At 45.0% G+C, this 552,424-nt stretch overlaps 6 protein-coding genes across 20 annotated transcripts in view; 4 read left to right on the top strand and 2 right to left on the bottom strand.

Moving 5' to 3' along the window:
* Positions 1-24,968: 24,968 nt before the first annotated feature.
* On the bottom strand, positions 24,969-72,721 carry RBM34 (RNA binding motif protein 34). 4 transcript variants are annotated; one of them, XM_068249795.1, is made up of 12 exons: positions 72,617-72,721; positions 69,492-69,624; positions 67,305-67,473; positions 65,275-65,411; positions 63,912-64,098; positions 63,085-63,144; positions 46,548-46,591; positions 43,663-43,746; positions 41,072-41,135; positions 40,953-40,995; positions 32,036-32,154; positions 24,969-25,452 (listed from the first exon to the last, which is right to left on the bottom strand). In XM_068249795.1, the coding sequence occupies exons 2-12, from the start codon at positions 69,557-69,559 to the stop codon at positions 25,183-25,185; spliced, it is 1,245 nt and encodes a 414-aa protein (XP_068105896.1). In that variant the 5' UTR covers positions 69,560-69,624; positions 72,617-72,721; the 3' UTR covers positions 24,969-25,182. The 4 variants fall into 4 exon arrangements, with proteins under 4 accessions (XP_068105896.1, XP_068105897.1, XP_068105899.1 ...); XM_068249796.1 differs by having other exon boundaries at positions 72,574-72,716; XM_068249798.1 differs by having other exon boundaries at positions 72,644-72,715.
* Positions 72,722-99,808: 27,087 nt separating this feature from the next.
* LOC137528491 (ficolin-1-like) lies at positions 99,809-137,014 on the top strand. Its single transcript, XM_068249794.1, has 10 exons — positions 99,809-99,905; positions 101,289-101,419; positions 103,080-103,193; positions 104,685-104,738; positions 106,788-106,823; positions 109,658-109,690; positions 113,883-114,010; positions 118,577-118,706; positions 129,909-130,043; positions 136,477-137,014. Exons 1-10 carry the CDS (start codon positions 99,841-99,843, stop codon positions 136,719-136,721), a joined length of 1,071 nt encoding a protein of 356 aa, XP_068105895.1. The 5' UTR covers positions 99,809-99,840; the 3' UTR covers positions 136,722-137,014.
* A 12,815-nt stretch (positions 137,015-149,829) lies between these two features.
* On the bottom strand, positions 149,830-482,034 carry LOC137527680 (forkhead box protein P3-like). 7 transcript variants are annotated; one of them, XM_068248423.1, is made up of 14 exons: positions 481,995-482,034; positions 266,470-266,684; positions 200,811-200,956; positions 200,624-200,731; positions 184,421-184,523; positions 181,751-181,810; positions 180,149-180,317; positions 178,807-178,890; positions 169,180-169,267; positions 166,269-166,343; positions 158,680-158,842; positions 155,755-155,831; positions 153,738-153,839; positions 149,830-150,142 (listed from the first exon to the last, which is right to left on the bottom strand). In XM_068248423.1, the coding sequence occupies exons 3-14, from the start codon at positions 200,937-200,939 to the stop codon at positions 150,017-150,019; spliced, it is 1,284 nt and encodes a 427-aa protein (XP_068104524.1). In that variant the 5' UTR covers positions 200,940-200,956; positions 266,470-266,684; positions 481,995-482,034; the 3' UTR covers positions 149,830-150,016. The 7 variants fall into 7 exon arrangements, with proteins under 7 accessions (XP_068104524.1, XP_068104525.1, XP_068104526.1 ...); XM_068248424.1 differs by lacking the exon at positions 481,995-482,034 and adding an exon at positions 431,072-431,124; XM_068248425.1 differs by lacking the exons at positions 266,470-266,684; positions 481,995-482,034 and adding an exon at positions 255,609-255,639.
* GPR173 (G protein-coupled receptor 173) lies at positions 308,041-382,122 on the top strand. Its single transcript, XM_068249793.1, has 2 exons — positions 308,041-308,189; positions 380,565-382,122. Exon 2 carries the CDS (start codon positions 380,761-380,763, stop codon positions 381,877-381,879), a length of 1,119 nt encoding a protein of 372 aa, XP_068105894.1. The 5' UTR covers positions 308,041-308,189; positions 380,565-380,760; the 3' UTR covers positions 381,880-382,122.
* On the top strand, positions 463,030-534,520 carry LOC137527679 (protein SET-like). Of its 6 annotated transcripts, XR_011023194.1 has the most exons (10): positions 463,219-463,325; positions 463,558-464,344; positions 473,103-473,180; positions 481,028-481,139; positions 497,718-497,863; positions 501,270-501,355; positions 501,447-501,610; positions 506,514-506,761; positions 526,136-526,221; positions 534,493-534,520. XR_011023194.1 is itself a non-coding variant. In XM_068248421.1 (8 exons), exons 2-8 carry the CDS (start codon positions 463,619-463,621, stop codon positions 506,693-506,695), a joined length of 1,494 nt encoding a protein of 497 aa, XP_068104522.1. In that variant the 5' UTR covers positions 463,030-463,102; positions 463,558-463,618; the 3' UTR covers positions 506,696-507,615. The 6 variants fall into 6 exon arrangements, 5 of the variants coding, with proteins under 5 accessions (XP_068104522.1, XP_068104520.1, XP_068104521.1 ...); XM_068248421.1 differs by lacking the exons at positions 463,219-463,325; positions 526,136-526,221; positions 534,493-534,520 and adding an exon at positions 463,030-463,102 and having other exon boundaries at positions 506,514-507,615; XM_068248419.1 differs by lacking the exons at positions 463,219-463,325; positions 526,136-526,221; positions 534,493-534,520 and adding an exon at positions 463,123-463,204 and having other exon boundaries at positions 506,514-507,615.
* A 10,335-nt stretch (positions 534,521-544,855) lies between these two features.
* The window catches only part of LOC137527678 (semaphorin-3F-like), a 224,494-nt gene continuing 216,925 nt past the window's right edge, over positions 544,856-552,424 (top strand). Inside the window, exons 1-2 of the mRNA XM_068248415.1 lie at positions 544,856-544,952; positions 545,081-545,167. The gene's annotated coding sequence lies outside the window, so the exon portion shown is untranslated. The remainder of the gene's footprint in view (positions 544,953-545,080; positions 545,168-552,424) is intronic.

Genomic DNA, 552,424 nt, shown 5'->3' with positions numbered 1-552,424 from the left:
GTGCGATAGCGCGTATGGCCCCGGAAACAATAACATTCAATATTAACGTGAACATTTTGTAATTCTGGCGCGTGTTCAGTGCACGGATGCATATTTTCAGATGACTTCCTGTCCAGCAGTATACAGGTGACTGAAGGTTGAGACGTTCTGAAGGCAAGTGCTCTCCAATTTCCTTGTCAACGTTGTCTGCCGCATATAATAAAGTGTGTGCAATGGTGTGATGCCTTGCAATAGCCATTTTGCTGCTCACAAATTGCATCGCTTCAAGTGTAAAAGGACCCCGATGAGTAACATTTAGGCTATTTTCACATTGGGGAATTGCGTTGCATCCCCTGGAAAAACATGGTCGCAACGGAGGAGAAAAGTAACATTGCATATTATGCCTGCAGCCTGATGCATCTAATGCAAAGTATGCTTCACTGCAACTGTTAAAGAAATCCTACGATAAAAAAATACCCCTCAGGGGGATACTTTCTTGTGAGGGGGAAGCCTCTGAATCCTAATGAGGCTTCCTCCGGTGTCCCTCCGTTAAGTGCCCGGATCCCCTGAAGTGCAGAGATGTAAATATTTACCTCTCTCCGATCCAGCACAGGTGTACTAGCAGCTTTTCATTCGGGTAAGGTGGAAATGGCCAAACCCGATCGATCTGCTCTACTGCTCAGGAGCAAGTCCTTTTGCGCAGTATAGCGGATATGATCAGGCTCGGTTATTTCCTCCTAGCCCGAAGGAAGAGCCACTGCTGCCTCTGAGCTGGATCCCAGTGAGGTAAATATATCGGGGAGGATTACGGGAGGCTTCGGGGGAGCCAGCGCTGGATTGCCTGCAGCTACAGGGATGGGGGAAGCCTCATTGGGACCGTGAGGCTTCCCCCACCCGAGTTAAGTACACCCCAGGGGAGTATTTTCTTGATACAGAGTCTCTTTAACGCGCATGTTATGTGGCAACAAACTTCATGTATTGGGTTATGCCAAATCATTCTGTATCACGCACTTCTAATGCGTTAGTGTGAATGAACCATTACAATGGAATACCATCGTGTTAGTAATGTGATTATATGTCACAGGCTGGTAGCACACTTTGCAGAATTGTATGCATTTTTTAGTAGTGCACTCTTGAAACCGCATGCAATTTTGCAAAGTGTGCGCCCAGCCTCAATCTAATGAAAGGACCTGTTCATATAAGCAGCAGAGCAGCCCCATGAAAACAAGTGAATGGATATGGCTGTTGCCAGCTCTAGAAAATTCTCCTAGATGCATTTCCTACAAGGCTACACATTGTGGGTGGTCTGGTCTGTACTGCCTTTTTAAATCCAGAATTTTGGCATTGGCAGAGAACAAACCCTAAATCTATTAAAAATTAGGACATGCTCAATCGGTATTGGTAGGAATTGGCTGTTCTTTAACTGATAGATCACAGTGAGAATGCAGAGAGCCGCAGGTAAAATTGGCCTGCATCAGGTCTAGTTGAAGCCCCCAAAGCCAGGACCTAAAACCACATTATGGCTATGACTAGGCCACAATTCACTGCGAAGGCCCAGGAACATTTAGCACAGCAGAGTTTGACAGGAAGCCATGTTTCAACACTTTGGGCCATTCGCAAAAAAAAACTAAGATACTCCCCTAAGTGAAGGAAAGGCTCTAGATACCATAGAGCTTTCCTGATCCTCTGTCTATTCCCTTGTTCGACCGCTATCCCCCCAGTGAAATCATTAGATCAACAGGTCAAATAAGTCTTCGGCTCTTCTAGGGCAGCCTTCATAAGAACTCGGGGACTTCAAGTACCATTATTTCAGAATATGAGCAGCTCCATACCACACACGTGTAAGCATGTGCTTGCATGTGCAGCATGGGTGCGACCTGTCTTCAGAAGCACTTGGTGACATGAGTATTTTCAAAGACTCCCAAAGGCACAAATTTTGAACAGACACCATTGTGGAATGAGGAAAAGGTTCTCTACCTGAGTATCTACGTTTTGGGGGCTTACAGTGGTTTGCAAAAGTATTCAGCCCCCTTGTAAGTTTTCCACATTTTGTCATATTACTGCCACAAACATGAATCAATTTTATTGGAATTCCACGTGAAAGAGCAATACAAAGTGGTGTACACGTGAGAAGTGGAACGAAAATCATACATGATTCCAAACATTTTTACAGATAAATAAGTGCAAAGTGGGGTGTGCGTAATTATTCAGCTCCCTTTGGTCTGAGTGCAGTCAGTTGCCCATAGACATTGCCTGATGAGTGCTAATGACTAAATAGAGTGCACCTGTGTGTAATCTAATGTCAGTACAAATACAGCTGCTCTGTGCTCAGAGGTTGTCTAAGAGAATATTGGGAGCAACAACACCATGAAGTCCAAAGAACACACCAGACAGGTCAGGGATCAAGTTATTGAGAAATTTAAAGCAGGCTTAGGCTACAAAAAGATTTCCAAAGCATTGAACATCCCACGGAGCACTGTTTAAGCAATCATTCAGAAATGGAAGGAGTATGGCACAACTGTAAACCTACCAAGACAAGGCCGTCCACCTAAACTCACAGGCCGAACAAGGAAAGTGCTGATCAGAAATGCAGTCAAGAGGGCCATGGTAACTCTGAATGAGCTGCAGAGATCTACAGCTCAGGTGGGGGAATCTGTCCATAGGACAACTATTAGTCGTGCACTGCACAAAGTTGGCCTTTATGGAAGAGTGGTAAGAAGAAAGCTATTGTTAACAGAAAAGCACAAGAAGTCCCGTTTGCAGTTTGCCACAAGCCATGTGGGGGACACAGCAAACATGTGGAAAAAGGTGCTCTGGTCAGATGAGACCAAAATGCAAAACGCTATGTGTGGTGGAAAACTAACACTGCACATCACTCAGAACACGCCATCTCGACTGTCAAATATGGTGGTGGCAGCATCATGCTGCTCTGCAGGTGCTTCTCTTCAGAAGGGACAGGGAAGCTGGTCAGAGTTGATGGGAAGATGGATGGAGCCAAATACAGGCAATCTTGGAAGAAAACCTCTTGGAGTCTGCAAAAGACTGGAGACTGGGGCGGAGGTTCACCTTCCAGCAGGACAATGACCCTAAACATAAAGCCAGGGCAACAATGGAATGGTTTAAAACAAAACATATTCATGTGTTGAAATGGCCCAGTGAAAGTCCAGATTTAAATCCAATCGAGAATCTGTGGCAAGATCTGAAAACTGCTGTTCACAAACGCTGTCTAGCAAATCTGACTGAGCTGGAGCTGTTTTGCAAAGAAGAATGGGCAAGGATTTCAGCCTCTAGATGTGCAAAGCTGGTAGAGACATTCCCTAAAAGACTGGCAGCTGTATTTGCAGCAAAAGGTGGTTCTACAAAGTATTGACTCAGGGGGCTGAATAATTACGCACACCCCACTTCATGGTTATTTGTAAAAAAAAAAAAATGTTTGGAATCATGTATGATTTTCGTTCCACTTCTCACATGTACACCACTTTGTATTGGTCATTCATGTGGAATTCCAATAAAAATTGATTCATGATTGTGGCTGTAATATGACAAAATGTGGAAAACTTCAAATGTGCCGAATACTTTTGCAAACCACTGTATTTTAGGTTGCTTCAGGTCTGCTTTAAAGCGAACCTGAGGCGACAGGGATATGGAGGCTGACGTTTATTTCCTTTTAAATAAGGCACGTTGCCTGGCTGTCCTGTTGATCCTCTGCCTCTAATACTTTTAACTTTTAGATCCCGTCAAGCATGCAGATCAGATGTTTATGACAAATCTGACAAGATTAGCTGCATGCTTGTTTCAGAAATAAAATAAAAAATGACCGACCGAGGCGCATGCGCGGCGCGACCGAGATGGCCGCTTGAGAGAGGAGCTCCTGCCCGCACTACCGCAACCCGAGGCGCCATACGCTCTCTCTCCGCTTCCGACACGCGGCTCCTAACGGATCCTTTCACCAGGCTCTCCCTGCAGCTGATGCCGCCCAAAGCGCCACCCAAAACCACCGCACAGAGAGGAACGATGGACCGGTATGTCCACCACGCTGCCTCCCAAGATGGCGCCGACAGCTTAGGCCATGCTGACTCCACTCCTCCTCCTCCACAGGCCAGTATGCCCACTGACAACACACCAATTACAGCCTCAGTGCTGGAAACGACACTAGAGAGACACTATCGTTCCATGCACGAGTCTCTGCAGCAGCTTATGATCTCAGCGCTGCAGGACCTTAAGGCAGAACTTACAGGGCTGGGCAATCGCACGAGCACCCTAGAAGGGAAGGTGGACAGTATAACGCAGAAACAAGCTGAGCTTGAGGAGGAACAACAGATAATGCTTTCAGACCTTAGTTCACTCCGCTCAGCCCAGGAGGATACGGAAAACAGAGAGAGGCGACAAAACCTAAGAATCAAGGGGGTCTCAATGTCAATCAAACCTGATCAAATTGTTTCACACCTCACAGAATTCTTCAAATCAGTGGCTCCAGACATCCCTGACGAGCTGTGGAGACTAGATAGGGCCCACAGATCCCTAGGTGAACGCCCATCTTCTGCCCAGAGACCGAAAGACATCATTACCAGGCTTCACTACTATGAAGCCAAAGAGGCCATCCTCCAAGCTCTCCGAAAATCTCCCTCAGTCACCTTCAAAGGAGATGAGCTGCATGTTTTTAACGATTTATCTCTAATAACATTGGCAAAGAGAAGAGCTCTCAAACCCGTCACGCAGCTTCTCAGGGACTCCCACATTCCATACAAATGGGGATTCCCTTTCCGCCTTATTGTGATCAGGAACGGAATGACTTTTTCTGTCTCAGACATTGACAACGCACCTCTTTTCCTTAGGCAAATGGGCCTTAAGAAGCCCCCGCCCTCACTTAACTCAAACCTCCGCTCACCCACCACCTCCTCCCCGCCGAGGAAAGTGCGCCATATTGCAGAATGGTCCAGAGCGCCAATCAGAAGCCTCACATATCCGCAGGGATCGGAAGATATGGAAGCTCTCCCCACCTGAATGCTTTCAGTCTCCCACATTGTGATTTGAGACTTAACATTTTTGATATCCCCACCTAAATGGTCATTACAACCAATACCATCTACCACTTCCATGCTCTCATATACATCAAGCCCAAAAAGATCATACTTCACCATACTCTCCCACGTTTTTCGAAAAGATGTAGACTGCTATTATATATACCACTATATATCCATACTGGGTATACGCTTTCCATTCTTCCCTCTTCTCTTTATGTGTTTGGATCCCGGGCGTCCTTTAACCATTAAGCTGGACGTGGGCTCCTGAGCGTCCATTTTGACGCCCCAGCATTTGCCTCCGGAGACTCATTCCTGGGCTGCCCTGGCCTTTTAAAGGCCCGGACCCCTCAGGGGTGACCTCAATCCGACAACTGCTTTTAGTTGTCACTGTTTGTGGCCTCATTTTTCACAGAGGCTTTTATTTTTCTGATCTCATTGAACAACTGTTATTGTTTTGGTTCAAGTTATACTCTGTTGTATTTTATATGTTGTTTTTTTCTTATGCTCTCCCCCCCCCCCCCCTCCCCAGGGTACAGTGTTTGACTCCTCTCCTATTATGTAGCTACCCCAACCCTGTAGACTATGGTTAAACTCCTGACATTAAACGTAAAGGGTCTAAACATCCCTCAGAAGAGAGTCTCACTTCTCCGAGATCTCAAGAGAATGCATATAGATATTGCTATGCTTCAAGAGACTCGCTTATGCATACACGACTCAGTGCGATTAGGGGACAGACTCTACTCTGGGATATATTTAGCCTCTGGACCGTCTACCCGGGCAGGTGTCGCAATCATACATAAAAAAACCCTCCCTTTGCAGATAAATAAAACCATACAGGACCCCAAAGGGCGTTACCTAATTTTAATAGGAATGCTAGCAGGCAAACCTATCACTTTAGCCAATGTCTATGCCCCCAACTCCCAACAGACCTCTTTCCTTTCCTCCTTCCTAATAAAACTCCATAAAATCTCCATAGGCACTCTCCTCCTAGGAGGCGACTTTAACCTGGCCTTCTCTTCCTCCATGGACCGTAGCTCCCCTACGTCACCATCCTCAGCATCCACACACGATCGTAACTCCCGTAAATTCAGAATCTTAATGAGAAAATATAAGCTGTTAGACTTATGGAGGATCAACAATCCTACCTCAACAGAATACACATTTTACTCCCCCCCTCACGCTTCCCATTCAAGGCTGGACTACTTTTTCTCCAATGCTGCTCTAATCCCTCTAGTTAAGGACTCCAGTATCCATCCAGTAGCCTGGTCTGACCATCATAGCGTCACTCTTGAATTGGACTGGCTCCATAAAACCCACAAACCCCTCTATTGGAGACTGAATGAGACGCTACTCCAAGATAAAAATCTGGTCTCTGAACTTACTAAAGAGTTACAATTATTTTTCCAAACAAACTCTGACTCAGTCTCCTCTTACGGCATCCTCTGGGAGTCACACAAGGCCTTTGTTAGGGGCCTCTTCATAGCAGAGGGGTCCAGAAGGAAAAAACTATCCTCTCAAAAATTACTATCCCTCCATGCAGCCCTAGCTACGGCCCAAAACCTATACAAACTAGACCCAACACAACACCACTACACCCAACTTCAACAGCTAAAACAAAACATCCGCTCGTTACAATCCGCCCAGATTGAGAAAAGTCTGCGCTGGACTAAACAACTTTTCTATGAGCGAGGAAATAAACCCCACACAATCCTGGCTAGAAAACTTAACCCTACAAATTCTCACCAATTCATATATGCTATGAAAGATTCAGACGGACATACACATTACAACCCCCAAAAGATCGCTCAAATCTTCACAAACTACTACGAACAACTTTACAATTTACCAGACCGTGACAAAGACCCTACCTTTCTCTCTGCAGTCGACTCATTTTTGGCACCCTTAAATCTCCCTCAACTAACGGACCCCCAACGTGACACACTCAACTCCCCCATAACTACACTAGAACTGGCTGAGGTATTAAAATCATTTCCTTCCTCAAAATCTCCTGGACCGGATGGATTACCCTACTCCTACTATAAAAAGTTCCAACACATCTTACTCCCCCACTTAGCGACCCTTGCCTCTAAAATAATGGATGGACACACCCCCCCACATACCATGCTAACCTCTCTCCTTACAGTAATCCCTAAGGAGGGAAAAGACCCCCAACTACCTCAAAGCTACAGGCCAATCTCCCTCTTAAATTCCGACCTAAAAATAATAACCAAAGCCCTCGCCAACCGCTTAAATCCTATACTTACATCCCTAATAAATAATGATCAAATAGGCTTCATATTGGGGCGTCAAGCTGGTGACAATACCAGGAAGGCAATAGACCTCATTTCACTTATGAACAGAGACAACAAACCCTCCCTCCTTTTAAGCCTAGACGCCGAAAAGGCTTTCGACCGGCTATCCTGGTCTTTCCTCTTCAAGGTGCTTCGGCATCAAGGCTTTACTGGTCCATTTGTTACTCTCCTTGAATTTCTATATTCTTCCCCTACTTCCACAGTCAAACTTCCCTCAGCTCCATCTCGCCCATTTAACATTAATAATGGAACTAGGCAGGGCTGCCCACTATCTCCCCTGCTCTTCGCCATCAGTATAGAGCCCCTTGCTAGTGCAATAAGACTTAACAAAGATATCCTAGGTATAAAACATGGTGGTCATGAACACAAAATCTCACTCTTTGCTGATGACATCTTGCTCACTCTCATTAGCCCCCTAACATCCCTCCCTGCCCTTCATTCAACAATCTCCTCTTATGAAGCCATATCAGGATTTAAACTAAATAAGGATAAGACTGAAGCTTTACCAATCAAAATTCCCTCAAGCATGCTTTTGGCCCTGAAATCCCACTTCACCTATAATTGGAGATCTCAAACTTTAAAATACCTGGGGATCAACCTTACCACCTCATATTCATCTATTTATAAACAGAACTTTCCCTCCCTTATACAGAAAATTCTCCAAGATCTTCATAAATGGACGGCGTACAAAATTTCCTGGATAGGGAGAATATATTCACTAAAAATGAATATACTGCCTCGCATATTGTATTTATTTGAGACTTTACCGGTCCGGGTCCCTTCCATTCAGCTGGGCAGACTACAATCAGCATTCTTAAAGTTTGTTTGGAATCATAAACGCCCAAGAGTCTCCAAGTCTGTCCTTCTCTCTCCTAGAGAACAGGGAGGATTGGGTCTGCCACATTTAAAACATTATCAAGCTGCGCACCTGAGACAGCTGAAGGAATGGTCTGACCTAAGAGTCTTTTCTAAATGGGCTATAATAGAGGCCATGGAGGTCTCCCCGCTATCACTAGCTTCCTATATATGGACCTTAAACCCCCCTAAACTACCTCATAAGACTCTCCTCCCCACTATACAGTTTACCCTCAGTATTTGGAAAAATACTGCACGAAAAGCCGGCCTGATATCACACCCATCCCCATTATACCCTATCTTAGGGAACCCTTTGTTTCCCCCAGGCACTGCCCCTTCCTTTATAGCTAGATGGTACTTCTCAGGCTACTATAATTTAAATAATTGGACAGATCCTGCCTCTGGCAAACTTATCACACTTTCCTTGTTAAGAGAAAAAATGCACCTCTCTCCATTAAGACTCATGGAAGCGAACCAAATTTCCCACTTTCTTAACAGTCACGTCAGGGGAGCACCCTCAACATCCTCTCCCACCACTTTTGAAAGAATCTGCCTACAAAAGGGACATCAGAAGGGCTTAATTTCCCAGATATACTCTCTCCTACAATCAAACTCAGGAACTTTAGAGGCTTCCCACCTCTACATGAAGAAATGGGAAAAGACTCTCTCGATTAATATAAACAACTCGGATTGGGAAGATATCTGGGAAAATGCCAAACACTCATCCATTTGTACTCAAACTAAAGAGAATATATACAAAATCCTATTCAGGTGGTATCTGACCCCTGAAGTTCTCGCAAATATTTACCTTCATACACCCGACACCTGCTGGAGGGGCTGCTCCCACAAAGGTTCTCTTGAACACATTTATTGGTCCTGCCCAGTAATCATCCCTCTCTGGGAAGAGGTCTGCCACCTGATACTATCGGTCACAGGTACTTCAATTCCACTAGACCCGATTACCTTACTCCTAGGCAAACCTATCCCTGGAGTTCCCAAACCTCTTATGCGTCTAATCACCCACATCCTAACTGCAACAAGACTTTCCATAGCCTCAGCTTGGAAAAACATAGCTACCCCTAATATCTCAGAAGTTAAACTAAAAATTAACTGGATTAAGACAATGGAACATTTGACAGCCACCCTGAGGGACACTGAACCTCAGTATCATAAAATATGGGGCCCATGGTCTCTATACTCACCAGATTACATGCCTCCTTGAAATGACACCAGTTCCTGACGATCAGTTCTCCCCCTCTTCCGGAACCTTAGACCCCTTACGTTCTTTAAGAACATCTTCCTTAGCTCTCTACACATTGGGATGAGGTTGCCGAACACTGTACCCTGTTGAAATCCCCCTCCCTGCCAAACCCTTCCCACCCACTCCCCTTCCCTACCCTACCCTCTCCCCTCCCTCCTCCCTTAGTATATCCATACTACACTTCTCCGCTCCTACTGGCTTTACTTCCTTTAGTCATATTATAGGATCTACACCAAAGACCCGCTCCTACGAACATAGCACCACATCTGCGTTAATCCCAGCAGAACCTTCGGACACTTTTTGTGTAAAACATCTATATTCTCACCTTTGAAGACAAAAGCAAAGACTCTTCCTTCATTTCTCTAATTAAGCTACGAGACTCACTCACATTTAGATAAGTGTTTGCACAAAAGCTTGTCAGAGTCTGAGATACCAGACTGAAGAAGTTGATATTTTTGATATTTCTTTGTGGTCTAATCAATAATCTCAATGCTATGTTCTACACAGCTTACTGTACCCATTCATATATTTCTCAATAAAAAATTAGAGTTATAAAAAAAAAAAAAAAAAAATGACCAGAAAGATCAGCAGAACTGCCAAGCAACTGGTATTGTTTAACCACATCACCACCAAGGGGTTTTTCCCCTTATGGGCCAGAGTAATTTTAACATTTCAACACTCCTCCCTTTCATTTGCCAATAACTTTATCACTACTTGTCACAACAAAATGATCTACATCTTGTTTTTTTGCCATCAATTGGGCTTTCTTTGGGTGGTACATTTTGCTAAGATTTTATTCTAAATGCATTTTAATGGGAATAAGAACAAAATAGATTTTTTTTTTAAACAAATAATAGGTAACAGACTGCGCTAAAGTGTCATTAAAACTTTAATATTAAAATTATATAAAAACAATTTAGTGTGCGGTAAATAAGGGATTTGATTACTCCTTATATTGAGAAGTGAATCTGCTGTTGCTTAAAGTGCGTGGTGCATAGCGGGATATTGCACAATATTGGCGTTAATCTGGCGTTAAACTTGCAGTTGGTGTGTTGCAAATTGGTTTCCTTATGGGGAATTATGGTTCAAAGTAGTTCGTGGATAGGGGTCCTAGGCACAGTGCCCTTCAAATAGGATGAGCAGTTTGTATGTCATTGAATCCTGTCGGTATTATATCAATAAGTCTCCGGCACTGTTAGTATACAAATAGGGTGGATCTCACCAGTCCTGGAGCATAGATGCAAGATGGTCTTCCCGGGAGCCGCTCAATCTTACCCGCCCCGGCCGGCGGCAAGGCAAGAGAGACTAGACGGCTGGACTGCGTCGGGCTGGTTAGCCCGGCTCCCCTAGAGGGCGGAGGTAGCCGGTGATGGTGCAATTCGGCGTGGTCCGATGTACCTCCTTTCCGAGCGGTGCATGCAACCGTGTGGCTCCAATATTGGAGCCACACAGTTGCATGCACCGCTCGGAAAGGAGGTACATCGGACCACGCCGAATAGCACCATCACCGGCTACCTCCGCCCTCTAGGGGAGCCGGGCTAACCAGCCCGACGCAGTCCAGCCGTCTAGTCTCTCTTGCCTTGCCGCCGGCCGGCGCGGGTAAGATTGAGCGGCTCCCGGGAAGACCATCTTGCATCTATGCTCCAGGACTGGTGAGATCCACCCTATTTGTATACTAACAGTGCCGGAGACTTATTGATATAATACCGACAGGATTCAATGACATACAAACTGCTCATCCTATTTGAAGGGCACTGTGCCTAGGACCCCTATCCACGAACTACTTTGAACCATAATTCCCCATAAGGAAACCAATTTGCAACACACCAACTGCAAGTTTAACGCCAGATAAACGCCAGATTAACGCCAATATTGTGCAATATCCCGCTATGCACCACGCACTTTAAGCAACAGCAGATTCACTTCTCAATATAAGGAGTAATCAAATCCCTTATTTACCTCACACTAAATTGTTTTTATATAATTTTAATATTAAAGTTTTGACACTTTAGCGCAGTCTGTTACCTATTATTTGTTTGATGCACACCTGAGGAATTGGGACTCCTTAACAGTACTAGCTGCTTCCGATTAGGCGCAACACTATCTGCTTATTATTACCAATCCAGATTTTTTTTTTAGTTTTGCGTCCATCACTAACTACAAGCCCTTACTTACAAAAATGATAGTAATATACCCTCATGACATACATATTAAAAAAGTTGAGTCCCTAAGGTAACTATGTATTATTTAAATGCCTCTTTTTATATACAAATGTTTTATTTTGGCAACTATGGAAGAGTGGGGGAGGGAAGTAGTTAATTCCAATAAGGGATCTATGTATTTTTATTGAATTTAACCACTTTACCGCCGCCCGTACGAATTTCTCCGTCCCTTTTTCCATCCTTTCACCCCCAGGGGCAGAGAAATCCGTACTTTCCGCGCTCCCGATCGCTCTAGCGCGCACTCCCGCTCATAAACACGTCGCCGGCCGCTCGCCCAGAGATCAATGAACGGGAAAATCCATTCCTGTTCGTTGATCTAAGCCCCGTAATGATCCGCTGCTTCTCCAATAAGCAGCGCGATCATTGTGAAAAAAAAACAAAAACAAAAAAAACTTTCCCAGCCTCCTAGTACTTCTGGACGCTTGGAGGTCGCATTAAACAAAAAGTTACTGTTGCCATCTTGTGGCCAAATAGTAAAACTACACCCTAAAGCATTTTTCACATACAAATACATTACTTATACACAAAAAATTAACTCATTACCTCCCACACTCCATTTTTTTTTTTTTGTAATTAAAAAAAATAAATAAAAAAAATTTACAATTAAAAAAAATACATAAATAGTTACCTTAGAGACTAAACTTTTTAAATATTTATGTCAGGAGGGTACAACACTGTTACTTTATATAGCAAGGAAATGAACAGCGCTACTTAAAAACAGATGAGTGCCTACCTGCAAAAGAGTGCAAGCCCCACTTATGGGCTAAAATACACACTGAGCATACACATGACCTGTCTACCACTGGAGGATGTTGGTTTCCTGTAACAGCTTGCATGCAACTTGTTGATTACTCGTAGGTTCAGAAATAAAAAAAAAATGACCAGAATAGGTAGGATTTAGCTCCACCTGAATGCTTTCAGTCTCCCACATTGTGATTTGAGACTTAACATTTTTGATATCCCCACCTAAATGGTCATTACAACCAATACCATCTACCACTTCCATGCTCTCATATACATCAAGCCCAAAAAGATCATACTTCACCATACTCTCCCACGTTTTTCGAAAAGATGTAGACTGCTATTATATATACCACTATATATCCATACTGGGTATACGCTTTCCATTCTTCCCTCTTCTCTTTATGTGTTTGGATCCCAGGCGTCCTTTAACCATTAAGCTGGACGTGGGCTCCTGAGCGTCCATTTTGACGCCCCAGCATTTGCCTCCGGAGACTCATTCCTGGGCTGCCCTGGCCTTTTAAAGGCCCGGACCCCTCAGGGGTGACCTCAATCCGACAACTGCTTTTAGTTGTCACTGTTTGTGGCCTCATTTTTCACAGAGGCTTTTATTTTTCTGATCTCATTGAACAACTGTTATTGTTTTGGTTCAAGTTATACTCTGTTGTATTTTATATGTTGTTTTTTTCTTATGCTCCCCCCCCCCCCCCTCCCCAGGGTACAGTGTTTGACTCCTCTCCTATTATGTAGCTACCCCAACCCTGTAGACTATGGTTAAACTCCTGACATTAAACGTAAAGGGTCTAAACATCCCTCAGAAGAGAGTCTCACTTCTCCGAGATCTCAAGAGAATGCATATAGATATTGCTATGCTTCAAGAGACTCGCTTATGCATACACGACTCAGTGCGATTAGGGGACAGACTCTACTCTGGGATATATTTAGCCTCTGGACCGTCTACCCGGGCAGGTGTCGCAATCATACATAAAAAAACCCTCCCTTTGCAGATAAATAAAACCATACAGGACCCCAAAGGGCGTTACCTAATTTTAATAGGAATGCTAGCAGGCAAACCTATCACTTTAGCCAATGTCTATGCCCCCAACTCCCAACAGACCTCTTTCCTTTCCTCCTTCCTAATAAAACTCCATAAAATCTCCATAGGCACTCTCCTCCTAGGAGGCGACTTTAACCTGGCCTTCTCTTCCTCCATGGACCGTAGCTCCCCTACGTCACCATCCTCAGCATCCACACACGATCGTAACTCCCGTAAATTCAGAATCTTAATGAGAAAATATAAGCTGTTAGACTTATGGAGGATCAACAATCCTACCTCAACAGAATACACATTTTACTCCCCCCCTCACGCTTCCCATTCAAGGCTGGACTACTTTTTCTCCAATGCTGCTCTAATCCCTCTAGTTAAGGACTCCAGTATCCATCCAGTAGCCTGGTCTGACCATCATAGCGTCACTCTTGAATTGGACTGGCTCCATAAAACCCACAAACCCCTCTATTGGAGACTGAATGAGACGCTACTCCAAGATAAAAATCTGGTCTCTGAACTTACTAAAGAGTTACAATTATTTTTCCAAACAAACTCTGACTCAGTCTCCTCTCACGGCATCCTCTGGGAGTCACACAAGGCCTTTGTTAGGGGCCTCTTCATAGCAGAGGGGTCCAGAAGGAAAAAACTATCCTCTCAAAAATTACTATCCCTCCATGCAGCCCTAGCTACGGCCCAAAACCTATACAAACTAGACCCAACACAACACCACTACACCCAACTTCAACAGCTAAAACAAAACATCCGCTCGTTACAATCCGCCCAGATTGAGAAAAGTCTGCGCTGGACTAAACAACTTTTCTATGAGCGAGGAAATAAACCCCACACAATCCTGGCTAGAAAACTTAACCCTACAAATTCTCAACAATTCATATATGCTATGAAAGATTCAGACGGACATACACATTACAACCCCCAAAAGATCGCTCAAATCTTCACAAACTACTACGAACAACTTTACAATTTACCAGACCGTGACAAAGACCCTACCTTTCTCTCTGCAGTCGACTCATTTTTGGCACCCTTAAATCTCCCTCAACTAACGGACCCCCAACGTGACACACTCAACTCCCCCATAACTACACTAGAACTGGCTGAGGTATTAAAATCATTTCCTTCCTCAAAATCTCCTGGACCGGATGGATTACCCTACTCCTACTATAAAAAGTTCCAACACATCTTACTCCCCCACTTAGCGACCCTTGCCTCTAAAATAATGGATGGACACACCCCCCACATACCATGCTAACCTCTCTCCTTACAGTAATCCCTAAGGAGGGAAAAGACCCCCAACTACCTCAAAGCTACAGGCCAATCTCCCTCTTAAATTCCGACCTAAAAATAATAACCAAAGCCCTCGCCAACCGCTTAAATCCTATACTTACATCCCTAATAAATAATGATCAAATAGGCTTCATATTGGGGCGTCAAGCTGGTGACAATACCAGGAAGGCAATAGACCTCATTTCACTTATGAACAGAGACAACAAACCCTCCCTCCTTTTAAGCCTAGACGCCGAAAAGGCTTTCAACCGGCTATCCTGGTCTTTCCTCTTCAAGGTGCTTCGGCATCAAGGCTTTACTGGTCCATTTGTTACTCTCCTTGAATTTCTATATTCTTCCCCTACTTCCACAGTCAAACTTCCCTCAGCTCCATCTCGCCCATTTAACATTAATAATGGAACTAGGCAGGGCTGCCCACTATCTCCCCTGCTCTTCGCCATCAGTATAGAGCCCCTTGCTAGTGCAATAAGACTTAACAAAGATATCCTAGGTATAAAACATGGTGGTCATGAACACAAAATCTCACTCTTTGCTGATGACATCTTGCTCACTCTCATTAGCCCCCTAACATCCCTCCCTGCCCTTCATTCAACAATCTCCTCTTATGAAGCCATATCAGGATTTAAACTAAATAAGGATAAGACTGAAACTTTACCAATCAAAATTCCCTCAAGCATGCTTTTGGCCCTGAAATCCCACTTCACCTATAATTGGAGATCTCAAACTTTAAAATACCTGGGGATCAACCTTACCACCTCATATTCATCTATTTATAAACAGAACTTTCCCTCCCTTATACAGAAAATTCTCCAAGATCTTCATAAATGGACGGCGTACAAAATTTCCTGGATAGGGAGAATATATTCACTAAAAATGAATATACTGCCTCGCATATTGTATTTATTTGAGACTTTACCGGTCCGGGTCCCTTCCATTCAGCTGGGCAGACTACAATCAGCATTCTTAAAGTTTGTTTGGAATCATAAACGCCCAAGAGTCTCCAAGTCTGTCCTTCTCTCTCCTAGAGAACAGGGAGGATTGGGTCTGCCACATTTAAAACATTATCAAGCTGCGCACCTGAGACAGCTGAAGGAATGGTCTGACCTAAGAGTCTTTTCTAAATGGGCTATAATAGAGGCCATGGAGGTCTCCCCGCTATCACTAGCTTCCTATATATGGACCTTAAACCCCCCTAAACTACCTCATAAGACTCTCCTCCCCACTATACAGTTTACCCTCAGTATTTGGAAAAATACTGCACGAAAAGCCGGCCTGATATCACACCCATCCCCATTATACCCTATCTTAGGGAACCCTTTGTTTCCCCCAGGCACTGCCCCTTCCTTTATAGCTAGATGGTACTTCTCAGGCTACTATAATTTAAATAATTGGACAGATCCTGCCTCTGGCAAACTTATCACACTTTCCTTGTTAAGAGAAAAAATGCACCTCTCTCCATTAAGACTCATGGAAGCGAACCAAATTTCCCACTTTCTTAACAGTCACGTCAGGGGAGCACCCTCAACATCCTCTCCCACCACTTTTGAAAGAATCTGCCTACAAAAGGGACATCAGAAGGGCTTAATTTCCCAGATATACTCTCTCCTACAATCAAACTCAGGAACTTTAGAGGCTTCCCACCTCTACATGAAGAAATGGGAAAAGACTCTCTCGATTAATATAAACAACTCGGATTGGGAAGATATCTGGGAAAATGCCAAACACTCATCCATTTGTACTCAAACTAAAGAGAATATATACAAAATCCTATTCAGGTGGTATCTGACCCCTGAAGTTCTCGCAAATATTTACCTTCATACACCCGACACCTGCTGGAGGGGCTGCTCCCACAAAGGTTCTCTTGAACACATTTATTGGTCCTGCCCAGTAATCATCCCTCTCTGGGAAGAGGTCTGCCACCTGATACTATCGGTCACAGGTACTTCAATTCCACTAGACCCGATTACCTTACTCCTAGGCAAACCTATCCCTGGAGTTCCCAAACCTCTTATGCGTCTAATCACCCACATCCTAACTGCAACAAGACTTTCCATAGCCTCAGCTTGGAAAAACATAGCTACCCCTAATATCTCAGAAGTTAAACTAAAAATTAACTGGATTAAGACAATGGAACATTTGACAGCCACCCTGAGGGACACTGAACCTCAGTATCATAAAATATGGGGCCCATGGTCTCTATACTCACCAGATTACATGCCTCCTTGAAATGACACCAGTTCCTGACGATCAGTTCTCCCCCTCTTCCGGAACCTTAGACCCCTTACGTTCTTTAAGAACATCTTCCTTAGCTCTCTACACATTGGGATGAGGTTGCCGAACACTGTACCCTGTTGAAATCCCCCTCCCTGCCAAACCCTTCCCACCCACTCCCCTTCCCTACCCTCTCCCCTCCCTCCTCCCTTAGTATATCCATACTACACTTCTCCGCTCCTACTGGCTTTACTTCCTTTAGTCATATTATAGGATCTACACCAAAGACCCGCTCCTACGAACATAGCACCACATCTGTGTTAATCCCAGCAGAACCTTCGGACACTTTTTGTGTAAAACATCTATATTCTCACCTTTGAAGACAAAAGCAAAGACTCTTCCTTCATTTCTCTAATTAAGCTACGAGACTCACTCACATTTAGATAAGTGTTTGCACAAAAGCTTGTCAGAGTCTGAGATACCAGACTGAAGAAGTTGATATTTTTGATATTTCTTTGTGGTCTAATCAATAATCTCAATGCTATGTTCTACACAGCTTACTGTACCCATTCATATATTTCTCAATAAAAAATTAGAGTTATAAAAAAAAAAAAAAAAAAAATGACCAGAAAGATCAGCAGAACTGCCAAGCAACTGGTATTGTTTAACCACATCACCACCAAGGGGTTTTTCCCCTTATGGGCCAGAGTAATTTTAACATTTCAACACTCCTCCCTTTCATTTGCCAATAACTTTATCACTACTTGTCACAACAAAATGATCTACATCTTGTTTTTTTGCCATCAATTGGGCTTTCTTTGGGTGGTACATTTTGCTAAGATTTTATTCTAAATGCATTTTAATGGGAATAAGAACAAAATAGATTTTTTTTTTAAACAAATAATAGGTAACAGACTGCGCTAAAGTGTCATTAAAACTTTAATATTAAAATTATATAAAAACAATTTAGTGTGAGGTAAATAAGGGATTTGATTACTCCTTATATTGAGAAGTGAATCTGCTGTTGCTTAAAGTGCGTGGTGCATAGCGGGATATTGCACAATATTGGCGTTAATCTGGCGTTAAACTTGCAGTTGGTGTGTTGCAAATTGGTTTCCTTATGGGGAATTATGGTTCAAAGTAGTTCGTGGATAGGGGTCCTAGGCACAGTGCCCTTCAAATAGGATGAGCAGTTTGTATGTCATTGAATCCTGTCGGTATTATATCAATAAGTCTCCGGCACTGTTAGTATACAAATAGGGTGGATCTCACCAGTCCTGGAGCATAGATGCAAGATGGTCTTCCCGGGAGCCGCTCAATCTTACCCGCCCCGGCCGGCGGCAAGGCAAGAGAGACTAGACGGCTGGACTGCGTCGGGCTGGTTAGCCCGGCTCCCCTAGAGGGCGGAGGTAGCCGGTGATGGTGCAATTCGGCGTGGTCCGATGTACCTCCTTTCCGAGCGGTGCATGCAACCGTGTGGCTCCAATATTGGAGCCACACAGTTGCATGCACCGCTCGGAAAGGAGGTACATCGGACCACGCCGAATAGCACCATCACCGGCTACCTCCGCCCTCTAGGGGAGCCGGGCTAACCAGCCCGACGCAGTCCAGCCGTCTAGTCTCTCTTGCCTTGCCGCCGGCCGGCGCGGGTAAGATTGAGCGGCTCCCGGGAAGACCATCTTGCATCTATGCTCCAGGACTGGTGAGATCCACCCTATTTGTATACTAACAGTGCCGGAGACTTATTGATATAATACCGACAGGATTCAATGACATACAAACTGCTCATCCTATTTGAAGGGCACTGTGCCTAGGACCCCTATCCACGAACTACTTTGAACCATAATTCCCCATAAGGAAACCAATTTGCAACACACCAACTGCAAGTTTAACGCCAGATAAACGCCAGATTAACGCCAATATTGTGCAATATCCCGCTATGCACCACGCACTTTAAGCAACAGCAGATTCACTTCTCAATATAAGGAGTAATCAAATCCCTTATTTACCTCACACTAAATTGTTTTTATATAATTTTAATATTAAAGTTTTGACACTTTAGCGCAGTCTGTTACCTATTATTTGTTTGATGCACACCTGAGGAATTGGGACTCCTTAACAGTACTAGCTGCTTCCGATTAGGCGCAACACTATCTGCTTATTATTACCAATCCAGATTTTTTTTTTAGTTTTGCGTCCATCACTAACTACAAGCCCTTACTTACAAAAATGATAGTAATATACCCTCATGACATACATATTAAAAAAGTTGAGTCCCTAAGGTAACTATGTATTATTTAAATGCCTCTTTTTATATACAAATGTTTTATTTTGGCAACTATGGAAGAGTGGGGGAGGGAAGTAGTTAATTCCAATAAGGGATCTATGTATTTTTATTGAATTTAACCACTTTACCGCCGCCCGTACGAATTTCTCCGTCCCTTTTTCCATCCTTTCACCCCCAGGGGCAGAGAAATCCGTACTTTCCGCGCTCCCGATCGCTCTAGCGCGCACTCCCGCTCATAAACACGTCGCCGGCCGCTCGCCCAGAGATCAATGAACGGGAAAATCCATTCCTGTTCGTTGATCTAAGCCCCGTAATGATCCGCTGCTTCTCCAATAAGCAGCGCGATCATTGTGAAAAAAAAACAAAAAACAAAAAAAACTTTCCCAGCCTCCTAGTACTTCTGGACGCTTGGAGGTCGCATTAAACAAAAAGTTACTGTTGCCATCTTGTGGCCAAATAGTAAAACTACACCCTAAAGCATTTTTCACATACAAATACATTACTTATACACAAAAAATTAACTCATTACCTCCCACACTCCATTTTTTTTTTTTGTAATTAAAAAAAATAAATAAAAAAAATTTACAATTAAAAAAAATACATAAATAGTTACCTTAGAGACTAAACTTTTTAAATATTTATGTCAGGAGGGTACAACACTGTTACTTTATATAGCAAGGAAATGAACAGCGCTACTTAAAAACAGATGAGTGCCTACCTGCAAAAGAGTGCAAGCCCCACTTATGGGCTAAAATACACACTGAGCATACACATGACCTGTCTACCACTGGAGGATGTTGGTTTCCTGTAACAGCTTGCATGCAACTTGTTGATTACTCGTAGGTTCAGAAATAAAAAAAAAAATGACCAGAATAGGTAGGATTTAGCTAGTGTTAGGTCCCCTCCCATGGAGAATTGACTTCTTCGCAGTGGGAGGGACAAGTACTTAACAAGTTGCATGCAAGCTGTTACAGGAAACCAACATCCTCCAGTGGTAGACAAGTCATGTGTATGCTCAGTGTGTATTTTATCCCATAAGTGGGGCTTGCACTCTTTTGCAGGTAGGCACTCATCTGTTTTTAAGTAGCGCTGTTCATTTCCTTGCTATGTACTAATTTAATTCAATTTTGGTCAGCCACTCCCACTTAACAGCTTTGCTTTTGGTGTATATGCAGAGCCTCCGTTTGGGTTCAAGGTGCGTTTGCAGTCTCTGGGGGGGCTCAGCGCATCTCTGATCGGAGGCAGCCTGGTGATACGCTGATCCCACTTTTTGCGCAATTTTCACTGTTACTTTATAAACTATGGGCTTGTAATTAGGGATGGACGCAAAACTGAAAAAAGTGCACCTTTATTTCCAAATAAAATATTGTCGCCAAACATTGGGATAGGGACATAATTTAAACGGTTTTATAACCGGGACAAAATGGGCAAATACATTTCATGGGTTTTAATTACAGTAGCATGCATTATTTAAAAACTATAATGGCCGAAAACTGAAAAATAATGAATTTGTTCCCACATTTTTCCTATTTTCCCATTAAAACATATTTAGAATCATCCAAAGTATAACGAGGTGTTGGGGTAATCGCCCCTTCTGCATACGCCAACACCAATGAGGATACATCACCCTATGTCCACTACAGGCAGATGGCACTATGCCCCTGTAGAGAGACATATAAAGCACCCCCCTTTCCTAACAATAGATATCAAGGGTGAGAACAAATCTCTCTATCAAGGCCTATCTTACTACCCACTCCAAACCTGCAGAGGAAGCTCTGGCTCACAGCTTACAGAGACGACCACCCGCAGTCTGTTAACACTGTTCACATTATTTTGACATGGTTACCGCTTATTGATTTGCCTCAGATAAATAATTGTTTCTGTAAGTCTGTGATTAAGCTGTACTGTTATCTTTAAAAATTAATAAAAACAAAAAAAAAATCATTTAGAATAAAATAATTCTTGGGATAATGTCCCACCTAAAGAAAGCCTAATTGGTGGCGGAAAAAACAAGATATAGTTCATTTAATTGTGATAAGTAATGATAAAGTTATAGACGAATTAATGGAAGGAGCGCTGAAAGGTGAAAATTGCTCTGGAGCTCAAGGGGTAAAACCCCTCAGTGGTGAAGTGGTTAATGTTGGGGGGTGTAATTTACTATTTGCCCCCCTCCCCCCCCCCCCAGTTTATTCCCCCTATGTATACTGTGTACACAGGAGGAAGTAATGCGTGTATGTTGTACATTCACTTTAGTCAATGATCACCGGCATGTTATTGATGTCTGATTATTGATCAAAGGCACTTAGATTGGTAAATGCGAAAGTGTTCCCATTCACTGATCTGTGTACTAACGGGCTGTGACTAGAAAGCACACGGGAGCACGTACAGCTGCCATCGCGGCGGAGTACATATATCTACACCCCTGAGGCCAAAATTATATTTCAAGGGGAGTAGATATACTGTCGCAGAAACAAAAAGTAGTTACAAGAAACCAGAGGTGTGAGACCTATGGAAGATGCCATATTTTATTTTAAGTGACTGGAGCTGTGGATAAACTCTTTAGAGCAATTATGGTGGAAGATCAAAAGACTCATTGCCACCATAAAGAATCAAATCACTATTTTATAAAATACAGCAAACCAATCCTGAACTGAAAATTAACTCAGGAGATAATTCTATGTATAGTAGCAATGGTACACAGAACATTCCTGGTGTCTCATTCTTATTTTCAATTTAAAAAGGACCACTATCGCGAAATAGATCATTTTTAAGCACCCCCACAGTAGTTATACAAATCATACATAAGCTTCACTATGTATTTTTAATTTTTTTTCCTGTTATGGTCCTTTAACCATTTGAGCTGCCTGGACGTGATCGTCACGTCCAGGCGGCTGCTGCGTGCTCCCGTGCCGCTCCCCGTTAGCACGGAGATCATTCTTTCTTTCTGCTCCCCCCCCCAAAAAAAAAAAAAACCAGTTTCCTGTCCTCCATATGCTTCCTGGAAGCGAGAACTTCACTTCCAGGGCAAAAAAAAAAAATATTTCACTGTGGCCAAATAGTAAAACTACATCTACATACATTTTTTAATAAAATAAACCCACATTATTATATTTAAAATTAACTGCTTACCTTCCACATCAAAAATTACCCAAATAAATTTTAATGAAAAAAAATATAAAAAAGGAAAAAAAAAACAAACAAAAAAACAAATAGTTACCTAAGGGTCTGAACTTTTTATTTTTTACTATGCATATTATGAAAATGTTTTAAATTATAAGCTTGTAAATAGTGATGGACGCAAAATTGAAAAGATGCACCATTATTTCCAAATAAAATATTGGCACCATACATTGTGATAGGGACATAATTTAAATGGTGTAATAACCGGGACAAATGGGCAAATAAAATACATTAATTATGGTAGCATGTATAAATTTAAAGCTATAATGGCCAAAATCTGAGAAATAATTTTTTCCATTTTTTCTTAATATTCCTGTGAAAATGCATTTAGAAAAAAATTCTTAGCAAAATGTACCACCCAAAGAAAGCCTAATTGGTGACGGAAAAAAACAAGATTTAGATCAATTAATTGTGATAATTAGGGATAAAGTTATTGGCGAATGAATGGGAGGTGAAAATTGCTCTGATGCATAAGGTGATAAATACACGCGGGCTGAAATGGTTAAATATCCATATGTAACTGTTCCCTGTTTCTGTTGTTCTCTGAACTAACGCTGACAGACCTTTGTAACTGTAAACCCATAGTAGGGGAAGCCTTGTCAGGAAGTATGAAAATAACAGATGGTTTATTCCTTTTATTTTTTTTTTAAAGCTTTTGCCCTGCTCTTCCTAACTGCCAAACTCATGCTGGACAAACCCTGGCGTGGTCGCCAAACTCGTGCTGGATGCTCCTCCGTTCCTTTGGCGTGGTTATAAAAAAAAAAGCCCTCCCCCGCCCTCTGTGCCCTGCAGGCATTGAGGGAGGCAGCTGTCAGCACAGTAACGCTGACCCAGCTGCACTGCGCAGGTGCGTCCTTACAGGGCAGCAGAGAAGCGGTGATTGAATGGAGATGAAGAGCGGCTCTTTGCGCAGCCACGTCCGCTGAGGCAGAGCAGTGGCGATTGGACGAAGGAGGAGATAAAAGTGTTGTGGCTTCTATTTCCTCTTCAGGAGAGCCATGACTGCATTTAAAGGGAACCTGAAGTGAGAGGAATATGGAGGCTGTTATATGCAATTCCTTTTAACCTCCTTGCCGGTTATCCCAAGCTCAGCTCGGGGTAACCTGCGCAGGAGGATTTCTCAGGCCCCGCTGGGCCGATTTGCATAATTTTTTTTTATTGCAAGCAGCTAGCACTTTGCTAGCTGCGTGAATATTTCAATCGCCGCCCCTCACCGCTACCCGCCTCGCCCCCCCCTCCAGACCCCTTGCACAGCCTGGCCAATCAGTGCCAGGCAGCACTGAGGGGTGGATCGGGATTCCCTCTGACGTCCCGACATCCATGACTTTGGTGACGTCATCCCATGGCGACGGGGGAAGCCCAGCAGGAAATCCCTTTCTGAACGGGATTTCCTGCACTGAGAGAGCGCCGGCGGCGATCGGCTTAGGTAGGGGGATGCCGCTTGTCAGCGGCTGTCATGTAGCGAGCCCTGGGCTCGCTACATGGATTTAAAAAAAAAATAAATTAAAAAAAATAAAATAAAAGTGCTGCGCCGCCCCCTTGCCGACACAATTGGAACGGCAAGGGGGTTAAACAATACCAGTTGCCTGGCAGTCCTGCTGACCCTGTGTCTCTAATACTTTTAGCCATAGACTCTGAACAAACATGTAGCAGATCAGGTATTCGGACTGCTTATTACAGGGTTTTGACTCAGACACTTCTGCCAGAAATTCAACAGGGCTGCCAGGCAACTAACGTGTACAAGGAAATAAATATGGCAGCCTCCATATCCCTCTCACCTCGGTTTCCCTTCAACTGCCTCATTTGCATACATAGAGCACAGGGTTTATCAACTCATTAACCACTTGACGACCACAGTGCTAACGACCAGGCTCTTTTTTGCAGCACTGGGCTGTGCAGGCTTTTCAGCCTCCTGCACAGCCCAGCAATCGGACTCACCTCCTTTTTTGTCCCTAAGGGGACATGCCGCCGGAGGGGTCCGATTGCTGCGGCAGTTTAATTTTTTTCTCTTCAGCCTCATCGAGGCTCTCTCTCTCCCCGTCCCCCCTCCCCTCCGCCTACAGAATTGAACAGGACAGCGGTCCGTCCTGTTCCCCCTCTCATAGGCATCAGCCTATGAGAGGACGGCGCTCCCCGGCCAATCAGAGGCCGGGGATCGCCGATCTCGTACAGCGCTGCCTGGGACCGCAGCGCTGTACGGATGTAAACAAAAGGGATTTCTTTCCTCTTTAGTTTACAAACAGCCTGCTAGCCGCGATCGGCGGCTAGCAGGCTAATCCGTGAAGGGGCAGGGAACGATCGCGCATGCGCGCGGCCATTCCCTGGGAAACTGCAGCCCTAAGACTTGACGCCAATCGGCGTTAGGCGGTCCCCAGGTAGTTAAATGGGGGAAAAAAAAGACTTGGTACTACGATATTTATCTCGTCATGTCACAAGATGCAATCAAGTCACTACTCCTTTTATAAATAGGGAACAGTGAAGAGTGTGAAATGGATAGATTTTTTTCCCCCTCTTCAATGAATTCTTGAAACATATGGAGTCCTTGGTAAAAATGGCAAACCCTTTTTTATTTTTTCAGCTGGACTGTGAAGCTTTATTTAGTCCCAGGACAGATGACAAAGACTGTACGCATTCATTGAGTTTTGGCTTCACAGGGATTCTGTGACTTTTATTGTAAAAGGAAAGTTCCTGTTAAAGGGGAAATAAGTGTCTGTGGAAAATACTGTAAAATGTCTATTTCCAGCTCACAATAAAAGTACATCACAGCACACGCTGTCCCTTTGTCTTCTTTTTCTTGTTTTTAGGCTTTTTGCTCTTACTCTTCGTACTCTTCGTGGTGTTGGCAGTTTCTCCCACAAAGCTTTTGTTTTTCTTCACCTTCCCCGGTTTCAGAGTCTCCAGTTTCTGTCTGAAGGCCGTGTTCTTCTGTGTGTGCTGCCCCTCGCTGGTCTGGCAGCGCTTAACTCGGATTTTTCTTCCCAGTAGCTCTGAATTATTCAGCTTAAGCGCCAGTTGGACGGCATCCGCACCCTGTCATTAAAAGGGAATAAGACAAAGGTTTATTGCATGAGAATATGGGGTTCCTCTACATATCCGGTATTAATTCTGAGGGCACTACAGTATATTTGATGCAGTATAAAGGAATTATGTCGGGGCATGTATGTAGCTAATTATGTAGCAGAGTCCCCAGTATCTGGCACAGGTGGGGATTGCCTGATACTGGATACATGTGCTTGCCAGTTGCCTGAGCTGGTGGTAGAATAGCAACCCCTCCCGGCAATAGAAACTACTTACCGATTGTCTGGGCACCATCTGCCACATATCCTGCACCTCCCAGCGGCTTTCTGCCGTCTTCCGTGTACGGCTCCCAGCGAGTCGCTTGACCCACCGGGAGCACTGCATGGATGCAGGGAAGCTGCAGGATGTGTAGCACTTGGCGCCCGGGCAATCAGTAAGGCCTCGTTCACATCATACGCGCTTCTGTGCGCATTTGGAAGGGCGTATGATGTGGGACACGCAAGAACGGCAGAAGGTCACAGACAGCCCTTCTGCTGTTCACATCATATGCGCTGCGCAGCAGCACGATGCACTATGATGCGCTTGCGTACTGCTGCATGCATTTTGCCCACAAGCGCAGAGCTGATCCCATCACTGTCTATGGATGGGATCAGCAGCGCAGCGGCGCAGATGGCGTGCGTTCGTACACGTTGCATTCTGTTCAAACGGCCATCTGCGCTAGTTAGATGTGAACGAGGCCTTAGTAGTTTCTGCTCTGGAAATCCCTAGAAGTTCAGCCCCGTTCTCCCCATTAGGCATGCTGGTTAGTTGAGATTTCCAGTTGCCCGAGTTCCAGATAACGAGGAGTTTGCAGTTCTGTATAGGGGGCAATATAAATAAGAGCACTTTAAAGTTGCCACCTTATAGCCTTCCCAGTTTAGAGGGTGACACTATATATGAAATCATGATAGGGGTATACTATAGGGTATGCTATAATTCAGTGGTCACTATATAATGAGGAACACTATACATTAGGTATTATAATGGGAGCAGTAAAAGGGAGAGAGGCATGGAATGGTGTCATGGAATAGGAACACTCAGGGGCTATTAGAATGAAAATACTTTATAACCATGAGAAAATAACCTAATACTCTCCCAGTTAACATTGCCCACCCAATTTTAGCATTAAAATATTCTCATTAACTGTAACCTGCAAATAGATAGGAAGTTTATAAAGCAGAAAAAATAGATACCTTTACTTCAAAATCAAATGATGCTGATGCATCAGCAACATAATTTAAATGTTATTTTAATATTTTTTATGTAACGGGATGCACAATATAGACAATTTGTAGTTGTGAGAAATGGTATTTTTTATTTTTTTTCAGCAAACCCGTAATAAAGGGAAAAAAAAAAAAAAGTTAGATACCGTAGGAGAGAGAAGCCATCTAGTCCATATCCTGCTCGCCCCCACCCCTTCCAACTGGGACCCTCTTTTTCTTAGCAGTGCCTGGATACTGGTTAAGGAATCTGCCTCTGACACTTGGCTCTTCCTGTTCGGTAAGCCTTCACCTATTCATTGAGGAGACTATGGGCAAGACTCCCTAAAAAGGTGGTCACTAACGATCCAATTTCTAGAGAAAAATAGTTATCAGATATAGATGATTGGAAGTGAAATAGTTCGCTACACCATTAAACCAATCTTTGCTTCCCATCTATCACAACCAACAAAAAAAAAATCCAAATTTTGGTTTGATGAACAGCCTGACGACTTTTTATAAGCGTTCATTATCGACTGTGCCCATCAACTGAGATTATTTACAACCAATCAGATCAGAATTTCTCATCACTCGAACGATTTTTTGCTACAAATTGGACTGTTAGTGGCCACCTTAACATCGATACTGCCTACTGAGTGCGCCCTGGTGGCTGCAGCTCTAGCGCTTGGAGTCTGACAGGAGAAAAGAGCATTACGAATGTTCTGTAGCTTGCATCCCTTTACAGCAGTGCTCCTGTCAGTGTATGAGCACAGCTGTATTGCACATGTGCGAGTACCATCTGTGCCTCTGCTGTAGCATAAAGCCGGCATGCACAAATGAAAAAGCTGTGCACTAGCAAGTGTTTTGTGCTACTAAGCAGGTGTGGACTATACTCACACATGTGCACGGCTGCACTCATACACAGTTGGGTGCGTGGCCAGTATGCTGAGAGGGTCCAAGCACTGGACCCTCGGTGGGGTTGAGGATGATAGGGGAACTCAACTTGCCAAAGGCTTCCCTCTACTGAAGTACAGTATTTATTACTATATTTCTCCTTACAGGTTTACTTTAAATCTTTCCTATCCAAGATATGTTACAAAAATAGTGTTCAAAATAACTCAACTGAAAGGTGATTGTCAGTATATCATGCACAGTTGATTTGTCATGTGGGCTTCCTCTGTGCACTTTAGTTACACCCTGAAACTGGATAACTGGATCCCCACAAATCTGGCTGACTGATAGGGACACTAGATTGTGACTGTGGTGGGGGTTTAGATTGTGAACTCCTCTGTGGGACACACAGTTATATATTCTGTAGTGCTTAAAGGGAAGGTTCAGGGAAACCTTTAAAAAAATAAAAATCCATATCCACTTACCTGGGGCTTCCTCCAGCCCGTGGCAGGCAGGAGGTGCCCTCGCCGCCGCTCCAGAGGCTTCCGGTCGTCTTCGGTGGCCGACCCGACCTGGCCAGGCCGGCTGCCAGGTCGGGCTCTTCTGCGCTCTAAGGACGGGCTCTTCTGCGTCCCACGCGGGCGCGCTGACGTCACCGGACGTCCTCCGGGCTGTACTGCGCAGGACGTCATCGGACGTCCTCCGGGCTGTACTGCGCAGGCGCAGTAGTTCTGCGCCTGCGCAGTAAAGCCCGGAGGACTTCCGATGACGTCAGCGCGCCCGCGTGGGACGCAGAAGAGCCCGTCCTTGGAGCGCAGAAGAGCCCGACCTGGCAGCCGGCCTGGCCAGGTCGGGTCGGCCGCCGAAGACGACCGGAAGCCTCTGGAGCGGCGGCGAGGGCACCTCCTGCCTGCCACGGGCTGGAGGAAGCCCCAGGTAAGTGGATATGGATTTTTATTTTTTTAAAGGTTTCCCTGAACCTTCCCTTTAAGAAGAGGTTAGTTCTATATAAATAGAATATTAATTCACCATGAGAGATGGTGAAAAATTTCTAAAACAAATCGGTCGAAATGCATCAAAATTGGTGAAAGTCCATGAATCACATGATCATTTTTATTCTATTTTCCCATCAAGTTAAAGGACAATTGAAGTGCGAGGTATATGGAGGCTGCCATATTTATTTCCTTTTAACCATTTGAAACAGTATATCCACTTCCTGCATGACTTCAGTTCCTGCTTCGGGACAGATATTCATCTTATCGTTCTAAAAGTCAGCGCACGCATGGTTGCGCAGGCCTTCAACCTTCCCAATGGCAGAGTAGTATACCACTGATCAGTGCATGGGAACACAGTTCCCATTTACTGAGTGCCGTTGATCAATGGCCATTGAAAAAACAAAAAGTGAAAACACACACACATTTCCTGTGTACTGTTCACAGTACATAGGAGTAAGGCCCCGTTCACACTTGCGGTTTTGTCAAAACCGCACCGGATGTCCGGACCGCACCGTATCTGGACCGGACCTGATCCGTACGGTTCCTATCCGGATCCGGTCCGGATCCGGTCCGTTTGCATCCGGTTTCCGTGCGGTGTGAACACGGTTGCGGTCCGGATCCGGTTTCTTAAGGAGATAACAACCTGTTATTACCTGGGGTCTGGGAGGTCAGCAGAAGGGTCTGGGGTCATTGTTGGAGACAGGTGGACGTGTGGAGACCATCCGTGGATACAGAGACTGCAGTTGGGACCATGGATCCAGGCATTTTTTACTCGTATACCTGGGAATTCTCTGTTGTTCGCCTCCTCGTTATCAGACTAATCAGACATGTTGCTGCCTAGAGCTCCAGCATGAAATCGCTGCTGCCCCACCTGAACGCTGGGCCCATGTGGTCCCCATCCAAAATGCATAGGAAGTGGGGTAGAACGTCCGGTTTTTGTAGCCAGTGTGTTGTGCGCTCTCCGGTTCTCATTGGTTTCCATTGGCCGGATGGTGCAGTCCGGCTCCGCCCCGGATACGGCTGCCGGAGGAGCCGGACCAAAAAATAGCGCATGTTGGAACGGACGCCGGAGTCCGGATCCGGTCCGGATCCGGTCCGGCAGAACGGACGTATGTGAACGGACGCATAGGCTTTCATTGCTATTGCCGTGCGTCCGTTCCGTCCGTTCTGCAAGCGGTCCGGCTCCGGCACGGCGATTCCGGACGGCCACCGCTAATGTGAACCGGGCCTAAACTTGGGAGGCATCTTGTGGTCAAATAGTAAAAATACACCCTACATACACCAATTTGAATAAAAAATACATTAAGGCTCGGTCCACACTTTTCCAGTTCCAGATCGGATCCGTGTCAAACGGATCAGTTTTTCTGAAAAACTGATCCATTTGACACGGATCTAATCTCGATGTAGAGCATGTTCCACGTCCGTGTGTCGATCGAGTCGGTACGTACGCGTCGGCTGCTCACGTTGTCTCGCCGCCACCGCTGGACCCCTCCCACAGCTTGGAGGCCAGCAGAAGCATGGCTCTCCACAGGCTGCAACAGGCCAATGCTGCCTAGCAACAGAGAATTTCCATTGGTCCAACAAAAACCAATGAGTTGCTGAGGATTCCCATTCTTCTATTGCAGCCCAATGGAGAATCCCCATGCTTCTGTCGACCTCCAGGTTCTTCCGAATGAACCAAGTGGCAGTAATGGGCGATGGGGTGCAGTGACTAGCCTAGTGATAGCTGACAGTGTCCGTTCTCATAGGCTTGCATTGGACACGGTTTCCCGTCCAAATCGGGAGAAAGGGTCAAATCCGAACTCTCCGTGACGGTTTCGATCTGTGTGTGATCAAGGTTTCTACACAAGTGAAAGTCGGTCCTGTTTTAACATAGGATCCGCTTCTTGCATTTTTGCAGAGCTTTAAAAACTATATCCCACGGATACGTTTTTAAAACAAGTGTGAACCAGCCCTATTACTGACTGACAGAACACAGAGTATCCCTAGGACCTATAATGTCCAAACCTGCACCTCTACAATTCGGAGTGCCACAAGGATCAATCCTATCCCCTCTGCTGTTTGCAATCTACATGTTGCCACTCGGTACACTTATCCAACGACATGGCCTGACGTACCACTGCTACGCCGATGACACACAGCTATACCTGTCCTTCAAATCTGGTGGAACAGACCCTACTCCAAAAATAAACTCTTGCTTAGCTGAGCTACAGGCATGGATTAATGATAACTGGTTGAAACTGAATGCTGACAAAACTGAGGTCCTCTTTGTCCAAAGCCAGTGCTCGCCATTAAAACAGCTCTATCCTAAAGCAACACCAATCAGGATTGGGAATTCAGACATAAACAGCTCCAACCTTGTGCGCAGCCTTGGCGTACTAATCGATGGGGATTTGAGTTTCAGAAACCAAATTTCTTCTGTAGTTAAATCTTCCTACTTTCATCTGAAGAACATTGCAAAGATGAATCATCTGATTCCCCCAGATGATCTTCCAACCCTAGTTCACGCCTTCATCACATCACGGCTGGACTACTGCAATGCCCTTTATGCTGGCCTCCCCAAAAAGGACCTGCTTCGCCTGCATTTAGTGCAGAATGCTGCTGCCAGATTGCTAACAAACTAGCCTCACCACTGTCACATTACACCGATCCTTCGCTCACTGCACTGGCTACCAGTAGAATGGAGAATACTCTTCAAGATTGGACTGCTGACATTCAAATCCCTGCACAATCTGGGCCCTGGATACATGAAGGACTTGCTGAAGCTGCACCACACCTCTCAAAACCTCAGATCAGCAAGTTCTATAAACTTGGTCACTCCCAGAGTGCACCTCAAAAAATCTAGAGATAGAGCCTTCTGTCATGCTGCCCCTACTCTTTGGAACTCCCTGCCACACCCAGTAAAGACAGCACCATCCCTGGAGCTATTCAAATCCAGACTGAAAAGCCACCTGTTTAGCCTGGCATTTCCGGACTTATAAAATTCTTCCTCTGTACCACGATGGTCTGAGCCATGCTTATGCGCTTTGAGTCCTATGGGAGAAAAGCCCTCTACAAATGTTATTTGGTTTTTGTTGTATTAAATTTAACCCCTTACCTACCCCACTCTCCCATAATTAACCCCTCCCCCCCACCCCCCCAAAAAAATGACATTTAAAAGAATACATAAATAGTTACCTAAGGGACTCAAGCTTTTTTTAATATGTATGTCATGAGGGTATATTACTATTTTTGCAAATAAGGGCTTGCAATTAGTGACGGATGTAAAAACTGCAAAAACTGAAAGAAATGCACCTTGTTTTCAAATAAAATATGGTCACCATACATTGTACTAGGGACATATTTTAAACGTTGTAATAAGTGATTTTTATACTATAATGGCTGAAAAAAGTTACACACACAAAAAAAAAACAAAAAACACATACAGTATACATGCACTAAAAACACTATTTTGCTGACATTATTTCTTACCTGAAACAAAACATAGCCAAAGCCTTTGCCAATACCAGTTCTCTTGTCTCTGATTATACGAACAGCTTCTACAGTCCCGCACTCAGCAAAATGGCTCCTGAGAGCTTCCTCTTCAACTTCTAAAATATATAAAAAAATATTAGCATTACAATTTCTAACACAAAAACATAATAGGCAGCATTGCAATACATAAGCTTACTTAGATGAGCACAAACTATGACTCAGTAGGATGAGAAGACCTGTCCAATCCAGCATACATACTCAAGCTACTTACAGATGCAAGATAACGGTTACCTGAAAATGATGGTTTGTGATTGTTTTAGGTGACAGTTCAGGAGCAATTGCACAAACATGCTGCTAATGGTACCCATGCATGGATACATGGTACAATAAAAACAGTTGATTTTCCAGGGGGGGGGGGGGGGTTGTGTGTGTGTTGGAGGGAGGGGAACAATCGTACATTGCACTGCTGCAGAAACTAACAGCAACAGCCCTGATGGTGGAAGAGCATCATCACTAGACTGCCATCAGAAACAGCTCACAAACAATCATCTGCGGTGAAGTAAATTTTCAGAGTAGAACTACAGTCACCTCCTATTCTGGATCTGATATTAATACTTCTACTACTGCTAAAGTATTTTTATTTAGAACCTAACAAATGACTTTCATTGATCTAAGACATCAGTCACATGATTATGCCTAAAGGAAGCTGTAGGCTCAGATGTATACTGAGAGAGAAAACCAGTGCGTTATAAGATGGTAAATTTCTTTCCCAGCATGCATCTGAGTCAGCAGCTTCTTGTAAGCATAATCATGTGCCCACAGTCTAGAGAAAGTAAAGCTAGCCATGTACTCGATTATTATTATGTTTAATATATGAGGGGAAATGAATGATCTCTGATATTGATAGTTTCCCAAGTTTGCTGCCTTGCACCACTTAAAGCAAATCTGAAATGAATTTAACCACTTGAGGACCACAGTCTTTTCGCCCCTTAAGGACCAGAGCCTTTTTCTCCATTCAGACCACTGCAGCTTTCACGGTTTAATGCTCGGTCATACAACCTACCACCTAAATGAATTTTACCTCCTTTTCTTGTCACTAATACAGCTTTCTTTTGATGCTATTTGATTGCTGCTGCGAGTTTTACTTTTTATTATATTCATCAAAAAAGACATGAATTTTGTCAAAAAAATGACTTTTTTAACTTTCTGTGCTGACATTTTTCAAATAAAGTAAAATTTCCTATACATTTGAGCGCGAAAGTTATTCTGCTACATGTCTTTGATAAAAAAAAAAAAAACCATTCAGTGTATATTTATTGGATTGGGTAAAAGTTATAGCGTTTACAAACTATGGTGCCAAAAGTGAATTTTCCCATTTTCAAGCATCTCTGACTTTTCTGCGCACCTGTCAGGTTTCATGAGGGGCTAAAATTCCAGGATAGTACAAATACCCGCCAAATGACCCCATTTTGGAAAGAAGACATCCCAAAGTATTCAGTGAGAGGCATGGTGAGTTCATAGAAGATTTTATTTTTTGTCACAAGTTAGCGGAAAATGACACTTTGTGAAAAAAAAAAAAAAAGTTTCCATTTCTTCTAACTTGCGACAAAAAAAAATGAAATCTGCCACGGACTCACTATGCTCCTCTCTGAATACCTTGAAGTGTCTACTTTCCAAAATGGGGTCATTTGTGGGGTGTGTTCACTGTCCTGGCATTTTGGGGGGTGCCTAATTGTAAGCACCCCTGTAAACCTAAAGATGCTCATTGGACTTTGGGCCCCTTAGCGCAGTTAGGCTGCAAAAAAGTGCCACACATGTGGTATTGCCGTACTCAGGAAAAGTAGTATAATGTGTTTTGGGGTGTATTTTTACACATACCCATGCTGGGTGGGAGAAATATCTCCGTAAATGACAATTTTTTTATTTTGTTTACACACAATTGTCTATTTATAGAGATATTTCTCCCACTCAGCATGGGTATGTGGAAAAATACACCCCAAAACACATTATACTACTTCTCCTGAGTACGGCGATACCACGTGTGGCACTTTTTTGCACCCTAACTGCGCTAAGGGGCCCAAAGTCCAATGAGTACCTTTAGGATTTCACAGGTCATTTTGAGAAATTTCGTTTCAAGACTACTCCTCACGGTTTAGGGCCCCTAAAATGCCAGGACAGTATAGGAACCCCACAAATTACCCCATTTTAGAAAGAAGACACCCCAAGGTATTCCGTTAGATGTATGGTGAGTCCATAGAAGATTTTTTTTTTTTTGTCACAAGTTAGCGGAAATTGATTTTAATTGTTTTTTTCCACAAAGTGTCATTTTCCGCTAACTTGTGACAAAAAATAAAATCTTCTATGAACTCACCATACTCCTAACGGAATACCTTGGGGTGTCTTCTTTCTAAAATGGGGTCATTTGTGGGGTTCCTATACTGCCCTGGCATTTTAGGGGCCCTAAACTGTGAGGAGTAGTCTTGAAACCAAATGTCGCAAAATGACCTGTGAAATCCTAAAGGTACTCATTGGACTTTGGGCCCCTTAGCGCACTTAAGGTGCAAAAAAGTGCCACACATGTGGTACCGCCGTACTCAGGAGAAGTAGTATAATGTGTTTTGGGGTGTATTTTTACACATACCCATGCTGGGTGGGAGAAATATCTCTGTAAATGACAATTATTTGATTTTTTTTTACACACAATTGTCCATTTACAGAGAGATTTCTCCCACCCAGCATGGGTATGTGTAAAAATACACCACAAAACACATTATACTACTTCTCCTGAGTATGGCGATACCACATGTGTGACACTTTTTTGCAGCCTAGGTGCGCTAAGGGGCCCAACGTCCTATTCACAGGTCATTTTGAGGCATTTGTTTTCTAGACTACTCCTCACGGTTTAGGGCCCCTAAAATGCCAGGGCAGTATAGGAACCCCACAAGTGACCCCATTTTAGAAAGAAGACACCCCAAGGTATTCTGTTAGGGGTATGGTGAGTTCATAGAAGATTTTATTTTTTGTCACAAGTTAGTGAAAAATGACACTTTGTGAAAAAAACAATAAAAATCCAATTTCCGCTAACTTTTGACAAAAAATAAAATATTATATGAACTCATACACCTAACAGAATACCTTGGGGTGTCTTCTTTCTAAAATGGGGTCACTTGTGGGGTTCCTATACTGCCCTGGCATTTTACGGGCCCAAAACTGTGAGTAGTCTGGAAACCAAATTTCTCAAAATGACTGTTCAGGGGTATAAGCATCTGCAAATTTTGATGACAGGTGGTCTATGAGGGGGCAAATTTTGTGGAATCGGTCATAAGCAGGGTGGCCTCTTAGATGACAGGATGTATTGGGCCTGATCTGATGGATAGGAGTGCTAGGGGGGGTGACAGGAGGTGATTGATGGGTGTCTCAGGGGGCGGTTAGAGGGGAAAATAGATGCAATCAATGCACTGGGGAGGTGATCGGAAGGGGGTCTGAGGGGGATCTGAGGGTTTGGCCGAGTGATCAGGAGCCCACACGGGGCAAATTAGGGCCTGATCTGATGGGTAAGTGTGCTAGGGGGTGACAGGAGGTGATTGATGGGTGTCTCAAGGTGTGATTAGAGGGGGGAAATAGATGCAAGCAATGCACTGGCGAGGTGATCAGGGCTGGGGTCTGAGGGCTGGGGTAATTAGTGGGTGTTTAGAGGAGAGAAGAGATGTAAACACTGCACTTGGGAGGTGATCTGATGTCGGATCTGCGGGCGATCTATTGGTGTGGGTGGGTGATCAGACTGCCCGCAAGGGGCAGGTTAGGGGCTGTTTGATGGGTGGCAGTGACAGGGGGTGATTGGTGGGTGGCAGTGACAGGGGGTGATTGATGGGTGATTGACAGGTGATCAGTGGCTTATTACAGGGAATAACAGATGTAAATATTGCACTGGCGAATTGATAAGGGGGGTCTGAGGGCAATCTGAGCGTGTGGGCGGGTGATTGGGTGCCCGCAAGGGCCAGATTAGGGTCTAATATGATGGGTAACAGTGACAGGTGGTGATAGGGGGTGATTGATGGGTAATTAGTGGGTGTTTAAAAGAGAGAAGAGATGTAAACACTGCACTTGGGGGGTGATCTAATGTCGGATCTGCGGGCGATCTATTGGTGTGGGTGGGTGATCAGATTGCCCGCAAGGGTCAGGTTAGGGGCTGATTGATGGGTGGCAGTAACAGGGGGTGATTGATGGGTGGCAGTGACAGGGGGTGATTGATGGGTGATTGACAGGTGATAAGTGGGTTATTACAGGGAATAACAGATGTAAATATTGCACGGGCGAATTGATAAGGTGGGGGGGGGTCTGAGGGCAATCTGAGCGTGTGGGCGGGTGATTGGGTGCCCGCAAGGGGCAGATTAGGGTCTAATCTGATGGGTAACAGTGACAGGTGGTGATAGGGGGTGATTGATGGGTAATTAGTGGGTGTTTAGAGGAGAGAATAGATGTAAACAATGGATTTGGGAGGTGATCTGATGTCGGATCTGCGGGCGATCTATTGGAGTGGGTGGGTGATCAGATTGCCCGCAAGGGGCAGGTTAGGGGCCGATTGATGGGTGGCAGTGACAGGGGGTGATTGACGGGTGATTGACGGGTGATTGACAGGTGATTGACAGGTGATCAGGGGGATAGATGCATACAGTACACGGGGGGGGGGGGGTCTGGGGAGAATCTGAGGGGTGGGGAGGTGATCAGGAGGGAGTAAGGGCAGATTAGGGACTAAAAAAAAAATAGCGTTGACAGATAGTGACAGGGAGTGATTGATGGGTGATTAGGGGGGTGACTGGGTGCAAACAGTGGTCTGGGGGGTGGGCAGGGGGGGGTCTGAGGGGTGCTGTGGGCGATCAGAGGGCAGGGGGGGGGGGAAATCAGTGTGCTTGGGTGCAGACTAGGGTGGCTGCAGCCTGCCCTGGTGGTCCCTCGGACACTGGGACCACCAGGGCAGGAGGCAGCCAGTATAATAGGCTTTGTATACATTACAAAGCCTATTATACACAGTACACGCGGCGATCCGGGTGCTAGTAACCCGCCGGCGCTTCCGAACGGCCGGCGGGTTACAGCGAACGGGGGGCGGAGCCAGTCCCCGGCGGCTGATCGCGTCACGAATGACGCGATCGCCGCATAGCCACTCCCGCAGCCGCCCCCGCCGATGGGCGTATTGCGGTCGTTTGGGCCCGGACTTTGCCGCCGCCCATCGGATGGGGGCGGTCGTGAAGTGGTTAAAGAAAAAAAAAAAAAAAAGATACTCAACTATGAATTGGGACGGCTCTCGTTCCTAAAGAGTCTTCTCGTTCCTAAAGAGTCTTCTCGTTCCTCTCACGGCCCCCTCGTTCAAGTGTCATCAGCCCGGTTAGAGGGATTCAAGCAATTTGTCGAATACTGCTCAGTAATGCTTCAGGATCCCGAGTGCTCCCAAAGACAAGCTGCTCCGTACTGCACATGCATCAGCGCACTCCCTTTTGCACTCGCAGTATGGAGCCACCTGACTTATGCTGGGAATACACGGTTCGTTTTTGCCTTCGTTTAAACCTTCGATTCGTTCGGTAAACGAATCGAGTGTTGAAAACGTATGTGAAAATAGTCATAATCTCATTATAGTTTCGATTAATAGACCCCAAAAACGAACGACTAGTGATCGAACATGTTTGATATTATCTCTCTTTATCCATCTAATCGAGCCATTGGTAGGCTTGATGGCTGTTCAGATCGATTATATATTCGTTTATGCTAGTCCGTCCCTGTAAAAAGGGATTTTCGTTTCGTTTCTTTGCAGCCTTCGATCATTGGAAAAACGAAACCATCAGAATCGGAAAAAAAAACGAAACCGTGGGTGGTGATATTAACCGTATGACCGATTATTTCGGGATCGAAAAGGACAAAAGGCACAATCGAAACGAAGTTTTAAACGAAGGCAAAAACGAACCGTGTATTCCCAGCATTAGGGAGCACTTGGGCAGATTTGAATGAAGGTGACATTGCTGCATCAAAGGAACCATGAGAAGAACAGGAAGGCTCTATAGGACTCAGAGCCTTCCTTCTCAGTCAGGATCTGTTTTTTTTTTTTTTTTTTTTTTTAAATTCACTTCAGATTAGCTTTAATATTACATCAGATTTCAGAAAGAATCTAATATACCACCATCACTGCTAGGTTAGTACTGCTCAGTGCAGAATAAAACTGCAGCTCTTGACCATACTTGGCTTCCGCTCTGCATAGAGTGTACAAGGCACACAAGTATTGATTTTTTTCACTATGATCACATCAGACGGACGTGTATTGTTGCCAACATATCCAATTGATTTACTGTACTTTTGATGGATTTTAAGTAATTAGTTGATTAAAAGTACGATCAGACAAATTGGAGCGGCTTCTGTCATGCAGGGTAAGGAGAGAAACCATGCACTTGTTAGTTGACATAGTGGGGGTCGCTGTACACACACTAGATTTTTGGCTAAGACAGCCCCAACTGCCACATCGGATGAGTCTCTTTCTATCATGTGTATGAGGCTTAAAGAGAAACTGTAACCAAGAATTGAACTTCATCCCAATCAGTAGCTGATAAAAGATTTTTCATGGAAAATCTTTTCCTTTTCACAAACTGATCAGAGGGGTCTGTATGATTGATTGTGGTGGAACCCCTCCTACAGTGTGATGTCAGGACCATGGTCCTGACAGTTTCCTGTCTGTGAACCTTGTTGCATTGTGGGAAATAAGCTGTTTACAGCGGTTTCCAAATGCCAAAAAAGCAAGCAGCAGCTACTTCCACTGACATCACCTGCCAGCAGTAAAGAAGTCACCATGTGATAAATGTCAGAGTGTATATCATGGAGAGGAAAGATTTTACAATGAGCAAACACTGACTAAATCATTTTACTATTATTTAGTATTTATATAGCGCCCACATCTTCCGCAGCGCTGTACAAAGTATATAGTCTTGTCACTAAACTGTCCCTCTGAGGAGCTCACAATCTAATCCCTACCATAGTCCTATGTCTATGTATGTATTTTGTAGTATATGTATCGTAGTCTTGGACCAATTTAGGAAAACAAAGAAATATGGGCAAGCACCATCCACAACACCATAACATATGGGTCAATCATAGGGAGTGTGCAGAAAGGAACCAAATAATACTATGAACACTACAAGAACAAGAAGTTCCCTAAAGAACAGCACCACATAACCAATAAGTCCAAAAATATGAAACATCTTTATTAAGTACAAAACATGGTAAAAACACTTAAAACCAAAAACAAAGGGGCACTATATAAATTTTAGTCAAATATCACATGAAAATAGCATATATCCATGATACCTTGTATAATAACATCCATATCCATGAGTCAATATTGTAATAATACAAAAGTACAAAAAATTTATACACAAAGTATGAGATGGGAAATAAATAACCCCCAGGTATGTAAACCAGCGCTCTGTGCAAAAGTGAAAAAGTGCATACAAGAACCATACTTTGTGTATAAACTTTTTGTACTTTTGTATTATTACAATATTGACTCATGGATATGGATGTTATTATACAAGGTATCATGGATATATGCTATTTTCATGTGATATTTGACTAAAATTATATAGTGCCCCTTTGTTTTTGGTTTTAAGTGTTTTTACCATGTTTTGTACTTAATAAAGATGTTTCATATTTTTGGACTTATTGGTTGAGTAGGGCTGTTCTTTAGGGAACTTCTTGTTCTTGTAGTGTTCATAGGGCAAATTTAGGGGGAAGCCAATTAACTTATCTGTATGTTTTTGGGAAGTGGGAGGAAACCGGAGTACCCGAAGGAAACATGGGGAGAACATACAAACTCCTTGCAGATGTTGACCTGGCTGGAATTCGAACCGGGGACCCAGCGTTGCAAGGAGAGAGCGCTAACCACTACGCCACCGTGCTGCCCTATACATAATTATTGTAAAAATGAAGCACTTTAATTACATTATTTTCACTGGAGTTCCTTTTTAAAGAGGCACCGTAGTAACAGATAGTAAAAGTAGTAAATTATTCAGAATACCCGCTTATGTTAATTATCCTGGTTTCAGCATCAGAAACCCTTCCTATATCTATTGCTGTATATTGGTATGTAGCCCTGCCAGGAAACAGGAAATGCAGGCGCCTACTAGGCTAGGAAGAATATCAGTACATTTACGGGTATTTAACTATTGGCTTTTCTGAGCGCCCTTTTTAAAGGAGAACTGTAGTGAGATGTATATGGAGGCTGCCATATTTATTTCCTTTTAAGCAATACCAGTTGCCTGGCAATTCAGCTAATCCTCTGCCTCTAATACTTTCAGCCATAGGCCCTGAACAAGCATGCAGCAGATCAGGTGTTTCTGACAAATTTAGACAGATATGACAAGATTAGCTGCATGCTTGTTTCTGGTGTGATTCAGACACTTCTTTAGGCAAATAGACCATCAGGGCTGCCAGGCAACTGGTATTGCTTAAAAGGAAATAAATATGGCAGCCTCCATATCCCTCTCACTACAGTTGTCCTTTAAATGTACATGCCTTGCCCTTCCAGAGATGTCACAGCCTAGGCTGTTTAGCTTTGCGGAATTCTCTTCCCAGAGCATTCTGGGAGACCAGGTAATATTTCTACTGGCTTCAGAACACAGAACAAACATTTTGCAGAGATGCACCTGACAGTACTAAAAATTATTCCCCCCTATGATAAAATTCCAGAATGTAAATCAGGGTGGAGAAAATGTGAAAAAAATATTTTACAATGGGCAAACCGAATAAATTTATATTATAATTTTGTTAAAAAATTATTTTATTCTTTGCTTTATTTTCAGTACAGTTCCTGCACTGAAATGCAAATCTGGATGGTTATAATGGATTTGGTGGAAAGAAATAGCAGCAAAGCTCTTACCATATGGGAGGTTTCCCACAAAGGCTGATTTCCTGTTGTCATGCTGTAAAACAAAGAGACATTGAAAGCACTGGAGTAGATTTGGGGGAAATCATAAAAAGAAGCTGTGGTCTGCTTACTGCTGAACTCTTTGCCGCCAGATCAACTCTGATGTGGAATCCACTGGTGATCTCCATTCCATTCCTAAACATAAATATATTTAAAAAAAAAAAAAAAAGATCCTATAACCATTTGTGTGACAGGGCTTACCAAATCAAATGCATAGGGCATCTTTTCTAAACAGTCTACTGTACCAGTTCCTGAAGCTGTAGCAGCCTGGAGTCTTCCTGACAGAGGTCCACTCTGGCTCCCACTGCCTACTACACATCACTTTTGGGAAACAGGAGGTGAGCTATACATGGAGCTAAACCAGTGGTGTCAAACTCAAATACAAAGTGGGCCAAGATTGAACACTGGGACCAAGTCACGGGCCAACCTCAATGGCTACTGGCCACCTTCCTTCCTTATAAAGTTCCCTGGTCTCTAATGGCCCCCTCCAACCCCTATACAGTTCCCTGGTGTCCAGTGGTCCTCCCTCCCCTATATACAGTTCCCTAGTGGCCCCCACTCTCCCCTATACAGCTCCTTAGTGTTTAAAGGGAACCTAAACTGAGTAGGATATGGATTTTCCCTTTTAAAATAATACCAGTTGCCTGACTCTCCTGTTGATCCTGTGTCTCTGTACTTTTAGCCACAGCCCCTCAACAAGCATGCAGATCAGGTGCTCTGACTGAAGTCAGACTGTGTCACAGGTGTGTGATTCGATTACTACCGCAGTCAAAGAGATCAGCAGAACTGCCATCCAAATCCCTCTCAGTTTAGGTTCCCTTTAATGCTTCCCCCCCCCCCCCATGTATGGCTACCCTGGTGTTCTAGGGCTTCACCTCCAATATAGCTTCCCTGGTGGTCTGGAGTGGGCCAAACATAATGCAAAGTGGGGAAACCACTTGGGGGCCAATTGTAATGGCTCTGAGGGTCAGATTTGGCCCACGGGCCAGAGTTTGACATGTATGACCTAAACAGAAAACCTGTCTGTTTACCAATATCGTCCTGTAATGGATGACCAAAAATTGACTTCTACCAGCAAAACAGCAGGTTGCTACAGGTCCAAGTACTGAAGGCCAGTCAGGTAAAAACAGCACTGGAAATGTGGGCACACCAGGCGCTGCCATAGGCCATAATGGAACTACCACTACAGCAGCACTCTGTCAGTAATTTGGGTGCCGTCAAGAGACGGTGCCCTGGTTACAATACAAACAGCGTAATTTGTCTGCCAGCTACAGCTGGCAGCCGAAATTCATCTTCCCCTGTAAACCCATGGCAGCCTGGAACAGGAAGATCGCTTATTAAAACGGCATAAGATTGCATGCAATTGAATTGTATTGTATGTGGGTGGGTCAGTAGTGGTAGGACTGTGAAATGTATTAGAATAGGTTATGTTTTTATGTAAGGAATCGCTCAGGTGCTACTGTGACGGATCCTAATGTTTTGGGTTTTTTTTTGCTTTTTTGATTGATTTTACCACTTTTAGTAAGAGTCTGGAAGCATATCCAGCGGGGAGGGGTTTGGGTTTTAAATAACAGCCAGTCTAACGTGTGCTATCAGCCCCTGATGAGTCAGAGTACTGACGAAATGCATAGGGCGGAGCTATAGTACACATGACTGGTGCAGGAAAGAGCTACCGAGAGGACAAGCGTGCAAGGATCTTAGACGGCAGCATTTGAACGTTTTTTCCCGGGGACTCATACTGCTGTACTTCATATCTATGTTACATGCTTGTTTCATCCGAGGCTTCTGAGTGTATCAACTTTTAATTTTTTATTAAACCCTATGGAATTACACTATATTAGTGTTTTTAGTTGCAGTACAAATTGGCACACAGTGGCAGTGAGAAGCTGAAGTTGATTTACATATATTGTCAATCCCACCTCCGGAGAATCGGAAGGTTCTATGTGGTGAGTGCGGGCACATTGGGATGTCCTGCCACGGGTGAGAAGTAGAGTGATCTGTGCACTTCGGGAAGGGCCTTGGTGACAGTCTCTCCTGCAGTAGAGTCTTCTGTGAGCGCAGTTATACACTATGTGCAATGTTTCCTTCTTTTGCATGTGGATGCGACTGTTCTGGGCTGAGGATTAATGGGAAGTCGGCATCTTTTTGGCAAGGAGTTTGTTTGATAACGTTGGTGGACTAACCGTGAGGTTTAACCCTTGTGTGTCTTAGAGACAGGTGTGAGTGTTCTATTTTATATTAATTTGCCTTTTATGTCCACACATTGACATTGAGAACGCAAACCAGAGTGCATTTCTGTTTTCAAAAGTGAATACTTATTGTATTTATTTTTTAGGAATAGTAATTAATGCCACTGGGGCACTTGGAGAAGCAGGGTGAGCAGTTTTTCAGCTTCACCCTGCGCCTTAATTACATGTACACAGTGAAGGAGAACATTGCTTTAGAAAAGGCCAAGCTTTCACTTCTGTTTCCTTGTTAGAGATTTCACCTCACCTACTGCCTAGCAGTCTCCTAGGGTTCTGGGTGCTATGACAACAGGGAGGGAAACCTCATCAACAGGTACAAAAACAATAAAAATGACAGAAGTTCAACCTCAAACTATACACCAGTCAACCCAAAACTGAAGAAACTATACCCAGTGTAAAACCTTCCCGTTACTTACCTTACTAGAGCTTTGGCTGCACTTTCCTGCTCCTTAAAAACCACGTAAGCATTAATATTCTTCCGGTTAGGGTGTATCTTCCGTCTGCAAGACAAGAAAACAATTCAAGTAACTGAAAAACTAACAAAACTGAACTACATGAGAAGAATTATAGCCAAACATGGCATTGAACAATATGGCGGGTATACGGTCCATCTGCTCCCCCACATCCTGGCATCAACTGAGTGATCGGAGTCCCTTTCCCCCTTGCTAATACCCAAATTTACTGATCGGAGTACCTTCCCTGTATTCTCAGACTGGCAACTCAGTCTCTCCATCTGAGTCTCTGCGGCCTGCATCCACTTGATCTTTTTCAGTGGAGAACTAGACCATACCTTCTCTGACCTGTCTATGCCGGTGGTTCCATGGTGGCTGTACTCAAACAAAAATGCTACATAGAAGGGTGCCTGACTAGACCATATAGTAAATGTAAATTATATGAAACTAGGATATACCAAAAACTTTTAGGAGTTAGACCTTGTGTGCCTAGATTAACAACAATGAACAAATATATCTTCTATGCCTGCCCCACATTCTTCTATTACAGTACAGGAAGCAAAAATAATAAAACATTTATTTTCAATCACACTACGGAAGAGGACCGTTTATATGCCAAACAAAAATAAAAAGGAACCCGAGGTGCGATATCTAGAAGATGCAATATTTATTTCCTGTTAAACAATACCAGTTACCTGGCAGTCCTGCTGATCTTATTTTTTTCAGTAGGGTCTAAATCACACACCTGAAACAAGCATGCAGCTAATCCTGTCAGATTTGTCATAGACATCTGATTTCCATGCTTGTTTCAGGGTCTATGGCTTAAAAGTATTAGAGGCAGAGGATCAGCAAGGCAATGCGCATCATTTAAAAGGGGGACAAAAAAAAAAAAAAAAAAAAACAGCCTCCATATCCCTCTCACTTTGGGTTCTCTTATAAAAAAAAAAAAAAAGAAACACACACAAAAGGGGGAAACTGATAGCCTAATGTAGTGTATAGTGTATAAAATCAAAGGTGGTCTCAAATAGCATATAACAGAGTGATACAAACAAACGTGGGTTACCTCAAAAGGCAGCCACTGCAGGCGCAGGTGAAGAGAACAAACCTGACCCCCACTCGGGCAAGGAGGAGCTCTCTGTAGCAGTTAGAAGCAGAGGGTAACACTCTTCCACTATATGTGGGCAGTATGCCATGAAGCAATCGTGAAACAGAAGTGCCAACAAAAATAAAATACACTAAATAAAAAATATGGAGGTAGCGGTGGACTTGCCTCCGAATAAAAGACACAAACAGTACAATTCAAAAACAAAGCAACTTTATTTGGATAAACTCCACTCACTGTTGAATCAGGCCATTTGTGTCTTCTATCCGGAGACAAGTCCTCCACCACTACCTACTTTTTTTTTTAACAGTTAGTGTATTTTATTTTTGTTGACTCCTGTTTCTTCAGTTGTTTCATTGAACAATATAATTTGGTTTCACCAACATGCGCTTTGTACATTTATGTAAAGTGTAAAACTTTTAGGTTCACTTTAGAGAAAAGCAGCAAGTGAATGGTCCTTGCCTACTATTGCCCAAGCTGTGCTCAGTATAGCCCAGAGCACAAGGGCGTAATTGTGAGTTATGCAAGGGATTGACTGAAACTACAATACCAGTTAAAGCTACCAGCTGTAATAAACAGAAGCTGTTTGATTACTAAGGTGGACATCTACAGGTGGCCCCAAGTAGAGTTGGGAAGGTGCTTTCAATTTATGGAGCTCTTACCCCAGTCCTTGTTAGTCTCGGAAAGGAACTTGCGACCTATGGCACTTCAACTCCCGTTCATTAGCATCAAATCCCACCGCCTTCCCATCACTGGCTTGAAAGGCCATATAGCAAGGGAAGGGGAGTGTGATTCGTGTCACTTGGAAGGAGGAGGCTAGTGCTAAGACCAATCGGCTCATTCTAGGCTGCTAGATGGCTAGACAGTTACTGGTCACCAGCAGATTATACCATCACAGTATTAACAAGAATGATGGGAGTGGAGGTGGGGTGAGAGCGAGAGAATCTTAACTACACAGCCATCCCCCAATACCACCCCCCCCCCCCCCCCCGTGCTTTCTGTAGATTACAACTTGTGTAGTAACTACAGGGCCCCTTTACAAGGGAGGTCTAGAGGTCCTGGCATGAAAGTATATGGTTTATCACAAAAACAAACATCATCATAAAGAACTTATGAAATGTAACCAACTTTTTTTTTAGAGCTCCGTTTGCTGTTGGAATGAATGTTTTGTAAGCAAAAGAGTGTCAGTATCATAGTAGCGTAGCATATCATTAAAGCAAAGTTCCCATGATTTTACCCTACTTTTTTCAATGGAGCTATCTGAGATCTTCACCATACTACATTTATAACTTGCATTACAGTAAACCCCAGCCAAACCAGCAGGTGGTGCTTGAAGCAAAAAAATCTTTCATTTGTATTATTTGATATTTCAAAAACCCAAACACTACTGTATTTAGGATTTACTCATCAAAAGGAGTTACCTCATCACTGGAGCCTGGGAGGTGAGTAAAGGCTGCTGGCTAAAAGGGGGATATCTGGCTACATGGGAGGACACAAGCTTTGCCATCTGCACTGGGGATCCTCAGAGCATAGTTTTTTTTTTTTGTTTGTTTGTTTTTTAAAGGAAACAGGGAAAATAAAATGAGCTTTACTTACCCTGGGCTTCCTCCAGCCCCTGGCAGCCGACGTGTCCCACGCCGCAGTTCCGGTGTCCCGGGATCCCCTCCGTTGTGGATGCCGAACTCATTAGCAGGTTAAAGTATGAAGCTTTGAAATAAGAAAAAAAAAAAAAACACCTCTGACTTACTGAATAGTGGCAACTTTTTTTGTCAGACTAGCATCTGCTCGAGCCTAAACAAAACAGAAACAAAAAGGTTTTTGATTAAATATTTTACAGTCAAAACTACGTTTTTCACATGCTAGTTAAAATTGTGCCTCTGAAAAAAAATAAATAATTAAAAATAGTACAAATCATATTATGCCCTAAAATAGCAATCACATGACTGCAATCTTATGACCTTTGTTCTAAAGAATGGACTTCTGCAGGGAGTGTCTTTAGTTTAGATCACCAATGAGATGCAAATAATTCCAAATGAATGCATAATTATGCAGCCTGAAATCGACCAATTAAATGAAACCAAGGTGAAATTGGATTGGTCCCTTTTTTTTTTTTTTAAGATGCATAAACAATTTGCATAATTCTGCATCAACCCTGAATCACTTGCAACTCATTCACTGTCCCTAGTCCTCGTATTTACAGACCATTAATCCAACAACATAGCCATTACTAGGGAGTGCTGTTTACTTAAAAAAGCCATTTTTTTCTTTCGTCGCGATCGCGGACTAGCAGCCTGAAGTGGAAATGTGAGTGCATCGGCGTGCGCGATCCCCAGCGATCTCCTCCCCCAGGACTTGACGCCAATCAGTGTTAAGTGGTCCTGGGGGAGCCACCTTGCTGCTGCCGATCGGTGTTAGGTGGTCGTAAGTAGGGATGGCCCTGATTAGGAGAACTCGTGGAGAAGCATGTGATCAGTTTGATCAGCTGATAGATTTGTAAGGTCCTGATTGGCTGTGATGACTTCCTGGTTTAGCACATGATCAGTACCAGCAAATCAGAACCTTACAAATATATCAGCTGATCAAACTGATCACATGCTTCTCCATGAGTTCTCCTCAGCAGAGCCATCCCTAGTCGTAAGGTGGTTAAACAAGAAGTATCAATACTTAGCAGTTGAGACTTGCTTTATTAATAATATATCATGGGGAGGATGCAATGGGAGTGGTTCCCCCGGTGGTGAGGGCACGTGGGACGTTGCTCCCATCCCCCTGGAGTGCAGCTGTTGGTCCCAGGCAGTGGCAGCGCTTGGGGCCCCACCTGTACTGCTCACCATTGTTTATAAGCTTAGAGCACCCCTTAGGTTATATAGCTCCCGAGTCACATAGCAGTGGTTAGGAGGGGGCAATAGGAGACAACCTGCACATGATGCCTCTACTGATCACATAATATTATTTTGATATAACTACTTATGTCAATCTGAAAGCTGTTGAGCCCTTTCTAGATCTGATACTGCAGGTGCACTTGCTGTGTCTTTAAATTTGCTGACAGGCTTTTCTCTGCAGACCATTTAAAGGTTAGGGGATGCTTGGGAGTAAGCAGTTTGTGTTTTGAGGATACAATGGGTAAGGTTTTGCTGACAGTTCAGTTAGCACTTTAAAGTGTACCCAATATGGAGTAAAGTAAAGAATCGATACTTTCCTGGGGCTTCCTCCAGCTCCATAAACTCGGTTGCCTCCCTTGCCATCCTCCCCGGCATCTCCGTTCCTCTGTAATAGCCCTTCAGTCGCCCTACTCTGCATTTCCGAACGAAGCCACTGGGGAGGACGGTGAGGGAGGCAACAGAGTTCCTGGTGCTGGAGTAAGGCGTACATGGATGTATGCCGTCCATTTTGGTGCAGGATGATTCGAAATGACAAATTTCGGGCAGCGTTAATTACTATTCTCCCTTCGTAGCAATGTGGAGTCGTAGGAATATGGAGGGAGAAGTAATTTGGGGTCTGTCGATCGCCGGAGCCTCGAATTACCCTTGTTCAACCATAGACATTCTGTCTACGGTGGCGTCCAGGTCAGGCGCAGCGCGAGTTAAAGTGCACGCCGAAGGATTTCATTAGCAGCTTTTTGGAAGAGGACATCTACCCCTAGAGTAGAAGATGTGGTGCATAAGAGAACATAGGTCAGGACAATGGAGCATTTGAGTTCTATGGTGAATGAGAAAGAAGAGGTGTTCAAGATGGTCTGGGAATTTTGGGATGTTACCTTTAGGCTGAGTGGAAGGGAGGGGGGGGGGAATATTTATGTTAAAACTTTCGCTGCCGTTTCGTTGTGAGGTTTTCATTGTGTGACGTTGAAGATTGCTTTTGGTCTATAGTAGCTCTGCACACCTTTGTTTCATTTTAGGATCTGTATCTGATATGGTAAAGGAAGTGTTTAGCGCTTCATATGTTTATACAGTATGGTCTATCTGAATGTTCCTATAAGACCAACAGCTGGATGTAAAGACATGGGCCTCAATTCACTAAGCTTATCTCCTGTCTTTAATAACGTTTCAATAGTTATCACCATGGTGACGAGGCATGTAGTATTATCATCGATTATCTACAGCATCTATGCTCAATAGACTATATTTTTCTACATATATTATATATTATATCTTCAAACTCCTAAACTAATGGCCCATACTCACGGGCAACTTTTTGGCCTGTCGCCAGCACACGTGAGCGTGTGCGCAACAGGCCGGCGACAGCTCGTCGCCAGGTTCCTTCGCATACACACAGCGGAGGGACCTGGCAACTGATGCGGCGGAAGCTGTCGCTGTTGCGCCTCCCCCCGCCGGACGCCCAATGTATAACTTATCTTGTTGCTGTCGCTAGTCCGCGTACTCACGCGGACTAGCGACAGCTGCGGCGGAGTTGCGGCGGCGACTGTCGCCAGGAGATTGAGCGGTTCAATCGCCCGGCGACATCAGCGACGAGCGACAGTTCGGGGTGCACGCCCAGGCAGCGCCGCATACTCACGGGCGACCTGTCGCTGCAACACGCGCGCGCCGCGTGTTGCGGCGACATTTGTAGCCCGTGAGTATGGGCAAAAGGACTGTTTTCAAATCCATGCTGTCCATCCATACAGCTCTGTGTAAGGACAATCCAGTCTACACAGGCCCTTTGATCTCTGCAGGATACCAGCCACAGCTGAGAACGTTCACACCTTGACTCTAAATAGGGCCTTTCTCAGCAGGGGCCCTGAGCTGTCTCTTTTGTCCATTCTAATGTGTAAACATCAATATTCAGCACAGACACTTTTCACTGTATACCAACCAAGGAATATCTATCCAATTGACAAATCAACAATGATTCTACTTAAGTCTGTTGGAATCCTCAGAAAGGCTCGAAGAGGGTCCAGAGGACGTGGGAAAAGACGTTCTCCACTGCAGAACCAAAATAACTCTGTGACAAAATCTATAGAGTACAGCCAGGCAACAACCTTAATAGCCCGCAGCACAATCCAGCAGAGATGACAGCCACACATCTGGAGATTGTTCTCTCCTGGAGCCCTCAATCTCAGACCCTAGCTCCCAGGGTAGCCCCATCAAGGCTGTCCTCTGCAACGTCAGATCAATAAACAACAAAACCGCAATCATACATGACCTAATAGAGTCTTCTGATCTGGCCTGCCTGACTGAAACCTGGCTATCTGAACCAGTTGGCCCCACCCTGGAGGCCGCCGTGCCAACAAACTATTCCGTGATATACTGCAACAGGAAAGAACGCAGGGGTAGAGGGGTTGCACTTAGCTTTAGATCAGCTTTGAAAATTAGACCACTTACTGTAGGACCTACCAACTCGTTTGAATGTTTGGGGGTGCAACTTTCAGCTGAGAAAAACAAAAACATTAACATATTGCTGATCTACCGCCCACCAGAAAAACATTTAGACTTCCTTAAGGAACTTGTAGATCTCCTATGCAACCTAACAATGGAACACCCCAATAATCAACGCCCGATCCGAGAGACCGGGAGTATTTAGCCAGGGAGCCCATATTTGTTCAAATTTTTGGGGTGCATCCCTGTGCGCATATACCAATTTTTCAAGCTTTAAGTAAGCATTCACCTGTACAATCCAGGAAGTAGAGGAGGGAGGAGCTGGATCAATCCAAGCAGATAGGATAAGCTTTCTAGCCTGAAATAGCAGCCTATGGAGCATAACTTGTGTTGGATCTGGAACATTTAGCCCCGAGAGTAGCCCTAATAGACAGAACTGGAAAGTTCTAGGAGCAGTAGCATTACTGAGAGTGTCAATTATATCTAAAATATATTTCCAGTATCTATGGAGCTTGGGGCAGTGCCACAACCTGTGAATGAGATCTCCATGGTCTCTACTGCAACGAGCACAGATAGGGTCATCTCTAAAGTGCATACTATATAACCTTTTAGGGGTCAATAGAGTTCTGTGAAGAATATTAAGTTGGGATAGTTTATGTGTAGCATTAGTAGAGACCAATGGTACAGTTTGCAGAATTTCGACCCAATCCCCCTCTGAGAGGTCATCCCAGCTCCTCCACCCATCTGCCATAACTCTTAAGAGGGAATCGTTTTAAAAATAAATCCAACAGCATAGCATAGCATTGTGAGATTAAACCACTTCTAGAGCAGCACTGGGCTATCAAGTTAAATAAGGGCGCCGGATGAAGGAGTGAGTGTGTTTTTTGTTGCTGGTGGATAGCATGTACGAATTGAGCATGCTGAAATTGTAGCAATGGCGATAAGGGAATTCTCAGTATTTCAGCTGTAGTTGAATAAGGCAAAGGTTCTGTAGCGTTTAGTACCTGTACTAAGTATGCAATACCCCTATTTGCCCATTGATTGAGGAATGTCAGTTCACGCAGTTCTACAAGGCGAGTATTACCATTTAGAGGGGTATGGGCTGTAATACCCTCTATGTTTTGCATAGAGCGTATTCTGTCCCAGATTTTTTGCATCAAGGTCAGAGTTGGAATTTTACCATTACTGAAAGAGCCACATGTACCAGCCTCAAGTGCTGCATAAATAGAGGTAGAGCAAAGTTTTGTATTCAGGATCAGCCTACTAGAGTCTGAAAGTTCTTGAGATTCCCACCCTGCCAGATGCAAGAAAGTAAACCCACGCGTTTGGTACAGCCAATCCCCCCTCATCTTTGGGGTATTGTAGATATTGCAATTTTATTTTTATCCCAACCTGTACCCCAAATAAAGTCCCTAAAATTTTTATCTATTGTTTTGAATATCTTGAGATGCAGCCATATTGGAGAGTTATGCAGGATATATAACAGTTGAGGCATCGTAACCATTTTCAATAGGTTTACCCTGGCCACTGGGGATAGGGGCAATTTTGACCATATCTTGAGTTTCTGACGTATCTTAATTAAGAGTGGGGAGAGATTAAGAGATTCGAATTGAGATATAACAGGTGAAACAATAATCCCTAGGTATTTGAATGAGGTCACTTTTTGAATTTGAGAGCAACATTGCGGCAAAATTGGGTCTTGTCTATCCAATGCTAAGAGGCATGATTTATCCCAGTTTACCACTAGGCCCGAGAACCTACCAAAGTCAGATAAGGCTGACATAGCGTTAATTAAGGAGGTGTCTGTATCCTGTAAAAATAATAAAGTGTCATCAGCATATAATGCTATTTTCTCTTCAAGGGGCCCATATTTAAATCCTTGTATTTGTTTGTTACTCCTAACCAGTCCAGCAAGGGGCTCTATGGCCAAGGCAAATAAAAGTGGGGATAAGGGACACCCTTGTCGGGTACCTCTTCCCAAGCTGAAAAATGGAGAATTAGAGTTATTAACTCTAATACAGGCCTTTGGGTGGTTCTATAGGATTTTTACCCATTTAAGGAAATTGGGACCAAAGTTCATTAATTCAAGCACCTTGTATAAATATATCCACTCAACACTATCAAAGGCCTTGGCAATATCAAGGGATAGGATAGCTCTTTCTCCAACATTGTCAGCAGGTAACTGAATATTGAGAAAAGCCCTTCTAATATTAATTGCCGTGGATTTAGATGGGATAAATCCCGATTGGTCAGATCCAATCACAGTGGTAATCACCTTAGCAAGCCGATTTGCCAAGACCTTTGATAGTATCTTGATGTCGGTTGTCAGAAGAGAGATTGGTCTATATGATTCTGCCTTAACCTATTTTGGTTTCTGGACGTAGAAACTACGTCCAGAAACCATGTGCGCTACCGCGCGCCCCCGCGGCCGATCGGGCGCGTGCACGCGCACTCCCGGCCGCGGATTCGGTAGTCAGGGAATCAATGTATCGGACTATGAAGTCCGATCAGTGATTACTCTCCCCCGCTGAAAAAGCGACAGCTTCTCTCGGAAGCTGCGCCTTTTCTGGCCATTCACTGCCTGATGCGCCACTCTAAGCGTGTGTTACGCTTAGAGTGACGTCATGTAAACAAACTCATGGCCGCCATCTTGTGGCCAAAAAGTAATACTACACCTGAAAATAAAAATGAATTAAAATCAACACACATTTACATTATAAATCTATTGTTTACCCCCCACCCTCCCAAAACTACCCAAATAAAATGTTTACTATAAATAAAAAAAAAACATTACAATAAAAAAAAAAAAACCATGTAAATATTTACCTAAGGGTCTAAACTTTTTAAATATCAATGTAAAGATGAAATATTTCTATATTTTTTTTATTTTAAACTTGTTAATAGTGATGGATGCAAAATGGAAAAAATGCACCTTTATTTCCAAATAAAATATTGTCGCCATACATTGTGATAGGGACATAATTTTAACGGTGTAATAACCGGGACATATGGGCATATACAATACGTGAGTTTTAATTATGGAGGCATGTATTATTTTAAAACTATAATGGCTGAAAACTGAGAAATAATGAATTTTTCCATTTTTTCTTATTCTTCCTGTTAAAATGCGTTTACAGTAAAGTGGCTCTTAGCAAAATGTACCCCCCAAAGAAAGCCTAATTGGTGGCGGAAAAAACAAGATATAGATCAGTTCATTGTGATAAGTAGTGATAAAGTTATAGGCTAATGAATGGGAGGTGAACATTTCTCTCGTGAAAACCACGGAACCTGAATGGGTTAAGGGAATCCTTGCCAGGTTTAAGGATTAAAACAATTACTGCCTCTGTCATTGAGCTAGGTAAAATTCCCGATTCGAAAGCAGCATTAAATACTTCCAGGAGCTTAGGTAGTAGTAAATCATCATACCTTTTATAGATTTCTAGGGGGAGACCATCATTACCAGGGGCTTTATTATTTGGGAACGAGGCTACTGCTGCTTCCAACTCTTCAAGCATAATAGGAGACTAACATGGCTGCATCTACCTCACTGAGACCCAGTAATGGAATAAGAGACAGATAATCATCTAGATCTTGAGGACTATATGTTGCTCTAGAAGAATATACCATATTTTTCGGACTATAAGACGCTCCGGACTATAAGACGCACCTAAGTTTAAAGGGCAAAAACTAGGGGAAAAAAAAAATGAAACATAGGTGAGTCCATGGTCCAGGAGGGTCTTATTGATCTTTCCTCCCCCCTTTCCCCAACAAGATATCTCTATCTAAATTACACTGACAAGCTAACTAACCCCTGCTGCTCCCCTAGCTACACTGCACTACACTACACAACAACCCCCCATCCTCCCCAGCTACACTAATCAATCACTAAAATTAAATTTCAGGTTATCTCACCAGAATGGGTGGCAGTAGCTGGGTCCCTCTGGTCTGGGCATTCAGGCTGAAAATGATGCTGCTGATGTGCGCAGAGGGGAGGCTGCAGCGTGATCCATAGTGTTTCCATGCGGCATTGAAGAAGCCGCTGTAATTACCCGCAATGTATTTCCTCTAATCTTTCTCTTAAATAATGCCCGGCATCGGTCCCGCAGCATAGCACGATCCACGTGGTTTTCATGTTGCATAGTAGCAGCCACTGTAAATATCCGCGTTGCTGAGCCCTTTGATCCCCGCAGCGCAGCATGATCCACGTGGTTTTCATGTTGCATAGTAGCAGCCACTGTAAATATCCGCGTTGCTGAGCCCTTTGATCCCCGCAGCGCAGCACGATCCACGTGGTTTTCATGTTGCATAGTAGCAGCCACTGTAAATATCCGCGTTGCTGAGCCCTTTGATCCCCGCAGCGCAGCACGATCCACGTGGTTTTCATGTTGCATAGTAGCAGCCACTGTAAATATCCGCGTTGCTGAGCCCTTTGATCCCCGCAGCGCAGCGTGATCCACGTGGTTTTCATGTTGCATAGTAGCAGCTGCTGTAAATATCCGCGTTGCTGAGCCCTTTGATTCCCCCTCTTTCTTCATGCCGGTATCAGCGCGATCCCCGCTGACAGGCACATCTTCAGCCGCTATAGCGGCAGAGTCCTCAGAGGCTTCCGTACTGCAGTGTTTACTGGCGCCCTCTCATGACCACGTGGGTCGCAGGTCATGAGAGGGCGCCAGTAAACACTGCAGTACGGAAGCCTCTGAGGACTCTGCCGCTATAGCGGCTGAAGATGTGCCTGTCAGCGGGGATCGCGCTGATACCGGCATGAAGAAAGAGGGGGAATCAAAGGGCTCAGCGGCTATTTACAGCGGCTGCTACTATGCAACTTGAAAACCACGTGGATCACGCTGCGCTGCGGGGATCAAAGGGCTCAGCAACGCGGATATTTACAGCGGCTGCTACTATGCAACATGGAAACCACGTGGATCGCGCTGTGCTGTGGGACTGATGCCGGGCATTATTTAAGAGGAAGATTAGAGGAAATACACTGCGGGTAATTACAGCGGATCTTCAATGCCGCATGGAAACACTATGGATCACGCTGCAGCCTCCCCTCTGCGCACCGCAATAGAATACGGTAATTACTGATGGAAACAAATGCCAGGATTGCTACATTCGGAGTATAAGACGCAGTAACTTTTTCTCCCCACTTTTGGGGGAGAAAAAGTGCGTCTTATAGTCCGAAAAATACGGTAGGTCATTGTAGAATCTCTGCAATTCTAAGTTAATAGCCATAGAGTCTAACTATAGCTCCAGTAGGGGTGGATAAAGCACCAATAATATTAGGGGGAGATTGAGCTTTAGTTATAACTGAGAGCAAGTGTCCCGTTTGGTCTCCTTGCTCAAAAAATGCTTGCTTCTGAAAGAAGCGTTTATGATTTGCCTTGGATATCAGATGCTCATTAAGGTTGTCCTGAGCTTGCGCCCAAGCCACCCTATTGGCAGCTGTAGGATCTGCAATAAATTCAGCTTCTTTATCCCCCACCATTTTGGTCAGAGAAATATCAGAATTTTTCGTTTTAGATCGTATTTTATTAATTTCCCAGGAGAAGAGTCCCCGGAGAAAGGCCTTGAATGCATCCCAGGACCACAACCTATTATTGGAATCATTATTACAGGTAAAGAATACAGTAATCTCTTTAATGATATCAGAATGTGTACTAATTAGTGTTAACCAATAAGGGTTTAGTTTCCAAGGCAGCCTTGGTTTCCTGCAGTTTGTAGAGGAAGAGATTACAACTTCTAGTGGGGTGTGATCAGAAAGAGATCGTACTAGATACTCAGCTTTCTGAATCAATATTTTCATGGAAGAGTTACAAATAGCTAGGTCAATCCTAGACAAAGACATATATGTTTTATTGAAGCACGAGTATTGTAATTCCCCGGGATGCATAGAACGCCAAACGTCCATCAGACCCAACTCCCCAAGAAATCTAGCCAGTGGAGAAGGTTGACTCAGCTGTGTCCGGGACCTAAATCTATCCAACTTATGATCTAAGGGCTCTTTCACATTAGGGCAGACTTTCTGTGTTAACGCAAACGGAAGCCGTTTGCGTTAACCAAGGTAAGATGAAAGTCCATAGACTCATTTTACCTTTCACACTCGACGCTGTGTTTCGATGCGTTGCGGTTCCGACACACCCGGGCGCAGTTTTTCCTCCAACGCACCCGCGAGCCGGCGTTTTCCTTCGGGTTTAATTACCAGCTACCGCCGCTTATTGCGTCGCACCACAGATACCCGACGACACGCCGCAGGCAGACAACGCGTGCAGGAGAACGGCTCCTGTTCGCGTTGTCTGATGTGAAAGAGCCCTAAGAACATATTAAAATCCCAAACCCATAGCAAGGGAAGGTGCCCCTTGTCTTTTATAAAGTTTACAATAGGCTGTAGATTGGATAATGAGAAAGGAGGGGGTGAGTAAATGTTCGCTATGATACACTCTAGGTTATTAATCCGGCCATGCACTATTACAAAACGCCCCTCTGGGTCAATTGTAGAAGTCATAAGGGAAAAATGTATTTTGCTGTGGATTAATACGGATACCCCTCTGGAATAGGATGAATGTGTAGAATGAAAGCTATGTAATATCCACTTTTTTTTTTAATAAGTGAAGAGAGTGAGGCATAAGGCCTCGTTCACATCAGGGCCGTTTCTGTGCGCTTTCCACAGCGCACTGCCCTGTGCGTTCAGCAAGGTATTGATTTTTCCATGTAACTAAATGTAGCTGGTTCACATCTATGCGCTGCGCTGAGCAGCGTTACAGAAACGTAGTGTTGCAGGCATTTCTGTGCGTTGAGCTGGAAAGCGCACAGCAATGCAAGTGAATGGGTCCGCTTTTTTAGCGCATAGAAGCGCGTACAAGCGCATAGAAGCGCATGCGTTTTTTACCCCTAATTGGAGAAAAAAATACATTTACATACAAAAACAAAGTTTTATTGACAACTGCTGCTGCTACAGTAAGCAAAACGTGCTTTAAAGAAGCGCAGCGCAACGCACAGAAACGCGGACTAAAGCGCGCACAAGCGCATGCGTTTTTTACCATGCGCTTTAACACGTTTTTCAGCGCAGCAGATGTGAACGAGGCCTAAGATGGGTTTCCTGTAAACAGTAAATGGCAGGTCCAGCCTTTTGTAAAGCAGAAAGAATTGCATGTCGTTTTGTTGCATCAGATAGCCCCCTTACATTCCAGCTTAATATAGTGGTATCTTCCATTTTAGGTGTTTAAAGTGCAAGAAAGGAGTAGTATGGTTACCTTTTTGAGCCCATAGACATAAGTTGACTGCTGCACTTTGATTAACTAAAAAGTAAAATTGAAGTAACATCCCCAACGTTTCCCCCCACCCACCAAACATAATGAACATCAATACTTGCGTAATCACAGAAATTCTTAGCATGAGAGCCCAGACCCAAAATTGTAATTCCCCCCCCTAGAGTATTGTTAAGCATATAACCAGAGGGTCTTGCTCTATGATTAATCAAGATTTGCCAAACCAACATACTTAGCATGGGGGCAATGGGAAGCCTCCTCGTGGCGCCCCTGGATAGTGCTATATAGCATGAACTAATTCCCGCAGGGCGATTGTTTTGCGGTTTTTGGTTTCGACCCTGCATATTTAGGCATGCGAAAGCAAATGCTTATTTGCATGAGCAATGTCTCGTGATTAGCCAATAGGCCAAATTTGCAAAGCCAGATTTGTCAGGTTCACTTGGTTGATGCACACATGCTTTTTCTCTGATTATAGTCAACATACTTAGCATCTGAGGACACAGAGAATTCTCCTCTCCCCCCAGACATTTCAGTATATAATCAAAGTGGTGTATTAAAGCAGATCACATAACAATTAACCCCTAAAAACATGGTCACCTCATACCGGCTTAATAGCAATATCCCACATCCTCAGATACCAGAGTTGCCTCCGCACAATAATTCAGAGATATAAATCACAGTGAGAGGTATACAGCCAGCAATCATAGGGCAGTTTTCATATGTATACTGACATCCACCCAGCATTCAAGCTGGAGTACAGTTTCCATATTTCAAGTGTAATCCTGAGAGGTAAACACTAAAGTTATTCAGCAGATACGGGAGACTTTGCTTTTATATGCTGTTCATTTTGATCAAGCCAGTCCGTGGCTTCTTGCGGAGAGAAAAAGAAATGGGCCTCATTATTTGCTATAACTTTAAGCTTCGCAGGATAAAGCATAGCGTATTGTACTTGCATTTTCTGAAGACGTTTCTTAATATCATAGAACTTTAGCCTTTGTTTCTGTACTTCTGCCGAGAAATAAGGATAGAATGAAAGTTTAACTTCCTTGTAGGTGATAGATCCTTTAAGGCTAGCTGCGTTCAGGAGAGCCTTGCGGTCTCTGTAGTGAAGAAACCTAGCAAGGAAAGGCCGAGGGGCAGCTCCAGGTTTTGGCGTACGTGTAGGAACACGATGTGCACGCTCTATGGCATATAGGTTGGTGAAGGTTTCCCGACCAAAAAGAGATAAGTAGATTTTCAATAAACAATGTAGGGTCCGAGTTCTCAATCTTTTCAGGGAGGCCCACTATGCGCACATTATTGCGGCGTAGTCGATTTTCCATGTCATCATTTTTATCAGAGTTTGCTGTGGCATGCCTTATAACTCGTTTTAAATCACGTGTAATCGGGCCCATTTGATCCTCCACATTGCTGACTCTTGTTTCTAGTGCAGTGGTTCTTTCCCTTATATTGCTAATGTCCTGTCGTATCAGCCCCAGCTCCTCTTTAATTCCGCCTGTCTGCTGCGTCAGAGAAAGTATGGCTTCGTTGCAGGCCTGCACCGCGGCCAACATTTCACTAGGCAGAGGCTCTTTAGGTTTTCTTGCTCCCCCTCCCAGCTTACCGGATCTGGCTGCTTTTGGTTACGGGGTTGCGGCAGGTACTCCTAGATCAGCCTCAGTTTCCCACTCCTCCGCAACCGAGCCTTCGGTTTCCGCTTGGGCCCCCTCCGACTCTGCCCCATCGGCGTTTTGTTTGTCGGGAGCTATGTCTCCGGGCATGCTCTTAGTCTCCTTATGTGCGAATTTCTCCAGCCGAGAGGCTATATCACTGCGCTGGGAGTCTGAGTGTTGTGCTGGAGGAGGATCGGCGCCATCTTGCCTCTTCGGATGGTCTGCAGAGGCCTTCTCCTCTCTATTCCTCAACATCATCGCCATTTGCACGATTTCTTCCCCCGGGGGCACAGTAAGGGTGTCAGTTCTGTAATCTCCGCCAGTCGGGACTAAATCAGGGGCTCAAATCAACGTACCGGATCAAATATTGTCGGATCAGCGCGGGAGCTGTGTGAGATAAGTCTGCTCACATCGCCGGCTGGCCACACCCCCCAGATGGATTGTTCTTGGAGATTTCAATACATGGGTGGATGACTCCTCTTCACAATTTGGAATAGAGCTACCTCGTGTCTTACATGAACTGGGTTTCTTCCAATCAATCAGCTCTGCTACTCACAGGAAAGGTCACACTCTGGACCTTATATTCCATACTGGGCTGTCAATAGCCAATGTGGAAATTAATCCTGTTGCCTGGTCAGACCATCACACTATCCACGTCTCCCTCTCAATGCCAGCTGTCAAACACCAGGTCTAGAATCAAATAAAATATCGCCGCTTAAAAAGTGCTAACACCTCAAGATATCCGAGATAACCTTAGCTTTGATTAATTGACTGAATCCAGTTTGGACCCTGATACTCTGGTGTTTAAATACAACAAATGTGTGTCCACCACCTTTGAGACCATGCACAGTGGTTTGATAACGCCATAAAAGAGCTGAAAAGACGAGGCCGAAAACTTGAGAGACTGTGGCGCAAATCTCAGTCCCCAGAAGACAAACATGCCTTAATCCTCCACTCGAAGAACTACCAAAAGGTAATCACGGGAAAAAAAAATCATCCTTTCTATCACAAGAGATTGCAAATGCAGTTAACAAACCAGCCCAACTGTTCCGCACAGTGGAGAAACTCTGTAACCCGGCATGTCAAAAACTTAATATCGAATCTTCAAAGGACCTCTGTGACCAATTTGCCCATTTCTTCACAGACAAAGGCCTCAATTCACTAAGCTTATCTCCTGTCTTTAATAACTCTTCTAGAGTTGTTACCATGGTGATAAGGCATGTAGTATTCAGGAAATATTTTACATCAGGCAAACCTAAAGTTAACTCTTCTGTCTAAGTTAACTCTTTAATCCTTAAAATAACTCCAGAGTTAAAGACAGGTTGTTCATTAACTGCGTGTGAAAATAACTAGAGGAGGTAACGTAAGGAATGAAGAGATAAGATAACTCTCTCACTGTGTGGAGGTAAGTTTTCTCTTGCCTTATCTCCAGCATGATCTTAGTGAATTGAGGCCAAAGTCTCCGCTATAAGGTCCGCCATCCAACTTACAGCATCTGAGCCTAATATAGAGCCAAAAACCATTAGCAAAGACAACGTAACACCTTGGTCAAACTTCAAAGAAATTGATGAAGAAGTCACAAAGCCTCCTCCTTCACCTCCGCCTAACTACCTGTGACCTGGATCCTGGCCCAACACAGTTCATGTTGAACTGCCCCAACCTGTTCGTACCGGTGTTCCTCAAAATTTTTAACTGTTCCTTACAATCAGGGATATTTCCTGCTTTACTGAAGGAAGCAATCATCAGGCCTCTCCTCAAAAAACCCTCCCTGGACCCTTATGCAATGACCAGCTACAGACCTGTCTCTAACCTCCCCTTTCTGGGCAAGCTAATTGAAAAAGCTGTCTACCTCCAGCTAGAAGCCAACATCCTACAAAACAACAGTTATGACCCATTCCAGTCTGGCTTCAGGAAACACCACAGCACTGAAACTGCCCTCATCCAAATATGCAACCACCTGCTCATGGCAAGAGACAGAGGAGAGTGTTCGATCCTCATACTGCTAGACCTTTCTGCAGCCTTTGATACAGTTGACCATGACATCTTGATAAACAGGCTACAGGAATACTGCGGCATTGATGGCATAGTTCTTCAGTGGTTCCAATCCTTCTTGAGTGGCAGAACCCACAAAGTATCTATGGGGCCCTTCCTGTCCACCCCTGTATCACTTAAATATGGGGTGCCCCAGAACTCAATCCTCTCTCCCCTGCTTTTCACGATTTACATGATACCGCTTGGAAAACTAATCCAAAAACATGGCCTGACATACCACTGCTATGCAGACGGCACCCAACTATATCTTTCCTTCAAGCCTAGTGTGACGGATCCAACTCGAACTATAAACGCCTGCTTACGTGAACTACAGCAATGGATGAATGACAACTGGCTGAAACTAAAGGCAGACAAAACTTAAGTCCTTCTGATTGGAGGGCAGAGCATAACAAAACAACTTAACTTTCAGTCTTCACCACTGGGAATAGGAGGCACGGATCTACGCAGCTCTAATCATGTGCGTAGCCTGGGAGTTCTAATTGATGGGGATTTAAACTTCAGAACTCAAATCTCTGCTGTGATGAAATCATCCTATTTTCACCTGAAGAACATTGCAAAAATCAAGCACCTCATCCCCCCCAGAAGATCTGCCAACCTTAGTCCATGCCTTCATCACATCCCGACTGGACTACTGCAATGCTCTCTACACTGGCCTTCCAAAAAAGGTCTGGTACCGCCTACAGCTGATACAGAATACTGCTGCCAGACTGCTAACCAACCCCGTCACTGCCACACAACGCCAGTCCTGCACTCCCTTCACTGGCTACCTATAGAATGGAGGGTCCTATTCAAGATCGGCCTACTGACATTTAAATCCCTGAATAAATGAAAGATATGTTGCAGCTGCGTAGCAATCCCCGCATTCTCAGATCCACAGGTTCTAATAATCTAGTCATACCCAGAGTCCATTTGGAAACTTTTGGTCCCAGAGCCTTCTGTCATGATGCCCCTACGTTTTGGAACTCCTTACCTCAACAGATCAGGACAGCTTCATCCCTGGACGTGTTTAAATCCAGACTGAAAACCCACCTGTTCAGTTTGGCATTTGCAGAAATATAACTTTTGTGTGAATACTTCATCCTACTACCAATTACTGAATCTGAGAGAGCCTAAGCGCTTCGAGTCCTATGGGAGAAAAGCGCTATAGAAATGTTATTGTATAGTATTCAGGAAACATTTTACCTCAGGCAAACCTAAAGTTAACTCTTCAATCCTTAAAATAACTCCAGAGTTAAAGACAGGCTGTTAATTAAATGCGTGTGAAAATAACTACAGAGGAGGTAACTTAAGGAATGAAGAGTTAAGATAACTCACTGTGTGGTGGCAAGTTTTCTCTTGCCTTATCTCCAGCATGATCTTAGTGAATTGAGGCCATTGTCTTTACTGTGTTACTTGTTCAAGTATGCTGTTTATGTGTTATGTGTCTGAAGTTCTATATACTGTATCACTTTTTCTGTCAAAAAAAAAAAAAAAAAAAAAAAAAAAAAAAAAAAAAAAAAAGGCACGCTAAAATGACCTGCTTCAGGAGAAAGCCCCAGGTAACTATCGATTCTTTACTCAATCTCGGATTCACGCTAAGGTTTTAGGGGGCCTAAGACCTTAGCGTGAATCCGAGATTGAGTTCACACTGCACGCATTGCCGTCCGGATTTCGGCAACGCGTGCAGGAGGCCGCCACGCACGACATCAGAAAGTGCATAGACTGCACTGTGATGTTCACACTGCATGTGTTCCGGACCAGTGTGGTCCGCGAACGCATGCTGCACGCATTTTTTACCAAAACATGTGGCTGACCCATTCACTTTCAGTGAATGGGATCAGCCACGCAACGCATAGAGACGCAGATGGCGAGCGTTCGTACGCATTGCATTCCGATCCCATGGCCATCCGTGTTCTATGGTGCTAACGTGGCCTTACAAATATAAATAAATTTATAAAATAAAACAAACTAGCACAGCACACCGATTCACATCTGTAATTCTACATCAACATTACAAAACTTACCATAGAGCGAAACCGCATGGATTCTATAGGGCCAAACTCTTTAAAGCAAGTATTCAGCATCTAAAACAGAGAGAGTCACAATGGTAAGATTACAGCAAAAGCCCTGGCAAACTATCCTTTTTGGTTCTGTTGAATATCCTTTCTGCGCAGACAGGAACAGGAAGAGAAATGCAGAGGCCAATGACTGCAGAAACAGGAACAAAGCAGGCCTACAGAAACAGACAGCAGTGGTGAACTGCGAGACCAGGTATGGGAAAGCAATTGCAGCAAAAAAAGACACACATTGTAAACATTAGATGATCAGTGGTAGAGAAGTGTTTGTAAGCAACAGGCAGCCGGGGGGGGGGGGGGGGGGGGGGGGTAATCAGAGCAGCAAAATCAGTAATGTCCAGGGAGAAATTTATGGCTGAATTAATTAATAACACTTGTTTTTTTAAACTAAAATTTCAAAAACCATTGAGGAGCTAGTGCTGATTAGTTTAGCCCTGCCGTGCTAGCCTTCCCAATTCCTGCTGCTGTTCCCTGTAGGTAGTGGAGTGTGTAGTTTCCTCCAACACCCAGGCATCTGTCACCCTATCACTATCCTTAGAAATAAAACCCCATTACTCCAGGTCCCACAAACTAAAGTTAGGCAGCACATGCTGGATAAAAGTTAAAATCTGATGTTTCGCATGAAAAAGTGAACTAAATATTTAACACCTTTTTTCAAAAAACGGCATGCAGGGAGAGGTTCTGTGCATAATACAGCTCTGGGTGGGCAGAATACCAATGATCTATACATACAAGCAACACACTGTAAAAAGTGGTGGATATGCTGCACCCATTACCTGCTTGGTGCAGGACACTGGCAGGTTCCCAACAAACACTGTTCTTTTGTTTTTCACCCTCTCCTCGGCCATGATGAGCTTTTTCTTGGCGTGTGGTGGTAGTTCCTCATCTGTGCTTTTTTTGCTCTTTTTCACTTGAGTTTTTTTGGCAGTTTCATCTTCATCTGCATTCAGCAAAGCGCTTTCCCTGCAAACAATACAAAGCGCCAAATGTTCAGACTCAATAATAGCCACTAGTACCAGTGGGCATTTGGTGGTTCAAGCCCTGCCTGAGATCTTACACTGGTGTGCCAGTGTTACCTACAGATACCTGAACTGAGAGGTATATGGGGGCCGACATATTTATTACCTTTAAACAATACCAGTTGCCTGGCTGTAGTCATTCAACTAATGCAGTCAGTGTTCTAGAGCAGAGTTTCCCAACCCTGTCCTCAAGGCCCACCAACAGTACTGTACATGTTTTGCAGGAAACCACAAACGTGCACAGGTGAGGTAATTAGTGACAGCAGAGCTGATTAACTACCTCTGTGGATTTCCACAAAACATGCACTGTTGGTGGGCCTTGAGGACAGGGTTGGGGAAAACTGCTCTAGAGAGTAATACTGCCATGGTTGCAGAGGCGCACCGCGGCTACAAACGCACAGTGCAAATGGTCGGCGCTGTGCAAATATTCCAAATGGGATGGGGTGATAGGTCACGGAGATCTGAGCATTTGGCGTGATGTGCCACGACTTCAAGAAGGTTGGGCATCACTGCCCTGGGGGTTCAAAACGTGACAATGAAACGCCAGGAACTGATGCCAAACGCTTTTGAGCTTGGTAGCAGAGAAGCATTGAGCATTGGTTAAACAAACCACCGACAGCCGTCCTTCTGACCCGGCCCTAAAGCTACTTTTTAGAGATTTAAAGAAGGCAGCAGGTTAAACTAGGAAGATAACATAAATCCCAGCCAGGTCATCATCTGTAAGGAGTTTGTATGTTCTCCCCGTGTATGCGTGGGTTTCCTCCGGGCACCCCAGTTTCCTCCCACATTCCAAAAACATACAGATACGTTAATCGGCTTCCCCATAAATTGGCCCTAGACTAGGATACATGCACTACACTATATAGATATAGGACTATGGTAGGGAGTAGATTGTGAGTCCCTCTGAGGGACAGTCAGTGACAAGACTGTATAATCTGTACAGCTCTGCGTAATATGTCGGCGCTATATAAATACTTAAAATAAATAAAGATAGTCATTAACATTACATTTTAAGACAACTGCAAACTTGATTTTATTTTTATATAAGTTGAAGAGTCCAACCACGACTGGTAGGTCCCAGGTTTCTGCATTTAGTCTGGAGTCGGGGAAATAGTAATACCTGTCCGCCAATCTCTTCTCTGCTACAGTCTGCTCTTTCTTCACCACTTTAGGTGGTTTCTTGGTGGTCTTAGCGGCATCTGCAGGTATGTCCTGCTCCTCCTCCTCTGGCTCAGGAAGCTTTCGTTTCGGCTTGGTCTGATAACGTAAACAACATAAGGTTATACTTTAAAGTGTATGAAACGGATATCTAATCTATGGTTTAAAGCATTGAACACAGCATAAAAACCATAGTAATAGTAAAAAGATATCAATGGTTTCCGAGTTACTAGAAGGGTTAATACTCAAACTTCTTCACTCATAAAACAAAAGGAGACAAAGAGAGCCCAATACAGTGTAATAGGTCAATACACCCGGAAATAATAAGTATATAAAGTGGAGTCTTACTCACAAACCAGGGTTACCCAAAGGCAACCACTGAGAAGATAGGTGGGGAGTATAAACTTGACCACACTTGGATTAAGAAGTTGCTCTCTATAGTAAGGCCAGGGGTACCACCCATCCACCAAAGGTGAACAAATAGCAGAAGCAATTACAATTACTTTTCAGATACTCCTATATTTGCCTGAGGAAGCGGGTTGCATCCCACAAAATGAGTCACAGTTTTGCAACATTTTAAAGTATTCAAAAGTTTTTCCTTTTTTCAAAATCGACTGATTGGGTCGTCGAATGGGAGGAAAGTCCACCACTATCTCCATAGCAAATCAGACATGCTGGTAGATGGCAGGCCGTCGAGGTTGATCAAGTGCACGGCGGTAACGAGTAATATTGGGACAAGCAATGACATCACACATGCTCCCATTTATATGCCGGCAACCATGTGCGGCCAGTGTATGCGGACTGCAGTCGGAGCCCCGAGCCAGTGGCGGAGACGTACAGGTAAAGGATACTGTACTGGGGGAGAACATTTTTACATTGGAGTGCAGAGTCAGGCCAGCAAGGCGGTGGATGTGGCGTCACAAGGCAATTCCCGAGAGATTTCATGCTGAATTTCATGATGAAATCTGCTGTTTGTTCACTCTTTTTAATTGCAATTAGTGATCAAAAGACAGCCAAGGAAAAGGTGTGCAATAGGGCATGTTATTCTTAAGTCCCTCCTCCTCTCCCAATACCCAAAAGTGATTTTAGACTATGGCCTCAATTCACCAAGCAGTTTAGACTAGTCTACTGATGGTTTGGTGTAAATCAGTTGCATCAAAAGGGAATTCACTAATAATTACCAAATGTTTTAGACCTGGTCTAAAACATTCGGTAATTAGGTAGATAAAGCCGGGGAAATGATCAAAAGATGCAATTCACAAACGAGTAGCTATGACTGACATCCTTCTCCTCTGATGAGCTCTCCTCTGGATACAATTAAACTCCTACATAATTAATTCAAAAGGTTCCATCCTCACCTCTAAAATACCTCACAGAATTACTTTACCAACAGAAATCAGCTGGTCTAATCTGACAGAAAAAAGTGGGTGTGGTTACTCCTTGTTTGCCTTTGTAAATTGCATCTTTTGATCATTTCCCCTGCTTTACTGACTTCATTACCACATGTTTTAGACCAGGTCTAAAACATTCTACCAAACCATAAATAGCTAAAAACCATCAGTAGACTAATCTAAACTGCTTAGTGAATTGAAGCCCATATATGGCCCTGAGCTCAAGCCAAGCTGAAGTTCCAAAATACTGGAATGCTGACCATTACTTTACGCAATCATTTATAATCAGTTCTATCAGGTATTATACAGCTGAGCAAGTCCTGCTGGGTGCTAAAGGCAGAGTGTGCCTGCTAACATTGACAGAGGCAGTCAATCAGTAGCTCTCCCCTGCTGGTTGAAATCCACAGGTAGGATAACTATGGATGCAACTGGGGAACTGCTAATGAATGTAGCAACAGAAGACATTTGACATCAATCCTCTGGGAGTAATACGGAGGTCCCCTTCAATAACCCTGGATGGTGAAGCATCATGAATGAGGTACAGCACAAAGAAGTGTTGAGATATTTCCTGTATGAGTAATGGATGAACTTTAACACTTACAACTACAACCGGAACATACAGTGGCTGTAAAGCACAGGCCTTGGTACTGAAGAGGGAGGACAGGGCCGTGGTGCTCGGGGTAGGTTTCTTTGAGAACAGGCTACTGGCCACTTCTCCAGCCACATAGCCCTCTGCCTCTGGTGCCAGCTCCTGGCTCTTTGCTTCACAACTGCAAAACAGGAACAGCATCAACAAATCATGATAGTGCCATTAATACATGCAACAGTCAGATACTCCCAGCAGTGCCTCACAGTATTGGCCAGACTGCATGGAACAAAATGTTGTGCTCAGAAGCATTAACACACATTTCCCTTTTCAAAACAGAGCAGAGCACAGCATCTAACCTGGTGCACCTTTCCCACTACAGTCTTTGGGCTTGATCCACTACAGCACAGCTTAATGACAGCAGCGAGTGGTAATCTCCAGAGCATGCTATGCAGCCATAGCGTGTGCTGTTAAATTACGCTATGCTCCTATCGTTCAACGAGCGCCTAACTAAACCTGCCCGAACCTCGGTGGGTCCAGTGGCTTCAAAGGATGAGATCCCATGGTGGCATAGTGGTTATGGCAGCACGGTGGCGTAGTGGTTAGCTCTCTCGCCTTGCAGCGCCGGGTCCCTGGCTCGAATCCCAGCCAGAGCACTATCTGCAAAGAGTGTATGTTCTCTCTGTGTCTGCGTGGGTTTCCTCCGGGCACTCCGGTTTCCTCCCACATCCCGAAAACATACGGATAAGTTAATTGGCTCCCCCTAAAATTGGCCCTAGACTACAGTACTTACACTACATAATATAGACATATGGCAATGGTAGGGATTAGAATGTGAGCTCCTTTGAGGGACAGTTAGTGACTATATATAGTACAGCGCTGCGTAATATGTCGGCGCTATATAAATACTAAAAAATAATAAAAATAATAATAAATCCCACTAGCCAGACTGTCAAGTGACAGACAGCATACAGGGCCAATCTAGTGCAAGAATCTATTTTTTTTCCTCCCTGGGGAGGTGAGAAAATCAAATGACTACTCAGATAAAAAGTTGTGTAGCCTATATACATGTATAGATGTATAAATTGAACCAAAGGTTGGTTTCTCAAGAGATGAATAGTGAATGACGTTATGGTTATGCAATTTCATGCTGAAATCGATTCACAATCTGTTTGCAGTAAAGGCAGCCATATGATCCCTTTCTGATCAGATTCGATCAGAGAGGGATCTATCTGTTGGTCGAATCTGATGGCAAATCGACCAGTGTATGGCTACCTTTAGTGTTTTGATTGGATTACCTCAACTACTTCATGATGCAAACACTGTACTTCACTGATAAAATATCATAGGATTTTGATCAGAGAGGGATCTATTGGGCACGTCGGGTGGATATCTTCTTGTCTATGGTCACTTTTACTCCACTTCTAGCCAGTTCATACCCAAAGGACTTCTTTGTTGTCTAAACAACTTTCTCTGCTTCATTCCTGCTTTGATAACACTAGTTTTAAACTAGTAATTAAAGCAGAAGCAGGAAATTCGGGCACCAACATAGACCACAATATTAACTGCGACTATAGAGGTGCCCAGTGGACAATTTGGGAACTAGGTATAGCCAAAGTTCTGGGAAAAACAATAGCAGTGGATATCGTGCCAAAGATAGCGGCAGCAGAGGATAGTTGTTTTAGCCACAGTTTGGGGGGGAGTTAATGTTAGGTGTAGGCAGTGGTAGGGTGGTGTTAGGAGAAAGGAGTGGAGGGTTAGTGTGAGTGGACAGTTAACTAAAGAGATAATAGAACACCGGTATAATTACCAGCCCTCTACAATTGGCATTATCCAGCACACAATCAGGTCTAGAGCCCAGACACTGGCCATTGCCTGTGCCACAGACTATCACTGCTATATAGGTATATCTTTTCTGCAACTTCCTTAGTGTGGCAGATGTACTAAATAAGAACCAGGGAAACTGGGGAATATGGAGAAGAAAAATAAGAGTGATTTTTAACTTTTGGGTTGCCTGGTTAGCATCCTTATTACTTGTTTACCAGATAAAAACAAAGAACTGATTTTTGATTTTATGCCAGACAGTTACACTTGGTTACAATTGGTAATGCCCATGGCTTGTTCAGAAGGTGAGGAGGACAGATAGACAGTAATGACTCAGGGTAAATGACTGAGCTTGAACACATTACTGCTTATACTCACATTACTTCAGACTGCTTCTTCAGCTTTTTCACTTTCTTAGGCTTGCGTTTCAAATCCTCCTTTGTCATTTTTCCTAGTCTGGAGGTCACAACACTTTCCAGAATGAGAGGTCTTCAATTCAGTATACCCAGAACTACAGAAAGAAGAAGATAAAAGACTTAGACTTTAAGACAACCCAATGCCAACCTAAAGAATAAAATTAGATACTGAACGAAGAAAAGGGAAGCCCCCCCCCACACACACACACACTTTGTCCTGGAGAGGACCGCTACTGTCAGAGACCCCAATTATGCTTGTGACTGCACTCCTCTTCCTGCATGAGCACAGTCGTACTGCACCTGTGCTAACTGGCCACTTGCATATGAGAGGCTTTGGTGTACTGCATAAGCAAGGCCATACTCGTACAGGTACAGTGCACCAGCACTCATACATGAAGAGGAGCGAGGCCATGTAACAGCCGAGAAGCTATTATCGGATATGTTCCATAGGTCTGCAAACGGAGCCTCTGCAGGATGCAGAGGCATCTCTCTTCTTAGGCAAGTACCTTATATACTCGCGTATAAGCCTAAAATGTTACCCCCTCGGCTTATATGTGAGTCGGTACAGCAGATCTGATGGTGGAGCAAGTTTTGTTACTGGCAGAGGCGCGTAAGGATTGTGAACCAGTGATCCTGCTCTTGACATCTGGCTCCCTGCTGTATCCGTGCCCCCATCCCCCTGCAACATGGTGTGCAGAGTGCGCTGCCCAAGACTACCTGTGTCCCCTGGCTTGTGGGGCGGAGCATGCAAGCAATGAGTCAGCGGTGCAATGATCGGGGATTCTTCCTGTGTGGCAATTGCTGTGTCTTAGATCTATGATGCCCTCTAGTGGCGTCTTGAGACACAGCTTTTTCATCCTAGGCAAACATCTGGCTATGGAGAGAAGGGCTGACTTGTACTGGGGGCACATCTGGCTACTGTGGAGGGGACCATACTGGGGAGGGGGCTAATACACAAGGCAATCACTTTTTTCCTGGTTTCTAAGGGAAAAGTTGGTACCTCGGTTTATACACAGGTCGGCTTATATTCGAGTATATACAGTATCTAATTTTTGTCCGTCGGTTCACCTCAGGTACACTTTAAACTGGGACAGTCTGGCATAACACAATTAAAAACCCGATCTCCAAACTCCATATTGACTACTGTTTATAGTTATCTTACTTGAATTGAATACAAAGTAATCTCTTTCTAAAAATCCCAATTTCCCTCCTTATCGTGAAGGAAGACATCTGCATCAGTGTTCTCCCCAGAAGTTTTTTTTAACAGCCGGGTGGCATGAAAAGGTAGCCGGGTGGGGAGTGCTGAGAGAATGCAGGATTGGCGCTTCCTTGCGCAACTCTGCTTACAGCATAGGAGAAAGTGAGCCGATGACAGCCGGGTGCATCGCAGGGGAAAGACGCACGGCGCGTCTCTCTGGGCGATGGCATAGCGCACAATGGACCAGCTATTGGCATGCGCGGTAAAAAAGGAAATAATGTGCACCTAACCTGTTTACACCCTCTGTACATACCAGGGCTGTGGAGTCGGAGTCAAGGAGTCAGAGTCGGGGCAATTTTGGGCACCCGGAGTCGTTGATTTCATAAACTGAGGAGTCGGATGATTTTTGTACAAAATCCACAGCCCTGTTAAGTATTAGACTAAAGGCTCATACACACATCAGACCATAGTCTTTGGAAAATGAAAGATCACAGACCAATTTTACCCCATTCCATGTAGTATGAGTGCCATACCTACACAGTCTATTCTATGGAGCTGAACTCCCCATCAGACAGAAATCTTTGCAAGATGCTGCACACAAAGATGCTGTATACATTCAAAAGATCAGTATCTCCAAAAGATCTGTTTGCAGATACTGATCTTTTGCGTCTGTACAGCATCTTTGTGTGCAGCATCTTGCAAAGATTTTTTTCTGATGGGGAGTTCAGCTCCATAGAAAAGACTGTGAAGGTATGGCTCTCATACTACATGGAAGGGGGTAAAATTGGTCTGGTATCTTTCATTTTCAAAAGACTATGGTCTGATGTGTGTATGTGGCCTAAGTCGGAGTCGAAGCCATTTTGGGTACCCGGAGTTGGAGTCGTGGTTTTATAAACCTAGGAGTCGGAAGATTTTTGTTCCGACTCCACAGCCCTGGTACATACACCTACAAGGGTCTTAAACTTCAGGATCACTGCCACCCAGGCAGACCGTCTGTGTCACCGATGCTGCTCCAAGCCGACCCAACTCTGACCAATCCCACAACCCTCAACACTACATCCCAAATACCACTGTGTCGCTCGCACAGTACTGTGCAAAATGACCACAACCATGATTGCACCGCTGAATATATTGTGGGTGGTGAGAGATGGATGGCTATAGCAACCCTACAAGCAGGAGTGATCAGAGCCAATCAGATGGACTTAAAGGACAACTGAAGTGAGAGGGATATGGAGGCTGCCATATTTATTTCCATCTAAGCAATGCCAGTTGCCAGGCCCTCCTGCTGATCCTCTGCCTCTAATACTATTAGCCATAGCCCCTGAACAAGCATGCAGCAGATCAGGTGTTTCTGACAATGTCAGATCTGACAAGACTAGCTGCATGCTTGTTTCTGGTGTTATTCAGATACTACTGAAGAGAAATAGACCAGCAGGGCTGCCAGGCAACTGGTATTGATTAAAAGGAAATAAATATGGCAGCCTCCGTATACCTCTTACTTCAGTTCCCCTTTAAATCAGTTTTTAACAGTATGGAAACAGGCAACATATCAAGAAAATACATTTTAAATAACACATACAATGCAATGTTTTAACTGCATAATAGTGCTCATCTTATGGTCTCGCAGTTATGTCGGGATTGAAACCATACATTCAATGTATAACATATATAAGTATATCAAGGGCTGGATATCTGTCATATTTCCAGAAGTGAGGATATCCAGCAACTGTTCTTCAAACCAAACTGTCTGGAAGCCCACAGCAGGCTGTCTACCTATCAATAAATGATAACCCTGTGCACAAAAGACAAAACCACTCATCAGAGTGCCCTAAGGAGTGCTGCCTACCCTGCACTGCTTCCCCCGGGTCCCGACTACAGCATCCACCTACCGCAGCCTGATCACGTCCAGCGCTTACATACACTGCTGTCTCCCATGTGCTTCCTTTTCCCCTCTTGCTGAATGCTGATACTTTGCTACACAACTTCCGGGACTCCGTCTCTCTCTCTTTTTTTTGTCTCTTTCAACAAACTTTATTAACATGCTGGTCCAATTCTGTTACAGAGCACTGTAGGTCACCGATTTATTGCTCTGACAACTCAAAATGTAATAGTAACAATTGCAATAATGTTGTTTAACCATAATAACATCATATCACAAAAATAATAATGGGATTTAATAACGAAATGGACATGGTAATAATGAAATGAACAACAGTAGTGATGATGCCGTCTACAATTAGTAGCACACATCCGGTAACTTTTCTTTGGATGCAAAATTACCTCCAGTGATAATTACCGACTTTTTTGAGTATTCACTAAAAATGTTCAGAGTGTGATAAATGTTTGATAAAAGTGCGGTAAAATGGTTGATAAACGATAATTGTTCGGTAATGTTGCGGTAAATGTGTTAAGTGTTCGGTAATTGGTCGGAAACGTGTGAAAATAAATCTTTTTTGACCACTGTAGGGCAGCCCATATGCTTGCCACCCATTACACAGAAATGACCCAGGATAGCCTGTCACATTTAAAGCGGACCTGAACTCTTGCACAAGACAGAGGGAAAACCTATAGAAATGCACCCTGTGTGTGTTTAGAGAGTTTAGCCTGTCTAATTTCCTCTCATCTGTGACTAATGACAACTGTAATTTGAGCTCTCAGCTGTGACATCTTGGTGCCTCAGCAGAGCAGCTAATTTGTAAACACAGGATGTTAACAATATGTCTGTTTCCATAAAAGCAGGAAGTAGGCACACTGGAGATTTATTGCAGGATTTGTATCAGCTGTAACAAAGAAATGTTTTTCTTTAAAGGTTATTATGCTGTTGCTTATCTTTTAGAGCAGAGAGGAATTTCCTCCTTGACATCTATAAAATCATATAAAAGACTGTACAAGGTCTGAAAGAAGATCTTGAGATTACACACACACTTGTCTTCTCTGTCTCCCATGTAAAATTAACATAAACTCAAGCAAACAAAGCTCAAAAGGCTCCATCCTAAAGTCCAACAGCAGAAAAGTGAAAATTATCACCTGCCCTCTATAGGTGATAAAAAAAATCCTTATTTATCACCAATTATCCGCACATTTATTCAATTAAGAATTTCAAAGTGGAGGAAATTTAGTCACTTTTTACCGCACTTTTACCACATGCGGAAAATTAAGGAGATAAAATCTTTGAGAATTACCATATGGTGATCTTTTGGGTGATATTTTGCACATACTATTTTACCGCATGCGGTAAGGCATTGTGAATAGAGTCCAATGTCGAATTCATTACACTGTCCCTGACCCACAATCACTTATTTTTCCTATAGCTCCCAACCAGGGCAGTTTCTAGGCTAAAATGCACCCAGGGCGAGGGTGTTAACATTGCGCCCCCCCCCCCCCCCCCCACGGAGCCAGGTATACGTGCCCGCAGTATAGGTTAGCCAGGTCTAGTTGCACTCAGTATAGGTAGCCAGCTATAGGTCCCCCCCAGTATAGGTAGCCAGGCATAGTATGGGTAGCCAGGCATAGGTGCCCCAGTATAGTTGCCCCCAGTATAGGTTAGATAGGCAGGTGCCCCCGGTATAGGTTAGATAGGCAGGTGCCCCCGGTATAGGTTAGATAGGTAGGTGCCCCCAGTACGGATTAGCTAGGTGGGTGCCTCTAATATAGGGAGTCAGAATAGTTGCCCCCAGCATAGGTTAGATAGGTAGGTGCCCCCAGTATAGGTTAGTTAGGTAGGTGCCTCCAATATAGGTAGCCAGTATAGTTGCCAACAGTATAGGCTAGGTAGGTAGGTGCCCCTAATACAGGTTAGATAGGTAGGGGCCCTCCAGTATAGGTTAGATTAGGTAGGTGCCCTCCAGTGTGGTTAGATTAGGTAGGTGCCCCCAGTGTGGTTAGATTAGGTAGGTGCCCCCCAGTCTGGTTAGATTAGGTAGGTGCCCCCCAGTATAGGTTAGATTAGGTAGGTGCCCCCCAGTGTGGTTAGATTAGGTAGGTGCCCCCCAGTGTGGTTAGATTAGGTAGGTGCCTCCCAGTATAGGTTAGATTAGGTAGGTGCCTCTCCCCCCCCCCCCCCGCGTGGTTAGATTAGGTAGGTGCCCCCCAGTATGGTTAGATTAGGTAGGTGCCCCCCAGTATAGGTTAGATAGGTAGCTGCCCCCCAGTATGGAGGGGGGAGCCAGCCGCGGGGAGGACAGCCCAACCTCTCCCTCCCTTCCTCTCCGTGGGCCGCCCTCCGTGCTCCCCCCTCCAAGTGTGACTGCAGTGAAGCACTGTGTACAGAGTGCAACTCACCTCTCTGGTTCCAATCGCCGCCAGTCTCCTCTTCTGTCTTCTCCTCACAGCCGCTGATACACACGCTGGTTCCGGCTAAACAGGAAGCAGTGTGTGTATCAGCGGCTATGAAGAGAAGAGGAGACCGGCGGCGATTGGAACCAGGGAGGTAAGTTGCGCTCTGTACACATCGCTTCCCTGCAGTCACACTCAGAGGGGGGAGCACGGAGGGTGGCCCACGGAGAGGAAGAGGTCGGGCTGCTCTCCCTGCGGCTGGCAACCCCCTCCATTACAGCGCCCACACGCCTTCAGCACCCAGTGGGACAGTCTCTCCTTGGGGACTAAATCCCTCTGTCTCTCTTCCCCCCCCCCCCCCATTTCTTTGTACAGCGCCTCGAAATATGTTGGTGCTTTATAGATCAATAATAATAATTTGCAGGGCTGTGTAGTCGGAGTCGGGGCAATTTTTTGGTTCCTCAGTCGGAGTTGGGAAGAAATGCACCGACTCCGACTCCTAATGAATTTAAACTGTAATTAAAATAGAAAATATGATAACATGTTCTATTTCTCAGATAATAATCATCATAAGTAATTTATATATACAGTAATAGCTGTGCTTAGTCCACAAAAATGAAATAAACCAATCAAAAAATAGTTACTTGAGCTGCTTCAATAAAGCAGTCCCCGTATGTTTAAAGTCAGATATACATATCTGATTGTGACTGTATATATGATGTGTACACAGGAATCTTTTATATATACTAAATAACATTTATGCTGTAAGAATAAAGCCTGATGTGTAGGTGTCACTAATAGAAATGGTGAATGAGATGGAAATAATTCTGCGCTGATGCTGGTTTATGCAAATTTATGCACTTCCTTTGCTCGTGAAATCAAATAATTTGATATGATGTTAAAATGTGGTTTGATGACTACGAATTAAAGGGTACCTGAGACGGATGAAAAGAAAACTTTTATACATACCTGGGGCTTCCTCCAGCTCCCTTCAGGCTAATCAGTTCCTCGCTGTCCTCCTCCGCCACCTGGATCTTCTGCTATGAGTCCCGGTAATTCAGCCAGTCAGCGCAGTCCAGCCGCATGCCGCTCTCACAGCCAGGAGCATTCTGCACCTGTGCAATACTGCTGCGCAGGTGTAGTACGCTCCCGGCAGCGGAGTGTGTGCATGCGCACTATGCCCGACTGGCTCAAGTACTGTCCTGGACCCATAGCAGAAGATCCAGGTGGCGGAGGAGGACAACGAGGGACTGATTAGCCTGAAGGGGGCTGGAGGAAGCCCCAGGTATGTATAAAACTTTAATTTCATCTGTCTCAGGATTACTTTGTTACACAGTAGTACTATACTCTACATATGCACTCCCCAGAGAGCTGCAGGGAATCCACTGAGAATGTTGTGCACATTGAACACAGAGGTGTTGTCTATTAACCATAAACCTGGTTCCGATAGTACATGAAGAATGTGTAATAGAGGAAGAATCGCCTCATTCTCCTGCAGAGTACCTGCACATCACTTTTAAATGTACCCACAGTTACATTGCCTAGGGCCTGATCCATGTTCAGATTGTGCATGATGAATGTGTAATAGAGGAAGAATTGCCTCATTCCCCTGCAGAGTACCTGCACATCACTCTTACATGTACCCACAGTTACATTGCCTAGGGCCTGATAGATGTTCTTTGTTCCTGTCTGTACCTTCTACAAGTACTCTTACCAAGGACTAGTTTTAGTCTATGACTAAAAGTATTAAAGGCAGAAGATCCACCAGATATCCAGGTAACTGGTATTGTTTAAAAGGTAATAAATATGGCAGCCTTCATATCCCTCTCACTTCAGTTGTCTTTTAAAATTCCTAAGCGTTGGCAGTTAAGAGATGCATTTCACGTTACATACTTGCAATCAACAAGATTGTAAGATGCAAATTAGAGGAGCCGGAGTCATAGTTACATAGTTATTTGGGATGAAAAAAGACATACGTCCATCGAGTTCAACCAGAGAACAAAGTACAACACCAGCCTGCTCCCTCGCATATCCCTGTTGATACAGAGTCCAGGAGTCGGAGTCGGTGGAATCCTAACCTGAGGAGTCGGAGTCGGTGGATTTTTGTACCGACTCCACAGTCCTGATAATTTGTCCCTCTTTCGAGACTCATGTACAGTTCTATAAAATTTTCATATTTTTCTACTGAAAAATGTGTTTAATAGACTCTAAATGTTATTTCATGTACATTGAAAACCAGGCTTGGATTTACTTCACAAGAGCCTATAGGCACAGGTGTCCTTGCACCCTGGACTTTGCCCTCCATGAACCTACAAACTCCTGCTGAACCGAACTGCAAGTGTGCTGGCTGGCCCAGCTCTAATTTCTCCCTTCACTTTCCCGTTATAGGTAGCTACAGGTGTCCCGCTGTATTAAGTAGCTAGTGGTGCCCCCAACTGAAGGGAGATCTCACCAGTGGAATGCAGAGAGCTGGGTGAATAACCTCTCATTTACGCCCTGCTTGAGACTCTGCATAGGAAAGGAGGGAGGGAGGCGCTCTGGGAGGGGAGTGAGCTGCCTTTCCATCATCAGGCGCCTGTAGGCACGTGCCTACAGTGCCTTATGGTAAATCCGGCCCTGTTGAATACTAATGATGATAGAGGGGACCAGTGTGATCTGAATTATAAAACTGCTTCTCTTGCTGAATTCTTTCTGATAACCCAGGTGTACCATGGGGGAAGGCTCTTGAGAGCCCTGGGGCAATAGCACAGCTCGCTCCTAGCTCAAAGCCAGCCCTGTGTGCTCTCCTCTCTGTGTATGAGTGTGGCCGGCCCAGTAGAGTTTGCGCCTGCCCACTGCCCAATAGTGCATAGCCGCTTGTGCAGAGAGGGGAAAAGCCGCGTGGGAGGGGGGGGGGACGATGGGTGATCGTGTGTTGGGGGCAGAGCTGTAAGGGGGCCCCAACTACTACTTCACTCCCTGTGTTTGTGGCTACACTTGTTATGGGTGTGAAGATTATGATGTCCACACTTGTTTTATGGCCCTTGTAAGATGGGACCCCAGTTTTAAGGGCCTATTCACACTTGAAGCGCTTTTCTAAATGTTTTGCGATTGATTAGCGTTTTTTAAAATCGCTCCCATTCACTTTCATTAAAATCGCAGTAAAAACTGTGGAAAAATCGCTGCGATTTTATGATCGCGCACACGAAAATCGCAGCGATTTTTCAGCAGTTTTTACCGCGATTTTAATGAAATTGAGTGGTAGCGATTTTAAAAAACGTTCACAAAAGCGCTTCTAGTGTCAATGGGCCCTATAGAAATGTACAACTTTTATGTGTGTATGCAAGGATGGCTCGGCACCGCCAGTAGTAATCTATAGCTCTTTTTATTACCAAGGCAGAAATATTGCTGCCTTGCCAATAAAAGAGCTATAGATTACTACTGTGCCGAGCCATCCTTGTATATGCTATATACCGCAAGAAGGTCCGCACCAATCCAGGATTCCGAACAGTAGCTTTATTTAGGACGTATCCAATATAAGATTTTGCACATGCATCAAAATGCTAACATGTTTCGAGCTATCTCAGCTCTTAATCATAGCAAGTTAAAAAATGGCAGAACCTCCTATAAATAGGAGGATATCCTGTGCCGGCCACTTGGGACTCCGCCCCAAAAGGGGGGAAGTGAAGACAGAAGTGGTCTAAATGTAGTAGACAGGTAGGGGGGCGTGGCGAGCTGGCCTGACGGATGGACGCTGTCTGAGCTAGCTCTGCACTGCCACGCTGCATAGGTCCAGATTAAGCACCTCCAGAGGCATTCTTTTCTAATTTCTTTAATATACCCAGACGACTTAACACCCCAGGCACGCAATGCCCCACAGACACTTGGAGGAAATTGAGGAAGAAGCACCCCAGGAGCTCCCTCAGCGGATCCGAAGCCAGACCAAGATGGCGGGCGCTACCAGCACGGGAGCGCGAAAATCGCGTAACTCCAAATCTGCCACATATGACTCCGGAGATGAGTCTGCCTCTCAAACCTCCCAAGCTGAAGCACCTGATAGAGATGCTACCCTGCTCCATAAAATCAAGTCCCTGCTGCAGCGTGAACTCCATTGAGAGCTCGACTCTGCCATCAACAAGCTAGCAGCACACTTTACCCGTGAGCTTAGCAGACTGGGATCTCGAGTGGAGGACGTTGAGGAAAGGCTTGACAATGCTACCACCGTGATCGAGGCCCATGAGAAGGACATCACAGGGATCAAAGCAGACACTACCACCATGAAGGCGGATCTAGCTGAAGCTCTCCTCCGTCAAGAAGATGCGGAAAACAGAGCTCGCAGAGGCAATCTCCGCATTAGGGGCCTTCCGGAGTCCATTGAAGATGTCAACTCCACTGCCACAGCCCTCTTCCAGGAGCTTGTGCCCTCCATCCCACTCGAACGACTGGAGTTCGATAGAATCCACAGGGCACTCGGCCCGAAAAGACCTGACGGAACACCACGCGACATTATCATCGCCTTCACCTTCTACAAGACGAAGGAGGCCATCTTAAGAGCCGCATGGGAAAAGAAGGACCTCGAGTTCCAATCGCACCCACACAAAATCTTTCCAGACGTGGTGCAATCAACCCTGTTAAAGCGGAAAGCCATGAAGCCCTACACCAGTATCCTAATCTCCCTGGGTATCAAATACAAATGGGGGCACCCATTCAAACTGCTCTTCACTTACAACGGCCGTATACGCAGTGCCACCACCACAGAGGATGCACAGTGGCTATTTGAAAAGCTGAAGCTTACTCTTCCAACGGCGAAATCTACCCGCTCCCAGCCATCGGGATCCCCGGGCTCACAGCAGTCATCCTCCCCACGTTCGGGCGGGGGAAGAGCCTCTCGGAGGAGGTCTCCGACCCGTGATACATCGCCAGCCCGCAGTGAGAGCCCTTGAGGTGCGCAGCCCTTTGCCTTTGGGCCTCTCGGAGTGCAGCGGCCTTGTCCTGCGCCTCTCACCTGCTTTTGAGTCCCGCTACCACCCCCGAGACCAGCAGATGGAGGCGGCCTTACTTTTCTCCCAGCACGAGGCCCCACAACACCTGGACAAGGCTTCTAACCGTAAGTACTGCTCCTAACTGTACGCACCAGGCTTGTCTACTGCCGATGGAAGATTGCACATCGTGAAGAACGAAACCCCACACGAAACAGTCGGCATCACACGTTTTATTGGGCTGAGGCCTTGCTACTTGTAAGTCACGGGCCGATAGCCCCCCTAGTAACATACCCATGGTGCCTGACTGGTCTAGACCTCATTGTAAGGAACCCTTCTTTAGGCCACGAGTTCCCTCCTCCACATAACATAGCGGAAGATTGCCCACGTGAAATTAATCAGTCACCTCTAAGTACTTTTGCGCCTACCGAAACTTTACAATACATCAGTCAGAGGACCATACGCATAACTAGTTTCTGCCATATCCAGCTCGGATAGCAGCTCACTTTTTTTTTTTTTACCTTAGGCCTAACTTCCCCACATTTCACTATTATTACTGCATGTGACTGCAACCTACTCCTATTTTTGCTGTTTCCGTCTAAAGTGTAATCTCAAGCAGGGTACTTTTTTCGCCTGCATATTATCGTTATGTGATTTATATGATGTTTTTGTTCCTTTACAGGTTGTTATACCGCCTGCCGTTTAGGTTTAGTGTGGAAGGGGGGATGGGTTGCGCGCGCTTTGCTTTCTTTGGCGCCAAAACAGTCGCCTACTGCAAGGAATAACAGAGTTACCCATTATCCTTAGCCTAACAGAGTCCCCACGGTCTACTAGACCGAAGACCTCATAACAAGTCACAGCCTTAGTTCCCCCCGCTCCAGGAGGCACTCTTTCAATTGGGGGCGCAGTGCTCAGTCCCAGTGGCGGTGGCGGTTTTTTACCTAATTAGTATCGAAGGGAGTGGTACAGCCCGCCTTGTAACGGTCTAGGCTTTTATTTTGAACGCACGACTAGTGTGAGGCGACGCGCGGGGCGGTCGCCCCTTTGAGCGTGCATGGGATTGTGCCTCCTATTTTATTTTTGGGGCGCAGTCACATGCATGCTCTCCCACTGACCCGACCCTGCCGGACGCCTGATTAGCGTGACTTGCGCTTACCATTGTGAGCGCAGCCCTCGCCACACTATTCCGAGCTGTTCTGAGATTCTGGCTTTTCAAAGGGATCCCCTTCTCCAGTGATCAGGGCATATGACTCACTACCTGGGCGGCTTGACCGGGGACGCCAGACCGGGCTGTTTTCTACACCATCCAGCTGGCTTTTCCCACTGTAGTACCACCCAGCCACTCCCAAATATCCTGCACATACCAGAACCCCTGTGCCCCAGTGGGCCAAGCAATGTATGCAAAACCAGCTTCTGCCTTATCTAACCCAGATGGCAGTTTACACTCCACAATGTATTCCCAGTTTCCCACACCAAACACTGAGCATGTTTATGTGATGATTATCGTATGTTAATGAATCTCGTTTTTATATTTACTCTTGTTGGGTTTTTTTTTTTTTTTTTTTCCCCACACATGTAATTCTAAACTGTGCCCCTTTATCCTTGTACATTGCCAATATGAAAGCTACCTGACGCCTATGTGCCCTCCAGGTTTGATTTGGTACCCAATATCATAAGACGGCCATGGATGCAGGCCAACCACCTGAGGCACGGGATCAAATAACAAATGTGCATGGCACAAATAAACCCCTCTAGCCAACCCTCCTAGCTGTGACCTTTTCAAGGCACGACACTCATATAAAATCAGCGATTCATTCCTGCACGTATAGTTGGCGCAAAACGCCCGCAGGACAATACTCATTAAGCCAAACATGCACGGGATTGTGCCCCCCACCCTACTGTTGGGGCGCACTCGCATGCAAGTCCCTCTGTTAGTCCTGACCCCTCCAGGTGGTTGGCCAGCACGATCGGCGCTCGTCTTTGTAGAAGCAACTCTTCTCTATTCTGAGCTGGGCCGCGGCCCGGGCTCTTTAATGGGATCCCTCTCCCCAACAATCAAGTTACGTATACTACTGCCCGTGTAGCTTGCCTGGTGACGTCAGACTGGACTGTGCCTTACGCTATATAGATAGCCCTCACCAAGCACACAGGAAAACTCTGTACGTATTGCCACAGAGGAGCATTGCAGGGGGCCCCCTAATCATGATTAGCCCGCGTTCCGGCTGACAGCTGAAGGCAGGCTGCAAGGGGGGGGGGGGGGTAAGCACTACTGACGTAATTTTCCCCCAGATGCCCTACTGTAATCGTACCCAACCCCTACTACTCCCGTAAACTACACCCTTCAGCTGGCTTCCCCTGGATTACATCAACCCCCACGGGACACTTGTTGCTAGGCTGCCGACCACTTCCATAATCTATTGTACCCAGCCCCCAAAAGTATACCCAGGGGAATACCTAATACATTTCTCGCCATAACCAGTAACCCATGAGAACCAACTGGTTCCCGCAGTAAGTAAACCACCCAGCTGCTCCCTGTAGGTCACTAACAACCTTGGGCCGAGCCAGACTTAGGCCTGTTTGCCTAGAAACGTTTAGTGTTCGGAGTATCACCATACTGGATTGCCTCCTTATCTTGGGAATACTTAGATATTCCCACTCTATTAGCCCAACCATGCAGATGGCAGTTGCGACCCCCAACATGGCTCCCACTCATGACCTAGAGTCATTTCGGGAGGCTCTTTTGTGTTCTCTTGTGTTTTCCCTGACCCTGACCATCTTCTCTCTCCTTGCTCTCTCTACTCCCCCATCTCTATCCCTGCTTCATTTCTATCTTCCTACTCTTGAGTCCGTTGGAGTCCCGTGGAGCGTTGGAGGTTCAGCCTATCAAAAAACTTAGTATGGCGTCTAACCCACTTCGCTTTATTTCGCATAACGTCCAGGGATTTGGTGTGCCACAAAAACGCTCCAAAGCATTCCATTATTATAAATCTTGCCGAGCAGACATTATCCTGTTGCAGGAAACCAGATTGGCCATCTCTTCCTGTCCGAAATTCATGAGTAAACATTACCCCGAATTCTACACAGCATGTGCCCCCGGCAAAACTAAAGGGGTCCTCACCTGCTTCAAAAAAGGTCTTCCGTTTCACTGTGAAAAACAGATAGCAGACCCCGAAGGCAGATATCTATTGCTAGTCGGTCAGTTATACGACCAGGAATTAACAATAGTAAATTACTACGCTCCTAACACACATCAGGAACGATTTTTTAGTCACTTGTTACAGATAATCTCCCACCATAAAAAGGGAACCGCTATAGTAGCTGGAGATACCAATGTGGCATTAGATCACAACGTAGACAGATACCGGCCAAACACCCAATCCCAGCCTTCGCAATCACCCCCATGCCCTGCGGGCCCTAAAATAACACAGCAACTGTCTAAATATACACTTATCGACATATGGAGAGAACTCCACCCCCTCTCACGAGACTACACCTTCTACTCCTATGCCCACGACAGCTTCAGTCGAATAGACCACTTCTTCATACCCCAATCCATAATTCCAAACGTCACAGAAACTAAAATCCTCACAGTAACATGGTCCGACCACTCCCCGCTTTCCTTATCATGTCTATCATTTATACCGAGAGGAACTAACTGCCCTTGGAGACTTAATGACTCTCTTCTCTCCCAGCAGATACATTCAGACCAGATTAGGCAGCACCTCTCGCTCTTCTTTGCTGAAAATCAAGGGTCAGTGGCCTCCCCATATACCTTGTGGGAGGCACACAAAGCAACCATGAGAGGCCACCTTATAAGCCTAACATCCTCCCTCAAACGCAAGAGACTTCAAAAAATCAGAGAAGCACAGACCAACCTAGACCTCCTAGAGGCACAATGGAAAGCTAATCCCACTGCAACCAATAGGGGCCTAAGAATTAAAGCCAGGACAGAACTGGATCTCCTGCTTAGCGAGCAAGTGGAAAAACAACTTCGCTGGAGGCGTCAGTTTTATTACTTTTATGCTAACAAACCTCTCACTCCCTTAGCCCGGAGACTAAAGAACAGACCCTCTGTTACCCCTATCCACAGGGTCCGCACACAGGCTGGTACAGTCACGGCTAACCCTAAAACTATCACTGACATATTCTCCTCTTTTCTCTCTAAGCTATATACGCAATCATCACCCTTCCCTAGGGAAATAGCTGATAACTTTTTTTCGAACCTCCCATTGCCCTCCCTTCCGCAGTCCAGCATAGAGACCCTTAACTCAGAAATCGTAATTTCAGATGTCCTACAGGCAATCAAATCTCTAAAACCAAACAAAACGCCGGGGCCGGATGGATTTTCGGGCACATATTACCGCAAGTATGCAGATCTTTTAGCCCCTACCTTGACATCATGCTTCAATGCACTACGCAGTGGCTCGGCACCCCCAGCCTCCATGTTGCAGGCCACAGTCTCAATGATACCAAAAGCTGAGCAGCCAATCCTAGAAGCCCACCAATTCCGCCCCATCTCACTCATCAACACAGACCTTAAAATTCTAGGGAAAATTCTGGCACATAGGCTAAATTCCTTTCTCTCCCAGACCATACATAAAGACCAAGTTGGCTTTGTTCCAGGCAGACAAGCCAGCGACAACACAAGGCGAGCAGCACATCTCATCCACTTTCTCCGCTCCCGGAAAATACCAGGCCTACTCCTTTCACTAGACGTATATAAAGCCTTTGATACCCTCTCATGGGGCTACTTAGACTATGCTCTGACCAAGTGGGGCTTCGGCCCTCACTTCCTCAACTGGATCAAAATGCTCTACTCCTCACCTACTGCTAATGTTAGATACATGGGTTATGCCTCTAATCACTTCCAAATACAACGGGGCACCAGGCAGGGGTGCCCCCTCTCACCCCTGCTCTTTATCCTAGCCTTGGAGCCGCTAGCAATAGCTATTAGGCAGCACGAAAATATCCTAGGCATAGAATATGCTGGGGTCAACCACAAAGCCCTGCTATTTGCAGACGATATGCTTATCGCTGTTACCCAGCCTCTGACCTCCATCCCTAACCTGTTAGCCCTTCTGCGAGGCTTTTCACTCATATCAGGCCTCACTATTAATACCCAGAAATCCCTTGCCATAAACATAACTCTAAACTCGGCCCTCAAGGAAGAAGTCTCCTCAATCCTAGACTTTCAATGGGCCAACTCTATACCGTACCTAGGCATCGCCCTAACACCTAAACCTGACTCACTGTTTGAATATAACTACCCCCCCCCCCCCCCCCCCCTCCTTAAACAAGTCACCACACTAATGACAAACTGGTCCCACTTACCATTATCCCTGTTTGGCAGGATAAATACCATTAAAATGTCTATTCTGCCCAAAATCTTATACTTATTCAGGACGCTCCCCACCCGCGTTCCACCCCATTTTCTACGACTACTCCAGAATAAGATATTAACCTTCATCTGGGCTGGCAAGCGATCTAGAATCAAAAAATCTACCTTACTAGCCCACAGACTCGACGGTGGCCTGGGAGTCCCTGATCTCCTATTATACTACAGAGCAGCCATAGCAGCTCGCTTACTATCCCTATACAAAGGACAAGATGCCCCACTTTGGACCCTTCTAGATGTTCCCGATTGCCACCCTATTAGGCTTCATACTCTCCTATGGATCCCGAAACAAGCTAGACCTAAACAACTAAGCCCCTTCCTCTCATCGGACCTCGGCATTTGGGACACGTTCAGGTACTCAGGGGGTCTACAATCTTCACACTTACCCTTATGCCCAATTTTACATAACCCTCTTTTCCCGCCAGGGCATGATAACCCTGACTCCTTTAAATGGTGGGCAGACCATCAACTCCTTTTAGTTAAAAATTTTCTGACTGGCAGAGGCCTCCTCTCCTGGGCAGACATCAAAGATAAATATAACCCCCCTCCACGTGAATACTTTAGATTTCTACAGATCAAGCACTGGATCTCTACACTCATACGGGACAGAGAATTTCCACTCTTGACCTCCTTCTTTGAGAACATGTGCCTTGGAAATCCATCTGGCCCCGGCTCAATCTCACTAATTTACTCCAGGCTCTCCCGCCCGGAATCTGCTAGGCTGCACTCCTACATTTCAGGTTGGGAAAAAGAACTAGGCCATCAAAGAGACAGAGAGGACTGGTCAGATTGCTGGTCTCGCATAGCTAGCTGCTCTACAAACGTGTACGCTATGGAATCTGCATTTAAAGTACTAACAAGGTGGTACCTAGTCCCATCTAGACTTCATAAACTCTCCTCAGCCATTGACTCCACATGCTTCAGAGGCTGTGGAAGGGAGGGCACAATGTACCATATGTGGTGGAAATGTCCACGCCTCACCCGTTTTTGGAGCAGGGTCTTTGGCCTCTTACAATCTCTTTTCCACATTACCATAAGAAAAGACCCGTGGCTGGCCCTCTTCCACGGTAAAATTTCTGGCCTCACAACTAATCAAAACAAGCTTGCTACCTTCCTTTTCTTATCAGCTAAAATGGCCATAGCAAAGAATTGGAAGAAGACGCCCTCGAATTTTTCAGAGGTCAAAGCACGTATGTCAGAATTTATGGTTAACGAAAAATTAACAAGCATCCTACGTAATACCCACAATAAATTACTCCGCATATGGCAACCCTGGATTGATCTTGAATACCCAGGTATGGACGCTAATCTACTCACAACATACTGACCTCCTCTGGACTCCTTCGGACTCTACTCTTCTTTTTCCCCTCTTCTCTCTCCTTCTCTTCTTTTCCTTACCCTCTTCCACTCCTTCTCTCCTTGCCGTGGCTCTTGGTCAGGGGACACGGAATAGGGAGGGTGAGCGGGTGTTTAGCCCTTCTCCCCCCCCTTCTAACCCTGCCCGCGAAAATAGGCCCCCAGTACTGATTGCTGGGGAACCTCTCAGGATCGAGTTCTATGTTCTTGTTTACTGTTCAGAGTTAATGTTGTACATGTCACATGCTCAGGTTTGTTCTTTCTGGTACATGATGCCAGAGGCTGCCAGTCTGTTCCAAACCAAGTCTCGCTTTTTCTATGTATAGCTGGTGTACAACTGTTCGACATTGTTCTTTTACTTTATGTTGTACTACTATTATAAAATCAATAAAAAATATTGATACCAATAAATGTAGTAGACAAGTAGTTACCTATGAAAACACATTACAGGGCAACACACTATACACATAAGTTAAAATCGGTATAAAATGCAAAATATAAAGTACAATGTGCCAGAAAATGAATAAATAAAATGTAACAAAGAACAGCGCGGGTGATCACAACATCATGTAAATATATATGAGATATACACGAACCCTGTCCATGGATAGAGAGATAATACGCATATGCAGGTAGTAGGCAGATGGATGTTGGATACTCTCTCATTAGCTAGCGGTGGTCTAGTCACCTCAGAAGATGTTGAGCCGGTCCAGGTGAGAAACCAGGACTTTTACCCTCATGCCTCTAGGTCCCCATATGTTGACACCTTTCAGGAACTAGTGGAGAGGGATCTTTTGCAGCTGTCGGGGGGGTCATCCCGTACTGTCGCTTCCAATCTCACCCCTGACGAGCGTGTTGCCCTAAAGAAACTGCAGAATAATAATGACATCATTATACGTAATGCAGATAAGGGAGGCTCGGTGGTGGTTTTGGATAGGGACGCCTATCGGGCTGAGGCCCTCAGACAGCTGGGAGATGTTGACACATATCTGGGTTTGAAAATGGATCCCACCCCTGAATTTAAAAATAGACTATGTAGTCTTCTTTCATGTGGGGAAACCATGGGGGTCATTGATTCTAGAATAAGGAATTTCCTGGAAGTCAAATCTCCCATTATCCCCATTTTTCACCACCTGCCTAAAATTCACAAGCCGGGCTCTCCCCCAGAGGGCAGGCCCATTGTGGCCGGCATTGGGTCCCTGGGGGAGCGCCTAGGCTCCTGGGTTGATTCCCTACTCCAGCCTTTAGTCAGACGCCTTCCGGGATATGTTAAGGATACCAAACATCTATTAGCCAGCATGAGAAGTGTGGAATGGAGGACTGACTATATTTGGATTACAGTAGATGTCAAGTCCTTGTATTCCTGCATTCCACACAGTCTGGCATTGAAGGCGTTAGACTTTCACCTCTCCAGGTACTCTGATTATTCGGAAGATCTCCGTACTTTCTTTCTTATGGCCGTCGAGTACCTCATGTCCCACAACTACTTCATGTTTGACGGCAGTTTCTTCCTCCAGAGACGGGGCGCCTCCATGGGCGCCAAATTTTCACCATCCCTTGCGAATTTATACATGGGGTGGTGGGAGGAACATCGTGTCTTTGGGGGGGACTGCCGTCTACTGGAGAGTGTTGTGTGGTACGGGAGGTACATCGATGACCTTCTGATTATCTGGAGGGGAGATGTTTCTAGTGCGGCCTCTTTGGTAGAATATTTTAATCAAAACAATTTGAATTTACAGTTTACATACACGGTTGACACACTGTCTATTAACTATCTAGATGTTACACTGTGTGGGGATGCCGATACTGGGCTCGTCAACACCACAACCTATAGGAAACCATGTAGTGGTAACGCAACTCTCAGGGCTGACAGTTGCCACCCGTCACATAGTATTCGAGGCATTCCTGTTGGCGAATTTGTTAGAGCCAGACGGAATTGCTCGAAGGAGGAAAATTTGCCGGGTGAGCTGGATATTGTTGAGAAACGCTTGAGAGTTCGCGGTTATCCATTAAGGCTAATCAGGAGAGGCAGACTTAAAGCCATGGAGAGGTCACAGTCCGAGCTATTAAATAGTGACGGTGGCTCGGCTCAGGGCCAACAAAAGCCAACTTTTGTGACCACTTACTCAGCTGAATACAGGAGTGTGACCAATATCATCTCCAGATATTTACCTATCTTGGAGGGAGATGTAGGTCTCTCGCCTGTCCTGAAGGATGGTGTTAGATTCTCCAGCCGGCGGGCTCCCACTCTTGGACAGATGCTCTCTCCCAGTCTTTTTACATCTGGCACCACAACGGACACTTGGCTGACAGTTAAGGGGTCTTATAGGTGTGGGATCGCGACATGCAGGTATTGCCACCTACACAACAAGACTAAAACGGCTGTCTCTGCCTCTAATGGCCACACTTATAACCTCAAGCAGTTCATTAACTGTGGCACCTGTTATGTAGTCTATTTAATTGACTGCACTTTATGTTCCGTGCAATATGTTGGGTGTTCCACCAGGCCCTTAAGGCAAAGAATAGCCGAACACTATCTAGGGGCAGGGTGGTCCACTACGAATATTTCGAACGTGGCCAAACACTTTAGGGAGGTGCATGGGGGAGACATGAAAGGTTTCCGGTTTCAAGGAATAGAGAGAGTCATGTCACCTAAAAGAGGGGGTGATTTATACAAAATTCTTCTTAAACAGGAGGCAATGTGGATACATCGCCTGGGGACTAGGTTACCCCACGGCCTTAACGCTAGGTGGGACCTAGCGCTCATCACACATTAGCTTGTCCCCCCCTCCCCTTTCTTTTTCTGTTTATCCTTTTTTCCTCCCTTTCTCCTCCCCCCCCCCTTTTTTTCCTCCCCCCCCCCCTTTTTCCTTCCTTCTCTCCTTTGTCCCCCCCTTTCGTGGAAGCCTCCTGTATGATCAACCACTATTAAGTGGGATATAAACACCCCCCCCACCTTTTTTGCCTACTACCTGCATATGCGTATTATCTCTCTATCCATGGACAGGGTTCGTGTATATCTCATATATATTTACATGATGTTGTGATCACCCGCGCTGTTCTTTGTTACATTTTATTTATTCATTTTCTGGCACATTGTACTTTATATTTTGCATTTTATACTGATTTTAACTTATGTGTATAGTGTGTTGCCCTGTAATGTGTTTTCATAGGTAACTACCTGTCTACTACATTTAGACCACTTCTTTCTTCACTTCCCCCCTTTTGGGGCGGAGTCCCAAGTGGCCGGCACAGGATATCCTCCTATTTATAGGAGGTTCTGCCATTTTTTAACTTGCTATGATTAAGAGCTGAGATAGCTCGAAACATGTTAGCATTTTGATGCATGTGCAAAATCTTATATTGGATACGTCCTGAATAAAGCTACTGTTCGGAATCCTGGATTGGTGCGGACCTTCTTGCTGTACATTGTGGGCCTTGCTGACCTGATCGTGCACACTCCAGTGATTGGTGGGTAGAGCGGTGTCAACACAAACTGTATATGCTATATACCCCTGGAGGTGCTGGGGTAGGGGTTCTGGCACGCCGCTCCGTCCATCCGGTGTTCCTTCGTTCTTTTATTGTTCAACTTTTATGCATGAACACACCCATAGAAACATACGAAACTGATTCAAAACCGACAGGGCTGGATTGGACCGGAAATGTACAGTACACCTTTTATTTGTGAACACAGCATAGAAACACATACAAAACTGACTGGACTGAACTGGACTGGAAATGTGAACACATGTGTGACCACTGATGCCAACTGTCAAGAACTGACAGGACGCCTTTCTATGTGTGAACCAAGCCTGAGCTAGGAACCCACTAATGCGATTTTTGGCAGCGTTTTACGATTGCCAGAGATTTTCAAAAATGTTTTATCAGTGAAAGTGAGTTGGGGGGGAACCCATTAGTGCGATTGCGATTAGCGGTAATCGCAATCGCAGGACATGTAGCATGTTTGCGCTCAATGCAAAGTATACAGTGGTGTGAAAAACTATTTGCCCCCTTCCTGATTTCTTATTCTTTTGCATGTTTGTCACACTTAAATGTTTCTGCTCATCAAAAACCGTTAACTATTAGTCAAAGATAACATACTTGAACACAAAATGTAGTTTTAAATGATGGTTTTTATTATTTAGTGAGAAAAAAAACTCCAAATCTACATGGCCCTGTGGGAAAAAGTGATTGCCCCCCTAAAAAATAACTTAACTGTGGTTTATCACACCTGAGTTCAATTTCTGTAGTCACCCCCAGGCCTGATTACTGCCACACCTGTTTCAATCAAGAAATCACTTAAATAGGAGCTATCTAACACAGAGAAGTAGACCAAAAGCACCTTAAAAGCCCAAAGAAAGACCAAAGAAATTCAGGAACACATGAGAACAAAAGTACTGTAATTGAGATCTATCAGTCTGGTAAAGGTTATAAAGCCATTTCTAAAGCTTTGGGACTCCAGCGAACCACAGTGACAGCCATTATCCACAAATGGCAAAAACATGAAACAGTGATGAACCTTCCCAGGAGTGGCCGGCCGACCAAAATTACCCCAAGAGCGCAGAGAAAACGTATCCGAGAGGCCACAAAAGACCCCAGGACAACATCTTAAGAACTGCAGGCCTCACTTGCCTCAATTAAGGTCAGTGTTCAGGACTCCACCATAAGAAAGAGACTGGGCAAAAACGGCCTGCATGGCAGATATCCAAGGCGCAAACCACTTTTAAGCAAAAAGAACATTAAAGTAGAGTGACCAGACGTCCCGGATTGCCCGGGACACGTCCCGGATTCGGGGTCCGCTGTCCCAGGCTTAATGAGGTCCCGGGAAACGTCCCGCTTTCAGCAGCGGGACGTCCCGGCCTCGGGACTCTGGCCACTCTCTCCTCAATGAACTGGCAGCGGCGTCTATAGACGCCGTGCCAGTTCATTGCCCGCAGCCCCGCTCCAGCCTCCTCTTCCGGTGTCTGTTTCCGACACCGGCAGGCGAGCAGGGCTACGGCAAGATGGCTGCCGAAGCCCTGTACTGGAGACCTATTTGTGTCACTAGTACAGGGCTTCGGGCGCCATCTTTCCGTAGCCCTGTCAGCGCGGGAGAGAAGAGCAGGAGGAGGAAGACGGTCCCGGGACGGAGCAGCGCGCCAGAGGCCGGACACTTCTGCCAGGTGAGTAAATGCTTTCTTTTCCAGGTGAAATGTTTGCCCGCATTGTTTCTTTTCCAGGTGAAATGTTTGCCCGCATTGTTTCTTTTCCAGGTGAAATGTTTGCCCGCATTGTTTCTTTTCCAGGTGAAATGTTTGCCCGCATTGTTTCTTTTCCAGGTGAAATGTTTGCCCGCATTGTTTCTTTTCCAGGTGAAATGTTTGCCCGCATTGTTTCTTTTCCAGGTGAAATGTTTGCCCGCATTGTTTCTTTTCTGGCGAAATGTTTGCCCGCAGTGCGTTTCTTTTCTGGCGAAATGTTTGCCGCATTGCGTTTCTTTTCTGGTGAAATGTTTGGCCGCAGTGCGTTTCTTTTCTGGTGAAATGTTTGCCCGCAGTGCGTTTCTTTTCTGGCGAAATGTTTGCCCGCATTGCGTTTCTTTTCTGGCGAAATGTTTGCCCGCAGTGCGTTTCTTTTCTGGCGAAATGTTTGGCCGCAGTGCGTTTCTTTTCTGGTGAAATGTTTGCCCGCAGTGCGTTTCTTTTCTGGTGAAATGTTTGGCCGCAGTGCGTTTCTTTTCTGGTGAAATGTTTGGCCGCAGTGCGTTTCTTTTCTGGTGAAATGTTTGCCCGCAGTGCGTTTATTTTGTACTGACATGTTTGCCCGCATTGCATTTATTTTATACTGACATGTTGCCTATTGCGTTTATTTTCTGGTGTCCGGGGTAACTGTTACTGCATTTATTATTTAATGGTCATAGATGGCTATGTTTGCTGCTTTGTGGTTACGGTATACTATTAGCATCACACAGTTTCTGCACACCCATGATACAAAGTCTCGTTTGTCCACATCATGGCGTAAACACTGCTTTCTTATGCCTCGCTGTTACATCATTACGTTAGCTCCGCCCATACAATGTCATGGCCACGCCCATTTTTTCGGCGCGGCGCGCTGCGCGCCGCAGACCCCCTCCCCCAGTCTTCGCCGCTGCGTGCTCCTCACTCCTTCCCACTTTTCGCCGCGGCGCGCTGCGCGCGCCGCCCCCCCCCCCACGCCCCCCCCACCCCCCCCCGTCCCAGGTTGGACCCACAAAAATATGGTCACTCTAATTAAAGAGAATCTGTATTGTTAAAATCGCACAAAAGTAAACATACCAGTGCGTTAGGGGACATCTCCTATTACCCTCTGTCACAATTTGGCCGCTCCCCGCCGCATTAAAAGTGGTTAAAAACAGTTTTAAAAAGTTTGTTTATAAACAAACAAAATGGCCACCAAAACAGGAAGTAGGTTGATGTACAGCATGTCCACACATAGAAAATACATCCATACACAAGCAGGCTGTATACACCCTTCCTTTTGTATCTCAAGAGATCATTGTGTGTTTCTTTCCCCCTTCTGCTCTCATGCACTGAAGTTTCAGGCTGCTCTTTTCTTCTTGCAAACAGCTTTGCCCTTGTCTGTAATCCTCAGTATGTGAAAGCCCAGCCAGCTCAGAGGACGATTTATCCAGCTTGTAAAAGATAAGAGAGAAGAGAGAATCTGCCATAATCTAAATAACACACAGGCAGTGTGCAGAGAGGGGCCTGGAGAGGGAAGATTCATCACAGAACCACAACACTGAAGAACTTGGCAGCCTTCCAGACACAGGCCGACAAGTCTGACAGGGGAAAGATACATTGATTTATTACAGAGACTGTTATAGTAGAAAGTGCTGCAGTAAGCCACAACACATTAGAATAGCTTTTGGAACTTGTAGGATGATAAAAAACAGGATGCAATTTTTGTTACGGAGTCTCTTTAAGGCTCGTCTCAATTTTGCTAAAAAACATCTCAATGATTGCCAAGACTTTTGGGAAAATACCTTGTGGACCGACGAGACAAAAGTTGAACTTTTTGGAAGGTGCGTGTCCCGTTACATCTGGCGTAGAAGTAACACAGCATTTCAGCAAAAGAACATCATACCAACAGTAAAATATGCTGGTGGTAGTGTGGTGGTCTGGTTGTTTTGCTGCTTCAGGACCCGGAAGGCTTGCTGTGATAGATGGAACCATGAATTCTACTGTCTACCAAAAAATCCTGAGGGAGAATGTCCGGCCATCTGTTCGTCAACTCAAGCTGAAGCGATCTTGGGTGCTGCAGCAGGACAATGACCCAAAACACACCAGCAAATCCACCTCTGAATGGCTGAAGAAAAACAAAATGAAGACTTTGGAGTGGCCTAGTCAAAGTCCTGACCTGAATCCTATTGAGATGTTGTGGCATGACCTTAAAAAGGCGGTTCATGCTAGAAAACCCTCAAATAAAGCTGAATTACAACAATTCTGCAAAGATGAGTGGGCCAAAATTCCTCCAGAGCGCTGTAAAAGACTCGTTGCAAGTTATCGCAAGCGCTTGATTGCAGTTATTGCTGCTAAGGGTGGCCCAACCAGTTATTAGGTTCAGGGGGCAATTTCTTTTTCACACAGGGCCATGTAGGTTTTGAGTTTTTTTCTCACTAAATAATAAAAACCATCATTTAAAACTGCATTTTGTGTTCAATTATGTTATCTTTGACTAATAGTCAGGGCCGGCCCGCTCATGAGGCGGGGTGAAACTTTTGCCTCAGGCGGAAAATTTCCAGGGGCGGCACCCGCCCGTCCGTGGGTGCGGGAAGCCGTCCCGCCGAGCTGGAGGGGTAGCTGGCAGGACGGGGGTATTGGGGCAGCGGCGGGGAGGGGGGTCGGACCCCCCCCTCCCTCGCCTGGGTCCCCCGTCCTCCGCTCCCCTCCAGCCTAAATAGACGCAGCCGTATGTGTAAGAGGCACGGGCGGGGAGACACTCACCTCCTCCTCGCTCCAGCGTGCGCTCCACTGACATCACTTCCTGCAACGCTGCAGGAAGTGATGTCAGTGAAGCGCATGCTGGGAAGAGGTGAGTGTCCTCCCCGCCCGTGCCTCTTACACATACGGCTGCGTCTATTTAGGCTGGAGGGGAGCGGAGGACGGGGGACCCAGGCGAGGGAGGGGGGGGTCCGACCCCCCTCCCCGCCGCTGCCCCAATACCCCCGTCCTGCCAACTACCCCTCCAGCTCGGCGGCCCCCCAGAGCGTGCGGTGGCAATTTTTTAAAAATTTGCCTCAGGCGGCAAAAAGTCTAGGGCCGGCCCTGCTAATAGTTAACGGTTTTTGATGAGCAGAAACATTTAAGTGTGACAAACATGCAAAAGAATAAGAAATCAGGAAGGGGGCAAATAGTTTTTTACACCTCTGTATAAGCACTGCATAAATCACTTATCAAAGTGATTTTGCAGCGCTTTGCGGGGGCCGAGCGATTAGCTTTTGAATAAACTTTATTATACTTACCAGGTCTCTGTATTTCCTTCTTGCATCCGTAGCCCTGCCCCCTAAAGGAAGAGGTCACAGACACTTCCCTGATTGGTCAAAGAGAAGCACCTATGACCTCTTCCTTTAGGGGGTGGGGCTACAGATGGAAGAAGGACGCCTGGTAAGTACAATAAAGTTTTATAAAAAAAAAAAATATGCAAATTGCTAATCAGAGGCACTGTACATTTTACTGTACAGTGCTTCCAAGCGTTGGGTAATTGTAATCACAAATGCCCTAGAAATCACAGCGCTGCAGCGATTTTAAAGCGCTATAGCAATTCCTTGACATGCGAGAGAATCTAGCTCAGTGTGATTTCCCAGGTCCGTCCTGGTTCTAACACACTGTAGGATCTGACTGAGGTCTGTGTGCTAACACATTAAGCATTTGCAACGGCAGACAACGTGAGACTGAGGGACGAGTGGTTATATAGTGCAGCGCTAATCAGCGCCGCCCAGTCCCTTCCAGCCAATCCGTATTCATCCTCGGATCAGCTAACCAAGGGAGTCAGCTGATCCGTCTCTGCTTCCCATAAAGCTTCTGCCTCTCCGCGCGCGTGTATTCCTCAGCCTATGTGCACAGGAAGGCTGAACCAGATCAGACACATGTCGCCGCGCGTAAACCGCCGGACTAGATGCGGAAACAGCCGCCACGCCGTCAGAGAGAATCTGATTATTGGCAATGTGCAGAATCACCAGTAATACAGATATACACCAGATTATGGATGATCTGCAGAATCACCAATAATCCAGGTATGTCTAACCTCTGGACACCTGAGATATGAGTGTATGGAATAACAGTAATACTTTGAGCAAGAACCACCAGAGGAACTGGAGGTAGGACGATGAAGGGAATTCACAGCAGACTGTGGGTGAATCCCTATAGGCCAAAGGCTCCCTAGGAGAGGGGTCTGGGCTAGGTTGCAGGATGCCCTGCTGCTAAATGAACAAACTTGCCCTACTGGATGAGAGATACTGGCTCTCTACACCCTAGTGACGGGCTAAGGTAGTGCAGAAACACAATGCTAGTCTTGGGTGTGAGGTTAGTAGTTACAGCACCCTGGAACTAGCATACATAACACTGATACAGTTTCCTAGTCTTGGGTGTGAAGTCCGTAGTCACAACACCCCGGAACTAATCTATAACATAACATAGCATTGACACAGTTTCCTAGGCTTGGGTGTGAGGTCCGTAGTCACAACACCCCGGAACTAGTCTATAGCATAACATAGCATTGACACAGTTTCCTAGGCTTGGGTGTGAGGTCCGTAGTCACAACACCCTGGAACTAGTCTATAGCATAACATAGCATTGAGACAGTTTCCTAGGCTTGGGTGTGAGGTCCGTAGTCACAACACCCTGGAACTAGTCTACAGCATAACATAACATGACATGCGAGAGAATCTAGCTGAGTGTGATTTCCCAGGTCCGTCCTGGTTCTAACACACTGTAGGATCTGACTGAGGTCTGTGTGCTAACACATTAAGCATTTGCAACGGCAGACAACGTGAGACTGAGGGACGAGTGGTTATATAGTGCAGCGCTAATCAGCGCCGCCCAGTCCCTTCCAGCCAATCCGTATTCATCCTCGGATCAGCTGACCAAGGGAGTCAGCTGATCCGTCTCTGCTTCCCATAAAGCTTCTGCCTCTCCGCGCGCGTGTATTCCTCAGCCTATGTGCACAGGAAGGCTGAACCAGATCAGACACATGTCGCTGCGCGTAAACCGCCGGACTAGATGCGGAAACAGCCGCCACGCCGTCAGAGCACACGGCGGCTATTCCGCAATCCTTCACAATGGGATTGGAGGTGTTGGTTACGGCTGTCTGGCCCTATAAAAGACACACACCAGTTTTTGGTTTCCTATTCCCAAGAGGCATTGCCTGATGTGAATGATGCCTCGCACAAAAGAGCTCTCACAAGACCTACGATTAAGAATTTTGACTTGCATAAAGCTGGAAAGGGTTATAAAAGTATCTCCAAAAGCCTTGCTGTTCATCAGTCCACAGTAAGACTAAACAAGAATGGAGTCCATGGGAGGATATTAAGCCACTGCTGTCCCCCCCCCAAAAAAAAACATTGCTGCACGTTTAAAGTTTGCAAAAGAGTACCTGGATGTTCCACAGCAGTACTGGCAAAATATTCTGTAGACAGATGAAACAAAATTTGAGTTGTTTGGAAGAAACACTATGTGAGGAAAAAACGAGGCACAGTACACAAACATCAAAACCTAATCCGAACTGTGAAGTATGGTGGTGGGGGCATCATGGTTTGGGGCTGCTTTCCTGCATCAAGACCTGGATGGATTGCTATCATTGACGGAAAAATGAATTCCCAAGTTTATCAAGACATTTTGCAGGAGAATTTAAGGCCATCTGTCCCCCAGCTGAAGCTCAGCAGAAGATAGGTGTTGCAACAGTAGAAACGATCCAAAGCATAGAGGTAAATCAACATAATGGCTTAAACAGAAGAAAATACGCCCTCTGGAGTGGCCCAGTCAGAGTCCTGACCTTATCCCAATTGAGATGTTCTGGCATGACCTCAAGAAGTGATTTACACCAGACATCTCAAGACTAATGCTAAATTTGAAACAGTTCTGTAAAGAGGAATGGTCAGAAATTACTCCTGACCGTTGTGCACATCTGATCTGCAACTACAGGAAACATTTGGTTGAAGTTATTGCTGCCAAAGGAGGTTCAACCAGTTATTAAATCCAAAGGTTCACATACTTTTTCTACCTGCACTGTGAATATTTACATGGTGTGTTCAATAAAAACATGGAAACATTTGATTATTTGTGTTGTATCAGTTTAAGCAGACCGTGATTGTCTATTGTTGTGACTTAGATGAAGATCAGACCAATTTGTGCAGAAATCCATATAAAGCTGGCCATACACTAGGCCGATTCCCGCCAGATCGACAGCAGATTTGGTCACTGTGATCGAATCTGCTGTCACATCGTTCCCGCTACACGCCGAATTTCGATCCATTTCGTCCAATCCCGTCGATCGCTCTGTGTGGAAAATTACCGTCGATCGCCCGCGGGTAGGGAGCGTGTCGCTAGCGGCGTTCGAGTGCCCGACGACTGATGCAATAGAGCCCGCATACATTACCTACTCCGCCGGCGCGACTGCCCCCCGTCACCGCTGCTCTGTCTCCGCTCTGGTGTGGTCTCCGGGTCCGGCATGCTTCATTTCACCTCTACTGTTTAAACTTCCTGCCGGGCAGGAAGAAGTAAAGCATGCCGAGCCCAGAGACCAGAGCGGAGACGGAGCAGCAGTGACTGGGGGCAGTCGCACCGGCGAAGCAGGTAATGTATGCTGGGGGGGGGAGGGTGGGGGGAGCGGCGGCAGCACCACCACCACCACAACAGATTGTGAACGGTTTCAGGCTGAAATCGGTTCACAATCTGTTTGCAGTAAAGGTAGCCATACGATCCCTCTCTGATTAGATTCGATCAGAGAGGGATCTATCTGTTGGTCGAATCTGATGGCAAATCGACCAGTGTATGGCTACCTTAATTCCAAAGGGTTCCCATACTTTTTACTGCTACTGTATGTTTATAACAACTTTTTTTTGTCTTCAAAGTAATATTTCTCCTTTAAGAATGAACTTTGCCGTTTCAGTTTTCACATTGCTTTCTATACTATTAATGTATTGTAGAAATAGCAAACATCATTTAGATCTGTCAAAATAGCACTTTGTAAACAATGGAAGCCATTCCTAACATTTCGGAGCTACACAGCACAGAGCAATGTTCTACAAGTCTGAACAAGACTGTGATGATGAAGGCTTTAAAAGCCTACAGCGAACAAAATTAACTTTTCACTAACTTTCTGATTGATTTCAGACCGATTCAATCACAAATCTGCCAGTTATCTATTGACCCGACATACAGTATCCAACTCACCCACCTACAATCAATTTTGGAGAGTTTCTCAATCAGAAGTCTGATGAAACATGCAGCAAAATCTCTGTGTGAGGAGGGTGGGGCAGGAGCAGTGGGAGATTGATAGCCCATAGTGTGGCATTGTATCCAGCAGTATGACACTTTTAGTTCAATCCAATCTATCATGTTCCGATCAAATACCCCTTGCATATGTTTTGATTGGATTGGCATATCAAGCCATAATCAACCCCTATATGGTCCCTGCAGGGCCGGGCCAAGGCATAGGCTGGAGAGGCTCCAGCCTCAGGGCGCAGTGTAGGAGGGGGCGCAGAATTCATTCAGCTGTCATTCCTAATTGTGTTTGAAGCAGAAAGAAATAAGAAAAGGGGATACATGGCAGTGACTGAAAGCCAGATAACTAGATATTAAGGTGTTGAGGAGGTTGTGGGCCCTGTGGTGCCTCTTAGTCTAATAGCAATCAGTGTGTGACGGCTGGGGTGGCAGGGATGGAGGGGCGCACTTTGGTGTCTCAGCCTTGGGTGCTGGAGGACCTTGTCCCGGCTCTGGGACCCTGGCTAAGATTACATAATTCCCTTTTTCAATCTCCATTTTCCCCCCTTTTTTATAGAGAAACAACTGTCATCTCAAGAAAGTAACCCAGATTAGTTAGCCATATATTTATTGCAAAATCGTCAGACTTGCAATACAAAGCCTTTGGTCAGGAGCGCAGCCAGAAGAAGGAGATGGTCCTGAGGAGCAGTGGCGGGCTCAAGAACAATGGGGCTTCCAGAGGCTTCCCACTACTTAGGTAAGCAACTAAATTTTTCCCCTCATGGGTTTGGTTTAAAGGACACCTGGTGCTGGTGTTATATAAACCTGCTGCCATATTTATTTCCTTTTAAAGGATACCTGAGGTGACGTGACATGATGAGATAGACATGGGTATGTACAGTGCCAAGCACACAAATAACTATGCTGTGTTCCTTTTTTACTTTCTCTGCCTGAAAGAGTTAAATATCAGGTATGTAAGTGGCTGACTCAGTCCTGACTCAGACAGGAGGCGACTACAGTGTGACCCTCACTGATAAGAAATTCCAACTATAAAACACTTTCCTAGCAGGAAATGGCTTCTGAGAGCAGGATAGAGAGGTAAAAAGGTGAATAGTTCATACATTTTAGCTCTGGCATACTTCAATGAATGTGTCATTGAGTAAAAACAATAAAACTTAAAAAGTAGATTTAAACATAAAATAAAACTGGAATCTATTAAAAAGTCATTTGTAGGAGAAGGAAGATAGATATAATCATTTATTTCATTTGTTTATTTTCGCCTCGGGTGTCCTTTAAAAAAGGCACATTGCCTAGCTGTCCTGTTGATCCTCTGCTTCTAATGCCTTTAGCCATAGATTGTGAACAAGTACCTGCAGATCAGACATTTGACCGGATTTGCCGCATGCTTGTTTCTTGTGTGTGATTCAGACACTACTGACAAATTAAACATCAGCTGGTATTTTTTAAAAGGAAATAAATATGGCAGCCTTTTTATACTTCTCTTGACAGGTGTCCTTTATACGTGCAAATGACATCTACTTTTAATTCAATTCTTTATCCTTCTAGACCAGTTAAAGTGTATCTGAGATGGCGAGGAGGAGAACATTGTATACATAACTGGGGCTTCCTCCACCCCCCTCCAGGCTGATCGCTCCCTTGTCGTCCTCCTCTGCTGCTTGCATTGTTTGGAATCTGGCCCCGAAAGTACTCCAGTCAACGCAGACACAGTCCAGCCGCACGTGCTCCCATCATGGGGAGTGTTTTGCGCCTGAACGCTCTCGGCATCAGAGGCGCACGCACTTGTGCAGAACGTCCCAGACCAGAGCACGTTCAGGGCCAGATTCAAGATGATCCAGGCAGCGGAGGAGGACGGTGAGGAAGGGATCAGCCTGGAGAGGGCTGGAGGAAGCCCCAGGTATGTATACAATTTCTCTCCCTCGCCATCTCAGATTTTCTTTAAGCTTTAAAATTAGCTGAGAAACAGGACTGGTAATGCCTATTGCGATTGCTTGAGGGGACTGCTTCCTTATCTGTTATCTTGCCTGAGATTCTTTAATGTGATATGCGTGTTTGTTCTAAGAAATGGGTGGAACTTGGCTTGCATGGAGTTAGGTGAAGATCCTGTTGCTAAATCTCTCAGACCAGATCAGAGAACAGGGAGGAGAAGGGAACAGAACAGTCATCACACAGTCACTATGGGGAAGCCATGGCTGATGGTGGTCTATGGATGGATGATGGTCAATATCTGTAGTGCGGATGACACCTGCCCAGGTAAGTAATCCATTGGTACAGTACTATTTCATACTCTAACCTTTACTACTCTTCTTTTTAAAGGACCACTATAATTAACTTTGTATGGTTCTGATTCATTTCTGTATCATGCATGTAATAAAGTTTTGGGGTTCCAATATCTTACAAGAAATCTATCTGTTAGTTATTAAGGGTATTATTTAAAACTAGAAATAAGCCCGCCCTCGGCCATGCCTCCCTCACCCCCCTTCACTGCTGCCGCAGCGCCAGCTAGCCAGCACAGTCAGCGCAGGCTCCCGCACGGTCAGCCCGCAGCATGCATTGCACACTCCTGCCCCTGAACCTGTCCTCCTGTGCAGTGCCAAGTCCACCTGCATGCCACGTATTGGCGCTGGTCAAAACGCACGGACAGAGGAGGACACGGGGAGATTATTATAGAGGGTAAGTTTTATTTTGACAAAAATTTTTTGGGGGGGATAGCCTTCAGAAGTAAAAATGGACCACACCTTTGTTTGCCTTTTCCATAAGTTATAATGAATCATTCCAGGAAGATAGCAGATATGTTTCTAATATACACTAATACAACATTTTTAACACAAACACCCTTTTCTGATATTTTCAGCGTGTTTTGCTAATGAATAAAAAAGCTCTAGGTGTAATAGAAACAGACAAACCTAATAAATTAGTTAGTGTAGACAGTTTATGTTCTGTGTCCCACAACAATTACTTCTAGAAATCTTAGATCTGAATTGAGCAGGCGTGTTCACAATTAAATGAACATTATTAGGCACACATGTCCACCACAGAGAATACAAAATTAAGCAAACATGTTCCCCAAATACCATGGTTACATGTGTGTGTGGGGGGGCAGGGGAGGGAGTTAGGTTTAGGCACCAGGCAAGTAGTGTGTGCGGGGGAAGGTAGGTTTAGGCACTAGGCAAGTAGTGTGTGTGTGTGTGTGGGGGTGGGGGGGGGGGAGTTTAGGTTTAGGAATTAGGCAGGTAGGGTGTGTGTGTGGGGGGGGAGGGATAGGTAGGCATTAGGCAGGTGGTGTGTGCGGGGGGTCGGGGTAGTTAGGTTTAGGCATTAGGCAAGTAGCCTGTGCAGGTAGGCAGGTAGAGTATGTGGGGGGGGGGGGGAGGTTTAGGCACTAGGCAGGTAGTGTGTGCGGGAGAAGGGGGTTTAGGCATTAGATGGGTAGAGTGTGCGGGGGGGGGGGGGGGTAGGTTTAGGCAATAGGCAGGTGGTGTGTGAGGGGGGGGGGGTTAGGTTTAGGCATCAGGCAGGTAGAGTGTGCAGGGAAGGGGGTTGCTAGGTTTAGGCAGGTAGAGTGTGCAGGGGGGGGGGGGGGGGGTGTTAGGTTTAGGCAATAGGCAGGTAGTGTGTGTTTGTGTGTGGGGGGGTTAAGGTTAGGTGTCGGGTGGGAGGGTTCTATGTGAGAGAAGGGTTAGGTTTGGCCACAGTAAAATATCGGTATTTAATACCGATATTTTACTATCGGCATTAAAGGGTGCCTAACCCATCCCATAATGCTTTGCAATACCTGGCATCATTATCACTATCAATACTTCTGGTGCTCCTCCAAGTGGAATTTTTATTTACCCCAAATAGTGTTTTCTACTTATTGCCTGAGAGCTAGATGGCATGTTAATAATCTGTTCTGTTTTCCCCTCTATTGTAGATGTAAAGGTTATTGGAATTGGAGATTCAGACAAGCTGACTATCCTCAGAGGATGTCCCGGTTTCCCCGGCTCTCTTGGGCAAAAGGGTGAAACTGGAGCAGTTGGTATGAAAGGTAAGTAGGAAAAAAATGTACACATGATATATGTGATATCTGGACACTGTAGCTAGTCGAAATGTAACATACTGTATAGTAAAGCTCATTCACTAAATGTATGGTATCTAGGAGGGGTTGGGTGGTACTTCAGGGTTAGATGCAGTGAGGCAGTGTAATTACATACTTTTCAAGGCTGGATTTATTTGATACATTTGACTCCTGTTGGTTAAAGGATACCCGAGGTGACATGTGACATGATGAGATAGACATGTGTATGTACAGTGCCTAGCACACAAATAGCTATGTTCCCTTTTTTCTTTCTCTGCCTGAAAGAGTTAAACATCAGGTATGTAAGTGGTAGTTCCTGTCTGAATCAGGACTGGGTTAGATTACAGTGTGAAGAAGAAATTACAACTATAAAACATTTCCTAGCAGACAATGGCTTCTGAGAGCAGGAAAGAGATAAAAGGGGTCAATAGTTCATAGATTTTAGCTTTGGCATACTTCAATTAATGTGTCATTGAGCAAAAGCAATAAAACAGTAACAACTTAAAAAGTAAATTTAAATAAAAAATAAAACTATGAAGTATCTTGAAAGGTAATTTTTAGGAGACAGAGGATAGATACAATTGTTTATTTTGTTAGTTTATTTTCACCTCAGGTGTCCTTTAACTGTCTTGTGTCTTCCCTTTTATGTGCATTGCCCCTTCCATATACATAGCAACCATCCCTGGATTTGGAGGTGGGATGGATCATCGCTTTGAAGTGGAAGTTTACTACTGGGGACAAACGTAAAGAGTGTTTATCATTGTTAGGGAATAAGCACTACTCTGCTCCACCTGTAGGTGGTTGTACCCTTTTTTTATATTTCAGTATCCACCAGAATGGACCGGTATTGCATTAAATGAAATAGCACTTCAAATACTAACTAGATATAAAATTATTTATATTTTGGAGTTTAAAAATGCTAATGGGTTAGATATAGTCCTGGCTTTGGTAGTGGAGTTAGGGTCCAGTTTAACTGAGTGTGAATTTGCATTGCAACATTTTGCATTAGTACTGAAAGCAATGCAATTTCAATGGAATAGTTTCCATTGATTGCCTTTTTGTAGTCCATTCTAATCTGAAAAAAAAAATCAGCTTGCATCTCGCTGCACATTTTCGCAGCACACCTCCGTTTGTCAGTAACTAGACACACACACAAATAGCATTTATATTGCACTTTTCTCCTGGCGGACGCCACTAGGGCGCACTCTGTAGGCAGTAGCAGTATTAAGGAGTCTTGCCCAAGGTCTCCTTACTGAACAGGAAGAGCCAAGATTCAAACTCAGAGCCCTTAACCATTTCACTATCCAGCCACTCATTATAAATGCATAAAAATGTGCATAAAAAGTGAAAATTTGCATATGGAAAAAACACATGTAATAACCTTGTGAAAACAGCCAAAGCAAAAACATATGGATATCGTGGAGCGGTTACCAAATATTTGTGTGTTTTGTTGTTGGTTAGGTGAAAAAGGAACTCCGGGTATTGCAGGAAAATCTGGCCCTCCTGGTGAAAGAGGTATAGTATACTGTATATATCCACATTCCCTGTCTGTCCGCTGACCCTGCATCAACATTTCTCAAAAATGTCTCCAATGTTATCATCAGGTCTACAAAGATTTGTTTTGAATTTTGAACCTTTATTTAAAGTGGACAGTGGATCTGAAGGGATAATAAGCAATCTTCATGATCAGTGGCCTAGCTAAGGAGCTGTGGGCCCTGATGCAAATTTTACATTGCCTCCCCCCCCCCCCCCCCCCCAAACACTCTATACATAACAATTGATACGGTGCACCAAAACCTGCCAATGGTTAGCAGTTTGTTAATGATTACTACTATTTAAGTGATTATTATGAGCATAGGACCCATAGAGAGCTAATACTATAGTTGATGGAGGGCACCTTGGGGACCGTCTGGCCCAAGGGCTACCTCTGCACCTGCACTTATTGCTAAGCCCCTGTTCATGATCCTTAACTACCTCACTACCACCAGTGCAAAAATCTCTCAGTACTGAACTATTTTTCCCTATTAGTGGTGCAACAATCATCCAAGCACAACTCTTATATTGCTTACTTGATATATACTATATTAGTACCATTTTTAAATGATAGTGTTTTTTTTCTGTACTAAATATTTAATCCCATATTTAATTTGCTTTTAATAAGCTTAAAAATAAAATTAAACAAATATGGAAAAATGTATTTTAATTTTTGAAAAAACAAAAACAATAATAATAATAATAATAATAATAATAATAATAATAATAATAATAATAATAATAATGTTATGACCTGTTTGCTCCATTAGGTTTCTGTTCCAGGGAGCATTGCTGTATTCGTACATCATCCTCTGGGTCCCGTTCGCATGTTATGTGATCGGGACCCAGAGGTAGATGTCACCGTACAGCACAGCTTCCTGAAAGGAGGAGACCTAATGTAGCATATGGAACAAGTAAATATCAAAGCACCCAGTTTTGTATTTTTTTAGTTCGGACTTTGCAGCAGGATAATGCAGTTCTAGTTTGGCCTTTCGTAATCAGTGCCGATTGAATAATCTGTAATATAGATGGAGAAAGACTTCAGTGTTTGGTTGATTTATTACTATATACAATGTTTTTGTCAAAGTGAACATCTAATCCGGTCAGGGGCGTAGCAAATTAGCAATAGCCATAGCATCTGTTTATTCTGTTATAGGGCCCTGGAGCAGAGGGGGCCCAGGTGGTACTTAATGTATTCACCATTAACTTTTTTTGTGTTCCTCCACACTCAAATGTTGTCTCAGTGCCCATGAACTATGTGCAGTGTTGATGGCATGAGAATGTAAATTGCCTCATTAACTCATATCCATAGGCTAGGGCAGGCATGGGCAAACTTGGCCCTCCAGCTGTTGAGGAACTACAAGTCCCACAATGCATTGCAGGAGTCTGACAGCCACAGTCATGACTCATAAAGGCAAATGCATTGTGGGATTTGTAATTCCTTAACAGCTGGAGAGCCAAGTTTGCCCAAGCCTGGGCTAGGGGCAGGTTGTATTAAGAGTGCCTACATCTGAGGGTCCCATGAAAGTTTTGCTATGGGGCGCTATGATCTCTAGCTATGCCACTGAATCCAGTGGTTCTAGTGGTTCTTAACCTGTGTTAGATTGAACCTCAAGGGATCGGTGAGCCTGTTTCAGGGGTTTGGCAGGGAAATGTGTGTCCATTCCATTCATTAAGTAGTCATTGAGTTATGATTTGTTTTGTGTGTGTGACATTCACATTCATGTTGTATTGGTTGTATTATTTGAACACTGTGATTTTATGTGCAATTGATGCATATCTATGTTTTGAATTTGAAAAAATAAGTTTAGTTTTCAGCTATGAAGAGTTTGGACTATGAAACTTAAGGGGTTCCGTACCTTTAACAAGGTTTAGAACCACAGAGCTAATCTTTTCAGAATATTAACTAGTGTATGGCCAACTCAAGAGAAATCATGCAGAATGATGTCACACTGAGGCTTACAGTGTATAAAATATGGACAATTTCCGTATTCTTTTTGTGCTGCTATGAATGTTATTGTGTTTTTTTAGGTGAACAGGGAACTGTAGGACAGAAAGGAGAGAAAGGTAAAAATTACATTTTCTCTTGTAAACTATTTTTTTTTTTTAATAAATTTGTGATCTATTTTACCAATGCATTTCAGTGGATATACTGTATGCACATGTTGTCCAGCAGTTCCTATTTTCATAGGGATTCCTCCAGTCCTACCAGCTCTACAGATTGAGGCCCTTTAGACCTATTGAGTTTTGGGAGTGGTGGGTTAGAGGGCAAGGTTGACCTCAGATGTGATATTTATTTTAAAAACAATCAAAGGCAGTATTACCATTCTGGCCCCTAAAGGTCCGTACACACGCCGGACTGGAGGCAACGACGGGTCCGTCGTCACCTCCCACCCAGCGGGAGGTGACGACGGACCCGTCGTTGCCTCCAGTCCGGCGTGTGTACGGACCTTAACACTTGCCTCGTGATTACCACCAATGACGAAATATAACTACCAAGAAAAAGTCTTAATTGGATACAGCTTTATTTTCTGTCAAATTATAGCTGAAAGTAGGGATGTTCTATATTCTAATATGCCTACATAGTCCAAAATGTCTAGTGAAGAGTGAGACAAAAAAACGTAATACTGTTAAAAATATTATGAGTACATATTCTTCCCATACTTACACTCCTTTCTTAAATAGTTTTTTTAAAATATATATTATTTTATTTATTTAGGCGCTTCCTTATCTTCTTCACTCAGTTATAGTGATGAGCACAAATTTTGCAGTCACATTAAAATTAGCAATTACAATGTTAAATCGTACTGCGGAATTTTGGGAAAAATCATAACTAATTACATCTGTAAATGTAGTTATTTCTCATTTCCACGTAATTTTGTTTCAAATTTAGCAGTTAATTGCAAAGCCACTATACATACTATTGCCACCAAAATTGCTACATATGTTAAGGTTAATAGTGGGCACAAGTAAAATAAAAAAATGATTTTAAAAATGCTAAAGAAAAGTGGTTTTTAAACTGTAATTTTTCTGAGTTTAAAAACCATTTTTCCTTTACATTTTTAAAATCAATTTTTGACATGCTACTACTACTATACTTCTTAGAGGACTTACGAGGTGAAAAGTAAAAAAAAAAGTTCAGTACCTGTGTCTATTATGAATCCACGGAGTACGCCATCCGCGCCCTCTGTTTACTTCTGCCGGGTCCCCGCTCTATTACCGACCCCAGTTGGCTCCCCATCCCATAGCCCGGGTCAGGCTCTCATTCCTGAAGTAAATGGCTGCCGGAGCTTGCTGTGGCTGCGCAGTCCACATAGACGCGAGTGCGGCTGCGCAGCTCTTTGGCCTCCACCCCCGATCCACACACAGGAGACATCGTGTAGCGAGGACGTGGCGGGAGGAGCCTTAGAGCTGCGCAGCCGCACTCGCGTCTATGCGGACTGCGCAGCCGTGGCACGCTCCGGTGGCCATTTTACTTGAGGAATGAGAGCCCGGGCCATGGGGTCGGGAGCCGACCGAGGGTCAGTAACAGAGCGGGGACCCAGCGGAAGTAAACGGGGGGCATGAATGGCATCCTCCGTGGATTCATAATAGACACAGATACTGAACTTTTTTTTTAACTTTTCACCTCGTAAGTTCTTTAAGATATGTAGCAATAACATGTATGGGGATTTTCCTACTTATCGCTAAAGTCGGCACAAAATTATGCAAAAATAATACAAACATTTATGAGAAATTAGTAATTATTACACAAAATATGTTGAACTTACAAATCGTAATTACGTATGGGCGTAATTGCGAACATTTTGCTGATTATGATCATCCCTACCAAGTTAGCTAGTAAAACAGGGGCAGATAATTATTGTTTTAATGTGGCAATATAAGTTTTAACCAAGACTTTTCCATTTCTTTATTTTTCCATAAAAATGATCATCATTAAAAAAAAATAAAAAAAAATTCTATGAATTTTTTTTTTTATTTTAATGACATTTTTGGTCTTTTAATCTATTAGCCAAGGTTTATAATCCTGATTTTAAGAAAAAATGAAACGTGTATAGTCGAGTGGTTTGTTTTCTTAAACCATACATTTGATAAAGGATTAAATTTAAAGGATCTAAAGAAAGTAGAAGATATTTTATAGTTTATGGTGGCCACTTTAACAAATGATTTATATCTTGGAAGGTGACTGCTGACCATACACTGTGAGACCTCTGTTCCCAGTGAGATCCTCATTGCCTGTACAGTGGTTGTTTTAAGGCAACTTTGGTTTGAGAGCACTTTACAAACTCTGCATTTTTAGAATGGGACCCAGATCCTTCTGGAGCCCATTGCTGCTGCCCACGACCCATTTCTTCTTCATTGCCATGCATCCATCCATATACAAGCAAGACCATAATTATACCGCGCATGCGAGAATTAACTCCCCCACATGCCCAGTAGCATGATGCCATACACAAGTGGCTTGGTTCAACTGGCCAAGCCCATATCATACTCGCTCCTACACAGTACAGTTTGGCTTGTACATGTACAGGAACATGGCCACAAGAGCATATTCAATAAGCGCTGGATCGGTGGGCTTGACTATTCAGAGGCTTTGTACCACAGAAGGTTTAACTTGAAATGGGGCTTTAGGCAAGATGCCAAATTTGGGCCCCACTGTTGGTTATCTGGCTTCTTTGGTAAGGTAAGATAAGGGAGGATGGTCAGTAAAGGTGCCAGTCAGGCCCCTAGACACCCATCAGGCCCTAGGCACCTGCCTAAATGCCTTGTGGATGATCTGGTGCATTGTTGTACTATTGAGGTATTTATCATTCTCAATCCCACTTCGGGTATCCTTTAAAGTTTCTTCAAAGCAAATGTGGATCCCAGTAATGGTTTGTATTTTGTTTTTCTCACAACAGGAGATAAAGGTGTCATACATGAATCACTTTATGGTAAGTCCAGTCATAGAAGGAACTTGTAAGCAGAGGGACTAAAGATCTCAATGCTGGATTGACCCTGCTAAATGTTAAATGATCTTTTTTCATATACAGTGCTGCCCATAATTATTCATACCCCTGGCAAATTTTGACTTAAAGTTACTTTTATTCAACTAGCAAGTCATTTTTTGATGGGAAATGACATATGTGTCTCCCAAAAGGTAATAAGACGATGTACAAGAGGCATTATTGTGGAAAAAAAAACATTTCTCAGCTTTTATTTACATTTGAACAAAAAGTGTCCAGTCCAAAATTATTCATACCCTTCTCAATAATCAATAGAAAAGCCTTTATTAGCAATTACAGCAATCAAACGTTTCCTATAATTGCAAACCAGCTTTTTGCATGTCTCAACAGGTATTTTTGCCCATTCATCTTTAGCAATGAGCTCCAAATCTTTCAGGTTGGAGGGTCTTCTTGTCATCACCCTGATCTTTAACTCCCTGTACAGATTCTCAATTGGATTCAAGTCAGGAGGACTCTGGCTGGGCCACTCCAAAACGTTAATGATGTTGTCTGCTAACCATTTCTTAACCACTTTTGCTGTGTTTTTTGGTTCATAGTCATGCTGAAATGTCCATTGGTGGCCAATGTCAAGTTTCTCTGCAGACTACCTGATGTTGTCATTGAGAATCCTCATGTATTACTCTTTTCAATGTGCCGTTTACTGTGATTAGTTTTTCTGGTCCATTGGCTGAAAAAACAACCCCAAAGCATTAGGTTCCTATCCTACCACCATGTTTGACAGTGGGGGATGGTGTTCTTTGGGTTGAAGGCTTCTCCTTTTTTACGCCAAATGAAGGAAACATCATTGTGACCAAACAATTCAATTTTTGTTTCACAGAAGACCAGAGGTCTTCTTCTTTGTCCAGATGAACGTTTGCAAAAGCCAAGCGAGCTTTTGTGTACCTTATCTGGAGAAGTGGTGTCCTCCTTGTTCTGCATCAGTGGAACCCAGCAGTGTGCAGTGTCCATTGGATTGTCTGCCTTGAGACTTTGCCACCAGCAGAGCCCAGATTCACCAGGATGGCCTTGGTGGTGGTCCTTGGATTCTTTATCACCTCTCTCACCATCCTCCTGGCCAGCACAGGTGTCACTTCTGGCTTCCGACAACATCCTCTGAGATTTTCCACAGTGCAGAACATCTTGTATTTTTTAAAAAATACTTTGCACTGCAGCCACTGGAACTGGAAAACATTTAGAAATGGCCTTGAAGCTGTTTCCTGACTTGTGAGCAGCCACAATGCGCAGCCGCAGGTCATCACTGAGCTCCTTTATCTTAGCCATGACTGTCCACAAACCAACTGCATTGAGCTGCTGTTTTTCACCTGTTGAATTGATTAAAACAGCTGTTCCCAATTAATCAAGGTAATTAGGATGCTTTAGAACAGCTTGGACTATTTGGAATGGTATAGAACTTTGGATTTTCCCACAGACTGTGACAGTTTGTGAAGGGTATGAATAATTTTGGACTGGACACTTTGCTCAAATTTAAATGAAAGCTGAGAAATGTTTTTTTCACAATAATGCCTCTTGTACATCGTCTTATTAGCTGTTGGGAGACACCTATGTCATTTCCCGTCACAAAATTACTGGTTTAATAAAAGTATCTTTAAGTCAAAATTTGCCAGGGATATGAATCATTATGGGCAGCACTGTATATAGTAGGAGGGCTAAGTATTTCTCATAGCTCAGTCTTCTCCCTCAACCTCCTGACAAACCACAGGAAGAAAAATTATGTTGAGGAGTAGACCTTAGCAGATTGAAGGTGGTTGTAAAAGAACAGCAGTCTTAATTAGGAATGCTGAGCTGTACAAGTCAAGTTAAGTTCTGTCTATTGGGGGAGGGGGAAGGTAGTCTCCTGGCACCCTTGTGGTGTCAGCCAATAAGAACCCCTCTTGGCACATCAGACTAATGATGGACGCTAAAGAAGAACTGTTTGTAGGTCAGGAAAATTCATACTATAATGAGGGGAGTCCCTTTGTCAGGATGAAGTCATTAACCAGTTAAGCCAAAGTGGATAAATATATTCGTCCAGCAGGAGACGCGTAGCAGCAATTTGGACAAATATATATTTATCCAGCAGTGTTGCAGCAGATGCGTGCTTGGAGCGGTTGGGTATGCGCTCGTTCCCCGCCGCTATTGCAGGGGATCGATTGAGTTAGAGGAACAAGTGTTCCCCCGAGGCATACGATCCCCTGTGAATGAATCAACATGCCTCCAATCATGAGGCATCTTAATTCATAAAAAAAAAAAAAAAAAGATTGAGCGCTTCCTGGTAACTTCCAGGAGAGTGCTTAGCGCCACCCAGGGGCCAAAATGTAAAATTACAGTATGAAAAAAAATACATTCACACATTAAATAAAGCCTCATTAACCCCACCCCCACACCCATAGCTCCCAACTGTCCCTCTTTCAGAGGGACAGTCCCTTTTTGGGAGCCCTGTCCCTCTGTCCCTCTTTCCTCCTCATTTGTCCTTCTTTCAGGACTTTTTCCCTCTTTCTATATAAATATACATATTTCTATACTAAAAAAATGTGTTTAAATGACTCTAAACTTTATTCCCATCCTTTAAATTGATATATTACTAATTTTAAAATGTTAATTTGAAGGAAAATTAACCAGGATAGAAAGGACCAGAGTGGTTTGAATTATAAAACAACATATTTTTCTCATAAAACCTTTATGGTATGCGTGACTAAGGGTGTGATGGGGGCGTGATCAGGAGTGTGGCAGGGGCGTGGCTTAAGTGTCCCTCTTTCTAATCTCAAAAAGTTGGGAGGTATGCCCACACCCTATCCCGTGGCAAAAAACAAAACAAAACACAACAAGTTAAAAAAAATGACAGTTTAAAAAAAAAATACATAAATAGTTACCTTAGGGACTAAACTTTTTTTATATGTATGTTGTGAGGCTATATTACTGTTATTTTTTGCCTATATTAGCTTATAATTAGTGATGGACGCAAAACTGACAAAAATGCACCTTTATTTCCAAATAAAATATTAGCGTCATACATTGTACTAGAGAAATATTATAAACGTTGCAATAACTGGGACAAATGGGAAAATAAAATGTGTGGGTTTTATGCACAGTAGAACTTTTTATTTTAAAACTATAATGGCTGAAATCTGAGAAATTATTTTTTCCATTCTTTTCTTATTATTCCCGCTAAAATGCATTTAGAATCAAATAACCCTTAACAAACTGTACCACCCAAAGAAAGCCTAATTCGTGTTTTCTGAAGCACTTAAACAGTCATGAAACAGTGAGAGACAGCTTGAGATAAGGTTTTACTGCAGGAGAGTTCAAAGGGTCATTATTTCTGATTGGTTTTATAGCCTAAAAGCATTATGGCCGTGATGTTTGGACTTTCTATATGCGGGTGACCTTTGTCTACCTGACTGCTATAAATACTCCATCTGCTTGGGGACTAGGCTTTTGATGGACATTGACCGTCTTTGGCGGTTATTGCTGAATTGTCCCTGTGATGGCTCATGTATTTTAATGTTTACGATGTTGAATATTCTGTAATAAAGAACTCTATGAGTTTCGGAAGGAATCCCTGAGTTTGCTGGTCCTTGTGGACGTCATTCTGGGAGGGGGTATAGCTTGTGGCTTCATTGAATTCTTAGCGTCACTTGTGTGCATAGACTTCCCAAGCTGGAATTAGGGCTGGTGCACACCGAGCGGCTTTTTGGGCGTTTTCAGATCCGCTTGCGGCTGCGGATCTGCTTGGTCAATGTATCTCAATGGGGTGGTGCACACCAGAGCGGGAGGCATTTTGCAGAAACGAAAAATGCCTGGGTGAGGCATTTTTTGGATTGTGGAGGCGTTTCTGCCTCAATGTTAAGTATAGGAAAAACGCAAACCGCTCTGAAAAACGGCACTTCAGAGCGGTTTGCCAGGCGTTTTTTGTTACAGTAGCTGTTCAGTAACAGCTTTACTGTAACAATACAGGAAATCTACTATACCAAAACCGCTACACAAAACTGCAAAACGCTAGCTGAAACGCTACAGAAAAAGAAGAAAAAGCGTTTCAAAATCTGCTAGCATTTTGCGGATCTGCTAGCGGGTTTTGGTGTGCACCAGCCCTTAGTGTCTGATTGGAGAATCTCTGTGAATGTTCCTATATTTTACCTTACAGCTGCAAGAAACTGCAAAGAGCTCTTGGACCAAGGCTTCACATTCAGCGATTGGTACACTATATACCCAGATGGCCAAAATCCCCTAAAAGTGCTGTGTGACATGCATACTGATGGAGGAGGCTGGATAGTAAGTGATCATTAATTGCTGTATCATAAGACACGTTAATCTTCCTTGCGGACGAAGAATGGCGTCTGGCTCGGGTGGGAAAAGCAGCCAGGAGAGGTAATGCTGAGCCTGACTCGGAGCAGCCGCCAGGAAGCAGGAAATTTGGGCGCATGAGGCAGGTAGACAAAAAGGGCGCCGCCATTCACTCCCATAATAAATATCGTTTAATGGGCGCCCAACAGGAAAAAAGGGCGCCGGAGAAAAATAACGTTTTAAAAGCGGCGCCCGGAGACTTTTAATGTTTTATAACTGCTTCTCATGATTACACATTATTTAATGATTTATAATTTTTTACACATTATTTTTAAACGAAAAAACAGTACAATATTTTTTAAAACATTATTTTTAAACGAAAAATTGAAATTTTTTTCTTTTTTTAAAACATTATGTTTAAACGAAAAACCACACAATATTTTTTAAAACGTTATTAATGCTTATCACAGGGGGTCTTAGGTTTAGGCACCACCAGGGGGGTCTTAGGTTTAGGCACCACCAGGAGGGTCTTAGGTTTAGGCACCACCAGGGGGGGTCTTAGGTTTAGGCACCACCAGGGGGGTCTTAGGTTTAGGCACCACCAGGAGGGTCTTAGGTTTAGGCACCACCAGGTGGGTCTTAGGTTTAGGCACCACCAGGGGGGTCTTAGGTTTAGGCACCACCAGGTGGGTCTTAGGTTTAGGCACCACCAGGGGGGGGTCTTAGGTTTAGGCACCACCAGGGGGGTCTTAGGTTTAGGCACCACCAGGGGGGTCTAGGGGTTAGGGATAGGTACAGGGAGGGTTCTGTGTGAGAGTAGGGTTAGGTATAGCTTTAGTAACATTCTTATTAATGTTTTATAAAACGTTATTATAAATTTCACTTTTTAAACAGGGAAGATTAACGTTTTTACAATTGCCGATTTCATACACATTATTTAATGATTTATAACTTTATAAAACATTATTTTTAAACGAAACATAGCACAATTGTTTTTTAAACGTTATTCATGCTTATCGTTTAAAACCTTTTTTCCCGGCGCCCTTTTTTAACGTACACGCCGCCAGAAGGTATAGGGAAACAGCAGCAGCATGATAGCACTTCAACTCACCTCCCTTGGGTTCCAGACGCCGGCAGACATTCTTCTTCCGTTCCTCGGAGGCTCTAGATCCCTCGGGTGAGATAGCGGTTTGTCATCATGATGACAGATGGCGATCTAACTATCGGGGTACAGAATGACCCGGAGGATGGAGGGAGAACTGCAGTGCTGGACCCCAAGGAGGTGAGTAAAGTCCAGGGGCTGCTGCAGATCTCTCTGTGGTGTGATTTTTTTTCCCCTGGGGTCTAAAAGAATGTGAAAAAATTGCACTGCTTTTAGACCCTAAAATCTGGAAATAATCACACGGCCAGGGAGGTTCAAGTGTGAGGGGGGCAGAGAACTTCTCTAATTCATTACTTAATCATAATTAATTGCAAATCATATTTGTATCTGCTGGATTAGCTAAGGTCAAATGATCCCTTCAAAGTGTCTGATCAGTAGCTCAGATACTGGACATTTCCTGTATCACAGTCAGACTTTCATTGCAATAGGCTGAAGTTTTCTCAGAAAATACAGTCTGTGCTCCATCCTGTGCAATCAAAACAACAGGATGATGCAGCCCAGACACCAGCAGCTTTACCAACAGAGTCTTCCATTAACCTCTTAACTGCCAATATGACTAGCAGCCTGCAAGTAAATGGGTCACTCGCATTTCAGATTATTTTCTGGACGCGCATATTGATTTTTTTTTTTTATGTGCAGAAAGTGTGAAAACGGAAGACATTGTTCTGCTTTGTTACCTGCATACCGGGCGTGGCTAAGTCTATTGTAGTAACAGTTTGGCGCAATTAAAAAAATCCTCATGAGAGTGGATGAAACGGTAGATGCTCAGACCAAGCATCACTTGGCTTATAAATGGCTAATGGGAAGGCCTCTAGGCAAATATAAAGGTACGAAATGAGCAGTTGCATCTGTAGTACTTGGGGTGCTGTCTGTAGTGCTACTCCTTCGAAAGCCTAGGGAGCCCTCCAGGCAATGTAGCTCCCAAGTCCCATAGCAAACGCATTTCCAAAGTTTGGGTAATGCTCAAGAGAGGCTAGGAGGGGGGACACAACATGGGGGGGGGCTTGTCATGTTTCCCCTGACAATATGTAATTGCATTATGTGGAATTGATGTCTCTTTGGTGTGTATGTACTAAACTGCATTAAGCAGCATAGCATGTGTACAGTCTTACCGCATGATGAGTAGAGTAGAGCAGAAAGCATTATATGCAATGCATTACACTCTACTCATCATACATAAAACTTAACGCATGTAATTCTAGTTCTGTTTAGAGGACAATTGAAGTGAGCGGGATATGGAGGCTGCCATATTAATTTCCTTAAGCAATAGCAGTTGCTTTGCAGCCCACCTGATCCTCTGCCTCTCATACTTTTAGCCATAGACCCAGCCCACCCATGATGCCAAGTGAAGAGTCTTCCTCAGGTGGTTTAAGTCTGGGAGTGGCACCAGGCAGGAGCAGGAAGTTCGCCTGGCCTGCCACCACCCATCTTACCTCCACCCGCCTGGCCGTGGGGCCCTCCGTGAGGTGAGCTGGAGGGGGTAGCAGCCAGGAAGGGGGGCAGCGGGCACAGAGGTTGGGAGGGGGTTGAACCCCCCTCACTTGGGTCCCCCCATCCGCGCTCCCCCTCCATATAGTAGGCCAGGCAGCGTATTGATGCGGCAGCAATGGGGATGTGTGTTCAAAATGAACTTACCTCTTCCGTGCATTCCAGGGGTCGGAGCGCAGCTTGTGTGACATCCCACAATTCTCCTCTCTCTTCAATGCCGCCCATAGCCGGCCTTTGACCTGTGCGACCGGAGCGGTCGCACAGGGCGCTGGCTTCCAAGGGGGCGCCCATAGCTGGTTATCTATACTGAGGGAACAGGGGTGTAACAATAGGGGGTGCAGAGGTTGCAACCGCATCGGGGCCATTGGGCCAGATGGGCCCTGAGGGGCTCTCCCCCAACTGCAGTATTAGCTCTCTATTGGTCCTGTGCTGGTAATAATCACTTCTATAGATACTTTGAATAGTAATTATCATTTACAAACTGTTCTCCATGCTTTCTTGCACCTCTGACACTGCGGTTGTCCTTGGCAGATTATCAATAGTTACAGTATGTAAAGAGTGCTTGGGGGCACCATTGTAGAACTTGCACAAGGGCCCATAGCTCCTTAGCTACGCAACTGATCATCTACACCTGATTTCCTATACTGGGGACACCAATACCTGGCTACCTATACTGGAGGCACATACGCCTGGCTACCTATGGGGCGATGGAGACCTTCAACTGACTACCTATACTGGGGGCACCTATGATTGGCAACCTATATTGGAGGGCACTTGCACATGAGATGTAATACTGGGGGCACCTATACCTGGCTACCTACCTATACTGACTCTGAGGGCATTTTTTTTGGGGGGGGGGGGGGGGGGGGGCGAACCGCGGCTATAACACATGGTGCAAATTGTCGGTGCTGTGCTAACACACACACACACACACACACACACACACACACACACACACACACATCATGTTACAATACAAAACCAAAAATCATCCACAATATCACACAGTGAAGTGCGGTATGTTAATAGTTATTAGGCTCAAACCAAACCTTACATCGTACTGAGAAAGTACGATTTTAACCATGTCACTGCCTGTGTAAAGTTCCATTGCTTTTCATGCGAAATCGCATGCGAAATTGCGGGGAAATCTGCATGACAAAGCCGCATACGATTTCCCTATTGAATGCATTCGCGGCGATTCGCCCGCATTCCTGCCGCACGCGAAATCTGACGACCCTGTCGTGCAGATTTTTCCCGCACCGAAAACCGCCGCCGCCGCCGCACACGTGGAAACAGCCCCATCCACTAACATTGAGTATGCGAATCCGCATGCAGTGCCCACATGCGGATTCGCTATAGTGGAAACGAGCCCTAAGTTAATAAGCAGAGGTGGTGTAGTAACCTGTATTGACAACTAGATGGCAGCGTAGGAATGCAGTAGAAATAGCAGATTTTTTTTCTGCTAGTTATGTCTTTATGGGCCCTTTTCCACTTGCAATCGCTAGTGTTAGCGCTAAACGCTAGCGATTGCGATTCAGCAAAATCCTTTTTTTCCCCGGTGATAGCGTTTGCGATTTTGCTATGCACTGCAGGGCATAGCAAAATCGCGGCAATAATCACTCCGCTGCGCTATCACGTTTGTAGAAAAATCGAATCGCGGTAGTGGAAATAACCTACTGCGATTCCTATTCCTATGCCCTGGCAGAGATAACAGGTGAAAAATATGGCGCCAATTTCAATCAGCACAGTCCGGAAGTGTATAAGATAGGATTTTTAGCTGCAGATGTCTAATTTTAAACAAAAACAAATTATTTGACAATTTTGATTATGAAATGGATAGAAGGAATATTTAGTTCTGTGCATGGAGATGGACCTTACTAACATAATTTTTTCTGTGTCTCTAGGTTTTCCAGAGACGCTGGGATGGCTCTGTAGATTTTTTTCGTGACTGGAATTCCTACAAGGTGGGGTTTGGGAGTCGCCTGACCGAATTTTGGTTGGGCAATGACAATCTTCATCTTCTGACTTCATCAGGTAATATTCATCATGGCTGACATATGGCCTCAATTCACAGAGCTTTATCAAACACTTTATCAAACGTTTGATAATTTACTTCATGAGTAAAATCTAATTTTGAATTCACTAAGGTGTTATAGATTTATTTAATGTTTTATTGATAAAACGTTTAATAAATCTATAACACCTTAGTGAATTCAAAATTAGATTTTACCCATGAGGTAAATTATCAAACATTTGATAAAGTGTTTGATAAAGCTCTGTGAATTGAGGCCACTGTTTAAAGGAGGTGTTTCAATAATCCAATAAGAACCATCTGATGTCAGATTTTGACTCACATTTAGACCGATTTCTTTAAAACTCAGATTTATAACCTCTCTTCACAAATTCCACACAGAAGGTAAACTAAACTTTTAACATATAATTTAAGACATCAACTTTATGTAAGGAAAGGATAATTCTCTGCTAGCAACATTTACAGATATGATATATTTTATGGACCTGCACATTACTTGTCAGTATGATAAAAAAAAATCTTATCTTGTGCCATGAGGCTACTGATCTTAGCAAACTGAGTAACTGCCAAAATCCCAACCTTTTCCCAGCTTCCATCCTCAATAGATTTTAGTCACCAGATGGAGAAATTATTTATAATTAGAGAGCACCCAGGATCCCCCACTAATCATCTCAAAATAGACTGGGCCAATATAGAAAGGCTACTTGACATTCCAACTTAACCCCAAAAGAGTGAATACTCATCTTGAGTGTTGGTCTCACATAACAGGTTTAGATCCAGTCTTCCCCCACCCCTCCTCCGTTATTTCCCCTCCCATTCCCCATCCCACTGATTTAGCAGGTCTTTAGGAACCTCTAACTTCCCCGGTCAAAGACAAGAATTGTCTTGAGGAACCGGAGTAGGTTAGGGTTTCCATATAATAAATACCTAGCCTTAAAGAGACTTTGAAGCGAGAATAAATCTCGCTTCAGAGCTCATAGATAGCAGGGGCATGTGTGCCCCTGCTAAACCGCCGCTATCGCGCCACTAAACGGGGGTCCCTTCACCCCCAAACCCACCCCCGCAAACCTTGGTCGTAGAATTGGTCGTTCCTGGAGGCAGGGCTAACGGCTGCAGCCCTGCCTCCAGTCACGTCTATCAGCGGCGCATCGCCGCCTCTCCCCCTCCCCTCTCAGTGAAGGAAGACTGAGAGGGGCGGGGGAGAGGTGGAGATACGCTCTGACAGACGCGCGTGGGGCAGGGCTGCAGTGGTTAGCCCTGCCCCAACCAGGAAGAGGGGATGCGCTGCACGGAGGGGGATTTGGGGGTGAAGCGACCCCCGTTTAGTGGCGCGATAGCGGCGGTTTAGCAGGGGCACACATGCCCCTGCTATCTATGAGGTCTGAAGCGAGATTTATTCTCGCTTCAGACTCTCTTTATAGAAAACCTGTAACTACAAAAAGTTCCCCTGGGGGGTACTGACCTCGGTAAGGGGAAGCCTCCGAATCCGATCGAGGCTTCTTCCGTCCTCCTGTGTCCCACGGCGGTCTCGCTGTGCCCCTCCGGACAGCAGGCATGTAAATATTTACCTCCACGGCTCCAGAGCAGGCGCAGTATCTACTCTCCGCTCGGAGATAGGCGTAAATACCCGATCACTGTCGGCCCACTCTGCTGCGCAGGCGCAAGTCTCCTGCGCCTGCGTAGTATAGCGGACTCGACAGAGATCGGGTATTTTCGCCTATCTCCATACGGTTTGCCGCAACAGCGTCCCCGCTGGAGCCGGGAACGGTAAATAAATCATTATCAGCGCTTGTCAGCCTTGTCGAGGGAGGATTCCGGGACACTTCGGGGAGCCAGTGCTGGACTGCCTGCAGCTACAGCGCAGGGGGAAGCCTCATTGGGACCCTGAGGCTTCCCCCTACCGAGGTGAGTACCTCCGAGGGGACCTTTTTTTTTTGTTACAGAGTCTCTTGAAGTAATAATTGCTACGATACTCAAGTAACTATGTTTTTGTTTTCTTTCTAACTATCAAGTTTAACCACTTTACCCCCGCCCGTACGGATTTCTCCGTCCCTTTTTCCATCCTTTAACCCCCAGGGACGGAGAAATCCGTACTTTGCGCACTCCCGCCGCTGCCCGCGCTCCCGCTCGTAAACACGTCGCCGGCCGCTCGTAAACACGCCGCCCGCCGCTCGCCCGGAGATCAATGAACGGGAAAATCCATCCCTGTTCGTTGATCTAAGCCCCGCAATGATCCGCTGCTCTCCGATGAGCAGCGCGATCATTGTGAAAAAAAAAAACACACTTACCCAGCCTCCTAGTACTTCCTCCAAGAGTCCGGAAGGACGCTTGGAGGTCGCATTGAATCAAAAAGTTACTGTGGCCATCTTGTAGCCAAATAGTAAAACTACACCCTAAACATTTTTCACATACAAATAAATTACTTTTCCACAAAAAATTAACTCATTACCTCCCACACTCCCAATTTTTTTTTTTTTATAATTAAAAAAATAATAAAAAATGTACAATAAAAAAAATAGGTACTTATCCGTTAGCCGGGCGCATCCTCTAGGTGGGGACAAAACTCCACCAGAGTTACATCTTTCCCTACTATCCATGTCGGCCTGGAGGAGGAATAGTAATTAGCGCCACCTAGAGGATGCGCCCGGCTAACGGATAAGTACCAAAAAATACATAAATAGTTACCTTAGTGACTGAACTTTTTAAATATTTATGTCAGGAGGGTATAACACTGTGAGGGCTGGTGCACACCGAGCGGCTTTTTCAGCGTTTCTGCAGCCGCTTGCGGCTGCAGATCCGCTTGGTCAATGTATCTCAATGGGGTGGTGCACACCAGAGCGGGAGGCATTTTGCAGAAACGAAAAATGCCTGGGTGAGGCATTTTTTGGATTTCAGATGCGTTTCTGCCTCAATGTTAAGTATAGGAAAAACGCAAACCGCTCTGAAAAACGCCTGTTCAGAGCGGTTTTGCCGGCATTTTTGTTACAGAAGCTGTTCAGTAACAGCTTTACTGTAACAATATATGAAATCTACTATACTGAAAACCGCAGCAGCAATCCGCAAAACGCTAGCAAAACGCCATAGAAAAATTAAAAAAAGCGTTTCAAAATCTGCTAGCATTTTGCGGATCTGCTAGCGGTTTTTGGTGTGCACCGGCCCTTACTTTATAAACTATGGGCTTGTAATTAGGGATGGACGCAAAACCGAAAAAAATGCACCTTTATTTCCAAATAAAATATTGGTGCCAAACATTGTGATAGGGACATAATTTAAACAGTTTTATAACCGGGACAAATGGGTTAATACATTTCATCGGTTTTAATTACAGTAGCATGCATTATTTAAAAACTATAATGGCTGAAAACTGAAAAATAATATTTTTTTCCCACATTTTTTCCTATTTTCCCATTAAAACACCTTTAGAATAAAATAATTCTTGGCATAATGTCCCACCTAAAGAAACCCTAATTGGTGGCGGAAAAAACAAGATATAGTTCATGTCATTGCGATAAGTAATGATAAAGTTATAGACGAATGAATGGAAGGAGCGCTAAAAGGTGAAAATTGCTCTGGTGGTCAGGGGGTAAAACCCCTCAGTGGTGAAGTGGTTAAATGTTTTTCTGTTGGTAAACTTCACTCGCTCCATGTCACTTGGGCTTACTTAGCCCAAAATATGCTTATGTTTATGTAACTTGTTATCCTTATCACCATGATAGTATTTTGGTAATTCGCATGCTTCATCTTATATGTTGCTGTTCAGATGTATGGTTCTGCTAACCTATACTTGTATAACTTATCTTGTTTAAAAAAAAAATCAATAAAAAGTATTGAAAGAAAAAATACAATCAATAAACTATATTTGACCTGGCAGAAAAAAAAATCTTATCACACCTGACTTCCATTTTCCCTGCAATGCAATAATCCATCAAATGCCAAAATAAATACCACATGAATCCTTAAAATACCAAATAAAGTACCCTGTGAATCCTTAACATACCAAAATGAAACATTTTATGACTTACAAAAAAAACCTTTTGGAAAATTATAAAAAAAACTGTAACAATACACAAACTATTACCACAAACATGTAAATATGGAGGCTGCCTTGTTTATTTCCTTTTAAGCAATATCAGTTGCCTGGCAGCCCTGCTGATCCTCTGCCTCTAATACTATTAGCCATAGCCCCTGAACAAGTATGCAACAGATCAGGTGTTTCAGACTTTAAAGTCAGATCTGACAAAACTAGCTGCATGCTTGTTTCTGGTGTTATTCAGATACTACTGCAGAGAAATAGACCAGCAGGGCTGCCAGGCAACTGGTATTGATTAAAAGGAAATAAATATGGAAGCCTCCGTATACCTCTTACTTCAGTTCCCCTTTAAATTGGCTAACTTGAGGCAAGCGCTTTGGGTAGCCAAACTGCTGACAAACTGCTGAGAATGATTTGCATTGTAGCCTCTTCCTGCAGACAGAACTGGTGTAATGAGGACAGGTTTGCAGACCTCTTTGCTCGCACACATTTTTTCAGTTTTGCCCACATATTTTCAGTCAGATTAAAGCGAACCCAAACCAAACATTTTTTTAATTCTAAATATTTAGTTGCACCACTCTGACACTGAGGCCTGGTGCACACCAAAACCCGCTAGCAGATCCGCAAAATGCTAGCAGATTTTTAAACGCTTTTTTTTATTTTTATGAGGCGTTTTGCTAGCGTTTTGCGGATTGCTGCTGCGGTTTTCAGTATAGTAGATTTCATATATTGTTACAGTAAAGCTGTTACTGAACAGCTTCTGTAACAAAAACGCCTGCAAAACCGCTCTGAAGTGCCGTTTTTCAGAGCGGTTTGCGTTTTTCCTATACTTAACATTGAGGCAGAAACGCACCCGCAATCCAAAAAATGCCTCACCCAGGCATTTTTCGTTTCTGCAAAACGCCCCCCGCTCTGGTGTGCACCACCCCATTGAGATACATTGACCAAGCAGATCCGCAGCCGCAAGCGGATCTGAAAACGCCCAAAAAGCCGCTCGGTGTGCACCAGCCCATACAAATATAAATAAACACTCCTTCAAGCCTATGTGCATTTCAATGCATGCTTTTCACCCTTCTCTTTGCATAACTAGGGTTATACAGGTGGCAGCCATTAGCAATTCCTCCTTTGCTGGATACCATCTACTCCACCAGTTTGCCAGAATCTGTCCCGGTAATATGAAAGGAAGGGAGGGGTTTCTCCAATAAATGTAAAATATTTTATATTTGTCATCATGCAGCTGAAAAAAGGCTGCTATTTATTATTATAATTTAGAAAATAGATTTTATTTCTGAAATCTTGTATTTTTAGTTTGGGTCCACTTTAAGGTAAGGGCATTGTGATATTATACCAGTGCCTTGACCTTTGTTGTTCTCGGGCCATTTTAATGCAATTTTGGAGATATGTTTGGGTTTATTGTCCATATGTAAGATCCCCTTGTAATGGGTAAACCCCCTTAAATGTGTCTACTAGAAAAATTAACTACCTAATGACCGCGTCACGCCAATGGGCGTGACCGCGGCGGCAGCCCCAGGACCGCCTCCAATTGTAGTCAAGTCCTGGGGCCGGCTACTGCAGGAGATCGCGTGCGCCCATCTCCGCTTGGAAGGCGGAGCTCTGCCTCGCCTTCAGTCTACCAGCGGCGATCGCCCCTCGGCTGTACTGGGGTCACCCGTGTGACACGGCTATCCCCCTGGGACACTAGAGAGCGATCGGCTGCCTATGACAGCTGATCACCAGGATTGGCTGGCTGGGGGGGAGGGAGGGGGCTGACAAAAATTAATAAATAAGTAGTAAAAATAATAACAAAATAAAGACACAAATATTTATTAAAAAAATAAAAACTAGGGGGCGATCAGACCCCACCAACAGAAAGCTCTGTTGATGGGGAGAAAAGGGGGAGGGGGAATCACTTGTGTGCTGAGTTGTGCGGCTTTGCAGCGAGGCCTTAAAGCTACAGTGGCCAATTTCCACAAAAATGTCCTGGTCTTTAGGGGGGTTTAGCACTGTGGTCCTCAAGTGGTTAAACAATGATTAAAAAAAAATCTCATCTTTCTGACTCCTTGCAGTGGTTCATGTAATGAGAGGTGCAACCAGAGGGCATCATAGAAATTACTGTGATAAGCTAAAGTGAAGTGGTAAATGAAAGAAGCAGGCTCCGGTCTGCATATTTGTGTGTGTGTGTGTGGGGGGGGGGGGGGGGCTGCTTGTGTCACTCAGCATATGGTGGGGGGGACTTGAAGGGGGGCTGGACGACACAGCTGTTACCACTCTACATTTGGTGGGAGGGCTCAGGGGGAGGGCAATTTTGTGGTGACTCAAGCGTAAGCCTACACCCCCACTTTTGGTCCACTTTTTTTGTCCAAAAAAGCTTGCCTATACTACAGTATAGATGGTATATAGAGTCGACATATCCTATAGTCATGTTACTAACTGTCCCTCAAGGAGTTCTCAAGCTGATTGCTACCCTAGTTATAGTTTAGTGTCCCTATCATAGTCTAAGGCCAGTTTTAAGGTGGTACCCATTAACTTAGCATAAAGTTTTGGAAATTTGGGATGAAACGAGAAAACCCATGAAAATAATCGGAGAACTCCATGCACACATCACAGAGTACTGATCATCGCACCACACTAAACTGTCTATTTCAATGAGAGTTCTAGCAGTCCTGTTATTGCAATTGATTGTACTATCAGCTGCATACGTTTTGTACTACTTGATCAAGTACAAAGTTAAAGCACCTATACAAAATACACACAATGCTCAGTGTTTGCCCACAAAATACACATAATGCACAGCATTTGCCCATAAACTGGCAGCAATTAGGTAGCCAGACAACCCCCCCCCCCCTTCCTTTAGTATAAATAACCAAATTAACCCCCCCTTTAGTATAGGTAGCCAGATGACCCCCCCCCCCGAGTATAGTACAAGTAGCCAGATGAACCCCCCCAGTTTAGTATAGGTAGGTAGATGACCCCCATTTAGGATAAGTAACCACATGACCCCATGAATAGTATAAGGCCAGATGAACCCCCATTTAACTACTTAAGTACCAGCAGTCTCTGCCCCCTTAAGGACCAGAGGCTGGTACAATAACAACAGAATCTTGACGAATCGCCGCGCATACCCACCGCAATAGCCATCACCGCCGCACGCCAGGATCCTCCTGACATCCAGTCTGCCGTCTCTATGACGCCAGTCATGTGAGCCGGCCAGGAGCCGCTTTCATTGGCTCCTGACCGTGTCTATCAATGTAAACCAATGGTAGTGGCTTACATTAATAGACACGGCCAGGAGCCAATGAAATCGGCTCCTCACCGACTCACATGGCTCTGCCGTCATAGAGACAGGCAGAGCCAGTGAGCTGCGGTGAGAGACGATGGGTTTGAGCGGCACGATCGGCGGGGAGCGATAGAAACGACGGATGCGCGCTGAGGCGGTGATTGAAATCTACGCCCTGCCAGCCAGGAGCCCACCAAAACAGGGCGTAGATTTCAATCACCATGGTCCTTAAGTAGTTAATGTATATAGTTCCATCGCAGGCTTCTCGCTCTAGCGGCTGACGTCACTTCCGGAAGTGACGTCAGCCGCTAGAGCAAGAAGGCTGCGATGGAACGCAAGGAAGAAGGTATGTATCTTGCCGCCTCCGCTGCTGCCCACTGCCCACACACGGTAACTAGCTGGAGGGGAGCGCAGAGGGGAGAGCCCCGAGGTGAGGGAGAGGGGGGGAACTTCTCCTCTCCCCGCCGACTGTGGGCAAGGCTTTCCCCTCATGCTGCCACCCCTCCAGCCCCCACAAAACGCCCCGCGGGCGCAGGGGCTGCAGGGCCTATTGTTACGCCCCTGCTAACCAACAATCTGCATCTTTGGCCAAAATCTTTTTCTGCAAGTCTGTGTTAGCAGCCACCTTGATTGCAATGAGGAGTTTTGGTCGATTGCAAATCGATTGACCAATCGATCAATTTGCGGCCGATTTCGATCGATTTCAATCGATCTTGCAGGCTGGAAAATCTAGGTCGATCTGTTGAGATTGCTTATCATTTTGCATTGGCCCTAATGGAAATCTGATGGCAAAAAAATGCCATCAGATCAGATCGATTTTCAATAGATGTCAAACTGAAATCTATTGGAAATCTGTTCCTAGTAAAAACAATTCCTAAACACATCAGATAGATCAGAAATCCATCTGATGATCTATCTGCTGCTAATCTAACGAGTGTATGGCTACCTTTAGCGTTGCCCTCAGATGAGACATGCAAAGAAGAAAAATAACAGTAATAGTGTAATCGCCCATACTCACGGGCTACAAATGTCGCCGCAACACGCGGCGCGCGCGTGTTGCAGCGACAGGTCGCCCGTGAGTATGCGGCGTTGCACGGGCGCGCACCCTGAACTGTCGCTCATCACTGATGTTGCCGGGCGATTGAACCGCTCAATCGCCTGGCGACAGTCGCCGCCGCAACTCTGCCGCAACTGTCGCTAGTCCGCGTGAGTACGCGGACTAGCGACAGCAACAAGATAAGTTACACATTGGGCTTCCGGCGGGGGGAGGCGCAACAGCGACAGTTTCTGCCGCATCAGTTGCCAGGTCCCTCCGCCGTGTGTATGCGGAGGGACCTGGCGACGAGCTGTCGCCGGCCTGTCGCGCACACGCTCACGTGTGCTGGCGACAGGCCAAAAAGTTGCCCGTGAGTATGGGCCATTATACTTACTTATCAGTGTGCACCTTTACCTTCCTGTGCAAACATATTTATCAGATGAACACCCACACAAAGATAATGCAATGCGCCCACCAGATGAAATTGCTGCTCAATAACAAACCGCATATGGGAACAAAGTAGTATCCAGAATTTCCCATCCAGCTTCTTCTATCACAAAAATTTCACTTTTCCTCAGAAAAAAGCAAAAAGAAATAATACATAGTGCAGTATCATCCAATCCGATTGCGCCTCCACCTCACCGTGAAGATAACAGCACTCTGCACCTTGTACTGTGTACCTCACCAGATCAAGTTGCTGCAGCTCAATCACAAACAGCCACTGCGTTTAAGATTATTATGAACCCCCTTGTTTGATGCCTCATTCTGTGAATGGAATAGAAGCAGTCTCATAAAAACTAAGCAAAAGCCTCCATAGCGCAGTAAAAAAAACTTTAATATAATCATAAAAGTTGTGATATCACACTCACATTTTCTATAAATAAAATAAGCATTTCAATAAAACTCTTGTGTCCTGGATCAACAGTCCATGCTGCCTCCGTATGCCTCCCTTAAAGAGACTCTGTAACAAATTTTTCAGCCTTAGTTCTTCTATCCTATAAGTTCCTATACCTGTTCTAATCTGCTCTGGCTTACTGCAGTCTTTCCTAACTGCACTGTCTCTGTAATAAATCAATGTATCTTTCCTCTGTCCTGTTTGTCGGGCTAAATCTTGATTGTGTGGAATGTGCAGGGCTGCTTGTGATTGGTAGAAGCGATACACACCGTCTGCAGGCCCCCTGCATACTCTGAATGACTCACACACTATGCTTAGCTGAGCCTATTAGAAGCTGGTTAGTTTGTTTGTAAACACTGCCTAAAACTGTTAATTACAAGCCAGGATTGCAGCAGAGAGTGGCAGAAACAGCACAGAGGGGCACAGGAGAAAATAATGAATAGAATGGTATGCTTTTTATTGTAAGAATATTAGAGTACAGATTCTCTTTAAGCTCCGCCCAACGCGTTTTCATCATAAGGACTCATCAGGGGCTTATTTTACAAGAGGTTATTGTGCGTGGGGTCCAAATAGGTCAGAAATGTCATTGAGTTTCACTACTGAAAATATAGTGCAGCCACATGTAATCTTCACGGTGATGTTGCTACATCACCTTCTCTCCTCGTCAGTATTTATGCCACCTCTCATCCTGTATGACATTGTTTTAGCTCTCAATTCATAAAGCATTACCTCATGCGGCAGCGGTAATGCCAAAAACAGCAGACTTTCCCGACCACTTAGCAATGTGTCAATTCATAAAGGCTGTTATGCATGAAAAGCTGACATTACCGACCAGGGAGATAAATTACCGACTTGGCTGTAGTTACCTCCAACACATGTCAGTAAATTGTCAGCAAATGTCAATTCATAAAGCCTTCAACAAGCGGTAAGCCTGACGATAGTTACCGACATCTCTGGTGATGCGTTAACAAGTTACCAACACCTCTGGCGAATGAAAAGTGCAGGGAGCCGATGTCTGTTTGAGTCATCTGTGCAGAGAGCCAGAGAGCCGTCTGTGTGAGTCATTTGAGCGAGTCATTTGTGCAGGCAGGGAAAGTCTGTGCGAGTCATCTGTCTGAGTCATTTGTACGAGTCATTTGTGCAGGCAGGGAAAGTCTGTGCGAGTCATTTGTGCAGGCAGGGAAAGTCTGTCTGAGTCATTTGTGGGAGTCATTTGTGCAGGCAGGGAAATTCTGTGCGAGTCATCTGTCTGAGTCATTTGTACGAGTCATTTGTGCAGGCAGGGAAAGTCTGTGCGAGTCATTTGTGCAGGCAGGGAAAGTCTGTCTGAGTCATTTGTGGGAGTCATTTGTGCAGGCAGGGAAATTCTGTGCGAGTCATCTGTCTGAGTCATTTGTACGAGTCATTTGTGCAGGCAGGGAAAGTCTGTGCGAGTCATCTGTCTGAGTCATTTGTACGAGTCATTTGTGCAGGCAGGGAAAGTCTGTCTGAGTCATTTGTGGGAGTCATTTGTGCAGGCAGGGAAATTCTGTGCGAGTCATCTGTCTGAGTCATTTGTACGAGTCATTTGTGCAGGCAGGGAAAGTCTGTGCGAGTCATCTGTCTGAGTCATTTGTACGAGTCATTTGTGCAGGCAGGGAAAGTCTGTGCGAGTCATCTGTCTGAGTCATTTGTGCAGGGCAAAAGAGAGAATCACCACACTGCTCTACTCTACCGCTCAATGGGCTGCGGTAACGGCCGCTTCAACGGCAGCTGGGGAAATCTTTATAAATTAGCACACAGACCGGGAAAATACAGAGTGCGGTATTTTCCCGACGAGATTTTTTTTTTATCGCACTGCACTGCTTTTTATGAATCGAGGCCTTTGTGTCCTTTTGTGCTCTCTCTCTCTCTCTCTCTCTCTCTCTCTCTCTCTATATATATATATATATATATATACATATCACAATAGCAAATGTCTCTACAGGAACCTGGGAATTGCGTATTGATCTCGGCGCCTTTGACAACATAAAGCATTTTGCCAAGTATGCATCCTTCCAAGTTCTGGGAGAGGCGGAGAAGTATAAACTCTTACTTGGAGCTTTCACAGAGGGCAATGCAGGTAAGAGATTGAGATATGGCTGTCTGTCTCTGGCCTTAGTATTCCTAGGGGTAAAAATCTACCATGCTGCTGGAAACAGTGACAGGTCAGTAAATAACCTGATCAACACTGGTTGCCTATAACTCACTGCACTGGTGATGGGTGGAGGTGCAGCATTTATTGCCTGGTATTTGAGCAAAAGGAGGGCAACAATTAAAAGGTACATACACATCCTCAATAAGTGTTGCTCAACAAGATCAAGCTTGACCCTGCAGGTGGCACTGTGGGGAATAAGAACTGTTCGGAAGGGGATAGAAGAACATACTGTAGTCTATGATGAAGTGGCTTCTGGCAGGCGGGGTGAGGAGGAGAATAATGTGCTTGAGGGCCCTTTCACACTGGTGCAGTGCAATGAAGAGCAATGAAAAAAAAAATTTCGCCGCATCCCCAACGCGAGTGCATACTTAAGTTACTGTGTGGCAGACTGCAGCAACCTGCGGGCGGACTGGAAGTCATGTAAGTCTATGGCGACACATGTGTTACCGCCATAGTTTTACATGTCGCACATGTGCAAAAGTGTATTTTAGCAATACGCTTCCGCGCACATGAACGCTTCGGCCACAGGAAGTGAGCGTCACTTCCTACTTGGCCGGCTGCCAGATGGGGATTACTGCATACTAACGTGGTAACCCCTGAAGACCTGTTTTTGCTGGTGCGGTCCCCGGACCACACACCACTACCGCCAGTCCACAGTGTGAAACCGGCCTGAGGGTCACTGCAGTGCCAGATCTTTAAACAGGCTCGGGGGGACCTGTACATGCGTTGGTCGTGGCGGCTGAACATTACGATTTCACATTTTCTAAATGTATTGTTAAAATTTGCAAATGGCAAAATCGCAGCGAGCCCCATTGACCTTAATACCAGGCAAACATCAAAAACCGTCCGGGCATCTCTGCAGCCACAAAAGGTGTACAAAGTGTACAAAAGCCTGGACAGTGGCATAGTGGAGGGGGATCAAGGGCAAAATATTCCTCCAAAAAGACGTATTTAACGCAGAGGCTTTTTTCATGTGTCAATGCCAAAAATCAAATTCTGGTCTTTAGAATGGCCGCCATGTTTACCTGCTGAAAAATTGTTTTGCGCAGCCACTGTCTGAGATATAACATTGCTGTTGGTACAACTGATCCAGCATAAGCAACGCCAAATTCCATCTGGTGGGGCTGTTAGTAATAAGGCGTCTCACAGGCATTTTGTACTGAATGTCAGGAAGCTGATCCATGGCAGTGTAGGATTGTCAGAAATGTCCAGCCACATTCCTGCCCTGCTTCAGAATGTCCTGGAATCCTGGGTACTTGTCCACAAAACATTGCACAATCAGATTTACTACATGTTGCCCCCGGGATCATGGTGATTCTGTCTGTTTGGCTGTCCTGTCCCATGTGACTTCAGGGTGCATGGTCAAAAATGGCTCCATTGTAAAGAATAGGGAATTTGCAAAAGACCCATCCCATTGAGTTCCTGTTACTCGCGAATGGGCGAGCAGCGACCATTCGCCAGAGAATCGGTTTTGCCATCCCTAGCACTGTAATCTCGGCCAAGATGGACAAGGAATGGGAGCCTCAACTGAGTTTAGTATAGTGTGTGCACATAGCTTTAGATTTAGTTGGTCTAAAACATGTGAGCTTTTTACAACCCGTTTTGCTGTCTGCTTTAATCCAAACAAAGTGTATTTTTTTTAAACTAGAATTTTTAATAAGGGCCCGTTTCCACTACATGCAAATACAGTTTGTAGCACTTCCCCGCATCCAAGATGGACAGAGAAATGCGGCTTATTCTGTCAATTGCTGGCCATCCAAATAGCATGCCTTTGCGATTCTGGAAGGCATGTAGCAGTTTTTTGAAGCACGCATTAGGAGCGTAGCTAGCAAACATGGGGACCAATATATAAGTAGCCAGATTATCCCCCCCAAATATAAATTAGCCTCCATGTTTAGGAAAAAACAAGGAACACCAAGAGCCCCAATAGTGTAATATGTACTGGTAAATGGTTACTAGATAGAGTAAATATTAATACTCACAAACCAGGGTTACCATTAGGCAACCACTGTAAAAGCAGGTGGGGAGATTTTCCTGACCCCACTTAGGACTAAGAAGTCGCTCTCTGTAGATGAGAAAAAGGGGGTTCAACCCTCCACCCAGGGTGGACTCAATATTATGCAGGAAAACAGAGGCACCAAATGGATAAAAGGAAGCTAAATGAGCTTTAAAAAAACAAATTCTTGGTAAATAGAGGAGGTAGTGGTGGACTTACCTCCTCCAATTAGACACACAACGACTGTAGTAAAGACAGTCAATATATTTTATTTATGAACTCCAAATATGCAACGCGTTTCCCAGGTTTGATCCCGCTTCATCAGGCAATAACAACGGAGCAATAGCATATGTGGTCAGTAGACAAGCTAGGCACCTCCATGTATAGGAAGCCAGATTAGCTCCCCCAATATAAGTAACCAAATTAGCCACCACGCATAGGAAGCAAGATTAGCAACCTCAGATTTTGGTAGCCCCTCCCTCACATGCAGAGTAGAGAGAAGAGCACTGGAAGGAAGAGGCGTACCTCTCTGGTATGTCTCAATTGCTGCTCTGCCTCCCCCGTACATAAATAATCCCTTTTACTATGGGACTACAAAAAAATGGCTGGCAAATGAGGAGTTAGACGGCCATTTTTTGGTAGTCCCTTAGTAATTACTCTGGGACTAAGGCCCGGTTCACATTAGCGTTCGCTATCCGGATTTTCCGGATCTGATCCAGACCGCATACTGTACAAACGGAACGTACGTTCCGCATAGCAATGTAAAGTCTATGCGGACGTTCACACGCGTCCGTTCCGTACAGTACGGAGCCGGATCGGATCCGGACTCCGGACTCTTTTCCAACATGCGCTATTTTTTGGGTCCGGATCTCCGGCCCACGCACCCGGACCGGAGCCGGACCTGAGCCTGACAGCACCATCAGGTAGCACAGAAACCAATGGGGAACGGAAGGCACAGAACACACTGCCTACAAAAACCTGACGTTCTACCCCACTTCCTATGCGTATGCAAGCGGCCATTTCGGATGGGGACACATGGGCCAAGCATGTCTGGAGTGGAGCAGCAGTGACAGACGTGCTGGAGCTGTTTGGCAGAATGTCGGAGGTGGAGGTGAGGCCTACAGCGGAGGAACCTGATTCTACACGTGCACCAGGTGCACCTTCTGCTGACCCCAACATTTTTTTTTCAAATTTCGCTATTTTTTGCCCACGGATCCGGATGGCAGCCTGATGCATGCCTGATACAAACGGACCGGATCCGGATCGGAACCGTACGGTTCTGATCAGGAACAGGTCAGGATCCGATCAGGATCCGGTCCGTTTATTTGCCAAAACGCAAGTGTGAACGGGGCCTTGGAGGAGGCAGAGCAGCAACTGAGACATAACAGAGAGGCTATCTTGCGTACATGCAAGAGGGCATCGGGGAAAAAAGGGCGTCTGGTGTAAACGTTATGAAATATCGTTTATAAAAAATTATATTTTAATATTTCGTTTAGAATAATGTTTTATAAATTCAAATCATTAAAGGGACTCTGAGCTCTGAATAAAAACGAAATTGGTACTCACCTGGGGCTTTCTGCAGCCCACCGTAGGTCGGGAGGTCCCACAGCGTCCCGGCGACACTGGACCCGAGTGTTGGGCTCCTTCTTCCTCATACGTCACGTCTGACGTCACCAAGCCGGCCGCCTTGCATCATCACAGCGGCCAGCGTGACAGTATGGCGCATGCCGTGACAGACCTCCTAATAGCCAACTGAACCCCCCATTGGCTATGAGCCACATAGCAGCCTCTATGGTGATCCCTACGCCAGTGTATCACATCCGAATCCCTATCGCCTTGCATGGCACGGGTGCAGCGTCCGATTTGGAAACGGACATATCACCCAGTGGATATAAGCCTCAAGTTTTCTGTTTAAACATATAAGAAATAAGAACCAGCAAGCAACATGCAGGTACATTAATGAGGTAACTCTACAGTGGTCAGGGGCGTAGCAATAGTGGGTGCAGAGGTTGCAACCACACTGGGGCCCTTGGGCCATAGGAGCCCCAAGGGGCCCTCCCTCAACTTCAATATGAGCTCTCTATTGGTCCTGTGCTCATAATAATGACTTCTATATATACTTGGAATAGTAGTAATCATTAACTGTTCCCCATCCCCTTCTTGCACCTCTGACACCATAGTTGCCATTGGCAGGTTTTGGTGCACCATATCAATTGTTATGTATAGAGTGCTTGGATGGGGGGGTGGGGGGAGGGCATGTAAAACTTGTACCGGGGCCCAGAGCTCCTTAGCTACGCCACTGACAGTAGGCACTGTAAAATTAGACAATAATATTAGTTTCAATTAAAAGAGAACAGAAAAGAGATTCTGTTTTGATTTGATGAAACCATGTTCCTACTTGAGCTGGAGGAAATACAGTGTTATCTCTCTAAACCTTAATACCTTAAAGCGGTATTGTCACCATAAAAATCAAATTTCAATAGCAACTGGTCTGAGTGTATTAAGTGATAAAGATGCTAATCCTGCATTCAAAACTTTAAAAACTTTTTCTGCTGTTATGATTTGGAGTTACTTTAGGAGCACTGGCCCTTTAGTAGTCGGTGCCAAAAAGTTGAATGCTGGGAGTTCTTTTTAACTATAATATATTCCTCCTCTTCTATTTATTTCCCTGCCGAGCTGCTTATCAGAAACACCCTCTGATCACTTGTGTTTACAAGCAAGGCTGAGGTGAGGAGTAAATAAAAAGACAGTGCAGTTCCTAGTATACACCTCAGAGGGAGTGTCTGAAGCCTCTGAGAGGAGGGCAGCTAATGAATACACAATGAGCAAGAGAAGGGAGGGGGTGAGGAAACAAGAGTCAGGGAGGATATGATGTCAGCATTAGCTTGGCAAAATGGCCACTGTCTAGAATAGGATTTTCTGCTTTTCCTTTATAAAATTCACAGGAATCATTACGTGGATAGCACAATACATCTGTTATGTAAGTAGAAGTAGTATTTATCTACTGATATATGTGTTTTTTTTATTTCTAGGTTAGCATGGGTGTTTGGTCTTTAATCCACGCTTGTTCTTTAATCCACAGTTACTGCTCTTATGCTAGGTACACACCATACAATTTTGTTAGATAGATGGTTCGATTGATAATTTCCGACATGTCCGATCTTATTTCCGATCGTTTTTCTGATTGATTTCTCATAGAAGTGAATGGAAATAGATAAGAAAATATAACAGAGTTGAATCGGAAATCGCTTGGATGGAAAATCGAGCGAAAAAACGCATTGTGTGTACCCAGCATTAGACAGTGCTTGATTAGGGAATAGGCACAATGCCGTATTATAGAGCACAAGGTGACTTAGCTCCAGCTAAGTGCATAGTCTAAATCACAGGTGTCAAACACAAGGCCTGGTGCCAAATGCGGCCTTCCTTGCAATTTTATGTGACCCTCAAGAGCTCCAAAAGTGCATCATTGTAAGCAGTAAGATTGACAGCACACTGCCTTCCTGTCCAGAGGAGCACATCGGTGATGATGTTTCTAATTAAAACATTGTCAGTTTGATCCGGGGTGCAGCAAGATCCCTTGGGACTCCCTAGCAAAATTATCATGGGGCCCTCTCCAGGGATCCAAACCCCCTTTTTTGGTTCGTAAAAGAAACACACATATACCCCCTGACACCCCCTACTCACATTGCAGAATAGTACAGCGGAGAAGTGTAAAATTTAACTGCTCTAGCAATGCATCAGGTCTCTTCTGTTCTTCCCAGCAGCTGCATGTTCTGTGCTTCCACACCTCCAACTTCCAATCACGTGACATACATTCGGAGCCAGAGGTATGCAGACAGTATAGAGAATGTGGCTGTCAGGGAGTCCAGAGGAGTCCTGAAGCAACACTGGAGCATGTAAATATTAAACTGCTTCACTGTGCTACTCTCCAGAAAGGGAAGGAGCAGGCCCTCCATGGATGCTATAGTTACATCACTTAGTTTGAGACCATAAATGCTACTTTTTAAAAGATGATTTGGTTTTAGATTGTGGCCCCTTACATGATCGAGTTTGACACTCCTAGTCTAAATCGATGCAAATACCTTCTGGATACACCAATATTTTAGGTTGACTTGCAATCCCCCATTCTAGCATATGGCTTAGGTGGACACTAAGTTCATATTTTTTCTTGATAGTTAGCCTCAGTTTTACTTTTAGCAAAGGTCATTTGCCTAGGGATTACCACAAATAAAGAACACATAAAAACAGATAAAAAATTGGTTATTAACTTCAACATAGAGCCACTATATGTTATTGAGGTGCGCCAAAATGGTTGTGCAGAAAAATAAAGGCTTCTCATGTGAGGTAATGTTACTATTTCAGGCAACTCTATGGACGTACATACTGATGTTGCATTCGCCACTAAAGAAAATGACTCCACTGCAAGCAAATGTGCCACCCTGTATAAAGGAGGCTGGTGGTACAATAATTGCCACCACTCAAACCTGAACGGCCTCTATCTGCAGGGACAACATGAGTCTTATGCTGATGGCATCAACTGGAGTTCGGGTAAAGGCTACCATTATTCCTACAAGACCACTGAAATGAAGATCAGACCAATCAAATAAAATACAAACCTGTTTATTCAGAGGTCAGTTTATGGGTCCTTTTTAAAAAGATCCTCATATACGGTACTTATTGGGATTATAATTTTAATGTTGGACTGTATATCTCCTGCCAAGGAGGGTTAAATTGTGATATTATTGATTACATATCCCTCTTGATCTTTTAAGGTGTCTCAAGTATGTATATATTTATGGTGGCAATTGTGTTGACTTTTTTCTATTTTGGACTGTGATGCCCCTGTTTCCTATGAACTCTGTTCATTAATAAAATGAGTATAGCATAACCTGATGATAAAGTACTTCTGTTGAGTTTTTGAGTTACAGAAAAGGTTTACAATCTAAAGATGACCACAGAGGTGATCAGTGATATGACCTGGACGATTTGATTTTTTTCTTTAATTAAATCTGTTATTGATTGCTGCAATCCAACAAAAGTAAGTAATTGGGCCTGATGCAATTCAACGTTTCTCTTAAGTTCTCTCCATACTGCTGCATGCATTCTACCTGCAAGTGCATAGCTGACCCATTCACTGTCAATGGATGGGATCAGCAATGCACCGGGTAGCAGCGCAGATGGTGTGCGATCGTACGCGTTGTATTCCAATCGCATGTCCATCAGCGCTGCATAGATGTGAACGAGGCCTAAAACTAGTCCTTGGTAAGAGTACTTGTAGAAGGTGCAGACAGGAACAAAGAACATCTATCAGGCCCTAGGCAATGTAACTGTGGGTACATGTAAGTCTGATGTGCAGGTACTCTGCAGGGGAATGAGTAGATTCTTCCTCCATTACACATTCTTCATGTACAATCTGAACCAGGTTTATGGGTGATAGACAACAACACCTCTGTGTGAAATGTGCACAACATTCTCAGTGGATTCCCTGCAGCTCTGTGGGAAGTGCATATGTAGAGTATAGTACTACTATGTAACAAAGTAAACCTGAGACAGATGAAAGTTTTAAACATACCTTCCTCCAGCCCCCTTCAGGCTAATCAGTCCCTTACTGTCCTCCTCCGCCACCTGGATGTTCTGCTATGGGTCCAGGTACTTGAGCCAGTCGGACGTAGTGCGCATGCACACACTCCGCCGCCACTGCCGCCAGGAACGTACTACACCTGCACAGCACTATTGCACATATGCAGAACACTCCTGGCTGTAGAAGTGGAACGTGGCTGGACAGCGCTGACTGGCTGAATTTCCAGGACTCATAGGTTGCTCGAATGTACTCAAATTCGATTCGAGTACATTCGAATCCGAGTTGTGATCACAAATTCGAATGGCCTTTAAAGCATCTTGTTTTTTTTAAAGGGCAACCACATATATGTGGTGGTGTAATTTAAATAAAAAAATGATGGAAAACTTTTTTTCTGTATTTGTTTCTTCTTCCTTCTTCTTCTTCTTTCTTTCTTCTTCTTTCTTTCTTCTTCTTTCTTTCTTCTTTTTTCTTCTTCTTTCTTCTTCTTCACCTGGTTCTTCTTCTTCCCCTTCTTCTTCTTCACCTGGTTCTTCTTCTTCTTCACCATCCTCTTCTTCTTAATTTTTTTTGTTCATATTCTTCCTCTTCTACCCAACTTAATGTTTTTTCCTTTACAGAATTGTTTTAAAATGTTGTCTTCAACAGCATAGCTACATTTTTGGCGTAATAGCTAGTGGTGCATGGCAGCAGCGCATAATTCTGTGGACCCTGGCGGTGGGAACACAGACAGCAGGAGGTTAAATACAGCAGCAGTAGGAGGAGTGACGTGTGGCAGCAGGCAATGTAACAGGCCATGGTACCTAGCTGTTAGGATTGGTGTCAGCAAACAGAGAGAATCTGATTATTGGTGATCTGCAGTATCGCCAACAATACAGATGTCACCTGATTATTGATGATCTGCAGAATCACCAATAATACAAGTGTAACTAACCTCTGGACACCAAATACAGTAAATGACAATAAAGACAGTAATAATTAACAAGATCGTGGAAATATCCACCACACGGCAATTCCTCAGAGGTGTGGTTACCTCTGAATGGGAACCCAGTGTGTGAGATCCTCAACCCAGGCAAAGAGAGGAATCTCAGCCGCTGGCAGTCATCGTCTGCTAGGGCAGGCGTCTCGGAGAGGGAGATAGCCCTACAGTGGGAGACGTTCCACTGAAGGGAGAAGGTCAGACAAGCAGAGGTTCGGCAACAGAGAAGGCGGCAGCAGTACAGAAATGGAAGGCTGATTCAGAGTCGATAAACAGGCAGGGTCGGCAACTCTGAATCAGATAGGCAGAAGTACAAGAGTGATTAGAATAAAGAGTAGTCAGGGATAGCCAGAGTCAAAACACAGGTAAATATACAAATACAATCCTAATCTAAGGTGTGATGTCCTTGGTATCAACACCTAGGAAACTGGACTAAGGTCTGAGCGCTAACACGAATGTATTCACAATAGCAGACAACTTGCTACTGACAAGCAAGTTCTATAAGTAGCCAGAGAACTGCCCAGCGCCGCCCCAGAGCCCCAGCCAATCCACAGAGCCACTGGAATCAGCTGACCAGCCTGGTCAGCTGACTCCTCGTCTAGTGGCATAAAGTTCTTGTCTCCTCGCGCGCGTAAGACGGAGACAGATAGCCGGCGAGGGAGCGGGAGACCCCACAGGCAACAAGCGTGCGGCGGAGTCCGCCGAGTATACGGACTCCGCCAGGGCCGGATTTACCATAAGGCACGGTAGGCACGAGCCTACAGGCGCCTTATGGGGCAAAGGCGGCACCCCAAAGTCCCGACAATATCATCCACCCATGCTCTGGCCGCCCGCAGCGAGATTTGGTCACTCTATCCTGCAGTCAGCAGCCGCACAGTGAGTATCGCTGGCGGCCGCCGTATTCATGACATGCAGGGCTGGATTTGTACTTCTTACCGCCCAAGGCCGACTATTACCAGCCGCCCGAACCGTATCCTACCACCTCTCTCCACACACATCCATCAAAAAATGTTTGGGCCGATGGTGTCCACTATTGGGGCTAGTGCCGAGGTCTCCATGGCAACGTGAAGTGAATCAATCATGTCACACGGGGGAACTGGTCAATCAAGCGATCTACAGGTGATGGGCGTGGTAGGAGCCTTCCACCATACACACATAGTCAAAAGTGGCTCACAATTGGACATTGGGTGGGGTCAGCAACACGTAAAAGTGAGTCCTGTACCCACTGCTGTCTCCAGGGTAACAGCGCTGGCCAATCAATAATTAAGAAATGGATACTGTGAGAGGCTGCCTTCTGTATTCTGTACTATTTGCTGGTGCTGCCCCTGGTCCTTTCACCCCCCACACCAAGTGTGTGAGACCCGGCCTTCTGTAACTGCCTGGAGCTGCTGCTATGTCATTGGACAAGGTCTGGCTTTTTGCTGGTCACAAACTGTTCACAAACGTTTGGTTAATGGACTGCAGCTACCTGTAGCACAGCACAGGCAGATGCCAGCTGGTACTAATAGTGCAGTTATCCTGACCACTTTCATTTGTTTGGACACTTGCAAATAATGCCATGCAAATAATGCCCACTGTCTGCAGGCCGCCCCTTGTTTATCTGGTGCCCTAGGCCATGGCCTATGTGGCCTTGCCAGAAATCCGGCCATGATGACATGCACGCAGCATCTGCTTCCTCTTCCAACACTCATCAGCCTATTTTGCATAAAGTTCTCCTTGCCATTTCACCCCGGGCTTAATTACTCATTCATTTACTTGCATACATTAGCGTGGCCCGCAGTGAAGTGAGCGGTAACCAATGACAGCGCTGTATACTTCACTTCCTGTATGTGAAGTATACAGCACTGTCATTGGCTCGCCGCTCGCTTCACTCATCACTGCGGGCCACGCTGCTGTCTGCAAGTCTAAATGAATGAGTAATTAGCCCCGGGCAGCGGAGCAGCGAGGAGGACTTTATGCAATATAGGCAGACGAGCGCTGGGAGTGGAGGAGAGAAGCAGGTAAGACTATGTTGAGCCCACCTGACTCGGGGAGGTGTGGGGGTAGAAAATATATTTAAGGGAACTCGTGGGGGCACCTGATTACTTGGGGGAGGAAAAAAACTATTTCAAAGGGCTGGGGGTTTGGGTGGCATCTGGCCACTTAAACTTAAGGGGGGCTCCTATACTCGAGGGATGATGTCATCTGACTACTTAAGGGGGGGAGACCACCTATACAAAAGAAAGGGTGTGGGGGGGGGGCAGGACATCTGGCCACCAATAATTAATGGGGAGGGCTCGTATACTTAAGGGATGGGGCATCTGAGTACTGGGAGGGGAGGGAGAGGTATCTGGCTTCATACTGAGGTAGAGGGAAGCCACCTACACCAAAGGGGTGGGGGGATGGGGTATCTGTCCACCTATACTTAAAAGGGGGCCCCTATACTTTAGGGATGGGGTAATTTTACTACTTGGTAGGAGCATCTGGCTGCATACGGGGGGGGGGGGGGAGGGAGCCACCTATACCAAAGGGGTAGATGGGGGCATTTGACTACATATACATAAGGTAGGGGCTTCTAGCTGCCTATACTTAAAGGAATCATCAGCCAAGTTATAAAAACAAGCCGATTTACTTACCTGGGGCTTTCTCCAGCCCTTGCAGCTGAAACGTCCCATGCCGCAGCTCCACTGTCCGCCGCTGGCCCTGGGTTCCTGCACGGTGTCTCGCCAGGCATCCTCAGTATGCCGCGTACGACGTGGGCTTGATTGATAGCGGCGCTTCACGCAGGCGCAGTGAGGACAACCTCAAGGCCGTCCTCTGCACCGTGCGGGGACCCCAGGCCGGCGACAGAGAGCAGAGCTGCCAGTGTGGAACAGTTGGCTGCAAGGGGCTGGAGAAAGCCCCAGGTAAGTAAATCAGCTTTTTTATAATTTGGCTGATGATTCCTTTAAGGGGTCCTTTGGATACATACTGAAATGGGAGCACCTGGCTACCAAAACTTAAGGGGGGGGGGGTTACCTATACTGTAAAGGTGAGGGCATCTGGCTACCTATATTGAAAGGGGGGCTACCTATATTGAAGGCAACCCAAAATGGGGAAAAAACAGCACTGTAACTTACCTGGGGCTTCTTCCAGCCCCTGCAGTCATCCTGTGCCCTCAAGGTGCTTCCACGATCCTCCAGTCACCCAGAGCGCCCCTTTGCCAGCTGTACTCACGTGGACGGAAGCATTCTGTTCATAAAAGTGTACATCTGAGTGTATAGTATAACACTTTTTAACTACAAATGTTCATACTTACCTGGCTCTCCCTCGTCATCCTCCTGTGCTCGTCCATCGTTCCCGTCTGGCCCAGTTAAAGCCGCAGTTGGGCTTTGTTGTGCTCCATTATGCATGCGCGGGTCAGATGTGTGCAGCCATAGCAGCACATGCGTTGTAGTCCCAAACCACCAAACTGGATACTGAAAGAATGGACTGGACAAGGAGGACACAATGGAGCCCACAGCCTACCAAGGGCTGGAGGAATCTCCAGGTAGGTATAAATGCTTGCAGTTAGAAAGTCTCCATTTCCTCTAAAAAAGGCATGCTATATGGGGGGGCTACAGACTGTTTATTGTCCAGGCCGCTGTCTGCCTGGGAAAAGGCTAGTCTCTACTGTGTTTGTCCTCTCCAGTTTTATTAAAAACTCTGTTGCCTGTATTTGAAAAAGGGGGTGTGGCCTGCACAGAGGGGCGGAGTTTAGGGCGCCAGAACTTCTGTGCCTATAGGCTCCTGAGCTGTAAATCCGGCCCTGGACTCCGCTATCCGTACAGCCCCACCCGGCAACCCAGAGGTGAGAGCCTGAGAAGCGGAGCCCGCTGCCACGCACATACTGGCAGCGGGTCCGCTGACTGTTACACTAGCGTTGGTACCACGGCTGTAATAAAAATTATACAGCAGGAGGTTCCAGACAGCAGTCGTGAAGGCCACATTGTGTCCAATACACAACTGGGACAGCACATTTTCAACCCAGACACCTCAAAAAAAAAATTTACACAAAAAAAATTTAGCTATTCTAGTGGCGTAATAGCTAGTGGCACATGGCAGCAGCGCATAATTCTGTGGACCCTGGCGGTGGAAACACAGACAGCAGAAGGTTAAATATAGTAGCAGCAGGAGGAGGAGGAGGAGTGACGTTTGGCAGCAGGCAATGTAACGGGCCATGGTACCTAGCGTTGGTACCACGGCTGTAATAAACACCATACGGCAGGAGGTTCTAGACAGCAGTCGTGAAGCCCACATTGTGTCCAATACACAACTGGGACAGCACAGTTTTCAACCCAGACACCTCAGAATATTATTTTTTTTTTTTTTACCAAAAAATGTAGCTATTGTAGTAGTGGCGTAATAGCTAGCAGTGCATGGCAGCAGTGTAAGTTTGACTTCTGCTGTACTAAGCCAACGCTCATAGCCTAGAGAGACTGCAGTGTAACTTGCGTTACAAGATTTAGTGCCTGATTGTGCCTTGCTACTGTACGATTGTACTGTGGGTGTGTGTGTGTGTGTGCTTGGTGTTCCCGTATTTGGCCTAAAGCGCAAAGCTGACCCAAATACAAGAACACGGACTGCATGCCGAACACTTAACAGCAGAGTGGGAATCGTTAAGTGTCTAGCGGCAGCTAGTGGTGGCAGTGAGAAGTGTTTAAGGGGTGACAGCCTTGTTTTTAGCTTGAATAAAGCTGCTCCCCGCTTGATCTGGTCAAACCCGCAGTCGGGAACCGTATCTGCAGGCTTGCCGCGGGCCGGTTCCTGACATAATTGGCTGGCAGTGGTGGGAACGTTTAGTACATTAGTACGCAGTTTAGCTCGCTATTCTGTGTACTAAAGGCTAGAAGCTGTAAGAAGCGACTAGCTTACAGAAGTCTTCTCAGTGCAGAATCTCTATTTTTTTTTCAAGGATACACACTTGGCATTTTTGCTTCCCCTCCCCCCTTTTTTTTTTATAAATGGCACACTGTTGTTAAATAAAGGATATAACCGCACTATTATAAACTTCAGACTGGTTCATTTTACATTGACACTACAGATACTGTTCACCAATCAACATCAACAATCTTCATCTTTTTGCTGTGTATTAACCACTTCCTAACCACAGTTTTTTTTCTCCTTAAAAACCAGTGCAATTTTCACATCACGCTCCCATTCATTCGCCAATATTTTTTGTTTCTTATCCCACCAAAATGATCTATATATTGTTTTTGTACCACAAATTTTTGGGGGATTTTTTTTTAATAAGAATTATTTTATATTTATATCCATTTTAAAGGGATTAATAAGATAAAAAAATAATTCCACAGTTTTCAGCCATTCTAGTTTTTAACCAGCCGGGCGGTATGGACGAGCTCAGCTCGTCCATCACCGCCGGAGGCTGCCGCTCAGGCCCTGCTGGGCCGATTTTAGTGAAATAAAAAGCAGCACACGCAGCCGGCACTTTGCCAGCCGCGTGTGCTGCCTGATCGCCGCCGCTCTGCGGCGATCCGCCGCGAGCAGCGGCGAAAGAGGGTCCCCCCAGCCGCCTGAGCCCAGCGTAGCCGGAACAAAAAGTTCCGGCCAGCGCTAAGGGCTGGATCGGAGGCGGCTGACGTCAGGACGTCGGCTGACGTCCATGACGTCACTCCGCTCGTCGCTATGGCGACGATGTAAGCAAAACAAGGAAGGCCGCTCATTGCGGCCTTCCTTGTTTATTCTGGGCGCCGGAGGCGATCGGAAGAACGCCTCCGGAGCGCCCTCTAGTGGGCTTTCATGCAGCCAACTTTCAGTTGGCTGCATGAAATAGTTTTGTTTTTTTATTTAAAAAAAACCCTCCCGCAGCTGCCCTGGCGATCTTAATAGAACGCCAGGGTGGTTAAATAAAATTTGCTACAACAGATAAAACCCACATGTTTTATTTGCCCATTCGTCCCGGTTATTACAACATTTAAATTGTGCCCCTAGTACAATGTATGGCGATAATATTTTATATGGAAATAAAGCTGTATTTTTTCCATTTACTGTTTTTTTTATACTATATCAATAATTACAAGCCTTTATTTACAAAAATAACAGTAATATACCCTCATAAGTATGTAAGGACCAGCACTCTCCACAAAGTTTTTTTTAAAAAAAAACAGACTTTCTTTATTCAAAATCTTTCGAAACCAGCGTTGCTGCACCAATGGATTTGATGTGCAGAGACCACCCCTGGAGTCACAGGGAAATTTCAGCAGTCATCAAAGGTCTGCACCATCCAATATTCAAATTTCTTTATTTATAGCTCTTATTAAAAAGACATGAGTAAAAAACAGGTCTGCATAATGATAACGCACAGGCGTTTCGATCCTTCTTCCTCAAATCATTGCAATGATTTGAGGAAGAAGGATCTAAATGCCTGTGCGTTATCATTATGCAGACCTGTTTTTTACTCATGTCTTAAGAAATTTGAATATTGGTTGGTGCGGACCTTTGATGACTCCTTTATTCAAAATCTTGACAAACAAAATAGTAAAATCGTGACAGGACCGGAAGAGATCCACAGCAATTAGATAACCATCAAAAATAGTCAAAGTCCATCAAATAGCTTATCCTCCCAGTTTCAAGATCCAACAGGCTGTCAAAGTGGAAAAGCGGGTAGACATAAAGTTCACAGCATCATATGTCCCAAGTAAATCGGCAACAGACACCGGCCTAGAGCTACAGACACCAAGCCAAGAAACTTGAAACAGAGCACCTTGGATTTAAAAAAAAAATGACAGCTGCACCTCCCCCCCTAAGGGAGGTTTGTAAATGATGTGGACTATTGGGGTCGGCAAAAATGTAACTACCGTTGGGGGAGGTGGCTGCTCCACAGCTCCCCACGATGCGGTGCATGCCAGGAGATGCAGTCCATTAATGTGATTAGATATCCCTTGGCCGATGAGATTAATCAGATAAAAAAATGGCATGTTAATTAATTTACTTAATTAGTTAAATATACCCAATTAAACCTTATACGTGTATAAATAAATCGATATTGGCTGTTACATGAGGAATTTATTTTACTATTATATGAATAGTTTTCCAGAGTCTGCCATTTTAGAATTTAGACACTAGATGGCAGCAGATGAATTGTGTATAGATATATAATTGGTATAATGTAAAACGAATGAATGCTAATAGTGTGATTTATTTTGATCACTATACTAATTATGGTGAAAGTGCCACTTTCTCTGACCCTTTCCCCATCTTAAGTTACCAAAAGGACCATTAAGAGGAGCCAGAGCTTCTTGCCTAGGGTCACTGTTACGATACCAATGCACTGGTAACATAAAACATCACATGCAGTGCATAGGAATTGCAGGTTAGTCACTAATGTGGAAATACACCAAGACTCAGGCCAGGAATAGGGAAAAATAACAAGGTTTATTGCAACATAAATTAAGCACATAGCATCAAACGTACATTAGCTTCATGCACAGAAACCGGGCAAAAATAAGAAAAGGTGCAACTGCAAAAAGGAAACCATATACAGGACTAGTAATAGTCAGGGATTTATATACACTAAGTGCTCCCTGCATATAATGAATATGCAAGGCAGCCTTAAGCATATATCACTAGTGTGCACACTAAACCCTGGAACCTGGTTAAAATATATACACTTAAACTATATACAATATATTAGGGATGGGACGAATCCACAATTTCTTCGAATCCGAATCCGGATCCGAATCTAAAAAGGTTCTCGAATATCTCGAACCTTTCGAATCCCGAATCTAACGAATCCTGCACATAAGAATTGTGCGATCCGTGGTATAGTTGCCCGCAGTATAGGTACCCAGGCATAGGTAGCGAGGTAAAGGTGCCTTCAGTATAGCTAGCTAGGTATGGGTGCCTTCAATATTGGTAGCTTTCAGTATAGGTAGCAAGGTATAGGGGCCTGCAGTATAGGTAGCAAGGTATAGGGGCCTTCAGTATAGGTAGCAGGGTTTATGGGCCTTCAGTATAGGTAGCAAGGTATAGGGGCCTTCAGTATAGGTAGCAGGGTTTATGGGCCTTCAGTATAGGTAGCAGGGTATATGGGCCTTCAGTATAGGTAGCAGGGTATATGGGCCTTCAGTATAGGTAGCAGGGTATATGGGCCTTCAGTATAGGTAGCAGGGTATATGGGCCTTCAGTATAGGTAGCAGGGTATATGGGCCTTCAGTATCGGTAGCAAGGTACATGTGCCTTCAGTATCGGTAGCAAGGTATAGGGGCCTTCAGTATAGGTAGCACAGTACATGTGCTTTCAGTATTGGTAGGTAACTAGGTATAGGGGCCTTCAGTATAGGTAGCAGGGTATATGTGCCTTCAGTATAGGTAGCAGGGTATATGTGCCTTCAGTATAGGTAGGTAGCTAGGTATAGGGGCCTTCAGTATAGGTAGTAAGGTACATGTGCCTTCAGTGTAGGTAGGTAGGTAGGTAGGTAGGTAAAGGGACCTTCAGTATAGGTAGCAGGGTATAGGGCCTTAAGTATAGGTAGGTATGTAGGTAGGTAGGTATAGGGGCCTTTAGGTAGGTAGGTAGGTAAAGGGACCTGCAGTATAGGTAGCAGGGTATAGGGCCTTAAGTATAGGTAAGTATGTAGGTAGGCAGGTATAGGTGCCTTTAGGTAGGTAGGTACGTATAGGGGGCCTGTAGGTAGGTAGGTAGGTATTGAGGCCTGTAGGTAGGTATAGTGGCCTGTAGGTAGGTATAGGGGCCTTTAGGTAGGTAGGTAGGTAGGTATAGGGGCCTTTAGGTAGGTAGGTAGGTAAAGGGACCTTCAGTATAGGTAGCAGGGTATAGGGCCTTAAGTATAGGTAAGTATGTAGGTAGGCAGGTATAGGTGCCTTTAGGTAGGTAGGTACGTATAGGGGGCCTGTAGGTAGGTAGGTAGGTATTGAGGCCTGTAGGTAGGTATAGTGGCCTGTAGGTAGGTAGGTAGGTACGTATAGGGGGCCTTTAGGTAGGTATAGGGGGCCTTTAGGTAGGTGGGTATAGCGGCCTGTAGGTAGGTAGGTAGGTATAGCAGCCTGTAGGTAGGTAAGGATAGTGGCTGGTAGGTAGGTAGGTAGGTATAGTGGCCTGTAGGTAGGTATAGTTGCCTGTAGGTAGGTAGGTATAGTGTCCGGTAGGTAGGTAGGTATAGGTGCCTTTAGGTAGGTAGGTATGTATAGGGGGCCTGTAGGTAGGTGGGTAGGTATTGAGGCCTGTAGGTAGGTATAGTGGCCTGTAGGTAGGTAGGTATAGGGGCCATTAGGTAGGTAGGTAGGTAGGTATAGGGGCCTTTAGGTAGGTAGGTATAGGGGCCTTTAGGTAGGTATAGGGGCCTTTAGGTAGGCAGGTAGGTGCGTATAGGGGGCCTTTAGGTAGGTATAGGGACCTGTAGGTAAGTAGGTATAGCGGCCTGTAGGTAGGTAGGTATAGCGGCCTGTAGGTAGGTAGGGATAGTGTTAGGTCGGTAGGTAGGTATGTAGGTAGATAGAACCCCCCTCCCCCGCCAACCCCCCCACGGTCCCCTCCGTCCCCCGTGCCTCCTCCGCTCACCCCTGCATAATAATCTACTCACCTTTCCCGTGGAGCGCAGAGCGGCAGACCTCTTCGTTACTTCCCTGTTCCCTCTAGTGGCCGGACCGGCTTTTACTGATGACGTCATTGTAAAAGCCGGTCACTAGGGGGAACCAGGAAGTCGGCGAGAGGTCTGCGGCTCTGCGCTCCGCTATGGATAGGTGAGTGGATGCGGGCAGGGGGGGCGAGCGGAGGAGGCGCGGGGGGGTCGGATGAGGTCGGAGGAGGACGAGTGCGAGCGGCGGATGCGCGGCGATGCGGCGTCGGGATTCGGCGGATTCGTATAGTGGAAAATGGCGTCGGGATTCGAATCCACGAATCTCGAATATTTCCTAATATTCGAGGGATTCGTGGATTCGCCGGATTCGTCGTCCCACCCCTACAATATATACATACACAAGGCAACTAAAGCAGATATCGACAGGCAACGGATAGTCATACAAGCAGAGTCAAACCAGGAAATCATACAGAGATATAATCGCTTAGGCAAAAGATCAGTCGAGGAAATAGCAAAAAGGTCATACACGGCAGGTAACAAGAGCAAAGCAGGGAAGGCTAGAACTCGGGGATCAGGTCCAGGAAACAGGCTTGAAGAACTAGCACTGAACTGGTCTGCTGAAGCTGGTTAAATAGTGTGCTGGGAGGTCAGGTGACAATGTCCATGTGATCCCAGACCTGCCTTCATTAGCAGTCTAACAGAAATGTTTCTGGAAATAGAGACCTCTGCTGGTGGGCAGAGAGCAGTTCAGGCTGCACAATCCCTGAAGAGATTGGTGACATCTGCTGGTGAGACATAGGAAGTCCATCCATAGAGTTCATGATGTTACCAGCAGATGTAGATCGTGACAGTCACATTTCATCTTAATCCATCCATTTATTTTTTGTATAACACAGTTGATATCTATAAAAGTATACTTATGCATTTACCCACACCCTCATACAAGACAACATTGTGGGCTTCCTCCCCTGTGCCCCATCCTGGAATATTACCTGGACCCAGGGGCGTAACTACAAAGCACTGCCTCCCCTCCCCAGCCCCCCAATGTTCACATTTTTTCAGTGGGCCAACCGCTTGTGACTCTCAAAGCCATCTTGCAAGGGTCATTAAAAAAGAGCACAGAGGCGCCTGGTGCATCCTGGACCTTTAACTGTTATGTGCTCCCCTATTTTTATCGCCTGAGGAAGCAGGACTATACCTGTGAAACGCATTGCAACATTTTGTGGAGTATAGTATGCCAATAAAATATTATGTCTATATAAATTGAGAGTTTTCTAGTGTCTGCTCATAGGAAGTAAGTCCACCACTGCCTTCCAAGCATTTTTAACCTTTTTAATTTGTTTTATACTTCTGGCGCTTCTGTTTACTACATAATAATAGAAGAGCGGACATCGTAATTTTCACACCCAGAACAAGAGCAGCCACAAAAACACCAGGTTTGAAGGATGGACCTCTATCAGAGGGAGTGAAGCAGTAGTTGGGGGCTTCCATGCGATCACAGGGGCTGCTTCCCCTACCTGGACACCTAATGACATTTGTTAGTCAAGTCCTCGATTCCCTGTTTTACACTATGGTGGACCTCTTCTTCTCTGCTCCCAGGTATGTCTCTTATGTACGACATCTAAACTTGTGTAGATAAGTAACCAATAAGAGGCAGTATTCACATAGGCAGACACACAATTAGTTATATTTTATTAGCAAAGAATGAGATTTACACTTCAGCAGGTTGTGTAAAAGAGCACGACCAGTATACAAATTAACTCCTATACATAAGAGGTAAGGCTGCTGCTCAGCGGGACCCCCGAACTGCCCTCTTTCTCTGGAATTCCATCTCATCCACCATCCAGACGGCCCCTTTTACATTTTCCACTCGGACGAAACACTTATGAAGGCTAAGATTGTGCCGCACTGCATTCTGGGGGAGAAAAACAGAATAAACTGATTGTAATGTGACATTAGTAGACCACATTAACAATACCTCAGAGTCTCACTTCAAACGATAGCTGCATCGCTAAATCTTGAATAAGCTAGAAAATTAACATGGCAAACTGTAAAGAGAGCCAGAGGTGGGCTCAAAAAATAGAAAAAAAAGTAGGCTACCTGATCCACAGGGCTGAGCGGATCAGGTAGCCGCAAAAACCACCGCTCCCGTGGGCCGCAGGCCCGCAGCGGCCCACTTTCACTTGCCTGACCCTTGGGTCACAACGCTGTACTGAGAGACTGTATTGTCTCTAATAGCGTGCAGGGAGGTGGGGGAGCAGCAGGAGGCGTGGCCAGGGGGAGAGATGCCCAGAAGGCCAACGGTACTATTCATCTACAGAGCACTTTGCCTGCAACAAAACTGCAAAACAAGGTGTAACTGTTCTTGATCTATTCTTGGTCTTGTGTAGCTTTCTCCAGAATGTACTTATTCACTAGTCTCTGTAGGTGCCAGAAACTCTGTTGGTGGACTTCCAAGGCCACTATCTCTGGATGCTATAAGTCAAGCCTTGTACAAATGGTAAAAGGTTCTTGGCCCAGTTGGATGGTTGAGTCCATCTCTGCCGAGAATCTAACATGTTTGCAGCCACTCCAATGTGTTGCCGAGAGATCCACCATGCAGACCCATCTCAGCGGAGCCCATTGTCCTCCAACGTATCCCTACCACTCAAAGTCATCCGTCCTCCCTCTCCATAGCAACAGAATGCATCACTAGCCTGTAGACTAGTGACATGCCTGTACAGTGTTCAAGTCCCAAACCCGGTGTGCAACAAAAATAGTGCATGTGTACACACCTTTACTATCTATTCCATCTACAGTAAATGTTCTGTTTTATGATTAGATTATGATATGATTAGATTGTAAGCTCACAAGGGCAGGGACCTCCTCCTATTGTTTCTCATACTGCTGTAATTTACCATATGAAACTGTACAGTGTCTTGAATTTCTCATGTATATTTGTTTCCCAATATTTGTTTTGTACTCTGTGCAGTGCTACGGAAGATGTTGATGCTATATAAATAAATAATAATAATGTTGACTGTCTCCAATCCACCACATAGACCTTTAGAGGCCAGGGAGCAGAAGTGAATGCACATGAATACAGGTCTTTGTGGCTGCCAGGTCCAACAAAATTGCTCTCAGCAGATACTCAGTTCATTCATGGGGAGCTACTCGGTAGGTTTGAATACATCAAGTGCACTTATTTTCTCATCTGAGTACAGTAACGAGACAGAACTTAAAGGATACCTAAAGTTTGAAGGATATGAATGCTACCAAACGTATTTCCATTTAAGTAGAATAGAGAGTGTTGTCCATGTTAGCCATGAGCAGGGGCATTGCTAGGATCCTAAGAGATCCGGGGCACTTTTGGGCACACTAGATGAAAAATGGGTGTGGCCATACACCAGAATGTGGGTGTGGTCATGGGTGGAGCCAAAATTACATGAACTTAACAGCAGTCTAAGTAGGCCAGCTCAGCAAAATGTTGGCTGAAGCCCCCTCTTCATTAATAAAAAAAAATGCAGCATATTACATAAATAGGCAGTGTCACTTAAAGGAATGTGTGCTGTGGCGCCATGCTGGGTGCTATGGCGCCTCTATGTGGCAGGCTGGGTGCTGTAATGCCATGCTGGGTGCTGTGTAGTGCCATTCTGGGTGCTGTGGTTCCTCTGTGGGGCATGCTGGGTATTGTGTGGTGCCATGCTGGGTGCTGTGGTGCCTCTACTCTGCCTAGGGGACATCTGGGGCACCCCAGAGTAGATAAGGGGCACGTGCCACTGATCTTTGGGGCTAGCAATGCCCCTGGCCATCAGTAAACGCAAGAAGTTTTGAATCAGGATGATGCCATTTTTTGGCTAACTTAGAGATAAATAAAAAAGTGAGCTTTCAGCTAATAATCCTTCATCGGACTTGATTCCTGCATATACTGACAAAATGTTAAAAACACGGTTTGTATATACTGACATACAGAGGAGAAACATTTTTTAGCAAACATAAATTAATGTAATCAGATGCTTTAAAGTGAAGGTTCAGGGAGGGAGGTAAAAAAATAAAAATCAATATCCACTTACCTGGGGCTTCCTCCAGCCCGTGGCAGGCAGGAGGTGCCCTCGCCGCCGCTCCGCAGGCTCCCGGTGGTCTCCGGTGGCCGACCCGACCTGGCCAGGCCGGCTGCCAGGTCGGGCTCTTCTGCGCTCCAAGGCCCGGCACTTCTGCGTCCCACGTGGGTGCGCTGACGTCATCGGACGTCCGCCGGGCTGTACTGTGCAGGCGCAGAACTACTGCGCCTGCGCAGTACAGCCCGGCGGACGTCCGATGACATCAGCGCGCCCGCGTGGGACGCAGAAGTGCCAGGCCATGGAGCGCAGCAGAGCCCGACCTGGCAGCCGGCCTGGCCAGGTCGGGTCGGCCACCGGAGACCACCAGGAGCCTGCGGAGCGGCGGCGAGGGCACCTCCTGCCTGCCACGGGCTGGAGGAAGCCCCAGGTAAGTGGATATTGATTTTTATTTTTTTACCTCCCTCCCTGAACCTTCCCTTTAATTAATTCACAGGCATCCTGGCTAAATATTGTAAATAGAGGTCCTAATGAATCTAAACAGTCCAGCAATTGGCTTTATAGGTGTGTCCAAACCTTGAAGACATTTGTGACAGGCTGCAAGACCATCATTATAGGGGATACCATCATTATTTAGCTAGGATGCCCGTGAAAGCCTCCTGAAGTGTACAATTAAGGAATCTAATAACATTTATTTATGTTTGCTAAAGAATGTTTCTCCTCTATATGTCAGTATAAATAAGCCGTGTTTTTTACATTTTGTCAGTATACGCAGGAACCAAGTCTAATGAAGACTTATTATTAGCCGAAAGCTTACTTTTTATTTATCTCTAAGTTAGCCAATAGATGGTATCATCGTGATTCAAAACTTTTTGCTCTTTCCTTTTAAACAATGCAAATAGCCCAGCTGATCCTCTGCCTCTAATACTTTTAGCTATAGACCTCGAACAAGCATGCAGATGAGCTGTTACTGACTGCAGTTTGACTGGATTAGCTACATGCTTGTTTCAGGCATGTGATTCAGGCACTACTGATGCACGAAAGATCAGCAGCACACCAGGCAACTGGTACTGTTTATAAGGAAACAAATATGTCAGCCTCCATATCACTCTCACTTATGGTGTCCTTTAAAGGCCAACTAAACCTGTCTATCCTACCATTACCACTTATGGTCTACCCTCACACCAATGTAATGGGTAGACCATATGACCAAATGATGGCCAACAAGATGCAAATCATTTTGAGTTGATGAAGCATTATGTAAATTGTGTATGCAGATGTATGCAGCTTGGGAATGGACCAATCAAATTTTACCTCAGCAAGACTTGATTGGCTCATTTTTTGATGCTGCATAAATTTGCATATAACTTTGCATAATGGTGTACCAACTCAAAATTATTTACATCTCATTAGTCATCCCTAACTGTCAGGCTTTAGTTAGAACACATAAGAATAGGTAGTGACATATTTTACCTTCCAAGTGATTTTGTTAAGTCTGAAGAATGCAAACATTTTGGTAAACCACTGATAAATTTCATTTAATGCCAGTTGTTTTTGAGGTGACTCCAAGATAGCCTAAGAATAAAAGGTAAAAAGATTGTTAGGGAATGCAGTAGCCTGCTGTTTCATCAACGTACCACAAGGGGGAGCCAATAAACAAAGCCCCATTTTAACTGTAATACACTGAAGTGAAAACAAGGTAAAGGTACCTGTTACTCCAATTCATGGGTCCTTATCTCTTCCTCGGCAACCTCTAGCTGCCTCCTCACTCCCTCCTCCCATACAGGCTGAAGCCACGCCTCCCTACTAGAGATTTCCAGACAATATAAGCTCTTGGTCAACAAGGGGTGTGGCTTCAGCTGCCTGAGCAATAACTCTCTCCCTGCAAGTCCACACAACTAAAGAGGGAGAGGCTCAGACAGAAGTAGTGTGAGCAGGCAGCTGCTAGTCACTGACACCTATGTATTGGAGCAGCAGTTATTTTACTATTTTTTGTTTTTCAAAAATGACACTTTTTTACAAACATTTTTATATGTGATGAGAACAATGTTGTATTAAATGCATACATATTAAATTAAAACCGCCGGAACTGGCTTTAAAGTAGATCTTCAATTTTTTTTTAAAGTTTAACTTTCCTGGGGCTTCTACCGGCCCCTGCAGACATCCTGTCCCATGCCGGTACTCAAAGATCCTCCTGTCCCTTGGTTTGGCTCACTTTCGTTACCGGCGACTTACAAGTCAACGGCAACTGCACATGCGCGGCGCTGGTCGTGCGTGTCATCGTTTGTGCTTCCGTGGCTGGGAGCGTCCTGCGCTCCCGGCGATGTGAGTGGGAGTGAGTATGCACATTTTATACTCTTTTTGGATGTATATGGATGTAAGTATGAGGTTATTATTCTGTTTCAACATGTCATAGAACATATGTGCATAACCATTGCATTTTATTTGTGTTTACGTGTGCTTTATGAAAGTTCCTTATTAATTTTTTTATCAATCTTGTACTATTTATTAATTTTGTACTATATCAGTTTTATATTCATTGTGTATTGATCTGATATGGTCAAATTACACTGAGTACTAATTTGGGAGAGAGGGCTGCTCCCAATCTCAAACAAACTGCGGCTTAATCTCAAGCGCATCTCTATCTAATTTTATCAATCGTTCATTGTATTCTGTCAAGTACTGCCAAAAGAGTAAGATCTCTTTAAATCATGGGTGTCAAACTCAAATACAAAGCGGGCCGAAATTGAACACTGAGACCTAGTTGTGGGCCAACCTCAATGTCTACTGGCCATCTTCCTCCCTCATAAAGTTCCCTGGTGTCTAATGGCCCCCTCCAACCTCTATACAGTTCCCTGGTGTCTAATGGTCCTCATCCCTCCCCTATACAGTTCCCTAGTGTCTAGTGTTCCTCCCTCCCTTCTCTATACAGTTCCCTGGTGTCTAATGGTCCTCATCCCTCCCCTACACAGTTCCCTGGTGTCTAATGGTCCTCATCCCTCCCCTATACAGTTCCCTGGTGTCTAATGGTCCTTAACCCTCCTCTATACAGTTCCCTGGTGTCTAATGGTCCTCATCCCTCCCCTATACCGTTCCCTAGTGTCTAGTGTTCCTCCCTCCGTTCTCTATACAGTTCCCTGGTGTCTAATGGTCCTCATCCCTCCCCTACACAGTTCCCTGGTGTCTAATGGTCCTCATCCCTCCGCTATACAGTTCCCTGGTGTCTAATGGTCCTTAACCCTCCTCTATACAGTTCCCTGGTGTCTAGTGTTCCTCCCTCCCTTCTCTATACAGTTCCCTGGTGTCTAGGGCCCCCACCCTCCCTTATACAGTTCCCTAGTGTTTAGTGCTGGTCTAAAGTGGGCCAAACATAATGCAAAGTGAGGAAACCACTTGGGGGCCAAATGTAACGGCTCTGAGGGCCAGAGTTGGCCCACAGGCTGGAGTTTGACATGCATGCTCTAAATGTATATTAATAATAGAAACTTACCCATCGAATGAGAGAGGCATAAGTAAACGGTGGTCTGACATTATTTGTTTTGTAATATTCAACACAATTTGTCATATCTGTGAAAATAAATGTAGTGGTTAATGTCACCTAGTGATATGAGAACTGAAAAAGTTTCACCACCCAAAAATTAATGAATCAGTGTTTAATCATGGGCGGATCACTTTTAAAACAACTGTGTGGCACTATAGGAGTTTTCTTTCCCCTCATTCTAAATCACAGACTACGAATGCCAGGGGATGATGTATAGCGTAATAATTTAATCTGTGCTCCCGGAGTTCAGTTTCAATAACCTTCAGTACACTGATCATCAAATTCGCGATGAATCCACTCCCCAATTACTGCAGAGACAAAATTTAATGGCCCAATTATGGATAACAAGAGTCTAGCTGAGCATGGTCTGTTTGATCAGCCTCCATCTTTCTAATCAGGATACGTTTGCTATTCTTTCCAAAACATTTGTGAACGCTCTTTTAATTAGCATATGCAAATGAGTGCCTTTACATTTACATGGGGGGAACCCCTTGAGCCGGTGCTTGATATTCACACCGAGTTTGGTGTCAGCTCAGTCTGACGGAGTTGAAGTCTAGAGGGGCGACCTTAGAGTGCTCCTCTTTGTCATTCAGAGCGGGAGAATCTATTAGCTCTTTCTCGATAGTTCATGGTCCATTATTTTAATTGACTGATTCTTATCTATTAAGGGTGGCTCTACAAAAGGAGTATGGTGTTTTTCCCTCCTCCAGCATTGAATGTGCGTGCTCTTTATTCCACGGAGGGCTCTCCACAATGCTTAATGGTTACTTATTTTGATTGATTTCACTCCGTCCGAATGTGACCTTTGATATCCCGAGTTCTAAAGAGGAATGGCTGCATTCAAGCGATGCATTAAATCTGCAATGGAGACAATTTAGCTCTGTTTACAGGCTATGCAAATAAGGCCTTTCATTGGTTACATCCGTTGGACGAGAAAAAGCCTTATATCAGCTATTGTATCTTATAAAGTTTAGCCAGTCAGAAGAAAGGGATAGCAACAGAACGAGGCTGATTTTCAGATCAGCAGAAACTGGTCCTGAGTTTCGAGTTATGTTGTAATTTGCTTTTCTAACATTTTTGGATCTGAACCCAAAAGAGCTGCAGCCATCTTTGAGAACATCACAAGTGGTGATTTTATGACCAGTTTTTTAAAGGTTTGGGGGGTGACGGTCTTTCCACATATCTCTAATTGAAAATATAGGTTTTTCTGAGAAGATCCACAGATAAATACATAAAAAACTTTTGCCATTCATGGTGTGGGGAAAAGACCTCTCAACAAAATTGGTAGTCCAACTCTTCATAGTCAAAAGAGTTTGGTGATCTGAAAATAGAGATGTTGCCATTTGAATTTCAAGTCAAGATGGTTTGGGCAACTCATACATATGTCCCCAGGAGGATTCTCAGGATCATGCCAAGTATGTCAAGCTGGTAGCAAACCTATGAGCAACCAAAAACATGCAGATGGAACTCTGTGAAGCTCTCGCTATTTTGAGATGGAATCAGGAGTCACTTTGGCGCAACAAAAAATATTTAAAAGGGGAGTCAACATGTATTTTTTCCTAAAACTATTTTTTCAATGTCTCTTGGATGTAGATACACCAAATTTGTGTATTTATCTCCAATTTGATATTACTGGATGTCACAGGAAAAAATGTATGTATTTGAGATTCAGAAGACTAAAAATGTAAAGCAAGTTTTGGTGCAAAAAAAAGTACAATTGAACATTCCTACAAATGACTCCATCTAGAAAACTAGAACCCCCCCCCAAACAAATTCAACAAAGGGTATAATTAGGAATTTGTCTTTCTAGTCTTTTTTCAATTTTGAGTGGAAGAATGGGGTAACATTTTCAAATTATTTTTTTTCCTGCAAACATGCTAATATGCATGTAATGCCTACGTGCTGTTTGCAGACCACAAAATATGTCATAAAACATATTCACTAACTTCCCCCATGCATGGGGGTGTCAATAACTAATGCCTCAACAGGATTGATAGAGAACTGGGGGGCCCAGAATTATTTGAATGCATTTTGCATTATTGTGCACTGAAAATCCAAAGCAGATTTTTTTTCGCACCATACATTTATAGCAGAGCAGAAAGTACAAGAACATTGAATATCCCCACAAGTTACCTCATCTAGAAAACTAGACACCCTCCCCCCCATGTGACCATGTGCAATCACTTGACCTGCAGAGTGCCGATTGGCCGTTCTGGCAGTATACAAGGGACCCAGTTACAGTGTACTGCCGGGTCCTGTGAGTTACACTTAGCGGCGGGGACAGGACGCTAACAACTGACAGCTGTGCACTGTCTATAAAATGTGGCTGGTAGTAAAGGTGTTCATTTATGTCATGTAAATAGTAACACAAATCTATGAACAGGGCTGGATTTACCCTAAGGCACTGTAGGCACATGTCTACAGGCGCCTGATGATGGGAAGGTGGCTTACTCTCCTCCCTGGGCGGCTCCCTCACTCTTTCTCTACGCAGAGTGTATAATGATGATGAGAGTGTAAATGAGAGATTGCTCCCCCTGCTCTTGCCATTCCACTGACGAGATCTCCCTTCAGTCAGGAGCACCTGTAGCTAATTAATACTGAGGTTCCTCTAGCTATCTAATACTTGGAGGCACCTCTAGCTATTTAATATTGCAGGTACTTCTGGCTACCTAATACTAAGGGGCACCTGTAGCTACCTATGGCGGGCAAGGGAAGTAAGGGAAGACAGCCAGCACACGTGCGGTGCAGTTTGGCGAGGATTTGTAGGTTCACTGAGGGAGAGATCTAAGGTGCCAGGACATCTGTGCCTATAGGCTACTGTGAGGTAAATCTGGGCCTGTCAATCAAAGAAGTATAGCAGATGAAAACACAAACTTTGAAATATGTTGACGCTGCTGCTCTCCCAGAGTTGTCTTCTCAGTGCCAGGACAGTACTGGGACACTCTTCCTGTACAGGGATACCAAGGTCCAATCCTGGCCAGGCAGAGACTCCAAGATGATGACAATGGTGGAGAAAAAGGATGCGCTCTCTATGCTTCTGTTCAAAAAGTAAAAGGACAGACATTGGTAACTTCCTAATGCAAACAAAACAGGTATATGTTTATGGTGGGGGCTCTTTAAAGTCAATATACAGTAAAGTCCAGATTACCCAGAACTTAACTAACTAGCAGTCTCAACCCACCAGCACATATGGCTGTCAGTACTCCCAGTGGTGAAGACTAAATTCTTAGGCTGTTTGTGGGCTCTGCTGTGCTAGAAGACAGGGTTCCATGGAGATTATTATACTTTCAGTTAGGCGGGCCCGTACGCAGGGGAGAGCAGCGAGCTAGAAGGGAGGGCCCCATGATGAGTCTAGGCTTCAGCGGGCAGGGTTAGGTAGGGGTTAATGCGGAAGAGGGAGGGGGAGGAGACGGGAGCGCTGTAGGCCGGCCGCGCTAGGCGTGGTCTCCAGGAAGTGACGTCGGCAGCAGGAAGCGCGCGCACTTCAGTTGGCTGCGGCGGAGAGCGGAGATTGTGCGGCGATCCGTGCAGCGGTGAAGGCTACCAGCGACAGTAGGGGGATCGGCGGGAGGATTCCTGTAGTAGCCACGGTGGTTGTCGGGGCTGCAGTGAGGAGAAGAGGTCGGATCAGCTCCCAGCAGCACCACGCGGTGAGTCCGTCCCACACTTCAGAGGCAGCCATGGCGGAGCAGGACATTGATGCCTTGCTCCAGATGGTCAGGAGTGAGGCAGCGGCGAGAGGGCCACAGTGGGTGGCAATTCAAATGGCTGCCATGTCGGCCGGGGGAAGCGGGGCGCGCGCTAGCGCCAGAGTGTCCAGGCCTCCGGACAGACTTAGCCCAGAAGCTTCACCTCGGGCCGCGCGGAGGGAAGGAAGTCCCATTCAGGCGCCACCAGCCCCTGCACCCAAGAGGCAGACAGGATCAACCAAGGGTGCGGCCGGGAAGAATGCTGCCAGTGCCTCTAGTGATGGGGTCGTTGAGGAAGCGGCTGGGGGAGGGGAGTCGGCACCCCCGCAGCCACGCAGCAAGACACCGCAGGTGAGGAAGAAGACAAGGCCATCGGAGGCGGGTCGCGGCAAGCAGGACAGGTCGGATGATCCCACCTGCTCAGCATCAGCCCATGGTGACACGGCTGCGCCGGTCCGGGTGCAGGCCAAGGGACGCAGTTCCCAAGCCAAGGGTAAGGGGAAGGCGCCAAAGAAGGCAAGGAGAGCCCCTTCGCCACCGCGCAGCAAGCGGCCCGCCGCACACAGCAGTCGAGGTTCACGCCAGGGCGGTGATCGGAGTACGCGCTCGTCACCCGGTGGAGGGGCATCCAGAAGGCAGGACAGCGCGGCACAGTACGTTTCGGACAGCCATTCGGATCAAGACTCTGAGTCGTCAAGGGACGGGGCTCCGTCGCCTTTGGTAGGGGAGTCTGGTCGGAGGGAGTCGACTGGATCTGGAGGTTCGGCTGGTCGGGACGCACGTCCGGTGCAGCCAGGTGAGACTAACCTAATAAATGCCCTTTCTACTGTTCAAAATGTTGGGGAGGTTGGTGGCATTGTTGCGGCAAATGCAGGGGTGGGTAGTGGTTTGTTGGGACTGCCCTCCTTGCCAGGGTTGGGCAATTCGGCAGCCGTGGCATCCGCGGCTCCTGCATTGTCCTTGGTCAATTCCCTGCTATTGGGTCTACGGGATGTGTTGCAAGGGGTAAGCGTAGCGGGGGTAGCGGCTCCCACGGCAGCTTGGGGGGGTACAACGGGTTTAGCTCCCCTGGTTCCGGCCACTGTGGTACCTACGGTCACCTTGCCGGTTGCTCCCCAGGTCGCTCCTGTGGTCTCACAGGCACCTCCTCCCGTGGTTTCTCAGGCTTTGGCCGAGGGGGTGCCTGCGGTCCCCCTGGTAGCGGTTCCTTCCGGGGAGTCGGCGGAGTCAGCAAAAAAGCAGAGTGGGGGAGAATCGGATTCGGTTCGGCTGTCCGATGCCGCAAAAGGCGAGCTCTACTTGTGCATCGATGGTCCCTTAGGGACGCATTTAAAAAAAGAGGTCAAGGAAAAAATATGGAGGGGCGAGTACGTGGAGATTTTTTCTCTACTACCGCTTGAAAAATTTAACTTGGATAGGGTCAAGCCGGACGAGAGCAAGAAAGAGGAGGAGGAGCGCAGGCGTTATAGGTTGATCCCGCACACACACCAGAATTGGGCACAAGCTTTTGCAATTATGGCCAGCGTTATCGGCGAAAAACAACCCGAATGTTGCTCGGCGCTGTTTTGCTATCAGGAGAGTATCGCTGAAGCTCATCGGTCGTATGGAGGCAATGCGTGGCTTCGTTACGACGAACAGTTCAGGGAACGCAAGGCGGTGCGGTCGGAGATCCGTTGGAATCATAAAGACATCGTATTGTGGATGAAATTGATGATCCCAACGAGTAAAGGTTCCCAGTCCTTTCAAGGGGGGGCCAGCAGTTCGGGGGGCTCAGGGCAGCTGGCCAATAGACGTCCAGGGGTGTGCTGGAAGTTTAACGACAGCTCATGTAAGTTCGGTAGCTCGTGTCGATTTAAGCACGAATGTGCCAATTGTGGGGGGACACACGCCTCTGCTCGGTGCTCCCGTCAGGGGAAGGGTAGGGGAGGGGAGTCTTCCGCTAAGAGGGATGACCCCAGTGAAAGTCACAAGGATGGAGCGGTACCTAAGTAGGTATCCGGATGTCAAGGCGGCAGATTTCCTTCGCCGCAGTTTCGCAGTTGGTTTTAATATTCTTTCTTCTGGGGCAGTTTGTTCCCCTCCCCCGCATCGAAATTTAAAATCTGTAGGGTCACAGCCTGAGGTAGTTTCAGACAAACTTCGGAAGGAAGTGCGTTTGGGCCGGATGGTCGGCCCCTTTTCATCCCCTCCATTAAAGAACTTGGTTGTGTCCCCGTTAGGCATTGTTCCCAAGAGGGAACCGAACTCCTTCCGCTTGATTCATCATCTGTCACACCCAAAAGGATTGTCGGTGAATGATGGTATCGAGCGGGAGGAGGCATCCGTGGCTTACACATCCTTCGACGTGGCGGTTCGATGGGTGAGGCGCATGGGACGGGGGGCGCTGCTCGCGAAGACCGACATTGAGTCGGCTTTCCGTTTGCTGCCCATACATAGAGATAGTTTTCACCTGCTCGGATGTTTTTGGGAGGGAGGTTACTATATTGATTGTTGTTTGCCAATGGGTTGCTCGATATCTTGCTCATATTTTGAAAAATTTTGTTCTTTCATGGAGTGGGTAATTAAGGAGGTTTCAGGAATCCATTCAGTGATTCACTATTTGGATGATTTTCTGTTCCTGGGCCCGGGGGGCTCCTCGGAATGTGCTTATTTGCTGGCTACTATGCAGCAGATTTGTGCAGACTTCGGAGTCCCTCTGGCTGAGGAAAAAACTGAGGGCCCTCAGACAGTTATCAAATTCTTGGGCATCACGATTGACTCCGTGGCAATGGAATGTAGATTGCCAGAGGACAAAGTCGTGGATTTACTGGCAACCATTCGTGAGGTTTTAAGGCACAAGAAGGTCACGCTCCGTTCTCTTCAATCACTGCTGGGCAAATTAAATTTTGCTTGCAGGATTATCCCCATCGGCAGGATTTTTTGCAGGCGATTGGCTATGGCGACGGCCGGGGTGATATCACCGAATCACCACGTACGGCTGTGTGGCGAGCACAAGGAAGATTTGAGGGTATGGCTGAGTTTTCTTGAAAATTTCAATGGGCGTTCAGTCTGGATGGAAGACAGCGTTCTGAACCACGATTTAGAGCTGTTTACCGACGCGTCCGGGGCGCATGGCTACGGTGCATATTTCGGTGGGAAGTGGAGCGCAGCGGCGTGGCCGGAAAGCTGGAAGCAGGCAGGTTTTACGAAGAACCTTCTGCTTTTGGAGCTGTTCCCGATAGTGGTAGCGGTCACCCTGTGGGGCCCGTTCTTGCGCAATAAGCGTATTCGCTTTAATTGCGATAATCTGGGAGTGGTAACAGCCATCAATCAAATCTCTGCGTCCTCCCCTCCGGTAGTGCGGTTATTGCGGCACTTGGTTTTAGTTTGCTTACAACTTAATATGTTCGTGCATGCAGCGCATTTACCGGGAGTCGAAAACGTTATTGCTGACGGGCTATCTCGCTTTCAGTGGCAACGATTTCGCAGCCTCGCCCCTGGAGCAGAGCAGTTCGGGACTCCCTGCCCGGAGGAATTATGGGAGGTTCCCTTCGCGAGATAGAGGAATGGATGTCCAGGGCTTTGTCCAAGGGGACCTGGTCAGCTTATTCAACGGTCTGGGATCAGTGGAGCGAACTGTCAACTCAGACGGAAGCTTCATACCTTTCAGGAGACAGGTTGTGTCAGTTATTTCACTTTATAGCAGTCAATGGTGCGGCGGGGATCTCACCCTCGGCTATGAGTAAAAAAATGGCTGCACTTTCTTTTTGGTTCAAGATGCGGGGGGAGGCGGACATTACCAAGGACTTCGGGGTGAGGTTAGCATTGAGGGGTTTTAGGGCAGGTCCGTCTAAGCGGGATAGCCGCCGCCCAGTTACTTTTGAGTTGCTCACTTTGTTGGTGGGTAAGTTGCCAGCAATTTGTACGTCGGATTTCGAGGTGGCCTTGTTTAGTGCTGCATTTGGGTTAGCGTTTTTCGGAGCCTTTAGAATAAGCGAGTTGGTCAGCCCCAGCAAGGCGAATCCGGCGGGAATTTTGGAAGGGGACGTTATCGTAGCGGAACGGTCCGTTGAGATCTTTTTGCGGCGTTCAAAGACGGATCAGGCCGGGAAGGGCAGGTCGGTCACCTTGTTCAAGGTAGCGGGGTCACCGGTTTGCCCAGTGCGGGTTGTTTCCGTTTTTAAGGGATTGCGCCCCCGGGGGGTCACATCCTTTCTGTGTCATCAGAATGGGACGCCTCTAACCAAATTCCAGTTTGTGGCCATTTTTCGGAAGGGTCTGTCGCTAGTGGGGGTTCCCCCATTGGAGTATGCGTCGCATTCATTCAGAATTGGAGCGGCCACGGAAGCCGCCCGATGGGGTCTGGATAACAGCCTGATAAAAAGGATTGGCAGATGGGAATCGGCACGGTTTTGTTCTTATGTGAGACCTCATTTAGTTTAGAATGTCTTGTATACTGTTACTGTTTATGGCGGAAGGGTGTTTTGTTGTGCTCTATTCTGTTTATGTCTCTACAGATGGTCCTCCGCGTCTGGTGTGGATCCTCGGTCACTCCTACGTGGCCTGGGGTGCAAGAAGAGCTCAATTGCGTCCGGACGGACGTCAGTTGGGCATTCCGAGATCCCAGGCCTGCTTACGGTGGATTGGAGTGCCAGGAATGACATGGGACAGAGTTTTGCCTGAGCTTCATCGTTTTGTGAGATGGGATCGGGCTCCGGACGTGCTGGTTCTGCACGTGGGAGGTAACGATCTGGCCTCCCGCTCTACGAGGCAGATCATAAGGGACATTAAATTCGACTTCATGAGGATGAGATCAGATTTCCCGGCCACAGTGATTGTATGGTCTGAGATGGTAGCTAGAAGGTCATGGAGGTTGGCTAGGTCGGTAGATCGTGTGAACAGGGCAAGAAAGAAGCTTAATAGAGAAGTGTCTAGCTTTGTTGTCAGGAACGGGGGAGTAGCCGTGCGTCATGTGGAGCTAGAGTCCGACACGGATCTGTTTTTGCGTCGGGATGGAGTTCACCTCAATGCCATCGGGACCGACCTGTGGGCGTTGGCTTTGAGCGAGGGCGTCAGGAGAGCATTGTTTTTGTGGGCCTCACGAGCGTGAGGTTTCTCGCTCGTGTGGGATGGCGGGGTCTAGGGCTCCGGAGGTTGGTCATGAAGAGATCGGTGGTAGGGCAATTACTTGCCTGGTTCAGAGGTAAAAGGGCGTCTTCTAAGAGTACGATTTGAAAATGGGGCATGCGGCCGTCCCTGAGCCGGTGTCTGCGGCGGGGGCCTGTTTGACAGGTTGCATGCCCATCAAGGTTTATCGGTACCCCGGAGCTCTTGCCCTTTAAAATTGTTCTTTATATGTTTCGGTTTTATTGAATTGTTAAATTTATTTTAAAATAAAGAAGGGCTGCTTTGGCCTTTTTATTCCAGTGTCAGCAAGCAGTCCTGGTGGTTCTTTATTAGATAAGTTGGGGTCAGGTTTGACAGCAGCAGGTAAGCTATGCACGCATCAAGTGTATTTTAACATTTAATACAGAGATAATGTTACTGTATGTATATAGAGTGCGGTATAGTACAGTATTAGCTAGGTTTAATCTTAACATTGAGACTCAAGCAACCAGAAAGCACTCTTATCCGGCATCAGCCGATCCCCATTGTGGCTGGATAACAGAAACTCTATTGTATCATGGTTTGTTACATTTGTAATCTTACTCTGCTGCCTAGTTGCAGAAACTTTAAAGAACAAGTGACACCTATGCTAATTGCTAACCTAGAAATAAAAACACATATATAAGTAGATAAATACTAGTTTATAGTCCTATCCTCCTTGACTCTTGCCCCCCCTTCTCTTGCTCATTTTGTATTCATTAGCTGCCCTCCTCCCAGAGTCTTCAGACACTCCCACTGAGGTGTATACTAGGAACTGCACTGTCACCTCAGACTTGCTTGTAAACACAAGTAAGCAGAGGATCATGTTTCAGATAGGCTAGGCAGGGAAAAAAATGGAAGAGGAGGAATATATTATAGATAAAAAGAGCCCCCAGCATTCAACTGTTTGGCACTGACTACTAAAGGGCCAGTGCTCCTAAAGTATGTGATAACTCCAAATCATAACAGCAGAAAAGTTTTGCAAGTTTTGAATTTAGGATTAGCATCTTTATCACTTAATACACTCAGACTAGTTGCTGTTGAAATTTGATATTTATGGTGACAATACCGCTTTAAGGTTACTGCATGTATATTTGTTATGCTCCAAAACTTTGCCTGATCACCATAGAGTACCCATAGGCTTCAGAAAAAAGATGTGTTCAAGTTTGTGTCCAGAAGTTCCACTAATTACTTCCTCCTTGAGGCAAATATGTGGGTGGAACCAAACTTCAAGTCAGTTACCGGAACAAGTTTAAGCAAGAAGTTTTGAATCAGGATGATACCATTTATTGGCTAACTTAGAGATAAATGAAAGGTGAGTTTTCGGCTAACATGCCATCTTCAGACTTCTATCCCATATATTAACAAGATGTAAAACACACAGCTGATATACACTGGACATTCAGAGGAGAAACATTCTTTCGCAAACATAAATAACTGGCATTAGATGCCCTAATTCAAACTCCAATGTAGGGCTTAGATTTTGTGCAGAAATGTTCCTACAGGCACCTCATGGTAACTACAACTAAACAGCAGCCTCAACTGAGATTCTTCCTTTTGTGGAAATGAAATCTGAAAAGGACAATTAGGTTGACTTCCTTCTGTAAGCACTTCCCTCTCAATGAAAAATACAGCCAGCCATTTACTTACAGAAGGATGAGCTGTGCCAAGTTTTTCCGTCATGACACTCTGCATCTCATGGAGTCTATGTTTCTCCACAGCAAGCTAGAATAAAAAGACAACAGTTAGTTATCTGCACAATGCTCTACATTTTAAAGGACAGCCAAAGAGCCTGAAATGAGAGTATAATGGAAAGTACCAATGTTGACGTTATTTACAAATACTATATGTTGTAATTGGTTGTCTCGGACAATACTGAGGTCAGAAGATCAACATGTCAGTCAGGTTGAGGCAACATTTCAAAGGAGAAATAATAAGCACAGTCTAACATTATAAATAGTAGCAACATTATTGTAAATGAGTGAAACAAGGTAACTGTCATTTTTTTTTAAAGGGAAACTAAAATGGCAGACTGTCATTTCAGGTTTCCTTTAAAGTTCAACGAAACCTAAAATTGAACAAGAGAGATTCTTAAAGCAATTATGTTAATTAGTAAAAATTATAATAAGTAATTTTGGAAATGAACTTTTCAGATTTTAAAAGCCTTTGAGTAGCAGTGCTTGCTGCAACTGTGCACCTATGCGTACAGGCTTAGGACCTCTACTTCCTGTTATTTCTTGTTACCAGATATAAGGTCTTACAATTTCTCCCACTTACTTCCTGTGAACAATAAATGTTTACTTCCTCATGGTAGACCCATGCTTGCTTATTGAATTCCAGGGAATATAGAAAATCTCTATTGTTCCTCCTGCTTTGTGTGTCAGGTGGTCATACTTGATTGATCCACCCAACACCCATCCCACCCACCCTGCCTGGATCCACAGAGAAGAGAGAGAGCAGATACATGGTATGACTACTGGTCAAAGATCAGGACTGAAAATGGAACTGATGGTTTTGTACTTGTTACCACCAGGTCCATGTACAGCATAACAATAGAGCTAGGTATAAGGTAGGTTTGGTGCAGTGTGTTGCTTACAAAAGGCAACAATTTTGCCTGCATCCTCGACCCCTGAATCCAGTTATATATAATCACCTTCAGGCTAAAATAATCTTTACCATTTCTTGAACAGATATTGTGGTGAAACCCCTCCCACAGTGTGATGTCATGATCATGGTCTTTACAGTTTCATGTGAGCTTCATTGCATTGTGGGAAATAACAGCTTTTACCAACTGCCAATCGAGCAGTATCACCCTCTGTGCATAGAACCCTCAGTCAATTAACATTCTGTACAGATTACCTGGTAGAACTAAAGATGTCACCACCAGTGATACATTTCAGAATTTAAATCAGGGAAAGATATTACAATGGGCAAGCAATGACTAAATAATCTATAAACAAATATTGTAAAACATAAGCAATTTTATTAATTATGTAATTTTCACTACAGCTCCTCTTTAATTTCTTGTTCTAAAAATACTTACCTCCCAAAACAAACCTCTCCTACAATAGAATGCTTATTCACCCTTCATGTCCTAGCAACCCCCCTTCTAATGGAACACCCACTCTTACTCCCTCCCCGTTCATATAACTCCCTTCATGTTGTAAAAAATTACTGCAGAGTACAGAGCAGTACAACACCATTCAATAGAAGTGAAAATGTACTTGGGTGCATTCTACTACACGCTGCCACCTGGCACAATGCTCTAGAATGCTGAGCAGTGGGAGGTGCGGTGCGGTGACTGCAGCTCTGCACTACCTTTGGTATGAAGGGCCCCTAGGACTTCATGGTGCCCTGTTAAAAATCTTTAGTGTGTACCTCTTATTTTAATCATCATACATTTTTTCTGTAACACTACAAAACAAATCTTGAACTAATGTTAAAAAAGTGCAATGATTAACCACTTAAGTACCAGTGGTACCAGAAACCATTGAATACAGCCGAATACCAAGGAATCACTGCACATACCCGTCACTACCGCTGTCCATGCCACTTACCCAGAGCCTCAGGCCACCCACTCTGCCATCTCTATGACGGCAGAGCTCTGTGAGTCGGTCAGGAGCCGCTTTCATTGGCTCCTGACTGTGTGATCAGTGTAAGCCAGTGGGAGCTTCTCACATTGATGACAGGGTCAGGGTCGCAGAGCTCTGACATCATAGAGAGGGCAGGGCGAGTGAGCTGCGGTAGGGAGACAGTGGCGGTAGCGGCCAAAGCACCGAGAACGCGTGGTGGCAGTGATGTGAAATCTACGCCCTGGCAGGTATTAAAGCATCAAAACAGGGCATAGATTTCAATCATCCAGAAGCGGTTAATAGAACAGGTTGTGTTTGTTCCTTAAAGGACAGGGGAGCTGCTAAGGTTTTTTGTGACCCCTAGAGGCACATCATTTGTGGCCCTCCCTCCTCAGTCAAAGACCTCTTCTACTGTAATAATAGGTAGCTAAAGGTCCCCCCCCTTTAGTAAAGGTAGCCAACCACCCTATAGGGCATTACTGCCAGTGGAGGTATGTAGCTTCCTGCTGCCTCCCTATCCTCAACACTCACAGACCTGCAGATCAGCAGTGCCGGAAGAGAGAAGAGCAGAACCCAGTAACCATGCGCTTCAAATGCAGGAAATTAGCAATGACCTCACTTCCACATCTGAAGTGTATTCCGTGGTAACTGCGGCGCTCTGCCCTCTGTTCACGTTATCCACTGATCTGAGGTGCCCCTGGCAGCATGGGAGGCTCCTGCTGTGGGTGAGGCCCCAAGCGGCTGCCTGGTTTACCTGGGCCAAGCTGCACCCCTGTTAAAGGACTGAGGTAAGAGGGATATGGGGGTTAACATATGTATAACCTTTTAAACAATGCACATTGCTGGTTATCTGACTGATTATCTGTCTCTAATACTTTGATAAGTGTGACCTTTGCAGCTGTACAGAGCACCATATACAAAGGCTGGATCTGTCTTCAGTACTAGTACAACACTTTTCCCCTATTAGAATATGGAATGTTCCACCTCACCTGTTCCTCTAGATTGTGTACTACCTCCCTCTGGATAAGGCATTGTACTCTAGTTTTGTCCTCCATGGGGTGGTCACTGTACAGGTGCCTGGACAAGATAAGCAATCAAACCTCATATTAGCAAAACAATGTGATAATACAGAATTTACAATAAACCTACCAAGGCACATTACTGTCAAAATACAGTGCAATGCTAATGCACTGCCAGGACCTGTAATTATTTCAAAAACATGTTTATGAGTACCCGAAGTCTGAATCCATAGAGACACTGTGTTTAGGAGGGTATACATCTCAGCATAAAAATAAAGTGAAACACCAGAAATAAGCAACATCTTTATTTTAGCCTTACATATTGTCAAAATGTATGGCAAATATTAGTTCACCTTAAACTCATTTTAAAGCAGGATTAAACTCTAACATAATATTCAATTAAAACATGTTTTCCTACTTATTATTACCCATAGAGTTAAATATTTGCTTTTGAGCACAAGTATCATTGTCCCTTTACAAATTACAAGTTGCCAAAGTACATTTTATCTACTCTGAAAGCTGCCATTGCATTTTATTGCCTAGCTGCTGTATTTATATATTCAGTTTCTACCGAGATTTCTCTACTGTTTTACCTTCTGCTATCCATACAAGCTCAGGTACTGGCAGGAATGTTTGATATTTGTGGCTAATAAGGAAACATAAACACGATAATGTAAATCACTTCACTTTGGCTCTAAGCTTCACACTTCTGATCTAAGCTTCCCACTGAAAAAGAAAGTGCTGTTTTAACTGTTTCAATGCTGTTCTGCTACCATTTTGTCTGTTAGTAGGTTTTATGCTGTAAATAATCTTTTAGAACAAAGAAAAAATGCTGAGTTTCATACCACTTTAAGTGCAAATAGACATAGGCACTGTATAGTGATTCTAAGGACTTCAGAACAATGCAGTGGATTGGCACTCACTAAAAAGAGGACTGGTGTGCAAAAGCCTTAAAGGACTCCTGCACTCTGGGGTATATTAGACTAAAAAGCGAAATCAAATAATAATCATAAGCTCTTTAATTCATCAGCATAGATGTAGAAATGCTCTGCTCGCCTACTGGCAATGGCACACTGTTTCTGGCTCCTGCCTGTTATCAAGCCGTTTCAGCCAACAGAATAACATAGCAAACAGAGCACTTACAAAAAGGAAAATACAATAGGGAAAAGCAATCAACCAATGAATTCAAAACTAAAGCAGCCAATCAACTCACCAGGTTAGGATAGGTGGACTCAAGTGAAAACTACATGACCTATATGCAAAATTATGCAGAATATATAGTATGTAAAGTATCTATTGTCAGGCATCGGCTGTGAACGACACCATACATCAGACTCAAACACTCTAGTTGCCATGACCCCGTCGGCAAAGCAATGGGAGAAGTGACATCGCCATAACCAAGTGGTCTGCGAGCAGCCAATCATATAACGCAGCATCACTACTGCATCACAGTGGTGCAGTGGGATTGTGGAATAAGAGCTTCTTCTCCTCTCCTAGCCACCCTGTGATTGACAGTTTTTGTAACAAGGTGATGGAGGACACTGTGTCACAAGAGGCAAAACAACAAGGGAGGAGGGTGGTGCCTAACCTGATGAAGGAGGAACTTATTGCTCTTGAGGGTTTACATAAGATAACTGAACTTACTATCCGGGCAGAGTGTTGGTCATTCTGGTTAGTACTTATTACGTCCAAGAGATACAGATGCAATTGGCCGAGGAAGATGTGTACTGTAAGGTCCAGGTAGACCCATTAACCTCTATTCAGGGGAGAATTGTCTCCCCTGAATAAACAAAATAGAATTGTATAGACAAAATGTACCTCATATAGGCCCATTCATAAATTTGCATAGAAAGGGGACACATTTGACCCCATTGATGTGCCGCGTTGCTGGAAAAATAAATCATCTTGAAAGGAAAAATAATTACAATGCAACACCACATTAAGTAGTTCTATTGCAAAGGATTGGTGATCTGTGGCCGGGTCTGACCATGTCATCAAGAACCACTCAATCGCTTCCACACCTTCATCATGTGGAATGGAGGTATAGAGGCTCTCGACATCAAAAGCTACCAAAAAAGTGTCCTCTCCTAGTGGCCCCAGATCACGCATCCTCTGAAAGAACATACCCGAGTCTTTGATGTATAAATCAAGCTGAACCACCATTGGTTGTGTGGAAAGAATTTTATAATTAATCTGTTAATCCTGTATATCCTCATGTGGCTATAAGGACCACATGCACAGAATTAGATTATTGTGTTAGAGTGACACTTTAAGTAAAAGGATTATTGTTAACCAAGGAGTTATCACGATATCACTGAATATATGTTACATATGTTTTGAACCATTTACTGTGTACAGTTTTTCATATTCCTTCCAGAGTGGAATTCCAGAGCACCTCCCCACCCCCCTCAGTGTCATTTCGTGCCAGGCACTGAGGCTCAGGTTGAAAGGACCAGTTTAAACCAGTTCTCTGAAAGTATGGGTGATTCTGAAGGACATGAGACAAGGAACTGATGTCAGAATATTTCTCTTTCCTGTTGACTTCTATTCATTCATGAAGGACACAGAGGAAGAACAGACCCACCCAAAAGAAGAAACTGGACATTGCTCATTGGACTCATGGGATTATAGACTGTTTGGAGGGAGGAATATATTAGCATGTTAACTGGGGTATAAAGATCAACAGAGGAAGGAAGTCTCCACCTTTTTGTAACTGGCCAGGCTGCAGCTAGCCTGTTTTTGCTTAAATAAATGCTGGTATATAAAAAGGTCCTCAGCTGAGTGAATAAAGATTTCATTTTCATTGGCACGAATTGGAGAAGTCTCATTGAGTAAGATATTTTCCTTTAACATCTGGTCCTAATTCGAACCGGAAAACCTATAATCACAAAGAGGTGAGGCCTAGGAGCGCGTTTGCGACTGGCGAATCTGATAGCACGCCGGTGAAAGTCCACCGAGACTACGTTTCCTTCAAAAAGGTGGCCAAACGCAACTAGATCTCGCGTCCTTGTGACATACGGTTTATTTCGAACCGTGAGACTTCTTCAGCCAAGGTCGGTGAAATCGCCTATTTAGGGTTCTAAAACGAAGTTCTCGGGTGTCCTGAAAGCTTCTTAATTGTAAGTACTACCTTTTGTTTCTGTAACTGTTCGTACGCAGGGCTGCGTTTAGAGTATAAGTATTGATGTGTTGTCATATTGTTTTGCATGACACAATCTGTGGTCAGTTTCCTAAGCTACCGTGTGCCTCAGCGGAATTGTAAGTCTTTGTGACAGAATACAGCCGCATAACAGGCAGTAATATCGGAGTGGATCTACTACCACCGATTGTGTCAGTACCTTAGTCGGAGGTGCCTCTCCTTAGAAGTTCAACGCACGGAAGTTGTGTCAGGTACCCCGTGCCCAAGTAAGAGGGCGGACAGGGGCTCCAGGTGACTACCAATCCTTCCAATAACAGGTGCGTGGACGGGGAGGTAAAGAATGTGTCAAGGTACAAGCAAAATTATGGCCACTAATGATGAAGGTGTGTTTTTTAGGGTATTTGTATTTTGACAGCTGTAAAGAAACTTGTTTCTCAAATTAAAGGAGATGTTCAGGGTAATGTGATTTTAGAAAAATAATATTGTTTACCAGAAGCTCAAAGATGGCTACTAGAAGCATATACGAGGAGGGGCCAAGTCTTAGCACATTGGTTAGGAGTAGAGAACAAAGACTTGGAGGAGGTACCATCTACTGTATGTCAGGTTCTCCAGAACCCTCCCCAAAACCAAACTCAGCCCCTCCCACGAAAGGTGGATGGGACCTCCCAGACACATGAGGTGGAATATGATATACATGGATTAGATATAGATGAGCTACTGGATAAAGTGATGGAGGTTTTTAGTAAATATAGAGGTATAGCTCCCCCTGCTGCTGAAACAACAGATTCCCCTTATGAACGGTTTAGGATTGCTATATGTGAGGTTTTGACTGAAGGATTGTGCAAGTGTGTCACACAATATGTTGTGGATCATAGAATCTGCGGACCGAGTGATTTTCTAGAAAGCACCCGGCACCCTGTATGTGTGATTAAGCGACAAGGAAAGAAAGGGAAGAAAGTTGCTGCATATGTTTCTGATGGTAACAAGGATGAAAGTAATTGTTATGAGAATGGTGGTAACAGCCACACGCGCTCACAAAAGCGCAGATTTAAGGATTACGAAGGTCGCAAAGAACGCAGACAATGTTTTGAATGTGGGAAGGAGGGTCATCTGGTCCGACAGTGTCCTGAGAGACACCGAGGTCCGCAGTGACAAAGTATGGGTAAGGGTACTAATTCTGCCCTAGTTGAAGGCAAATGAGTAAGTGAATGATTGATGAAAATGGAATGTTACGTTGTGGTGTGTAAGATGTGAAGCTGGGAATTCTAAGCTCTGAAATCTAAATCACCAGAGCTCCCTGGGAAGTATCCAGCAAAAAGGGAGGAGGAGGGGGGCTACAGGAGAAATCCACAAGTTATGAGCTGCTGTTTGTCTGTCTGTTTGTTGTTTGTGTAGTATGTACAGTATACAAATGTCTGTAGAAGTTTTATATTCTGTTTGTCTGATGTTTTTGTCTGAAGTTTGGAGGTTTAAAAGCATTTATACTGTCTGCAATTGTCTGTGGATGTCGGTTATTTGAAATGTGTTTGTACTGTTGAATTCTGTGAAATTTGAGTGGAGTTTCTGCCTGGGATCTGTGAGAAGGTATGAGTCACGCCCACATTTCTGAGGAGGGGGCAAGAGACCTCATGGACTACTAATCCCAGCTAGCAGCCTAGATGTGTGTGTGTTGAAGCGGAACAGAGTGATTTGAGAAAATGCATGTAGCAAGATGAAAGGTTTGTTTGCAAGAAGTTAATGTATATATTTTGTGAAACCCAGAATGCGGGATAAATAAAAAATAAAAGAAAAAGAGAAACCCCGCAAATATTGCTTTCAATTATAAGAGTAAATATGATGATTTCTGTTTTTGTTTCTGGGAACAATTGATTGCTGTATTGCTGTAGTATGTGGGTCATTGTCATCGACTGATTGACTGTTTTGATTGACACCTGATTAAAATTTTTATAATTGTGGGTATGTTAGAAGAAGTTCAGTACAATGACTTTGATAGGGATATTTTGACCACAATGCCTTGTCTAATGGCGGACTGCAGAGAGGGATGCATGATTGTAGTTCTCTGCCAAGAGCCCAACCCCCCCCCCAGCCCCACCCCACCCCCCACCAGCCCCACCCCACCCCCACCAGCCCAATCCCATCCATCCATCCACCCCCCCCCCCCCCCGCCTATGCTGCACAGCCAGTTTGCTTGGGCATTTACGTCTTCATTGTCCAAAAAAAAAAACTGCACCACCCTGGCCCCCTGTACTTTTGTTTTCTGTGTTGTTTATTGACCAGAGGATGTTTTTCCCGTCCGCATCTGCGCGCAGTGACTTGTCCGCAAGGCAATTAACAAATCTTTGTGGATCAGTTCTATGTGCATAGGAGGGAATACACCAATGATTGTCCTGGTCTTACAGTAGTGAGCTGAAGAACATCGTGGAATAAATAAGCTTCTTTCTGCGTCTCTGCTCAAGCTGTGTGTTTATTACTTACCCTGTTATATGGGATTCCGTCCCCCACTGTTTTCACGAACAGTCTGTACGCTTTCCCATCATGCATACGTTTGCGGCTTAGTGGCGTCCGCAGGGTTAGGTGTCAGCAACAGAGGAGCCCATCCGTCCCACAGACCATGGATGTTCTCCGGGCTCCCACGACACTGGCCATTCACATGTGTGCAACATCCCAGTCCCCTCACCATCTCCCGTGGCAACGACTTGGCAGTCCTGACATATGCAACTACAACTCCCTCTGCTGACTTGCAGCCTAAGACTTTACCTACAGGTCGCTCTGTACACTGCTGACCTACTAACCTTCTTTTGACTGATTTTGTCCAATTTATTTGTGGTGATGACACATGAGTCTTACATGTGTCAACAGGAGGGATAGTGGCTAAATTAGAATAAAACCACATGGGAACATTTAAGCCATTGCAAGAGGGCGCACATGGGCCTTCCGAATCCAGATTAATTAAAAAATCCAGAGCCACAGCTTGCTACAAACACTCACACGAAGCTTCGGTGGTTTTTTTTTTGAAACAAGAGAAATGTTGTTTGAATTTTGCTCAAGAAGAACGCTTAGCGGTCATTTCCTTTTAAAAACAGTAGCCAGATCCAATCTGTTCTTGATAGTTAGCACCACGGGGTAAAGAGGGGCGGAAATTTGAGATCCTGAGGCGACGGGAACATTTGCTTGAGCCTCAGTGCGACCACGATCTCAAAGGCTGTGGGAAGATATTAGAGGATTCTTCCTAAGGCACAGGTGTAGTTCTTTATCTTGAACCATGGTGAAAAGGAGATAAAAAAGGGGGGAACAGATACCTAAAAAGGCTACATAGGGGAAGTTGGGTTAGAGCCATAGCATTTTTTAAAGAAGAAAAAGAAGAGCCCTGGAATGACAATGACAATGACTAAACGACCTCTATTGAACAGCAAAGACAGGATAGACAAAGAGACTACTGACCCATCCCCACCGGACAGTATTAACAAAATGAACGTGACTAGTAATAAAGTTCTAGTGACCGGTGGAATTTTTAATTTTGATTACTTTGGCAATTTGTACTGCAAACCGAGTGAATGTACCGAGTGAATGTGTCTGACTGTATTGTGTGTGCAGCGGTTAGACCGCAGATTGCTCTGGTACCAGTAGTGGCGAGTGGATCTGAATTAGAATGTATGATACAAAGTATGATAAGTGTGAATCAACCACGGAACTGTACCACAGAGAGAGTCTGTATGAAGGTACCAGGCACGTCACAACGTGCATTTGCTACAGCCAACAATTTACGTGCTATAATAGATCTGCCCCCAGTAACCATCCAATGATCAAGTATTGTGGAGAAATAGTGGAGATAACCAATGATAAAGGGTTGAGCCTAGGAACAAAATGGCAGTTAGAAGATACGTGGTGGATTTGTGAGCCTAATAAAGCAGAATCATCATTGCCACCAGAATGGAAAGGATTGTGTGCCCCTGTCTGGATGATAGAACATGTCACTATATTGCCCTATGAGTTTTTTTAAAATTTTGGTGGATAAAAAAAAAAAAAAGGTACACCGGAGTAAAAGGGAGGCAACAAGAGGAAGTTTGGACCCATATGTATATATTGATGCGATAGGGGTCCCCAGAGGGGTGCCAGACGAGTTCAAGGCTAGGAATTAAATTGCTGCAGGGTTTGAGTCAATTTTCTTATGGCCAACAGTTAACAAAAATGTGGATTGGATTAATTACATTTATTACAATCAGCAGAGATTTGTTAATTATACTACAGATGCTATCGAAGGTTTGGCAGAGCAACTGAAAGCAACATCATTAACAGCATTGCAGAATAGAATTGCATTAGATATGCTGTTGGCAGAGAAAGGGGGTGTATGTGAATTTTTTGGGGAACAATGTTGTACCTACATTCCAGATAATACGTCCCCTGATGGAAAAGTGACAGTGGCTCTTCAGCAGTTAAAAGACCTATCTGAAGAGCTGAAACGAAACTCAGGTGTTTCAAACCCAATAACAGACTGGTTACAGAACTGGTTTGGAAGCTGGACTTCATTTTTTCAGAGTTTTGGTATCGCATTCCTAACTGTTCTTATGGTTCTGTTCCCGCTAGCCTGCTGTATTTTTCCAATGCTGAGAACATTTTTTGCAAGGTTGATAGATAAGCATATGAGTACTACTATGTATGCAGCCTTAGCACAGCATGATGAAGAAGCATACGGTGATTTGGGAGGAGATTATGATGGTATGCTGGAGGGGGATGGCCAGGCCAACGTGTGAGGCAATTATTCCAGCTCACGGCCAGAGCCTGATTTTTTGTTTTTGATCATTTCACTTCTATGCCCTGACTTGCTGTAGTGCATACCCATTTTCAGCAAAGGGGAATAGAAGGCTGTGTTTGCTTGAACCTCTAAACCCTGTAGTGGAGACACATTTGCAGATACCTGAGGCTTAAGTAAGCATAAGCACAGAAATGTGAAAGTAAATATTCTTTTTATACACACAATAATCAAGCCACAACCCACAGTATTAATTATAAACAGGAGGGAAATGTGGAAAGAATTTTATAATTAATCTGTTAATCCTGTATATCCTCATGTGGCTATAAGGACCACATGCACAGAATTAGATTATTGTGTTAGAGTGACACTTTAAGTAAAAGGATTATTGTTAACCAAGGAGTTATCACGATATCACTGAATATATGTTACATATGTTCTGAACCATTTACTGTGTACAGTTTTTCATATTCCTTCCAGAGTGGAATTCCAGAGCACCTCCCCACCCCCCTCAGTGTCATTTCGTGCCAGGCACTGAGGCTCAGGTTGAAAGGACCAGTTTAAACCAGTTCTCTGAAAGTATGGGTGATTCTGAAGGACATGAGACAAGGAACTGATGTCAGAATATTTCTCTTTCCTGTTGACTTCTATTCATTCATGAAGGACACAGAGGAAGAACAGACCCACCCAAAAGAAGAAACTGGACATTGCTCATTGGACTCATGGGATTATAGACTGTTTGGAGGGAGGAATATATTAGCATGTTAACTGGGGTATAAAGATCAACAGAGGAAGGAAGTCTCCACCTTTTTGTAACTGGCCAGGCTGCAGCTAGCCTGTTTTTGCTTAAATAAATGCTGGTATATAAAAAGGTCCTCAGCTGAGTGAATAAAGATTTCATTTTCATTGGCACGAATTGGAGAAGTCTCATTGAGTAAGATATTTTCCTTTAACAGTTGTCAGTTGTCACATTTTGCTTAAATCCCTGAACCTCCCTCTGCTTTCCCATCAGAAACAGTGGTGTGATGTTTTTCTAAATCTGATGGAATATCCTACGTCATGATCCATCCATCAGCTCTGTGGCCACCCCTAGCTCTGGAGCCCCTGCCCAATTGTACAAGATTCCTCCTCTCCTTAATTATTATTATTATTATGATTTAGTATTTATATAGCGCTGACATATTATGCAGCGCTGTACAGTATATATATATATTGTCTTGTCACTAACTGTGCCTCAAAGGAGCTCACAATCTAATCCCTACTATTATCATATGCCTATGTTTGTATTATGTAGTGTAAGTACTGTAGTCTAGGGCCAATTTAGGGATGAGCCAATTAACTTATCTGTATGTTTTTGGGATGTGGGAGGAAACCAGAGTTCCCGGAGGAAACCCACGCAGACACAGGGAGAACATACAAACTCCTTGCAGATGGTGCCCCGGCTGGGATTTGAACCGGGGACCCAGCGATGCAAGGCGAGAGCGCTAACCACTACACCACCGTGCTGCCCCTCAATCCTGAGAGGGGAATCTGAGGGGCGGAGCCCCAGGCATGAGGTAGAATCATGGTCCAGTGGAGGGAGGTGGGCATATTTTAGCATCTTGTCTTTGGCCCAATCCTGCCTGGCAGTACGTGACAGTTTCTTAGCAAGAAAAAAATAGCATTTGTCTGAATGAACCCCTTGGGATCACCAATAAGATTATCTTACCTGAGAAAATGTCTGTGGTCTGCAAATGTCTTCTCACAGCAAGGAAACTTTTTGCCATATTGTGGTGGATGGGCAGGACCAGAGCTTCAGGGAAGAATAAACGGCATGTTGTGTCACACTACGTTCATAAACCGTTTACCAAAAGTAAAGCTGTACATCATGCACTGGGTGAAATGTGAAGAGCTAGGCTCTCATATCTCTCCTGAGATCTCTCTGCTCTCCCTCGCTGCAATAACTGCGGCATTCTAGTTCAACATTTTTTTGACATTTTTGCAAAAAAACAGAACAATTGCACAGTCCTTTTCAAGAAAGCAAACTGAAGCAGAAGTTTGTACAAAGACTTCTTTAGTCAGTGATGAAGCTACACGGTATGTAAAATTGCATGGTAGAGACTCACGCCGTGGCTGTCCTTGGAAAGTGGGTTTTGGCAGAGAGGTGGGCGGACCTACCATAAAGCCACCTAAATCACCTGATTCAGGCTGCAAAATATAGGGGTCAGTGTTTGGACAAACAGTTTGGGCCACCTGGCGTTCGCTGCCTCCTCTCCGCTCTCCCGCCCACCTTCCTGGCACACATACTACGTTCCTAAACATACTACCAATAAAATCAGCATTGCCCACTTGGTTTTCAAAGAAAATCTGTTACCTGCATTGTGTTCTAAAGCCTCACATACATACAATATACAGTACATGTATAGGGATTGCCACTCTTCTGGGAAATGGACTTCATTATTTGGGGCAAGGAGTACAGACATCTTTTTAGCCACCTGACTAGTGAAGTGTTCTGCTGATATGCAGAGGGTAGAAGGCCAATGGAGCTGCGCAAGATGGAGCAGCACACAGTGGATGAGGAGGAGAACAGTGCATTTCATAAGCACCCACCCAAGTTGATTAGCCAGGCGCATCACTCACCGATGTGTTGAAGGGGGAATCAGCGGTTGCTGTACACACACGCTAGATTCTCTGTAGGACATCAGAAGTGCATAAAGTATACAGTCTGGTCTTTACCACATACGCACTGCAAAGGAGGGCGTTATCATAATGTACTGCAGCATGCATTTTGTTTGAACGCAGCACTGTTCCAATTCACTGTCAGTGAATGGGATCAGCACCACCACGCACAGCAACGGAGAGCAACGTGGGTGCCCTGTACTGCCAGTATCCCACCTTAGTATTTAAAATCATCACTTGCATCACATGGGTACACAGTCCCATAGACAGATTTTTTGAGGTTGCACCTTATGTTCTGCAGGTAATAATTTACATCATATTACATAATTTCCTGTTTCAGGAAAACAGACTGGTTAAATACTACTAGTTTATTAAAGCAACTATCTGCTGACCTGTTTTTGTCCTGTCCATCACTGGAAGCTTTAGTTTGTGCATGGTCATAGTTTTTGGGTGGCTCCTCTGCATACGTCGACATAGTATTCTTCTTACAGACGTCTTCCTTTGCGTCTTTTTCAGAGCGTGATTCATGCTGGGCCCAGCCCAGGCTTGCAGGCTTTATTCCTGCAACAGTAAGGGATTATCAGTGAGGACATGCTGTGGTTCTCAGGTGCTTGTGGAGGGTTAAAATCAAGGGAGGGTGGATCAAAGATTTCTTTTAGATACTTCGTTTTCAACTGAAATTTACCCAAGGGCTTAGATTTTGTAAAGGAAAGTAAAGTAAATCTATGTAATATCTGCTTTTTTTTTAACGTTCAAACATAATTGCTCCTTTGAGTAGAATTTAAAATTATATTCCTATCCTGTTGGAGTGGCATAGCATGAGGTCTGGGTGGGCCACCTTTGCAACCCATGACTGAGTACCCACCCATGAATGTAAGTTATGTAAAGGTGATTGACACTAGTCAACCAATCAGTATATAAATTGATAAAAATATGAATATCATACACTGACTAGCATTTACTAAGATTATTGTTATGTTCATCAGTCAGTCTTGATGATAGTGTTATATTTCTTCACTGGTAATCGCTTTACATGTTAAAAAAGGAGTATAATTTGCCTAATGCTTGCGGTAATTTAGAAGGCTGGCATGGCAGCACTTGTTTATTATTATTATAACTTATTTATAAAGTGACCTCATATTCTGTGGCACTGTACAGAATAAACATGGGGTACTTAATACAGAGAATGGTGTAGACAAAATATAGACATTGGTACATAATACAGAAATGACTGACCATTTAAAATTGGATGTATACCCTTAAATTGTACCTGAGATGGGCCAAAGCAAAAATGTATACATGCCTTGGGCGTCCTCCAGCCCCCTCCGGCCTGATCGCTCCCACGTCGCCGTCCACCACTGCCTGCAGCCTCCACAAAAGTTGTCCAGTCGGAGCCAGTCAGCGCAGGCGCAGTCCGGCTGTGCATGCTCTCCCATCGGGGGTGCACGCGTGGCCAGGCCGTGCATGCCCCAGACCGGAGGACTTTCCGGAGAAATTTGTGGAGTGTGCAGGCAGCAGAGGACGAGTGCGTGGGAGCGATCAGGCCAGAGGGGGCTGAAGGAAGCCCCAGGTATGTATACATTTTTGCTTTGACCCCATCCATCTCAGGTTCTCTTTAAGCCAGGTACACACCTTCAATTTTAATTTGCCAATTACTGACTAATTTTACCACCTCCATGTAGTATGAGAGCTTACCTGCACAATCTGCTCATAGTATTCAGTGTCTGTGAAGCCTCATGGTAGGTGGAGACGGTAACATTGGTCAGTGATTGGCTAATCATAATTGATGTGAGCCGGGCTTTAGTCAGGCACGGGCAGGATTACAGAAAGGATTATGAAAAACACATACAGTAAATTAAGCAGTATGTGGATGTGTGGAGAGCATCTTTTTTTATACATCAGATAAGGTAAGCCTTTGTTATTAAACATAGGATTCCCCACTCCCCAATACTACCCAAAATATAGTATGGCTAAAACCAATCTATTTTACTTACTAAGATTTTCCCAGTGATTTCTTTCATCTTCTTGGAATACGGTTTGTTCTTTGTTGAACTCTATGTGCAAAACAAAGGTTCAGAAAGACCCTAACCTATTGCTTTTTCATTTTAATTATACTCCTGAGGATTCTGGGACCACAGTAAGTGTTTCAAGACTGGCATGCACAGTATTTTCTGCAGCCAGAAAAGTTATACATAACAGATGGATATCACCAGTGAGAGCATCACTGGGGGAACGTAAAGGACAAACGAGGTGAAAATAAACTAATGAAATAAACAATGGTATCTATCTTATTTCTCCTAAAAATTACTTTTTAAGATATTCCACAGTTTTATTTTATATTTTAATCTACTTTTTAAGTTTTTACTGTGTTATTGTTTTTTCTCAATGACACATTCATTGAAGTATGCCAGAGCTAAAATCTATGAACTATTGACCCTTTTTTATCTCTTTCCTGCTCTCAGAAGCCATTTTCTGCTAGGAAAGTGTTTTATAGTTGTAATTTCTTATCAGTGAGGTCACACTGTTGTCTGAACCAGTCCTGACAGAAACTGCCACTTACATACCTGATGTTTAACTCTTTCAGGCAGAGAAAGAAAAAAAGGAACACAGCAAAGTTATTTGTGTGCTTGGCACTGTACATACACATGTCTAACTCATCATGTCACATGTCACCTCAGGTATCCTTTAAGAGAAAACTCTTACTTCTGTTTACTAAGCAGAATGGTTAAATTAGTGACATGATTAATGTGACCGTGTAGTGATAGGAATATAGAAGCAGACATATTTATTTATTTTTAAATGATACCAATGACAGACATATGATATGCTGATACTATGCCTGTGGCAGTTTGAGCCAATGACTTAGAATCAATAAGCTGATCAGGTGGTCTGACGAAGGTCTGACTACACAAGCTGCATTCTCGAGTCAGTTGTGTGATTCAGATATTAATGAAGCCAAAAGGATTAGCAGAATGACCAGGTAACTGGTATTGTTTCAAAAGAAATAAATATGGCAGCCTCCGTATACCTTCACTAAAGGGTCACTTTTAGGCCTTTTTCACAGTAGGATGTCGCGTTTTGATGCAACGTTAAAGTCGCAACGCAAATTACAACGCAATGCCCCAAATAAGTCACAACGCAACTTAATGCCCCATTATCGTCGCATACAGTAGAGCATACAGGCACTGAAAAGTATGCTTCCAAGTCATTACTGAGCATGTGCAAACAGTCCAATGCAGCTAATGATGTGTATAACGCAGAGCATGCAGCACTTTCTAAAAACGCAACACGTTACACACAAACGCAACGTGTGCACTGTAAATGTTGCACAGACTTAGTATTGCTGTGCGTTAGTCTACGTTGAAACATTTTATAACGTGCGACTGTAACGTCGCACTGTGAAAGAGGCCTAAATCCTATTGTTCATTATGGATTTATGATATCTTTACATAGCAGCAAAACAAGAGACTATTATGCTTAAAAAAATTTGCCAAGCACATCACACCAGCAGCTGGAGTTCCTAAGAAATATTAATTTTGTTTTTGTAAATTTGTTTTAGCATAGCCCTTCCTTTTTTAAAGGGACAGTCCCGCTTTTAAAATCAAATCCCTCTGTCCTGCTTTCTTCCTTATTTGTCCCTCTTTGAGGTTTGATGTATTGATGTACAGATCTATGCAAATATATTATTAGTACCGTATTTTTCTACAGAAAATGTGTTTAATTGACTCTAAACTTTATTCCTATTCTTTAAATTGGATACGAACAAAGTCCATCAGCACACCAACTATTAGGATGCAACGCACTTTATTGTGCAGTAATCCCCATTGTGTAGAACCAACAATTGTTTCGGGGCCTTGCAGGTTCACACTTTATCAAGGCGTGTGGTAGGGGGGATCCTGCAAGGCCCTGAAACAATTGTCGGTTTTATACGATGTGGATTACTGCACAATAAAGTGTGTTGCATCCTAAAAATTGGTGTCCTGATGTCCTGGTGTGCCTGCTTCACTACTTTACTCTTAAAATTGGCATATTTGTTATTTTTAAATGTTAATATGAAGGAAAAGTTGTGATTATCTCGAAAAGGTGGGAAGAATAGCTCAAGTACTTTACCTAATAAATGAAAAAAATGAAAAACGTATGGCACATTTCCTGTAATCATAATGAATCTTACACCAGACTACCGCAGAGGCTAATTGCACACTTGGTGCAACGTGAGAGCCCTCTGTAGGAACATTGCAGCGCACCACTTCCTATTTCATACACCCTGTGGGAGAAAACCACAGTGGGGTGATTTGCGTTGCTCTACCTCCCTGCTGGACAGGAATCATGTCACTGAATTTTGAACTATTGGCGCATGCGTGCCGCACTGGTACCGTAACAATCGAAATAGATTGTTGCAGTGCCATTAAAACCAATGCAATTGTGTACTGAGCGGTACCGCTCGGCAACGCACTGCAGAGACAGCTTTACCTCTGCGTCATCTGAAGTACTTTTGTAGCATCGCATCACACCGTGGGTACTGTGGCCAGCCTCATAGAGACTAAAGGCCACTGCGATGGGGGAGCGGCGACGGATCTGCATGCATTTCCTGTATTCATTTTTAATCTGATTGGAAGATCCTATGTAAAGATTTTTGACATCTGGTAGAAATAGTACATGTGTACCTTGGACAGAGACTAATCTTGCTGGCTGCAGTCTGAGGATGGAAGAGGAGGTAGAGGGCGCCAGGTGCAGGACAGAAGGTTGGGGAGCCACATCTCGATTGACCTGTAAACAAAATTCCCATATGAGTGTTACTGTATACTGCATATACAATATACGATATACACCTGGAATCTCATACAATCTGTGAGCCTATTCCAAAAAAATGCCCAGCTCTACCCTAAACCCACCAACACCCCAGTATTGTTTTTGATTATGAAAAGAATAAATATCCCTAAATAACATCACCTTTTTATGCACCTAGCCGCCTTATCATGGTTCTTCCCTTATTTATTCTGTTCTGTAGACGGTGGATGGCATCTCAAAATAATGATGCAGCACCCTACTTCAGCCTCGGGGTGGGAGGGTACGGCCAAGACTACTAAGAGGAGTGCCATGCTGTTACCATGTGACCAAAAGGTAAACATACAAATTGTACTGTTAAAGTACTCCCCACATGCCCCCGTTACAATAAATAATAGGACTACAATGCTGAATTTGAGCAGCCTTATTGTGCACAGATTTCTGCCCTTGCTGCTGTTACATTTTTGGCCTGCATATCCCTGAAAGTTTCATGCTGCCCCCACATCATGGCAGAGGGTTAGAGATGTCTCGAACATCAAATTTTGGGCTCGCGGACTTCGAATCCGGACTTCCGTGAAAGTTCACGTTTGTATGAATCAGGTGAACCGCCATAGACATCAATGGGCAGGCAAATTTTAAAACCTATAGGGACTCTTTCTGGCCACAAAAGTGATGGAAATGTTGTTTCAAGGGGCCTAACACCTGGATGGAGGCATGCCGGAGGCGGATCCATGCCAAAAATCCCACCAAAAATTACATAGTTGACGCAGAGTCAGGTTTTAATCTCTAAAGGACAGAAATCACAGTACATTCCTAAAAATAATGCACAGGAGTGATACTGTGCCTGAAACTTAACCTCCCTGGTGGTAAGCCCGTGCTGAGCACAGGCTAAGCCGCCGCGGAGGATTGCTCAGGCCCTGGTGGGCCAATTTTCACACTTTTTGTTTTATTGCACGCAGCTAGCACTTTGCTAGCAGCGTGCATAACTTGATCGCCGCCACTCGCCGCCGATTTGCCGCTACCCGCCACGTTAGAGGGCCCCCCCCAGACCCCGTGCGCAGCCTGGCCAATCAGTGCCAGGCAGCGCTGAGGGGTGGATCGGGACTCCCTCTGATGTCGGTGACGTCATCCCGATCGTCGCCATGGTGAGGGGGGAAGCCAAACAGGAAATCCTGTTCTGAACGGGTTTTCCTGTTTGCTCTGATTGCCGGAGGCGATCGGAAGAGGTGGGGGAATGCCGCTGCACAGCGGCTATCATGTAGCTAGCGCTAGGCTAGCTACATGATTAACAAAACAAAAAAATTAAAGTGCTGCGCTGCCCCCTGGCGGTTTTAATAGACCACCAGGGAGGTTAATGTGGCAACAATCGCAGTAGTGTACACAGCTCTGGGTGTCAGTGGGCTGTGTAGTGTCACACACAGAGAAATGCAATAGTACTATCAGAATACAGTTGTTAAGCTTGGAGGTGTATTCTCCACAGTCAGCATGCAACACATAAGCTGACGTGAAGGAGGTACACACACCAGCACAAGGAATCAGGATATCCCCAGTTTAGTGGAGGAGAGGACTGACTCCAACAGGAGATTGTGGCGCACAGAGCCGGTGCAGATCCGAACAGCCACAAACAACACTTTCGTGATAACGTCTCAGCGCAAAGTAGCGCTGAGCGCATAAACCAGGACTGAGGAGATCAGGACAGGCAGACAGAATGAACGCTTGCTTAACTAGCCACTACTCAGTGACAGCAAGCGTCCACAACAAGACAGACTGGAATGAGGCAGCCAATGCGTTGCAGCGATGGCGTGCCTCACAAAGACAGGACAGGATAGTCAGGAAATAGGAGGATCAAGATAGATGAACGTAACACAGACAAATATACAATAAATATGTTTTCCTAGCGTATTACAGTTACAGCTATCAATGAAACTATTTGTAACGTCTGACTAACATATGTATATATCGGCAATGAACCGATATATGACATAAGCAGGAACACTGACTAGGACTGGAGCAATACAGGGAACAGGACTCAGAAGGATTCGCTATCTCTTCGCAGAGATGAACGCAATCCACAAACAGAACCAGGAGCAGGATACTAACTCAGCACGGGTGATAACGATACGCGCAACCTACCAAAACGTGCTGGAAGGCTGATTAACTGAACACAGGATATAAACAGTTTGTGTACGTATATATCAGCGACACTGATGTATCAACGTAACACGAATACAAGGAAAATAACAAAACGTGCAAGTATGCGTATATATTGGCGATGAACCAATATATGACACAAGACAAGCAAAGTAACAACTTCTAGAACAAGAGCAGAACTAGGAGGACTCGCTGACCCCTTCGCAGGAGTCAGCGCAGTCTACACGGACTAGGAACGAGGTGGGAGCCGCACAGAGTAACAGACAGAATCTGAGACTATGGTAGCCCATGGAGTATTGCAGGAAGCAGTTCTTTATACTGAGGTCATCCAATGGGAGCAGACCTGCAGATTCCCACACAAGTGAATGGTAACCAATCACAGGCTGACAGCAGGAAAAGGCAGACAATGATATGCAGCCTGCAGGAAAGGGACCGCCACTCCATTGCAGCAGACAATGTTTGTTTACACAAAAGCATACCAAACTGTCATTAACTTCAGAGCGACTGCAGATGGAATCAGCAACTAGTTTAAGTGCAAACCAAACTATGCAAGCAAATGCATGCAATGACATCAGAACTGCCTGGGTTGCAATACCACTGCAGCCAGCAGTAAACGCTGCAGAAGCGATCGTAACAGTACCCCCCCCCCTTTAAACGCGGCCTCTGGACGCCTATAAAAACTGACATATTTCTCCTGAACCACCCAAACCAAAAAATCAGAAGTGGAAAATCCAGCAAACTGATCTGACTGATAATTCATGAAGGTCGGAACAGCCCGACAAAACCAAATTCCTGAATCAGTCTCACCAAAACTAGACCAATTGGAACCAGAACCTACCGAACCATGCCCGTCAGCACTACAAGCCTCAGTGTGATACCCATCAGAACCACGACTTCCAGAAAAAAGCCCCCAGAAACTCTCTGAGCGATACCCACCGCCTTCCAGGGACTGTCCAAAAACGCCAAAGCCTTTGCAATGCCCACCGGAACTGTCCTTATCAACACAAAACCCACTGTTGAACCAGTCCAAGGTACCAGGACAAGTTTCCTCAGAGATCTCCCAGAACACTTGGAAGCTCCAAAGAGATCCCCACAGGTTAGAACGCCCCTTAGGCTCACATGGAGAACTATCAAGAACCCCTATGGAACCCAGGGCAACTCTAGAGTCAGGGTCACAAGGACAAACATCAAGATCAGGGCTTTTAGGGACCAGAACCATCTCCGGGCATGCAGGCCAACCGGCAACATCAGAACATGTCTCCACTAGGGAAGCATGTGAGCACGCTAACACAGACACACTTGGGCACTCTGGCATACGAAGCACATCTGGGCACACCGGCACAAGAGAAACCTCTGGGCATGTCAAGGAACTGCGAACCTCAAAGTCAGTCAAGACAGGACCGAAACTAGGACTGGGCAAAAAAAAATCATCATGACTAGACTTCACAGTTACTGTATTCTCACTAAAAACTGCAGGATCAGACTTAGATGTCACTGATTCCAGCAAGGTTATTAACAAATCATGTTCAGGGGCATTTACAAGACAGGACAAATCTGATGTATGCACCGAACTAGACAGGGTTCCCATAGCTTCTTCTGGACAAGACAGAGACTCATCAAATACACTGGATTGGAGCTCATGAAGGGCTGCAAAACAAGTCAGTATTGCAGCAATCCCCACTGAACTAAGCAAAACTGAGGAACTCACTGGACAGGAAGGGGACTCTGGAACTTCTGCCACACCAGCCAGAAAACCAGAATTTTCCAGGATACAGGGCTGGGTTTCAGAAACACTCATTAACCCGGACTGAAATTCTGAGATTTCTATTATTTTTTCCAGCGAGTCAGAATTATCGATGTTACAGGGCAATACTTCTGAAACATTCAGAGGACAGGGCTGAAGTTCCCTGACTACTGTGATATCAGAGAAGGACTCAACATCTTTAGCTAAATCAGACTGTGTACAGGGCAAGGTATCAAAAACGCTTGCTGACAAAGACAATGTTTCAATAGCTTCTGCTTCACTGGGCAGAGATTCATCAAGTTTTACTAGAGCAGACTGTAGTTCCAAAACAGCTGCTAAACAAGTGAATACTACTGCAACACCCACTGAAGTAAGCAGTGCCTCAGACTCCTCTACTAGAGGATCTGAAGTATCCAAAGTACTGGGTGAAGCATAAGACTCTGCGACCACAGCTTCACTGGACAGGGTCACTGAACAGGCCATATCGCAGGGCAAAACCAAGGAAGCACCTGCTGGACAGCGTAATGATTCTGTGACCTGAGCTTCATTGGAAAGATCTACTGCACAATTCATGGTACAGGGCAAATTTACTGGAACATTTTCTGAACAAGGTAATAATTCTATGATTTCAGGTTCACATAGCAGATGCGCTGAGCTATTCATGAAACTAGAGCGAGGTGTAGAGACAGAAAGATCAAGACACAATGTTTGTGCATCTGAATCACTATTCAATTGTAAAATTGGGAAATTCAGATGCTGGGGTTCTGAGGTTTCTAGACAGGATTGCTGGGACTCAGAAACTAATGTAGTGCATCTATTGGCATCTGCTGGATCAGACAGGAGTTGAACTTTATTAACACAGGTAAATTCTACAGAATTGTTTGCAGAGGCAGGCAAAGATTTTCTAATGTCTGTTTCACTGAACAAAGACTCATGAGTACTGGCTAGGCTGGACTCAGAAGTCAGCAGGACCTCTGGGTCCTCTGCTGAGAAATTTGTGCAGGGCAAGGTTAAGGAAGTATTAGTAATTTCTGTCTTACTGGGAAGTAACACTGAGTTATCCACAGAGGCGTAGCTAGGGTTTTCAGCGCCCGGGGACAAAGACTATTAATGCGCCCCCTAAGGTGAAGGGTCGTGACCAAATGTGGGCGTGGTTATGGGTACTCCACATTTGGTCACGCTCCTTCAAATGTACATGGAGGTTAGCAGGCTCACGCTCACCCACCCTCCCTCAGTATGTACCTTCCAGCATGTTCCAAGACAAATTCAGCAATCATGAGCCCCCCACCCCCATCAAGACAAATTCCGCAATCATGAGCAAACATGAGGCCCCCAACAAGACAAATTTAGCAATCCTGAGGCCCCCAACAAGACAAATTCAGCAATCATGAGGCCCCTAACAAGACAAATTCAGCAATCATGAGGCCCCTAACAAGACAAATTCAGCGATCTTGAGGCCCCCATCAAATCATGAGGCCCCCAACAAGACAAATTCAGTAACCATGAGGCCCCCAACAAGACAAATTCAGCAGTCATGAGGCACATAAATAGACAGCATTTCATATAAATAGGCAGAATGTTCCCTTAATATGGTAGACACCTCTCACCTGGCAGCAGTTCCCCAAAATACACTCAATCTGACAGCAATGCTTGCCCAAAAATAGGTAGCCCCAGGTCTATAGGTGTCCCCAGAATAGGTGGCCAGCAGTATAGATGTCCCCAGAACAGGTAGCCAGGGGTAGAGATGTCCACAGAACAGGTAGCCAGGGGTATATGTGCCCAGTATATGTAGGCAGGGGTATGTGTCCCCAGTATATGTAGCCAGAGGTATATGTGCCCAGTATATGTAGCCAGGGGTATAAATGCCCACTATATGTAGCCAGGGGTATATGTACCCAGTATATGTAGTTAGGGGTATATGTGCCCAGTATATGTAGGCAGGGGTATATGTGCCCAGAGTAGGTAGCCAGGGGTATATGTGCCCAGAGTAGGTAGCCAGGGGTATATGTGCCCAGAGTAGGTAGCCAGGGGTATATGCCCAGTATATGTAGGCAGGGGTATATGTGCCCAGAGTAGGTAGCCAGGGGTATATGTGCCCAGAGTAGGTAGCCAGGGGTATATGTGCCCAGAGTAGGTAGCCAGGGGTATATGCCCAGTATATGTAGGCAGGGGTATATGTGCCCAGAGTAGGTAGCCAGGGGTATATGTGCCCAGAGTAGGTAGCCAGGGGTATATGTGCCCAGAGTAGGTAGCCAGGGGTATATGTGCCCAGAGTAGGTAGCCAGGGGTATATGTGCCCAGAGTAGGTAGCCAGGGGTATATGTGCCCAGAGTAGGTAGCCAGGGGTATATGCCCAGTATATGTAGGCAGGGGTATATGTGCCCAGAGTAGGTAGCCAGGGGTATATGTGCCCAGAGTAGGTAGCCAGGGGTATATGCCCAGTATATGTAGGCAGGGGTATATGTGCCCAGAGTAGGTAGCCAGGGGTATATGTGCCCAGAGTAGGTAGCCAGGGGTATATGTGCCCAGAGTAGGTAGGCAGGGGTATATGTGCCCAGAGTAGGTAGCCAGGGGTATATGTGCCCAGAGTAGGTAGCCAGGGGTATATGTGCCCAGAGTAGGTAGCCAGGGGTATATGCCCAGTATATGTAGGCAGGGGTATATGTGCCCAGAGTAGGTAGCCAGGGGTATATGTGCCCAGAGTAGGTAGCCAGGGGTATATGTGCCCAGAGTAGGTAGCCAGGGGTATATGTGCCCAGAGTAGGTAGCCAGGGGTATATGCCCAGTATATGTAGGCAGGGGTATATATGCCCAGAGTAGGTAGCCAGGGGTATATGTGCCCAGAGTAGGTAGCCAGGGGTATATGTGCCCAGAGTAGGTAGCCAGGGGTATATGTGCCCAGAGTAGGTAGCCAGGGGTATATGCCCAGTATATGTAGGCAGGGGTATATGTGCCCAGAGTAGGTAGCCAGGGGTATATGTGCCCAGAGTAGGTAGCCAGGGGTATATGTGCCCAGAGTAGGTAGCCAGGGGTATATGTGCCCAGAGTAGGTAGCCAAGGGTATATGCCCAGTATATGTAGGCAGGGGTATATGTGCCCAGAGTAGGTAGCCAGGGGTATATGTGCCCAGAGTAGGTAGCCAGGGATATATGTCCAGTATATGTAGCCAGGGGTATATGTGCCCAGAGTAGGTAGCCAGGTCAGGTGTCCCCCTCCCCAGCAGGAGGGGAGCAGCGCAGAGAAGAGCTGCTCTCCCTTCCTCGCTGTCCCCTCCAATGTCCGGGTGGCTCAGGCTGGCAGCGGCGGGCGGAACTTACCTCCGTCTCGTCGCAGCGCCGGATGGATCTGCCACTACTCTGGTCTGGTCCAGACCAGAGCAGCGGCTGCGCACTCGAACTTCCGGCCGGCGCTGGAGCGAGACGGAGGTGAGTTTCGCCCGCCGCTGCCAGGCCAGCCACCCGGACATTGGAGGGGACAGCGAGGGAGAGAGAGAGCACCTAAGGTGAGGGAAGGAGGGGGGATATGGCCCCCCTTCCCCACCGTCCGCACAGCTCTCCCTCTTCTCTGCGCTGCTCCCCTCCCCTCCGCCGCGAAAAAAAAAAAACACGCAGCTCAGCCAGGCTGAGGGCGCCCTCGGGGACCAGGCGCCCCGGGGCACTTGTCCTACCCCGACCCCCCCTAGCTCCGCGCCTGGTTATCCATGGTACAGGGTGGAATTACAGGAACTTCAATTTCACACAAAAGGAGCTCTGAATCACTCGCTGAGTCAGCCAAAGGTGCTGAAGCAGGCGAGTCCTCAGGAACTGAGGAAGTGGAACAATCTCCAATTGACAGTGTGTCTTCCCTGGTTTCAACTGATTGAATCGCATAAAAATCGTCCAAAATCATTCTCCACACATCGATCAATGGAGCCACAAAGTCATACCCACACACACCAGTCTTTATTAGGTTATAAGCCGACTTAATGCATGCATTCAATACTAATTCACTTTTTGCACTGTAAAATTGACAAAATGAACTTGAATCTTTCTTCCATTCATAGACCAGGGCCTCCATCTCTCCTTTCTCAAATGGAGGATCCCATGCATATTTAACAGCTGAGCATTCAGGCTGATCACAGTTTGCAAATGTGTTTGTGGCAGAAACATATATCGGGTTATTTAGCAGGCGATTGGCCGATTTCTTATTCCTAAGGATCTCCAATACCTGTAGCAAGTGTTGAACTGTAGTGTATGCAAATTTCCCTTGCTGCACGAATAAATTGATCTGTTCAATACTCTGTAATATATCTTCATAATCATATTCAGATAATTCATTTAAACAAGAACTTTTATTTTCCCTGGCTAGCAATGAAAGTTCATTAGTAGTTTCATAGGTCCATTTGACTCCCCTGAATGGTGACTGAATTTCATTATCTGCTAATGGCGGAGTCTCATTACAGATCTGATGCGCAGTCGCTAAGGGCAACGACTCCGCTGATTGTAACGCTTTTCTTTTGGAGCGCTTACGTTTGGCTTTAGACCCTGCTGCCTTAGGTGATTTATTCAAAGCAGAAGAAAAGTTATCAGAACAATTATCTGCTTGCTGATTATTTTTGTAAGCAGTAGAAGGAGCAGCTGATTGACAAGCTGCCAGGAGCTTATCAAAAGGGCTAGGCAAATCGGTTTTGCACAGCCAGTTATGAATCACAAACGCTAGAAATTCCAGCGGTCTCTCTTTCAAATTGGTATGATCCAAGACATCGTAGGCCCACTGAAACAATCTTCCCTTAAACAAAGCATAAACTAGCTGGGGGGCCCACGTTGAAACAGGAGTAGCCTGGAGCTTGGGATTGGCCAGGAACCTGGTACATTCAGAAAAAAACTAATTTTCTGTTTCAGAATTAAGTTTCTCAAATTTCTTAAAGGAACAGGAACCATAACAAACAGTGTCATTTTTGCTGGAAACCCCCCCCCCCCCCCCCCCCACAATGGGGATTGGTAAGGGGGCTACCATAATGTTAAGCTTGGAGGTGTATTCTCCACAGTCAGCATGCAACACATAAGCTGACGTGAAGGAGGTACACACACCAGCACAAGGAATCAGGATATCCCCAGTTTAGTGGAGAAGAGGACTGACTCCAACAGGAGATTGTGGCGCACAGAGCCGGTGCAGATCCGAACAGCCACAAACAACACTTTCGTGATAACGTCTCAGCGCAAAGTAGCGCTGAGCGCATAAACCAGGACTGAGGAGATCAGGACAGGCAGACAGAATGAACGCTTGCTTAACTAGCCACTACTCAGTGACAGCAAGCGTCCACAACAAGACAGACTGGAATGAGGCAGCCAATGCGTTGCAGCGATGGCGTGCCTCACAAAGACAGGACAGGATAGTCAGGAAATAGGAGGATCAAGATAGATGAACGTAACACAGACAAATATACAATAAGTATGTTTTCCTAGCGTATTACAATTACAGCTATCAATGAAACTATTTGTAACGTCTGACTAACATATGTATATATCGGCAATGAACCAATATCTGACATAAGCAGGAACACTGACTAGGACTGGAGCAATACAGGGAACAGGACTCAGAAGGATTCGCTATCTCTTCGCAGAGATGAACGCAATCCACAAACAGAACCAGGAGCAGGATACTAACTCAGCACGGGTGAGAACGATACGCGCAACCTACCAAAACGTGCTGGAAGGCTGACTAACTGAACACAGGATATAAACAGTTCGTGTACGTATATATCAGCGACACTGATGTATCAACGTAACACGAATACAAGGAAAATAACAAAACGTGCAAGTATGTGTATATATTGGCGATGAACCAATATATGACACAAGACAAGCAAAGTAACAACTTCTAGAACAAGAGCAGAACTAGGAGGACTCGCTGACCCCTTCGCAGGAGTCAGCGCAGTCTACACGGACTAGGAACGAGGTGGGAGCCGCACAGAGTAACAGACAGAATCTGAGACTATGGTAGCCCATGGAGTATTGCAGGAAGCAGTTCTTTATACTGAGGTCATCCAATGGGAGCAGACCTGCAGATTCCCACACAAGTGAATGGTAACCAATCACAGGCTGACAGCAGGAAAAGGCAGACAATGATATGCAGCCTGCAGGAAAGGGACCGCCACTCCATTGCAGCAGACAATGTTTGTTTACACAAAAGCATACCAAACTGTCATTAACTTCAGAGCGACTGCAGATGGAATCAGCAACTAGTTTAAGTGCAAACCAAACTATGCAAGCAAATGCATGCAATGACATCAGAACTGCCTGGGTTGCAATACCACTGCAGCCAGCAGTAAACGCTGCAGAAGCGATCGTAACAACAGTCTAAACAAATGCACTTAACGGGACAACAATAGCAGTAGTACTGTGCACAGCTGTGGATATCAGTGGGCTGTGGAGTGTCACGCACATATAAATGCAATAGTACTATCAGAATACAGTCTAAACTAATGCACTGGAGTGGTACTGTGCCTGCAACTTAATGGGGCAACAATAGCAGTAAGCAGTAGTACAGTGCACAGCTCTGGGTGAGTGCCATAGGGCTGTGGAGTGTAACACACATACAAAAAACCAATCCAGCAGAATGATGTAGTAGCCCTTAAAAGGGCTATTTGGGGTGCTTTCACAGCAAGTCAGTCAGCGAGGAACAACAAAACAGGCCTAGCAAACTTTCCCTATCTCAGCAATGCTCTCTGTTCCTTCCTCTCACTACAGTAGCCAAAGACAGAATGAAACATGGCCGGTGCAACTGCGTTTTTATAGGGGCGGGGCGTCTGTGAGGGAGTGCAGGCTGATTGGCTGCCATGTGTCTGCTGACTGTGAGGTAAGGGGGTCAAAGTTTAGCTCAATGATGATGTATAGGGGGCAGGTCGAACATACCATGTGCCCGCCGCCCACTGCAGGCACGAATAGCTGATATCCGCCGGGAACTGTCCGCCGGCGAACCATACGGGCCATCTCTACACAGGGTGGCAGAAAATGGTGGGAGATCATGTGGGAAGACGGTGCAAGTTAGGGTGCCTCAACATGGGAAAAGAGGGAGGAGGTACTGCACTGCAACGAAGGACCACACACTTCTGTGGCACCAACAGAATGAGGGACAGAGCATAAAAGAAAGTACTTTTTATGTAAACATTACTCTTCCCACCCAGTGTCAGACCTTTTACTGCAAGCCTATAACGGTGAAACTCAAAAAATTAGAATAGTGTGCTGAAGTACATGTATTTCACTAATTCAACTTAAAAGGTAAAACTAATAGATTAAATAGACTCATTACATGCAAAGCGAGATATTTCAAGCCTTTATTTGTTATCATTTTGATGATTATGGCTTACAGCTTATGAGAACCCTAAAATCAAAATCTCAGACCATTAGAATACCGTGAAAAGGTTCAATATTCGAGGCTCAGTGTCAGACTCTAATCAGCTAATTAATGCAAAAAACACCTGCAAAGGGTTCCTATTATATATATATCAATGTCACCTAATTACAAAATTATTGAAATAAATGGACTTTTGCATTATATTCTAATTTTAGGAGTTTCACCTGTATGTGCATTCTGTATAGGCTCCCTATAATAGCATTTTATTTCCTTTTTAATCTATTTTTGTGGATGCTGGTAAACTGGTTAAAATGTTTTTAAATGGTGCACTGCTCGGAGCTGATATATACTGTAGTTGCATTATTGTTTTCTTCCTTGTTTTTGGATGTTGGTATGTCCCTCACGTTGTTTACAGAAAGAAAATGTCTGGCTAGCCCACATTCCATCCTGTGTATGCTGAAGTCCTGCATGGGTCCTCAGTACAGGTGGAGGTCATATGTTATCTCCAGGGAGAAGTGACGTAACTACAATTCATGGAGTCCCCAGCAAAACTTTGTGGGGCCCCTCCAATGCTCACACCCCTTAACTTGCCTCCCCTTTGTGCCCTTTGCAGCCCTGGGGCTTATCTCACAAGGGTCATAAAACAAGTGTGTCCATTCTGATCTTCACACCCATAACAAGTGTAGCCACACAAACACCTGACGGATGGTCCCCTGTGTCAGAGGAAGGGAAGTAGTTGGGGCCCCAAAACAGGTCTGGGTCCTCCTGTGATTGCAGGGGCTGCTTCAGGCTCGTACTGGCCTGCCGGGGAGATAGGCAAAACCCCAGTGGGCCTTCTGGTAGTTTAAAAATTGAGCCAGTTGCCATGGCACCGGTGCCGCACTCTTATGGTCCCCTCCCAGCTGCGTTGCCTCAGACCTCAGATTGCGGCGACTCTGCCCACCGATCCCTCTCTACCCCCATCCTCCGCTCGTCCCCCCCCCCCCCCCCCCGCACATGTACAAGCAGCGGCTTATCTAGTGCCTCAACTCCAGCATGGATGCACAGCTGCAGACCTCTCTCTAACTCCTGACTGTTCCCCTAGTGACTGAATTCAGCTGATGAGGCTAATCAGATCATAAGCAGAAACTGAGCATTGGGGAAACAGCAAGGAGGGAGAGAGAGGTCAGTGGCTGTGCGCTCCACGCTGGATTTGAAGCACTAGGTAAGCCGCTGCTTGTACATGTGCGGGGCGAAGGGGGGGGGGGGATGAACGGAGAATGGGGGGTAGGGAGGGGTGGGCAGCGACCCCTATACTTAGCTACCTATACTGATGGTCCCAATACCTACTTACCTATACTGAAGGCCGCTATACCTACCTACCTATACTGAAGGCCCCTATACATACCTACCTATATAGAAGGTCCCTATACCTAGCTACCTATACTGAAAGCCCCTATGCATACCTACCTATACTGATGGCACCTATACTTAGCTACCTACACTGAAGGCACCTTTACCTAGCTTCCTATAATGGGGGCACCTTTGCCTAGCTATCTATACGGGACGCACCTATACTTGGCTAGCTATACTGGGGACACCTCTTACTATTACCTATACGGGGGGACAACAATACTCCTGTGTGACTCTTGTGTGAATATGTGTGTTAATATTTTATTTAGAGGCATGTGGCTAAGCCCATGTTCTAGTGCTTGGCAACACCCCTTTTTTTCTGAGGTGCGCTGCGTGCACCGCATTTGCCGAGCTCGCCAGCCAGTGAATCCAGCACCTGCATAGCCTATCTTCCGCCCTTACAAAAACATTTCTGGAGCAGCCTAAGCATAGTCATGTCATGGACTGACCTCAGAAGAGCTCACAATCTATTCCCTTCCATAGTCCTAGTCTAAAGTCCTACCAAATTATGTATTTATATAGCACTGACATCTACGCGAAACTTACATAATACATAGGTATGTGAGCTCCAAATCGGAGGGCATGTGAGCCCTGGGCTGAAACTTCTCTGGTGGGCCCTTAGTGTCCCAGTCCAACCCTGGGCTTCTCCCCTCTAGTTACGCCCATGACACGCAGTCTGTGCAAAGGTTCAGCTCCAGATCTCTCCTTGTTCTCACATCAGATCTGGTAGAAGCCAGCAGGAGTGTATATAATAAAGATGACTTGTTGATAATTTACTATTTAGCAAATTACTCTTGTCAGGCTCTGTGCAGCAGTCCTTGAGGATCCCGCTTCATCTTACTTATCACACTGACTGAAAATGACTACAGCAGAGGCTTTGAAATGTTAGACACAATGATTATCTCTTTTGAGGAATAAAGCGCGGAAATTGTTACCTAATCCTTTAATTGTTATGATTCTCACAGAGCGAAAACAGCACCCACCTCCCTGCTTGTCCTGAAACATACCTTTCAGTTCGGAACATTCCTGTGTGAAATGTTGTTATCTGATGATTCACTGTCTCTTCTTTGAGGGTATAATAGGTCCATCAAAACTGAGCTCCAGGCAATGATCTAAATATACCACCTGACAGCTTAGTTAGCAGAGTGCCTGAATTGTACCTTTTTTTGTGTCAAATGAGGCTCCAGAAGCTGAAAATCCTGTCTTGAGGTGGCCACTAATGATCCAATCTTATTTATCCAATCTTACCGAATCTATGTAGTATAAGAGTAAACGAAGTGATTATATTGAATGGATAATTTAGGCAGTTCCCTTATATTACATAGAAATGGTAAGATTGGCCACCATATGGTCAGTGGCCACCATAAAGGTGGCACTGACAGTCCAATTTCTAGTGAAAAATTGTTCGAGCGATCAGATAATTCTGATCAGAAGAAAATTTGTTAACTGCACCATCAATGAACCGATCTTTGCTTCCTATCTATCACAACCAACAAGAAAATCCAAATTTTGATTTGACAAAAATCCAATCAGACGACTATTTTTATAATCGTTCTTAATCAATTGTGCCCATCATCTGAGATTATTTACAACCAATCCGATCAGAATTTCTGATCGCTCAAACCATTTTTTGCTAGAAGTTGGACTGTTAGTGGCCACCTTAAGAACTAGTTCTGCAAGAGTGTGCTGCATGAATCTGCTAGTGAAGGGGCTGCTGACCAGGCATCAACCAATGGAAAAGGCTTTACCTACTGATTTCCAAATGGTCCCAATGTCAGTGCCATGCCACGCCATGAACCTGCATCTGTTTCCCACAAATGTAATCATACCTGGTCAATACAACGTAGGCTTCAGGCCTGTGGTGTATGGGCAGCTGACAGATCTCTCTCTAATCAGATTCGATCAGAAAGAGATTAGTTTCTTGGTTGAATCTGCCCATCATTTATAGATGTATGGCTACCTTAACCTGCTGAGCGGTCTGGACGAGCTCAGCTCGTCCAACACCGCCAGAGGCTGCCGCTCAGGCCCTGCTGGGCCGATTTTCGTCAAATAAAAAGCAGCACACGCAGCCGGCACTTTGCCAGCCGCGTGTGCTGCCTGATCGCCGCCGCTCTGCGGCGATCCGCCGCGAGCAGCGGCGAAAGAGGGTCCCCCCAGCCGCCTGAGCCCAGCGTAGCCGGAACAAAAAGTTCCGGCCAGCGCTAAGGGCTGGATCGGAGGCGGCTGACGTCAGGACGTCGGCTGACGTCGATGACGTCACTCCGCTCGTCGCTATGGCGACGATGTAAGCAAAACAAGGAAGGCCGCTCATTGCGGCCTTCCTTGTTTATTCTGGGCGCCGGAGGCGATCGGAAGAACGCCTCCGGAGCGCCCTCTAGTGGGCTTTCATGCAGCCAACTTTCAGTTGGCTGCATGAAATAGTTTTTTTTTTATTTAAAAAAAACCCTCCCGCAGCCACCCTGGCGATTTAATCAGAACGCCAGGGTGGTTAAAGGCTCAATTTTAGAGGGCACTGTCTTAAACCATTTCAACTACCGGTAGTTTTAGTTACAAACCAAATAGGTAGTTCCCCAAAGCACCATCTTCCAAAGAAACACTTAAAATGTTGTTGTTTATGGGATTATTACACAAAGGTTTGCATAGACAAATGTGGGATTGAAGTATGGAGTTAATATGGGGCATAAAATGCTCACAGAACAAGGTAAAACACCTAGCCATTTCAGTCATTTCTTTTCGCCTACATCAGTAGCCATTATTAGCATAACAATGGTGACAAGATTAGCATAACACTGGTGTGATCAGTGCTATTGATGTGCTAATTAAGCCTGTAATGGTCTTAGAATTAGATTTGTTCTTACTTAATTGCCTCATTAGTACCTCTGGATCTCTCATGGATCCCTCAGGCAATAATCAGCAAAGTCGAGCTATGTAATGTCCTCCAATCAGATGCTTGTGTGTGTGTTGGGGGAGGAGGGGGGGGGGAGGTCGCAGATATTAAGTTTCTCTTAGGACATTGCAGCCTGTAGCAAAAAAAGGCAGTGGTTCCTTAAGGGGAGTTTATGGGGTGGGGAGGACGAGGGAATAGGAGGGTGATAGGAGGGAGCATTGCTGCAAGCCTCCCTTTCCCTGTCTGAAAACTGGTCAAACTTTTCAAGGAGTGGCTGGGGGGAATGTATATGCTGTATGTATATGCTGGATCCACCTACCTCTGTATATGAACCATACTGTATGTACCTATATTCTTACCTTAGGAAGCTTTACCTTAGGTCAGGTGTGCTTTAAGTGAGTAGCCATTGCAGTAAACCACTCAAAGCCCCATTACAGCTGCAACTATTTTCATAGTTATGTTTAGGCATTGAGTAATCGCACCAGTGGATCATCATGAGCCATCTAGTTATAGCTCATCAGTGCTTAGTACTAAATCAACTTTTTGATCACATACTTTTTTCTTCTCACTTACTGGATGGATGACTACAGCTTGCTTGTTGTCATGAAGCAGGGACCTCAGGTATGAAGAGGGGTTGAAGGAGCCCGGAGGACTTACCATGACGTAGGGGTGCTGATGCTGCTGTCAAGAAATAATCCTTTCAGTTATTTCTAAAATAATTTTTAAAAACTCTTAAACTCCAACCAGAGGAAAACAATACCTGATGCATCTGTGTACAGTTTCCAGTGCTCCTGCGATTCCATTGGCTAATCTTTCCTTTCCCATCAGGCTGTCTGTCATTCTCCACAGATGATGCTGGACCGCTCTTGGTGGTTTGCGGGCTGGGCATCTGGTCTGATCAGATAGCTGTCAACGAAGAATTTCATTATACTCCACTGCATTCTAACATGCTCATCGGCAAGTCTGCTGGTAATTCCAAAAGATATATGTCACGGAACAGCCGTGAGAAACGTGGGCGAATCTGAAAGATTCGCAGTCGATCTTTCTGATTTCCTGGTTAGATTTGCGCAGTCATGGCAAGCGATCAGAAACTGACATTTCTTAGTTTAAAAGACTGGTTTGTTTTTCCTCCTTCCACCAAAAGGCAGGAGCCTGCTGCAGAGTGTCCCCGGCACCCAGCTGTGCTAATGGCCCATCCATCAGATGAAGTTGATAAGCAGCATGGCAGAACCCATTTATTGGGGAAAGAGTCAGACTCTCTGGCTACAATCCCATCAGGGGAGCAGACGCGTAGCTTGCTTGCCCGAAGCTTCAAAAGAGCCTTCACCTAGAAATGACCTGCTGTAAATCCCAGATGTATATAATATTCCATAAACTGCTATATGTGTCATATTTCCTGTATTGCCAGGCTGGCAGACCCTCCATACTAACAGAGAATGCTGGGCCCTGTCTGGTGCTGGTACAGAGAAATTTCCAGAACATTCTCAAGTAAAGACTGTCGGTTAGGCAGTTCGGAAGTGCCCTGGTGATACCACAGGTGTCCTACCCCTCATGTCTGGTATCAGGGCGCTGGGTAAATCGGGACGGATCTGAAAATGTTAGTAAATCTGCCCTGACCTGTACGGTTCTGTGAGATAGAGCCCATATATGGTTAGATATGATTTCTGGTCTCCAGGACAAGGGGAGGACTCCTCTCATATTCTAAGGGGTGTGTGGCTCCCGCCCTCACTCCCTCCTACTGGATCAGGGGCATAAGAATGGCAGAGGAGCCAAACTCAGTGTCCTCCACTTTGAACATCATCCTGATTATATCCTTGCCAGCTTGAGGACATGCTGGCACCTGGTTTGTTTGGACTTTGAACTGAACTGAAACAAAGGAACTTTACAAATTTTCCCAGAAGGACCTATTTCCACAAACCTAAGTATTTTCCTCCCTGTTATTTTCATACTGGCTATATATGTTTCCATAATTGTTGATTTTAATGATTTTCTGTATATATTAATTATTTATATTGCTTTTCAATAAACCGACGCTAACATCAGTTTGTTTATTCCGCTACCCTATTATTCAGCCATACACAGAACCTGAACCCGAGTCTCTGGGGAGACGCTACTATTGTCGCTAGTTAGACAGAATAGAGTGTGTTTAACCGTTTTATTTGCAGGTCTAGGCTCAGCCAGTCAGTGAGTTCCTCTGTCTCATGGTAACAGAGGTGGTGGCAGTTATACCCCGAAATAGTGTGTAATCTGTAATTACCGTAACTCAAAAGCTCCCTTGTAGTCGGTCTGCTGCCCAAGTTCCAGCGGTTTCTGCGCACCGATCGCGACCACAGCTTGCATGGTCTGTGTGCTGAAACCGATTGGAAGGCAATATGCGGTCCGGCCACTAGGGGCCCCTGTGACAATATATGTCCTTCAGTTCTATATGCTTAGGGTCTACGTGACAGACTTAAAGAGAAACCGTAACCAAGAATTGAACTTCATCCCAATCAGTAGCTGATACCTCCTTTCCCATGAGAAATCTTTTCCTTTTCACAAACTGATCATCAGGGGGCTCTGTATGGCTGATATTGTGGTGAAACCCCTCCCACAGTGTGCTGTCAGGACCATGGTTCTGACATCACACTGTAGGAGCCTTGTTGCATGGTGGGAAATACTTGTCAACAAAAAACAATGTCCTCACATGGGCACCAGCTGATATTGAACTGCCACATTTATTGGCAAGGTTTGCAATATGAAGGACAATACTGTACAAAAGAATGTATCCAATCGCAATACATCACCATTCCATCGGATAGTACCACCCACAGAGACCTGTCCGGTCGACAATTGTTTCGCTAAAGTAGCTTCCTCGTGGACCGCTGCTCTCCGCGGCGGGGATAAGGCTCAAACGCCGCAGACCAAGTGAGCGACTAAAATGCGCCATGTTGCGCACGCCCACTACGTTCTCTCAAGCCAATGGCGAGCCCAAGTCCTCCAGCGTAGGCGCGCGTCATCACTGAGCGCAGCCTCACGCCGATGGCAATCTTGGTCACGTCACCACGCTCCGCGACGCTATTCAAGCGTCGCGGTCATGGCAACCTACTAGTTTCCTAGTTATGCTGCGTCCACCCGGAAGCCAGTCTAAGACCGCCCCCGTCGGACGCAGCAATGTGTACCATGCAATGGGCTCGACACGGGCAAGGGAGGACGGATATCCAGACCGCACAGAGCATGATGGCCAGGGGGAACCTTGAATGTAAAGACATCAATGCATCACTTAAAGGGAAAGATCCCATCACCAAGGTACAGGGTTTTATGCATATCTTAGGGTTAATTGTATTTTTAAAGGACTAGAGAGCAAGATACACCAGAGAGTGACACTCAAAGCCCAGATACAGGCAAGGAGAATACAAGCTATAAACATCCTAATATTAGACCATACTAATATTTTTGCAGAAAAACACTAAGTTCATTTCTGTCATTGAACCCTAATGGGCCCATTGCGTCACTCCTCGAGATCCAGGTCGATTCCTTTTGAGAAAGCAGTTTCTCTCTATCTCCCCCCCTTCTCGGGGTTACTACAGAGAACAGGTCCATCATCTTCAACTGTGTAGGATCACATTGATGCACTTCTTTAAAGTGTTCCACAAGTTTTGGGACTCCACCTTTGCCCTTCCTAATAAACCTAATATGTTCTACTAACCTCTACCTCATTGGGCGAGTAGTTTTACCTATATAGAAAAATAGACAGGGACATAGGATGGCGTATACCACAAACTCGGTTCTACAGGTTATAAAATCCTTAATTTGAAAATTTATGTGGCCCAATCTCACATTCTTAGTTTTTTCGATGTGATCACATGTGGGGCAGTGTCCACATGGAAAACAACCCTGCACTCTTTTCGTGCCTAACCAGGTTTTAGTCTGTGCTTTTACAAAACTCACTTCTAGTTACCAAGGACCCCAATGTAGGGCCCCTTCTATACGCTAGCATTGGAGGACTGTGGATTCTAGAACCGAACCCACAGTCCTGCTGTAAAATATACCAATTTTTATTTATGATTTCCTTAACCCTATCAGCCATGGGTGTGAAATCAAATGTCATCACAAACCTATCCTCTTGCTCTGCTGTTTTCTCCTCAAGAAGACTATCTCTGTTCATTCCTCTAGCCCTATCCAAGGCTGACTCCAATTCATGTAAATTGTAGCTCCTCTCAACAAATCTGTTGGTCATCTCCACTGCCTGAGACTCAAAATCCAGATCCCTAGAGTTGTTCCTTCTCAGTCTGAGATACTGGCTATATGGAATTGCCGCTTTTACATGGGAGGGATGATAACTCAGGTGATGTAGAACCGAGTTTGTAGCTGTCGCCTTCCTATGTCCCCGAGAAATCAACACACCATTGTGTACCTCTAAGGTGAGGTCAAGAAAATTGACCATATCTCCACCCCATTCTCCTGTAAACAGCATATTTCTGTCATTTTTGTCCAAATTCCATAAAGGAATTAAAACGGTCCCTGGTGGAACCCCAAATGACCAGCACATCGTCCACATACCTGGACCATGCCCTCAGATCACCTCTATAGGGATTGCTATCCCCATAGATGTATTTTTCCTCCCACTTAGCCAAAAATATATTGGCAAATGTGGGGGCAACTGCTGTCCCCATTGCCGTCCCTGAAATTTGTCTATACCAGACATCCCCAAATTTGAACGCATTATGCCCCAGAACAAATCTAAGGCATTCAGCCAAAAACTCACTTTCCGATTGTTCCACCAATTTGGTGGCCAATAACATCTCTTGGGCCAACCGAACTCCCATTTCCTGTGGTATCCTGTTATACAGGTTAACCACATCAATGGTTGCAAGGCTGTCCCCTTTGTGCCATTTAACTTGTTCAACCATTCTGAGGACATGTGTTGTGTCCTTCAGGTATGATGGAACAAAGGACAGCAGAGGTCTAAGAGCATGGTCCAGGTACTTTGAGAGGGGCTCTGTTACAGTCCCGGAGACAATGGGCCGGCCCAGGGGATCCACCAGGGACTTGTGGACCTTGGGCAGGAAGTAGATTACAGGCCTCCTTGGATACTCAGGGAATAAATCAGCCCCCAATTTTTTATCCAGGAAGCCTGAAGTCACTCCTCCACGTAACAAATTCCTCAATTTCTTCTGAAAGGTAGAGGTAGGGTTTGCAGATAATTTAACGTAGGTAGTGGAATCTTCTAACTGTCTCATAGCTTCCCTAATATAGTGTTGCGTTGACAAAACTACTATATTTCCTTCCTTGTCAGCCTTTTTAACTGTAAGATCTGGATGGGATTTTAGCCATTTTATGGCTTTCCATTCACTCGGTGAGAGATTTCTCTCCGCCTGTGGATATATTAAAGCCTTGGATTCTTTGAGAACTTGTTTCTGGAATATGTCCAAAGCAGAGCCCGACAAGGGAGGAAATGGGCTAACTGATTTACATGCATGGTGGGAAATAACAGCTGTTTACAGTTGTTTCCAACTGCCAAAAAAAAGCAAGCAGCATCTCCTTTCACTGACATCACCTGCCACCAGTAAAAATGTCACCATGTGATAAATGTCAGAGTGTAAATTATGGAGAGGAAAGATTTTACAATGAACAAACACTGACTAAATCATTAACCACCTGCCGACCGCGTCATGTCACTGGATTGGCCGCGGCGGCAGCCGCAGGACCGCCTAACGCCGATTGGCGTAAAGTCCTGGGGCCAGCTAATGCAGAAGATCGTGCGCAGGATGCGCGCGCATCTCCTGCTTGGGGGGCGGAGCTCCACCCCGCCTTCAGTCTCCGATCGGCTATTGCCGCTTGGGAGACTGTTAGACGGCGAGATCGACGTCTATTTACATGTACAGCGCTGCGATCGGCAGCAGCGCTGTACTGGGGACAGCCATGTGACATGGCTGTCCCCCTGGGACACTGGAGAGCAATTGGCTCTCATAGGCAGAAGCCTATGACAGCCGATCGCCATAATTGGCTGGCTGTGGGGAGGGAATAAATTAAAGAAACACTTTTTTCATTATAAAACAGTAACAAAAATATTTGTACAAAAAAAAATAAACAACGTGGGGGCGATCAGACCCCACCAACAGAGAGCTCTGTTGGTGGGGAGAAAAGGTGGGGAGGATCACTTGTGTGCTGTGTTGTGCGGCCCTGCAGCTTAGCCTTAAAGCTGCAGTGACCTATTTTACTAAAGATGGCCTGGTCACTAGGGGGGTTTAGCACTGCAGTCCGCAAGAGGTTAATACATAATTATTGTAAAAATGAAGCACTTTTTATTACATTATTTTCACTGGAGTTCTTTAAAGCAGCTATATATTGCTTGATTTTCCATCGAGCGAATAAGCAATCAACTCCATTGAGCGATTAAGTACAATGTGGTTGATCAAAAGTTGATCAACTAGTGGCCCACACATTACAAGCGAGATCCCATGTGATTCTCCTTCAATATAGATCTGAAGGATGTTGTACCAATTCCTTTGTGATCTACTGATACCCTCCATCCTGTCTGACTGAGTAAATTGATCAATTCTACCAGATATCGGCCAATCTCCATCGATCAAGCAGAATGGAACATAATCAATTCTCCCTTGATCCAATAAAATGATTGAAATGATTGGTCAGTCATACAGGAATACGAGATGACTACAAGTATACACTGCTGTATACTTATCATCCCTACTAAACTGTGCAGGTGCTGGACAGAAGCAGATCCTTTTTCAGATACTCCTTTGCCTGAGCCTGAGGAAGCGGGTTGCATCCTGCGAGACGCGTCACCATTTTGGAGTTTTATAAAGTTTGCAATAAAACCTTGCAAATTGCAAACTAATTGACTGGGTTTTTTCAGAGGAGGTAAATCCACCACTACCTCCTCTTTTTAAATTATTTTAGTGTATTTTACTCTATGCTGGAGCCTCTGTTACAAATATTTTGTACTATCAGTTGTCGTCCCTTGGTGGAGGGATGTTACCTCCATCTTTACTGCAGAGAGTGATTTCTTAACCCGAGTGGGGTCAGGTTTAATCTCCAGGGCTGGTTTAAGAGGCCCTGTGGCCCTGGCACAAACTGTACCGTTGCCGCCCCCCCACCACCATTACTTCTCTGCTCCCCGGGGCCCTGCAAGTATAATAGCAGCCATAATTACCTATTAGTCCCGGCGGATGAGCGGACAGGCAGCAGCTGCACTCTGAGACATGCTGTCTCCCACCCACTCTATGACCCGGCACTTTATGAGTAAACACGCGCTGGGTCATAGAGTTGGAGGGAGACTGACAGGCAGCGTGTCTCAGAGTGCAGCTGCTGCCCGTCCGCTCACCTGCCTTGACCAATAGGTAATTATGGCTGCTATTATACATGCAGGGCCCCCGGGGAGTGGGGGAGCAGGCAGAATGTAGCAGGGTCGGCGCTGCGGGGGCCTCAGCAGAGGTTGGGGTCCCGGGGCAATTGCCCCCTTTGCCTCTATGGTAGCACCGGCCCTGTTAATCTCCCCACCTGCCTTGTCAGTGACTGCCGTAGCGGTAACCCTGGTTTGTATTACTCCATTTGCTTTATACCCTGTAAGTATCTTCTGTTATCAAAACCCAACTACACTATATTGGGCTTTCGGTTTCTCTCCTTTTCGTTTTTACAAGCTGCTAAACCGCTTGCCTGAGTTATTGGTGTTTGGAACTGAACTCGTGGCACAATGACTGCCTCAGCATAAGTACTAGAAGGATGGTTTATTGTGCTGCAAAAATGTCTTTCTACTGAGAGTAAAAAATATTTTATGACTGTTTTCACAGTAAACAGAGGCGTATTTATTTGCAGCACTAGCAGGATAGAAATATCTAGTTTTGTTTTAAATAGAAGATCATCCTAATGATTTGTCAGTTTGTGATTGGCTAATTTAAAGTAAACCTGCCACTTTATTTAAAAGGAAACTTAAGTGGAAAAAAAACGAATTTAACTTACCTGGGGCTTCTTCCAACCCCTGGACTCCTGCTGTGTGCATGACATACTGCTGATCCCCTACAGGTGGCAGCAGCGACCCCCGCAAAGCTGGGCTGTTGCCACCAGTCGGGGGCTACTGCACACACGCTGCCTCTAGCTGCGCGCACCTGGTCGCTCTCCCGGTTCCAGGGAGCATTCGGCACATGCGCAGTAGCAAATTACGTGTACATGCAAAAAATATATTAACCAGTTCACCACCGAGGGATTTTCCCCTTATGAGACAGAACAATTTTCACCTTTCAGCGCTCCTCCCTTTCATTTGCCAATAACTATATCACTACTCTTCACAACAAAATGATCTATATTTTGTCAATTAGGCTTTCTTTGAGTGTTACATTTTTGCTAAGATTTATTTTATTCCAAATGCATTTTAATGAGAATAATAAAAACTGAAAAAAAACATTATTCCTCAGTTTTCAGCCATTACAGTTTTAAAATAATACATGCTACTGTGGCTAAAAGCTGCACATTTTATTTGCCTATTTGTCCTGGCTATTACAATGTTTAAATTATGTCCCTAGTGCAATGTGTGGCAACAATATTTTATTTGGAAATAAAGTTGTATTTCTACCTATCTATCTATCTATCTATCTATCGTTACACCATTTTTTTATTTTCTTTTTTTTTTGGAGGGGGGGGGGAGGGGATAATTATGGGACAATGGGGCAGGTAGGGGGTTAATTTTAATGGGTATTTATGTGTAAATGTGTAATTTAATTTGGGCCTCTGGGTCTCTCACTCAGAATGAGTATGCAGATCACACCTGATGTCACTGCTTGACTTTGCTGTTCCCCTCTAGTATGAACACTCTCCTCTTAGGGGAGCTTAGATGCAGAGATATTGCATCAGAGTCTGGATCAAGTGTAAAGTAAGCCCAGGGGGTCCTCCACCTCCTATCTGCATGTAGAGTACACAGAAAGAGTTATATTTACCTGCTTTCAGCGCCACGGATCTTAGTGCATCACAGCAGTAGCAATCTCTGCTGCCATTTACCGACCATGCGATTGGGAGCCTGTGGTGCACGGAGGAGACCCGCAGCACTGGAACAGGTAGTGAGTGATAGTACCTGCTGCCAGTGCTGCCTGTCTCTACCGTGCATCACAGCACACTCTCTCTGCTGCCATTTACTGGCTCCCTACCTCATGACCAATGCGAGTCATGTGATCGGGAGCTCTGCGAATGGCAGGGGGGAGCTGGGATGTTTGTTTACAGACTGCCTGCCTGGTCTGGGGGGGGGGGGGGGGGGGGGAAGGCTATGGACCTAGGGGGCCCCATACACTAGTTTTACACAGACTGGAAATCCCACTTACAGAACTGTAGCTCAAGCCCTACATTGCTAGCAGTACAGAATGATTTCTGCCCATCGTAAGGTCACAAAACTTACCCCAGCCAGAGCAGACAGAGCACTCAAGTCTCCAGACACCTGACCTTCCCCCCTACAGAGATCTAAAGACCGACTTCCCATGGAAACTCCCCCTCCCCCTCTAAAGATACGTCTTCCACTCAGACTCCTGGTTCTCAAGTTATTGATATGGTTTTTCATAACGTCATGTGCTGGCTTGTGCGAGATCCGTAGTGTACAGGAAATGGAGCCCACGTGTCTGAACTTCCCTTCTGTCTCTTTTCAGAAGACGTGCAACTGACTTTTCTTTGCTCTATCTTTAGATGGCTCAGTAACCTTTCCAAGGAAAACAATCCATGACTTAAAAAAATTAACCAGATAACCCAGTTATGCCTGAAACGCTGTCACATCTGCCCTGTGATTCTGTAGGAAACTCTGAAATCAATAATAGCATAGGGGGTACATCTATAACGGTCCATTTTGTATCCAGGACATGTTGTATCTAGTTGGAGAAAGTCAGAGTAATCTAGACTTCTAATATTGAATGCTTTTTTCCAACTGTAATCATTTGATTGCACTTTTAATCTGATAACATGATAACCTCAATGCAAAGTTGACCTGTAAGATAAAAACATTTAATTCAGTGTTAACATTTTCTGAAATGGGAGAGACAACATTTTTGGATGACTTTCGATAGAATTGATAACTTCTAAAAATTCAAGTAATTGTTTTAAAGGATACCAGAGCTGAGGCATACACTAAAAATGGGGGGAGCCGGCCCCCCATTCTCCTACGTCAGCCTCCTTTCACCTGCAAATGCTACCCCACAGCCACTTCCTGGTCGGCCAGGTATTAGTGCAAAGGCGCTGACCCAGCAGCGCGTGTGCTTGTTTGTGCGCCCGACTATGTTGTGCACTAATGCCGAACCTGGACCAGGAAGTGGCTGCGGGGGGAGGGGGGGCATTTTCAGGTGAAAGGAGGCTGATAGAAGAGAATGGGGGAGCGGTGGGCATAAGAACTACTTCATACACATGCTTGCCCCCCCCCCGTTTTTAGTGTATGGTTCGGCTCTAGTATCTTTTTAGCCTGCCATACATAGTTACAGACAGGGATGGGCTTTCGAGTATTCAACTACTCTAATTTGAAATGAAAATGAGGCTTGATTGCCTTAGGTGTGACCAGGGGAGACGGGGATTACTCACCCAGAAGTCTGTCGGCTTCTCGCACATGACCTATGGGACGCGTTCCATGACTCACTACCACACTTCCTTCTTCAAGCTGGAAGGAGGAAGTGCAGTAGTGAGTCGTGCAAAGCATCCCATAGGTCGCATGCGAGTGGAGTGAGACGCATAGAAGCCGACGGACTTCTGGGTAAGTAACCCCCGTCTCTCATGGTCACACTTGAGGCAATAAACCTTTATTTTTATTTCTAATTCGAGTAGTTGAATCCAACCTTGGTTGCAGTTAGTTTGGTTTAAAAAAGGCATCCATCCATCAAGTTCAACCAGAAAGGAAAAAAGAAAAAAAAACACCATTCTGAACCCGCACATATCCCAGTTGATCCAGGAGAAGGCAAAAACCCTTACAAGGCCTGGGCCAATTAGCCTTAAAAGAGAAAAATTCCTTCTGGACTCCAGATGGCAGTCAGATAAATCCCTGGATCAACTCTTCAGGGAATTACCTAGTAATTATAGCCGTGGATGCCCTTCAATGTAAGGAAAGCATCCAAGCCCTCTTTAAATGTAAATTTTAGAGTTTGCCATAACTACCTCCTGAGGAAAGATATTTCAGATTTTAACCATTCTCACTGCGAAGGACCCCTTTCTAAACAGATGGCAAAAATTGTAGAACCCTAGGGACCCTAGGGACGAAAAGCTCATCTGCCAAGCTTTTGTAATGCTGGGAATACACCATTAGTTTTTTTTTGGGCAGATAGATGGCTCGATAGTTCATTTCCGACAGGTCCGATCTGATTTCGATCGTTTTTTTGATCGATTTTCTCATAGAAGTGAATGGAAATCGATCAGAAAAATAATTGGAAAATCGATCGGACAGTAAATCTGCCCAAAATGTATCTAGATTAGAGGTGTCTACACTCTATCCCCTATGCTATCAAGGCATTTTGTATTGACCTGAGGAAGCAGGCCATGACCCGTGATACGCGTTGTCAGATTGCTTTTTGAATAAAAACTTTTTTTTCCAGTTGAACTGGTGTCTATATCTTGTGGAGAGGTAAGCAATTACCTCTCTTTTTATTATATAATTTTTCATTTGTATTTAAAAAAAAAAATTGGGCGCCTCCACTACCTGCCTGGGTTGCCTGGTGGATAATCTGCTCTGCTCTGAGGTCGTCCAACACCCCCCTCCCCCCACATGGATCCCGTCGGCCCCTCCTGAATTGAGCAGCAAAAACTGTTCGATCGGTAATGCTGGTCGATTTCTGCTAGGATAACTGTGATCTGCCAAAGAATGGGAGTGCTGCATTTCCTATAGAATTGCAACACTCATGGGATTGCTGAGACTGAAAAAGAATATGTTTGTGTGAGGCTGTGGTACTAGCTTTGTGTTCTGTGTTGCAGGCGCTGTGAGGATGGTACTCACCTTCCAGAAGATGCCGTCACAGAGTACATAGCACCCAAGGAGCCAATGAGCTGTAGCTTGAAGATGACTGGTGCTGACCTTCTCCATCCAGGAAGTCACGTCAGACACTAGAGGGAGAAATGTCCACGCTGGAAGGCACGGAAGGTATGTATATGCTGCTGCCCGCCGCCTGCATACACAAACTATTCAACACTGGAGGGGAGCGCAGACAGGTGAGCACGAGGTGAGGGAGGGGGGGACCGTCCCCCCTCCCCGCTGAAGTGCAGCATGGCCTTCCCCTCATGCTGCGTCCCCTCCAGTCCCCCAAAACGGCCCCAAGCGGGCCCCGAGGGGGACCCGCCCCCCCACGGGGCAGTTGCTGCAGGCCCTATTGTTACGCCAGTGCTGCCTGCCCACCCTTCCCTTTATTGTGTATTGTCATGGATCATTTAATGGGGTATGGAGTGAATTTCTGTGATGGACACTTATGGACTTGGTGGTTCGACTGTTTGGGTCCACAGACCAGAAATCGTTGTCTGGTGATGTGTGGTTAAAAAAAATAAAGAAAAAAATGTGTTGGTCAAATTTCAAGTTTCTGATTTACTTTTAGTAGTTGTTAAGTGTCTGTAAGTCCATAGGCAGCCTATTGCTTAAAAATACATTTCCATTACTCATGCCTCCCAACTTTTTACATACCTCCCTGTCTAAATGTTCCTGGAATCATTAGCACTGCCAAGGTTTATTAAAAGAGCATTTCATTATTTTCATTACAAGCAGCATTGGGCTATATTGGAAAGAAGACACTAGGTGGCAGCTGTGCATCAGATAATATACTGGTGATCAGGATTATAATCTACTGTGGGAACTATAGGTACACCTGAACTGAGAGGGATATGGAGGCTGACATACGGTATGTATTTCCTTTTAAAAGGAAGCAAAACTGAGAAGGATATGGATTTTTCCTTTTAAAATAATACCAGTTGCCTGACTCTCCTGCTGATCCTGTGTCTCTAATACTTTCAGCCACAGTCCCTGAACACGCATGGAGATCAGGTGCTCTGACTGAAGTCAGACTGGATTAGCTGCATGCTTGTTTCAGGTGTGTGATTCAGCCACTACTGCAGCCAAAGAGATCAGCAGGACTGCCAGGCAACTGTATTGTTTAAAAGGAAACATCCATATCCCTCTCAGTTAAGGTTCCCTTTAAACAATGCACATTGCCCCTGACTGTCCTGCTGAACCCCTGCCTCTAATACACATAGGCCCTGTTCACACTGCAGAACAAATGGCAACGGTTTCCAGAAGATGCAAAATAGGACGGAATGAGAAATAATGCAGCCTATGTTATTAATAGGATGCATTCACACTGTTAATCGGAACATGAATGCAAAATGCTCAGACCGGACTGCAAATGCAAAGTCCTGACCTTATGTAGTTTTCCACAACCGTATCGCAAACGTACCACAAACGCTGCAAAACGGACACAATGGAAGCCTACCGTTCCCACTAGGCTGGTTGGTGCAGGGAAAATGCTCACCTTTCCCGTGGATTTGGTTCCGCCACACCACCGTGCAGGCCACTGCAGGGGATTGGAGACCAGAAGAAGATGGGGCACCTCATTGGTTTATGAATGACCAATAGGTATCCTGCTGCAGCAGGGAAAATTCTCATTGGCTCACGGTAGACCAATGAGAATCTGCCCCTGTTATTAGGTAGCATTCATATTGATTTTTACAATCCAACAGGGAGCTCCATGCTTTTTGTGCTGTCCGATCGATCTCAGGACAAGCGGGGTCCACAGTGCATGGTACAGCGGATGAGCAAATACTGCAGATGGAAACAATAGGTACAGGGGGATGCGAAAGTTTGGGCAACCTTGTTAATCGTCATGATTTTCCTGTATAAATTGTTGGTTGTTATGATAAAAAATGTCCGTTAAATATATCATATAGGAGACAAACACAGTGATATTTGAGAAGTGAAATTAAGTTTATTGGATTTACAGAAAGTGCGCTATAATTGTTTAAAATTAGGCAGGTGCATAAATCTGGGCACTGTTGTCATTTTACTGATTTCAAAACCTTTAGAACTAATTATTGGAACTCAAATTGCCTTTTTGAGCTCAGTGACCCCTGACCTACATACACAGGTGAATCCAATTATGAGAAAGAGTATTTAAGGGGGTCAATTGTCAGTTTCCCTCCTCTTTTAATTTTCTCTGAAGAGTAGTAACATGGGGGTCTCAAAACAACTCTCAAATGACCTGAAGACAAAGATTGTTCACCATCATGGTTTAGGGGAAGGATACAGAAAGCTGTCTCAGAGATTTCAGCTATCTGTTTCCACAGAACATATTGAAGAAATGGAAGACCACAGGCTCAGTTCAAGTTAAGGCTCGAGGTGGCAGACAAAGAAAAATCTTGGATAGACAGAAGTGACGAATGGTAACAACAGTCAGAGCCAACCCACAGACCAGCACCAAAGACCTACAACATCATCTTGCTGCAGATGGAGTCACTGTGCATCATTCAACCATTTGGCGCACTTTACACAAAGAGATGCTGTATGCGAGAGTGATGCAGAGGAAGCCCACAGCACAAACAGAACCACTTGAGGTATGCTAAAGCACATTTGGACAAGCCAACTTAATTTTGGGATAAGGTGCTGTGGACCGATTAGTTATTTGGGTATAACAAGGGGCTTTATGCATGGAGGAAAAAGAACATACCTACAGTAAAATATGGTGGTGGTTCCATCATGCTGGGGGGCTGTGTGGCCAGTGTAGGGACTGGGAATCTTGTCAAAGTTGAGGAAGCATGATTCCACTCAGTATCAGCAGATTCTGGAGACCAATGTCCAGGAATCAGTGACAAAGTTGAAGCTGCGCCGAGGCTGGATCTTTCAACAAGACAACGACACTAAACACTGTTCAAAATCCACTAAGGCATTCATGCAGAGGAACAAGTACAACATTCTGGATTGGCCATCTCAGTCCCCAGACCTGAATATAATTGAAAATCTGTGGTGTGAGTTAAGCACTTAAGGACCAGGGGATTTTCTAAGGATCTGTGCTGCGTAGGCTCTCCAGCCCGCAACACAGATCAGGTTCTAGGCAGGGCGATCAGACTTCCCCCTTTTTTCCCCACTAGGGCGATGTCCTGCTGGGGGGGGGGTTTGATCGCCGCTGCTCTGTGTGGCCGAGCGGGGGGGCTCCTCAAAACCCCCCTCCGCAGCGATTTCCAGCCTCCCTCTCCTTCCCCTGCTTTCCTCCTTACTGTGGGCGGCACGGGACGGCGATCCGTCCTGCACCGCCTCTGATAGGCTTCAGCCTATCAGATTCCAGCGATCCCCGGCCAATCAGGAATCGCCGATCTCCTGCGGCGTAAACACCGGGGATTTCTTCCCCGCGAGTTTACATTTCGCCTGCGAACCGCGATCGGAGGCTCGCAGGCTGTTCACGGAGACACCCTCCGTGAACTGACATGGAACGGCCGCTCGAATGAGCGGCCGTTTCCATGTAACTCCACTTACGACCTGCTGCCATTAGGCGGTCGTTAAGTGGTTAAAGAGAGCTTTTCATGCTCAGAAGCCATCAAACCTAAATGAACTAGAGATGCTTTGTAATAGTAATGGTCCAAAATACCTTCAACCAGAATCCAGACTCTCATTGGAACCTACAGGAAGTATTTAGAGGCTGTGATTTCTGCAAAAGGAGGATCTACTCAATATTGATTTAATTTCTTTTTTGTAGTGCCCAAATTTATGTACCTGCCTAATTTTGTAAAAACCATTATTGCACACTTTCTGTAAATCCAGTAAACTTTATTTCACTTCTCAAATATCACTGTGTGTGTCTCCTATATGACATATTTAACTGACATTTTTTATCGTAACAACCAGCGATTTATACAGGAAAGTTATGACGATTAACAAGGTTGCCCAAACTTTCGCATTCCACTGTAATGTTAACAACTCTAGCGCATTCCTGAGCATCCACTGCATTTGTGTCGCAATGTGAACCGAGCCTTAGCCACAGACTCTGAACAAGGATGCAGATCAGGTGTTTCTGCCTGAAGTCTGCCTGGATTAGCTGCATGCTTGTTTCAGGTGTGCGATTCAGACATTACTGCAGAAAAGAGACCAGTAAGATGCCAGGCAACTGGTATTGTTTAAAGAGACACTGAAGCGGAAAAAAAATTGTGATATCATGAATTGGTTGTGTAGTAGGGGTAATTACTATACAGTGGAGATAACCTAATCAGAAGTCAGAGCTCACCACAATTTTCAAAGTCGCAGTGCTCAATGGGTATTTGCATAGATAACAACTGGAATTTCTTTACTCTTCCTGTACTGGAAGTATCTCTTTAAAATGAAATAATTATGGCAGCTTCCATATACCTCTCAGATCAGGTGTACTTTAACACGCTGCAATGTTAGTATACCCATAAAACTGTATGAATCAGAAGAGTAAGGGTTTGGTTTTGGAGTAATGATGTAGTCACAGAACTATGTGCCCCTGTGCAAACTGCCCCTTTCTCCAGCAGAATACACTGAGAGCCCCCAGAAGCTTCCCAAGGCTGAGATGCCTGAATACAGAGGAGGGAACAGCTTATTGATAACTACTGCTAAATAACGATTTATTAATGCAGTGTCAGCTCAGCCTGCTGCCTCTGTTTGAAAATTCATTAAATTATTTTACTTTCTTATCTGATGTTCCTACGAGTCTCACAACATCTGGCATCTGTCACCACTTTAAAGTACTATAATTAATGTGTGAAAGCAGAATGAAACATTAACATACTACAAGTAATCTTTAGAGTATACCAGATTTGCATGACTGCTCTATTTCCATATTATTCGAAAATGTGCTCCAGTTTATGGCCATGGTCAGCCTCTTCATTTTATTGGTCCATTTCCAAGCTGCATGCTTTAGCACAAAGCCTGCATCAAATCAGGATTTTTTCCATGTTACTGACCATCCCTATTCAGGGACAGAAGAATGACTGTAGCCCTTCTGTAGCAGATGTTTGCTTCTGTATACACTGTATGCAGCACAAGCCATTGTTGTCTCACAGAGACCCGCCTCCAGAACTGTTCAGTGCAGCCTTATGTAAGTGGGGGGCAGGGGCAGCCCGAGGCAGAGTCGAGAGAGGCTCCAGCCTCAGGGCGCAGTGTAGGAGGGGGCGCACAACTCACTCAGCTATCATTCCCCTATTGTGTTTGAAGCAGAGAGAAATAAGAAAAGGGGATGCCAGATAACTGGAGATGAAGGTGTGTGTGTGGGGGGGGCTTGGGGCGCCAATTACTATAATAGCAATCAGTGTGTGATGGTTAGAGTGGGAGGGATAGGGGACTGCACTTTGGTGTCTCAGCCTTGGGTGCTGGAGGACCTTCTCCCTGTGGTGGGGGATGTAAAACTGCAGAATTATTTTCTTTGTGAATATTAACTTCACTAGAGGGTTCCCCTGTCAGGGAGAAGTGTTTTTCTCCTTAATGTATTTGTCTTTTACTCATTATTAGAGTACAATGCTGGCATCAGTGTAGGATTGCTAAATCTGCTGTCTGGAATCCTTAAAGTGACCCTGAGATGGGTCCACAGGAATAAAACTTACATACCTGGGGCTTCCTTCCAGCCCAGCCCCCTTTAGCCTGATCGTTCCCACGCCGGTCTCTTTTGACTTCCCGTTTTTCCGCAATTGGCTGGACTGCACATACGCTGACTGGCCCCAAATGACAGATTTTCCAGGGCCAGTAGCGGGCGAATGGGGCGTCAGAAGAGTGTGGCGTGGGAGCGATCGGGCCAGAGGGGGCTGGGATCGAGGAAGCCCCAAGCATGTATAATTTATTCCTGTGACCCCATCTCAGGTACACTTTTAGCAACATACTGTACATACGCTAGATGGTTCTCCGTCAAGGCAAGCAATTGGAGCCGCCTCTACCGACAATCAGTGTTTACAGTTGCTGAAATTCGCTGGTAAGAAATCTGAAGTGCTAATATGTCTGTACAGCATAATTCACACAAATCTATACCTTTGCAAAAGAAATTAAAACATAACTTTTATTCCAACTTTTATTCCAACTCCTAAAAACCCTTAGCCTGTAAAAATACTGTTTCCATGTTCAAATTGGGGAAGGGAGAAAAGAGCACACAGAGCCCTGTGAATGAAGCCAATGAGTTTAGGTCACTACATAGGTTCTCCCTATTACCCAGATAAGGTTTCTAATCAAACACACAACACCCCACCTATAAAACCAACATGTTTCACTCCATAATAATTAGGGGCTTCATCAGGGGAACTATCTAAAGAGCAAAGTGCTCGGCGTGCTACATAAACATACTAAAGGCAATAGATATGTAAAATAAAAAAAACATGTCATAGCCTCACGGCTATAGTGACAGGCTAGCCTATGTAAAACCTATGTAGGGCACTAAACTCATTGGCTTCGTTTACAGGGCCCTGTGTACTCACTTCTCCCTTCCCCAGTTTGAATATGGAAACAGTATTTTTACAGGCTAAGTGTTTTTATGCTATGTTGTATTCTCTTTTGCAAAGGTATAGATTTGTGTGAATTATATTGAATCAGTTGTGTTAATGTCTGTACAGCACTCAGCACCGAAATGTCGCCCAAGGGATCGAAACCCGATCTCTGCACACACTTTTACTGACATCACTCAAAAACGTTGAATAACAAAAGATGCGCTAAGTATAGTTGTGTCTACTTAAAACAGAAGGTATTTGCAAATTTCACCTCCCCATGAGCAATAAGTAATAGACATAATTCTTCATTCTTTAGGACTGCGGGTGAAATGTGGAAATGATCCCTTTATGCCCTTGAAGGCCGGGCATGCATCCAGAACTGCTGGCTTATAGCAAACCTATAGCTTGTTAATTTTACAGAGCCATATAATCCATTTACAGAGCCATATAATCCAACGTGTGGACAGCTGTGTCAGGCTGTTGTGGCCTTCCTCAGTTCAAGGATTGGATATGGCTCCACAGGAAGGACTTGTGAGGATGGAGTCATATAGAATACCCATTTAAGGTATACAGAACTAGAAAGAGCAGAATTGTTTTCAAAGTGGGTCTGAAGAATCCCCAAAGCCCTCTCCTGAGAAGCACTGCAAAGTACAAACTTGCCTTCTTAACACAGAAAGTAAAAGTAATGCAACACTTCAGGATAGTGAGTAGAATATGCATAAATACTGTTAGAAATGCACAAATGAGAGGTAAAGACTGGCCATATAAGTGCTAGAGGAGAGACGGCCCGATCCAATTCACAATTTCACAGTTTTCTCCTAAGAAGTAATTTTGTATTTTTTATCTTCTGTTTAAAATAGCTTTTTAGCACCCTCAATATATTCTCTTGCTTGCTGGTGGCCATGGCCAGTTCTAGACTCTTTGCTGCTGCCAAATTTGTGTAGTTGCGCCCTCTCCTCCACCGAAGCCCCTCCCCCCCGATTTGCAATGATCCCACAGCTCCCGACAATTTGCACTGAGCGTTATCCGCAGTGCGACCCAAGATTAGAAAAGCACCCTCAGTATAGGTAGGTAGCCATGTATAGGTGCACCCTGTATAGGAAGCCAAGTATAGGTGTCCCCAATATAGCCAGCCAGGTGTTCCTAGTATAGGTGCTGCGGGTCTAGTAGCAAGGGGGACCTGGGACTGTCCTGCAGGAGGCAGCCGCCACTTGCTTCAAGAAGGTAAACAAGCGGTGGCTGTGGAGGAAGGGGGCGGGCTGCGGGTGGGATGACACCCCTTGGAAGACGCTGTCTGACACAAGTATTTCGGGCAAAAAAAACGTATATCTAGGCACATCGCCTCTAGTTAGGACATTAAATAAGTTAAATGAGTGAATCTATGAATGCATTTGTTTGAACATTTGCATGCGAGAGTGCGAAGGGTTATCGATTTTTGCTAATTTTCTGGCCACACCCTCTTCAGCACCTCCCTTTCCTTAATAACTTATTTAATGTCCAAACTAGAGGCGATGTGCCTGGATATACTTTTTTTCTTGTTACTGACCCCTGTGGCTAGGGTTTTAATTCAGTGCACTCCCTCCTTCCCCTGTATGTGTTTTTTTGTCAGCATGCACACAGCTTATGCTGATGTATGTGCATGGTGCACATGGATACATTACATTAGCTCCCTTGTGCGATTGGTAAGATGTGCTATCTGTCCCAGGAGAGGACGTCAGGATGTTTGCTCCTAATCCATTGATAGGTTTGATGCAATGAATGTTTGCATGTCTGCACTATAAATGTTACAGGGCAAGAGTTAGGACACCTACATTTACCTGGGTACTTCTGAGCAGTGTAGGTGACTAAGCATAAGAATGCATTCTTCTGTGAACTAAGACCCCGGCTTTTAACTAAGCTGTAGGGATAACAGTGGTGCCTGGATGAGTGAATCTGTGAATGCATTTGTTTGAACATTTGCATGTGAGAGTGCGAAGGGTTACTGATTTATTAAAGTATTTCAGGAGGCATTATAGCGGACTGCCCCTGCTGGTGGCTTAAAAGGTATTTTATTGATAAGATGTCAATTTATGATCTAGGAGAAACTTAGGAGAAAAATGTAATTGGATCAGGCTTCAAATCTTTCAGCTTTGGGTTGTGAAACATGAATGCATTTAGCCAAATCTGAAGTGGGATAAAAGTTAAATACTCACCACTGTAGTTGGAAGCCTCTGGCTGCACTGCGCAGGCGCCAGTAGTGTTTCGCCTGCCCAATAGAACAGAGCCCCTCGTACACAAAGAAAAAAGCACGTAGCAAGTACTTTGCGCCTGCACTGTGCCACCACACTCACCAGATTTTACATTATTGTCAAATATTTTGTATGGGTCCCAGCAAGGAAACAGAAGTGCGTAAGAAGATCAGGGAAGCCTCTGGACTTTCCAGGGACTTCCTTCTACTAATTATATAACTTTTTTTAATCTTGTTTTAGGTACCTTATGCTGGGTGCTCACAATGCAACTTCCCTTCTGATCGTCGGGATCTAATCAATTCTTTCCGACATGTCCAATCGGCTCCCAATTAATAACGGGATTGATTTGGGAATGTTATAATCAGAAAATCAATCCTGTTATCTATTGGGAGCAGTTTGAACATGTACAAACAATGCAACTTCCTGTCAGATTAACTGTTGATCTGACAGGAAGTTGCATCGTGTGTACCCAGCACAGCATGACAGGCAGATAAGCCTTCCCTGCAACTTCAATATAATTAAAGCCCAAACATTTTAACATTGCCATATTTCTGCATATTTCCCCCATTCTTTCTGCAGTCCTGTCCTTCACTTCATGATTTAAGCTGGGCCGTCAGTTAATCGGAACAGTTTGTGTTCCCCCCCCCCGGCTCATATTCCGCTGTGATATATTACTCTTACTGGTACTTAACACAAAAAAGAGCTAAAAATAAATGTTAGCCCAATTCTACAGTCCTCCCCCGTCTAGTTAATCTTTGTCAGTGGCTTGCTCTGTGTTTATTGGATAAACAATGCTCATTAGATAGAGCCACCCAAGTCCATGCCAGAGAAATCTGAAGCCCCGAGTATTTATAGGCTTTAAAAACAGGCGGAAAATATGTATAAAAGGAAACAAAGGCACAGTGAATGGTAATTAACTCTGTGTGCCATTTACAGTTTCTGTCCTACTCCAAACACTTAGAAGTTGGCAGTGAGGTTAGCAGTGCTTGTACAGCATTAGGGCGAGCGTGTCTAGTACTGCGCTGCATAGAGCATGTGGGTTAATCCCATTATGAATTCAATAAAGAATGATTAATGCAGCACTGAAGTCAAATGACTGGAGAGATATATCATGGTGCTGCATGCGACAGTCACATAACTCGTTGTATCTTCCTCGTCACTGTTACAAGTTTCAACTTACATATGCTCCTCCAAAACCTGATGGTGCCAACTGTGTAGTTATTGCTAGTCCATTTCAACAGAGACTTCAGCCTTGCTTATAGTGTTAGTGTACTTATACTTATGTGTGCCTAAAGTATCTCAAAACAGATTCCCGTATGGGAAAGCAATATAGCCACGTATTGATTTTATCCCATTTTTAAAGCATACCTAAAATTAAATGTAAAAAAAAAAAAAATTGATACCTCCATAGCAGGCACAGGTTTACATAATCGTGGCCTATAGGCACAGATGTCCTGGCACCATAGACTTCACCCTCCAAGAACCTACAAACCTCTGCCAATCCGCACCACAAGTGTGCTGATTGGCCCAGCTGTCACTCCTCCATTACTTCCCTAGGCCGTCATAGGTAGCTACAGGTGCATTTAGATTTAGGTAGCCAGAGGTACCCTCCCACTGGCGTAACAATAGGGGGTGCGACCCCTGCCGTCGCAGAGGGGGGCCCGGGGCCCCCCTAGGGCCCGCTCAGGGACTTTTTGGGGGCAGGAGGGGTCGCAGCATAAGAGGAGAGCTGTGGCCGCAGATTGGTGGGGAGGGGGGAAATCCCCCCCTCCTCCCTCACCTCGGCCTCTCCTCTCAGCGCTCCCCTCCTGCAAGCAATCATTGGTGGTGCTCGTGGCAGCCGCGGCGGCGGCAGGCAAGCTGAGCACATACCTCCTTCTGGCCGGAGGTCTTCAATCACTAAGTGCTTCATAGAACTTCCTGTTTACACAGGAAGTTCCATAAACCACTTAGTCATCGGAGACCGGCCAGAAGGAGGTATGTGCTCAGCTTGGCTGCCGCCGCCGCCGCCGCAGTTGCCACGAGCACCACCAATGATTGCTTGCAGGAGGGGAGCGCTGAGAGGAGAGCCCGAGGTGAGGGAGGGGGGGGGGATTTATCCCCTCCCCACCGATCTGCGGCCACAGCTCTCCTCTTATGCTGCGACTCCTCCTGCCCCCAAAAAGTCCCCGAGCGGGCCTTAGGGGGGGGGGGAGGGGGAGCCCGGAATTTTTTTTTGCAGGGGGGCCCGGGGCATTCTAGGTACGCCCCTGTACTCTCCTTATTAAAATGGACCTGAGCTCATGCACAGGACAGGAGGAAAACAGAGAGACATTCACCCTGTACGCATCTAGAGAGTTTAGCCTGTTTAATTCCCCCTCATTTGTGTCTAATCACAAGTTGTAATTCGATCTGCTTCCATGAAAGCAGGAAGTAGAAACAATGCAGATTTATTTTAGGATTTGTATCAGTTGTAACAAAGAACAGTTTGTTTAAAGGTTATTCTGTTGTTGTGTATCTTTTGAAGCAGACAATATTCTGAGTTCAGGTCCCCTTTAAGTAGCTAGAGGTGACCCAAAGTATTAGGAAGCTAGAGGTATCCCCAGTTGAAGGGAGATCTGGTCAGTGGAATGCTGAGAATGGGGTGAGTAACCTCTCATTTACATTCCACTCAGAACTGTGTATAGGGAAGGGAGGGAGGCACAGTGAGCCACCTTTTTAGCACCAGGCACCTGTAGGCACGTGCCTACAGTGCCTTATGGTATATCCGACCCTTCTCCATAGATAGAAGTCTGTGAATAGACCAAAGGCTTCCCTAATACACTTACACCCCTTTTTCCAGTGCTGGGTCCCTGTAAACATATTTGACAAAATCTTTTAGCCAAATACAAGCTTTTCTGTACTGGGAATACACAAGTAAGGTCCGCACATGGCCAGTAGAACAAAGCCGTGGCAACAAGCTAGAAGATGGACCTGGGCAGCAGGTACGTGTAACATATACACGTTTTGTGCTGCCCTGTGACCGTAATGCAAGTCAAGTGCTGACACACCCGGTTACAAACGCTGCAGTTTAGATGCTTTGAATTGGTGCTCAGTGGCCAACAGATCGGAGGCTGAACTGCACTCTGAGCGCTCAGTGCTGCTGTCCATGTGAAAAGGTTCTATAGCTGTGTGAAATCAGCATAGAAGCGGGGCTATTGCCAATTTTTTAAGACAACCTAATAAACATGGCAGACGCTGTGTTCCTTTCACTCTCAGGACTGTTTAGGATATTATTAACTAATGTACTAATCTGAGTAATCCTCTTGGCTGTTTTTCCCGAATCCCATTCTATAGACAAGATGTGTAATCCACAGGTAATTTCTCCCTAAGTGGGACTGTTGGCGGAGGCCTGTGTTTTTTTCCGCCACCTCACAGCTAATCTGATGCCCTCTAGTTGGAAAGGCTAGGGGGAGACTGCTGTCCAGTATTGCTGTGCCTTGTTTGTTTTCTTTTGGCGGGGGCTAGTCTGGAAGAGGATCAGCTTCTGCACCTGTTTTTTGGAATGGGATTACCAGCTCAAAGTATGGCATGCAGCGAAGGGCTGTCTGCCTCTAGCTCCATCGATTGAAGGAGTGCCAAGCTGTTCTTTTCACAGAGTATATGTCTTGTGGCTAACCACCAACAGGCAGCGCACTTCAAAACACAACCTGAAATCAGATACTCGTGTTATATGTCAGACGCCAGCTCTTCCAATGTCACTGTGCAGTCATGTGGGCTGCCGCTGGGTGTCTGACTGCACCAGGGAAATCACCAATCCCCAGTAAAACAAGTAAAAGCACTCATACCTCTAAAACAAACACCGCAGAGTCTGCACCCGAAATCAGGCCTGACCATACTGAACCTTCAAACCTTTAACAACTGTTCCTAATCTAGACATTAACGTGACTGTTACAGATATTCACCTGTGACCCTAACTAGTTCATTCCTTTTAACAGGACTTGTAATGCTTCTTGTTCATGACTATGTTATGACTATTGGTAATGTATGGGGCTACACGTGTATTGGATTGAATACTTATATTTGAATTTACACTGTATTTGGATCTGAGCTAATTCCAGTATATACATATATATGGCTTTACCTGTTGTTGTATTTGTATGTATTGTTTGTTGGCTTAGCTCTTTTTAGAGCAAAAACATAAAAAGTTTTCTGTTGAAAAAAAAAAGAACCTTAAAGCGGATCCGAGATGAAAAACTAACAATAACAAGTAACTTGTCTATATATCTTATCTACAGTTTAGATAATTTACATAGCAAATCTAGCTGCAAACAGCCTCAATAGAATATGATTATTTCTTCCTGTGATACAATGACAGCAGCCTCTGAAACCTCTGGCTAGTAATACCTCCCCCTCCTCCTGCCCAGACTGAGCTCCCATGAGCTCTTGCTACTGTCTGAAAGTGCCTTGGCTCTCTGAAAATCTGTGGGTGTGGCTTGTTTAGTTTATAGGGAATTAGAGTATTAAAACAAAAAAGTATTTGGCTTGAGGAATGCCCTATAAACAATAGGAAAGGAACACAATTATGCAATGAGTAAAAGTTCATCTCGGATCCACTTTAAGGCTAGATTCACAGTGGGACGTGGTGGTTTGATGCGACGTTAAAGTCGCATCGCAAACTTAGGACGCAACGTACCAAAAAAGTCGCAACGCAGCGTTACCGTTGCATACAGCAGATACAGTAGAGCATACAGGCAATAATATGTTTATAAATCAATAATAATATGAGCCCTTTTCCACTGTCCACTTCACCAATCGCAAGGGCACGGTGAGTATCAATGTAATCGGGGTACCCCATTTTCATTGCTGCAATGATCCAGCTGTGTGATTTTTACCTAAAATATCTCCCACTGCTCACACATTTCTGTTTACAAGGACACAGTATAAGCAATCTACTCATCATTGTATTAATTGGTGGCTTCAAATCACATAAAGACAGACTAACAAAAATGGTATCCTGTTTCAAAACTTCTTGAATTTTTTACTAAACACAAATGTAGCACTTGTTGAAGTTTTCTTGTGTTTGTGTTTAATGATAGGTCTACGGGAGCACAAAAGAATCGCATAGCAAGCGTGTTACTGTGTGATTTTCTTGAGATTTCACTAAGTTGAATGAAACCCTCCCCTAACATCTGAAGGTTGCATTTGCAATGTGGATAACGATGATCACATGAACAATCATACCTCAACGCATGGAAAAATCACATATGGCGGCAATTCACGATCAGATCATGTGTTTCCAATTGTGATTAGATTTGCAGTGAAAAAGGATCCTAAATCTACAGTGGAACTCTGGGTCCCACTTATAAAGTAGTGGTAAACTACTCTCCATCTCTCTGTCCATCATAAACACTGGCATGGATAGAAACAAGGAACACCAAGAGCCCCAACAGTGTAATATGTACTGGTAAATGGTTACTAGATAGAGTAAATATTAATACTCACAAACCAGGGTTACCATTAGGCAACCACTGTAAAGGCAGGTGGGGAGATTTTCCTGACTTCACATATATAGAAAGGACCTTGTAAATTGAAAAAATACGGGCTGTAGCTTTTCAATGCAAAAATATCAAAACTTTATTGACACAGACGTAAAAAGAGTAAAACATTCTCTGTTAGAGGTTCCTTGTGGATATATCCAAAACAGAATTTACAATGCAGACATCGGCTTAGTTATAAACTAGGTGCAATTTTAGAAAAGGCAACGACACGCTCGTTTCGGGCACAGAAGGCCCTTCATCAGGCCAGTTGCAGAGAGCACTGTCTGCCAATGCTGTGGATACTGCACATTTAGGACACCAAGGAAGCAAAAAACATCTGAACCAACCAGATGTAGACTTACACGAGTGCACTCCCACCTTTGCAGCTTGCTACAGTCATTGCCTTTCAGCCATTGGGATCGTGTAAGTCTACATCTGGTTGGTTCAGATGTTTTTTGCTTCCTTGGTGTCCTAAATGTGCAGTATCCACAGCATTGGCAGACAGTGCTCTCTGCAACTGGCCTGATGAAGGGCCTTCTGTGCCCGAAACGAGCGTGTCGTTGCCTTTTCTAAAATTGCACCTAGTTTATAACTAAGCCGATGTCTGCATTGTAAATTCTGTTTTGGATATATCCACAAGGAACCTCTAACAGAGAATGTTTTACTCTTTTTACGTCTGTGTCAATAAAGTTTTGATATTTTTGCATTGAAAAGCTACAGCCCGTATTTTTTCAATTTACAAGGTCCTTTCTATATATGTGAAGTTCCAATAGGGGAAAGTGGACTACCCCATATAAAGGACTACAAGGTTTTCTCTTTTTCCCTTTGTGTAAAAAGACTATACTCCCAACTATATATACAACGAGATTTTCCTGACCCCACTCAGGAATAAGAAGTCGCTCTCTGTAGATGAGAAAAAAGGGGTTCAACCCTCCACCCAGGGTGGACTCAATATTATGCAGGAGAACAGAGGCGCCTAAAGGGTAAAAGGAAGCTAAATGAGCTTAAAAACCAAATTCTTGGTAAATAGAGGAGGTAGTGGTGGACTTACCTCCTCCAAGTAGACACACAACGACTGTAGTAAAGACAGTCAATATATTTTATTTATGAACTCCAAATATGCAACGCGTTTTGCAGATTTGATCCCGCTTCATCAGGCAATAACAACGGAGCAATAGCATATGTGGTCAGTAGAAGAGCCAGAGGTGCCTGGCTCTTCTGAAGCGGGATTAAACCTGCGAAACGCGTTACATATTTGGAGTTCATAAATAAAATATATTGACTGTCTTTACTACAGTCGTTGTGTGTCTACTTGGAGGAGGTAAGTCCACCACTACCTCCTCTATTTACCAAGAATTTGTTTTTTAACCACTTCAGGATCACAGGTTTTGTCGCCTTCAGGACCAGAGCAATTTCATTTGCCAATAACTTTATTGCTACTTATCACACTGACATGATCTATATATTATTTTTTGCAGGACAAACTAGGCTTTCTCTGGGCTGTACTTTTTGCTAACCATTATTTTATTTATATGTATTTTGCAAGGAAGACGTAGAAAAAAATGAAAAAAAATCACCATTCTCAGCTTTCAGCAATTGTAGTTTAAAAATAAAATGTGCTATTGATGACGAAACAGCTAATTTGTCCCGGTTATTACAACGTTTAAATTGTGTCCCTAGCACAATTCCATTTAATGTTTTTTATATTATAATAATTATTCCAAGACTTTAATTACAAAATCCACAGTAATGACATACATATTAACAAATTCCCTAAGGTAGCAATTTATATATATTTTTTTTAATGGTGTATTTTTATTTATTTTTTACAAGTGTTTTATTTTGGTAACTATGGGGTGGGGAGGAAGGGGTTAAAAATATTTTAAAAGAAACTATTTAATTATTGTATGGATTAGTATATTAGACTGTTTTGGGATGTATTTTTACTTTTTGGCCACAAGATGGCGCTATGGAGTTCTGTGTTGAATAAATTTCACATGGAAGGAAGTGTTTACATTTTGTTTCTGCTGGGAATTTCTTCAGTCAACACTGCAGGAGGCTGTGAGTCATCGCAGCCTCAGTGATCGGGTATCCCGATCACAGAGGGGACGGGATAGCGGCGATTGCAGACGGGGAAGCGCGGCGATTGTGGCGGCGACGGTAAACAAACGTACTTCAAACGCTTATCTACTGCACCTGACCTCCCCCCCAACAGACCTTGCCCCCCTCCCCTAAAGCTTTATCATGGACACCTCTGTTTTTTTTTCTGGAAATTTCCCCAAGCAGCGCCAAACTATTCAGAACAACACAGGCATGAGTTCCGAATCATGCGGCCACAGTAAAAGTAACTGCTGTCTGAGTGCTTTCTTTTACTGCGCATGTGCAGTTTGAAACTCATGCGTGCACAGCTCAGAATAGTTGGGCACTGCCTGGTGGCACTTCTAGGAGGCTGGCTATAAAAAAGGATCGGGCATGGGATGGGAGGGACCCCAAGGACAACGAGCAGCATCAGGAGACCTAGGAGAAGGTAATCTCACCCACTAGGGATGTAACAATAGACCTTGCAAGGGATGCAGTCGCCGTGGGGGGGAGGCAGAAGCTGCAGGGGGCCCTATGGGGGGGAGAAGTTTCTTCTCCCTGTCCTGAGAGACTGACAACTAAGGGCATAGAGAGAAAAAACGTTCTGCTCTCTGCACAATTGTTCCAATGACTGCATCTGCTCAGCCACTGATAAGGAATCATACAAAGTTTTGCCGACAAAGATTTGTAGACAGTCCCTATTCAATGTGCAGCAGGGTCTTGTGCCCAGTCTACAACCTCTCTCCCCCTCCCAAAGTGCCCTATACTGTAGTGATGCTGGAGAAGTCTGCAGAGCCCGTTTTGCTACATCAGAGATGGACAGAGTGAGTGTAATAAGCCGAGGCTGGGAGCACACTCATCTGTCAGTTTTCTGTGTGTATTTTCTGTGCACCATATGTGTCTCTATGAGTTTGAAGACACACGTTTTATCCAAAAACTAATGTAATTGATAGAGAAAATGTGTGCAGTGCTTCACTGCTGTCTGTTTGTAGCGTACGTACAAAAAGGGCGCCTGGACAAAAAGGGCGCGGGGTGTAAACTCTAAATAATAATTAATCATTAATAGGGTTTATAAATATAGTGTGCTATATTTCGTTTACAAATAATGTTTAACAAAATTATAAATCATTAAATAATGTTTATGAAATCGGAAATTGTGAAAACGTTAATCTTCCCTGTTTCAAAAGTTAAACTTATAATTACGTTTATAAAAAAACCAATAATATATGTTTAATTGTTATAATTGTATATTATTGTGAATAACCGTCATTTATGGTTTGTTCTTATAATAAAATCTGAAAATATTGTTTATAAAGATGATATAAATATAACTACGTTCGTAATAAGTGTTGTAATACATTAGTAATTATTACTAAAATTTTACTAAAACTATACCTAAGCCTACTCTTACATAGAACCCTACCTGTACCTATCCCTAACCCCTAGACTCCCCTGTTGGTGCCTAAACCTAAGACCCCCCTATTGGTGCCTAAACCTAAGACCCCCCTGTTGGTGCCTAAACCTAAGACCCCCCCCTGTTGGTGCCTAAGTAACCCTCCCTGTACCTACCCCTAACCCCTAGACCCCCCTCTTGGTGCCTAAACCTAAGACCCCCCTGTTGGTGCCTAAACCTAAGACCCCCCTGTTAATGCCTAAACCTAAGACCCCCCTGTTGGTGCCTAAACCTAAGACCCCCCTGTTGGTGCCTAAGTAACCCTCCCTGTACCTACCCCTAACCCCTAGACCCCCCTCTTGGTGCCTAAACCTAAGACCCCCCTGTTGGTGCCTAAACCTAAGACCCCCCCTGTTGGTGCCTAAGTAACCCTCCCTGTACCTACCCCTAACCCCTAGACCCCCCTCTTGGTGCCTAAACCTAAGACCCCCCTGTTGGTGCCTAAACCTAAGACCCCCCTGTTAATGCCTAAACCTAAGACCCCCCTGTTGGTGCCTAAACCTAAGACCCCCCTGTTGGTGCCTAAACCTAAGACCCCCCCTGTTGTTGCCTAAGTACCCCTCCCTGTACCTACCCCTAACCCCTAGACCCCCCTATTGGTGCCTAAACCTAAGACCCCCCTGTTGGTGCCTAAACCTAAGACCCCCCTGTTAATGCCTAAACCTAAGACCCCCCTCTTGGTGCCTAAACCTAAGACCCCCCTGTTGGTGCCTAAACCTAAGACCCCCCCCTGTTGGTGCCTAAGTAACCCTCCCTGTACCTACCCCTAACCCCTAGACCCCCCTCTTGGTGCCTAAACCTAAGACCCCCCTGTTGGTGCCTAAACCTAAGACCCCCCTGTTAATGCCTAAACCTAAGACCCCCCTGTTGGTGCCTAAACCTAAGACCCCCCTGTTGGTGCCTAAACCTAAGACCCCCCCTGTTGTTGCCTAAGTACCCCTCCCTGTACCTACCCCTAACCCCTAGACCCCCCTATTGGTGCCTAAACCTAAGACCCCCCTGTTGGTGCCTAAACCTAAGACCCCCCTTTATTATGTGGATAATAATGTTTTACTAATTGTGGATTCAAAAAATATTTTGCAATTTATGTTACGTACTGATCGCTTTATTTTGTGAATAATAATGTTTTACAAACAGTAAGGGATAAAACTTTAAATAATGTTTTAATTATTTAAATAAGATAAATATGTTTAGTATTTTCATAAACGTTATTCGGCACGGGTGCATTTTATAAACGTAAATCACCACAAGTTCAGTTATAAATCATTAAACATCGCCGGGCGCCGTTTGTAAACTTTATTTAGCTCCTGGCGCCGTTTATAAACTTTATTTAGCTCCGGCGCCCTTTTTTCCTACTCGGCGCCCATTAAACTCTATTTATTATGGGAGTGAATGGCGGCGCCCTTTTTGTCCACTAGCGGCATGCGCCCTTTTTTCCCAGCCCCCTGTTTGTATCTGCATGGGGAAAACACATTCAAGTGTACACTAGCCAATTGAATAACATTGGTTCTCAGTTTACCTGTGCAGAAAGCCGGGGGTGGGGGCCCCATCCAAAGTTTTGCAGGGGGCCTGGTGATTTTTAGTTACGCCCCTGTCGCCCACCATGGGCTCCAATCTGTATTTTATTCCCTGATTCAGGAATACTTTAAGGTCCTAATGAAACCATCATTAAGCAAGACAAATTGTCAGATAAATCATGTTAGTCAGTGTTAATTATAAGTATTACGCTTGGAACTAAACTTTCCAGATTCATAAACTTTTCTTTGTAGCTGTTTGCCTATAGCTTTGTTCTTATAAAGGGGGTTGGAACTGCCAATTGAAAAACCGTATACCTATTGCTAAGTACGAGAGTAGTTAGTATCACATAGTTCCCCCAACATTTTTTTTAAATTGATAAATGTATACATTACTTGTGCGTACTGTATTGCGGAAGCCTTTCCACTGGCCTGACACGTCACACAGAGGTATAGCTAGGCTTTTCAGCGCCCATGGACAAAGACAATTTTTGCACCCCCCTCTAGACAAACTGGGTGTGGCCATGAACACAATGTGGGTGTGGTCTTGGGTGGAGCCAAATGTACAAATACTGTTTAGATAGCCAGATATTTCCCTCTTGCCCCCGTTTAGATAGCCCCCCCCCCCTTTAGATAGCCAGAAGTGCCCCCCTTCCCTTCATTTGGATAGCTAGATGTATCCCCTATAGTTAGCCAGATGTGCCCCCCCCCCCTTGTTTTTCTGCTGTTAACACCTCTGCACTCCTCTGCAGAGGGAGGGAGAGAAGCAGGGGCACTTCAGGCAGCCAGCTAGCCGCCTCTCACTCACTTGGGGGTGCAGTGACCATGCTCTGCTCCCTCTTACAGTGCTGCACCCGGGGACATGTGTTCCCCCTTGCCCACCAATAGCTATGCCTCTGACGTCATGGTGACTGACCGCGGTAGCATGCCAATGGAAAGCCATGTAGTTTGGTTCTATTTGCAACAGACATGGCAGATGTTGCCATGACAATGCGTGTTTATGAGGGATGAGGAGGAGGAGGAGTGAGCCATTAGGAGAACTAGCACTTATTTCTGATAAGCACCTTCCAGTATACAGGCGCTTGACGTGGACATAGGTAATGTATCTATTTATCCACTATTATTTTTAATAAATAAATACATTTTATAAATGTTGGGGAAAACTAAGGGCTAGTGCACACCAAAATAGCTATTGCAATCATTAGCGCTTAGGGATCTGTGATAGTGATTTTTTGAAGCCATTTTCAGAGTGATTTTTTTGAATGAATTAATGTTTTTGCTCATTCGTTCAAGCTGAATCGCTCCAAAAATGCTATATGCAGCGCGTTTGTGATTTTAGAAAAATCACAACGTTGCTGTGGGAACACCCTCACAGGGTTTCAGTAGCCAATCGCTTTTCAAAGCGCTGACGATCTGAAAGGCGCTCAGAAGCGCTCTTGGTGTGCACCAGCCCTTACTGACACTAAGTTTTCAATTGGCAATTCCAACTCCCTTTAAAGTGAACCCAAGCTGAAAATAAACTGATGAGATAAACAATTATATTCCTCCTCCTACTTTTTTAAGTAAGTAAGGTTTTCTTTTATATTTAAACATTTAAAAAGTAGGTTGAACGTTTTACTGTCTCTAATCAGTGGAAGCCTATTACAGCCTATTACGTGTCCCAGAGTTAAAAAAAATTAAATAGTTCTTCTTATCTCATCATGTCAAATGTCGCCTCGGTTACACTTTAAAGTGGACCTGAACTCTTGCACAGGATACAAGGAAAGCATAACAGACATCCACCCTGTATGTATTTAGAGAGTTTAGCCCAGGCATGGGCAAACTCGGCCCTCCAGCTGTTACAGAACTACAAGTCCCACAATGCATTTGCCTTTATGAGTCATGACTGTGGCTGTCCGACTCCTGCAATGCATTGTGGGACTTGTAGTTCCTTAACAGCTGGAGGGCCAAGTTTGCCCATGCCTGGTTTAGCCTGTTTAATTCCCCGTCATTTGTGTCTAATCACAAATTGTAATTTGATCTCCCCCCTGTGTCACATGACTGCCTATGGCAGAGATGGCAGCTAAGGCCATTTGAAAGCACAGGCTGTAAACAATATGTCTGCTTCCATGAATCAGGAAGTAGAAACTGTGCAGATCTATTTTAGGATTTGTATCAGCTGTAACAAAGAAATGTTTTTTTTGTTTAAAAGTTATTATGTTGTTGTGTATCTTTTAGAGCAGACAGGAGTTCTGAGTTTAGGTCTACTTTAAGACAATTGCAAGAAGTTTTAAATCAGGATGATACCATTTATTGGCTAACTAAAAATGAATAAAAATAAGCACGCTTTCGGCCTTGCAGCCTTCGTCGGGCTTATATCCTGTTAGTTTGCAGGCTGGTGGTACAGACAGCTTATATACATGCAACATCAAAAGGGAAAACAGATATTTTTTTCAAGCCTAAATACATGTCATTAAGATGCCTTAATTCAAACAGACCATCTAAATGGGGTTAGAGGTTATTAGCTAAGATAAGGATCCTTGTTTACGCCATGCTCACAGACCTGGATTAGGATTGACCCAGAGGTATCATAAATTCTTAGTTCACAAGTTCAGCTAGAATGGCTGAGAAAGTTTAAATATCATCCGCCTCATACCAATATAAGAAGTGGTTGTCCTTATTCAAACCGTTCTGCACAGCTTTGAACCAATTTATAAATTGTGTTTCTGCTATTAATCGATCATTTGACGTTTTGAAGCCACCCTTCAGGGCAGTGACACGAAGATCATCCATGCTGTGTCCGTTGGACCGAAAGTGTGTAGCAACTGGGAGTCCAGATTTGGTATCATTAATAGTGTGCCTGTGTCCATTCATACGTTTGCGCAGAGTTTGTCCAGTTTCTCCCACGTACATCACATTGGGGCATTTAGCACACATGATCTGATATACCAGATTGGTGGAACCACAGGAAAATGTACCTTGTACTCTGTACTCCTGTATGTGAACCTGGTATCGTTACCCTGTCAGTGGAGTAAATGTGTCTGCAGGTTCCACATATTTTTTGTCGACAGGGTGATGTTCCGTTTTGTTGAGGCCTATTCAAAGAACTCCTGACAATCATCTGTTTTAGATTGTGTGGTTTAAGACAATTGGTTTCCTCTCAGTAAACTGAGGTCTTACAATTGCTCACCAAAAGCTTCTGGTGAAGTACAAGTCCACCTCATCATCTATGAAGAATTTTGGCATTGAGATTTGACAAAAAAAGGTATTTATTTAGCCAAAAATTATGTCAAAAGCAAACTATTCCACGCAGAATATGAATGAGTAAAACAGACACAATAATACACACTGCTTTTCTGCACCAAACCCTCACCTTGGATCTTTTCTTCAATCACTGCTGTGTAAACTTTAAAACAGTTTTAACTTCAGCCTGTGAGATCCACTAGCTGCCAGCTCCTTCACACTCTCTCACTCACAAGTGGCCACTTGTCACAGGCCCGATGGCACGCTCTACCATTCCATTCTCCAGCTCACTGCTGGACCCAAAGTCCAGGCCTCACCACACTATCCACTATGCTGCAGACAGACACAACTCTACATGAGAAGGTTAGCTGATTGCACCTACCCCCAAAACTTAAGCCTCCAACACACTTGAGACTAATGTCACCCGGCAGAGATCGTGGCAACAAGGTTGATTAAGCTAGTTGCTGTTTCTTTTCACAGGGTAATGACGTTTGATCAACGTCACTCGTTTGTGTACACATAGCCAGATTTCAGGCAAGGCCACAAAGGCCATGGCATAGGGTACCAGGAAAGCAAGGGGCGGGCTGTGGGCAGCAGGGTGGCATTAGCAGTTAGCCTGCTGAACATTTGTCCTGCTACACAGAGTTTGCACATAGCAGTGGGCAGCTACCAACAGCCAGATCTGGCACTCGAGGGATGAAGGGGCAACGAACAGGCACTGGCAGTGATCTCTGCCACTTACCAAGGAGCTATCATTCTAATCTCTGCCATCATGTCACTAACTGTCCTCATAGGAGCTTACAATCTAATCCCTGCCGCGTTGGGGAGGGGGGTTAGGATGCTGTTGATTCGGGGCCAGCTGGTGATAGTGGATCTTGGACGGTAAAAAGTACAAATCCGGCCCTTTTTGTGCAAAAATCTAGTGTGTGTATGGACCTTAAGACTTCAGTCAGCAGGACTGGCAGTTTTCCCTTGTAACAGCAGAGGGCCTACGCTTCCACCAAGTCCCTACTAGCCTCAGCAGGATGACTTTTAGAGTGGAGGAGTATGTTAATTAATAAGTATGCTCATTAACAGATTAAAATGCAAATATGTCTCATTATGAAAACTGGAGCCAACAGGGAACAGCTGGGCATAATTGGTAGATGAGTAAGTTACCTGAAATGAATCTTTTAAAAGCTTTCAGCTCACATAAGCCCCTTCTAGGCTTCTACTCTAACAACGCATCTCTACTTGAAAAAGCAGCAATTCAGACGCATTACAGCAATCAGTAGCTTGAGCTAATATTTATTTTCAAGTAGGACATCTTGTAGACTCAGCAGGAGATCAGGAAGGAACTGTAGTATGCTCAATAAAGCAAAAGGTACTGCATATATATATATATCAGACAGCACAAGCAGTAACTTAAAGGGACTCTGAGCAGTGCATACAAATGAAAATCTGCACATACCTTCAGGCGCAGTTGCTCATGACTTCAGCCAAAGTCACCAGCTTAGCAGAGCCGCCAGTGGGAGCATGGAGGGAACTCAGAGGACACCGAGGAACCTTGCGGGCTACAGCGGGGCTGGATGAAGCCCCAGGTAGGTGCAGATTTTCAATTGCATGCACTGCTCCAGTAACTGCAACCATACACGTCAAGATTGTGGTTAAAGGATACCCGAACTGACATGTGACATAATGAGATAGATATGTGTATGTACAGTGCCTAGCACACAAATAACTATGCTGTGTTTCTTTTTTTCTTTCTCTGCCTGAAAGAGTTAAATATCAGGTATGTAAGTGGCTGACTCAGTCCTGACTCAGACAGGAAGTGACTACAGTGTGACCCTTACTGATAAGAAATTCCAACTATAAAATGCTTTCCTAGCAGAAAATGGCTTCTGAGAGCAAGAAAGAGGTAAAAATGGGAATTTTTTATCAGTGAGGGTCACACTGTAGTCACTTCCTGTCTGAGTCAGGACTGAGTCAGCCACTTACATAACTGATATTTAACTCTTTCAGGCAGAGAAAGAAAAAAAGGAACACAGCATAGTTATTTGTGTGCTAGGCACTGTACATACACATGTCTATCTCATCTTGTCACATGTCAATTCGGGTATCCTTTAAGCAGAGAATTAATTGTATGTCGGTTACCCAGGAAACGGAAGCTCACTGAGTGGAATAGGGTAGAGTGCTTGCTTTGCACAAGGAAGCCAGGTTCATATCTGGGCCAGGAAGTTTGTATGTTCTCCCTGTGCTGGCCTTACACATTAGCTGAACTATAGCCACCGCAACTCCCTCAACGACTGGGGTGATGAGGTGGGGACTGAGAGGGCCGTAGAGGCCAGTGAATGAGGCCAACAACATAAGCCACACTTACTTGGGGGGGGGATGAATCAGGAAAAAAGGGCCATAGAACAAAGTGAAAACTGGCACCTCCATAGCCTGCAATGATAAAAGCTGGGATTAGTGGCAATAGAGGGAAATTTGGGCGCCCTTAATGCGGTAACAAAGTGGCCACACCTACTTGGGAGGGGCGGTTAACAAAACTGGCCACACTAGTGTTAGGAGCGCGGAAGGTTAGTGTTAGCAGTGTGGAGTTTAATTTTAGGAGTGGAGAAGAGGGAGGAGAAGTTAGGTCAGGTAGAGGTGGGTGTAAATTGGTGTTAAGCTAAATACTAACCACCCGAGGAAGACGGATCCAGCGACATCCCCCCAAAGACGAGCGTTCCGTGATCCATCTTCCGGCCGACAGGTACACTCAACGTCACATTACGGGCGTGAACGGGAAGTCAGGCAATTGTGGTACTTTGTGCGGAGTAGTCGGGGATGTTAAAGATCCAATCCGCTGTGAGGGTTGTTGAGTTGTGCGCCCTCTCCTACACAGCGCCCTGAGGCCGGAGCCTATGTTGCCTCTGCCTCGGCCCGTCCCTTTAGACCGGGTAGTACAACTCGACAAAGAGGAAGGACTCAACACATCACCGGCCCTGCTGTGGAATCTCTTCATTTTACATAAACACGTTTAAAAAAAAAATCCAAAAAGGAATTTCCTCTTAAGTGAAGCAGCATCAAGATTCCTGTTTGTTAGTTAGTTTATTAGTTTCCTTCAGTTGGAAGTTCCCTACACTTCATTATATGAAGCAAACTCCTTTTCACTGGGCTAAGAGACAATTAACTGCTTTAACAAAGTATCTTGTTTTCTAGAATTCATTGCACAACTGAAGTACAGCCTGTTTATTTGGCGCGGTGTGGCTAAAACTTCTTGAAAACTTCTTTATTACTCCGTCATTAATAGTTGTGCAAACCATGCAGTGATAGCCAAATGTCCTGTCACTTCTCTCTGCTGCACTCATATTTTCCAGCCAAGGTACACACAGCACATGGTTAATCATGATGTGTTTGTCAGTGATATGCTAGTTGAGCTAGTAAGCTTTTTTGTTTTTGTTTTTCTACTGTTAAAGCAGAATTTAAGTCAGAACTGATTATTTTCTATCCATTTCTCTGCCTGATATAACCATAAGGCCCCTTTTATACTTGCATTGCAAGTGTGCGTTGTGTTACCCTTTTTTACTGCAGGATAATGCTACGGCAATGCAAGTGAATGGGGCCTTTTACTCTTACCCCGTCGCGTTGGAAGTATTCATCCCGTCACAATCCGGCCGCATAGTCTGCAGCGTGTTGCTGCACGATCAGTGCCTACCGCATGGAAAATTCAGAAATACAAGTCAATGGGTGACGCAGTAAGTGTAAACAACGAAGCAAGGTGCATCCAGGCATGCATGCGTGGGCCGAGGGGAACCACAGTGGCATACTTCCTGGCCAGCAGGAAGTACGTTACTGAGTGGGGGGGGGGGGGTAGGGTGGGCGGGGCGGCAATATGCACATGACCTTGTCGGCGCACTCTACCTCAGGGTCATATGAGTGAGTTTTTTTGTGGTGTGTTGCTGCAGGAACATCGCATTGCACCGCAACGCAAAAAAAACAAGTGTAAATCTGGACTTAAAGCGGATCCGAGATGAAAAACTAAATATAACAAGTGACTTGTCTATATATCTTATCTAAAGTTTAGATAGTTTACACAGCAAATCTATCTTCAAACAGCTTCAACAGTATATTAATATTTTTTCCTGTGATACAATGGGAGCAGACATGTTTTCTGCTTGTCACTATTACACAATTACACACACAGGCAAGCTTATCTGTATCTAGGCATGCTAATCTGCATATTCTGTGAAAACTCCACTCTTATCTCCTCCATTACAAAGGCAACTGATCTGTATCTGCACTGCAGCTCTCAGATTGTGAAAACTCTGCCTCTGAAATCTATAGCTAGTAACACCTTTTTCACCTGCCCAGACTGAAATCCCACAATCCCTTGCAAGCGCCAAGGCACTCTGGAGAAGCTGTGGGTGTGCCTTATTTAGTTTATAGGAAATTAGGTTATTAAAACAAAACAAAACAAGTATTTGGCTTGAGGAATGCCCTATAAACTATATGTAAGGAACACAATTATGCAAGGAGTAAAAGTTCATCTCGGATCCACTTTAATGTCAAAACACCCCTGTAAACTCAGATCCCCAAGCACGCTGCTTAGGGGTTATATTCAATTCCTCTCTCTCATTAATATCTCACATTCACTCTCTAGCCACCTCCTGTTATCTTTAACTTGAAAATATATCTCGCATCCAACCTTTTCTCACTCAGGAAGACACCACTAAAATGCTTGTGCTCGCCCTAATAATAGCCTTGCAAAAATCCAGGAGGTCCGCACACTCAATGTTCATGGAGTGTGCAGACCTCCTGGGTTTTTGCATTCACTATACTGGCCCAGCACCTGCATGGTGTTCGACTCCTCTCTGATATTTGGACTAATAATAGCCTTGACTATTGTAAAACCTTGTTCTGGGGCCTACGAACAAAGGGAATCTTAACTCAAAAAACAAACATGAGTTTCACTTACCTGGGGCATCGACCAGCCCCCTGCAGCCATCCTGTGCCCTCACAGTCACTCATGGCTCCTCCGGTCCCCCGCTGCCAGCTAGTTTCGTTTTTGCCGACTGGGAGATGGCCGGCCGCGGGTGCAATGCGTAAAAATGTACGCATTGCACCTGTAACGTGTAAAAATGTACTTGTTAATGTCCGCGACAGCTTCCTGCATCAGCGGAAATGCGTAAAAAGGTACGCATGGCGGCCGGCTCCCAGTCGGCAAAAACGAAACTAGCTGGCAGCCAGGGACCAGAGGAGCCATGAGTGACTGCGAGGGCACAGGATGGCGGCAGGGGGCTGGTAGATGCCCGAGGTAAGTGAAACTCATGGGTTTTTTTTGAGTTAAGGTTCCCTTTAATGACTTGCGTCCCTCCGGTCTACACTGAACTCGGACACTTGACTCAATCACCTCTCTTCTTGCCCCTCATCTGCTGCTTCTCTCTGTCAAGCTTTTCATTGGCTGCCAATGAATAATAATAATGTTGACAAATATCTATTTTGTCCTGTCAGCCTCACAGCACGCTCAGTAGGCCACGCAGGAGCATTAGGAAGTCTTGCCCAGTGACTCCAGCCGCAGATTCATGGAGGCAGGAAATTGACTCCAGACAAAAAAACTATTATTATTGGGCACCCATTGAAACTATCGGTATTGGAATTGGAAAAACGTCAAGTTAAAATAAGAGGTTGAAGAATAATGCTCTGTACCTGCATGTTATTCTAATGACAGGGAAACAACAAAAACATTTTCTCCTAGGATATATTAAATTCATCTTCTGTTTAAAATCAATTATTAGCACTCCGGAATTGAAAAAGTACCAAAAAGTTGGAGAAAAAGTACTGTCAAAATGATTCGGAGTATTTCCTTGCTTGCTTTTTATTGATAAGATGGAAAAAAAAACACCTAGGAGAAAACTTAGGAGAAAAAGTGAATTGAATAAAGGCCATAGGCTTTTGACAACTCATGCATTGAACCATGCTGATGTATTTTTGTGTATTCAGTATAAGATGAAAAACATGACGGCTATAGATTAGAAGCACATCAAAACCAGAAAGTGCTGTGAGCGTGGCTGTGGTTACGCGGTGTGCTGGGGAGTCCAGGCTTTGCCGTAAGTGACAGGTCTATGATAGCTGGGCGCAGAACGTTACCGGAAAATGACTTAAAAGGCTTGTTTTTCTGTGTCTGTTTCTCAGAAATGCACCCGTCGCATTTTTACTTTATCGCTCCTGCGTGTTGCGTCATTGCGGTTGTTTGCACCCTGTTGGGGGTTGTGTAGCTGGAGGCTGAGAAGTGGAAAATGGTGTTTGGTACTTTCCTAGAAGGGCCTCAACTTGAAAGGTTCACACAAACGAACGCATTAATCACATCTCTAGCAATCGCCCCGCATGACGCAACAAACCCAAAGACACCTCACTGCAAAACGTGGCATGCAACTACAGACAGTTCATCTAGCGAGAGCTGGCTTTGTAAAGATAATTACAAATGCTATCATTATATAGTATACTATAGTACTTGCCTTCAGTGGCATAGCTAAGAAGCCATGGGCCCCAGTGCAAGTTTAGCTTTGGGGCCCCCCAAGCATGCTATAGATAACAATTGATTCAGCACACCAAAACCAATCAAGGACAACCACAGTGCCAGAGGTGAAAGAAGGGGATGGGGAACAGTGTGTTAATGATCACTACTGTTCAAAGCATCTATAGAAGTGATCATTACCAGCACAGGACTAGTGTTGGGCGAACATCTAGATGTTCGGGTTCGGGCCGAACAGGCCGAACATGGCCGCGATGTTCGGGTGTTCGACCCGAACTCCGAACATAATGGAAGTCAATGGGGACCCGAACTTTTGTGGTTTGTAAAGCCTCCTTACATGCTACATACCCCAAATTTACAGGGTATGTGCACCTTGGGAGTGGGTACAAGAGGAAAAAAAATTTAGCAAAAAGAGCTTATAGTTTTTGAGAAAATCGATTTTAAAGTTTCAAAGGGAAAACTGTCTTTTAAATGCGGGAAATGTCTGTTTTCTTTGCACAGGTAACATGCTTTTTGTCGGCATGCAGTCATAAATGTAATACATATAAGAGGTTCCAGGAAAAGGGACCGGTAATGCTAACCCAGCAGCAGCACACGTGATGGAACAGGAGGAGGGTGGCGCAGGAGGAGAAGGCCACGCTTTGAGACACAACAACCCAGGCCTTGCATGAGGACAAGAAGCGTGCGGATAGCATGCTTTGTACCACCATGCAGTCATAAATGTAATAAAGATAAGTGGTTCAATAAACAGGGACCACGCGGCAACGCTAACCCAGCAGCAGCACACGTGATGGAACAGGAGGAGGCGCAGGAGGAGAAGGCCACGCTTTGTGAGACACAACAACCCAGGCCTTGCATGAGGACAAAAAGCGTGCGGATAGCATGCTTTGTACCGCCATGTAGTCATAAATGTAATAAAGATAAGAGGTTCCATAAACAGGGACCGGCAACGGTAACCCAGCAGCAGCAGCAGCAGCACACGTGATGGAACAGGAGGAGGCGCAGGAGGAGAAGGCCACGCTTTGTGAGACACAACAACCCAGGCCTTGCATGAGGACAAAAAGCGTGCGGATAGCATGCTTTGTACCGCCATGTAGTCATAAATGTAATAAAGATAAGAGGTTCCATAAACAGGGACCGGCAACGGTAACCCAGCAGCAGCAGCAGCAGCACACGTGATGGAACAGGAGGAGGCGCAGGAGGAGAAGGCCACGCTTTGTGAGACACAACAACCCAGGCCTTGCATGAGGACAAAAAGCGTGCGGATATAGCAGCAATGCTTTTTGCCGCCATGCAGTCATAAATGTAATACAGATGAGAGGTTCAATAAACAGGGACCGGAAACGCTAAACCATCCCAGATGTTCATCGGTCATGTTACTTGGTTGGGGTCCAGGAGTGTTGCGTAGTCGTTTCCAATCCAGGATTGATTCATTTTAATTTGAGTCAGACGGTCTGCATTTTCTGTGGAGAGGCGGATACGCCGATCTGTGATGATGCCTCCGGCAGCACTGAAACAGCGTTCCGACATAACGCTGGCTGCCGGGCAAGCCAGCACCTCTATTGCGTACATTGCCAGTTCGTGCCAGGTGTCTAGCTTCATGCCCGGTTTCAGGTCCAGCGGTGCCAGCCACAAATCCGTCTGTTCCTTTATTCCCCTCCAAATTTCCTCCCCTGTGTGCTGCTTATCCCCAAGGCAGATCAGCTTCAGCAACGCTTGCTGACGCATGCCAACAGCTGTGCTGCACTGCTTCCACGATCCTACTGCTGCTGGTGCTGGGTTAGCATTTCCGGATGAGGTACAGCTTTGAGATGCGTTGGAGGAGAAGGAGTCAGAGAGGTAGGTGCTGCTGTTGTTATCCAGCTGTTTGCGGCGTGGGCAACACCCGCGCCGTAGCAGGTGAGGAATCGCTGCCAGGCTCCACAAGGTTCACCCAGTGCGCGGTAAGGGAGATGTATCGACCCTGGCCGAACGCACTCGTCCAGGTGTCAGTGGTGAGGTGAACCTTGCAGGCAACGGCATTCTTCAAGCTTCGGGTTATTTAGCTGACCACGTGCTCATGCAACTCAGGCACTGCAGAGCGCGCAAAGTGGTAGCGGCTGGGAACCACGTAACGTGGGATGGCCACTGACATCATGCCCTTGAAGCTGTTTGTCTCCACCACTCGATATGGCAGCATTTCGCAGGCCAGAAGCTTGGCTATGCTGGCTGGCTGTTACTGCCACGGCCCGGGGGTCATTTGCTGGCAATTTCCTCTTGTGCTCAAACATCTCAGAGACAGACAACTCAACCGTAGCGCTGCACACCGAAGGGCTGTTGGTTGTTGTGTTTGATGAACACTGGGAGACCTCAAGAGCACTAGTCCGGAAAGTGACAGTGTCAGCATCGTCTGATGTTTGTGAATGTTGTGAACCACGCAATGGCTGGGCTACTGCTGCTGCTGAGGCGGGTCTGGTGGTGAGTCTGGTGAACCCAAGGGAGGCAGTGTTGCTGGTGGTACCCTGTCCTGCCGCGTTTGCCCACAGAGTGGGATGTTTGGATAGAATGTGGCGGCTCATGCTGGTGGTGGAGAGGTTGTTAATACTTTTCCCCCTGCTCAGGCGGGTCTTGCACACCTTGCAAATCGCCATGGTAACATCCTCAGTGCAGTCTTCAAAGAAAGCCCAGACTTTAACTGGCTGAGGACTCGGACCTCGTGCGTGATGTGCTGGTGCTGCTTAACCCACTGCTGGACGCTTGAGAGGTCATCCAAGTAATTATCTGGTCCTGTTCTTTTGGATCTGTGAGGGTTGTTGTCCTGGACAACATGGGCAGTATTGAGTGTAGAGTTGAGCTGAAATTTTCGTAATTTCGCATTACTATAATTACGCATGCGAAATTTGCGATTACGATGCGAAATTAGCGTAGCGAAATTGCCATTAAAATCGTAATTGAAAATACCGTAAGCGTAATTTTCAACGCGAAATTTCGCGTTTCGTTCATGCCGTAATTTCGCATTAAACGCTACCGTAATTTCGCGTTAAAACGTAACGCTCCGTATAATATAAAAAAGCCGCCGACTTTAAGGGTTAATAGCAAAGCCCCCTTAAATGCTAAGAGCCTCAAATTTGGAGAATATATTAAGGAGATCAGGAGGAATAAGAGGAAAAAATTTTTTTTCAAAAAGACCTTATAGTTTTTGAGAAAATCGATGTTAAAGTTTCAAAGTAAAAATGTATACATTTAAAAACCCGCCGACTTTAACGGTTAATAGCAAAGCCTGCTTAAAGTTTAGGAACACCAAATTCCCAGGGTATATTAAGGGGATCAGTGGGAATAAGAGGAAAATTTTTTTTTTAAAAAACACCTTATAGTTTTTGAGAAAATCGATTTTTAAGTTTCAAGGGCAAAAATGTCTTTTAAATGCGGAAAATGTCAGTTTTTTTTGCACAGGTAACAATAGTGTATTATTTTCATAGATTCCCCCAAGTGGGAAGAGTTTTACTTACTTCGTTCTGAGTGTGGGAAATATAAAAAAAAACGACGTGGGGTCCCCCCTCCCAGACCTCTTTAACCCCTTGTCCCCCATGCAGGCTGGGATAGCCAGAATGCGGAGCACCGGCCGCGTGGGGCTCCGCACCCTGACTATACCAGCCCGCATGGTCCATGGATTGGGGGGTCTCGGAAGGGGAGGGGCAGCCAAGCTTTCCCCTCCCCCTCCGAGCCCTTGTCCAATCCAAGGACAAGGGGCTCTTCTCCACCTCCGATGGGCGGTGGAGGTGGAGGCCGCGATTTCCTGGGTGGGGGGTTCATGGTGGAATCTGGGAGTCCCCTTTAAAAAGGGGTCCCCCAGATGCCCACCCCCCTCCCAGGAGAAATGAGTATAGAGGTACTTGTAGTACCCCTTACCCATTTCCTTTAAGAGTTAAAAGTAAATAAACACACAAACACATAGAAAAAGTATTTTAATTGAACAAAAAACATAACCACGAAAAAAGTCCTTTAATATTCTTAATTAACCATTTATACTTACCTGTCCCTTTAAATAAATGATCCCACGCAATATCCTCGGAAATGTTCTATCAGTTACAATGTAACAAAGTTATTACAATATAACAACTTTGTTACATTGTAACTACACCGCACCCGACGTCACTCACCGCCGCCGCCGCGTCTGCGCTGCAGGACCCGACAGAGCTCTGAGCTATATAGCTCAGAGCTCTCAAAAGCATCTTTGTATTTGGGCTCCAAGGAGCCCCATTGGTCCTTAGCAGACCAATGGGGTTCCTTCTGATTTGAAGGAACCCCATTGGTCTGCTAAGGACCAATGGGGCTCCTTGGAGCCCAAATACAAAGATGCTTCTCAGAGCTCTGAGCTATATAGCTCAGAGCTCTGTCGGGTCCGTGCAGGACGCTAAGTCCCCGCCGGCTCCGCTGCCCTCCCCGCCTCTCCCACATGTCACCCACATGTCACCCACATGTGGGTGACATGTGGGTGACAGATGTGGGCGGGGTGGACAGCGGGAGCTGCGGGGACTTAGCGTCCTGCACGGACGCGTATGCGGCGGCTGAGCGGCGAGTGGCGTCGGGTGCGGCGTAGTTACAATGTAACAAAGTTGTTACATAATAACTTTGTTACATTGTAACTGATAGAACATTTCCGAGGATATTGCGTGGGATCATTTATTTAAAGGGACAGGTAAGTATTAATGGTTAATTAAGAATATTAAAGGACTTTTTTCGTGGTTATGTTTTTTGTTCAATTAAAATACTTTTTCTATGTGTTTGTGTGTTTATTTACTTTTAACTCTTAAAGGAAATGGGTAAGGGGTACTACAAGTACCTCTATACTCATTTCTCCTGGGAGGGGGGTGGGCATCTGGGGGACCCCTTTTTAAAGGGGACTCCCAGATTCCACCATGAACCCCCCACCCAGGAAATCGCGGCCTCCACCTCCACCGCCCATCGGAGGTGGAGAAGAGCCCCTTGTCCTTGGATTGGACAAGGGCTCGGAGGGGGAGGGGAAAGCTTGGCTGCCCCTCCCCTTCCGAGACCCCCCAATCCATGGACCATGCGGGCTGGTATAGTCAGGGTGCGGAGCCCCACGCGGCCGGTGCTTCGCATTCTGGCTATCCCAGCCTGCATGGGGGACAAGGGGTTAAAGAGGTCTGGGAGGGGGGACCCCACGTCGTTTTTTTTTATATTTCCCACACTCAGAACGAAGTAAGTAAAACTCTTCCCACTTGGGGGAATCTATGAAAATAATACACTATTGTTACCTGTGCAAAAAAAAACTGACATTTTCCGCATTTAAAAGACATTTTCGCCCTTGAAACTTAAAAATCGATTTTCTCAAAAACTATAAGGTCTTTTTGAAAAAAAATTTTTTCCTCTTATTCCCACTGATCCCCTTAATATACCCTGATAATTTGGTATTCCTAAACTTTAAGCAGGCTTTGCTATTAACCGTTAAAGTCGGCGGGTTTTTAAATGTTTACATTTTTCCTTTGAAACTTTAACATCGATTTTCTCAAAAACTATAAGGTCTTTTTGAAAAAAAAATTTTTCCTCTTATTCCTCCTGATCTCCTTAATATATTCTCCAAATTTGAGGCTCTTAGCATTTAAGGGGGCTTTGCTATTAACCCTTAAAGTCGGCGGCTTTTTTATATTATACGGAGCGTTACGGTTTAACGCAAAATTACGGTAGCGTTTAATGCGAAATTACGGCATGATACGACTGTAATGCGAAAATTACGCGAAAATTACGCTTCCGCGAAATTTCGCGAAATCCTTCTTCATTACGATTATGTACTTACGGCCATAATCGTAATTACACTAATTACGCGAAATTTCGCAAAATCGTAATTAGGTCATTACGCTCATCTCTAATTGAGTGGGTTTTCTTGGGTGCTCCCCTGTGGCCTGTACGTGAACCGTCAGGGGAAACACCTCTTCCCTTGCCCCTCCCTCTTTCACCGGATTTCTTCCTCATTTCACTTATCCTTAAAGTACACGCTGACTGGCAGCAGTACAGTGGCAGTACAGAAATGCTATACAGTGGTGGGTGAGCGGTGTACCACTATTGTCAGCAGTGACACAGAGCACAATGCTATACAGTGGCGGGTGAGCGGTGTACTACTGTTCCCAGCAGACACAGAGTGGAAGTAAACACAATGCTATATAGTGTGGCTGAGCCGTGTACACAGAGTGGCATTAAACACAATGCTATATAGTCTGCTATATAGTCACCCCGAACAGGGTGATGTTCTGCAGAACCCAAACAGTGGCAAACACTGTTCGCCCAACACTACTGGGAGGGAACGCAGATTTTAGTACCTAAACACACGATACAACATGTTTTCCGGGGTCGGACTCTGAGGCACATACAGATGGTCCCGATCATCATCCTCATCATACAACTCTTCTCCTGAGTCTGACCCACCCACCACCTCTGCCACCCCAACATCCCCAGACACAGACCCCTCATCGTCCTCAACATTAACTTGGGATGCTGGCCTGAGCCAGACCTCCTCCTCCACATCAGGCCCCATCATCTCCTCAATGGCAGCCCTCATTAATCGCTCTGGCGACGGACTGATGGACACAACGTTCTCCTCCGGGGAGGGCTGCTGCTGACCACTGGCTGCTGGGGTGGATGTTATAGCTTGCGTGGGGCGTTGGCTGTTGCTGTTGTTGGGAGTGCTGCTCACAGCGGAGGTCTCTGGGGAACTCATGTTGAGCTCATATAGTGGTTGACGGTGAGTGGAGTATTACTGATCCCAGCAATATACACACTGACTGGCAGAGTACGCAATGCTATATAGTGTGGCTGAGCGGTGTACACAGAGTGGCAGTAAACACAATGCTATATAGTCTGGCTGAGCGAGCGGTGTACTACTGTTCCCAGCAGAATCAGAGTGGCAGTAAACAATGGTATATAGTCTGGCTGAGCGGTGTACACAGAGTGTCAGTAAACAATGGTATATAGTCTGGCTGAGCGAGCGGTGTACTACTGTTCCCAGCAGAATCAGAGTGGCAGTAAACAATGGTATATAGTCTGGCTGAGCGAGCGGTGTACTACTGTTCCCAGCAGAATCAGAGTGGCAGTAAACAATGGTATATAGTCTGGCTGAGCGGTGTACACAGAGTGTCAGTAAACAATGGTATATAGTCTGGCTGAGCGGTGTACACAGAGTGTCAGTAAACAATGGTATATAGTCTGGCTGAGCGGTGTACACAGAGTGGCAGTAAACACAATGCTATATACTCTGGCTGAGCGAGCGGTGTACTACTGTTCCCAGCAGACACAGAACAGTAAACAGAATGCTATATAGTGTGGCTGAGCGAGCGGTGTACCACTATTCCCAGCAGACACAGAACAGTAAACAGAATGCTATATAGTGTGGCTGAGCGAGCGGTGTACCACTATTCCCAGCAGACACAGAACAGTAAACAGAATGCTATATAGTGTGGCTGAGCGAGCGGTGTACCACTATTCCAAACAGACACAGAACAGTGAACAGAATGCTATATAGTGTGGCTGAGCGAGCGGTGTACCACTATTCCCAGCAGACACAGAGTGGCAGTAAACAGAATGCTATATAGTGTGGCTGAGCGAGGTACACAGAGTGGCAGTAAACAGAATGCTATATAGTGTGGCTGAGCAAGCGGTGTACTACTATTCCCAGCAGACACAGAGTGGCAGTAAACAGAATGCTATATAGTGTGGCTGAGCGAGGTACACAGAGTGGCAGTAAACAGAATGCTATATAGTGTGGCTGAGCAAGCGGTGTACTACTGTTCCCAGCAGTGACACAATGACAGGGGGGACCCTGGCTAGCGTGGCTGGAGCGCGAACTACCCTGCCTGCCTACCCAAAGCTAAACCCACAGACAAATGGCGGAGATATGACGTGGTTCGGGTATTTATTTACCCGAACCACGTGACCGTTCGGCCAATCAGAGCGCGTTCGGGTCCGAACCACGTGACCCGTTCGGCCAATCACAGCGCTAGCCGAACGTTCGGGGAACGTTCGGCCATGCGCTCTTAGTTCGGCCATGTGGCCGAACGGTTTGGCCGAGCACCGTCAGGTGTTCGGCCGAACTCGAACATCACCCGAACAGGGTGATGTTCTGCAGAACCCGAACAGTGGCGAACACTGTTCGCCCAACACTACACAGGACCAATAAAGAGCTAATACTATGGTTGAGGGTGAGCCCCTCGGGGCCCCTCTAGCCCAAGGGCCCCGATGCAGTCGCTACCTCTGCACCCCCTATTGCTACGCCACTGCTTGCCTTCATAGAAATTACACAGAGGATACCAAACGATATGAGTGGTCCACACCAGTAATTATCATTAATATCTTATGAAGTGTAAAGTGCCTCACCGAAACCGTGACTCAGTAAAATGCGTGTCTTTTATCTGTTGGCATAGAGACAAGTTTGAGTGTTCCACGGCAGTAAATAATATTAACAAAAACCCATAAACTGTATTGTAAGCTATGAAATGTGTCAGCAGGTGCCCCTACAACAGTGGCAGGTCGGGGCAAGTGCCTTCTGCACACAATCAGGGACAGATTTCTGGAAAGGCCACAATGGTATGGGCCTTGAGCGACTGCGGCCCAAGGGGGCAACTGAATATGAAATTGGTGTTGCTCCATATGAAATAGTAGGCAACAAATTAAAAAGGAAGCTGATGACAAAGGGAGCTATATATGAAAGAGAGGGGCAGCAACACATGGATGTTACACATGGAAGAGGGGGCTGCACATGGAATGGGAGGGACGCTGCTGCACTTGGAAGGAGAGCCCCAACACACTAAGCCTATGGGGTTGAAAAAGTATAAATCCAGCCTTGAGCAAAATGGGTAATCTGGCCCAGAGCTGATTGGAATTGTTTCCATGTCTACATGAAGTTGGAACACTTCCAGAAGTTATGGTAGAACTTGGTTCAGAGGGGGAGATACAGTAAATGGAGTCATTTTATCAGCCAAAAACTGGCTGGTGGTTTCCTATAGTTGAAGTACAGATTAGAAATGGCTGTGAGCCTCCTCACCCCCTTCTTCCACCTAACCCCCGCCGCAATGGCCGCACGACATGACGCACACAGGGCCGTGCTCCCCAACATACATGCGCACAGCCGCGACACGTGCACACGCCCGCCACCCATCCTCCTGCTGTCCTAAGTCTGCCTATGTGCCGCACATGTGCGCTGGGTCAAACGTACACGACCACAGGTATACAGGAGGACACAGAGACGCAGGCGTTTTATGATGTAGGCTATATAGTCCTATGTTGGTGTCATCATTAGTATGACAGAGGGCCCATAAATTACATTCACGAGTGTGATACAAGGGTCATCGTTATTAATGGTTTGACATATTTTTGAATAAATCCAAGCAAATGCCTTTAAAGGGTTAATAAGTTAATACAAACCAGTTTGCTTTTTACTTTTAAGTTTTGTCCTAGGTGATATTTTCACACTTTATCAATAACATGTCTATTAAGCCACCAGCAAGCATGAAAATACTGTGAATAATTTTGATAGTACTGTTTCACCTACTTTTTGGTAATTTTTCAATTGCAGAGTGCTGAAATTTTTTAAACAGTAATTTTAAACAGAAGATGAAATATTATCTCTGTGGAGAAAACATAAGAGAGAAGTGATTTGAATAAGGGCCAAACTGTGATATTCTGACTGGGCAACCCTTTCCAAAATCTCACCAATATGAGTGGAAGGTGAGGATCCACCCAAATTATCCATTCAAATTATGTTCAAGCAGGTAAAAGGCGCCATTGTATGTAATATGAGAAACTACCTAAAGTATCCATTCAAAGTATATTCATTCAATTTACCCTTCTACTGCACAGATTTGGTAAGATTGTTCAAACAAGACTGTATCATTGATGGGCACTTTAACTATCGCAATAGACAGGTACACACTTTCAATTATGATTGGCCAATCACTGGCCGATTTTACCACATCCATGTAGTATTAGGATCAACAGCCATTAAATACTATGAGCAGATTGTGCAGGTAAACCCTCATACTACTTGGAGGCAATAAAATCGGTCAGTGATTTGCCAATCATAATTGAAAGTGTGTACCAGGCTTTATTTGTAACATTGGCCAGAGACATCTCAAGCATGGAGTTGGTAAAAATAGTCAGTGATTGACCAATCATAATTGAAAGTTTGTTCCAGGCTTGTGTCTCTCAGATCTCACAATTGTGAGATCTTACGTCTCACATTTAGGTGTATTGATCTTTGAATGCAAAAACAAGTTAGCTTTAACAAAACTAAGAAAAACAAAAGTTTGCTTTCTTAAAACAGAAAGAATTTGCGATAATTCAGGTTGGCGTGAGCTTGAGATGTCTCCCAGGCACCACTGCTGAATATATGCAAATCAACCATTGTTACCCTTAGAAGCTAAACACACCTCCAGAACCGCTGGAATGCAATGATGTGTCAGCTTGTTAATTTGTACAGAGCCATAATAATCCAACATGCATACAGACTGTTTTGGATTGTTTGATCCTCATCAGTGCATGGGATGGATTAATTTGGCTCTATGGAGTAGGGCTTGTAACACTGAGAGGTACAGACTAACCAGCAAGCTCATGGTGAACCAGAACTCATTGGAGCCAAACTAATGGGGGTGTTTTTTGCTGGTTAGTCTGCACCTTAGCAAAACTAAAATCAGCATTTTAGTTAGTTGACTACTATTATAACATGGGGAATCCTTTCAACTGTCAAAGATTCAACAACGGATTACTATTGATCTGAAAAGTTCATAGCAACCTGTACATTTGCATATAATTGATTGAGATGGACAAAATCAAAATGCCTCAACAGATACCCCAAAACAGTTTTCTCTCAAATGTGCAATCCTCATACTTCAGAGCTATTTTATTCATCTCTGTATAACTTTTGCTGTTATCTGAAGAAACAACTCATCACAATCTCTCTTCTAACTGGCTATAATGGGCAATACAATGACTCTTTCATGAGATACGTTGGATTGTTGGTCAAGTGGTGGTCAGTGTTAGTTCTCGATCTGATATGGCCGATTTTACTAAACCAGCTTGATATCTGCACCTGCACACCATCCCTACTTGCCCTAAACCTCTGCAGGTTTGTACTCTATATATGCCATATATGCCACCTTCTCCATAAGCCTCACGATCTGATGAGCAGGTCCTAAAGCCACCACCACTTAATCCCTTCTAATATTAAGCATGCTAACCAAGACTTGTGCAGTCCAGCACTTTACTAGTAACGCTATGTTTTTTGCCCCATCTTTAAAGAAAACCAGAAGTGAAAATAAATTTATGATATAAGGAAGTATATGTGTAGTACAGCCAATACAACATTAGCAGCAAAGAAAAGAGTCTCGTATTGTTTTCTAGTACAGGAAGATTAAAAAAAAAACTTCAGTTGTTATCTATGCTTAAGCTTAATAGACAGAGTGTGGTTTCTAAACTGCAAATATGACAGAATTATGCTAAAAGAAAAAAAGCAATATAACTGAAAATAAAAACACGAGACCCTTATTTGCTACTAATGTTCTATTCATTATCCGTACTATGCATAAAATTCATTATATCATCAGGTTTTTTTTTGCTTCAGGTTTGCTGTAAGTGATATAGCAGGTGAAACTGAAGCTGTGGATGGTACGACCTCTTGTGAAAGACGGGTAAAAAACCGTCTTGTCTGATAGAAATGCACAGAAGTGCCCATGCAATAATGTGTTGCCTCCCGAAAGATTAACTCGATATGGTGAGCGGGAAGAAAGGAATCATCTGTTTGCATCCTGAATGGAATCTGCATGAAAAGAGTCCATCCTCCCACCAGATTATACCAATCGGCCGGGGGAATAAAAGACCTGTGCCCCCAATAGATTAGACTGCATCTGTATAAGAATGGGGAGCTGAGAACCCAATTGATTTGTCCAGAAAGAGGGAGCGGGGAATTCATTTCCATGCAGGCTGCGGTCTGAATATATGGTCTCTATGTTTACTAGATTAAGTCCCATTAATAAGAAAGCGTTCATTAATCTTCCTCTGCCCTGCCTTGATTGGTGTATAATTTATGGGCTGACAGATGTGTTTGCCTTTCTGTGAGGAAAAGGGGTTGCCATGGAGGGGGAAAGTGGCATGTGAAGATGCAGACCTCCACATAAACAATGCAATTGTGTAAAACAGTACGGGAAATCTATTGCTTTCATTATCCATGTTTTTTTTTTCTCCTGGTTGTGTTCAGGGAGTGGGCAGAGGCGTAAAAACGTCAATTATCAGCTTTAAAAGTTGAATTACAACCTAAAGGCCCTTCAGATTCCAGCATAGGTTACTCTGATGGCAATAAACCCCCTACCCTATCTAGCTACATGGGGTGGGCTTTGACTATGACAATGTCTTCATAAACTGTGTAATATATATGTTAACATTTCATTAATAGTTACTGGTTTTACCACATTTGTAATGTATGATACACTGCAAAACTGCTCTTGTATAATAAAAGGCTTCATATAGAATTGAATGTAATTGCTGTAAAAAAGTACCAGCCAAAACATCTATAATATTCTACATTGCTGGCTTTAAAAACAAACAAATAAGGGCATACAGTTGAAACTTGAAAAATTGGAATATCGTGCCTAAAAGTCTATTTTTTTCAGTAATTCAATTTAAAAGGTAAAACAAATATATGAAATAGACTCATTACATGCAAAGTAAGATATTTCAAGCCGTTATTTGTTATACTTGGGAGGATTATGGCTTACAGTTTATAAAACCCCCCAAATCTCAGACCATTAGAATATAAGGAAAATGTTCCATATTCTAGGCTCAGATTGTCAGACTCTAATCAGCTAATTAATCCAAAACACCTGCAGAGGGTTCCTATTCCATATATTAGTTTCACCTTTTCAGTTGAATTACTGAAATAAATGGACTTTTGCACAATATGCTAATTTTTAGCGTTTCACCTGTGTGCCTTTCCTTCTGTCCCCGGTTTGAATCCCAGCCAGGGCACTATCTGCACAGAGTTTGTATGTTCTCCCCATGACAACATGGGTTTCCTCTGGGCTCTCCGGTTTACTACCACATCCCCAAAATAGACAGATAAATCAAATGGCTTCCCCCTTAAATTGGCCCTAGACTACAATGGTCTATGTTAGGGATTAGATTGTGAGCCCCTCTGAGGGACAACTAGTGACAAGATTATATACTCTTTAGAGCAATGCGGAAGATGTTAGTGCTATATAAATAGCAAAAAATACTAATAATCTTATCTATACATATTTGACAGTAAGATATATATACATACATTATATATATATATATATATATATATATATATATATATATATATATATATTATATATATATATATAATATATATATATATATATATATATATATATTATATATATATATATATAATATATATATATATATATATATATATATATATAATTTTTTTTCTTTTTTTCTTTTTATTTTTTTTACAAACATGGAAGCACAGCCAAGTGAAAAACAAAAAAACAAAAAAAAGAAGAAATATGATTTCACCAAAGTTCATACCAAAAGTAGGATTTGGAAACTTAAAGGGTTAAACCACTAATGGTTTTGGGCAGCTGAGTAAAATGTTATGTATATAGTTGTCTAACAGGTAACTAACATACAGTTTAAAGCATAGGAAGTTTTGTCTTTACTTAAATAATTTAATATAAATTGATTAATAAATAAATAAAAAACTACATTAAATTACACTGGGATGAATTTTTGATAAACGTGAGAGAAAAAAAATATAACAGCTTTTCTCCCGATTCACCATTTCAGAATTACTAACTTAAAATAAACACTTTAAAATACAGTTGATCTTCCTTGTTAGTTTGGAGTACTCATAAAATAATAGTCCCTAAAAAGGTGTTAGAAATACTGTATGGTGCAGTCCTATTTGAGTTTAAATCAATTCTAAGATAGTAAAAATAAAGTTATAAATTCAAATATCCCACATTAATGGCCCATATGCAATTTTCTTTTTCTCCTGATTTTTCTCCCAGGTGATATTTTCACACCTTGTCATAAAATGCCTTTTATGACACCAGCAAGCAAGAAAAAATATCAGAAAAGTCAAAAAATGTTGACAGTACTTTTTTTTTACCTACTTTTTGGTGCTTTTTCAATTGCAGAATACAGTACTGAAAAGTTATTTTAAAGAGAAGATGAAACATTATCTCCTAGGAGAATGCTTAGGAGAGTAAGTGAATTGAATAAGAGTCACAGAGGTATGAATAAGTGATTTAACTGACAGTAACCATTAAGAAATCCGCTTTTAATTTCCTGGTTTCCTTCAACTAATGTAAAGTGAGCTTGGATTGGCTGAAATTCCCTACAGAACATTGCATCATTTTAATAATCTGTTTAAACCATAGATAGATATATTGTTTTAAATAATTCAAGCACATTAATTTACTATTACTGGATAACATATGGAAGTCAGTCATGCAGACACACTTTACATATGATTAGGATTAAAAATAAAAAAGCATTTGGGAAGAACGACTTCACAAATAAATATATGAGTACCCTACCTCCCTTTTTAAGATAATTTTCAATAATGTCAAGGAATAATAAAACAAAAAAATCAGTGTTCAGGGTGATCTCCCTCCTTGCCATCTGTCACTTACCTCTGTCTCCCTGGTGACGGTCAAATGATGTAGCAAACAACGTGCTCCAAACAGTTCCTACTTATAGCGCTAGGAAACGCAAGGTCACCCCCACCGTGGGGCTCTGACCTCACGGAAATTGGACATTTTAGAATTCTACATGAAAATGAACTTTACTTTTTTCTTGGTATTTTTTTAAGAAACCTGCAGTTTTTGTGGAGAAGAAAAGGTTAGAAAAATATCAAACCGCAGGGGAAAGAATTATCACAAAGAGAATGTAGAGAATGGATAGGGGCCTCTTAGCTTTACATAGATTTCATACCTGTATACAGTATGTGTGTGTTTCTATCTGTCTATCTATCTATCTATCTAATTCCCAAAAGACCTCTGCACCCATACCGTTTATTAAGGCAGGTACACAGCAAACTTTAACAAATGAGGGCCAGCTCTCAACAGTGTTTATTACAGACCCTTGGTTTGCCCCTTTTGCAGCAGATTGCCACTTTTAAAGGGACTCCGAGCTCAGAAAAAAAAGGAAAGTTGTACTCACCAGGGGCTTTTTCCAGCCCAGTGCTGGTCGGGAGGTCCCACGCCGGCGTCCTGGCTCCTCTCCTTCTCCCCGCTCCGGAATGGCTGGCAGGCCGCAGCCCGGGCGACACTCTCCCGAGTGTCGGGCTGCTTCTTCCGCATATGACGCGGATTACGTCACACGCCGGCCGCCTCGCGTCATCACGGCGGCCGGCGTGAAAGTACTGCGCATGCGCGAACAAAGCGCGCATGCGCAGTACTTTCACGCCGGCCGCCGTGATGACGCGAGGCGGCCGGCGTGTGACGTAATCCGCGTCATATGCGGAAGAAGCAGCCCGACACTCGGGAGAGTGTCGCCCGGGCTGCGGCCTGCCAGCCATTCCGGAGCGGGGAGAAGGAGAGGAGCCAGGACGCCGGCGTGGGACCTCCCGACCAGCACTGGGCTGGAAAAAGCCCCTGGTGAGTACAACTTTCCTTTTTTTTCTGAGCTCGGAGTCACTTTAAATGTGGAGGAACATTTTTCAGCCATAAGGTTTCTTTCTCGTGAATGGAGCTGCAGATCAAACCTTAATGCTGGGAGTGCACAATTAGTTTTTTCAGGCAATTTATGGCTCGATAGATAATTTACGACAGGTCCGATCTGATTTTCAATCATCATCGATCATTTTTCCAATCTATTTGTATAAAAGTGATCTGAAAAATGATTGAAATCAGATCGGACCCCTTGGAAATTATCTACCGAGCCATCTATCTGCCGAAAAATCTCATGGTGTATTCCCAGCATTAGGCTAAGTTCCAATTCATTTTACTCCTAAGTTTTCTCCAAGGTGATATTTTTAAGCCTTGTCAATAAAATGTCTTTTAAACCACCAGCATGAGGCCTTGATCAAAAATGCAATGTACGTGCACTATTTATTTTAGATCTATTTTAAAATATTGGCATGTCATTTTTAATGCATATAGTAGTAATTGGCATGACTTACCTTATCATTTAGACTGCACATGAACAATTTAGAGCCTGGTAAGGCAGTGAAAACCCTTCCAAAGCAGTAGACATGATTTGGAAGCACATTTTTGAATCAGGATCACCACTCACTTCATAGTGTTTACTATAGAATTTAATTGCACTTAAATATAACTGCCCTGAAGTTAGCCACAAACAGGTTGATAGTGACCCAATCTGGGAAGCGATAAAACATATACCATTGCACTTGATTGGAGAGCAACGATCAATCAACCCTTTGCACCATTTGATCTCAATCAGATTTCAGCAGAGATCTTAAAAGGATACCCAAAGTGACATGTGACATGATGAGATAGACAGGTGTATGTACAGTGCCTAGCACACTAATAACTGTGCTGTGTTCCTTTTTTTCTTTCTCTGCCTGAAATAGTTAAACATCATGTATATAAGTGGCAGTTCCTGTCTGAGTCAGGACTGAGTCAGACTACAGTGTGACCCTCGCTGATAAGAAATTACAACTATAAAACACTTCCCTAGCAAAAAATGGCTTCTGAGAGCAGGAAAGAAATAAAAAGGATCAATAGTTCATAGAATTTAGCTCTGGCATACTTCAATGAACGTGTAATTGAGCTAAAACAATAAAACAGTAAAAACTTGAAAAGTAGATTTAAATATAAAATAAAACTGTATTATATCTAGAAAAGTAATTTTTAGGAGAAGGAAGATAGATACAATTGTTTATTTCATTCGTTTATTTTTACCTTGGGTGTCCTTTAACAAAGACTGACTGAACTGCTGCCTCAACCTGCACTCTGCAATTGCATTTTTCTATTGCATTTTCTCTGTGTGAATTTTTCAATTGTGGAAAAATGTATTTGAAAATTGTAATTTGAAATTTGCGCATTGTGAGGAAAAAAAGCAGACAGTTGTTTGATTATGAAACTTGGGGAGAAAAAAACAACAACTTGCAATCAGAACAAAGACTAATACAGAAAAATATGCAATTCTCAAGCGGGGCATTTACTTCAATGACCAGTGCGGTGGCGAACCAAAGAAGTATACTTTATAGAGAAAAGCATCTGCAGGAAAACTGCATAAAACTAAAACTGTTGCTTCACTGGATACTTTCCTTGCACTGAAGAACAACCACTGCTAAAATTACTGGTAATAGGTAATTCCCAGCAGAATTGATCCAGGGATTTAACTGACTGTCACCTGGAGTAGGGAAGGAATTTTTCCTCTTTTAAAGTAAACCCAAGGTGGGCATTTTTGGTAAAAACACAACAACATAATACTTGATCTGGGGGTCTAGCCGGATCAGGTAGCATCAATTACCAACACTCCCCGCTGCTGCTACTACATCCTGCCATCGCTGACGTAAGGTTAAATAAAAAACATGGCCACGACCCCTGCGGTCACAACGCTGCAGCTCTGGCTCTGTGTTTCTCAACATAGAGCAGGGAGGTGGAAAAGAGGTGTGCCAGAATGTAGAAGGGGCGGGGAGAGGCTGAGCTGGCCAATTAGCTGAGGAAGGGGCGTTCCTAATGCCTGAGTGGGCGATTTGCAGGAGTGCTGCTCCTGCAAGGGATGCCCCTTCCCCTTGAGATTGCATAGAAGGAGCTTGTCATCAATTTCAGGGGGTTGCAGTGCAGGGGGGGGGGGGGGGGGAGGAGAGAGAGCGGCGCAGGGAACACACAGAGGCATGTCATGGAGCAGGGAACATGCCTTTGTGACTCATTTGAATCCACCCCTCCTATGCCACCACGGGTACAGTTAAGGCTCATTCCTTGTAGGGTTTTGTTTTTTGCCTTCTTCTGCATCTGCTGGGATGGGTGTGGGTCCAGGACAGTGATTTTTTTTTGTTTCCAGTTGAACTTTTTTTTTTTTTTTTTTACCAAACTTACTATGCAACTATGTAGCTATATATGTGTAGGTCCTAGGCGCCATAGATGGTCAGTAACAGCATTCAGAGATCTAAGGGCCCTGTGACTCACTTAACCTATGGCTGTGACTGTATTCTGTCAGAATAGCAGAGCATGCAGCTACTTGTAAAGTGTTAAGGGATTGTGCTATGGCTGTCTTTTACACTTATAGATAAACTGGAAATGCAGCAGAGGAGTTTTGTCACAAGCAGTTGTAATCGCAGCCCAAACCTTGGCAAGACAATGCTGTGCTCTCCAAGCAAAAATAGTTTTTGTCAGGCTGCCAGCTGAGGGGCCAGGCAGAGCTAGTGTGCCTGCGGCATGTTTCCAAACTTAAATGAAGATGAGTGATAACTCATTAAACAGACATAATTTATCATCAATATCTCTTTAAACTTTCCATAACAGTACTCAACCCTGGCCTTGATCAGGCAGCTCATGAGAAAAGCTGCCTAGAATCCTAAGAGGACAATGCTTTGCTGCTCTGCAGTAATTCATTAGTACTATAATCCTCAGAGTTATGGAAGAAATCACGTATAAGATTTAAAGTGACATTCTCAATTCTCATCAAATTTCATCTTTAGTCTAAAGCATTAAAAACAGCATAAAATTAACCGCTAAAACAATCTGACTGGTTTTCAAGGGTTAAAACTTAGGCTTCACTCTAATTGCAGAGAACTTTATCTCCTTTATTTGCTTACTGATTCCTTCTCTACATTTGATAATCTGCCAGGAAGCTGGCAATGATATCAGTCAGCTTTTGCGAGGTGCAAATATGCATTCAAAAGACATCAGAGCAGGCTTGTAGGTTTTTTTATATTCATTTTTAGTTTGATTAATCCTTTAGTGGAAAAACATTTTTTGAAGACAATATCACTTTAAAGAGACCCCACTTTTTTTTTCAAACTTATCCAGAACACTATCTGCATGTAATCTGTATATTCTCCCCTTGTTTCCTTGGGTTTCCTCCAGGCAATTTGGTTTCTTTTCACAACCTGAAAACATACTGATACATTAATTTTCTCCTCCTAATACTGGCATTAAGCTGCGTACACACGGTAGATGAAACCAGCGGTAATTATTGGTTTTATCACGATGGACATCACAGTACGTTTGTGATGCTGACTGCTCTTTTTGCTGGAAGAGGGCCCTAACTATATTGACATTTTCTGTAATGTCTGCATGTTTTATTTAACTACAATAAATGTCTTTATTTTTATTTCTTTTTTTTATTTTACCCAATGTACCTCTTTAGGTTGCTGTACCTAGAAAAGGGCACTGTGGTTTGCCAGAAAAAGTGCAAATAGGCTTGTTTCCCAAATCTGACTACACTATAGGTGAAATTTAAAAGGTCACTAAGAACCGTTTGCAACAACCAAGAGGTAGAGGTATGCCCTTAAAGGGAAAGTACACAGTGCCTCAAATAAAAGTGTCATATTTTAAAATACCTTTTTTCCCTTGTTTATAATGTGTTTTGAACGACTGATAATGGCAGTCTCTTCTCTGTGTTATTTCACACTCTCTGTTTCCTGACTGTGAACCCAGCTCATAGTCCTCTTAACACCAGCTGTGTTAACAAGGCACCATTTTTACAACTCTGTTGTTTTCAGCACTGTGATTATTGTATTCAGATCTGTCAATAAAGCATTTGAATGCGGCAATCTCATTCCCACAGGCCTGGAGAGAGTGCCGACTAGACTGATGACTTGGGAAATACCGAGACCTTTGGCAGCTCATAAATTTTAAAAGACAAGATTTTTTTTTAAATGTACAAATGACAAATGCAATAGTCAATGCCCAGTTTAATGACACACCATGGAAACTTGAGGTTGTTACATATACAGTAAGCCTCACATTAGCCACAAGGCCTGGTCAGTTCCAGACAGGTTTCAGGATTTTGACTGAATTCTCTTACTGCTCTTGAAATTGAAAATTGATCAAATATGCATAAAAGTGAATCAAGCACTATTTTAGTACCCATCTCAATAGCACATTTAAGATGTATGCCAACAATGTGGTCCATTAATAAAAAAATCGATTTTACCTCTTCTTTTTACATGTAAATGTTTAGCAGAAGTTTTCATTAGCCTACTTCCGAAGTCTGCCGACTGCAGGGCATCCAGTCAAAAATGGCGCAGAGTAAAAAATGGCGCACCGTTCTGCCGATCATAAAACGCTATTTACCGTTTTAATGTAAATACATTAAAACGGTAAATAGCGTTTTATAAAACAGAACAGTGCGCCATTGAAAAATTGGAGGAGGAGAGGCGGGGTCGGGCTGGAGGAGAGGCAGCGGGCAGTGGGCTGCCAGCGGGGGTCGGGCTGGAGGAGAGGTAGCGGGCTGGCAGCGGGGGTCAGGCTGGAGGAGAGGCAGCGGGCAGTGGGCTGGCAGCGGGGGTCGGGCTGGAGAGGCAGCGGGGTGGAGGGAGTAGGATTAGGTAGCATGTGTATACATTACATTGTCCCGGCCCGGCGTTCGCTCCTCACTTCACAGCTTGCACGAGTCCTGCATCCAGCCAATCACCATGCGGAAACTGAAGCCGCATGGTGATTGGCTGGATGCAGGACTCGTGCAAGCTGTGAAGTGAGGAGCGAACGCCGGGTCGGGACAATGTAATGTATACACATGCTACCTAATCCTACTCCCTCCACCCCGCTGCCTCTCCAGCCCGACCCCCGCTGCCAGCCCACTGCCCGCTACCTCTCCTCCAGCCTGACCCCCGCTGCCAGCCCGCTACCTCTCCTCCAGCCCGACCCCCGCTGCCAGCCCACTGCCCGCTGCCTCTCCTCCAGCCCGACCCCCGCTGCCAGCCCGCTACCTCTCCTCCAGCCCGACCCCCGCTGCCAGCCCACTGCCCGGCCGCTGCCTCTCCTCCAGCCCGATCCCTGCAAAAAAAACATATAAAACGATAAATATCGTTTGAAGTGCAGCGCCATTCTGACACTATTGGCGCTGTGCGCCATTTTTGCCTGTCCCCGCCTGCAGGCATTTCAGGCAGATAAGGACTGATACAGTTATTTGATTGCACACATTGGCAAGAGAAAACAAAAAGCTTTCATCAGCAGGGGGGGGGGGGGGGGGCAGATAGATGGCACACTGTGAGTCAAAGCGTTCACAGAGGTCACAGATGCTATCTTCACACCTTCCCTGGATACATAATGGGCAGCTGGAAGGGGAGGGGGGGGGGGGGGAAACATGGCAGCTCCTATAACTTTTAGAAACCAGGAAAAAAAAACGTTGTGCTTGGTTCCCTTTGAAGCGCAAAGTCAAAATTGCAGCAGGAAGTGGTGGGAAAAGCGGACCTGAACTCAGAACATCCTCTCTGCTCTAAAAGATACGCAACAGCATAATAACCTTTAAACAAAAAACATTTCTTTGTTACAGCTGAATCCTAAAATAAATCTGCACTGTTTCTACTTTCTGATTCATGGAAGCAGACATATTGTTAACATCCTGTGCTTTCAAATTAGCTTATCTGCCATCTCTGCCATAGCAGTCATGTGACACAGGGGAGAGATCAAATTACAACTTGTGATTAAACACAGATGAGGGGGAATTAGACAGGCTAAACTTTCTAACTACATACAGGGTGCGTTTCTCTATGTATTTCTTCAGTCATGTGCAAGAGTTCAGGTCCATTTAAAGCAGGGGTCTCAAACTCGCAGCCCGCGGGCCATTTGCGGCCCTCGATACAATATTTTGTGGCCCACGCTGGCAAAAGCTTCCTTATAGTTCGCTTCAGTGCTCCCAAATAATACGCCACATCCCCGCCGCTAAACGAGGGCTGCAGAGCCCCCAAATCGCCCAGGGGGCAATCCGCCGCCATTTCCTGGAAGGGGCAGAGCTTTCAGCTTCAGCTCTGCCCCTCCTGATGTCAATCGCCGCTCGGATCGCCGCCTCTTCCCACCCCTCTCTGTGAAGGAAGAGTGAGAGTGGCGGGCAGAGGCGGCGCCGCGATTGATGTCAGGAGGTTGAAAGCTCTGCCCCTTCCAGGAAATGCCGGCGGATTGCCCCCTGGGCGATTTGGGGGCTCTGCAGCCCTCGTTTTGCAGCCGGGACACGGCGGATTACTTGTAATGGGAGCACTGAAGCGAACTATAAGGTAAAATAAATAGGCAAAATAGTTCGCTTCAGTGTGAATTTGATTTTGAAATAAAAATCAATGCAAGGGATGGGGGGGGGGGGGGGACAGGGAAAGGGTGGCAGCGGTAGATGCTGATTGTGAAATCCCTTATGCGGCCCAGCCTCATCCTGACTTTGCCTCCTGCGGCCCCCAGGTAAATTGAGTTTGAGACCCCTGATAGATCCCAAGGTGAAAATAAACGAGATAAACAATTGTATTTATCCTCCTACTCCAAAAAACTGACCATTTTTTTAGATATCCCATGGTTTTATTTTATATTTAAACATTTACAAAGTAGATTGAATGTTTTATTATCTCTGCTCAGTGGCAGCATATTAAGTGTCCCAGAGTTAAAATATATGAACTATTGACCTTTTCCTATCTCTCCCTTGCCCTCAGAAGCTGCATTCTGCCAGGGAAAAGTTTAATGGCTGTAATTTGCTTGTCAGTGAGGTTCACTATATTCCCAACAAGGTACCGACGAGACAGAAGCTGTCACTTGCATGCCTGAAAATTAAGGTGGACCTGAATGCTTGCACAGGACAAAAGGAAAACATAGAGATATGCACCCTGTATGTATTTAGAGAGTTTAGCCTGCCTAATTCCCTCTCATTTGTGTCTAATCACAAGTTGTAATTTGATCTCCACCCTGTGTCAGCTGACTGCCACAGCAGATAAAGCAGATAAGCTCATTTGAAAGCACATAATGTTAAGGGCCTGTTTCCACTACACGTGGATTCTGGATGCAGAAAAACTGACTTCAATGATTGCCGCCGGGAGACTTGGGCGCAGTATATATGGCTTACCCTGCTGCTGCACAAGTCCCAGCGGCGTTAATTACTATTCCCCCTCCAGGTCCACCTGGCTGGTGGGGAATGATGTAATTCGGCTTCCAGCTATTGCTGGCGGACTAATTACAGTGTTTTAAAAGTAACTTCAGCTCCGTCTTCTGACGGCACTGAAATGACTCGCTGTGCGCTGCTATAGCCGTAATTCCTATTACGGTCTATGGTGGCGCCGGCTGCACCCAAATCTCCTGCGCTGTATTCGCTGCGTTTGGATCTTCACAGCTATAACAAGTGTAGCCACAAAAACATCCCTGTATCGGAAGAAAGGAAGGTTAGTAGTTGAGGCCCCAGGATGGCAATCGCAGAGACTGCTCCCCTCTAGCAACGCTTCTGCTCTGAGGGACATTGGTAACATCATTATGTTTACGCTATATACAGTATATGCATACTAACAGAAAATATCTTCTGCCTTAGAGACGGAAGTGCATGCACTGCACATGCACTGAACATAAACAGCAAGCTCTAACAAGCCAGCAGCTATAGACCTTAGTGGAACTTAGTGGAAAGCATCTGCCCAGAACAACCAGTCAAATCCTTGTCTTATTAACAGCCGGCCTCTAACTCGAGCGTTTTAATTACAGTGAAGGTAGATTTGGGCGCAGCCGCCGCCACCATAGGCTGTAATGCTGGGTACTCACGGTGCGTTCCTGCACTCGATGCGCCGCTTGATTTCCGGCCGCTCGATTATTTCCAAGCATTTCCGAGCGCATTTCGATGATTGTTAAGTCGATTCACATGTAAAGTATGCCAAATCGATCTAACAATCCATCGAAACGCGAATAGGACATGTTGGAAATAATCCAGTTGACAGGAATCGAGCGGCGCATCGAGTGCGGGAACGCACCATGTGTATCCAGCATATTAGGAATTACATCTATAGCAGCGCACACAGAGTAACTCCGGCGCTGTCAGAAGACAGAGCTGAAGTTACTTTTAAAACACTATATTTCGGCCAAATTATTTCATTACCCACTATCCATGGCAGCCTGGAGGGGGAATAGTATTTAACATGGCCGGGACAGCAGGATCAGCCATATATACCGGCTGTATCCTGCGCCCAAGTCTCTTGGTGCCGATTTTATATGTATCCCTCTAACTGGCTGCTCTGAGTAACCACTCCAGTTTTTTTGCCTTTGTCTTGTAAAATTATCATCTCAGAAATAGTAAAACCCTCCCTTATATTAGTCGCTGAATAGAAGCACTGTACGCCCATATATCAAATATAAAGCAATAAATACAAACGTGCAATATAATTGCCCATAGGAGATCATTACATGATTTTATTTTTATGCACATTTTTTTATATTAAAGGGGCACTATGGTGAAAAATTGTAACATTTAAAATGTGTGCAAACATATACAAATAAAAAGTTAGTTTTTCCCAGAGTAAAATGAGCTATAAATTACTTTTCTCCTATGTTGTTGTTACTTACAGTAAGTAGTAGAAATCTAACAGAAGTGACAGGTTTTGGGCTAGTCCATCTCTTCATAGGTGATTCTCAGGGATATATTTATTTTCAAAAGCACTTAGTGAATGGCAGTTGCTCTGTCCAACTGCCAAAAAACTGTGCAGTGAGCAGGAAAGCTGGCCAGCATCATTGTTCAAATCCTTTTTAGGAAATATCTTTATAAAGAATAAAAGTCTTTCTGAGAATACCTCATAAAGAGATGGACTAGTACAAAACCTGTCGCTTCTGTCAGATTTCTACTATCTACTGTAAGTGACAGCAACATAGGAAAAAAGTAATTTATGGCTCATTTTACTCTGTAAAAAACGTACTTCTTATTTGTCTATGTTTGCACATATTTTACAATTTTTCTCCATAGTGCCCCTTTAATTATGGCCATAATCTTCCTTGATATACTGCAGATGGTAGGTGTTCATCAGAGACATAACTACAGTGGAGCAGCCCCTGCGACTGCAGGGGAGCCCAGATCTGTAATGGGGCCACAACTACTACTGCCCTCCCACCGATACAGAGTTCCACCTTTCAGATCAGGTATTTGTGTGGCTACACTTGTTATGGGGTTGAAGATTACGATGCCCATACTGGTTTATAACCCTTGAAAGATGGGCCTCCAGGCTGTGAGGGTCACAAGGGGTTGGAAGGAGTGTGAACATTGGGGGCCCATCATAGTTTGCAGGGGACCCCACGATTTATAGTTATGCCCCTGGTGTTCTTTGTAGTAAATGTTACAGGTACATAGACTGGAGAGGAGCAGGGAATTTGCACGGCAGTTCTAGCAGGCGCGAAAAGGTTAATAACAAATAGCTGAAGCTTTTGAGGGCAAGTGGAATGTGTTACCAGCGTGCTGTGCAGTAAATAGTTACGAAAGCTGTTACAGCTGTCTTCTAGGCCTCTTTCGGATGTCCCTTTTAACAACCACCAATAGCACTATTGACACTCTGCAATGACAGAATGTGTCTCCTTCACAATAAACATTTCCTTAAGTCTTAACACTTTATTTTCATGTGTGTGTAAGGTGTGTCCTCACCTCTTCAGAGTCACTTCATCCATCAGACCTCGCCTTGTCCTGCTCTCTAGATGGCCAACCGCCCCAACCGGAGCCATGGCTCGCGATGTTCGCTGTTTAGGCGGACTCTGCTCATCTGGTTTCCTATAGACTTTCAGGTGGAAGCTCAGTATTTTATTTCAAGAATGTCCTTTCATCTTGAAGCCAGGTACTGACGTCATATCAACCCATTCTGTCTGATAGGGAACACCAAACCTTTCTGCAATCACTCACATAGCTTAATCAGGGACAGTGCAAAGCTGATCTAAGACAAGACATTATAAAATGATGTATTTTGATGAGTGCTGCTGACATTCTGACTTTTTGTTTTCTTGCTATATAGACTCATTTCAAGACAAGTACTTTGTACCTATAATAAGGGTTGTTATTGTAATAGTGTCAGGCAGGTTCTTTAGATCTCGGGGCCTGCAGCAGGAAATGAAGACTGTTTCAGAGGGCACTGTAGCTGATTACCAAAGACTGATGCAATGAAATCTAGAAATATCAGCTTCAGCTAGCCAGCTGAGTCTTGTACGAATAAAGGGAAGGTCCAAGCAAAATAAAAAAATGAGTTTCACTTACCTGAGGCTTCTACCAGCCCCATGCAGCCATCCTGTGCCCTCGTAGTCTCTCACTGCTGCTCCAGTCCCCCACTGGCAGCATGCCGACCTCGGAGGTCGGCGGGCCGCATTGCGTACATTTTTACGCATTCCAGGTAGTGCAGGAACATTAACACATACATTTTTACGCGTTAGTGGTTTAATGCGTAAAAATTTACGCATTAAACCACTAACGCGTAAAAATGTATGTGTTAATGTTCCTGCACTACCTGGAATGCGAAAAAATGTACGCAATGCGTCCCGCCGACCTGCGAGGTCGGCATGCTGCCAGTAGGGGACTGGAGCAGCAGTGAGAGACTCCGAGGGCACAGGATGGCTGCATGGGGCTGGGAGAAGCCCCAGGTAAGTGAAACTCATTTTTTTATTTTGCTTGGACTTTCCCTTTAACAGAACACTATGAAGGGCAAGAAAATCAAACCAATCAGAATCCTTGTTTCTTAAAATAGATAAAATGTGATTGGTTGCTCTGAGCAACAGTTTCACTTTTAGGCCTCTTGCACACTGCAAATCACAAATCCGATTTACGATTCCAATTTTCCATGGATGCTATCAACACAAGAAGAAAAACGCAGAAAAAACACAGCATGCAGGATAGTTTAAATATAGGAATCGAATAGAAATCAGAAGCACATGTAAAATTGTTTTAAAATCGCAAATTGGAATCGCATGTAGTGTGCAAGGGGCTCTTCTCCACTATGAAACACGATTGCAATCTCATTTCAATTTCTACTATGCGACTGCGATTGAGCTACTATACTCAGTATAGTTGCGCTCAATCACATCCAAAACGTGGCAGGACGACAATTGCGTTTGGACTAAAATCTCGAGGCGATCGGATCGCACTAATGGAAATTGCAGCTGTCGTTTCCTTTAGTTTAATGTACCTTGCGTTTTGCGATCTATTAGCAAATCACAAGTCACAGGGTAGAGGAAAAAGGCTCTTACTCCGATTTTCTTAGCTCCTAATCCAAAGGCCCTGTACTCATACTGAAAAAGTACAACAAAAATAACAGGAAAAGGATGAGTAGTTCGGACCTAAAGTAAAGGTCAGACATAGATGTATAAAAGTTGTATAAGAAAATATCCCTCAACATGCACTAACTATAAAATAATACTTCAGTTTTCATACCTCCCAACTTCTGAAGATTAGAAAGATACCGTTAGACACTCTCCACATCTTGCCCCATCACACCCCTTCATGCCTTCCACAAATCATTCACTAGCAAAAGAAATAGTCCTTATTCAATTCACTTTTTATCCTAAGTTATCTCCTATTTAAAGGGAGTCAGAGGCTGGTTACACACTACAAATTGGCGGCAGTAGTGTGGCCCGGGGGCCGCATCGCACCTCCAAAAACAGTCCTTCGGGGATTACCGCGTTAGTACATGGCAATCCCTGTCCGGCATCCATCCAACAGGAAGTGATGCTCACTTCCTGTTGAGCAACTGCTGACGTGCGTGGAAGCGTATTGCAAAAATACGCTTCTGCGCATGCACAACGCTAAAAATTGCGGTGCTTTTTTAAATGCACGTGCGTTACATAGACTTACATGACTTCTGGTCCGCCACAGATCGCTGCTTGTCCCGTTAGGAGCCACACGCTAACGTAGGTATGTGCTCGCATTAGATAGGGAACTTACGGCGCAGCACACCGCACCATGAGTAGTATGATCTACCCCATAGACTTTTATTGCCCGGGGGCATGGTGCAGTAAATTTACTGCATCGTAATGCCCCAATGTGAAAGGGCCCTAAAGCGTAAAAAAAAAACAAAAAAAAACAAAATAACCCAGATACTTACCTAAGGAGGGGTAAGGCTCTGGATCCTATAGAGCCTTCCCATTTCTCTTCTCGTCCCGTCTTTCCCCCACAGGCTCCTCATGGGTTGGAGACTGCTCTCTTCTGCTGCAGGCGCATCAGAAGTCTTCGAGAGCACTTGGGAGTAATGTGCACGCCTAAAGTGCCGCCTCTCACGCACTCATGCGTGCGCAGTGCAGAGCTGCTTCTGTGTGCCACAGAAAGGGGGTGAGAGTGGGGGTTTACAGTATCTGTTCACTTTAGCAATAAAGGGGCGACCACATAGCCACCACCCAAAGGAATATGACCTTTTATTTGTCCACACAAAACGTTTCAAATAAAATACTAACTCCTGCCCATAGAGAAAAGAAAACGAAAAAATGATTTACTACCTGGGGACAATTTGTTGAGTTTTACTATAGCTCTGCAGAGATAGCAGCACTCATGGATCCCTTTACCTCATGGCACTGCAGAGAACAACTATTAGGATCCCTCAGAAAATTGGAAATCCTGGGAACTACTGGTAATTCTTAAAATAGAGAGATTGTGCTACACAATGTCTCATGATTGAAGCTTGCGATAGTTTGTTCTAACGGCAGAAATTGTGGGGGATTACCCACATATGGCAGCCAGGAGATGTACCAATCTGGGGGATCTCCTGGTTTCCAGTGAATTTGGATGGGCAAAATCCCCTAAGAGGAAATCAAACAGGGGGATGCATAAATGTCTAGATTGTGATGTATGTAGGTTTGTTCAGACTGGCAACCGTTTTTATAATCATGATCGCTCTAGATTTTTTACTGTGAACGATTATATATCTTGTACATCTACTAAAGTAGTTTATCAGATTAGATGCCCCTGTGATTTAATATATATTGGGAAAACTTATCGAGCATTGAATACACGGATTGGAGAACATTTAGCCAATATTAGGAGTACCACCATTGACAAAAAAAGACTCAATCCTCTTGCTGAGCACTTTAGGTCTGTGCACAATGGAAACGTATCGGGTCTCCGCTTTATGGGGATATATAAGCTGAATATCAGCCCCCGAAGGGGTGACTTTGACAGACAACTCCTACAGAAGGAGTCAAAGCTGATATATGAATGTGGGAGCTTATCCCCTCAAGGTTTGAACAGCGACCTGAATTTAAAAGTGTTCTTGTGATCCATATGTCCTAAAGCCACTATACTCCTATGATGAACTGCCTAATGAACATTGATTTACACAAAGCAGCGTATGGGAACCTGATTTTTAATTACCTTCGCTTCCAGCATTGAATTAAGCAGCAGGTGTGGTTGCCATGGCTATATAGAGGCGCAACCATGCCACTGACGTCACGTCTGAGGAAGTCACGTGGGAGTGACGAAACGCGTCACGTGAACGGCTCTACCCGGAAGCGCGCGGCGCGCTGTTGACCCCCGTGCCTCCGCTTCTCTTCCTCCTCCTTTGCCGCACACCAGATGGGACCCCTAAACCTGCTTAGACCCAAACCGACTGACGCATCCAGTCCAGACGCGCCGCATTAACAGAGGTGCATCCTCCATGCGAACGTCAGCTGCCCGGCCGGGTCACGTGAGTCTCAGCGCTATCCATGGCGTGCAATAGGAGTTTGGGTTTAGACACTTATCACATGTGTCTGTAATGAGAGCGTACATGTTTGTTGCATAGAGGCGTGCATTTCTCAAGCACACGGGTGGTGCAACTATCAAGGTGCAGGAGTTTGTACCATCAACGGGATATTGCCTACAAGCTGGTTTATGAAAAATTGGGCCCGAAGATTACATTTTTCTGACATGTCAGTCCCCACTTTTTTCATAGGAGTGCACTCCAGAAGGGACGATCTTGGCCTAGATTAGGAGCAATTCATAGCCAGTTCATTTGCTTGTTTTTAAAGGGGGTATGCATGTGTGTTACTATATGTAGCTTTGTTCAATAAAGATTTTGTATTTTTTCTATAACCAGCCTAGAGCTCCCTATACTCAATTTACTAGCATCATTGTATTTTATGGGTGAGACAGGCCAATAAGAGGTTGTTGATATCCCGTACCCTATTTGCCCCTTTTAAAGATATATGATCATTCCTCAATAAAAAAAAATTATAAAAAAAAGTTTCAAAAAGTAAAAAAAAAAAAAAAACACACTGCAGGTGACTTTTTCTTTAAATGAACTAAAACAGATATATCTAGCTTTCCAAATATTCATCTTTTTCATTCCCTGTTCCCTGTGCTTCGTCTGACATTTTCTTGCTTGATTAAAGAACCAAAAGCCTAAGTTGTCACACCCCTGCCACAACTTTACTGGGAACCCTGTAGCTAGCATTTTTGAATTTTTTGGGAGGCTTCCCATGAATCCCGGTTTTCTGAGTAATAAGAAAAGACCACCCTCCAATCTTTCTTATGGGAGGGAGTGTGGATAGGGGACGATCACTGGATTACGATCACTCTAAGCGATACTTTCAAGGACAATATTACAGGTATTCCTTTATACCCACTGACTGAATACAAATATACTGCTAAACATTTTAATGTATTAGATGCAAATAGAATAGCTGGTAGTGGAAATGTCATATGGTTCATATAGTTTATATGATCTCTCAACCTCCCCCACCCCCCCACCCCCCAGCATTTAAATTGACCTTAAAGAGAAACTGTAACCAAGGTTTGAACTTCATCCCATTCAGTAGCTAATACCCCCTTTCCCATGAGAAACCTTTACTTTTTCTCGGATAAATCATCAGGGTGGTCTGTATGGCTGATATTGTGGTGAAACCCCTCCCACAGTGTGATGTCATGACCATGGTCCTGACAGTTTCCTGTCTGTGAGCCTTGTTGCATTGTGAGAAATACGCTAATAGCTGTTTCCAACTGCCAATCACTATTTCCCTCTGTGCATATGTATATCTATTAAAAAAAACAGCCTATCACATTGTTATGGGGTGTGGCTATAGATAATGGTAGTTGGTGCTGTCTGGTTTTTTTTTATGTCTGCCAGTAGTAAAGATGAGTAGGTGCAGGCTGATTGTGGATCAAACAACATGATGAACAAATTACACGGTGACTATCAATCATTTATTGATCTCTCTTCTATGTTTTAACTTTTCGCTTTGCAATGTATTGATTAATTTTTTTCCCCTTTCGCTAAAGTTCCTCTATAAATGTTTCCAGTTCCTGCTCATAGTGAAGATACTCACCTACCAATTGATTGTACCAATGAGGATATTGTTTCCAAAACAGTTATTTTAACCATGAGACTATCAGTGCCAGGCTGCTCTTGTCAGTATTGAGACTACATTTAGCAGGGTAGTCTTGGCTTAATAACCTCTGTGCACATTTTTTTTAGCACAGTGTTATGGTTTTCCACAACATCATTGGATTTCAGGGGGAAAGATTTTTTTTTTTAATTCTTTGGGTTGAAGGTTATGTTCAGATTTTGCTGTAGTGCAGGGGGTAGTGTTAGACACTAAGGCCCATATGCAATTCACTTTTTCACCTGAGTTTTCTCCTAGGAGATCATTTTTCATCTTCTTTTTAAAGGAATCATCAGGCATTTTTACAAAAATCTGCTTTATTCACCTGAGGCTTTCTTCAGCCCTTTGCAGCAGACTGTCCTACGCTTGTCCGCGGCTTATTGCGCAGGAGCAGTAGTTCTGCGCCTGTGCAGTAAGCCGTGGACTACGTGGCCGTGATTGACAGCAGGGCTTGACGCAGGCGCAGTAAGGGCGACCTCGTGGTCGTCTTCTGCACCGTGTGGCGACAGCGGGGCAGCGGTGGAGAGCAGAGGTGACAGCGTGGGACAGTCAGCTGCAAAGGGCTGGAGAAAGCCCCAGGTGAGTAAAGCAGATTTTTGTAAAAATGCCTGATGATAAGAACTTTTCAGCACTCTGCAGGTGAAAAAGTACCAAAAAGTAGCTGAAAAAGTACTAGCATAACTATTTTGACTGTTTTCTTGCATGCTGGTGGTTTAAAGCTAATGGGAACCCACCTTAAAAAAAAGGAAAAGTCAGATACTCACCTAAGGAGAGGAAAGACTTGGTCCTAATGAGCCTTCCCTCTCCTCTCCCGGTGCCCAGTCCCGCTCAGAATCCTCCGTAGCAGTATTCAACCGTTTTGGTCAAATACTGGCACTTCCGTCGCCGAAGGGAGGTTTCGGAAGTCTTCGGGAGCACTCGGGCCGTATACTACGCATGCGCGAGCGCCCTTTATGACGCACTAGCGTGTGTCTATGACGTACTCGCGCGTGCGCAGTATGGAGCCGCCGGCCTTCGGGAGCCCGAGTGCTTCCGAAGACTTCCAAAGTCCCCGCGGCGGCGGATTTGACCGGAGTACCCACCGGGCACTGGGAGAGGAGAGGGTAGGCTCATTAGGACTCAGAGCCTTCCCTCTCCTTAGGTGAATATCTAACTTTTTTTTTTTGTAAAGATGGGGTTACATTAGCTTTAAAGGTTATTTTATTAACAAGATGTGAAAATATAACCTAGGAGAAAAAGGGAAATGCATATGGACCTAAGGCCCATATGAAATTCACTTTTTCTTTTCAGTTTTCTCCTAGGTGATCTTTTCAAACTTGCCAATAAAATGGCTTACCACCAACAAGCAACAACAAAAAATACTCAAAATAATTTTGATAGTACTTTTTGGTACTTCTTCCTTTGCAAAGTGCTGAAAAGTTATTCTAAATTGAAGATTAAAAGTTATCTACTAGGAGAAAACTCAGGAGAAAAAGTGAATTACATATGGACCCTTGTCATGTAATGCTTTTTAAACTACCAGGCAGCAAGCAACTCTTGGGTACTTTTGCAATTGTAAGATGCTGTAAAGTTATTTTAAAGAGAAGATGAAAATGACCTCCGAGGATAACTCAGGAGAAAAAGGTATTTGCATATGGGCCTAAGGATGTCAGTTTGATGGGTTCCGAGGAAGAGCCGTATGTTGCATTGGGGAGAAGGATTATGTGAGGTTTGTGGGGTGGGGGTTAGGTGGAGGGCTGTTCAGCACCAACAAGTTCATACCAATTTTTGGGAGGAAAAAGTATTTAGAACACTAACAGCTCACGTCAAAGATATAAGGTGCCAAGCTGTCAAAGCCCAAATTATCAGGGGAGACTATATAGATGCTAATGTAACAAAAACCTGAATTTTAAAACTGCAGTAATCTGTAAATCTCATTCCCCAGCCAGCTATGTCAGGCTTTACTTCTAAGTGCAGTCTTTTAAAGTGGCAAAAATTGCAGTCGCATAAGTAAGTATTAATGGGATTTAAAGTAGAGTAGTGCAAAACTCCAATTATTATGCATTTAGAATAAAAAAGAGGGACTATAACAAAATCTTACATCAAAGAAAGTTAGACGTTCTGACATGATGCGTAGATCTGTAGGAGGACCCATTACCTAATCCACATGTGATATGAGCTGGCATCTAAAATCTATTCTGTCTTCCTGATACAGGTCTGTTTTTTTACCCCATCAACCAGGATCATCCACCAGGCAACCTAGGCAGGTGCCCGGTGTCAGGAACCGGCCCACGGCACGCCTGCGTATACGGTTCCCGACTGCGGGTTTGACCCGATCGAGAGGCGAAGCAGCCTTAGTCACACTAAAACAAGGCTGTGACCCCTCAGAACACTTCTCACTGCCACCACTAGCGGTTTGCTAGACACGTCCACTCTGCTGTCGAGTGCTCAGCGCGCAATCCGCATTTTCGTATTCGGGTCAGCTTTGCGCTTTAGGCCGAATACGGGAACGCCACGCGCACACACGCACACACACACAGGTGCAATCTTACACTGTAGTGAAGCAAAACCACTAACAGTCATTCCGAACGGTACTGTTAGCCACTTTGCTGCCGAGCTACTCTCACTGGCGTTTTCGTACGTTGGATCAGCTGCGCGCTTTAGGCCAACGTATGACAAACACCCCACACACAATGCAATTACAATCTTATATGGTAGTGTCGCTCAATCATACAATCAGGCATGAACTTAGTTACACTTCAGTCTCTTCTAGGCTATGAGTGTTAGTTTAGTATAGCAGAAGTCAAGCTTATTAAATAACAATTTAATATTCCAGAAAAACATGGAACAATGCAGAAATTAATATATACAAAAGATTACAAAAAACAAAGTAAAAAAGTTACAAAGTAAAAGTTACAAGATACACACAAAGCGATTTGCTTACCAAAATAACAGGGATCCAGCTAGAAGAACCTTGGACTTTTGTGGACGGACACAGTTCTGGTTGGACCAGGAGCCCACTTAGCTTGGGCCGGGAGTCCAGCTGCAGCTACCGTCAGGAGGGGACTGATTTTAGTTATCTGCCCCCTGCCTTTTATGCTGGAATATCTGCCTTGAGGCTGCAATTTCGTTGGGAAGGGGAGGAACTAGTTTTAATCAACTTTCCAGTCAATTCCCCTCTCCCCATCTCTAATATCCACAGGTAAAAGTGTATTTTAGCACATACATGAAAAGACTTCCCTAGTCCAAGTTACAGGTGACAAACACATTGTTGACAGTATTTCCTAGCCGATCAAAGGTAATGATACGGCTGCTATTGGCCTGATTAGTCATCTCCTAATTAGGGGCTAGGTAGACAGTCCCTAATTGCAGAGATTTCCCATCTCCCAATAGATGTAATTTACAGGATATAGTTTGCACCCCCACCAATAATTTAATTTCCTCACAATGAAATAGTGTTTAACACACATGTCAAATGTTTGGTGAGGAGGCTCTTCCTGGCTGTGAGGAAACGCGGAAAAGCCGCCGTCTCTCGAGGTGAGGCAGCTGTTTCCGCGCCCAGCATGGCGTCACAACGCGGAAAAAACGCCGCATGCCGCATGGGCAGTGCGGCGGAATCCGCATTGGTAACGGCGGAATCCGCATCAGAGGCGGCCCCCGCATTAGATTCATTGCATGACAGTACTGGTGTGGCTGGGACTGATAGTCCACCAAGATTCAGACTTACACGCGCGCGAGCACAGAGGCAGAGTTTAAATAGCAGTTAGAAGGGTGTCGGCTGACCAGCTGGGTCAGCTGACAAATTCCACTGCTCCCATTGGACCAGCAATTAGGGAGGTCCTGGAAAGGTCCTAGAGTATATATACTGCTGGTTGTTCACTTGCTCTTTGTCTGGCGTGTGATCACACATGTGGGAGCACCCAGATCCGTAGTCAGATCCGTAAGTGTGCTGGGACCAGCTGGAGCTGTAATCCTACACTTAGCTAGATTCTGTTGATAGCTAAAGTACTAGTTTGATTGTGATTATTTGTTATGACTTTTGCCTGCCTTGACCACCCTTCTGAACTCTGATCTTGTACCTCGTTATTTCTGATACTCTGTTGCCGAACCCCAGCTCGTTCCTTGACTCTGCTTCTGCCTCCTGATTTTGTACCCCGATATATCTGATACCCCGTTGCTGAACCCTGCCTGTACTTTGACTCCGCCTTTGCCTCCTGATCTTGTACTTTATCTGTCTGTGTGTGTACGACCTGGCTTGTCCGACCTCGAGAACCGACCTTACCGTTAGAGGCGGTTCCTCGCTCTGTTAGCGATCCTCCCTCCTGAGGGTCACTTTCAGATATACCTTCCTACTGTCAGTCTGACTCCTCCCGTCTTGGAGAGCTCAGGTCTGCGGAAGGAATCTGTGCAGTACTCCTTGCTGCATTGAGGCCTTGTCCTCTAAGTGTTACTGTTACACTAAACACTACACTCTACTCAGGTGAACAGAGGTTAGTTTGTATATCGGATTATCGGTGAGACTGCAGATCACTTATAATCTGGTATATATCTGTATTTCCGGTGATACTGCAGATCACCGGTAATTAGATACTCTCTGCACCCACCGATCGTTACAGAACGCCAGACCAAAATACAAAATGGACGCAAACACTGATTGTCTGGGTGTACTTGCCGCTTCGGTGGACAACATCAATCAAGTACTGGGCACTCACATAACTCTTATTGATGCCCTATCAGGGTCTGTACAAACCCTCCAGACATCAGTGGATCATGTGCGATCCTCTCCTAGCTCTGACATACGTATGCCTGTACCTGAAAGCTTTTCCGGCCACAGATCTGACTTCCGGAATTTTAGGAGTAGAGTAGGGTGTTGTCCTATTTTGAGTTGAGACCCCAATCTTCGGGTACTGAGACCCAGAGGGTCACGTTTATTAAAACTTTGTTGTTCGACTCCCAGTCTTGGGCGTATAGCCTGCTCGCCGGAGACAAAGCTCTTACCTCTGTAGAGGAATTTTTTAAAGCTATGGCAGTAATTTACGACGATCCGGACCTTGCCTCGACTTCTGAGCGGAAGCTCAAGCTTTTGCGTCAAGGCGAAGGTCCGGTCGAAGATTACGCGGCCGAGTTTAGGAGGTGGTCAGTTACGGCCAGGTGGGACACCTATGCCCTATTAGATCATTTCTTGTCAGGGCTGTCCGATGAGGTCTCTGATTTGATGTTAAGCCAGCCCGAGCCCAGAACAGTCGATGAGGCCATCTCAGCGGCCATCCGAATCGACCGCAGGCTGTGCTACCAAAAACAGACCAGGGGTAGTTCCCGTCTCAGAGGGGTATCTTACACCACGGTCCCAGAGACTCCACCTCCTACTATTTCACCTTCTCCCGTCTTGCCTCCTTCCGAGCTGATGCAGATTGCTCGGTCAAAATTAACCCAGGTAGAGCGAAGACGGAGAATGACCGAACAGCTGTGTTTGTACTGCGGTGAAGGGGGGCATATAGTACAGAACTGCCCCAATAAGCCGGGAAAACGCTACCGCTTAGGAGTGGTGGGGGGTAACACCCTGGGCGTCCGACTTTTACCCCTAGAAGAAAAACTATTGCATCTTCCCTGTACCGTTACGTGGGAAGATAAGACTGAGGTCACGGAAGCCTTTATCGATTCAGGCTCCGCTGCAAATTTTATGAATTTTGAGTTTGCTAAGAGATTGTGTATTCCGCTCACACCAGTACAACCACCCATCCAGGTTACGGCAGTGGATGACTCTCCTCTGCAAGGGAATCACCCACTGTCTCAGACACCAGAGGTGGGGGTCACCATAGGGGTACTGCACTGGGAAAAGTTACAGTTCTTTGTGTTGCATATGACAACCTCCACCATTATACTCGGCATGCCATGGTTGCATCTTCATTCTCCACACATTGATTGGGCCACCGGCCAACTAATTTCTTGGTCAGCACACTGCTTTCAGCGATGTTTAGGGAAGGTGACATTGGGCCAAACCAGGGTTCATGTACAGGGGGTACCTGAGCAATATGTGGAATATTCTGATGTATTCTGTCCCAAGGCTGCAGACAAGTTACCCCCACATCGCCCTTTCGATTGCCCCATTAATATACGTTCAGGTTGTATGCCCCCTCGGGGTCATTTGTACAATTTATCTGGGCCAGAGAAATTGGCTATGCAGGAATATATCCGTGACAATTTAGCCAAAGGCTTCATCCGGCCGTCCCGATCGCCTGCTGGAGCAGGTTTCTTTTTCGTTAAAAAGAAAGACGGGGGCCTGCGGCCCTGTATTGATTACCGGGGACTAAATAAGATCACGGTAAAGAATCGCTATCCGTTACCCCTGATAGATGATTTATTTACGCAGGTCACCGATGCTAAGATCTTCTCAAAGCTGGATTTACGGGGAGCGTACAACCTGGTGCGCATTAGAAAGGGCGATGAGTGGAAAACGGCCTTTAACACGCCAGACGGGCATTACGAGTATCTGGTGATGCCCTTTGGGTTATGTAATGCCCCCGCCGTTTTCCAGGAACTCATCAACGAGGTCTTCAGAGAGGTGTTGGGGAGATTTGTGCTGGTCTATCTAGACGATATACTTGTTTTCTCCAACAACCTCTCTGAGCACAGAATGCATGTGAAATTTGTACTCAACAAATTAAGACAAAACTCACTCTACGCTAAGATTGAGAAGTGTATTTTTGAAGTCACATCTGTCGCCTTTCTGGGGTACATAATTTCCACCACGGGCCTGTCTATGGATCCCGCCAAAGTCTCCGCTGTTTTGGAATGGCCTCAGCCGGTTGGGTTGAAGTCTTTACAGCGGTTTTTAGGCTTTGCGAATTATTATAGAAGGTTCATAAAGGGGTATTCCACGGTTATCGCACCCCTCACCTGTCTTACGAAAAAAGGGGCAGATACCACCCACTGGTCTCCTGATGCATTAAGTGCTTTCTCCACTTTAAAAGATTTGTTTTGTTCCGCACCCATCCTGAGACATGTAGACACCTCTTATCCTTTTATTGTTGAGGTAGACGCCTCGGAGGTTGGGGTAGGGGCTGTGCTGTCTCAGCGGTCAGGCTTGCAGGGAAGGCTACACCCTTGTGCGTATTTCTCTCGTAGGTTCTCTCCGGCAGAGAGAAACTACGATATAGGCAACAGAGAGCTCTTAGCCATTAAACTTGCCTTTGAGGAGTGGCGTCACTGGCTGGAAGGAGCAGAACATACAATTCCTGTATACACGGATCACAAGAATCTAGAATACATCGAGGGGGCTAAGAGATTAAGTCCCCGTCAGGCTCGATGGTCTTTGTTTTTTTCGAGGTTCAGGTTCATAATTACGTATACCCCGGGTAGCAAGAACATTAAGGCAGATGCCCTGTCCAGATGCTTTGAGTTGGAGACAGCACAGCCTTCTGCCCCAGAGACCATTGTCCCACAAAATTTGGTGCTGGCCGTAACAGAGACTTGGGAAGACTGGACAGAGACCTTGAGTCCTTTTCAGCAGGATGTCCCTGAGGGGAAGCCTGAGGGGGTTTTATTTGTGCCTCTGCCATTCCGTCTCCGGGTGCTACAGATATTCCATTCACACAAGAATGCGGGACATCCTGGGGCATCTAGAACGCAGGATCTTGTGGCCAGGTGCGCTTGGTGGCCGTCTCTGGCAGCCGACTGCAAAGAATTTGTTAAGGATTGTGCGGTATGTGCTAAAAGCAAACCCTCCCGGCTGGCACCTGTAGGGAGGTTGCAGCCTTTACCCACCCCGAGTGAACCATGGACCCACTTGTCCATGGATTTTGTGGGTGAGCTTCCCAGATCAGAGGGCATGTCGGTCATTTGGGTGGTAGTCGACCGCTTCAGCAAGATGGCCCATTTTGTGCCCTTGAAAGGACTCCCCTCGGCCCAGGAATTGGCAGACTTGTTTATCAAAAACGTGTTCCGGTTGCACGGCATTCCGGAAAACATAGTGTCCGATCGGGGAGTCCAATTCGTATCTAAATTCTGGAGGGCATTCTGTCATCAAATGGGCATGAAGCTGTCATTTTCATCGGGCTACCACCCACAGACCAACGGTCAGACGGAGAGGGTCAACCAGTCGTTAGAGCAGTTTTTGAGATGCTACGTTGCAGAGGCGCAGAATGACTGGGTCAAATTTCTGCCCTTTGCAGAATTTGCACAAAACAATTTGAAAAGTTCTTCCACTGGATTTTCTCCGTTCCAGGTTGTGTCTGGAAGATTGCCCAAATTTTCACCGTTACCAGTGGCCTCCACTCCGTTTCCAGCTCTGGAGGCTTGGCAAAGGTCTTTTAAAGACATTTGGCGGACGGTGAGAGACAGTTTGGAAAAGGCGTTTCTGAGTCAGAAGGGTCAAGCTGACAAGAAACGGTCTTTGGAGTGGAGATTCCAACCAGGAGACTTGGTTTGGGTATCCACACGTCACTTGGCCCTGAAACAGCCCTCAGACAAGTTGGGTCCCAGGTTTGTCGGGCCTTTCCCGATAGCCAGAAGGATCAACAACGTCACTTACGCTGTTGATCTTCCCGCCAGCATGCGTGGGGTAAGGTCCTTCCACGTATCCCTGCTTAAGCCAGCAGTCCATGTGGGTCCCACTCCTCCTCCTCCTGTGTTGGTGGATGACCAACCTGAGTACGAGGTAGAAAAGATTTTAGATTCACGCGTTGTACAAAACTCGGTACAATATCTCGTACATTGGAAAGGGTACGGCATTGAGGAGAGACAATGGGTACCGGGGAGTCGCATGCATGCGGACGAATTAAGGAGGGAATTTCACGCCTTACATCCCGAGAAACCTGGTAGGAGTTGTCCGGAGTCCACTCCTCGGGAGGGGGGTACTGTGAGGAAACGCGGAAAAGCCGCCGTCTCTCGAGGTGAGGCGGCTGTTTCCGCGCCCAGCATGGCGTCACAACGCGGAAAAAACGCCGCATGCCGCATGGGCAGTGCGGCGGAATCCGCATTGGTAACGGCGGAATCCGCATCAGAGGCGGCCCCCACATTAGATTCATTGCATGACAGTACTGGTGTGGCTGGGACTGATAGTCCACCAAGATTCAGACTTACACGCGCGCGAGCACAGAGGCAGAGTTTAAATAGCAGTTAGAAGGGTGTCGGCTGACCAGCTGGGTCAGCTGACAAATTCCACTGCTCCCATTGGACCAGCAATTAGGGAGGTCCTGGAAAGGTCCTAGAGTATATATACTGCTGGTTGTTCACTTGCTCTTTGTCTGGCGTGCGATCACACATGTGGGAGCACCCAGATCCGTAGTCAGATCCGTAAGTGTGCCGGGACCAGCTGGAGCTGTAATCCTACACTTAGCTAGATTCTGTTGATAGCTAAAGTACTAGTTTGATTGTGATTATTTGTTATGACTTTTGCCTGCCTTGACCACCCTTCTGAACTCTGATCTTGTACCTCGTTATTTCTGATACTCTGTTGCCGAACCCCAGCTCGTTCCTTGACTCTGCTTCTGCCTCCTGATTTTGTACCCCGATATATCTGATACCCCGTTGCTGAACCCTGCCTGTACTTTGACTCCGCCTTTGCCTCCTGATCTTGTACTTTATCTGTCTGTGTGTGTACGACCTGGCTTGTCCGACCTCGAGAACCGACCTTACCGTTAGAGGCGGTTCCTCGCTCTGTTAGCGATCCTCCCTCCTGAGGGTCACTTTCAGATATACCTTCCTACTGTCAGTCTGACTCCTCCTGTCTTGGAGAGCTCAGGTCTGCGGAAGGAATCTGTGCAGTACTCCTTGCTGCATTGAGGCCTTGTCCTCTAAGTGTTACTGTTACACTAAACACTACACTCTACTCAGGTGAACAGAGGTTAGTTTGTATATCGGATTATCGGTGAGACTGCAGATCACTTATAATCTGGTATATATCTGTATTTCCGGTGATACTGCAGATCACCGGTAATCAGATACTCTCTGCACCCACCGATCGTTACACTGGCTAGTCTAGAGTTGGCACTCAAGGAGTTAACATGGCATCCACCGGTACAAGACAAACCTGGCTGGCCCACAGCCGTCCACCTATCTGTGCAAGTTGCATGTGGCAGCAGCTACGGACTCGCCGCGAGCTCTACAGAGGAGATGCCGATGATGAGGAGCAGCAGATTCAATCACCTCTCCAAGCCTTCAGCCCTAAATCTTCATCCTCTCCTCCGTCAGCGCCTCTCTCTCTCTCTCCAGCCGGTGACAATATAGTGACTTCACTTGTCGATAACCAGCTGGCGCGCCTCATGTAAGAACCACCAGCTGGGAGGGAGGGGATTGAAGATTTGCACTGGTTACCTATACTAAAGGGGGAGAGTGTGGGCACAAGGCTACCTATACTAGGGCCCGTTTCCATTACATGCGGTGCAATGCGGCCACATAGCCGCATCTCACCGCGGGTGTCCTGAAACCAATGCACGGCAATGGTACAGTTTCCATTGTGTGCATTGCGTGCGGAGCGATCCGAGAATTTGCAGCATGCTGCAGATTCTCGCACAGCTGCTCTAGCATTACTTTGTAGTGGAAACAGGCCTTAAAAGGGAAGGGTGTGGGGGGTTAAGGGGCTCACCTGTCTACCTATACTAAAAAGGGAGGGGATGGTGGGAATAACACAAGGCTACCTGTACTATAGGGGAGGGGGTGGTGGGAAGGGGCACACATGGCTACCTATAATAAAGGGGGAGGGGATGGAGGAATGGCACAAGGTTATCTATGCTAAAGGGGGAAGGGGTGGTGGGAATAACACAAAACTACCTATAATAAAGGGGGAGTGGGTTGGGGGAATGGGTCACACAAGGTTTCTTACATTAAAGAGGGAGGGGGTGGGGGGAATGGAACACACATGGCTACCTACTGTATACTAAATGGGAAAGAGATGGGTGAATGGTACAAGACTACCTATACTATAGTATGTTATCGTTTTAAAAGCTTGCAACGTTAGAGTTTTTGTCATATTATTTTGTTTAAATGTACACATTTTACGTTATCAGATATTAAGATTTCTATGTGTAAAAAGTGGTTTCTGCAGAGGGAGTGGTTAGGGTTAGACACCACCCAAGGACTGTTAGGGTTAGGCACCACCAGGGTGGTGGTTAGTTTTAGGCACCACCAGGGGAGTGGTTAGGGTTAGAAACCACCCAAGGGCTGTTAAGGTTAGGCAACACCGAGAAGGTGTGGTTAGGGTTAGGCACCACCAGGGTGGTGGTTAGTTTTAGGCACCACCAGGGGAGTGGTTAGGGTTAGAAACCACCCAAGGGCTGTTAGGGTTAGGCAACACCGAGAAGGTGTGGTTAGGGTTAGGCACCACCAGGGTGGTGGTTAGGGTTAGGCACCACCAGGGGAGTGGGTAGTTTTAGGCATCACCAGGGGAGTGTTCTGTGTGAGAGTATGGTTGGGTTAAGCTGTATTGCTGAAAGACGTTAAGATTTTTAGTGTTAATATATTTTCGTTATCAACTCCCGTCTGTTAAGGACTGGGGCTCTTCTGTCAGATCTGGGCTGCGTGGGCTCTCCAGCCCGCAGCGCAGATCGTGTACAAGGCAGGGCGATCAGACTTCCCCCCTTTTTTCCCCACTAGGGGGATGACCTGCTGGGGGGGTCTGATCGCCGCCGCTCTGTGTGGCCGAGCGGGGGGGGGGGCTCTTCAAAGCCCCCCTCCGCAGCGTTTTCTGTGCTCCCTTCCTCTCCCTCCCTACCTCTCCCTCATTGGGCTGCGCAGGACGGATATCCGTCCTGCGCCATGTAGGATAGGCTTCAGCCTATCAAATGACGGCGATCCCCGGCCAATCAGAGGCCAATCAGATTTCTTCCCCGTGTATTTACAGTACGCGTGCGAGCTGCGATCGGCGGCTCGCACACTGTTCACGGAGACACCCTCCGTGAACTGGCATGGAAAGGCCGTTTCCATGCAAAACCACAAACGACCAGCCGCCGCCTATCGGCGTTAGCTGGCCGTTACGTGGTTAAAACTGTACTTATTGTTAACCAATTTTTTTAACAATGTTTATTGTTATTGAGATTTTGTTATCCACTGGCGCCATTTCGTTTTCCAGCCAGGCCCTCATTTCCTGGCGCCCTTTTTTCATGCAGCCCTCTTCATTTTTGCTTTCTTCCCAGCTAAACCATAGCTCTCATCCCTATAGAAAGTATATCAACGAATTCCCGGGAACGCCCGGGAACATTTTATTGCTCAACAAACACAATTTCCCATCGAGTGTATTGTGTTGGAGTCACCGATGTTCATGCTAAAATGGAACCCGCAGCGTATACCGTTCATTAGGAATGCATGCAATCATGAGATCACATTTGTATCTGCGTCTAGTGTGAGCCCTAAGTCCTAAAAAAATATTTAGGTACACCTTCAACAGGTCATAAACAATATGGCATCCTCTATATTCTGTTCAATTCCGTTACGCATTAACTTAAAAAATCATTATTGTCAGCACTTTAATCCATTAAAATAAAATCATCAGAAATAAAATCATGTAGTTTGTCTTCATCTGCTGAAATTCTACAATATTTGAACTTGGACATATTATTGGTTTTGGCGCCTCGCATGGAATTCCATAACTTTTGGGCTAAAGGTTAATTTTCCTTCGGAAGACAAACTGCTGATTCTTAGAAGTTTAGCTGCTTTCTCGGTTTTTGCTCAAGGTTTCTATTAATGCAAAATGTGAATTATTAACTCATTCCATGCAAACACGTTTATGAGCGAGAAACCGAGGGATTCCTTCGTCAGTTATTGGTGAGCTGATGTGTTTAGTGCAGAAAACGTTACTCATGTCTGTACTAAGCAGTGGGATATATTAGGCAGCAAGCATGGGTGTAACTACAATCATGTGACCCCCTCCCCAGCAAAACTTTGATGGGGTCCTAAAATGTTCAAATCCTTGCATGACCATCACTGCCGGGGGCTCATCTCGCAAGGGTCATAAAACAAGTGTGGACCTCGTAATCTTAACACCCATAACAAGTGTAGCCACAAAAACAATTGATCTAAAGGATGGACCTCTTTAATGGAGGGAATGAAGTAGTATGTGGGGGCCCCTTACAACTCTGAGCCCCCCTGCCGCTCCCCGGGCAGCAATTGAACAGTCAGTTCGATGTGTTGAAAACAAGGAAAAGGGGAACTCTACAGAAATGGATACTACCTAGAAAAAGGGCACCCGGTGAACTGGCAATAGGATTATGGGCGTCCAAGGCACATTTATTTGCGTGAAAAGTAAAGTATTTCCCATCTTCTCTGATGCCACGGAAAGTTAACCTTGCAGAGAAAGGTGAAAAACTTCATCTTGGCCCCCATATGCAGCAAGTGTTCTAAATGGCTGAAGACCAGTCAAACAATCCATGCTGAATCCGATCCACCCCCAAAACCTGCTACAGTATAAGACTTAGAACTGGGCAAACTAAAGAGCAATGAAAGAAGCTGGCCTGGTCACATGGATCATGTTTTCTTTGTTTTTCTATGCCATTTGACACCAGAATCAGCTCACATAGCTCTCAAAATAGCAGGTCAGATAAGACCCTCTCTAGATATACCTGGATACAAGATCTGTCTGTAAGGATGGGAAGGAAATTTAAGAAGGAGCTTCCCATTGGGTTGATTTGAGGGAGATGTGCAAACAGGCACACATACCACATAGCCAGCATTGATGGATCTGCAAATATGTACTTGGGCATTATTTATTTCTGTAAATGTGGGCACTTTATCTTGTGCACCCGGTGAGGGATCAGAGAGGCATAAAAACCTTGGAGACTGTCCATATCCAGACTTGTCTACTGCTGTGGTAAAATTAGATGTTTTTCTTCTCATAAAAGCTACCAGTCTACAGAAATCCCCCTTTTTAATCTTATTTTTTACATAGTAGTTACAAAGTTACATAGTTAGTTTGGTTGAATAAAACATTTTCGTCCATCAAATCCAACAAGAAATAAATAAATAAATAAATAGATAAATAAAATAATAATAATAAATAAATAAAACACCATCCTGAACCTGCACATCTCCCAGTTGATCCAGGGGAACCTGAGTCAATTAGCCTTAATAGGCAAAATTCCTTCCCAATTCCAGATGGCGGTCGGATAAATCCCTGGATCAACTCTTCCGGGAAATACCTAATACTGTACAGTGGGATGCGAAAGTATAGGCAACCTTGTTAATAGTCATGATTTTCCTGTATAAATTGTTGCGCACTTTCTGTAAATCCAATAAACTTCATTTCACTTCTAGAGATGGCCTCCGATTTTCATTTCGCGAACTTCCGCGAAAGTTCGGTTCGCGCAAACTTTCACGAACCGCAATAGACTTCAATTGGAAGGCGAGCTTTTAAAATTAGAAAAATTTATGTTGGCCACAAAAGTGATGAAAGAGATGTTTCAAGGAGTCTAACACCTGGAGGGGGGCATGGCGGAGTGGGATACACGCCAAAAGTCCCGGGGAAAAATCTGGATTTGACGCAAAGCAGCGTTTTAAGGGCAGAAATCACATTGAATGCTAAATGACAGGCCTAAAGTGCTTTCAAACATCTTGCATGTGTATACATCAATCAGGGAATGTAATTAGAGCACTGCTTCACACTGACACACCAAACTCACTGTATAACGCACCGCAAACAGCTGTTTGTGTAGTGACAGCCGTGCTGGACTGGTGCGCACCATGGCCAGAGTGCAGGCCATGTCGGTTTTCAAGCCCATATGGTCGCCGGGCTGTGGTAGCTTAATGATAGAACAACAGTGACTGTCCAGCTGATCAAATTTGGTCTGTCCACAATGAAGCAACAACCCTATTATCTTTGGTGTGCCACCCCCCGAGACACTCATATAGCCGGCGGTCATTGCTTCATTGTGATACGCAAGCCCCTTCACCGCGGCAAGGTAATGATCACGAAGGGGAATGGGCACATGTACATGCCTTTTGTTTTGTTGTTGCAGCTGCACTGCAGTCAGAAAAATTAGGCAGACATGTACAGAAAAATTATTATAGAAGCCACTGCTAGCAGCGCCCTTAAAAATTCAGGAATCCGCCTGGAGTCCTGGACCCTGTTGGTGGTGGCGGAGAAGGCAGTCAAGCGGCCTGCGGGCAGAGATACTGTGTAGGGAGCGACTTAGTCTTGGGGCAGGCAGCCAGTCATATGGCATGCAGGCAGAGATGCTGTGTGTGGGGACTGACTTAGTCTTCGGGTGGGCAGTAGCCCTCCGGGATCCATGCCTTATTCATTTTGATAAAGGTGAGGTACTGAACACTTTTGTGACTTAGGCGACTTCTCTTCTCAGTGACAATGCCTCCAGCTGCGCTGAAGGTTCTTTCTGACAGAACGCTTGAGGCAGGGCAAGACAGAAGTTGGATGGCAATTTGGGACAGCTCTGGCCACAGGTCAAGCCTGCACACCCAGTAGTCCAAGGGTTTATCGCTGCTCACAGTGTCTACATCCACACTTAAGGCCAGGTAGTCGGCTACCTGCTGGTCCAGGCGTTGGTGGAGGGTGGATCCGGAAGGGCTAAGGCGAGGCGTTGGACTAAAGAATGTCTGCGTGTCCGACATCACCATGAGATCGCTGGAGCTTCCTGTCCTTGCCTGCGTGGACATGGGAGAAGGATTACTGGCAATGGTACCTTTATTGCGTTGTGCTGTGACATCACCCTTAAACGCATTGTAAAGCATAGTTGCCAGCTTGTTCTGCATGTGCTGCATCCTTTGTGCCTTCTGGTGAGTTGGTAACATGTCTGCCACTTTGTGCCTATACCGAGGGTCTAGTAGCGTGGCCACCCAGTACAGCTCATTCCCCTTGAGTTTTTTATACGGGGGTCCCTCAACAGGCTGAACAGCATGAAAGACACCATCTGCGCAAAGGTGGATCCAGACATACTATCCATCTCCTCTTGCTCTTCCTCAGTGACGTCAGGTAAGTCCTCCTCTTCCCCCCAGCCACGAACAATACCACGGGAACGTCAAGCAGCACAAGCCCCCTGCGACGCCTGCTTGTTCTTCTGCCGTCGCCTCCTCCTCCTCCAAAGAAACACCTTCCTCATCATCCGAGTCTGACTCCTCTTCCCCACACGACTCTTCCTCCTCCTCCCCCTCTGTGCTGCCGCAGGTGTTGAGAAAACATTTGATTCTGATGAAAATTGCTCCCACAGCTGTTCCTGCCGTAACTGTTTCTGTTCACGCTCCTCCACAGCTTGATCAACCACTCTATGCACGGCACGCTCCAGGAAGTAAGCGTAGGGGATCAAGTCGCTGATGGTGCCTTCACTGCGACTCACCAGGTTGGTCACCTCCTCAAACGGCTGCATGAGCCTGCATGCATTTTGCATCAGTGTCCAGTTGTTGGGCCACAACATCCACATCTCCCCAGATTGTGTCCTTTTACTGTAATTGTACAGGTACTGGGTGACAGCTTTCTCCTGTTCTAGCAGGCGAGAGAACATGACCAGGGTCGAATTCCAGCGAGTTGATGCTATCACATATCAAGTGTCTCACCGGCAAGTTGTTTCTCCGCTGAATGTCCGCAAAGCGTGCCATGGCCGTGTAAGACCGCCTGAAATGCCCACACAACTTCCTGGCCTGCTTCAGGACGTCCTCAAAGCCTGGGTACTTTGACACAAATCTTTGAATGACTAGATTGAGCACATGTGCCATGCAGGGTACATGTGTCAGCTTTCCCCAATTCAAAGCGGAAAGGAGATTGCTGCCATTGTCACACACCACGTTGCCGATCTCCAGTTGGTGCGGGGTCAGCAACTGATCCACCTGCTTGTTAAAGAGACTCCGTAACAAAAATTGCATCCTGTTTTTTATCATCCTACAAGTTCCAAAAGCTATTCTAATGTGTTCTGGCTTACTGCAGCACGTTCTACTATCACCATCTCTGTAATAAATCAACTTATCTCTCTCTTGTCAGGCCTGTGTCTGGAAGGCTGCCAAGTTCTTCAGTGTTGTGGTTCTGTGATGCATCTCCCCCCTCCAGGCCCCTCTCTGCACACTGCCTGTGTATTATTTAGATTAGGGCAGCTTCTCTCTTCTCTCTTATCTTTTACAAACTGGATAAATCCTCCTCTGAGCTGGCTGGGCTTTCACATACTGAGGAATTACATACAGGCAGAGCTGTCTGCACTCTGCAGGAAGAAACAGCCTGACACTTCAGTGGAAGATAGCTGCAGGGGGAAAGAAACACACAAATGATCTCTTGAGATTCAAAAGGAAGGGTGTATACAGCCTGCTTGTGTATGAATGTATTTTCTATGTGTGGACATACTGTACATCAACCTACTTCCTGTTTTGGTGGCCATTTTGTTTGTTTATAAACAAACTTCTAAAAACTTTTTTTAACCACTTTTAATGCGGCGAGGAGCGGCGAAATTGTGACAGAGGGTAATAGGAGATGTCCCCTAACGCCCTGGTATGTTTACTTTTGTGCGATTTTAACAATACAGATTCTCTTTAAGAGCAGCCAGGAGCAGTGCTGCTTGGATACCACTTTTCACTATCTGGATCTAATTCGGATCTGGATAGCCAGATATCCGATCCGGGTCGGATATCCGAGTTTAAAATTTTCCAATCCGGATCCGAATCGGATATCCGACCTCAGTATCCGGCCAGATTCGGATATCTGGATAGAAAACCGGAAGTGCCCTGAAAACGTCTTAAAATGCTTCCAAAATCTCTTCAAATGGCCAAAATCCCTTTTCGGAGCTCTCTCTCTCTCTCTCAGCCTGGATGCCTTCGAAAGGGATTTTTGCCATTGAAGGTGATTTTGACTTCTGCTCGGATATCTGAACTAACTATCCGCCAGGACTTCGGATTTCAGATAGGAAATCCGAGTTTGCTCGGATAGTCTATTCAGGTTTATAAAATATCCGAATTGCTATTCAAAGTTCGGATAGTGGAAAAAGTTCGGATTATCTGGGTAGTTCGGATATTCGAAATCTTGCTGAGCACCACTGGCCAGGAGAGCTGGTCCAGTGTGTCTCTCTGCTTTGAGGCAAGATATGTCTAAGATGGTGTGACACCGTCGTACCTGGCATGCAGCATAGGCCCTGGGGAGCCGGGGCTGTGTAACTGGAGAGGAGATCACAGCAACAGTAGAGTTGAACTGCCACTCAGCCAAGGAGGAGGAGGAGGATGACAGCGAAGAGGATGTAGCAGGAGAAGAGGAGGTGGCAGGAGGCCTGCCTGCAAGCCGCGGAGGTGTCACAAGTTGGTCCGCGCCACAGCCACGTACTCCCTGCTTGCCATCGGTCACCAGGTTGACCCAATGGGCTGTGTAAGTAATGTACCTTCCCTGACCGTGCCAGGCATCCGTGGTCAGGTGGACCCTTGACCCAACGGTGTGTGCCAGAGATGACACCACTTGCCTCTCAACTATATGGTACAGTTTGGGTATCGCCTTTTTAGAGAAATAATTGCGGCCTGGTATCTTCCACTGTGGTGTCCCAATGGCCACAAATTTACGGAAGGCCTCAGAGTCCACCAGCTTGTATGGTAATAGCTGGCGAGCTAACAGTTCCGCCACGCCAGCTGTCAGACGCCAGGCAAGGGGGTGACTGGCAGAAATTGGCTTCTTCCGCTCAAAGATTTCCTTCACGGACACCTGGCTGCTGTGGGCAGAGGAGCAGGAACCGCTCAAGGGCAGAGGCGGAGTGGAGGAGGGTGGCTGTGAAGGTGCAAGGGAGAAAGCGGCTGAAGATGCTGCACCAGGAGAAGGAGGGTGGCTTTTCTTTTGTGTGCTGCTTTTGCTCAGGTGCTCTTCCCATTGCAGTTTGTGCCTTTTCTCCATGTGCCTTCGTAAGGCACTTGTCCCTACGGGAGTGTTGACCTTTCCACGGCTCAATTTTTGGAGGCAGAGACAACAGATGGCATTGCTCCGATCTGAGGCAGACACATTAAAACATTTCCAAACCACTGAGCCCCCCTGGGGTGATGGCACTATGGAGGCATCAGCAGATGACGTTGAAGCGCATGTTGGCTGGCTGTACATAGGTGGCGATACATGGCGCCGGACACTGCCACCAGCTGTTTCTGACAACGAGCTCCCCCTGCTTCTTTCAGGAACTCATCTCATCCTACTCCTCTCTGACTCCCCCTCTGAACTGTCCCCTTGGTCATCTTGTCTCTTAGGAACCCATGTGGGATCTGTATCATCATAATCACCCTGCCCAGCTTTTGCGTCCTCCGACATATGAGGTGGTGTAACTTGCTTAGCGCCTTCATCTGGTTTTAACAATAATGGCTGTGAATCAGTTAATTCCCCACCAATTAACTCCTGTGAAGTGTCAAATGCAGCAGTTGTGGTGCTTGTAGTAGCGCTGGTGGCTGCGGAAGATGAGGTGTTCTGTGTTAAATAGTTAAATGTTAAATAGTCAACCACGTCCTGACAATCTTGGGAGTTGATGGGACGTGCCTTCTTCTGAGCACTGTACTTTGGGCCAGGGCCGCACAAAATCACATCAACACGACCTCGCACAGACCTGCCGTGTGGCCTTCCTCTGGGTCTGCCTCTACCTCTGCCTCTACCTTTTTTGTCCGTGGCGTCCATATCGGGGGGGATGAAGTGAAACGTATGCACTGACTTGACTAATACAATGTGCAGTCACACAGGTGCAGTTAACAGGTATGCACAGAGTGGTATATCACACTGCGTGCAATCACGTAGGTAGGTGGGTGCACTGAACACAACAGGTAGGTATATGCAGGGATGAGGTGGGTGCACTAAACACAACAGGTAGGTATATGCAGTGATGGGTATTACAATGTGCACCTGTCACACACAGACAGGTACCGGACAGGCACAGTGACACTGCATGCCCTCAGCTCACGTAGGTAGGTGGGTGCACCTGTCACACACACAGGTAGTCACTGAATGTGCTGGGCCTGGCAGTGGCACACACACAGTATGAATTATCAAGGCTGTCTATGCAACACAATGTCAGTGGGACACACAGAAAAAAAAATAGATCACAAGAACAAGATTAGCTCTCAAAAGAGCTGTTGTGGGGTGCTATTTTAGCAATAAGAATCAGCAATGAGCAAGCTAAGAAGCCTACAAGAGCCTAACTAATCTTTCCCTATGAGAGTCTGCAGCAGCAGCAGCTGTCCCTTCTCTATTTACTGCAGGCACACGAGTGAGTAAAATGGCTGGCGATGCCTGCCTTTTATAAGGGGGGTGGGGCTCCAGGAGGGAGTATAGCCTGATTGACTACAATGTGTCTGCTGACTGTGATGTAGAGGGTCAAAGTTGACCCTAATGGTGCATTATGGGGGCGAACCGAACTTCCGGAAAAGTTTGCGGTTCTCCGCGATTGCGAACCCCCGGAAGTTAGCCGGGAACCGTTTGCCGGCAAACCGTTCAGGCCATCTCTATTCACTTCTCAAATATCACTGTGTGTGCTTCCTATATGATGTATTTAACTGACATTTTTTTATCGTAACAACCAACGATTTATACAGGAAAGTCACGATGATTAACAAGGTTGCCCAAACTTTCGCATCCCACTGCAATTATAGCCGTGGATGCCCTTCAATGGAAGAAAAGGATTCATGCCCTATTTAAATGCAGATATAGAGTTTGCCATAACTACTTCCTGAGGTAAGATGTTCCAAATTTTAACCACCCTTTCTAAATAGATGGCAAAAACGTTTTACCTCCACATGCAAATCATGTCCCCTTGTCTGTTGCACATCCCTAGGGACAAGCTCATCTGCCAAAGATTTGTATTGCCCTCTGATGTATTTATACATATTAATCAGGTCACCTCTCAGTCGCCTTTTTTCCAAGCTAAATTTGGAATATTCAACATAATTAAAGCAGAAGCACTCTATACCTGTGTTCTGCCATACACAATAAATAAATATATTATGAAAACACTATATTGTACATGCTATTTATTTTACCATATTTGGCCACTGGGGGCACTGCTGCAACACAATGTGTGCTCACTATCCATTTTACAGTGCAGGTCAGTGTTTTTCTATTTTTCCAACAGTATTACACCATGTTCCCTTTTATTAATGTACTGTAGATGACATCATGTGAAAGTACCACTTGTCATATATATAATTGTGCTTTAGTTCTTTCCAGACATTCATTGAATAAAACTAATTATACATGTTTACTTATGTATAATGTATTATTTTTCAAAATCTCAAAGCGTACTCAAATGCATTTACTGCAGCATTTCATCTACCACCTGAGTGCAGTCTAATGCCGGTACACACCATGCAATTTCTGGTCGGATAGATGGGCCGAGTCGATTATTTCCAAGAGGTCCGTTTTTCTGATTGATTTTGTATAGAAGTGATAGGAAAATTGTAAATCGTATATTAGATCGGACCTGTCGGAAATAATCAATTTGACTTTGAGTCGTGTTTGCATCCACCTGCGTACCTACCGGGGATGCGACCCCCTCAGCCGCAGGGGGGCCCGGGGCTGCTCTGGGGCCCGCTCACTGTGCGTGGGGGGAGCGCTGCTCTGGACCCCCCAGCAAGGTGCTCAACTGGCCGCAGCGTCTAATAGACGCTGCGCCAGTTCATTCCCCACAGCCCCGCTCCAGCTAGTGATGGGTCGTTTGCGAACGAGCCAGCTCTAAGAGCCGGCTCTTTGCTGTGAACGACAAGAGCCGGTTCTCAGTTTTTAAAGAGCCGATGCCTCAGCCGCCCCACACAGCTCTGATTTGCTGTGTAATAAAGGGCGCTGAGGCATGCTGGGAGATGTAGTCCTGTAGTTGCAGCTTATAGGTGTGTATGGGGCAGAGCAGAGCAGTAGCAGGAGGGATTGGGGCAGTCAGCGAAGCAGTCTGGAGTTGTCATGGAGACGGGGGCGGGGCTTTTACTCCGATTCTGAGTGGTGTCCAGTGATATTTAATGAAGAGCCGATTGAGAGCCGTAAGAGCCGGCTCTTTCATGGGAGCCGATTCAGAAGAGCCGATTCTCCGAGAAGAGCCGGAATTCCCATCACTAGCTCCAGCAGCCTGCATAGTCTCCGGCAGGCAGAGCAGGGCTACGGCAAGATGGCCGCCGAAGAAGCCCTACACTGGAGACTATTTGTGTCTCTAGTACAGGGCTTCGGCAGCCATCTTGCCGTAGCCCTGCACTCTGCCTGTCAGCGCGGGAGATGTGCTGCAGGAGGACTCGGGGAGCTGCGAGCCAGATGCCGGGAGAGGAGAAGACTTCTGTCAGGTAAGTGAATTGTTTTTTTTTTTCACAGGTGCATTTTTTTTTTCTGGTGACTGCTGCCTACATTGTGATTTTCTGGTGTCTGCTGCCCACATTGCGATTTTCTGGTGACTGCTGCCCACATTGCGATTTTCTGGTGTCTGCTGCCCACATTACGATTTTCTGGTGACTGCTGCCCACATTGCGATTTTCTGGTCACTGCTGCCCACATTACGATTTTCTGGTCACTGCTGCCCTCATTGCGATTTTCTGGTCACTGCTGCCCACATTGCGATTTTCTGGTCACTGCTGCCCACATTACGATTTTCTGGTGTCTGCTGCACACATTACGATTTTCAGGTGCCTGCTGCCCACATTACGATTTTCAGGTGCCTGCTGCCCACATTATGATTTTCTGGTCACTGCTGCCCTCATTGCGATTTTCTGGTCACTGCTGCCCACATTACGATTTTCTGGTGTCTGCTGCCCACATTACGATTTTCAGGTGCCTGCTGCCCACATTACGATTTTCAGGTGCCTGCTGCCCACATTACGATTTTCAGGTGCCTGCTGCCCACATTATGATTTTCTGGTGTCTGCTGCCCACATTACATTTTTCTGGTGTCTGCTGCCCACATTGCGATTTTCAGGTGTCTGCTGCCCACATTACGATTTTCTGGTCACTGCTGCCCACATTGCGATTTTCTGGTCACTGCTGCCCACATTGCGATTTTCAGGTGTCTGCTGCCCACATTACGATTTTCAGGTGTCTGCTGCCCACATTACGATTTTCTGGTCACTGCTGCCCACATTGCGATTTTCTGGTCACTGCTGCCCACATTGCGATTTTCAGGTGTCTGCTGCCCACATTACGATTTTCAGGTGTCTGCTGCCCACATTACGATTTTCTGGTCACTGCTGCCCACATTGCGATTTTCAGGTGTCTGCTGCCCACATTGCGATTTTCAGGTGTCTGCTGCCCACATTACGATTTTCAGGTGTCTGCTGCCCACATTACGATTTTCAGGTGTCTGCTGCCCACATTGCGATTTTCAGGTGTCTGCTGCCCACATTACGATTTTCAGGTGTCTGCTGCCCACATTGCGATTTTCAGGTGTTTGCTGCCCACATTGCGATTTTCTGGTGTCTGCTGCCCACATTACGATTTTCTGGTTTATGCTGCCCACATTGCGATTTTGTGGTGACTGCTGCCCACATTGCGATTTTCTGGTGACTGCTGCCCACATAAGGATTTTCTGGTGTCTGCTGCCCACATTACGATTTTCAGGTGCCTGCTGTCCACATTACGATTTTCAGGTGCCTGCTGCCCACATAAGGATTTTCTGGTGACTGCTGCCCACATAAGGATTTTCTGGTGACTGCTGCCCACATAAGGATTTTCTGGTGACTGCTGCCCACATTAAGATTTTCTGGTGTCTGCTGCCCACATTAGGATTTTCTGGTGTCTGCTGCCCACATTATGATATTCTGGTGACTGACTGCTGCCCACATTACGATTTTCTGGCCCACATTACGATTTTCTGGTGAACACTGCCCACGTTACGATTGTCTGGTGAATGCTGTCCATGTTACAATTTTCTGGTGAACGCTGCCCACATTACGATTTTCTGGTGAACTCTGCCCACATTACGATTTTCTGTCCCACATTACGATATTCTGGTGAACGCTGCCCACATTATGATTGTCTGGTGAATGCTGTCCACGTTACAATTTTCTGGTGACTGCTGCTCACGTTACGATTTTCTGGTAACTGGTGCCCACATTACGATTTTCTGGTGAACTCTGCCCACATTATGATTTTCTAAAGGCCCACATTACGATTTTCTGGTGAACTCTGCCCACATTACGATTTTCTGGCCCACATTACGATTGTCTGGTAAAATGCTGCCCACTTTACAATTAATTTACAGTGAAACGCTTCCCCATTACGATTATTTGGCACCTATGGGGGGGGGGGCCCCATCCAAATATTCGCAGGGGGGCCCAGTGATTTCTAGTTACTCCCCTGTTTGCATCAGAGGAACTGGGGGGAAACAAGTGCTCCGATTTGCTCAAGACAGAACGGCTGTCCTCCGGAGTCTGGCCTGTGTGACCATACAGAGCGGGAGGTGTCACAGCGCGCTGCTGCCCCATTCCGGGGAGAAGGTCACCCACACTGGCCAGTTTGTACTGGGCAAATTCACCATAAGAAGCTTTCTAATGACCGATACCCCCTCACATTTTCAATCCCACCTCCGGAGACCTAGGAGGCCAGCGCGGTGAGTGCGGGCACATAGGGGGGTGTCCTGGCACTGGTGCTGGTTTAGAGGTGGTCTTTTAGTCTGCACATTTAATGATTCTGGTGACGGTTTCCTCTGAGAGCCTTTGCTTGTGATCGCAGTATTACGCTATTTTTGCTTTGTTTTATTTGCATGTGGACGTGATTGTCCGGCAGACAAGGATCAAAGGGACAGTGTCCTGTGTCCAAAGTTACATCCCTTGGAGTCTGCAATTGTGGTGGAACTGTGAGACTGTTTGATCTTATGTCTTTCTGTGGACAAGTGTGCGCGTTTTATATTTGCTTGTTTTAATCAATTTGACTTGTCGATCTGATTGGAAATTGCATGGTGTGTACCAGGCAGGCATGGATTTATGTCACAGGAGCCTATAGGCACAGATGTCCTGGCACCCTAGCGCCCTCCATGAACCTCCAAAGGCCCACCGAACAGTTCCGCAAGTGTGCTGGCTGTCCCTGCTATCTCTTTTCCCTTACTGCTCTTGCCCGTCATAAACAGCTACAGGTGCATTTAGTATTAGGTAGCCAGAGGTACCATCAGTATTAAGTAGCTAGAGGTGCCCCTAAGTATTAGGTAGCTAGAGGAACCTCAGTATTAGGTAGCTAGAGGTGCCTCTGACTGAAGGGAGATCTCGTCAGTGAAATGGCAAGAGCAGGGTGAGTAACCTCTCATTTACTCATCATCATTATACACTCTGCACAGAGAAAGAGTGAGGGAGCCGCCCAGGGAGGAGAGTAAGCCGCCTTTCCATCATCAGGCGCCTGTAGACATGTGCCTACAGTGCCTTATGGTAAATCTGACCCTGGTACCAGGCATAAGTAATCCTGTGGTTCGCGTACCGTGAACTGAAAGCCTTCTTTTAGGCTAACTACAGCAATTTAGCCAAATGATGCCCTCTTTGAAGAACAGCATTTCTTTGTATGTGTGGCTGAGCGGCGGATGGAAAATTATATGGCAGCCAGACCAGCAGAGATGAGGCAAGCCTTCCCTTCAGAACTATTATTGTACACAAAGCACACAAGCTACGGATCAAACCAGGACGCGGCTTTCAGCAGCGCAGAATATTAAGCCTGGGTTTTGCACATTCCTGCTAGTATCGGTCTTGTCGCCTCATCAAGTGATAATGATTTGGGTACCAGGTACGTGCGAGTTACAGGAATTAGATGGGAATTCGCTAAATGCTGATTCATTTGAGAAGGTGTCAAAACATGCAGAGAGGAAAGCCTTGATGGTATTCCATGTGGATTCACACCTCACAGATCAGTTTATAGAGAAGCCTTGCAACCTGTCACTTCCACCCCTGTGAGGGAACCCTGTCACTTCCACCCCTGTGAGGGAACCCTGTCACTTCCACCCCTGTGAGGGAACCCTGTCACTTCCACCCCTGTGAGGGAACCCTGTCACTTCCACCCCTGTGAGGGAACCCTGTCACTTCCACCCCTGTGAGGGAACCCTGTCACTTGCATTCCCACATCAGCTGCACAATCACAGGTTAGGATTATTACACATTTATACACCTTGAAAAAGACTAAAGCATGCCATACAGAACACTACTAAGGTATAACGGTGGCATAGGGCCAGCAAACAAAAGTAAATGACCCTTTACACACACACACGTCAGACGTAAAAATGCAATCAATATATTTGTGCTGCAGGGCTGATTTTTTTTCTAGCCACTGGGAAAGTGTGCCTTCCCCAGCCTGGCAGGGTATGTAGGGAATGCAGAGCGGTGCAGGGAGCTTTCATAAATACCTAATCGGGCCGGCTGAATAGCGCCCCCTCTCCTCCACTGGCGACGCTGCAATGCCGACATCCTCTTCAGAGTTCCAATCACATGATATGACATGTGATCGTAACCCAGGAGATGGCCTCAGCTCAGCAGTGCAGATCAGTGGTGGAAGAAAGGTGATGGAACAGTCTCTTTCTTCAGCCCTCTTCCACCACCGGGCGGCGCTGCAGTGCTTGCTGACACCATCCCCTGGGTAGCGATCACGTCATACCATGTGATCGGAAATCCGAAGAGGATGCCGGGAGTGCAGCACCGCCGGTGGATGAAGAGTAGAAAGAAGCTCCCTGCGTCACTCTGCATAGCTGCATTAGGCAGCTATTATTAATTATTTATTGTATTTATAAAGCGCCAACATATTACGCTGCGCTGAGCTAAGCATCTTATGCCGTCTGAAGACGCCCTGGCACGCGTTATCTGTCTCCAGATGTGTGCAGGGCTGGACTGGTAATAGGCTAAATAAAGGACATCCATTGTGAAAAATTGTAAAATATAAAATACATACATATAAATGTACATTCTCCAAGACATAGATGCGCTATAAATTATTTTTTTCCAATGTTGCTTTCACTTACAGTAGGTAGTGAACAAATCTGACAGAGTTGGGGACTAGTCCATCTCCTCATGGGGAATTCTCAGTTTTACAAAAAGCACTTACTATGCTGCAGTTGCTCAGTCCAGCCAGGGAAGCTGATTGACATCTGAATAGACACTCTCCAGGGAGTGCTTTTGTAAAGAATAAAATTAATATGGAGAATCTCCTATGAGGAGATGGACTAGTCCAAAACCTGTCCAATCTGTCAGCATTTTAATGCCTACTGTAAGTGACAGCAACATAGGAGAAAAGTAATTTAAAGTGCATTTTAACCTGGGAGAAATTTACATTTTATATTTATGCATTTTAAATTTTTTGTGACAGTGGCTGTTTACACGTTGGAGGTATTTGTTAACAAAAACACACCACATGCACACCAGCTTTAATCTGTGTTGATTCTTATGAATATGGCAATGGTTACAAGGCTAAGACAATGATTACTTGATATGACCGTGGCCACATGCATTATAAGACACAGCAAGACACAAAACCAAAGCTCATCTCCTATTTGGGGATACTTAGATAACGTTAGGTAAACTGGAGATCCAATTTTACTATTGGAACACAGAATAGAGACACTGAGAGCCCAATATAGTGTAGTATGTACTACTATGTGGATATGACAAGTAAGCATGCATTCATACTCACAAACATTGGTTACCATCCAGGTAACCGCTATATCAGCAGGTGAGGAGATTAGACCTGTCCCCACTCAGGATTAAGAAGTCGCTCTCTGTAGATAGGAAATAAGGAAACACCCCTCCACCGAGGGTGGACTCAGGAACTATATAAGCAGACAGAGGGCGCCAATAGGATAAAAAACGTTTAAAATGAGAGGAGGCAGAGGTGGACTTACCTCCTCCAAGCAGACACACACAAGAGTTGTGTATATTCAAAACAACAAAATATGTATTTATATACTCCAGAAAGTGCAAGTGCAACGCGTTTCGCGGGCATCTCCCACTTTATCAGGCAATAGAAACGGAGCATAAAACTCAAATAGGTCTGGTGCAAAGCTCAGTGCCTCTGCCTCCTCTCATTTTAAACGTTTTAGAATATTTTATCCTTTTGGCGCCTCTGTCTGCTTACACAGTTACTGGATATTACTATTTTTATTATTAAGTATTTATATAGTGCTAACATATTCCGCAGCGCTGTACAGAATATATTGCCTAATCACTTAACTGTACCTCAGAGCAGCTCATAATCTATTCCTTTCTATAGTACGGGGAGAACATACAAACTCCATGCGGATAGTGTCCTGGCTGGGATTTAAACCTGAGACCCAGAGCTCCAAGGTAAGAGTACTATGTACTTCACTGAGCTGCCTCGGGATGCAGACAAATGTCAGATTGCAAAAGGAATTAACTCTTTGCACACTCACAGGCTGGGATTGATTCATGAATAGCGGTAATATTACCGTGAATGCACAGCGAACGGCAAGACCACTGTTACTTCCATGTGCAAGTACGTGAGATATGCTAGTAGCGTGACCTGTGGTACTTTAGTAGTGCAACGGTAACGGTCGCGCTACTAGAGAAAATTTCCGTGCGTTGTGCATGCATCCCCCTTCCTTATCACTTCTCTCTTTTAGTGTGATGTACAGTGTGATGTATAATGATATGTATTTTTCTACTAAAAATGTGGTCATGTGACTTTATATTCTCCACTAAATTCATTTATAGCTTTATTTAGTTCTAAATTCTAACATGAAGGAAAAGTAGTTATGATAGAAAAGACCAGTATGATTTGAATAATGAAAATAAACTGCTCAACAATTGTTCATGGTATGCATCAATAGGGTGTGGAGGTGAGGAGGATCGTGACTAAAGATGTGGAGTAGCGGACTGAAGGACTGAGGTCGTGTCTAGATGTGTGGAGGGACATGTCTGGTGGTGTTGAGGGGCGTGTCTAGAGGTGTAGAGGGGCTTCTAGACGTGTGGATGGTGGTGACTGGAGATGTAGAAGGGCATGTCTGGAGGTGAGTAAGGGTGTGTCTGGAGGTGTGAAGGAGTGTGACTGAAGATGTGATGTGGAGTGTCTGGAGGTGAGTAGGAGAATGTCGTGGGATGTCTGGAGGTGTGATGGAGTGTGACTGGAGCTGGAAAGGTCATAAGTGGAGATGTTTAGGGGCGTGTTTAGAGGTGTGGAGGCACATGACTTGAGATGTGTAGGGGCACATCTGGAGGTGTTTAAGGGCGCGTCTGGAGGTGTGAAGAAGTGTGAGTGAGGCGTGGAGGGGCACAACTGGAGATGTCACAAGACTTACCTTAAAGGTATACCTCTTTCTTATTTTGCTACTTGAATAAGTATGCACCCATAATCTCAGCTTGAAACTGACCCAGTCAAATGCAGTTGCTGCTGATTTGGAATGCCCAAGTGCCAAACAAAACACACTGAGGAGCCTTCTGTGTCCACAATTGTTCTATTCGATATTACCCCAATTCAATTCAAACAATCGAATATGTGAAAAAACTGAGATCATTTTTTTTTTCCCCGATTGATAAATTTGATCAAAATTGTCATTTTTCTCAATTAAAATCTGGGCTGGAAAAATCAGATCAATTTTGGCAGAAATTGAATGGTGTGTGTGGTGTGTTGTATGAAAGTCATTGGACCTAAAAAATTGTAAGTTTAAATTCAAGAATACAGAAACTTTATTTGTCAAAGTGACACATTAGAGTGTATTTATTCATTGTAATAAGTGTAGTGTGGTTGATTAAAATAAATGAGGAATAGATTTGTTAATGTAGGTAAATTTTCTAAGGTTGTTTGTGTTGTGTACCGTCATATATAGCAGTGATGGCACAGAGCACCCCCTACACATTTATTTACATTACAATTTATATACTATTACATCTAATTTATATATTTTATTCAATTGTTTTTGTCATGACTGGGTCAAAAATGAACATATGTGTGTGGTAATTTTTTATTCGAGCAAAAAAAAAAAAAAGATCGAAATTGTCGAATTGGAAATTTTTTTTTTTACTATATGTGGCCACCATTAGGCTCTGACTAAGTTTAGTATTACTGAACACTGCAGGGTGGCCTCCTGAGCGCGTCCCAGTGGCTGCAGCTCTTGAGCGCTTTGAGTCCAACAGGAGAAAAGCGCTATATAAATGTTCGGATTATTATTATTATTATTATTATTATTATTAGGGAAAGTATTAGGCTAGGGTTTACAGGAGATTGGGAGGTTAAAACCAACGCTAAGGCACAGTTTCTCATATTCATTTAATAACTTTTTTTAATTAATATGCTTAAGAAAATTTGGTAAAAAAGCAAACAAAAAAAAACAACAACAAAAAAAACCAGTTGGTCTAGAGAAAGCACACTTCCTTTCTAGAGAATGGTAGTAGCAGTAGGGTATTGTACCGTGTTAGCGATGAGTAAAAGCAAGGAGTTTTGAATCAGGATGATACCATTTATTGGCTAACTTAGAGATGGATAAACAGTGAGCTTTCGGCTTATAAAAAGCCTTCTGGTCAGGAACCAGTCCAACAAAGGCTTTTTATAAGCCGAAAACTCACTGTTTATCCATCTCTAAGTTAGCCAATAAATGGTATCATCCTGATTCAAAACTCCTTGTTTCTAGAGAATAACAGTCATGATAGGATATTAGTCAGCAGAGAGGTACAGCTTTAGCTGGCAGAGCAAACACTACCACTTTTTCAGAAGGCATCTGTAGCTCGCCAAGGAAGAGATGAGGATCTAGAAATTAATACAGTAGCTATTTTCAAGTTTAAGTCATTGTTTACCTGGGGTGGATCAGGTTAAGGCAAAGGGTTTGGTTAGGCTAAGGGTGGCCACTAACGATCCAATCCCTTTCATCCAATCTTACCATTTCTATGTAATATAAGGGACTGCCTATAGTGTCTATTCAATATATTCACTCCGTTTACTCTTCTACTACATAGATTTGGTAAGATTGAATGAAAAACATTGGATCATTAGTGGCCACCCTTAGGAACTTGAAAATGAAGAGGTTAAAGCAGATCTCCAGAGTAAGAATGAAAAATCCTTCAGCCTCCTCGGATAAAAAGTTATATTTACCCAAGAAGCCCGCGAAGCCGTCCTGAAAACCGCGCATCACTCCACTTCCGCCATCTGACCCTGCCTCCCCTCTCTTCTTAGAGAAAATCGCCAAGACATTTACTGCAGTGAGAGAGGGGAAGCGGGGCCCGGCGCCAGAAGTGGAGTGATGCTTGGTGTTCGGGCGGCTTCGCGGAGCAAGGATTCTTGGGTAAATATAACTTTTTATCTTAGGAGGCCGAAGGATTTTCCATTCTTACTCTGGAGGTCCGCTTTAAAATTAGAAGTTCCAGTTAGAGATGCTGTTGAAAGGGTGGGCCGGGCCTTTCCTGTTGTATAGGAGGGAGGGGGGAGATGTCTCTCTGAGTGTTGGGCACACGGCTTGGGATGCTGCTGGTCATGGTGGAAAATGGTGCCTGCATGAACAAGTCGTGAATGAGCGGTTGCAGCTGGACTGCCAATTATTTATTACAGTTACATTTGGGGATAAATCTGCACAGCTGCATCTGTTTTTTGTCACAGTCATGAAATGTGATAATCACTTTTCTTTTACAAAGATGTCCTTTATCTTCTTATTGTGTCTCCAACAGGCACACAGACAGCATAAAAAAAAAAACAACATTTCGCTGAGGCAGGTTTTACACCTGACCTGTGTGTTTGCGGTACGATGCTCCATCTCCATCACAAAGCAACGCACAAAACGTCAATATTATGACCCTGTGGCAGAGTGCACTGACAGAGTTATATTTATAGCATCACCCCCTCGCATGCCCCTCCCCACTCCTGACCCAGTGACCAGTGAGTGTCCAGCAGGGAGTACGTCACTGGGATAGCCAGGTTCCCCAGTCGTACTCCCATCGTTCCGCGCATATGCGTTGCACCGCCGACAACATGTTTACATTTCCTGTGTCGCCCATTGACCTACATTACTTCTGCCGCCGCATCGCCGCTGAAGTCTGACAGTAACGTGCTGTCGACTTTGCAGCGGCTCAGTGGTAGATCAGGCACTTCCGATGCAACACGTCACCCTAACTGTGCCAGGCCCCATTGACTTGCATTGCCGTTACCTGCGGTAAAACAGGGTAATGCAACACTGCTATGCAAGACAAGTGTAAAAGTGGCCTCCATCCAAAACAAAGTAGTCAAAACTTGCTTTAGCCTTTACTTCCACTTTGAGAGTGTGAGTAATGTGATGTGGCTGTCACTCTATCACCAATATATCAAACAATGGGTATCATTTCTAAGAAGAGATGCAAGTTAGATACAAACATAACAAGCACCAACTATAACAGGGCAGGAGAAGAAGTGCTGGCCCTGAAAAATCATGCAACGAATCAGGTACTCTGACCCAGCTGGCTCAGGATGTACTGGATTAGCCATATGCTTGTTCCAGGGTTTTGACTCAGACACTACTTATGCCAGAAGATTAACAGGGCTGCCAGGCAATTGGCGTTGTTTACAAGGAAATAAATATGGCAACCTCCATATCCCTATCACCTCTGTTTTCTTTAAGAGGTGGGGTAAAACAAGATAGTATAGTTTCGCCAGGGACGTTCCTACTATTGGGCGCCGGGGGTGTGGCTGAGACCCCCCACAGCGGCCCTGATCAGGAGGGGAAGCAGTGCAAGAAGGAGGGGCAGCAGGGACAGCGGCAGGGAGGGGAGCCGGAATCCCCCCTCACCTGGGTCCCCTCCTTCTGTTCTCTCCCCTCCATATATGCGGTGGCAAGCAGGCGGGCGGAGAATAACTCACCTGGCTACTTCTTTCCAAGCGCTGGAGCGCACCGTCACCATTGCCAGCCCACAGGTCTCCGCCTTCAATGCCGCTCACTGTGCTTCCGCTAATCAGAAAGCACAGTGATCGGCATTGAAGGCAGAGACCTGTGGCAACAGTGACGCTATTGGGGGCAACTATACTAGCTACACTGGGAGCAACTATACTAGCTACACTGGGGGCAACTATACTAGCTAAACTTGGGGCAACTAAACTAGCTACACTGGGGGCAACTATACTACATACACTGGGTTCAACTATACTAGCTATACTGGGGCAACTATACTAGCTAAACTGGGTGCAACTATACTAGCTAAACTGGGGGCAACTATACTACCTACACAATTATACTAGCTACACTGGGTGCAACTATACTACCTACACTGGGTGCAACTATACTAGCTAAACTGGGGGCAACTATACTACCTACACAACTATACTAGCTACACTGGGGCAACTATACTACCTACACTGGGTGCAACTATACTAGCTAAACTGGGGGCAACTATACTACCTACACAACTATACTAGCTACACTGGGGAAACTATACTACCTACACTGGGTGCAACTATACTAGCTAAACTGGGGGCAACTATACTACCTACACAACTATACCAGCTACACTGGGGCAACTATACTACCTACACTGGGTGCAACTATACTAGCTAAACTGTGGGCAACTATACTACCTACACTGGGGGCAACTATACAAGCTATACTGGGGCAACAATAGTACCTACACTGGGGCAAATATAGTACCTACACTGGGGCAACTATACTATCTATACTGGGGCTACTATGCTAGCTATACTGGGGTCAACTATACAAGCTATACTAGGGCAACTATACTACCTACACTGGGGGCAACTATACTAGCTATACTGGGCCAGCTATACTACCTATACTGGAGGCAACTATACTAGCCACCTATACTAAGAACAACTTTATTACATATACTGGGGCATTACCTGCCGTGGCGCACTTAATATGCCGCACTCGCGTCTTTCCTTTTTTTTTTGGGGGGGGGGTGTCTTATAATACCTAGCATTGAGGAGGATACAGTAGGTAAATGAGACTGTGATAACTTACTAAGAAAGGGTGAATAATGTGAAAATGTTTATACAGTTTAGTAGAGGCGGGTTTAAATATTTTAAAGGCATCCATAAGAGGGAGTTCCAGAGATTGAGCGCATCTCAAGGCAAGTTTTGGAACCCTATATGAGTAGTTTTTATAAAGCTATGAAGAAGGCAGCCAGATATGTACTACTATATCAGGTCACAAATATAAGAGAAGTAGCAACTAGGAACTAAGCTAAAGGAGAAGCATAACAGCTTCATACATACAGCTTGATTCACTAAATCGCGCTAAACCTACTGCGCACAAGCAGCGCGGGATACAATTATTGTACGCATGCTATGCACGGCCCTGCCAGCATAGCGTGCGCTCTTAAAGTGAACCATAGACGAAGCACCCTATGTATTTTACCATATACTGTATATCAGTGGGGACATTAGAGAAAACACCTACCCTGCTCTCTCTTTCACTCTTCACTGCTCAGCCTGCTTGTTAACAGCCCTGATCAATTCCCCGACTGTGCATTCAGTCCGGCTTTGCTCAGGAATAATTATAGCTGAGTCAGAAGGGGGCAGGCTTGGGCTTGAAAAGACATCAGAGAAGACAGACTCAGCTATAATGATTCCTGAGCAAAGCCAGACTGAATGCTCAGTCGGGAATTTTATCAGGGCTGATTAGAAGCAGGCTGAGCAGTGAAGGATGAAGCAGAGAGCAGGGTAGGCATTTTCTCTAATGTTCCCACTGATATTTATGGTAAAATACATGAGTGTGCTTCGTCTCTGGTTCACTTTAAGTGACGTGGGATCCTTTTAACTGCTGCGCAATAGCGCTTTTGCACAGCGACAGGACTGCGCAGTGCGCGCGCACGCTAATTTCATCACGCGCTACTTGTGCCCGGTAGGTTTAGCGCAAATTAGTGAATCAAGCTGAATGTTACATATATTTTATTGTGTGATGTCTGCTTTAACAATGCATGGGAGTTACTGTAGACAGAGCTAGATCATCAACAAGGCAAGCCTAGGCAGTTGCCTAGGGCCTGAAGAAAGTCTAGGCGCCTAGTGAATGCTAGTCCCCACCATATCTTTCTAAACAAAAAGGCAGGTGACTATCAGCAGGGTGCAAAAACTCTTGCATAAGACCCCATTACATTTTAATCCTTTTCTGACTATAGATGCAATTTTCAACTTGTTTCTGTGTTTGTAAAGAAAAGCTAGTCACACACTCAAAGATTCCTTCCCAATGTAGCAAACCGATTGATCCCTCTCTGATTGGAGTCTGATAAGAGAGGGATTGACTCCTACCAGGATTTACAATAAATCTCAGCAGAAATTGATTGACCGCCATTCTTGCCCCGCCCCTGATCGATGGAGACTTTCCATTCCGTCTAATCGATAGTTAAGAACGATTTTCGGTCAAAAACTGGCAGATGAGTGTATGGCCACCTTAATCCTGATCTACCGAGAGCGAGGAACGGTGCCTATAATTTTACTATGCCAGCCCTTTGTTACAAGCTTGAGAGTCCAGCTGCAATGCAGTCAGAGGGCAGTAGAAAAACACCCTTGTACTCATTGCAAACCCTTATGTCATGCTATGTGTTGCCTTCCGAGGATGTGCACAGCTACCCTGGCATGGTAGCCCATAGTCTGCCACAGGAGGCTAGAGAGATGCCCTGCAAAGCCAGTTGTGTTGTTGTCAGGTAGGGCAGAAAGGATGGCAAGTAAATGTGCATAGAGAGCAGGGCTCGGGAAGCGCAGGCACTACGCAGTGATGTAGGATGTTCTGCAGGACTCAGAGGTGATGAATGAGATGCTGTAAGTCTCTTGGAAAGTGGTGCAGAAATGATGATTCTGAAAAATTCAAGTGCTTGTGAGCAGTCTGCACCTCCAGACTTAATGCTATCACTCCAAAGCCAGTATATCCAAGAAGTGAGGCTGTGGCAGAAGTCTGAGAAGGAGACAGATTAATGGAGCATCCTGGCTGTGCATTGAGACCAAAAGCAGGTTTCTGTGGCTAAATGATGTCAGAACAGTGCAGGGGAGGGATGAAGCTGCATCCCAGCGAACATCCGGAGCCGACAAGTCATCCGGCTCCTGTATCCATGGCAACTAGAGGCGGATACCTCCCCACCATCAGCACCCCCCTCCCTTCCTTCTCCATCTCTATCCTTCGCTCCCAGCCTCCCCCTCCCCACCATGTAGAAGATGGCTGGTTCCCTTTTGCTGGAGTGGCCTGGAAGGAAAAATCAGACGGGCACCCCCAGTACACCCTTTCCCGGTGCCCCAAGCTCGTCCATCTGCAGCTGGGTTACCACTGACACCCAGCAGCTGGGCAGGTAAGGCTGGGGACATTCCCTGCGTTGCTGTGCTATACCTGGAGGGGTCAGGAGGGATAGGCTGTTCCCAACCCTGTGTTTGTTGGTATTCTCTCCCTCCAGCCTACAGTGCAACCTGTTTAGCGGAATCCCTGTCTGCATCTTCTCATGGCCCGCATCTTCTCTATTCCTGTGCAATTGCTTCTCTCACTGCTCAGCTATGCTGTGTATGCCTGTGTTCCCATCCCCCACTGTCTCTCCATCCTTTTCTTATTCACCTCCATTCTCTTTCTCTTGCACTCTTTGTATCTCCGGCAGACTGTCTCCCATTCTTTATTCTGTCTATCCAAAAACAAAAGGAGAAAAATGACAGTGAGGGTCAACCAAAAAACAATAGGATCCTCCGGCTAATCAACACCAATCGCTTTTGCCCGTTCAGACACCTCTGACTGTAACTGGGGAGACCTGCACACTGCTCTAGTCCTCACTAGCAGTCCTACACATTGGTCTCCCCAGCAGTGAAAGGGTTCCTGTGTATGTGAGGAGTGTGTGGAGATGGAATTGAGCTGTCCTGCTGATAGTTAACTGATAAATCCACCAGAGCTTCTAGGCCTCCATTATGAGTGATGTGATATGGTGCCTGGAAACAGTCTGCCTATCAACCTTGTTGTTGCAGAAAATAGCTCCCTGCAGCCACAAGCCTTTTATTTTGTGTTCCCCTATTACCGAGGCATCCTTCACAATTGATTAACCTCTTCACCCATTAACCACACTGCAAAAATAACCAGTCTCCCTCAGACATCTGTTGTTGGCCATGGCTCCGTTGTCCACTTGCTCTTTCCTACAAGGAATGCCAAGGCCTTGAGAGCCGGAGGCAGGCCAGGGGGTGTCCAGCATGCTTCTCCCAGAAAAGCATTTAGATCATATAATAAAGAGGACATGTCACTGGCTGACAGCTGGCTTGTGCGTGTGCCAGGCATGCTGCAGAGGAACCAAAAGATCAGCATCTAGTGCTGAGGCCTACTTGTTGTCACTATTAATTAAGGCAACATGAACTTAAAGGTTTACCTCAATACATCTGAAAGGCCCCTGATTATTCTTCCTGTGAAATACAGTACTATCCAAACGAGGTGCATGGAAATTTGGGCCCCCAGTAATCCCTACAGTAAAATAGTATTTAATACTGATATTTTACTATTAAAGAGTAAAACATCAGAATTAAATATTGTACTGTGGCTAAACCTAACCCTCCCCCCTGACGCCTAGCCCTAAACCGCCCCCCCCCCCCCACACACACACACACACACAACCTTCCTACCTGACACCTAACCCTAGATAACCCCCCAAACACCCTGACGTCTAACCCATGACCCCCCCCCTCAAACTTCCTACCTGATGCCTAACCCTCCCCCCACCCCCACCCCCCCCCCCACCCCCCCCCCCACACACACACACACACATAAACTTTTTACTTGACGCCTAACCCTGACCGCCCCCCAAGCCTAACCTTAAGGCGCCTATTGAAATATCAACATTGAAGTGTAATTTGGGCCAATACATCGCAGGCCCGGTATCATGGGTTAGGCGTCTATGACGGCGTCCAAATTTCCTGCTTCGCTTTCCACTATCTGACCTGTGAGATATATGTATTATCTTGTGATTATATAATATATATAGCATAGGAGGAGGTGAGCTTATAACATAGGAGGAGGTGAGCCGATGACAGCTGGGTTCGCACCAAAACTAGCCGGGTGGAGCACCCGGCTAAAAGAGCCTGGGGAGAACACTGGATATACACAGGGTCATACAGAAAGTAACAGATAAACAAGGTATTCTTTCAAAGTAATTTATCTTGCATCTGTCAAATTGAAGTTAACCCGAGGTGGCAGAAAAAAAAGGTTACATACTTTTACATACTTACCCAAGTAGAGGGAAGCCTCTGAATACTCCAGAGGCTTCTTGTGTCCTCCTCACCACCACTGCCGCTATGCACGGACCCTCCGAACATATCCAACAAGAACTTGTGAGTGCGACCACACCCAGAGGTGTGGGTAATATAGAGCCTATGGCAAACACTGAAATTGCACTTCGCCGTCAGAGCCCCCTTCCCCTCTAAAAACAGCATCCTTTCTCAAATACATGTGTTATGACTACCTGTAGTTTTTTTTTTTGCTCTGAATATTGTTACCTTTTTTGGAAATATCTCTTCTTATTCCCTCTCTGTTCTTTTTCTAACACTAAGGGCCGGTTCACACTTGTTTTAAAAAAACATATCCGTGGGATATGTTTTTAAAGCTCTGCAGAAGTGCTGGAAGCAGATCCTATGTTAAAAATAGGACCCGCTTCCACTCGTGCAGAAACACGGATCCATGTTGCACTGAAAGAAAACGTTGCGGAGAGTCCGGATTTTACACTTTTTCCCGGACTGGACAGGTAAACGTGTCCAATGCATGCCTATGAAAATGAACACTGTCCGCTCTCACTAGGCTAGTCGCCGCATCTGCATCACCCGTTTTGGCCGCACCCCGTCGCGACGCATACTCACGGGTCCCACTGTCCATCACTGCCACTCGGTCCATTCTGTACAGTCTGGAGGCCAACAGAAGCATGGGGATTCTCCATTGGGCTGCAATAGACCAATGGGAATCCTCATCAACAGAGAGAATTCTCATTGGTTCATGTTGAACCAGTGAAAATTATCCCTGTTGCTAGGCAGAATTGGCCTGTTGCAGCCAACGGAGAGTCATGCTTCTGCTGGCCTCCAGGCTGTGGAAGGGGCCGAGCAGCGGGACCAGCGGCTGGACCAGCAGTGGTGGCGAGAGGAGAGTTGCGACGTGTAAATATTGACGTGATTGTTGCGCGTGCTGACCGGAATGTACCCTACTATCCAGTTCAGATCCGTGTCAAATGGATCAGTTTTTCAGAAAAACTGATCTGTTTAACACGGATCCAATCTGGAACGGGAGAAGTGTGGACAGACCCTAAGCCAAGTGCACCCTACATACATAAGTTATGTAGACATGTTCTCCAGATAACAGAATTAATCTGATCTGAGGTCTGAGTGACAGGGAGGCATGGGGGCAGGCATGGGGGGCGCAGCACAGGGTCAGACATGGCGCCCATAGCTGAATCCCACTAGATACACCTCTGGCAGTAAGCCCAGTCCACTCGTCCCAAGCGACTCCGTGTTACTGCGCAGACACAGCCGTACTTGCACAGATGCTGTACAGCCGCCCTAGGACAGGGGAAGCCTCTGCAGGATTTGAAGGCTTCCTTTTTCTTAGATATCTGACTTTTTTTCCTGCCACCTTACTTTAATAATTTCTCTCCCTGGATCTCTTGTCAAATTACTACAGAACGCTGGTAACTGTTTGTTCAGCAGCATTAACATGAACCCCTCCCTCAATACCTTCAATCCATAGGTGAGGAGTGTGTTGCTACTACAACAAAAGGGATTGAAAACCTTGTAAAACAATATGATAAATGCTTAAATAAAAGATGTGATTATGTGGAGAAATAGTAACAAGATACAGTGCCCATATGCAATTAATGTTTTCTCCTAGGTGATATTTTATACCTTATTAATACAATGCCTTTTAAGCCATCGCCAACCAAGAAACACTCAAAATTATTTTGATAGTACTCTTTCACCTACTTTTTGGTACCTTTGTAGAGTACTGAAAAGTAATTTAAAACAGAAGATAAAAAATTATCTCCTAGGAGAAAAACTTAGAGAAAATGTGAACTAAATAAGGGCCAGTGTGTCTAGAATAAAGTAAATAAATAAAAATGTATTAAGTAAAAATGGCTGGTACTTTCTGGATGATCCCGTATATTCTTCCACTATCCTGTGATACACTTTACAATTACCTGCTCTTTAATATACTTTTCCACTGCCTTTACTGTGATATAATCCTTTTACTCTCTATGTGATATACAGGATCTTCTCAAAAAATTAGCATATTGTGATAAAGTTCATTCTTTTCTGTAATGTACTGATAAACATTAGACTTTCATATATTTTAGATTCATTACACTACAACTGAAGTAGTTCAAGCCTTTTATTGTTTTAATATTGATGATTTTGGCATACAGCTCATGAAAACCCAAAATTCCTATCTCAAAAAATTAGCATATTTCATCCGACCAATAAAAGAAAAGTGTTTTTAAAACAAAAAAAAGTCAACCTTCAATAATTATGTTCAGTTATGCACTCAATACTTGGTCAGGAATCCTTTTGCAGAAATGACTGCTTCAATGCGGCGTGGCATGGAGGCAATCAGCCTGTGGCACTGCTCAGGTGTTATGGAGGCCCAGGATGCTTCGATAGCGGCCTTTAGCTCATCCAGAGTGTTGGGTCTTGCGTATCTCAACTTTCTCTTCACAATATCCCACAGATTCTCTATGGGGTTCAGGTCAGGAGAGTTGGCAGGCCAATTGAGCATAGTAATACCATGGTCAGTAAACCATTTACCAGTGGTTTTGGCACTGTGAGCAGGTGCCAGGTCATGCTGAAAAATGAAATCTTCATCTCCATAAAGCTTTTCAGCAGATGGAAGCATGAAGTGCTCCAAAATCTCCTGATAGCTAGCTGAATTTACCCCGCCCTTGATAAAACACATGTAAAAGTTGCTTTCATCCGAAAAAAGTACTTTGGACCACTGAGCAACAGTCCAGTGCTGCTTCTCTATAGCCCAGGGCAGGCGCCTCTGCTGCTGTTTCTGGTTCAAAAGTGGGTTCATGCTTCCATCTGCTGAAAATCTTTATGGAGATGAAGATTTCATTTTTCAGCACGACCTGGCACCTGCTCACAGTGCCAAAACCACTGGTAAATGGTTTACTGACCATGGTATTACTGTCCTCAATTGGCCTGCCAACTCTCCTGACCTGAACCCCATAGAGAATCTGTGGGATATTGTGAAGAGAAAGTTGAGAGACGCAAGACCCAACACTCTGGATGAGCTTAAGGCCGCTATCGAAGCATCCTGAGCCTCCATAACACCTGAGCAGTGCAACAGGCTGATTGCCTCCATGCAACGCCGCATTGAAGCAGTCATTTCTGCAAAAGGATACCCGACCAAGTATTGAGTGCATAACTGAACATAATTATTTGAAGGTTAACTTTTTTTGTTTTAAAAACACTTTTCTTTTATTGGTCGGATGAAATATGCTAATTTTTGGAGATAGGAATTTTGGGTTTTCATGAGCTGTATGCCAAAATCATCAATATTAAAACAATAAAAGGCTTGAACGACTTCAGTTGTAGTGTAATGAATCTAAAATATATGAAAGTCTAATGTTTATCAGTACATTACAGAAAAGAATGAACTTTATCACAATATGCTAATTTTTTGAGAAGATCCTGTATATTATCCCACTTTACTCTTTCTAATATGCTCCCCACTCCCCTTACTGTGATGTATCCTCCCTCTGCTTTCTGTGATAAAGTCTCCTACTCACTACTATGTGACATATGCTCCACTACTCTCTACCTATAATATATTCTCCCACTGCTCTCCTTGTGATATATCCTCCCACTGCTCTCCTTGTGATATATCCTCCATCTGCTTCCTGTCATATACTCTGCCACTACCTTCTACCTGGCATATCCTCCCACTGCTCTCCTTGTGATATATCCTCCCACTTCTCTCCTTGTGATATATCCTCCCACTACTCTCCTTGTGATATATCCTCCCACTACTCTCTGTGATATATCCTCCCACTACTCTCCTTGTGATATATCCTCCCACTGCTCTCTGTGATATATCCTCCCACTACTCTCCTTGTGATATATCCTCCCACTGCTCTCCTTGTGATATATCCTCCCACTGCTCTCCTTGTGATATATCCTCCCACTACTCTCCTTGTGATATATCCTCCCACCACTCTCTGTGATATATCCCCCCACTACTCTCCTTGTGATATATCCTCCCACCGCTCTCCTTGTGATATATCCTCCCACTGCTCTCCTTGTGATATATCCTCCCACTACTCTCCTTGTGATATATCCTCCCACTACTATCCTTGTGATATATCCTCCCACTGCTCTCCTTGTGATATATCCTCCCACTACTCTCCCTGTGATATATCCTCCATCTGCTTCCTGTCATATACTCTGCCACTACCTTCTACCTGACATATCCTCCCACTGCTCTCCTTGTGATATATCCTCCCACTACTCTCCCTGTGATATATCCTCCCACTGCTCTCCTTGTGATATATCCTCCCACTACTCTCCTTGTGATATATCCTCCCACTACTCTCCTTGTGATATATCCTCCCACTACTCTCCTTGTGATATATCCTCCCACTACTATCCTTGTGATATATCCTCCCACTGCTCTCCTTGTGATATATCCTCCCACTTCTCTCCCTGTGACCCAGTGATATATGTTTTTACTACTCTCCCTGTAATATATCCTCTCACTACTCTACTATACTGCTAGTTCCATAATGAAATTAAAGGACGATCATTTTAACACCGAATTGGGCACTGTGGATTAGCATAAGAAAGGAGGTCTGATGATAAGCATAACAGTAGTTACATAGTTATTTAGGTTGAAAAAAAGACATGTCCATCTATATGGCAGATGCTATCAATGTGCTAATTAACCGCTTCAGGACCACAGTGCTAAACCCCCCTAAAGACCAGGCTATTTTTTGTTTAACTGGCCACTGCAGCTTTAAGGCCTCCCCTCCAACCGCCAACCAATCACTGTGATCGGCTGTCATATGCTTCAGCCTATGGCAGCTGATCACTCCTTAGGCAATGGAGGGGACAGCCGTGTCACACGGCTGTCACACGGCTGTCCCCAATACAGCGCTGCCTCAGATCGCAGTGCTGTACTAACTAAAAAGACAGCGGGTTCACCATCTAACAGTCTCCCGAGCAGCGATCGGCGCTCGGAGACTGAAGGCGGGGCAGAGCTCCGCCCCCAAGCAGGAGATGCGCACGCAGCCTGCGCGCGATCTGCAGTAGCCGACCCCAGAACTTGACACCAATTGGCGTTAGGCGGTCCTGGGGCTGTCGCCACGGCCACCCCCATTGGCGTGGAGCTGTCGTGGGGTAGTTAATATGTAAATGTTTCAGATATGATTTCTATTGATTGTTGCTACTTTTCTAACTTTACAGAACAATATTCTGAACTGTAAAAACCCAGGCTGTACATAAACAGTTCAATGTTTTTTGTCTACACACCCCTCATAACAATTATAGGAAAGGTTTGCTATGTGGGTTCGGAGAGTTTGGGCGGCTAATGTGTACCATTTGTCTCCTGTAATAATTTTTGTATTCTTTACAGACTTGTTTTGAGAATTAACATAATTTTGAATATACTTATCAATTTCTTATTTGTGCCTTAAAAACAAAGTAAGTACACATGTAATGTACAATCTTCATTAGGGCTGGCCCTCCTTGGGAGAACTCATGGAGAAGCATGTGATCAGTTTGATCAGCTGGAGTGAAAACAAAAAACACAAAGACACCAGAAGCCCTAATAGTGTAGTATGTCAAACAATGAAAGCAAATGGTGGAGACGAATGAGTACTCGCAAAGGGAGGTTGCAGGCGGGCAACCAACCACTCTAGGCGGGTGGATAAGCACAAACCCAACTTCATTCGGGTGTCCAGTCCAACTGGACATGGTCGCTCTCTTGTTGCAAAATTGCTTTAGATGGTTGTAGGGGTAGAAAGCCCTAACCAAAAAGACTACTCCTCCCGAAGGAGGGTGTGTGACCCAAAGGGGATAAGAGGAGTCTTCTCCCTCATTTGTATTAATTAAAGGTATAATTCGCTTTTAATTCGAAAGTAAACTTTTTTATATAAATATTTCAGACACGAGAGCACGATCATTTTTTAGGCTATAAAACTCCACCATCTGTTCATAGCTAAAGCCTTTTCACAAGGTACCGTATGCTCAAAAACCCTATACACACGTATGACGGCTGTCACCAGAGAGAGTTTGGGACTCAATCCCCCCAGGGGACAGTGCAGGGCTAAAGCAGTCAGTAGCCTTTACATTAGCCAAACATTCTGTTACTATAGGTAAGGCCGATGGAGCCGTGCATTACAGAGCATCACAGAGGGGGTGGAGTGAGTGGGGAGGACAATCCCCTAAGCCATGTAGATCCGCTAGGCTGATCACTGGCCAAGCAAGATATGGGGGCATACACACGCTACATTTTTGGCAAACGAGACCTCGACCAGCCACTTCCACTGAGACCTGCCTAGCATGCAAGACTTAAAGCAAACCTGAACTGAGTTGAAAAAAGTTAGATACTCACCTAAGAAGAGGGAAGGCTCTGTACTACACATGTCTTCTCGGTGTCCCCTTGTTCCACCGATGTCCCTCAGTGAAGTAACGTGCCTTTGGGACTCCTTGGTATGTATGCAGTTGCGTATCCGCTTGTCTTAAAGGGGAACTGAAGAGAGAGGTATATGGAGGCTGTCATGTTTATTTCCATTTCATCAATACCAGTTGCCTGGCAGCCCTGCTGGTCTATTTCTCTGCAGTAGTATCTGATTAAAACCAGAAACAAGCATGCAGCTAGTCTTGTCAGATCAGACTTATAAGTCTGAACCACTGAAACACCTGGTCTGCTGCATGCTTGTTCAGGGGCTATGGCTAATAGTATTAGAGGCAGAGGATCAGCAGGGCTGCCAGGCAACTGGTATTGTCTAAAAGGAAATAAACATGACAGCCTCCATATACCTCTCTCTTCAGTTCCCCTTTAAGAAGTAGTTGGGGAGGAAAGTAATTCTGAAGATTGCTGAGAAGTCCCGAAGGCTTATTCCAACATTCTAGTCTGATTACTTCACAGGAGTATTGGGGACAGAAGTGGAATGAGGGTATGCAGAGAAGACCAGGAAGGTCTCACCTTCCCTCTTCATAGGTGAGTATCTAACTTTTTTTTCAGCTCAGTTCAGGTCAGGCCCGGATTTACATCACAGGAGCCTATAGGCACAGATGTCCTGGCACCCTAGACTTTACTCTCCATAACCTGAAAACAACCGCCAAACCGCACAGCAAGTTTGCTGGCTGGCCCAGCTGTCACTTCTCCCTTACTTCCCTTGCCCGTCATTGACAGCTACAGCTGTTGCTTAGCATTATGTAGCCAGAGGTACCCTCCCTCAGTATTAAAGAGAAACCGTAACCAAGAATTGAACTTCATCCCAATCAGTAGCTGATACCCCCTTTTACATGAAAAATCTATTCCTTTTCACAAACGGATCATCAGGGGGCTCTGTATGGCTGATATTGTGTTGAAACCCCTCCCACAGGAAACTATGAGGACCATGGTCCTGGCAGTTTCCTGTCTGTGAACCTTGTTGCATTGTGGGTAATCTGCCAAAACTTTCCAACTGCCAAAAATGTATTCAGGAAATGAACAGTTATGTAATTGTTTGTTTACATGATCACAGCAAGTTACTGCGAAAGTCAATGGGGATCAGAACGAAAATGAGAATCCTTGATGATTTGATCCAACATGGCAGTGGTTTAAAAACAAAACAATCACCGTGGGTTACCTGCATCAAGAAACATTGTCTAACAAATTTTATTAAACAATGTTCTGTCATATCGTGAAAAAACAGTTCACCGCAGAAAAATCGCCTGAAAAATCGCATCAGAGCCTTAAAGCTGGATTCTCAGCCATAAAATCAAATTCCCACTGCTCCGTGTTTATTATGTAGTCTACATCCTGACCCTGCATTGCAAGCATTCCGATATAATCATAAATGTTTCTGCTATAATGAATCTTATCTCAGTCAGCCTGGCTCTATTCTAGTACATTGCAGGGGAGAGGGAAGCTTGTTATCTACCCTCCCACATTCCTGCTCCTCACTGATTGGCTGAAGGCAGTTCAGTGTGATAGGAGGCTGAGAAGTGAAATACATCTCACCCCTCTGCAGAAGCTGCTGAAATATGATCTATACTGTGCTCACATGTGTTTACAAAGCAGGCTAGATATGACAGTGCAGTTTTAGTACAGAGCTCAGTGGGGAGGAGGGTTTGCAATGCTTGCACCATTTCAGGCAGGAGAAAAAAAGAGTAAGGGAGGAAATGACATCAGGATTGGCTTCAGTCAGAAACAGTAAAGATGGAAAATGCCTGGAACAGTTTTCTCTTAATTTACTATAAAAATTCACTGAAATCAAGACGTGGACAGTACAATAAATATGTTATGGAAGTAGAACAAGTATTTATCTACTTATATATGGTACCTGTTTTTTTCCCCTGGGATACTATGGCTGTCCCTGCTGCTTTCAGCTCTACTCACGCACCTGTGATCTGTAATCAGGTCTGATCACTGATCTCAGCTCATCCCTTCCTAGTTATTTCTGTTCTCAGCAAGCAGCAGAAGCATTCACAGAAATAGGACAGATCGTGCAGAGCAATGATCAGACCTGATGTACACATTCTATGAGTAAAGCTTTCACACAGAGCTGCAGAGATATTAAATCTGTTGTGCACTGCACTTGTTATAAAAGGCAGCAGGGTAGGGGAAGTGTTTGTGAACAAAAGGCAGCCAGGGGGCTTTTCAGATTTTTCCAGCAAGGGGCAAAATGAGTAGTGTATTATATATAAATGTGCTATTGATCAGGGGCAATTTGAGGATGATTTAATACATTTATTTTTTAAGTGTTATGAGTGCACTTCTCATTTAAAGGCTTGCTTCACACAAAATCAATGGGTTCAAGTGTGTGCCAGACTTCAAAGGTGGGATTTCTTTGCAGCCGTTTGTGTTTTCACCCCCTGCCATAAAGTCATAACAAGTGCATTATTCTGTCTCTGCAGCGCTTCTCGGTTATTTGTTCTGCATTATGCGGAACCCAGCAGGGCATCTGCGCCACTCAGTTCTGTTTCTGAGGGGGGCACATTGTGGGCAAAGCACCTCGCTAGAGGGGCATGTGGAGACCTGAAGAAAAAAAAAAATCACAATGCATTGTAAAAGCATGCCGTGTGTTAATAAGGCATGAAAAAGACACACTACATACATGTTCATCTGTGTGGGTTTTAACATCATTTTCTGTTGCCGAGTTAACAGAATATCAGAAGCATAAAAGTGAAATAGTATTAAAAGAGTACTTCCAGTATAAAAGACAGAGCCTGGTATATGGGGCTCTGTTTTAAAGGAGTATTATAGGGAGGTAGGGGGAAAAAGCGTTGAACTTACCTAGGCCTTCTAACAGTCCCCTGCAAACGTCCTGTGCCCGAGCAGCCACTCACCGATGCTCTGGTCCCCTCCGCCGGTTCACTTCCGGAATTTGCGACTTTAAAGTCTGAAAGCCACTGTGCCTACGCAGCAGCGTCCTCTCTCCCGCTGATGTCAATGGGAGAGTGCTAAACTGCGCAGTACGGTCTGTGCCTGTGCAGTATGCTCCCAGTGACGCCAGCAGGAGCGAGGATGCGGCTGCATAGGCACACTGGTTTTCCCACTTTAAACTCGTAAATTCCGGAAGTGAAGCGGTGGTGAGGAGCAGAGCATCGTCGAGTGGCTGCGCAGGCACAGGATGTCTGCCGTGGACTGTTAGAAGGCACAGGTAAGTTCAGCTCTTTTTTCCCCGACCCCCTACAGCAGGGGTCCCCAACCTTTTTGAGCCCGGGGCCCACTATACCATCCAAAATTTTCTCCGGGGCCCCCCAGGGGGGCGGGGGGGGGGGTTTGGAGGGGCGTGGCCAGTGGCAGCGGCAGTTAGCCCAGTATAGCAAGTATAGTTACCACAGTACAGCAAGTACAGTTAGCCCAGTATAGCTAGTACAGTTACCACAGTGTAGCAAGTATATTTAGCCCAGTATAGCAAGTACAGTTACCACTGTATAGCAAAGACAGCTACCCCAGTATAGCAAGTACAGTTAGCCCAGTATAGCTAGTACAGTTACCCCAGTATAGCAAGTACAGTTACCCCAGTATAGCTAGTACAGTTACCCCAGTATAGCTAGTACAGTTAACCCAGTACAGTTACCACAGTATAGCTAGTACAGTTAGCCCAGTATAGCTAGTACAGTTAGCCCAGTATAGCTAGTACAGTTAGCCCAGTATAGCTAGTACAGTTAGCCCAGTATAGCAAGTACAGTTACCACAGTATAACAAGTACAGTTAGCCCATTATAGCAAGTACAGTTAGCCCAGTATAGCTTGTACAGTAAGCCCAGTATTGCTAGTACAGTTAGCCCAGTATAGCAAGTACAGTTAGCCCAATATAGCAAATACAGTTAGCCCAGTGTAGCAAGTATAGTTAGCCCAGTATAGCAAATACAGTTAGCCCAGTATAGCTAGTACAGTTACCACAGTATAGCAAGTATAGTTAGCCCAGTATAGCAAGTACAGTTACCACTGTATAGCAAGTACAGTTTCCCCAGTATAGCAAGTACAGTTAGCCCAGTATAGCTAGTACAGTTAGCCCAGTATAGCAAGTACAGTTAGCCCAGTATAGCAAGTACAGTTAGCCCAGTATTGCTAGTACAGTTAGCCCAGTATAGCAAGTACAGTTAGCCCAGTATAGCAAATACAGTTAGCCCAGTGTAGCAAGTACTGTTACCCCAGTATAGGTAGTACAGTTAGCCCAGTATAACTAGTACAGTTAGCCCAGTATTGCTAGTACAGTTAGCCCAGTATTGCTAGTACAGTTAGCCCAGTATTGCTAGTACAGTTAGCCCAGTATAGCAAGTACAATTCAATTTAATTCACTTTATTGTCATTGTGTAACACAATGAAATTACTTTTCATGACAACCCCACGGTGCATATAGGGAACGTAGTGATAGTAACAAGGAAGAGAAGAAATTATACAAGTATGCCAGGTATTACAGATGTTTAAACAATTTGTACACAGTGTTAATTATTTCAGAGAGGATTCAGAGTTTATCAAGTTTATGGCGAATGGGAAAAAGCTGTCTTTCAGTCTGTTTGTGTGTGTGCGGGTTGATCTAAAACGTTTACCTGATGGAAGGAGCTCAAACAAGGCATTTCCAGGGTGAGTTAGCCCAGTATAGCAAGTACAGTTAGCCCAGTATAGCAAGTACAGTTAGCCCAGTATTGCTAGTACAGTTAGCCCAGTATAGCAAGTACAGTTAGCCCAGTAGAGCAAGTACAGTTAGCCCAGTAGAGCAAGTACAGTTAGCCCAGTGTAGCAAGTACAGTTAGCCCAGTATAGCAAGTATAATTACCCCAGTATAGCTAGTACAGTTAGCCCAGTGTAGCCAGTAGTTACCCCAGTAAAACTGCCCCAGTGTAGGTAGGAGAGGTGCCCTCTGCCCCTGCGGCCACTGCTCCTGTTACCTTATGAGCGGGCGGTCGCTTTCTTCCTTATATTCCCCCAGGCGCTCCTGTCCTCGGTTGCAGCATCTCGTAATACAGCAGCGCTTCCCGCGCGGCTGCTGTAAGGAAGAGAAGGAAGCAGTGCAGCCGCTTCGTGTAGCGGCGATCGCCGTTACCATGGGAACCGCTGCCCCGCCTCCTTCTCTCCTTACAGCAGCCGCACAAAAAGCGCTGCTGTAATAAATGCTGCAAAGAGGAGAGGGGCTAACCGCTATGGGATTGGGGAATATAAGGGAGGAAGCGGCCGCCCGCTCATAAGCTAACAGGAGCGGCGGCCACGGGGGGGGGAGAGGGAGAAAGGCCAGATCCGCCACGGCCCCCCAGAAATTTGCCCACAGACCACCAGGGGGCCGCGGCCCCCAGGTTGGGGACCTCTGCCCTACAGTACTCCTTTAATTCTGCAGGATCGTGGGGGTTAATTTCTTACCTGCACGCCTGTAATTCATCACACAGGTATCGCTCCTCAGCAATGGAGTTGCGCCCATTTTTCCAAAATTTTTCAAAGCTCTTCGGCCACCCCCACCTGCGTTGCCCTGGCCTGCCCCCAGCTCGGCAGCCTCCAATTAGGTCGTAGCTGCCGAGCGGGAGGCGGGCCACGGCAACGCAGAAGGCGGTGGCCAGAGCTTCAACAGGGTTTTGAAAAAAAACGACACAACGGACAGAAATAATTACTTACCTGCACGCCTGTAACTCATCACACAGTTGACGCTCCACCACCCTCCTCGGCAAGGGAGTTACAGCCATTTTTCTGAAGTCTTTCGAAGCCCTTTGGCCACCCCCACCTGCATTGCTGTGGCCTTCCCCCAGATCAGCAGCAGCCAATTAGGTTGTGGCCCGCCGAGTGGGGGCGGGCCACAGCAATGCAGGTGGGGTGGTCAGAGCTTTGACTGAGTTTTAAAAAAAAAAGCTACACAGCAGCGCGTTTTCCGAGGCGGGGGGGGGGGGGGGGGGATCATCTGTATAATTAATTACGGCTGTGCAGGTAAGTAATTACCCCCGAGACCGCCCTGATCCTGCATCACTAAGACTGAGACTGACAGGATATACTGGAAGCACTCTAAGGGGCTTGGATTACACTATTTTGTAGATCATCACATTTATAAGAGTGCATGATTATTTTCAGCCTTTGTAAAGTATCACCACTTATCTGTGATCAACACATGTCTGTGGCACTGGACAAATACAATTGCTGCCATATTTATAAAGGAGCAATCAGACTGATTCTTACTTTATTGCCCAATAATGTGTGATCTGCGGCTACCTGGCACCCACCACTGTTCTGGGCCTCAGGTGCATTTTGCAGTGAACGGTGGCCTAGTTGTGGCCACAAAGCTATCCTTGCAGACTGTAAACAATATGTCTCCACCGCAGCTTTCCGCCCAGCAACACAGATTTTCTTTTCTTTAGCCTAGTATAGTGGTGGTGGTGGGGGATGGAGTTGCTAGGAAGGTGGTAGATGATCTACACTGTGTTGATAGCGGTTAGACTGAGTTTCCCCATGAATATTTAAATTTTTTTTTGCAAATTTTATCCACATTTTTCCATGTGTCTAGTGTAACTGTCAATACACTGGAAACAGTGCAGTGTCTGAAAAAATGCAACATGCTGTCAGTTTTTCTCTCACCTAAGGAACCTAAACTGAGAAGGATATGGATTTTTCCTTTTAAAATAATACCAGTTGCCTGACTCTCCTGCTGATCCTGTGTCTCTAATACTTTTAGCCACAGCCCCTCAACAAGCATGCAGATCAGGTGCTCTGACTGAAGTCAGACTGGATTAGCTGCATGCGTGTTTCAGGTGTGCGATTCAGCCACTACTGCAGCCAAAGAGATCAGCAGGACCAACAAGCAACTGGTATTGTTTAAAAGCAAACATCCATATCCCTCTCAGTTTAGGTGCCCTTTAAAGTGAGTCTGAAGTGTAAATATGTATGGCCATACCTTCCAAATTTTTGAGATAAGAAAAAGGGACAATTAAGGCACTCCCCTGCCACACCCATAATCATGCCCCTGACACACCCCTAGTCACACATACTATAAAGATTTCATAACAAAAATATGTTATTTCATAATTCAAACCAGACTGGTCCTTTCTCTCCTGGTTAATTTTCCTTCATTGTAACATTTGAAAATAAGAAATAAATACATTTAAAGGATGGGGATAAAGTTTAGAGTCAATTAAACACATTTTTCAGTAGAAAAATACACATATTTACATAGATTTGTACGTCAGTCCTGAAAGAAGGAGAAAGAGGGACAGAAGGATTGCGTTCCCAAAGAGTTGGAAACTATGAGTAGCATCTGCCCCGCCTTGCCCCTTCATTCTGGGCACCGTAGTAGCTGCTATGGTTTTTATGACCGTTGTTGCACTTCTGCTAAGCAATTGGTCAAGCATTGAACATCTGGGGGATGAAGGAAGGTAAATATACCTCACAGCTGGGACCTTGTGGTGGATGTCTGAGGCATGAAGATCAGGTTTACTTTAAATGTTGAACAGTAGATTGGCTGACAATAAGAAACAAAACAGTTGCAGTTGTAACCTAAGTGCTTGGTATCTGCATTAGATGTAATGAGGAGGATCAGAAGGCCGCCCCTTTTGTGTGCTACTTTCTTTCTTATACGACGGAATATGTGCAAAGTGGGTCAGACTTGTACCAAATTTCATCTATGTAGGTAAAAAAATACCAATGTTTGTACTAAATGCAATACGTTTACAATTGTAGCTACACCATGTAGTCCTTTATTAGCAGAATGCCCAAATGTTACTTTTGTTTAAAAGGAGAGGATTCTGAAGCTACAAATCTCATTGTTTATGGACCTGAAGCAGTAGAGCACAGAGTTCCATTGGTGGCTCTGTGGAAAGTGCTGCTCTGGTGGCTTGGTTGAACATCATCAAAGCGTACCTTCAAAAATGAAGCTGATAGATGGCTCACCCTTCTCTAGCCAAACTCCTGCCCACGCTAAATACTATTCCCACTCTGAGTTGTAGCAACTTTGGGGTCTGGGGTAGGGTACATAATTCAGGCTCTGGCTATTGCTGGTAGCTAAATAAACTCATCTTTTTGCTAATTTGAGCTCTCTCTATAGCCGGCATCAAAATTAGGCACTATTCACTCAAATTAGCTGTCTTGCCATCACAGGGTACAATCCATAAAGGAATGGGGCACAAACTGAGTCCATGAAGAGGAACGCAACTTGTAGCTATGAAATGCTGTGATGAAGGAAATGGAAAAACCCCTCACAACAAGGCTTTGTTTCCTAACTAAGGCGTGCCTGGAGGTGTAACAGAGGCGTGTCTTAAAGGTGCCCCTCTTTCCTACCTTAGAAAATTGGGAGGCATGACAAGACATGATTAGGGTTAGGAAGAATTTAAATATTCATATTAATAATGAATACAAATCCTGGCTTACTTTTTTGAAGATATACATCCCCTTTCCACTATATAACTGTACTTGTTTTGAATGAGGATGATTCCATTTAAGTGCTTAGAAGCTTCCACAACTCCCGTTCTGTACGTCTACCTTCATACTGATAACACACACTACTTCCCAGCTCTGGATCGCGCATAACATTATTTAATATCAAAGCCTATAGTTGTTAACATTCCTCTCATTTACAGAGCTATGTTATTTGATAGTGTTTCGTGCATTCAGGAGCTGTTAGACATTGTCAGGTATTAACATGACTTTAGTCATTTGACAGGACAGCAGCTGCCGGGGGTTGACACTGAGCATCAAGGTCATTTCCAGACAGAATTGACCATCTTCTAAGGCCCACACCGCATTCATATGGTCCTGCGGCAGAGTGCGCCACCAGCATCATATGCATAGCGCCGCCCCCCACTCAGTACCATTCTCCGTGCTATGCAGGAAGTACGTCACTGGGATTCCCATCGGTCCGAGCATGCGTGCCACGACGTACCACGCCCCGTCACTCACACTTACTACTTCACACATAGACTTCCATTAAGAGCGGTGCTTGTGGTAACACGCTGCAGGCTGTGCGTCGGGATGAACACTTCTGTCGTGGCGAGGTAAGTGTAAAAGGCCCCATTGACTTGCATTGCGGTTGCGTTAGCCTGAGGTAAAACAGTGCAATGCAACGCACTCTTGCAATATGAGTGTAAAAGGGGCTTTAACCAGTTCGGCCTATCTGGACGAGCTTCCTCGTCCAGATAGGCACTGCTGCTGCCACCGGCTGGTGCGCGCGATCGGGCGCGCCCCCGTGCTCGCTCCCACTGCCCGCCGCTAGCCCACCGATCTAACTTCCCCGCAGAAATACCGACGCTTTCTCTCCAGAGAGCGCGGTATTTCTGCCCCCAGGAAACTTCTCCCCAGCATTTTAGTTCCTGGATGCGAGATCGTTCGCATCCAGGACTTTTTTCACTGTGGCCATCTTGTGGCCAAATAGTAAACTGCACCCACATACATTTTTAATAAAAAAATATATTATTTTACATTTAAAATTAGCAGTTTCCCTCCCACACCAAAAATTACCCACATACACTTTTTTTTATTAAAAAATAAAAATAAAAAATACAATTAAAAAAAAACAAAAACAACATAAATAGTTACCCAAGGGTCTGAACTTTTTAAATATGCATGTCAAGAGAATATGTTATTATAATATTTAAAATTATAAGCTTATAAATAGTGATGGACGCAAATTGAAAAAATGCACCTTTATTTCTAAATGAAATATCGGCACCATAAATTGTGATAGGGACATCATTTAAATGGTGTAATAACCGGGACAGATGGGCAAATAAAATACATGAGTTTTAATTACGGTAGCGTATATTAATTTCAAACTATAATGGCCAAAAACTGAGAAATAATGATTTTTTTTCATTTCTTTCTTAATCTTCCTGTTAAAATAGATTTAGAAAAAAATAATTCTTAGCAAAATGTACTACCCAAAGAAAGCCTAATTAGTGGCGGAAAAAACAAGATCTAGATCAATTCATTGTGATAAGTAGCAATAAAGTTATAGGCGAATGAATGGGAGGTGAACGTTGCTCGGATGCATGAGATTTTCGGACTGCGGTGCTGAACCGGTTAATAAAGTATACCTGAGACGGGGATATAAAAAAATTATACATACCTGGGGCTTCCTCCAGCCCTCTTCAGGCTGATGGCTTCCTCACCATCCTACTGCATTGCCTGGATCCTCCGCTATTCTGCCCTTAAAGTCCTTCACTTTGGGGCATACTGCGCCCCATCTTTACCTTTTCTCGAATAGATCATCAGAGGTGTCTGTATAGCTGTGTATAGCAGTGAAACTCCTCCCACAGTGTGCTGTCATGACCTGACAGTTTGCTGTCTGTGAACCTCGTTGCATTGTGGGAAATAATGGGGTTTTCCAATTGCCAAGCAAGCATTATGGGTGGTGCACATGAAATGGGAAGGCGGTGGTTGCCCATGGAACAGGAGCCACAAAAAAGTTGGCCTAGGGGTTGAAAAAGTATAGCTCTGGCCTTGGTAAATGCCTGAGGGCTCGTTTCCACTGTAGCGGTGCGGAATCGCCTGGATTCCACCGCTGAAGAAATCGCATGCGGCTGCGTTTCCGCATGCAGATTTACCCGCAATTTCGCATGCGATTTCGCATGGCAAGGAGCCATGCGAATTTAACCATGTCACTGCCTGTGTTAAGTTCCATTGGCTTTCATGCGAAATCGCGGGGAAATCCGCATGACAAAGTCGCATGCGATTTCCCTATTGAATACATTAGCGGCGATTCGCCCGCATTCCTGCCGCACACGAATCTGCACGACCCTGTCGTGCAGATTTTCCCCGCACCGAAAAGCGCCGCCGCATCCGCACACGTGGAAACAGCCCCATCCACTAACATTAAGTATGCGAATCCGCATGCAGTGCCCGCATGCGGATTCGTTATAGTGGAAACGAGCCCTCAGATGGACACCGGCTGAGGTGGTCATTCGGGGCTGTATAGGCCGAGAATCTAGTGTGTGTACAGGTGTCCCACAAGGTCGCTTAGAAACCTGGCACACATTGTTCCTTTCTTACCCCATTCTCTATAAGTTCCTCCTCCTCCCTCCAAAGCAATAGTACAAGTTGCTTGGCTGCAGGCAAGCAGCATGTCTATATTACTCATGCCCAACTGAGAGATTTTTGTACAGTAAATAGGAACAGGGTAATCTGTGTTTGTAGTTAGTGGCACAGATGCAAAATACTAGGTCACATGGGCATCTGGGGTCAAACAAGTACAGTTGTGGAGCAAAAAGAAAGTAGAGGATCTAATTTCAGAAGAGAGACAGTTGTGGTGTGACGCATGTGCCAGATGCATAACTTCTTGACTTCTTTCTGACTGGCATTATTTACTGTTTAGGCTGCAGTATTACAGATGGCATACATGCCATTATAGATGGCAGAGCAAAGTGCACTTGCATAGGTTACAGTTACTACTACACAGATACCATAGTGACTAGGAACAGTGGGGACGTGGAAACTAAAGATGGAGCATTCTTCTAGTCTGGTCCTCCATAATCTTTATATATTGATTGTGGATTCAACTACATCACTGCCCACAATTCTGTAATAAGTACAGCCTCATACTCACCACAACGACCCAGGAAGATGGATCCAGCGACGTCTCCTTCACGACGAGCGTCCAGCAATTCACCTTCCTGTCGGCGGATACGCGTGATGTCACAACGTTATACGATGGGCGTAAATGGGAAATCAAGCGATCGCAGTACTTTGTGCGGTGTGTTTGGTGATATTAAAGTTCCGATCCACCGTGATGGTCGTTTACCTCCACACAACGCTAAGTGACGCTAAGTGATCGTGTGCCTGTACCCACATTGCGACGTCGCGTAAACGACCGCAATGCCAGGCTCCCACAGTAAAAAGATGCATTTGCAAATGTGTTGTAGTGCGTTTTTCGAGAAAAATGTTTTTAATTGTTGACCCTAAGGATTAGGAACAATATGAATATACAGTATTCGTTTTAGACAGTAAAACGGCTGACAGCCATGTTTCTCCCTCTTTCTTCGGTGTTCTCCGTCCAATTCTGTGCCGCTTATCAGTCCCCAGGCTGTAGAAATAGCGGTAAGCATCACAGGAAGCGGAAATACATAATTTAAAACAAAAAATTGTAAAAAACATGCTGTATTTGCATTTTCAATGAGATCCCATAGACTTTGTGATTCGTACGTAAACTTTTGAAACAGAAACTATGTTTTTTGCATGCCAACAACAACGCACACTAAAAACAAATTGTATGGACACGAAACGTGATCCCCATAGGATTGCATCCAGGCCCGGATTTACCTCACAGGAGCCTATAGGCACAGATGTCCTGGCACCTTAAACTTCACCCTGCATGAACCTACAAATCCCCACCGACCTGCACTGCAAGTGTGCTGACTGTCCCAGCTGTCACTTCACCCTTACTTCTCTTGCCTGTCATAGGTAGTTACAGGTGCACCTCAGTATTAGGTAGCTAGACGTACCCTCAATATTAAGAAGCTAAAGGTGCCCCTAAGTATAAAGTAGCTAGAAGAACCTCAGTATTAAGTAGCTAGAGGTTACCCTGACTGAAGGGGGATCTGGTCAGTTGAATGCAGAAAGCAGGGTGAGTAACCTCTCATTTACATGCTCATCAGGACTCTGCATAGGGAAGGAGGGAGGGAGCCATTCAGGGAGGAGAGTGTGCTGCCTTTCAAGCATCAGATGCCTGTAGGCAAGAACCTACAGTGCCTTATTGTAAATCCAGCCCAGCTTGTATCACATGTAAGCTTAATGCACTTTTGCAAAAATGCAAATGCCCACTGTAAAATCTTTCCTCTCCCTAATTTACATTATGGAATTTACCACTGGTGGTGACATCTTTAGTACTGCCAGGTGACCTGTATGGAATGTTCGTTACTGAGAGTTCTATTGTATTCATTCCCTTGCATTCAGGGTGTACATTGGTCAACTCAGAAAGGAAGCAAACTGTTTGTTTTTTAATTGTCTGCAAGTAGTTTTCTACAGCTCTGTAAAATGAGAGTAGGTGAATTATAAACCTGGGTTTCTTAATGTGTGCCTGGATTTTTCCCAGGGATATAAAGCTAACGATTTGCATGTTCACATACTGTCCTGAAGTAATTCATTATGGGAGTCATTTTGTAGATTGTTACTTCCCACATTTGTTTGAAATTGATGCAGAATTTGCATACTGTATTTTGAGCTTCATAAGAGGCACCTGAGCATAAGACACACTTGAGTTTGGAGGAGGAGAACTGGAAACAATATCCTAAACCCATATGTTCATGGTGGTGGTGGTGGTGGGGGGGGGGTGGATTTGGGCCTGTCTTCTGGAGAGTCTCACCCAAAGCTGTCTCCCCAACCCCCCAATTTCTAGGCATTTTGGTGCCCTTAAGCCCCTTAATATTGTGAACAGAAAGATCACAATCTATGTTAACCCTTTTGGATCCAGCTGCCTAACCCCCTTAAGGTCCAGGCGTTTTTGCTGAAAGGGAGCCGGATCCCCTCTGTGGTGTGCTGGGCTGTGTCTCCCCCCTTTTAGCCAGATGTCCTCCCTGCACGCAGCAGCCATCACTCACCTTCCAGGCTCCAGTGATGAGCCGCAGCGGACCCCTCTGCTCCGGCCAGCATCTCTGCTCCTACTGCCGCTCAGTTCCGGGTCGCGGCTTGATGACGTCCTGGCGCTGACGTCAGGAGGAACAGAGATGCCAGCAAGAGCGATGGGGGGCGCCGATCATCGTGGGAATGGCAGGGAGGTGAGTGGATCCTCTTCTTTCCCCCCTGCCGCCGCAGTTGTCAAATTGGTCACTACGATCCGCCCACGATCGTAGTGATCACATGATCAGCAGCCATACGCGATGGCTGCCGATCACTGAGGGAGATGTCAGCTGTCTTATGATCACGTCAGGACGGTTCGTTAGCGCGGACGTTGAATCAACATCCAGTCAGGACGGCAGCACCACCTGTTGGACGTAGATTAAACCTACGTCGGTCCCCAAAAGGTTAAAGGACACCCAAGGCGAAAATAAACTAGGAAAGTGTTCTATTGTTGGAATTTCTTATCAGTGAGGGTCACACTGTAGTCACTTCCTGTCTAAGTCAGGACTGAGTCAGCCACTCACATACCTGATGTTTAACTCTTTCAGGCAAAGAAATAAGAAAAAGGAACACAGCATAGTTATGTGTTGGCTAGGCACTGTACATACCCTTGTCTATCTCATCATGTCACGTGTCACTTCGGGTATCCTTTAATAGGGTTGCCAGGTCGGCTGATGGAGAAAACCGGACAGGGGGTGGAGTTAGGGGTGGAGTTAGGGGCGGAGCCAGAAGCGCACTTTTATGTAGAGTGGAGCTAAGCAATGGGCTTTTTTTAAAAAAAATTTATAGTATTTATATCGCACTGACATCTTCTGCAGCACATTACAGAGTACATAGCCATGTCACTAACTGTCCTCACCAGTAGTACTGGTCCAGTGCACATAAGAGACAGTTTTTCACCAGTAACTGCACATAAGAGACAGCTTTTCACCACTAAATGCACATTATAAGAGACACCTTTTCGCCAGTAAATGCACATAATAAGAGACAGCTTTTCCCCAGTAAATGCACAAGAGACAGCTTTTCACCAGTAAATGCACATAATAAGACACAGCTTTTCACCAGTAAATGCACATAATAAGAGACAGCTTTTCACCAGTAAATGCACAAAAGAGACAGCTTTTCACCAGTAAATGCACAAAAGAGACAGCTTTTCACCACTAAATGCACATAATGACAAACAGCCAGTGTTCCCAGTATATGTAGCCAGGGATATATGTGCCCAGTATATGTAGCCAGGGGGTATATATGTCCCAGTATATGTAGGCAGGGGTGTAAATGTCCCAGTATACGTAGGCAGGGGTATATATGTCCCAGTATATGTAGCCAGGGGGTATATGTGCCCAGAATAGGTAGCCAGGGGGTATATGTGCCCAGAATAGGTAGCCAGGGGCTATATGTGCCCAGAATAGGTAGCCAGGGGCTATATGTGCCCAGAATAGGTAGCCAGGGGCTATGTGTGCCCGGAATAGGTAGCCAGGGGCTATAAGTGCCCGGAATAGGTAGCCAGGGGCTATATGTGCCCGGAATAGGTAGGCAGGGGGTATATGTGCCCGGAATAGGTAGCCAGGGGGTATATGTGCCCGGAATAGGTAGCCAGGGGGTATATGTGCCCGGAATAGGTAGCCAGGGGCTATATGTGCCCAGAATAGGTAGCCAGGGGCTATATGTGCCCAGAATAGGTAGCCAGGGGCTATATGTGCCCAGAATAGGTAGCCAGGGGCTATATGTGCCCAGAATAGGTAGCCAGGGGGTATATGTGCCCGGAATAGGTAGCCAGGGGCTATATGTGCCCAGAATAGGTAGCCAGGGGCGGGGGGAAGGGGGGCAATCTCCCCCCCCCCCTTCTTCCCTCACCTTAGGGTGCTGTCTCTCTCCCCCGCTGTCTCCTCCAATATTGATGTGCAGGCTGGCGGGTGGCTGCGGGCGGAACTTACCTCTGTGTCGCAGGCGCCGGAAGTTCGGGTCCCGCAGCCGCTGAGTTTCGACTCAAAAAAGATCCGGATCAAAGATCCGAATCATTCATGAGCCGGACAACACTATTCAGACTGATAGTGTTGTCCGGCTCATGAATGAGATTCTCAGCGGCTGCGGGACCCAAACTTCCGGCGCTGGAGCGACACAGAGGTAAGTTCCGCCTGCAGCCACTCGCCAGCCCTGCACATCATATTGGAGGAGACAGCGGGGGAGAGAGAGCACCCTAAGGTGAGGGAAGGGGGGGGGGAGATTGCCCCCCTTCTCCACCGCTGCTCCCAGCTCTCTCTCTGCTGCGCTGTTCTCCTCCTGCGCTGCGGGGGGCTCTAAAACCGGACAACTTAATTGTCCGGTTTAGCATGTTTTTTTACACTGGACACAGCGCACAAAAACCGGACTGTCCGGTGTAAAACCGGACACCTGTCAACCCTATCCTTTAACCACTTGCCGACCGCACGCTTATACCGTGCGTCGGCAAAGTGGCAGCTGCAGGACCAGCGACGCAGTTCTGCGTCGCCAGCTGCAGGCTGATTAATCAGCAAGCAGCCGCTCGCGCGAGTGGCTGCTTCCTGTCAATTCACGGCGGGGGGCTCCGTGAATAGCCTGCAGGCCGCCGATGGCGGCTCGCAGGCTAAATGTAAACACAAGCGGAAATAATCCGCTTTGTTTACATTGTACGGCGCTGCTGCGCAGCAGCGCCGTAAGGCAGATCGGCGATCCCCGGCCAATCAGCGGCCGGGGATCGCCGCCATGTGACAGGGGACGTCCTGTCACTGGCTGCACAGGACGGATAGCGTCCCGTGCAGCCCCGATCACCGGGGATGAGCAGGTAGGAGAGGGAGGGGGGAATTTCGCCGCGGAGGGGGGCTTTGAGGTGCCCCCCCCCCGCAACAAGCCTGCCCACCAGAGCGATCAGACCCCCCCCTGCACATCATCCCCATAGGGGGGGAAAAAGGGGGGCGATCTGATCGCTCTGCATGAAACCTGATCTGTGCTGGGGGCTGCAGAGCCCACCCAGCACAGATCACAAAAAATAACGCTGGTCCTTAAGGGGGGGTAAAGGGTGGGTCCTCAAGTGGTTAATCACTTGTATAGGCACCATTAAAGTTTATAGGATGTATACAGAAATTATGTTATTTTTCAAAATAAGTTTATAAAGGAAAATTATTATTACAATAATTATTAATTGTATTAATACAATAATCATTACAAGACCATAACCATCTCACTGACCCAAATTCATGTAACAAACTCTCCTACTGTTCTGAGGGGTGTGTAGATAACATAAAAACGTTAGATTGTTTATGTATGGTAGATCCTGGTTCTTTATATATTAATATTGTCCTGAAAAGTCACAACAGTTGAATCAATTACTACAGATAAAATCTAAAAAATTCCAGCGTAATTAGCACATTATTAGCACCTGCCATATTATTTTTATGCCATTTAGGCCTCCTTTGTTACGCTAATTATCAGCACCCATTTAGGTGTTAAAATTACAATCCATCCCTCTCTTAACACCTTTAGTACCAGTGGTCTCTGTCCTCTTAAGGACCAGAGACCGCTGGCACCAAAACCCGCCGCATACCGAAGAATCAGCACTCTGAGTTGCTGCTACTGCCGACCACCCGTCGCCTCAGCACACCCACTCTGCTGTGTCTATGATGGCACAGCTCTGTGAGCCGGACAGGAGCCGCTTTCATTGGTTCCTGACTGTGTGATCAATGTAAGCCAATGGGATTCGCTCATATTGATGACAGGGTCAGGAGCAAATGAAATCAGCTGTGTTGTCACATCAACAGAAGGGCGAGTGAGCTGTGGTGGGGAGATGGCGACAAGATCGGCGAGAGCAACGGGAGCAGAAAGAGTGCAAGGCAAAATCTACGCCCTGGCAACATTAATTGCCTCCAAACAGGGTGTAGATTTAAGTCACCGCCGTCCAGAACAGGTTAATTGAGCTAGCAGCTGTATATAAAAATTCTACAACCCACGGTGTATTTACAATAGCAAGTGTCTTGAGAAAGAGCCATACCTTGGCTTCAAATATTGCATACCAAGCATATGATATAGAAGAGTTTATATAGATGATAAAGGTTAGTTTAAGGGTGGCCATACATGGTACAATTTTTCATTTTTTTTTTCGATTAGATAATTTAGTTCGATTATTCCGTTAGATCGAATATAAAGATTTTTCCAGCATGCCAAATCGGATTTTTCTCGAAAAAACGGGATAATCGTTTGAATTTCTTGATTGAAAGAAAAAATATTTTCAACTTTCATTCGATTCGATCATTTAGATCGAATAAACGGGATAATCGAACGTTTTTATTGTACCATGTATGGCCTCCATTAGGCAGAGGTGACACAGTGGTGAGAGGGGTGCAATGACTCGCCACCAATGGGTCCTCTTCCAGAGCAGCCATGGCTGGGAGCAATGGCACATCAGAGGTGTAACTAGAGGGGAGCAGCCCCTGTGACCGAAGGGGGCCCAGAGCTGTTTTGGGGCCCCAACTACTAACTTTTTCTTTCCTCTGATACAGGGGACTGTACTTCAGATCAGGTGTTTTTGTGGTTACACTTGTTGTAGGTGTGAAGATCATAATGGCCACACTTGTTTTATGACCCTTGTGATACGGGCTCCCCGGCAGTGAAAGGCACCATGGGGGGGCAAGAGAAGGGGAGGGAACATTAGGGGCCCCAAAGTTTTGCTGAAGGGCCCTATGCATTGTAGTTACACCACAGCCTCTGCACACAGCCCAGTCATGCTCTGATTTATTGCTGTCGGTGAGCTGGTAAGAGTGATTGGCTTGCAAGTGCTGATGAGAGTGTAGACATGAAATCCTGTACATGGGCAATTGGGGTGACGGCACCTGTCTTCAAAGAAAGAGGGGAGCGCCTCTCAATCTCAGCCTGTGCAAGTGATGGGGGTAACAGGGCACATGAGGCCTGGGCAAAAACAAGGTCTAATAGTAGGAGAGGGGACTGGAGAACCTTGCCCTGGCCCAGATGACACAATATGCAAGGAGTGGCTGAAAAAACATGGCACCATGGGAATGAGCAAATCAAAATCAAACCATGGTGCTGACAAATGGGATGAAGGCACTAATTGCTCATTAGCAAAAGCTCGGTATACAGAGGCACCAGAGTAGAGAAAAATGTTTTAAAAAACGTTTAAAAGCAGAGGGGGATGTTAGGGTGGACTTACCTCAATCTTACAAAAAAGAAAACTCACTTGAGTCTCAATAAAACAGAATTGACAAATAATTTATTCAACTCCACAAATGCAACGCGTTTCGTGGGCGTGACCCCGATTCCTCAGGCAAAAATGGGAGCACAACTCAGTGGGTCAAGCAGTAGGTTTGAGCGCCTATAATTGCTCATTAGAATTACATTAACCCTGTTTCTGGTTGCTCTGTTTGCATCATTATGTGTCTGTCTACCACCTGTCCATCTGCATGCAAACCATCACTCACATTCTTACAGCCCTCTTCCCCACTTATTGCTTTAAAGGGGACCTGAACCCAGAACTTCCTATCGGCTCTAAAAAAAATAAGCAACAGCATAATAACCTTTAAAGAAAAAAAAAATTGTTACAGCTACTACACAAATCCTGCAATAACTCTGCAGTGTGTCTACTTCCTTCTTTCATAGAAGCATACATAGGGTTAACATCCTGTGTTTACAAATTAACTGCTCTGCCCTGCAAGAGGAGATTCCTTAGCTGACACCGCTGAGAGATCAAATTACCGTGGTGATTAGTCACAGATGAGGGGGAATTAGACAGGCTCTCTAAATACATACAGGGTGCATTTCTCTGTTTTCCTTCTGTCCTGTGCAAGAGTTCAGGTCAACTTTAATGCAATCGTTGCTGTGCCTATCAGTATCAGATTTGGTAGTCTATTAGGGCCCATTCACACTAGAGCGTTTTGCCAGCGATTTCGACAAAGCGCTCAAGCAGCACTTTTTAAAGCACTAGTGCAATGATACCCTATGGGCCCGTTCTTACTTGGGCGATTTGCGTTAATTGCCGGCGATAAACGCAAATCGCCAAACGCAAACGTGTAGCCTGCACCATTTTCAGGCATTTTCCCGTTGATCACGTTTCAGTGCTATAGAAGCGCTAAACGCGATTGCGGAAAAAAATCGCTGCAGTGTCCAGTGATTTTTCCATGTTAAATCGCGGAAAAATCACTCCCACAATTTTGCGCTTTTAAGTGTAAATGGGCCCTTACAATGTTTTGAGAGAAATTTGGGTTTTGCATGTTAATTCCATTTTTATAAACTGCGCAGAACATTGATTAGTTGCTATGGAAATGAGAGTATTATTTCAAAAACTGTGATAAATAAAGCTGCTCAATTACAAAAAGGAATGATACAACAATTCTCGCTCTATAAAACAAAACATTGCAAGGTATAATTTACTAAACACTGTCCTAGGATTCCAGAGGTGTCGAGACAATCAACAAATAACACTTTGGAAGCAATTAGAAGCTCGGCTCACACATTCATAGCAGCTGACACATCACTGTTTTTCTAATAAGACCACCTGTGTTGTGTGAATCAGTGTAATGATTTCACTAGTTGTGCTTCTCTGTCCTCAGGACTCCCCAGTGGTGCATGTTTTGCAGGCAGCCTCACCTAAGCAAAGGTGGGGTAATTAGTGTCTCAGCTACATGGAATCCACCTATCTGTGACACTTTAAAGGTGCGTACACACATGCGACTATAGTCGTTTGAAACTATCGTTCTCCAATCCTTTCAAACGACGATCGTTTGAAAAAAAGCAGCCAACGACCATGAAGTCTAACGACGGACGAGCTAGATCGTTCAAAACGAATGATCTAGCTTGGCGGATTTTTCCCAACGACAATCGTTTACAAAAGTAGTACATCGTTGGAAACGATCGTTCGTACTAGGCTTGACATGCGCATTTCACTATTTCTCCATGGAACTTTTCATTTTTATGCGCAGACGCAATAGTTACTTTTACGTGATGTAACGTTCGTTCTAACGATCTGATCGTTACACACCTTTTAAAACTAACTTTACTTAGGTCGTTCTTTCATCAATTAAAAGTTTGTTCGTCGTTGACAACGAACGATCGTTGTCGCATGTGTGTACGTAGCTTTATGCTACATACACACTTGAGATGAAAGTCTTTGGAAAAGGCAAGATCACAGACCAATTTTACCCCATTCCATGTAGTATGAGAGCCATACTCTACACCAGGCTTTCTTAACCAGGGTTCCCTGGAAACCCAGGGTTCCTTGAGGACTCTGCAGGGGTTCCTTGGCATTTTCCCCCATTGTGGAGGAAGTATAATAGAGCACATTATAATGGGGGTACTGGAAAAAGAAGCACTAAATTGAGGGTCAGAATAATAATGAGCACAGTATAATGAGTGGCAGTGTAATAGGGGTAATGAAATAAACAGCCTCACCTACATGCCTCCGGAAAAATAAATGCAGCGGTTCCTCGAGATTAAAAGATTCTTTCAGGGGTTCCTTGAGATCCAAAAGTTATTTGCAGGGTTCCTCCAGGGGAAAAAGGTTGAGAAAAGCTGCTCTACACAGTCTATTCTATGGAGCTGCACTCCCCATCAGATAAAATCTTTGCAAGATGCTGCACACACAGATGCTGTACAGACACAAAAGATCATTATCTGCAAAAGATCTGTTCCTGCCAAAGATCCGTTCCTGCAAAATACATTCATAGTCTATGTTATCTGCAGATCATCATACACACCTTGTTTAACAGACCTCATCTGCATATCTGGCAATCATCTGCAGATCTGAAAATCCATCCTGGTGGATCTGATCTGCAGATGATCTGCAGATGATTGTCTGTTAAACAAGGTGTGTATGAGGATCTGCAGATCTCATAGACTATGAATGCATTTTGCAGGAATGGATCTTTTGCAGAAACAGATCTTTTGCAGATAATGATCTCTTGAGTGTGTACGGGCATCTTTGTGTGCAGCATCTTGCAAAGATTTTATCTGATGGGGAGTGCAGCTCCATAGAATAGACTGTGTAGAGTATGGCTCTCATACTACATTAAAGGGGGTAAAATTGGTCTGTGATCTTGCCTTTTCCAAAGACTTTTATCTCAAGTGTGTATGCAGCATAAGGGCTCAGCCACACTATAAGCGCTATAAAAATCGCTCCCATTCATTAAAGTCGCGGTAAAAATCGATGCGATCGCGGCTATTTTTACACCATTTTTACCGCGATTTTAATGAAAGTGAAAGGGAGCGATTTTTAAAAAGCACTCAAAAAGTGCTAATCAATCACAAAGCACTCAGAAAAGCGCTTATAGTGTGGCTGAGCCCTAAAGGTGGCCATACACTTATAGATTTACAGCAGATTCGACCATCAGATAGATTTCTGTCAGATGCCCGTCAATTTGAATCTGACAGGAATCTATCTGATGTGTGTCACACACTAGGAACAGATTTCGGTACTTTTCCGTTAGCCAGACGCATCCACTAGGTGGCGTTAATTACTATTCCCCCTCCAGGCCGCCATGGATAGTAGGGAAAGATGCAATTCTGGTGGAGTTTTATCGCCACCTAGTGGATGCGCCCGGCTTACGGAAAAGAACCCAGATTTCCAAAAGATTTCAGAATCTAAATGCATTATTGGACCATTAGATCCAATGCAACTCCATGTGCCATCGATCTGCTGCCAGATCGACCTAGACTTTCCATCCTGTCAGATAGATCAAATCGAACGAAATGGGCCGCAAATCGATCGATCGGCCAATCGATCGGCAATCGATTTCCCATCGATCGAAGGCTGAAATCGACTAGTGTATGGGCCCCTTAAGGGCCTGAGCCCACTATCGCAGTTTTGTCCACTTCTGTCCCCCTTTCAGCATCTGTAATATTAATTTGTAACTGAAAAGTGGATACAACTGCGTCAGTGGGCTGAGGCCCTAATTACCCCACCTGTGCATAGGTGAGATTACCTGCAAAACATGCACCGTTGGGGAGTCACGAGGACAGGTTTGAGAAACACTGCACTATACGTATAGGCTGGTTAGGCGTTTTAGCGTAGCTTGTGGCATTTTTTCCTCCGAATTTAAGCTATATACGCTCCTTTGGCCCGGGGCCCACTAGCTGCGCATGTCTGCGACTGCAAGCACTACTGATTTTTGTTGAGATTCCTGGAGCAATCTTGAAGGAATGCAGTTTTCCCCCTGCATTCCTTCAACGCACTCGCTCCGAAAAGGTTACATGCAGCGCTTTGACGATAATTCTGCGACCGCAACACAGTGCTTTGCCAATCACCGTCACTTGGCATGCGCTGCAAAAGCACTGCTAGTGCACCCCAGCCCTTATTTGATTTGCCGTTATGTTGTGCATTTTCTGAAAACGCAATTATCGCACAAGTAATCCATTTCAATGGTGTAACGAGGAACCTAAGCTACATAGTACAGATGCCAATGTCATTCACCGCAGAGCCACTGCCAGCTTGCAGGATGGCGGCTTCATGCACGCATATTGTAGGGAGAAAGTGAATGAGCGCACTGGAAAAACGGGCACACGCAGACAGGACGGGGGTGTTACATGCAGATGCATATCGGATGGCGGGAGCAAGCGCAGCATGGGGACATGGCCACTTTCACACCATAAAGGTGGCCATACAGCTGTAGACTTGGCGGCCAATCAACCACCATGAAAATTTGCGCCGAGAAGAGCATGCCCAATCGACAATTCGACCAATTTCAGGCTGAAATTTGTTGCAGGCATCGATCGGACATGCTGGAAAATATCGGGCTGACATGCACCTGCAGGTGTGTGGCGGTAACAGCATGCAATAGTTGCAAACGGCAAACTCAACACAAATCCGCGGCCACGTACATGTACCCTCCTGGTGCTCACGTATTAATACTGTCCACTGCTGAATCCACCCTCTCCTTCGCGCCCTACGTGGTTGCCGGCATATTGCACGTGGGGCACGTGTGTGACATCACACACACGCCCCACGTGCAATACACCGGCAGCCATGCGGGGCCCATCACTAGGAGGCATCACTAGGCAGATTCCCGAAAGATTTCATGCTGAAATCCATCAGAAATTAGCCTGCGGTTTATGGCGGCCAACAGATCTTTTTCTCTGATCAGAGAAAAAGAGATTTGTCTTTATTTTGGGGGGGGGGGGGGGGGGAGTGCGTCCTATGTTGCGAAAAAATACGGTACTGGTCTCCTATGAAAAAAGGTGGTGTCTTTAACCAGTAAACTATACAGCCACTTCAAGTTCCCTTTAATGAAACACCAGAAGTCAGAATGTTATCCTTCTAGCAGAAGGAAGTCAATGCCAAGACTGGCTGAGTGTAGTGATGATGTTTTAGAATGGTTGGTAAGGAAGGTAACTATGACAGCTGTATTCGTGTCAGGCTGAAGCAGTATTAATGTAGTGAGTGGTAAGCCTGTTAGTAAAGAAGAACAGTAGTTGACATAGGAAATGCTTAAGGGCCTGGATTAGCATTGTACTATTTTCATTAATATTGTGGGGGCAGATGTAAGAGATGTGTGTCAGCTGAAAGCAACATTATTTTGATAGAGCAGAGATGGGTGGGTGAAAATAGAACACTGAGGGAAGGTTTTTATCTATCAAGTGCACAGAAACATTCGTACGACGTTTACCAGACGCGGAGGAGACTTGCATGTTAAGTCAATCAGAGCTGCCAATCCATGACACAGTCAATAGGATGATGAGCGCGTCATTGTATAAGTACAGCGCCAATTATTATTGTTAGGCATTCAACTCCTCTTCATGATCAGGCTAAACAGTCATAACGCCAGAGTGGGTGATAGATCAGGATAAAAAATGATGGTGAAAAACTAAAATTTTTCAGATACGGCTTGTTGTGTATGCCCTCGTGTAGCAGCAGTGCTCCTTTAAGCTTTGTGCACGATAAACTTAAACATGGCGGCGAAAAAGGCCACCTCAGTCGCAATCTGGAGCATATCCGATGTGTGTACAGCAGCCTCCTGACATTGCCTAAAGATCTGACATGCCAGATGTTCAGCAATCCCTGACACCCGAGGGACCCCCGAGCGAATTGTTTACCTTACTCATACCGCCCACAGGAAGCTGTTCTGTTGTGCGCCGCTCTCGGTTTCTCCACCCCTTCCATAGCAACACACCACAGGTTAGTGACGTGTCTGCACAGCATCCCTGCCAGGCAACTGTAATCCTACGCATGTATGTAACTTTAAAGGGAACCTGTACTGAGTAAAATTATTGAAAATAAACACGAGGTAACTTCAAATGAACATTACATAGTTACCTTGCCATCAGTTCCTCTCAGAAGCTCACCATTTTCTTCTGACAAAGATCCCTTCCAGTTCTGACAACATTTTGTCAGAATTGAAATATACCAGTTGCTGTCAGTTATATATCAGTTGCTGTCAATTACAGCTGAGAGGAGAACTGATGTCCATGTTTCCCTATGGCTCAAGTGGGTGATACTACAGTTTAACTGTGTGCTGAGCAGAAAACTGTTAGGGCCCGTTTCCACTTGTGCGGTGCGAATCGCCGCGGTAAAAATTCGCTTGCGGATGCGAATTTCGCGTGCGGTTGTATACGAATTTTCGTGCGAATTCGCATGAAAATTCGCATGGATGACGCTGTATGCGAATATAACCATGGCAGTGCCGGTGTGCTTTTCCATTGATTTCCATGCGAATTCGCATACCAAAGCCGCAGGCGATTTCCCTATTAAATACATTAGCGGCGATTCGCATGCATTCCACACGCAGGCGAATTCTGAGGGCTCTGCCGTGCAGAAAAATCCTGCACAGAAAAACGCACAGGAAAACTGACAAGTGGAAACAGGCCCATCCACTTGTATTGGCTGTGCGAATTCGCATGCAGGAAACGCATGCAGATTCGCGATAGTGGAAACGGGCCCTTATGGTGTAATGGCCATTTTCAAAATGGAGGACAGAGAATTTCATTGATCACAGTGGACAAACAGGACGCAGGAAAGGAAAAAGAGATTGAGGAGTAGACTACACAGGAGGTAAGTATGACTTTTGTATGTTTATTTTGACTTTTAATTTTCAATTCGGGTTTTCTTTAAGCACAGAAGGGGAAAAAAAGGTACTGGTTACAGACAGCTCCAGAGAGAACTGAATGTGGAGCAGCTGCCCAGAGCAATCAGACAGTTGTAGCTGAATTTTGATTGGTCGCCCAGGGTCACTGCTTCACTTTTCTTTGGCTTCTGTTTTGGTAAATAAGCCCCAATGTGCCTCTTTAAAATTGGCACTCGTGAAATTCAAGGAAGACAATCATTGTTATATGGGGCACTATTGCTGCTGTAACAAGTACTCACCCACTGCCAGTCCTAGTACTCATTCTCTGGCATATCCTTGTACAAATCGGATAACTGTTTTAGGCCATAGTTGGTCTGATATCAACTGCTGGATATTCATGGGCACAGATAACCATTGAGATGGTATTATTTCCAAATTCCATGCAAATTTGGTGCAAAATGAATGCAGCTCATGATTGGCCTGATTCCAAACTGCATGCAATCTGTATTTGAGATTTTATTTATTTTTCCAGAACAGAAACATTAACCACTTTACCCCCAGCGGTACGAATTTCTCCGCCCCTTTTTTCCCTCCTAAAAAACCAGGGACGGAGAAATCCGTACCTTCCGCGCTACCGCCGCTGTCCGCGCTCCCGCCGCTCGTGCGCGCGCACCCACCGCTCGTGCACGCCGTCGCCCGCTCGCCCGGAGATCAATGAACGGGAAAATCCATTCCCGTTCGTTGATCTAGCCCCCGCAATGATCTGCTGCTTCTTTCAGAAACAGCGAGATCATTGTGCGTCTCCCAGCCTCCTACTGCTTCCTGTAAGCGTCCTTCCGGACGCTTACAGGTCGCATGTAAACAAACACTCTGTGGCCATCTTGTGGCCAAATAGTAAACTACACCCTAAAAGCATTTTACATATACAAACATTACATTTACACAATAAATTAACTCATTACCTCCCACACTCCCCAATTTTTTTTTTTTTTTTGTAATTAAAAAAAAAAAAGAAATACAATAAAAAAAAAAAACATAAATAGTTACCTTAGGGACTGAACTTTTTAAATATTTATGTCAAGAGGGTATAACACTGTTACTTTATAAACTGCGGGCTTGTAATTAGGGATGGATGCAAAACTGAAAAAAATGCACCTTTATTTCCAAATAAAATATTGTCGCCAAACATTGTGGTAGGGACATAATTTAAATGGTTTTATAACCGGGACAAATGGGTTAATACATTTCATGGGTTTTAATTACAGTAGCATGCTTTATTTAAAAACTATAATGGCCGAAAACTGAAAAATAATAATTTTTTTCCCACATTTTTTCCTATTTCCCCATTAAAACACATTTAGAATAAAATAATTCTTGGCATAATGTCCCACCTAGAGAAAGCCTAATTGGTGGCAAAAAAAACAAGATATAGTTCATTTCATTGGGATAAGTAATAATAAAGTTATAGACGAATGAATGGAAGGAGCGCTGAAAGGTGAAAATTGCTCTGGTGGTCAGGGGGTAAAACCCCTCAGTGGTGAAGTGGTTAAACAATAAATTGTTAACATTTTTAAAACTGAGGGCTTGTTCACACTGCAGGCGTTTTTGTTATTTTTTAAGCGCTAGCGATTTTTCAAATCACCCTGAAAGCGCTTACACAATGATTCTGTATGAGACAGTTCACATATGAGTGGCTCATTTGCGTTCCACTTTGTAAAGCGGTGCTTGAGCCATTTTTTAGGCGATTTCGCCTCGATGGAAGGTATAGAAAAAACGCAAAACGCTTACAAAACTGCTTTGTGGAGCGATTGCGTTTGCGTTTTTAAGAATAAATACATTGTATTTATTCTTTTCCGGATCAAAGAGTTCACTTCCTGACTTGCGGCAGGAAGTGAATTACCAAAACGCTCAGGAAAAACGTGTTGGAAACCTCTAACCACAAAAACGAATCGCCCAACCAAGCGCCGGGAATTGGAAAAAAAAACGCCTCAAAAAAAGCCCACTGTGGACAGACACGCGAGCGGAACGCAATGAGAGAAAAGAAACAGCTTCATTTAGCAGCCCTCAAGGGCCCAAATCATTTCAGTACGGAGCTCAGTAACTACTAAAGACTGTAATATGTCATGAAAGGATGTGCGCTCATCATGCCTCCATTTCATGTGTCTGGGCAGCTTATTACCAGCTTATCTAAATAGATGAGGGACTGAGTGGGTGCCAGATGCCTTCTCATGGGTCATTTCCACCTGTTAGCAAATATAATCTATTCAATGCTAGGCTTTATTAAATCTTTATCAAATGTATTTGGATTCCTTATTTAGGCTATTAACAGAGCTATTGTTGTCTGGTGAACAAACTGCATTCTGCAACAACAGTGAGGGCCTGTTTCTACTTGTGCGGTGCAATTTCGTTGCGGAAAATGCGAAAACGAATTCGCATGTGGATGCGAATTCGTACACAAATTTTACCTCAAATTCATGTACGTTTTCGCGCATGTTAGTAAGTAGGCGAATTTAACCATGTCAGTGCCTGTCGGCTTTTACATTGATTGTATGAGAAAACGTACGCGAACACGCATGGAAAATTTCGCATAGCGAATTTCCTATTAATTACATTGTATGCGAATCGCACACCGCAATGGCTCTGCTGTACAAATTTTTCATGCATAGAAAAACGCTTTGTTTTCCTGACAAATGGAAACGGGCTAATTAACTTGTATTGGTTATGCGAATCTGCGTGCAGAAAACGCATGCAGATTCGCTATAGTGGAAATGGGCCCGAAAAGGAAACAAGCCTTAGCACAGGAACCGAATAAAAGCCACAGCAGTGTCCGACACCGATCTCTCTTTGTTTGCATATTGACTAAAAGTCTAGTCGGAGCACCTATGATCGGCGATTGGTGAATGAAGCCGTAATTTGGGGACCCGAGCTTATGCTTCATACACACTTGAGATAAAAGTCTTTGGAAAATGAAAGATCACAGACCAATTTTACCCCATTCCATGTAGTACGTGAGCCATACTCTACACAGTCTATTCTATGGAGCTGCACTCCCCATCAGATAAAATCTTTGCAAGATGCTGCACACAAAGATGCTGAACACGTTCAAAAGATCATTATCTGCAAAAGATCTCTTCCTGCAATAGATCCATTCCTGCAAAATGCATTCATAGTCTATGAGATCTGCAGATCCTCATACACACCTTGTTTAACAGACCTCATCTGCATATCTGGCAATCATCTGCAGATCTGAAAATCCATCCTGGTGGATCTGATCTGCAGATGATCTGCAGATGATTGTCTGTTAAACAAGGTGTGTATGAGGATCTGCAGATATCATAGATTATGAATGCATTTTGCAGGAACGGATTTTTTGCAGGAACAGATCTTTTGCAGATAATGATCTTTTGAATGTGTACAGCATCTGTGTGTGCAGCATCTTGCAAAGATTTTATCTGATGGGGAGTGCAGCTCCATAGAATAGACTGTGTAGGTATGGCTCTCATACTACATGGAAGGGGGTAAAATTGGTCTGTGATCTTGACTTTTCCAAAGACTTTTATCTCAAGTGTGTATGAAGCATTAGTAGTGCCGGTAGTACATTTCACCTCTTTAAATCCAACTTTGGACAGATGGCAGACATATTTGGAACAAATGTTTGCAGTAGTTAATGATTCCCTGCTATATGCAGCTGTTGAAGTCACTCATTTTCTGTCTTGGTGACTATCAGTAACAAGGACAGGAAGTGAGATAAAATTTTAAGGGAATCTGAACTCAGAACTTCCTGTCTGCTCTAACAGATAAGCAACAGCATAATATAACCTTTAAAGAAAACATTTGTTACAGCTGATAAAAATCCTGCAATAAATCTGTGTGTCTACTTCCTGATTTCATGGAAGCAGACATAGGGTGAACATCCTGTGTTTACAAATTAGCCGCTCTGCCAAGGCAGCCAGCTGACACAACTGAGAGATCAAATTACAGTTGTGATTAGTCACAGATGAGAGGGAATTACACAGGCTAAGCTCTCTAAATACATACAGGGTGCATTTTTTTTTAGATTTTCCTTCTGTCCTGTGCAAGAGTTCAACTCCACTTTAATCAGTGAGAGAAACAAATACTTAACGACATGTCCTAACCCTGCTTACACCATCCAAAACCAAATGCTTTGGCCCAATCTTGACTTCAATCTAGTGACAGGCTTGTTCCCCTGTTATAGGAATTTCTCAGATCTGATTCCTTTATGAATTACGTTGGTCCTCTGCAATACAAAAACTATTACATAGAAAAAAACATATATCTTTGTGCCTGGAGCTAGTGCTGTAGGGCACAGTATATATTTAGCTACTTCTCCCCCGCAAAGGCACTGTACGCATATCAATTCAGAGTGAACCAGTGAGAGCAGAAATACAGAAGCTACTATTGCTGAATTGAGAATTCCATTAAGCTTCATTGGATTGGACACTGAATAGGAATAACAATGTTGTTTATACCTATCATTTTTCCCTGAAAAAGCTGTCAGCTGGAAAAAAAAGTTTGAATAGTCTTTAAGTCAGGTTCCCTATCAAGGGAAAGTACGGGTCTAGTGCTATGGATTCAGCGTGTGAATGGAGGATCAGGCATTGGATTCGCAATACTCTTCTGCTTCAGCTGTACAATGCTGTTTTTTTTTTCACTTGGGTTTCAGTCCTACTTCCTCATCGACTGCCTAACCCGAACTAATCTCCCTATTAATACATCTGCTTCCTGACAGCTTACTAAAAATGTGTATGTGCACAGCTGTAAGATAATAAGGATACAGTCAATCAGTGTTCTAATATTGGCTGATTTTAGTTAATAATAATATTGACAACAAATGTATAGTGGTTTTCTTCTGCTGGACTCGAAGTGCTTGAGAGCTGCAGCCACTAAGAATGCACTCAGTAGTAGGCCACTCTGGAGTATTAAGCAGTCTTCCCCAAAGACTCCTTACTGAATAGATACTAGCTTCAGTCAGGATTTGGACCCTGGTCTGCTATGTCAGAGGCGGTGTCCTTAACCTGTACATGATCCAGCCACAGGGCGAGATCATATGCCCATTGTATCAACACCAAAGCTTAACCTATTTTTGTTCCTGGACGTAGTTTCTACGTCCAGGAACCATGCGTGCTACCGCGTGCCCCCGCGGCCGATCGCGCGCGTGCTAGCGCACTCCCGGCCGCGGATTCGGTAGCCAGGATATCAATGTATCGGGCTACGGTGCCCGATCATTGATTCCTCTCCCCCGCTGAAAAAGCGACAGCTTCTCTCAGAAGCTGCGCCTTTTCTGGCCGTTCCCTGCCCAATGCGCCACTCTAAGCGTGTGTTACGCTTAGAGTGACGTCATGTAAACAAACTCATGGCCGCCATCTTGTGGCCAAAAAGTAATACTACACCTGTAAAAAAAAATAATTTAAAATTAACACACATTTACATTATAAATCTATTGTTTACCTCCCACCCTCCCAAAACTACCCAAATAAAATGTTTACAATAAAAAAAAACAAAACATTACAATAAAAAAAAAAAAACATGTAAATATTTACCTAAGGGTCTAAACTTTTTAAATATCAATGTAAAGATGAAATATTTCTATATTTTTTTTATTTTAAACTTGTAAATAGTGATAGATGCAAAACGGAAAAAATGCACCTTTATTTCCAAATAAAATATTGTCGCCATACATTGTGATAGGGACATAATTTTAACAGTGTTATAACCGGGACATATGGGCAAATACAATACGTGAGTTTTAATTATGGAGGCATGTATTATTTTAAAACTATAATGGCTGAAAACTGAGAAATAATGAATTTTTTCAGTTTTTTCTTATTCTTCCTGTTAAAATGCATTTACAGTAAAGTGGCTCTTAGCAAAATGTACCCCCCAAAGAAAGCCTAATTGGTGGCGGAAAAAACAAGCTATAGATCAGTGCATTGTGATAAGTAGTGATAAAGTTATAGGCTAATGAATGGGAGGTGAACATTTCTCGCGTGAAAACGACGGAACCTGAATGGGTTAAGTTCAATTAAGTAACTCAATAGTTCAATACGTGTAAAGAATAATTTACTTTATTAGCGTGTACCCGAGGCCAATGAAACATAAGGATCTATATTTACATGGGGATTCCTCTAGCCCCCTCTAGTCCATGGGCTCCCTTGGTGTCCATTCAGTCCCGTCTTTCTACAGTCACTCCGGTTAAGTCCCCGACTGAGCCAGTCAAGGACTACTTGCCAGACAGTCAGGGACTTTACTCCACATTGCTCATGATCCAGTGGCCTGGAATGTTCTGTGCCTGAGCAGGTACAAGTCTTAACTAATTGCGCAGGACCAGAATGCTCCCAGCCACATGAGCGCGACCATAGACGCATGTGGCCAGGGTCGCACGTACACCATCTGCCCTGACTACTGGGACAGCAACAGAACAGAGGGACCAGTACGGACACCGAGGGAGCCCATGGACTACAGGGCGCTGTTGGAAGCTCCAGGTTAGTATAAATCCTTGTGATGCATAGGTCTCAAGTAAACTTTAAGGCTGTACAGTGCAAATATTGAACTATTTAGATACTAAATGTAACTTTAAATTTAGTGCAGGTATAATTGGCATAAATTCTCATCACACCTAACCCCAACCTCCTCTTCAATGCTATCCCTTTCCTGACCCCTACCTCTAACCTTCCTTCCAATACTAACACTTTCCTGAACACTAACCTTAACCCCTCCCCATATTCTAACCCTTTCCTGTCCCCTAACCTGCCTCCCTATGCTAGCCCTCCCATGACTTCTAACCCTAACCTTCTCCCCAATGCTTACCCTTTCCTGACCCCTACCCACAACTTTCTCCCAGGTACTGACCCCTTCCTGACCTCTAACCCTAACCCCTCCCCAATGCTAAACCCTGTCCTGATTCCTAACCCTAACCTCCACCAAAACATCAATTTCCCACCCATTTCCTGATGCCTAATCTTACCTATCTTACCTACTTTAAACAGGTAACCCTTCCTAAACCATAACCCCAGCCTCTCTCCACCAGCCAGTTAGACAAAAGAGAATGAGGGGGTCTAGGGGGGGTGAACGTTCACACTGGGAACATATCCTTGTTGAAATTCTTCTAAATTTTCCTCCTTGCTTTTGTGCTGTCTGGTTGAGGACTAAGGGGGTCTACTTCTCTCTCCTCCCCATGTGAGTATGAATAGCAGAGTGGCTGCAGTTGAGCACACACACCTTTTCCAGCATCTCTTCACTCCTGCTGGTCAGCATGCAACAGGGTCCTTCAGTAGGCTCCTGATTTCAGGTTATAATATAAGCAATAGGAGCCTACGGAGGGATGCTGCTGGACGCTGACCAGCTGGAGTGAAGAGGACGAGATGATCTGCCACTGGAGAATGTATGTGTGCTCAACTGCTGATGCTCTGCTGCTCACATAGGGGGAAGCAGAGAGGCAGGCCGCCTTAGTCCCCGGACACTTCTTCAGAAAAGGCGGAGAGAGAGAGATGCGGCTCCCCTTAATCCCCAGGCACTTCTTAAGATATTGGCTGACCTTTTACTAAATAAGGGGAGGAGAGATACTGCTTATATTTGTTGGGGGGGGGGGGGGGGATATTAAACTGGCCGCAGTTTTCACTAAGTGGAGGGGCAGATTTTAAACTGTGGCCGCATTTCTTACTAAGATGCTGGGGGTAGAACTTAGGTGGGGGCCTCTGTCTGTAGTTACGCCCCTGATCTCATACCAATTTTTTGAATGACAATGGAATGTCTCTTTAAGTGTGCGAACACTAACACGTATATAGGCACAGTGTAGCACATTTATCAAAAGTGGTGCACAGAATATTGGGGCAAATCTAGGGCAAACCAGGTGCAAATATTCAGCAGTCGATCAGAGCGACCAATCGCAATCCCTGATTTGGTTCCCTGGTTTGATTAATCTGCTGCAGTGCATATATTTACATCTTACCCAAAGTTCTTGTTTAATATATAATAGCACGGCACTTCTAACGTCCTGAACTTCACCGGCCACAGGCATGTTTCTGGTCAATGGCTCATTAGGTAGAAACAGAATGAAAGCTACAGAGCTTACTCCTTCAACAATAACTCAGCTGTGGAATCTCCAGATGTCCCCATCGCTCTGCCTAATAAGACCGCTGTCAGGTTCCACAGGTACAGACAGATGAAGGAGCATGCAGTATATATATATATATATATATATATATATATATATATATATATATATATATATATATATATATATATATATATACTGTATATCAGACACCTGTGTCAGATCGGTGAACATGTAATTACTGTGTATCATGCAGTGCACTGTGCTGTTCAGAGCAGCGGGATTTGCTGCGTGGGAGTGATATGAGCCTCGCAAACCAACTTGGAATTAGCACCAGCGTAGGACCCTTTAAAGAGGAACTGTAGTGAAGTGAAAACAATAAAATGAATCCAATTTCTTATTTTTTACAATTTTACTTTATAAATTATTAAGTCAGAGTTTTCCCACTGAAAAATCTTTCCTCTCCCTGATTTACATTCTGAAATGTAACACTGGTGGTGACATCTTTTGTTCTGCCAGGTGATCTCTGCGGAATCTTTGTTTACTGAACGTTCTATGCTCAGAGGGAAATATTGCTTGCTTGGAAGTCGGGAAAAAAGCGTTATTTCCCACAATGCAATGAGGTTCATAGACAGCAAACTGTCAGGACCATGGTCATGACATCACACTGTGGGAGGGGTTTCACCACAATATCAGCGATGATCTATTTAAGAAAAGGTAAAGATTTCTCATGGGAAAGGGGGTATCAGCTACTGATTGGGACAAAGTTCAAGCCTTGGTTAAAGTTCTTCTTAAACTTCCACTCAAAGCATCCTCGTGATAAGTGAATAACAAATCATTGAACAAAGGTACAGTATTAGCTGGTAGAAGTTTCAAAATTAATTTTTATTTTTAAATGTATTATTTCAGAAATGTCAAAATATTGATGCAAACAGTGACTGTATTTGTACATCTGAATTGATTTTAAAATGCTAAACTAAACACAGCGTTTGACTGGGAGATGAAGGCCCATATGCATTTCACTTTTGTGGTGTGCGGTTGTGGACCATATGGTGGGCCAGGCGGGGACGGTGCTTGTTGCCCCCCTGGTGGTGGAGGATCCGGGGTCGGTGGGTCCCATGAGCTATGGGGTTCCCTCGGTGTAGTTGCTGGATATCTTCATGCGGAGACAGAAGTGGCAGGATTTTGTTTGTCCCACTTGACACGGCTGGAGCAGCTGGGTGTGGACTGGATCCCCCTTTGTGCCGGAGTCGCAAGAGAGACCAGGGGTGATGCCAGCCTAGAATGTTTCAGATGGAGGCAAGACCCTTGTGTCAGCTGTTTGAGGGCTGGAGGGGGCACTTTGACGTAATTGTCCTGGCAGTGGCTTGTCAGCGGTGGTTGCATGCTTGATGCTTTCGGGAGAGCTTGGAGGAGAGGAGCAGGAGAGGAGGTGGACGGTGGAGACCACCTTTGGAGCACCTTCGACTGGCTTCAAAGGCCATTGACTGTTTTTTTTTTTTTTTTTAGGGGGGGGGGGGGGTGAGAAGGCAACCTGCTAGGGTACCCCCCATGTGCCATCCCTGGTGGTGTGGTGGTACCCTTCCTGTTCCCATATAGTTTGCCTGGTAGTCTAATGGTACCCCATGGGGAGGGGGGCCAACATCATTCCTCCAACCCTCTTCCATGGGCCCCTTTCCTATGTGCCACTGCAGAGTAGGGCGCAGTGGTGCACTTCTGCCCAGGTGTCACCCCTTCCATGTTGACACCCGGTGCGGCCCGCCCCCTGCACCTTGCTTAGTACTTCACTGCCTGTAAGAATCAGACATCCTAATACAGACATTGACATAATTAGTTTAACATTTGGAGTCAGGTCAGATGTGCTTTAATGTGTAAGGATAGCATCCAGAATCATTTTTACAGCTACTTCCTTTACCCCTTAAATGTTGAAATCAATCAACTATAAAGATCTCTTATACATTTCAAAGCAGTAGTCATGTGACCTCTGTTCAGCTTTTAAAAGCACACATGAACTTCTGCTGGGGAGTGTCCTCATTGTAGGTGCACACATGGAGACATGGCAGGTTGACCTCCCTCCTCTATTCAGTAATGTTTCCGTTGCCCTAAGTACCAACTATGGAACATTCTTAAATGGGCCAGGGAAGGTGAAAACACATCTTCATGAAGAAATTATGTAAACACCTTCAGAAAAGATGTCACGTATAAGCTGGGTACACACGGGGGACCGTTGTAGCTGTTGCTAGCACACAGGAGACGTGTGCGCAACAGCTTGGCGACATCTCCGCCTGTGCGACAGCTGTCTACACGTCTCTGCCCAACAGGCAGAGACGCGGCGGAAGCTGTCGCTGAAGGTTCGGCCCCCCACTGTAAACTCCGTTTGCAGTGTGTGGGTAGCTGTCGCTAGTCCGCATACACACGGCGGACTGGCGACAGTTGCGGAGACAGAAGTTGCGGTGCGATTGACCTTCTCAATCGCACGGCAACCTATGTCTCCGACGACAGTTCAGGGTGTGCGCCTCATACACACGGGGCAACTGTCGCTGCAACATGCGCGTGCCACGTGTTTGTGGCGACAGTTGTAGCCCGTGTGTATAGGCCTTTACAGGCATTCTTCGGACCTTCTGTATGCATGAACAATAGTTACGGTCAGGCAGCATAGTACTAAAGGTGCATACAGTAGTTTTTGTACCATTGTTGCAGGATCTAATGAAAACATTCCTAGGTGGTAAGGCTGCTGTCTCTAGTGTTCTTATAAAATGGTGATTATCCCAAGATAAAAATGTGTTCTGTATCTGTATTTGGATAATGTATTTAAAATCCTTTAATAAGTGATGTTTAAAACTGGAGTACTGTATGGGGATTTCCAACGGAGGAAATATTAAGAGTCTGGAATGATGGACGTTTTCCATGTTTTTAATGGGTCAACTGGGACTAATTAAAGAAAACGTAAAATGAAAGGATTCATGGGAGAAGCCAATGCAAACTTTATCTAAAATAATTCTACTTGCACAGTTGTCTGGAGATCTCCTGTCTACACTCCGCCCTGAACTACTGACTCACAACTGGTGGTGTAGCATACGGGGTGCAGAGGTTGCAACTGCACTAGAACCCCTGGACCAAAGGGGACCACCAGGGACCTCCTTCAAGTGCAGTGTTAGCTCATCATTGGAGTTATGCTGGTAATGATCACTTCCATATCTGCTTAGAATACTGGTAATAATGGTAATCATTAAAGAGAACCTCCAGACTAAAAATCTACTCAGCAGCACTGAAAAAAGGCTTGTTTCTTTAACAGTTTCACAGCATCAGAACTTTGTTTTTCTTACCCAAGCCTCATTTTTAGCTGCACAGAAGAAAACTGCCCGGGCATTTTTCCACTGATGCTGTGCAAAACATGATGGGATTTCTGATGTTGTTCTCCTTCTGCTGTTTTGCCGCAATTTTTTTTTTAAATTATTTTGAATTTGAGATTTGAAGCCTAGCGTGCGCAGCTGGGTGGGCTGATCAGGACACAGGATAATTTGAACTGTGTCTCCCTGTCACCTCCTTTTAACCTCCAAAGATGGCTGCCCACATGAAAAAGATGGCTCCCCCATGAAATCACAAACATTTGCCTGTTCTTTTAAAAAAGGGTGGGTAAGAGATTATATTACCTATTTATTTTAATTAACATAACTAATGTAACTTACACTATGACAGTATGTTTGTTTAGGCTGATGTTCTCCTTTAATAAGCAGGTCCCGTCTACTGTTTACGGCCCCGTTCACACTTGCGTTTCTGTAAAGAACGGACCGGAACGGATCCGGATTGGAACCGTACGGTTCCGATCCGGATCCGGTCTGTTTGCATACGTATTGATACGGCTGCGATCCGGATCCATTTGGTAAAAGAGATAACAAACTATATAAATATTGTTGGGGTCAGGGAGGTCAGCAGAAGGTGCACATGTAGAATCAGGTCCTCCGCTGTGTAGGGCCTCACCTCCACGTCCGACATACTGCCAAACAGCTCCAGCACAAAGTCACTGCTGCTCCACTCCAGAAATGCTGGGCCCATGTGTCCCCATCCAAAATGGCCGCTAGAAAACGCATAGGAAGTGGGGTAGAACGTCAGGTTTTTATAGCCAGTGTGTTCTGTGCTTTCCGTTTCCCATTGGTTTATATGCACGGATGGTGCAGTCAGGCTCCGGTCCGGGTGCGTCGACCGGATGATCCGGACCCAAAAATAGAGCATGTTGGAAAAGTGTCCGGAGTCCGGATCCGATCCGGCTCCGTTCCGTACGGAACGGACGTGTGTGAACGGCCGCATAGACTTTGCATTGTTATGCGGAACGTCCGTTCCGTTTGTACAGTATACGGTCCGGATCCGATCAGGCGAATCCGGACAGCGAATGCTAGTGTGAACCGGGCCTACAGCTCTCTGCCACTGCAGGTGTCCTTGTCAAATGTTGGTGCCCCAATATAAATTGTCACATAGAGAGTGCTTGAGGGGGGCTTAATGTAAAACTTGCACTGGGGTCTATAGCTTCCTAGTTACACCACTGCTCACACAAGTCTCATTCTTATGTATATACCACTGAAATCTTCCACAGTGCTCTACAAAGTACATGGTCTTGTCACTTCTGTTCCCCACAAGAGTTCACAAATAACATGGTCATCATCTAATGCAGGGCCGTTTCTACGGCCGTGCGGCCCGTGCCGCTGCCCTGGGCGCAGAGGAGGGGGGGGGGGCGCTGTGATAGCGGGGGGGAGAGCAGGAGCCACTGGGAGGGCAGCCCGACCTCTTCCTCCCTCTTTTCTCCCGGCCGTCCTCCGTGGTCCCCCCTCGGACTGCAGCAGAGTTAGCGCGCAGATAAGCGCTGCTATACACAGTTACTCACTGTTAAGCTTGGAGGTGTAATCTCCACAGTCAGCATACAACACATAAGCTGACGTGAAGGAGGTACACACACCAGCACAAGGGATCAGGATATCCCCAGTTTAGTGGAGGAGAGGACTGACTCCAATAGGAGATTGTGGTGCACAGAGCCGGTGCAGATCCGAACAGCCACAAACACTTTCGTAATAACGTCTCAGCGCAAAGTAGCGCTGAGCGCATAAACCAGGACTGAGGAGATCAGGACAGGTAGACAGAATGAACGCTTGCTAGCTAGCGATTACTTAGCGACAGCAAGCGTCCAAAACCAGACAGACTGGAATGAGGCAGCCAATGCGTTGCGGCGATGGCGTGCCTCACAAAGACAGGACAGGAGAGACAGGAAATAGCAGGATCAAGATAGATGAACGTAACACAGATAAAATACACAATAAGTATGTTTTCCTAGCGTATTACAATTACAGCTATCAATGAAACTATTCGTAACGTCTGACTAACATATGTATATATCGGCAATGAACCGATATATGACATAAGCAGGAACTCTGACTAAGACTGGAGTAATACAGGGAACAGGACTCAGAAGGATTCGCTATCTCTTCGCAGAGATGAACGCAATCCACAAACAGGACCAGGAACAGGATAACTAGCTCAGCGTGCTGGAACGCTGACTAACGGAACACAGGATATAAACAGTTCGTGTACGTATATATCAGCGACACTGATATATCAACGTAACACGAATACAAGGAAAATAACAAAATGCGCAAGTATGCGTATATATTGGCGATGAACCAATATATGACACAAGACAAGCAAGTAACAACTTCTAGAACAAGAGCAGAACTAGGAGGACTCGCTGACCCCTTCGCAGGAGTCAGCGCAGTCCACACGGACCAGGAACGAGGTGGGGCACGAGCAGAGTAACAGATAGAGTCTGAGACTATGGTAGCCCATGAGACATTGCAGGAAGCAGTTCTTTATACTGAGGTCATCCAATGGGAGCAGACCTGCAGATTCCCACACAAGTGAATGGTAATTAATCACAGGCTGATAGCAGGAAAAGGCAGACAATGATATGCAGCCTGCAGGAAAGGGACTGCCCCTCCACTGCAGCAGACAATGTTTGTTTACACAAGAGCATGTTAAACAGTCATTAATTTCAGAGTGACTGCAGATGGAATCAGCAACTAGTTTAAGTGCAAACCAAACTATGCAAGAAAATGCATGTAATGACATCAGAACTGCTTGGGTTACAATACCACTGCGGCCAGCAGTAAACGCTGCAGACATGATCATAACACTCACCTCCCTGGATCCGATCGCCGGTCACGCCCTGCTGGTCTCCTCTCTGCAATGTAGGCGCTGATACACACGCTGCTTCCTGTTTACACAGGAAGCAGCGTGACGCGTGTATCAGCGGCTACATTGCAGAGAGGAGACCAGCAGGGCGTGAGCGGCGATCGGTTTCAGGGAGGTGAGTAACTGTTTATAGCAGCGCTTCCCTGTGCGCTAACTCTGCTGCAGTCCGAGGGAGGAGCACGGAGGGCGGCCGGGAGAGGAAAGGGGGGAAGAGGTCGGGCTGCCCTCCCAGCGGCTTTTGCTCCCCCCGCCATTATGAGGGGGCACCTACCTACTTAACCTATACTGGGCAAGCTACCTATCTATCCTATACTGGGGGGCACCTACCTAATCTAACCTGTACTCGGGGCAGCTACCTATCTAACCTATACTGGGGGGCAGTTACCTATCTAACCTATGCTGGGGGGCAGCTACCTGTCTAACCTATGCTGGGGGGCAGCTACCTAATCTAACCTGTACTGGGGGCGGCTACCTATCTATCCTATACTGGGGGGCAGCTACCTATCTATCCTATACTGGGGGGCACCTACCTAATCTAACCTGTACTGGGGGCAGCTACCTATCTATCCTATACTGGGGGGCACCTACCTAATCTAACCTGTACTGGGGGCAGCTAACTATCTAACCTATACTGGGGGGCAGCTACCTATCTAACCTATGCTGGGGGGCAGCTACCTGTCTAACCTATGCTGGGGGGCAGCTACCTATCTAATCTATACTGGGGGCACATACCTAATCTAACCTATACTGAGGGGCAGCTACCTAACCTAACCTATACTGGGGGGCAGATACCTATCTAACCTATACTGGGGGCACTTATCTAACCTGTATTGGGGGCACCTACCTACCTAGCTAGCCTATACAGGTGGCAACTATACAGGCTACCTATACTGGGGGCACCTACCTAACTAACCTATAGTGGGGGTACCAACCTATCTAACCTTTGCTGGGGGCAACTATACTGGCTACCTATATTGGAGGCACCTACCTAGCTAACCTGTACTGGGGGAACCTACTTATCTAACTTATACCAGGGGGGGGAGGGGTGCCTTCCTATCTAACATATACTGGGGCAACTATACTGGCTACCTATACTGGAGGCAACTACCCGGCTAACCTATACGGGGGGCAACTTTACTGGCTCACCTATGCCTGGCCACCTATACTTGGGGGGACCTATAGCTGGCTACCTATACCGGGGGGGGGGGCGCAATTTTTACACCCTCGCCCTGGGTGCATTTTAGCCTAGAAACTGCACTGATCTAGTGTCTCTACCATGGTCTAAGGAAGGGATGTCGAAAACCAGTCCTCAAGGGCACAGGTCCTCACACATTTTTTGGCACAGCTCAAATTAATTGATGGGACTGAATTAGGAAAGGTGTGGTCCATCAAGTAGAACACATTTCTCAGTCCATCCAAAACACTGGCATGGATTTAGCCCTCGAGGATTTGAATTCAACGCCTGTGATCTAAGGCCTGTTTTGGGGAGACAATTAACTTACTAGTATGTCCTATGAAGAGTATACAATCTCCATGCAGATAGTATTCTGGCCCATACTTGAACCTGGGACTATAGAATGGCAAGCAGGGAGTGCTATCCACTATAACAGATCACGCGTTTTAATGTCTTCATACTTCTTTCAAATGTGTGACTCAGAAACTGCGGAAGCCAACAGATCACCATGACAACCAAGCAAATAGCACTTTTGTATATATAATAAAGATGGTAGTCTCCATTGTCTTTCCATTAAAGCGGATCCGAGATGAAAAACTAACTGTAACAAGTAACTTGTCTATATATCTTATCTAAAGTTTAGGTAGTTTACACAGCATATCTAGCTGCAAACAGCTTTAATAGAATAAAGGCCCATACACACGTCGGATTTCCGCGAACGTCGGGTCGTTTGAACGTCCCGACGTTCGCCCGCTAAATCGGGCGTGTGTACAGACTGTCGTTCGCTTGATAAGAGTGAGTTTGAGCGATCTGCCGGGCGGATTGCTCAAACTCACTCTTATCAAGCGAACGACAGTCTGTACACACGCCCGATTTAGCGGGCGAACGACGGAACGATGGGACGTTCAAACGACCCGTCGTTCGTGGAAATCCGACGTGTGTATGGGCCTTAAGAGTATTTCTTCCTGTGATACGGTGACAGCAGCCATGTTGTTTGTAAACATTACACAGAGGCAGGCTTATCTGCATATCTGCATCTTGAGCAAAAAAAAACTAATCCCCCTCCTCCTCCCTCCTCCCCTCTGCCCTCTGGCTAGTAATACCTCCCCCTCCTCCTACCAAGACTGAGCTCCCATGAGCCCTTGCTACTGTCTGAAAGTGCCTTGGCTCTCTGAAAACCTGTGGGAGTGGCTTATTTAGTTTATAGGGAATTAGAGCATTTAAACAAAACAAAAAAGTATTTGGCTTGAGGAATGCCCTATAAACAATAGGAAAGGAACACAATTATGCAATGAGTAAAAGTTCATCTCGGATCCACTTTAATGAACATGCAGCAGTCATTCCCTGATTTAGCTGCTGCATTGTAGCTGAAGGGCAGTGGCTGGAGAAATACATGTAGCTGTACTGACTTGGAACTAGCATGCAGTAATGGTGAGCTGGCAAAATTATTTTCAGGACACAAACAATCTGACCAGATAAATTTTACCAAAAATTATTCTACTTGGATGGTTTTACACCTGGCCTGTGCATTTGCAGTGCGATGCCCCGCCCCCATCGCATTGCAACGTACAAAATGTAAATCATATGACCCTGCGGCAGAGTGCACCAACAGGGTCATAGGCGTCAACCCCCCCCCCCCCCCCCCCCCCCCGCGCCCCTAATGACGTACTGCCTGTTGAACAGGAAGTACATCACTGGGATTCCCAGGTTTCCCGGCCGTATTCTCGCTGTTACGCACATGCGTGCCACCGCCAACATGTTTAAAATTTCTGTGTCTCCCATCGATTTACATTACTTCCGCGTCGCCGCGGTAACGCTCTGTTGACTTTGCAGTAGACTTGCTGGCAAATCATGCTCTTCTGTCTCAACGCAACACCATAAGTGTGCTAGGCCCCATTGCCTTGCATTGCCGTTGCATTACCCTGCAGTAAAACAGGGTAACGCAAAGCAGGTTTACAATGCAAGTGATTTTGCAAGTGCTTAGTGATTTTCTGCCCGTACTGCTTTATGCTTCACTGACACACAATCAGCTCGGTGGCAATAGCAGATGCAGAAGTTGAAACCCCATTGGTTCCCCTGGACCGAAGGGGCCCAACAGGCACCCATACTTGTTCTATGACTGTTGGCAAATCGGCTTCCTGTCTGTTGAGCTAGCCACATGATGAGAGGTAAAGGAATGTGAACATACAGGGGACCCCATCAATGTTTCACTGGGGGCCCCCCATGTTTTCTACTTATGCCATATATATAGCTATTAGCAGTGCTCTAATTAGCTCACTTTTCCAGAAATTCCTCATTAAATGTAATCCCTGAAGGTCTTTTTTCTTTGTAGGGCAATCAGGAACACAGCAGTACTGCAAGAACAAATGTAATGGCATCACAGTCTACTGTAAATAGAAATGTCCCCCATTATTGGTGGTCCCTTCTTCAGCAATCTACCAGGACAGAAATTACTTGGTTATTGCTATTATGTTCCCCTGCTGCAGCTTGCTATGGGATTACTATTATTTAGTATTATATAGCACCAACATATTCCACAGCACTGTACAAAGTATATTGTCTTGTCAGTTAACTGTCCCTCAGAGGGGCTCACGATCTAATCCCTGCCCTAGTCATATGTCTATGCATGTATCGTGTAGAGCATGTATCGTAGTCTAGGGCCAAATTTTTTAGGGGGAAGTCAATTAACTTCTCTGTACGTTTTTGAGATGTGTGAGGAAACGGGAGTGCCCAGAGGAAACCAATACAGAGACAGGGAGAACATACAAACTCCGTGCAAATAGTGCCCTGGCTGGAAATTGCACCCAGCGCTGCCAGGCGAGAGTGCTATCCACTACTCCACCATGCTGCCCCTGCTCATTCTTCCCTATCTCCTCTGTATAGGAACGAACATGCACAGCTTTCTAAGGGCAAAGGCAAAGTCTTGGGAATAGGTCTGTCAATAATTTGGGGAACTTAAACTAATCTGCAATAGCTGTGGCTTACTATATATGCAAATGCTGATTTGCGTGCATGAAAAAAAGGCGCAGTGAAAAAAGGGCTTGGCTTGATAACGAAAAGGTGCGCGTGGATAACAAAATCTGAAAACGATAAACATCATTGTCAAACTTTGTTAATGAAAATACCATTGTTAAATAATAACAAAAAGGTATTAACATCAAAATCGTTATGTAATTCAACAATACAGCTTAACCCAACCCTACTCTCACACAGAACCCTCCCCTGGTGGTGCCTAAAACTAACCACTCCCCTGGTGGCGCCTAACCCTAATTACCCCCCGGTGGTGCCTCACCCTAACCCCCCAGTGGTGCTTAACCCTAACCCCCCAGTGGTGCCTAACCCTAATCCCCCCCCCACCGGGTGCCTAACCCTAACCACCCCGCCGGTGTTGCCTAAAACTAATCGCCGCCTGGGTGGTCCTAACCCTAACCACTCCCCTTGGTGTTGCCTAACCCTAACCACTCCCTCTGCAGAAGCACCCTTTTATACATAGAAAATGATAATACCTTTGATAACGTAAAATCTGCACATATAAACAAAATAATATGACAAAAACTATAATGTAGCAAGCTTCTAAAATGATAACTACTTAAAAAACTATAATGTTCTAATGTTGTTAATGATTTTTTTAACGGCGCCCTTTTTTCTGCTTTTTTTGTCGTAACAATAACAATTGCATTAAAGTCTATGTCGGCGCCCTTTTCGTCCACCCTCGTCCTGTGCCCTTTTTTCCTGCTACCGCTGATTTCCATGAGAACCGTTCACAAATGGCTCAAACTAAGCATTGCATGTCCCACCCTGAATTCAACTACTTCTTCATACCTCTTCATAGACTGCCATTACTCCACCCCCTTCAACAGTAGCCCAGGCTTCTGTCTACCTACTCAATGCATCTAAACCAGGCTTTCTCAAACAGGGTTCCCTGGAACCCCAGGGTTCCTTGAGGACTCTGCAGGGGCTCCTTGGCATTTCCCCCCATCGTGGGGGAAGTATATTAGAGCACACTATAATAGGTGGTACTGTAACAAGAAGCACTAAATTGGGGCGTCAGGAAACAGTATAATGAGTGGCAGTGTAATATAGGAGATAGTAAAATTAGCAGCCTAACCTACTTAAAGACCATGCCTCCTGAAAAATAAATGCCGGGGTTCCTCGAGACCAAAAAATTGTATGCAGGGGTTCCTTGAGATCCAAAAGTTATTTACAGGGTTCCTCCAAGGTAAAAAAGTAGAGAAAGGCTGATCTTAACTATTGTTGTTTAAGAAGGACAGTCCTGTTTTTACCCAAATCCCTCTGACCCTATTACAGCACTGCAATTACATCAGACGCTTAAAGAGGATCTGTAGTGACATATAGTAGAATGCAGTCAATTAGCCAGTATACACACTTTCACTTTTTTGGTGTAAGCATTAAAAACCCTTTGATATATCTACAGTATATATTGAATGTAGTCCTGCCCTCCCAGTGATGTTTAGCCTAGGCTAATGGGTGATTAGTTTTGCAGAATTCTAACTGCCCCTCCCCCCCATCCCACGGGACCAGGTATATTTTGTACTGGCTCCGGAACTCCCAGTAAACAACCATTCTGCAGAGATCACTTGACAGGAGTAAAGATGTCATCGTCTGTGATGGAAGCAGGAGATTTTGGGGCCTGCAGCTAATGGACAATTTGGACGCTAACCTAGATTTCTAATGCAAATTGGGTGCCAAAAGCAGAAACTTTGTTTTTGACATTTATTGCTTTGAAATTTATAATTTTCAAGTTTTGAAATGTATCATTTTTTTCATTTATGTTTTTTTGTATTTATATTTTTTGCGGCGGGCTAGGGATGGGCGTTTAAGGTTAGGCATCAGGAAAGGGGGGGGGGGGGGTTATGGTTAGGTGTCTGGAAGCAGTGTTTTAAGGTTAGGCATCAGGAAGGGGGGTTTTAGGGTTAGGCATCTGGAAGGGGGGGGGGGTAGGGTTAGGCATCAGGAAGAGGGGTTTTAGGGTTAGGCATCTGGAAGGGGGGGTTAGGTTTAGGCATCAGGAAGGGGGGTTATATGGTTAGGCATCAGGAAGGGGGTTTTAGGGTTAGTCATCAGAAAGGGGGGTCTTAGGTTTAGGAGTCAGGAACGGGGTTTAGGAGTCAGGAAGGGGGGTTTAGGGTTAGGCATCAGAAAGGTTAGGCATCGGCGGGGGGGGGGGGGGGGGAGGGTCTGTGTGAGAGTAGGGTTAGGTTTAGCTGTAGTAAAATAGTAAAAAATACTGTACCACTGTTTTACTATCGTCATTGATACTGTAAATATTTTTTTATCTTCATTTGGAGCCTAATTCACAATGGTGTTTATTGCTCACCCCACACCCATATTTCCTACCGCCTCTATTTCATGCAATACAAATCAGGGAAAGGAAAGATTTTACAATGGGCACTGACTAAATGATTTAAAAATGAATACTACAATTAATAACATTTATTTTCACCACAGTTTCTCTTTAAGCTCAGACACTACAGTTTCTTATGTCAAAGAGCTTATATCAGGTACCATCTATCCTTAAGGAGCATTTCTTCTCTTGCTCTACAGCAGAACCAGTCTAGTTCTCTAGAGTGCACTTAAATGCCTCATTGTACGTTCAGAGTGAACCTGGTGACTGGCTTTTACAGCTGACCGAGAAGGGAATGCATTTTACAGCCTGTCCTCTCCTTAACTCAACCAGAATACATAATACTAGCACTCCATATCCGCATTCCCACTGACCTACATGTGGGTCAGGCTGCTGGAGTCCGGATCAGTCTGTCATGGCCTAGAATACATTCCCACAGTCAGGGAGTCCGTTAGACAGCACCAATCAGGGCCATATGATATTTGGTCTTCAGGGACTTTCTCAGCTTTACAGTCACGGAACAAGTTTGCTTCTTGACAGCTTTCTTTTGTGATAGCAACCTGAGGTCTTGTAGTAACCAGGACCATACCACTGCTGTTTCATAACCTCAATGTTAAAGCCTGCTACTAGGGCCGGTTATAGACTTTTTGATGCCTGAGGCAAACTTGAGAGGATGAGCACCCCCCCCCCTTTCCCGATTTGGAATGATCGCACAGCACCCAACAATGCACTCTGCTTCATTTAATGTTCTCACATGACATGCTGCAGCTCAACACAATAGCACACCGGCTGGCTGTGAGTCTGTGCCAAACAGACTGCTCACCCACAGCCACTCCATTCCTCCTCAGTCAGGACAGCAGTGCCACCTCCTCCCTTCTGCTGTGCAAGTCAAATGAAACACTGCTGCTCTCCTGCCTCCCCCCTCCTCACTCAGCACAACAAGCTGCTTTTCCTCAATGATGACCTCTTTACCTCACTCACTCTCCTCTCACTTCTCCTCCTACTCTGACTGCATACTGTTAGTGTAAACACAGTACAAACATGCCGCCCTGGTAATCTCTGCACCTGATGCAAATGTTTCACCTTGCTTCATGAGAGAACCGGCCCTGCTTGCTACAACCCTTTACACATGTAAGCAGTTGAGGGTGGTAAGCACTCTCTAGTATTTTATTCCACCCGCCCTCAACCTTTCTGCCACTTACCACTGGCATGTATGTGGCCCAGATGGTATATAGTCACACTGACTGTTTTGGAAGTAAACAAACTTTAAATGCCCTTTACCCATCAGTGTAAATGAAGCCTCAGGGTCATACTGTCTACATAAAAAAGGGCGCCTGGGAATGTAGGTGCCCAGAAGCAGATAGCAGAGTGTTGGTACATTTACAGATATTCTACAGTTAAAGGGAAAAAAGAAAGTAAAATATCAGTAATAAATACCGATATTTTGCTACAGATTAATCTAAGGCTACTCTCCCACTGAACCATCCCATTACCAAAACCAAGCCCCCCCCCCCCCCCAAATGGCTAACCTTAACTCTAAACCCCACATGGCTAACCTTACTCCCCCCCCCCCCTCAATAGCTAACCTTACCCTCCCATGGCTAACCTTACCCCCCCCCATGGCTAACCTTACCCTGACCCCCCCCCCCCCTTGCCCATGGTTAACCTTATCCCTCTACCCGCCATGGCTAACCTTACACCCCCCCAATGGCTAACCTTAACCCTCTACCCCCCAAGGCTAACTTTAACCATCCAATCACGGTTAACCTCAGCCCCCCCATGGCTAACCTTAACCTTAAAATACAGTGGGGAAAACAACCTGCAAAAACATACATTTCCAGGCGCGCCATTGGCGCCCACTGAAATATCATTAAGGGGTGGGCATCTGGGAAACCATGGAATAAAAAGATGATGGCCCTCTTCCTTAGGGCATGTAGTAAGGAAAACAGTATGTGTGGGTTTTTGTGGGTAAAGGCAGTGTTATTAAAGGGGAACTAAAGAGAGAGGTATATGGAGGCTGCCATGTTTATTTCCTTTTAAGCAATACAAGTTGCCTGGCAGCCCTGCTGATCCTCTGCCTCTACTATTAGCCATAGCCCCTGAACAAGCATGCAGCAGATCAGGTGTTTCAGACTTTAAAGTCAGAGCTGACAAGACTAGCTGCATGCTTGTTTCTGGTGTTATTCAGATACTACTGCAGAGAAATAGACCAGCAGGGCTGCCAGGCAACTGGTATTGATTAAAAGGAAATAAATATGGCAGCCTCCATATACCTCTTACTTCAGTTCCCCTTTAAGAAAATTAATATGACAGAGGGTTAAAAGGGGTAGGATAGTGTGAAGGGCCAATGTTCCAGCCAAGGTGAAGGTAGTAAGTGTAACTAATGACAGATAGGGTTAGTATAGTGGAAATTTAATACAACATTAAAAGACTGTACTTACCATGCAAAGCACAGAGCAGGAGGCAATGCTGGTTGTTAAGCTACAAGCAGATGTAGGTTAAATGTCGCTCAAACAAATGCTCATGATTGCTTTGGGTTACAGTTTACTCACAGTCATGTACAGATAGCCAAGCTGCCTATTCTGATCTATGGTGGTGTGTGGTGTGAAAGGAGGTTCCAGCAGGAGGTCTCTGGTGCAGGGCGCAGTGGGAACTATTATAACAGGAACCCGAGGATTCACCAAAGCGGTGAATTGCTGAGAGGGAAGCCATTGATGTCCTAAGTTGGGGGACAACCATATATAAAACAATGGATGACACGTACACCTTGTAAATTCAATGCAAAAGAGTGTATATTAAAGTAGCTGAACAAGTCACTCACAAAGAGTGTAAAAAATCTGTACAAAATACATATATAAATACAAACATCAAATGTACAACCAGAATCGTGACACAGGGAAATTTGTACAAGTGGCACTATACATAAAGCATAACTGTTGCTATATATCGCTCAGAACAGATGAATAATGCCTGGGTCCACAAATACTGGCTGCCAGAAAGTTCATAGAACATGAGACCATGGCACAACAGATAGATACAGAACAATCATAGTGGCTGAAGGAGACACCGCTATATTACCCAAACGGCGCGGCGTTTCGGAACAAAGTTCCTTCGTCAATGGGATTTAGCAGGAAGCAAACTGAGGCTGTCAGCAGTCCGGCAGTGTCCTGGAGAAAAAAGTCCGTTTGGCGCTATATATATATGCGCCCATGCAGTTTGAAAATGAGCCCATCACACCGGGGCCAGCCCTGTGACGTCATGACGACACGTGACGTGCGTCGCGGCGCCATGACGTCAAGCGCAGGCGTCCACCATCTCCATAGCGTTGGCTGGCAATGGGAAGGAGTGTTGCTGATTTCCATACCCAAGATGGCCGCCACGCTTTGTATGGGGATGAGAGGAGCAGCGCCACAAGTGAGTAGTGGTTGAAAAAGGTAATGCAACTCTTGTAGATAGAGGAAATTTCCACTGCACTTGTCCATAGTGATGAGCCAGTGTTGGTAGAACGGTGTGATGGACTTTGAGTATTCTAGAATATAAACAAATACACATATATCAATACATATAACCAGAACAAATAAACAAAGCTTCCAAAAAAAACCTAACAATAAATATACATAAAAGCTACTAATGTAGCATAATGATCCATAGACAGTATACTCCTATGAGGCAACCCAAAGCAGTATCTCTATAGGAAGCAAGAAAGATCTGCTTCTTCATTGAGTCCATTAGGATGTACAGTGTTTAATTTGTACATCCAATGTGACTCACGCTGCAGCAATTTTTTCTCAAAATCGCCACCCCTCATGGCTGGCTTTACTATCTCAATTACACGAAATCTCAGTTGTGAGACATTATGAGCAGTCTCCATAAAGTGCCTTGCCAGGGGAGATGTAATGTCTGACCCCCGAATGTTGCTGCGATTCTCACTAATTCTCCGTCTAATCTCCCTCGAGGTCTGGCCCACATAGGCCAGACCACAGGGGCAGGTAATAAGATACACGACACCTTTAGAGGAGCAATTGGCAAAGTCTTGAAAGAAGTTGGGGGACAACCATACAAAATAGTCTGTCAACAGAAATGAGTGATCATTTCAGTCAACAATAATCTATTGTGTGTATGTAACAACAGACCCATGGGCCCGCTGTAAATTGTGCCTTTGCACTACCCCTCCTTCCCCAGCACGGTATCAATAATACTCACATAATACAGACCACTAAAACCATCTTTCTAAGGACGGCCACAATGTGAGATTTGTGAGAGGGGTAAGCAGAAGAAAATAAATGGTTTGTTAAAGCAGGACTGTCAGCCACAAAATCAAATTCCAATTACCCACTGCTCTGTGTTTATTATACAGCCTGCAACCTGACCCCGAATTCCAACCTAATCATAAATGGCTATTTGGCACATTGCCGGGAGAAGGAAGCTTGCTATCTCCCCTCCCACATTCCTGCTCCTCACTGATTGGCTGAGGGCTGTTCAGTGCTATACCATAGAGAAAGAAGGCCCACATATATAGCACCACTCTAACTGATTAGATAATATAACAATTTTAGTTCAAGAGATATACATGATAATCATTGACACAATGGGGATTTCAATACATAAAAACATTTAAAAAGAACACATAGTCCTAAAGCACCAGCTGCAGTATGGTATATAACCTGTATGTGTATATGAATGTGTGTATACACATATAAATGATGGAATAATTCCACATGGAAATGAATGCCAACTTGGTGGGCTACAAATAAGAGCCCACCAGTGGTAGAACCCGGGTTCAGTATCTATATAAATATAAAGTGCACAATGAAAATACAATAAAATACATCTATAGAAACAAAGTGCTGAGCGCAAACAAACCAATGAATTATAAATGGCAAGGACTGCAAATGACAATACTGATAATAGGAGCAGCCTAATAGTTAAAGTGCATGAGAGACAAGGAGTGAAATTAAATAAAGAGATACTTAGCCCAGGATGTGTTAAAGACGCAGCTGGGGAAAGACTGGGATCCCCTCAGACATTCCACCAGGTTCGCAGGCGTCACCCTGCTTTGAGAGGAGGAGGGGACACCGAACTTTAACACATACTTTAACTCTTTAACACATCCTGGGCTAAGTATCTCTTTATTTAATTTCACTCCTTGTCTCTCATGCACTTTAACTATTAGGCTGCTCCTATTATCAGTATTGTCATTTGCAGTCCTTGCCATTTATAATTCATTGGTTTGTTTGCACTCAGCACTTTGTTTCTATAGATGTATTTTATTGTATTTTCATTGTGCACTTTATATTTATATAGATACTGAACCCGGGTTCTACCACTGGTGGGCTCTTATTTGTAGCCCACCAAGTTGGCATTCATTTCCATGTGGAATTATTCCATCATTTATATGTGTATACACACATTCATATACACATACAGGTTATATACCATACTGCAGCTGGTGCTTTAGGACTATTATTATTATTATTATTTAGTATTTATATAGCGCCGACATATTACGCAGCGCTGTACAGTGTATATATATATATATCTTGTCACTAACTGTCCCTCAAAGGAGCTCACAATCTAATCCCTACCATTGCCATATGTCTATATTATGTAGTGTAAGTACTGTAGTCTAGGGCCAATTTTTAGAGGGAGCCAATTAACTTATCTGTATGTTTTTGGAATGTGGGAGGAAACCGGAGTGCCCGGAGGAAACCCACGCAGACACGGAGAGAACATACAAACTCTTTGCAGATAGTGCCCTGGCTGGGATTCGAACCAGGGACTCAGCGCTGCAAGGCGAGAGAGCTAACCACTACGCCACCGTGCTGCCCTATGCGTTCTTTTTAAATGTTTTTATGTATTGAAATCCCCATTGTGTCAATGATTATCATGTATATCTCTTGAAATAAAATTGTTATATTATCTAATCAGTTAGAGTGGTGCTATATATGTGGGCCTTCTTTCTCTATGGTATAGCTCTTAATGGTGGGCCCTCAGCACGCTCCTGGTTTACAAGTTTTGCGGACAATTTCTTTAGTACTGAGGGTTGTTCAGTGTAATGCCAGGTTAAGAAGGGAGAAGCTGCTGAAATATGATCTATGCTGTGCTCACATGTGTTTACAAAGCAAGCTAGATATGACAGTGCAGTTTCTAGGAGAAAAAAAGAATAAGGGAGGAAATTACATCAGCATTGGCTTCAGTCAGAAGAAGTAAAAATGGAAAATGCCAGGAACAGTTTTATTTTTATTTTCTTTATAAAATTCACTGAAATCAAAACGTGGACAGTACAATACATGTGTTATGTGAGCAGAACAAGTATTTATTTACTTATACCTATGTTTTTTTCCGGGGATAATATGGCTGTCTCTGCTGCTTTAATGTTTTCAAATTCTATCTAGAGGTGATCTTTAACACTACAGCACCAATAAAGAGTTATTGCAGCAACTGGAAAAGGGCCCCATGTTAAATAGTTACAGTCAGTTTGGGTGAGAAAAGAAATTCATTCACCAAGTTCAACCTGGACCCATCGGGGACCCCAGTGCAGTTGCAACTTCTGTATCGCCTATTACTTTGCCACTGTGTGCAGCTTAAGTTTTCTGCTGCTCTCAGAGAAAGCTCCGATAATAAACTCCCTGCGACCTGTGATGTCTTTACCTCTGGGGAGTTAATTATCTGAGCTTCCACCAAGAGAGACTAGACTGGGACACTCTGCAGTGTGTTTCCTGCTGTGTACTCTGCATGGAGCAGTACAGTCACACAGCCATGTGCAAACCCTCCAGTTCAATCACTAAATTCAGTTTAAATGTCTGCTGAATCTCCGATGCAGGGCTGTTTCTAGCCATTCTGGTGGTCCAGGCGAGGCATCTACCGGTACTGTCCTCCCAGTCTTGTGACTAGAAATATATTAACCTGTATTAATTAGTCATTCAGTCACCAATATCAAATTGGAAGGCTACACCTCACTGGGCCAAAATAAAGGAATCCACATAACAAACATCTCCTAAAACATCTCCTATATGGTGTGTAATATATTCACGTATAAGCCTAATTTTTCAGCACTAAAATGTGCTGAAATTTAACCTCTCGGCTTATATGTGAGTCAGTGGAGCAGAATGGATGGTGGAGCAGGTTTTGTTACTGGCAGAGGAGCATGAGGATTGTGTACTAGTGATCCTGATCTTGCCAGCTTACTCCATGCTGAATCAGTGTCCCCATCCCCCGCAACATGATGTGCAGAGCACGCTGCTCGAGATTAAATTTGTCCCCTGGCTTGTGGAGCAGAGCCTGCAAGCAATGTGTCAGCTGTGCAATGATCGGGGATTCTTCTTGTGTGGCAATCGCTGTGTCTCATATCTACGACACCATCTAGTGGCATCTTGAGACACAGCTGTAGTATCATCCTTGGGGCACATCTGGCCACTGTTGAGGGGGCTGTACTGGGGATGGGGTTTTTACGTGAGTCAATCACTTTTGGCTGATGGTGTAATGGTTAAGGGCTCTGCCTCTGACACAGGAGACCAGGGTTTGAATCTCGGCTCTGCCTGTTCAGTAAGCCAGCACTAATTCAGTAGGAGACCTTTGGCAAGTCTCCCTTACACTGCTACTGCCAATAGAGCGCGCCCTAGTGGCTGCTGCTCTGCTCTGGCGCTTTGAGTCCGCAAGGAGAAAAGCGCAATATAAATGTTATTTGTCTTGTCTATTTGTCTTTTTCCTGGTTTCTGAGGGAAAAGTGGGTACCTCAGCTTATATGCAGGTCGGCTTATATGTGAGTATATACAGTACATACTGTTTATGTACAGCCTGGGTCAAAATATTTTCCTGGATGAAGTCTTAGATTACTATTGCAGCTTAATTATACAGATAATTGTACCTGCCATTTTATCGTTATTGTTTTCTGAGCTCTTTTTTATGCTAATCAGCAATGCCCATTTAGATGTTAAAATCACATCCCTGTGTCTGATTTGCCTATGCCTTAAATATAATAAGAAATAGAAAAGAACACATTAGGTGCTGCCCCATTTGATGTACTCCCCCCCCCCCCCCCCCCCCACACACACACACACACATCCACACACACGGCACTAACCCTCAGTATCTTAGTTCTGTTGTCCCAGAAAAGCATTTCTATTTTTTCACCACTATACAATAATAACCAGGGTTTACAGTACACAATAAAGTGGCACCTACTGGTTTTTGAGAAATCAGCTTGTAAAGTGATTTGTCATCAGATACAATACCAATAAAGGATCTGTGTGTCTGCATAGTCCTCTGCCAATAAATAAACCTTCAAGGGAAGATCCACGGAGTTTAAAAAAAAAAAAAAATACGAATCCACTTATCTGGGGCTTCCTCCAGGCCGTGGCAGGCAGAACGTGCCCTCGACGCCGCTCCGGAGGCTCCCGGTCTTCTCCAGTGGCTCACCTGACCTGGCCAGGCCAGCTTCCTGGTCGGGCTTCTCCTTGCGCTCCAACATGTGTCTCACGCGGTTGCACTGATGTAATCGGACGTCCTATAGACTGTACTGCGCAGGCGCAGAACTACTGCGCCTGCGCAGCACAGCCTGGAGGAAGTCAGATGACGTCAGTGCGACCGCGTGAGACGCATGTTGGAGCGCACAAGAGCCCGACCCGGAAGCCGGCCTGGCAAGGTCGGGTGAGCCACCGGAGAAGACCGGGAGTCTCCGGAGCGGCGTCGAGGGCACGTCCTGCCTGCCACGGGCTGGAGGAGGCCCCATGTAAGTGGATTAGTATTTTTATTTCTCAGTGAACCCTCCCTTCAATGGCTGTTGTGTTCCAGAGGAGCTGGATACTTCCTCAAACGAAAGCGTTTAATGATAGATTACATTCAAAAAGAAAAATAATGAGAAACAGCTAAAGAATTTGGACTATACTCGACCTCTCGCAGACATAAGAAGTTTTCCAAAAATAACACCTCCATTGCACATTTAACTGCATGAAAGGTCAAGCGATTCTATTCTAGACCAACCTGACAGCTTCATAAAAATTGTATTCCAAAGCAAAGGGAAATGTCACCATAAAATATTCCATACACTCCATATTGTGCAAGGCTTTAGGGGTGATTATCATAGCTATATAAAATAACGTAGAAAGCAGAATATACAAGTAAAAAAAGAAAAAGCTAGACACAAGGCAAGTGTTATTATGGTGTGTTGTGAACTCCATAGTGAACCAGAATGCAGTGGGCTGGGTGCAGCAGCACAACAATTAGATATGGGGTCAGGAGACTTATGACCCTGAAAATAGTACGAAGCAAAGTTTAAGGTACTAGTGTAGGTATGTTTGGCTAAGAATGCAGCTTTGACCAATAATACAATGTACTTGCATTGAGGCTAATCTCCCAAATGTAGCAACACAGAGGACACCCTGCAAAATCCCCTATAGTAGCTGGATAGCGTACTGCTTAAAGGTGGCCACTAACAATTCAATTTCTAGCAAAAAAATCACTTCACTACACCATCAACGAACCAATCTTTGCTTTCTATCAATCACAACCAACAAGAAAATCCAAATTTTGGTTTGACAAAAATCCAATCATCAGCAGCTTTGGGCCCACTGAAGGGAGAAGTTTATTTTCCCTGTCCTGAGAGACTGACAACTAAGGGCATCAGGGCCGGATTTATCATAAGGCAGTGTAGGCACATGCCTATAGGCGCCTGATGATGGAAAGGGGGCTCACTCCCCTCCCCCAGTGCCTCCCTCCCTCCTTCCCTATGCAGAGTCCTGATGAGAGTGTAAATGTGAGGTTACTCACTCTGCTCTCAGCATTCCACTGACAAGATCTCCCTTCAGCCGGGGGCACCAATAGCTACTTCATACTGAGGATAGCTCTCGTTACCTAATACTAAGGGACAACTGTAGATACCTATGACAGGCAAGGAAACTAAAGGAGAAGTAACAGCTGGGCCAGCCAGCACACTTGTGCTGCGGTTTGGGGGGAGGGGGGTTTGTAGGTTCGTGGAGGGCGGAGTCTAGGGTGCCAGGGCATCTGTGCCTCTAGGCTCCTGTGAGGTAAATCCAGGCCTGAAGGGCATGGAGATAAAAAAAAAAAAACCTTTCTGCTCTCTGCACAATTGTTCTAATGACTGCATCTGCTCAGCCACTGCTAACGAATCATACAAAGTTTTGTAGACAGTCCCTATTCAGTGTGCAGCAGGCTTTTGTGTACAACGCCCAGCCCCCAACCTCTCTACCCCTCCCCAAGTGCTCTGTACTGTAGTGATGCTGGAGAAGCCTGCAGAGTCAGTTCTGTTTCATCAGAGCTGGACAGAGTGAGTGTAATAAGCTGAGGCTCGGAGCACATGCGTCTGTTGGTTTTCTGTATGCGTTTTCTGCATACCATGTGTATTTGTATGTGTGAAAACATGCACGTTTTATGACAGAGAAGCTAATGTAATAGATAGAGAAAATGCGTGCAGTGCTTCACTGTTTTTATCTGCTTAGGGAAAACACATTCAAGTGTGCACTAGCCAATTGAATAGCATTGGTTCTCAGTTTACCTGTGCAGAAAATGAGAGGGGGCCCCTCAGAGGTGCCTGGCTCTTCTACTGACCACATATGCTATTGCGCCATTGTTATTACCTGATGAAGCGGGATCAAAACTGCGAAACGCATTGCATTGTCCCCCGAAGTATGTAAATACTTTGACACACATTGGCAATTTTTGTGTCTGCTTGGAAGAGGTAAGTCCACCACTTCCTCCTCATGTTTTAAACATTTTAGATACTTTTATCCTTTTGGCGCCTCTGTATCCATACTACGCTATATCAGGTCCACCTCTGGTAGAGGGGTGTTACCCCCTTTTTTCCTCATCTACAGAGAGCGACTTCTTAATCCTGGGTGGGGTCAGGTCTGATCTCCCCACCTGCCTTTACAGTGATTGCCTTTGAGGTAATCCTGCTTTGTGACAATAGCTTATTACTCTATCATACTTCATTTCAACTACCCGTACATACTACACTGTATTAGGCTATTGGTTTCCTGACTCTGTGTCTGGGTTCAAATCTTGGCTCTTCCTTTTCACTAAGCCTCACCTATTCAGTAGGAGACCTTAGCCAAGACTCCCTAGCACTGCTACTGCCTACTGAGCGCACCTAGTGGCTGCAGCTCTGCAGCTTTGAGTCCACTAGGAGAAATGTGGGACATAAATGTTCTGTGTCTGTGTGTCTATGGCTATGGCACAGCGGATTTGTCAAAAACAGTCTTATCTGTCTGCCGATAGACTGTACACACGTCCTACTGTCGGCAGAAGGTCCGCCCAGCGGGAGGGTCTGACGGACCCGTCGTTTGTTACAACAGTGCGTGTGTACGCACCTAAACAGTACTAGATGCAGAGGATCAGCAGGACATCCAAGCAATTTTCATTGTTTAAAAGTAAATAAATATGGTAGCCTCCATATCCCTCTCACTTCAGGTGTCCTTTAAGTAAGTTGAAGGGATTGGTTGAACAGAGAAAAATTCCCAAAGATAGGATTAACCCTTTGGCTGCCAGGCTCTCATTCCAAAACTGCATCTCTGATAGCCAAGCCATTTTTAACATTTTTCCCATGCACCAAATAACCACACATTACAAGCCGAAAGCGGATTTAAAACTCCTTAAACTATTGTCTGAAAGCAGAAAGACTCTAGAATTAAAATACAGCCTCTTTTAATTTAGTTTGTCACATGATCATTGCATGAGTATTTATAAGATTCATATTTTCATTATAAATGTATTAAAAGCCTTTAGTGGTGCTTACAGAAACTAAAACAACATTTCCCACATTCCCAGTAAATATAACATTTGAGACCGTGGTCAGTAATAAGAGAATAAAATAAAAAAATGTTTAAAATTGTGTGCACTTTGAATGGTTAAAAAAGGCACATACGCAAAACCACAGATGGCAGCAGGAGAGATCAGAGATGAGGCCATGGGAACTGCACTAGCTTAGGGAAGGTTGGGTGACTGTATGAAAAAGAGGCGCCATGAAATTTTGGCACCCTATTTCGGCAAGTAGAATATATATTTAAGGATATTCTACATTTTTAAAGGGGTACTATGGCAAAATTTATGCTGTTAAAGAAATAGCTAGTAATACAAAATATGCTGTGCTACATAGCTGAGCTCTGTCATTACATCAGCTTAACCTAATAAGAAAGTGTCGGGCTGAGCAGCCTTACCTCTCTCTCTGCCCATAGCTGATTTATATTTTGGCACTCCAGAGCCATGCTGTTGTTTCTCACATGTAACTAAATAATCAGGCTGCTACTTACAGTAGTTACTTACTTCGCTAGTTATATTATTGCTACATATGAGACATAACAGCGACTCTGGAGTGTGTGAGCCACGTTATAAATCAGCTGTAGGCTGACAGAGAGGGAAGGCTGCTAGCAGTTAGAAAGCAGGGAAACAGCTGAGCCCAATGCATTCTTATTAGGTTAAGCTGATGTAATGACGCAGCTCAGCTGTGTAGCACAGCAGAATTTGTGTTAGTAGCTATTTTTTTAACACAAGCTCTGGAGAAATATGCTGTCCATATTAAATAACTGATGATGGGGATAATGGAACAGCATAATTTTCACCATAGCACCCCTTTAAATCAGTAAATTTTATCAATATTTTACTACAACTAAACCTAATCCTAGTCTCACACGGAACCCTACCTATGTCTAATCTTAACCACCTCCCAGCCGATACCTAACCCTAACCCCTCCCCCAGCCTAACCTCAAACAACTCCCCTCTCCATGCCTAACCTTAAAGAAACGTTAAAAATTCCTCTCCCACGCCTAACCTCTTCCCCACGACCACCTAACCTTAACTGCCCCACCTTCCACAACGCAATTCTGCCCCTCAAAAAAATGAAAAATATTGGGAGCTGCATAGGTGCTCATAGGAAATGTATTAGGGCACCCAAATTGCACACTTTTACCAATATTGTCTATGGGCACCTATGAGGCGCCCAAACGTCCGCTGCCCAAATTTCCTGCTTTGGTAGAGCCACCCTGCACCTTAATTTTAAAAGCAAGCTTCCAGTGGCTATTGCCACAATAAGCTTGTTTCAACCCTTTGACAGTCTGGAGGAAGTGATGGATCTCAGCAATGGTTGCCAATGAGGGTACAATCTAGCCGAGATGTATCTTGGCAATCAAAAGGTTTGTGATTTTAGCTTTCTTTTAAAATAAAGACAAAATACTGGAATGTGGCTCTAATTGTTTACACAATGAAATGACTTATTAATCGAACCATACTCAATCATTGTGCACTGAAGTGTTGATAACATCTGCACAAGGATGATAAGCAGTGCAGACTGACAAGAAAATATTATGTTACAAGGCGATTATTATTGGCATTGTGCCAAGCTCTTACATGCTTGTTGGCATGTCTTGATGGCATGTTATTTCTGGCCCATTAAGCTTCCACTGAAATGAGATTGTGGCTGTCCCAAGGGTCACGTTGTCACCACTCCACATTACTTCATCTACTCGGGGCAGGGGGGGGGGGGGGGCACAGGGAATAGAATTGCAAATTACATTACCACCAACTGGTAATACTGAGAGGTCTGTCAGTGCAGTTACCCCTTCAATATCCATTTTCAGTGGACTGACCCTTTAATTCTCAATATGGCTTGAAATAAGAAAATCCTGGACAACCTTCAACAGAAATGTGATTTCATGTTTAAACATATTAGTGCTGTTTTTATGCGGAGATGACAGGTCCACTTTCATTTGTTCCGCCAGCCTGCCAAAGTATGCGTGTGTCTGACAGGAATGTAAATTACAGTCCATTCGTACTTCATCCATTTTCATGCAGTCTAAATGCGTAACAGCAGGGTGAGGAAGGCAGAAAACATTGTATAAGATTCTGCATTTGACACCTGCCTGTATGTGAATGTGGGTGGGTGCATGCGTGTGTGAATGTGTAATTGCATCTGTGCTTGCGTACGTGATGTAAATGACAGCTGGCTAAATCCTTACGTGCTCACCTATATATATGTGTCCGTGCATAAGGCTGGCATCGTCTATCTTTAGACACAATCATAGTTGTTTTGATTGTCTTGATTTGTGATAGTATCAGTTAGCTATTAAAAGGAATTACTTTTACAAGACCTTGTTTTTTTTCTACCTACATGATAGTGTAAGTGTAATTTTCTAGTATTGAGTATGCATGGCCAATTCAAGCTGAAATGGGGCAAAATTAACCTGGGTGGGGGGCTTAGCAACCCCCCCAAAGTAAATTCACCATTCAACAAGCCAGTTGATGCCTCCACCCCGATCTTCCCCCTCAACTTGGAGTCATGGTGAAAAGGCAACCACTGGGGTAAAACAGGGAGTATGGATGGATCAGCATACCGGGACAGATGAGTTGCTATTGCTGACAAAACCTGGAGGGCAAAGGTCAGGGGGAGCCGGGGGGGGGGGGGGGGGGTTAGGTCAGGCTGACAGCTCTCAGGGGCTATGGGTCAATTGCCCCCTTTGCCTCTATGGTAGTGCCAGCCCTGTGAGTTCACTTCAAGGAATCAAAGGTAGGACAGAAGACTTTCCAAGCATGTATGCCATGATATATGGCTGGCTCTAAAGTGTCATATGGCCCACATAATTCAAATCAAGCCTCAAGGTAATGCTACATGCAAACTTCAAAACTGTCATAGATTATCTGGAATGTAGGAAGTATGAATATATAATAATGTTCTCTACTACTACTGATTGACAGAGGTAAGTAATTGTAAGTGTAATGCAGAGAGGAGGATTGTGTGTGAACTAATAATTCTGGGGGACATTTGCTAAAAAGGATCTGTGACAGTAACTAAAACTGCATTTCTTCTTATACTCAGACAGGGATACCTGAAGTGAGAGGGATATGGAGGCTGCCATATTGTTTTTCTTTTAAACCAGTTGCCTGGCATCTTGCGGATCTTTCATGCATCAGTAATGTCTAAATCACACACCGGTGACAAGCATGCGGCCAATCCAGTCAAACTTCAGTCAAACATCTGATCTGCATATGCTTGTTCAGGGTCTGTGACTAAAGGTATTATTGGCAGTGGATCAGCAGGACAGCCGGGCAATTTGCATTGTTTAAAAGGAAATACATATGGCAGCTTTCCTATCCCTCTCACTTCAGTTGTCCTTCAAAGGAGAACACCACCGAAGACCAGTATTCAGCTGTGTTTGGTTGCAATACATGCTGACTTCTTATATCTCTTGAAGACTCCAGTGGTAAATTATCCAGCAGAAATCTCATATTAACCCTTCAGTGACAACCATTGCAAAGCCTGATTATGGAGTTCTACCATAAAGGTAAAGGGTGTCTTGGCACCTTAAAAAAGAAGAACAGAGACAACGGGAGCCTGAATAGTGCAATATGTAATGATCAGATGAAAAATAATAAGTATGATAAAGGACTACTCACAAAGGTGGGTTGTATGAGGGGTAACCGACCACTTAAAGCGAATCTGAAGCCTAGAAAAAATCCTTTTTTTTACTTGACATTTATGTTAAGGAATATGTGCAGAGCTAAAACGCTGCATTCCCGCAGCAGAACGATGTAATTAAACCCCCCAAATCCCTGGGACAAAATTCACCCCTGAAAGGTTTCATTCCTGGTAGAGGCAGAGCTTTGTGCAGTAGCTCTGCCTCTACTCACATCAATCTCCACGGATCTCCGCCTCCTCCCGCCCCTCTCAGTCTTTTTTCACTGAGAGGGGGCAAGGAGAGGGGGCGAGGAGAGGCGGCGATCAGCGGAGATTGACGCGACTGGAGGCAGAGCTACAGCGCTAAGCTCTGCCTCCCCGGGCAGCAAAATCCACGACCTGGAAAGTCGTGGAATTTTGCCCCGGTATTTGGGGGGTTTAATTACATTGTTCTGCTGCAGGAATGCTGTGTTTTAGCTCTGCACATATTGCTTAACATAAATGTCAAGTAAAAAAAAGGATTTTTTTAGGCTTCAGACTCTCTTTAAAGCAGGTGGGGAAGTTTACCTGTCTCCACTTGGGTGTGGAGGGGGGGGGGGGGATGGGCACTGTGCTGGATACAGTCACTCTCTTGAAAAAAAGACACTTGCTCACCTCCACAGTGGTAGCACCCTGTTGGGCTTGGAACTACCCCTCCAGGAGTATATAAAACTAAGTTAAAGAGGATCTGTAACATGAAAAGATCCCCTGGGGGGTACTCACCTTGGGTGGGGGAAGCCTCCGGATCCTAATGAGGCTTCCCACGCCGTCCTCCGTCCCTCAGGGGTCTCGCTGCAGCCCTCCGAGGATAATGACGTCAATATTTACCTTCCTGGCTCCTGCGCAGGCGCTCTGACGGCTGTCGGCTCCGAACTACACGGAAATACCCGATCGCCGTCGGGTCTGCTCTACTGCGCAGGCGCAAGTTTCCGGCGCCTGCGCAGTAGAGCGGACCCCACTGAGATCGGGTATTTCCGTGTAGTTCGGAGCCGAGAGCAGCCACAGCGCCCCCGCTGGAGCCTGCAAAGGTAAATATTGAACTGACAGTCGGGTCTATCGTCTGCTGTTCGGAGGGCTGCAGCGAGACCCCCGTGGTACAGAGGACGGCGTGGGAAGCCTCATTAGGATCCGGAGGCTTCCCCCACCCGAGGTGAGTACCCCCCAGGGGATCTTTTTGACGTTACAGAGTCTCTTTAAAAACACTGAAAATCAAGAAAAGGGTGAAGTGGCTTACCTCAATAACAACAGTCACACTTGTCAATAAAATTTATTAGCATGGGTAAGGTAAGGACTACGTTTCAATAAACACTTGTTAATTATGAATCTATGAAAGATGGTCTCTGTGTCTCTATGATTCCAGGTTTCTAATGCATGCTTAGAAACAGGTTAACATCAATTTGGATCACCTGGATAAATCCATCAAAGCGGTGTTCCCCGCTATATCAGCGCGTTTCGTGGGTCTAAGCCCACTTCTTCAGGCCAATACAGTGCCAAAGGAGTTAATAGCCAGAGTTCTGAGTCATGTCTCCTTTTTCTCGATTTCAGTGTTTTTAACATAGTTTTATATACTCCTGGGCGCCTCTTTCTCCTATTGTACTTTCTACCATATTCTCCATAATGTATGATGGTCCCACTCTGAAAAAGCAAAACTTTTACTATTAGGGTGTGTTCACACATAAAAGGTGTACATTTCCAGTCCAGTCAGGCAAAACTGATTGAAAACTGATACAAAACTGAAGGACAGGAATGGACTGGAAATGTTCAGATTTATGTGTGAACCAAGCCTTACATTGGAAGAAAGAACGTAGACAGTAGCTAGTCAGAACAAAATCTCACCACGGGCATCTGAGAGACCCAAGAAGTCAACCTGTGAGTCAACCATCCAGCCTCAACCCAAATACAACGTACTAGTTTTCTCTGTGTTTAAATTGTCATATTTTTAAACAATAGCTTTGCTGTATTCATAATTAAACTGTACAAGAAAACTGGATAGCTCTGTCAGGAATTCTATGTGAAGTCTATCTATAATTCTTAGATATTTTATCCATGACTTTATGTGACCCGTGTTGTATTTCTCTATATGTATATGCGGATGATAAAATAGTAACATCTCTTTTTTCCTCTCTCACTCCCCTGCTCACTCCACATCCATTCCTTCACTAAATAACCATATGCTGTACAGTCATTGTCATATACTGGTCTTCCCACACAACCCTTATCTGTTTCTTCTCATTTTCTTCCACTCTCTATTGATTCCATCCCTTTCCCTTGACTTTCTCTCAACCCTGGCCCCCCTGAGTACCACTGTTCTTGGATATGGAGCCGCAGAGAAGGAGAAGGGGGCGCTGACCAAAGGCTAGTTGGAGCCGGCCTCCAACATGGCTAATGGCAGCGATTCAGAGGAGCTGTCTGGCTCTCTAACCCAGTCAACAGCAATCTCTACCCACCTGAAGCTAGTGCTGCTGGGTTTCATCATATGTGCAAGCTTAGCAGGCAACCTACTAGTTTCTCTGCTAGTGTTGAAAGACCGCTCCTTACACAAGGCTCCTTACTACTTTTTGCTGGATCTCTGCCTTGCTGATGCCGTCAGATCATCTGCCTGTTTCCCATTTGTCCTGCTCTCCATCCGCAATGGCTCAGCCTGGGCATACAGCCTCCTAAGCTGTAAAGTCGTTGCTTTCATGGCAGTGCTGTTTTGCTTTCATGCTTCATTCATGCTCTTCTGCATCAGTGTAACCCGCTACATGGCCATCGCCCATCATCGATTTTACTCCAAGAGAATGACTTTGTGGACGTGCATTGCAGTTATCTGCATGGTCTGGACACTCTCGGTCGCCATGGCCTTCCCGCCAGTATTCGATGTGGGTACTTACAAATTCATCCGAGATGAGGACCAATGCATTTTTGAGCATCGCTACTTCAAAGCCAATGATACCCTTGGATTCATGCTCATGCTGGCGGTGCTCATTGTTGCCACTCATATTGTCTATGCCAAACTACTCCTCTTCGAGTACCGTCACCGCAAAATGAAGCCAGTGCAGATGGTTCCAGCCATCAGTCAGAACTGGACATTCCATGGACCTGGAGCTACAGGGCAGGCTGCTGCCAACTGGATTGCTGGATTTGGAAGGGGACCAATGCCACCTACTTTGCTGGGTATACGTCAAAACACCCACACTGCCAATAGGCGCCTCTTGGGGATGGATGAGTTTAAAAGTGAGAAGAGGTTGGGGCGGATGTTTTACGGGATTACCCTCAGCTTCTTGGTGCTTTGGTCACCCTATATTGTGGCCTGTTACTGGAGGGTGTTTGTTAAAACCTGTAGCATCCCTCATCGTTACTTGTCCACGGCGGTGTGGATGACTTTTACTCAGGCTGGGGTAAACCCTATAATGTGTTTCCTACTCAATAAAGACCTGAAGAGCTGCCTTCAGCTCCACATCCCCTGCTGGAGGACGAAAGCCTTGCTACCTAGGGAGCCTTACTGTGTAATGTAAGTGGGAAACCAGTACATTCCCAGCATCACACTAACCTCAGTGATTGGGAATTGAGGATTTATGTGGCCGACTTGGCATGATCAAGGAGGATTTTTATAAGCTGGACCATCGTAAAAGCAAAGAAGACATACAAAACAACAAGTTGAAGGACACAGCTTTTTTTTTTCTTTTTAGAAAAAAAAGTTTCTTTTCTAAAGATGTAATTGGTGAAAGAAGAACTTGGCGGGAGGGAGGGGCAGGGTGCGTGAGAATTTATTGGATGTTTCTTTTTTTATTATTCCAGCTAATGCATAAAGGGACGATGGGTGATGGCTGGGTGGGGAGGGTGGCAATGGAGGGAGTGCAAAGTGCGTCTGGTGGGAGGGAGAAGGGAGGCTGATGGGAATTTATGTATTTGTTTATGGACATATTTACTGATATGGTTATAATGCCATCACTTGTACTAATGTCTTTTGATTGATACAAACATGAGGGAATTTGTTTTCCATGTCTTTCTGTTCCTTGAGACGAGTCTTGGAAAGTACACTTTGTAAAAACATCCAGTAACTGCTACATCAGAACATTAACCTCAGATTTTCGTACAAAAATACTGCCATCTGACTCATCATCTTACACCATGTGGAACTCGGCTGGACAAAAAAAGAAACAAAACATGCGGAGTTGTTTTTGCTGATCCCAGCATTCCTAATTCCTTCCTCACCTACATAAAGCTGCTGTTTAATCCCGGAAATTTCATAAACCCAATATATTATGCAACACTTTATAGTGAGGTACATAGAACCATTCATATCTGTGTTTTCAGTGCAGTTCACAATCTTATGTCCTAACTAGAAGAAGAAGAATAAATAACAATGCTAGACATTTTTATTTGTAGAGAAGCATGTGATCAGTTTGATCTCATGACAGATTTGTAAGACTTTGAATTGTTGGAATAATTTCCTGTTTTAGGAATAGGGAACAGAAGCAGCACATGGTCGTAATCATCAAAGCCTCACAAATTCATAATATGATCACACTGATCACACGCTTCTCCATACTTTCTGATCCAGATGTTCATCTCTAGTTCTAACCCCACTTTATGGTAGTGGTTCTATCACAACCCTTTAAAACATGGTCTCATTTCTGGTAGCTGTGTGAGATAAATATTTTTTTTTTTTAGGTAAAATACCTCATGAGGTATTTTCCTCTTTTTTTAGCAATTCTGAAATATTTTTCTCCATTTCCGGACATGAGGTAAAACATGAGGTAAAACGTGAGGTAAATGCATAGGTAAAACATAAGGTATTTCAGCTGTAAGCAAGCAGTAAATAAATAATCTTTAATTGTCTTCCATAAGTTAGGATTTGGAAGATGTGTTTTTTTGAGGGGGGAAGGTTTATTTGATAATGTAGCAACCTATGAAAAGTATGTTTATAGGCATCCCTTATTAAAGAAAATCCAGTCAATATTTGGAATTGTATTTCTACTGTTCTTTTCTATTACACAGCCTGAATAGGAGCAATAGGAACTCCACTAAAAACTGCAAAATGCATACAAATTGACTTTACCTCCAGGTACAGGCAGGTCTTAAACTGATCGGTAAATTATGTGCTAACATGCTCCTTAATTTCCATGAGAATAGCTATTTTGGGTAAATTAACTCATTAATTACCTCATAATTTACCTCATGAGGTAAAACATGGCTAAAACCTACCAGAATTGCTAAAAGTCATTACCTCATGAGGTAAATTACCTCACATGAGGTAATTTGTTTGATAACCCTACCGGAATTGAGGCCCTGAACTGCACAGGTTTGTGATAAACACAACCAGGACAATGACTAAATTGAATGACTGTAAATTCTCAAAATAGACAGCTTCAGTTATAAGACATCCCCAAAATTTGGAATAACAAGTGGAAAAAGCAAAAGTCTCACACGTCTTTAGGCAGCAGAGTATAGTAACATATTAGCATATTAGATATTGAGCTGCTCTACATGAAGGACTCTACATGAAGGTCTTGCTGAAGCTGCACCACACCTCTCACAACCTCAGATCAGCAAGTTCTATAAACTTAGTCACTCCCAGAGTGCACCTCAAAAAATCTGGAGACAGAGCCTTCTGTCATGCTGCCCCTACTCTTTGGAACTCCCTGCCACACCCAGTAAAGACAGCGCCATCCCTGGAGCTATTCAAATCCAGACTGAAAAGCCACCTATTTAGCCTGGCATTTCCGGACTTATAAAATTCTTCCTCTGTACCACGATGGTCGGAAGCCATGCTTATGCGCTTTGAGTCCCACGGGAGAAAAGCACTTTGCAAATGTTATTTGTTGTTGTTCTTGCTCTGAAAAACACAGATCCAAATGGTTCTATGAACTATACATTGTTGTATAATATATTGGAAAAACATGGGCCATTCTTGCTTGGGCGATTAAAATAAATGAAATACTGTACTTGCCATGTGCTAAAGGACACCTAAGCAAAGGCAAACTTACCTAAAGTAAGTACCTAGGTATGTTCATGCTGGATCCAGCTACCTCTGTGCATTGTCCGTTCCTCTCCTCATTCCCCCTGGACCCTGTAATCACTCCTTGAGAGATCTGACTTTTGGCTAAAGTCTAACTTTTAGATAGGAAGAGGTAGGCTTGCTGTGATATTCCTCTTGTCACCCTCTCATTCCCTCCTCTTTCCCACTCCATTTACACCCCTTAAAGGGAATCTGAAGTGAAAATAAACGTATGAGATAATAAATTGAATGTGTAGTACAAGAAATAGAACATTAGTAGCAAATAAAAGAGTCTCATATTGTTTCCAGTAAAGGAAGAGTTAAGAATCTTCACTTGTTATCTAAGCAAAAGAGCTTCTCTGAGCTCTTTAACCCAACTTGGGTCAGCTACATTGCTGTTTTCTGAAGCACTTATACATCAAATAAACAGTGAGAGACAGCTTCAGATAAGGTTTTTAGACAGTAGTTAAGAGGGTTATTAGCTCTGCTCTGTTTCATAATTTAATATATTGTGTGGTTTATAAATTGCATATATAACAGAATGATACTTTATAATAAAAAAGCTATATAATTGAAAATAAAAATATGAGACTATTTTCTTTGCTACTAATGCTCTATTCATTATCCGTACTACACATACAATTCATTATATACGTTTTTTTCACTTCAGTGTCACTTTAAGAGGAGGGGATGGGAGAGTGATAGGAGGGAATATCACAGTAAACCTGACTGAAATTGTGATGTTAGACAAGTCCCATTTTTCAAGGAATGATTATGGAGATGTATCCCAGGAGACCAGGAGGAACAAGGAGAGAAACGGACAATGCACAGAGGTATGTGGATTCAGCATGAACATACCTCTGCTCTATACCTGACTAGGAGACACCCACTGGTCCCACTGACTCACTTGGAGAAGGATGGAAATCTACCGAGCTATGATGTTAAACCTGGGCCTCCCAGGGGCCTTTCTCTCTCATCTCTCTACAAGTGCCAGCAGGAGTCATCATTATTATCAATGCACACTAAATGCCACACCTCACGCATCACACTATGGGGGCTTTATCAGCACAACTTAATGAGAGAAGCGCGAGTGTGCACAGCTAACTTACTCGCTCCTTCTAAGTAACGGCCACTCCACTGATCCCTGTCAAGGGACAGGAAGTCTACTGAGCCAATCAAAGTGCAGGGATCATGTGCATTAAAGCCACTGGACCCGCCGGGGCTCAGGGCGGGTTCAGTGGAGAGGTGGTTACTTAGAAGGAGCGCAAGTAAGTTAACTGCGCATGCTACGCTGCAGTACCACGCATAGCCAGCGTATAACTATCGCTCCTCTCATTAAGCTGCGCTGCTTTAGCAGTGCAATCGAAACATGCATAGCCAGTGTATAACTGTCGCTCCTCTCATTAAGCTGCGCTGCTTTAGCAGTGCAGCTTAATGAATCAACCCCTATGATATTAAGCAGAATGCTGTGGTAGGTGTGACACTACAAATAGCAATTACAGTATATTTTAGTGACTACATTCAGGTTTACATTGGCAAAGTGGCAGCATTTAATAGACAGAGATTAGTTACAGTGTTTAAGCTGCAATTTTGTCAAAGTTAAATGTCGATTAGGAATGAATGTTATGGAAAAGAGTAAGGAGGTTAGTTTTATGGGTCAGGGTTTGTAGGACAGTGTTAGACATCAGAAAGGGTTTGGCCATAGGGCATCAATAAAGAGCAGTTTCAAATATGTGGGGGGGGGGGATGCTCAGAGGTTAGGCAAGTGTCAGGATGAGACTAATATTTAGGGGGGAGGTTAAGGTGACCCTGCTTCCAGTGTTCTTACTGCTATAGAGTAAAACAGGCTTGAGTTGTAAATTGTGCCTCCTTCTCGCATCACTGAGATGTTCCCATTGGACAAATTTTGCAGTCTACAGTCATGTGATATCAGTGACAAGATTAGTGAGCATTGGTCAAAATGACCTGAGACGAAACAAGCAGCAAAAACTGCAGAATAATATTTTAGCATGAATTCAGTCATTATCACCAGCCTGGGATCATCAACTGTGAACAGGACTGGTTCACACTGCAAGAGCTTTTTAGTGCTAGTCATTTCATGCAGTGCTATGGGTGACATTGCTCAAATGAGAACAAACAAATAGTGTTACATTTGCAAACGCTCCCAAAATCACAAGTGCTTAGAAAAAGCTCTTGCAGTGTGCACCAGCCCTTACTGTGAGGGAAATAATATATAAGCCTGGCAGTTTTGAAGCAGGATGAACATGTCAAGGGAACCAACAGTCAGGTTAGGCATTAGGAAGGGGGGGTCAGAGTTGTGGCGTCACCCTCCAAATCCTGTTTCCTTTGCTGCAGATTACCATTTAGCCTCAGACCCTGAGGGGATTTTGAAGGCATTTTGGATTGGTTGGTGAGCCCACACACAATACAATTTCGATTGTATGTACAATCGATACAATCCGCGAAATTCATATAGAGGTCAGGTAAGCTGCCACCAATTCTTGTTAGTGTGCGAATACACAAATCTAACTCTAGCAAGTCCTGTAGGAAAAAAGATTATTTTAACAACCTTTGTAGAGATAGCAAAATATAACAATATCAATAAAAACAATTGTGGTAACGTCCTCTCCGAAAAGCGAGCTTCTTTGCAGAGCTATTCAGAACAAGAACTTAGACAAATGATTTTTAATTGTTTATTTTATAATAAAATAATGCATAAAAAGGAGTCCAGAAAAAGTTAAAAAGTATCTAAAAATGAACAGAATGATATAGTACAACAATAGTGATCAAAAGTGAAAACGATAACTTTGCAGTCTGAGCAGTCTTAAGAATTACCGTGTCCTTTGGAGTTTGCAAGTCCAAACAGAAAGATATATATAGTCTATAGATAATAGGCCCAGGTCCTATTTGGGTTAGTAATCCTCGATGATATATGGATTGGCAATGGAAGGACTCTGGACAGTCTGTGTGTCCAGCAATTTAATCCTTTCTCCGCTGGGGGGTGGAGATGGTAATCAGAGATGGGCAGTCTCTGCCACATGATCCAGTTCCACCCCTGTCATCAGAGGGAGAATCATATCTCTGGGTCAGTTCAACACACAATGCGGAGAATGAGACCTGTGGGTTCCTTGGGTTCTCTGCTTCTTCCAGATATCAAGCATGCATGGATTATTATATTTCATTTCAGAGAAAACCATATTGTTGTGAAAGGAGGTGGTAAAAAAATGTTTTCTGGCTTAAACACCTTCAGGTTTTGTCCAGCGCCCATCTAGCTAATGTTGCAGTATCGTTAGGTATAGGGAGGATAAACTCATATAAATATATACTCACAAAGGTGGCGCCTCTAATCCAATTAGAGACACCTACACTGTATCACCTATGCTGTCAAGGCATTTTGTATTGACCTGACGAAGCGGGCCATGAACCGTGAAACGCGTTATCAGATTGCTTTTTGAATTAAAACTTTTTTCCGGTTGAACTGGTGTCTATATCTTCTGGAGAGGTAAGCCTCTCTTTTTATTATATAATTTTTTATTTGTATTAAAATTACTAAAATACAACACACATTGGGCGCCTTCATCCTACCCATTACCAATCAATCAAAGAAAGGTCTGCTGGAGAGTTTTTATTGCATTCTCTCCAGTGGGAAAAAAACAAATCACATAAACAGTGACTTCCTATGGAAAGAGTTCGGACCTACAGAACAAATGGCTTTTTAAGCCAAACTAAAACTTAAAGGGGTATTCGGCAATATGCCTTTGTGCGCATATTTTTATGCAATGGGCGCATCTAGCAAAGACAAATCCTTTATAAGGGCTAGGCATCAAAAAGGGGGGTTTTAAGGTTAGGCATCAGAGAGGGGAGGGTCCTGGGTGAGAACAGGGTTAGGTTTAGTTGTAGTAAAATAGCAGCAACATTTACTAATGTTTTACTATTATCGTTACCACTGTAAATATTATTTTTCATTTTCATTTGGCGCCCAATTCACAACAGAATTTATCATTTAGACTTATATTGACTTCAATCTCAAACTTTTCCTTGCATGGATGCCCTTGGTTGAAGAGAAGGAACTGCGCCTTCAAATCCTGATGGGGGTGTTTGTTATTTGCATTGCGTGGGAGTTAAACAAGGGGGGATAACTAATGAAACCTCCGCCAAAAGAAGAATCACATTCCATAAACATACTGCCAATACCAATTCAAACACATGCCAACAGTTAGATCCCAATAAAAATAATGATGACTGCTGTTGACAGGAGGAGAAAAGAAAGGCTCTTTGGGAAGTTCAGATGGCCAATCACCCACCAGTGAAAATCAGAAAGGTAAGGTACAAGGTGTGAAGAGTCTATAAACTGAAAAGGCTAAAAAAAGTTGACTTTGCTTCATGTACTGCATATTCAGTTATCACAAAGAGCTTTGCAGTTCATACATGCTTAGTTTTGAAGGGATAAGCTGGAAAGTGCACTCTAAAGCCTGGGATCCACTGGGTGCGCTTTTGCAGTGCACTTGCCGATCGCACGATTGCCATCGATCGGCAAATTGCTACACCAATGGATTCCTATGCGGGTGACCCCACACTGCTTGCAGAATTTTGTGAGTGATCCCAGAGCGATCCCATCAGTGGCTGCAGAAGCCAAATCGTGATCGCTTCAGGAATCGATTTGAAATCGTGGCACTTCCATGATTCATCAAATCGTGGCCTCTTTGCAATTTGCCGCAAAGCGCCAGCAGTGGCTGCCAGGCCTTAGATCAATATGATCACTTGCCAGTTCCTTTCCTTGTGTGTTTTTGGATTGCTAGAGAAACCTGGATACATACACACAGACACTAAAGTCCAAGCAAATAATCTAAGTGGGAACACAAAACCCTAAAGTGATTTCAGCAGATATATGGCTTTGGTCAAAGTACTCAACTGCCTTTATCACCATGAGTATTATCAAACCTGTTTCTGCAACCCACAGGCATGTATCAGATCCTTCCTGACCAACGCTGGCCACACACTTTTTTATTTGCGATTGTTTAAAGTAAACCTGCAGTTAGAGAGGTTAGAGAGAAATGGGCGCATATGCAATTAACTTTATCTCCTCGGTTTTTTCCTAGGTGATATTTTCAAGCTTGTCAAGAAAATGCTCGAAATAATTTTGATAGTACTTTTCAGCTACTTTTTGGTATTTTTCCAATTGCAGAATGCTGAAAAGTTATTTTAAATAGAAGTAGAAAAATTATCTCTTAAGAGAAAACTCAGGAGAAAAAGTGAATTGCATATGGTCCAAGGAGGCTGCTATATTTGTTACCTTTTAAACAATGCCAGTTGTGTGGCAGCCCTGCCATTCTCTTTGGCTGCAGTAGTGTCTGAATCCCACACCTGAAACAAGCATGTGACTAAATGCATGTGGCAATAATGTAATTGACTTAAAGAGAACCCCAGGTGGGGTTCTGACAATGCAATCCACATAGAAAGGCTGGGTCTGCCTATACTGCCCAGCCTCTGATGCTATTTCAATCCCCCCTGTGCTCTGCGATCCCCCATAAATCACAGCCGCGCTGCCGACACGCAGTGTGTTACAGCGGGCTGTGATTACCTCAGTACTGTCAGTCTGCCGCTCCCCCCGCCTCCTGCATAGCTCCGCTGATTGGAGGGAAGGGACGGGGGCGGGACCGGAGCTATGCAGGAGGCGGAGGGAGCGCCGAGACTGCCAGTACAGATGTAAACACAGCCCGCACAGCACGGCTGTGATTTATGGGGGATTGCAGAGCACAGGGGGAACTTAGGGGGGATTGAAATAGCAACAGAGGCTGGGGAGAGTAGGCAGACCCAGCCTCTGTACGTGGATTGCATTGTCAGAACCCCACCTTGGGTTCTCTTTAAATAAAAAAAACACCAGGGATCATATGCAATTAACTTTTTCTCTTATGTTTTCCCTTAGGAGATAATTTTTCAACTTTTATTTAACCTCCTTGCCGGTTTTCCCGACCTGAGCTCGGGGTAGAAAAAAGCAGCTGCTATCGGTGATCCCAAGCTCAGGTCGGGGTAGGCATTGCAGAGCTTTACCTGTAGTTGTGGAGTCCCGCGCGCGATCTCGCTGCGCAGCGGGACTCCAGCCTCTCTCCCCGGCAGTGTGGGGTCTTTCCCTGGCCGCCGGGATCCCCCATGTCCCCGCTATTCTTCCGGGGACCCGGCAGCCAGTTGGAGCAGCGCAGCCGTGGTGGTGGCAGCAGAGCGGTGGTGGCAGTGTGACGTCATCGGGGGCGGGGCTAACATTGAAAACGAACTTCTCTATATTAGAGAAATATAGAGAAGTTCGTTTATATGTATATTAGCGCCATCTTGTGGGCAAAGAGAAAACTGCAACCCAGGAGCCCAGGAAGGTAATTTTTTTTTTATTTTGCTGCAGATCTCCCTGCCAGAATGATTTTTTTCAGGTTTTAGGGTCTGAAAGAGTGAAAAAAAATTGCACCGCTTTTAGACCCTAAAATCTGGAAAGAATCAGACCGCCAAGGAGGTTAAAATAATTTTTAGCACTTTGCCATTGAAAAAGTACCAAAAAGTAGGTGAAGAGGTATTTTCAAAATAATTTTAAGTATTTTCTTGCTTACTGGTATTTTAAAAAGGAATTTTATTGACACGTTTTGAAATACCACCTTGGAGAAAAAGTTAATTGTATATGGGCCCTGATGTGCATGCTTGTTCAGGGTCGATAGCTAAAAGTATTAGAGGCAGAGGACCCGCAGGACATCAAGGCAATGTGCATTGTTTAAAAGGAAATGTGACTCCATATCCTTCTCAAGCCCCCTTTACACCATTCCATTCCAGGCGTGATCGATCGAATTTGATTGGTTCGAATTCGATTAGATTGATTAAATCTGACATGTCCGATCGGGATTGGATCGATCGTCTGATCGATTTGCATTAAAAACTAGCCAAAATTGAACACACGACCGATCGAATCCCGATCAGACATGTCAGATTGAATCGATCTAATCAAATTCGATCCAATCGAATTTGATCGATCACGCCTGAAATTGAATGGTGTAGAGGGGGCTTTAGATCAGGTTTCCTTCAATAGCACTTTTGATTCGATTATATGATCTGAAGTAAGTAAAATCGAGCTGGCAAATTAAGAACAATAGATTCATTGCAATTGTTCTCACTCATCATTGACAATATATGTTTTGTGAATACACCTCATCATCACATATACAGTCATACAAGTTCAGCCATAAACCATTATGGAGCCAGATTTACCATTGGGCACTTGAGGGCCAGGGCCATGAGTGGCATATCAGACAGGGCTGCATTTAGCAGGCAATATTTTTTACTTGTTTTAATATATGACTAAATGGTCATAATTACTTATTTGAGAATACATTGCTCTCCTTTACCTACTACCCACCCATCACATATTTGTCCGCACATTTCTAAAGTGAAACTTACGTGAAAACAAAGGGATGAAATAAATAATTGTATCTATCCTCCTACTTATAAAAATGACTTTTAGATATCCCACAGTGTTATGTTTAAAAAATCTGATTTATTGTATTGTCTCAGCTCAATGAAAGTCTTTCCCATTGCTAAAATATATGAACTATTGACCTTTTTTTATCTATGCTCTCCTGGCAGAGAACTGTGCTTCTGTGAGCAAAGTATTTTATGGCTGTAATTCCTTATCAGTAGTCTGACTGGCTCCCGACTGGAGAAAAACTGTCAGTTGCATAGCTGAATATTAATTAATATCCATACAAGATTGCCAATATTACCAATAGGAACATAAAACATGATACAAGTAATAAGCATACCATGCACATGGGAAGTAAAGATGTAAATAGCAAGAATAGACAAAATACAAATCACTAAAGGAAACACCAACATAAGAATAAATGCTAACCTACTGCAAACTGACTAATGGCCAAACAGAAGGTTATAGCCTAGATTTACGCCGCCAAGGTGTCCAGATTTTATCAAAATTTGACATTTTTGTGGATATTGAGAATATGATCTACTCCAAAAGGTAAATCTCCTGGATTTTATTGATGAGAGCCTGTGGACATATAGATGTGGATTTCCACTCCTTTGCTATTAGGACCTGCACACCATTACAAAACTGAACCAGAAGAGAATTCTGGAATTTAGACAGGAGAGGGGATTTCATATGAAACAAGGGTCGAGGGGTATATCGACATCAAAAATCCTAGAGGCTTATTGAAAACAGAAACACCACAGTTTGGAAACCTCAGGGCCGAGTACAGCAGGCCCGAGGATGCAAAATGCTGAGGGTCCAATCATAGAGGATCCTGAACCCCCCTTCTTTCATAGTGCAATTGAAAGAGGACTTAGCAAGGCTCTCAAAAATAGAATCCCAGTCCTCCATAGATAGGACCGTAACAAATCTATCCTCTCGTTTGGCCATAGCAGGGGTGGCAGGAGTAAGCTTATCATACCAAACTTCATTATACATGATGGAAATAAGACCTGGTATTTGAGTGTAGGAGTGAAATTGTTTGACAAAGGAAGATGGCTGCATGTCTCTGCCCTGCATTGAGCGGTAGGCCAAAAAGTGACGCACCTGGAGAAACCTAAACAGTTGGGGGAGTAAATTTAGATCTAGCTTCTTCCCAGGTGACGGGGGTCGAATCACAATCACAATAAAGGTCTCTAACTTTCAGGCAGCCATGGGTAATCTATGGATGCCAGGTCTCGAGGTCATGACCTAGGGGGAGATCTCTGTTAAAGAGGGCTCAGCTTCAGAATATCCAGCCATCTGGACAAGCCCCTCCAGATGTACAGAGTCTCCTTAATAATAGAAAAGGGGAGGGGTCAGATGGTAGAATGGGGCGCTTATTCCAAAACAAAGAGGCTAAAGGGAAGGGGGAAATCAATGCTGCTTCCAGATCAACCCATCTAGTGGATCCTGGTCTGGAGGACCATTGTGCCAGTTGTACCAGTCTAGAAGCTTGGTAGTACTGAAGAAGCTTAGGAGCTCCCAAACCACCATGGGATCTATCCTGGGCCAGCCTTGGTACCGAATCCTTGGCTGCTTACCTGCCCTAAAAAATGACACAAAGTGAGAATGCAATTTCTTAATATCAGGGGTAGAGACTCGGATAGGTAAAGAGCAGAAAAAGTAAAGAATCTTAGGAAGGGCAGTCATTTTAAGGGCGATAATCCTACCCAACACCATGAGATTAAAGTTTTGCTACTCTCTCAGAAGCCCATGATTCACACAGTGTTAGACCAAGAACTCCAATGGAGATAGGAGTGTGCTAAAGCTGATATGACCCTGATGCCCAAGGGTCGCCGATTCAAGAAGCCAAGATAGCTCTTTATTCAGAGACTTAATTAAAGTCACATGCCAAAAAAATGGGCTTAGATGCAGCTACAGCCCGATGTTTCGAATGCTTCTTTGACAAAGCTTGACAATGAGCAGCAGCAGCAAGGTGAGCAGCAGGTGATCTGGCCCACTATGGGTTTCATTCACAAGGTGTTTTTTTTACTTCAAAGGTACTTTAAAGAGGAACTCCAGTGACATTAATGTAATAATAATAATAACAATAATTATGTATAAATGATTTAGTCAGTGTTTGCTCACTGTAAAATCTTTAAAATCCCTGATTTACATTCTGACATTTATTACATGGTGACAATTTTACTGTTGCCAGGTGATATAGCTGCTGCATGCATTTTTGGCAGTTGGAAACAGCTGTAAACAGCTATTTCCCACAATGCAGCAAGGTTCACAGACAGGAAACTGCCAGGAGTACGTACTCAGAGTTTCTTGTGGGAGGGGTTTCACCACAATATCAGCCATACAGCGCCCCCTGATGGTCTGTTTGTGAAAAGGAATAGATTTATCATGTGAAAGGGGGTATTAGCTACTGATTGGGACCAATTCTTGGTCGGAGTTTCTCTTTAACTGCAACATGAATTATATTTAAGTGCTAGTGCACTTGTACTTGAGTATGGTTAACATATCTTAAAATGTTCCCAGTATGTACAATAAAAGCAGTTACTCTGAACAATTGCCTATAGAAAATTAACTGTGCTGACCCCTGCTTGAAATTCAGTTAATCAGTAGGGCTTTGCACTTTCCAACACCACACCAATGAGTAATAGAATGTTATAATGCCACACTCCTTCCTTACCTCATATGACTACAATTAACGGTCTGCTTGTCCATTTGATGCTATGTATGTGTAATGCATACCTCCCAACATTTTGGGATAAGAAAGAGGGACACTTAAGCCACACACCTGCCACACCTTTAATCACACCCCTAGTCACGCATACCATCAAGATTTTATAAGAAAAATAAGTTATTTTATGATTCAGACCACACTAGCCCTTTTTATCCTGGTTCATTTTCCTTCACAGAAACACATGGAAATAAGAAATATATCAATTTAAAGGATAGGTATAAAGTTTAGAGTCAATTTAACAACATTTTCAGTAGAAAAATACATATATTTATATAGATTTGTACATCAGTCCTGAAAGAGGGACACATAAGGTGGAAAGGGGGACAGTTGGGAGCTATGGTAATGTTGTCTATTTTAAGGTATACTGTTGCTTTAGTCTACTTACTTGTGTCGGTGAGACTAGCACCAGCTAAACAATGACAGTTGCAACAGTGCAACCAGAGGACCCATGGGAACAGGAGATGAGGGTTGGTTGTCACCCCAGCAGTTTTCCATTGGAGAAGAATGCAAACTCCACCACCTCAGTAGCCTGCTGCCCCAATAAGTGACTCTAAACTGGCATGCACAAGTTCCTTTGCATGCCCAGTGAAAGAAAGTGCTTGTGCACATCTCTTTTTATTTCATACATAAGCAGTTCCTTTTACTGGGCATGCACAGTTCAGAACCTGCACATGCCCAGTTCAGATTCGCTTGTATGTGGCCATGGGCACTTCCTCCAGATTATTCAACTGATGGGCCAGTCGAATGTGGGAAACAGGAGAGACCATGAAAACAATGAACAGCAGCCACAAGGTGAGCAGTAGGTGATCTAGCCCACTATGGACTTAATTCACAGGGTGTTTTTTTTTATTTCATGGGTACTTTAACTGCAACAGAATTTTATATTGTATATTGTAACATCTATCATAGAAGCGTGCGACGATAACGTCGCACTACTTGGAAGGGGCCAGAACGGTAGGCAGTGCAACGATAACGTCGCACCCCTAGATGTATGGCCACCTTAATCTTCTGCAAGTTATCTACTGTTAAGATTCTGATTGCCTGATTCAGTCATATGATCACAGGTCACGTCTTGTTCAGGATCACATGTTTAGGGCAAGTTAATATAAAGACTCAAAAATCAGTCTTATCAAATCAAGCACCTGCTTCTTCATAAAAGGAGTCATTATTCATGAGATACAGCCACTTCCTGTTTAAATTGGTTGCATATACTTGTCAAATAACAGACCTTTATCTCCCTTCTGAAGACAATGAACTAATAAAGGACTTCTCTGTGACAGGATATACTTCAGGTAACACAGTGAGAATTCCAATGTGGAGAGACAGAAAGAATGCACATGATTAAAGTTTAGCTAAATCAGAACCTCTCTGCCCTAAAAGATTAGCAGTAGCATAATAACCTTTAAAGAAAAACATGTATTTGTTACAGCTTAAACAAATCCTGCAATAAATCTGCAGTTTATCTACTTTCTGCTTTCATGGAAGCAGACATAGGGTTAACATCCTGTGTTACAGTTGTGATTAGTCACAGATGAGGAGGAATTAACCTCCCTGGTGGTACGCAGATGAGGTGGCTGCGTCCGCGGGAGGGATTTTTTTAATTAAAAGTGTTTTGTTAATGTTAGCTAGCACTAGGCTAGCTAACTGTGGCCCCCAAGTCCCCCGACACCTCTCTGAGCCCCCCGATCGCCACCGGCAACACTCACTCGTCTGCGATCCCGCGAGAGCCGCAGCTTCCCAATTACCTTTACTCATCGCTATGGCGACGATCGGTCATGATGTCATGCGCAGTTCCGATCCTCCCCATAGCGAAGCCGGGTGCTGATTGGGAGGCTGCGCCATTGCGGGATCCCTGGGGGGGTACGTATACTTGCGGCGATCGGGGGCGATCGGAGGGGACCGGAGGGACTTGGGGGATATGGTTGTCTAGCAAAGTGCTAGCTTAACCAAATAAAACCATTCTTATTTAAAAAAAATCCTCCCGGGGCCATGCGATCCCCTGCGGCGGCTAGCCCTACACTGTGTCGGGCTTACCGCCAGGGAGGTTAAACAGGCTAAACTTTTTAAATACACACAGGGTGTATTTCTCTGTTTTCCTTCTGTCCTGTGCAAGAATTCAGGTCCACTTTAAATTGGCCATACACGTAACAATTTTTCCTATTAATATCTGGCCGATTAGATCACTGTAATAGAATCTGGTACAAATCGATTTCGCAGGTGGCCTGATTGATTTTTTGTCGAAATCAATCAAATCGGTCGATCACTGTGGATGGAGACATGGATCGGTGGCCGGTCTAGAGCAGCAGATCGATGATCCATGGTATTTCACTGTATTGAACAGCGCAACGCTGCGGTTAGATAGATTTGTAATAGATTTCATGCTGAAATCTATTTATATCTATGCCTAGTGTGTGGCAGTGGTGGGGATCTACCTGATGATTGAATCTGTGTATGGCTACCTTTATACCATGCTGCTGTGCATAACTCTGGTATCTCAAGCAAGGCAGCAATATCTGTGAAAGCAGGAAGAAAAATCTCCTATGAGGACAAAGTAATTGTGGAAGCCTACCATGTTAAGCATGTCTGTTACTTTAAGATTGAAGCATTGAAACCGGCCTTGTTTTAGGGATGACTATTCAGATTTATCTTAAAGGGTACCTAAAGTGTACTAAAAATGTCCAGTTTAACTTACATGGGGCTTCTTCCAGCCCACTGTAGTCCTTCTGGTCCCTCACAGTTGTTCCGCTTTGCTCCGTTCAGCTGCTGTGCCCTTCGGAAAGCTGCCCTATGAGCCAGTTACAGACTACTGCGTATGTACGGCCCCGGCCGTGCGCCTCCTTTACCGCGTCAGCGCATACACAGTTGCAATTTATATATACTGCGGAAGTGCAGAACGCTCCTGTACACGGGAGCACAATCAGTAGGCACACAGCGAAGGGCTGTGCATGCAGCATTTAGATGAGCACAGCTGCTGATCGGAGTACAGCGGAATGACTGCGAGGGACTAGAAGCACTGCTGGGCTAGAATAAGCCCCAGGTAAGAATAAACTTGCCATCTTTATTTCACGTAAGGTTTCCTTAAACATTCACATTTATTGAGCTGATTGCAGACATACAGAGTTTGCAGTAAATGTAGAGCAGAGGCATAACTAATGACCATCATAGCTAGGCACACCAGAGAAATAATGAGTCCAGGGGCAAGGTGAAACATTTGCATCAGGCGCAGAGATTACAGGGGGCAGCATGTTTGTACTGTGTGTTTGCACTAACAGTATGCAGTCAGAGTAGGAGGAGAAGCGAGCGAGGTGAATAGGTCATCATTGTGGAAAATCAGCTTGTTGTGCTGTGTGAGGAGTCTGACAGTGAGTGAGGAGGGGGAGGTCGGAGAGCAACAGTGTTTCATTTGACTTGCACAGCAGAAGAGAGGAGGTGGCACTGTTGTCCTGACTGAGGAGGAATGGAGTGGCTGAGGGTGAGCAGTTTGTTTGTTACAGACACACAGGCAGTCAGTGTGCTATTGTGTTGAGCTGCAGCATTTCATGTGAGAACACTAAATGAAGCAGAGTAAATTGTGGGGGTGCTGTGCGATCATTCCAAATCGGGGTGGGGGGTGCATCCTCAAACGTTTGCCTCAGGTAGCAAAAAGTCTAGAACCAGCCCTGAACGATTCCATTCATTATCAGCATTGGCCATTTCGGCACAGGGTGTGAAGCCAAGAAATGGCTAACCCTGCTCCTGCACAAACTCCAGGCCCACGATTATTACTATTCCCCTTCCGAGTTGTAGCATATTGGGGGGACATGTAATTCGGGCACCAACTATATGCCAAATCAGGCATGCAGCATTGCCAAATGATCGGCACAGCACTGCACTAAAATCAGCTGTCTCGAAGAATAACACCGTCTCCCATGAATATAAGTGGACTGAGCAGGGTTCAGTCATGTACAGTGGGATGCAAAAGGTTGGGTAACCTAGCTAATCATCATGATTTTCCTGTATAAATAGTTGGTTACAATAAAAAATGTCAGTTAAATATATCATATAGGAGACACACACAGTGATATTTGAGAAGTGAAATGAAGTTTATTGGATTTAGAAAGTGCGCAATAATTGTTTAAATAAAATTAAGCAAGTGCATAAATTTGGGCACTGTTGTCATTTTATTGATTCCATAACCTTTAGAACTAATTATTGGATCTCAAATTGGCTTGGACAGCTCAGTGACTCCTGACCTACATACACAGGTGAATCCAATTATGAGAAAGCGTATTTAAGGGGTCCATTTTAATTTTCCCTCCTCTTTTAATTTTCTCTAAAGAGTAGCAACATGGGGGTCTCCAAAAAACTCTCAAATGACCTGAAGACAAAGATTGTTCACCATCATGGTTTAGGGGAAGGATACAGACAGAAGTCTCAGAGATTTCAGCTGTCTGTTTCCACAGTTTGGAACACATTGAGGAAATGGAAGACCACAGGCTCAGTTCACGTTAAGGCTCGAAATGGCAGACCAAGAAAAATCTCGGATAAAACAAATGGTGAGAACAGTCAAAGTCAACCCACAGACCAGCACCAAAGACCTACAACATCATCTTGCTGCAGATGGAGTCACTGTGCATCGTTCAACCATTCGGCGCACTTTACACAAGGAGATGCTGTATGCAAGAGTGATGCAGAGGAAGCCCACAGCACAAACAGAGCCGCTTGAGGTATGCTAAAGCACATTTGGACAAGCCAGCTTCATTTTGGAATAAGGTGCTGTGGACTGATGAGTTATTTGGGCATAACAAGGGGCATTATGCATGGAGGAAAAATAACACAGCATTCTAAGAAAAACACCTGCTACCTACAGTAAAATATGGTGGTGGTTCCATCATGCTGTGGGGCTGTGTGGCCAGTGCAGGGACTGGGAATCTTGTCAAAGTTGAAAGACGCATAGATTCCACTCAGTATCAGCAGATTCTAGAGACCAATGTCCAGGAATCAGTGACAAAGCTGAAGCTGCGGCGAGGCTGGATCTTTCAATAAGACAACAACCCTAAACACTGCTCAAAATCCACTAATGCATTCATGCAGAGGAACAAGTACAACGTTCTGGAATGGCCATCTCAGTCCCCAGACCTCAATATGATTAAAAATCTGTGGTGTGAGTTAAGGTGGCCACACACCATACAATATTTTAGATATCTGTTCAATTTAAGAATTGCAATCAATTTCTCTGACTAAATTGTAACATTTCAAAAATATGACCAATGTACCACACACATATGTTCAATCTTTCCCTAATTATGATAAAAATGATTGGAAACGCTGAAAAAATTGCTAGGGTGTGTATAATAATAAATTTACAATCTAACACACACCATACAATCTTTAGAAAGATTGAAAAAAAATATCTTGCATTCCAAATCAATAAAAATTGAAGAAAACAGGAAATCCGATCCAATTTTTTAAGGAGATACTATCGTTTTTATCGAATTGTTGTAAAATCAGATCATTTTATTGTATCGTGTGTGGCCACCTTCAGGGCCCGTTTCCACTGTCGCGGAAACGGCCGCGAATCCGCAGAGTTTCCCTGCAGGCAAATCGTGCGGGGAAACTCTGCCATAGGGGATAACGGCGCCGCCGGCCGAATCGCTTGCAGTAGCGATTCGGCCGGAACCCCCCACAGATTTCGCGGCGGAGGCTGCGATTCCCATAGCCGTGCATGGCACGGCTCATGGGATTCGCCTGCGATCCCGCCCACCCGCTCAGTGTCGGCGTGCGTCTACGAAACGCACGCCGCACAAGTGGAAACGAGCCTTCAAAGAGAGCTGTCCATGCTCAGAAGCCAATGAACTAGAGATGTTTTGTAAAGAGGAATGGTCCAAAATACCTTCAACCAGAATCCAGACTCTCATTGGAACCTACAGGAAGTGTTTAGAGGCTGTAATTTCTGCAAAAGGAGGATCTACTAAATATTGATTTCATATTTGCTTAAACAATTATTGCACGCGTTCTGTAAATCCAATAAACTTAATTTCACTTCTCAAATATCAGCGTGTGCGTCTCCTATATACAGGTATATGATATATTTAACTGACATTTTTTATCGTAACAACCAATGATTTATACAGGAAAATCATGAAGATTAAAAAGGTTGCCCAAACTTTCGCATCCCACTGTATAATGTACAAAACCTACACTGAGTGATATATGGTTACATCCTCACACCCACAGATGCAAAGATGAAGAGCCTGCAGGAAAGAAAAACTGGACAGCTTGTCTCCAACTCATGCTGTTGGAAATACATATCCTGTAGTTCTCTTGCAGGGTTTGTGTCCAATGATGTCACTTACTGCAGGAGAGTATCTGCTTACTGTTCAGTCAGATATTAGGAGGCACAGCAATACACAGCACAGCTTCCCTGAGGGCTCTGCATCACAGTACCTACTCTTTCCAGTCCCCACTGTCAGAGCCGCCGATAGGGCATCAGAGATGGGAGAGGCATATGGGGCCCAGGGAACAGAGCCACACACACCCCGGGTCCCAGGCAGCTGCAGATAATCGTGTTTCGTCCCCTTGTGTGAACAGAAAAACTTTTCACCTTGCGGCAGCGCTGTTCACAGAGGGAGGGTTGTGCCATGCCACTGAAAATGTGAGAGTATGCATTTGGGTAAATTTGTGTTTACACATTAACCATAGCTCACAACGGACCCTCTTTTGGACAGACAGTCCCTCTTTGGTACCCCTGTCCCTCTTTCTTCTTCATATGTCTCCCTTTCAGGACTGATGTACAGATCTCTGTAAAATACATGTATTATTCTACACAAATGTGTTTTATTGACTCTAAACGCTATTCCCATCCTTTAATTTGATAGATTTCTTATTTTCAAATGTTAATATGCAGAAAAATGGACCAGGATAGAAGGGACCAGTGTGGTTTGAACCGCGGGTGTGATTAGGGGTGTGGCTTAAATTTCCCTCTTTCTTATCTCAAAAAGTTGGGAGGTATGAGTGACATTACCCTGGTCTCTCACACTGTCTGCGCAGTCCTTCTCTGCCCTGCCTCCCTGGGGTGTCTGTCTCTGTCCCCCCCCCCCCCTTCCTTAGCTGGTTTCTTGTTTCTGTTTCCCTGTGTCTCCATCCTCCACTAGCTCAGCTTCTCCACCTATGTCCATCACACCCCCCTGAGCTGGCGGTTTCTTGTTTTGGTTTCCTGGAGGTCCACCACCAGGTCCACAAAGCAGAGAGCATGCGGGTTTATCCTTAAGGCCGGTTTTACACACGGCCATAGCGTTTCGATGCTCCGCCCCTATTGCATTTCACAGCCGAAAACATCATTCATATGACTCTGTGGCAGAATGCGCAGACAGGGTCATATGAATAGCGCCTGCCACCCCTCGCCCAGTAATTCCAGGGCTTCTCCATCATATTCCCGTCATTCCACAAATGCGCTATGCACCACTGGCACCAACAAAATTTTCGATGTTGTCTATTGACTTTCATTACTTCTGTCAACGCTGCTCCGCATGGCTGTGTTCAGGCCTTCAGAACTTTTTTTGCCGATTGTTTTGGCATGGGAAAGGGGAGCGGGGAGGGAGATGGTTTGCCCAGTATGGAGCCCAAAACTTTCTGAAGGTGGCCCTGCCCACTGTACACATCATATAACCCTATATCTGAGGTTCACTGATTGACACAAGTGTCTAGCAGTCAAAAAGGAGGAGGACATAGAGAAGAGGACTGTTACTAGGTTAGGAAGAAGCCGGGTACTCCTTGGCGTACGTTAAAAAGGGGCGCTGGGAAAAAAGGGCGCGGGGTTTTAAACGATAAGCATGGATAACGTTTAAAAATGTATTGTACTGTATTTCGTTTAAAATTAATGTTTTAAAAAGTTATAAATCATTAAATAATGTGCATTAAATCGGCAATTGTAAAAACGTTAATCTTTCGTTTAAATAGTGAAACGTATAATAACGTTTAAAAAAAAATTACTAAGTAACCCTCCCTGTACCTACCCCTAACCCCCCTGTTGATGCCTAAACCTAAGACCCCCCCTGTTGGTGCCTAAGTAACCCTCCCTGTACCTACCCCTAACCCCTAGACCCCCCTGTTAGTGCCTAAACCTAAGACCCCCCTGTTGGTGCCTAAACCTAAGACCCCCCTGTTGGTGCCTAAACCTAAGACCCCCTGTTGGTGCCTAAACCTAAGACCCCCTGTTGGTGCCTAAACCTAAGACCCCCCTGTTGGTGCCTAAACCTAAGACCCCCCTGTTGGTGCCTAAACCTAAGACCCCCTGTTGGTGCCTAAACCTAAGACCCCCCTGGTGGTGCCTAAACCTAAGACCCCCCTGTTGGTGCCTAAACCTAAGACCCCCCTGTTGGTGCCTAAACCTAAGACCCCCCTGTTGGTGCCTAAACCTAAGACCCCCCTGTTGGTGCCTAAACCTAAGACCCCCCTGTGATAAGCATTAATAAAGTTTCAAAAACATATTGTGCGGTTTTTTCGTTTAAAAATAATGTAAAAAAAAAAAAAATTGTACTGTTTTTCGTTTAAAAATAATGTTTGAAAAAAATATTGTACTGTTTTTCGTTTAAAAATAATATTAAAAAATGTATAAATCATTAAATAATGTGTAATCATGAGAAGCAGTAATAAAACATTAAGTCTCCGGGCGCCGCTTTTAAAACGTTATTTTTCTCCGGCGCCCTTTTTTCCTATCGGGCGCCCATTAAACGATATTTATTATGGGAGTGAATGGCGGCGCCCGATTTGTCCACTAGCCTCCTGCGCCCTTTTTTACTGTTACCACTCCTTGTTCCTGGGCCCATAGAAGTAAACACTGGTGTCTTACATGTGCTGGAGCCACTACACAGTGTCCAAATGAAAGTTGCCTTGGTTCTGTGTTCTACATCCAGCCTCGGCCTTAGCAAATAATAATCTAAAGATTCCCTCACCTGACCTCTGTAAGCTGAGAGAAGAACTGATCTTCTCATGACAACAGCCAGAGCTGGAAGTCTTATTACTGCTGGGAGCAGTTTGTGTGCTGAACCAGCTGCTCTTATATGAAAAGATCGCTTCTATGAACTCCTGGAGCTCAAATAACACATTAAAGGTTAATTCCACCAAGTCTTTTGTATTCAGCCTTAACTAGGAATCATTTTTGTAAATTACAGTTTTTGGCTTTTAAAACTTATCAGCTGCAAAACAAACCGCCAGTAAATTTAACATGCACAGGAGGGAGCGCACAGCAATTTAAAGGGACTCCGAGCTCTGAAAAAAAAGGAAAGTTGTACTCACCAGGGGCTTTTTCCAGCCCAGTGCTGGTCGGGAGGTCCCACGCCGGCGTCCTGGCTCCTCTCCTTCTCCCCGCTCCGGAATGGCTGGCAGGCCGCAGCCCGGGCGACACTCTCCCGAGTGTCGGGCTGCTTCTTCCGCATATGACGCGGATTACGTCACACGCCGGCCGCCTCGCGTCATCACGGCGGCCGGCGTGAAAGTGCTGCGCATGCGCGAACAAAGCGCGCATGCGCAGTACTTTCACGCCGGCCGCCGTGATGACGCGAGGCGGCCGGCGTGTGACGTAATCCGCGTCATATGCGGAAGAAGCAGCCCGACACTCGGGAGAGTGTCGCCCGGGCTGCGGCCTGCCAGCCATTCCGGAGCGGGGAGAAGGAGAGGAGCCAGGACGCCGGCGTGGGACCTCCCGACCAGCACTGTGCTGGAAAAAGCCCCTGGTGAGTACAACTTTCCTTTTTTTTCAGAGCTCGGAGTCCCTTTAACTGGTAACCAACGGCAGGGGAGTAGAGCAAGTAATGCAATAGTTTGAATCATCAACATATTTTGCGCCCTGGCAGCAGCTTAGTGTGCGCTCCTTGTAAAGTACAGCGATACTTGACTGGCGTGAGCGCTCTGGCTCGTCTGCACTCCCCCTTTGGTGTTGCATGTGGGGTTTATGAGCCCCCAGTTGTGGCAGAGCTTGTGGGTCCCCACCATCATGCGCACCAGTGATTGTATGTTTTTAAACTTTTTTGCAGATCCTAGTATGCAGATTAGTTAGGAAGGGAAGAAAGGTATGAGAGGAAAAGCTGCACAAGGTACCTCCCGCTGGTCACGTAGTCTACGACTACAGCGGTTTGCAAAAGTATTCGGCCCCCTTGAAGTTTTCCACATTTTGTCATATTACTGCCACAAACATGAATCAATTTTATTGGAATTCCATGTGAAAGACCAATACAAAGTGGTGTACACGTGAGAATTGGAACGAAAATCATACATGATTCCAAACATTTTTTACAAATAAATAACTGCAAAGTGGGGTGTGCGTAATTATTCAGCCCCCTTTCATCTGAGTGCAGTCAGTTGCCCATAGACATTGCCTGATGAGTGCTAATGACTAAACAGAGTGCACCTGTGTGTAATCTAATGTCAGTACAAATACAGCTGCTCTGTGACGGCCTCAGAGGTTGTCTAAGAGAATATTGGGAGCAACAACATCATGAAGTCCAAAGAACACACCCGACAGGTGAGGGACAAAGTTATTGAGAAATTTAAAGCAGGCTTAGGCTACAAAAAGATTTCTAAAGCCTTGAACATCCCACGGAGAACTGTTCAAGCGAGCATTCAGAAATGGAAGGAGTATGGCACAACTGTAAACCTACCAAGACAAAGCCGTGCACCTAAACTCACAGGCCAAACAAGGAGAGCGCTGATCAGAAATGCAGTCAAGAGGCCAATGGTGACTCTGGACGAGCTGCAGAGATCTACAGCTCAGGTGGGGGAATCTGTCCATAGGACAACTATTAGTCATGCACTGCACAAAGCTGGCCTTTATGGAAGAGTGGCAAGAAGAAAGCCATTGTTAACAGAAAAGCATAAAAAGTCCCGTTTGTAGTTTGCCACAAGCCATGTGGGGGACACAGCAAACATGTGGAAGAAGGTGCTCTGGTTAAATGCAAAACGCTATGTGTGGCGGAAAACTAACACTGCACATCACTCTGAACACACCATCCCCACTGTCAAATATTGTGGTGGCAGCAACATGCTCGGGGGGTGCATCTCTTCAGCAGGGACAGGGAAGCTGGTCAGAGTTGATGGGAAGATGGATGGAGCCAATACAGGGCAATCTTGGAAGAAAACCTCTTGGAGTCTGCAAAAGACTTGAGACTGGGGCGGAGGTTCACCTTCCAGCAGGACAACGACCCTAAACATAAAGCCAGGGCAACAATGGAATGGTTTAAAACAAAACATATCCATGTGTTAGAATGGCCCAGTCAAAGTCCAGATCTAAATCCAATCCAGAATCTGTGGCAAGATCTGAAAACTGCTGTTCACAAACGCTGTCCATCTAATCTGACTGAGCTGGAGCTGTTTTGCAAATAAGAATGGGAAAGAATTTCAGTCTCTAGATGTGCAAGGTGGTTCTAAAAAGTATTGACTCAGGGGCTGAATGATTACGCACACCCCACTTTGCAGTTTTTTTTTTTTTTAATGTTTGGAATCATGTATAATTTTTGTTCCACTTCTCACGTGTACACCACTTTGTGTTGGTCTTTCACGTGGAATTCCAATAAAATTGATTCATGTTTGTGGCAGTAATATGACAAAATGTGGAAACCGTCAAGGGGGTCCAATACTTTTGCAAACCACTGTATGTGCAACTGAACCCTCTCTCCTGTCTCTGGCTTAATTGCACAGCTCCTGCTTGATTTGGTATTGCAGACATAGGTGCGAGTTATTTGCACCTTTTATTGGCTGACTGGCAGAATGCAGACCTATATAAATGGGATCAGTGAATAATGGCGCCCAGCGCCTATGCATAAAAATGGCGCCACATTAAAAAGATACGCTTATCGCTATTTATCGTTAGTACTGCATAATAATGGCGCACAGGGGAAAAAGAAGAAAAACGGCACACAGTAACGTTATTTATCAATAGTGGCACACACTAACATTATTTATCAATAGTGGCACACACTAACATTATCTATCAATAGCGCCCTACATAAGCCAAACTGCAGACGTTATTTAACTGCAAAGCGGTGAATGGCTTTAATGTAACACTGTCAAGGTTAGGGTTGGGCACCACTGGGGGGTCTTAGGGTTAGGCACCACCAGGGGGGGTCTTAGGGTTAGGCACCACCAGGGGGGGTCTTAGGGTTAGGCACCACCAAGGGGGTGGTTAGGGTTAGGTACAGGGAGGGTTCTGTGTGAGAGTAGGGTTAGGTATAGTTACAGTACAATATACACCACCAGGAGGGTGGTTAGGGTTAGGCACCACCAGGGGGGTGGTTAGGGTTAGGCACCACCGGGGGGGTTTAGGGGTTTAGGGATAGGTACAGAGAGGGTTCTGTGTGCTAAATAACGATAAGGCTTTAACGCTAAATAACAATAAGGCTTTAACGTTAAATAGCGATAAGCGGCAAACGGATTAGCGGCAACACTGTGCGCCATTATTCACAGGCGCCATTTTCAGATGGATGCATATAAATGGCAGAGCCCTGTCTGGTAGTGACTAGTTGTTCTTCTTGTATTTGGCGAAAGTGCATTTAAACTCAGACCATGACACACAAACTTTCAGGGCAGACAATGCAGTTTTAAAGTGCCCAATAACGTTGTGATTTTTAGTAAACGATCATATTTTTTTATCAGAGTATTCAGATGGAAAAGATTAAATTTAATTGAGCTGCAGCATTAAAGGATCTAAACTATTCCCGATATGAAAACAATTTGTATGAAAAAAATCTGTCATGCCAATTGACCAGCTCTTATCCACTTTTCCACGCTCCCGTGCCGCTGCCCGTTAGCCGTTCCCACAGTTCCTATTCATTGATTTAAGTCCCCGTTTGAAAGACGACTGCTTCTTTCAGAAGCCGCAATCTCTCTAAAGAAAAAAACGTTTCCCGTCCTCCCTTCACTTCCTGTAAGCAAGAGAGTTCACTTACAGGACTAAAAAAAAATGTTTTGACTGTGGCTATCTTTTGGTCAAATAGTAAAACTACATCTACATAAATAAATACAATTTATTACATTTAAAATTAACTGTTTACCCCCCTCACTCCAAAAAATACCCAATTTTTTAATGGAAAAAAAAATTACAATAAAAAAAACAAAAAGAAATACTTACCTAAGAGTCTGAACTTTTTTTAACATGCATGTGAAGAGGGTATATTACTATTATTTTTTTAAATTATAAGCTTGTAAATAGTGTTGGACGCAAAACTGAAAAAATGCACCTTTATGTCAAAATAAAATATTGGCGCCATACATTGTGATAGGGACATAATTTAAATGGTGTAATAACTGGGGCAAATGGGTAAATAAAATGTGTGGGTTTTAATTATGGTAGCATGTATTATTTAAAATGCATTTGGAAAAAAAGAATTCTTAGCAAAATGTACCACCCAAAAAAAGCCTAATTAGTGGCAGAAAAAACAATATATAGAACAATTCATTGTGATAAGTAGTGATAAAGTTATTGGCGAATGAATAGGAGGTGAAAATTGCTCGGATGCATAAGGTGAAAAACAACTGAAGGCTGAAGTGTTTAAAGGAATACTATCAAAGTATGGCAATTTGTGGCAACAGTATAAATGAAGGATTCCCCTTTCCTAGTGATGCACTGTTATACTGCCGTGCTTCCCCACATAAAAGCGAAGAGCACGTGACATGCCAAAGTTAGTTACTCTGAGGTGCGAGAGACTACCGCTCTCGCTCCTATTCTGCCCGGCAAACAAGTTTATCCCTCTTTTAAATCTTGAAATTACCGTGCATGCATGTGTACAGCCTTCAGTGGAAACCTCTCCACAGAGCCTGCCTGCGGCTACACCCGCTCCCCACCTTCGGCTCCTGCTCAGGGTTTTGTAACACTGGATGTTTGCTGTTGCTTCTGCTTCGGGTTTTTCCGTGATGATGCGGCGGCTCTACCGCCCTCCTCTGGCTCACTCATTTTCCGTAATATAGCAACGGCAAACATCCAATGTTGCAGTGCCTCTTCTTCTATATTCACTTATAAATTATTCAGTCAGTGTTTGCCCATTGTAAAATCTTCCCTCTCCCTTATTTGCATTCTGATATTTATCACAGGTGGCAAAATCTTTAGTACTGGTAAGTGATCTGACCATGGTCATGACATCACACTGTGGGAGGGGTTTTACCACAATATCAGCCATACAGCTTTTCCTGAGGATCTATCTGAGAAAAGGTAAAGATTCCTCATGGGAAAGGGGGAATTGGCTACTGATTGGAATTTTTAAGGAAGCAATCAATAATGCATACTTTCTGGCCACCCAGCGCAACAAAGCTAAGCAGCTGGATAATGGAAGAGGTTACACAGGTTGTCCAGAACAACTGCAGCTCTGGGCTTCCAATATCGCTACAAACAAGACAATGGCAGCGCAGTGCGATATTGCGCTGCCTTTGGTCTGAGTAACAAGACAAAGAACGAGCAGACAGACAGAACGCTAGCAAGACTAAGCGCTGCCCTAGCGATAGCAAGCATTCAGACAGATACAAGACAGGACTATAGATTGGAGCGTAACTAGTAGCAACCACCGCTCACAGTCACGTCCACAGAAGCAGAGCAAGCAGTTTAACAATCAGTCACCAGCAAGCATCCACACAGGCAAGACTACAGGAAAGAATGTAACTAATACCAACTGCAGCCTATAGTTACATTCCCAGAAACTAGAGTAGCAGGAATACTACCAGTCACCAACGTGGTGATGGCAGAATCCAAGCTATCAGGATAGTGGAGTTCACTGACCCACCACGGATGCAGCGAACGTCCATCAGGCATGGAAACAAGGCAATACGCGATAATGCAGAAAAATAACAAACGGCTCAACTAACAGATAAATATATATTAGCAAGTCTACATATATATTTATCAAGAAACTAGCTAAAGCACAAGTAATAAGGTCGCATTGAACTACAATAACAGATCTATACAGAGTGACAAAGTGTCCAGCAGACCAGCCTAGAGACCGCTATGTCGGGCACAGTCTGAAATGGGAGGCAGACTTTTATGCTGGCATCAGCCAATGGATGCAGGTATGCAAATTTCCACACAGCTGAATGGTAATCATTCAATCCTGAGCTAGCTTGATTACCATTTGCTAGCTGAAAGACTATTATAACAAATGCATGCAGTACTATGCAACAACATGCATGTAGGAAATCCAGGGCTATCTGGCTGCAGCTTAACTGCAGCAAACCATAGGAGGAATCCTGACAGCATCCTGAACTGCTCTGAACTGCAGAGTGATTGCAAATGACAATAAGACTCACTGCGAATGCGAAACCGAATGCAAGCAGACAAGTCAGAACTGCCCAGTTGCAGCTCCACTGCAAGCAACAGAACATGCTACAGGAGAGATCCTGACAGCCTGCACCCTCATACATTCCTGTTAATCCAGAGAAGATGAGGATTCCTTACAAGGCATGGTCCAATTAGCCCAAAAGGGAAAAAATTAATTCCCGACTCCAGATGCTAATCAGATAAAATCCCTGGATGAACACCACCGGGAATTACCTAGTAATTATAGTTCTCTTAACATTGTACCATTAAAGGGCTGCATTAACAAGAAGTTTTACACCAGGATGATACCATTTATTGGCTAACTAAAAATGAATAAAAATAAGCAAGCTTTCGGCCTTGCAGCCTTCGTCTGGCTTATATCCTGTTAGTTTGCAAACTGGTGGTACAGACAGCTTATATACATGCAACATCAAAAGGGAAAACAGATATTTTTTCAAGCATAAATACATGTCATTAAGATGCCTTAATTCATTATTTATTTATTTGTTGTATTTATAAAGCGCCAACATATTACGCAGCGCTGGACATTAATTTAGGTTACAGACAATATTTAGGGGTGACAAACAGCAATATGACAATACAGGAATACAAGAAAACCAGATCACACAGCACAGTATGAGTACAAGGTAATGCTTAGTCAGTCACTGGATGGGAGCATGGAGTTAGGCAAGTTAGGTTCACTCAAATGCATAGCATGGGTGAACAGTAATAGAGGTGCATGATCAGGTAGGACACAAAAGGAGTGAGGACCCTGCCCAAAGGCTTACAATCTAGAGGGAGAGGTAGGGACACGAGAGTTAGGGGACCAGAGTTCGGCTGTGGGTTTAGAGCAATTGTGAGGGGTGGTAGGCAAGAGTGAAAAGGTGAGTTTTGAGGGCCTTCTTGAAGGTGTTGAAGGAGGGGGCTGCCCTAATGGGTGGAGGTAGGGAGTTCCATAGTGTCGGAGCGGCTCTTGAGAAATCTTGGAGGCGTGCATGGGACTGGGTGATGCGGGGGACGGTCAGGCGAAGTTCATTGGAGGAGCGGAGTGAGCGGCTTGGTGTGTATCTCTAAGTAAGATCAGAAATGTAGGTTGGACAGGTTTTGTGGATGGATTTGTAGGTCAGACACAATATCTTGAATCTGATTCTGGACTGGATAGGAAGCCAGTGGAGGGATTCACGGAGGGGAGCCGCCCTGGTGGAGCGATGGGAGGAGTGGATAATTCTGGCAGCCGCATTCATGATGGACTGCAGTGGGGCTATTCGGGTCTTAGGGAGTCCAGACAGAAGGGCATTGCAGTAGTCGAGGCGGGAAATTATGAGGGCATGGATGAGGAGTTTGGTGGTGGCAGGGGTCAGGAAAGGGCGAATCTTACAGATGTTACGAAGGTGGAAGTTGCAGGACTTTGTGAGGTTTTGGATGTGGGGAGTGAAGGAGAGTGCGGAGTCCAGGGTGACACCCAGACAGCGGGCTTGAGAGGTAGGGTGAATAGTAGTGTGGTTAACAGTGACCTGCACATCTGGGAGGTCCAGGGATGACCGGGGTGGGAAGATCATAAATTCCGTTTTGTCTAGATTTAGTTTTAGGAACCTAGCGGACATCCAGGAGGAGATGGCAGATAGGCAGGAGGAGACCTTGTCCATGGTAGTGGTGGATATGTCAGGGGTGTGGAGATAGATTTGGGTGTCATCTGCATACAGATGATAGTTAAAACCCATGGAGGAGATAGCCTTGCCAATGGAGGATGTGTATAGGGAGAACAGTAGGGGGCCAAGGACCGAGCCTTGGGGGACTCCCACTGAGAGGTGGTTGGGGGTGGACGAGGACTCATTGAAGGAGGTCGTGAAGGAGCGGTTGGAGAGGTAGGATGAAAGCCAGGTCAGGGCGAGATCGTGAATGCCCATGGATTGGAGGGACTGGAGGAGTAGGGGATGATCTACTGTATCAAAAGCTGCTGAAAGGTCAAGGAGGAGGAGAATGGTGTATTTACCTTCAGCTTTAGCTAAGGCAAGGTCATTGACCACTTTAGTGAGAGCCGTTTCGGTTGAGTGGGCAGGCCGAAATCCAGATTGCAGTGGGTCTAGTAGTGAGTTGGCATTGAGGTACTGGGTCAGGCGTTTGTGAACCAGACGCTCAAGGAGTTTTGAGGCGAAGGGGAGGAGGGAGATCGGGCGGTAGTTGGAGGGTAGCGAGGGGTCGAGGGAGGGTTTCTTGAGCAGAGGCAGTACAGTGGCCTGCTTGAAGTCTGAGGGGAAGGTGCCTGTAGATAGGGAGAGGTTAAACATGGTAGTGAGGACTGGGGCCAGATCCGTGAAGTGAGGCTGAAGTAGATCAGAAGGGATAGGGTCAAGGGGGGAGGTAGTGGTATGGGAAGTCTGCAGTAGGTGGTTGACCTCCTCAGTGGTAGTAGGAGTGAAGGAGGTGAGGGGAGGATAGGGTGGAGAAGGAGTAGGTTGTGAGCAGGTGGGAGGTGAAGATTGAAGATTGGATATTTCCTGACGGATGGAGACTATTTTGTTGGTGAAGTGGGTGGCTAAATCTGTGGCAGAGAGGGAGGAAACAGAAGGTGGGGGTGTGGGTTTAAGCAGGGAGTTGAAGGTGCTAAAAAGACGCCGGGGATTGGAAGCTTGTGCTCCGATGAGCTTGGTAAAGTATTCCTGCTTCGCATGAGCAAGGGCAGTGTGGAACTGCTGCAGGTTAGTCTTGTACTGTAGGAAATCCTGGTTTAGTCGAGTTTTCCGCCATTTTCGTTCAGTGGCGCGTGTTTCCCTCTGGAGGTTGCAAGTATGGGTAGTGCGCCAGGGCTGGCGGTTAGGGGGTCGGTTGCGGCGGAATATTGGTGGAGCAGCTTTCTCTAGGGCTGATGAGAGAATTTGGTGATACTGAGCTGCAGCAAGATTAGGACAGGTTAGGGTGGGGAGAGTGGAGGATAGGCCATGGAGGGAGTCAGCAAGGACGCCAGGGTTGAGCTTGCGTAGGTCTCGCAGCCATCGACCAGGTGGGTGGGCGGGTAGTTTGGAGGTGCCTTCCGTGAGGAGGTTGAAGGCGAGAAGATAATGGTCTGAGGGTGGAAATGGTGCGATGTTGAGGTCTGCAATGGTGGTGGATTTAGTGAATATAAGGTCGAGAGTGTGACGTGCAGTGTGAGTGGGGGCGTTGGTGTGTTGTACTAGGCCATGTGAGTTGGCTATGGTGAGTAGCCGGGTCGCAACAGAGTTCTTGGGTTCATTGATGGGTATATTGAAATCCCCGAGGATGATGGTGGGGAGGTCAGAGGAGAGGATGTGTGGGAGCCAGGAGGCAAGGTTGTCGAGAAATTGTCGTGTGGAGCCCGGAGGGCGGTATAAGACTGCAACAATGGCTGGGAGGGGATTGTAGAGGCGGATAGTGTGGGCCTCAAATGATGTGAATTGTAGGGAGGAAGGTGGAGTGAGGACACGGAATGTGCAGGATGGGGAGAGGAGCAGACCCACCCCTCCCCCGGTCCTGTTGTCTGGTCTGGGGGTGTGACTGAGGTGAAGCCCCCCATATGAGAGGGCAGCCTCTGCGGCAGAGTCAGAGGGGGTGAGCCATGTCTCAGTGAGTGCGAGGATGGTGAGGGATTTGGAGAGGAAGAGGTTGTGGACCTCTGTAAGTTTATTGCGGACGGATCTGGCATTCCAGAGACCGCAGGGTAGGGGGAGCATGTGCTTCTGAGTGGGATGGATGGAAATGAGGTTGGAGCGAGGATGGGTGTTGAAGTTATTTGTGGACAGAGAGCTGTGAAGCGGGTCAGCAGGGGATGCTTGTCTGGCAGCAGGCTGTGGCCCAGGGTTAGGCGATATATCACCAGCAGCAAGTAAGAGTAGGAGGGAGAGAGTAAGCAAATGTGAATGGGATTTAAATGTTTGTGAGGTTTTTGAGCTGCTGGAGGGAGAGAGAGATTTCAGGAGAGCTAACAGTTCATGAAAAGCTGAGTAAGGTGAGCAAAGCAGAGCAGATGAAATGAATATGGAGTGAGGTACACTGGGAGGATGCATATTGCAATGCAACTTGTAGATGTTTGCAGACAGGCAGAACATAAGAAAAAGTGCAGTAAACATGGTAAGTGTCAATGATTATCAGCAGGAAATTTCCAACTCCTAAACAGTTTATATGAGTATGCAGTTAGTGCAAGCAAACCTGTGTACATAAAGAGTCTACTTGGTAGTGCAACATATGTCCAGCAGTGGCATTTTGAGCAACAGCATTGGAGGCAGTTGTGGATGCAGAGTAGTAGTTTCCAGCAGAGTCCTTTGGCTGTTGATTCCTGTTTGAATTCCTGGGTGAATTCTTGGTAAATTCTTGGTAAGTTGTTGCAAAGCACTTTGTAATAAATGGCACTTAGGAATTAAATGGCACCAAATGACCTAGGCCACAAGTGACCTTCTTGCAGCGTTTAAATAGGTATGATAGCTGCCATGGCTGAAATGGAAGTGATTCTCAATTAGAAATTGAGAAAACAGTTCAGCTGGGGATGGGAGTGGCTACCAAAAAAACAGGCCTGTAATAAATAATTGGTGGTCACGGGGCTGGAACACAAGGATTCACAGGATGTAATATGGGAATTTACAAACACTGCTGAACTACTTAAATTTATATTAAACAATCTTAGTAGCAATGTATGCAGCAAGCATACCAATTAAACGGGAAGATAACGATTGCAGTCCCAAATTGTAAGGCAGACTTTTGCAAGGAATCAGCAAGCATACCAATTCACACAGACCATCGACCTGGGGTTAGAGGTTGTAAGCTAAGATAAGGATCCTTGTTTAACACCTGCTCACAGACCTGGGAGTTGGACTGACACAGAGGTATCGTAAATTCTTAGTTCACAAGTTCAGCTATAATGGCTGAGAAAGTTCAAATATCATCAATCTCATACCAATATAGACAGTTGTTGTCCTTATTCAAACCGTTCTGCACAGCTTTGAACCAATTTATAAATTTTGTTGCTGCATTAATGTCATGGTCACTCACCGGTGAGGCCTGGGCGGCTGGTACATGCGGGTGTCCGTGGGCACTCCAGGGCATGCCGTCGTGTCTCCAGACCGGGGGTACTGGCGATGTGCGTCCGTGCGTGTCGTGGGCGGCGCGTTGGCCTGCTGCATCGGAAGGTGTAGGGGCTGCGGGCTGCGCGCGTTCATGTGCGGGGAGTGTCCTTGTGTACACCTCTCCTCCAGCTGGTTGTTGTGCGCGCGGGCGTGTGGCTTGTGCGCATGCGCGCGCGTGCGTTTTTGTGCGCGTGCGCGTGCGTGCTTTGTCATGCGCATGCGCGTACGTCATTACGCGTCATGCGGGTGCGTTGTTACGCGTGCGCGCGTGCGTCACTACGCATACGCGATGACGTCAAACGGCCTATAAAAGGCCTCAGAGTGCATTGCCTGGTGCTGTGGTATTACAGCAAGTTTGTCCGTGTGACCCGTCCCGTTGAACTTGTTCCTGATTGATCTTTGTTGCCGACCTCTGCTTGCCCTGACTACCCGCCTCGTTGCCGACTTCTGCTTGCCCTGACGACCCGCCTTGTTGCCGACCTCTTGCCTGTCTGATTACCCGCTCTGCTGCCAACCTATTTCCGGACGACTACCCGCTCTGCCATTGGACCCGGCTTGGAAGAGGACCTGTCTTGTTGCTGAACCTGGAATAGTTCAAAGGACTTTCTGCTCTAGGTGCTGAGTTATTGCACTACCCTTACTCAGCTCGCGGAGGCGTCTGACAGTCTGCCAGCGCTTCTGCCCCTTGCTCCATAGAGACTCTGTTCCACTTCCAGAGGTTCTGTGTGGTGAGCCGCATAAGTAGCTGTTATCCTCACACTAGACTCCATTCTTCAGGTACGTGAGCCGGTTGTTACAAAATACCACAGCCACTCACATGGAGTCTGGGGATACAGCTAGCGTGCTAAACGCCTTATACAAACAGATGGCTACGTTGACGGAGGCTTTCAAGGAATTACAGGAAGGATATACCCGTTTAGAAGGAAGACTCAATGAGGCCACACAGCAGCCATCCGCACCTCCCACTGGTGGGGCTTCTGCTCCTCAGGCATTGGCCCAAGTTCAACCACCACCACCACCTAATCCTCCTGTAGCAGCTACCATAGTTCCGGAGCCTCGTGTACCTATGCCTGAAAGATTTTCCGGAGAACGCACTAAATTCCGAGCCTTCCGCCATGCGTGTGAACTATATTTCATGTTGCAACCTCGTACGTTTGCTTTAGAAGCTACCAAGGTGGGGTTTATCATTTCTTTGCTCACCGGAGAACCACAGTCCTGGGCTCATCACCTTCTGGAAAAAGAGGATCCAGTATTAGGATCTATGACAACTTTCTTTGAGGCAATGGCGGTGTTGTATGATGATCCCCAACGTCGGGCCACCGCAGAAGCAGTACTTATTAACCTCCGCCAAGGGCGCAGATCAGTCGAAGAGTACACTTCGGAATTCCGCCGGTGGTCTGCGGACGTCTCCTGGAACGAATCTGCATTGCTTTGTTGCTTTCGTAAAGGACTATCCGAGAGCCTTAAGGACGAGTTTGCCCGGATAGGGGTCCCTGGAACATTAGAAGAGTTAATAAAACTGGCTATCCAACTCGATAGACGTTTCCGAGAACGCCAACTGGAAAAGAGCAGTGGTAATCAGGCATTTTGGAGTCCTTCAACCATGTCTTCATCTGCTTCTTCAGTTCAAACCCCGGACTCATCCGAACCTATGCAGCTAGGTTTACTTCGTTCTCCGTTAACCTCAGAGGAACGCCAACGTCGCCGGAAGGAGAATCTATGCCTATACTGTGGTACTGCCGGGCACTATGTGCGAACATGTCCTGTGAGACCTTCGGGTAAGACGAGGCCCAACACCACTTATAGTCATGAAGCCCTCTCCAGTTCTACTAACTACTGTCTTGTTTCGATTTCATTTCAGCTCCCAGAAAGAATCCTTAGCACCACTGCCATCATAGATTCCGGAGCCTGCAGTTGCTTCTTGGATTCATCCTTTGCATCTAAATATCAATTTCCCTTACAAGGTCGGAAGGAGCCTTTACACATTCATCTGGCCGATGGATCTTCTATCAGTTCCGGACCTGTTACTACCGAAACCATTCCTATACTGTCTACCATATCATCTTCTCACCAAGAATTCATCCGTTTTGATTTACTATCATCTCCTTTATATCCTGTTATCCTTGGTCTCCCTTGGCTCAAGGCTCATAACCCCTGCATTGATTGGTCTTCTGGCTTAGTCTCCTTTCCCTCAGCTTATTGTGGGGAACATTGCAATTCAGTAGATACTGTTTCTTCAGGGTCTTTTCTCAACATTTCAGTGGATCTAGACAAAATTCCTACTTGTTATCATCCCTTTCAAGATGTCTTCGATAAAAAGAAGGCTGACCAATTGCCTCCGCATCGGCCATACGACTGCCCGATAGACCTGGTACCTGGAGCTCCAATTCCGTTTGGTCGGATGTTCCCCTTGTCTGACCCTGAACAAGAGACTCTCAAACAATACATTCATGAAAATTTAGAAAAAGGGTTCATCCGCCCTTCTAGGTCCCCAGCCGGGGCGGGAATCTTTTTTGTAGCCAAGAAGGATGGCTCCCTGAGACCATGTATAGATTACCGTGAACTAAATAAAGTTACAATCAAGAACCGCTACCCTTTACCTTTGGTTCCCGAGCTATTTCAAAGATTAAGAGAAGCAAGAATCTTTACTAAACTCGATTTAAGGGGTGCATATAATCTGATCAGAATTCGTGCTGGTGACGAATGGAAGACCGCATTTCGTTCCCGCTACGGACATTACGAATACTTAGTAATGCCATTCGGACTATGCAACGCTCCTGCAACATTCCAGCACTTTGTGAATGACATTTTTAAAGATATGATAGATCATTTCATTATAGTGTATCTTGACGACATCCTGGTCTTTTCCACATCGGAAGAGGAGCATATGCATCAAGTAAAGATGGTGCTGGATAGACTGAGACAACACAGGCTGTATGTGAAACTGGAGAAATGCGAATTCCACAGGAAAACCATCCAATTCCTAGGATTGATCATCTCCGCTGATGGATTTTCAATGGACCCTCACAAGATTCAAGCAATTTTAGACTGGCCTGCTCCTGTGGACCGAAAAGGAGTTCAAAGATTTGTGGGGTTTGCGAATTTTTATAGGAGATTTATTAAGGACTTTTCTGCCATTATACTACCCCTGACACAACTTACCAAGCAACAGAAGAAGTTCTGCTGGAATCAAGAAACTCAAGCTGCTTTTGACAAATTAAAAAGAATGTTTACGTCAGCCCCAGTTTTGAAGCATGCAGACCCAGCGTTGCCATTTATTCTAGAGGTAGACGCCTCTGACTCTGCAATAGGGGCCATCCTCTCTCAAAGACAAGGCCCTAGGATGTTAATGCACCCAGTAGCATTCTTTTCCCGCAAACTATCATCAGCCGAAAGGAATTACGATGTAGGAGAGAGGGAGCTACTTGCCATTAAGGAGGCATTGGAGGAATGGCGATACTTGCTGGAAGGCGCAACAAATCCGATTCTGATATTCACGGATCACCGGAACCTAGAATACCTAAAGACGGCAAAGAGGCTGAATCCACGTCAAGCAAGATGGGCACTTTTTTTTTCCCGATTTTCATTTCACATTACGTACAGGCCAGGTTGTAAGAATGGCAAACCAGATGCGTTATCCCGTATGTTTCCCGAAGATTCTAACCAAGACACACCTGATACAATTTTATCAAGCCAACATTTTTTGCTACTCCAGTCCAGTTTGATTAAGGAAATGCAACAAGAAGATGCACCCCCACCTGGTAATATCCAACCGAGATTAGTATGTAAAGAAGGACTTTGGTTTCTTAGAGACAAAATATTTATTCCGGAGAAATTTAGGCCGGCAGTTCTTAGACTCTGCCATGATCATCAGCTGGCGGGGCATTTCGGTGGCCATAAAACTGCAGAATTGGTCCAGAGGAAGTATTGGTGGCCAGGGCTGAAGAAGGACTGCAAGAGATACGTGGCATCCTGTCATACTTGCAACCGTTGTAAGGGATCCAGGCTGAAACCGTGGGGTTTACTTAAACCTTTACCTGTCCCACCTAGGCCATGGTACTCCATCTCCATGGATTTTATTGTGGAATTTCCAACTTCGGAAGGATTTAATTCAATATTGGTGGTGGTGGATCGTCTCTCAAAGATGGCTCATTTTATTCCAATGAAAGGTACACCTACTGCTAGATCCACGGCAACAGTGTTCATTAAAGAGATTATACGCCTGCATGGTATTCCCCATGATATTGTATCAGACAGAGGAGTACAGTTTACTTCGAAATTTTGGACCGCTTTATGCAAATTACTGAAGATTGAATTGTTCTTTTCCTCTGCTTATCATCCGCAATCCAACGGACAGACTGAACGTACGAACCAGACTTTGGAGCAATATTTGAGATGCTTTACGAATTATTCCCAGGATGATTGGGTGCAGCTTCTACCTCTAGCTGAATTTGCGTATAACAACGCCATACATGTCTCAATTAATCAATCCCCATTCTTCACAAATTATGGGTTTCATCCAACTTTTTCACCAAGCATGGAGAATGAAACTTCAGTCCCTGCTGCAGAGTCATTGGCGGAATCAATTATCCGGAATAATGAGCTTTTAAGGGAAAATATGGCCAAGGCTCAGGAACGTTTTAAAGAACAGGCCGATTCGCATAGAAGAGGAGAATTAATCCTGAAGGAAGGGGATATGGTGTGGCTATCTACGACCAATCTGAGACTTCCTGGCCCTTCTCGGAAATTGAGTCCTAGATTTATCGGACCTTTCCCAGTTTGCAAGAAGATAAGTACTGTGGCGTATAAGCTGACTTTACCTGCAACCTATAAGATTCATCCGGTCTTCCATGTGTCCTTGTTGAAACCTACAAGCATGGATCCTTTTCCTGGTCAAGTACCGACTCCTCCGCCACCTATCATACTAGGGGAAGAGGAAGAATATGAAGTGGAATCCGTACTGGACTCAAGGAAGCGGGGCAGGCAAGTACAATACCTCATTAAGTGGAAAGGGTATGGGGTCGAAGAAAATACATGGGAACCAGCCAGTAATGTTCATGCTGATCGCTTGATAAGGAACTTTCACCGGAGGTATCCTGCTAAACCTGCACCTGAAGGCATCCAGAGGCTGCTCCTTAGGGGGGGGCACTGTCATGGTCACTCACCGGTGAGGCCTGGGCGGCTGGTACATGCGGGTGTCCGTGGGCACTCCAGGGCATGCCGTCGTGTCTCCAGACCGGGGGTACTGGCGATGTGCGTCCGTGCGTGTCGTGGGCGGCGCGTTGGCCTGCTGCATCGGAAGGTGTAGGGGCTGCGGGCTGCGCCCGTTCATGTGCGGGGAGTGTCCTTGTGTACACCTCTCCTCCAGCTGGTTGTTGTGCGCGCGGGCGTGTGGCTTGTGCGCATGCGCGCGCGTGCGTTTTTGTGCGCGTGCGTGCTTTGTCATGCGCATGCGCGTACGTCATTACGCGTCATGCGCGTGCGTTGTTACGCGTGCGCGCGTGCGTCACTACGCATACGCGATGACGTCAAACGGCCTATAAAAGGCCTCAGAGTGCATTGCCTGGTGCTGTGGTATTACAGCAAGTTTGTCCGTGTGACCCGTCCCGTTGAACTTGTTCCTGATTGATCTTTGTTGCCGACCTCTGCTTGCCCTGACTACCCGCCTCGTTGCCGACTTCTGCTTGCCCTGACGACCCGCCTTGTTGCCGACCTCTTGCCTGTCTGATTACCCGCTCTGCTGCCAACCTATTTCCGGACGACTACCCGCTCTGCCATTGGACCCGGCTTGGAAGAGGACCTGTCTTGTTGCTGAACCTGGAATAGTTCAAAGGACTTTCTGCTCTAGGTGCTGAGTTATTGCACTACCCTTACTCAGCTCGCGGAGGCGTCTGACAGTCTGCCAGCGCTTCTGCCCCTTGCTCCATAGAGACTCTGTTCCACTTCCAGAGGTTCTGTGTGGTGAGCCGCATAAGTAGCTGTTATCCTCACACTAGACTCCATTCTTCAGGTACGTGAGCCGGTTGTTACAATTAAGTACCAGTAAAAGCCACATTCTAATTTTTTTTTCCAAACATATTTTTATTCATATTCTTCATCAAGTATTCCTCAAAGGTCATTTTTACATTGTGCAATTGTATCCTCACAATATAGTTCATTCCAATTACATCTTATATGGAATTCACCAGATACACTTTTTCCATACGGTAGCCTATAATTATGAATTTCTCTAATACATTCTAGAGTAGCTGTATTCCCCCTCCCCCCCCCCCAAGAAAAGAGAAAAGTAAGGAACAAAAAGAAGAATACCATATCCCCCTCCCCTTTCCCCTCATCTCTCTTCAAGTGCTCCAGAATCTCTGCTCACTTTCCTATTTGAGAAATGTAAGAAACTATATGTTTCTATCGGCAACACACCTTTCTTCCGGCACCAGCAACTCATTAGCAAGAGCTGCAAACAAAGACTCATCACAGCAAGCAGGAGATAGAACTTCATTAGGCGTCTTCCAAGTTTGAAGATGTTTATTCAGTAAACAGATATACAGATACAGTTAGTTACATCTTAGCAAAGCATAATTCTTCTGTAGTACGTCGGTTGCGTTACAAGCTCTTGATCACCTTCCTGTTGAAGGTAATCAGGTCATCTTCTGTCTATACTACGTTACATCTAACTACCTATATACAGCATACATTATATCAGATTACATAAATAAAGGAAAGTAATTAGGGTTCCAGTCAGTAGATAGAGAGCATGAAAGTAAGAGTGCACTCTTTTGGCCCATCATGAACCTTAATACTGACCAGGAAAGAGTTAATTGTGACCTCATCTGAGCCATCCCCCAAAACCTACTATTGGCTCAGACCCCTTGTGGTGTCATAATACCCACCTACTTGATTAATATTCTATGATCCCTTTTCCCTACATACAGGAATGTTCTGTTTATTAAATATTGGCCTCTGTTTTCCCCTTTGCAGTCTGAAAGTCTGTACATTTGAACGGATAGTGTCCCTGTCCTTCGGACGAGGACAATCTGCTTCTGGTAAAAGTCTTCATAATTTCTCTCCGAGAAATTATGCTTAAAGAGACCCTGTGCAAATCAAGCCTTTCAACTAACTCAGTTCAAATAACTGAGGCCTACATATAATACTTAAATTATAACAAGAAAATCTTTCTCTCTTTTTCTCAGTCACCACTTCTCTAAAAATAATTTGGACTTTCCCATTATTCCATTATAAAAATCTGGGCTAATTCATTACTTAGAAAATGCATACTTAGGAGGCAATTACCCAACCACTTCAGAAATAGACATCTTCTGGTTATAACCATGATGTTAAGTAACATAGCTGACTGTTTCTTTCTAAAGTCTGGACTTTCTCTTAGAGAATAGAGTAATAAATATATAATTCCCTTTTTTATTCTAGATTCTTCTTGCATAGCCTATTAGCATGCCTCGTGCTTTTTTCCCCTCAATTTTATATCACCGGCATAGTTTGCCCTATGTATAAACATCAAATATGATGTGATAAATTTTCTCCTCTAATCTAGAAAATCTCACATGTAATAACCAACTACTGTATATTCCATGGTTTGATTGCATGGTTCAAAGTCCAAGTCTGAGGTTCTAAGTCTTAACAACTATATCCAGCAATAGAATTATAGCTTTTGGCTTTAGCTGCTTCAGCTGGACTGGCTTCAAGTCATGTCACCATATCGTTATAAGATTTGACACAAAAGGGGTAACATTAAAGGAGTGATCAAGCAAGATTAACTACAGCCCGATCAACTTAGCTGGGGCTCCATCCAGTCCCTTGCAGCTGACATTTCCCACTCCACAGCACCTCTCTCAGCTGCTGGCCCAAGGTCCCATCACGTTGTCTCGCCAGGCGTCCTCTACTGCTCCTGCGTAAAGCGCCGTTGTCAATCAAGTCCACGTTGTCAGCAGTTTACTGCGCAGGTGCAGTAGTTCTGCGCCTGCATAGTGCAGTCCTGACAACATGGACTTGATTGACGGGGGCACTCGTGCAGGCGCAGTAGGGGACACCTGGCAAGACAACGTGCGGGGACGCTGGGCCAGCAGCTGAGAGAGGAGCTGCGGCGTGGGACATGTCAGCTGCAAGGGGCTGGAGGAAGCCCCAGATAAGTAGGATGAACCTCCCAGATGTGCATGTCACTGTTAACTACACTACCATTCGCCTTACCTCTCATTCCCGCTGTCTGGGTGTCACCCTGGACTCCGAACTCTCCTTCACTCCCCACATCCAAAACCTCACAAAGTCCTGCAACTTCCACCTTCGTAACATCTGTAAGATTCGCCCTTTCCTGACCTCTGCCACCACCAAAATCATCACCCATGCCCTCATAATTTCCTGCCTCGACTACTGTAATGCCCTTCTGTCTGGTCTCCCTATTAGCCGAATAGCCCCACTGCAGTCCATCATGAATGCGGCAGCCAGAATTATCCACTCCTCCCATCGCTCCACCAGGGCGGCTCCCCACTGGCTTCCTATCCAGTCCAGAATCAGATTCAAGATATTGTGTCTGACCTACAAATCTGTCCACAAAACCTGTCCAACCAACATTTCTGATCTTACTCAGAGGTACACACCTAGCCGCTCACTCCGTTCCTCCAATGAACTTCGCCTGACAGCCCCCCCCCCGCATCACACAGTCCTATGCATGCCTCCAGGACTTCTCAAGAGCTGCTCCAACACTGGAACTCTCTACCTCCACCCATTAGGGCAGCCCCCTTCTTCAACACCTTCAAGAAGGCCCTCAAAACTCACCTTTTCACTCTGGCCTACCACCCCTCACAATTGCTCTAAACCCACAACGAAACTCTGGTCCCTACCTTTCGTGTCTCTACCTCTCTGTGAGGATCCACGTGGCTGCCTGCGCAGGCAGGCAGCCTTTTGACCACTGTTCAGGTCTGCATTCTGCAGGTCTCTGGAAGAGAGACCTTTTGTCAGTTGTGCAGCTTGCTGCTGAGGAATTTGCATACGTTTGTCATGCAGATTGCCTAGCCACATCCCTTGTGGGCTTGCTCTATAAAGAGCTATGTTTCCCACAGTAAGTTGCTGGTCATAAGAGTTAGTTCCTGTGTAACACTCGCCTGGAGTGTCAGCCTTGCTCTTTGTTTGAAGATTAGCCTAGAGTAATTCCTGGAACTGCACTAGGCAGTTTCCCTAGTGCAGTTAGGATTGCATTATTTGTATTGCCTGTTCTGTCTGTCTGTGGGGTGCTAACCAGAGCAGCGGTTGTTATTGGTAGGCCCCTCTGTTCTGTTGTTGACTTGCTTGGATCGCACTCGCTCTGACGGTAAGAGCAGTGGAACGTATCTCTTACGTATTCCTGTTTTCGTGTGTCTGTCTTGTCTGCTACGAACGCTTGCTGGAGGCTCGGTGAGGTAACCGTTAAGCAAGCGCTCGCGTCCTCTGTTTTATGTTTGTCTGTCGGTGGTTAGTTAGGCGTGCTTGTCCCTGTTGTGCTTATCACGCGGGGTCCGCGCATAAAACGCGTGCACTGTTGCGAATGAGTGCGGTGTTCGCGTTTAGTTAGCGTTTGTTATTTTCCTTATCTCCTCATTGTATTATTTGCTGTGCCTTTGCTACTCTCGTGCTCTGCCGTGCTGTAGCCTTGTGTCACCTCTGGCAATCGCCTCTCCCGCGATTGCGTTCCTACTTCATATCTGCTGTTGTGTATGCACCGTCGCGGGTTGGCGACTAGTTTGGTGCACACACATACATTCTGTCCCTTTGCTCACTCTCTTTCAGGGCTATCTTGCCCTGCGTTTCTTCCCTTCGTGCAATTCCTGTCTGGCGTGTGTGGCAGGGCAGAGGAGCTGTTCCTCTGCACTCCACAGCTCCCCCCGTCGACAGGAATTTCCCTCTACAGGTGCATTGCACCTTTTGCTGGGTTCCCGCAAATTATACGCTTGTGGAGGATTTCCGCAGTGTCAGCGCACGTCTTGTGCGCTGATCACGGAGAGAATTCCACAATCGTTACACTCTCCTTCTAGATTGTAAGCCTTTGGGCAGGGTCATCCTCATTTTGTATCTTACCTGATCATGCACCTCCATTACTGTGAATCCATGCTATGCACTAGAGTGAACCTAACTTGCCTAATCTCCATGCTCCATGCAGTGACTGACTTAGTTTTACATTACCTTATGCTCATACTGTGCTGTGTGATCTGGTTTTCTTGTATTCCTGTATTGTCATATTGCTGTATGTCACCCCTAAATATTGTCTGTAACCTAAATTAATGTTCAGCGCTGCGTAATATGTTGCCCCTTTATAAATACAATAAATAAATAATAAATAATAATTATAGTCCTTCACCAGAGGCATAACTACAAATAATAACTATATTATAGTATAAAATATTTGATTGGACTCCGTACATCCACACTCTCTTCTCCCATCATGACCATAGCGGGCAGGAGGCCCACCTGCCACATAACAAGTGTGGCTACCATGACTCTCCTCCTCCTTAACAACTTTGGCAACCATGACTCCCCTCATCCATTACAAGTGTTGACACCATGGGCTCGATTCACAAAGCGGTGATAACCCAGTTAAAGACTTTAGGCGTGATAACCATTTTTATCATGCCTAAACTCAGTTTAGGCATGATAAGTTTAGGCATGATAAGTTTAGGCATGATAAGTTTAGGCATGATAAGTTTAGATAAGTTTAGATCGTGCGCAAAGTCCCGCACGCAAAGCAGCGCCATTAAACTCTATGCAAAGTGCACCAGACTTTGCTAGCGCAAAACTTTTGATCAGCTGTGCACTGCGGTACTAACCCAGTTGGTGCTTAAACTTATCACGCCTAAAAACGTATCACACCTAAACTTATCATGCCTAAACTTATCACACCTAAACTTATCATGCCTAAACAGAGTTTAGGCGTGATAAAGGGCTTTTCACTAGCGTGCTAACTGTTAGCACCGCTTTGTGAATCAGGCCCCATGTCTCCCCTCACAATGACTCCCCTCATTCATAACAAGTGTGGCCACCATGACTCCTCTCATTCATAACAAGTGTGGCCTCCATGACTCCTTCCATTCATAACAAGTGTGGCAACCATAACTCCCCTTATCCATTAAAGGTGTTGCCACCATGACTCCCCTGACAATGACTCCCCTCATTCATAGCAAGTGTGGCCACCATAAGGCCTCTTGCACACTGCAAGCGATTCCGATTCAGATTCAGTGGAATCGGAATCGCTTGCAGTGTGCAAGAGGCCTAACTCTTCTCATTCATAACAAGTGTGGCCACTCATTCATTACAAGTGTGGCCACCATGACTCTCCTCATCCATTAAAGTTGTGGCCACTATAACTCCCCTCACAATGACTCCTCTCATTCATAACAAGTGTGGCCACCATGACTCCCCTTGTCCTTAACAAGTGTCGCCACCATGACCCTGCACATAATGACTCCTATCATTCATAACAAGTGTGGCCACCATGACTCCCCTCATACATTAAAGGTGTGGCCACCATGACTCTCCTGACAATGACTCCCCTCATCCATTACAAGTGTGAAAACCATGACTCCCCTCATTCATATTAAGTGTGCCCACCATGACTCCTCTCATTCATAACAAGTATGGCCACCATTATTCCCCTCACAATGACTCCCCTCAATCAAAACAAGTGTGGCCACCATGACTCCCCTTATCCATTAAAGGTGTGACCAACCATGACTCCCCTCACAATGACTCCCCTCATTCATAACAAGTGTGGCCCCCATGACTCCCCTTATCCATTAACGGTGCGACCACCATGACTTCCCTCACAATGACTCCTCTCATTCATAACAACTTTGGCGACCATGACTCCCCTCATCCATTACAAGTGTGGACACCATGTCTCCCCTCACAATGACTCCCCTCATTCATAACAAGTGTGGCCACCACAGTGTGGTACAATGGTTAATTTGCATATATTCAGCAGTGTTGCTCTGGGAGACATCTCAAGCTCACTCCAACCTGAATTATCGCAAATTCTTTCTGTTTTAGGAAAGCAAACTTTTGTTTTTCTTAACATCTTAGTAAGGGGGCTTTTAGGACCATTGTAGTCCCTTACACACTCCAATGAGTTCTGGGTCACCATGAGCTGGCTGGTTAGTCTGTGCCATTCATAACAAGTGTGGCCACCATGACTCTCCTTATTCATTAAAGGTGTGGCCACCATGACTCCCTACACAATGACTCTGCTCATTCATAACAAGTGTGGCCACCGTGACTCCTCTCATTCATAACAAGTGTGGCCACCATGACCCCCCTTGTCCATAACAAGTGTGGCCTCCATGACTCCTTCCATTCATAACAAGTGTGGCAACCATAACTCCCCTTATCCATTAAAGGTGTGGCCACCATGACTCCCCTGACAATGACTCCCCTCATTCATAGCAAGTGTGGCCACCATAAGGCCTCTTGCACACTGCAAGCGATTCCGATTCAGATTCCGCTTTTTAATCAGTTTTTACATCCGATTCAGATTCCGATTTGCAGTGTGCAGGGAGCAAACTGCAAATCGGAATCGGATGTAAAAACCGATTAAAAAGCGGAATCGGAATCGCTTGCAGTGTGCAAGAGGCCTAACTCTTCTCATTCATAACAAGTGTGGCCACTCATTCATTACAAGTGTGGCCACCATGACTCTCCTCATCCATTAAAGTTGTGGCCACTATAACTCCCCTCACAATGACTCCCCTCATTTATAACAAGTGTGGCTTCCATGACTCCCCTCATCCATAATAAGTGTGGCCACCATGACTCCCCTCATCCATAATAAGTGTGGCCACCATGACTCCCCTCATCCATAATAAGTGTGGCCACCATGACTCCCCTCATTCATTTAAGGTGTGGCCACCATGACTCCCGTGACAATGATTCCCCTCACTCTTAACATGTGTGGCCACCATGACTCCCCTGACCATGACTCCCCTCATCCATTACAAGTGTGAAAACCATGACTCCCCTCATTCATAACAAGTGTGGCCACCATGATTCTTCTCATTCATAACAAGTGTGGCCACCTTGACTCTTCTCATTCATACCAAGTGTGGCTGCCATGACTCCCCTCATCCATAAGAAGTGTGGCCACATGACTCCTCTCATCCATAACAAGTGTGGCCACCCTGACTCCCCTAAATCATAACAAGTGTGGCCGCCATGAGTCCCCTCATCTATAATATGTGTGGCCACAACATGCTCGGGGGAGGGGGGGCTATATTGGTGGGAGGGAGAGTAAGAATCTGGGGCCTATGGGATCCCCTGTGACTTCAGGGGCTATTCCTTCAGTAGGACATGCCTGTAACTGCCTATGGTTTACAGACACTTCATCTCTATTAGCAGTATGTGGCAGCCACAGGCTGCTGCCAGTTACCCTACTCACCCTCTGTCCTCCAATTCCCCCTACTACTTTCCATTACTTACCAGTAATCTAAATTCTGTATCTGCATTCATCTGCCAACCGGGTCAGATCTGATCTAGTCATGGGAAGGAAGTGTTATGGATGATAAGTAGATAACAAATCACAGATATTGGTTAAAGATCACTGATACTTAATGATAATCCTGGGACGTTTATATGGAAGAAGGAGATCTGGGGAATCTGGAAGCAGTTAGCGCCATGTCTGCTGCCCTGCATCCTGTCAGACTGCAAATTAAAAACAGACAGGTCAGAGGCTGCAATGATTTTCTAAGCATATACGCGCACACCACACAGTAATGCGCGCTATCTAGTTGTAGCGTGCTGTGCAGTTAAAGCTTGTTCCCACCGCGCGCTGTGCATTAGTAATGTGCGCTGTGTATCCCCACCGCACGTTGGGTCGTTATACCACACAATGTCTTGTTTTACCCCATGCTGTGCAGTTTTAGCGCGCATAAGTTTACGCGCACAATAACAAGCATAATTCAAGTAGCGCTACAGCATTATTCCCTAGCACTGTTTAGTAAATCAACCCCAAAGACAGGCATTTCAAGTGATGGGAATGCATGCACGAAATCTCATTCGTGCATGCATTCTGTAGTGTAATGAGCCCTAAACTACATTCTGTAGTGTAATGAGCCCTAAAACTCACAGCACTGCTGTATGACACAAACTGCTGATAAAAAAAACAGGTTTGCACACAACATGTTTGTTCACAACAGGCAGCGATTTGTGCAGATATCTATATACCGTAACTAAAAGGCAGTTGTAATATGCATGCCGTGGATGCCGAGCTGTGCGCGCATATTACAACTGCCAACCACTGCGCTTGTGGCGGGAAGGGAGAGAGGAGAGGGGGCACACTCACACACGGTGGGTGTGCATGGGGCTCTGCGGCAGCAAGGCACGCGAATTCTGCATGCGCACTGTGGGGGGCACGTGTGCCAGATTCTGTAAAGATTTGGGGGATTTCTGGTGTAATGAATGAACGCATGATTTAACCTCTATCTGCAACTGAAATACTGGAATTTACTGAGAGTAGCAGCTTCCACAACACTGTATGAGATAATGTTCTGTGTTGTAATTCTGGCACATTAACAGTAGGGAGCAGTAGGAGGAGACCTTGGAAAGACGTCTTTCTCTCGCTCTCGAAAGTCACTGAAATCCGATCCATCGTGAATGTGAAGCCCGAGTGATTCTGTTCCAAAACCATGTCAAAACCCCTACCGTTATGATATATGAGCCTGCCATTTATAATCAGGGGCTCTTGTGGTTATAACCAGTAAGCTTAACTGCTTACTGCCCTGAGATTAAATGTTCTTATTATTATTCAAGGCTGACTCTCATTTATGAAATGGTGGCATTTCCCATAAAGCACAATCAGGCCTGAACTCTGTACAGCCCCAGAGCATAACTACAGTCTGTATTCACTTATCTCACGTTTGCCTTGTTGGACCATTTCTCTTCAATTGAGGTTAACTTTGGGGTTAAAAAAACCTGAAAGATGGAAAGTGTGAAGACTCCTGAATTGGGTCACAAACTTAGAGAGGAGCTCGGGACTCCTAGAAAATCTCAAATACAAATTCCTTTTTTTAATGGACTTCAGCTTTATGTCTTGCCCAGACTTGCATCAACATGACTTCACAGGCGTGCTTCTGTGTCCCTGGGCGCTTATTCACATAAAAGTTCCTGACCCTCTTCAGATAAGGTTTACTTAACCATTTAATCCTATCTCGATGCCTATTGCCATCCAAATAGGAGCTGCTGAAGTGTAACTGGACACGTACTCACGTCCAATGTTGCTCATTTCCGGTGGCATTTACATTGCAGCGATTGATGAAGGAGGAGAACAAGTGTTCCCTGAGCCAATCGTGCCTGGAATGAATGGACATGGCCCCGATCAGGGGCCATGTCCATTCATAATAAAGAAAGTTAAAGTTAAGTGTAAAAAATTTTTTTTACACTTCCTGGTAACCCATGATAGTGTTTGTATCACCATCTCGTGTCAAAAAAGTAAAGTTACAGTCACAACACATTTTTAATAAATTAATTGAATTAATTAATTAATTAAATGAATCCTTTCCAAAGCCCCTCCACCACAGGTTAACGAACAAATACTTGTGCTCCTGCCGCATCACACCGCAAAAAAACCTCACTAACATGGCCCTGTAGCAGAGTGCGCCGACGGGATCATATGCATAGCGCCTCCCCCTCTTTCATTGACGTATTCCCTGCTAGGCAAGAAGTAGATCACTGGGATTCCTGTCAGTTTGCCCATGCGCGCCATGAAGCCCCAAGCTCCGTCGTTTACACTACATGCACAGCCTATAGACTTCCATTACCCCAAGCACCGTGCGTTAGGTGCCTGTGGTAACACGCTGCTGCCCTTGCATTGGCTCGGATACTTCCGGCGCACTGCAACGAACCACAATAAGAGGGAAATTCTCCATAGACTTCAATTGCTTTTGCACCCTCATACAGTAAAATAGGGTGACGCAACACAGGAATTACCTGTAACTGTAAAAGGGCCCTGAATGCTAGTGAATCATGAAATAAGCGTGCTCTGGAAATTTGAGTCAAACATGTAAACACACTAATTTCTTTTAATACATCAACAACCCTTTATGAATTCTGCTCTTTTTTTCAGTGATAGAGAAGAGGTATTTCATCCGCAGTGTGCATATTAGCAATACCATATTCCATTTGCCATATTATGTCACTTACTGTAGCTTAGCAACGTGCAGCCTTCTCCTCGCTATTGTGACTGGAGAGCTTTCTTTTTATGGAGCAGGTAGCATGCTGTCCAGTAATGGCTCACTGGTGACAAGTAAAGCAGAACCTCCTCCACAAGCACAAGTGCTAAAGCAAAGCAAAGATAAAAGGAAGTGTAAGGTATAATGTCTGAAATAATCACACGCGCTGTCAGGTATTTATTGCTGTCCCTGCTGTTTATCACTAGGACATCTGTGTCTAGGCTCCCACCCAAAAAGCAAAAATAGATGGATGCACTGTCTGTATGTCACCCGATGTTATCAAGAAAGGTTATTTTGCTCAATAAGTAGTAGCAGTAGGGTGCACTGCTTAAAGTGGACCTGAATTCAGGAACTAGTTTGCAACCAAATACTATTGCAAATTCTCCTCATAAAGACAATTCCACAACTACGTTTTTGTTTTTTTGTGTGCACAGTACAGTTCAGATGACCTCAGCGCGATCGCAAGGTCACCAGGTCGGCATCTGCACCGGAGGAGACTCCCGGGCCACCAACTGGGACCGGAGCTGCAGCGAGGGCACAGGATGGCTGGCAGGGGCTGCAGGAAGCCCCCGGTAAGTAGTTTGTTTTTTTTAAAGTCCTCGGATATTCCCTTTAACCTATGTTCACACGTAAAAGGTGTACATTTTCAGTCTAGTCAGATAAAACATCTAGAAAACGGATGCAGTATTGATAGGACAGGACTGGACCTGACTGGAAATGTGCAGATTTGTGTGTGAACCAGGCCGAAGGGTAGGTACACAAGCTAGGTGACACTCAGCCCAGTCAGCCATTATTGTGGTATGAAATACAGCATTTCTTCTTTGATCTGAAATATTACTTACAGCCTTAAACCTACTACCACAAAAAATTTGTAGCAGAACAGCTTTCAATCAGTTAAACACAGCACCTTGTTCTTCAGTGGTAAGCTCATTCAGCTTGTGATGCTCATCCGAAGAGGTGATAACATTAGCTTTTGTTTACATTCCTCTGTTGCTACATTCCTAGCTGTGCTGAAAATGATCTATCTCTGCTTCTAGTATGCACACAGTTCAGTAATTATCACTAGTTGATTTTAATATACTGTAATACTGTATGTGTAGCCATCCTGCCAGCACGGCTATTCAGTACCTGTGCAAAATGTATTCTCTGTGTAATAATATTGCTGGGATTTGTAGTTCTATGAAATTCAGCTCTGGAACAGTTGATAGTTTGCTCTGCTTGCACTTTCCCTCTTACATCTAGGTGGAGAACGCCTGTCACCAATAGGAGAGCAGCTTTTATACTGTGAAGATTTGTAGCCAATGAGAGAAAGTCTTAGCTCAGAGAACAGGGAATGTGCTATAAACTGCAGTAAGCCTGTTGCAGAGGAAACTAGAGGAGGCTGGAGAGAGATCTTATGGATTACACAGTGTTCCACCCACAGAACTGAGCTGTCTGTGAGCTGAAATTCTTCCTCCACAGTGTCCTGTGACTACATCCTTTCTGAAGAAGAGTGTTTACAGATCACTGACTGTTTTTCTCCTGCCTCATCTGAAGGAACTATTCACAAGGCCAGCTTTAGTGAGTGATTTTCTTATGCAACGCAGTTTGCAGTTAGGACTAGAAACAAAAACTGTCATATTGGGCTAACAATCTGCTCTGGGGTGTCTAGGCCTATCAGAAGAGAGGATCGTTCATATATATCTAATAATTCAGCTTGTGTCATCTTCCTGCTGCTGCTCTCCTAATTGAAGCGCCTTGTGGATTAGAAATACTGTTTTATATATGAGCTCCAACTGCCGGCCTACTACTTAGATTAACATTGGCCAGTGTTAGGGGAAATTAGCTTAAATGTTGATCTGAGTTTGATTATAACAGACCGTTTATACAGTTGTCATTTAAAGTGCACTTAATGACTTAATTCCATTATTGCCATAACTATGAATTCAGATGCTATGACCTATCTGTTAGAATATATTGCTAGAAGGTAAATTGTTAATTTTATCTTACTGGGTCTCCTTAGCATTATACTGCTGGTTTATGTGTATCACTGGAGGCTGTGAGTTGGAAAAGAGCAGGACCCATCTAACATAGCTACACCTACATATAATTACATCAGCTATGAAAAAATTGCGAGGAGAACGCCAGCGCATACCACTTAGGCTGCATCCGAAATGACCACCAGCTCAGTGTGCAGCACCTAAATAGATTTTCTGCACACTCTGCATTCAATTCAGATGCAAATCATATGCAAATCTGCTACTACTTATTATGCAAACAGGAAACTCAGGAGGAGGGGCTGGGAGCAGCTAACCTGACAGTTACATAGTTACAAAGTTAAGAAAAGGTGGGGGGAAAGGCTGCGCGTCTTTAAACACATGCTGCAATTGAATGGTTAATCGCACAGGCATACACCGCCTCTGCTAGACTGAAAAATGCATGCCCTGCATCCAAGACAAGTGCTAACATTTATTAAACTAGGAGGAACTTTAGCTTCCAATATGGTTTGCATGCAAAGTATATTATACTAGACACTTGCGCCACGGTGAGGCAAACCTCCGGGCAAGTGACCTAACCTAAATTTAAAACCTTGGGAGCAGCTAAGCAAAACAAATGTGTAACTTACATTTGGTTGAACAGCGAGGAGAACGCCAGCGCATACCACTAAAGCTGCATCCGAAATGACCACCAGCTCAGTGTGCAGCACCTAAATAGATTTTCTGCACACTTTGCATTCAATTCAGATGCAAATCATATGCAAATCTGCTACTACTTATTATGCAAACAGGAAACTCAGGAGGAGGGGCTGCAAGCAGCTAACCTGACAGTTACATAGTTACAAAGTTAAGAAAAGGTGGGGGAAAAGGCTGCGCGTCCCTAAACACATGCTGCAATTGAATGGTTAATCGCACAGACAGTCTAGCAGAGGCGGTGTATGCCTGTGCGATTAACCATTCAATTGCAGCAAAAGGGGGCAGTTAGGAATATTTTGTCTGAACATGACATCACTACAACATAAAAGCCATTTGGTAAGGGTAATAAATTAGTGAGGGCCCCTTTATGTTTAAAGAGGCGCTGTACTTGGCTACACAACTTCTGAGTTACTCCTATCTCTATTATTGCCTGAGGAAGCGGGCTAGAGACCCGCAAAACGCGTTGCATTTGTTCTGGAGTACAAATTAAATCTTGTTTAAACCATACATAGTAGTTGTGTTTGGGTTTGGGGAGGTGAGTCCACCCTTGCCCCTCAACTTTTATCTGTTTTTAACTATGATCAATTTTTACTCTGCTGGCGCCTCTGTTTCCATTGCAATTATTGTTATCCACCTGGTGGATGGGTGAACACCCCTTCTTTCCTTCTACAGAGAGCGACTTTTTAGCCTGAGTGGGGACAGGCCTAATATCCCCATAAGTACTTTAAGTAACATACGGAAGCCCGTGCACGCCGCCATTTGCCCCAGGACTTCTGCACGTGAACAAGCGCCACACCGGCGCGAAACGGCTGTCGCGCAGTCCTATCACCCCCTGGTCACCCTCCCGCACCCGTCCTTGGCACAGGTCAGCACGTTCCAAAATATGTCTACATGAACCTAAGCTGTTACTGCAATGTGTCAATCTACCTGCTGATGAAAATCAATGGGATAATAAACTTGTCTTAAGGAAGCAGTGCACGGACTGTCTTGTGTGTACTGTACTTTAAGTGGTTGCCTGAACCCAGAAACCCATACTTGTGTGTATATTTCTATTTGCTGCTACCTTGGCATTCCTTTGTCATTAATAATACACTATTGGGGGCTCTCAATTGTGTTTTTCCTTTCTTTTACATGTGTAAAATTATGGCTTGGCTCCAGTCACACATAACCAGAAATGCCCCTCCCCAAGGATATGAACGGTTATGGTATTACATAGTCATACACAATGTATAATGCATGCAGAACATGAACAAAGATATGTATAGCACTGGTCTAACCCCACCACCACCAAAACAACATACGGTACATTTTCAAATGGAAAGCCTGCAAGAAAGGTCTTATAGACTGTGTGTCTCACAAATACAGAGATGTAAACACTGACATTTCTTCTGTAGTATTTTGTTCAGTGATGTCACTTCCTGGGCAAGATAACAAATGGGAGGAGCGCCATACTGTTAAATCAGAATGTTTGAAAAAGGTGCTGCAATGCATAGAACTGATTATCTGTAGGTTCTCTTTGTCCCTGAAAGACAAAAAGGCCAGTGGAAAGATCAGGGGCAGCTGCTCCCTTCTCCAAGGCTGGTGCTTCCATGTGGTCAAACTGGGAAATTGCTCAGGGCCCCAAGATTGTTAGAGGCCCCACAAGTTAGGGACTCTAGAGGTCACAGGTTTACTGACATTACAGTATTTAAAATGTAAGGGGCCCGACGTTCATTTTTGCACAGGGCCCCTTTTTCTCTAAAACTGTCCTTACACCTCTGGAACTAAATTGTTTGGTCATTTACTCTGGTTGCCTCTAGAAAAGGCTGGCACAGGCCATTCTCCTGAACACACTTTTAGTTAACTATACAAGGCTTATTGCCTCAGTAACCTCCTTACAGTTACAAATAATCATTTAATGTATATTACTCTAGATAAACTATTGCAAAAATGTGTAATATTTAAAATAAATGAATGTATTGTTTGTACATTTGTTCCAAAGTAAAACACACTATAATGTTTTCCTGTTGCTGTCACTTACAGTAGCTAGTAAAAATCTGACAGCTTTTGGACTAGTTCATCTCTTCGTGGTGGGCTCCCAGTATTTTCTTTATTCTTTTTAAAAGCACTAACTGGAAAGGACCTTTTCAATGGTAATGGAAGCCAGAGCCCTTTTGTGCACATTATTCTCGCAGTAGGAGTGTGCCACTGCCATCCATGGAGTGCTTTTGAAAATTTGAGAACTCCTGAGAATCCCCTGTAAGGAGAAGCATGAGTCCAAAATCTGTCAAATATCTACTGCCTACTGCCTGCTGTAAGTGACAGGAACATAGGAAAAAATATGTTATAGTACATTTTACTCTGGGAAATTTTACAGATTTTCACAACAGTTGACCCTTAAAAATCTTCCTTCCTTCTAACCTTGGAAACTCTGCCTCTGACCTGACATATGGATAAGGATTATCAAGATGATCTGTGTAACTTCATTATTGATCCACAATCAGGCAAAGCTGCTATTATTGCCAGGCCTAAAGAAACCAAATACTCCCTATGCAACTGAGCCATATTATGAAATGCTTCATTGGGACATGAGCCATGCATTCTAGGAGCTGAATGCAAAATGACATGAAAAACAATATTTCATGGTGCATAGATACAATTTACAAAAGAGAACTGAGAAAAGTCAAGAGCTGTACAGTCAGTCAATTGAAATGGTAATTTACAGCCATTTCAGGAAACACTTTGCCTGGCATCCTCTGACAGCTACAGTACATACACTGGGTGTGGCCAAGGTTCATGTACTGACCAGTGGAGAGGAGAGACTGTAAGCAGATGGCTTTTTTTGCTGTGAGCAGGGACAAACCAATCAGCAAGAAAAGAAAAATCTGACCTGACTGTTTGCTGCTTACCTGCATGATGGGTGCAGAAGGTGGAGTAAGCCAGACATCAGACTGTTGGCCAAAAGGAAAATTGTGACCCATGCTTTTCCCATCAAAATTCTAATGTCTACCATGCAGTCTTTAAGATGCACTTCTCTACTGGCCAGATTCATTAAATGCCCTTTTCATTAAATAATACTCTATAACAGATTGACTTTTAATGAATAATTAATACTGTATAATAGATTGACTATAATGAGTTCAAATATCCACTGAGCAGCTAAAGTGCCGTCTGGGGTACACACACCATGTGTTTAGAACCTAGGCACTACATCTATGAAACACCCAATTATATGCTGCCAGTCATCCTGTCCACTGCCCTTCTCTGTATGGGCTTAAATCCCCCCCCCCCCCCCGCCCCTACACACAACACACAACACACACACACACACACACACACACACACACACACACTGATCTGTATACTAATGGGGGGGGGGGGGATCGTGGTGGCAGATGTATATCTATGCCCCTGTGCAGGAACTGAAGTCCTGCGGGGAGTAGATATAATGCCGCGGATGGCATAAGTGGATAAGGTAGACCTGAAGTGAAAATCAACGTATGAGGTAAGCCGTAGCTATAGAAATAATCATAAACAGGACCTCCCTAGAATAAATATTTTTATTATGACTTTTTGGGTTAAAAATCAAAGTTCGGAGTTTAAACTTTCTTTTCTTGGCATCCAATGCTGCTATTTACAGTATGTTTATTCAGCCCCCCATACAGAATAATGATAACCTATTGAACTTCTTGACTCTCCCCTATTGTCAGGGGAGCTTGTCACATCCACACATGCATTTAATGACCTTACGGGCATCAGGGAAGGTGAAGCTGCAATCCACTTCCACTGGAGAGAGACTGGGACACAGATGTCAAACTCCAGTCCTTGAGTGCCATATCTATGCTAGTGTTTAGTATGGACTGGGAGATGGAGAAATGTGTTCTACCTGATGAAGCACACTTTTCCTGTTTCTGTATCATCAATAAATTGAAACTGTGCCAAAAATGTAAGAGAACCTTGGGCCTTAACCTTTTGCCGATAGGCGTAAGGTCCTTGGGGCATGGTTTGTGGGCAATCACGCGCGCCGATGCGCGTGCATCCCTGCTCGATCGTCGCTAGGAGACTGTTAGATGGCGAAACCAACGTCTTTTATTGCTGTACAGCGATGTACTGGGGACAGCCATGTGACACAGCTGTCCCCTTTGTGGGCTCAGAGGTGATCGGCTGAAATCTATGACAGCTGACCACGCTGATTAGCTGGCGGGGGGAGGGAGGAGGGCGTAGGAAAAAAAATTATTTAATTTAAAAAAAAAGCACATAAATGTTTATAAAAAAATAAATAAACATCTGGGGGGCGATCAGAAAAGAAAGCTCTGTTGGTGGGGAGAAAAGGGGGGGGGGGGGGAGATTACTTATGTGCTGTGTTGTGTAGCCCTACAGCTAGGCCTTAAAGCTGCAGTGGCCAATTAAGCAAAAAATGGCCTGGTCTTTAGGGGGGTTTAATACTGCAGTCCTCAAGTGGTTAAGGACGGGAGTTCAATATCCGTGGACTGGTATTTAAAACACTGGGTAATTAATCCTTTGTGCTAAACTAAGAAAAAGGCAATGCAGGCAAGTTCTAAATAGGAATGGTACTTTATCCAGTATACATGGTTATCTCCCCATGCAAAATATTATTGTGCCTACCCTTACCCTTAAAGGACTTCCGAGGCGAGATATGACATCTAGTTTTACTAACCTGGGGCTTCTTCCAGCCCCCCCCCCCCCCCCCCAGCTCTGGTCTTCTCCGGAGTCCCGCTAGCCAGGGGCAAACGCAGGATTTTTAAGGGGGGGGGTTCCTGAAAGGTCCAGAAGCACGTATGTCCCCGAGTGCTTCCGAATACAGGTGGCTCCATACTGCCCATGCACAAAAGTGCGCTGGCGTATTACGGAGCTGCCTATCTTTGGAAGTACTCAAGGACACGAGTGTTTCTGAGGGCTTCTGGTAGCAGCAAATGTGAACGGGGTACAGCGCTGGAACAACTCCCCAAGAGAGGAACAGGAGATAGACTTAGTTTGGACAATTCAGTGGAATATGCTACATAGTGTCACATAGCGCAAGCGATACCCATATGATGCAGGGATATATGCATCTGCGGAAGATGGCGGCGCTATATAAATACTAAATAATAATATTTTGCCTCACCAGGATTGCACTTTTATTTAGCTTTCCTGTATGACAAGAACACACAGCCAGCTCTAACGGAAGAGGGAAACAAAGGTGAATGAAGGAGGCTGGTGCACACCAAGAGTGCTTCTGAGCGTTTTTCAAATCAACAGTGATTTGAAAAGCGCTTGGCTAATGTTACCCTATGTGGGTGTTCCCACAGCAGCGTTGTGATTTTTTCAAAATCGCAGGTATACTGCATGTAGCATGTTTTTGAGCAATTCATTCAAAAATCGCTCTGAAAATCACTTCACAAAATCACACTCACAAATTGCTAGAGATTGCTATTGTCATTTTGGCGTGCACTAGCCCAGAGAGAGGAGTGGAGAAATTGAGAATAGCCTGAGATGGAGCAGAGAACTTATCTGTATTGCAGTCCCACATCACACAGGCTACTTGCCTGTAATCTGACTCCTGTCCCTGTCAGTCTCTCACACAAGTCAGAAAGAAGCCCTCCTGGAGTCAAGGGACTGTCAAAAACTTTTCAGCTTGTTAAACACCTTACCCACACATGCAGTCATTATAACAATGGGGAGAGACCAGACAGATGTTTGCCCACAGACCCTGAGTCCAGGCAAGCTCTGCATCATGCTGTGCATATTTACCAGCTTGCCTGCACTCTAATTTCATCATGTCTGACACTTCTGTGCTGTGGAGAGTCCAGGACTCCATAATCAACATTCTCTCACTGCAGGCTGCATCTTCTTGTGAGGGAAGCTGGGCTGCCTCTCTCATTCTATTAGCTGGAGGGAGGCACCAGAAGTTAGAAGGGAGGGAGAATGAGACTGTTTATATTATGCGGGCTTCCCTGGCTGAATACACAGCTCAGTGCAGGGGGGAGGTTCCAGACACCCGGAATAGCCCCCTCAGTTCGCCAGTGTTAGCAGCCTCTAAGGATCAACGAACCCTCATGGGTCAGCAAGCATCATCTGCACATGCGTGGGAACTTGCAAGCGCCACAGTAGGCTCCCAATGATGGGAGTGGGTTGGACTGCACATGGGCAGAAGATGCCGACCTATCAGGGGTCGTTGATCCTTAAAGGCTTCTAGCGGGACACTGGAGAAGCCCGGAGGTGCAGCGAGGGACACACGTGACTTCTAAGGGCTGGAAGAAGCCCCAGGTAAGTAAAGATAGATTTAATTTCCTGCCTCGGAAGTCCTTTTGGTTATTAATGGGCTCCCAAAAAGACTACCGAAAACTCTCAGCCTCTGCTTCTGTCATTCTACTGAGGGACATACAGTATATTCAGCTTAATAGGACAGGGTTATGTAAAAGCATACTTTAAAAAGAGGAAATTATTATAAGAAGATTATAAGCAGATGTATATTGGCTGGCGAATTAAGCCTATGTTGCAGAATGATACGCATATACTGTAGTTTCAAGGGCGTATTTGTAAAGAATTTCACCAGCACGAAAATTATTACAGAAAAACACTGTGTCATAAGTTACAGCAGCAAATGATTAATGAGGGTCCCCTCCCTCGCCTGAGCCTCCACCTATGCTCAATGACTAGGAAAATTAAACCCTAGGGGGTGTTCAAGGTTAATTGAAATTAAATTGAGATTTTTTTTTTATTTTGTGAGAATTATAATAGCAGCAAGACTGCGCCCCACTAATTGATCTGCAGCGGATGCTCTGATTCAGAAAAGAAGACAAAGATGTATGCAGTGGTACCCACCCACACGCATCAATCTAAGGCCGGTTTCACACTGCAAACTGGCGGTGCGGTAGTCACGCCACTAGAAACAGGCCTTCTGGGAATATTGAGTTACTATGTGGTATTCCCCATCTGGCATCTGGCCAAGCAGGAAGTGGTGCTCACTTCCTGCTGACCAAGTGATCATGTGCACAGAAGAGTATTGTAAAAAAAAATACACTTCCACGCATGCGTGCCGCAATGTTGGAAAATGTTTAAAAACCCCGCGTCGCAACAGACTAACATGACTTTCGTGCCTACATAGATCGCCACAGAAGCCGCGCGGAATTGTAGTTTTGGAGCCGCGTCAGATCGAGGTCTCCCAGTGGACCGCACCGCGACGCAGGTAATGGGCTTGATTCACTAAACTGTAATAACTCATAGCACGCCCGTTTTCGCACGCATTTTCGAGCGATCGTGAATAATTGTGCACGCAAATTCGCAATCGCGCACAAATGTGAAAATGCGTGCGAATCACTGTTTAGTGAATCAAGCCCAATGTGTTTTCCCCACAGGTTTGCATTGGAGTGCGGTAGCAGTACGTCAATTTGACGCACTGCACCTCCCCAGTGTAAAAGGGCCCTGAATGTTAAAAGCCCTTTTACACTTAAAGGGAACCAGAGAGGAATGGCCAGCCAAAATAGAAAATTATTTTATACATACCTGGGGCTTCTTCCAGCCCCAAAATCCTGCATCGCTCCCACGCCGCCATCCTCCGCTTCCTGGATCCGCCGGTACCGGGCCCGTCACTTCCGGCGGACGCGGCCAATTGTCCGCATCACAGGGGCTCCCTCCATACCCTTACGCATGCGGCTGCGCAGTAGGCAGCCACATGCGTATCTGTATGGAGAGAGCACCCTGTGATGCGGAGAATTCGCCGCGTCCGCCGGCCGACTGGCCGACTCGCGGCAATGACGGCACCCGGTGTCGGTGGATCCAGGCAGCGGAGGACGGCAGCGTGGGAGAGATCCGTGCGTATGGGGCTGGAGGAAGCCCCAGGTATGTATATTTCATCATCTCTGGTTCCCTTTAATGCGCTGTGTTGAGTTTCGTCCCACGCAGCTCAAAGCAACACATTAAGTGTAAATGGGCCCATAATGTTCTCATCAATACAATCATTTTATGAAATGACAAAATTGTTTTTACTCTTGGGACCTTTGTGCTCTATACAGATGAAATTGATCTATTTACAGATACATTTTTTAATACACATCAGTCTATAGTGCAGTAAATAGGTGGGATTCTTGGGGCTCAAAGGACATAGACCAACATCTTTATTGTTATTTAGTATTCATATAGCGCTGACCTCTCCCACAGTGTTTTTACAGAATATATAGTCTTGTCACTAATTGTCCCTTTAGAGGGGGCTCACAATCTAATCCCTACCATAGTCCATCGTAGTCTAGGGCCAATTTAGGGGGAAGCAAGTTAAAACGGATCCGAGATGAAAAACTAACTATAACAAGTAACTTGTCTATATATCTTATCTAAAGTTTAGATAATTTACACAGCAAATCTAGCTGCAAACAGCTTCAGTAGAATATGATTATTTCTTCCTGTGACACACTGACAGCAGCCATGTTGTTTGTAAACATTACACAGAGGCAGGCTTATCTGCATCTTCAGCACTCAGCCTGTGAAAAAAAACCTAATACCCCCTCCTCCTCCTCTCTGAAATCTCTGGCTAGTAATACCTCCCCCTCCTCCTGCCCAGACTGAGCTCCCATGAGCCCTTGTTACTGTCTGAAAATGCCAAGGCTCTCTGAAAAGCTGTGGGTGAGGCTTTTAGTTGATAGGGAATTAGAGCATTAAAACAAAAACAAAAAAGTATTTGGCTTGAGGAATGCCCTGTAAACAATAGGAAAGGAACACAATTATACAATGAGTAAAAGTTCATCTCGGATCCACTTTAACTTATCTGTCTGTTTTTGGGATGTGGGAGGAAATCGGAGTACCCATCGGAGTGATGAAACCCACACAGACACAGGGAGAACATACAAACTCCTTGCAGGTAGTGCCCTGGCTGAAATTCAAACCGGGGGCCCAGCATTTCAAGGCGAGAGCGCTATCCACTATGCCACCATGCACTTTTACCTAAAGTCATTCACTCCTATAAAAGGGCCGGGGAAGTGAAGGGAATAGGAGGGAACAGATTTTACAATGGGCATACACTGACTAAATCATTGATACATAATTATTGTAAAAATGAAGCACTTTTTTTCATTACGTTATTTTCACTACAGTTCCTCTTTAAGTGAGCAACTGTGGTCTCCCACAATGCATCACTACTGAATATGCAAATTAGCTCTTTATGCCTGTGAAGCCAGGTTTGCATCCAGAATTGCTGGTGTATAGCAAGCATATTAGCTTATACAATTTACAGAGCCATATCAACATGCAGACATTGTTTTAAACTTTTGGTCCTCCCCAGTGCATGGCAGGGATTGATATGGCTCTATAGGCTATGGCTTGGACCAGTAAAACACAATACCCAAGCAGGGATTGATATGGCCCTATGGGCTATGGCTTGGACCAGTAAAACAGTAAAACACAATACCCAAGCAGCTCGGGGTGACCCAAAACTACTAGGATAGTATACTATAGAGACTGAAAAGCCCTCCTACTAAAAAGTAATGCTTAGTGTAGTTTGCATTCTTAAAACAGAAGGTATTTATTTGCGAGAATTCAGCTTTAAGTGAGCGACTGTGCACTCCCACAATGCACCGCTACTGAATATGCAAATTATTTCTTTATGCCCCTGAAGCCAGGCTTGCATCCAGAATTGCTGGTGTATAGCAAGCCTATAGCTTATAACATTTACAGAGCCACAGCAACCCCACATGCAGACAGCCTGGTTAGGACGTTTGGTCCTCAGCAGTGCATGACAGGGATTGACATGGCTCAGGGGAATTCCTAATGTAGTATGTCCAGTATACACCAAAATAGCCTTTCTTTCTACTGCCCATACTTTGAGGTCTTACTTTATGGAAAATATGGACCATCAGTGGGAAACCTGCATACAGAACCACAGACCACCGAATTTAAGGAACAAAAGTTTTGCTTTGATCATGCCCTCCAGGGGAGGACTGGGACCTTTTGGCCTGGAGGGAAACACAAACCAGAGGCCCGTTATCATGGCAGCCCCAGCCCAAATGACGTCACACAGGCACCCTACGTCGTATATGCCAGTAGTCACGTGGAGCGCCAATGCGGAAATACAGGCAACGGGTGCACATAATACATTTTGAGGGACAACGGCCGGGGTTTACATCATGTCTATCATTCGTGGTTATCGCGTGCCGTGATTATCGCACCTGACAACCACATTGGCCTGAGATTTCCCAACATCTCAGATTGATACATTCAACCAATTTCCACCTAAATTTTTATCTGATTCGATAATATCAAAACGGATGGTCGATCGGCTATCAAGTCAACAGATGTGTGGCCACTTTTAATTCCCCAAAGCTCATTTCCCCCCCCCCCCCCCCCTCCCCCACACACTTATGTCCTCTCCCACACACTTATGTCCTCCCCTTCGCCACCATCTCTACTAATCCCTAAAATATGCCCCTCTTCCACCTCAGATATCCCCTCCCCCATTACCAGACACATCCTTACTGACCTTCCTGCTAGCACCATGATCCCTGCCTCGTTAATGCTAATTTCTAAAGTTTCGGTATCCCTCCTTCCATCACTGTTTTCACTCCCCCCAAAATCCATGCCTTGCTTACCTGCTTTTTATTGGTGGTCAGTGGCAGTGAATCACTGCCTTCCCACGACCCACTTCACTATAGTATGAAACCCTATAGGCCACATCCATACTCAGTACTGACAGGTGGAAAAGCCATTATGAGTCGATCATAGTGAAAGAATCTGTCCGTAACAATTGATGCATGTATGGCCAGCTTTAGATTATGGTTTCTAATAACAAGATTGAAGAGAGAAGGCAAAGCAGGTGGTTTTGGTGCACGGCGCTCAGCACCGGTTACCCAAACTAGGAGCCCCATAGCGGCAATAATATGCTGCGCGGGGTGCGTAAGGGAAATTCGGGGCTCTGGAGATAGCCGTACCCCAAATTACACCTCCCTCAGAGTTGCAACGACTCGGAGGGGGAATAGTATTTAACACCGCCAGGGAGTTTAGTGGCAGCAGGAAGAGCCATCATTCGGTGCTCCTGGTGCCCAACTTACCCACAGCATACAAATACTAGGGGCTCAGACACCCTATAAGCGATTTTATGAGCACTTTTTAGCCATCAGAACTTTCTGAGAGCTTTTTAAAAAGGGCTTCCATTGACTTACATTAAAATCATGGTAAAATCATGATCGCGGTAAAATCGCTCAGAAAAGCGCTTATAGCGTGTCTGAGACCTTATGCAGAGAAGGGGAGAAACGGTGAGGAGAGAAAAGCTGAAAGAGAAAGAAGATAGTTAAGTGACAAGATAATATGTTCTGTACAGCGCTGCAGAAGATGGTGGCGCTATATAAATACTAAATAATAATAATATCAATAATTTGCCTCACCAGGATTGCATTTTATTTAGCTTTCCTGTATAAGAAGAAGACACAGCCAGCCAGCACTAGGGGAAGAGTGAAACAAAGGTGAATGAGGGCGGGCTGGTGCCAACCAAGAGTGCTTCTAAGCGATTTTCAAATCGACAGTGATTTGAAAAGCGCTTGGCTAATGTTACCCTATGAGGGTGTTCTCACAGCAGCATTGTGATTTTTTAAAAATCGCAAACACACTGCATGTAGCATTTTTTGGAGCGATTCATTCAAAAATCGCTCTGAAAATCGCTTCACAAAATCGCACTTGCAAATTGCTAGCGATTGCTATTGTGATTTTGGCATGCACTAGCTCAGAGAGAGGAGGAGTGGAGAGAGACTGAGAATAGCCTGAGATAGAGCACAGCTGTATTGCAGTCTCACATCACACAGAGGCTACTTGCCTATAATTAGAGGTGTAGTGAACGGTTCCAGGCGAACTTTTGTGGTTCGCGTTCGCCTGAATCAGGTGAACTTTTGCGGAAGTTCGATTCGCCCCATAATGCACTATGAGGGTCAACTTTGACCCTCTGCATCACAGTCAGCAGGCACATTGTAACCATTCAGGCTACACTAAGCCCTGGAGCCCCACCCCCCCTTATATAAGGCAGGCTCGACGGCCATTCTGCTCACTCGTCTGCCTGCTATTAGACAGACTAGGGCGAGCTGCTGCAGATTGTTCTCCTAGGGACAGATTAGTTAGGTTCTTGGCTGCTTAGCTTGCTCCTGGCTGATTATTATTGCTTTTATAGCACCCCTCAACAGCTCTTTTCAGAGCTAATCCTGTTCTCTTTTTTTTTTGTGTGTGTGTGTCAAACTGACACTTTTGTTGCAGACACAGGCTTTCTAATTCATACTGTGTGTGCGCCACTGCCAGCAGCCCAGCACATTCAGTGACTACCTGTGTGTGTGACAGGGAGCTGCACATTGTACTACCCAGTACTGCATATACCCCAGTACCTGTTGTGTTTACTTAACCCACCTCATCACTGCATATACCTAGCTTTGTGTTGAGTGAACCCAGCTCACTGCATCTAACTACCTGTTGTGTTGAGTGAACCCAGCTCACTGCATATAACTACCTGTTGTGTTGAGTGAACCCAGGTCACTGCATCTAACTACCTGTTGTGTTGAGTGAACCCACCTCACCGCATATAACTACCTTTACTGTTGAGTGAACCCACCTCACTGCATATACCTAGCTTTGTGTTGAGTGAACCCAGCTCACTGCATCTAACTACCTTTATTGTTCAGTGAACCCACCTCACTGCATATAACTACCTTTATTGTTCAGTGAACCCACCTGACTGCATCTAACTACCTTCTGTGTTGAGTGAACCCACCTCACTGCATATAACTACCTTTACTGTTGAGTGAACCCACCTCACTGCATATAACTACCTTTACTGTTCAGTGAACCCAGCTCACTGCATATAACTACCTTTACTGTTCAGTGAACCCACCTCACTGCATATAACTACCTTTACTGTTCAGTGAACCCAGCTCACTGCATATAACTACCTTTACTGTTCAGTGAACCCACCTCACTACATATAACTACCTTTATTGTTCAGTGAACCCACCTCACTGCAGATAACTACCCGTTGTGTTGCGTGAACCCACCTCACTGCATATAACTACTTTTACTGTTGAGTGAACCCACCTCACTGCATATAACTACCTTTAATGTTCAGTGAACCCACCTCACTGCATATACCTAGCATATCCCAGAGATGGACAAAATGGACAAACCAGGTAGAGGAAGAGGTAGAGGCAGACCCAGAGGAAGGCCACCTGGCATCGGCAGGTCTGTGCGAGGTGGTGTTGCTGTGATTTCGTGTGGACCTGGCCCAAAGTACAGTGCTCAGAAGAAGGCACGTGCCATCACTTCCCAAGATTGTCAGGACGTGCTTGACTATTTAACACAGAACACCTCATCTCCCGCAGCCAGTGCCACCAGTGCTAGTACATGCACCACATCCGCTGCATTTGACACTTCACAGGAGTTATTTGGTAGTGGTGGTGAAATCACTGATTCACAGCCACTACTGCAACAACAAGAAGAAGGCGCAGGTACACCACCTCATACATCTGAGTTAGGTGGCGATAGTATGGACGTAACGTGTGAGGAGGGGGATGATGAACCACCTGAAGTTGGTGCAGTTGTGGAGTTGTCTGAGGAAAGCGAAGCTGGGCAGGAGGATTATGATGACGATTATACGGATGCCATGTATGTTCCCAGTAGAGGAGATGACCAGGGGGACAGTTCAGAGGGGGAGTCAAAGAGGAGTAGGAGGTGACGACTCCATGATAGAAGCACAGGGAGCTCGTCCTCAGAAACAGCTGGGGGCAGTGTCCGGCGCCATGTATCGCCAGCTATGGACACCCAGCCAACATGCCCTTCAACGTCAGCTGCTGATGCCACCGTAGCGTCATCACCCCAGGGGGGCTCAGCGGTTTGGAAATTTTTTAACATGTGTGTCTCAGATCGGAGCAAAGCCATCTGTTCTCTCTGCCAGCAAAAATTGAGCCGTGGAAAGGCCAACTCTCACGTAGGGACAAGTGCCTTACGAAGGCACCTGGAGAAAAGGCACAAACAGCTATGGCAAGAACATCTGAGGAAAAGCAGCACCCCTCAAAAGGCAAGCCACCCTCCTTCTCCTCTTCCTCCTTCAGGTGCATCGTCTTCATCTGCTTTCTCCCTTGCACCTTCACAGCCACCCTCCTCCACACCGCCTCTGCCCTTGAGCGGTTCCTTCTCCTCTACCCACAGTACCCAGCTGTCCGTAAAGGAAGTATTTGAGCGTAAGAAGCAAATGTCTGCCAGTCACCCTCTTGCCCGGCGTCTGACAGCTGGCGTGGCGGAACTATTAGCTCGCCAGCTATTACCATACAAGCTGGTGGAGTCAGAGGCTTTCCGTAAGTTTGTGGCCATTATTACACCACAGTGGAAGATACCAGGCCGCAATTATTTTTCACAAAAGGCCATACCCAAACTGTACCGTGCAGTTGAGAGGCAAGTGGTGTCATCTATTGCGAAGAGCGTTGGGTCAAGGGTCCACCTGACCACTGATGCCTGGTCTGCCAAGCACGGACAGGGCCGCTACATTACGTACACAGCCCATTGGGTCAACCTGGTGACCGATGGCAGCAAGCAGGGAGTACGTGGCTGCGCAGCGGACCAACTTGTCACACCTCCACAGCTTGCAGGCAGGCCTCCTGCCACCTCCTCTCCGCCTGCTACATCCTCTTCGCTGTCGTCATCCTCATCCTCCTCCCCTTCCTCCTTGGCTGGTGTCACGATCTCCTCTCCAGCTACACAGCCCCCGCACCCCAGGGCCTATGCTGCATGCCAGGTACGACGGTGTCACGCAGTCTTAGACATGTCTTGCCTCAAAATGGAGAGTCACACTGGAGCAGCTCTCCTGGCTGCTCTTAACAAATAGGCGGAGCAATGGCTGTCCCCGCACCAGCTGAAGATCGGCAACGTGGTGTGTGACAACGGCACCAATCTCATTTCCGCGTTGAATTTGGGAAAGCTGACACATGTACCCTGCATGGCACATGTGCTGAATCTGGTCGTGCAAAGATTTGTGTCCAAGTACTCAGGCTTAGAGGACATCCTGAAGCAGGCCAGGAAGTTGTGTGGGCATTTCAGGCGATCTTACATGGCCATGGCACGCTTTGCGGACATTCAGCGTAGAAACAACTTGCCGGTGAGACGCCTGATTTGTGATAGCCCAACTCGCTGGAATTCCACCCTGCTCATGTTCTCTCGCTTGCTAGACCAGGAGAAAGCCGTCACCCAGTACCTGTATAATTACAGTACAAGGACACAATCTGGGAAGATGGGGATGTTGTGGCCCAACAACTGGACACTGATGCAAAATGCTTGCAGGATCATGGAGCCCTTTGAGGAGGTGACCAAACTGGTGAGTCGCGCTGTGGGCACCATCAGCGACTTGATCCCCTACGCTTACTTCCTGGAGCATGCCGTGCGTAGAGTGGTGGATACAGCTGTGGAGGAGCGTGAACGAGAACAGTTACGGCAGGAGGAGTCGTGGGAGCGATTTTCATCTGAACCAGATGTTTCCTCAACACCTGCGGCAGCACAGAGTTGGGAGGAGGAGGAAGAAGAGGAGTCGTGTGGGGAAGGAGAGGAGTCAGACTCTGATGATGATGATGAGGAAGGTGTTTCTGTGGAGGAGGAAGAGGCGTCGAAAGAAGAACAACCGCGGCAGCCGTCACAGGGGGCTTCTGCTGCTCCACGTTCCCGTGGTATTGTTCGTGGCTGGGGGGAGGAAGAGGAGTTGCGTGCCGTCACTGAGGAAGAGCAAGAGGAGATGGAGAGTATGTCTGCTTTGTGCAGACGGCCTCTTTCATGTTGTCCAGCCTGTTGAGGGATCCCCGTATCAAAAAACTCAAGGGGAATGACCTGTACTGGGTGGCCACGCTCCTAGACCCTCGGTACAGGCACAAAGTGGCGGACCTGTTACCAACTCAACACAAGGTGGAAAGGATGCAGCACTTGCAGAACAAGCTGTCAATGATGCTTTACAATGCGTTTAAGGGTGATGTGGCAGCACAACGCAATCAAGGTACCACTGGCAGTAATCCTCCTCCTCCCAAGTCAACGCAGGCAAGGACAGGACACTCCAGCGATCTCAGGGTGATGTCAGACATGTGGACATTCTTTAGTCCAACTCCTCGCCATAGTCCTTCCAGATCCACCCTCCACCAACGCCTGGACCGGCAGGTAGCTGACTACCTGGCCTTGAGTGTGGATGTAGACACTGCGAGCAGCGACGATGAACCCTTGGACTACTGGTTGCGCAGGTTTGACCTGTGGCCAGAGCTGTCCCAATTTGCCATACAACTTCTCTCTTGCCCTGCCGCAAGCGTCCTGTCAGAAAGGACCTTCAGTGCAGCTGGAGGCATTGTCACTGAGAAGAGAAGTCGCCTAAGTCACGACAGTGTTCAGTACCTGACCTTTATCAAAATGAATGAGGCATGGATCCTGGAGGGCTACTGCACGACCGAAGACTAAGTCAGTCCCCACACACAGCATCTCTGCCTGCAGGCCACGTGCCTTCTCCGCCACCACCAACAGTGTCCAGGACTCTAGGCGGATTCCTGAATTTTTAAGGCCGCTGCTAGCAGCGGCCACTACACTCATTTTTCTGGTGCGTGTACATGCCTGCCTAATTTTTCTGGCTGCACTGCGGGCGGCTGCAACAAAAAAACAAAAGGCATGTACATGTGCCCATCCCCCTTCGTGATCATTACCTTGCCGCGGTGAAGGGGCTTGCGTATCACAATGAAGCAATGGCCGCCGGCTATTTGAGTGTCTCGGGTGGGGGTGGCACACAAAAGATAATAAGGTCGTTGCTTCATTGTGGTCAGACCAAATTTGATCAGCTGGACAGTCACTGTTGTTCTATCATTGAGCTACCACAGCCTGGCGACCATATGGGCTTGAAAACCGCCACGGTGCGCACCAGTCCAACACGGCCGTCACTACGTAAACAGCTGTTTGCAGTGCGTTACACAGTGACTTTGGTGTGTCAGTGTGAAGCAGAACTCTAATTAAACTCCCTGACTGATGTATACACATGCAAGATGTTTGAAAGCACTTTGGGCCTGCAATTTAGCATTCAATGTGATTTCTGCCCTTAAAACGCTGCTTTGCGTCAAATCCAGATTTTTCCCCTGGACTTTGGGCATGTATCCCACTCCGCCATGCCCCCTCCAAGTGTTAGACCACTTGAAACATGTTTTCCATCACTTTTGTGGCCAGCATAATTTTTTCTATTTTCCAAAGTTCGCCTCCCCATTGAAGTCTATTGCGGTTCGTGAACTTTTTCGCAAACCAAACCTTCCGCGGAAGTTCGCGAACGGTGTTCGCGAACCGAAAATCGGGGGTTCACGACATCACTACCTATAATATGACTCCTGTCCCTGCCAGTCTCTTACACAAGTCAGAAAGCAGCCCTCCTGGAGTCTAGGGACTGTCAAAAACTTTTCAACTTGTTTAAAGCCTTGTTCACACATGCAGTCATTAGAACAATGGAGAGAAACAAGACAGATGTTTGCCCACGGACCCTCCAGGCAAGCTCTGCATCATGCTGTGTATATTTACCAGCTTGCCTGCCCTCTAATTGCACTTTTATTAGCTAGCTACCGTATATACTCGCAAGCAAGCTGACCCGCATATCAGCCGACCCCCCAACTTTTTCCTGAAAAAACAGGAAAAAATGATTGACCCTCATATAAGCCGGGGGTAGGAAATGCTGGCCGTGTGATCCCCCCCAGTGTGTCCCAGTATAGTTAGTATAGTGCCCAGTATGGGTAGGTAGTACCCAGTATAGCTAGTGAGGTGCCCAGTATAGCTAATATAGTGCACAGTATAGCTAGTATAGTGCCCCAGTATAGCTAGTATATTGCCCAGTACAGCTAGTATAGTGCTCATTATAGCCAGTATAGTGCTCAGTATAGCCAGTATAGTGCCCCAGTATAGCTAGTATAGTGCCCAGTATAGCTAGTATAGTGCCCAGTATAGCTAGTATAGTGCCCCAGTAGAGCTAGTATAGTGCCCCAGTATAGCTAGTATAGTGCCCCAGTATAGCTAGTATAGTGCCCCAGTATAGCTAGTATAGTGCTCAGTATAGCTAGTATAGTGCCCCAGTATAGCTAGTATATTGCCCAGTATAGCTAGTATAGTGCTCAGTATAGCTAGTATAGTGCCCTGTATAGCTATTATAGTGCCCCAGTATAGCTAGTATATTGCCCAGTATAGCTAGTATAGTGCTCAGTATAGCTAGTATAGTGCCCCAGTATAGCTAGTATATTGCCCAGTATAGCTAGTATAGTGCCCAGTATAGCTAGTATAGTGCCCCCCATAGCTAGTATAGTGCCCCATTATAACTAGTTTAGTGCCCCCCATAGCTAGTATAGTGCCCAGTATAGCTAGTATAGTGCCCCCCGCCTCAAGCAACCCCCGTCCCCCTGCGGCCGCCGCTGCTATTAGCTTACCCTGCGGCTGCCGGCTTCCAATAGTCCCCTCTCCGTCTCCCGGGCATGTAAATAGATCACAGCAGCTCGCTCCACGGCGGCTGCTGTGTGATGACAGGAAGCTGTAGGGAGAGCGGCTTCCTGTAACAGCGATGTGTATCGCCGTTACTATGGAAACCGCTCTGCCTACAGCTTCCAATCCTGTCATCACACAGCAGCCGCCGTGGAGCGAGCTGCTGTGATCTATTTACATGCCCGGGAGTCGGAGAGGGGACTATTGGAAGCCGGCAGCCGCAGGGTAAGCTAATAGCAGCGGCGGCCGCGGGGAGGCGGGGCAGGGGGGGGGCGGCCTACGACCACCGACCAACATGACTCGCAAGCAAGCCGACCCCCCAACTTTTGGCCCACTTTTGGGGGGTCAAAAATTTGGCTTGCTTGCGAGTATATACGGTAAGTGTTTCACATTGCCTTATAACAACAAACCTGAATACACCAGACACTGGACCGGCCCTAAATCACTGAATAAAAGGCGGCCTGGGGGGAGATTGCCCCCCTTCCCCCCTGGCCAGTCCGCCCCTGATGCCCTCTATGGAACATTTACTGTGGGCTGATGGCACAGCTGACTTGTTTGTGTCATTCACTTACATTACATTTCCACTGACTCAGTCACAAGGCACTTCAAATCCAGGAGAGTAGGGCAATTTTTCAGGCCTATAAGATTACTTTTCAGACTTTAACCACTTTACCCCCGCCCGTACGAATTTCTCCGTCCCTTTTTCCATCCTTTCACCCCCAGGGACGGAGAAATCCGTACTTTCCGCGCTCCCGCCGCTGCCCGCGCTCCAGCGCTCTAGCGCGCACTCGCGCTCGTAAACACGCCGCCGGCCGCTCGCCCGGAGATCAATGAACGGGAAAATCCATTCCCGTTCGTTGATCTAAGCCCCGCAATGATCCGCTGCTTCTCCGATAAGCAGCGCGATCATTGTGGAAAAAAAAAAAAACTTTCTCAGCCTCCTAGTACTTCCTCCAAGCGTCCGGAAGGATGCTTGTTGGTCGCATTAAACAAAAAGTTACTGTTGCCATCTTGTGGCCAAATAGTAAAACTACACCCTAAAGCATTTTTCACATACAAATACATTACTTATACACAAAAAATTAACTCATTACCTCCCACACTCCAATTTTTATTTTTTTTGTAATTAAAGAAAAATTAAAAAATGTACAATTAAAAAAAATACATAAATAGTTACCTTAGGGACTGAATTTTTTTAATATTTATGTCAGGAGTTTACAACACTGTTACTTTATAAACTATGGGCTTGTAATTAGGGATGGACGCAAAACTGAAAAAAATGCACCTTTATTTCCAAATAAAATATTGGCGCCAAACATTGTGATAGGGGCATAATTTAAACGGTTTTATAACCGGGACAAATACATTTCATGGGTTTTAATTACAGTAGCATGCATTATTTAAAAACTATAATGGCCGAAAACTGAAAAATATTGAATTTTTTCCCACATTTTTCCTATTTTCCCATTAAAACATATTTAGAATAAAATAATTCTTGGCATAATGTCCCACCTAAAGAAAGCCTAATTGGTGGCGGAAAAAAACAAGTTATAGTTCATTTAATTGTGACAAGTAATGATAAAGTTATAGACGAATGAATGGAAGGAGCGCTGAAAGGTGAAAATTGCTCTGGTGCTCAAGGGGTAAAACCCCTCAGTGGTGAAGTGGTTAAATATTTGCTATGTTTATTTTCATTATCCTCTATACACTGCATTCTAAATTATTATGAACATTGTATTTAAGGGCTGGTTCAGACGGACATTTGGAGGAGTCGCGTACGTTGCAGTTGCGGGCTTTCAGCAGCGTTCGTGTTGCGTTCGGATGCGGTCGCGTTTTTTCTTCCCCTAGAGGGACATTAGCCGTCGTGGTTAACCGCCCCTGGAAGCTACATGTAGCTTCCAGGGGCTCCTTGAACGGCAGGGAAAATCGGGACCCGAACGCCGCGTTCGTGCAAACGCGCTTGAAAGCTTGGTACAAACGCTCCCATTCACTTGAATGGGAGCGTTTAACACCAAGCCCCGAACGAATTAAATATTTTGTTTTTCAATTAAACTCATGGATGGTATTGTGTCTCAGGGCTTTTTTGATCACTGGAATCAATCTCAGACTCCTTTGATAACTAGTTTACCAGGTGAGCCCGATTAAAGGAAAAACTACTAAAAAAGGGTGTCCCAAATTATTGAGCAGACCACCATTATTTTCAAGCAGTATGAGAATGAAAAATGATATCTCTGCTGCCCAAAAGTATGAGATAGTTGAATGCCTTGGACAAGGTATGAAAACCTTTATATTTCACAAAAACTTAAGCATGATAATAGTACTGTTAACCTCCTGGGCGATAATCCGGAGCTGAGCTCGGGGTATGTCACGCAGGAGGATTTCTCAGGCCCTGGTGGGCCGATTTGCATAATTTTATTTTGTTACACGCAGCTAGCAGTTTGCTAGCTGCGTGTAACTTCCGATCGCCGCAGCTCGCCGCCGATACGCCGCTACCCGCTGTGCCGCGCAGCCCCCCCAGACCCCTTGCGCAGCCTGGCTAATCAGTGCCAGGCAGCGCTGAGGGGTGGATCGGGACTCCCTCTGACGTCACGACGTCCTTGACGTCGGTGACGTCATCCCGCCCTGTCGCCATGGCGACCGGGGAAGCCCAGCAGGAAATCCCGTTCTGAACGGGATTTCCTGCTTACTCTGATCGCCAAAGGCGATCGGAGTGGGTGGGGGGATGCCGCTGCGCAGCAGATATCATGTAGCAAGCCCAGGGCTCGCTACATGATTTAAAAAATAAAAAATTTTAAAAAAAGTGCTGCGCCCCCTCCTGGGCGATGTAATTGTATCGCCCAGAGGGTTAAAATATTTGTGGCTGAATCAGGGCACACACGGGTTTCTGCAGATAAAAGCAAAATGAGGAAGCCAAGCAAATACATCAGATTAAAATGCCATAACAAAGCAGCAAACAGGTATTTGAAGCTGCTGGTGCCTCTGGAGTCCTGTGATCATCAAGGTGCCGGATCCTCCAGAAGATTGCAGTTATGCATAAACCTTCTATTCAGTCTCCCCTAACCAATGCTTAAGCAGAAATGGCTGCAGTGGGTCCAGAACCAGAGCAGGGACAAGGTCCTCCAGCACCCAAGGCTGAGACACCAAAGTGCACCCCCCCCCCCACCCTCCCACTCCAGCCGTCACACACTGATTGCTTTTAGACTAAGAGGCGCCCCAGGGCCCACAACACCTTAATCTCTAGTTATCTGGCTTGCAGTCTCTGCCATGTATCCATTTTCTTATTTCTCTGCTTCAAACACAATAATGGAATGAAAGCTGAGTGAATTGTGCGCCTCCTCCTACACTGCGTCCTGAGGCTGGAGCCTCTCTTGCTTCTACCTCGGCCCGGCCCTGTCCAGAACCCAAAGAAAAATAGTTTTTAAACAGTCTTGTTTACTGTTGAGTGCTGTGCAACCCTGGATGGTCAAGATGGATGGAATGGTGGATGGAGCAAGGCTGGGACATCAGAAAGAAGAGTGGTAGAGTCATGGTTTGGGTCGGAATCATGGGGAAAGAGCTGGTTGGCCCTTTCAGGGCCCCTGAAGGTGTGAAAATGACTTCTGAAAAGTATGTGGAGATTCTGACTCTCCACTTTCTTCCATGGTACTTAACTACCTGCGGACCGACGCAGTTTAAATCTACGGCGGGTGGGTGGCGCTGCGGTTCTGACCGGACGTAAACTCTACGTCCCATTCACCGCGCGCCCCCGCCGCTGTCGTCGCTCTGTTCCCGCTGCAATATGCTGCCCTGCCGCCTCTATGATGGCAGAGCACTGTGAGCCGGGCAGGAGCCGTTTTCATTGGCTCCTGGCCCTGTCATTCCTGTAAGCCGTTCCCATTGGCTTACATTGAGTGACAGGGTCAGGAGCCAATGAAAGTGGCTACTGACCGGTGCACAGCGCTCTGCCGTCATAGAGACGGCAGAGAGAGCAGCCTGCAGCGGGGACAGAGCGACGTGACCGGCGGGAGCGGCGGATTTTAGCGGCAATTCGTCAGGAAGCGGCGATTTACTGTACCAGCACCCTCTGGTCCTTAAGGGGGCAGAGGGTGCTGGTACTGAATTGGTTAAAGAGGAACTTCAGCCTAAACAAACATACTGTCATTAAGTTACATTAGTTATGTTAATTGAAATAAATAGGTAATATAATTTCTTACCCATCCTGTTTTAAAAGAACAGGCAAATGTTTGTGATTTCATGAGGGCAGCCATCTTTTTGGTTGAAAGGAGGTGACAGAGAGCATGAGACACAGTTCCAACTGTCCTGTGTCCTCATCACCTTTCCCAGTTTCTAGGCAATGAGAACAACAACATCAGAAATCCCATCATGCTTTGCACAGCATCAGGGGAAAAATACCCGGGCTGCCGGGCAGTTTTCTTTGATGGGGCGGAGGTTAGTTAAAAATGATGCTTTGGTAAAAAAAACAAAGTTCTGGTGCTGTGAAACTGTTAAAGGAACACCAAGCCTTTTTAGTTCTGCTGAGTAGATTTGTAGTCTGGAGGTTCACTTTAAAGAAGAGCCGTGCTATCAGTGACAAAATCATCTTCATGCATGACATTTATCCAGTACGCTTCACGCCATAATAACTTCTTGATACGGTTTCCCCCTCTTTTGGGCGGCAATACCTGTTCTAAAATTTGTACTCATAGCTGACTAACACTATGACCTGCTTGTTGGAAATGAAAAGGAATAGACTGATCTATTAATTTCTCACAATTCGTAAGAAATTAATAAAAATTAATATATCAGTCTATTCCCTTGTAGTTTTTTGAGAAAATTGATTTAAAAAAAGGCAAAGAAATTTTTTTTTTTTTTAAATTCGTATACTGGCACAGAGGTAACACAGTGGGGGGACAGAGGGAGACACTTAAGGCACAGGGTAACAGAGGTGACACAGAGGGAGACACTGGAGGCAAAGGAAAGCACAGGGGAGGTACAGAGGACAGAGATAGCACAGTGTTTCGATTTAAGAACAGATTCAGGTTTAGAATGAACCTACAGCCCCTTACTCATTCATTAACCAGGCACTACCTGTACTGTACAAAATTGATTTCTATTGGTATCTGATAAATCTCACAGATATTCAAATCAGATACTATTACCTCAAAATCTAAAAATAAAACATCTCTATTCTAGGTACTCAACAGGTGGTAATTTGGTTGGTTTAGTGTAATGAACAGCGGAGATGCCGCCGCGCGGTCTAGTGACAGGGCGGCTATCTCCGCGTTCAGACCGGCAGTTTCCACGCAGCAACACGCGTCTGGCTTGTCTGGACCTTCTAGTGCACACAGATGGAGAGCTAAGCGTGCGCGCGCCAGGCGACAGGACATTTATACCAGCAGAAGGGGAATCAGCTGATCAGGCCGATCAGTTGATCCCAGCTGGACTCTGGATTGGCTGAGTGGCTCGGGCGGAGCTGCACAGCACTGCAAGTATATATAGATCTTGCTTGTCAGTTGCTGGTTGTCTGCCGTTGCGAATACTTACGTGTGAGCACTCAGTCAGATCCCACAGTGTGTTAGAACCAGGTGGACCAGGGAATTCACACTTAGCCAGATTATGCTCTTGTTATACTTTAGACCAGTTCCGGGGTGTTGAGACCAAGGGCCTCACACTCAAGCTTAGGATTACTGTGTCATTGCTGTTATACTTTAGACCAGTTCCGGGGTGTTGAGACCAAGGACCTCACACCCAAGCTTAGGATTACTGTGTCATTGCTGAGTTATACTCTGGACTAGCTCCTGGGTGTTGAGACCAAGGACCTCACACCTCAGACTAGGACTGTGCTCTATATCTGTTATGACCTCTGGCCTTCCTGACCTCTCTCTTGCTTTCTGATTCGGTACCTCTGCCTATCTGTCTACCAGTTGCCAAACCTTGCCTGTACCCGGTTACCGAATCAGTCTTCTGTCTCTGTACCTCATATGCTCGTGTGTTGCCGACCTGGCCTGTCTGACCCTTCTGGCTGTCACTCATTCCTCGAGTGATCAGTCTATCTGTATTATCTTTGACACTAATCCACCAGGTGTCTGTTAGCTGCAAGGGCCTCCTGTTCCCCAGAGAGTCCTCCTTGCAGTGCAGTCTGATTCCTATACCATCAGGGAATCCTTGGCTGCAGTACAGTCTGATTCTTATACTATCAGGGAATACCTGGCTGCTTCACTATCTCCATCTCCTCCTCTTAAAGAGATAGTCTCTGCACAGCCAGGAGGCCACCTGCTCCTCAGGTGTCCACTGGCTGCAGTAGTGTCTGTATCTCCCGCCCCACGGGAGATAGCCTTTTACTGTTACACCAAAACACTTACACTGTATTAGGTGTCCAGAGGTTAGTCATACTTGTATTATTGGTGATTCTGCAGATCATCAATAATCAGGTATACATCTGTATTGTTGGTGATACTGCAGATCACCAATAATCAGATTCTCTCTGTGTGCTGACACCAATCGCTACATTTAGGAGTTACTTCCTAACTTCCTTTTCTTAGTTAATCTATTATAATGAGTTTTTGGATTTAAAATATGCTAAATCATGCAAACATGAGACTTAGTAAGTATTTCTAGTTAATTAAAAGCATAAAGGAATGTTTTAAAAGAATGAACACCCACATATAGGGGATGTAAATATTTACCTTCCTGGCTCCAGCGCAGGCGCGGCACTCGTCTCGGAAATAGCTGATCCCAGTCGGGTCCACTCTACTGTGCAGGCGCAAGTCTCCTGTGCCTGCGTAGTACAGCGGACCCGACTGAGATCTGCTATTTCCGAGCTGGGAGCTGCAACAGCTCCCCCATTGGAACAGGGTAAGGCAATTATTGCACAGCCTGACAAATTGTCGACAGTGCATTCTGTGGGCTGCAGCAAGACCACTGTGGGACACAGGAGGATGGGGGAAGCCGCGATAGGATCCAGAGGCTTCCCCCTCCCGAGGTGAGTACCCTCCAGGGGCAATTTTTTTCAATACAGAGTGTCTTTAACCTATTAGTACAAGTGTCCCTGGAATAACGTGTGGCCTATTGTGTGTTACCCCAATAACACGCACATTGTTTATAGGTTAACGGGTGGTGCTCTCCTGGTGTTAGTACCAGTAAAATTGCTGTGCTTCACCTTCTGACAGGAATCTTACTGAAGTTTGGTGAATCAGGACCATGGATACATTACAGCACATGCACATTACTGACATACAAGAATTCATTAGTCCCAACTGTGCATAAAGTAAACCAAAAGAGGTACACATTAGTAGTGTAGTATCAACGGTATGTACGAGGGTCATCATGAAAGCAATAGACGCTTTTTTTGATTAACAAAAACTTCAATGCAATTTATTTTAGACAAATGGATGGTGTCTTCTCATTATTTCTCCATGTAATCACCGCATATATCATATCTTTTTACATATACCTTTGTTACATATATTTTTTGTTGTTGTAGCAGCAGCATCATCATTACACTACTCACCTATTGGTTTGGAGGTATTGGGGGGAGGGGGGAAGGAAGGGGGCTTCATATTAATGCTGATGAATAAACAGTTACCAGCATTCTGCAGTCACATGACAAGAGGTGCAGGGAGATAAGAGATTAGCCTGACAGATCAGTTAAAAAAGTTAAATTCCACAGAAAGAATACCTTGCGTGGCAAATAAAAGCAAATGGCTGTTACTTTCTGGACAAACCTCACAGGACTTTCCTGGTTTCTCATATTTATACTATTTTTATCTTTAATACATGTAAAATTGACTACCAAAGTGCATGTCAACATGTGGAATCCTAGCAACGCACTGCATGCTCTGTGTTGTGACAATCACCGTCACTTCACCATGATAACTGATGAGGTGTGAACTGTTCATTTACTTTGCATGGCAGTGTCACAGTGCGCAAAGTGTCCGTAAGAATGCAGCTCGATAGTGTAAGGCTGGATTCACACTTGTTTATCAGCTTTCTGCACGTGTTTTCTGACAGTGCTACATTTCTGTGAGTTTTAAACTAGCCCATTGATTAACTTTGGTTCTGTTTTCCTAGGCAGAAAACGCACAATAAAAAAGGCAAGTGTGAAACTAGCCCAAAAGTACCCTTAAAGAGACTCAGAGATGAGTCAAGCGGCTGTTTTTTTACTTACCCGGGGCCTCCTCCAGCCCCATAAGCATGTATGTGTCCCTCGCTGTCCTCCCGAGTGCCTCTGTTAAGCCGCAATATTCTCCGGTATACGGCTCAGTGACATCAGCGGGGTGCCTTCTGCGCATGCACGGACCTTCTGCGCATGCGCAGAAGACCCCTGGCTAACGTCAGTCAGACTGAGCCGCATATCGGGGGTTGATTGCGGCTGAACGGAGGTTTCTGGGAGGACTGCGGGAGGACAGCGAGGGACGCATCCATGCTTATGGCGCTGTAGGAAGCTCCAGGTAAGTAAAAAAACGGCCACTTGACTCATCTGTGAGTCTATTTAAAGAGGAACTGTAGTGAAAATAACGAATGAAATGGCTTATTTTTTACAATATTCATTTATAGACTATTTAGTCATTGATTTCCATTGTAAAATCTTTCCTCCCGCTGATTTACATTCTGAAATTTATGACTGGTGCTGACCTTTTTAGTCCTGCCAGGCGATCTGTACAGAATGTTCGTTGCTGAGAGTTTTATACACAGAGGGAGATACTGCTTAGTTGGCAGTTGTAAAAATACATTATTTCTCACTATGCAACGAGGGTCAGACAGAAAACTGTAAGGACCATGGTCATGACATCACACTGTGGGAGGGGTTCCACCACATTACCTGCCATACAGACCCCCCCACCCCCCCCGCGATAATCTGTTTGAGAAAAGTAAAGATTTATTGTGGGAAAGAAGGTATCAGCTACTGATTGGAATTAAAGGAAGCATAAAGTAAAAATGTGCTGCAACATAATATACTTACCCGGGGCTTCCTCCAGCCCCTTGCAGCCGACATGTCCTATACCTCCCAACTTTTTGAGATGAGAAAGAGGGACACTTAAGCCACACCCCTTCCACACCCCTAATCATGCCCCTGACACACCCCTAGTCACGCATACCATAAATATTTCATAAGAAAAATATGTTGTTTTATAATTCAAACAACACTGGTCCTCTCTATCCTAGTACAATTTCCTTCATATTAACATTTTAAAATTAGTAATAATATTAATTGAAAGGATGGGAATAAAGTTTAGAGTCAATCAAACACATTTTTAGTAGAGAAATATATATATTTACATAGAAAGAGGGACAAAGTCCTGAAAGAGGGACAAATGAGGAGGAAAGAGGGACAGGGCTCCCAAAGAGGGACTGTCCAATGTCCCTCCGAAAGAGGGACAGTTGGGAGCTATGATGTCCCACGCAGCATCTCTGCTCGCAGTCGCCGTCCCGAGGTCCCCGCCGGTGCAGGGGCCGACCTCGAGGTCGTCCTTACTGCGCCTGCGTGGAGCGCCACAGTCAATCAAGTCCAGCGCAGAACTACTGTGCCTGCGCATTACGCTGCGGACAGCGTGGACTTTATTGACAGTAGAGCTCGCACAGGCGCAGTAGAGGAGGTTGGCCTCTGCACCATCGGGGACCCCTGGCCAGCGGCAGCGTACGGAGATGCTGCATGGGACATGTTGGCTTCAAGAGGCTGGAGGAAGCCCCGGGTAAGTATATCATGGGGCAGCACATTTTACTTTATGCTTCCTTTAAGATCAATCGTTGGATAAAGTGTCCCTGAATTCTTGCACAGGGCAGAATTAACTTCTAGAGAGTTTAGGGCCTGTTTCCACTACACGCAGATTGGATGCAGAAAAATTGACTCCAATGAATGCCTATGGGAAAATTTGCATCAGAACAATTGCGTTTAGTGGAAACAGGCCCATAGGCATTCATTGGAGTCAGTTTTTCTGCATCCAATCTGCATGTAGTGGAAACAGGCCCTAAGCCTGTCTAATTCCCCCTCATTTGTGTCTAATCACAAGTAGTAATTTGATCTCTCATGTGTCACCTGACTGCCACTGCAGATAAGCTCATTGAAAGCACAGGATGTTAACCATATGTCTGCTGCCATGAAAGCAGGAAGTAGAAATAGTGCAATGTATTTTTCATTTGTATCCTGAAAAATATGTATTGTTTTGTTTTTGCTTTTGCGTATCTTTTAGAGCAGAGACGTTCTGAGTTCAGGTCCGCTTTAACATTTCTCTTAGCATTTTAATTCTGAATAAACCGTGTACTGTATGCTCAATTTGTATTGTAGAGTGTGCAGTATCTGGATTTTCATTGCTGACTTGATTCTACAACTGTGAGCATTTCTATCACTTCTCTCTACACAGAAAATCGAGTGACAGAATAAAATATATCTATACATTGGTAGTATAGGAAATATGAGAGTTCAAAACCTTAGCTTGTTTTTATCCATGTCCTTCACCATAAGCAATGTCACAATAAGGTCACTAGGTACCAGGAACAGAGCAGACAATGACCCCCTTCTCCTCCTCCCACATGCTTGCAAATATATAGGATATTAAAAATGAATCATTTTTGTGATTTTGAGATACTATTAATCTTCCTGATTACTGCTGGTTGGTTGCTAATGTCGCTGCAACCAAACTAATGAGAAATGACTGTCACGCTAAGCAGCATACATTTCCTATCAGCGAGCTCGCAGAACAACAACAACAGCCATCTGCTGCCGCAGTGCATTGTGGGAGCTCCCTAGCGCAGCAAAGCTGAGGGAATCCTCTCAGATCACAACAGCCCCTCCCACTCCAGAGTTTGCGTTTCGCGCCTCGCTCTGGCTAAAAAGCGGCAAAAGCACAACACATAACTCGCGACACTATTGGTGGCCGACGTCTGCGGGCGGGGCCGACGTAAGAGCTACCGCCGCATGATTGGCGGGGGGGGCTGATTGATTGACGCCTGGGGTGTGTCGCGCGTCTGTCAGAGAGGAAGCTGCCGCTCACGTGATTACGGTTCGTATTGGGCGGGAGATGCGGCTGAGAGGGCCCGAGCCGTCGACGGTGACGTCCGGTTAGTCACGTGCCTCGCTGTGAACGTGACGTGGCGCCCGCGTACTGGTGTAGCCCTGACAGGGTGCGTTACGTCATTCGGTGACAGGTCTCGTGGTAGCATTAGAAGAGAAGGGGGGGTGACAAGTTTGAAAGGGGTTCCCTATGGGGTGAGTGTGTCGTGTGACGTAGAGCATTGGTATGAGGCATTATATAGCATCCTATAAGGTGTTCTGTAGTGATGTAGAGTGACAGCTGTTTTGTTCAATGTATACCTCTGGCTGGTTGTCTAATATCCTCTCCTGTTTGTTTTCCAGATGTCTGGCCATGTGGTGCAGTCTCATTGACAGTCTCTGTCTGCTTTGATACGTCTTTGCCATGAGTTGTCCAGAGAAGACTGAGGAGTGCGCTCCGCCATCGGCGAAACAGCCGCGAATCGTGGCGGTCGAGGAAAATGGAAAGAAAGATGGAGTTCTGGACGTCCCTGCAAGCCAGGAAGCACAAGCCGCCCAGGCGTTATGTCTGATGACCAATTGGAGAGAGACCGGAGAGCAGTTATCAGAGGACAAAGAGAGTACAGGCAATGGGACTCTATCTAGAGGAGCCACGGAAGAGACCAATGGTAGACTGCCAGTATGTACCCCAGAGAGGGGCGATACAGGGGAGAGTACCAGAGGTACGCCACATGTTCCCGAGGGTGGCGAAACTGCGGAGAAAAAGCGATCCCAGTGTAAATCGGATGCAGAGGGGGAAAAGGGTTCAGTCAAGCAGTGCAAAAGAAACGGCAAGCAGAGGCTTGATGGTACTGATTTAGAGGAGCCGGCTGTATTATCACCACTGTCCTCTGAATCAGAAGCAGGTGACCCAAATTCATGCAGCGAAGGTGACGAATGCTGCATTGTCTCTGTTGGAACTCAACCAACCAACACTACTGATCGCTCACTGCACGCTTTAGAGTCTGTGCAAGAGGAACTGAGGGCGGTAAATGAGCGGGCTGATCGAGCTATGCTTCAGCTCAAAAGGCGATATGGACAACTGCGAAAACCACACATCCAGAAACGCAACTCCATCATACGCACCATCCCTGGCTTTTGGGTCACCGCTGTATCCTGATGAGCTGGTTAATGCAATTTATGTGTCCTTCAGATCCAACTACAGGATTTGTATTTTTTTTTCTAGTTTATGGTAGCATGAAAAAAGGTTAGGAACTTTTTGGGGTCAATTTAAACATACACGGTGCGTTTATGCACCGGTATCGAGCCAGCGCTTCACCGCTCGTCCACGCGCGTGTGCGCGGATCGATTCCCTCTCGTCCCCTCTGGCATTCCTTATCAGCCGCGGGGAATCTATCCGGCGGGTCATCGGAACTGTCGGATATTATCAATCGAGCCATCAGTGGCTCGATTGATAAGGAATAAACGCACCGTGTATGTTTAGCATTAGTCAACACTGGAGAGATTTACCCTCGCTTCCTGTCTCTGCGACCTTCATGCAGCTGAGTGATTTTAATATGAAACTTGTGGTCCCAGGGACAAAAAGTGAGGAACCGCAAAGGAAAGAGGCGTCTTAATTACGGCTACTAGCACCCTTTAGCACTTGTATTAGGCTTGAGGAAGTAGGCACATACCCACGAAATGCGTTGCCAGTGCATATTAAAGGGAGTCTGTAGTGAGAACTAACAAAAAACAAAACAGCTACTCGCCTAAAGAGAGGGAAAGCTCTGGGTCCTATAGAGTCTTCTCATTCCTCTCCTGGTCCCGGTGTTCCACCGCTGGCTCCCCCGTTAGCAGTTTGCGATCGATGGGTCGGAGACTGTGCTGTTGTGGAAGTCTTCGGGAGCCCAAGTGCTCCTGAAGACGGGCCGCTCCATATAGCGCATGTGCAAGCATGCTCTCGCGCATGCATAGTATGGAGCCGCCTGTCTTCTGGGGCACTCGGGCTCCCGAAGCCTCTCGCGGCAGGAGATTTAAATGGCGGAGCCAGCGCTGGAACGATTGGACCGTGAGAGGAACATGAAGGCTCTGTAGAATCTAGACTCTAGACAAAAAACAATTTTTCTTTGCACAAGAAGGGGAGGAAGAGGCGTCCAGGTCTAATAAAACTTTGTTAAAAGTAATAAAATAGAAAAGGTGAGGTAGCTTACCTAAATGAAGACAAATTCACATATTAGATTACTTTTAAAATGAGTCTGTAGCGAAAACTGAAAAACCCCAAAACAAATACCTAAGGAGAGGGAAATTTTAGAGCCTTCCCTCTCCTTAGGTATTTGTTTTGGGTTTTTTTAGTTTTCGCTACAGACTCATTTTAAAAGTAATCTAATATGTGAATTTGTCTTCATTTAGGTAAGCTACCTCACCTTTTCTATTTTATTACTTTTAACAAAGTTTTATTAGACCTGGACGCCTCTTCCTCCCCTTCTTGTGCAAAGAAAATTTTTTTGTTACGTGTCTATAACTCTTGGATAGATTTTCTACCTTCCTATGTGGACAGAGGTGATGGAAATTCTCACACATGAGGAAAAAGGATAGTCCTAACATCTGAAAAGAGGTTATAACCCTTTATCATACTATCACAATTACCATATCATTTTTGACTGGAATTGTTTCATTACAAGTAAGAGAATACAGGCCTGTAAGTGAAACCATCTAATGATTTTATAGTCAGCATCTTGCTTCAGGATCTTATACAGGTGGTGGGTACTGGTTTTATTTATCCAACTGTCTGTGACTTAACCTTTTATTCTTTTCAAAATGAATCTAAATTGAACCTTCAGAATGTGTCAAGGTAACAGCTTCATTTTCACCAGCCATATTTCCTTTAAAATAAGTGCTCAGGTGCCCGGGCCTAGTAGGCCTCACAGTAGTGCAGAGGGTCAGAAGGTTTCATGGATTATACAATAGGATCTTGTTCTATTAAATGCTGATATAGTAAACCTCTAGCTATAGTAAATTCAGGTCCTGACCACGTGGCTGTTTGAATATACAATGTATGGTCAATTCTGATATAGTAAACTACTTGACTAGTCCCCTGAAAGTTTACTATAAAGAGATTATACTGTAGCCCACCATGAGTTGATTGTGTCCCAATGTGATTACTGACAAGCCCTTGCCCATCTTCTCCAGGGAGAGACTCCAGGAGACTTTATCATGCAGTAGAAGCTTAAAGCATACCTGAACTTGACATGAGATAAACATGGGAGCATACAGTACGAAGCCTACTTAGAACTTGCCTGCCTTTATTTATCTATTTTTCATTGCAAGGGTTAAAAACACTCAGTGCTTCATGTATGCAAATGAGGCAGTCCAATCCAGCCTTGGCTCTCTTGTAATGTAAGTAGCAACAAAACACTTATAACTGGCGGTGCAAATAATCCTGATAACAAGAGTGCTGAAAAGCATAAACCTATTTTATTTATTTTTGTTGAGAGCTGAATGAATCAGATTTTATGTCGCACTGATGTGGCTTCCGTGCAAATTGTAACGCCTTGCAAAGAAAATGAGACCCCAGGAAAGTTCTAGTTACCATTGTTACTACGCATACGATTATCTCATAAGTGTATTTTTAATGGGTGCATTCACAATGTGTTTTGCATATCATGCGTTTTATAATGCTTGTGTGCGCAATGCACACTCCATGTGTTATTTCAAAGCCTGGTTAACGTCTACACAATGCACACGCATTTGCATGCCTTATCCTGCAAAAGCACTGCATACAGAGAGTTAGTAAAACGCAGTCCATTGCATTGCAGAGATGTAAACATGCCCATATGACTGTATGGACAGTGAGTTCACATGCAGTATTATTGTGCAATGCCTGTAGTGTCAGAATACCCTATAGCAGAACTCCAGAAAACAATGCAAATGGAAATACCCCACTTGTCCAACATAAAGTGGATCTCCAAATTATGTGTGAGCAAAATGACATATAGCAAACATGATTTGGTATTGCAATACCTAGTCTTTGTGTGTCATGGATACCCACTGTGCAGCTGTGTAGGATGTTCTCCACACTCGCTTGTAGGCTGCAAGAAACTGGCTTGGTGTAAATGGAGATGATCTATTCAGGTTGACACCGTTTGTGCTTTCCTCACCACTGGAATTGTGCTGCAGCCCACTGTTTGTTTTGTTTCATATTTTTATCTACACATCACTTCCCCCCCCCCCCCCCCCCCCCCCCCCCATCCAGCAGGAAGTCATAATTGATTGATTCATTGGAGTATTGCTAACATCTGATCATGATAATGCAAGGTTGTAAAACGGCATGCATTCAAAAATGGTGCTGGAAGTTTTGCCACAGGGTGAAGCCAAAAGACTGTTCCCCCTGCTCCGACTATACTACTGTCTAATTATTCCTCTGCCCATGTAATTAGTGCTCTGGCTATTGCCGGTGGACAAATTGCCCCGCTCTTATCGCTATTTGGGCTCCATCGCCCAAATTAGTGGCCAAAAGCTGCTATAACTTTAATTGGCATTACAACCTATTGCAATGCCCAAATGTTAGCTGCGGGTGCTGTGCCCAAATTAACTGTTTCGGTTAACACAACCACTACTTCATGATCGTTCTCTGATTGGAGTTTACCTATTTCTTTGCTTGATCAAGCTACCCTCACATAGGAAATGGCTATTTTAACCCTGCTCGCACCATGCCTTAAAGGGAAGGTTCAAGCAAAATAAAAAAAGAGTTTCACTTACCTGGGGCTTCTACCAGCCCCATGCAGCCATCTTGTGCCCTCGTAGTCACTCACTGCTGCTCCAGTCCCCCGCTGGCAGCTTGCCGACCTCGGAGGTCGGGGGCCGCATTGCGTAAATTTTTACGCATTCCCGCTAGTGCAGGAACATTAACACATACATTTTTACGCGTTATTGGTTCAATGCGTAAATTTTTACGCATTAAACCAGTAATGCGTAAAAATGTATGGTTAATGTTCCTGCACTAGCGGGAATGCGTAAAAATGTACGCAGTGCGTCCTGCTGACCTCCGAGGTCGGCAAGCTGCCAGCGGGGGACTGGAGCAGCAGTGAGTGACTACAAGGGCACAGGATGGCTGCATGGGGCTGGTAGAAGCCCCAGGTAAGTGAAACTCATTTTTTTTATTTTGCTTGGACATTCCCTTTAATACAGCTTTCAATAGGACCAAAGCCTGTTCCTTAAAGAGACTCCGTAACAAAAATTGCATCCTGTTTTTTATCATCCTACAAGTTCCAAAAGCTATTCTAATGTGTTCTGGCTTACTGCAGCACGTTCTACTATCACCATCTCTGTAATAAATCAACTTATCTCTCTCTTGTCAGACTTGTCAGCCTGTGTCTGGAAGGCTGCCAAGTTCTTCAGTGTTGTGGTTCTGTGATGCATCTCCCCCCTCCAGGCCCCTCTCTGCACACTGCCTGTGTGTTATTTAGATTATGGCAGGTTCTCTCTGCTCTATTATCTTTTACAAGCTGGATAAATCCTCCTCTGAGCTGGCTGGGCTTTCACATACTGAGGAATTACATACAGGCAGAGCTGTCTGCACTCTGCAGGAAGAAAAAGCCTGACACTTCAGTGGAAGATAGCTGCAGGGGGAAAGAAACACACAAATGATCTCTTGAGATTAAAAAGGAAGGCTGTATACAGCCTGCTTGTGTATGGATGTATTTTCTATGTGTGGACATACTGTACATCAACCTACTTCCTGTTTTGGTGGCCATTTTGTTTGTTTATAAACAAACTTTTTAAAACTGTTTTTAACCACTTTTAATGCGGCGAGGAACGGCAAAATTGTGACAGAGGGTAATAGATGTCCCCTAACACACTGGTATGTTTACTTTTGTGCGATTTTAACAATACAGATTCTCTTTAAAGAGAAACTCCAACCAAAAATTGAACTTTATCCCAATCAGTAGCTGATACCCCCTTTTACATGAGAAATCTATTCCTTTTCACAAACAGACCATCAGGGGGTGCTGTATGACTGATATTGTGGTTAAACCCCTCCCACAAGAAAAGTTCAACCTTTTGTGGGAAATAGCTGTTTACAGCTGTTTCCAACTACCAAAAACCATGCAGCAGCTACATTACCTGCCAACAGTAAAATGTTCATTGGAGTTCCTCTTTAAAGAAAACCTGAACTGAAAATTAAAAGTCAAAATAAGTATACACAAGTCATTCTTTGCTTCCATGTAGTCTACTCCTCAGTGTCTTTCTCCTCTCCTGCGTCCTGTTTGTTCACTGTGATCAAGGGAATTTTTCGTCCTCCATTTTGAAAATGGCCATTACCCATAACAGCTTTCTGGTCAGCACACAGTTAAACTGTAACATCGCCCACTTGAGCCATAGGGAAACATGGACATTTACCTGGTACATCAGTTTTCCTCTCAGCTATAACTGACAGCAACTGATATATTTCAGATCTGACAAAATATTGTCAGAACTGGAAGGGATTATTGTCAGAAAAAAATGGTGAGCTTCTGAGAGGTACTGATGGTGAGGTAACTATGTAATGTTCATTTGAAGTTACCTCATGTGTTTATTTTAAATATTTTTACTCAGTACAGGTTCTCTTTAAAGAGAATCTGTATTGTTAAAATCACACAAAAGTAAACCTACCAGTGCGTTAGGGGACATCTCCTATTACCCTCTGTCACAATTTCGCCACTCCCCGCCGCATTAAAAGTGGTTAAAAACAGTTTTTAAAAGTTTGTTTATAAACAAACAAAATGGCCACCAAAACAGGAAGTAGGTTGATGTACAGTATGTCCACACATAGAAAATACATCCATACACAAGCAGGCTGTATACAGCCTTCCTTTTGAATCTCAAGAGACCATTGTGTGTTTCTTTCCCCCTGCATCTCTCATGCACTGAAGTTTCAGGCTGCTCTTTTCTTCCTGCAAACAGCTTTGCCCTTGTCTGTAATTCCTCACTATGTGAAAGCCCAGCCAGCTCAGAGGACGATTTATCAAGCTTGTAAGAGAGAAGAGAGAAGCTGCTCTAATCTAAATAACACACAGGCAGTGTGCATAGAGGGGCCTGGAAGGGGGAGTTCATAGCAGAACCACAACACTGAAGAACTTAGCAGCCTTCCAGACACAGGCTGACAAGTCTGACAAGAGAGAGAAGTTGATTTATTACAGAGACTGTGATAGTACAAAGTGCTGCAGTAAGCCAGAACACATTAGAATAGCTTTTGGAACTTGTAGGATGATAAAAAACAGGATGCAATTTTTGTTACGGAGTCTCTTTAAGTTTATATTTTTATTGCTGAAATTGCAGGTCCAACATGCTTGCTTTTTTTTTTCAGCTGACCTTTTAAAGGGAACCTTAACTGAACAGGGGGTAAAGAGTTTCACTTACCTGGGGCTATTACCAGCCCCCTGCAGCAGTCCTGTGCCCTCGGAGCCGCTCTGGAATCCTCCGGTCCCCCGCTGTCACTTAGTTTTGTTTTTGACGACTCACCAGTCTGCTGGCTGCAATGCATATTATTGGACGCATTCCCCACTGCAATTACCGCTGTTGCGGACCGCAACGCGTACAAAGATACGCGTTGCCGCATTCCGCACGCGTAGATATCTGGCAACATGTATCTTTGTACGCGTTGCGGTCCGCAACAGTGCTAATTGCAGTAGGGAATGCATCCAATAATACGCATGGCGGCCGGCCGACTGGTGAGTCGTCAAAAACGACACTAAGTGACAGCGGGGGACCGGAGGATTCCAGAGTGGCTCCGAGGGCGCAGGACTGCTGCAGGGGGCTGCTAATAGCCCCAGGTAATTAAAACTCTTTACCCCCCGTTCAGTTAAGGTTCCCTTTAAGGCCTGCGTATGTACTACTGGAGTTATGCTTGCAAGAAAAGACTTCTGCATACATTTGAGTTTGAAAGTAGCGGTCAAGTAACTGCTCTCTCCTCTTAGCTGATATAGTTGACTGCTTGCTGTTTGTCCTTTGCTCTGCATGCCTGACGCATTCCCCCCCCCCCTCAGGCCAATTTGAATTCATAATTGGCTCTTTGTTTCTATCATGCGACAGTGTCAGTTAGTGATGGGAATTCCGGCTCTTCTCAGAGAATCGGCTCTTCTGAATCGGCTCCCATTAAAGAGCTGGCTCTTACGGCTCTCAATCGGCTCTTCATTAAATATCACTGGACACCACTCAGAATCGGAGTAAAAGCCCCGCCCCCGTCTCCATGACAACTCCAGACTGCTTCGCTGATTGGGGCAATCCCTCCTGCTACTGCTCTGCCCCATACACTCCTACAAGCTGCAACTACAGGCATACATCTCCCAGCATGCCTCAGCGCCCTTTATTACACAGCAAAGCAGAGCTGTGTGGGGCTGCTGAGGCATCGGCCCTTTTAAAGGGGAACTGAAGAGAGCGGTATATGGAGGCTGCCATGCTTATTTCCTTTTAATCAATAGCAGTTGCCTGGCAGCCCTGCTGGTCTATTTTTCTGCAGTAGTATCTGAATAACACCAGAAACAAGCATGCAGCTAGTCTTGTCAGATCTGACTTTAAAGTCTGAAACACCTGATCTGTTGCATGCTTGTTCAGGGGCTATGGCTAATAGTATTAGAGGCAGAGGATCTGCAGGGCTGCCAGGCAACTGGTATTACTTAAAAGGAAATAAACATGGCAGCCTCCATATACCTCTCTCTTCAGTTCCCCTTTAAAACTGAGAGCCGGCTCTTGTCGTTCACAGCAGAACGACCCATCACTAGTGTCAGTCTTCCAGCGACCAGGTAAGGTTAATTTTAAGGTACCTGGGGGACTTTTTATTTTGTTTTACAATTGAACTTGTAAAAGGCGTGTTTAGTAAGCACTGCTGCAGCTCATGAAACCCTTCCACAATCGCATATTAAAAGGGAATGAATCATTGAGTGACTTCTCTGTATATCACACTCAATACTCAGGGGCATCTGAAGCAGCAGCAATCAACACAGGTATGCTGGGCTCTCCATGTAACCTCACGTTTTGCTGCCACATTCTTCCTTCTCCCCTGTCCCTCTCTTACTGGGGCAACACCATGCAGGTGGTACAAAATTGGCGGATGCTCCAATGACTGTATCAGCTTCTCCTTAGTCAACTGTGGAGCAAGAGTTTGGAGAGAATTTTGTTGCTGCTGCTTACCGTTGACCATTGAAACACACTTTGGGTGTTTTAAACTGAAAATCACATCAGTGTCTGCTTCAGTTGGCTTCCTCTCGCTAGTCTGTGCGTCTTTGTGATAAGGGGAAGGTGGACAGTAATGAGGTGTATGGTTATGCATCCAGGAATAGCTCTAGGTGACTGTAGGGACATTTGGGTTTGACATATAAGATTAAAGCACTATCTTTAAATGGAAGGGAGAGAATAATAACCTTTAACTCAGACTACATGCTTTTTCTAAGCTATATTAAAGTTTCTCTTTAAAGCAAACAGGAGAAATTTTTTTTTTCTTTAACTAGATACTGACCTCAGTTCTGCTTGGGACCCTCTTACACTTCATGGCCACACTCCCTTCAATGTTCAAAGTTACTTTTGCATGGAGGAAAAAGCTGTGCATGAGCAGCTTTGTTCTACTGGGCATGTGCAGACCAGACTTGCACAGGTGCAGTATAGATGTGCTCGTACACGAACGGGGGGACGGGAGCGCGGCCACGAGAACGTATTCGGCAAGCTCTTGTCAAACATGTTCACAGGGACCCAGAGCTGGAACAGTGGGCACCAGGACATCTGGGAAGCCCTTGGACCATCCAGGAGCTTCCCTCTCCTGAAGTATCTACTGTAGTTGTAAGGATCTTGGAGCTCACTGCCTTAGTATTATTATTGTTTAGTATTTATATACACCACTCAGTTTACTAATTGTGTGAAAACTAATAGCCTGCTGCTTTTTCCTTAACCTACATCAGTTTCTCAATCACCCGCAACTGTCTGCTATGATTAATGACCGAGATGAAGACACATTGAGTTACATGAACAATTTACAGGTAAGTGACGCCTTCATGATGACATGGTGCACCATGTGTGCTGATGTGTTTCATTCAGACAAGTTATTTCTGGGCATATTTTTTCCTCCTACATTTTAAAATTCTGTATTTTTAGGTGCGGTAAATCATGTGTAGGTGAATTAAAGGGGACCTATAGTGAGACAGAACCTTTTGAAGCTTGATGTAGAGTCTTCCAAACCATAATTCCTTCTTTCGCATGGGGGGCTGAAGGTGGTTAGTGGTTAATTCACCACCTGTCAGCTGCTCCTGTGCACTGGCTGGGCTCTTTCTGCACTTGACAGGCAGTGAAGAGGCTGTTACTTCTCAGCACTGTTGCACTCTAGCGTGTCATGATGCATGGGTTTTTGTTTTTTGCTGTTGGGTAAGTGTGTGTCAAATGCTGCCAATTTACAGCCAGAAGGCTTGACTGTCAAGTAAACTTCAGCTGTCCAAGTGAAAAAAGGGCACTAGGAATATGTTATGCCAGAAGATGTTCACCCAGATCATTGGTGCCTAGGTTATGCATTATAAGTGTTTTATTCTCAGCCTGGACTGAAGGGCTGCGGATCCTACAGCATGAGGGCTCCTGACCTATGTTAACATAATTTTTTTTTTTTAAAGAATACTATAAAAAAAAAATCTATTTTCTCATACACGCCCTGCAAAACAGATGTATAGTAGTGTAATGATCTGCTCTGCTGTCTGCACAGGCAGACAGCTTTTTGACCATTTTAGGTCTGAGTGCTGCAGGTCCCTGGAAAAGAGACCTGTCTCCACTCACTGCAGAGTCGCTGTTCTGGTGAGGAATTTGCATCCACTTGTCATGCAAATTGCTTAGCTGCTTCCTCTGATGGCTTTCAGTATAAATACCATTTCCTCCCAGAATTCCTTGCTGGTCATGATGGTTTGTTCCTGCTAACTTACCTGGAGTCTCAGCCCTTTGCTTACGGTTTGCTAATATTGCTATCTTAGTAGTTCCTTGGGAGTGCCCTAGCATTCCTGTTAGCATAGTCAGGTTGTTTGTTACCTGTATTGCTTTGTACTGTCTATCTGTTGCGATTGTCTTGTCGCCAGTGGGGGTCGACAGGAGATCGTTCTGTCTGTTGGGATCGCATTCGCCCTAGCGGTAGAGGCGGTGGTTCCTTCTGTATTCTGCCTTAGGAGTGTAGCCAGAGCAGCGGTTGCTACTGCCTGCTCCGTCTGTCCGTCTGGAACGAACGCTTGCTGTCGTCTCGGTGAGGTAACCGTTTAGTTTTTTTGTTTCCGTGCTTCTTTGGTTAGTCAGGGTTGGTACGCTTTGTCGCTATTGCGCTTAACTTGTGGTGTCCGCGTGTAGTTAGTCCTATCTGCTCATGTGTGTTGGATTACTGTTTATCAGTTCTGTCTTTATTCTGTTCCTTTGCTCTGTATTACTCAGTCTGGTGTCGCTATTAGCAATCGCCATTCTTGCGATTGCGTTCCCACTTGGTTTTCGTCGTTGTGTGTTCACCGTCGTCGGGTGGCGACTAGATTGGTGGACACACATACATTCTGTCTCTGTTCTCTCTCTCTCCAAGGGCTATCTTGCCCTGTATTGCTTCACCTCGTACAATTCCCAACTGGCATCTGTAGCAGTGCAGAGGGTTTATTCCTCTGCACTCCACAGCTCCATCTGCCGGTGGGAATTGCCCTCTACAGGTGCATAGCACCATAGCTGGGTTCTGTTGTTTTATACGCTTGTGGAGGATTTCCGCAGTGTCAGCGCACATCTTGTGCGCTGACCACGGAAATAATTCCCCAATCGTTACAAGTAGTTCATACAAAAAATGTTAGTATATTTACAATCTTTTCCAACATCTAGTGGGCATGTGACTCAGGCTGGGCTACAGCAGCATTGTAGTGCCCCATCATGTCCAGCAGGCCATGTGGCCATCTATTGTCCCACCTGCTCTTCTGAAAGAGAAAATTGTGGCATTGGCTGCAACTTGCCCTTCCTCTCACAGTACATAGTGGGAGGCGTGTGGCCAGGCTATGTCTCCTTATTTTCTGATGTATCAGCCAGTTCAAAATGGTATGACACAAAGGGGTATGTCTGGACAACCAGGGTCCTGGAAGTTTTAGGGATGATCCACCTACTGGTCCTGTGTTCATTGTCACTTTTTGTTGTTGGCGCAAGAATAAGATTAGGTTAATGCTAGAAAAATTGTGTTATTGGTTATGGCTACTTTAGGTTCGTGTTGGAGATCAGTTTGTATAACTATAGTACAATGTTTAGGAAGTCAGGGTTGAGGAGAGAGTAAATAACACCCCAGGTGAAATGTGACATAAGATAGACATGTGTATGTACAGTGCCACTCTTTCTGCCTGAAAGAGTTAAACTTCAGGTATTTAAGTGACAGGTTTTTGTTTGGGTCGGACTGGGTCAGACTATAACATAACCCTCACCGATAAGAAATTACAGCCATAAAACACTAAATACACTAAATGGATTCTGAGAGCAGGAAAGAGATAAAAAGGATCAATAATTCATAGATTTGAACTCTGGCACATTTCAATGAAGGTGTGATTGAACAGAGAGAATGAAACAGTAGAAATTAAAAACTAGACTTAAATATAAAATAAAACTGGGATATCTAGAAAAAAAGTCATTTTTAGGAGGAGGCGGACAGATAGATACAATTGTTTTTCTCATTCGTTTATTTCACCTCAGATGTCCTTTAAGGTTATTTTTAGCCATAGATTGGAATGAGGGTTTTAGTATTAGAAATGGTGTCATGCCTGGTACACATCATGCAATGTCCCATCAGATGGATCGAAAAGATATTTAAAACAGGTCCAATCTGATTTCTGGGGGGGGGGGGGGGGGGTTGTATTTATTTATTTTTGCTTCTCTGATTCTCTGAAAAGTGATTGGAAAATTGATCAGAAAAACTTTCGGAGTTCAGATCAAATCTGTTGGAAGTTATTGTTTTGAACCGCTGTCTGGTGTGAAATTGCGTAGTGTGTACCAGGCATAAAAGGATAAGATTAAGGTTAGGTATAGATGGTGGTAGGTTAAGGCAGTGGGGAGGGGGTTATCTAGTCATTTAAAGTAAATGCTGAAATTTTTATAGTCCCATTCCAAATATTCGCGCTGTGAAGTGCTTCTGATAGCTACTGATATCATGCTGCTTATTCGTGCTGTGAAGTATTTTTGATAGCTACTGATATGCTGCTTATTTATTTATTCATTGTATTTATAAAGCCCCAACATATTACGCAGCGCTGATCACAGTATCTTCTTATTTGTAAATGAGTCAGTTCCGGAAAGGGACAAATAGTGGGAAATGGCATCCTATCATCAATACTATTGTAGCTAGAAAATTTTTTTTTTAATAGTTAACTATGGTAATTATTTAACAGTTTCCTCTAATCCAGTCATATGAAATTAGATTCTAAGATCCAGACTCACAATGGAACAGAACGGATTAGAGATGGCACCAACCAGACTTGTGGAGATATGATATAAAATAAATGCTGTCTTGTTCAGCCTTGGGGGAGTTGTGGTTGTACAGAAAATCAGGCCGACAAACCCTCAAGGTGGTTATACATTATTTGATCTGCCACCAGATTGACTACTAGATAGATCCCTCTCTATTCACATGTAATCAAAGAAGGATCTATTTCCTACCCACACACTGCACACCAATTTCCAATGGATTTCAGCATAATATCTATTGGAAATAATCTTCTCGCCACCGCCCCCCTAGTGTATATGTCACCCTGACCCCCTGTGCCCGTGTGCACTATTGAAGGCTCACCTGTTCACTTGAATCGCTGCTAGTGCCTGGGGTCACATGGTACAGGCACTCGTGATAATTGAAAGCGGAGGAAGTGTGGAGTCACGCCAGCATGACAGGTAGGCGCATGGAGGGGGGGTTGCTAATACGGGACACTGGCAGTTACAGCCATGCACCTGATTGATCCCTTGTGACCAAGACTTTCCGCCACCCCCGATAATGTAGGAGATAAAATTGGATCGGAAGGTAGATTGGCCCACAAAATTGAGTAATGTATGGGACCCTCAGTAGTGCTGGCAGGGCCGCTTTTAGGGCAGCACAGAGGGGACTGCTGTATGGGGTCGGAGTGAATCTGGAGCCCGGCGAACAGTGCCACACATGAGCCCCAGCTGCAGCCTGTTTCTGGCTGCCCATTAATCTGGTGAGAAGTTTCGGGAAGCTCATCCTGGAGTTGCGTTAGTAAGTTAGTGAATAAAATAAACCTTACCTAGACAAATGGGAGAAAAAGATTTCTACTTACCTGGGGCTCCTTCTATGGAGTCTGCACAATCCAGCTGGGTTGCGGGGCACAATGCATGCCTTGTTCTGGGCAGCGCACCTCCTCCATCGTGCTCCCGTAGCTGGGAGCATTTTGCACAAGCGCAGTTAGTTACTAAGGTACTAAGCATATGTAGAATGCTCCCAGCTATGGGAGCGTGAAAAAGCAGACACCCAGATTTTAGTGTGTTCAGGCCTTCAAATGTTGTAATTTTCCATGTGGAGGCAGAGGGTAATGAGGGGGGCCCAATAGGTTTGCCCAGTATGGGGCCCACACATTTCTGAAGGCGAGCCTGAGTGCTGGTGCAGTATATAGAGCAGTTCATGTGGAAGTGTGACATAGATACCTTTCCTGCATTGCAGTGCTAGTTCCCCAGGTTTAAATCCCAGCAGGGACACTATCTGGAGAGAGTTTGTATTTACTTCCACATAAGGAATAATATACAAACCAATAATAGGGACATTACATTGTGAGCTCTGAGGGATAGTGAGATGGATAGTTTGATATACTCTATAATATGCTGCAGAAAACATCAATGCCAGATACTGTAAATGCATAGAATTTTATTATAAAGAATCACCATGTGGAAACAGGCAGGAGCCCTGCCTATAATTAACCCAGTTGGATGCACGCATCTGTCTAAAATGTCATTGCATGCTGTAGCATTTTGAATTTCTTTCGCCAGAATGAAGGTCTAATCCAAATGAGCTGCAGGCCATTAATCCTCCACAGCTTGACATTACAGTTGACACCATGCATGCAGGCAGCTAGTGTCCTCCTTGGCATGCACCAAACTCTGATTTATCCATCAGGTCTATCTGCTTTCTGGAGAGAGCAGATCAGTGGTGGTGTGCAGCGGCATTGTACTTTACACACTGTACAGCAACTTATATTAGAAATCAAGTTTATGGGTATTCACCATCATTAAAAGTAGATAGCTTATGTCGATGGTTCCTGTGATTATAACAACCTCAGGTTCATCTAAAAGACAAAAGGAGACCAGGAGGCCAATGGTGCAGAATCGTGTAAGATTCAGGAAAGCAAATTGCTAAGGATGTATATACTCACAAAAGTGGGTTGCAAATCCTTGCAACCAACGGTCAGAGCAGGCGGGAAATTAACCATCCCCGCTCGGTTTCCCAGGTCTGTTGACAGGAAGTGGGTGGTCGCACTCCCGAAGTTCTTTAGGACAACTAAAAAGCTATCCCCTCTAAAAGAGGTATGGCAAGACACTTAAAAGAGGGGTGGTGCGCCCAGTGCATAAAAGATAGGTTAATAAGCTATTAATCTTATAAACAGAGAGATAATCTTACCTCTTGAAGAATTTGGACAAGTTTATTGTAAAAAGGTCTTTTATTCAAGCACATTAAATAGACAACGCGTTTCGTGGGTACTTGCCCGCTTCCTCAGGTCAGTGAAAAAACAGGTGCCTTAACTGCTATGGCTGTGTGGCAAGCATGAGTGCCTCTCTGACTCTCTCTTGACTTTCAATAAACTGGTCCAAATTCTTCAAGAGAGGTAAGATTCCCTCTCTGTTTATAGGATTAATAGCTTATTAGCCTATCTTTTATGCATTGGGCTCCTCCACCCCTGTTATCATTAGAAGTAGTTTGTGTAGCGTGTTTTGCAGAAAGGACAGTCTTAAAGTATACCTGACCTAAGACAAAGCTACCTAAGGGTAAGCACATATGCTTATGCTGGATCCACATACCTCTCTGCATGGTCTATCCTCCTCTCTGTAATCACTTTCTTGAAAATTTTGACTATAGGCTAAAGCAGGAGTGTCAAACTCCAATACAAAGTGGGCCAAAATTGTACACTGGTACCAAGTCGTGGGCCAAGCTCAATGTCTACAGGCCACCTTCCACTCTTTTATAAAGTTTTCTCGTGTCAAATGGACCCTCTCCAACTCCTATACAGTTCCCTGGTGTCTAGTGGTCCTCCCTCCCCTATACAGTTCCCTGGTGTCTAGAGGCCCCCACGCTACCCTATACAATTCCCTAGTGTTTAGTGCTTTCTCCCTACCTCGCCCATATGGCTTACCTGGTGTTCTAGGGCTTCACCTTCAGTATAGCTTCCCTGGTGGTCTTGAGTGGGCCAAACATAATGCAAAGTGGGGAATCCACTTGAGGGCCAGATTTGGCCTGCGGGCCGAATTTTTACATGTATGGGCTTAAGTAGCATTTTCAGACAGGAGGAAGAAGGCTTGCTGTGATGTCCCCTCCTATTCCCTCCTCTTTCCTGACCTTTTCACTGTCATTAAGGCGTGGGGGAAGAGAAGGCAATGGGAGGATGATTGGAAGGAACACCACATCAAACTTGCCTCTTCCTGTCTGAAAATTTGAAGTAGTGAGTGTAGGGAATGAAGAGAGGAACGGACAATGCATAGCTTTGCCTCGGGTTGGTATACCTTACTTACAGGTACTTTAATTTATGGTCTCTCTTTAGCACTCAGAAGTCTCATTCTGTGAGCTTATCTGGTTTACCAGTAGTTGCCCAAGAGAGTTCTAGCAGGGCAAATATTTGAGGAACTGATTTGTTGAAAATATGTCCTTTGGTTCCTGAACAACCCATCATTCTGAATTGATTCTATATGGAGATTGCATGGAAGTTATCTGAAGCACCAGTTACAAATAAACAGTTAGTAACAAAACCCAGTAGAATCCCTTTATAGTAAACTCCAAGGGACTATATCAGATTTGGTCATACATTGTATATTTCTACACATGCATTTCCTGGGACCTGAGTTTACTATATCTAGAGGTTTACTGTATCAGAGTTTACTATGATGTGATTCTACTGTAATAGATGAGCAGAACACTACTCATTGAAGCAGCAGATAGATACACAGGAAGGGATTTGGATTTGATCAGAAAGGACTTTTGCAATGGAACATTTTTATTGCAGTGTCAGCTGAATTTGAATTGTAGTCCACGACAATATGCCTTTTAAACCACCCCCACCCACTGGCACAATCAGACTGGTGAGGATTTTCATATAATACAATGATCATGACTGCTGCTGTTTTATGCAGATAGCCCCCTTCCAGGGATTGCAGGCTCCTAACCACATTCTAGGTTAATAGGGAAACACTTTGTACTGACTGAGTTAGGTTAACACTAGCGCTAAAATCAGACCTGTGTCTGCAAACATGTCCATTTCCATTGTATCCGTTTTCTCTGCTGTGGTAGCGGAATGCAAGCAGATTGGTCACAGCAGGTGATTGGATCTGCTGTGACTGTGCATGTTGCCAATTTCGGATGTGGATCTAGCCTATGAGAATGGAAGTGATCTGAACTGTCAGTATATCAGGTTGGGGATTGCCTGGCAGTCCAAGAGATGAAGTCACATAGTGGCTGCAGTACATTGAAGATCTATTGAATTGTGCAGGGCAACACTGTACCCAAAATAAATTCCTGAATTCAGATTTAAATACGAAATATGGTTTTAAAATGTGTTCCTTGAGGCATGTGTCTGTTCATGCATTGCAGTCCAGTTAAACCTGTATTTCAGGTGTCTTATGGTTGCCTATTTTGCTGTGTTTAAAATAGGTGGAGGACTTCACTCACTTGAAGTCAAGCAGTAAAATTAAATTCTACTTCAACTCCAATCCGTATTTCAAGAATGATGCGATCATCAAAGAGTTCCAGTACGGCCCCTCTGGTGAGTAGTGAGAGCGTGGCTATGAGTGTAATGTCTTCTTGCTTGTTGCTATGTAGTAATGTATAATCTAGTATGGCAATGTTTAGCAGACTGCTGATTTATTGAGGGACTGTATGATGGAGAAATAAATAGAATAACAAATATACAATGTTCTTGCCGTCTGTGCACCTCTTATAGTCCAGCTACCACTGCCTATAAGGTGGCTATACATCTACTGATTTTGCAGCCCGTCTGATAATCCGATACAATAAATGAGTTCCAGCAGTACCAATAGTGGGATAAAACGATGAAGTTTACAAAACAACACACAAATGTTATGTGACATGATGCAGCAATCACCTCCACATACTGTATGAAATGCAAAATTGACCCTCACATATGAAGAGCAGCAATGACTCACTCACTCTCTCTCACTCACTCTCTCACTCACTCAAAACACACACATAAAGTACGTGTTGCCGTGCCGCTGAGTGAGTTGGGCGCTGGGTGGTGCCACTAGTTAACATATCTGTAATTCTACATTACTATTATTTTTACTATACACTTACCCAGTGTCCATTCACTACCCAGTTTTCACATTGTGTCAGATATCCATACACCCTCCACAGTTCTCCCTCTGTGTCAGAAGTCGGTCTCTCTTCCCTAGCCATTCCCTTTTGCCAAATATCCAGCTATCTCACCCTAGCCACTCCACTGGGACAAATGTCTAGCTACCCTACACAGTACTATATAATTCAACGTCTTTACTTACCCTACCCAGTTCTTAAATAATATCAGATGTCCAGATAATTCTTAAATAATATTGGATGTCCCACTCCAAATACAATAAAGATAATGCAATATAACAACGTAAACCATACATGCCTGATCCTGGACTTCTTACGCCTGCCAATTCGATCAGCCTTTGCAACTTTCCCGCGAAACTTCTGATTGGACCCCCGGAGCTTCTGAGCGTAATTCTGTCCCCACACTGGCTCAGTGGATCGGCATCTCCCGCGGCAGTTGCGAGCCGGCCTCTGAGCGTTCCTACACCTCCCGATCCTGTTTAGGCTTTTAACTGCATGTGCACCTGCAGCTTAAGTTTAACGTCCAAGAGTTTCGCCGCTGATTTCCTCGAATTGCAGCCCGTGTACTGGCTCACGCACACCACTTATCAGCTTGATAAGCTTTCCAGTCCGCGTCTACTCCGCTTGTGTCGCTGTGGGATGTCTTGAAAACTTTGGCCCCTGGCCCCTGTCTGCCTGTTTTGCTAGACAGTGAAGGGTTTAACGGCACCATTGTTATAAACTGTTATAAATCACCTTTTCCTCCGGCACCAGCAAACTCCTCAGCGAGAGTTGCACACATGACTCATCACAGCAAGCAGGAGATAGACTTTCTCAGGCTTCTTCAAAGTTTGATGGAGTTTATTAAGTACACAGCTATACAGATACAGTTCCTCATATCTTAGCAATGCACAGTTCCATGTTGCGTTACAGCGGAGTGATTACCTTCCTAGTGACTGTAATCAGGTCATCCTTATGTAGATACTACGTTACATCTAGACCAGGGGTGTCCAAACTTTTTTTCGAAGAGGGCCAGCTTGGATGAAGTGAACATGCCGGAGGGCCGAACATTTTCCCGAACATTCTTTGAACAATTACAATTAAATGCAAATGAATTATTTTGCATAAAATAAATCATTTGCATTTAATTGTAATTGTGAGCATGCCATTTGCAATAAAATTTATGCCAAGTTAATTGCAAATGGCATGCTTTTCATTTCATAACATTAAAGATCAACAGACAGCTGAGTTTTCAAAATGTATTTGAAATAAATTAAAAAAAAAAACAACTTACCTGCACTAATGGGAAGGGTGAAACTGAGATCTGTGCTGCAGCAAAGTCTTGGTCCGGTACAAAGGAAGTGATTTTGATGCGCAAAATGTCACGCAGATGAGAGTCACTTAGTCTTGTCCTCACACGATTCTTGTTGAAGTTCATGGCCTCGCTCTCAGTGCTGGTGTAGTGCCAGGAAGCAGCCCTGCGCGCAACTCAAGCACGCAGGGGTCACATCTAACTGACCTCCTTTCCTTTGACTCGCTGGTGTAGTTGTGCCAGGAAGCAGCCCTGCGCGCAACTCAAGCATGCAGGGGTCACATCTAACTGACCTCCTTTCCTTTGACTCGCTGGTGTAGTTGTGCCAGGAAGCAGCCCTGCACGCAACTCAAGCATGCAGGGGTCACATCTAACTGACCTCCTTTCCTTTGACTCGCTGGTGTAGTTGTGCCAGGAAGCAGCCCTGCACGCAACTCAAGCATGCAGGGGTCACATCTAACTGACCTCCTTTCCTTTGACTCGCTGGTGTAGTTGTGCCAGGAAGCAGCCCTCCGCGCGGAATGACAAGCGCACAACTCACGCGTATGGCGCTCGCTGAGCAGGCGCATGCGCAGTAGGCCCACTGTGTCGCAGGCGCCGGCATATGACATCACACGCCTCTGCCTGCGTCTTCCCCTCGCCTGTGCCCGCTGTGCTGTTTGAGAAGGGGGTGTGTATACCCTCGCCGCCGTCACGCCCACACTTGTCTGTGCCCGCCCCTCCACTCAGCCGTGCTGAGTGTGAAGGGGGTTTGACCCGCGCCATCACATCGCCACACCCCACACAACCTGCTGATGGATGCGGCCCATGACGGTCCGCAGCCATGATGTGCGGCCACAATTGCGGCGAAAATAGCGGCGGACTTACTGGTCGATGCGGCGGGCGGGCCGCATCACCTAGAACAGTGATGGCTGTCCAAAGGGCCACATCTAACCGCCCGTGGGGCCGCGAATGGCCCGCGGGCCGGACTTTGGACATGGCTGATCTAGACTAACTATGTACAGCATACATTATATCAGATTACATAAAGAAGGAAATTATTAGGTGTTCTAGTCAGCAGATAGAAGAGCATGAAAGTAGGAATCAGAGTGAGCTCCGTCAGCCCACCCGGCTCTTTAATACCGACTAGGAAAGAGTTAAATGTGACCTCATCTTAGCCATCTCGCAGACCCGGCTATTGGCTTCGACCCCTCGTGGTGTCATAATACACACCTACTCGATTAATATTTAATGACCACTTTTCACTTACCGTATATACTCGCATACAAGCCGAATTTTTGACCCCCAAAAAGGGGGTCAAAAGTTGGGGGTCGGCTTGTATGCGAGTCTTCCCTGGTGGTCTAGTGGTGGGTGGTCCGCGCCCCGCTCCCCCCGCGGCCGCCGCTGCTATTACCTGCTTAGGCAGCGGCCGCTTCCTAATCCGCGTTCCCCTTCTGTTTCAGAGTCTATCACAGCAGCGCGCCCGGCGCTGCTGCTGTGACGATGCAGGGGGCAGGAAAGAGCGGTTCCCCTGGTAACGGCGATACAGATCGCCGCTATAGGGAGCCGCGCTCTTTCCTGCACTCTGCATCGTCGCAGCAGCGCCGGGCGCGCTGCTGTGATAGACTCTGACAGAAGGGGAACGCGGATTAGGAAGCACTACCTACCTATGCTGGGCACTATACTGGCTAAACTGGGCACTATACTGGCTAAACTAGGCACTATTCTGGCTAAACTGGGCACTTTACTAGCCATACTGGGGCACTATACTAGCTAAACTGGGCACTATACTAGCTAAACTGGGCACTATACCAGCTAAACTGGGCACTATACCAGCTAAACTGGGCACTATACCAGCTAAACTGGGCACTAAACTGGGCACTATACTGGCTAAACTGGGCACTATACCAGCTAAACTGGGCACTATACCAGCTAAACTGGGCACTATACCAGCTAAACTGGGCACTATACCAGCTAAACTGGGCACTATACCAGCTAAACTGGGCACTATACTGGCTAAACTGGGCACTATACTGGCTAAACTGGGCACTATACTGGCTAAACTGGGCACTATACTAGCTAAACTGGGCACTATACTAGCTATACTGAGGCACTACCTACCCATACTGGGCGCTATACTGGGCACTATACTGGCTAAACTGGGCACTTTACTAGCCATACTGGGGCACTATACTAGCTAAACTGGGCACTATACTAGCTAAACTGAGGCACTACCTACCCATACTGGGCACTATACTGGGCACTATACTGGTTATACTGGGCACTATACTAGCTATACTGGACACTACCTACCTATACTGGGCACTATACTAGCTATACTGGGACACACTGGGGGGCTGCACCAATCCAGCATTTCCTACCCCCGGCTTATATGGGGGTCAATCATTTTTCCCTGGTTTTTCAGGGCAAAGTTCGGGGGTCGGCTTATATGCGGGTCGGCTTATATGCGAGTATATACGGTACTTACAGGAATGTGGTATTTTGTAAATATGGCCTATGTTGATTGTTCTCGTAGTCCATTTGTCTGGGGCAGTGTAGGCCTGTGGCCTTCCTTCAAGAACATGTTCTCAGTATCTGCTTGTTATTCATCTGCTTCAAGCAGACACTGAGATGCTTCAGCCTACATCACAAGAAACTCTATTTATTTTAAAGGTATACTCTGCGGACAAGCCTTTTACCTAAACTCAGTCCAAATAACTGAGGCCTACTTAAATTATAACACATTCACCAATCCTCAATTCTCCTTTTTTACCAGATATCCAGTCACTCCTCACTAGAGCTTCCACTGTGCTAAACGACCAGCTGTCCCTCCCTAGCTACTCCCCTGTGCCAAATGTCCAGCTGTCTCTCCCTAGCTACTCCACTTTGCTAAATGTCCAGCTGTCTCTCCCTAGCTACTCCACTGTGCCAAATGTCCAGCTGTCTCCCCTTAGCTACTCCACTCTGCCAAATGTCCAGCAGTCTCCCCCTAGCTACTCCACTGTGCCAAATGTCCAGTGGTCTCTCCCTAGCTACTCCCCTGTGCCAAATGCCCAGCTGTCTCTCCCTAGCTACCCCACTGTGCCAAATTTCCAGCTGTCTCCCCCTAGCTACTCCACTGTGCCAAATGCCCAGCTGTCTCTCCCTAGCTACTCATCTGGGCCAAATGCCCAGCTGTCTCTCCCTAGCTACTCATCTGTGCCAAATGCCCAGCTGTCTCTCCCTAGCTACTCATCTGTGCCAAATGCCCAGCTGTCTCTCCCTAGCTACTCCACTATGCCAAATGTCCAGCAGTCTCCCCCTAGCTACTCCACTGTGCCAAATTTCCAGCTGTCTCCCCCTAGCTACTCCACTGTGCCAAATGCCCAGCTGTCTCTCCCTAGCTATTCATCTGGGCCAAATGCCCAGCTGTCTCTCCCTAGCTACTACCCTGTGCCAAATGCCCAGCTGTCTCCCCCTAGCTACTCCACTGTGCCAAATGCCCAGCTGTCTCTCCCTAGCTACTCCACTGTGACAAATGCCCAGCTGTCTCTCCCTAGCTACTCATCTGGGCCAAATGACCAGCTGTCTCTCCCTAGCTACTCATCTGGGCCAAATGCCCAGCTGTCTCTCCCTAGCTACTCATCTGGGCCAAATGCCCAGCTGTCTCTCCCTAGCTACTCATCTGGGCCAAATGCCCAGCTGTCTCTCCCTAGCTACTCATCTGGGCCAAATGCCCAGCTGTCTCTCCCTAGCTACTCCACTGTGCCAAATGCCCAGCTGTCTCTCCCTAGCTACACCACTATGCCAAATGTCCAGCTGTCTCTCCCTAGCTGCTCATCTGTGCCAAATGTCCAGCTATATCTCCCTAGCTACTGCCCTGTGCCAAATGTCCAGCTGTCTCTCCCTAACTACTCCCCTGTGCCAAATGCCCAGCTTTCTCCCCTAGCTACTCCACTGTGCCAAATGTACAGCTGTCTCCCCCTAGCTATTCCCCTGTGCCAAATGTCCAACTGCCTCTACCTAGCTACTCCACTGTGCCAAATGTCCAGCTATATCCTTAGCTACTGCCCTGTGCCAAATGTCCAGCTGTCTCTAACTACCTACTCATCTGGGCCAAATGCCCAGCTGTCTCTCCCTAGCTACTCATCTGTGCCAAATGCCCAGCAGTCTCCCCCTAGCTACTCATCTGTGCCAAATGCCCAGCAGTCTCCCCCTAGCTACTCCACTGTGCCAAATGTCCAGCGGTCTCTCCCTAGCTACTCCACTGTGCCAAATGTCCAGCTGTCTCCCCCTAGCTACTCCACTGTGCCAAATGACCAGCTGTCTCTCCCTAGCTGCACCACTATGCCAAATGTCCAGCTGTCTCTCCCTAGCTACTCCACTGTGCCAAATGTCCAGCTGTCTCCACCTAGCTATTCCCCTGTGCCAAATGTCCAGCTGCCTCTACCTAGCTACTCCCCTGTGCTAAATGTCCAGCTGACTCTTCCTAGCTACTCCACTGTGCCAAATGTACAGCTGTCTCTCCCTAGCTACTCATCTGTGCCAAATGTCCAGCTGTCTCCCCCTACCTACTTCACTGTGCTAAATGTCCAGCTGTCTCCCCCTAGCTACTCCCCTGTGCTAAATGTCCAGCTGACTCTTCCTAGCTACTCCACTGTGCCAAATGTACAGCTGTCTCTCCCTAGCTACTCATCTGTGCCAAATGTCCAGCTGTCTCCCCCTAGCTACTTCACTGTGCCAAATGTCCAGCTGTCTCCCCCTAGCTACTCCACTGTGCCAAATGTCCAGCTGTCTCCCCCTAGCTACTCCACTGTGCCAAATGTACAGCTGTCTCTCCTTAGCTACTGCCCTGTGCCAAATGCCCAGCTGTCTCTCCCTAGCTACTCCTCTGTGCCAAATGTCCAGCTGTCTCTCCCTTGCTACTCCTCTGTGCCAAATGTACAGCTGTCTCCCCCTAGCTACTCCACTGTGCCAAAAATTGCAAAATTTTTCGATATGCTCAAGATGCTCTCTTTCTAGTCAGTGTTGTGATTAAAGCCTGGGCATTAGTTGAAAAATCCTACCAGATGAACTGACTGCTTGATCGACACATTCAAAAATAAGTTATAACTTGAGGAACCATAAAATGGCTGGTCTCATAAAGTGCACATAAATGAAGGAACTGACACACTGGGTAACAAGCTGTGGAGGGGGGCTTATTCAAGACATATAACATTTATATCAAGCTTTTCTCCTGGTAGACTGAAAGTGTTTCGGAGTTGCGTAAGTTGCGACAGAGCTGCAGTGATAGACAGCCACGTCTACAGCATGAGGAATAATAAAGATGGAATGGACACTAGAAAAGAAGTTGATTCACATTTTTATTGTAAACATTGACCCTCCATGTCATATCCATTTCTGTGGCCCTGTACATGCTAAGTAAGCAATGAACAAATAGGTCTACTTTTCAGAATTGAGAACACAAGCAGCAAGTAGAACTACGGTAATTAGAAGTGTAGAACTAATTACACAACAGGTCAGAGTGCAGTACGCACTCCGATGGTCCTTTGCAGTCGGATTAGTTTCCACTATAAGCTTCTATGGGCTTCTAGTGTGAACTGAGCCTCATTACTTCCACTGTAAGCAGTGCACAGTAATAAGTCATCACACCATGCCAGTGTTTTTCCATTTCAAATGTCCTGATTACATGACAGATCTCGCCAAACAGAACTGTCCTAGTAAGTCTATAAATACTGGAATGAATAAATATTTTTCAGTAGTAAAATGAAGGGAGAGGTTCGTTACAGAGGTGCGTGACCTTTGGTGTTAAGGAATTGTATTACATCTCTGGGGATGCTGATCTCTTGCTGGAATAACAAAAGCCTGCTTCTGACTGTTTACTGTACTCGTTATGTTTTATTCAAATGCTTTTCCTGGAATTCTAACTATAGCTGTCTATAAAATGCTTTTGAAAATGTCAACATAGCTAGCACCACTTTACTGGAAGCACTGTGGCCTTGTTCATGATGTTTTTACCCAACAGTTCCTCACAGCACTGGCATTTCTCTTAGATCATAGATTGTTACTTACTTCCCTGTGGCAGTTCCTAGCATGAGATGTACTTTGGGAGCAGAAGCCATCCAGTCTTATTAGTAGCCTGCATGCAAATTAAAACTTGGCTGTAAGCTTAGTGTGAAGTGAACCTGCTCAATAAAATTAAAAAAAAGAATTGGTTTAAATGTGTTAAAGAGAGACTGCATGATACAAAAGAAATGTATGCAGAAATTATTCATACAAGTAAAGAAAGCATAGATGTGCCAGTGGTGGTGTTCTAGCAGCTGAAGACTTGTCATCCACTTGTTTTCTCCCCAGTTACTCCTGCATGTCTCAGATGATTGTTATAGGCTCCCTTTTCAAGAGACGTGAGCATTTCTGGTCAGGATTGTACTGGAAGGAGGGAATGGGATGTAATCGTGCAAAAGAGCAGAGTGAAGGCTTCCGGTCTTTAAAGAGACTCTGTAACAAATTTTTCGGCTGTATTTCTTCTGTCCTACAGGTTCCTAAAGCAAATCTAATGTGATCTGGCTTACTGCAGCCCTTTGTAGCTGCAGAGTCAGTGTAATCAATCATCTTATCTCTCTTCAGTCGTACTTGTCGTGCCGTCTCTGGAAGGGGCTAAAGGCCCATACACACGTCGGATTTGCGCGAACGACGGGTCGTTTGAACGTTCCGTCGTTCGCACGTTTCCGCATGAAATCCGGCGTGTGTACAGACTATCGTTCGGGAGATAAGACTGGTTACCAACGATCCGCCGGGCGGATCGCTGGTAACCAGTCTTATCTCCCGAACGATAGTCTGTACACACGCCGGATTTCATGCGGAAACGTGCGAACGACGGAACGTTCAAACGACCCGTCGTTCGCGCAAATCCGACGTGTGTATGGGCCTTGACTCTTCATTGTTGTTTAGCTGTTAGGCAGGCCTTCCCTCCACGCCCCCTCCACGCCCCTCTATGCTCGCTCCCGTGAGTTTCATTAGGAAGTCTCTGCTCTATCTGGCTGTGAGGCTGCAGACCAGGAAGAGAGCTGATTACTAATTACACATTACTAATAATATAAATAATACACTTGCCTATCAGAGTCTCCGGCTGCAATACTTATGCTGCTGTGCAGAGTGAATCAATGGTCTGCCTCTGTGTATTGCAGCCGGCTCTGAGACCCTGATAGGCTGATCGGCAGCTGAGATTGAGCCAGCACGAGAGGACCTACAGCGCATGCTTAGACTTGCGCTCCTCTCGTGCACGGCTCTCATGCACACTCCCTGGAAGCGGGCACACGCTCTGCCCGACGAACTTCCGGTTTTGGCGGCCATATTGCTTGTTTACAAAACAAGCAATAAAAGTGTGATTTACTGCTCAAAACAGCGGCGGGGAGCGGCGAAAATGACGCAGAGGGGTGGCAGAGGAGAGCGCTGCAGACAGGCTGGTATGTTTATTTTGTTAAGTTTGCATGGATACAGATTCTCTTTAAAGAGAACCAAGTGACACTGTTTTTCCTGGTTTCTAGTTTCTATAGGTGCCGCCATGTCGTCGCCCCCCCCCCCCCCCCCCCCCCCCCCATAGCATCTTTTACTTATCTACACTCTTTGACGAACAGTGTTTTAACCTCCCCGGCGGTATGATTATTTCCAGATTTTTTTTCACAAAAGCGGTGGAGTCTATCTCCCCACCCATCATGCTGATGAAAGCTATTGTTTGCTCCTTGCTAATGTGTACAATAAATTAATTATTATTATAGATTTATAAAGCGCCAACATATTCTGTAGCGCTGTGCAAAGTAAGAAACACACATGGGGTACGAAATAATACAGACAGTGATCTACACCAGTGTACAAAATACAGATAATTACACCAGTCCTTATCTGCCTGAAATTTCTTCGGTCGGGCTGGCCTTGGAAGTAGGGTAAAGCCTCTGCTAAACTTTTAAATGTAAAAAAAAAAAAGTTTGTTTTCCTTTCAAACAATTTGTAGTCATTTTCAAAGACGACTGTACAGGTTATCAGTAACAGGGCCGGCCTTAGGTTTCACTGCATCCTGAGCGAAACCAGAATTTGGTGCCCCCCATCCTCTTTGCGCACGTACACACATACGAAAGCACACACACAGGCCCAAATATAGCACCAACAATTTGCAACGCTCGTTATAGCTGTGGTGCGTCCCTCCCCAAAAAATGCCCTCAGACTCAGTATAGGTAGGTAGGTAGCCAGGTATAGGTGCCCTCAGTATAGGATCTCATGTGTAAGTGCCCTCAGTGTAGGTAGCCAAGCATAGGTAGTATAGTTGCCACAGTAAAGGTAGCTAGTATAGTTGCCCCCAGTGTAGGTAGTATGCCCCCAGTGTAGTAGCATAGCTGCCCCCAGTGTAGGTAGTATGCCCCCAGTGTAGTAGCATTGCTGCCCCCAGTGTAGGTAGTATGCCCCCAGTGTAGGTAGTATGCAGGGCTGTGGAGTCGGAGCAATTTTGGGTGCCTGGAGTCGGAGTCGGGGAAAAATGCACCGACTCCTAATGAATTTGTAACTGTAATTAAAATAGAAAATATGATAAAATGTTCTATTTCTCACATAATAGTCATTAAAAATAATGTATATATACAGTAATAGCTGTGCCCAGTCCAGAAAAATGAAATAAACCAATCAAAATTAGTTACTTGTGCTGCTTCAATAAAGCAGTCCCCGTATTTTTAAAGTCAGATATACACATCTGATTGTGACTGTATATATGATGTGTACACAGGAATCTCTTATATATACTAAATAACATCTATGCTGTAAGTATAAAGCCTGATGTGTAGCCGTGTCACTAATAGAGATGGTCAATGAGATGGAAATAATTCTGCATTGATGCTGGTTTATGCAAATGTATGCACACTCTTTGCTCATGAAATAAAATAATTTGATATGTTAAAATTTGGTTTGGTGACTACGAATTAAAGGGTACCTGAGACGGATGAAAAGTAAAGTTTTAAACATACCTGGGGCTTCCTCCAGCCCCCTTCAGGCCAATCAGTCCCTCGCTGTCCACCTCCACCACCTGGATCTTCTGCTATGAGTCCTGGTAATTCAGCCAGTCAGCACAGTCCAGCCACGTGCCGCTCCTACAGCCAGGAGCGTTCTGCACCTGCGTAATAGTGCTGCGCAGGTGTAGTACGCTCCCGGCGGCGGAGTGTGTGCATGCGCACTACGCCAGACTGGCTCAAGTACCTGGACTCATAGCAGAAGATCCAGGTGGCGGAGGAGGACAGCGAGGGACTGATTAGCCTGAAGGGGGCTGGAGGAAGTACCAGGTATGTACAATACTTTAATTTCATGTGTCTCCGGTGTACTTTGTTACACAGTAGTACTATACTCTACATATGCACTCCCCACAGAGCTTCAGGGAATCCACTGAGAATGTTGTGCACATTGAACACAGAGGTGTTGTCTATCACCCATAAACCTGGTTCAGATTGTACATGAAGAATGTGTAATAGAGGAAGAATCTCCTCATTCTCCTGCAGAGTACCTGCACATCATTCTTACATGCACCCACAGTCACATTGCCTAGGGCCTGATAGATGTACTTTGTTCCGGTTTGTACCTTTTACAAGTACTCTTACCAAGGACTAGTTTTAGTCTAAAGGGAATAAATATAGTAGTCTACATATTCTTCTCACTTCAGTTGTCTTGTAAAATTCCTAAGCGTTGGCAGTTAAGAGACGAATTTCACGTTACATACTTTTAATCAACAAAATTGTAATATGCAAATTAGAGGAGTCGGAGTCGAAGAGTCGGAGTCAGTGGAATCCTAAACTGAGGAGTCTGAGTCGGTGGATTTTTGGACCGACTCCACAGCCCTGGTAGTATGTCCCAGTATGCCCCCAGTGTAGGTAGTATGCCCCCAGTGTAGGTAGTTTGCCCCAGTATGCACCCAGTGTAGGTAGTTTGCCCCAGTATGCACCCAGTGTAGGTAGTATGCCTCCAGTATTATTATTATTGATTTATAATGCGCCAACATATTCCGTGGCGCTGTACAAAGTAAGAAACAAACATGGGGTTCATAATACAGACAATGGTGTACACTAATATACAAGATACATAATTAGTGACAAAATACAAAAAATGATACAGCATACAGAATACAAAATACAGAAGTGGTAATGACAGTGCTAAAAATAACATGATGAATAAAATGTATAATGATGTCCAAGACACAAAAGGGGGAGAGAGCCCTGCCCTTGCGAGCTTACAATCTAAAGGATTGTATGCACCCAGTGTAGGATAGTATGCCCCCAGTGTAGGTAGTATGCCCCTAGGCAACCCCCCCCCCCCCCTTCTGCGGCATCGGGCAGGGCAGAGACTGACTCACCTGACATCCAGCTCCAGCACCGATGTCACTCTTCTCTCCCCGCCTCCACTCCATCTGTAGTTAGAGCAGGGCTACAAGAAAACGGCCACCGATTGTCCGCATTTGTGGACATCGGCGACCATGTTCTTGTAGTCCTGCTCTAACTACAGACTGAGAGAACGCAGGGAGAGACAGCGGGGCGGCAAGGGGCGACAGGGCACATGCGCCCTTGAGAGCATGGCGCCTTGAGCGACTGCTCAGGTCGCTCATAGCAAAGGCCGGCCCTGATCAGTAATATTCAGTCGACAGGCATGTACAAAATATTGTCTGACTTATATAACGTCATCCAAGGAGAAATGTTCCTCTTATAAGAGCTTTTTTTTTTTAACAATGAGCCACATTATTGACATGCATTTTTAATGTGCCATTGAGATGCCACAGGTGCTAAAAATGGTGCTTGGTTCACTTTGAAGGACACCTGAAGTGAGAGGGATATTGAGTCTGCTATATTTGCATCCTTTTAACCTCCTTTGTGTGTCCAGCTCTGGGTGGAAAAAACATGCCAGGAGCGGTAACCCCGAGCTGAACTCATCTCCCGGGGGATCCCAACGTCGGCCGCCACCATTCTTCTTCCTATCCTCCGAGGCTCTTCTTCCTCCTGGTGAGATCGCAGTCTATTCTCATGAGGACAGTTTCACTATAGGGTTACATGCCACCCGGAGGACGGAGGGAAAACTGCAGCACCGGAAAGAATCATACCACCAAGGGGGTTAAACAATGCCAGTTGCCTGCCGTCCTGCTGATCTTTCATGCATTAGTAGTATCTGGATCACTCACCTGAAACAATCATGCAGCTAATCTTGTCAGATCTTTGTCACTAACCTCTGATCTGCATGCATGTTGCTTGTCTCGGTCTATAGCTAAAAGTGGCAGCACGGTGGCGTAGTGGTTAGCGCTCTCGACTTGCAGCGCTGGGTCCCCAGGTTCGAATCCCAGCCAGGGCACTATCTGCAAAGAGTTTGTATGTTCTCTCCGTGTCTGCGTGGGTTTCCTCCGGGCACCCCGGTTTCCTCCCACATTCCAAAAACATACGGATAAGTTAATTGGCTCCCCCTAAAAAAATTGGCCCTAGACTACAGTACTTACACTACATAATATAGACATATGGGAATGGTAGGGATTAGATTGTGAGCTCCTTTGAGGGACAGTTAGTGACGAGATATATATAGACACTGTACAGCGCTGCGTAATATGTCGGCGCTATATAAATACTAAATAATAATAATAATAATAATAAAACTGTTAGAGCCAGAGGTTAAGCAGCACTGCCATGCAATCTGCATTGTTTAAAAGGAAATAAATGTCAACCTTCACATCCCTCTTACTTCAGATGTGCTTTAATATTTATTCTGTATGCCCGCCACCTGGCTGGCTCTGATAAACCAAAAGGGAGAGGATTTTTAGCCCTCATTTGCATGGCCATGTCCGTCATCCTCTTCTCAGTATGACCTTGTAGCCAGATATTCACAGCTCTGTACAGCTGATAGCCTGCTCTGCTGACGCATATCTACTTTGTTTGCGAGCCATGGATATATTCTGCAGCTGGATTTATTTTGCCTAGAGTGCAGCTTTACACTTCCAGATTAAAAACTGTCACATGACTGCAAAATTCCTGCATCTCTCACATGGTTCTGGATTTAGAGACCGAACAGTGCAGTATTACGGTAGTACTGTATGTGATGCATAGACTAGTAAGCCTGGAGCCAGAACAGCAATGCCGTTGCATAACTCGGTAATGCTTTTCTATGCCCATTACCCAGTCATAACTAACGTATGTTATTGCCTCTGCATAACCTAGCCAGATCTGTTGTTTACTTATACACCATTCCTTCAATGTAACCTAGCCATATCTGTGGCTTATGCATGTTATTATTATTAATTTGTATAGGGCCATCATTTTGTGTGGTCCTGTACAGTGTAGAAAATAAACATGAGTATATAAAAATACAGCCATTAGTATACATAGAAATACGGACCTTGGTATACATAAAAATACAGACATTAATACATGACACAGAAATGGTAGACCATGGGCTTGGTTCACTAACTAGCGCTAACCTAGTTAGCACATCTAAAAAGTTTAGGCGTGCTAACTAGGGTGCTAGCCAGTTAGCACATCCAGAGATCGCGCGGTTTGTGGTGCGCCAAAAAGATTGCGCGGTGCGACGTTAACGGCGCATCCTTCGCGATAAGTGAACCCTGGTGCCCTGGAAACGTTGCACCCGGTGCGACCATAACGGCGCATAGGGTGCGGCGATAACGTCGATAATGTCGCATCGATGCGACGTTATCGCCGCACCGGGTGCAACGTTTCCAGGGCCCCGGGGGTCACTTTTCACACGAAGGGTGCGACGTTAACGTTGCTCCGAGCGTTCTTTTCGGCACACCGCACAGAACGATTTTTGGCGTGATACAGGGCTTTTCACAAGTGTGCTAACTCTTAGCACTGCTTTGTGAATCAAGACCCATATATTAAGTTGTAGTGATTATAGTGATATAAATGTAGAGCAACTTACAAGACACAAATAGGAGAGAACCCTGCCCTTGCAAACTCGCAATATTAATAGGGAGGAAGAAAAGGTGGTGCCCTGCAAAGCTTGGCGAGAGGTTGAAAGTGGAATCTATTCAATAAGGAGTCATTGGGCAAGACTTCCTAACACTGCAGGGTCGCCCCTTGAGTGGCTGCAGCTCTTGAGCGATTTGAGTCCAACAGGAGACAAACGCTATACAAATGATAGGATAGGAATAACGTAGTATGCTTGCCTCAAAGTGCATTATTAGGGTGCTCTTGAAAGTGTTAAGAGGTTGGAATGTATCGGGTTTGTGAGAAATCCTGTGTACAGAAATGGGTTGAGGGGATTCTAGGGGAGGAATGAAGGTGTGCAGCGCTAAGGTTTGGCTGGTATTTGGAGACTGGTGATGAGTTGCAATGAGAAGTTGTGCTGGGGAGAGAGATTGTGTGGATTAAAGAGTGGTGAGATTGTACATCAGCTCTGTCAACTCTTTCAGATACTAGTCTTGGGTATGATGATTATTTAGTATTTTTATAGCACCAACCTCTTCCTCAGCGCTTTACAGAGCATATGTAGTCTTGTCATTAACTGTCCCTAAAAAGGAGCTCACAATCTAATCCCTACCATAGTCATGTCTATCCTAGTCTAGGGCCAATTTAGGGGGAAGCCAATTAAATTATCTAAATTTCCTCCAGTGGGAGGAAACTGGAGTGACTGGAGTAAACCCACATACACAGGGAGAACATACAAACTCTGTGTAGGTAGTACCCTAGCTGGGATTTGATCCGGGGACCCATCGCTGCAAGTTGAGTGCTAACCACTACGCCACCGTGCTTTCTGTAGCTGTGTACAGCAGGCTAAAAATGCAGTGAATTCTTCCTATTTAGTGCATAGTACTACGCTCCAACTGGAGTGGGGCAGTATTCAAATGATCAGGGTGTAGGAGCATGCAAGGATTCACCCGTGTATCATGGGACTCAAAAGGAGTCTGAAGCGATTCTGGCGGTTAAAAAACAAAAACCCACAGATACTCTCCTAAGGAGAGGGGAGGCTCTGGGTCCTATAGAGCCTTTCCGTTCCGCTCCCCCATAGGCTCCCCTGTTGGCAGTCTCTGACTGCTCTGCCACTACCCGAGGCTTTGGAAGTCTTCTCTTGCGCATGCGCAGTACGCAGCCATCCGTCTTCGGGAGCACTTGGGCCCCCTCAAGACTTCTGAAGCCTCCTGCTGCGGGAGATTTGAACGGAGAAGCCGGCAGGGGAACAAGGGGACCAGGAGAGGAATGGGAAGGCTTTATAGGACCCGGAGCCTTCCCTTTTTCTTAGGGAAGGCTTTTTTCAGTATCGCTTCAGACTCGCGTTAAACAGCCTCCAATTCAATCCAGCATATCTCTTTTATCAAAATCCACTTTATTGATCAAAGTGCATCAATGTAAACAAATTGCATGAACATGCTGCTATGTGGCACATTGCACTGTGCTGGATCGAATTGGATAGTGCATAGTACTAACATCGCCAGCATAATGACAGCTCTCACCACAGAAATCTGCTATGGGAAAGAGGTAACAGTAACTACATACTATGTTCATCTTTAAGATGCATCATGTTTATTTTAAGTTTGTGTTAAGTAGGCACAAAAGTGGACATTTACAGGCAGGCAATGCACCTGAGTCAGCTTTTTCTTGGAGCAGAGAGGTTATACTACTGCAATATTAACGAGGGAAGGGGGGGGGGGGGGGGGTGTTCATAAATTACAATTCCTTCTCACCTGCGCATGAGCTTACACTTTTTTGTGGTCTTTCCCTTTTTTTTTTTTTTTTTCTTTTAAAGGTCGTCTTGTTTCCCACTCCACTCCCATTAGATGGTGGCGAGGGCAGAACCCTGAAAATTACCAAGGCAAGTCTGCCAACTCTGCCCCAAGTTTTTTCAGCTGGTTCAGTGATCACAGCTTTCCTGCGGCTGACCGCATAGCAACGGTAAGTTAACTCTTGTAGCATTAGCTAAGCATGCTGCTACTTCAGTGAAATCTGCCATTAGAACACTAAGCAAACTACCCACTCCCCAAACTGCGTCTTTTGTAGCGAGATATCCTTGCATACCTACTCAGATGTATGGGCACCCTTTACATCCTGTGTCAGTGTTTTTCAAACCTGTCCTCGTGACTCCCCAACAGTGCATGTTTTGCAGGCAACCTCCCCTATGCACAGGTGAGGTAATTAGTGTAATTAGCTACATGGAATCCACCTAGCTGAGACTCTAAGGTACTTTTTCGTTAGCCGGGCGCAAATGTAATAGGGCAAATTAATGTGTTCCATGAGCCTGTTAGCCGCCCGCAACTTTAATAGGGCAAAGTAATGTGTCTGCCACGGAATAAAAGTGGAATACGTGTAACTTGTAACTAGTTTTTACTGGCCGTCTCACTGCGGCCAAATGTATCAAAAGTGAGTTAATTTAATTAAGCCGGCGGCAGTGTAACAGATGAAGCCGCCGGCTTCGGCTCTCGCTCTCCTCCCCTCCCCCTTGCCTCTCTTCTATACAATGCTGGCAGTCGGGGGACATGCGTGTCCCCCCAGAGAAGTTTGTCGCGGCAAGGAATCCTGCCGTTCGTTCTTGCAGAGCAGGTGCTGGAAGAAGCAATGTCTGCAGCCTCCCCGCTCTGCTTGTTTCTTGCGACTAACGACCCGGTTGCCAGTGTTCTATAGGAGAGAGGCAGGGGGAGGAGAGGAGGCAGAGCCGAAGCCGGCGGCTTCATCTGTTACATTGCCCTATTAAGTTGTGGGCGGCTAACGGGCTCACAGAACACATTACTTTGCCCTATTACACTTGCGCCCAGCTAACGGAAAAGTACTGACTCTAATTACCCCACCTTGTGCACAGGTGAGGTTAGATGCAAAACCTGCACCGTTGGGGAGTCACAAGGACCCTGTCCTGTGTATTCAGACACACATGATGGGAAGGTAACAGCTTTGAATGACAGACGTTCTGCTTCCACTTTACGTAATGCTGCATTGTTGGAGGAGTGGCGTCATTAGGGAGATACTGTGGCTGCCATGTTTTATGAAGGCCTCTTCAGAGGCGTATCTAGAGGGGTGCAGGCATGGCTTGTGCCATGGGCGCCACAGTACCATGGGCGCCATGGCTACCTCCTCCTCCCTCATGCTTCACCACCATACTGAAGGATGCCTCTCAGGCATTTGTACCTCCTCTTATACTGGAGGACATCTCTCACTACCTATACTGGGAGGGTCTACTTATACTGGAGGACACCTGCCAAATCTATACTGAGGGGAACTTCTCATTACCTATACTGAGGGACTACTTATACTGGGGGGATACCTCTTACCACTTATGCTAAAAGAAGGCTACTTATACTGGGGAGACATCTCTAACTACATACACTGGGAAGGCAACGTAAACATGGGTCTACTTATACTGGGTGAACTACCTCTGGCTACCTATACTAGGGTGCTACCTCTGGTTACTTTTTCTTGGGGGTTAACTCTAGCAACCTATACTGGGGAGACTTGTATCATTGCAAGAAAAGAAGCTGTTATTTTGGGACAAGGTGGTCTGATGGGGGGGAGGGGGGCGCAATTTCAGTGTTTTCCATAGGCACTATGTCACCCAGATACACCCCTGGGCCTCTTGCATGCATTCACCACCCTTTCACTGACGCTTCAGTGAGTAGATCAGCGCTGGATGGAGGAAAACTGTAATCTGGAAAGTTGCTACACAGTTGAGGATGTAAATGGATACATATTGTTCCATAAGGTGTTTTCCTCTTTTCTGCACAGTGCTCTACTGTAAAGGGTAACTTGCAAAGGGGTACATATATTTACCAGACTACCTAGTGTTAACAGCAGATATGATCAGTTTCTCTGATTCAAGAATTCAGGTAGAATCGTGATTGGTTGGATCAGTTGCAGCTCTACACCACTGCGTCCTGTGGTGAAGTACAGAGTGGCTCTTTCAGTACAAGTCAAAGGGGACAGCTGTTTCTACCACTCAAGAAATGTCTGTACACATTTTCTACAGGGCACCGCATTGCACTGAAGGTGTTGTGAACAGTGCTGTGTTTGTGCACTCAGAGCTCAGCTAGCAGCATAGAAGGGGAATGTGCTCACTGCTTTGCACTGCCTTTGATGTGACTGCTCCGCTAAACAATAGTTGGCACCATCATCTCTTATACAAGTCTAATGCTGGATACACACGGTTCGTTCCCGCACTCTATTCCCGTCGATGCGCCGCTCGATTCCCGTCGATTTTGTTTATTTCCGACATGTCCGATTCGCGTTTCAATGGATCGTTAGGTCGATTTGCCATACTTTACATGGCAACTCGACCTAAAAATCATTGAAATGCGCTCGGAAATGTTCGGGAATAATCGTCGGGAACCGAGCGGCGCATTCGTCGCCGGAACGAACCGTGTGTATTCAGCATAAGAACTACTACTCTGTTACTCCATTATCAGATTAGGCCAACAATGAAATCTCACTGTAGAATTTTCCAGGTCTCCATTTTCATTATTGAAACACCTTGAGATCAGATTGCATTATTAGAGAAAATGCACTTATGTCCTAAAGGTGCATACACACGCACTACCAGCGGCAACGACCCTCCCGCTGGGCGGCGGTCAGCAGACAGTAGTGCGTGTGTACGCCGACAGCGCGTACACCCGCGATATTGTCAGCTAAAAGTCCGCCCACCTTAAGGTGGCCATACATCTAGTGATTTTGCGGCCCGATCGACCATGAAAATTGTTTCCACAGTGAACATGCCCGATTGATGTTTCAACCAATCTCGGGCCGAAATTGGTCGAATACATCAGTTGAGCAAGCTAGAAAATGTCGGGCCAATGGTCAGTCGGCGCAGGCCGGTAACTGCGTGCGATATTGGGGCAAGCGCTAAATGTGACAGAACCTTCAGCCACTGTCCCCGCCCCCCACAAATGTTAATGTGCCTCCCTTACGGCTCCGTGCCTGTGTATTAAATCTTACCTGTTGCAGTAGTGTCAAGCTGTTCACACACCACGTGCCATACGTTGCAACCACGTGGGACGTGAATGGGGAAGGATGAGCCGCTAGACACTCGCAGAAGCTGGAACAGGTGAGATTTTAATACATGGGCTGGGGGCACATTAACATTTAGAGAGGGAGCTGCGGATGTGGCTTTAGGAGGACAATTCCTGAGATATATCATCCTGAAATCATTTGGCAATTGCCCTGCGGTATATGGGCAGCCAATAGATCTCTCTCTGGTCAGATTTGATTACAGAGAGATCTGTCTCCTGGTTGATCTGCTCATACTTCGCTAGATGTGTGGGCACCCTTACTGTTGGTTTGCAGCTATTTTCTGGTGGTACTGAACATGTGTTTTTTGCAGATAATTAAAGAAGATCTATGGCCAAATCCTTTGCAATATTACCTCATGGGGGAGGCTGAAAGTGATGACCATGCTGCTGAGGACAGGTTGGTGTATTCATCCTGTTGTGTTTTTTTGTTTTTATTTTTTCCCCCCGTATGTTCTGTTCTAGAGGTAATTGTTTTGTGCCTTCAACAGTGACCCAGACAACACAGATGACTGTGTGGTGATAGTAGATGATGAGGATGAAGATGATGGTGAAGAAGAGGAGGAGGAGGAAGAAGGGGAGGAGGAGGATGGTGACGATGAAGATTTAAATGAAGTGCATGAAATTTCTGATACTGCTGAAAAGCAAGCAGAAGGTATATTTTATCAAAAGAGATGGATATAACTTATGTATTTTATTTTGAAAGCAGAGAACAGTGAATGGCCGGCTTTAGGCTTAGTTGACATATGCGATTTTAAAAGCAAGCGCAGCAGTGTGTACAGGCCCTTATATGAAGTGACATGTAACACAATGAGATAAATGTATGTTCAGTCGCAATCTTACTTAGGGCTAGCCTGATATACCCTCTTTTTTTCTTTCCTCACTGTAAAGGTGGCCATACACCTAGCGATTTTGGCAGCCGATCGACCAAGGGACAGATCTCTATCTGATCTGAGAGAGATGTGTTGGCTGCCATATACCACAGGCTGATTCCCGATCGATTTCATCATTAAATCTTTCAAGAATTGGCCATGTGATGCCGCCTCGCTGTCCTCCTAATGTTTTATGTCTCACTCCCCCCCCCCCCCCCCTCCCCTCTGGTGCCCGTATAGTTGTACTTTACCTGTCTGCCATCCTCGGTGAGTGTCTCCGACATTCTAGCATGAGACATCACACACACAACCACGTGCTATGTGCCGGTAGTCCTGTGGGACCCAAATGCGGAAATAGCGCATACACGACGGACAGGTAAAGTATAACTGCATGGGCACCAGGGGGGACGTAAAACATAAGGTGGAACAGCGCCTGGAGGTTCTCCATCACGTTAGTTTGCGATTATTGCATGCCGTTACCCAGGGCTAAGGAGCCGGCACAAAAATCATCTGACTCCTCAGTTTATGAAACCTCCGACTTCAGGGTGCCCAAAAATTGCTCCAACGCCGACTGCACAGCCCTACTGTTACCGCAGCGCACCCAATCGAGCATGCCGGCTCAAGATTTTCCAGAATGTCTGATCGATATTGGTGGAATTGTTGATCGGTCATGGTGGCACCAATTTTCATCAGGTTCAATAATTATCAAATCTGTTGGTAGATTGACCGCCAAGTGAAGTCTACAGATGTATGGCAAACTTAACCTCCTTGCCGGTTATGCCGAGCTCTGGAGGATTTCTCAAACCCTGCTGGGCCGATTTTCAAATTTTTTTTTTTTCCTGCACGCAGCTAGCACTTTGCTAGCTGCGTGCAGTTTCCGATCGCCGCCGATTCTCCGCTACCCGCCGTGCCGCCCCGCCCCTCTCCAGACCCCTTGCGCAGCCTGGCCAATCAGTGTCAGGCAGCGCTGAGGGGTGGATCGGGATTCCCTCTGACGTCCATGACGTCAGTGACGTCATCCCGCCCGGTCGCCATGGCGACCGGGGAAGCCCAGCAGGAAATCCCGTTCTGAACGGGATTTCCTGCTTACTCTGATCGCCGAAGGCGATCAGAGTGGATGGGGGGATGCCGCTTGTCAGCGGCTATCATGTAGCGAGCCCTGGGCTCGCTACATGATTTTAAAAAAAATAAACTAAAAAAAAGTGTTGCGCTGCCCCCTTGCCGCCAGAATTGTAACGTCATTTGTAGTAACCCTCATTGATAATTACAGACTGTAAAGCTATTGCATTGTAGAAACAGTTTTGCAGGAGCAGATAAAGAAAAGTAGTTCAAGACTTGTCCAAGTGAGAATTGTGAAATGCTAAAAAAAAACAAAAAACTGTTCACCTGAGACAGAACTTAGATTTTTAGCCTATAAATGAAACTTTAAAGGGACACTTAAGCCAGAAAAAAAAGTTTTACTCACCTGGGGCTTCTACCAGCCCCCTGCAGCAGTCCTGAGCCCTCGCAGCCACTCGCTAATCCTCTGGTCCCCCGCTGCCAGCTAGTTTCATTTTTCCCGACAGGCCTGGCCACGCGTAGCTTTCTCCGCATTCCCGACTGCAATTAGCACTATTGCGGGCCGCAACGCATACAAAAATACGCGTTGCTGCATATCTATGCGTAGGTAATGCAGCAACGCGTATCTTTGTACGCAGTGCGGCCCGCAATAGTGTGGCCAGTCCTGTCTACAAAAACGAAACTAGCTGGCAGCGGGGGACCAGAGGATTAGTGAGTGGCTGCGAGGGCACAAGACTGCTGCAGGGGGCTGGTAGAAGCCCCAGGTAAATAAAACTCATTTTTTTTTTTTCTGGCTCAAGTGTCCCTTTAACTGAAAAAAAAATGGCCAGTTACTTACCTGGGGCTTCTTCCAGTCCTCTGAAGTTTTCCTGGTCCCCTGCCATTGTCCTGCACTGCTTGGTTCGCTCAGGTACACCCTTAGAACACTGGATGCGTGGCCTCCTCCAATGCGCACCTGTGGTCGAGAGCTTTTTGTGCTTGTGCAGTAGGCAAAAATTGCTATTGCGCATGTGCAGAATGCTTCCGGTCACAGGAGCACGATTGATTAGGCAGTAGCCAGCGACGGCTTACGGAAGGGAACGCTAGGAGAACAGAGTACCGCTGAATGACGGTGAGGGACTAAATAGACTTCTGGTGGCTGGAAAACGCCCCAGGTAAATAACTGGCCATATATATTTTTTTAACCACTTCACATTTGGACCTTGTTTCCCCCAGAGCAGGTTTGACATTTTAGCTATGTCCCCATTTAATCAGCAATAACTTTATCCCTACTTATGGCACCTAAATGAAATATATCTATATATTTTTTCAAGACAAACTAGACTTTCATTGTATGGCATTTTTTTTCCTTTGAAGAATGTTTTCTATGCATTTTAATGGGAAAAAGAGGGAAAAAAATTGAAAAAACACGTTTCTCGGTTTTACCAATTCCAGTATAAAAATAAAAGTGCTACTGAGATAAAAAACCCAAATTTTGTTTGGCCATTTCTACGGTTTATCAAAAAACTTAGATTATGTTCCTGTCTCAATTTATGGTGAGGATATTTGATTCTGAAATACTACAGTGTGTATTTTTCGCTATGAACTGAGAAAATTAAAATGGTAAAAAAATCCATCTTATTGGCACTGGGAGCATACATTTCCTTTCACTAATCAGTGCTGCATGAGATGGTGCCAGACGTGTGTACAGGAGCAATGCCCAATCGTGCACAGCTGTACTTCAGCTACAAGACTTATATCTATGTCCTTGTGGCTTTGATTAAGTCACAGAGGACATAGATCTACTGTAGTGGTGGATAAAGTGGTTAAACACAAAATTAGACTGGGAGTTCAGGAAAGTCCTATTTAGGATTAGAACTATAGATTGTATAGGAACTATAGAGATATCGCAGACTTAAAATCTTGTATTTTGTTTTTATGGCAAGGACAGCAAGTTACAACTTGCTACATCATAAAGTATTAAGAATTTGACTTACTTTAAAGTGTACCTGAGGTGACCTAAGATAAACGTGTATGGACAGTGCAAAACAAGCATGCAAGTGACAGCTTCTGTCTTGTCGGTACCTTGCTGGAAATATAGTAAACCTCACTGATAAGCAAATTACAGCCATAAAGGTTTTCCTGGCAGAATACAACTTCTGAGGGCAGGGGAGAGACAGAAAAAGGGTAATATTTTAACTTTGGGACATTTTAATAGGCTGCCATTGAGCAGATACAATAAAACAATATACAATATACGTTGTAAAAGTTTAATTAACAACCCATGGGAAATCTAAAAAAATAAAGTAATTTTTAGAATTCGATAAATACAATTGCTTATCTCATCAGTTTATTTTCACCTCAGGTTCACTTCAAGTTAATTATTCTCAAAGCGTACAGTCAACAGTTTCACATATAACTCCTTACCATGATCTGGAATTCTGTTTACTTACTCAGGCCTAACAGCACCATTTAGGTCCAAAGAGCATGCTATAGGTATGTTTAACATGAAGGTACCATGAAAGGTGAGGTAACACACACTATCTTCACTTTTATCATGTTTACGTGGACATTTATGATCTACATAAGCTACTTGCTTAAATGGTGGAATGATTTGCAATGTAAGGATCTAAGTGTTCAATTCAGGTCTTGCTGCAGCTAACCACTTCAAGATAATATATTTTCGGGCCATAAATAAGGATTTTCTTAGAAAGACATGTTGATTGGAGTTGAGGTTTTTTTTTTGTTTTTTTTTCTTCAAAAATCCTTATTTGTTTCAACTTCAGTACACTGCCTTCAGCCTCCTGTATAAAAATGGAAATTGTACTTTGTGGTCTTTGTGTTAGGCCTCTTTCACAGTGGGACGTTAAAGTCGTACGTTATAAAAAATGCAGACTAACGCACAGCAATACAAAGTCTGTGCGACATTCATAGTGCACACGTTGCATTGTGTGTAACATGTAGCAATATTTAGAAAGTGCTGCATGCTGTGCGTTTAGCAATACATTTGCTGCGTTGTGTGTTGCACATGCTCAGTATTGTTTGTTTTTTTTTTTTTTGTTAATGTAACGTATGCGCCGTTTTAGTTCCATCAGTATGCAACGAAAACGGTGCACCAAGAGACATAACGCAGTGCAAAATAACGTCCAATTTCATAACCTACATGCGCTGCATTAGGGGCACGTTGTGCGACTTTAACGTTGCATCAAACGCAACGTCCCATTGTGAAAGAAGCCTAAAGGTCCTGGCAGTAGACTTAAAGTCTTGAAGAGAAGTCAGTGCATTCCACCCCACTTGGCACTATCTTCCCACTGCTGCATACTATCTTCTTAATGACTGCTCACACCCAGTGTACTGTGTCATGCAGGATGTTTACATGCAGTGAGCATCACTCAAGCCGATCCATATGTGACTGAGCCCAGTAGAGCTCCTTTTTCCAACTGTGATATTTACCCCACGCTGTGGGGTCGGAGTCGAGGAGTTGGAGTAATTTTTGGGTACCTGGAGTCTGTCGGTGGTTTCATAAACCGAGGAGTCAGATGATTTATGTGCTGATTCCATAGCCCTGATTTACTTTCCACTTGTACTTTACTGTTGGTAACTTCTTTTGCTGTCATTTATTGGGCATGTGATTTCTGTTTTTTCCAGGTACTGATGATGATGTTGAGGAGGAGGAGGAAGAAGAAGAAGTAGAGGAAGAGTCTGTGCAGGAGGAAATGGTTGAGTCGACAATGGACGACGAGACAGAGGACATTGTAGTGGATGGGGATGAATCTGAGGAGGAGTCCTCCTCGTCATCATCAGATGGAGAAGAAGGAGACTCTGAATAGCAGGAGGTTGATGAATTCTAGCTGATTTTAGGAGGTGCAGGGGCAGCCGCTCCAGCCCAATAGAAGGCAAGTTGCACTGCAGGGAGAGAGGTGTTCAGGAAACACAGTGAGTGCAACTGTCATAGAAATATGGTGATGTGTGGGGTCTCGTGCACCTAGCTCCACAACATGTCCAGTTAGTGACAGCCCAATGTGTTAAGCTTTTATAGATCATAGTTTGGAGATGCAGGTCTCTCATGCTACCCCTCTGCAGGCTCCCATAGCATTTGCACTGCACCGTAGGAACCCGAAAGCCAGACTTATAAAAATTTTAAAAAAAGGTGGGGAAAAAGATTTTATTAATACATGCGAGAAGTGGTTTTTTTTTTTTTGTTTGTTTTTATTTTATTTTTTTTAGCAAAATAGATATATACTTAGTTTTTTATAATTCAGGTGTTTGGTGTTTTCTTTTTGTGTTTTTAGTTGCCAGAGTGGTATCAAATATTGCTTGTGCCGCTTAAAAAAAAAAAAAAAAAACTACTATTGTAGATTGTTTTTGGAGGGTTTGTAATACTTCGCTACTAAATAGAGGTACACTGCAAAGACAAGGGTCATCTTTTAACTTTCAGGATGTGTTCTTTTCACAACGCCTCAATTCATTCCACTATTGAGCAGTTGTAGCTTTCAAAATCTGCTGTGTTTTTATTTTTCTGTAGTCGAGCATACCTGCCAAAATGTTTTATAAGCCAATGGGGATAGGCCGCAGAGCAGCCAACACAGAGCATGGGATTAATTGTATCCACAGAGGTTCTTGCAAGCTTCTGAACCCTTTAGAACTTACTGTACGGTTGCTTTAACGTGATATAATAGGTGACTACATTTTTTTTTCCCTAGTCCTGAAACTAGATTATGAGAACATAAGTAAACAAATGAGTCCAGTCCATTATGCGTGCTCCTTTTTTTTTATTTAAGGAAAATGATGCAGAGCTACTTATTTTCGTGACAACATTTTGTGAACCTTTCAGTACCTGGTGTGGCTCCCTTCTCATGCTGACGTATTTGTGTGGTGCCATGCGGGGGGCGTGGCCCAGGTGGTACTTGAGCGAATGGTGTGGCATGATGGAGACGATAAGGTGTCTTACCACCACATATTAAATGCCAACCTTACCTCCACATATGAAATGCCATCATTACCGAAACATATAAAATGCCACTGTTGCCACCACACACGAAATGCAGACATGATCCTCCAATGCACTCACTGTCCCTCCGTCATTGCTGTGACATTTCAGTGGGTTTTAGTATGCATCATTTGCCTCCTGATCATTGGAGCACAGTGGGGTGTATGAATACACCTACCATCCTCTTGAATTGCTTCTTTCTTGTGCCCCATCCTCTTCTCAGCTTTCTCTCCTTCTCCAGGGCCTCTATGCTTCCTTGTCTTTTCTTCCACTGCATTGCTTACTCTCTTCTTTCTCCCTTTTATGCTTGTAGTTGCCACCACTGCCTTCCTGTTTAATATTGAAGACTGCCAATAACACATCATGGTGATGCGCTATGGATTAGATCAATCTGCCGGTCCCATCAGCAGTGCAGTAGGTCTACTTTGTCCCACGAAATTGCGGAAGCTGGACTTTTTTTGTCCTGTAGAAGTTGCAAAATGCAGCGTAACCCCGGTTGAGAATGGCTGCTGATGTATCTGATAGCTGTTTATCAGACCTGCAGGTTGGTTAGGTTATAGAAGAGTTAAAATTCAGGGATATTTTTGTGGGCTTCCTTGAGTGAACTGCCTGCTTCAGGTCCTTCCACTATGTTAATTTGCTAGATGAACTTGTGTGTTTAGGGTCATTGTGTTGTTGAATTACTCAGTTTAGTTCACAAATGGATACCCTGATGCTGTTATTGGTACAGTTTTAAAATACACCTGAGATGGTTCAGGAGAGACAATGTAATCATACCTGAGGCTTCCTTCAGTCCCCTCCGGCCTGATCGCTCCCACACCGCCCTCTGCCGTCTCCTCGTTCGTCCGCAATCCAGTAAGCTTTCCAGTCGGGGCAAGTCTGCATAGAGGCAGGCTGGCCGCGCATGCTTCCTCGATGTGCTCCTGCGGACGGGAGTGTTCTGCACCGGCACAGTAGTACTGTGTAGACTCATAACGTGACGGGAGCATGCATGGCCAGGCCGCGCGTATACAGGTGGCACCAGACCGGCAGACTTACTGGAGCCAATTGCCGACGAACGAGTAGACGTCAGAGGACTACAAGGGAGCGATCAGGCTGGAGGGAAGCCCCAGGTATGTATATATTTTCTCTCCTGCCCCATTTCGGGTTTACTTTAAATTAATAATACCGTCAGTGATGGCATTCCATCCTTTTCCATGGGCTGTAAAGCAGGCCCAACCCATGGTAATTCCACCTTCATGATTAAAATTCTTACACAGGAAAGCAGTTTTCGCCTGTTGCCATACATAGTCATTTAAGCCAAAACGTATTTTTATTTATTTTGTTTTTGTCTCATCTGTCCACAGAACATTCTTCCAATAGACTGTTATTTAAGTAGATGAGCTTTATTTTTATTTTTATTTTTTTGCAAACCCTGGTGGGCTGCAGCATTCTTTGTAATAGTAGAAGCCTGTTTTCCGTGCAAACCAGCCATACCATCGTCTTTGTTAGTTGACTGTTCACATGGAAATAATGATGTTGGGTTACTTCTGTTTGTACAGTTTGCCTGACAAGTATCCTGTTGGTCAGAACTTCCCATACTCATACCTTATGACTACTTCATGTATTGTAACACCTGACTCTTACAGAGGCACCGTAGTTGTATATAGTAGAATTTAGTAAATTATCATGCCACTTTACCAGTGATGTTTAGCCTGTGCTGTTTATTATGCAGAATTATCCTCCCAAAGCATTCTGGGAGACCAGATGTTTCTAGTCACTTTAGAACTCTCTGCATACAATCATTCCGCAGTGATGCACCTACCAGCATTAAAGATGTCACCACCTGTGATAAATCTAATGCTGGGAACACACAATGCATTTCCCGTCCGATGGGATTCGGGCAATTATTTCTGACACGTCCAATCATTTAATCTTTTTTTTTTTTTTTTTTTTTTATCATCAGAGAATCGATTCCTTTATCGATCGGGAGCAGTTTGGACATGTACGCACAGTACAATTTCCTATCCGACCACTCGTTGATTGGACAGGAAATTGTATTGTGCGTTCACAGCATAAGAATTTCAATCTTGGTGAGGAAATATTTTACAATGAGCAAACATTGACTAAATATTTTATAAAGTATTATTGTTGAAAATAAGCATTTTTATTCATTAAGCTATATTCAGTTAAAGAGAATCTGAAGCGAGTATAAAACTCGCTTCTTCTCTTATATTCAGCAGGGGCATGTGTGCCCCTGCTAAACCGCCGCTATCCCGCCGCACAACTGGGGTCCCTTACCCCCCAAATCCCCTCCGTCCTCGCCGGGGATCTCTTCCGCATTGAGGCAGGGCTAACCGCTGCAGCCCTGCCTCACGCGCGTCTGTCAGAGCGTATCTCCGCCTCTCTTTGAAGGAACCAAAAATTCTGCTACAGAAGGTACAGCAGTGCCTTATAGGAAATGTAATAAGAAAGATATGGAGGCTGCCATGTTTATCCCCTTATGCAAATGCCAGAATCCTGGCTGTCATGCTCCTAATTTGGCTGCAGTAGTGTCCGAGCCACACTCCGGTACCAGGCAGGCAGCCAGTGGATTAAGAGGGTCAGGCTTACTACAATGAAGAACATTGGAGATCATAAGTCATCTAACACACATGGACTGGAATCTTTCAACTGTCATATCTTAGGTGACTATAACCGATCTATATAACTATAATACATGTAGGTAGTCCTGGGTTCATTAAAGCTAAAAAAAACTAAAAAACTCACTTTTGGAGAGGCAAGGCTCTGGGTCCTATAGAGCTTTCCGTTCCTGTCATGGCCCCTGCGTTCCAGCGATGTCACCCTGGTTTGAATCCCCCCCGCCGTGGGAGGCTTCTAAAGTCTTCGGGAGCCCGAGTGTTCTCAAAACAGGCGGCTCTGTACTGGGCATGCGTGAGTGTGCACGAGAGTGTTTTCGTGCATACGCAGTACGGAGCTACCCATCTTCAGGAGTACTCAGGCTCCCAAAGACTTCCGAAGACTCCCGTGGTGTCAAAGAGCAGTATTCAAATGAATATTACTACCGGTGGATTTTGCGCTGGAACACTAGAAAAGTGAGAGGTGCGGGAAAGCTCTATAAAACCCAGAGCCTTCCCTCTCCAAATACAAATAAGAACAAACAAAAAAAAAAAAAAAAAACGTATTTTTTTTCTCTTAGCTTAACATTCACTTTTAAGGAAAAAAGGTAATGAACAATGCGTGCAAATGTACCAACCTTCAACCTTTTCTGCTATGTTCATATATGACTCATGTACAATAACATACAATTTTCAAAGCATATCTCATATTTTTTGTAAGGAAAAAAAACATGGAATCATTGATCATGAAATTATTTCTCTAGATTTTAAGTACAGTATTTTTACAAGCTGCAATTACACTGATGTGTATGTAATACTCGGTCTTTTCTGTTGTCTCCTCTGAACTCCATGTTTTTTTTTCTGGAAATGCTGGTTGTGTTATCAGCCGTTGCTGAGATGGGATGGATATCTCCCAGCTGCTGTATACCCTGCTCGGTATCCCGGATAGGATTCTTTTGCCTATAGAGTAAAAGTAGTTTCTTCATTGCAGTAAACCCAGTTAAAGATGTAGGACTGGGGAATTGCATATTCCTGTCTACTTGTGAACAGACAAGGAGCAGAGAATTGTGTGCACTGACGTAACAATAGGGGAGTCTTCGGCCCCGCTCATGGCCGTTTTGGGGGGGCAGGAGGGGTCGCAGCATGAGGGGAGAGCTTTGCACATCAGCGGGGAGGGAGGGGGACAGTCCCCCCTCCCTCACCTTGGGCTCTGCGCTCCCTTACTGCATATATCGAAGTGTCAGCAGTAGCGGCGGCAGCAGCTATAATTACCTCCATTTACCACGGAGGTCTCCGATCTGGAAGGGCTTCACATTACTTCCTGTTTTAACAGGAAGTAATGTGAAGCCCTTGCAGATCGGAGACCTCCGGTGGTGAATGGAGGTAATTATAGCTGCCGCTGCTGCCACTTATATAGATGCAGAGGGGAGAGCCTGAGGTGAGGGGGGGGACCCTCCCCGCCCGCTGATTTGCAAAGCTCTCCTCTCATGCTGCGACCCCTCTTGCCAACCCAAAACGGCCATGAGCGGGCCCCAAGGGGAAGTGGGGGGGGGGGGGGGACGCTCAAATTCTTGCAGGAGGGCCCGGGGACTTTTAGTTACGCCGCTGATTATGTGTGTCTTTAACAGCAACCCATATATGCTTATTGCTATGGGTTACTGCAGGCTTCTGAAAAAAAAATTATGGCGTATAGTGACATACATTTTTGTACTGAAATGGTATATATGTTTAAAAAAAATCCAGTCCAGATTTGATGGATGAATTACATTTTATAGCATTTCTTAGTTTTAGTAGATCAACTCCAGAGTGAATTCCGAACTCCTACTCTGCATACTCATTCTGGCTCAGTGCCTAAAGTATTAAAAGCAGTGTAGTTAGTTTTGGGAAAGGGCTGTTAAGTATGGCGGTGTGCATATCTTTCTCATTAGAGTTTCCTTTACAATAGTATTATTTATGACTCTTTGCTTTTCACTTAGATCCAGACTAACTGTTCCTCATTTCAGTATAGGTGCAGAGCCACACAGATCATTCCTGTAATCTGCCCAATATGATTGCAATTACTAAGTATTGAACTTGGCAGTTGTTTTATGGACACACACCTGTAAGATGATTGGGCCATTTAAAGCGTAAGATGCATAGCACAGAAACAAGCTTAAAGAGACTCCGTAACAAAAATTGCATCCTGTTTTTTAGCATCCTACAAGTTCCAAAAGCTATTCTAATGTGTTCTGGCTAACTGCAGCACTTTCTACTAACACAGTCTCTGTAATAAATCAATGCATCTTTCCCCTGTCAGACTTGTCGGCCTGTGTCTGGAAGGCTGCCAAGTTCTTCAGTGTTGTGGTTCTGCTATGAACTCCCCTTTATGCAGACTGCCTGTGTGTTATTTAGGATTAGAGCAGCTTCTCTCTTCTCTCTCTTATCTTTTACAAGCTGGATAAATCGTCCTCTGAGCTGGCTGGGCTTTCACATACTGAGGAATTACAAACAAGGGCAAAGCTGTTTGCAGGAAGAAAAGAGCAGCCTGAAACTTCAGTGCATGGGGGAAAGAAACATACAAATGATCTCTTGAGATTCAAAAGGAAGGCTGTATACAGCCTGCTTGTGTATGGATTTTTTTTCTATGTATGGACATACTGTACATCAACCTACTTCCTGTTTTGGTGGCCATTTTGTTTGTTTACAAACAAACTTTTTAAAACTGTTTTTAACCACTTTTAATGCGGCGAGGAGCGGCGAAATTGTGACAGAGGGTAATAGGAGATGTCCCCTAACGCACTGGTATGTTTACTTTTGAGCGATTTTAACAATACAGATTCTCTTTAAAGCCTATCAACCTTCCTTATTTATGTGTATGATAGTGAATCATCATGTATTAATTGCCATTGCACGGTGCTTTGTGCAGTGACCGTCTGTACTTTCTGTAGTAAATATATGGAATGTATCTGGCTGGCAGGTTCCTGTAGCCTCTTTTCTGGTTCAGACGACTATGCTATTTTACTGGAAAAAAAAGTTGTCTATACTCCTCCTCTAACCCATCATCGCACACATGTGATGGTCAGGGAGGGGCTGGAAGGGTGCAGTAGCCAGACATTCCCTAACCTGCATTACCTTTTGGCTTATAGGATAGGTGCTGGAAGTAATGTACCATGAATGCATTCTATTTTTATCATATTCACTGCAATAAGTGTTTTTTAATTCTACCTTTTAAAATGACACTATTTTATAAATGTATTGGTGAGAGTGTGTATAGCAGTCATTGTTTCTGTCTCGGCCTCTGATTGGTGCACTGGCTGCGTAGTGTTTTACTGAGGTCTAACAAATCATTGATATTTCTGACCTTCTTTTGCCTCCAGCTCACCTATCTGGGCAGCTATTATTTAGAATCAGTATCAAACCACAGCGCTGAGAGTTACATTGCCATACAAATCTTCCAGGCCACCTCCAGAGGCCCCTCCTATGTCTTGGGTGCTAGCTGTTATGCTCCATGCGACCCAATATAACAGAAAAAAGAGAAGGGTACTCTCAGTGGAAGTATTCTAGATCAAAAATTTATTGAGAATGGCAGAAAAGATTAAAATAAGGATTCTATATCTGTGGAGAAGAGAGGGCTCTACCTGCTGCAGAGGCTGTTGTCATTAAAGAAAAGGAAGAGGATTATCGTGTATCCTTAAGGGGCGCCTCTATCTATTATACATTAGCTATTATTTAGACTCTGAACTTCCCCTGGCCTCCTAGCATATATCCTTGTGGTGCATTGGTGACCATGTCATTTTTTTTTTTTTTTTTTTGGCATTGGCTATAATGAACTGTCAATATCTGGTTTAATTGGCCTTACGGAGCATTGACCTCTGCACAACCTACTTAGCCTAACCTGAACTCCAGACTAACTTGCTACCTACAGTAGAGTTAATCTAAAGCTATGCTGTACCTTTCTGTCCCGGAGAGTTCCTTCCCTTACCTCTGTTTGAAGTGAACACACTGCATATTCCTATGTTAAAACCACTAGGGAGTTAGTGACACTATTCCTGGCTTGGTATTTTTGGAAGAACCCCATGCTCTGTGACTGCTTCAAGGAGAGGCAGATCTTGTAGGCCCCTTTTTATGGCCAGCCTACAGCAGTCTCTGTTTACAGACCCCAGACTATCCCCATGGGACCATCCCCTTGTTAACCCTACTCCATTCACATTTCTTAAAGCTGTCTCTCTAGCACAATGGTGTGTACACTGGCTCGCTGTGCATGCGTGTATTTATAGAAAGAGAGATGACTGCGTAGGAACTTGGAAAGCCATCCCGCTAGATTTTGTACCACCGCGTCATACAGCTCTCCACATATTGGAAGTTGCACAGCCAGCGCTGTTGCTAATTCCATTGAGCGTTGCTACATAATAGCCAACAGATGTGAACCTTCAGTCTTTAGGGTACCTGGTCTGTCTCTTTTTTTTTTTTTTTTTTTTTTTTTTTTTTTTTTTTTTTTTTTTTGCTTAGTCCAGTGAAGTTGCAATATTATTTCAGCAGCTTCGGCTGTACACAAGACAGTTTGCTTAAACATGATCATGCTGCACCCTAGAGGCAGTTATGCGGTAGTGCAGAAAGAAGGAACTTGGCATTAAAGCTGCATTTTTGAGCAACGCGATATCTATTCTTCTACATGCATGGCACTCCATAGGATTTGCTCATCCCATCCCCTAATCCCGCTAGAAGGGTCAACTGTGGCTGTATTTGCAGATAATAGCGTACTGCAAGGCTGATGGGGTTTCTATTTTCACTGTCTGTCGTCTCTCTTTAGTTAAATTTACTTCTAGACAAGCGAGTTGTCAGGAGGACACCGAAAACAAATAAGTTGTACATCATTGTAATGGTTGCGAGCAGCATTTCATCGTCCAGCTGTTCGGCTATCAAGTGTAAATACAGACTTTAAATTATGGGGGGTGGATATTTGTAAATGCCTTTGTTTTCTGCTGCTTGGCAGTGTAATGCTCAGGATTTTAGTGCACTGATTACCCTTTACCCTCTCTGACAACATCCCCTTCATTCTCGTTTGCTTCTTATCTTATTTTGCTGTGTTGTTTCCATTGCTGAAAGAAATCCTGGTGTTTTCTCAGCAATTAACCAGAAGGGCCACTTAACCAGAAATGGCTGCCCCTGGATAAGCAGCCTCAGTAGAGACTGCTGTTAGTGCAGAATGGCTGCTTCTAGACCAACTTTATTGACTGTTTCCAAGAGAGGCAATAAATGTGGGCAATGAATTGAAGGAGGACTCCAGGATGTACTTAGTAAAACTATCCCCCCTAGTTTATGTTCTTTTTTGCTTTCCCTTGCTTTTAAAGGGAAGGTTCAAGCAAAATAAAAAAATGAGTTTCACTTACCTGGGGCTTCTACCAGCCCCATGCAGCCATCCTGTGCCCTCGTAGTCACTCACTGCTGCTCCAGTCCCCCACTGGCAGCTTGCCGACCTCAGAGGTCGGCGGGACGCATTGCGTAAATTTTTACGCATTCCCGCTAGTGCAGAAACATTAACATACATTTTTACGCGTTACTAGTTCAATGCGTAAATTTTTACGCATTGAACCAGTAATGCGTAAAAATGTATGTGTTAATGTTCCTGCAGTATTGGGAATGCGTAAAAATGTACGCAATGCGTTCCGCCGACCTCCGAGGTCGGCAAGCTGCCAGTGGGGGACTGGAGCTGCAGTGAATGACTACGAGGGCACAGGATGGCTGCATGGGGCTGGTAGAAGCCCCAGGTAAGTGAAACTCATTTTTTTATTTTGCTTGGACATTCCCTTTAACATGTTTTTGTTATATTGCTGAAAATAGCATTTCTCCTATTGAAAACACTGTTTGTCATGGAAATTGTTTAAATGGAATTTCATGTGCTTTTTCCACACACCCTGCTATGTTACCAACGTTAAGCAGCTGGTGGTGGGTCATGTATTGTATTTTAAGTTGTGTGTGTGTGTATATATATATTGTTCTTGAAGCTGTAATGCAAATAATCTGTTTATTTGCTCATCTCTCACTCATTCATACAGGATGAGTCAGCCAGCTGGCTAGAGTGTGCAAAACCTGGGCAGCTGATACATTTTAAAGGATGTAAAAATGTTCTAAATTACAGTTCTTATTAACAACAATTATGACATTTGTATTGTGCTTTTCTCTTGTGGGTCTGAAAGGGCTTGAAAGCTGCAGCCTCTAGGGGCGCATTTTATTATTCTATGCCCATTGAATGCCCTATCCAATCCCATGTCATGGAGTTCAGCTTTCAAGCTTATTTTTAACCTCTGGGTTTGTTTTGGGGTAAACAGAGACATGTCTTCGCTGCTGCTGGGCTTTAAAGGGTAGGTGAATTTTTCAAAAGCATGCCTGGACTCTTTCACTGTTGGGAGACATCCCTGTTATTCTGTATCGGTACTTTGTCTCCCAAAAGTAGCCTCCAGCGACCATAGTGAGTGGAGCAAGGCTGGAGATTGCTGCAGAGCTAAGGAGCTGGAACTTTTACCTCCATAAATAGAAAAAAAAACACTTATCTTTGTAAAGGTGCCCATTAACAGTACAATATTTTCCTCAGATGCAATCATTCAATCAGATTTTTCAGATCGATTTGTAAAGAAAACCGCGCATTATATGGAGCAAATCGGCCTGAAATAATTCTGTGGTCGATAGGCGTACAGAATTTTGTCAATCCGAATGTTGGATTTTACGTTCTGAAGAAAGAAAGTACCCAATTACGGGAACAGTTGATATTTAGCTTTCGATAACAATTGAATGATCACATCTGATAAAAATGTTGTACTGTTAATGGGCTCCTAACAGTTGTAAAGATCTGATTGGTTGTAAATTTCTGTTAGGATCTAATAAAAGTTTTTATCTGGAAGAATAGTTCATACAGCTTTGCAAATAAACAAAAAACCTGATCATTTGTCAGATCCTAATAAAATTGTTATGTGTGGCCAGCCACAAAACAGTTAGCTAGATTTATAGTCTTTTTGTCTTTTGTTTTTTTTTCTCCTGCACCGTAGCCTAGTTCCAATCAATAACTATAGCTTAAAGCGGACCTCAACTCAGAACTTCCTCTCTGCTCTAAAAGATACCCAACAGCATCATAACCTTTAAAAAAAAAAAAAAATCTTTGTTACAGCTCATACAAATCATGCAATAAATCTGCAGTGTTTCTACTTCCTGCTTTCATGGTATAAGACTTAACATCCTGCGTTTTACCAGTTAGCTGCTCTGTTGTGACAGCCAGCTGACACAACTGAGTGATTAAATTACAGCGTTGTGTCATTAGTCACAGATAAGGTGGAATTAGACAGAATGAACTCTCTAAATACATACAGGGTTCATTTCTCTGTTTTCCTTCTGTCCTGTGCAAGGGTTCAGGTCCACTTTTTAAAATTCACCTACTTTTTAACCCCAATAAGCCTAAAATACAAAAACAGTGTATGTAAAAAAAAAAAAAGTGATGCAGCAAATATGTATTTTACATTTAGCCATGTGTGTATTTAGCATTTAGCTGTGCTCCTCACCCTGCTGTTCCGTGTAATGTGCCGTTTTAGGCTAAAGAAGACTTACCATTGGTGACTGGCAGCGTTCTACTGTGGTATTTCTGGGCAGGCAGCTATGTGTAGGAAAATTTGACAGGCTCCTGAAACCCAAATATTTGAGAATGTTATTAAAACCAATAGAATTATTATGTGTTTGTCTTGAAGTTTATTCGCAGATCATTTAAAGGCAAAGTGTTTTGCATTCATTTTAGAATTCAGCTGCAGTCTCAAGCTTTCCTGTGCGTGCTTCACGTGATTTGACAGAAGCTGGCCTATCTCGGAAAGCGGGGGAACAGTTTATGACCTGTTCCATTGTGTGAAAGGGCTGCGTCTAATGATGACCAGCTTCCATGTGATTGTTTTAAAGCCATTCCAGAAATGTTTTTGGACTGTAAAGTTGTAAATCCACTTAAATTCAAAAATCATGTCTGTACGACTCAAAACATTTTATAGTTTGTTTTTTTTATTGATTTAAATCAGTTTTACATATATAAAATAATTGTAAACAAAAGTCAGAATAAATTCTATGTAAATCATACGCATGTGTACAGAAGGCTATGAGTTATAGCGTCTGACAGGGAAGCTCAAATGATAACCTATTTTAATGCAGAATGTAAGCTGTCCACAGTGTGCGTTCTACATGCCATTCCCCCCTTGATCTGTGTAGGCACTCCGTATATAAAATATCTGCATTAGTGATTTTATCTACATTTTATATTATTGGCAGATCTCTTTCTGTATGCTCAGAACATACTCTGTGCTATATATTAATGGTAAACTAGTCCCGGTATGTTCTAATCACTGTTAGAACACTGTTGTATGCATTCAATTCTGAGTGAATAATGAAACAGGCTTACCTCAGACTGAAGGTATATAAATTTTTGTTTTTGTCACCAGAAAAGGCAACGCGTTTCATGGGACCTGCCCAATTCTTCAGGTCCAGAGCACAGTGCTTTAATGCAGCTGCATGCACGGACTTGGAGCACCTAAGTCGTTATTGCGCATGTAAAATGTCCCCACACCTGCCATTAACTCTTTCAATTGCTTAAAATGGGCCTCTGATTAATAAGGGGAAAAACTTACCTCACTGTTGTGTTTTATTTCTTTAGCTCTGTTTTAAAATACAAGAATGTCACTCCTATTTTTACATTAAAAAATGACTTCTCTCAAGCCTCCTCATACTCAGTGTTTGCTGAAGTGCTGATGTAATCTGCACATGGATGTTAAGGAATGGAGAGGGAAATGTACGATGGGATGGTGAGAATTACAGGAGTTGGTATCTTTGTAGCTAGTTTACTGCTATTATACTGCAGATGACATGCCAGTAATTTAATAAGTGGGTATAATAAATAATACAAGTATAGTAGATTACTGCCTAGGGTCCATTTTTATTATATTATAACTCACACAAGTATAGCTAGTCTACCACTTTAATAAATAGATCTGGTGGCATGCATAGGGTATGTCCATTTTTCTACTTCCTACTGAAGATGTACCTGGCTTTCATCCAAGTAACATTCACAGAAGGGTATAAGTTGCTGCTTGACAACTCCTGTGTGGCGCAGCTATTGGGACACCCATTTTCATTGTTACTGGGCACTTTCAGGGATCTACAGCTGAGCCAGTTAAGAAGAAAATGCAAAACACAGTAATGACAATACCTGCCAAATGCCCCATGGAAACAAATGTCAAATATAAACACTTGTCACAAATACAACATGGCTGTGAGCTGCCAAGGCTTGCAAATGAACAGAGACCCCTTTTAATTTCCTCTGTTAACCTTTTATGAGTGCAAGCTGTGTGTGTATTTAAGAGCCAGCTGCCAGTTTATGGAAGCAGGAGGTTTCCTTCCAGCCTCTGTGCTGGATCTCGTCTCTTCAGAGAAATCCAAGCATAGGTGATGAGCCGAGATCCCGACATTCTGTACCGAGACCCTGCTAAGTGCAACAGATGGTGGACTCTCGGGAGACCATTTCCCGCAGAAATACTATCATGAGGATAAGAGGGGGGTGGGGAAGGATTATTTCTAAAGAGAAAAAAACGCTTTAATGTGCAGGTTAATGTAAATTAAAAAATCTCCAAATAACATTACATAGCAATGCTGCGTTCCTGCTTATATTGTTCGTGTTGTCATTCTGTCACTTTTTAGGCTGTCTGGTAGTCAGTCGCTTTGTGATCAGTAACTCTTGCTGAACTTTTGTATTGTTTTTTGGATATTTAAGGTGTTCATTGGTCAAGTAAATTAAAGGTGGCCCCACATGAAAATTTGCATTAGTGCTGCTTGCAGCCCGCATCCGTTTCCTATGTAATGATTGTCAATTACGCTAGACATATGCGAAAATAACCACTTAAAAAAATCTACATACAATAATGAGAAAATTTGCACACAGAAAAACACGTGAAATGTAATATCCTTATGGAAGTGAGACCTTAAAAAGTCCAATTTCACAGCAATTTAATAAGAATGATCTAATTTACAGAATTTATTTTTTTTTTTTACTCGACAATAAATAAGTGATGTTTGCTTTCGATATTATATCTAGATCTGTTCCCAGGAACATATTTCAAAGGCTTTTAGCCAAAGGATATGTAATTCCATGTATTTAAAGCGGAATATAACCCTGCATTTCAACTTTGCTCTAAAACATTATTTACAGTATATTATATGCAACCAGCATTTTTTTTTTACTAGACCAGCATTGGAAGGGTTACACAGGGCTTTAAAGTTCCTGGAGATTTCTGCAGATGCATTGGAAGCTGACATAGATACATTTTGTTTACAGAAATGTATCTAAGTGTTGAATGTGACTCACTCTCTCTGACTGAGAAGGAGTTGGAGGACAGCCAAAGAGTGAGTAACATTTCTCAATAGATACATATAACTAAATAGAATGTAACAATCTGAACTTCTGCATATCTCTCCACGGAACGTTAAACCTCTGTGTTTAACCCTTCCAATGCTGGTCTAGTAAAAAAAAAATGCTTTTTGCATATAATATGCTGTAAATAATGTTTTAGAGCAAAGTTGAAATGCAGGGTTATATTCTGCTTTAAAGGGACTCCGAGCAGTACAGAAACTATGGAAAGATGCATATCATTTTAAAGCTCTCTTTCTCCTCTTTCCAATGATATATAAACCACCGTCCTACGCCTTTTAGTTTTCGCTATTTTCGCGATCGAAATTGCCGCGGCCGCGACTTCGATCGCGAAAATAGAGAAAACTAAAAGGCGTAGGGCGACGATTTAGGGGTCGCCAGAAAGAGGAGAAAAAGAGCTTTAAAATGATATCCATCTTCCTATAGTTACTTGTATTACACAGGGCGACTTTTTCCTGCTGAGTGGAGCTGCTGACTTTGAGAAAAAGTCGCCCTGTGTAATACAATATAACTATGGAAAGATGGATATCATTTTAAAGCTCTTTTTCTCCTCTTTCTGGCGACCCCTAAATCATCGCCCTACGCCTTTTAGTTTTCTCTATTTTCGCGATCGAAGCCGCGGCAATTTCGATCGCGAAAATAGCGAAAACTAAAATGCGTAGGACGGTGGTTTATATATCATTGGAAAGAGGAGAAAGAGAGCTTTAAAATGATATGCGAAAAAGAGAGAACACCAAGAGCCCAATATAGTGTAGTATGTACTGGTAAGGTATAATTGATAGAGTAATAATATTAATTTAATACTCACAAACCAGGGTTACCAAGTAGGCAACCACTGTCAAAGCAGGTGGGGAGATTGTCCTGACCCCACTCAGGATTAAAAAGTCGCTCTCTGTAGTTGAAGAAGGAAGGGTACAACCCTCCACCAAGGGTGGACTTGATGTAGATAATAGGATAACAGAGGCGCCAATAATTTTATCCTATTGGCGCCTCTGTTATCCTATTATCTTAAAATGATATGCATCTTTCCATAGTTTCTGTACTGCTTGGAGTCCCTTTAATATGCGTTTCCAAAACTATTATTTTTAAATGAATCTGACCTGTTTTAAAGGCCTACTGAATGCCAAAAATATATTAGCTTTTGAAAAAGCGTATATAACATTCTCAAATATGTATTGGATAGGTTTCATCGGCTTGTTACATGTCAAGTTTAGTGATGGTCAGGAGAACTCAGAGAAGCATGTGATCAATTTAGTCAGGTGATCGATAGGTCCTCTGATTTGCTCATGTGCTAAAACGGGATGTGATCACAGCAAGTCTATCAGCTGATCAAACAAATCACATGCTTCCCCATTAGTTCTCCTAGACATGACCATCCCTAGGGCAAAATTAGCCTGGGGGCCCCCCAACAGACACCCCCCGACCAAAAAGCGTCATTAGAGGCCCTTTGTTGCAGCCAAACTTCCCTCCTAGGCCCCTGAGCAGGCTGCTGACCGTCCCCCAATCACCTACCAACTTTACAGACTCTGCAGAGACCGTGGGGAGCAACAGTTAACATGGGGAGGGACAACTTAGAGGCCCCTACAGGCTCTGGGGCCCTGGGGCAGTTGCCTATTTTTTTCTATGGTAGCTCCGGCCCTGCCTAGGGAAGATGTGAGGTTTAGGCTTGGTACACACCGCCTATGTGTATCCAGTGCAGATGTAAAATTGCAGCATCCTGAGGGAGCGTTACAAGTGATGGAGTGCAAGGTTCCTGTCTACTGAACCATTCAACTGGATCCTTTGTATTTTAACTGTTCTCTGAGATTTCTCTGTTTGTTTGTGATGTATTTTATACCTATATTTTTATTCCCTCTTCCTTTAGAGTTGTTTGAAAAATAAAAACCGCTGTCTGTGCAAATATCTTCTTTTCTAATCAAGTAACCTGCAGGTTCAATCAAAGTAGGCACGCCCAATATCAACATAGTTCTGGATGCTTCTGATTGGCTTACTGGGGTATGAGCAAAGATGCGTATCTTGTAGGGTATCTGGGAAAATGTTTTCGTAAAAGGTAACAGACAGCCGAATGCATTGAGACCTCTTTTAATCTTGGTGACCCTTTGGACTTGTACTTGTTCTGTAGGAGTAGATTAACTGCAGTTTCTTCTGTACAGGATATTGGAACAAGAGCCAGTATACTCAGACACCAGTTAATATGTCAGTATGTTTGGGGTTATGGCGATAAAACCCACAAAAACATGGATAGACAGAAATGCTCTATGCAGATAGTACATTTGAACTCAAAACATTGCACAGCATTAGTGTTCTTGTCATGGCTTCCATGCTGCCTGTCTTTTACACATTCTGCTGGGAAAGGCTTCCTGTATATTCCACGCATATTTCCATTACTGATGACATACAATAGAGTACATCGAGTACTGCCATTTATGTAGCCGGGTTATAATGAGTAGCTTATTCGTTCTTTTTGTTGTTATCACAAAGGTGTACATATTCTTTAACCTCTTGGGGACAGTGCTACTCTGGCCCCTTAAGGATCAGAGCCTTTTCCCCCCCTCTATGTTTACTTTGAGCTCACTATGATTGGCTCATGGGGTCAGGAGCCAATGAAATTGTCAACAGACAGCTGAGGTTAGCGGTGATCACTGCGGGAGCAAGCAGACCCGAAGAGTTGAAATCGACGTCCTGTCAGAGACTGGTGTGCACACGCTATAGACTTCACCTCAAGCGGTCCCATACGGGTTAATAATAATACTGCTAACATTTGTATAGCACTTTTCCCCTGTCAGACTCAAAGCACTTGAGCTTGCAGCCACTAAGGGCATGCTCAATAGGACTTGCCCTGGGATTCCTTACTGAATAGGTAACTGGCTCTGTGCAGGATTCGAACCTCTGTTAAAGGTGGTGTCTAACCAGTACAGTATCCAGAAGCCCTACGATTTAAGATCTGGAATCCATTCAATTCAGCATGGCTTTCATAATTTCCTTACAGAGGTTTCTGATTGGCTGCAAAATACCACACTGCCCAGTCATGGTGATCTTCCAGTTAGAGAAGTGCTTCTGGTTTGTTTACTCAGATGGTATATATGTCCTATAGCAGGGCCAAAACAGACCCTTCTAGTATTGCGTGTGGATACAGATTTCTTTCTTTTTTATACAGGCTTATGATATGTTGTACAATGTAGGCTTATGGTGTGTGTGTTTTTCAATGCTTACTCTTTGCCTCTTTAATCCAATACAATTGCAGATTTCTTTTCTTTTTTTGTTCCTTGCAAAGAAGAAAAGTTCTCCCATAAGGGAGCGTATTCATTTTTAATAAAAGATAAAATTTCTTCATTGACCATTTGTTTGTGCTCTGTGATGTCATTTCTTTACGTGAAACTACTTACTTACATGAGACATGGCTACGCAAATTACAAGAAAATATGTAATGAAAAGACCCATTTTCAGGCAGGTTTTATATGAATTGAAAGTGGTTCTGTTGGGGGGGGTTAAAGAAACAAAAACAGACACTTGTGGCTTCTGTCGGCCTTCTGCAGCTGTAATGTCCCGCGCCGTCCGCCCACGATCCTCCGCTCCTTGACGCCGGTTCTGGTCTAATCTTGCGTCAACTAGACTGCAGCTGTGTGCTTGCTCGCGCGCTTCATCAGGATCTTACTGCGCAGTACAAGAACACTTTGTACTACGCCTACGCAGTAAACTCCCGATGATGCGCGGGAGCGAGCACTATTTATCTAGTTAGACGAATAAAGGACCGGGAGTGGCGGAGGGGAACCAAGGATAGTAGGAAGACGGTGTGGGACATGACAGCTGCAGAGGGCCAATAGAAGCCCCAGGTAAGTGTCTGTTTTTGTTTTTTGAGCCCCTCCACAGAACGCCTTTAGATTTGATCTCCAGTGTACATCTCCTATTCAATGGGCCCTTTTCTGCTTTAAAGTGGTTCTGAACTCTTGCACAGGACACAAGGAAAACATAACAGAAATGCACCCTGTATGTATTTAAAGAGTTTAGCCTGTGTAATTCCCCCTCATTTGTGTCTAATCACAAGTTGTAATTTGATCCTTCCCTGTGTCACATGACTGCCTATGGCAGATGAGCCCATTTGAAAGTACAGGCTGTAAACAATATGTCTGCTTCCATGAATCAGTAAGTAGAAACTGTGCAGATGTATTGCCGGATTTGTATCCGCTGTAACAAAGAAATGTTTTTTTGTTTTAAAGGTTATTATGCTGTTGCGTATCTTTTAGAGCAGAGAGGAGTTCTGAGTTCAGGTCCACTTTAACAGAACACCATTTTAACTATTATGCATTAAAAAGCTTTGTAGAAAAACTTAGAAATACCTGCTGCACAAGTGTATAATTCCTCAGCCACTAGCCTGATCATTCACGCAAGTCTGAAACACCCCCTTTAGTCACATGAGCATGCAAAGGGAAGTGTAATTTCTCTGCCAAAGCTGCTTCTCCCTGCTGATATATAGCCTAATGCTACACACGATACAATTTTCTGGCAGATTTACCTGCCAGGTCAATTTTTTTCTAACATGTCCGATCTGAATTTCGATCGATTTTTCTGATCGTTTTCCATAGAAGTGAATGGAAATCGATTGGAAAATTGTTTGAAATTCAGATTGGACATGTTGTGAAAAAAATCGATCCGGCAGGTAAATCTGCCAGAAAATTTGTGTGCACCTAGCATTACATGGCTGCCAGTCTTTTCTGGGCAGGGACACAGTGAGCAGCTAGAGGTTACTGAAAATCTGGTGCAACGTATTTTCCTTCTTAACTTTGCAAATACTGTAATTTTAAAAAACAAACCTTTTTATTCATAGTTAATTAAAATAATAAGAGGCGCTAGGCTGAGACATAGACACTTGTTGCTGTATGCTCCATCCCCTATTGCCTGATAAGGCGGGGCCACAACTGCGAAACGCGTTGCCATAACCCTTTGGTGTGTATATATAAATAAATTTGATACACTATCAATCTGTTTTTGTGTCTGTTTGGAGGGGGTAAGTCCACCACTGCCTCCCGTTTTTTTGTTTGTTTGTTTTAACTTTAGCTACTTTTATCCTTTTGGCGCCTCTGTACATTTCCACATTAATTAAAATAATATCCTTCCAATTACATATTAAAATAATTGTCTAAAATGTAGTTTTAAGGTAAATGTACCACAAGCAAAAGTTACAGTTCAGCGTGTACACAGGTATCTCACAAAAGTGAGTACACCTCTCACATTTTTGTAAATATTTTATTGTTTCTTTCAGTGTACAGCTTGTATAAGTGTAAATTTGATGTCTCATCAAAATAACTCAACACACAGCCATTAATGTCTAAACCGCTGGCAACAAAAGTAAGTACACTTGTAAGTGAAAAATTTCGAAAATGTGTCAATATTTTGTGTGCCCAACACCATTTTCCAACACTGCATGAACTCTCTTGGGCCTGGAGTTCACTAGAGCCTCACAGGATGTTTCTGGAATCCTCTTCCACTCCTCGATGATGAAGCTGGTGGATGTAAGAGACCTTGCCCTTCTCCACCTTCTGTTTGAGGAGGCCCCACAGATACTCTATAGCTCAGGTATCGAACTCCAGTCCTTGAGGGCCATAGCCAAGCCTGTGATTAGGATGGACTGAGTAATGGAGAAATGTGTTGTACTTGATGAACCACACCTTTCCTGATTCAATCCCATCAATTAATTTAAGCTGGGCCAAAAATGTGGAACATGGCCCGTGAGGACTGGAGTTCGATATCCCTGCTCTATAGTGTTTAGGTCTAGAGACATACTTGGCCAGTCCAGCATCTTTACCCTTAACTTCTTTAGCAAGACTGGTCATTTTGGAGGTGTGTTTGGGGTCGTTATCATGTCGGAATATTGCCCTGTTGCCCAGTCTCCGTATGGAGGGGATCAGGCTCTTCTTCAGTATGTCACAGTACATGTTGGCATTCATAGTTCCCTCAATGAAATGTAGCTCCCCAGTGCTACACTTATGCATCCCCAAACCATGACACTCCCACCACCATGCTTGAATGTAGGTAAGACACATTGGGCCATATGCAATTACATTTTTCACTTGAGTTATCTCCTAGGAGATAATTTTCATTTTCTTTAAACTAAATTATCAGCTTTTTAAAATTGAAAAACTACTCAAAAGTGGGTGAAAAAAGTACTATCAGATTTATTTTGAGCATTTCCTTACTGGTTGTTCAAAAGGCATTTTATGGCGAGTTGTGAAAATATCACCTAGGAGAAAAAGTGAATTGCATATATGGGCCACTGTTTGTACTCCTCACCTGTTTGCTGCCAAATGCGCTTGACACTATCTTTATCTTGGTCTCATCAGACCACAGGACATGGTTTCGGGAATCCATGCCCTTCCTCTGCGTGTCTTCAGAAAACTTTGCTTATGTTCTTGTGCATGATCTTTAGAAGATGATTTCTTCTGAGACAGCCATGCTTAACCAATTTTTAAGATCCTAGGAGAGTTCTCTGCCAAGAGGTGCCCTGTTTATTTTCCATTGACCAGTAAAACAGTGGTAACCTGAAATTTAATACACCTGCTCCCCATTCACACCTGAGACCTTGTAACACTTAAAGAGGAACTTCAGTGAAAATAATGTAATAAAAAAATGCTTCACTTTTACAATAATTATGTATAAATGATTTAGTCAGTGTTTGCCCACTGTAAAATCTTTTAAATCCCTGATTTACACTCTGACATTTATTACATGGTGCCATTTTTACTGTTGGCAGGTGATGTAGCTGCTGCTTGCTTTTTTGGCTGTTGGAAACAGCTATTTCCTACAATGCAACAAGGTTCACAGACAGGAAACTGCCAGGAGTACCACGGTCCTCAGAGTTTCTTGTGGGAGGGGTTTCACCACAATATCAGTCATACAGCGCCCCCTGATGGTCTGTTTGTGAAAAGGAATAGATTTCTCATGTAAAAGGGGGTATCAGCTGCTGAATGGCATAAAGTTCAATTCTTGGTCGGAGTTGCTCTTTAAAGCGGCTCTATAATGAACTGGGAATTAAATAATTGGTGAGTGTTGCATATTTTAATCAATTTTATTCAGTGAACAGGCACCCCTCTCTTCCCACTCAACTAAGGATTATTATTTAATATTTATATAGCGCCAACATCTTCCGCAGCGCTGCGCTGTACAGAGAATATATTGTCTTGTCACTAATTGTCCCTCAGAGGAGCTCACAATCTAATCCTGCCATAGTCATTTGTCTATGTATGCATTGTGTAGTGTATTTATTGTAGTCTAGGGTCAATTTAGGAGAAGCCAATTAAATTATCTGTATGTTTTTGGGATGTGGGAGGAAACCTGAGTGCCCAGAGGAAACACAAGCAGACACGAGGAGAACATACAAACTCCTTGCAGATGTTGACTTGGCTGGGAATCGAACCTGGGGCCCAGTGCTGCAAGGCACTAAGCCACAATACTGCCCATCCATAAGGATGTTTCATTATTGTCCAGCCATCATGTAGCTTCCAAAGGGTAATCAAAGGAGAGCATATTTCTCATAGATGTGTTAAATATGTTAATTTCTTATTATATAGCGCCAACATTTTCTGCAGCACTTTACAGCGTACATGTTCCTGTCGCTTACTGTCTCTCAGAGGGGCTCACAATCTAATCCCTGCCATAAACGTATGTCCATTGTTGTCCTAAGGCCAATTTCAGTGGAAGCCAATTCACTTATCTGTATGTTTTTAGGACGTGGGAGGAAACCAGAATGCCCAAAGGAAACCCACACAGACACAGGGAGAACATACAAACTCAATGCAGATAGTGCCCTGGCTGGGATTTGAGCAAGAGTGCTAATCACTATGCTACCTAGCATATTTAAGCCTCATACACACTCTAGATGGGACTCGGGTGAGGCAGCTCTACTTGGCTGAGAATAAAGTGTGACTACAGGTATCGCCAAGCGTTTGCAAAGATTCAGCATACTGGTTCTTTAAACACGTATTTACCCTCTTTACCCCTCTTGCCGTAAGTGCCCCCTTTTGTATAACATGCTATTATCCCTCCTTCCCCCTCCGTAGTAACATCAGACATTTCTCTGGTACACCAGAGTGACATGTCTATGCGGTGCTCATTTTACTGCATGTGAATGCATATTAAGTCTATAAAGACTTTTTATCACATTCAAATTTGCTTTGCTTTGAAATTATACATCTGCCCTCATGCAAGCTTTTTTTTTTTTTTTTTTTTTTTATACAAAAATGACTAGGAAATTGTAGCTCCAATGTTTCTTCAATCTGGGAAGTTACCAGAGTCTTATTTTCAGTCTTACTGCCGTACTTCCTATAATGTATATGAAAAGCCATATAGAATTGTGAAGACTAGTGTATCTGTTATGTGGATATTTATAAAGACCTTGCTTTCCAATTGCCCCAGAGTTGAAAGAAGTCACAGCAGAGGTGATTCGATTACATAATTGTACAATCAACTGGAGCTAAACTTGATCAAAACTGGAGCACATCAGAGATGGTCAATGAAATGCAAATTCTTCTCACTTGATGCAGTATTATGCAAATTTATGCAATTTGAAAATGCACCAACTGAATCACGCCTTTTGGCGCATTTTTTTTTACACTGCATAATTGTGCATAAGCGAAGAACACTGCACTCTAAACCCACGTGTGTGCTAGAGCTATAGAGAAACTAGTGGAAAGAAAGGGGGAATCCGCTCATAGAAACAGCACCACACATATATAAGAGTATGAATATGTAACACTTTATTAAATATAATGCTTCCAATTTATGTATAAAAACAGCAGCCACCACAGCCATCCCATAAATAACAATTACTAACCATACTAATCAAAATATTTAACCATCAATAGCATGAATGAAATAAGTCATAGGATAGTAATTGGTGTGGGTTGCTCATGCCTGAGCACACCAGCACCATATGAACCCGGGTTCAGTTCCTCCAAAAGAAGATATATAGTGCAAAAAACGTGTCAAAATCACAATGATTATTCATAAGACAATTGTATTAAAAATATATACACAACCTGTATCAGTGTGAGACCAGTTTCCTGGATAAACATAAGATAATAGAGCGTGGTTTGAGAGAGACAGACAGATAGGCAAAGATGCAGTGAACAAAGTGCGGAGGATAACTTAGCCGGTATACGTAGACCAAGGGGAGGTGGTGGTGGCAGACAGAGGCCCTCGGTGGACTACTCCACCGGTTCCGCGGCCGTCACGCCGCTTCTTCAAAAGAGTGCGAGGGGATCTCCATCATGGAACAGCGCTTAGCGCTGTTTAAATATCGGAAGGACTGCCGGTCACGTGTGCCCGCGAGCGGCGACGTCATACATGACGTCAGTAGGCGTGGTCATTAGACGGAGGCTGTGAAGAACCAGAGTGAACCACGCTGAAGCGTATAAGGAGGAAGTAAGTATATACAGCAATAGAAAGAGCGACCAGGAGAGGTACTGCGCTAGAGCGCATAAGGAGGAAGTAAGTATATACAGCAATAGAAGGAGCACCCAGAAGAAGTATGAGATCACTGGAGATGGTAGTACCCAGAAACCGGGCGCAGGGCACTCTGGCTACCTCAGTGCCATCGATATAAATTGGAGGTGGGGTGGGGGCGGACTTCCTGAAGTCAATGATTAGCTCCATGGTTTTTGCAGTGTTCAGCACCACTCTATTCTCCTTGCTCCAGTTGCAGATTCACTCCACCTGCTGGCGGTACCCCTGGATATCATCCTTGGTGATGAGGCCAACGATGGTGGTGTCGTCAGCGAACTTGATGACCTTGACAGAGTCTTCCTTAGATCTGCAATTGTTTGTGTAGAGGGAGAACAGCAATGGAGACAGGACGCAGCCTTGAGGAGTACCCGTGTACGTGGTCGCTGCTTGGGAGTGGGTATCTCCCAGTTTGACGACTTGGGACCTGTTGGTGAGAAAGTCTGTGATCCATAGTTGTAGACTCGGGTGGACTCCAAGTGCAGCTAGGTCCCGTTGGAGAATACGTACGTGGGCAGATGGTATTAAAGGCCAAGCTAAAGTCCAACAGCAGTATCCTAACGTACATGTCTGGCCTGTCAAGGTGATCGTTGATGAGCTCCAGGCCAATATTAATCGCGTCATCGGTGGACCTGTTTGCCCTGTAGGCAAACTGGAAGGGGTCTAGGAGGGGCGAAAGTGGTGAGCTTAAGGTAGGCTAGGACCGCCCGCTCCATGGTTTTCATGATGACGGATGTCAGGGCCACCGGCCTAAAATTGTTAAGTTCAGAGACCCCCTTGTTTCTTAGGGACAGGTATGATGGTAGACCTCTTGAAGCATACGGGGACCTTGCCTTCCTTTAGGGACTTGGTGTATATAGCGGAGAGGATGGGAGCAAGTTGCCAACAGCAGGTTTTCAGGCAGGCTGGAGATACTCCGTCGGGGCCAGATGCTTTCCTGGCATTTAGTGATAAGAGGCGCAGTACCTTGGTTTCACACACCACCGAGTGAGAGGGCATGCTCAGGATGTTGTTTGCAGGGCCCAGAGGTGGGGTAGCTGGTTCCCCTCCGGGGCTTACTGGTTCTCAAACCTGCAGTATAATCTGCTGAGTTCTTCTGCTAGTATCGGGCTGGGAGTTGCATGCTGGGGCTTGTAGTTAGTGGCAGCCTTCAGCCCCTTCCATACAGCACGTGAGTCGTTTGAGCACAGGTTGTGTTTAATTTTCTCAGCGTACTCTCTTTTGGCAGCTTTCAGCTCCCGATTAAGGTCGTTCCTTGCCCTTCTGTAGTCCTCCTGGTTGCCGGACTTGTGTGGAGCCTCCTTGCGCCTCCGCAGCTACCGTAGCTTGTTGGTGAACCACGGCTTGTTCGGGTACACCTTGAAGGATTTTGTTGGTACACAAGAGTCCTCGCAGAAACTGATGTATGAGGCGACGTTGTCTGCCCATACATCCAGGTTTGGCGCTTCTAGGGACTTCCAGTCTGTGCATTCAAAGCACGCTTGAAGTTTCAGTTTGGCCTCATCCGACCACACCGTGACAGACTTCACGATCGGTTTAGCTGATTCTAGGCGCCTCCTGTAGGTTGGGATAAGATGGATGAGACAGTGATCAGAGGAGCCCAGGGCTGCCCATGTAACCGCTTTATACGCCTCCTTCAGTGCTGTGTAGCAGTGGTCAAGGGTGTTTAGGCCCCTGGTGGGGCAGGCTACATGCTGATGGTAACGTGGCATCTCCTGGCGCAGGTTGGCCTTGTTAAAGTCGCCCGCGACGATTAATAGTGAGTCTGGGAAGGATGTCTCCCACTGCGAGATGGTCTCGCTTAGAACCAGTAAGGCAGATTTGACATCCGCATCGGGAGGGATATACACTCCGGCAAGGACGTATGAGGAAAACTCCCGTGGCGAGTATGGCGACCTGCAGTTTATTAGCAGTAGTTCCAGGTCCGGAGAGCACTTCCTAACGGATATCTCCGAGGAGGGGCACCATGCGGAGCTGATGTAGAAGCAGATGCCACCGCCTCTTTTTTTCCCGTAGAGGACAGGGTCCCGGTCTGCTCGGATGATGGTGAAGCCCGGGAGAAGGAGGGCGTTGTCGGGGATGGTCTCATGTAGCCATGTTTCTGTGAAGCAGAGGGCCGGGGTGGTGCTGCAGAGGTCTCTCCTGTCGCAGATGAGGCGCAGTTCATCTAGTTTGTTAGGGAGGGATTGGACATTTGCCAGGAGGACTGAGGGGATGGCTGAGCGTAGACCCCTCTTCCATAGCCTCACGCGGGCTCCGGCGTGACATCCTCTCCTCCGCTAACCTGACCGCAGTTTCAGGGCTGGGTCCAGGACCTTGTATGTGGTCCCAGACTAGAGTGGTCAGGAGCCTGGCTTCAGTGGATGGGGGGCCATGTGGTTCCCACTCTAGAAGCTGTTCCCTGGTGTAGGTGGTACGTGTGGCGGGGAGCGGCATGGGCAGGCCATGGCCGCCAGCGTGAGGGGTGGTGGGACGCCAGCGGTGGGTGGGGGACCATGGCATTCTAGTACCTCCAGCTTGCTCATGAGATCCGACAGCTTGCTGAAACACAGCCTGGTGCCTCCAGCCTTCTTAAACACAGCCCAGCACCCCAAAGTTAAACAGCACAGCACCCCAAAGTCAGGTCTCAGCACCACAAAGTCAGTCGTTACACCAAGACAGCATAGGTCAGCAGAATGCATGCAGGCAAGGCATAAGCAGGATAGGCCAGGGGTTAGCAGGGTTGGAGGGCAGAGAGGCAGAAACCGCTGTGGGTGAGCAGATAATCAGGCAGTCAGCAAAACTAACTAAGCTGTGGGGGGGCAGATAATCAGGCACTCAGCAGATAATCAGGCAGTCAGCAAAACAGGCAGAGTAGAGGTGAGGTCTTACCCCTGACGAGTGGCAGTCTAATGGACGGGTGCCACGTGGTTCTGGGTGCTTCTTGTCCTGTCGCAGCTGCGGAGTCAGGGCTCTGATGTGGCTCCAGGAGTAGACGGCATATCGTTCCCTGTCGGCTTGCAGGAGGGAGAGGCAGCCCTGGAGGTCAGCTTCAGTGCGTAAGCTTTTCCGCTGCTTCAGGGCCACGTGTGGGGCCTGACAGGCCCGAGCGATTCTAGCCTGGCGGTGGGCACGGAGTGGCTTCCGCAGCAGGCGCCCAACGTGGCTGCAGGTTGGTCCCTGGTGGTGCTGCCTTAGCAGAGGTGGCGGGCTGGCGGAGATCGGCAGGCGCGTCCTCAGTCGGCCCCAGTATGTGCAGCGTTCCAGGAGCGTTCCAGGAGCAGGAGGCTGGAGGCTGCGGTGGAGAAGATGCCCCCCGCGGTCCGCCAGAGCTTGTCTGTTTTCCGTGGGTTCGGCTCTCCACGTGGGTGGCCGGAGATGTGTTGGGCAGCAGGCAGTGATCGGAACACCGGCAGCAGAATCCGTACAGGCTGAGTCGGAGGTGAGCGTGGGTACGCGGTACGCAGGGACTCGCTAGATGTGGGACAGACTAACTACAGCTACGGTAAACTAAAGGTAAAAAAAAAGACAAAATCACACTGATACAGGTTGTGTATATATTTTTAATACAATTGTCTTATGAATAATCATTGTGATTTTGACACGTTTTTTGCACTATATATGCACTATATATCTTCTTTTGGAGGAACTGAACCCAGGTTCATATGGTACTGGTGTGCTCAGGCATAAGCAACCCACGCCAATTACTATCCTATGACTTATTTCATTCATGCTATTGATGGTTAAAGATTTTGATTATCATGGTTAGTAATTGTTATTTATGGGATGGCTGTGGTGGCTGCTGTTTTTAGTGTTTTTATACATATATTGGAAGCATTATTTTTAAAAAAGTGTTACATATTCATACTCATATGTGTGGTGCTGTTTCTATGAGCTGATTCCCCCTTTCTTTCCATAAATGTGCATAAACCATTTGCATAATACTGCGTCAGGTAGATAAGTATTTGCATGTCATTGACTGTTCGTAGAGTTTTTCATATCAACGAATTAGAATATTAGTTTCATTTAACACAATGATATGAGTCACTGGTTTTATGTGCACCTGCCCTGGTGCATTGACACCATATAATTTAAACCTGAAAACTCAAAATCTGTGTTTAAACTAACCTCAATGTTTTACAGTTTCCTCTCTTTCTGTGAACCCATTGCATCCAGGTCTTCACTAGCAACGTGGCAATGAATATTTGTTTCCTCTTAGCGTGTGGGGTCAGTTTGGAACACTGCAGTAGGAAAGTTGGCCTTACCATTGGTACTCTGGTAAAGTGATTGAACAGCAAGGCTTCAGCAAGGAGAAGAAGTTCAGGTTTGTTTTTTTGGGTAAAACTGAATGGCAGTTATTTTTAATATTTTAATAAATCCTACACACAACCACACATCTGTTTTGAACAATTTATAAGTATCATAATAACTCTGTCTAATCCTCCTTTTTTTTTTAATTTTAAGCCCAGCTCCAGGCAAAGAGCATATTTAAAGATATTTAAAGTGACCCTGTAGCGAAAAAATTGCCCTTGGGGGGTACTTACCTCGGGAGTGGTGATCCAGTGGTGGGGCCCACGAAAGTTCACTTAGTGCTGCGTTCAGGCACAATACCTGCAATAATAGACTAGCCCGATTGGGTCTGCTCTACTGCGCTGGCACGAGTTATCTTCACAGTAGAGCGGACCCAATCAGGCTCGGCTATTTCCACCGGAGCGTAAAGCCACTGCTGGTATTACTATTATTATGGTTGTTTGGGGGTGCCAGCGTTGGATCAAGCTGGCTGAGGAGGACAGGGGGAAGCCTCATTAGAATCAAGAGGCTTCCCTTTCCCAAGGCAAGTATATGTTTTGTCACAGACTCCCTTGAACCTTCTGATATGTCACTTAGTTGTCAGGATTCAAATTAGCTAGTACTTACATTTTAATCGAATTATTATTATTTTATTATTATTGCTAGCTTCCTTCCATCCATCTACATTGTATACCCTACTGGGGGGGGGGGGGGGGGAGTATGGATACGTAGTATGGATACAGAGGTGCCAGAAGGATAAAAAGATCTAAAACTGAGGCAGTGGTGGACTTACCTCCTCCAAGCAGACACAAGAAAATGCCGATCAATCTTCAGCAAAACAATTTATTTACATACTTCAGTAAAATACAACGCGTTTCGCGGGAGTGACCCGCTTCCTCAGGCAATAAGATGGAGCATATACAAAAACAGGTCTGGTACTATGCCAGACGCTTGCCATAGTACTGGTCCTCATTTTTAAACGTTTGAGATCTTTTTATCCTTTTGGCGCCTCTGTATCCATACTACGCTATATCAGCTCCACCTCTGGTAGAGGGTGTTACCCCCTTTTTTCCTCATCTACTGAGAGCGACTTCTTAATCCTGAGTGGAGACAGGTCTAATCTCCTCACCTGCCTTTACAGTGGTTGCCTATGCGGTAACCCTGAGTATACTGCACATACTCTTTCCACACACCTTCATTTATTAGTGCATACTACACCATATTGGGCTCTTGGTGTCCCTCTTTTTGTTTTGTATCTTATTTTTTTGGTTGGAGCATAACCGTGCAAATGGGCCTGACCTATCCAGAGTGGGGAAAAATGTGGTACCTGCTGTTTCTCAGGAGAGCTTCCTCAGTGACAGCAGGGAGCCCTGCTGAGATGGTAAGTGGTGCATAGCGTGCAGCTGTACCATGCGTTTCAGTGACAGCAATCACCTTTGAAAAGAGAGCTTTGGGGCTGTCGTCCTTCAATTATTAATGGGCTTGGCATGGAATTAGCATGCAATATATGTATATTTTTCTGACTTTTTCTGCATATTGATTTTAGTCCTCAAATACAAGCAAGAATGAGGATAAGGGCTGGTTCAGACGGACACTTGCGGAGCGTTTACCGCAAGCGTTCGGAACGTCGCGGTAAACGCTCCCATTCAAGTGAATGGGAGCGTTTACACCGAGCTTTTGCACGCTTTTACCCGAACGCGGCGTTCGGGTCCCGATTTTCGCGAGCGTTCGGGCTGCCCCTGGAAGCGACATGTTGCTTCCAGGGAGCGGCCAACCGCGACGGCTAATGTTCCCCTAGGGGAAGAAAAAAACGCGACCGCATCACGACGCGACCGAAGGCTACTGAAAGCCTGACCGCGCAGCCGCCGCAACGCCCCCAGACGCGACGCCCCGCAGACGTCCGTCTGAACCAGCCCTAACAGTCCCACTTGTAAGCTCATATCAACAACGACAGATCCTATATTTCTATCCCGAGTTTCCTTTTAAAGCAAACCTGGACTGAAAATTAAAAGTCAAAATAAACATACACACGTCATACTTACCTTCCGCTTAGTTTACTCATCGATCTTTCTCCTCTCCTGCGTCCTGTTTGTACACTGTGATCAATGGGATTCTCTGTCCTCCTTTTTAAAAATGGCTATTTCCCCATAACCGCTTCCAGGTCAGCACACTGTTAAACTGTAAGGCCAGAAACCCACTAGGAGCGATTTTCTGAACGCTTTGCTATTTGAAAACTCTTGCTAATGTAATGCTATGGGTGCGATCCCACTGGAGCGATTTAATCTTACAAAAATCCCCCATAGCGTTGCATCAGCAAGAGCTTTTTAAAATCACTAGGGATTAAAATCCTAAAGAGTCTTCCCTGGTCCTCACCAGAGGGGATCCGGCGCTTGGGCCTCAGAAAGTCCTCTTGTGGGCACTTCGCACTTCGGCTTTCCACTCGTTCTCCAGCAGAAGTAGCTGAGTGGACCCGAATGGGCTCAGCTATTTCTGCTGGAGCCCGAGTGTAAAGCAGCTAGTGTGCTTGTGCAACAGTGGCAAATATTATTAGTATTGTTTTTTTTTTGTGGGTGCCATGGCTGGATCGGGACAGCTGAGAAGGAAGGGGGAAGCCTCTGTAGGATCCAGAAGCTTCTCCCTTCCGAAGGAAGTATCAGAGTTATATCTTTTCACAAGTTACAGGTTTACTTTACATTGAAAAAGTTAGCCACAAGCATCCCTTACAACAGCAGACTGACTGGTATGCAAGTAGGCTGAATCAGGCTGACTGTGATGCAGGTAGTCTGAAGCAGGCTGACTGTGATGGAGGTAGGCTGAAGCAGGCTGACTGTGATGCAGGTAGTCTAGAGCAAGTTGACTGAGCCCTTGTTATAATTCTCCCAGAATCAGAATAAGTACAATGCAGTCTACATGGTTCTCTAATCCAGGGCCGGTTCAAGCCACAATGGTGCCCTAGGGCAGAATTAACCTGGGGGGCTCCATTCCTCAGCATATTCACCCCCCAGGGCACCTGAGCAGTGCCCCCCAGATGTCCCCCTTCAACTTTACTGTGTCCCCCAAGGCCTCTTCATAGTTTTTGTCAGAATAGCAACTCACCTTTCCATGCTCCCTGTCTTCATCCCTGCTGGCTGACTCTTCTCCATGACTCTGCAATTGTTATTGCGTAATGACTGATCATGGAGAAGAGGCAGCCAGAGGGAATGAAGACAGGGAGCATGAATGGAGCAGCGCGGCAGGATAGGTGAGTTGCTGTTATGACAAATCAGTGCAGGGGCCCGAGGGGGCACAAGTCGGGGAGAACTGGGTGCCCTGCAGCACTTAGGGGCCCTGGAGCGATTACCCCCTTTGTCTCTATGGTAGCGCCGGCTCTGCTCTAATCAAAGTAGCTGCAAGCATGCTAGGGACTCAGCGCTAGAATATTAGCAGGGTGCAGACATATCTGAGGAAAAGGCAAGTAGTCAACAAGCCAGGTGACGTAGCATGAACTATGCAGGAGTGGAGTCTGTGCGTAGCTATTGGTCAGTAACAGGTAGTCAACAATCAGGCAAGGTACCAAGGGCAGGTAGTAGTAAAATCGGAATGGGGATCAGGATAATCAGGAAACAAAGAACCGGGGTGCTTAGAGCAGATCTTTGATTAAATGGCAGGGCTCTGGTGACCACGAGGAGCTATGTGGACTGTAAAGCCAAGTACATACATCCAATCTTGATTGGCCAATTTTACCACTATCGTGCTGTACCTACAACAAAGGGTCTTTGGGTATACATTTATTAGAAACTGAGTAGATCATCTAGTAAACTCTAACCAAGAATCTTTTTACTTTGGCCCGGAACCACCATATATAGTATTGGGAGCCTTGTCCATCCTTTGAAGCATCTATCATTATACGTGGTGGAAATTCCAACAAAAGAGTCCAAGGTGATTTTAATATCCAAAAAGGTAAACGTGAATCATCATATACAGTAATTTGTGTATACCTTACATTGCAGTTGGGTGGCTCCTATGTTCATGTAAGACCTTTAATTAGCGTGTGCACAACAAGATGGCATATTAATCAATGGCAGTCTGATCATATGACGTGTATTTGAATTTGACCCATTTTGGGTTTCTGCTTTAAAGTCATTGGAACTCAATACCTGTGTGGTGAGGATTAGAGATGGCCCGAACGGTTCGACCACGAACTTATACGCGCAAACTTCGGTGGTTCGCGGTGAACCGCGAACTATATGCGAGTTAGACCCGCCCCCTATACTACATCACAGTCAACAGGCACAGGGTAGCCAATCAGGCTACACTTCCTCCTGTAGCCCTGCCCCCCTAATAAAAAGCAGGCAGCGTCAGCCATTTCACTCACTCGTGTGGCTGCAGTAATTAGAGAAGGGAGAGGTGCGGCAGCGACATTAGGGAAAGCTTAGTTAGGCTACAGTTAGGCTTGTTAGGTTGCTCTTTCTTGCTAATACTTATTGCTAAAAGCACTCCTCATCCTCAACAGCTCTTTTGAGAGCTAATGTTGTTCTTGTGATCTATTTTTTTGTGTGTGTCCTACAGACACTAGTGTTGCCAATACAGCCCTGTCAGTCAATTGCAGCTGCTGGTGGGACCTTGGCCCCTTGGTAACTCCTACTGTGCCACTTCCAGGCCCAGCACATTCAGTGACTACCTGTGTGTGTGACAGCTGCACATTTGTAATACCAATCACTGCATATACCTACCTGTTGTTCAGGGGGGCTCAGCAGTTTGGAACATTTTTTGTGTGTCTGCCTTAGATCAGAGCAATGCCATCTGTCCTCTCTGCCTCCAAAAATTGAGCCGTGGAAACGCCAACAGCCACGTAGGGACAACTGCCTTACGAAGGCACATGGAGAAAAGGCACAAACTGCAATGGAAAGAGCACCAGAGGAAAAGCAGCACACAAAAGAAAAGCCACCCTCCTTCTCCTCTTCCTCCTTCAGGTGCATCATCTTCGGCCGCTTTCTCCCTTGCACCTTCACAATCACAACCACCCTCCACTCCGCGTCTCACCTTGAGCGGTTCCTGCTCCTCTGCCCACAGCAGCAGCCAGGTGTCTGTGAGGGAAATCTTTGAGCAGAAGGAGACGATGTCTACCAGTCACCCCATTACCCGGCGTCTGACAGCTGGCTTGGCAGAACTGATAGCTCACCAGCTGTTACCATACCAGCCGGTGGACTCTGAGGCCTTTTGAAAATTTGTGGCCATTGGGACACCACAGTGGAAGATACCAGGCCACAATTATTTCTCCAAAAAGACGATACCCGAACTGTACCATGAAGTTGAGAGGCAAGTGGTGTAATCTCTGGCACACAGCATTTGGTCAAGGGTCCATCTGACCACGGATGCCTGGTCTGCCAAGCACGGTCAGGGCAGGTACATTACTTACACAGCCCATTAGGTCAACCTGGTGACCGTTGAAAAGCAGGGGAGTACGTGGCTGTGCAGCGGACCTAGTTGTGTCACTTCCACGGTTTGCAGGCAGGCCTCCTGCCACCTCCTCTCCTCCTGCTACATCCTCTTCGCTGTCGTCCTTCTCCTCCTCCTTGGCTGAGTAGCAGTTCAACTCTACTGGTGCTGCGATCTCCTCTCCAGCTACACAGCCCCAGCTCCCCAGGGCCTATGCTGCATGCCAGGTATGACGGTGTCACGCCATCTTAGACATGTCTTGCCTCAAAGCGGAGAGTCACACTGGAGCAGCTCTCCTAGCTGCTCTGAACAAACAGGTGGATCAGTGGCTGACCCTGCACCAACTGGAGATCGGCAACGTGGTGTGTGACAATGGCAGCAATCTCATTTCAGCTTTGACTTTGGGAAAGCTGACACATGTACCCTGCATGGCACATGTGCTGAATCTCATAATTCAGAGATTTGTGTCTAAGTGCCTAGGCTTACAGGACATCCTGAAGCAGGCCAGGAAGTTGTGTGTGCATTTCAGGCGGTCTTGCACGGCCATGGTACGGTTTGCCGATATTCAGCGGAGAAACAGCTTGCCGGTGAGACGCTTGATTTGCGATAGCCTGACTCGCTGGAATTCGACCCTCCTGATGTTCGACTGCTTGCTACAACAGGAGAAAGCCGTCACCCAGTATCTCTACAACTACAGTAGAAGGACACACTCTGGGGAGATGGGGATGTTCTGGCCGAAGAACTGGACACTCATGCGAAATGCCTGCAGGCTCATGCAGCCATTTGAGGAGGTGAGAAACATGGTGAGTCGCAGTGAAGGCACCATCAGCGACTTGATCCCATATGCTTTCTTCCTAAAGCGTGTCGTGCGTAGAGTGGTGGATCAAGCTGTGGAGGAGCGTGAACAGGAACAGTTACAGGGGGGACAGTTGTGGGATCAATTCTCATCAGAACCAGAGGTTTACTCAACACCTGCAGCAGCACAGAGGGGGAGGAGCAAGAGTCGTGTGGGGAAGAGGAGTCAGATGATGATGAGGAAGGTGTTTTTTGGGAGGAGGAGGCGGCAGAAGAACAACCGCAGCAGGCGTCGCAGGGGGCTTGTGCTGCTCAACGTTCCTGTGGTATTGTTCGTGGCTAGGGGGAGGAAGAGAACTTACCTGACCTCACTGAGGAAGAGCTGGATAGTACGTCTGGATCCAAATTTGTGCAGATGGCGTCTTTCATGCTGTCCGGCCTGTTGAGGGACCCCCATGTAAAAAAACTCAAGGGGAATGAGCTGTACTGGGTGGCCACGCTACTAGACCCTCGGTATAGGCGCAAAGTGGCGGAGATGTTACCAACTCACCTGAAGGCAGAAAGGATGCTGCACATGCAGAACAAGCTGCCAACTATGATGTCACAGCACAACGGAATAAAGGTGCCACTGCCAGTAATCCTCCTCCCATGTCCACGCAGGCAAGGACAGGACATTCTAGTGATCTCATGGTGATGTTGGACATGCGGACATTCTTTAGTCCAACGCCTCGCCTTAGCGCTTCTGATCCAGAAGGGTGGATCCCACCCTACACCAACGCCGACTACCTGGCCTTAGGTGTGGATGTAGACACTGTGAGCAACGATGAACCTTTGGACTACTGGGTGTGCAGACTTGACTTGTGGCCAGAGCTGTCACAATTTGCCATCCAACAGAAGTTGGATGGCAAATTGTGACAGCTCTGGCCACAAGTCAGCTCTGCCTCAAGCGTCCTGTCAGAAAGGACCTTCAGCGCAGCTGGAGGCATTGTCAATGAGAAGCGAAGTTGCCTAAGTCACAAAAGTGTTCAGTACCTCACCTTTATCAAAATGAATGAGGCATGGATCCTGGAGGGCTACTGCCCGCCGAAGACTAAGTCAGTCCCCATACACAGCATCTCTGCCTGCAGGCCGCTTGACTGCCTTCTCCACCACCTCCAACAGGGCCCAGGATTTCAGGCGGATTCCTGAATTTTTTTCTGGTCTGTGTACATGCCTGCCTAATTTGTCTGGCTGCAATGCAGCTGCAACAACAAAACAAAAAGGCATGTACATGTGTCAATTCCCCTTCGTGATCGTTACCCTGCTGCGGTGAAGGGACTTGCGTATCACAATGAAGCCATAATCGCTGGCTATATGAGTGTTCCGGGGGGGGGGGGGGCACACCCAAGATAGTAAGGTCGTTGCTTCATTGTGGACAGACCAAATTCGATCAGCTGGACAGTCACTGTTCTGTCATTGAGCTACCTCAGCCTGGCGACCACATGGGCTTGAAAACCGCCATGGCCTGCACTCTCGCCATGGTGCGCACCAATTCAGCACGACCGTCACTACACAAACAGCTGTTTGCGGTGCGTTACACAATGAGTTTGGTCTGTCAGTGTGAAGCAGTGCTGTACTCTAATTACACTCCCTGATTGCTGTATACACATGCAAGATGTTTTAAAGCACTTTATGCAATGTGATTTCTGCCCTTAACCCTCCTGGCAGTTAATTAAAACCGCCAGGGTGCAGCGCAGCACTATTTTTATTTTTTTTTAAACATGTAGCTAGCCTAGCGCTAGCTACATGACATGGCATCTCCCTACCCTCTTCGATCGCCTCGGGCGATCAAGCCCGTCCGGAAATCCTGTTCTGAACAGGATTTCCTGTAGGGCTTCCCCCGTCGCCATGGCATGTCGTGACGTCAAAGGGAGTCCCGATCTACCCCTCAGCGCTGCCTGGCTCTGATTGGCCAGGCAGCGCACGGGGTCTGGGGGGGGGGGTGGCGCGTCGTGCAGTGGCTAATCGGCGCGGAGCGGCGGCGATCAGAGTGTACACGCAGCTAGCAAAGTGCTAGCTGTGTGTAGCAAAAAGAAAATGATGCAAATCGGCCTAGCAGGGCCTGAGAAAACCTCCTGCGCGGCATAGCCCGAGCTCAGCTCAGGTTAAAACGCTGCTTTGCGTCAAATCCAGATTTTTCCACCGGACTTTTGGCGTGTATCCCACTCCCCCATGCAAAAACTCAGATGTTAGATCCCTTGAAATATCTTTTCCATCACTTTTGTGGCTAGCATAAATGTCTCTAATTTTCGAAGTTCGCCTCCCCCATTGAAGTCTATTACGGTTCACGAAAGTTTGTGCGAACCTGAACTTTTTGCAGAGGTTCGCGTTTGAGGTTCGCGAACCAAAATCGGAGGTTCGAGCCATCTCTAGTGAGAATTTCACCCCAGATTGTGTGGCCACTTTAGAGAGATTTAATTATCTCCATATTGTTGTCTATGTGGATTTACATACCAGGTTGTTAAATCGGAGGATTACCTCATATATTTACCCCAGAATTTGTTATATTGAATAGGAATATATTGAATACTATTGAATTGCAATTTGGTCCATGAGTTTTGGCTTGGTTATCTGGCACAGACGGTAATGGCTGATATCAGGTAAGTATGCTTTTTGGTTGCGTGAGTTTTAGACAGGTGTGAAAAAATGCTGTAAACAAAGAATGTTTTCAAAAATGTTAATCATTTATTTTCATCAATCAACAAAATGCAGTGAATGAACAAAAGAGAAATTTAAAGGGGAACTGAAGAGAAAGGTATATGGAGGCTGTCATGTTTATTTCCTTTTAAGCAATACCAGTTGCCTGGCAGCCCTGCTGATCCTCTTCCTCTAATACTATTAGTCTTAGCCCCTGAACAAGCATTGAGCAGATCAGGTGTTTCAGTGGTTCAGACTTTAAAGTCAGATCTGACATGACTAGCTGCATGCTTGTTTCTGGCTTTATTCAGATAGACCAGCAGGGCTGCCAGGCAACTGGTATTGATTAAAAGGAATTAAGCATGACAGCCTCCATATAGCTCTCTCTTCAGTTCCCCTTTAAATCAAATAAGTATTTGGTGTGACCACCCTTTGTCCTCAAAACAGCATCAATTTTTCTAGGTACACTTGCACACAGTTTTTGAAGGACCTTGGCTGGTAGGTGGCTCCAAACATCTAGAAGATTAATCACAGATCTTCTGTGGCTGTAGGCTTCCTCACATCCTTCTGTCTCTTCATGTAACCCCAGACACACTCAGTGATATTAAGATCAGGCATCTGTGGGTTCCATACCATCACTTCCAGGACTACTACTACTTCTTTACTCGAAAGATAGTTCTTAAAGTGAACCCGAGGTGAAAATAAACTGATGAGATAAACAATTGTATTTATCCTCTACTTCTAAAAATGACCTTTTTTTTTTAGATATCCCATGGCTTTATTTTACCATATATTTAAACATTTACAAAGTAGATTACATGCTTTGTTGTCTCTGTTTAGTGGCAGCCTATAAGTGTTCCTAAATGAAATTACATGAACTGTTGGCCTTTTTTTCTTTATCTCCCCCCCCCCCCCCCCCCCTCCCCTGCTCTCAGAAGTTTTTTGCTTCCAGGAAAACTTTATGCTGTAATTTGTTTACCAGTGATGTTTACTTTATTGCTGACAAGACAGAAGCTGTCACTTCCATGCCTAATAATTAACTCTTTCAGGCAGCAAACGAAAACAAGTAAAACACCCTGATTATTAATGTCTTGCACTGTAGATACACGTTTATCTAATCATGTCACATGTCGCCTTGGGTACGCTTTAATGACCGTATGTTTGGGGTCGTTGTCCTGCTGCTGCAGAATAAATCTGGGCCAATCATATGCCTCCATGATGGTATTGCCTGAAGGATAACTATCTGTCTGTATTTCTCAGCATTGAGAACATTTAATCCTGACTAAATATCCAACTCCATTTGCAGAAATGCAGCCCCAGACGTTCAAGGAACCTCCACTATTATGATTGTCAAGTGGGTGATCAATACTGTTTTCCCTTGTGCTGTTGGTGGCTGACTGTATTTAGCAGACAGGAATCTGCGAGTAGGTTTTTACTATTTACTTACTACTTCGACTCATACTGTATTTACTACACCAGACTGGGATTATTCCGTATCCTTGTGTTTTTCACTCCTATTCTCCATTGTTTTTCCTGTTCCCCCTATGCATAGAAGTTTAATACTCGCAATGGAGCCATATGGAGCCGATCGTGCTAGAATGACACAAAGAGAATTGAAGATGTTTAAATCCAAAACCAGGTACTGCCCCTTCAGCAAGCAGAATTCTAAGATTTCATCCATTAGCCCAATGCTTTGTCCTATTTGAAACCTATCAAGTGAACCAAAAGGTCGAGGTTGCAATTCAAACCCTCCCAGCCGCCCCCTCAGGCTTTGGTGACCAAATCCACTGATCACAATCACACAAGCTTTGAAGAATCAGCCACACAGTAGCAACTAGAAAGATTAACACAAAATATTACTTGGTGGACATAACCTGATAAAATGGAGATAGCAGCAGCACTTCAGATTCAGCTGAAAGTGTGATGGGAGATTAGGGTAGTCTATATGCATAGTATTATCTGCTTCTGACTGATTACTGGCAGTCCAACTGACAGTACTGAGAGAAGTGAGATAAAAGTGGCTCACTATATACAAGTATGTTTTTCCTTATACTTAAATTGAAGTGATTAAATCAGACGTGAACTCAGAACTTCCTCTCTGCTGCACAATAAAAGCAACAGCATAATAAAATTTAAAGAAAAATCTCTTTGTTACTGCTGATTCAAATCCTGCAATAAATCTGCAGTGTGTCTACTTCCTGCATTCATGGAAGCAGACATATTGTTTACAAATTATCTGCTCTGCCATGGCAGGGGAGATTCCTAAGCTGGCACAGCTGAAAGATCAAGTTATGCCATGGATGAGGGGAAATTAAACTCTCTAAATACATACAGGGTGCATTTCTCTGTTTTCCTTCTGTCCTGTGGAAGAGTTCAGGTCCACTTTAAAGGAACTTGAAGTCAGATATGGAAACTAACACATTTAATTTTAAACAATACAAATTGTTTGGCTGATCCACTGCCTCTAATACTTGACCTGAACAAGCATGCAGATCAGATGTTTCTGACAAAAACCTGACCAGATTAGCTGAATGCTTGTTTAGCAGGACCAAAGGCAACTGGTATTGTTTAAAAGGAAATAAATATGGAAGCCTCCATATCCCTTTCAGTTCAAGATCCCTTTAAATAGTTGCAGACATTTTCCCAAAATAATTGTAATTGATTGTAGTTTTGAAGCAGGTGGTTTTGGGCACTGATGTTGTGTTAGCTACATAACTTACCATATTTCAGTGTTGAGGTGGAGGATTATTGTAAGCACCTGGCGTTGAAGCTGACTTTGCTTCAGCTCTGTGGTTAAATTCCCCCAAAAATTATAGGGGAGGGGAAGTGGATTGACGGCTGGCGCAAAAGGTGAAGACGACAAAAGGAGAATAATGTTTTGTTTAGGTCTCGATTAGTAAGAAGAGCTAATAAGGTAGAGGAAGGTTATCTTTAGCTTTCAGGGCTAAAAGGTTTAAGTTAAAAATCAACAAAACAAACGGGATGATGGACAAGTCCCCCTTTGTGTGGTGCGATCTGGCGGTCTCTTAGTAGGCAACTCCCAAGGTCCACTGGATAAAATATAAAAACATACAAAAGAGGAGTCAAATGTAGAAAGGAGGCTGGCACCACCAAAAGTAGAAAAGTAAAAATTAGCTCTTTATTGATCAGTCATAAAATGACAGCATGGTCAAAAATAAGGCTTTGGCGGCGACAGCCCGCTGTTTCGAGCTGTTATAGCTCTTTCTCAAGCCGAACAGCTTACTTTTACTTTTCTACTTTTGGTGGTGCCAGCCTCCTTTCTACATTTGACTACTGAGGATTCTGAGGATACAGGGATCCAAGGCTTGGGCACACAACAGTTCCTTCCTATGGATGAGTGCTCCTCCAACTTCTGTTTTTGATACAAAAGAGGAGAGCGCTCTGAGTCTCGTTGAAAGATAGAATAAATGAATGCCTTGCTGTGGAAAGGTCTCACCTGGTTTTGAGAGAGTGGCAGTTCCGTCAAGTTAAACATCAGGAAGAGGGTTTTCATTAAGGTTAAAGTGAACCAGAGACGAAGCACCCTCATGTATTTTACCATATATATCAGTGGAAAGGAACATTAAAGAAAACACCTACCATGCTCTCTGTTTCATCCTTTACTGCTCAGCCTGCTTCTAATCAGCCCTGATAAAATTCCTGACTGAGCATTCAGTCTGGCTTTGCTCAGGAATCATTGTAGCCGATTCTGTCTTCTCTGATGTCATTTCAAGCCGAAGCCTGCCCCTTCTGGCTCTGCTATAATGACTCAGATATAATGATTCCTGAGCAAAGCCAGACTGAATGCTCAGTCTGGGATTTTATCAGGGCTGATAAGAAGCAGGCTGAGCAGTGAAGAATGAAACAGAGCAGGGTAGGTGTTTTTTCTAATGTTCCCACTGATATATATGGTAAAATACATGAGGGTGCTTCGTCTCTGGTTCACTTTAAGCATCAGGAAGATAATTTTTCTGAAGGGAGTAAGTCAGGGTTAGGTGGTAGAAAGAGGGGGCAAGTCTGATTAGGGTTGGGGTTCGATGTAGGCAAACGGGTAGAAATATATAGTGAAAAGCACTCTTGCCTCGCAGTGCTTTCTCTGGTTTGAATCTGGTAACTTTGCATGTTCTTCCTATATTGATTTATTTTATTATTTATTTAAGTATTTATATAGCGCCAACATGTTACGCAGCGCTGTACAGAGTATATTGTCTTGTCACTAACTGTCCCTCAGAGGGGCTCACAATCTAGTCCCTACCATAGTCTTATGTCTACGTATGTACTGTGTTGTGCATGTATCATAGTCTAGGGCCAATTTTTAAGAGAAAACCAATTAACTTATCTGTATGTTTTTGGGATGTGGGAGGAAACCGGAGTGCCCGGAGGAAACCATGCAGACACGGGGAGAACATACAAACTCCTTGCAGATAGTGACCTGGCTGGGATTTGAATCAGGGACCCAGCGCTGCAAGGCGAGAGCGCTAACCACTACGCCACCGTGCTGCCCATAAATATATTTGTGTGTTTCCTCTGGACACATTCCAAAAACTTAGAGTTAAGTCTATTGGGTTCCCCTAAATTGACGTTAAGCTATGATAGGGACATATGACTATTGTAGTGGTTTAAATGGTCAGCCACTCTGATGGACAGCTAGAGACAAGACTAGTTGAGTAAAATGGGTTGTGTTCAAGTCTGTGTCTTTGGCTGGGAGGTAGTCTTATCCCCTTTTCAAGCATTTAGCTATGTTTGTTCTTCTTTGGGAGCCTTTTGCCAAAGATAGCTTCTAGTCCAATTGCTCAGTACAAAATATACCTTTGTGGCAGACATAAAGAGACTGAATACTTTGAAATCAGTATTTCCTCTGTGACTCCACTGCCCTTTTGGGTTCTGACCATCTCTCTAGGTGATCAAAGAATTCCCCACAGTGAAGCATGACTCTCTACTGTACAGAGTACACTGCGTGGTGATGCCAAAAACCTGGAAATTCACCAAACCATTCTTTAGAGAAATGGAGAATGGTGGTTTAAAAATGCCAAGTTTCTAAAAGAAAGCCCTGGAAAATGTAAGTAACAAGTTTTACACTCACACCCCTTTCTTCCTTTATGCAGATATTCACACTTCACAGAGTTCTACTTTAAAGTAAAAATCTGTTATAATCAAACCACTTCCTTCATTTATCTGCTTCTGCAAATCCCTCTATTGAAGGAAATAATAGGGGTAAGAAGAGGTGGTTTCAGATCTGCTTTGTAGTACACAACAAAAAGTAACACTAGTTTGAAGAAGATAGAGTAATCCCTTTTCTTCCTTTTATACTAAATTAGCAGTGCACAATTACATTGTTCCACAAAAATGCCGTGCCCACTTGTATTCTGAGAACAACACCTGTAGTTTGTTCAAATCTCCATGAGGAAGTTGTCCAGTCATCCAAGAAGAGAGTTGTCAAAGGTCCTGCTGGTTTTAAATATCTTGGATTGTAAGAGGCAATTGTTGGAACTAAGAGGCATCTGTCTCTGTTTGTGGAAAAATTGTCCTTTTATATATACAAATGAGACAAGCAAGTGATGTGCTTGGCCATTACAGTCATTCAGGTGTTTGTTTTCTAAAAGGGTCTTTAGTATGATCAAATGGAAATATGATCCAACAACCTTTAGGCAGATCTGAATAGGTCACATCAACATGAACACTTGGCTCAGTCAAGAATTTATTTTAATGCCATTGAGGGGAATGCGTAAGGGGAAGGGTAGCCAGATGCTGCCAGTGCTATGGTATTGGCCTTAGGAAGAGGGCTTAATAGGATTGACGATCGGTATTTCAAACTGCATGGTGTCCCCAAGTGAAGTAGGGAGTATCTGAGAGACTCCTAGACATGAGCCTCAGACATAGCCAGATCCAGCAACTAGATAAAAAGGCAGTATGCGCTAGCGGTAACACAAAGGATATACTTTAATAAAATATAATGCAAACATGCAGCCAGGTTCATGAACCTTCAAAAGTTTAAATAGTAAAACAAAAGTCTAAAAGTCCGTAATATGTTGTTTTATATTCTTCATACTATTATACATATCCCTAAGTACCACAAAGGCGTTTTGTAATACTAGACCTGAATTATAAGGTCAAAATCTACTATAATACGTCAAAAGGACATTCAAGGACCACTATCGCGAAAAAAGTAGGCAGTTAAAAAATGTGACAGATGACAGGTTTTGGGCCAGTCCATCTTTTTAAGGGGGATTCTCAGGGCTTTCTTTGTTTTCAACAGCATTTCCTGAACAACAGTTGCAAAATCCAACTGACATAATAGTGTGCAAGTGATTAGGGAGGCCGGCTGGTATCTTGCTATTTTGGCAGTTAAACTGCTGTTCAGGAAATGCTGTTGAAAACAAAGAAAGCCCTGAGAATCCCCCTTAAAAAGATGGACTGGCCCAAAACCATCTGTCACATTTTTTAACTGCCTACTTTTTTCGCGATAGTGGTCCTTTCAGAAACTTGCATCAAGGGTTTCCTCCCTTACACCAACAAATACATATCCCATATATATAGTATAAAAGGTTGATGCTTACGATCAGGAAGCCACACTTTTGCAATTTGGTGTGTGGCACAGGGGTTATGGTGGCTGTATGTATTTGAAGATGTAGTTATTATTGGGGGGGGGGGGGGGGGGGGGGGTAGTTAAGCTAGGCATGCTTGCTGTTTTAGGGAGAGTGGTGTCAAGGGAGATTAGTGTCCTCACTTTCTGTGGTGGAGATAGAGGGAGTATTGGTGGTAGCTCACACGTTATAGGGTTACAATTGCTGGTCTTATGATCTTATGATCCTGAGGGCACCATGGAGGTGGAGTCAGGACATCAAATGTTTACTTCATGGTAAGGCCTCTTGCACACTGCATGCATTTCCGATTCCGATTCTGCTTTTTAATCAGTTTTTACTTCCGATTCAGATTCCGATTTGTAGTGTGCAGGGAGCAAACTGCAAATCGGAATCGGATGTAAAAACCGATTAAAAAGCGGAATCTGAATCGGAATCACTTGCAGTGTGCAAGAGGCCTAATACCACATACCATACACATGATATTAGAATAATGTTAGGAACCAGTAGCTAAATATTTGTGAATGAGTAATCAGTAAGTGCTGAAGTCTCAAAAACAGCTCCAGCTTCCGACGATACAGTAGTGTGCCTATTCTAGAAATAAAGACTTAAACTCAAATACATGGATACTCATCTTACGTTTAGGATCAGGCCACACTGCAAGGTGGCACAGTAGTTAATTGATTAGCACGTTCACCTTGCAGCACTCTCTGCATGGATTTTATATGATGTTCCTGTTTTTGCATTGGTTTACCCCTACTGATCTTATTTTGTTCCATGTCCAAGATATATACTACAGTAGATGATTACTTGGATTTTCCAAAATTGGCTTAAAATTAGGGATTCATAACACAACACTTTTGACAGATTTGATGATAAAGTAGAGTCCAGGTAATCTGGAACTCAACTAACCAGCAGCCTCAACCAACCAGCACAAATTGGTGGCAGTACTCACAGTGGGGAAGGCCAATTTCCCAGGCGGTTTGTGGGCTCTGCTTTGCTTAACCACCCTGGCGTTCTATTAAGATCGCCAGGGCGGCTGCAGGAGGGGTTTTTTTTAAATAAAAAAAAAACTATTTCATGAAAGTTGGCTGCATGAAAGCCCACTAGAGGGCGCTCCGGAGGCGTTCTTCTGATCGCCTCCGGCGGCCAAAAGTAACACGGAAGGCCGCAATGAGCGGCCTTCCGTGTTTTGCTTACTTCGTCGCCATGGCGACGAGCGGAGTGACGTCATGGACGTCAGCCGCCTCCGATCCAGCCCTTAGCGCTGGCCGGAACTATTTGTTCCGGCTGCGCAGGGCTCAGACGGCTGGGGGGACCCTCTTTCGCCGCTGCTCACGGCGGATCGCCGCAGAGCGGCGGCGATCGGGCAGCACACGCGGCTGGCAAAGTGCCGGCTGCGTGTGCTGCTCTTTATTTCATCAAAATCGGCCCAGCAGGGCCTGAGCGGCACCCTCTGGGTTAAAGACTGAGTTCCATGCTACTCCCCACCCCCCGACCACCTACCACCTAACATTGATATACTTTTAATATACTTTCAATTACTGTATTTTAACATTTAACACAGCCTTCATGGTATGTAAATAGAGTGGGGGTATAGTACTATATTAGCTGGGCCTATGTTTAACTCAAGGAATCAGAAGGCAGACTTATCCAGAATTAGGCAATACCCATTGGTGCTGGAGGATAACCAAGACTCTACTGTAGATTCAACATAAACAGCAAGTCTAATGAAAATCTGTTAAAATGTTACAGTCGTAATATTGATACAAAATTGATCAGATGTGGCAGTTCTTGCCGAATAGCTGTTGAATGGAACTGTGTCTGAACGACTATTGCATAGCTTTGCACAAAATCCTAGGTTAGAGCCCCAACTTTATTGATACAGATACAGTGGGTTGCAAAAGTATTCGGCCCCTTGAAGTTTTCCACATTTTGTCATATTACTGCCACAAACATGAACCAATTTTATTGGAATTCCACATGAAAGACCAACAAACCACTTTGCAGTTATTTATTTATAAAAAAAATGTTTGGAATCATGTATGATTTTCGTTCCACTTCTCACATGTACACCACTTTGTATTGGTCTTTCACGTGGAATTCCAATAAAATTGATGCATGTTTGTGGCAGTAATGTGATAAAATGTGGAAAACTTCAAGGGGGCCGAATACTTTTGCAAACCACTATAAAAGCTGTACAGCCTGGCAGCTGACATGTTTCTATGATGCTATGATTAAGGACCTGCGTGTCCGAAACATGTCAGCTGCCAGGCTGTACAGCTTTTATCTGTATCGATAAAGTTGGGACTCTA

Source organism: Hyperolius riggenbachi, chromosome 8 (assembly GCF_040937935.1).
Source record: "Hyperolius riggenbachi isolate aHypRig1 chromosome 8, aHypRig1.pri, whole genome shotgun sequence".
NCBI classification, from domain to species: Eukaryota; Metazoa; Chordata; class Amphibia; order Anura; family Hyperoliidae; genus Hyperolius; species Hyperolius riggenbachi.
The sequence above is the reverse complement of the archived record's forward strand: the minus strand, read 5'-3'. Positions and strand labels throughout refer to the sequence as shown.

Coding starts and splice junctions, on each gene's coding strand:
- GPR173 (XM_068249793.1), top strand. CDS start 380,761: ATGGCTAATGGCAGCGATTCAGAGGAGCTGTCTGGCTCTCTAACCCAG.
- RBM34 (XM_068249795.1), bottom strand. CDS start 69,559: ATGACAAAGGAGGATTTGAAACGCAAGCCTAAGAAAGTGAAAAAGCTG. Junction 67,474..69,491: donor AAGAAGCAGTCTGAAGTAAT/GTGAGTATAAGC, acceptor CCTGTTTTGCAG/TTGTGAAGCAAAGAGCCAGG. Junction 65,412..67,304: donor TGTATGTTCCGGTTGTAGTT/GTAAGTGTTAAA, acceptor TTACGTTATCAG/ACCAAGCCGAAACGAAAGCT.
- LOC137528491 (XM_068249794.1), top strand. CDS start 99,841: ATGGTCCTGAGGAGCAGTGGCGGGCTCAAGAACAATGGGGCTTCCAGA. Junction 101,420..103,079: donor TGCGGATGACACCTGCCCAG/GTAAGTAATCCA, acceptor CCTCTATTGTAG/ATGTAAAGGTTATTGGAATT. Junction 104,739..106,787: donor TGGCCCTCCTGGTGAAAGAG/GTATAGTATACT, acceptor GTGTTTTTTTAG/GTGAACAGGGAACTGTAGGA.
- LOC137527679 (XM_068248421.1), top strand. CDS start 463,619: ATGAGTTGTCCAGAGAAGACTGAGGAGTGCGCTCCGCCATCGGCGAAA. Junction 473,181..481,027: donor GTTACATGAACAATTTACAG/GTAAGTGACGCC, acceptor TGTTTAAAATAG/GTGGAGGACTTCACTCACTT. Junction 497,864..501,269: donor CGGCTGACCGCATAGCAACG/GTAAGTTAACTC, acceptor TGTTTTTTGCAG/ATAATTAAAGAAGATCTATG.
- LOC137527680 (XM_068248423.1), bottom strand. CDS start 200,939: ATGCCCAGCCCGCAAACCACCAAGAGCGGTCCAGCATCATCTGTGGAG. Junction 155,832..158,679: donor CAGCGTCAACATATTTCAAA/GTTTGTGTTTTC, acceptor TTATTTTCACAG/ATATGACAAATTGTGTTGAA. Junction 153,840..155,754: donor ATGCCTCTCTCATTCGATGG/GTAAGTTTCTAT, acceptor TTTTATTCTTAG/GCTATCTTGGAGTCACCTCA.